Here is a 570,508-nt window from a genome sequence, read left to right as displayed (position 1 = left end):
GAACCACCACCAATATACAGGAAATTAAAAAGGGCAATTTAAGAACTTGAAGAAGATCTCCTCAACAGAATTGAGTGTCAAAGCTCCTCTCAGTTGCAGCAGTAGTGGAAGTCTGCAGAAGTTGATCTATTTATCCTCCTGAATCCACCCTGTCCTGAGAATTCCCAGGGTTCCTCCAGACTAGAGGAATATTGGATGCACTGAAGTAGCTCTGTGCCCTTTAAGTGCAGCTGGTGCAGAGATATGTGGATTTGCAAAGCAAAATCTGACCTTTCATTCATATCCATGTGCTCAAGAAAGGATTTTAATACAAATCTTAGAAATCTTGCACCAGAACAACAATTTGAAATAATGAGATTTTCCTTTAATCTTCATTAGGATTCATTACACAGCTAATATGTGATTCATTACATAGATAATGAATATCTAATTAGTTAAGATAACACTCAAAACGCTAATAGGAGGTGCTTAAGTTGGTAAATAATGTTCATAAATTTAAGTAAGGTTTTTAATCCCAGTGGGTTGCTGCTGCAGGAGTCACTGAGCTGATGTGATGTGAGTTTGAAGCACCTCCTCTGCTCCAACCAGACTAGTCTTGGATGCACAGAATAATTCAGTCTCTGAGATTATCCCTTTGCTCTCTCCCATGAATTATGATAATACAATACCAATTTTAAACAGTAACTGTTTTAACTAAGACAATATAGTATCAAGTCAATGCTATCATGGAGCCAGACAGTGTGCACAGGCCCCTTTTGAGGAGGAGTTATCTTTGTCCCTGATGGCTCTGCTACAGCAACACAGGGAATTATCTTCCTTCTCTGTCCCATTCAGTTGGGTTTGGAAACACGTCTCTGTTCTTGACCCAAAACTGAGAATAAGTTAGGGCTGAGAATCCTCACTTCAGGTTTGCCTTTGCACATCGACTGTTCTGATCCCATTCAAAGAGCAGAGACCCCTTGCAAGGTTCACTGTTGGTTGCTCAAAAGGAAGGCATATACAATATGAAAAATAATGTCTGACCTGACAATGTAATTCCATTTAAGAAACAGAACTTGTGCTGGATAATATATGCAGACACCTCTGTCATGAAGGTTCATGGGGCTTCACACCCAATTATCTGTGACCACCTCTGGTTACCATAGCAATTCTTTCTTAATTAGATATTCACCCTCTGCTCATGGCCTGTCTGTGCTAAAGCATGAAATTCTGCTGCATGCTTAGGCACTTTAGCTATTTGTTTATGTATTGACTGTAACTTACTGTGTCAAATGACTCCTTTATGCAGTAGTACTCCAGGTTTTTGACTCTAACATTGATTAGAATGATAATTCTTCAGTGTGTCCTTGACCCACTTTCAGTCTGTGTATAATGGGCAGATCACACCAGAATAGAAGGCAGTGATGGTGGAGGTGTTAATACATGTAATAATATGGTCAGTAAGGTGGAGGCTGCTCTGACTGCTGGTCAGAAGGAAGGACTCTCTGTGGAACCTGCCACCTGTATTCAGACTCAGGTTGGTTTTATAACATTTTCAAAAGAAAACATCTCTGCCCATATAAAAGTATTGGATAATGTATGAAGTTGGCTATATTTGTGTCCATAGGTGGGCAAAAAACACCACAGGGTGTTTTGGTGACAAATTGAAGAGATTTATTCCTGCTCCTAGAAAAGTGAGGAGGATGAGAATAAGTTACATGCAATGCTGAAGGTGATTCTGAAAGTTGGGTCTCAGATACAGTCAATGTGTGAGGCACAAGCTCAGAGGCAAAGGGCATGATCCTAAGCACTCCCTCCTGTAATTCTGGGCAGAGTAGAGATTCAGGAATTATTGGAGCCCAGACCATTCGATTGTGGAATCACAAATCTCTATGATTTCCAATACAAGTGTAGACCCTGAAAGTGCAAACACCTCGTTCTAAGATAAACCAAATCCTTCCCCCCCAAAAAATGCTACATTACAGATCGTTTCTTTTGAAGGAACAGGACAAGAATAGAACACAATTCAGAAATGTACTCAGATAGTACAATGATAAGACCAACAAAAGCACTTCCTTAGCAGAATAGAAAACTATAGCACAAACCAGAATGAATTCATGCATTGCAAGGTCCAGAGAGATTGTTCTTGAATGTTTGATCAACTTGCAGCAATTACTTACAACATGCAAGGACTACAGGCCTTTAGTCTTTAATCAGAAGTGCTTGTGCTACAACAGTTTCAGGATTGTACTTTTGAAAATTTGACATAAGATCTGACAGGACTGAGAGAAAGGACATGGAACATTCAGCTGCAAACAGAAGGTTACCCATCTGCTGTCTTTGCCTAGACCTCTACTGCATGCCCTGACATACAATGAGAGGGGTTTGGCTTTTGTGTAAACTCATCAGCCAGGCTGGAGGTCAATGCCATGTGCAGGAACTGGCCCTTACTGTGTGTTGTGAATTCATATAAATTCTGTTCTATCTAACCAATCTGTATCATGCTGGACTGTAATCTTACCTTCTGCCCTACAGTGTCTCCAGATTCTCATGTAATACACTTTTTTGGTTACTGCTCACAAATGCCTCTGTTACATATGAGCAGGACCAGATTAAAATCAGCAAAAGAAACCCAAAACCAATTTCAGCTTTGTGGTCACTTCATGGAGGTTAAGAGGTATCAGACAGGTGACAGCTGAGCTCTCCCAAATTTGATTTTTTTTATGTTATGCTTCTTCCAGCTTAGTCTTAAATATGATCCTGAAACTCAAATACTGGATTCAGAACTGAAGTGCAGTTGTTACTTTTTTCTGAATATGCCTGGCATAGATTGAAATAATGTTTTCAGTTTAATCTGTCTGAAAACATTCCTTAAACAAGCAATAAATAGGTCTTAAGAAGCACAAGTAAATTGGGCAATCTGCATGTATCTTTAATTACAATTTTAGCCTTAACAATTGTTCCTGAGTCAGTTGTACAGCATTATTACCATAAGAAAACCAGCCTACTTTAAAACCTAATGTCACAGTGCAATTGATGGAGGTTAAAATGAGATTATCCAGCAGCAAAAGCTGCAGTGACTGAGGCGAGCAGTCAGCATGTGCACAGGCACGTTTGCCAACATCCCCAGCATAAAACAAATGACTTGTTATATGGTACTTCTGTTGGGCCTGGATTCTGATTTTCTGTGAGTCATCCCTTGATTTACTGAAATAGAAGAAGATGAGTAAGTGAGTCAAATTATAGGGAAAAAACTCTGCAAACTGCGTAACGTCCAACAGTGTTACAGAGAAGGAGGATTATTCAGCTCCTCTGTGCTCTTCATTGGCTCTAATTTTGTATCAGATCCCTCCTGCCATTGGATGTCTCCTACAGGGAGGAGTTTTATAAAAACCTCAGGAATAACCAAGGTCAGTCTTTATTACTGCACAGACCATACCAGTCTTCTTTCTGATTACCCTTCTCTATTGAATTTGGACTTATGTATAACAGCAAAATTGCATCACATATAACACTATAAAGGCATACAGAGGCATACAGCATGTAATGGAAGGGGGTAAAAGCAGTTTTATATTCCCAACACATTAAGATGGGATTGGATTTTGTATTATGAATTATAATCTAATTTTGCATATTGCTAAACAGAAATGTAATGTTTCATTTAAATGTAACTGAGCAGGAATATGAGGAAATTTTAAGCATTTGAATAAAGGAAAGAGGAGGGAGCACAAGTAACATTTTTGATTTTTCAGGTTGTCTTCACTGAATACCATCCTACAATTATCATGCAGATGTTTTTCAGTCAGAGAGTTCATTTTACTATGACTGTTATCAGGGGCAGGTTGAAAAATAATTAATTTCAGCATTCAGAAAACAAAATAGCAACAGTGTCCTGCAGAGGTGTCAAACCTGAGAATCCTCTGGCTGTGCAGGGGGTGGCCACAAATGGATCCAGTTCTAAAGAGTATAAAGCCATACTATAGGATATATTCTTAAAGCTGAAGCTTTTCCTCAAGACTCATTCTTTTTCAATTATTTATAATAAAAGGATCTTCAATAAAATACCAAAGAAGTTACCTACTCAATATGAGAACTAATGCATAAATGGTAATGCTAAAGTTGTAATTTTATAATGTTTAGTTCAAGACAAAGTGCTGTGAAAACTAATTTTTTTTTAAAAATAACAGTCAAAAATTCACCTTTCTTTTGTATAATCTTTGTCTATTTGTGTCTCAACTGTTCCTTGTTATGTAACTGTTCCCCGTGGCCCGTGGAAATCGGGTTCAGAGCGAGGTTAAATCGTGCCCTGTCGAGGCAAGGAGGTGACCGGTGTGAACGACTCGCATGACTCCGGTTGTTTCGCTGCTTCGGAAATCTCTTGGCTCGGTCCATGCGTGTGTGGGAAGAGGGAAGCAGATGTGAGGGAAAGGTCAGGGATGCTGTGAAGGCTGCAAGGCTTTCCTTTTACCTTCCATGAGATTTAGATGCCTCAGTGCAGATACATAAAAAACATTTCTCAGTGTTGTCTATTTTTAGATGAGTATAAACCAGCAAAGAAAAGAAAAATACAAATCAGGTAGCATGTCCATACCAGATGACATCTAAAGCCAGTGCTGAACACTCTCAGTGTAATATTAAATTAAAAAGAAGGTTCCCTCACATATAGACATGTTTTCTATATCCATATCAAAGAAACGAGTATCTGAAACTGATAAACTGAAACAATTTGTGTGTGTCTGTGTGTGTCTGTGTGTGTGTGTCTGTGTGTGTGTGTGTCTGTGTGTGTCTGTGTCTGTGTGTGTCTGTGTGTCTGTGTGTCTGTGTGTGTGTGTGTGTGTGTGTGTGTGTATGCAACTCAAGTAAACCTGAATTACAAAGTTCTGCCAGCAGACTAGAGAGCAGAGAGTTGCTTCTTTGTGGGTGCACATCCTCTGATAGATTTCAGTGAAGTAAATCTTGCTGAGTTTGACATTATAACAAGGGATAATTCTTTGAACAGTTCAAGATATTATGTTCTATTAGCTATAAACAAGGGATAAACTGTGATCATTTTCCCATTAGAGGAGGGTTAGCTAGGCTATAATGCAGTATTTTAAGATCAATGCCAGCATAGATTAACTGTACCATATACTGAGAGACATTGGGAAGGATTCCCGGTACTCGGATTCTCCAGATGTGCCATATTGTGATGACAAGTACCCAGGAAACACAATCCATGGGCTGAGCCTACAGGCAAAGGAAACCAGCCAGAGCAGCTCTGTCTAAAGCAGAGCCCAAGGTGACTCTTTGGCTGCTGTGATCCTTGATCTCCCAGTTCTCTTTGTTTCCTGTTGGTTGTCTCCCTTTTGCCTGTAGGTTAGAGCTTTACAAGGACTTTTGATTAAGGAAGAAAGAAAAAAGAAAGAAAGAAAAAAACCCACAATTGATTACCTTCATTCTGATGTCAAAAGGTTTCCCAGAGTCAAAGTTTATTTTTCTGTTTCTATGTGTGTTTTAGACTTGATTTGCCATGTCTGGCAAACACAGGTGCCAATGGATCATTTTGGAACTGGATATTGTGTAATGCTTTTCTCTCTTCAGTGTCAGCTTTGTGGTTCCCATACTCACATTTTCTTTCATTCCAGCCTTGCACTGCACAGCTTGGAAATCAATTTGCCAGGGCTGCCCACTGGTGAGGAGCAGGGCATGCAGTGCGTGCTCGCTGTCTGCCAGCTGGCAAGGCCCCTCAAGGGTACCTGGAAGGAAGCAGAAAAGGTTGTTGGCACTGTGAGGAAGGCTGGCACCAAACCAAGGTTTGCATGGGGCTTTCTTGTGTTAGTGCAGGAGTGCAAAAAGGTGTTCACACACAGACAGTGAGGAGGAGGGATCCTGCCATGGACTGCAGCCTGACACAGGCAAGTTGGGCTCACTTGAAGGAAGAGGGCAAGGACATTGGATGGGTAAGTCAGGGAACTGATGACATATAGTCCAAAGTTCATAAAATAAGGTAATTCAAACCCCCACCTTTGAAGAGTATGTTCATTATGAACCTATACACCAGTTTCCCTTCTTATTCTCAAGGAAACAGCCAATTTTCCTGGCTGCAGAGCAGTCTAGTTTTGATCCAATGGAAACTGAAATACAACTGAGAGTAAGCTTGAACAATCCAGGAACATTCAACTGGAAATGGTAAGTGGGGAATCTGTGAAGAACCACAGTTGTTCATGTGATCTTCCCTCGTTTGCAGATCAGAGATCTCATTATAGTCAATTAGTAGAAGGATGGAAATAAAAGCAAATAATTTTCACTATTTTTTTTGGGGGGGTGAGGGGGAGGGGGCGGGCAAATTTGTGTCTGAAAAAAGAGGCACTAAGACTTCCAGTGGTGAAATCTGTGCAATGTATTTCTGCTTCAGCAGGCCCCTGGCAGAAAGGATTTCCAAGGTACTTCCAAGGAGTTTTAGGAACCTGCTCATGTTCTGAGGTTAAGCACAGCTCCCTTTGAGTGGTTATACACACCCTGCACTGCAGGCATGAATGGCATGAAGAAAACTAATTCAGGGAGAAAAGCTGTTTATTCAGCATCGTACAACTCGAGCGTGGAGGCCACTGGTATAAATAAATGAAAGCAATTTATGAATGTACATAAAGAACATAGTGTGAGATTCCCATTTGTAAAGTCATGGAATGTACCACAGAGGCTTTTTAGTGTGAAAGAAAAGCATCAGAAGCAATTCTAAAACATATAAAGCTGACTGATTGTGTATAATGCTCCCCCAAAAAGAGCCAAATGAGAAAACAAGGCATCAGTAAAGGGTATTGTAAACTGTATTAAAGCAGCATTCTAACAGAAAACCTGTTGTGTGTTTAGTCCAGTATTTACCAAAGGACTTATGCTCCAGAATTACATTCAAGCAGTACAACTATGCCACTTCATTGGTTCCCACTATTCTTAAAGAAGTAATCTTTCTAATTTAAGATACATTAAACCCATTCAAAAACTTATTCAAGCAGATTTAGACAGTGAGTTACACTTGAAAGCATTCATGAACTGTATGAAGCAAAACTGACTTTCCTTCAGCATGAGAAGTGGATGATCTCCCCCAAGAACTACATAAAGTCAGGAAGTTCCACTTACCTCTCACCTATTTTTGTATTGCCCAGGTCACCTTATAAATACAATTAACACAGTTCTTGATGGATATTTATAAAAAACAGCTCCATTGTTCATTTCTTATGATGTTGGTGGAAAGGACATATAATGTTTCTGCTTGAGGTTCTTGCATTTTTGTCTCCATGAGACAGGCTTTTTTGCTTTTCATATTGAACAAAATGGCCTATTAATTTTGAGACAAGTTTTCAGCAAGTAAAATAAATGCATTCAATAGTTGTATAAAGATTCAAATATCAAGCAAAAATAAAAGTCCATGTTGTAAAAAATACTGAATAGATAGATACTAGAAATAACATAGCTTAAAGTGTTCAGTTTTTAATATGTTGTGAAATACAAATCAGATATACATTGTCCAATATGTAAGATTTTGTAACTATATCAAGAGGTCCAGCTTCATAGCAATAAATTCCCAATCTGTAATTAATTTTTTGTAAAGCAACATAATGTGTATATTAATATTTTAATATAGTAAATGCTTGAAGAGACAAAGGCATGAAATTTTGGTAAGCAGAGACATGGAGACACTAAAGTAGCTGTCCAGATCTTGGCTCCCCTTGGGGTCCTGAGTTTGTAACCCAGTAAGCACATTCTTGGCTTTTCCTACAGAGCAAGGCACAGAAACTGAGCCTGAACTTTGAGATAGCACTTTTTGTAGTTTGTTCCTCTTTAAAATCATTAAGTCATTTTGGTAGGTTTTTATATATATGTAACTTGTGTAAGTGTGTGTTATATTGTAGTTTCCTCTTAATTTTCTCTTTTCTGTATAAATACATACAGTGAGTTTCAGCGTAAACCCGGTTTAGAAGTTTCTTTTTCCTCTCCCTCTTCTTTTTTCCCTTAGCTGGTTGGGAGGAGGAGGAGCCCTTTCTCTCTGTCTTGGACACTTGGCTCAACCCAAGACATAGGTGTTTATCTGGCTGGTGAGGTAATGGAGAAGAACCTTTCCAGGCAGTGAGAGAGGAGCTGAGGAGTCAGGTTAGCCCAGCCCCACATGTCAGTGCAGTGCTGCCCTCCTTCCCTCACCCCAAACTGATTTTAACGGTGTGCAGCGGAATTTGGCCACAGCTGAAGTTCAGTCACCTACCCAGAGACCAAGGCAAGACAAGATGGCAGATGTGATGGCTTTTGGACTGTCAAAAACACTTCTGCAAGGGTCTGGAAGCAGCAGGAGTAACCAGAGTGGAGGAGCCACATCCCTGCATTTATATTTGAGTTACAACTTGAGTGACAAACTCAGAAAATGCCATAGTTGAGTGACTGCAAAGCGAGCACTGGGAATGCACAGACAAGAGGAGCATGTTATAATTATGGCTGGTCTGCATAAAAACTGAGAAAAACTACACTGAAGAATTCAATCAGTCTGTTGTGTAAACCAAAAATTGCCTTGAGCAAAAAAAAATGGAGTAACTTCCACATTAGGGAGCTTAAGCTATAATTTAGCAAAGTTAAAATTCATGTAATCCTATCATCCTTTATAAAACACTGGAATTAATATTGTTTGAGAAAATAAAAAGTTAATCAATATTGCACCTATGAAAATTAATACTGTTCACACAAATAAGATCAGCCAAAGGCAGCATGTACATCTTAATCAGGGAACACAAAAGCAAGAGCTCTGGGGGGAACCTGGAGTGGTTGTCTAGGAAACAGCAACAAAAAAACCAGTGTATGAATTCTGCTGTTAACAAATAGTCAAGGTTCACACAGACAGTACAGCTTTGCAAGGGGAAGATTCTGAGAATCAGAATCTCTTCTGAGAATTCCCAGATAACATAAAGTTTTGGAAATATCACATCATTTAGACAAACAGCTGTGATGCAACAAGTCAAAAAAAACCCCTGCAGCATTGTAGAGCCCCAGCCAGTCACCACACCTTGCATACAAATGTTGCATTTTATGAGTGCCTGATTTTTCTCAAATCACCTCACATCCACATGTAAATAAACACCAATGAAAGTCTGACAGTGGCATATTTACTGTAGGTGTGCATGGCACTTGTAGTGCAATATTGAGAACTGGCATGTAGTGTTGTACCTCCCCAGTTTTAACAAGCTGGTGGGATGATGTAGAGGCAAAACACTATTAAAATATATATATTTGCTTGTTTTTATTTTCAAGCAGATCTTAGGTTTCTGCAGATCCATGTGAAATGTCAGACAACTGTGACACATCATATCCTTTATATCGCATGCCATTGGGTTTTGCTCCAATCAATTATTGGTTTTAGTTGTGAAAGGCAAATTGAGAGTTCATGAAAAAAAATTGAATCTGCAAATTATCTTACCATCCTGGATGTCTACAGTGCCCAGGGGTCAGCATTAAAGGCTGAACTTTGAAAATTGCTGTGTCCAGCAAAACAAACAAAAAAAAAAGGCATAGTATCTGGGTTTTGTTTCTTCCCCTCCAATTTGCAGTGGAAGGCTGAGAAATTTAAAGTGTTATTGGTCGCAATATTTTGTTTCTGTCATCTTCTTTGACAGGTGTTTTGGAGCAAGGATATCACTACGTGAAAGGAGCCTTTTTAGTGCCGTCAAGCAGCAGTTCCCTGTGTGATGCTCCAGCCTCGCGAGCCGCCTGAGCGCCAGGTGTGCGTTATCTCCGCGCCGCAGGAGGCAAGGCCGGGCCGATAAGAGGCAATGCCGCTTTCCCTGACACACTTTGTGGCACCCTCCTGAATTTCATCTCCTCTCAGACACCTGCCAACACCCCACCTCATGGATATTGGTAACAAGCAGGGCTGAAATCTGAATAGAGCACCAGCAGCTCAGATCAGTCCTGCGGCTGGGGGGGCACACAGGGTTGGGGTGTTCAGGCGGCTCGGTGGGCTCTGAGCCATCTCTGGCCGGGCACAGGCGTCATTTGGCTGGGAGAAATGGCAGAGAACACAGATGAGTGCGCTCCGAGCACCTTCTCAGATGTCTGCAACAGGCCCAGGTGCCCTTCTGCCGCTCTCTTTTACAGCTGAAATCAAAGTTCAGGCTTTGTCAGGAGATTTCCTCCCTGCACAAAGCACCTGCCACCTTCTTGGCAGCGGAGGGCTTTTCCCCTCAGGAAGGTCACTCAGCTCGCACCGCCACCGCTGGCCGCCCACCGGGGCTTCTGCGGGAACTTTCCCTGCTCATCACTCTGAAGTCTTCCCGTACTTTCTTCCCAGAGGGTTCCCTTCTCCAGCACCCCGCTGTAGATTTCAGCTGCAGTGATTTCAGCCGCTCCCCTCCGCAGTTCCCGGTGCAGGACAGGCAGCTGCCCCCGCTGCACTCCGGGCTGCGGGAGCCCGCGGGGCCGGGAGGATCTGCGGGAAACCCGGGTATGAGCCGAGCCCGGGGCTCCCTCCCCACACACCTCATGGGGCTGTGTGTGGGTGCCCCACGTCCCGGCTGTGCCCGGGTTTCTCTCCTTGTGTCTCGTTCCTGTCCCGACTGTGCCCGGGTTTCTCTCCAGGTGTCCCATTCCTGTCCCGGGTTTCTCTCCAGGTGTCTCGTTCCTGTCCCGGGTTGCCCGGTTTCTCTCCAGGTGTCCCGTTCCTGAACGGGGCTGCCCGGCTTCCCCTCACGAAGGTGTTCCCAGCCCTCTGGACTCAAGGGCAGACCAGCCGGGCATTTCTGGGACCCTCTGAGGGCTCAGCCCTGCCCTGCCCGCTCCCCCTGTTCACTCCCCAGATCTCTCCCGGCCTGCAGGACGTTAATATGAATATTTTTATTATTTTTTTTTAAACACAGCTTTTAGCAGAATTTTCGTGCTGCCCCAGCGAGGATACCGAGCTCCCCATGTTCAAACTCGCCCTGAGAAGCAGCGCCGGGGGCCGTGGGGGAAGGAGCCGCTCTCAGTGTCTGCCTGTGCAGTGGGAGCACCACGAGGCTCTTCGCTGCTCACCCTTCACGGTATTTCCCTTATGGCTGCCTTGCTTCTTTTGTTCCTCCTTGTCAAGCTGAACGAGGAAGAAACTCGTGAATTAATAGAGGAGGAGGTGTCAAAATTTAAATGATTTTTTTCCTAGCTAGTATTTACTCAATTTGCAACACTTGTCACTGAGGGAAGTAATACAGTTACTCATAAAAGAGATATCCTGAGATTTTTAATGTGAGCATTGGTGAGGCAGAAGGTTCTGGAGGAAACCTGCGTTTTTCAGCACCTCATGAAGATCAATAGTTACCCTTTGTCCCAAGGGACAGACAGTCCTCTGTTCTCACTGTTAATGTCATTAACTAATTGGGCAAAAGGTTCACTTCTTTTTACAAAAGTCCATAGCAAAATGCTTGAATTAACTTCATAATTGGTTTTTGAAAGTTAGTCACAACTAATTTCTAAACAGGTATTTGTGCTATAGATGGAAACGGTAAAATAGCCTGGAGACAGAAACCTCAAAGCTCTTCAAAATTAAGGCAGAAACCTTTGTCCTTTCTCTGTTCAGTTGGTGTTACAGACTCAGTGATCTTTTGTCTTTGAGTGTATTTGTTTCTCCCTTGGTATTCTACTTCAGCAGCACTCACCTGGCAAATTAATCTAAAATGAAGTTTGCAACCATATGTCTGAAGTTTCCAGCCTCAGAAGGCCTTGATTTGTGATGTGGGACAGGATTCAATTCAGTTGTAATTTTTAACACAAGTTTAAGTAACAGCCTTTCATAATTCTTTAGCCAATTATACCTAACTGCTCACAGATTGCTTATCATATATGGTTTCAGTTAATTTTATAGCACCCCATCAAATTGGTAAATACAATTTTCCTCAGCTTTTGATAGACTATAGAAAGACAAACAGACATTAATAACTTCCCTGGCATGTCACATGGGACTGCAGTAAGAGGTGGTTGTTGTGTTTCAGTTTTATTAATATGTTATGGGTCAGCATTACAAAATAAGCCCATTAACACTGTGGAGAAACAGGAAGTCATTGGCAGGGCAAGGAAAAGAATTTATGAATAGCATTTCCTAATCCTCCACTCTAACCACTAAACCCTGTTGTCATTAAGATCTCCAAACTTGTAATTCCTAAACTGTGATAGTGTATTTTTATTCAAGGTTTACATCAGATATTGTAATGTATTATGGAAGATGTTGACAAAGCAGAATTTCTTACAGGAATGACATCCAATCATGCCAGGGCTCCTTTATTTGCAGTGTCTGTGACTCAGTGGACTGATGATACTGTCACTTGTTGGAAATTCTGAGTGGAAGAGGCTACAAATAAACCAGGCCTGTAGCTTCCCAATTGTACACAAGGAATGTGCTGATTATAGGAAATTATATAAATATATAAGCATATAATTTTTCAAGCAGCCCTGGAGGCAGTTTTGCCCTCTATTGTCCTCTTTACTGGGGCAAGTGAAAAGTGCATTGGATACAGGTAAGTATATGTTTAGTCTGTAAATTCCTATAGGAGAAACCTGACCCTGACTTTCTTTCATTGTGGAACTTTGGACAACTTCTGCCTTTGAAAAAGGAATGCAGAATTCCTTTGAGTGTGAAGTGAATGAAAAATAATCTCTGTTTGGACTATGAGGAGTTTCTTAATTAGTTTTCAAAACATATAACAGAAATGAGTTCTCAAAATATGGAACAGAACTCTCCAGTGTCTGCAGTAAAATGGACAAGAACATCTTTCACAGATTGTTGTTTTCTGGTGATCTGCAGTGTAATAGCTGTGGAGCAAGAGGATCTCGTGTGTTTCAGGTTCCTGGTGCCTGGGAATAGTGATGATTAAAACCCCAAACAAATAAACAAGAATCTGTGATTCTGTGCTAATTAGCACATGGCATTCTGCAAACCAGTAAGATAACCATGGCTTGTTTAGGTAAGAAAAAGGTATGGTGAGCATGTTGATAAATTAAATAGGGAGATAACCCTCACAAAAATCTAAATATTGCGTTAAAAATATACAATGAGTGCAATACTGATCTCTGCTGCTTTTAGATTATGATTCAGGGAGCAGAGGCAGTCACAGGCCATATTTGCTCATTGAGTATTGATAGGCTGTATTTGTACACATTGGTTGGGAGTGTTTTGGATCATTATAGCTGTGCCTCTTGAGAAGTGTAGGTGTTTCATTCCTGACTCTCACAGAGCTGTGAGGGCTTGGAAAAAACAGTCTCTGAGCTGGCTGGTGTTGAATGTGCGTGTGTGGGGCTTTCTTTAGCAGAACCAGAATCTCTGCCAAGCTCTTGGGTGATGAATGAACCTGCTGAAAGCAGAGGATGTAAAGGTTAAATAGAAGAAGGAAGGTAGATCAGTGCATGGTTTTTGGAGCTTGGTTATAGGGAAGTTCAGGAATTCCAGCATTAATCACTGGGTTCTGTTCATATTTATCATAAGCAATTATTGGGTACATGGCTGCTACCTTAGAAGTGCTGTGTCCTCTCTCCTCCTTCACAATAACCCAGGACTCTCTGCCAGTTTTCTTCCTTGTTCTGTGTGAAGAGAAAGCTTGTGCCCTTCCTATGAAGATCATGGAAAGGGTAATTTTCCCCTCTGGTTTTCCTTCACCACTAAAGCAGAGACACTGGGATGACTCCTCTTTAGAAGACGTAGCTCTGCCTCTTATTTCCAGTTTCTATACATAGAAAATCCACATTCCTGTTTCTCTGGGAACTTGGGGAAGTTTCTTTAGTTCTTGAATATGAAGCATCATTTTCTTTTCTGCCTGAGAGCACCCACCGTGATCCTGTGGCTGCAGTGGGAAGGGAGGAAAGAAGAGCTGTCAAACACTCTGGGCTGACATCACAGCCTCTTCAGGGCTGTTTCCCATGTCAGCAGCACTGCTCAGGATCACTGCCCAAACCCCAGCTTTGTGTGATTTCATACTTCCAGAGTGACTTGTGAAATGGGTTCTGAAGTCACTTAGTATGAATTATAAAAAGATAAGGCATGAACAGAAGCAGACTTGCTGTCCCTGTCTGTTAATACCAGAAAAAAAAGGTATAAGTAGCCCATGCAAACCAGGAACTGTCATGAAATTTGGTGGAGTTTCCAGTTTCTTTAGCTTTTACATTTACTGAGGTGATTCTTATTAAGTCTCTACATTTTCATCCTCTTCTTGGGTTTATTTTCCGTGTGTTTGGTGTCAGTGAGAGCAGGATTTCAGAAATATATCTGTTGTTACCTTTGGACACCACATTTCCTTAGACTTTTCATTCTTGCTGTGGTTACTTGGTCCCTTTGATCTTCCCTTGCACTACCAATATTGCCAAGCAGTTCTGGAACAGTCCATACTCTTGACTAGATTCTGACACTGTTGGCAATGGATACTTTGTATAGACAGATGATTTAATCATGAAGTTGCAGAACAGAAATATTCACATATTATTTCTTCTAAAAGAAGTTCCTGTCTTTGTAGGGTTTTTATAAAACCTGTGTACCCACTTCCAGATATTAGATTTTCTAAACTAAGAACTGTACAGGATAGCAGGGTTGCCATTAGCTCTGTTTGCTTGTTTTTTAACAGTGAATAGCAACCTAAATATTAAACTGGAAATGGCAAACAAACATTATAAAAGGAGAACATGTGAAGCAAACAGGCTTCCAGGGAGATGGAAGGAAAGAGAGAAGGAAATAAAATAGCCAGAATTCCCAAAAGTACATTTAATCCCCTTCTGGTCTGTATGAATGTATTGCAGAATGTAAATCTCTATTGCCTCATATTCCTTTGCTGCCTTGCTTTTTATGACACAGGCTGGATTCGAACTAAGACTAAACTTTGTGCCTTCTCTCATATTTTATTTCAGATTTGCATATAGATAGCCCCCAAAGGAATGCAAATATTGCATCTATGTCATAATTAGCATTAAGGCATTTAAGAAAAAGGGAAAACAGATTTATGGTTCCATTATACGAAAAAGCTATTTAACATTATAGATCTTAATTCAAAGTTGTAGTCAGCTGAGTGGTGCTTTTGGAGATTAAATACCAGGGATGAAAAGAAATACACCTCCCTTTTGCCAGGGGCTTCCCTTATGACAAAAATGAACTGTCTTGTTTTGTACAGCAGTTTGTTAGACATCAAATCAGATTTGCGTTTCCATCTGTGGGGCAGTTACACTGTAAAATGTTTTCACCCGTTTCACAGATCCATTAGTAACAATGAAGTGTTGATATGTCTAATTATACAAGGTGGGCTGTCTCACAGTTCCTGTTCTTAGAATCTTGATATGTTCTTAATGTTATTTCCATATTCTTTAAATGCTTTGCAAGTTTATATAAGATATACTTGGTTTTATGGGTTTTAAAAGAAGAATCTCTTCAGTAAGAAACTTCATGTTTTCTTGCAAATTTCTTTTAAGATGAAGTAAGAAAAATTAGATGTCTCCCTCAAGGAATTACCTTTCAGTGAAAAAAAAAGTCTGACAAAAATTACCTTTTGATAGGCTTTTCCCCAGGGCTTGTTATCTTACAGAAATCGGGTTATCCTTGAGGATTGTGTTTCCTGTCTTAGGCTTTCTGAGCTGCTTCTGCCTGTGATAGACCTTTCAGACTTTGCATCTTACAATATTTTTGTGGTGAAGTGTACTGGGAAAATATTCCTGCAGGATGCATTTCTTTTATGCACCTCCAGTACATGCTCAGTGGTGAGTATGTGAATTAATTTGGTTGCTTAGATCCACCACCTGGGGATAATGAAACCCTGCAGTGTGGAGGAGAGACAACAGCACTCCACTGCTTGTCACTTCTCTGTCCATTCCTTGGGAGTTCTGTTGTTGATCAGAACACCAATAACAGTAAAAAAGCCCAGGGACTCTTGTTGGGTGACTCTACAGGAGCATCCCTGTAGCCTTTGTTTTCCATTTGTGCCATTGAGATGTCATTTCTCCTGGTGGCTCCATTAGGTTTAGAATGGGATGGTTTATATTGCAGTGTACTGTCCTCATGTTTCTCTTAATCATCTGCATGCAGTCCCTTCTTCTGTGGGAATTCTTCTGGGGCAAATGGCTTTGCTGGTAATTGGATCTCTAACTGTTGATTTTTCTGGGAAGCATCTTTGGCATGTCTGTAACAGCTATAAGAGCTGTGAGGGCAGAGAGACAAACATTCCACTGGGATTTTGGCATTACCTGCACAATTCATGTGGATATTTTTCTCCTTTAGGGTGGAAAGGGATCACCTGCACCTGTTATTTTGATGGCACATTTTGAGTGCTGCAGGGTGGTGAGCAGGATCTGACCCAGGAGCAGATGGGTGAGAGGTGAGACAGTCTCGTGCCTATTCTTTGTGCAAACTGCTTTAAAATGTGGTGAACATCCAGCCAGTCACTCTGCATTAGTATTGCTGCAAGTGACCTAGAACTTTGGTTATTTTTCATTTCTGCTCCTTTTATAATCAGGCAGGCAGAAACATTTGCTTTGATCAGTCATCTTTCTATTTTCTTATTTCTTTACCCCCAGGTACCAGCTTTTATCATTTCCCACAGCTCTGTGCATACAAACACTGTAAACAAGTAGTAAAGTGTCTGAGTCATCAGATATAGTTCCTCAGGGAGTCCTGCAGGAGAGAAGTAGATCCTGATTTTTGCTGCTGTTGCTGTGCTTATGTTAAGAGTCCCATGGCACTGGTCTGGTACTCATTTATGAGAAAAAAAGATTCATAACCAGATGAAGATCAGGAAAATCAGAATATTTGTAATCTTCTGATGGGTCTTATGTGCCTGCTGAAAAACAGATGCATATATAGCAGTAACTCTCTCCCACTGGGTTTTAAAGCAAAAGTGGGAAATAACTGCTGTCATTAACAACTACTAAATTTGCATATTTATTATATTATGCCAATGAAGAGCAGGACTGTGAATAAACTAATGTTATAACCGACAAGAGATGTTTTTTGGCTGTTGCCTTATGTGGAGTCTTATTTCTGTGACAGTTGCTGATTTGATGCCTTCCCAAAAGCTGTATTTTCAAATAGCTTCTTCCAGGGAAGCCTCCTCAAATAATTCCCTCCAGACTTCAGAGCTGCTGCCATAACACAAATTGTGGTTTTGCCTCCATTTCTGCAGTTCTCTTTGTATTAGAAAATGGTATCTGAACTCATATATGGATGAAATACAGAAACATTCAATGAAAGATCCATAAAATACATGTAGACAATCCTTCTTCCAGACTATTTCCTAAGATAATCTTTCAAACTTGTAATGCATTTGTATTCCAGATATTGGTTATTATTTCTATTGCTGAAAGAGAATTATTGAGGAGTGAAAAATAAAACCAACATTAATCCAATATAATCTTAAAAAAGGTACTTTCTGTGTCCAGAAATCATGAAGACAATGAGGCACACTGATAAGCACACCAGTGCAGGTGTGATCAGATTTAGCATCACTATCATATGATCATCAGAATCTGATTTACTGTAAATTATTAATCTTGACAGTTGCTTCCTGCAGGTTGTGGTCTCAGGTGATAAGAGCCTTTAGACAGAAGTCCTTGGCTTGTGATAATTTTATAATGGTGCTGGCCCTGCACTGCCTGTAGCAAGGGCATGACTTAGGAAGAAATCTCATGAAATCCAGGACAGGGCAAAGAGGGAGGAGTAATTAATGTGTCATAACTGAGATTTTTCTGGTGTGACTCGAGATTCCCATGTGGCAAATGGAGCAAGAACTGAGATTTGCTACAGGTTTCAAGAATTGCCAGTATTGGTATTTGTGTTTCTGGGAGAGGCCTTACCAAAGGACATGGGTGATTTGGTCACCCATTTGCAGGGAACTGATTTTCCAATTTCCAGTCCAAGCGTGACATCTCCCTGTTCTCCCAGACTGTGATGTTTACACCAACCTTTGCTTGATGCTTATCTTCCAAGAGAAACCTGTTGGTGCTGTAGAAGCATCTTGAAAATGTCTCTGGAGTTAAGCCTTGAGTAAAACAGCCATGGTGTGTTAACCCATCATGCTGCATTTCACAAAGGAGTTGGAAGAAGTCCAAAAATACAATTAGTACTATTTAAAGAGAGTAAGTGTATGACATTCCTTGACAGCAAATCCAGCAGGTGAGAAATGTTTATTGAACTAGAAAATTATTGAGCATGAAAATATCCTTCCTGCTTCTGTCCAGTGTGACAAGTTGTGTCTGAGTGCAAGCAAATTACTTGACACTGCCAAGCCCAAACAGGTAAAAATGTGTCAGGTCCCCAAAATTGTGATCAACTCAACATTCTGATGAATGTTAGTGGTGAATTTTTTCTCTGTTTTGGGGGGATATGAGCTCATGTGCCACAGAGAGATGACCTTTGTAAGTTATTTTCAGCCAAACTTTCAGAAACTAAAAAATAAAAGCTGAGAGTCTTACTGAATTATCACAAAGGAACATGGTAAGAAACACCCCAGCCCCAGTAACACAGACCAGCTCTGGTGTGTGTGCAATGGGCCAGCAGTGGCTGGCACTGAACCGACTGCTTTGGGTTTTCCCTTTTTTTACCCTACACCTTTGTAATGTGATTAGGCCAATATTTTCTCACCTAGATCACAGTATTCAAACATTTTCAAAAAAGTCTTGTTTGTTTTGTTTTGCATCTCTGGCAGAGAAAATTACCCAGGGAAGAGTGTGACAAGGAGCAAGGTCTGAGAACCTCAGCTATGAATTTGGGTTGATATTATGGAGCTTTAGCAGAACCCTACGTGGGATTTCCCCAGATCTTTGTTCACGAAGCCTAGCCATGATGACATGGGATTTGTGGCTTATATGAAACAAGCAAGGAAAGAAATAACCAAAACCCCCCAGAGCTCCTTCATTTCTCTTTTTGTATGTATGTTTTTTGTTATTTTTTCAAAATCCATTAGAGAAGAAAGCAAATCAGAATATCTTAAGGTTTGCTTAAGGTATACACTCCATGGAATATGATTCTAGCTGTAGCTACTCAGTAGTGATAAATGAATTTTTCCCAAATTCTCCTCTTGACAAAAAGATTTGGCAGACAAAACTTTGTATGTCTACAATATGAGGCCTCCAGGAGATGAAATGCAAAAACACATCTGTTTTTTTTAATGCATGAATTTGTGCATTCTGAAAGTTTGAACCCATGGATATTCAAAAGCTGTGATCAGTCAATTAGACTGGCATTCTCTTTGAACAAATAAGAAAGACAGGTTTTAATATGAATAAAAATAACCCGCTAACGAGTAGATTCTCACAAAATAACCTTGTCCTCATTTGTTACCAAGGACTTCAAACTCTGTTTCAAGTGGAATGGAATTTTCAAAGTAAAATTCCAGGTTGTTGCACATGTTGGGACTTCTTTTGGTTGTGGGACATTATATTCCAGTTTGCCAACTTAAAGACCAGTAGGAAAATGTCTGCAAAATAGCATGGCTGAGGTTGGTGAACTTTTAATATAATTGTGATTTATTTAACAAAAATGGAACAATAAGTGGAACTGCAATCAGAAGGTGCCAAAATAATGTTTTATTTTTTGTAAATATTTTATGCTGGGTGTCAAGAGAAGAAGAGGTTATGTGCTTGTTTCAGCTTAAGGGCATGCTCTGTGCAGGGTTTGCATAGATGACCTCCAGAGGTCCCTTTCAAAGTCATATTTTCTCTGTTTTGGTGCTTGATGTATCAACAAAGTGTGTCTGTCTGGACGAAATAAAGTGAAATCATGTTTCTGATATCTTTGCAGGCAACAATAGGAATATTGTAGGAATATTAGGGAGTTGTTTGTTACCTCTGGAATACTTGCTACTTGCACATTGAGGTATGAGAACTCATTAACATCCCAGCACAGTTTGTGGAGGTTCAAAGAGGACACTGTCCCAAGGTGGGTCACACTGACACAGTTCCCCCCACTGAGGCAGGTTGTGCTTTCATTCACTGGCTCATTGAGCCTTTTCAGGGGCTTCCCAATCCGTTAGCTGCTTAACAAAGCATATTATTGACATTCATCTACTTTATTATTCCTTACTCCTGGACACAGTCCTGGGCACTTCTGCTCAACCTGCTCATGGGCTCTGAGAACCCTTGCCTTGGTAGTGATGTCCCCAATAATCCTTTGCCTATCAAAGGACTTGTCACAGAGCACATGAGTGTGAATCAGAGTTTCAGGGTCACTTATCCCAGTCAGGAGTGTGCATCTTGAAGCCTGATAGTCTTAGGATATCTTTTCTTTGTTTGTTGTTATTGAAATTCAGCAAACTGCAGTGACTTGCAAATCCCAGTTATCCGAGACTCGTGTGCACATGACCATGTTACCAAAGAGCAATGGGAAGCACAGTATAACCAGCTGCCCTGGGACAAAGTTCTCTAGTTGGGATATGAATATGAAATTACTTCAATGAGTTAAAGTTACTTCTTTTTTTCCAGCATGTCAAGGAATAGAAGTGTTACATGTGCTTAGAGCTCTAATGTGATTATGTCTCCCCAGGATACCAGGATTTAATGTGTTGCATAGAAACTTTAAGATATAGTATTATGCTCTTGCTTACTGTATTTGCAGCCACTGTTGGGGTGAAAACTTGAGCTGACTCTAAAAATAACATACATTTTATTTGTATTTTACAAAAGAAAAAAATATTCATTGATCGTCGTGGAAGAGGCGTCACAGTCAATGAGCACATTGTGGAAGCACAATTAGTCAGATGAGGATCGAGCATATGCAGGTAGGATCTAACAGATTTATCAGAGTGTTAAGTTAATTTTATCAGAGTGCAAGTTAATTTGGCTGCCTTAATCTATGCTTCATATAATTGTTATGACAAAGGAAGTAACCCAGTTTAATGTCCAAGAAGCCAAGAGAAACTGTCATTATTTAAAATTAGAATAGTTAAATCAGTGAGATAATATCAAAACAGGGCCTTGAAATATTATTTTAGCCTCATTTTTCCAGAAGCCAAAGTAGTAAAAATTCTCAGTAATTCTGTAATTTAGTTATGATCATAAGCACTCTTTAAATTGGATTAAAGCTAAGTTCCAGATTAATGTTTCCTATTGCACTCCTTAGGCTGCTTCTTTTGTCCATATTCAGTTTTGATAGCCCTATATAGTGACAGTTCTTGTACAGACAAAGGAGAAAGCTATTTGGAGGGCAGTGATTGGGTTCATCCTAATGGATGGTTGTCAGAATTATTTTTCCCTGAGTTCTCGCCCCGTAATTCTCAGTGAACTCGGTGATACTACAGGTCAGTCTTTGTTGAGATGACAACCACAGTGTCAGAAGACAGGCATTTGAAAGCAGAAATGTGTAAATATTTTGGAAACATTTAAGTCTCTGTGCCAGCAGTTGCTTTCAGAAGTGTCACCTTTCATATGCAGATCCATTTTCTGCTCTCTCCTTGCAATGTAAAAAACCCCAGTCTTAAATATTTGCAGATACTGTATTGTAGGACTTAGGCAGGCTGTAATCAGCAGAGAAAATAACTTGCCGTTACTCACTTTGGTTGCTGCCCCTTTGCTCTGTGGCACAGCGTAGTTATTGCAGTCACTGACCATCCTGAAGGCATTACCCCGACCCTGTGCAGCTCTCCTGGCACCTGAGTGGAGCCTGGAGTCTGCCAGAGCTTTCCAAGCGTGGCTGAGGCAGCTGGCATAGGATCTGTGCTTCAGTGGCTCAGTTTTCCCTGGTGCATAAAATCACCATTGCTTGCCAGCATCTTTTCCTACAGAGTCCTGCTTTGACTGAGCACCTTAAATGGGATGGAATCACAGACACTGGTAGGGACAGCTCGTGCTGAAGGGACTTTGAAAACCTGGTCACTTACTCTTATTTATATTTACAGTTATTTACTGGAACAACATGAAAAAAATCAAGTGTTAGTCTTGGGAAATTTTAGAAATGGTTATAAAAACACTTGGCAAATCTCCTTTTTCTGGAGATTGGCAACCATCTTCTACCACTGATCCTCCCCAAATCTGCTACTCTCTAACTATGTAGAGGAGTAAAAGGGAGGGTGGTTTGTTTGTGTGTTTGGTAACCACTACAAGAGACACAGAGCTTGAAAAACATTTACTGCAAATGCAATTGACCAGCCAAGTTGTTCTGCTGTCCTTTCTGAAGCCATACACAGTGGCCTTCAGAGGTGCTGCCCCGTTTTCTCTCCAGCCTTCAGATGGATGGAATTGTGGGGAGACTGACAGTACTTTTGCTATTGGCACAGAAATAAATGAGTCAGGCTACAAGTTCTTCCTTCCTGTTTAAGAAAACCTATTTGTCACCACAATGGTGGAACAAAGCTTGTACAATTCCTCTTGTATAACTGGGATTACTCTGTAACATGGAAAAGTTAATGCTTCCTGCTGCTTTTAAAATCTGTGCCTCATTTTGACTGTGGGTTTCAGTCTTTTGAACAAATGCATTTTCTTTTTTTGTTCAACTCAACCATCCAGATTTCTTTAGTTGTATTATACCACCTGGAATGGAAAGAAAAGGAAATATTTATTGAAAACTGCTGTCTGCTAGAGGTGAATTATCAGATCTATTTTTTTGGCACAAATATTGAAAAGAACTTCATAAAGATTTTTACAGTTTGTAGCTCATTGCCAAGATTAACCAATAGTTGTGTGGAGGCTTCAGCTGGGCTGTTCTGCAAACACCACGTTCAGTGTAGTGGCTGACAGAGTGTCCGTGTGTGTGCTGGGCTGGATGGGACTTGGAGAGGCTGCTTGTGCCCTAAAGCAGACACTGGTATGGCTACAAAAGTGCATGTGTTGAACACAAGTGCAAAAAGGCCTTTTTCATGCTTTCTTCCTCCATGTCAGACATTTCCAAAGCAATCTCCACTGCTGCTGGGGCAGGGAGTGCTCTGTGCTGGGGCAGAGCCATCAGGGCTCAGAGCAGCCTCACCCCTCCCAACACAAGTGCCTTTGGCTGCAGAGCTCCCTGAAGGGGCAGGGCTTGGGCTGCCAGGAATGTTGCCAGCCTGTTAACCAGGCAGATCTTGTGCTCTGTGTAAGCAGGAGCTGGGATGGTGATCTGTACTGCTTTTGGTATTGCTTTCAGTATTCTGCTTTTTTGCTCCTAGTTTCCCTCAAACAGGATTATCCAAAGGGGCAAAGGTATGTGATGAGAGCACCTGCAGTTTGTACACACCTCACTGCAAGTTTCTCTTTGTCAACACCCACTGTAGTTCATGTGCAAAGATGAGGGGGAGTTCTAATTATGCAATAACTGAACATAACATGTCATAAGATCACTGAAAGTAATCAGAAACTTCCAAACTTGTTCAGCATTCAAAGACAGTGCGGAGCCAAATATAAACTTCAAATTTATGCCTTTGTAACAAACTTTATGTAGATTCTCTTTTCAGTGACCTTTAATCAAAAATGTACCAGAATTTCAGAGGAATCAAAATGTTTACTATTTTCTTCCTGCTGTAATTCCTTTAGAGTAAGCACAAGAACTTTTAGAAAACGTTTAACAATTTAATTCACTCACCAGACCTATATACATAAGTATGTTCACTTAGCATTTGATTTGCCTTAGTTCAAAGTTCTAATTTAGAAGTGGGGTAAGGAAATAAAATTACTTCCACATGTTTTAGTTGATGCTGAATATTAGGTATGAAATTTCTCCAGTACCTTTGTCAGTCTTACACTGCGTTTAGTGAAGTTTAATGTCCAGGAGCAGGGACAATGGCAGGCTGGCATTTCTGAACACAGCCATTCCAGTTTGGTAGCAGATCGAGAAATCAAATTAGGACATTTTGGAGGATTACTAATTAATTAAATTAATTAGTAAATTAGTAAATGAAATTAATTAGTAAATTAATTTCCCCCTCCTTTGATGTCACTTAGTGGCTAACAATTCCAGCACACCAAAATGTTTTTGAAGGATGTTTCTCAAGGCTTTTAGAGTCTTAATTTGAGTGAAACTTGGTTCTACTTTGCCAAGGCTGTAATACTATTCAAACTCATAAGGTTTTTTACTAAAATGGTTTCTTTGCTAAATGGTTATTTTTATCAAAACTTTTTAGTGCATTAAAATGCATTAGTCACATGTCTTGTTCTCATCACTGAATATTAGCTACTCAGGGCTGAGGTGATAAAAAGGTGCAATGCACTTGAATATTCAGTAGTACATAACTTGCTGTCATGGTACCAGTTTTCAGGGAAGAGTTCAGTCAAGGCAAGTTCTGTCTGGGAAAAAATCTACCAGACTATCCCTTCTTGCTTCCTTATTAAGCCACTGAACATGGAGAGCTGGCTGGACAATTCTGCTATTTTTGGGCATAGGTGTTAATTTAAAATAATTTTATTGAATCTGAGTTGTAACCATTAGTGTCTGAATTCACCAGAGTGTCCTGGAAACTCAGCTTGCCCTGTTCCCTCTGTGGTGCTTCAGTGCCTCATTCCATAAGAAATTGTATGCACAGTTGGATGCCCTGCTAAGTTTCTGCAGTGGAAACACTGGACATAATTTAGTTTTCTGGTAGTATTAAAGTAATGAGTCAAAGATGAGCATAAATGTCAAAGAAAAGGTTGTGTGAGTTCCCCAGCTGAGAAATAAATGGTACTGATGGATGAGCTCTGTATTTGCTGGGGTTTTATCGTGTTAAGGACTAGTTTCTAAGTTTTTTTTTCTTTTAGTTTGATGGTTCTTATTAACTGAGAGACTGCACAATGACGCCTTTTTTTCCCCCCTCTGAGGTGGCAAACACTGATGTGAATGTTTTTTAAAAAATGAGCAGTTATTTTTTTTTAGGTGAAGTGTTTCTTAAGCTCTCGTGTCAGGATACTCCGGTATTTTCCTACAGAGAACACAGCTCATGTCTAAAGCCACAGATGGGCTCACTGGTCAGTGCAGAAGAAAAAAGAAGGTAAGAAAAGATTTATTTCTCTTAAAATAAGTTAAAGATTCATTAAAATTAAAAACTGATCACATTTTCCAAATCATCCCCTTTAAGTATGTTTATTATTTTGTAATAAGCAGTGATATTCTCCAGTTAGTCAGTGGTGTGTTGGAAGTACCAATAGTGTTACTCACTTACTACTACTCTGAACTATAACATGTAATTTTTTAATATTATGTGAAAAATTCTGAGCACTGCCATCAACATCAGTTTGATCTCTGTCTCGTTAACAGACTTCATTTAAATGTCATTCATTCAGACTTCATGGGAGGAATAATTAGATATCCTTTGTGTAGTGGTAGTTGAAATGGTAAGAAACCACAAGCGAGCTGAGTGGGAATGTACAGGGTCTCTGGGAGGTGAAGGTCGCACTGAGTATGTGCTTGAAGCTTTATTTCTGCTCTTCTTTGAGGCAGAGAATGACTGTGGCAGTGGGGAATGGAGAGGTCATCAGCAGTAATGCAAAGGATCATCTCCCCAGGAGAAATGGGGCTCTTCCCATTGTAAATAGATAATTTTACAGCAAACAAATGCCTGGATTGAACAATCCATTTCTCAAGCTAAAGGACCCAACTAATTCCATTGCTGGCTTGTAACTTTACTTAAAACTCTTCTGTGCCCTGCACTGTGGCCGTGGTTAACTGTGGCTTGGTTGCAGAGCTGAGTCTGAACATCTGTCAGATGTCTGAGTGTCTTAACTATGTTGTCTGGTTTGCAGCCAACTCCAATTTTTGTGCTCAGCCTCTGCCAGGCTCTGTCCTAGTTTCAAAACAGTATCTTCACTACGTTTCAGTCCCCAGGGGCAGTAGCTACACCAGATTTAATTAAAACTGGGAATGCTAATCAGCAGGTCTTGCTGTAACTGTGAGATCTCTCACTGTCCCAAAGTTAAGTGGCTTTTGCCTCCTGCCATTGTGGGAAACATTGAAATAATGCTCCTGGGCCACAGATCCGAGTCTGCAGTGCCAACATTCTTTACACCTGAAACTTTGGAACAGCAGACAGTTCATTTGGGGATAGTGTGTCTTCCAACACCTCAGTGTATGGGTTGCATAATTGAATTCTGTAACAAATACCCTTCCTACATTTGCAAATCATAAAACAACAGCAAGATCTTTACTAATGAATATGTGTAAGGAAGATCAAAAGAACCTTGAGTAACTGCCCTTCTCTGCAATGGATTAGATGACTCAAGGGCTGGCACCTGGAGGGCAGTGCCCCAACCAGGGCATGGCCCTCATGGCCTGTGCTCCTGCATCTTCTTCCAGGGCTGTGTTACAGGAGACACAGGGAAGCAGAGGCTCTCTCAAAAGCCAGGAAGCAGGAAAATGTCCTGAAGCACAGCAGTTACAACTAATTATTGAAGTCAACAAGGTGAAGAATTATTTACTTTGCTGCTTCAAACAAGGAGGAGGGGAGTGAGGAAGAGGAAGTAGACTGGAAATAGTAAACAACGAATGTAAATGCTTAGATTTGCATTGCTATAATGTTTTCTAAGAGTATGGAAATTTCATGGGGTTTATTTTACTTCCACAGGAAGTTTTGTGTTTATATTTAATTTCTGGGAAGCCAAGGGCAAAGCAAAGCAATTAAAATGTTGAAGACTTAAAAATAAACTTCAGAAGCTTCAAGTAAAATACCTTCAGCTGATTAGGGGTACAATGCATCTTTAATGAGAAATAAAAGAGGATTGTATTGTTTCTTTGGATAAGGAGAGGCATTAGATATCTGCATTGATAATAGAGGCTTAGAAATAATCTAACTCTATGAGCTGCTTTTCTAGAAGAAAAATAGAAAACTTCTACAGAGCTCAATGCACAGATAAAAAAAAAACAGTGAAACAAATACAAGTCCCTACAGTAAAAATGTTTTTGGAGGTGAATTTTAACATACTCCTGTCACTCTTTTGATCTGTTGGGTACGTAGCCATGTTTCTCTACTTTTGTCAAACTGTTAGTTTGTCTTGAAGCTTAATTTTAATGCAAACTAATTTATGTTAAAAGTGCAGGCTGTAAAATTTAGACTTAATTTTAAATGACCCAGATATAAAATGCTATGTCCTGTATTTACCCATAGCAAACAAAATTCTATTAAAAACAGGTCTCAGAAATAGATTTTACAGAATATTCTTCAGTTATCCTATCGTGGCAAGGTATCGAATAAAGGAAATATGAAAAGTCCTTGATTGGGAAGATTGGCAACATCTATGTTTTTAAATCAATTGAACTTTCAATATGCATTTACTGTCTGGATTAAATTGCTGCACAGTAAAAAGGAGTGCTGCTCTCTGAACAATAATTGGTGTATTTCAGCTCTCAAATTGGGTCACAGTTAACAGAGAGAACGCTCTGTTATTTCTCTTTCTTTGCTTTCTTGGAAAAGTGATTGAAACTGTAATCACTACTGCATTGAGGCAGGGTACTGATGAAAAATAATATTTTTTCATGAATGATAGATCTCTTCCTTAGTCCTGTTTTTGATGGTATTGTACTGTAGAACACCTTAAAGAACAATGTAGGAATCTGCAGTCTGAACAAAAGAGGCTGAAACGCACTGAATGAGTGCAGCAGTCCCAGTCATTGCTGGAGCTCATTTTGGTAAAGAACACTCCACCTTCTGTGTGGGGCTGTGGGAAAATGAAATAAATTTGAATTCTTAATCTTACACCATCTTACAGTCATCATATTCCTAAACATGCTTTTTAATCAAAATAGGACTAGGAGGAGGGGGGGAGATGACAAAGCTCATGTGCTGTGTCAAGTTGTATCTCTAATTGCTCCAACAATTAAAAAATAGGTTGGGTAAAGCTTTGCAGAAGGTCACAGCTGTTGCCCTGTGAGCCAGAGCAGGAGTGCTGTGGGTCAGCCTGCCTTTTTACTGCAGTATGTGCACACACAGAAGGCCATGATGGGATTGTGGAGCTGTAAGGATCCTCTGCCCTGGTTTGAACACAGGGATCATCAGGGCACCTGGGGACCTGTCCTGTGGTACATAAAAGTGTGTAATATTAACCAGCATTTATGTTGTTAACAGTGAACATTTATTGATGTAGAGCTGCTGTGAGGATCCACATTTGACAAATGCCATGGGCAGAGAGCAAACAGTCTGCAGGAGCATCCCATGCCCCTACAGAGTGCCAGGAGAGGATGGTGCCAACTTCAGCCCAGGAGGGTGGCCAGCAGCACATCATGAGCTGCTTCCCACTTCTGTTTCACTTCTCACCCATGTCTTCATGTTCTAGTTCTGAGGGGGTGACAGCCCAGGCCCTGACCTGTTGCCTTTGGCCCAACCCAATTGCACTCTCATCCATCCTGTGTTAGATTCAATGTAGGAGATAAGGCCACAGCTGTGTGAGAGCTCCAGGGGTGATGCTGGCAGAGGAAACAGTGAGGAACCTCACAGCCAGTCTCTATGGATGACATTTGTGTCAGCTCCTGTCCTGCTCCTGCTGTGGGAGGTGGCTGGAACGAGACCTGGTGGGAATGGTGCCTCCCTTCTGCAGCTTGGAAAAAGTGAAAGGAAAGCAAAGGCAGTGGTGATAGTTGGCAAGTTGTCCTATTCCATCTCTGTTGCACTCTCACTGTGCAGGGAGGGTGTAAATGAATTGCTAGACAAAGGGAGGGCTGAACATCAGCTTTTATACAGTTGAAGCAAAGTGAGGTGGCTGTACCTTGTCATCATTGGCTATGACAGACCAAGACAGAATTAATAAAAGGGTAAGACTAAGTTCAGCTCAGGCTTTGCAAAAGAAATGACAGAAGATTCAGTGCTTGGAGTGTACTGGAAGAACCACATTCTTCTGTGGTAACATTACCTTTGTCTCAGTGTATCCCAATACCAGTCACTGCTTTCCCACCCGGTGTGCTGTTGACACGTTATTCACATCTCTGGGCTGGAGGTTGCCACATAAAGGGCTCTGATCTCGGTTCATTAGAGCACTGAGATACCTTCCTGTATTGCTGTGCCTTTTTCATATGGAAAAGGCTGAGAAAGATTTGCATATACATAGACCAGTTAATTTAAAAGGCCAAATTGTGTTTTTTAACAATGCTGCACCTTTCTAAGAAATGGTCAAGAGAGATAGGGATATATTTACAAGACAGATGTTTCAATTTCTGGCTACCCAAAAGTGAAATAACAACACTGTAAATTTAAATAGGATGAGGCTTTAATAGGTCTCCTGGAGAAAAAATAAGGTGTTTATTAGTAGAAATGTACTAAACTACCTGCATTTGACAAAGTGCTAATGGAGGAAATTACTTCTAGAGAAACAAATGAAAATGTCAATTAAAAAAAAGTAATGGCTCTCTGAGTTGTGGGCTCTTGTTTTGTCTTTTAAATTTTTTTTTAAAGAGAAGTGCTGGGTATGTTTTTTGTATTGCTTTAAAAGCTTTTGATTTGTCTGTGTTGCCTTAGTTCTGTGCATATTGTTGGGGGTTTTCAGGGATCCTTCCCTTCTGTTTCTGCTTCTGCTTAGCTGTATTTCATTTAGACTGGAGACTAATTTAACATTCTGGTCTAATGCTTTTTCTGCATTATATGTTTTATTTTTACAATTCATTTAAGGAGCATTTTCCAATGAAAATGTTTCCAAGAGCACAGTGCCTTGCATTTGTCAGCTTTCACTTGCATAATATTCAGAGGACCAAGTAACTAACAGTTAATAAACCCCCTTTTCGATGGGAGAACGGGATTAGAATGGGTGAAACTACTCACGAGACCTCGCTGCCTAATGAAAGGGAATAATTTAAAGTGCCAAAACAGATATCCAAAGAACTTTTCCAAACAAATCTTCCACTGTTTGACCTCCTTGCTGTGAGTCTGCTGTGGGCTGTGTGAAGCTGACAGCATCCATCCCAAGCTGCCACTGGAATGAACTTCCATGTGGTGATGTGGGAGCTGCCTTTTGGCAGGTTGTCTTCCCTGAGTGGAGCTGTTCCAACCCACTCCCATGCTGGGCCTTACATATCTGGCCATGGGAAGGTTTCTTGTAGTAGCTCTCTTTTTAGTACATGTCTCTTATTTGCCTGATGAATTTGCCCATCAGCTGCATTATTTTGTTAGTGGCAAACGAGATTGCCATGTTGCAGCCCAACCTGCCTGGCTGTGCACCTCCACACCTGCCAGGGATGTGGTGTCTCTGATGTCAGCACAGAGAAAGGCATTCCTACTGCAGAATACTGGTGAAGTGGAAATCCCCTCTTCACAATGTTCTGATACAATCAGCATTTCTCCATGGTGAGTGTTTGTCATGAGGTAACAGGTAATGTCAGGGCTTGCTTGGCAGGCACGGGCTGGGAACTCCTGTGTGTGTAAATGTTCCCCTTGCTTTAAAGGACATTGCTGTGTCCAACTGGCAGCTGCACAGAAAGGCTTAATCAGAGCATTGAGAGAAGCAGCTTCTTCCCAGCACTGGCAGGAGTGAAACAGGGTCGTGTTTGCCTTCAGTGACTGATGCAATGACAGACACAGACACGGGAACTGTGCATTTCTATGAAGTGAAATGTTTAGGTTTTAGTGCTTTGTATATTTGAATACGTTAGACATGTCTCTAAATATTTGTTCCCATAGCAGAATAAAACCAGCTACTTGAGGATAATACCTGAAGAAAGCAGACCCAGAAGTCAAGCTGTTGTGCTGAGGTAAGGAAGGTGTCACTGAGCAGTGAACATGGCATGAACTGTCTGCTGAGGGCTGGGTGGGAGACTTGACTTCTGCCAGCATAAAGTGTGGTTAAGTTTTAACAAGACATTGAGTGTTTATTTTCTGCCTGTAATCTCCAGAAGCTGAATACTGGAGTCCTATCAAAATATTGCCTCTATTAAAACTTGCAAGGTGAGGTGCTGTACCCAAATGCACTAAAAGCAAGCAGCAGGCAAACAGTGTACTCAAGTCTGAATGACTTTTGGGAAAGGTTCAGAAGCAGTGTGTTCTTAAATTTGTTGCTTGCACTGAAGCTGGCAAACCAACACTTCTCTCAAAGACTTTGTTTTTAGTAATTTACCTCATGCTCATAGATCTCCCCCTCAAATTGTACTTAATTATGTAGTATTTGGTTACTTCCACAGGTTGCTCTGGTGTTCTAGTATGAATTTTCCACATTTAATAACAGCCATCTGGGTTTATTTCATCCTTTTAGTGCCCTAAAAGAAACCCAAATGAATTGTGGTCACTGATTTTTCTCCTCCCTGCCCAGCCTCCTGAGTCCACAGCCATGCATGAGGACAACCCTGTGCTGTTCCATCAGCACTTTGACCTTTCAGTGACATCTTGTTTTAAAGTCAGTCATCTGCTGACACTGACAGAGTTACAATTACCAGCCCTGCTGGAGACACCAAAATAATATCCTCAGCATCAAAAGATGTTTTTTAAAATTGTAACTAGGGTCTCCAGAGGTGAATTGTTTCATAATTTAACATAATATATAGTATTTTTCTTGACATAAACAACATGAGGCACAGTGACAAGGACCTCTGCCATTTCAAATTAGCTAAGGCATCAGTATTAATTCTAAATTAGCTAATTACCCTAAGAAAAGTGATGAAACAGAATTTGTGATTTCTGCTGGTAAAAAAAACAGTCCTAGCTTATTTTTTTAACTCATAATTTCCTATAGTAATGTCCAGCCACACACTACAGTTAAAAATCCTTCCTGTGATTGTACTATATGAGTATGTACGAGACTGTGAAAACACTCTCTCATTTTCCATGTTCTGCTAAAAATGAGACTGTGAAAACATCCAACTAAGCAGAACCAGGTGGAGAATAAAAGCAAACCCATTTTCTTTGTCTCTGAATCGACGTTCCTTGTGCTCAGGTTGCTGCCATGGGACCTCAGTACAGGTACAGCTATTCCACTGGCACAAGGCAATGCTACAGGGGGATTGCACAGTCTCAGGAGTTCCACAAATCAGGCTTGAAGGAGCCTCTGGGATAAACTGTTGTGACTAAAATGTAATTAAACTGACTCTTCAGCACAGCATTTCATACCTCTCACCATATTTAAATACCTGTAATACCCTCTAGGGAACATTATTGTATGTGAGTATCCATAAAACCTGGCAGAATGCATTACTGCTCAGGCAGCACCAGGGATGTGCAGTGTGTTCCTCTTCCTCAGGTGCCAAAGCTGTGCCAGCTCTAATTCTAGATACCCTATGGTATGGACTGTAATGTGTTCAACTAAGTACTTCAAAAATACAAACAGGGATGAGTTAATTACATGAAGCCAGTTTTTTAGAAACAAATCAGATACACTTGCTATAAAATAGGTGGATTGCAGCACATAAACTTCTTTTTATGGAATTTATTTTTAATGACTTATTCCAGTGAAGAAAATGTACTTTTTAGGGTTTTCAATATTCTGTAAGGCACTCTACATTGCATTTGGAAATCAATGCTCTCCCCTTGTCTAGGATTCAACAAAGTGACTTTGCTAACAGTATTCTGTACAGAACATTCTCCCCATGCAACTATTCCAACTTCTGTAGCAACAATATATGCTTACTGAATGGTAGTTAAAGCTTGAAATGAAAATAGTTGTTTCACGTTTAGTTTCTGTATTAGCCTCATTTATAGACTTTTTGTTATATAGAACTATATAACATTATAGAAAACTTTACAATGGATGTAACAGAAACCCAAGCTGTGACTGCAACCAGAATGTGTTTGCTCTCCTGCTCCTCCTGGCTCAAACGAGGTAAGAAAATAAAGCATGGGAAATGGGGGAAGATACGACATAAAGGTAACAAGATATGATCCCAAGGTTGCTGAAAGTCAGCAGGAGTGTCCTGATTTCAAAGTTTTTTGAAATGAAAATTCTCAGAACAGTACTTTTCAATGACATATTATCATATTAGCTGTTCTCTTCCTTCGCTTTCCTCATAGGTCTCATTTTTGAAAAGAAAAACACATCAACAACTTTCTTGTTATTTAGGACAACAAACTGAGCTGTTCTGGGCCACAGGGCAGTCAGAAATCTTTATTTCAGCTTGGGGAAACTTCATGAATCTGTTTATATGGAAAAAATCCTTGGACAGAGCTTACTTCTGCTTAGCAATTATGTCCAGCAGCTCTTTCTCTATGCCTTGGCTGTTCAGCTCATTTAAACTGTAGTATCTGTGAAGCAGCTTCTCCTCTGTGACAACCACCACTCGCAGCCCGTGTGTATCCTCTCCCAGCTGACAGCCTATGGCTGAGGAAACCACCACTTCCAGCCCTTTGTAGGACCCTCCAGCATTCCTGTGGTAATGTCCAGTAAATACAGCTTTAATGCCTGTTAAAAAAAAGAGAGAGAATATGTAGGCAGCAGTTTACAGGTGTCATGTTTACCTTCATTCTTTACTGGTTCATTGAGCATAAAATTAAAGCTAAACCACTTACCTGAACTTGCATTTTAAACAAATAACTAGTAAGGAGTAGTAAATAATTCTAATACTAATAAATAAGTAGTAAAACTTGATTCTGCTCCACCAGTTCTGTTTGGGGTTACTGGACTTTGACTTCTTCATGCTCACTGCAAGGTGTGTTTGTCATCTCACTACTCTTTTGGCTAAAAAGAAGGAACAGTCCAGAGGCAGCAGACTAAAATTAGATACCTGCCTAAAGAATGATGCTACCGAAACATGAGCTGAAAGGCAAGGGTAGTGGAGCTGTATTTGTCTATTAACATGAAGAAAATGCACTAAGGAGAGTTTAAACCAGTTTACCCAAGGCCAGTGACCTTAAAAAAAGTAAAAAGGGCAAGAGAAACAAAGAAAAAACATAAATGAGAAGGTAAGTTGCAATCTTTGCTCAAGACATGGGGGGTATTGCAGATGGAACAGAGCCAGGTACATCAAAGAAATCTAATACAGCAGAAGAGGCTGCAAGTTACAAGAGGGAAAGAATCATGAGAGCAGTCAGGAAAGGAAAGGAAGAGTCCAGCTCAGAATTACATGAACTAACATTGTCTAGTATGGGATACAAACAAGGCAGGTTTATTTCTGATTCCCTCTGTATTTTTAATGACATGAGGCTGTTCTCTTTCTTTCTTTAAAAAAAAATAGATTACTTCTATTTTGGGCTATATTGGAGTAAAAACCCCACTCCCATTATAAACTTGAAAAGAAAGAAATACATTTGATCTGTTGCGGGAGAAAACAACGGACCATTTAGAAAATTTCTGGGTAGGTCACATGCAAGTACCATCCAGTCTCAGTCAGGGGTAGCAGAAAAGCCAAATGACAAGCAAAAATTACTGGTACAGATGGCTGAAAACACTTGAAATTTTGTTGTTTATCAACAAGTGCAAAACATTTAAATTAATGTTACATTTTGCTACAGAAAGTGTTTAGATCTGCTGTTGATTTATAATACTATTAATGACAATTCAAAAATTTTCAAATGCCTCTAAAGGATTTAGGTGTAATTTCTCTATTGAAATACAATAGGTTGTGTGCTCCCTGAGCCACTGGTTTATCAGTATGGAATGATGAACAAGTCTATAAAGGTATCCAGGGATGGACACTGTGGTGACAACACCAAACTTTCTTTGTTACTGCTCACACATTCCAGCAATCTGCCATTCCATGCTCAACACAGAATGTATCACCTGCTCAGTCCTGCTCAAGTGCTAGGCCAGAGATGGGTAATTTGTGAGCTACTACAACCTTAAATGACATTTAGAAAATAAAAAGCCAGCAACAACTCATTTTAACTTCAGGCAGCAGAAGTTTTATAAGACAGCAGAGGCAATTTAAAGCCAGAGAGCTGTAATGAGGACCATGCTGTAACTTCACATGGAAACCTTCCATGCGTTCTTCTGCAGCAGAGTTAGACTATCCACAGTGATTAAATGAAAGAGAAGTAGGTGAACCCACCTTAAGACAGTTGTCTAACACCAATCCTTTGCTTTTGTGGGAGTGAGTGATCTGGAGACTGATATAAAATATATACACTAGGCTCAAAGTATAGTTAAAAATTAAGCAGCTTGAAAAGCAAAATATAAATTATTCTGCTGTGTGCCTGGTAAGAGCTACACAGGCTTTCATATTTCAGAATCCAAACTCTTTTCAAGTAGCACATGAGTCAAGGTGGGAAACAGAGAATGATTCATTGTATGGTCCTTCTCAGCTACAATTTGTCTGTTATCTTATTTTAGTGTATCAGTGCTAATTATCTCTGCCAGTGTAACCTACTCATGTCTCTGCTGTGAGAGTCCCCCTGCAAGGCAGAACAGCTCTGGGAGCTGCCTCTGACTCAGCTGCAGGAACCCAGCAAGACTGCTGAGGGTTTTTGAAATCTTGGGAGAAACCCAATTGGAAAACCTCAAAAGGCAATGGTGGAGTATAATGGGCTGCGACATGATGGACTTTGCTTTCTAGATTATTGGGGTCCTTAAAATCATAATATAAACATGTTTTACAACTGATGTTACAGTCAGTTTGAGAAGCTCAGCTGCTGCCATGCTGCAGGTAATTACAGGGACTGACTGATCGCCTTTTCAGTATTTTCCACTTTTGCTGCAGGTAAAGCAAAACTACTGTCTCTGAAAAAGTTGGGAAAAAGTAACAATCATAAACCCACAGTGAGGTGCAAACCCATGTGACACACTTTTAGTCACAGAAATAAGTACTTTGCAAAGTCTTTTTACTGGAAGGATGCATGTCCTAAAGCAGCATCCCAGACAGAGACAAGGCACCAGGTAAAAAGTTTGGCCCATCAATCATGCACCAGTTTTTCTTGCATGGGAAACACCACAACTTCCCTACAATTCCACTGAACATGTGCTAACTACCTACACTCAAGAAGGGATTTTGTGTGGAACTGGAGTAAGAGTGAATTGTAAGCAGTGCAACAGGATACCTGAGACCAGCAAGGATGTGATGGAAAGCCCACTTATCTCCTGGTGGCTGTGGGGGACAGGTTCTGTCTAACAAGCTGTATTTATTGGGTACTGTTGATCCAAATCCCTCCTTGTAGCATATGGATGTTACTGAGATCCCACCTGCACTGCACAGGAGTTCAGTGCTGGAATGCCCTTGTAGATCCAGCTGCCTCTGCTGGAATTCAGCTACTTTAGACACCTCCCAGGGACAATTTTGCCCAGACTTGAGGTTTCCAGGTACCCTATTTCCAGTGCTAGTATTCATTCTTGTTATTGGTGGGTTACAGGATGTTACATCCTGAACAAAGAAACAAACAGGTCATTGCTGGGTATTAACAGAAGTCTCACTGATGGTGTTTTTCTCCAATAGCACATTTCTGTTCACTCAACTGTATGCCACTCACTTTTGTTAGTTAGCACAAGAAGGAAATCTGAACCAGTCAATTCAATAATATTAAGATGACAAGCAGGCAATTTACTTTGCTCTTGCTTTTGATCTTTAACATAAAAAGAATCCTAGAGATGTATGCACTCAAATTTAATTTATTCATTTCAGATGTTTTTCTAAAGTAATACTGTCAAGTTGCTGGCAACACCCTCCCTTTTTCTTCCCCCAAACTGTTAAAGGAAAGAACAACGTCCTGGCAGGCCTCATTTTATAGCCCCTCTAATGTACCCTCAGGTCAGTTAAATGCATCCTGCTGTACACTAAAAGATACAGCCCCTTTCCACTGCAAAAGAGAAAAAATAAAGGTAGAGGAGTTTCTAATTCTCAGTTTCTTAAACAGTAGCTGGGAAAAGCATTGACATAAAAGTTGTCTGAAATACTAAAAACCTACTGTGTAAATAAATGTCCCAAGAATGGCACCCTCACAAGCATTTCACTCTTTTTTTTTTAATACATAGTGATTTGAATTTAAATGTGACTGGAGGTTTCACAGTATCCATTAACTAAAAAAAGCAGGATCCATTACTGCAAGACACTGTTCATACCTAATGGATTATTCATTAAAGAAAAAATGGATTAAAATCAGAATAAAGCAAAAAACTTGCAGATAGTTAATCCTAAAAAAGAGCAAGCAAACCAATGCACATGTCTGTGATCATCACCTCCTGTCAGGCTGCAGCCCAAGACAACATGGAGTATCTGTGTGGGAAAAAAGCTCTGAACAGCCCAACTGACTTTCGATCGCACAAGATGGGAAGTCAGAGCTGCAGGACGGGCTCCACCCCGTGCTGGGCACCAGGACTGGCTCTGCCTCCTCTAAAGCTGTACGTGGGGCATAAAACACCCAAACCTAATGAGCTTCAGGCCTGCACACCGAACAAGAGTTTTATGAATCAATCAATATGCAAAAAGTCAGTGTCTTTGGAAAAAAAAGGTTTAAATACAGGAATTGATTCTGATTTTAGCACACAAGAGCTGTCCTCCTGCCATGCAAGTTGCCATCATTTTTTGATCAAGCACAAAATGACCGTTTTAGTTCTTATCTGACAAAGCTGAATCTGAAAGACAAAACGACTGGCCCTTTCCAAAGGTCTGATCATGACTCTTTTTCTCTGATGGAATAATCCATCCCTACCAAGGAATGAAATACCTGTTTTTGTGCAAGTTCTGAGAGCTCTGAGCAGCCTATTTTGTGTAAATAATTCATGGCTTAACAACCAACCAAAACATGACAGTTCAAGAGCCATCTGATGAGATAGAATACTTACATACATTGATAAGACTTAGCCTCCTAATTAGCTTCACCATGAAATGAGTTAATAAACACTTTGGTTTTATGTTAATTCACTATTAGACTGCACTGTGGCTCCTGGGGCTGTAAGTGGCTTTGGCAAGGCAAGAGGTAAGTGCTGGGAGGGAAATTAACAGCTCATGTAATTCAGCTGCTACCTTTGATGCTACCTGTATGCTCATTCAGAAGCAGAATCTTTAAAGCACAACTCAATTTTAAAAAACATTTCAAATAAAATTTATCTTTTCATTTGGATACCTTTTCCCAAGTCAAACCCACGGTATAAACACTTTGCTCATGGTTTCTATTGCAGACATTTCTCAACAGGAAATTCAAAAACACCTCTGAAGACTTTCCTCCCCCCTCCCTTATTTCCAGCATCTGCTTTCTAAATCCAGCTCACCAAGTAAGTCATTGCAAGCTTTGGCAAGCTCTTTTTGATTTGCATCTTCCTCAGTTTAACAGCTCTCTAAGCTGGACAGCTTTTACCAGCATTCCCCTTTTCTCTTGGTTCTCTCTTCCAGCTTGTGACCCACACCAGCACCCTGTACTAAAAACTGCTTTTCTTACGCAGAGGGTGTAAGAGGAAGCTAAACTGACTCAGTGGCATAACAGGGAAAGATGCCTCCAGAAGGATCTGAGATTTGCTTTGGATGCTCCATGGCAAAGACTGAGCCAGAAAGGGCTGCCCAAGGCAGCCCAGGCTCAGGAGCACCTGCCCATGCACAGCCACAGCCCCCTCACAGACCAGCAGCCCTGAGAGATCCCTCTCTGGGACTGCCACCTCTGAGTCCCCAGGCCACCCCAGAGCAATGTTCGGAGAGAAACAGAGTCCTAAATTAAATATCCACCACCCTTTGTCAGGCCCAGAGATACTGAAAAAACAGGGAAGAAAACTTTAGCTAGCCCAGTTGTTAGCATGCTCTTGATTTGATTTCTGACAAGAACCAGATGAGAAATAGTTGATAACATGAAAAGAACTACAACTGAGTATCATGCAGAAGGCAGTTTGTCTGTTAGTAAGAGAAGTCGAGGTTATTTTACAGGATTTTAAAAGTGCAGCATCTTCCCTGTACAAATTATCATTTATCACTCAGAGAAACCCTTCTGTGGCACCAGGGAAAAAGGTCAGCAGGATTTTGACATAATTGCACTGTAAAAGAACAAAGGCATTTAGCTGTGTCTCATGGACAATTCCCCTGAGAGCAGTGACATCCCAGCCTTAGCTTATTGTGCAGCTGCAGCCCCATCGGTCTCAGACTCTTGTTATTCTACTGTAGTGTGGAAAAATATAAGGACATGGAAGACTGGGCATGTTTTCAATTCAGTTTGGGGCAGGAAGGAAAATGGGAATATAGCCTGCCTTCTCTATGTGGACCAACAAACAGCCATGTCTTTTTTAATCAGTGTTTTGACCAACCTTTCTGTTTATGGAGTAGTTAAGCCATTATAAAGTGTCTTTAATATAAACATGAAATGCCAGCCAAATCATCTTTTGCTTCATTAAACAAACAGGTACACTCCATAACAATGCAACAGTAAGATTTTGTGAAATACATCTCTTGTCCTAACTTTGTGAAAAATTTGATGTTTGCCAGTTTAATTCAAGAAGTACAGACTGAGGCCCAATCCCTAGGGAAACCTAGTTGCAGTGATTATGGAAATCCAAATAGGCTAAAACAGGATGGAAAATAATGTACCCATGTTTATCTTGAAATATAATCCAAAATAATGAAGAAACATGCACCTGGAAAACAATTTTTCTCACACAATCAGATATTGGGCTGGAATTCAGACCTGAACTCGTTTAAATTCCAGGAGTGTCTGACTCCAATTTGTGTAATTACACTTCCTTCCATGGCTTGATTCCAACCCCCCCCTGAATCCAGAAGAAGCTGAATTCCAGCTCTAGTTCCTGATGGACAGAACCCATTTCTGGGGCAGGTCTGCTGTGTCCAAAGTGCAACTGGCCCTGCCTCAGTTGGAAATCAAATTGCTCAGCCCAGCACTATGGACAGTGTCAAAATATAAGGAGAAAATTACCAATACAAAAATAAACCAAAGAAAAGCAAGCAGATTTTCCAAATTAGGAGGAGAATGCCTGGAATAATCAGCATAGGCAATCAGGAGCAGGCTTTATTTAGACTGAGCCTTCAATTAAATAAATGCTTTTCTCAGCAAAAGCAAATGAGACTGTAAAAGAAGGAGAAGGCTAAATTAGTGCAATATGAATGACATAATAAATATGTAATGGGTACAGTACAGACCTTGCTTCTCTTCCCATGCACTTGTAGAGAATTTTTTGGAAAAAAAAGTGCTTCTGCCTGAGCAGTGAAATTTATCTCATGGTCCAGATTATCACCCTTGAAGTGCTGATTACTGAGCTATTTTTTACAGTAATTGCAGACCTGAATCAATGTGCACTGCACTTCATTTACAGACTGATGGCTCTCCATCCAGAATACAGGAGAAGTTGAAGGCAAACAAAAGGAGGCATTTCTTCACAGAGCTGAGAAACATGACAGTCCCTCCCCCAGACCGTTGTGAAATATGGCAGTTTTCAGAGATCACCTGATCAGATCTACAGAGTAACCACCACAGTGCACTGCATTGGTAACATTAATATGATACAGTAAGGCCCTGAAAGAAAAATTATTGGAGACGGGAAGAGGACTTGAAAGAAATTACCACTTTTCTGTCCTGTGCTCTTCACAAGGGAAGTAGGAGCAGCAGAAGACTGAGCCATTGGGGTTGTCATTCTCGTCTAATTACTCTGCTTTTATGTTCAAGCTTAATGATAAAATTAGATTTTAAATAGAATTATGTTTATCCAAAAATCACTGATTCACTACACAAACCTCTTGCTCAATCAAGGACTGAAGAAAGGATATCCCAGAAAAAGCTGACCCTCTGTGTATTTGCCCCCAAAACTGCAGGAGGTGGAGAGGAGCAGCAGCAGAGCCAAAATGGAAGCAAACAAGAGGAGAAGCAGTTCTGCAAAGAAATGATGTTGTATTGAGTGCAAACCCTGAGTGTTATCAGTGCTCTTGTACCCTTTCATAGCTTTCACAGACAGAAGAACAAAGTAAGTAGTACCCAGGCACGGGGAGATGCTACTACAAGATATGTGTGTACACCCACACACATGGAGGAGTAGGTAGGTATTTTTTCAAAGGCAGTGTTTCTGGCAAATACAACCATTTAAGTCACATGGATAAATTCATCTTGTACATTTTCCCTGGAGTATCAGACACAAACTGGCTTTTCTTTCTTCCTTTCACTTGTAGCACACAGCTGCTGTCTGAAGTGCTGAACAATGTGCTCAGTTCAAGAGTAATACCTGTTCTCAGAACAATTTTGCTCTCCAAAATGATGTTCTTTCAGCTTCCCTACAAGAGCCCACATTAACCATAGGCATTTTTTGCTGTGCCTTTTTTCTCCCCCGGGCACATGGTTTACCTCATCTTCTCAAGACTCCAGTGCTACAAAGTGAATGATAATATTTAGTAGTCTTTGAAAACAAAATCTCTTCAGTGAAATAGAATTGATTTTATCTCCCTGCAATTTGAGAGTGCTCCCTTTGCCTCATCTGCTGAGCAGGTGCCACAGCAGCAACAGGGATGGGAAAGCACCAGTCACAGCACTGGCAAGAGAACTGCTCAGTGCTCAGGCAGCTCTCAGACCCTCATCCAAAAAACCTCCAAGAATTTCCCACCAAGGAGCTCCAGCAGAAGGAAACAGCCCCACTGCTGGGGATCAACACCCTTCATTTCATAAGCTCTTTGGTCAACCCTAAGTAACAAAATTATTCTGTGGAGCCCTTTAGAAGCTCTGTTACCCTTCCTTCTTCATCAGTTGTGTGAGTAAAACAGAACTGAGTAACTAAAAGTTACATTGCACAGCACTATAAGTATCTCAATAAAAATACCCTGTGCACTCTTGTTTCCAGACATGATCCTGAAAACATGCCAGAACTTTCTGCCTCAAATCTGCTTTGTACACTGAAGGAGTTTGACGCAGCTGGTGGTCAGTGGGTTTGTGTGAGAGACAAGTTACTATTTTGCCAAGTGTATCTATGTCAATAGTATCTCTATCTAGGACAATACTAAACAGAGCTATATAGAAAAGGATTTTAGTGTCACTTGTTTTTGCTATATAATCAGAGGAGAAACAACAGGCATAGTCAGAGGGTGATTCCACATCACCTAATTAGAGCACTGGTCTAAACGAGCCTTTAGAGCTGCTGCCTGTAGGTCACTCTGTCCTTCAAGTCAGTTTTTGGGAATGCCTCTTTTGACCTTTCAGTGGAATTTACTTCCTGGTTTTGCTACTGTTTCCATTTGAAAGTGAAGCTTCCTCAGAGGTCCAACACAACCCCCAAACAATTCTCTGGATCACTGTGTGCTCTAAGGATCGAAAAGAAGTTTTAGCCCAGTGGGGAATACTGATCTCAAAAATGTGTCCAAGAACAAATATTACCTGAAGTCCTTACAGGCTGTATGTATTTTGTACTTATGATGAATTTCTGAAAACCCCACAATGTCTCTGTGTATTTCCATGCTACATTACATCACCATACCTGAGGAATGGTCTTAAAACCCATTGTTCTTACACAGTGATGTAGAAAATAATAAATGTGGTCACTCAACCTGTACCACGAGTGCATAGTTGCAACATTGAAAGAGGTTGATCTAAATCACTCAAGTTGAGAGTCTTTAAATTATCTTAAATACTGATACATAAGCACTGAGATTACTCATTCAGTGCATGGGCTTTGCCAAAATCAAGGTCTCAGTGGCAGAAAGAAGAAAATATTACTCCCCTGTCAACTTTGATTACACAACAAAGAAAATAATGAAACATAGCATATGTTGTCTGGTAAATTTTAGAAACAACAGCTTTCAGCACTCCATGCTTTAACTTTGTGCTCAAATATATCTCAGCTGTGGATGTTCTTCTTCCTTTAACACTACTCTCCTGTCACAACATTTCTAAGAGGAGAATGTAGATATCACACTCCTTTAATGAGTAAAGGTGTTAGAAGTTACAGCACCTACAGTGACAAACAGAATGAAAAAAAACATGCCATTTAATATACTTAGGTTGCTATTTTTGCCCTTCTGTACATATTAAGTATTTTTAACCACATCTGAAAAATTGCTTTGAAGACACTTGAATGAATTAAAAACTTATAATTAAAAGAATCTGAAGACTGTAGGGAATTTCCTTCTATATTTTTCTATTGATTGTCTAGTGATTCTCTTCTGGAAGCAAAATCAGCTTAAATAGACCACCTATATTCTTCATCTTACTCTGAAACAAAATGTCTTTTTTCAACTTTGTTAGTGAAAAATCAGCTATTAATTTAGGTGTTATTCAACAAGTTCAGACATTTGCTTAAATGTTCTAGTTCATTTGGGCCATTAAGAAACATTTATTACTATATCATATTAAGTAATGTAATAATGTTCAGTGTGTCACTGATGGTTCTCAGGACAAAAAGTCTTTAAAAAATTGTCTATAGCTCACCAAAAATACCCATACTTTTCAGGTCTTAGGAAAAAATCTTTAATGTACTAAGAAAATTTTACTGGAATGAGATAGGTAAGAGCAAGTAGGTCTTCTCTTACATAACTGCTTCATTTGAAAACTCATTTATTACTTTTGTTTATCAAAGACACACGACATGCAGGCCAGATATTTGGCTAGACCATTATTATCTCTTTATTTTCCCTACAATGCTATGAGGAAACCTATTTGTACCTGCACTGTAAAATCCTTAGGAGCTGAATATGCATTTCCTGCAGCACTGGAGTGACTCCAGCAGAGCTTACAGACCAGAACGTCAGGTCAGCTCTTTCACAGATCTTGCACACAGGTTTTTTCTGTGCTTACCTTCTGCATGTGGAGGAGACAGAGCTTTGACAATTTAGGCTAAACTTGCACAAGTTATACAAATACACTTTCACAAATGTATCTTCACTTCTCAACTGAGTTGGTTTTCACTGTGACCAAAATAACATCTTCAAGGACAATACTTGTTATAAAGCACTTCAAGGAAAAATGGGCTACTAGGATTTCTTAGGCATGCAGCTTACAAGTATGGCTTAACTTTGCACAGTCGTAATGCATATTTACAAGTGCCAGATTTTCAATTTATAAATATTTATCATAAGGACATGATTTTATCTTTAATTAGCCCAACTGTTAAGGACACTTCTAATGTGAGAAATGTAATTCAGTTTTTCGTACCAGATGTAGCCTCTACAGCTAGTCTTTTATCTCTGCTTGTAATGAGCAGATACTTAAACCAAAATCATTATGGAATCTGTTACTGATTAGAAGAGAATCACTCCAGAAGATCTGGGCTTTGAATTTCAGACCAGAATTTTCTGAAGTTGCATACCTCACATTTAAGCACCTGTGCAGTATCACCACTCTGTAAGTATGTGACTGTTTCCTACACATACCCCTATGAGTTTCTTTGTTCATGGAATGACTGAATTACTACACTGTCCTTCCTTTCCTGTCTCTCTCTAACCTGGTGAGTTATGGCTCTGTGTTTGACACTTCTAGAAAAACATATAAACATGAAAACTGGGACAGGTCCAGGTCTGACTCTGGGTTATCAACAACTGAAACAGGATGCCCACCTAATAACACTGCATTGCCAAACAGAGCAACCCCTAAAGCAGGCATGTTATACTGAAATTTTGCATAATTACACAACAAACCTTTGGAGAGGTTAGAAATACTGAAACAGCAAGAGAGCAGAAGGAAGGAAGGACTGGTGACAAGTTGGGGAAAGACAAACAGTGGCAGCCTGGTGGACTCACAAAAAGGCAGACTGACCTTCTTTTCCCAGAATAAACAGTTTACCAAATTTCTAAATTAAGTGTTATAAGGGGTTAGCCTCCTTAAACTGAAATTCATAATTAAAACAAAAAAGTCAAATAGACTGGGACTTCATTAGCAATATTCTGTGTTTTAATCCTCCAAGAATGAATGAAGTGAACTGGGGGAAGACCAGTTTTCTTGTCTAATGATATGCTGAAATGGATTGTTCTGTGGCAAAGCAGAGGTTCAGAAAGTGGTGTCCTTGCACATCTGTGCATCTACCCCTCCATGGCAGCTCCTCTGTGCAACCACCAGTGTCACTCTGGGCTCTCACAAAGGCTCTTCAGCAGAACAATCAAAACTCACCCGTTACTAAGGAAACTCTGAGCCAACTTCTGATTCAGCTCATTTTGCTCACCAGTGAGTTCCACTGAGCTGCCTGTTCTCTGGATTCATTTCATTAGCAAAGTGTTTGATTATTGCATTATGAATATTACCTATTGACTCACTGCGTTAAAGAGCAAGCAAAAGATCAGCATTTAAACACATTCATTAAGGAACCAAATGACAAGCTGCATTAGGGATGGGAATGAGGGACACAATGGGAAATGATCGAAGGAACAGAAAGGTGGCAGAGAAGGAAGTTGGGGAATTTCTTCCCTAGAGTTGCATTTCTGGCTTCTCATTCTGGCCTTCTTTCCCCCACCATCTGAAGCCTATCCAACTCTTGGTTAAGCTCCTGTACACAGGTTTGGAGAATCAGTCTGAAATATCCTTCTAAGAAACATGATAATGCAGCAACAATGTTACAGTGATAGTTTTGCAAAATTTCTTTCACTTTCTGATTAATTATATTCCCACTAGTGAGTGTTGCCAGATGTTAGTAAAACATGTGGATGACAGAAGACTCCAGAACAGACCCACTCTGGTTTCCACCTTAATGCTGACACACCCCATGACCCAGGATGTGGTTTAGCCCACAGGACACAGGCAGTCACAGAGCAGAGTGACCTTCCAACAGCAACACTCCCCACCATATTGACACTGGCACAAACATTAAAAAAGATACTATGAGGCATTCTCAGCGTGTATCCTGATGGGAAAAAAGCCCCACTTGTAAGTCTTGGTTCTGCAAATGTATCAGCGCCCTGGCGAGCCCTCAGATAGCTGTGAATTAGAAACAGTAGGAGATTCAGAGCTTGGAAATCAGGCTGAGTTTGGATGAGTCCAGGCTTAACAATTATATGGTAAATTAGGAACAATATCATAAAAAATGTGCATTGTTCAGTAATCCAAATAATGTGCTCTCTCAGAGATAAGAGAAAATGACACTCTGACAGAGAGATGGCAGGAAATTTTGAGGGACTAGCACACTCCAGGAACATGAAGGCAATTTACTGAAAACAATGGGAACAGCGTGGAGGAGTAGCTGGGTACTGTGTCTGTCTCCATGGCATTCAAGTGGCATCACACAAAGCTCAAGGGACTTGGCACAATGTACTTGTTTAGCACATGTCCCACCTGCCCTTCATCCCAGAGATGGCCCCTATTAGCAAGGGATATGCAAAAGATGGATTTTAGCAGAGCAAGACTTGTTTTAACACTGAATAAATCTGGAGTGCAGTACACTCTTGGTTTAAAATTGGCTCAGTGTGGGAGAAAGCAACCTCCAAGGTAATTCTGAATTCTGTTTTCATGTTTTATGTAAAACATATATTCTGTATTTTTCTCCTATGGCAATACCTGATCTTCCCCTCTGTAGGCAGAAAAACTCAGGTTGTCTTATCACTGTCAGTACTTGCAAAATGGAATCCTTGCTATTTATGTTAGAGCATTTCTCATGTTTAGCTTTTTATTTTTTACTCAAAGTTTTAAATTTTGTTTGGTGCTTTTTCTAGGTGATTAGATTCAGTTGATAATTTTGATTTATGGGGAACAATAAGGCTTTTAAGCAGTATCTAAAATTTCTTGAAAACAGTACAATTTAAGTGTAATGGGTTTTGTCTGGTGGCAGAGCTATTAACAATTCAAAACAAAAAGGCAAGAATAGGAAAGGTGGAGAAGATACCTGCTTTATGAAGCTTTTCCATTATCTCTTGACGAACTGGTTTCTTCAAGTTGAAATAACCGTGCTCTTCATCAGGATTCCTCAGAAATGGAGGGATGTGCTGGAAGACTATGATGTGCTTGCATTTCTGTTCTTTAGCCACAGCCAGCTGCTCATCAAGCCACACATCCTGGGCTTGCTTTAAATCCGGGCACTGGGAAGAATCAAAGAATAGCTGAGAATTCAGCACAAGAAAGAAAACACCTCCAACCCAAAAGCTGAAGTAGTCATCTCCCCAGCTCTTGGAGTAACCATCTATTGTTTCTTTGGTTGGAGCGTTGCCAATGTCGTGATTCCCACAGACAAACACCAGGGGTACGTCCTGGTCAGTGTTCTTCAGAACATTCTTTAAGTCTTGCTCTTGTTTTTTTCTCCATTGGCTCCCTAGAGAAATAAAAAACAAAAGCATTTGAGTATTTATGTTATCTTTTGTTGTTTATGGAACCATGCATAGTAAGAAAATATTCTCTGTTAGATGTGACTATGAATATATTTTCCCTTTAATGTTGTGTATCCACTCAGCCTTTCCCTCTGTGGTGAAGTCCTCAGCCATTTCCAAGAGCTTGCCTGAAGGCAGGCCCTGGACAGCAATACCCAGCACAGCAGTTGGTGACACCACAGCCACTGTTCTACACCAAGAGCTTCAGCAGGCTCATTCTCTTCATCTCTGCACTGATGATGGAGTGAAAAAATGCAGCAGCCTTGGCTGGTGCAACAGCACAAGGGTAAAAACCAGGTCAGCTTCTGGTTGACATTTTATAGCTGTGCAAAGGAATTAAGGGTGGTTGGGTTTGCTGGGTTTTGTTTGTTTCATTACAAGACTACTTTAACAGCAAAAATATAATCAGTTTCTTGTGGTGACTTATATGATAAGTCTCTTTTAATAATAAGTATGCCATTAATTAAAAAAAAGTAATTGTGTACTTTGCTAGTTTTTCCTGCATCTCTGTCTTTATATTAATATACAAACCATACAGTTACTCTTCTGGTTGTCAGAAATTTGTCCCTGTCTAGGGAGATTTATCTTATTGTCAGATTAATTTACAATCACTGAAAAAAATTTAGAAAGGATTTTTTTAAAAAAGCAGTTATTTTATTCTAATGATGACACAAGTTTTCTTAGGTTTTCTAAAGACTGATCTTTAGAGGCCATTGATATGTTTATTGTTCATTAATTAAATGAACATGTATAAATTGTATTTTGTCCTGCAAATTCATAACATACATCCACCATGGGCCCATTTCCCAAACAAAGCTCCATTTTTAAACCAAGCAGTTGTAAAAAGATTTTTACAAGAACTCTGAATTCAGGTTTCAAATATACACTTGCACACAGGTCTATGCAAATCAATCATCACATACTTTTGAATTCTGTTCTAGTTTTCTACCTACTCATATACATTATACACAGAAATGTATAAAGTGATTGCTGCATTGTAACTATGAGAGAAAAGCTTTTTCACCATTTCTTCAATGTTGACAAACACTGACCCTTACTAACTATTACTAACAAATATTTTGATTCTCCTACATAACCTACAGATAACAGACTAAAGTATCACGTTATTGCTGTTACTGGAATTCTACAGCTTTAGAAAAATACTGGGAAAAAAACATTCTCAAGCTAAATTATGGCGAAATGTAAATGTGAGATTTGATATGAGGTCCATCAAGTCAAAACCCACAACTCTCTGGTGCTTAATTGCTTCATGGGGCAGGAAGTTATTGTAGGAAAGTCTTTGAGTAACTTGTGAAAATACAGGGATGATACCTGGGCAGTGTGGAAAGCAGTGGACAGCAGATCACTTTGTGGGGTGTATTAATGACCCAGGACTGTGGTCAGTTTAGGCTGCCCTTCTCATTAATCCCAGAAAAATGATGCCTCATGTTATTGGGAAGCTGAATTTTCCAAAATAAACCCAAACAGTCAAATAGATGTGGCACACTGTTGTCCTTGGGGTAGGGGACCTGGCTGAGGGTGCTGCTTTTCCTGCCACTCCCCACTTCCCTGTGCAAAGAGTTGGAAATTTCGAGTTATAAATGTGGAAATGTGTGGGGGAGGAGGGCAGGGAAATGGGAGGGGGGAAGGCTCTGCTCAGATCTATGTAAACACATTACACCATGTTAAACTCCATGCTATCACTCTGGGAAATTTAGCTAACAGTTGCAGAGTATAAAGACATTTCTGCATAAGTTACAGGAATAATTTGCAGAATTATGTATACCTCTTCCCAGCAGTGAAATCCAAGCTCAAGAGACTAACACTTAGATTAGATTTGTCGACAGCAGGGCACTGATTCCCTCATTTAATGCAATATTATTTCTATAGCAACAGAGAAACATATTCAGTGTTTTATTGCAGAAAACAGATTGCTCAAAATGGAAAACAAGGTCTCTGCCCATGAGCCCAGGAAATCATACTAAGTAAAGACTGTTTTGGAACAACTGTATCTTGGCTTGACCTTTTCTTGGTAGAAGGACAAAACAACTTGAGAAGAAGAGAAACCCATGGAGAAAAAGGTGGGAAAAGGTGGAGGAATGTCTCAGTGGCCCTTGGTGCAGGGCTGGAAAGGAAGGGCTGAATGTGCCACTAACCCTGGGCAGCACCATCGCACAATGCACTGTTTGTGCCAAGGGCCCTCCTGGAGGCACCTCCCTCTGAAATTGGGATAGACAGAGAAGATAAGGAAAGTGATAAAGAGGGAAGTCACTAGAGAACAACACTGGTCACTGCCATTGCATAAAAAATACCCCTTTAATCTCTACCAGTACAGAGCTGACTGCAATATTTAATTAACTCAATTATTAGGAAGAACATTTCTATTTGATGAAATATATTTTTTTAGCTTAGATGGAGGTTTGTTGTAGGTGAATAGGGAAATCATACAGTGTTGAGAGGCAATGTAAAAAATAGTTTGGGAAGTGTCAGAGTAGATGCAACTGAAAAAATGTCTGTGCTGTTTATCCTGGCATCACGTGCAGTGACATTTTTAAATCCCAGGCTACGATTTTCTGTCTTTATGTCAGGTTGTGTAAATAAAGTCTTGTCCTGAGATAAATGAATTCACAAATTAATAGCCCATAAAGGGCAGTTTGGCTTTTATAAAAACATAAAAGTGAGCACTGTTGCTAGTGCAGCTGTGTACAGCTCCCCACAGCCTCCCAGGCCATCACTGCAGGAAGCCAAGCAACACAGGAGCACAGAGGTGCAATGTCAACGTGTCTGTTGCAGAACATCCTTCTGTGGAGTATCACTGTCTGCCTAAACACTTCCAGGGTTCTTTCTGCAGTGCTTCAGGGAGTCAAGACAACCAGGCTTCACTCACTGAAAGAGCAGATTTCAAGCAGGTACTTTTAAAGCATTTTTTTCTGAAGTTGGCTTCAGTCAGCAGAAGTACAATTCACAGATTATTCTTCCAAAGAAATAACCCTTTAGCTACTAATCCTTAGTTACATTTTACTTTGGTATTCCACAGACTACTGCACCTCTCTAAGAAAGTGTTTGGTTTGCTTTTTGTAAGGCACTAGCTATTATTATCTCTGCCTCACATAGCAACTGAAGTACTTGTATGAGGCACCTCTTCCTCGGCAGTGACCTCCACCAACATTGTAACTTCTCCTCCAGAAGTATTCCAAATGAAAAATTATCAATAAATTAGCAGTAGACCAGACTTTTTTTACTGATATGAATTAGGAGAGAGAAAGAGGGGGGTTATAATGGTGTCATGAGGTGGTCCCCCCAGGGGTTTCTGTGTTGTCTTAGAAGTCTAAATCCTCTCCCCAAGGCAGGAGGAGCCTTTAGGATGAAACTACCCCAAAACATCTTCAGCCAGTTGAACAACACATAAAAAGGTAGCACAATCATTTCCTGGATTCCTAAATTCTCAGTATTGTAATAGTATCTTAAAAGTGTTCCAAACTTAAAGGAGCAGCAAACATGTCATTTCTAATGAAAAGCACAAATTTTCAGTTTGAAAAAGAAAATTAACTTTTAAGCGAGCAACACTCCCAAAAAGCTCTGCTATGACAATGTTTAACCCAAGAGACTGATTATCAAAGAACAAGGAAGAGCTAAACTGCAGATTAAAATACTACATAAAATATCAAACAGAAATAATGCCTAAATTTGATAAAAGCAAAACAGAAAATGTCAAAACGCCACCGATGAAAACAGAATTTATAAAAACACTGGGCCCATTCCGGCTGTAATTTGGTCATATCAGGAGAATTACTGACATCAAAAGACAAGTAATTCTTGTGGAAAACAATCACATGACTATTATAAACAATCCACAGAAGGATTTGCGCAATTTTCTGGGCCTGGCAGTGCATCACATTTGCTTTAATCAAAGAGTCTAATTGTTTCGAGCATTTCCCTGCTCTTGGGGTATTTGTCATTTTCTGTGTGTTTTCATGACTGCAGTTGCCCTCCTCCTTTTGCATGCCAGTTAGAGGACTTTGCTCAGCACTACTCTCTAAATTTCTAGGCAAGAGGGGAGTCCAAGGCGACATCCACAGCTCTGTCTGTCAGTACCTTCACGGGAGGGAATTGAACTGCTCACCCCCTGTGTCCGTGGGGATGACTCCTCCTGTCAGAACAGGACTGTCCTTCATCTCTGCTGCTGCTCTGGACATCCAGCTGTTGGCTCCACATTAACAGGGAGAGCTACAACTGAGACCCCACAGACGCCCCTCAGCTGCCCCCTCCCCAGTGACAGCCCTGTGTCACCCAGGGACAGCACAGCTCCAAACCCAACGGCATCATCAACACCAGGCTGTATCTTCCAGGCTCCTTCTGCTACCGCATCTTTATGGTATCTGATTTTTATGCAATGACATAAATATAAATTTCACTGAGCTCTAATCTTGTCCCATCTCAAATAATAATACACAGTTCTCCCTATCTGTGCAAGTGCAACCCGTTATCCCTTCAGAGCACTGAGGCAGATGGAGCTTTTCCAGCCCACGGCTCGGCCATCGCTCCTCGCTGTGCTGCCTCCCTCCCTATCCTGCCCTATCTCATCAATCTCTTCACTGTCACGGCCAAATTATCACCCTCTTCTCATTTGTTTACATTTTATCATCCCATAAAAGCAGTGATTCCCTCATGGTCCATGAACACTTAGAACAAACCACCACAGTTTTCTCTTCATGTTCATTTTTTCCAGGGTGCTACAAAGCTGCGGGAATAGACAGGGACAGGCACAGAAGGGAAAGACCTCTCTGGCCATCCAGTTCAGTCTTACTTGTTAAGTCTGTTCTCTTCATTGTTTCTGGTTTTAAACTTAAAAGCTTCCCCTCTGGTGTCTGCTGTAATGAACTAATGCAATCCACTGCGTCATTCCAAATTATTACATGCAAGAATAAGCTGATCAATTTTAATAAACCCATTATGGTCATGTTCTGAAATAGGATTTTTGGTTTAGGCTTTGCTGTAATAGCTGAAACGTCTTCTCTCTCTTCTTCAGACATATATTTCTAATCTTCAAATAGCCTGAAGACAATTTTACGATGAACAAAAAATTATGCAGTTAAAAATAATGTAAATATGACTATATTCACTACTGAACAAACCAACAACTCGGTCTAACTTACAAAGAACCTCATCTCAAGAGTTCCACTGAAAAGCAGGATCTGGAATACTCATCTGTGCACAGCTGTAAGGAACTCATTTTTTCAGTACATTTGAAACAAGTTCTAATCTGTTGTGAGACACAGAAAGCAATGCCACTAAAAAATTTCCCTGCATGAAAACACATATTACATTTATTATATAACTTTGGGCACTGAAACAAGAAGAAAACTTAACTCTAGTTTAAGCTAATAATTAATAATTATTACATTAAAGCAATGGCAAAACCCCAAAGTGAACAAGGAAGCCTGTTAGGGGATCAACTGCTCCCTGTTTCAGTGCACAACATTAAATATAATGACTACAAATGCTGACATTTTTCTGAAGTCCCAGCCACACAGGTGTCCACTTAACAACCTAATTCATGGCATTTACTGCTCTATGTTCTGCTGGGAAAATAAGTATTATCTTTCACTTAAGCTCAACTCTGCTCTTCTCCTTACTCCCCTCCCACTGAGGAAGAGCTGCCCCAGCAAGCACAGGCCAGCCCTGCCCTTGGGTCTGGGCTCCTGATGAAATCATCACAAACACCCCAATGCTACAGGGACACAACAACAAACTCCATAAAAATGAACTTAATACAAAGGTCTAGTACTTGTACTAGATTTTCAATAGTGATTTTAGTACTTGTATCATAAAATGTAAGATTTGAGAAAATGGTGCAATGAATTACGTCTCGAAGATTGTAATATCTAAAGAGTTACTGTCAGCAGGATTTTAGTGCAACTGTGGACTAGACTAGGGACTGTGGTCTAAAACACAAATGAATATACACTTGCTGAAGATTAGGTATTTGTACCTGATGCTCCAGTGGTTTCTTTGCAACATGAGATTGTTGGACATGCTGAAGGACCTCTCATGCTTCCCTACTCTTGGGCTGATGGGAGAAAATTTAATTTCACAGGGAGCTGCTTGGAGGCTTTGAATGCTCCATTAGGTTTTACTAGAATCAGATAATTACTATAAAATGTTTATTATGCAACCAGTGTGACATTCCTTGAAAGTTATAATGAGATGTTTAACAAATAATGTGCTACTTACCCAATTCTTACACATTACTAATTACATTGGTATAAGAGTCTGGAGAAGAAAATAGCCAAGGATCATTTTGCTTTGGACTCCACCCTACCAAGCATATCAAAGTCAGGTTACAATAGCAAAAGAAATGAATGCACTGGGTTTATTTAGCTTAAGCTACCTTACTGTCAGGAAATTAGGTCAAACCTAAACACTGCCCTATTGATCAGGTAGTGAGTATTAATAAAAAAAATTATCTTGCATTCAAACAATTAAAATTTTTACCTGCAGCCTGATTCAATATAAACATTCCAAAGCCTCTGCTTCTGCCTTGCACTTAAAAAGTCAATCCGTGTCTTTTCTACTTCATGCTCTATTACAAATCTCCACGGACAGAGACTCAGGAATTGGGATTTAGCTGACAATTCTGCTGAGACTGCAAGTGGCAGTGGATACAGCTGCCTCCTCCCCAGCTGTGCCACGCTGATGGCAGTAAAAAACACCACACAAACTTGCTTTTGTTAGTAAACCAAGCAGCCAGGTCCAGTGGCAAAAAAAGCAAATATAGTAAAGGTGATGTGCTTACAGTTACTTTTAAAGCTGGAACTGTATTTTAAGACACCATTTTTTAACCTGCTCATGCCTGTCACATGGACAAATCAAACATCAGCATTCATGCTCTTGCCTTCTAGAAGAGAAAGTGGGGTTTTTTAAAGAATTATTATATTTTTGGTTAAAATTTAAAATTCACAAAATATCTCCTTATATACATGCCTCCTTTAAAGACTAGCAGAGCAGATTAATTTTATCTGGCAAATTTTTTTTATAGGAATATTCCTTCGTTTTAGCAAAATGGGTTATTTAATGGTAGTTTAAAAGCAATAATAAAAGCAGTTCACAGTCAGATTTACTGTGGTAAAATCACTTTTTGAGATGATATTAAGCATTATCAGGCATTTTTTTCCTTTGTAGAATGACTTACTAATTCACTGTATATAACATTAAGAACTTGAGTTGGACCCGACATTTCTCTGTAATTTATTCAGTTCACAAATGTATAAATGGCAGCTTGTGCATTTGCATGCAGATTTCAGCATCACTTTCCTATCTCATCTTGTGTGCAAAACCCACCAGCAGCAAATCTCCACCCTCCCAACAACTGAGCCTGAACTGCGACCAAGCGAGAGCATCTCTGCTGTGCTGGGCTCGAGCACAGCCTGACTCCTGCAAAGGGCACTGACTGGGCTGAAGCAGCTGCAGAGCAACTGCAAACATACAAGTTTGTGCATTAAATGCCTCTGAAATATTCCCTAAGGAAGAACATACACATGTAAATGACAGTGGACTTCATCAAATAAAGTTGGGAAACTTGATATTCTCTCAATGTTCCTTAAAATGTGCCTTAGTAAATCCCAAACCAAAACACAGGTAGGACTTCCTGTGAGGTACCAACTTCAGCTCTTAGAGAAACCAAGTATTCACTGACCTTTCCTGACCAGCCCAAGGGAATTTAAAACATTCACTACAGATTTTAAATGATACTGCTCTGACTAGAAACATTTGCTACAGTGTGTGCTTTCCCCCTGATTTGGAAAACTGAACAAGTTACAGAGTTTTTTTTATTTACCCTCTAAGGCAGGTGTTTGCAATGATACACTGCAGCCTCTGCTTTAAGATTTACTATCTGTAAAAGCTACAATTTGGAGCAAGTCATATTAAGGCCATCAGTATTTAACAGAAACAAGAGACAAATATTTTGGACCATGACAGTTGTACATCCAATTTGGGCATGGGAAAGAGGCTCAAGATAATCCAGCTGAAAATTCTCTCAGGAGAGAAGAAGCCTTCAGATGTTGCAGTGACTATAAACAAAAATGAAGCCAGACCGCTGTCTGGTCACCAGAACCATCAGCTCTGATGTTGCTCAGCTCTGCAGCTTGTCTGTTCTGAACGTAAATAACTTCACTCTCTACTGTGTATGTGTCAGAGCTCATCAGAGGTACTGATGGCATAAAAGCCACTATGCCCATCTCATCCTGTATTCTGATCATCAAATTGTCAAGCAGGAGTCAAATGGAGACGTGCTGATTTGGAAACCTGTCCCTTAATTGCTGCCTAAATATGAACTCAGAATCCTGGTATTTGGCACCTGCTTTTAAAAATCTTGCTGCACATCACTGCCTGTTTTATTGTAAGACGAAACACTGCATGGAAGAAGCAATAAGGTATATAATTTGAGGAGACATGCAGCCAGCAGTGTGGCTTTTCACATAAAGCACATACTGTTGCCCAAAATTGTAATTAGCTGAATTGAGCTGATATGCCTTACTGAGGCTTTATGGAGGAGTTAAAAGCGTTAGCAAAACGTGCGAATTTGTGGGGGAAAACAAGCACCAGAGATGCACAGACACACACAGAGCATGGAATGCAGCCACGGGGAGGTGGCTGGCACGTGAGAACATCCCACAGGAGCTGGGGCCCCTGGAAGCTGCAGCAGCAGGACAGCCACACACCCCAGCTGGGGCCACCATGCTTGGAGAAGAGAAAAAGGGAGAGAGAAACAGGAAGGGACACTGAGGCAGGCAGAGATTCTGTGACAGTGACAATTCTCTCCCAGACTCATGACTGTGCTTTTCACAGGATGCCAGACTGTGTAGGTAAGACGGTGCCTTTTCACCACCACACACAACACACAGTTCAAGGGCACTGCTTTCCCCAGCTGCAGCAGGTGCCTTGCCCTGCTGCCTGGCTGCTTCTGTCCCCTTGTTATGCTTAAAATAGCCTTTTCCCAGCCTTGCCTCAATGACCAGCAACAGACCATCAATGAGCTGCTTATAGTTCAGGGACCTCTGTTGTCAGCTTGTCTGTCTCAGGGCCTATCCTGTCACCTCGTGTTTCAACTGTTCACAGTCAGAACACACGCCAGGGCTCCCAGCCTGAAACACAGCTCAGATGGCACAGTAAAACCGGGAAAATGTGTACCAGACACAATCCTGCAAGATCTTACAACCCAAGTGTGGCCCAACACAGAGTGAGACACAGACAGCAAGCACACCAAGGAGCAGCAAAAAAACATTACTGAGTATCACTGCAGTAAAGCTGATTGAAACAATCAGATGGTTCCATTTGTTCAATTTACAAAAGATAAATCAGTCATGCTTTTATAAGTGTATCATACCAATATTCTGACCAACTCCATGTTGTTACTCTACCACGGAGAACAATCCAGGCTCTGGTTGACATTGGTGAGTTAAACAAAAAATACTCAATTATCCAAACAGTTGGGATAAAATTTAGTTTCGAAGCTGTGTCTACCCAGTAAATTTTAAACACTGTTCTGTTTGTTTTGTTGAAGAGCACAGTTAAGTGCATCAATTTCAGGTCACAGAGCAACTCTGACTCCAGCAAAAACAGAAACAGCTCCTTGCACCTTCTCTCCCTCCCTTCCCACAGTCTTGGCCTCGGAGGAAGGGACACAGCACAACTAACTGGAGAGAGCTAAGGAAGGTAAAAACATACTGAAAGTGTCTGAAATGAGTAAGATGACTTAAATATTTTATCAGCTATAGAAGGAATAAAAATGTATTTTGATAAAAAGTCCCACGATACCAAATCTTAGGAATGAATAAGAAAGTATGACTAGGCACAACTGCTTATACTGATGTGCACAAACTAAAAAGCAAGATGGAAAATTGCTTCTGAAACTAATGAGAGAAATGAAAGTATAGGCAGACATTAATTGCAAAGGAAGAAGTAGTAAAAACATAATTAATTGACTAGGCAGGTCAGAAGACCAGACAATAGGATTTTGTGTTGGAATTCAGTGTATTTCAAATACAATGGCTTAGTCTGCTGCCATCAATTACCCATCTGTCTAGATTGACCTGTTCTTTGGAAATGGATATAAAAAAGGAGCATCCTTCAGAAAGACAACCTTAAAAGTGGTAGATGCAAGTGTTGTGGGCATCCTTCTCCTGCCCTCCTCTCACAAAACAAAGAAATTCTGAAGGAGAGCACACTTATGGCTGTGACCCATGAGGTGATGTTGACACTCAATGTGGCAGATCTGAAGGTTCCTTCACCAAAACTAAATGTTTCAGAAATGTGTTATAAATAACCATTTGAAAACCCTTAATTAAACAATTTAATAATATAAAACAAAGTTATGGAAAAAATAAAGAAAAATGTCACTACTTGGACTTCAGTGACAGAAAAGGCTGATGTCAGATTACAGAGCAATGCATGACCTGGGCAGGAAATGTGTCCGTGTCTAGTAGAGATTATGCCTTCACTTAACTACAAGCATTAGTACAAGTATTCACAGTGTATCTCAAGTGCTATAATACTCATTTCTAGTGATTCTGATTTCCTGTAATTAACATATACACACAAATGAATCTGAAACTGCAAGCATAAAAACTACTGGCTCACTGATCCATTATCACACTGCTAAAAGTTCTATGAGGTTTTTTTGATTATACACATTATTAGACAAATCTGTTTTCATTTAGTCTCTTAAACAGCTGCATTTTATTACAGTCAGAGCTAAGTAAGTTTGCAGGAGACTTTCTGTCTTACTTGTTCTTTTACCCATGTAGGCAGAGCAGTTAATGAAAAATAATTAAGCACCTGGTCTAAATACATCAAATAAATAACTTTCCTGGCTAGAATTACCAAGTTACTGACAGCAGTAGCATCATTAAAAAAATCTAGTTAAACCATTTCCTCCAAAGGAATTCAGCCACATAAAAACAGCAGCCAGATTCTCAACTTCACAGTCAGAGTTTCTGGGTGGCTTCAGCAGGGTGACCTTGGCTGCAAACAGCTGAATTCCTTCTGCTGCAGCAAAAGGGGGTGAAATGCAGACACTGTGTCCTGGACACCAATCTACACCTGAGGTGTGGGATGAAGAAGGAGGCACAATGCTTCATGTTCAACTAAAACAGGAAGGACAGGCAAGAAAGAAGGCAGGGGAGTTTACCCTCAGTGTTTGGACAATGTTCTATGGAACAGACACTAACCTTGTTGAACCTGAGCCAGGACCAACAGAGAGTTCAGCCACTAAGAGTGGGATTTTGCTACAGACCACCCAACAGGGATAAAAAACCAGATCAAGTCTCCTATAAAAACCTGGAAAAGTCTCCAGATCACCCTCAGGCCCTTAAGGGAGACTACCCCCCCTATATCTGCTGACAGCAGGCCAGGAGGAAGTCTGGGAGAAGCCCTTGACACAGCCAGGCCACTCAGGCCCCACTCTCTGGGTCCTGCTACTCACAAACACCAGTGCTGGGTCGTGTGTTAGTCCCTGGCACCCTTGGCTGTAACAGCCCCCGAAGGCAGAGCTGACCTGGGGCCTCAGGACAGCAGTGGCTTATTCAGGGAACTCAACCCCTTCATTGTCACTGTGGTGTGAGCATCGAGTTCACAGAAATTACAGTCAGTGACACAGTTGCACTGTAAGGTATTGCTTAAAATCCTTGATTGTGTACTACAATATTAGTGTTACCAGGAATAGATATCCTATTCTTGATTATGTAATCAAGAAAAACTTCTGAAAATAATATTCAGAGTACAAACTACTTTTAATCAGCAGCTAAATACCAAGATATGATTACTTCGTTGCTCTAATGACATCTGTAATGGATTCCAAGTGCTGTGCCTGATTGCTTCCCAGCTGATCAGGATTCTGTTCATCACTTCTAGCAGCTGGAATTCTGAGATTTCTTGGAGCTCCTGTTTAAAAGGCTTCAACACTGGTTCAGCTAAATGGCTACAGTGCATGCTTTGAAACGGTCCTTAAAAACCTTACACTTAGTACTCCATGATCTAATGTTTTAAGAGAAGAGAGAAAGATCTGTTTCCTCCTTCCCTTTTTACTGACAGGCACTGATTATAAAGCAGCCTGACCCAAAGTACTTGATAGACACCTTCAGAATGCTGATGTCTTCAGTTTTAATACAGGTGATATACACAAGTGATTTAAAAGGCAATTTGAGACATTAAGATGCATGTACAAGACAAATTCACAACTGTTAAACTTAATGTCTTGTCTCATGTAATTTCTGATTTTTGCCTAGTGAAAAAATGAATTTTTAATCTTGCATTTTACTGAACTAGCATAAGGGAACAGACACAGCAATTGTTCCTCAGGTGAGAAGTATGAAACGAGTAAAGCACCATTCCAGTACAGACATGCACTGCATAAGTCTAAACATCCTCAGCCAGAACAGTGAAAATAGTGAAATCACTCCATGAAAAGAAGCATTACAGCTGGTTTTCAATTCTGCAAACACTGTTATGTTCAAAATACCTGAAAATCTATTTGTTATAAAAACACTAGATTCTGTTTGCTCTTTTTCACTAATATAGTATTGACAAAATACAACTTAAAACTTCTAATTTTTCTTGTAACAAATAATGAAAGTGCTGGCAAATTTCAAAATGACTCATAATTTTGAAATGGAACTATTTCTAAAAATTTTAGAGTTTTTAATCAGTTGCTGACAGCTTTTTATCTCATTGTGTCTTCACTTTCAGTTAGAACTGTTTAAATGGATTATGTAAAGAAATAAGAAATCTTGAGCACAGTACTAGTACTGCAATCAGTGGAGAGAGACTTCTCCATATGACAGTGGAATATAAATGGCTCCTGCTTTTTATCTGAGTCAGAAATGGTGCAGAAATACACTGGCAGTTCAAGCACATACCCGTGTAATACTGAACACATCCACACAGTTTAAACTAAATTGTTGTTTCAGATTCTTTTAAACACACAGATTTAGATTTATCCTGTAAGAACTATTTTTCCTGCTCTGTATTTGTGTCTCCCTGCCCTTCTAGGTAACTGGTCAAAGACTCCTAATCCACAGGTTCTGCACTGTAGAGCAATTCACTGTTATCTCTGTCATCAGTTTAGAAAGGAAGACAATTGGATATAAAATTTACTTTTATGTACAACTTAATGGTTAAATCATACTTACATGTTTATCAACACATGGCAGAGCAAGCCATTTGTATAAACACAAAGGCAATAATGAAAGAATTGTTCCAGTTGAATATTCCACAAATCCTTTTAATAGTACATTTCCTTAAGTACTTTACATAACTACACAATAACATAGGCTTGCAAAGTATTAACATAATTTCAGTCAACAAGAAATTATTAGATAAATTAAAATATGGTGGCTCAAGTGAGGTATTCCTCGAATCATTGACATCATTTAGCCTAGAAAAGACCCTGAAGATCATTGAGTAATGAACTGCTCTTTCCTGCAGTTTCCTGGAAATTGCACTAGGCAGCTTCAAATATTTACCCAATGCACAGCACGTTCCTCACACAACATCAGCGACCTCTCCAGTGCGATCCACTCAGTTTTGTTGACATGTTTCTTAGTAAAATGAATAATGATAATGTTTTGCAAAACCCTGACAGGTTTCTATTTAACACATTAGCAAAGTCTGAGACACAGCCTGGGAAAAGGGACCATAATGGCTGCAGAGACCCACGGCTAGAGAAAAACCAAATACAAGAAGTGCCACAGGCAGGACTTAATTTACTGGATCCAGCCACCCAGAGCCCAGTGGAAGTCAGAACACTGCTGGCTCTCTGTAGTTCACACCAACTCTACTGACAGAAAAGACTTAGAGTAACACTGTTTAAAATCAATAGTACTCAGAACTTTGCATTGTTTTATGAGTCTTGGAGAAAAACCCAGGTAAAATGAAATTAACTTAGCCTTCTGTGTTATTTAAATTCTTTGAGGAAAAGATCATTTCCAGTAGGATGAAGAACACCCATTATTTGTCCTGAATTTTCTTTCTCTTATAAGGGATACTGAAGACAAAATATTTGGAACACTTAAACAAATTAAAAGTCCTAATAAAAATATTCATTAGATCCTGATATAGGACAGATAAATCATTATTGAGATTATTTTATGATTTTGCATTAATCCTGTACTTCCAAAATTAATGGAAGCACATAAATCAATAAAACTGCGTAATGGCACACTATGATCAAGCTACTGAGATGTTACACAGTTGATTCTGAGATCTGTTGGTTTTTACACTTTCCCACTCTTTCAGTAAAATTGTGTTCTGATCAAAAGAAAGTGTGTAGTCTATAAATAATGTCAATCAATTTGACAGCTAGATTTTAAAATTAACACTGGAGAATAAGAGAAAGGTCTCCAACATGCTCAGAACCCTGCTGTGCAAGCATGGGCTGGGGGGCAGAGCGGCTCAGGGGCCATGGAATGGGAGGCAGAGCGGCTCAGGGGCCATGGAATGGGAGGCAGAGCGGCTCAGGGGCCATGGAATGGGAGGCAGAGCGGCTCAGGGGCCATGGAATGGGAGGCAGAGCGGCTCAGGGGCCATGGAATGGGAGGCAGAGCGGCTCAGGGGCCATGGAATGGGAGGCAGAGCGGCTCAGGGGCCATGGAATGGGAGGCAGAGCGGCTCAGGGGCCATGGAATGGGAGGCAGAGCGGCTCAGGGGCCATGGAATGGGAGGCAGAGCGGCTCAGGGGCCATGGAATGGGAGGCAGAGCGGCTCAGGGGCCATGGAATGAGAGGCAGAGAGGCTCAGGTGCCATGGAATGGGAGTCAGAGCAGCACAGGTGCCATGGAATGGGAGTCAGAGCAGCACAGGTGCCATGGAGTGCAGGCAGAGCGGCTCAGGTGCCATGGAGTGGGAGGCAGAGCGGCTCAGGGGTCATGGAGTGAGTGCAGGCAGAGTGGCTCAGGGGCCATGGAATGGGAGGCAGAGCGGCTCAGGGGCCATGGAGTGAGTGCAGGCAGAGTGGCTCAGGGGCCATGGAATGGGAGGCAGAGCGGCTCAGGGGCCATGGAATGCAGGCAGAGTGGCTCAGGGGCCATGGAATGCAGGCAGAGCGCTGCACAAAGCACACACACCGTCTGCAGGCTCCAGGGTGCCCTGTAGTGCTCACGGCTTCACAGCCACGGCTGTCAGCAGCTCTGCTTCCTACCAAGGCTAAGAAATGTAACACACTGTGCTTAGATCTGCTTTTCAGACCACTTGGCAGCAGGTAACATGATTTTTTACTTCACTTCCAAGAAAAATACTTGTCTTCTTCCTACAGATAATATTACCAATCTGTTTTAAAGTTGTAACTGTCAAACCTTGAACCCACCTTTCTGGATGGTCTGTTGCTCTTCCTCTGAGTGTACACAGAAACACACTGAACTCAAAGTCCCACAGCAACACGAGAGAATTGCTAAAACTTGAATTCATTGACTTTTGGTATTTCAAAAATTTAAATATTGAACCATTTGAATTTATTAAGCATTAGAAATTCAGAGAATTCTCTGAGCTTTACTCACTTTAGGTACTCAAAAAGCCATATCCATTTTTTATTATTTTCTTTCCATTGTTTTCTCCTGATGGCTATTGCCCATATTTGTCTTCTCACAGCAATTAGTTTAGGGAGAAATAATTTGCATGTGTGTTCTTAGAACTTCTATTTCAAAGAAAATTTCCTACTGAAAAGAAAGCAAATAACTGATGAAAGTACAGCCCTAAAATGAATGACACAGGAAGACAGATGAAGAAATCAGAATAATATCTCAGTGATCATCTACAAATTACACTTCTATTCCAAAACACCAGCACAACAAGTCCTACAAAAGACTATTCTGAAGTCAAGGAAAGTAAATTAGCCTTCCTGCCAATATGAAATACAAAGGGAGTTACAAGCCCCATTCTGCACTTAATTGCCTTACCTGGCATTCCATGGATAAGATCTCCACACAGCACAAAGAACTTGGGTTTGGGGTTTAGTTTGTTAATGGCCTGCACTGCTTGCTCTGTTAATTTCATTTCTTCTCCCCATTCATCGTCTCCATCCTTAGGGTTTCCACATTTCCAAGCCTTCATCATTCCAACCTGAGGATCTGCTCCTTGGATGAAGTAGAAGGGCCCCTTCCACTGGTATTCATCATCTAAAAAATAAAAAAAGGAGGGAAAAAAAGGAAAAGTTCAGCAGTAGAGACACTTAAAAGAGAATGAAAGTTTCGATGTATCCTTAAATTGATTGTTCTGCCCCTACGTAGGCTGACATTGATGCTGCTTCAACTAAAGTACAGAATTCTCTAGTCATTCATACAGGGCAAATATAAAGGCAGAAGTACAAAATTTTCCTCTATTGGGTAGTTATAATAAATGAAAGTATATTAATCTAATTATACCACAGAGTAATTACAGGCTGATTAGAGGAAAAGTATGTGGAGAATTCAGCAAATAGGAAATGGAAATTACAAGACTACAACATAACACAAATGTGTAACATTTAGATTTAATTTGATTCCTTTAAGACTCCAATTATTGCTTCTTTAATTAACAAGTTAAAACATACACAACTTTCATATTCTATGGTTCCAGTAGACTTTTCCTTAAATTAATAAGTGTTTAAATGCTTTTTGTTCTCATAGTTTCTCATAGAAAAGTTGGATGTAGAACTGAACACACACAACAGGACCAAGGTCAGCAAACACAAAATCCAGCAAGATCAGACTTAGCAGCAACAAAGAAAATCCAAATTTAGTGCTGCCACAGTTGCTCTGACACCTATGATAAAAAGGTGAGAACTCAAAAACAAATTCCCAATGGCAGAGTCAATGTAGACAGTGGGTACAAACAGAATTTGTAGTGCTACTGGTTTTTTGCACACTTCTTTCTCCAATATGGCAATACAAGTACCACAAATGAAGGGTGATCTGTAATACTGCAAGCACATTAGGAAAAAAAAATCTCAGCACTGGACAAATAAAACACCAGTTGTCTACAAATTGAAAACAAAAATAGGTACCCTTTTTCTCAGACTTGTGCCCAAAGCTGGAATTGCAGTACAAACATCTGTACACTGGTTTCTCCAGGTGTCTCTTTGCATTCATTTGCAACCTGAATGTCTCAGTTTTGACAGCTGTATTTGGCTGAATAAGTTCACTGTTATTGGAGTTTTTTAAACGGCATTTAAACTGTTAAAATCTCACTGACTACATCAATCTATAGTTGAATCTAACATGAAAAAGATACAGCAAATTATTTTAAATTAAAATATAATCCATAAATATACTCCCATATTATGTAAGTCTGATCTGAAATTCAGTTTGAGGCAAAACTGGTCTTCCAGTAACAGCACAGAAGAAAGCAGCATGTCCACCATGAAGGTGCTTTGGGGCTCTTTCCACAAGATCCACAACTGGAGTTTCTCACATTGCAAGAAGGGAGGGAAGTTGGAAAGGGAAGTTGGAAAACAGAGGTCAAAATTCATCCCTTGCACCATGGATATGGGTAGGCTGGGATGAGGGATAAGGAATGTGGGCAACTCCCAGGAGCTGCTTGGAATTGTCATCTGTTGCTATGGCATCAGATCATTTTGCCAAATGAAAGCTTCTTCACTTCAGTTTAAATAACTTTTAATATCTGAACAAAATTATTTATATACCAGCATTGATTTATTCTAAATAATAATCACATATTTTACAGGCAGAAACTTTTAGCCACTCATTAGCTTCCAATTCTGAAATAAAATTTACTCTTCCAATTGCATAACTTATTGGAAGAAGTGAAATGATCCATCTATCCATGAGTTTGTAACAGAAGCTTTATGGAACCAGTTGAGTGACACAAAGCAATTTAGTTTTTTATTTTATGACACACATGAAAAAAATATATGGCTGCCATAAAAAGCAGCTTACATGCTGCATCAAAGGCATTGTTTTTGCAGAGAAATCAACTTACAGTTTGTATAAGTAGAAAGATTTAGGAAAAAAAACCAGTTAAGGAAACTTGGATTAGAAATCCTTTCTGATCTATACAAAACGAAACTGAAAAAGGGGATGTTTGAAAGAGGAACTTGGTTTGGAGGAGCAGCACAATTCTCAAACTCACTGCTTGGGGAAAAAGATTAAATCTGGGAACAACATGGCAGAATTTCTAACACCAGTCCCTCTTCCAGCAACTCAGTGAGCAGTGGCAGCACCGATAATCAAAGGTGAGCAAAATCCACTCCTTTTGTACCGATTAATCTGAGACCAGTAATTTTTATCATAGTAGATGAAGTAAAATAATAGATTAATTTATTTATTTTTACAGAAACCACTTAGAAAAGAGAGCTGGTGCTTGTTTTCAAAGACTGTGTATCAATCATGGACAGGCTGTGCTTCCAGCTTTGAAGGGCAACGCTGTCTGGTGGCCAAAGGCACCTGGAGCACAGGCAGCAGGGCTGGCCCAGGGAACAAGGAGCTCCACACGCAATGATACAAACCTTGAACACACAGCAGATCTTGCACTGCCAAGGAGCACGCACAGCTGATGCAGAGCAGGTTGGAAAGCCAGACCTGGATTATTCTAATATAAGCTTCATGGATATTTTATTTTCCTGACTTCTATTCATGCCAATACAGGAACTCTCTGGGTTTTAAGCACCTGAATGTTTCCAAGACTGTGCACAGATGCTCTGGGTTGCGTGGGTGAGCCGTGGTCATGTGAGGCAGAGAGAGAGAGAGACTGATAAGATGAATTTGAAAAGAGAAGTTCAGTACACAGACAGAATCAAGAAGTGGCAGAAGAAAAGAGAAACAGAAGATGCAGGGGTGGAGGTGGTGAAGAGTGGGGAGAAAAGGAAAGAGATAGGAGGTGATAAAAGAAAGGAACTGAAAATGATGCAAAGGTATATGCTATATTCTCCTGCAGGAAAAGAAAAATATAAAATGAAGGAAGTGAAGCAGGGACAACAGAAGAGATCCAGGAATCAGGGCTACATAAATAACACTTGCGTCACATGTTAGTTTAATTAACTGGTCTTAGTCAAATAATTCAGTCAATAGCTGTTTCTGTGGTATTCAATAACTTATCAAATAGCTACAAAAATAACAGTAAGGTTGAACAAATATTTTCTACTTCTGTCTTGTTATTTGATTACTCCAACTAGAAACACTCTTTGAAACAAATAACTATAGTACTTACACCAAATTCCATTAGCCTGTTAATTATCAAGCGATAGTTACTGATTTTATTCTCCATGAAATGAAAGTGTAAGGACACTCTGTTTACATTTACAACTTGACTTTTAAAAAATCAGGAATGTGCTTTAATTACTACATAGTACTATAAATAAAAGCAGAATATCATTAAGAGAATTGTATTGGTACAACACCAGCAAACTTGCACCTGCTGTACCAACTCCTAAGCCTGTTCTGTACTCAGCTCATCCAGGAAATAACTCCTAATGGCCCTCACTGGTCAATTATGCAAGTTTTTCCTTATCTGTGCAAGCCATAACACTGGTCCAGCTGATGTTTCAAGTGTTGCAACTAAAGCAATTCCACCAAGTCTGCCTAAAACCCCAGGAATGGGCCTGCACAGGAGCTCTTTGAACAGACAGTATGGTGAGAGGGTAGCACCGTGAGACAGATGGCAAAAGCATCTGCCACTACCACAGATGGAGCCAGGTATCTTTTGCCTAACAATTAAATGATTTATCAATAGACCCTCTTTAGATAATTATTAGCAAAACCTCTGTACCCTACTTTTCCCCCTCACCAGCTGTCTGTTGGCACCCACAAAGCAAAAGAGGTACTGCAGGAAATTCATCTGCCCAGTGTCAGGCACCACAAAAATCTGCTTGAACCATTTTTTGGTCTTTGCATTGAATCTCAAGAAGAGTGCTCAAAGAAATCACTCTGTGCCAGGGGAATGCCAGAGTCTGGCAGAGGGAACTAACAAACAGCACTGGGTGCAAGTGGTGGGCGGGGGAACAGCTGGTTTTCAGTAATCAGCCAGTCATGATCCAGGTGCAAATGCTGCTCCTTAAGGTTTCAGTTAAACAGATCTTGTCATCCCTTCAAAGGAGCAAGCAATGACTTCTTTGGGAATAACACTGAAGGCAGCCTCCTCACTAGGAGTTTCAATTTCCAAGCTTTTAGATGAGCTATGTGGTTGTATCTCACAAGGTGCGTGCCAGGTAAAGCAACAGAAGATGAGGATTCAATTAATAATTTCCTTGGCCTTCTCCCTTCCATCCCAAAATTGAGCACAGCTGAGAATTCCTGCAAACTGGCTCTTCAGCCCTATGAACACAGAGGCTGTTTCCAACTTCCAGAACTTTCCATAACAGTAAGGAAACACAAATGGCAGAGGATACTCAGCAGACTTCTGGTAACTGATGTCCACATGGTTTCAGTTTCTGAAGGACAAAGTGTCTGTGCTGCTGCTCTTACACACTAAGCCACAGAAAACACTCAATTTCAAATCCAGGTTGTTCCCAGGCCTCCTTAAGAGCTGTACAGCTGATTGCCACAGAAGAAGTCCAACTTCAGAACATGTTATGCCTCAGTTTCAATAGCTTCCTACTCTTTTCTGCTCCCATGCATTCCAAAGTACAGATAGAGGATCAATGCAATGTATTTTTAGTAGCACTGGCTGGAAAACTGTGCCAGCTTCTAAATTTATCTAAGGATTAATTCTGTGAAGGACCAAAGTAGTCAGCATTAATTCACAAGAGAAAGGCTCAGCCATGGATTGTGATCACAGGCAAAAAGACACTTCAAGGACTTAGGTGGGATTTCAGTGAACCTCACGATTTCTAGAGGACAATAGTTAGTATCTTACTGGGCCTTTGTGTCTTCCCTTTTTGCTGTTCCTGGTTTCTCCTCTCTTTTCTTTCCCCATCTCCAAGGATCACAAACATGCATCTGTAGAGATTGTTTACAGAAAACACTGGCCTCTGACAGCCACGTAGTACTGGTGGGATTTCCATTATTTCCCTGGTGAGATTTTTAAAAAAGTCATTGGTTGGTTTCAACAGTATATTGGTTTTCTTCTTCCTCCATACTCTGGAGCATTTTGGGGAAACAAATGAGTTATGAAAAGTCACTCCTGTCCATAGTCTCTCTCTAGACACAATTGTGTCAGAGGAGAATGGATGTGGACAATGCCCAGTGCCTGCCCAGTAAACCTTGGGCAGTAATAAATACAAACCCACTTTCATTGTCATATTGGGTTTGCCAGGAGAACCAATTTCATTTTTCTGAAAGATCAGAGAATAGCAAACACTGACACCTGGTTCCTGCCCTGAGCTGTCTCTGCCCACAGAGTGGGCCTGTGACTCTTTCTAGGTAAAATGGAACCACAAGCAGAGCCTTAGTTTTCCAAAGCACCGACATGCAGCAAGGCAAAGTGAATCTCTTAAGTGAGGTCAGGATCTATAAAACACAGACAATACCAAAAGCAAAAATTTGTGAAATAGCCTGAAAACCAATAATGGATTTGCACTAAATTCTTAATAATTCCTTGTTATATATTAAAATAGTATCAATAGATATTGCCTAAAAAAATCATTACTGTCTGTATGTCCAAATACAAGATTTTAACCTAATGAAATGGGCATTTCTTTCAGCTGTATTTTCCATGTGTACCTGAAGACACTACCAAAGATATGACTATTCAGGGTTCTGAGGAATGACCAAGGCAACCTGTTATGAAAGGTGCAATTCTACACATCAGGATAAAAACCCCTTCAAAACAAGTATTAAAATACATTTTCAGAGAGAAAAGAAAACCTGTTAAAGAGCAGTTATTTTAGAAGTTACATACTACAGAAACACTCTTAGTGGAAACACTTAATGACAGAACATGGTTTCTCAAACAAATTAGGCAGTGCTACTGTTTCTAAAAGATGTACCTTCAAACTTCTTAGACACTTATCAAGGTAAGAAATGCCCCCTCAGGCACAGTTTACTTGTACCAAGGGCTACAGAATGCTAAATTCTAGTCATGCCTTATGCCCATCCTCAAATTTAACATGTAAACTCATTCCACAAACTTTACAGCCCAGAACTGTAGGTGTGAAGGGGGGTGGCTTGCATAATGACAAGGTGAAGTCACAGAAAGTTGCTCAAAACCCACGTAAAAATTTGCCTAATTCATATGAGAGTTGGAGACAGTATTGGGAATGGAATATGCAAGCTGGGAAGCAGTTCTGATCAGTGCTCAAAAATATTACTGTTGAAGAGCTCTAGAACAGTAATCATAATGTGCCAAGATCCAACACTCTTGTGAAAGCAAGAAAAAATAAGAAATCAACTGCGGTTGTATTTAATTTCAAAGGAGGGCGAATTATATGTAATTATGATGCTTTTAAAAAGTGCAAAAATCCTTGAAGGCAGCATGGAAGCTATTCAAAGATACTATCCCAGAGGCTCAGACCATATGCACAGCTTTTACTAAGAACTTCAGAAAGACCAAAAGGAATCCAGACAGCCTAAACAACTTAAATAACAGTCATAAGGAAGCTCCTTAGAGGAGGACAGCATCCTTCAAAAAAACTAAAGCATCCAAATAAAAAAAACCAGAAAGTACTGTATACACTGGAAGGTCAGACACCAAACTCCAAAAAGTCAAGCTAACAAAAGTGAAGAGCTGGATACAGCAGAAATCTGAAAACTAACAAAGCCCTTGGCAGAGGAATTAGGAGCAGGTAGCCTGCCAGACACTCCCTAAGGTCAACAGACATTCCAGACATGCAAGATGCACCCACAGGCTGAGCAGAAAAACAAGGTACGTTTTTGTATGCACGTTTATTGTGAAGGAACTTATGAAGATCCAGTGTGAGAATTCCTTTTGACAGACAATGTATCAGATGTGTCTCAAATCAAAATGCCAGTAGATGATTCAACAGACATGAACATCCACAAACCACTCAGATTAGGTGGCATCCACAGAACTCCTCAGAAGTGAAAAACCAGCTCACCTTGGGGAGTTACCTCCTGCTTAAAACTGCCTCTGCACCAACGAACGGCAAGATGGCCAGTAACACACCTACATCTGCAGGGGTTTCCTGGGCAAGCTGGTAAGGACTGACTGCAAACTGGCACCTGTATAGGCAAGGGAATGGAAACTGTAACAAAGACAGTGAGTACTGTGCTTAGGGATTCTCCAGAAAGAATAATCAACAGCTTTTACGTGGACAAGGCAAATCCATCCACTTGATGGATCTAAGAGTTACTCACCAGAGACTCCCAAGGAAGCCGAGTCTTGAAATATGAAAGCAAGTCCTTAAGTGCACAGAAAACCGGCAAGAAGAAATGGCCAAGACGTACAGACCCCCCTGGATGTGTCCTGGGACATACACTGCTCAACAACCTCAAACCAGGCTGTAACACCAACTGCATAGTGAGGAAGGGAAATTTGCTAAAACTAAGCCATTTTTGCAGCATGAGAATCAGGCCTGGTTGTGCCCCTGGGGAGGGACTTCTTACACAGGGACTGTCCCAAATCGCTGATGAACTCCAATGCAAAAGAAGTGCAGGACAGTGCACATGGGAAAAACCCCACCAGCTTCATATAGACGACAATTGTTCGAGCAAGTGCTACAAGAAGAAGTTAGCTCACATTAGTAATGGCAAAAAACCAGAATGGAGAAGGAATAAAGAATGCAGCAAAATAAAAAAAATTGAGAAGCAACTGAATAAACTTAAAGAATTTGCAAAAGACTGGTGAGACAGGCATGACAGAGGAACTTAAAATCACATCTGGAACTGAGAAGCTGAGTAACCAATAGTGGTTATTTCCCTGTTGCAGATAAGGGGTTTGGAACCATCAAGTAAAACTAGCAAAAGACAGGTTCAAACAGACACTTCTCAACCAGTTAAGCTGACAGTACCATCACTTCTTTAGTTACTTGACAAAAGTGTTTACCTACTTTCACAGGAATTCTCTGCACAGCATGCAAATCACATACTCAGGGCCAAAAAATGCATAACAAACCAAAACAAAATAACCCCATGACTTTTGGAGAGAAGTGGTGAAGGCAGCATGTACCCAAACATATGGTCCTGCTTCTTCACTCAAATGCTAATAGAAGCAGCAGACATCTGAAGCATAATTTCACAGGAGAAGACAGATAATTTATTTCAAAAAGTAAAGCCAAAGCATACAATAAAGCAAGGTATTTGTGCATTGTTTACTACTATGCCTCATGGATAATTTAGACCACTAACCTTGAGCTTCTGATTCACATCCCCCCTCTTCAAGAGCAGATCAGAGCAGGTTACATGTATAACCTCCAAATTACGTAAAAGCAAACTGAACAAATTACCGTGAGGGGATAGCATGTGGAAGAGTGATTCTGCAAAAAGGGTAATGAGAAAAAACCCAAAATTAAGCTGTCATTGATGGCTCTCAAATTTTAAAAGGAAAAATTGTCCAAACCCATAGCAGTGGCAGTAAATGTTTTGTGTAGCTACACGTTTAACAGGAGTGAAACCTAAAATCTGACAAAAGAAACAAAACAAATTATTTTCATCTTAAACCGCAGGAAATTTTGCCTCAGTTTTACCAGCCCTTGGTTCTGGTTTTCTTTCTCCCCAATCCTTTAGTTGTGTTGAACTTTAGTCTACTAAGAAAGGGCTAAGTAAATTATTTACAAAGAAATATTGCACCCGAAGATGGTAGCTGGACTCTGGTAGTCTAATAAGGCCTGAACAGAGATTTAAAGCAACCAGTTGGTAAGAAAAATCCTAGTTAAAATTTAAAGAATTCAAAATGAAGACACTTCAGGAGAAAGAAGCACACCTGGAAAACAGATTCCCAAAAGACGTATATTTTTTCCATGTTTAAGACAATTTTCAAGAAGTACATAGATAAAGCTTTTATTCAGAGATTTTTACATTGCTGTTGAACATTCCTTTTGTTACAATTTCACTATACAGTTGATATAACTAGATAGCTTGTCTGCCATCTGTCCCCTCAGCACATGCTAGGCATTCTGTTCCAAACCAACCAGACCATCTGCAATTAATAGGTTGCCAGAATGACTGTATACATATACTTCACATGCTCTGAGTTGGTGATTTTTCTTTATTTGGCAACAAGCAAAACCAAATATTTCCAGCAAACCCTAAGAAAATACCACAAAACTGCAGGGACTGAATAGCCTTGCCGACCTCACCAAACCAAGACAATCTGAAATTCATCACTACAAGGGAACAAACCACTTTCCACGCATGGCAATAGGAAGAGATTTCTTAACACAGAGCTAGCTGTGCCCCTGAAAACCCCGGTACGCTGCAGAACCTCCGTCCTTGGGAGAACTTTACAAACGGGTGACATACAGAGCTGTTCAACACACAGACTCCTCTGCCGGTCCAGCCACAGGCATGAACCAGCAGTCACAGGTGGCTGTGCCAGCTCTGGTTGGCTTGGGCTCTTCACCTTATTCCCCCGGGAAGTCTGGAAGCACATCCCCATGGAGCCACCGCCAGCCCAGGGGATGCCGTGCGCGGCCTGGGAGGGCCCGGGGAGCGCCGCTCTGCTGCCCCGCACCCTGAGCGAGCGGGTCCCACCTGCGGGACCTCCCGTACGTGCGAACCGCTCTGGGGCTGCCTGTCACTGAAGTAACAGCACCGGTGACCCGCCCGCACCCTGTTCAGTCACCCTTGCGGGCACAAACACAGCGCGGCACACGCTGGCACCAGCACCGTCCGAAGCTATGGAGGTCAGGCTCGAGAGCTCGGACAAGCACTTTAAGCCGAATGTGGTGCGGCCGCTCGGCCGGCTACGGGGACCCGGAGCGCGGGGACAGCCGGGCGGGCCCGCGGGGACAGCGGGGCGGCCTCTGCCGCGCGTCCCTCCGAGCTCGCACCGCGGCCCTGCCGGCACCGGCCCCGCACACCTCCCTGCCCGGCAGCAGCTCCTCCCGCCGCCGCCGCCGCCGCCGCCGCCGCCGCCGCCGCCGCCGCCGGGGAAGCCCCGGGCCTGCCTGCCTCCCTCCCTCCTCCCTCCTCCCTCCGCACGCCCCTCCCGCCCGGCGGCGCGGCGGGCAACAGCCGCGGGCGAGGGTGCGGTGCCGGCCGGCGCTGCCCGTACCTCGGCGGAAGGCGGTCAGGGTCCTGCCGCGGGCCCGCACGAACGGGTCCCCCGCCGCCGCTGCCGCCGCCGCCATCGCCCCGGCCCGCGCCGCTGCCGGAGCCGCCGGAGCCGCCGGGCCCGTGCGCCGAGGGGGCGGCACCGCCTGCGCCGGGGGCGGCGCCTCGCGCGGGCGGGGAGGCCCGCGGGGCCGCGCGGGGCGCTGGGGGGCGGCACGGGCGGGGCGGCTCGGGGAGCATGTTACCGGCGGTCGGGCGGGGTGGTAAGGCGGGGCTGAGGCGAGAGGCTGCCCCGGGAGCCTCGAGAGAGCCCCGAGAGAACCCCGAGACAGCTCCAAGGGAGCCCCGGGACAGCTCCGAGAGAGCCCCGCACAGCTCCGAGAGAGCCCCGGCAGAGCCCCGGGAGCAGCGCCGCGGGTCCCGGCACTGCCGTGGCAGCAGCGAGTGGAAGCTGCCTCAGAGGTGCGCTGGCTTTTGAATGAGTAATAAGAAAGTAATAGATCTGCGTCGTTCGCAGCTTATTCCTGCCCTGCGGTCTGAAGCAAACCGATGTGGTCTAAAAGCACTTGGCAGCCTTGCTCTGTACCTTGGTGGGTTGGTCTCCAGGTCAGGTTTCCTCAGGGGTTTATCACACTCACGAAGTTGGGCATCACCAGCAACTTCTCCTTGAAAAGAAAGAAAAGGCGAGATGGGCAAAGCACAGGGGCAGTGTCTGTGCCCACAGCCTGCCCTGCCCGTGGCTGTGGGGACAGTGCCCAGGCCCCACACGGCTCCTGGTTCTCTTACTGAGCTCCACAGTCAGGGGTGGCTGCAACATCTGGGCGACCCTCGCAAGGCAGTGCTTGCCCCATCCTTTCTGAGCTGCAGTCCCTTTCTGGCCCAGCAATACTGGAATGATATCAGGGGTGTGATTTCCATGAGGAACAGCCAGGATCCTGCTACTCTGCAGAGCTCTGAGTGATTCATCACATGAAATCTGCACTGAGGTGCTCGATAAGGTTAATGTTGACAACTCAAATGCATTCCTATGGCTGGATTGTTTTTCCATCTGTACAATGTGGCTATTATTACCCACAGATAAAACCGACTTCAGTCCCACTTGTAAACTGCTTGATGATCATTAGATGGAAAGTGCTAGGGGAAGTCTTTTTTATTAAGTAGTTTTTGTCAATTCCCCTCTTTATGAGGCAGCATGTGGTATATTAGGCAAATAAAAACTAAAGTGCATTTCTGAGTCTCAGGTGCAGCCTATCTAACCATCCCAACACCATCACAGGAAGAGGCGATCACAGTCTTATGGTGGAACTGCTCACACCAATTTAAGAGCAATTGGCTCCAATCATGCAAAGAAATTTTTTGCCTTTTCTGTTCCTTTTCCATTTTCTTCTTATGTGCCGAGTAGCCATAAACCAGAATATGTGACTGCTGCACGACTTTAGCTAAGCTCAGGATGAATTTTGCAACTCAAATACCATCAAGACCAGGCCAATGGGTGTGGCAAGAACACGACTGTTTGGGCAGGACAGCCCAGTGTGGTTCTGGAGCACAAGGACAGCACAAGGCGATCAGCACACCGAATCACCTTGGTCTTATTTAACCTGGTTGTGTTGCTAAAGGCAACCATTTCTCCTGTCAAGCATGTCTGAAAGATTCAATCAGACCTGGCAGAGATGTGGATTCAAAGACCTTCTAGATTTCTCTAACTCTTTATAATTTCACAGCTGTTTTCCCTAGGTATGTATGGAGTGCTCTCCTCTGCAAAACTCTGGTGTCAGTACTGTCCTCATCTCTGCAGGATGGGTCACAGAGGGGCCTCAGGGTGCTCAGCCTTTCTAGGTGATGGTGATGGTGGTGGTGAGGATGCAGCCTGCCTAAGTTGCCTCTTCTTCAAATGAAATCCTCTGATATTATATCAGCTTGAGTATTGTCTACTGTAATGAGGATGCCGCAAGAAATTTCCTTTTTGTAATTTAAACACATTTTCTTGTGATTTTGCAGCCTGAGTGCAGAAATGTTTTCCTCTGCAGAAATAAAGGAACATTTGCATATAAACGTGAGAACTGAGGATGGGGACTGTGTGTGCAGGAGGGGGATTTCAGCTCTCTCCTGCTTCCTTTACTCTGCCAAATTTGAAGTATGCATTCTTGAAGCCAAGATCATGGACCAAATGCTATACAGCTAAACTTACTTTACTATGACTAAATCATTTGAAGTTACTACTGATCTGTGTTAGTTTAATTATAGATTTTCATGGACTTATTCCAGATGAGGCCTAGATAAAGCAGCAGAATTTTGTCATGGGACTTGATTTGCTATACAAAGTGTCATGAATATAATGGCACTGAATAAATAATTTACAGTAACACGTGCCTAGTGTTATTTATAGATTATAACTTGAGAATGATTTTACTGATTTTATAAAGTTAGTGTGAGCACACAGAGGAGAATATAACCTTCTGCAAGGGCATGCAGTATATTGAAAATATGAGATAAAAAGTGGGAAATAAAGTGTTGAAATGGAAATGCTTATATAAGGTTTAGTTTAGTAAGGATTGTGATTGGAGTAGTGGAGATCTGTGGAGTCCAGATCTTTTAAGACTTACTCTAGTATGTATTAGATCATGCTGCCAAACCTTATAATTCTTAGCACCTTGGAACTTCTGAAAAATCCAGTACAAGACATGCTACTTTATTTCTTACTGCAATTTAAAGCATGGTTGTATGCACTTTGAGAGACTTAGGTAAAGTACTAATAAAACAAATTATTCAAAAATTTACTGTCTCTGTTGAGCAATTCACATAAACAGGTGTGGTGGTGCACACACCCCACACCCCCACTCCGGAGGCAAAATAGTCAAAAGGACTGGTTGAGGGAGGGAATCTTTTTGTAAGCAAATGGTGAGATGACTACAAATTACAAAATTTGAAGAGTAAAAAAGGTGAAAAGGACATAACAAGGTTGGTCTAGACATTAGAATTAAATTACAAAGATATGCAAGTTTGAAACTAGGCTGTTTTAATCTCACACATAGAATAGAATAACTATCTGCCATCTGGAATTCAGGGAATCCAATGAAGGCTGGAAGTGTAAACCACACGCAGCATTATCAACATCTGTTTTCAGTGCGTGCTGATATGTATGAGTCCTTGAGGGATGGGATAGAGGAAATAATGGAAACTGATAAAACCTGATGGTATAAAAAGGATCACATGTAATTGTATTTGTTTAGGAAGGGTATGGATTTACACACACTGAAAAAAAATAATGCACACAATGTATTGTGTGTTTTCTATGAATCTCTTCTTCCAGCTCCCATAAACCCTTAAACGGGACAGCATTCCCAGCAGATGCAACATTTTGGAAGGTTTGGCCTGTGAGACAGCTCTTATTCTTCCCCCAAGAACAGCTTGGATAAAAATCAGTAAGTTCTGAAAACTTACAGTAGTATCTCACACTAGCCCTCTCTATCCCCTGCTGCACTGCTGAGAGAAAGACTCCAGGGTGCCTGTGCCATGACAGATAAATCTGGCAATCTGAGCCTAAAACATCACAGAGTATGATAAAACTTAAGGTCTGCTTCTCTGACATTCAATACAAACAAAATTGAATTACTACACAAAAAATGAACTACTACACCAAAGAGCACTATCAATGTTAAAAAAGGGTTCTGTTTAGCCTTGATACCATTTTCAAAGGACCCACAAAATAATATAAAAAATATTAAAAATGTTTTGTGCAAACCAGCTTAAGAAGATTGGTTGACCAGGACCAATATTTTGTTGCTAGGAAGGGAACAACGATGACATTGATTATTTCCACAGTTAAGAATCTACAATATAATTGATTTTATTCTGACTCATTTAGTGTGGGCAGGCTCCATTTGTTCAAGAAACCTGTAATATATTCCTTGAATCACTGTAACTATGAGAGATAAAAGTTGATGTAATGAGTTAAACACACTATTTAACTCAATTTGTTTTGCACACTGAATTCCCATTTCTGACACAGATACAGGTTCTACTGGTCGTTTTTCTGAGACGTCTTGTTCATTTTGTGCACTGCCAAATACTCAAGAGCTCTACTTTATTCAGGGTGCCTCTGATTTTAGATTTGCCTGTCCTGAGAATTCATTTTCAGGTACACTGAGAACTCACACCTTTCATTGAGTGATTGAGACCTGGACTGCCAGCAAATTTGAAAGTCATGACCAGTAAAGACTCCGGTGAATGAGAGGGCTGGACTAGCAGGAATTATTTGATCTAGTGCATATTTGAGACACATTAAGTGTCTGCTCCTGAGGAGCCATGGAGTTATTTGGATCATGAGTTTGTATTGAAACTGCTAGACATGGAAAAAATGCATAGGACTCCAGCAGGGCTAGAGCTAAGTGAAAAAATCAAGGCGTTAGTTAAAGAATCCGTTTCCAAAATTATGCAGAAAATTTGTGATTCACTGCCACCTCATCTTGAACTACCTAAGCAGTTTGTGATCCTGTCAGAATTGAACAGCATTTGCCTGCTCTCTAAAGTTTATGATTCCTGCTGCTTATCAAGATCTGTCCAGTCACAAATGGAAGAGAATTAGGCATATAAATAGATTTAAAGAAACTATTTACTATATATATACACATACATATGTCTGTGTGTGTTTTTAGAGTGCTACACGTTTCAGGTATATACTGTTTGATTTTGTCTAAGAAGAAAATCTAGATTTAAGAAGTTTTATTTTTGTATGCATGACTCTCAGATTCCTTTCTCCTTCTTTCCTGATAACTGACATTTTATTAAAAAAATAAAATCCCAGATGATCATTAAACACAATTGCTATTTCTGCAAAAAAAAAATCAAAGAAGAATCAATCCTTCAAGCATTAACATTCAAAAAACAATCATAGCACTTAGACTTTTTTTCAACTAGGCATGCAAAAAGGACATTCTTGCTGTACTGTTACATTGTTTAACTGCAAATGTACTGGATGAATCTCTTGGTTTCCTTCCTCAAAGCAGAATTTTTTTTTTCAGACTGAAAAACTTGCATTACAGGTGACATGACATGCAAGCAATTGGGGTGTTTTGAAAAAGTTGATGTTTTTTCCTTCCTTCCTTTTCCTTTTCCTTTTCCTTTTCCTTTTCCTTTTCCTTTTCCTTTTCCTTTTCCTTTTCCTTTTCCTTTTCCTTTTCCGTTTCCTTTTCCTTCCTTTCTTCTTTCTTTCTTTCTTGAAAGGGGAATTATTTTTGTTCACCTAATTTTTAACAAAATATATTTTTGAGAAGCACATGTACATCACCATCTGAAAGGATACGACAAAGAGGATAGAAAGAAACATCATCAGATTACTCTGAGTTAAAAATTAGTGATTACAGAAAAGCTGTGAAGGAGAAACCATTGTCATACCACTTTGCAAAGCTGTAGCTTCTGCTGCAGAATGAGGTTTGACACCACAGAAATGTCCTCTGTGTAAGTGGAAAAGGTACATCAATCAGGCAAATAAATCCTCTTCTTGATTGGCCTTCAAGGGTCCCAGACTGCCACCACTCTCCCCTCAAAGTACAGCCTTACCAACTGATTGCATCAGCAGTTGAGAGAATCTTTGCTGCCTTAGAGAATGATTTATGCCCCCTGAAGTCTTCACAGAACTCTTCTATGCATCAGTATTGACTCACATTGTGTGCCAGGGTTTACATATGAAATAGATCTTAAAACTGACTTTACCATCTGTGATGTCACCAATGTTGCAGTCACTGAACTTCCTGGAATAGGATGACTATGAAGGATGCATTTATTTTGCCACAGATTTCTATAAAACGAAATGTTTTTCAGTAATTAAAGCTGGAGAGGAACAGAGGAGGTACTCTGGGAAAAGCACAGATTAATTTAAGCATAAATGACCCATTTAAGGGTTTTTGTCGTTGAAATAACGACTGAAGAAAAGGAGTTCAGAGACTGATGAAGGATGCTGGATAGGTAATTATCTCTATTACAAACCTCTTAGTTTAATTTGTAGGAAATGTGATTTGAAAATTAAATAGCACTTGGGTTTTTTTAGGTTTCAGTGTGGACTGTCTTTTAGCTGTGTGTAGCACTTTTGTTTTCCAGAATTTCAAGGACCTTTCCTTTCTCATTAATGATTTTATCAGATAACCAGAAGGATACATTTTTCAACAGTTTTATCTCAGCAATAAATTACATTTTCCACTTCTCTCAGGTTCCTAGTCTAAAGATCTGTAGATGTTTTGCAGGCCTTGGGTAAAGAGAGATAAAGAAAAATCTGGGCACAGGTAGAGGCACACAGAGGCTGATTTATGAGTGAAGACATGACATGCACCACAAAGCTTCTACTTTTAAAATTAATAATAGATGAGGACAAGACTGCATGCCCTACAAGGCAAATGTAATCCACCTGTTTTGTACTAGGCCTTTACTTCTATCCCCTTCACTGTGTTTGCAATGATTTTTTTCAGATTCCTTCCAGTTGTACTTATTCATAACAACTAAGTCAGTGACAGCAAACACTGTCTGTGTTCCCAGAGTGGTGTTCTTGCAAATTTTTAATGCTCCAGTATTTTTCAAATCTCTGCTACAAATGTAACAGAGTCCAATGTCCAAGCAGAAAAAGGCAGATTAATTGACAGCAGAAAAGTGGCTTTCCTGGTCTCTGAATTTCTTCTTGGTTTAGTACAATGGAGAAGTAAAATTCTGTTCATGGAAATATTACTTGGTCTTATTCATATGTTCCTACATCTGCTGAAGGATGATCACAATAAAGACTGTGATCTTGTCCAGGGACTCCTGGCACAGCAGGCAAAATACAGAAATTAACTGAAGTGCCTCTTCTCCAGATGACTTGGAACCACTGAAGCTCATTCTGATGTTTGCCAGTTGGTTGCAGGCAGTGGAGAACGTGTAGGGCTGTGCTGAGTAGAGCAGTGGGGTCAGAGGGCTCCCAATGCCTCACACATTTACTCTGGGTCAAATTTACCAGTGTCCCTGCAAAATAAGCTGCACCACCCAGGTCTGCTCCAGACACCCTGGCTTTAAAATCAGCCAAAATGAAGCCCCTCCTGCTGTGAAGCCTGGGCAGGCTCGTTCAACAAGCACAGCGGGGACACGGCTGGTCCCCAGTAGGTCTGAGTGTGGGAAAAATGACATCAGGCCAATCCAGAGGAGTAGAGACTGAAGGCCATTTGTCTGCAGGGGTACCCTCAAACACACAGAGATGTAACAAACCATGTTTAACCACAATATCTTGGCAACACCCATAGGCCAACAGACAGTCTGGCTACAAACCTGTGCTCTTGGATTTATGCAGGGGTCTTACTTTGCAGACCATGGTTCTGGAATGAATCATAAGACAGGATAAGCCTAAAAGTGGTGAGGCATGAGTAACATTTTTGTTGCAAATAGTGGATGGATTCATCAACTATAACAATTTTTTGAATAATTAACTGTGCTGATTTTTTCATAAAACAAGCACACGACATTCCTACAATGCAATTACTGCAGTGTGAAACATGTTTGGATTGAACAAGATAGCTTGTCATTGGGTAGGTAAATTCATAGTGCCGGGAAATGTTCTTCTCCCCAGGTTCTAGGAATTATGTGCCTAACATTCTCCTGCAGCACACAGTACAAGCTACTATTAATAATATATCTATAGCTGAACATAAGGTATGGAGGGAGTATTTAAAATGTTTAATTATTCAAATGAAGGAATTAATTGACTGTGCCTTTTTTGCAGTTCTACAATATTTCTAAACATTAGAAGAGCTCAGCATGCTAAGAAGAATGCAATAAGTGCCTAGGAGGAAATAAAAACTAAAATAACTGGAAACTGAAAACTTTCCTAATAACTGAAGTTGTGGCTTCCACACTGTATATGCTGTCATTTGGAGGTATATACGTAAATCAAACCCATGATACAATCCTATGTAATTGGGCTCCTGAATGGAAAGAAATTAGATAAGAAAAATGTGAGTTAATCATTCCTAGCAGAGTGTGGGCTGGTGGTGTTTGCATATTAACAACCTAGCCAAGGCTCTTGCAGAGATGGCAGAATTGCCAAGTGGTGTTGGTATTTACCAACTAATATCCAGAAAACATAGATTTACTGTGTTTTAACGTGTAGCATCAGCATACACAAAGTCAGAGTAAGATGAGGGGTTATATTTGTATCTCCCTCCTATAAATCTTTTTTATGTTAGTATCTTGGCAGGAATGGAAGTAATTTTTTCAGGGAAAAGGTGCATCACATCAATAAGTGCAATAAAAGGCTTTGATCTCTGGTGTTTAGGCTTAGGCTTTTGAGAGGTGTCTCCTTACTCCCATTTTGGGATGAGTTCCATAACTCAAAATGTTTTCAGAGAATGCAGTGACCTTTTGAGTGGCAGATGCCATAGGAATGATATTGTGTTCCAGTGGAAACCTTGAAGAAAGGCCTTGAATGTTAACAAGTAATCACTGACTGGAGAGCCAGTGGAGTGCATCAAGTGTTGTAGTACTCAATCCTTCCCCTACCCCTTCAGTTTTGAAGAGCAACATGAAGTCCAAATAATTCACATTTAGGCTTTCTGTGGCAGCTGTAAGCAAGATGATATTCTGCTCACCAAAGAAGCTCTCTTTTGTTTTTCTGTCCTTCCTAATGTTAGTCTAAAGAAGCTTCTCTTATTGTTTCTGTTAAGTACACAAAAACTAAAACAAACAAACCAACCCACACCAAAACACCAAACAGCAAAAAAACCTACCCCAAAACAAACCAAATTCCACCAAAACCCACGAATGGAAAGAAATATGGGGCAAGTCCTTCCTATGCTGAGAAGCACTAATTTGTTTCTGGTTAAACTTTGGGTAAGCAAATTTCTGCAACTCAAGTAAATAGAAAGTGATAATTCACCCTGGCTGAAAGGAGCCCTGGTCTCATTTAGATCCTTTAGTGTTTCATCTGCTAATACTCTCCCAGTAATCACTAATTCATCCAGCTGTTTTAGAAGTATCCAGGTCTGTAAACAGATAAAATATTTCAGTAGCTGAAATATTTTCAAAATTATTTTTTCAATGAAAACACTGAATAACAGACTTGTGTCTGCTTTCCCCACAACAGCAGTTCTTCCACTTACTCTTGAGATACCTTGTTGTACTGCAGGTGAAGGATTAGCACCTTGTGCACAGCAAGGACACAAAGTAGCTTAAAATCCAATGACATTCTTTTACAATGCAACTGGCAAGAAGCTGTACATTTAAATAGCAGTACTTACTATTTGATAGTGAGAGTTAGTAAATATCTTGAGAAAGATTTTATGAATCAATGAGGTTGCTATTATTTTTCACACTTTTCATGTGAGAAAAGAGAATTGCAGTATTTCTGGACTCTTACATAACCCAGTCTAGCAAGTATTTATCTCATCATATAGATAAAAAACCCCAAACCCCCTCATCCTTAAATTAATCCTATGTAAATAGAAAAAGAGCGAATTAGAAGTTAGCTTAGAGGACTTTCTGTTTGATCTTCTGAATAATAAATCTCACCTGAACAAATAGAATAATACAATTCTGGGTAAAACCTGTCGGCAACAACTGAGTTGACTGATATATAAACTATTTTTTTCCCAAAAAGGAAAACTCATGTTTATTTGTTGGTTAGGGTTTTAGAGGAGGGTTTTTTTTTTCAAGAGAATAATGTATGTTATGAGTGTAATTTCTGAAAAAAATCATGCACCTCTCATACAGTCTAGACTAACTCAAAGTGAAGAGAGCATTTTGTGGTTTCTGCAAGTAAACTCGTAAAGACCAACAAGACTCAACAGATTTTTAGGACAAAATCACAAACTTGTTGTGGTGAACACCATGATGTGTGGGGGAGGAGGGAGAAGTGCCAGCTAGATCCGTTGTCTATCTTGGCATTCATACCGTGTTCATCACCATGGTATCAAAACACCTTTACAAGCTCTAAGTGTAACCACAGTAAAGGATCTCTGGTTTCTCCTCATGTCCTGGGAGGGATGGCTTTGTTGTTGTTGTTGTTGTTATCATTGGTATTACTATTATTAAACAGGCAGGTGAAATAAGGGAATTTACATTTTATTCTTAAGGAGCTGAGATTTGTAATTGTTTCAATATCATCAGGGAATCAGTTTCACAGCTGTATGTCAGGAGCCAAGAAAATGATATCTGTGCATGGTGAGAGAGATGACTCTTCTCTTGTCCCAGAAAATTCCATCTGTAGTGAAAGGTCATGAGCAGTGAGAAGGAGCCCTACCCCTCTTACACTGCCAGGGCACAGAAACATTGCTTAGGATGGATGTGGGCAGGAAGGCAGAAACCAGGATTGTTGGATACGCTGCTGGTTTTGGTTGTTTCCCCAGCAGAGTGGGCACATTCCTGCAGCAGATGTGCCAGAGCTTTCCCATCCCTGTGCCAGCAGCACACGCCTCCCTTGGGCTGCAGGGGCTGATGCACAGGGACTCCAGAGAGCTGAGAATGTATTTCCAGCCACACACAGCTGTCTGCACAGGACCCTAAGGATGCACAGTATGGGAAAAGAGTATTTCCTGAAATATTTCTACATTCCCTAATATAATAAGCATCAGAATGTGGCCTTTGTTATTTTTAATTTTTCCTGAATGTTTTTTCTGTACCCTTTAATGTTATATTTTGGGTTTGATTTCATTAGGAGTACCTTTAGGATTGTAAAATAACCCCATTAACCAATGGAATTTTATGCCCTACAAAGAACATCTCAATGACAATAAACTTATAAAATCTTGTTCCTTAGAGTAGACTCTTCACTCCATTGAACTTAATGATAATATTCCTGTTCATACTAATGAGTCAGGATTTGTCCTTTGCGTACAGCTGTCAATAACTAATGACAGCCAACAGACCTAATACTAAAAAAATCCTTTGCAATGAGATGAAAAGTCTGGAAACTGGACCTGTATTGAGGCTTTACATGGAGGATCTATTTCTGATCTTGCTGTGCAGGTGTTCTAGTGTTTTGGTTTGAGCTAAACATTGTGACAGAAACAAGTGAGATAACTGAGTATTCTGAGATATCTGCTCTTTTTCACTTGTGGTCATTGTATGTGTTGAAATCCTTGCATTGTTCATGTAGGAAAGTGATCCTATTGTTCAGCCAGCTAAACTGTCTGTTTGTTCATCCTACTATCAAGGCTCGCTTCAATTGTTCTAGTTTGCATAGAAATTACATGCAATTTCCTTTAAATTTTCTTATTTTTTCTTTTGAAAGAAGATCAATCACTATATTCAGAGGGAGAATTTGTTAAACTGGAAAATCCTATTTAAGAGTTCAAGGTGTATAGAAATTACAAAATTGACTTTAAAGAGGCCAGCTTTCTGTCAGGTGTGTGGGAGTGAGTGACAGACTAATTCCCACACACCCAAGAAAATTTTGAGTTGTCCTTTTACCAAGTATTCTGTTACAATGGCCCTATATATGTGTGTGTGTATATATATATATATATATATATATATATATATATATATATATATATAAAGTGTATATATATGTGTGTGTATAAATAAATACAAATATATAATTATATATGTACTATATATAATTTTATATATATACAATTTCCATATTACACAGAAGTATTCCTTTTGTAGCTGCTTTATATTGTACTCCAAAGTTAGTTGGCTGTATAAAGTACAGATTAAATAATCCATTCTGAAACCTGTACTCTCAGATGCCGGTATTGTGTATAAAAAATGTGGTTTACCTTGTTGTACTATGCAATAATCTCCTATGTATGTGTTAGGGAGCAGATATCCTCTCTGTTATTAGCATTAGATTATTTTTAGCAGGTTAGAGATAATCTGCTGATTTAAGTAAACATTACAACAAAAAGTTGCCACTGGAATCTGCTGTCAGCAGCTTTTTACACCACTTCTTAAGACTCCCTAATGTGCATTCACATTACATTAAAATCCTATTATTTGTCCTATTATTTACCCAGCTGTGAGATCACTGCACTGTCACAATAATAAAAAACACTCTAGGCAAATATATGTTATAAAACCACACCAAAAAGTTATCAAAAATATTCTGCTACACATTATTTATTCTAAGCATTAACTTTTCAGTTTACTATTGGCTTGATGAAAAGAGTAGGGAAATCAGATTGATGCCTTTTCATTCAGACAGTATAACAGAATACTAAACAGATGTTCTAGATAGATATTCCATTTCTGTAGGTAGAAAAGAGTTGCACTGTGCTGAGAAATATCAATGACAAATGCTGTTATCATTATCAGAATGCTCTCTAGAAAGAAAGCATAAGAAGTGGCATTTACTTTTCCACCTTGAAATCTTGGTGGGTTTTTGACCCATCTGTCAGTACACCTGGTTGATAGATTATTTTGTGTCCCTGGCTATCATGCTAAAGGACAGAGAAGCAAATCCCTCTGGAACCAGCTTTAGTACTGCTCTTTACGTTTGGCTGTCAAGTGGAGTCAAGGAGGGACAGTTGGTACCATCTGCCTAAAAGCGTGGTCTGGAACCCGTGTGTGTATTTGTGCACGTCAACAGTTTTCCAACATATGTGCCTAAATTTAGTTTCTGAATTCATTATTGGGCTTTCAAATATGTGACCTGGTTCCCAGAAATACTGACCACTCAGACATCTGGTGATTTCATGTAAGCTGTGATTATTCAGCATCTCTTGAGCAAAAGCACTCAGTGCAGTTTCCATTTTAAGTCAGTGTAAAGACAGTTGAATTGAATAGATACTGAGTTGGTCTGTGGATGTTTAACCTTTGGCAACCACCTTTGACCCTCTTGTCTGGGCACAGCAATCACATAAGGGAGTCTGAGAGCCACCTGAGAACTGGTGTCAGTATCACCTGACAGTGATGGCAGTGTTGGAGAATTAAAAAGGTATCACAGAACTTTGTACCTCTTCTTTCATCTGTCTTGTGACTTACCATTTTAAAATCCTGAGCATCTTTTAACAGTTAGCATCCTTTAAAAATGGAACTGTCAGAGAAATGTTCTTATTCATAAATCTGAAAGTTCCTACATCTATATATTAGTACTATATGTAAGACTAAAAATACACCAAGATTTGGATGGGCATGTTGTGACAATCAGATGGAGAGACATCATTAAAGCTTATTATCAGGGAAGCACACTAAAAAGGTCTAATTTTCAGTAAGAACTTTTGATTTTGGTTGCTTGACAGTACATTTTGGAAGACATGCAAAATATATGGTGGCTAAAGTACTTTGCTAGTGAAGTAATACAGCAACTTTACATTTCTGTGAAGAGCAAAGTCTTCCCTTGTGAGGTTTACAGCTCACTTCTCTAACCCTTGAGTGTTATTAGTGCTAACACTGGCAGACTTTAACTGACTCATTAATTTGACTTCTTGTTCTGCCTTCCATCCATGGATGTTCCAGGTCTGAAGAATGCATGTTCTAGACTAAACTTGTCTATCTCTGTCTCAGTCACCAAGGAATTTTAGAAGAGGTTTTGGTTAGATCAGCTCCTCAGCTGTTCTAACATAAGCCAGAGTCAAACAGCAGAGGATCAGAAAATTTTCTCTGCTGTGTGTCCTCTTCTATGTCTGAGCACAGCTCCTCTGTGCTCAGTACACAGCCTATTATACTCACTTTAACCTTGAAAATTTTTAATGCTATTTTAGGCCTGTTTAGAAAGGCTTTCTTTCTGCCTTGAAAAGTTGAACTCATGGGAACAAAGGTGTTTTGGTTTTCAGTTGGAAGAATACAAAAGCAGTTCCAATTTTTTGATCCTCTGTAGCCTTTTTTCCCCCTTTTTTGTTAACAAGACAAAGGTTTTGTTGGCATGACTTTGGAATGATGTGCAGAGCCTTCTTTGTCAGCTGCAGCAATCCTCAGACACCTGGGCAATCACTCCAGATCTACATTTCATGACAGTCTAATTTATAACAAGCAGAAACATACCTCGTTCACAGGGACTTGCAATACTGTTAACAATTCAAAAATAGCATCTGTTTTGCCAAAGAGAACCTGACTGGCAGCTTTCCTTGTTCAGAATCAAAGCAATAGCTGTGCAACAGGTGAACCTGAGGGCACAACTCATTTTTCAGCTGTACTGCTGAAAGCTGCTCTAGACAGGTTGGCACTTTTTTCCTCTTCTGTATACTGAAGATATTTGCAGTATACATGTATTTCTTCTTGTATATTTGCAAGTACTCTATTTACCTTCTGAATTAATCTGAATTTTTCTGAAATTCCTTTGAATGAAATTGAAGCTAAAAGAACTCTCAGGATTTCATGAAGTCCACTCCAAATGTGGATGCTGTTACTACCTGTCTCAAACTCAACCCATGTAATTACTACAGTTTTGATTTTACAAGAAGACTGAAAAGTATTAGGTTATAAAGGTAATTTCTACATTATAGAATTGCAATAAATTATATTCCTCCTTGGTGAGCCATTAAAAAGAAATTCATGGGTTTTCATTCATGCAGCACCTCCTGGCTCATTAAGATCTCTTGATAGTGATCCCTTTGCTATTTGCAAAGTGTATTTTTTCAAACTCGATAATAACTAAAAAATGTCCAGTGGTTGTGAGATGTTCCTTTTAAAGTTGCTATGAATTCATGAAATTACAACATCAGTCTCCCTCTGTCCTAGTCTGAATGTGCATCTTTTTTAATGAGAAGGGAAAGGTTAGTTTAAAAGATCTGTGCTCAGGAATCATAAAAGGAGAAGTATATTTAGTGTTGCCACAGTGCAGGTTGGGATTTCAGACATTGCTGTGCTGATACGGTACTAATGATTGCAGTTACTGGTTAAAAGAGCAAAGGCTTATGAAGTGTTGGCTGTGTAACTAAAAGAAAGGTCTAAACCCAAATGCATTTTAAGCATTCAGCAAGACTAATACCAGTGAGAAGGAATACTCCTCATAGAGCAGTGACAGAACTTGGGAGCAGCAAATGGGGCTGCCTGGTGTGTGCTAATTCAACAATGTGGAGTTGTTCAGAACAAACTTCTGTATTGTGTCATTCAATATTTGTAAATCATAGGACTGTTTTCAACATTTATAAACATTATATGGCTTGTAGCCTCCTTGTTAGAACACAGTTTGCTACTTTAACTCATGTTTGTCTTCTTTAACTCATGTTACCTTAGTGCTGCACAGCAGGCACCTGCTAACACTTACCTGTACTTTTAAAGCCTAGAGATCGCAAACCCACTGCCACTTGGCCTGCTAGGGCAGAATCATCCCCTCTTTTGTTTTCTACCCCCAACACATTTTGTATCTGTACAGCCAGACATCCCCCTACAGTATGAAAATACTATCCAGAAACAGACATTGACTGCTTCATTCCAGTTTCCACATGACATTTCTTATCACAAAACACCTTTCACATCAATACTGTCTGAGATCAGGCCTGTCTGGCTGCACATTTTTGACAGATTTTCACAGCTCTGGAATGTCTGTTAATAATAATGATTTAGCTGTATGGCATTTCTGGGGAATTAATGATTGGCTAGAAAGCTCCATTGAATAAGTGCTCAGCAAAGGACTATTTTCTCTAGCAGGTAGTCAGTCCCAGGGAAACACTCAAAGGTTTCATGAACATTGATATTATTAAAAAAATTAAATACAGAATTTGGAACATAATAATTGCCATTGCTCAGTACTGTATATTCTAATTGTTCTATACTTTTCAGATTTGCCACCATCTCAACATTGAGGTTAACTCATTAACTTTCTCTCCTAATTTCACTCCTTTTCAAACTCTTTTATTTACATAAACCTCCCCTGCAAGAACCAGTTCTAAGACTGTATAATTGCACATAGGATTCAAATATAGAGTCTATATGCATTTATGTAACTTCCATGTGACATGAGTATATATTACTACAGGTTCTACCAGAAAAAAGTGCCTATTTTCTATCTTAAAGCATTGCCATTGATCCATATTGTCTCAGTGAAAACAAGTCAAAGAAATTAAAGGAAAAGTATAATAAGAATTTTCTATGAGGTTGGTCCCTAAAAGAATATCACTTAATTAAATGGACTTACACTTGAGTAAAGATAACTCTGCAGGTTCTAGTTGAAACATCCATCCTCTCAGTGGTTTCAGAGGCAAAATACATTCCATATGGGATAAATCTGCAGAAAAGAAGGTAATTATTACTTACCTTAAAGCAATGTCAAAAAGAGAAGTCTTGAAATTCTTGAAGCCTTGAAAGTGATGTTGATGGTGCTAAACTGGGAAATCTTTCATGTTTCTCAACTTGTTAAACACATCTGAAATAAATGAGACATTTACTGACTGACTTCACGAAGAAAAGCTTTATAAAATCACACATTGACCCAGGGTGTGCATCAGTACTGTGTGTAACACACATTTCTCTCAACTGGTTTTCTTGTTTCCATTATAATTAACAGCTTTATATTTTGATCATGCAGGTGTTCTTACCACTGCATGCTATGAAGCCATTAAAGTCCCAAACTGCAGGTCTAGTAAAAGAGTTTGTGCCCCAGTCTAGGACAACTCCAGTGCATTATTAGAATTCTAACATGGTACAGCTAAAAATAACTTCTCTGCTAATACAAGTAACAGGCACAGAGAGCACAACAACTAAAGTAACTGATAATTAATTAGGGATGGCAGGATTTTTGGGTTCCACAGGTCTGATCCAAAGTCTCTTGCTGCCATAGGAAATATTTTTTTTCCAAGGAGCTTTAATCGCCCTCCTGTTTTCCCCAAGTACATGTCACTGAGGGTTGAGTTCTGATCTTGTGAACCTGAATCCCACAGATACAGGTTCTAGCCTAAATCCTTTGGGCTTCTCTTTTATGTGGGAACTCTTAAGGAAAGCCCCAGGAACTCAGCAAAACAAGAAACTTGTGCCATATTTAGTCAGGATTAATAACTCATAAAATAAATCGCTTTTTGATGTTATTATTTCTACACATGTATAGCACTAATCATGCAAAATATTTAAGCAGCTTTTTAGCCGTCAAATCAACAGGGAAACTTGCATAATCTTAAGTGCCTGACAGGACTGGACCTTAAATGTCTCTAGATGCAATAATAAGTATGGAAAAGATTTCATTTTGTGCAGTATTTTCAGCACAAACTGCATCACAAAGTGTTAAATAATAAATAATAGCAGAGAGAAGTATACACGAGGGAGGAATGATATGATTTCAGAGGAGACTTGAAAGGGGATGTTGATGAGGTGGAGGTTTTAAGAATTAAATATTAAAAGCCAGAAAGGCTGGTTTTGGCTGGGACTGATTGTTTTTCTCAGCTGAGAAATAAAGGGGTTTTCTAATCTACCTCCTGGACAAAGATGCAAGGCTTACTGTCAAACTGTTCTGTGGAATCATCACTGTGCTTAGAGTCTATTTTTAAGAGAAGGCAGAGGATCGCAATTAGCTAACTACAGCCCTCTCCGATTCCAAACGTCTGCTTTGTCCTCTGCCTCACCTTTCTGTTTATTTACCGCTCAACAACTCCACACGGACTTGGCCCAAGTTCCTGAAGAGCGTCAGCGGTACCGTGGGAGGGAGGGTGGGCTGGCTCTGCAGAGCCCCCGCACAGCAGCCCCTTCCCTGGGGCCCACAGCAGCCCCTTCTTCCCTAGCGCCCACAGCAGCCCCTTCCCCGGGGCCCACAGAAGCCCCTTCTTCCCCAGCGCCCACAGCAGCCCCTTCCCCAGGGCCCACGGCAGCCCCTTCTTCCCCAGGGCCCACGGCAGCCCCTTCTTCCTCAGGGGTTGCAGCGAGGCAGCCACTGACGTGCCCCGAGGAAAAGGGACGCAGCTTTCAGCACCAGCCCACTCGGTTAAATCACGCCATAATGGGCTTCTTTCCTACATTTGGTGGCAGCATAGTATTCAGGATAATATTACTGCTACTTGCACAGGTTACCGCCAAACCAAAAGACAGAGATGACAGAGTTAAATAACACGGATGGAGAGTGAATCACTAAAAAGTCTTTCCCAGAGTCAGTTCTCTGTTTGGGGGAAGTTATTTTAATTCTGTGTCTCTCAAAGAATCCGCAGCCTCGCCGTGTCCTCTGGAGCCGGCTGACTGACATTATAACGAGATTTTAAAACAAACGATGCGCAGGGGAAGCTCATGTTTAGCAGACAAAGCCCCGCTCAGCAGCGCGCAGGGCGAGCACCACCGTACCTGCGCCGGGGCGAGGGCAGCCCTCACTCCCGCCCGGGCGTAGCGGAGGTGCTGCCCCATGGACGCCGCTCCGCCCGCAGCACCTGCCTTTGCCTCACAGGTGAGTGGATCTCCGGGCACCGCTCGGAGAGGAGTTGCCGGGAGAAGGAGCGCTCTCCTCATCGGGAGAGGGACGCGCCGCTCTCCTCCCGCGGAGCTGCCCCGGGCTCGCCCGAGGCGTCCACCTGAGCTCGCCGCCTGCCCCGCTGCCCGGGCTGACCTTACCCCGCTCGGCACGGGCCGGGCGGAGCGGGGAGACGAGGCGGCGCTCCCGCGCTTTTGGGGACGCACCTGTGGGGAGCGGGAAGGGTCTTATGTAAGGGATGGCGGGGAGTAGGGCCGATGCGGGGGGTCGGCTCTGCGGCGAGGAAAAGACCCGCAGCGGGGCTGGGAGGGAAGGAAGGGAGGGAGGCGGGAGGGAGAGGCGCCAGGCGGGGTGACGGGCGGGCGCGCAGCGGGTCGGGCTCTCCGGGCTGCACGGCGCTCACCCGCGCGGCGCATCTCCCTTCCCCGCGGCTGAATGCCGCGGCGAGCCCGGGCAGCCTTCGGCGCCCTGCCCTGGCAGCCCGGCTCCGGACGCGGCTCGGCGGGCGCCGCGGCTCTCTGAGGGACCCGTGCGAGGCTCCGCGCCGGGCTGCGCGGGGGAAAGGGTGGTGGGTGCCCCGGCTGCCCCAGGCAGCGCGGGAAGGCTCCTGCTCGCCCGCTCTCCTCCTCCCCGCCCCTGCAGCGCCCTCGCCTCAGCGCTCCCACTGCCGGCCCCTCCACGCCCCTCTCGCCAGCCCGGCGCGGTGCCCCGCACGCCGCCGCCACCTCCACCCCCTGGTCCTCCTCCTTCTTCTTCTTCTCCTCCTCCTCCTTCTCCTCCTCCTCCTCCCGCGCTCCCTCTCACGCGCGCTCCGCTCCACAAGTGCCGCGCGCTCGCTCCCCGGAGCGCAGCGGGGACGGGCTGCGGACCCTGCGCGGGCGGCGGACCCTGCCCGGCCCGACCGGGGCTGTCCGTGGTGCTGGAGCCGAGCGCGGGCTGAACGGCCGCCCGGCCCCTGACGAAGCCCCTTTATGTTCTGCTCCTGGCGCAGCGCAGCATCCAGCAGCTCGAGCGGCGGCGGCGGCGGCGGCATCGCTGAGCCGGGGCTGGGAGGCAGAATGGAAGGCTTTATTCGGCTGCTCTTCGGCTACTTGGTGGCGGACCTTCTCACGCTGGTGTGTCGGGCTCAGGAGAAAGCTGGCCAGCAGCTGGGGAGCTTTGTGGTGCTCTCGGGAGGAAACCACTCCAGCCTTGGGGAACAGCTGGACCCCTCCGAGCCACCTCCCACCCCAGACTACTGTAGGGGCTACTTTGACGTGATGGGGCAGTGGGACCCCCCCTTTAACTGCAGCTCGGGGGAGTTCATCTTCTGCTGTGGCACTTGTGGCTTCAGGTTTTGCTGCAAGTTCAAGAAGACGAGGCTGGATCAAAGCACCTGCACAAACTATGAGACACCGTTGTGGATGAACACTGGGAAGCCTCCTTCCCGCATAGACGACCCTCTGCATGACCCTACCAGGGATAAAACCAACCTCATTGTCTACATCATCTGTGGGGTTGTAGCAGTCATGGTGCTGGTGGGGATCTTCACCAAACTAGGGCTGGAGAAGGCACACAGACCTCAGCGGGAGCACATGTCCAGGTAAGGCTGACTCCCAGCCAGCAGGGTCCCTTCCCCCGACCCCCTGTCCAGCCCCTAGAAAGGAGAGCAGAGCCCGTGTGTTCCTGTGAGACGAACAGCTCCTGCCAGGCAGGCTGCATTCCCCTGCAAGGCAACAGAAAGAGACCAACTTTGCTGAGCAGAGCTCCTGTGGGTCCCTCAGCCCAGGTTATCAGAGTACACGCATATTGAGGAAGACTAGGAATAATTGTGGAGTCTGCACAGACAGTAGTGCATTTTTATCTGCAGTGCCTGACCCTCTCCCCAACAAGATCCAGTAAGTGTTCCCGGATATACTGTGTGTGAATAGAAAACCAAAAAAAAATTCTGAAACCAGCAACACTGATTTATAGAAAGGCTAATGGGTTCTCTCTTCCAACTGTTTCAAAGCTTGGAAAATGTTTTTACTTCTCAACAGAAGGATGTAAACAAATGCCATCTCACCCTCCCTCTCCAGCTGCAAAATGGTTTTGGCAGGACCTTCCCTACTCCCCCAGCCATTGCAAGTGTGAGCTATTTGTAAAATTTCTAAGCTGTGAAAATGAGTCAGGGTGGAAGGGAAGAGGAAGGCACAAAAAGGAAAAGCTATTGTAGAATTTCTTGCCATTTTTTCAGTTACTGTTGGGAGGTAAAAAACGGAAAATGAAAGTCTTGTCTCATCCATGTGTGTATGTGTTATAACTCTCTATCCACGGTGTAGTGGCTGAGTTATATCAAAGAGAACCTCCCCCACCTAGAGTTAGACATGCTGTGTACCATCTACTCCAGATCCTGGCTGCCTAGTGGTGGATAAGCAGGTGGGCAACTCGGGACAGAGCCCAATGGCCTTAACAACATATTCCACACCCAGATTGTCACAGCAGTTCAAAATCAAGGCATAACACATTTGTCAAGTTTGCAGCCTGTCTGATTCTTTATGCTAATCCCAGGCACATGAAAGTAAAGCAGATGGGGGAAAGGCATTAAAAAAGGCAAACAGCTCCATTAAAGAGCCTAAATAGATCCCAGCATATTGGGCAACTTTAATGATGAAATGCAATGAAAGGATACCTTCTACTGGATGTGCAGTGTGGCAAAAAGCTTCCTCTTGCCCTGCCTGCTATTGGTGTAGCTCAGAATCTTTACAGCTTAGATGAAGAGCCATCTTTGAAAGACAGCCCAAGAGATCAACTCAACACCTGGAGCCTTACTTTTACTGAAGTTCCTGCATGACTTTTTAATTAACTGCTTATCTTGAAATGAACAGAGAAAGCCACAGAAATACTCCTGCAAATGCATCACCAGTTCACAAGCTATTATTTGCTATTTATAAACTGGCTGATATGGATATGCTTTTACTACTGAGGAAAAAAGCACATTGCAGAAATTCCAGTCAACTTCACATCGTGTGTCAATGATACTTCTCCAAAGATGTTTTTGGTTGAGCAAGGTATGATAATACTTTAGTAATTTTGAATATTCTCAACAACCAAATTGAGAAAAAGAATACGTAGGTCCCAATTTATTCTTCAAATTTTACTCTTAAATTACAGAGCTTTTTTGGAAAAAGCTTTCCCTTGCTTCAGCCTCTCTCTGTAGTGTCTTGGTACAGACAAAAAAGCAGGGCTTGTAACACAATAACCAGGACAGAGTGAAGTTGGAGCCATCTCTGCATATTAGGGCTTAAATAGGTCCTGTTTCTATGAGTAGAAATATTTGCTATCTAAAGTACAGGTGTGAATTATTCTAAAAGGATATTCTGTCTTAGTTTATGGAAATAGAATTATGGGGGAATGGAAAATCATTCTGATGTCCTTCAGTCATGTATACTGAAGATTAGGTTTCTGAAGTGGTTCTTAGAAAGGTCCTCTGTTACCCTGATTGCTTAACAGTGTCTGTGATCTTGTACTTTTCTTGCCATGAAAATGTTCAAGTCAGGATTATATAGAAACTTAGAAAGTCATGATCACATGGAAAAACAGTCACCCACTCAGTACACATAATAGCTAGTCATGTTCTGAAAAAGCAGTGCTATAGCTCTTTTAAAAAAGAAACACAAAAACCCACAAAACTCTCAGACTCCTATTACAGCTGTGGGGTGGGTTTAACATTCATTTGAAAAGGAATTAAGTTCCTAAATCCATTTTGCAATCTAAAAATATATTAATTGAGTGAAGAGTTGAAGTAACCTCTTAGTCCTCAAATGTGTATTTAACCAAAACATTCCATTCTAGCTCATTTTACACTATTAATGTTCTGAAAAAAGGTTGCAATGCTTATGAACTAATTTACCTGTTCAAATAGCTAATAGTACCAACAATTAATAAAATATGTACCCTATATTCATCTTCTTTTATAACATTCATCACTACAATATCAAAAAAACAAACCAAAAAACAACACTTCTTATGTCTTATATTTTCTTTTTCTCTGTACTGAACCTCACCAATAAGTAGAAGTAGAATGCAGCAAGAGTGGTAGGTAGGCCAAACTCAAGGTACTGAGTGTTACTCCATTTTGGCTGGCAGCAAGGAACACACAGGGACTGATTTGTCATCTATTTCTTTAGCTAAGATTGTCTCCTTTCCCTTCCCTAACCAATGGCTGCACAAGACCTTCAATCCTCTTCATTTCTAAGAACAAATTCACCAATGACAGAGGTGGTACTGCTTGTCAAAAAAGACAATGCATCATGAAAACTGGTTGTTTGGGTTTTTTTGGTTTGTTTTTTTTTTTTTTTTTTGTTTTTTTTTTTAATGGAGGCTGATTTCTTAGAAAACTGAACAATAGAATACAACTAGTGTAAATTATTTATTTCCATTTTTTATTTATTAAAAATAATGTAAAATATGAACAGAGACCTGACATGTGGGAATAAGAACATTGACTTATAAATAGGAAGCAAAACTCTGCCACACTTACTAATTTCTTGCATTATTTCATCTTGCACTCAGTAGATCTGCTGTTGAAGTAAGACACTAGTGTGTGTAAGAGGGGCACAGTGTTAGTAAAGGAAACTTCACACCCACCTTTCATTAAATTTTGTTTACTACTACACCAAAACAAACCAAGAACACTCCATTAATTTCACTGAATTTTCCTGAAATATTTAACAATGCAAAAAGAATTGGAGAAATGTATTTACTTAGTGAAAACCATAGGAAAATAATTTCTATTGGGCAAGTCTGTTGAGGAACAAAGTCAAAATTTGTCCTTTTTTTTGGCGAGCTTGTTACTTCCTTTTGTTTTGACAAAAAAGGCCAGGTGTGGCACTGTTGACATTTCCTTCTCCTCAGATCAGTGCTTGTCAGTCAAACCCCCTGTTGGCATGGAACTGTAAATGTGGAAGATGAAAATGGAGAGGGCAGTTTTGCAGCATTAACTCTGCAGGGTGTGTTTCCTTTTAGATGCCACACAATAATGCTTCATTTGTATCATCCTCCCAATTTTTAAATTTGTTACTTGACACTAAAAGGAGATAAATATTCCCTTCAGCTGCAGTGTCCAACCACTAAGCAGTGACAGTGGTATCCAGAGGAACTCTTCCCTTCCCTCCTGTTTTCTCAGGGAATAATGAAGTGGGTGATGTGTGCTGGCAGAGATGCCAAGGCAGCGAGCGTGGCACTGCTGTGCAGGACAGGACATGGGGCTGAGCAGCACTGAAGCACATCCAGAACTCGGTCAGGCATCCGAGGGCAGCATGTTCTTGCTGCTTCAGACAATGTCAGTGGCCCTTCCAGGCTCCAGCAGTTACAGGCAAGAATCCTCCCTCAAAAATGAATAGAAGGGGAGAAAGCCTAACTTCTGTTTCATGGAGGTTTTCTGTAAATAAAACTGTACCTTTGTCTTCTTCCCTAATTGTTGTGGAGAATGTGCAAACAAACCAAGAACCAAAGGACAATATTTGCAGTCATGGTCCTAGACTATAGCTGCTGTTTCTTGAGGCAGTGCCTCTGAAAGGGTGGCAGCAGCCTTCCAAATATTCTGAGCCATCTGACCCCTTCTTTCTTCCTTCACAATGTGCTGAGCTCATGAGTGGTCTTTTGTTGATCATTCAAAATGTGTGTACCTAAGGCCAAAAATAGTCTGATCTGCCATAATCCTGAATCCTATGTGTGAAATTATTTCCCTGATGGATTTTGACCCAGTTTTGGAGGCAAAATATGACAAGTGACCTTTCATGAAATCACCTGTTTCAGCTTCTCCAAGCTTGTACCATAAGGGAAATGCCTGGTTCCACATTCTTTATAACAGCCCAAACCATTATTATGTATCCAAACAGAAAAATTTTATGGCAAGGGAAATGCTGAAGTTTTGTGACACTTGGATAGTTCATGAACTCCTGTGTAGGTAACATTTCTCCACTTTTGTAATACTGCAATCAATATCAATGCACAGGACCTAATGAGATTGTTACCTGATTAGAAAGTTATCTTGCATTTTGTATTTTCTTAAAAAAATCATTCAGTATAGCAAAGGTGTAGATAAAGACCTTCTATGTGTGTATATATATATATATATATATATATATATATATATATATAACTTTTTCATGGGACTCACTCTAACAATTTCTTCAGATAATAAACAAAATATATGTATGACTGTATTTAGATGAGGCAAATGCATGAAGGTATTATAACAGTCTGTTGGCCCATGTGGAATTTTTCAAAGCAAACATCTATTCAAGGCTTTTTTCATGTAGTGGAGTACAAACCTCCCTTTATCCATTTAAGTGTATGGGCAAATCCCTAAAAGAACAAAGTGCAGGTACAGCATTTCCTTTGTACTTCAGTGGTAGAAGCTGCTACTCATTTTTAACTCTCCTTGACATCAGTGGAGAATAAGGACAAGCTCTTAATTATATGAGCTATTCTGCTCTGGGAAGACTGTGCAACTTTGGCTAACACAGTACAAACATAGGTGCTGTGTTGTTAAAACCTGAACTGGATGGTGAGTAGTTCCTCTTAATATAGAAGGAGTTGGACAGCTAATTCCTTAAAATCCATTTGAAAAAAGCCACCCTCAAATGGTAGAAAACTTCCCATTTGCCTAGACAGGCAGTAACTAATCATACAGGGTGCTATTTGCAAGTCTACAGCAAACAGTATTTACTATCAGATTAAGGGGCAATGAGGAAAGCATTTATGAAAACCCACTCTCACAAAGTTAGGAAGTGCTAAGATCTCACAGTCTCAACTCCTACAATGGAGTTAGGAACTTTCACTTTTCAGAAATGTGTCCAGCTGCCTGTGGGATTAGAAGTAATATTGATGTCAATGATTTTCTCTGTGTAAAGACATATTTGCATAAATTGACTAGATATTAATGGCTTTGGTCCACATTTATTTAAAACTGTTTTGCAATACAATGCCTTCCTTCTACATCATCTTATACATGTCTTTGTGAGATTTCTTCTGTTGAATTTTTATTATTTTGCTATGTAGGCCAGCTCTGCTATTTCTGCTGTATAAGCACTGCTTCAAATGGGAGCATTACTCTGATACCATTAATCATTTGGTTACTGTCTCCTGACCTTTACAGTATCAACAGAGTATTCTCTAACATGTTGATCACAACTGTAACTAATATTTTAATAACATAGTGCTAGCCATAAACACAATGAAACATCAGGATTGCTCAGCTGTGCACCAAAGCTATCCCTGCAGTCAGAAAGTAAGATCCAGCTCAGGATTCCTCTCTGTAAATTAGATGAAGCTGCTTTTTAATATTTAAAAGTACAGAGCTTCTTGATCAAGAAATCATCATGTCACAGAAGCACAGTGGAGGAGCTAGATGGCACTTACAATAGATTTCAACAGTGAATATGCTTATTTTTATTTATTTTTTTAGTTTATAAGCTAGTATTTCTTGATGCATTATCTGGGACACTGTATGTAATTTCACAGAAAATTAAACTAAACTGGGCATAGTGCCCAGAAAATGCATCCATGCCCTTAAAAAATAGCTCAAGAGGTCTCAAAATTAAAAATAGTCAAACAAAAAGGAGGTAAATAATGGTCCATGAGGCACTGACCTGAATAGAAAAGATGCCCATTGAACCCTGAAGGCACTGGTAACATACACTGCAGCTTTGCTTTGCCTGAGCAGCAGCTTTTGCAGCTGGGCCATCATGTGCAGGGTGGCTCAGCAGGTGGCCCCGTGCACAGAGCGAAGGGCTGGTCCTGCTCCTGCACCGGTCAGTGGCACAACAGCCCAGAGGCTCAGGCAGAGCTGCCTGGGGCCATGCTGAGGGGGTCAGAGCTCAGAGCTCAGTCTGTAGCTCTGGATGCACAGGGCCCATCGGGTGGGTGCTCCTCTGTGTGCCTGAGCGTGGGCTGACACTCAGCGGGACACCGGGCAGTGAAACAAGGAGGAAACACAGCAGAGTGGGACCAATCTGAGAGGCACACTGCCTGGAGCTCTGCACAGCAAGCCCACACCCAGCACCAGGCTGGGCCTTGCCTAATTTAGGAATCCTTTATCTTGCTCCCTCTTTGCTAGCATAAAGCTTTCCTCCTGTTTCTGAACTGGTCTCAAAGGAGTGTTCCTGTGCAAGCTTTGCTCTGTCTTAATGACTAGGATACTCACCAAAGCTGGAAAAGACATTTTTGGTCTCCCCTTCTGGATGAGAAAAGCTTAAATCTGCCTACTGGATTTCTACAGGAAAATTCCATGACTTTTCAACTTCAGTGACATTTTTGGATGAAAATTGTGAAGACCATTTGTTTGTGTGGTGCTCTGTGCAAGTGCATGTGTGAGAATTTAGTTTGAGAGGCTGTGCTGGTAACATAGTGTGAAGATAACTAGTTTGTGAAAGGCATAGACATGGATTGGGTGCTGAGGTGCTCAGCTTAACCAGGATGGCAATGTTCCTGAGCACATGCAGTGGCAGAACTCTGCAAGTCTCAACAAACCTAAATTCTGTTCCTCCAAAGTGAAGACAGCTAAAGAACTTAATGTGTTTCTGTGTTTTCCTTCTAGCACACTGTCTAAGCCAACCTAAAAAGAGCCTTAGGTGCGAAGTCTCACAATGAATCTGCTTCCCTGAATTCATTGTGAAGGGAGCTGTTTTCTCTAGCAGACATTATGATCAAACTGAAAAAGAGCTTGTAACATATTGGTGATGTCTTACAGACTTTGCAGCTTCATTCTGGTTTTGTTTGGTTTCCAGGGCTCTTGCTGATGTGATGCGACCTCAAGGTCCTTGTACAACAGATCACATGGAAAGAGACCTAAATATTGTAGTGCATGTGCAACACTATGAAAACATGGAGACGAGGCCTCCTCCAAATAACTTACGTAAGTTGATTATAACTTTGTCAATGTCTGGAATGCTGGTGCTAAAATGAGCATTGTGAAACAAATCTGGTTGGATGTAAATGAGGATCAAGAGCACATTTGTTCTTGCAAACTAGAAATATTCCTTATCTCAGAAGTGGAAATATTTAGAATTTCCTAGTGCAAATAGTACAACAGTGAGAGAAAGAAATTTTGAATAGGAAAATTAGTTATTTATATTTAACTAGTTGTCTTGTTTGACGTGTTTTGTATCTTTGTCTCCTTCTACTTGGTGTTTCTGCTTAGCTCACGAACCTTTGCCTTATTGTGGTGTTTTGTTACTAACTGTTAAGGTTACAGCCAAATGTAACAAAATGTTTCATAGGGCTGTAATATTCAATAAGAAACTGTAATATTCAATAAGGTATCATTAGGCTGTTATATCATAACCACTAGCAAAATAATTCAACACTTTCCTGGATAGCATCAAGTTTTATTTGGTTTTCATTTTAAAGGAAAGATGAAAAGAAGATTATTAAGTTTTAAATAATATTTTAATTCTGTGTCTGCTATTACATATTTATGTTATTGAAGTCAAGAAAAGAGCTTCAAAGGAAATATGGTGACATTCCAAGTGGTTCTGAAGTCCTGGGCAACTTATTTCTCAGTCTGTGTTAGACCACAGTACAGATCTTTCTCATGCTCAGATACATATTCCTCTTGTAATGAGCAATGCCACTGCAGTCTAATTGGAATATATATTTATGTATCTTATATTCAACCTATCTTAAAGATATATATCTCTAAATGCATAAATCTGCTTCCAAATTAGAGTTATATTTACAAATTCAAGTTCAAAGTATGTATAAAATAAAAAGGAATCACTCAGGAAGGTTTAGATTGTTAGGTAGTGGATGGCTTTATTCTGTGCTGTAGATCAATGTAGATGTGAATTTTGCTGCAAATATACTTTTACTGCATTGGTGTTTGGATTGTGGAACATTCAAAACATGTGCACTGGTCTTTTCATTAACTATGGAAAGCAGGAAATTTGCCTATATTTGGAGTTTTATTTGGACTGCATTGTGCAGATATTGTGAGATTTTTAGAGCTTCTTTTGGTGGAAGGGTGTAAAAACGATGGGAGAAGGTGCAGATCCATGTGCTGGAGGCACTTCTGGTACCAGTTTGTGGGAGAGGCTGAGGCCATTCCTCATGTACATCCTTACAGAGTGACAGAAGAGAATTAAGGCTGTGACCTCTGATAAAGACACCACATATAATGAGTGTGACATCTCATGTGTGTGAAGTGCTTCCCCTGGGCCTGTGCAGGTGCACACTGCAGCCTTTACCCCTGACCCTGCAAAAACACACCTCTGCTGGAGGGACTTGCCCTTCTCTGTCAGTCAGAGGTGCTCAACCTGCTGGACCTGAGGTGGTTGAATTCTGGAGGTTTAAGGAGCAATGGAACATGCACTATATCTCTCTTTGCTCTGTGTTTAAGCTCTTTGCTGATGCCTGATCCTTCCTGTGACCATGTTTTCAAGAATGGTACTGAATGGCTATGAAGTTTGGGTTCAATCTTTATTCTCTCTCAAATGTGAAATGTTTATTCAGAATCCCAGTTAATGAAGGAGCCAGAAAATAAAGAGGTTCTGACTGCATTGATTGTATCTAGATTTTTATAATGATCACACTGAGATATTTTGATTAAAACTATATACTACAATATATGACATAACACAGGAGGCCTTTAAACTCATTGTTTATTGGATGTGAATTCAGATTTAAGCCTGGCTTTTGTGGACTCTTGCATGTAATTGCAACTCAGAGCCACACAGTTACTGGATGAAGGAAACAAAAAAAAGCTACATTTAGTAGGGTGTTGGTTTAGGAGGTCCTCAGCCATGCACAGAGCCCTGGCTCAGAATGTGGCACTGGCACAGATGGAAGAGCTCTGTGTGAGGCAGCTCCTGCCCCACTGCAGCTCAGAGCACAGGGGCACTGCTGCTGCTTTGGGCTGTGTTTATCCACTGGGTGGGGGACAGGGCAGTGCCAAGCCTGCCTCACATTCTCTCAGCCCTCCTGCTGCAGGAGGAAACCCAGCAGCTGTGATGGGAACTCTTTCAGTCTTAATCAACTTCGTGCATTAAGTCAATAATTTTAGATTGTTTTGTGCAAACCTTCAAGTGGTGAAATTACTCAAGGCATTCTCTAACCAATACTGCATACATTTTTTTCAGAGAAGGGCATCATTGTTCTATAGTTGTTGCCATTTTAGACTCATAAACTCATGTAAAACACAACTAAACGACCTCCTAGAATTAGCCAGAATATCACAGATGACTGAAGTCTGTTGAGAGCATGTGCATTTATGGTGCAGAAAAAAATCTTAAAAGGCAGATCATTAAGACATTTTCTAAGCCCAGTATCTTAGAAAATTGGAATTTTATATCGGAGTTCTGAAACACTGAAAGAGAAGATACTGCTCTCAGAAACTGTGGCAGTGGAGCATTACTGACTACTAGTGCTGGAAAAGTAACAGGCTTTCTTGGGGTATTTCTACAAGCAAATAAACCAGAGTGAATTACAGCTGTCAGAGGAATTCTATTCCAGATCTTTACTTATGCAGAGAAAATGAAATTGTACAAAATTATTGTATCATAAACTTTAATATGTATTTTTAAAGATTCCTAAGTTAATACTTTCTTACTGCTTTCCATCTCAAAAAGAGACTGAAGTATTTGAGGCTGATGTACTTTTCATGTTAGTCCATAGGGTATTAAGAGGGCAGGAGAAGCTTCTTAGGCATTTTGTTCCCCTTCCATATTGTGTCTTTCACTGAAGGCAAACTGCTGAAGACCAAACATTATTAAAAGTGTTCTAGTTTGAATGTTCATTTGCTCTTTCTGTCCTCTTGAAAATATTTTGCTGACGTTGCCAACCCATTCTGAAAGTGTTTTATGAAGGGAAGCTCTTTTGTCAAAATGACAAACTAAACATGATCTCTGACACTGAAAATGAGTGTGTTTCTGTTTCTGGACTGTTTGTTACCAGAGGACAAAGATTTCCTCTGCTGCCTGCAGCTAGCACAGCTATTTGCCAAAACTCTCAGGCCAGTGGAAGGCCAAAAGATTTCTTTTCAGCATCTTACAGTTTCCTCAGTTTCTTGTGATACTCAGAAAAGGACAGACACATTGGAGGTTGTGGAAAAACACAGGTTTTTTCTTTGCCCATGTGAATCCAGACAACCTAGATGATTTTTAGGAAAAATGACTTTGTCCTTAGTGGTTGTTGTCATAATTTTCTTCTAGGATTGTGCTTTCCTTAGGATTACTTTTCTGTTTTCCCCCTTCATTCATGCACATTAGAATGTAGTGGTGCTTGGTAAACAAGCACAGATTTCTACCAAGAACCAAAGCATTCAAGTCATCTGACAGGAGATGTTAAATAAAATAGAATGGAAAAAAACACAAAGCCAGACCCAGACTTTTCTGCAGAATTTGAGTTGTGTTCATCTCTGACTTTCATGAATCTTAAGAAAGCAGCAGCATTTGAGGTATTCTCTTTTCTTCTGGGTGTTTTTTCTACTTATTGTGTTAAAAGTAAGGGATTTATTTAACTTGTTGGGATTATAACTCTGGTGTAGTGGGAGTTAGGAGACTTTGTAGCTTCATCCTCATTTCTGAAACGTGATTACTGCTATTATTTCTGATTCATGATCTATGATAGCACAGAGAAAATGTACTTAAGTTAGTGCAATCCACAGGCACTTTCCCTAATGATCAGTAAAAGCTCTGTTGCTCTTTCCCAATAACTAGCCTTGCACTGGTGAATTGAAACAATTTCTGCAGTCTCCCAAGGTAAAGGTGACTTTAAAAGAAAGCCAATTATAGATTAAGGAGGTTTTAAGATGAAAAATGCCACCTTTTAGTTAGTTTGACATGTATGGATTATTTATTTATTTTGAATTTAACTTGAAAAAGTGCCTTTTAAGCACACCATTCAAAGGAGGAAGTGTTGCACTCATCAAATGGCCAGTTTTAGTACCGACCAATGATTTGCAGCACATGTGATTAAAATTACTTTTTTAAATATATGCAGCAACATGTTTGCTGCTGCCTTTGATTGTCAGTTGTCCTGGATATGGATTCACAACAAATGCTAATGCTGAAAACAAAGCTAAGACATTCCTGTAACTGGTGCCTTATGATAAGTTAACTTTGTTTCTGTGTTGAGATGGTAGGCATTTCAATAGGAGGGTGTTTTCTGAAGTTCTTGTGTATTGGAATCAGCATTCTCTACTGCATTTCCCTGTGCTTTCTCCCATCTCTGTAAGTACAAGTCCAGCCTGTGTTTTCCAGTGAGGGGAACTGTCACTAATTTGCTCTATGAAAATAGAATTTCCAAGAATTTTTTGTGGTCTGTTTCATTCCCCAGTGAATATACAAAGTACTTGACAAAGTAATTATTTTTATGTTTAACATACCTGAACATGTTTACATGAGGTGATTCATTGTGTTGCTCATTGGAAACAAGTGTAGAGGCTGATAAAGAAACTTGAGTAAAGAGAAGTGCTACAGCTCAAAATACAGAGCTCTTGAAGTATATCAAACATAGTAACTAATTTGCTGACACAGCAACTGTTGGACAATTAATTGCATAATTCTGAAGAATTAGTTGTTGAGAATGTGCCTTAAAACTCCACCAAACCCCTTGTTTAGACAGAGAGCTGCAAAATCCAAAGGAGTGAGCAAATAACTGTGTTTGGCTTTGTTGGTCTCTGGCTTGTTTGGGTGCAGTAAAAGTGCTTTTCTCAGGCCTGGCTCCATGTACAGGTCTGGCAGAGAGGAATTGCACTGTTTTCTTCATAAACTTCAATTGGCTGCTCCTCTGCCCACTTAGAAGGACAAAACAGAAGCAGAAGTTGAGTTGCACAGACAGGGCTCCAGCTGAGTTTTATGAGGGGAGAGAGGGACAACACTAATAAGTTTTCAGCCAAGAAAAAGATAGTTTTAGCAGAATGACAGTGAGTGAAGAAGTGCTGCTGATGGAGTGCTCCAAGACAGTGAGGGATGAGGGAGAATAAAATGTCCAGTTTAACTGAGGATGTCCTTATTCCCAAGAAGCTGCAGTGCTCTGACAGAGGGCAGGGACTGCAGTCACAAAGGATGGGGAGCTGGCTCACATTTAAAGGCACTGCCAGTGTGCAAAACCTCATTTTGCTGGGGTTGCTGGGACCTGTGCAGCAAGCACATGAACACTGTTTTAAAAAAATCCAGTAAGGTAGGTTAAATATCTGAGTTAAACCAGGTTTAGCTTTCAGTTAACCCTGGGAAAGAGCTACTTACGGCATTCTGGTTGTAATATACCACAAGGAGGGCAAAGTCCACATTTGAGTTACACATTTTACAAATTAATCATCCAAGGAAAAGCCCAGACTACTATCACCATAAATAAATACTGTATTTTTAAAATAAAAGTTCTGTTTGAGGTTAGAAGCTGCAAGCTGCTTTGTCCCAGCTATCTTGAGACCAATTTTTAAACACCTTTAAATTAATGTCTAGATACTGACAACTGAAATCACCCTAAAAGTAGAACATCAAAGCATTAGCAAATTGGTGATAGACAGCAATACATTCCAGACATACAGAACTTCCTTGCTGGAATCCAAATTTCCCAGAGAAATTTAGAGTCTGAAAATACATTCCTCTTGCAACTCAGTCCCTGTAAGGCAGTAATGTTTAATCAGCTCTGAATGTCTGTTTAGTCTCACAATCATTAATAGAAAAAGTTTTTAATTTACGTTCGGATTTTAATTCAGATGCCTGATGCTGATTTAGAAGAAGATGCTCTGAAACTTGTTGGAACACCAGTGAATGTATTCCCTGAGAACAGGAGCTTCTGGGTTTGTTTAGGAAAGACAAAAAGTAAAACGAAGGAAATTTCTTATTTGTCATTGACTGTTGGTACCTTACTTCAATTATATTTTTTTAAAGGATGATTTTGAAAATGTTACTATCTATCATACACAATATGATTTCATAACTAACATTTCTATAACTACACCACCAGTCTTCACCAAGTGTAGCACGTCAGAACTCTAGCAATGATTCCACCATACTGTTAAATCCTTGCCTTTGGAATCATCCTGTTGGCTTAATCTGGCAAATGAAATAGAAAAGAAAAGCAAAAGCAAACAGTTTTGCATGAACGAGACTGAGGGATTTCATCCTGGGTCTGTAACCAAATCAAACTGTGAACTTACCATCAGTACAAATCTTCAGTGGGTCTCTTCTTTATTCTAAAATACTTCTTGTTAAATACAGTTTTACTGGAAGCACCATGAAGTTGTTATGGATCCTACCTGCAATTTTAGTTTTGAGCCATATTGGGTGGGTTTTCATAAGCTCTGCTTGTATAACCATTTCCATTACAACTGAACAATGAAGTTTCTGCTTTATCTTTCTTCATTTATTGTACAATAAGAACAATTAGATTAGATTACTGCCTTGCATCCTATCATTTACTTCTATTCAGCTTTTAATTCAGAGAAATTTGACATATCTTAATAAACATATTCATCAATGTAAAGTGTCTTTGGGAGAAACACAGTTAATCACTGACATTATCCTTTAGTGGCAAGAATTAACATTATGGTAATAAAAATATTAAGAATATATTTTTACATTTTATACTGTAATTTAAAAGGGTGAATGATTATTTAATTAAATAAAAATACTGGCATGACAGAAGAGAGCATTGCTGTACTAGACTATTATATAGGCAGCTTTGAGTCACACAACAGCAGACTGGAAAAGCACATATAAAGGATGAGACTCATTCTGCTGTCATTGGGGTGCAGATTAGTGCTTTGAAATGTTGCCCAATAGCACAGGGATGTATTTACCATCCAAAAGATGAAAAGTTCAAGATCTTTGGAAAACAGTGATGTGTTTCCCTTGTGATTCCACTTTCCCTCTGCCATCTAAATTTTACTCATTAAATGAGGTGCTGTTCCTATCATCTACTACTCAATTTAATATCTAAAATTCTATTTTGTCTTTGGACAGGCATGCTGAATAATGGTGTTCTCAGTGTTGAATAACTCCCAGTGCCAAATATTCCCACTGTTACCCCCAGCTGGCAGCACCATCAGTCACCAGTGCTTCGTGCCTGTTGCAATCTTTCATGTCACTGGGATTCTTGATGTCAAAAACTGGTACAGAAAACAATCCCAAACTAATGGGAATCATGTTTTGAAAAAACCCAACATTCCAACAACATGCCCTTTTTATGATTTTAAGGAGCCAGGTCTGGGCCCCTTAAAATGAAGAATAGAGACTGATACATCTCATTGTTTAATATGGCAAGGGTTGTTTCACTGAAAGACAAACAAGAAGCACCTTTTGCTGTCATTGTTGCTTTGCCAACACCTTCACACAAACTGCACTTGCCTTTTCCACACCAAAACAATATCGCTTTTAACTGCTGACATACAGCTTAATCATCTCTCTAAATCCTTGATCTCCTACCCTCATATTTTGTTTCAAAAGTCATAGATGTGTAACAAAAGTGATAAAAACATAAATTCACTCATTCATCAGTTTCTGTCCATGCACTGAGTGAGAGTGTTAACTATTGTAAACTAGTATATCCACATAAAAAAATATAAATTCTTATCACTCTGGCTGTGCTAAACTTTTATAATACTGTATTTTAGATCTTAAAAAGCTCTTCTCAGTAATTTAACATTCTGTAAAATCACTTTACTCTTAATTTTCTGATCTGTCATACCAACTTTGCCAAGGAGAATCAGTACAGGGGTTACAAAATGAACTAGAAGAGGTTGACTGCGTACATTACAAAGCTCATGAATACACATCTCAACATTACCAGGCAACTGGGAGATGCTATTCAGAGAGAGATGTGCACAAATTTCAATCTACAGTTTCAATCATAAGTGATTTTCGGTACTTTGTTCTATGTTCTGTGCTTTACATCATAACTTTCCTCGAAATGTACACATTGGCTTTGATTCCAATTTTATTATCTTACGATAAAGTCAAGAAGGGAACCAAGTGTGTTTAATATTTATGAAAGAACTTTTTAAAAAAAGTTTTATAATAGAAGAAAAAAGTAGTTGGAAAAAAAATCTCTGGACTCATGATACAAGACTACATTGATAATCATTCCCACATTATTATAATGCGGATTTTAATTTAATCTTTAATTTTTAGTTATCATGTCTAAATAGCTTTTAAGATCCCTTCAGTAACATAATTTTGGCTTTAGCTCATATCTGTGCACCCAGGCTTAAGGCTCTTACTTCTGAATCCATAATGAATCTGTAACATAATCCAAAATAATCCAATTGCCTTTTGCCATCCACTCTTTACAATTAAAGGAAAGGCACATTTGATAAATATTTATATGCACACACACAAGCATAGACTAAAGAGAATGTGCATGACAAGGCCTGGACATTATTAGCATTCTATCTGTTAGGTGGAGGTGTCCACAATAAAGTGCCTCAAACACAGATCAACTTTTTACCCTGGAAAGTTTGTTCTCACTGTGTTAGTTCACCTTGTACACTCTACTGCAGCAGCCAGGAAAAACCCCAGCCTTTCCCATGAAGGCACTTGCCCTTCCAGGGCTAATCTGATCCCTTTTGAACTGCCTTATTGTTTTCTCTTAATACATTGTCCACTTATACTAAACCTTGTGCTTCCTATTGCTGTGTCTTCTGCTGCCTGTCCCAAGCTGGTCCTCTGTGGCCACAGATCCTGTTTGGTGGTGCTGGGTTTGACTGCTTTGGAAAGTCTGCAGTCAGCCATCCTGGACAACAGATGCAAGAACACCACAGGATAGGAAAGTACAGCATTTATTTATCCCTGGGCACTGAAGACTGACCAGTCTGACCTCTGGATTACAGAGTGGCAGAGGGTGTGATTCTGAGCTGGGGCAGGCACAGCCTGTGAGTCTTGCCACGAAAGTAGGAGGTGGACAGTGCTCAAAGTCAAGGCCAGTTTAAGCCAATTAGATGAAAAATTTAATTGGTCAAAGGTCATAGTAAAGAATTTGTTATCTCTAATGGCTCAAGGATTTTACCCTGGGGCACTGCAGCTCATGTGGGGTCTCATATAGACCTTATTGAGGGGAATTGTAGTTTTGTTATTAATCTGAAGTAAGGAGAGAGATAAAGGAACGTGAAGGAGGTTTATCTTATGGCTTTGCAGAATAAAACACGACACAGCTGAAAGAGTTCAGTGTTGGAAAAGGAAAAATGCTCATTGCCCAGAGCAATACAAACGAGTTAGGGAAGTGCAGTGAAAACTACCAACTCATTTACCAAACCAAACTCTCCTGAGAAGTGGTTTGAGAAGCCAAGAGGCTCAAAGAAGTTTTCAGCTAGATGCATTTTTCATTTTTGCTCTGATTTTAGGGAAGTTGAGGAGTCTGCAAACAAGGAAAGTGTCTGTGCCCTTGGCACACGGGAAGAAGGGAACCTTTAGTGCTCTCCTTCCATGCCATGCCTTTTGGCAGCACAGCTGTGGAGCTGGACAGCAGCTGCCACCCCAGTGTGGGGGACAGGCCCCTTGGAGGGCAGTGCATCCCCAGCCACTGAGCCCTGGCACAAAGCACAGCCACAGGTGGCAGCTCTCACCTATGGAAATGGCCTGACATTTGTCTGGAATGTGACAGGAGCACCAAGTGCACTGGATTTGTTTCCCAGAGGCCCTTCCAAGTGTGGAGGGATCCAAGGCAGCACGTTTGCTATGGAGGGGTTGGCCAAGAACACACACACTGACTGCTCTGCTAGTCTGGCCTATGCAAAACAACATGCTTGGATCATTCACAGGCAAATTACGAGATGAACTGTAGTGTTAAAAGAATGAGGCCTCTGAATGGTATTTTATAAAAAGCTTCCAAAAAGGGATTGTGGTTGTTTCGCTAATAGCTTTGCTCTAACTCATCAAATGACTAACTCTAGTTTAAAGAATATATTTTGCATTTATAATAATGGTTCAAAGCTGTAGAGTTGGAACACTGCATCCCTCCTACAGTAATCCAGATTCCTGTTACACTTTCAAGTTAATTTCTGAACAGCCATTGGTACTGTGAGGAAATGTTCCCTATCCTTTGTCAAAAGTAAACCTGAGCACCACTGCAGTTAGAAGAGTTTTGAGTTTCCAGCCATGGCCAGGACATGCTCTACTTAGTTAAATGAACTTCTCTAAGGATTTTTAAATTAACTTCTCTAAGGATTTTAAGCAAAATCATTCACATTAGTGATTGATTACTCCTTTCCCATAACTTTTACACTTATTTTTCTTGGATTCTTGTTTTTCCTCCTTGCTTAAGGACTTCCATGTAAGAAAAGAGGTCTGTGAAAAGGAGTAGTTTCTCTCAGAAATAATTAACCCCAGTAAAGACCTTCAAGGGATAAGATATTTGCAAAGGGGTTTTTGCCAAATTTTTACTAAAGACCTCCTTAAGAGCTCTATTAGCAAAATTCACTTATAACAGCCATCTCCTCATTCTCTAGTATGTGTCTGGGATTTATCTTGTGTTTAGAAATTTTTGTATCCAAGTTAGTAAACTAAAACTTTACCTTGGGAGCCGAAGTAAAACCATGCAAAGTTATGACTGTGGTGATAGAGAAGTCAGACACTAAGTCTGGATAAAAATGCTTGTAGCAAAATCAGTAACAAATATCACAAACTTCTGAACCTTTAAGAATATTAGAAGTAAAATTATTTATGCTTCTTTGCTAATGTCCCCATTTTAGCAGATATATTATAGAGGATAAGTATACAAAATACAATTTATATTATTAGGCCAGCTCTTTCTACAATTTGTTTATTAAATTAATAATTTAATGCACTCATCTAAGAATTACCTGACTAATATTTTTCCAGCTGTGATCCTATGACTCTTATAGAGAGGTCTAAATAACTTTATGCAAATAGATGAGGTTTATTTCCTCTCAGAGTAAGCAAATTACAGTAGAGAGAAGAACAGCATTGCTGCAGGGATCTTTTCAGGCACATACAAATGACACACTTTGTATTATGATGATCTTGTATTGCCATAGTCTAGCATTTTAGAGCCATTAACATTTAGTTGTGAAAATCTGGTTTGAAATATTTATTTGCAAGCTACACTTTATTTCCTAGGTGATGGGTTTTCCATCATTTCTACAAATACAGAGAGAGAGATGAAGATGTTTCTGGAACCAGAGACACAGAACTAGAGTATTGCTGCAAGTGTGAATCCCCTATCTGCCCCATGCATAGGACAAGATTTCCAGATTTTGTAAGTGCCAAAATGACCCAAACATTTTTAGAAAGGAAGACAAGTGGTCCATGAAAATCTGGCCTCTGTGACTTAGTGCTTTGCTCTGCTGAAATTGTGCACTGCAATAACACTGAAGTTTCCCTTTCCTCCTCACATCTCTTGTTTGTCCATCAGGAAGAGTAAGGATTGTGACTCTCCCCTCCAGCCCCTCTGCATCTCAGTTACCCATATGCAGGACCTCAGGTTCCTCTGGTATTTCTTGATTTTGTCTGGACAAAAAATAATAATCTCTGGCATTTCTGGAGTTGCCGATCCTGGTGCCCATGCGCTGACTGGTCAGCAAGCACAACAAACCAGGCAAAGGTTTTCAGCCTTTTGTCTCCAATCAGTCACTTGCTTTCTGATCAGCTGTAGAAACATCTCATCCTTGAGATCCCAATAACACCAAAAAGGGCAAGGAGTTAAAAGCTACTAGAGGGAGTAACAGATAGCTAGAGAAAATAAAACTTACATTACCCATGTTCTCTTTGAAGAACAATAAACCTTGAGTTATTTACTGAGTGCAATAAAATGCTACAGGGCATTGTTAGCACAAAGTTTGGATCCATAAATCAAAGAAATATTGAGATGCTGCTCTGAGAGTCTGTAATCATCAAACAAGGAGGTCTAGTCCTCAAAGGCTGGGAATGCCAGGAAAACAAGAAAAGAAGGATAGAATAATCTATGGCACATCCTTTTCCCTGTGGATCAAAGAACTTCTTTCTCAGGTCGATACCTCCCTGGTTTGCTGTGTCTAAATTATTTGTACAGGAAAGTCTGAAAGAAGTCATGACATGTCAGAAGGTCAGATCATGGAGGAAAATACAAACTCAAAATTTAGCAGAAGATTTTTCTATTGCTAATTATTCTGATTTCTATTTTACATGATATTAAGTGTGTGCTAGAAGCTTCCAAGTGGAAAACCCTCACAATAGTTAATGGAGTTCAAAAGCATCATTAATCCTCTTTCATGGCTTGAGACACTCTTGGGAAAGAAGATGCTGCTCATCTTCAACGATGCAAAGTCACCAGTGTTAAGCAATCTGAGGCAAACTAGCAAGTTACAAAGGGAGAAGCCCTAAGGTCATATTTCCCAGTGGGAAATCCATGGGGGTAGAAAGGAATTAACTGTCCCCACACACCTGTAGCCTGTACAGAGTTTGAGATCAGTGCACCCTGACAGCTGGTGACCACGAGCTGTAGCTTTCAGAATACTCCTCACATGTAGATTCTGATGAGTCTTTTCTGCTTTGAAGGGATTAACAGAAGAGGAATAATTTTTTCGTAATTATTATGCCAGTAAATTAAAACTGGAACATATGCATGTCATAGTCCACCATCACATGCATGGCTGAATCCTGGCAGTCCGGATGCCATGATCCATCATCTGAAGAATCCTCATGGAATATTCTCACAGTACCTTGTGTCCGTGGATTTCACTGGATTTGACCTGTGGGAGATTATTCTAAGTGCTTTGCAGACTCTGTCTTGTGGATTTGGTATCAGTGACACCTTCTAACTGTCCCTGTCACCAACCTTCCTCTGGTTAACGCATGGAGTGCTTTTTTTTCACTGGACACAGGGCTAAAACTTGTGCATGGTTCCTCTTGCGCTGAAATGTCTCCTGACCCTGCTCCGTGTCAGAACTGGTGAAGTGTCCACAGAGAGCAAACCCCAGCTTTCCTCAGTCCAGCTACACGCAAGCTGGGAGCCTCAGCATCAGATTATCTTTGTGCTTCACACTGTGGAAGGTGTTGCAGAAGCCAGTGCAGAACTGGCTGTGGCCCAGCAATACAACATTATCATGTTTATGTTTAGATACCTTCAAGTGGCCAGCACAGATTGCTGCTGCCACAGCTGTCTGAGGGGGTGTGAGATGCTATCAGCACCAGGCAGAGCAAACCAGGCTTGGCAAACTGCAGGACAAAGCATCAGCAGCCTGGCACATCCAGCTCAGCAAAGAGGAGCAGTACAGCCTTAACATACAGAAATGCCACATGAAAAGGTGACTCGCTCAGACTGGATGCATTGAACATAGAGGATGAGAGAAGCTGTCAAAGGAAGATGACAATGAAGAGCCTCATTTCACAAAGGTGATGTCAGGAACCACAGAGAGAGAGTGGGTTCAATTTAAAATGCTCCAGAGACTCTTTTTTACCCAAAAGGATTCAAAATTTCAGAACTAGGCAGTGTGGAACACCTGGAGCAGCCTACATGGCCCACAAACTCTGAGAGCAAAGCTCTGTCTGCAGAGCAGATATTACCCCCAGGGGTGAAAATACCTGGACTAAATTCAGACACTCTATCAACTTAACTCATTTGGTAGAGGTTTGGATGATATTTTTCTTTTGAAGCCACAGTTAAATATTATCAGAAAATGAGTAAGCAAAAATGAGTCTGAAAACCAACCTCAAAAATAATAATGATTTACCCAGCTGTGACTCAAAAGCAGGCCAGGCAAAGTCTCACTCTCCAGGCCCTGAGGAGTATCTAGTGGATGATGCTCTTTTTTCAGCACTCTCTCTCTCTCTCTCTCAGTTTCTTTCTTGCCCATTAAAGCTTTTCTTGCCTTCATATTTGTGATTCTGCCTTTCTGTGCCTGACAGTTGTAATGAAGATATGCCACAGTTAGTGACAAGGCAAGTATTCTGGAAAATACTGCCAGGAGAGATGAAATGAAATGGCTAATACCTGACATCGGTTTCTGAAGTAATCCCCAGTATGTAAATTGATGTCATGCTCTGTAACTTACAGAAAAAAAACATATTTGTTTAGAGGTCACTATTAATTAAAAATCAATGGGAACACAAATGCATGGAAGAAAACAACTTACTATTAAAATGTCATTGCAGCATAAGGATCTATAAAGGTGATATGGGAAAAGACAGCAGATGTTTGTCTCTGCTTCAACACCAACTCCAGCAACACCAAGGGTTATGAATTTTTAAAACTCAAAGTTATGCTACTCATCTTAGAATAACAGATCTGGGGTTTTTAAACAAATAATAGCATTTTCTTACATACTTCATCTTATCACTTCAGGACACTGCAAGTCTATATTTGTTCTACAATGCAATATGACATTCTGAATTTAGGCCACTTACAAAGTGTGTGTAAACTGCCAGAGTATACATAACAAATATATATCTATATATATCCCCACGCGTGCTATGGAATATGTGAGATGTGTAGCACGTTATATTCTCACTGCAGCATTAGCACTGGATCAAAAGGGGAATTGAGAATAACATAATGCACTTTCCCCCTCAGCTCTGTAAGCAATCCTTGTTTTGCATTGCTTTGCCTTTAAGTATAAGCAGGGAAAGAAACTTTATATGAATATAGAAACAAGAAGTTCCTTCTGAGAGATACCTTTTCTATTATTATCTGTGCCTACAATTACAAGGTTCCCTGTACTAACCCACTGCACATTCTGAAGCAAACAAATGTATTTCAGCAGTGGCAGAATGCTCTTTTCGTGAGCTTTTCACCCATTATTTACAATGTTTTGTAATTATGGGAACTATTAACTCTACAGACACAGGAAAGTCAAGAATTGGTATCTTCTGATTTTAGGATTTGTGAAGGTTACAAAAGCATTCTCATCCTGATACAAAACCGGAAAAGTCGGGTATTGTCTTTCATTGTCTTTGACAGCCTTTGAATTCCATCCCCTATGTTTTAAATAAGTATGCTTGAGATGCAACAGTATAATTTGTATCAGCATAATGCTATAATAATTTCAGAAATATAATACAATAAGCACCATCATTGTTTACGTAATCAAGATATTCCTATCTCATAATCCAAGGATGCTTGTAACAATCTGTTGTATCACTTACATTAACATTATTACCTACTCTGGAGATGCTGAGATGTAATTTAAAACAGAAACAACAGGGTATTGGGGATAAGGAAATGCTGATCAAAACCTTAAGGAATTCTAGAGGTCACAAACATCCTGGCAGTTTGCCATGATCACAGTTGCTGACTTGAGAACACTTTCCAGTTTCCTGCAGCTCCAGGTTAACACAGTTATTAAAATAAACTCTTTGAAAGAATTAAGAATTGGTACTAATCAGGAGCTCATTTTAGGGAGAGAACCCTAAATTTTCTAATAGCTATAAAGCTTCAAATAGGAGTATTAAAATATTTTAAAAACATAAAATGATTAGCCAGGCTAATTTATTAATTGTTACACAATGCACTAAAGAAATTATCTTAGTTAGCCTTAGTTGTTCAAAAATCTGAGTGTATGAAAAAACTGCTTCTATTGAAGTGGACATTGGCATTGACAAAAACTTAATTGCTGTAGGAAAAAAACACCTCAAGGGATTGGATGGTGGAGAAATAGAACATGATGTTTGTCACGTGTGGCTCCCCAGTTTAAATACAGTCCTAGTGAGTACAACTGTGGCCAGTTTGTGAATTTGAAGCCTAAACTATCTGTCACTAGACTTCTACTCCTTTGAGCATTCAATAATCTGAAAAGAAATGGGTTTTCCAGTTTCTTAATTGTGTCAGACTTGCTAAAAACGGGGGTGAGAGTGTTTATTAGCAAATGTTTAATTTATAAATACTCTTGTTCTTGTGGAAGAAAAATAGAGGTCTTTTAAACAGAAGCCTGTTAGTTTTATTGAATGATGGATCTTCAGGTGGAATTGTTACCTGGGGAAACTCCTTCTGTGACAGCCTGATGGTGCCTGGGCTGTCTGGAAGGTGGAGTGGCTCTGCCTTCCCTTCTCTCTCCCTGCTGGTACAGCATTCCTTGGGCTAAAGCATTCTCAGTGGTACCCAAGTTCCCTCACTGCAGGGGAACAAAGGGGGGCAGTGGACAGGCAGAGCTGTGGTGCACATTGGCCAGCCTCCACCTCTGGCCACCTCTCAGCACATGGACTGTGTGTTTCATGGCTGTTAAAGAAGAAATTAGTTCTATTAGGTCTATGATCTGTACAGATACCCCCCATAATATCCAAGTCCTGTAATTCTACCCAGCAGCTCCTACAATCAGCATGTGGGCTGTGAACTCAAACTTCTGCTCTTCTGTACTAAAGACCATATTTTAGTGTCAGGCTTTTTTTCTTAATAAATACTTGTTTAACTTTTTCTTTACTTGCTTTGGTATCACATATTAATGCAAACCAGAAAGTGTAAAATATGCTCATAATCCTGAGAGTTCCGTTAAACCCTAACTGATACCAGGAAAAAGGAGAAGAATGCTAATGGAAAGAGCATATACTGAAGGTTTTGCTTTCATGTGAATGCAATTAGAGCTTTTTCCTTAAGCTAATAGGATAAGTAACTATATGAGGAAATCCACAGACACCGCAAATGTGCAGGAGGGAGAGAGCAGTGTTTGCTTGGTGTTCAATGGTCCATGTGTAATAAGCTGGCAGCTCCATCTAGTTCCTACTGGACAAATGTCTACACCAGAAACTCCTGCTCCCCCTTCCCCCAGCTGCACGTTTGGAAGTTTCAGCAGAGAAGCCAAGAGCTAAATTAGGAGAGACATGGCTACATTTTCAAAGCTATTTTATTTTCTGTAGGTAAAGTTATGAACACAGTTCTCTTCCTCTTGCATATATGACTGTGTATTCAGGATATCAGTTCTTTTCCTGAGTATCTGTGTATGACTGGCCAACACACATGCCTTTTCTAGGAGATCTGTTCTGATATTCCTAAACTTGATCTTCTCCTGAAGGCATTTGCCACCCTGATATAAACAGATTAATACTTTGTCTCTTGAGAGTAAAATAATTTTTTAAAGTTTTCAGTAGATACTCTGATTCCTGAATGATAGGGAATAAATGACCTACAGGATCAACCACAGCTCTAATTAATTTTTTAAATGATGCTAAAATGATTTCTTAATACTGGTAGTTCTACAGAAGATGTAGCCTATAAATAGCATAATAGAGTGAATCTGGTGGTTTTATTGTTGGCATTAATTTGGGATGTCTTCTCTCTGGATTTTGCTTACACAAATGCACTTCAAAAGCCACATTGACATAGTCACTGCAGCAAACCACAGCTCCACGTGTCTCCCACAGCTTGTACACATCCAGCAGGCAACTGCCAGTTTGACTTGGCTCCAGAATATTTAACTGGATCTCGGCCAGGACATGGGCCATTTTTGGTACTGTACAATATAGAAATTACAGGAAAGATTGTCAGGCACACTCCTGCCCAGCTGCATGGCTGGGGTGAGCAGGGTGAGGAGCTTGGGTGCAATTAGTCAGAAATTCCCTTAAATTTCTGTGTCAGCCTCTTTAGGAACTGCAGTGAGCACCAGGGATTGCAGCCCTTTCACAGGGAAGCAGAACAAGGTAGCCCTGGAGTCGTCCTTGTAACAGAAACTGCAAGTAGTGCTTTGGTGGTGCTTTAACTCTCCAGGAGCCAGGATGGCTGGTGTGGCTTTGAGGCTGCTGTGAAGCACATCATGACTGAAGAAAATACAGAAATAGGGTGTAAGTAATGAAAATACAAAGGACTCTTAAGCTTTTCCTTTGGTTATGGACAGTTGTTAATGACAACAACCTGCAAATACTACACACACGGTGACATGGATTTACAACTCAAAAAAAAAAAAAAACTAGCAGCAGTCTTTAATTTTATTAATTTTTAAATCCTGACATATTGGCAAACCATACAGTTTAAAAAAATAATGGAAAGGCTCTTTCCATATAAAAATATTTCAAGCACTATAAATGTTCCTCCTTCATGAGACAATGGCTGCTGACTCTCCAAAGGGTTCTGCTGCAGCTACAGATGCACAATTCTCTGTTCAGTGTCTAAATAACTTCATGCTTGTTCATTCATTTTTTTTGTCCTTCAATATTCTTTCCAGTGCCTACATGTGATCCCTGTCCATCTGATATTACTGACCTAACCCAGAGTTTATATTTCTTCCCCTCAGTACTTGCAGGTTTGAAAGAACATTTAGCATAGCTGAAATGGGGGACATTGGTATCATCCACCCTCTTATTGCTATAAATGGACCCTACTGTTTGAAATGTGTTTTCATTTGTCTTGCTAACCTGACTCCCACTTTCTTATAGAATTTCATAAACCTGAACCCCACTCTGTGCAATCTCTGCAATTGTTTAGATGCAGTGACTTGTCATGGCATCCCATAGCAACTTCAATTAACTGTGCCACTTGGCTTCATCACACTCCTCCCAAAATGTCTTTGCCATCAACACTTCTCAGAGTGGCAATTCTCCTGAGCTTTCCAGAATTTATAGGTCACAGGTAAAACAGCATGTTCTCTGCAAATGTTAATGAGTTTACAAACTGCTGAGTATTATAATGATAAATTTGATCATATTTTTTTACCAACTTTACACAGTCTTGGCACTGCAATATTTTTAGCTTATATCTGCTCTCAAAGGGCCCAATCCAAAGCTCATTGAAGTCAAGGAAAAGAGGTGTATTAAGATTAGCAGCTTTTGATCAAGCCTGAGACAGTCAGTGCCATAAAAACATTATCTGTGCACATCCCTTATATTCGACTGACATCTCCTTGCACCACTGCAAGTTCCTGAATCTCATTTTCTTTGCAGCTTTCTGCCTGATCAGGGAATCTATTAAGTCCAAGCAGTCAAGGCAGCTGTCTCGAGTCAGATAATTTTCAGCTTCCTACATAAAGGGAACTAATATAATATCTACTTCATGCCCACATCACTGTCATAACTCACGTGGCATTGGGGAGGACTGTCAGGGAGAAGGGCAGGATTCAGCAGCAGGGATTTCCAAAGCCCTGCCCCTGGTCACTCCTCTGCTTCTGCAGGAGACTCCCTGTCTGCTTTCACATGTCCTTCCACCAACCTTCTTGAGCACAGCTCACTTTACAAAGCAGTTGCTGTAGCTCCTGGATGTGTCTCCATACCTGGAAGGGGAGAGTGAGGCTGTGAACATGAGAGAAGGTTGCATTTCTGTTCAGTGTCTGCTGAGACAGATCTGAGCAGGGAACTGCAGGCTCATGTCTTCCCTGGCTATTTTAATATATTTACAGATAGAAAGCTGCCTTTTTATTTCAGGAGAGTGTAGTTTTCTTGTTCTGGTATATGATGACATTAATATATAAGATTTGAAGTGCTAGTAACCAGACCTAGCACTGTTTTTAGAGGGAAACAAAACAGTTTACACCTGCTTTGGAGAACAATGTTACACAAGTTCACTTAAAAACACAGATAAGATGACAAAACTAACAATTTTCTGATGAGAAACTTCACAAAATACAAACTAAATACTGAGAATACCTAGTGGTAATGTATCAACTATCCTTGTCACTGAAAACTGTGTCCTAAACACCGAGGGCCCTCAGGTTAGTCTTTGGTCAGAAGGACAACCACAAAATTCCCAAACCTGTTAAGAACTGTTCACTATTGCTGGAAGGTGTTAGTACCCATGTGGGAAACAAGTATCAGTCAGTAGTTCAGTCAGATGCTCTCAATTATGTCAAACTTGAACTCATGTGACAGTTTTTTGTATAGGAAAAGATTTAAAATCTGCCTTGCCCCGACACTGAAATATGGGGGAATTACACCATTCATTTATTTAGCAAGACAAACAGAGATTAATGGAAGATGAGCAAAGTAAAGCATACCTTTATGGGAATAAATCAAACTGTTGGAAAGAAATGACTAAATAGGGTTTCTTCTGGCTTATTTTTCTCTTTTTCTGGCAAGTCATTAAGTTTACTTCTACACAGCTTTCAGACTAATAACTAGGTGCAAGTCACTGTAAGCACCTGTCACCCCTGCCACATAAACTGTTCTCTGCTAGTGAAATACAATTTTGTAAGGGTTTCAGTGTCATACTGCTGGATGGCACTTGTGGAAAAGGTCCTTATCTAAAAAGACCAAATGTTATCACATACACTAAGTCTTATGCAAGTGTCAGAAACCTCTTCATGTCACCACAGAACAAGGTGTTTGATGTTTGGTTTAGACATGGATGGCCAGTTGGAGACTCTACTGAGCATTTAAATAGCAGGGTTTATTTCTGTGGTGAAACTGTTCTGAAGGACTTTGCAAGCCCCAGGTGCTTCTGAAATTCAATTAGATGATTATTTTACAGCTTCCTAAGAGCCTGCTCTATCAGGAGAAGAAAGACGTAGAAGGTGACTGATCCCAGTTTTTGTTTTCCACTTTTTGCTAACACTCTGGTAAAATAGGTAACACAAGCAGGAGTCCTTTCTATGCAATAATAATCAAAGTGCCTCTCAAATGACAATGTTAATTCTTTCCTCTTCCATTGCACTCAGTTATGAAGAAAAAACACAAACTTAACCAAGTCTTCAATACAGGCCAAACCTACAAATACAAAATTTTCTGATCTGACTCTTGTATTTTCTTTCCTCCAAAGTGTTTGCCTCAGTCAGTGCAATATATTGTGTTAAAACACAATGTACACTCCATGTACTTTTAAAATATCTGGTGAAATGGATTTTTGACTTTTTCAGGGCATAGGATGAATGTGCAGTGAGTTCCCAGGAAAAGCTGTATGTAGGATCTCTCAGATTATACTGATAGATATAACTTATTTTTTATTTACAATTTCTCTGGCCCTTAGTTTTCTTTTCTCTCCTGCTGTCTGAATTCAATATCAAATAAATTTGCAATCCCACAATGTTGCTTGGAGCTTTAAAAAAATGGACTACAGCCAGTGCCAATTTTGGGCAACTCTCCAAAATTATACACCAGCCACACAGTGCAAAGTAGGTTTTTTTTACCTTTGTATCACGTAACCACAAATTTCTTTCTATTCTCCCCATCCCCTGGAGGAATGACCTCCTTGTCTGGGTTGCCCTCATCTAGGAAAAGTGCTAATTATTGCTTAGTTTCCTAACATGAATTGTGTTTAATACTATGCCTGTTGAGGGCCTGAACAGTAGTTTCATTGCACATCATGTAATGTTTGGGGATGTAAAGCATAAGGGCTGTTCTAGTGGCATATGGTGCTCGGTCCCTTTAGCTCTTTGTTTTGCTGCTGCACTTTAGGAGAGTGGTATTCATTATTTTCTAGTTCAATGTATTAGGAATTTCTGTCTGAATTTTGGAGACATGCTAGAGCCAGTTTGCCACAGTTCTGACATCTTTAAAAACAACTTCACTGGGGAACTAAACAAGTCAGCAATAGCAATGTTGGCTGTTTCAGACACAGTTAGAAAGTATGAGTTTGGAGTCTCAAAATCTTGTCATTTGCACTACACCAATGTTGACTTTTTAAACACAAATAAATACAACAAATATATCTTATTATTCCAACATATACTTAAAATGTAATGTTTTGTATAATGCATTGTTTGAATTAAAAACAGTGAATAATTGCATTTCATGAATGATCAGTGGATGTAGAAATATTTCCCAAACAATATTTTTCATGCCAACTTTATATAGCAGGATAATTACATAAATAGGAACTTCAAGTTTAAGGTCATATACCATGTACTTCTGAACAACTTTATGGCTATAGTTTACTACATCTGTGACATGATTATCAATTAATTGTTTCTGCCTAGTGGTCACAATAGGGTTTTCAGTATGAAATATCAGAAGAATTACAAAAATGAAGAGGCACAATTTTTTTTCAAATGATTAAGACACTTTCCAGAAAGTCCATAGCAAGTCCATATTTAATAAAATCAATAGTCAAATGAACTTCAGACATACAGCTCAGATTGACTGTCAGTTCCTTACCTCACAGTAACTGATCACAGCTTTTTTTAAAAAAAATCCACAAATCACCAACATTGCAGAATATTGTTGTGAGTTAACTTTATATAACTGAAAATATTTCTGCAAGTCTAATTCCACATTATATGCAATGGTGAGCACAATCCTCAAGCTGATTGTCTCCACCCAAAGCACTCACATTTCTGTCCAGTGCTTTTCCAGCAACAAATCCTTGGGCCAAGGGTTCCTCGAGCACTGCTGTGGCTCTGAGGGGACTGTGCAGGGACTGTTGTGGTGCCAGAGGTGCCCACACCAAAAAGCTGCTCAGTAGCAGGTAGGTCAAATTAGGACAGAAGTTGAGCTGGAAGTCAGAAAATAAACTTTTAGAGTAAAAGGAGTGTGTTTGAGCTGGGTTCAAGAATTCCATCCTGCTGACATTGTGAGTGCTTCTCCCTGAGCTTTTCCTCCAAAGCCAGGCAGAACTTTGCTTTTGGTGTGAATTTTGTTGGGGACTGTGAGGAGGTAGTTTTGCCTTCCATGCATGGTGTACCCACAGGTTTTGGTATTGCTCTTTCATTAAAGGCCTGAGGAGCAGCATCATTAACTGTGCAAATGATTTTCTTGCATAAAAGGAAAGCACCACATTGTGCTGACTCAGGGGTGAGCAGCAACCCTGCCACTGCCCTGCTTCTGCTGCTGGCTCAGTCCACCTTCACTCTGCATCACAAGGCTTTGCAGCCTTGTGTTTCCATCACCCTGCCATGAGGCTGCAGCAGGGTCTGGTGCTCTGGGTCTCTGACAAGTCCCTCCAAACTGTCCTCACCCATCCTGCAGTCCTGCTGGTTTTTGGGCAGGAAAATTCAAGGCTTTCTCTCCATGCTCTGGCTGTCCCACGACTGCTGTTCCTGCCATACTCCTCACTCCTCCACAACTCTGTGATTGCAACAATCCCCAGGAGCTCCTTTGAAACATGCACCATCCCTTAACACACAGAAAAGAGAAACTTGGCAAAAATATTAAAATGATGAATAGTATGTGTGTCTGGTTCATGTTTCTCAAGACCTGGGTGACCCCCATGCCTCAGGGCTATCCCGGGGAGCCTGTGGCTCAGGCAAGTTGGACTCTTCTATTCTTTGTGGCATTGGTGTCACCAGACAAGATTTTCAGCAGCAACACTGCACAGAGTGTGCTCATTTCAACCTCTGCCCATTTGCCTTTTCCTGCCTCTTTACTGAAGAATATCACCCTCCTCCTTCCCCCAGCTGCAATCACATCTCTGCTTCACTTCTGAGTCACACTGAAAGACTGTAATGACTTTAAAATGACTTTGCAAAGTGCCCCTGTGTGTGTAGTTAAAGGCAGCTCGGTTCCCCCCACACACACTGTGCTCGGTGTGGCTGCACAGTCAGGGCTGGAGGACCTCGGGGGCTGCAGCCTGGCCATGGGCAGGCTTCTGTGGGCAGCCCTGCACTTGGGCTGCAGGCAGCTCGTGTTTCTTCTTCAGACACAAGCTTTGTTTTTAACAATTTAGTATCCTTCTGAGCTTGAAATACGAGAGAAATGAGCCTGCTCATCAGATTGTGGGTAGCAAGTGGGCACCCCTAAATTAATGGCTATTCCCTTAAGGACTCTTAATTTCTTTAAGGGCCTCTCATTTCCTTTCTTACTGATTTCCCAATAGCCCAGAATTAAACAAAGCAAATCCATTCACATATTTCAATATACCAACAAAAGTTGTAAAGGGATAAAGAAATTGTATGTTAATCCCACGTTCTTCATGTATGTGTACAGACATAATAGACTAAGCAAGTAATTCCTCCTTGAAGAGCTAATCAGAGGTTTTAATTTAATCAGTTCATTTTACAGTCATCTTTTCTGTTTTGCCAGCCTAATACACCTAATAAAAATTTAATCTCTTTGTTGCTTTAGTAATGTGAACCAGCATTTTACAAGTACTTGACTGATGGACACAGCCAAACAAAGCAGCGAATTTGCTTGGTGTTTGCTTGGTGTTTGCTTGGTGTTTGCTTGGTGTTTGCTTGCCCTCACAGGGATTGGAAATAATTGTTTTCATCCTGTGCATTCAGTAAAATAGTTTCTTTCCTCAACAACATGAGGGACAACCAAGAGAAATGTGATGCTTGTGGGTTTTCCCTCAAGAGAGGGAAATTTTCTAATATTGGTTTAGACACCTTTCAATATAAATAATTCCCAGTATATGCATAAATTGTCTCCCATGCAGTGGTTTTCTTCATTCTCCAGGGACTCTCTGAGGCAGGTATGGGGAAAGCAGTGCTATAAACACCCAAATAACCTTGTTTTTCTAACTGAAGAACATTAACAATCATCAGAATAGTGGCCAATAGAAATGAGGTTTCAATCCAAAAGACAAAAGAATGAATGGCAAACAAAGTGCTGCTCCTTTCACGGCCAATGACCTTTGATTTCTGGCCACCAGAGCAGCAGGAATGGAGCTGCAAGGCTGAGAACGGGCCACAAGGGCTGTGCCCTCCAGTGTGACAACACTTTGGTCAGCAAAGCCTTTCTCAGCACACACTGAAAATAAGGAAATGGTGCCCTTGCTGCGGAGTCCATGCAAAATCAAACAGTTCTTGCTTACTTTTACCTTGGAAGATGCAAACTTGGGCTTTTTGATTATTTTGGGGGTTTTTTTTCAACCTTTCAGGCTCAAAAAGGAACATTCTTGAATATTAGACTTCTTTGTAATACATATAAAGCTACTTGATACTATTTTTATTAACTGTGTTAAAGATATTAAGTCACAAAATATTGTACGTCAATGTGGTGTGTTCACAAACATAGATTTATATATATAAATTTATATGAAAATAATCCTACTTAGACTTCCAAAGATGAGCTTGACTAGATTGCAGAGAAGTTCCCAATCCATGGCCATAACATGCATTTTAGAAAAGATTTTTCACAGTGTAAAGTAAAGAAAGTGCACATTAAAAATAAGACACTTCTCTTCCTGCTGCTAATAGGCTCCTTGCTATCTTTTAGTGGTGCTGTAACACTCTGTGCCTGTCTTGTGAATTCAAGACTTTATCTTTTGCAGTGTTCTTAAGGTCATTGTTACTAAAACGAATCAATTTTAAGACAGCTTTTCAATTCTCCCTTTTCCACAGACTCTCTTCGTTACAGAAAATGCCCACAATACCAGTAAAACACGTCATCCAGGTAGCTGAGCAGCCCAGGACCACTGATTATTATTTAAAAACTTTGCATAGCTACTATATAAAATAAATAAATAATTTATTAGTGTATAGGAAAAAGTTAGAAGGCTCATCCTCAGTTTCTGAAATTTTTATAACTGACTTTATGCTTTCTAGTATGCTGAGCTTGTAATCCTATTAGTCAGCTCTCTTTTCCAAGGTACACTGATTTGAAGGCTTTTATTATTGTTCCTTGAATATGTGGATTCTGTGGGCACAGTTTCAGGTCTGTTCCCATGGCTGTGTGTCCCTGAGCTCCTGCACTGGAGATGGCACTGCTGGCAAAGAAGGTGTGTGGCCAGAACATCCCAGGGCTCAGTAATCCCAGTAATCCCGGTAATCCCTGGCTCCCAGAACTGTGCCATAGGATTTTGGGCTGCCAGTTGTCAGTGTATTCAAATTTATTATTCTTTTGTGAGGAACAGACCCCAACTCTCCCAGGTTGGACTATATGAACTTGTCATGTTTATGTCACACATGGAAGAGAAGTGTATGTTGGTTGTATTAGAAAGGCTGCTCAGTATTAATTTGCAATATTCATAAATGAGTTCCAAGAACCACTGCAAATGGGAATTCAGTATTACCAGAGAGGAAAGAAGAGCACTGACCAATTTGCTGCAGGTCACTCTTTTAGAAGACCTTTATTTCTATACTTTGGTACCTAATAACACCTGGAGGGTCATATGAGCAACCCCTGCCATCAAGTCAGTTATTTCAGGATTTCATTACTGTTATGTTAAAGAAGGATCTCTAAATTGCTGTAGCCTATATTCTTTAAAATAAGCCATTTTTAAGCACTGTGGTTTTTAGAGCATTTTCACATACTTCTTATAGAGTTAAGGTTATGTTGCCTTTTTACTGCATTGCAGTTGCACAAACACACTGATCAGTGTTTTAGTGAGAAATTAGAGAAGATATAAAATTCATTTGTGCCCGTGCCCTGGAGATAAAGTCAGTTAAATGGTCCTGTTTCAGAGCGGGAAGAGTTTTCTGATTTACAGAAAAAAAGAAATAAAATTACATTGCAGTAGTCATAGTATAGGTTAGTGCATAAAAATTAACTAAATTAATATAAATTTTTAAAATGCTGCATTCTTCAAAGTCTTTGTGCATACAAGGTGCATTATGCAATAGCAATATATAGTCATAAAATCAAAATTGAGAATGGAAGGGATCTTCAGAGGATATCTAATTGCATCACTTGCTCAAAGCAGGTCTAACTGGATCAGGTAGCTCAGAGCCATGTCCAGCTGAGTCTGGAACAACTCAGGGAACAGAGATTCTGTAACCTTGGGGGGAAACCTGTTGCAACATTCAACCATTTTTCTACAGAGTGGCATCTTTGCATCTTGAACTGTTGCATGAGATTCCTTTGCACTTTCTCTTGCTGGAGTTCATGAGGTTCTGCTCAATCACCTCTCCAGGTCTCTCTGAGGAGCAGCCCTTTCCTCCAGTCTGTTTGGTGCCACACACACACTTGCTGAGAGTGCTCTTCATTCCATTCTCCAGCTCACTGGTGAAGACATTAAATGGCACTGATGCCACTGCTGATCCCTGGGGGACACCACCAGCTGCTGATTGCCAGCTGGACTCAGCACCACTGGTCCCAGTGCTTTGGTTGTGGCAGTGCAGCCAGTTTCCCACCCACCCCATTCCCATCCATATCTCAGAAATCTGGTTTTAAGAACACTCTGGCAAACTGGGTTGAAAGCTTTGCTGAAAATAAGTTGTGCAATATCCACTGTCCTTCCCTTCTCTGCATGGTTGGTAACCTCACCCAAGAGAGAGCTAATCCCCTTCAAAGTCATAACCCTACCAAGGAGCAAGAGGAGGCCAATCATGGATTTTATAATTTCAGTAAGTTGAGTTGTTACTGTTTTACTTGCATTTGGTAAAAAGGAAAAATTATCTAACACAGAATAAATTACTCAGTAAGTTTAGTGTACTTTAGTACTGCAGGTCAGTAGTTTTGAGTATGTGAAAAAGCTACAAACAGGTTTGTAGCAAGAAACATCTCCCTGACTGAAGAGAGATGGAAACAGCACATTACCAAATATACAAGATAACCATGAGTCAGTTAATTTCACAGGCTGTTATAATGGAGCTATTTTGCTACTATTGTGCAAAAATTATAGAGGTACTTCGTTAAAAAGCAGCTAAATAACATCTCATTTATTTTCTGAGGGTGTGTAAATAAGAAAGTCAGTAAAAAACCCCAACCTAAATCACTGTTAAGTCCTTGGGATTCATTCTGTAAAGTGCTGAACAAACACTTGCAGAATAAAATGTGCCTTACTGAATAAAATTCTAATTAGAGTAATTGAGCTTTGATAACTGCTATGTCATTAAACATAGACTGGCTTTAAACTAATTGTCTTTGCATTGTATTATGATTTCTATTAATTAATGCATTAATGTTTATACACTGCAAACTCTTTTGAAGTAAAACATTAAAGATTACACCACTTATTTTTAAGTGAAATGCCCTTTGAATACAAACCTGGCATTGCACAGTAGAAAAGGTCCTTCAAAGGAACGTGGTCCAGACCTTCCCAGTTCAGGACCAGGAGCAGCTGAGGAAAGGTGACTCTTGGCTTTCTGGTCTCCCCCACTGTGGACAGGGAGAGCTGTGCTGCTCTCTGCAGGTCACTCAGGGCATGCTGGGAGTCTCTCTAATTCATGCCAGCTGTGCCAGCCCTGCAGTGCCCACGGTGCAGACCCCAAACTGCCTCCTCTGACAATGCCAGAGCCCCCACCAGCCAAACCCAGCCCAAAGCCAAGAGGTAGAGCCCTGCACTGGTGCTGAGCACTCCATCACTGAGCTGTGCAATGCATCACTTTTTGTGGCACTGAGAATGAGTGCCACGAACTCAGTGCCAACACAGAACTCTCCTGTTGGGCAAGGCAGGACAGCTCTGTCCTTAGCAATGCCAGGTCCCATTGCCAACTCTAATTGCCCTTGGCTAGGAAAAACCCCGAGCAGCAAACAAACTGAACCCCCAAATCAGCTTTATGCAGTTTTAACCCAAAGGGGAACCTGAGGCTGCATATCCTGCTCTGTTCAGGATGGCCTTTGCTCTGGGAATTCCACTTTATACATAAATCCTGATTTTGTACAGCTGGTCAGGCCTCATTTCATTTCAGTCCTATCAACACACAACAGTCAACAAGTACCCACAAGCATTATTTGTCTCGTTGGACTCAGAAGCAAGGAGCCTGCAACACTGGTCTTCTACCTCTGGCATGTAACTTGCCATTGCTCTTTGACCAAATTTGTACATATTCTGCTATAAATTTACAGTACAATACAAATTTGAAAAAGAAAAAAAAGACAAGCACTAATCCTCTTATCAGAGTAATGAAAGTGTTCAGGGAAAACTCTGAATTTAAAATGCACTTTCCTATTAAAAATTATTGCCTAAAGCCTCTTTGCAGGAGTTTGCATTTCCAAATTCAAGTAGACTAAAATAAAATAATTGTTTAATTTTATGTCATCTGACCATTAATTTTATTTCTGAAACCAAATCATTCAGTCTTCTGATTCATGTATGATGAATATTCAGTGGCTTCCCATAACTCTAGAATGGAAGGCAAGGATATGAACACCACTAAATAATGCTAAACAGCTGGAAATCTGGAATTTCTTTTGTCAGACACAAGCAGACATTCAAGAATTTGCAATGCTTTACATGCTACAGGGCAGATCCCACTGGCTCTGTCCTCAGCACTGGCTGGTGTTCAGTATTTCTGAAGACCCTTGTTTGATTTGCTGATACACCAGTACTGGTATTTGGACTACTAGAAATTGGGAGTCTGTCTTTTTGCCTAGGCATCTACTGGAAATGTTTTACACAATGGGACTAGTTCTCTGTAAACTCATATCAAAACTAATCCCCTGTGGAGCTGAGCTTTATCTCCAGGGTTTGACAGAACTTCTCTGAAAGTTGAGGCTTGCAGGGAGGTTTTGATTTGTACTCAGCTGGTGTTCTCAGCCATGTGAGGCGAGATGAGGATGATTATTACTGTCACAAATGATAAAGCCAAAGGTAAACAAGGGAATCCCCTGGCAAAGCAGTGCCTTACATTTTGAACGTTAAAATGGGAAAAAATTAATATCTTTTATGTATTTTCTACACTCATTTTACCTGTATAGTTTGATTTGCTGTCTCAATATTTTTGATTTTTGAGTGTTGGAACCTTTATAGGGAAGTCTGACTTATTCAAACCACTGCATGGAGTGGTGAAGAAATGAGGGGCAGCCCTGGCTCCATGTAATGAAGGATGCAGGGAATTCAGGTGTGCAGGCAGCTGTCTGGGAAATCCCAGGAGAAAAGCAGAGCTGCACACAGTGCTTGGCCAGTCTGATGCCTCTCACATACATTGAACTCAGTGCGATTTCTCTGAATTCCTTTTAGCATTAGACTCACTGTAGACTTGACTTCCTAAGATCTCAAAATCTAGGATATGAGAAATCACTCTTTTTCTTACATAGTATTTATCTGCATCTTTAGGAAACTTACTGGTGAAGAGATTGTGAAGTGCCAGATGGGTGTTAGTATTAGAGGCAGTTAAAGTGGTGGAGCCACCGAGTCTCCCAGTATTTCAAAATAATGTGTCCAGTGGTACAGAAACACCTTTCACACCTACTGAAAAGTCAGGTCATCTTCCTAACAAGACCCTCTTTTCTAGAATTATGCTCTACATGCCACTAGAAAGCTTTGCATAATTGCATATTATTGGTTATTTTAAACAAATGTATAGCAACATAACAAAAAAGAATAATGTAATTTAAGTGTAATGACTTATTTTTACCTTTTGTACTTTCAACATCTGGCAGTTTTTTGAAGTACTATTTATCTAAGAGTGTGCTAAGAAATTCTTTTGCAAATGAGTCTCTCCCTATGTCAGAAACACAATGTATAGTTTACTTAGTTCATTAATCAGTGCTGTATTTAAGTGATCCTTCATGTGTTCTTCAAATATACAAATAGCATAATCCTTGTATCTAAAGAAATATTTACACATGCTATGTCAGGGTAAAAATGTATTCTTACTGCAGGCTCATGAAAAACATCAAGACTGCCTCCCTACAGTGTTCAGAAAACAACTCAGTTGATTTAACAAATTGGAAGTTGTGATTAAAGCAGTGTAGGAAAAAAAAACTATGGCAAACACAGCTCATGCAGCATAGATGTAATAATTCATCACTTTTTCATCAGGAGCAAGATTAAACACTACATACTGACAACAGAGACAGAGCTACTTACTGCTATTTGCAAAGTGGCCACATTGGGGATTCTTAAAACTTACAAGGGGAGCAACAGAATAAAGAAATGTGGGTGAAAAATGTGGTGTAAAGGGATCCCTGGAGAAGAGGTAGTGCAGGAAGTCAAGTGTTGCTTTGGTGTCTCATCAGCCACCCCGACCTACAATCAATTCTACATCCCTTATGCAGACACACAGGGAAATTTGCTTTCTGGGGTCAGTTAGATGCACAGAGCTCCTTGTAACACATAAAACCCTTCTATTTCGAATGATCCTTTTAACAACAAAATGGGAAATGTGAATGGGCTGTACAATATTATACAAAGATTAAAGGTGACAGAAATATATTCAAGTTCAACAGATTTTCTTATGGCAAAAAAACCCCTCTGTAGAACAGCTTAAGTCCTGAATAAAATGTTTTGTGACAGAAATTTCCTACAAAGGAAAAATTGGAGGAGGCATGTTTCCAGTGTAGAGTGCATATATTTGACATACTGTAAAATTCCCAAGTATTTAAGTGTATTAGTGCAATCCACGCGGGGAGCTCTCGGTGGTTTCAGCCCCTGTCCTGTCTCATTATGCTGGTTGAGGGAGAGGTTTCCAAGTCCCAGGCAGCCCTTGCTAACTGGTTTTAGTCAGCCAGAGCTGTCTGGTTCTCAGTGACCTCCCTGGCTCAGGCACTGGGGAGTGTTACCCCTTCAGGCTCTGCTCACGCTGTGCCTGCCCCCACATCAGCTTTGCTCCTTTGCAGAGGATCCCACAGCTCAGCTCCTGTCTAACAGCTGGGATTTGACATTGATTAGGGAGGGAAAACTGTACCTTGTCAAACACAGCTAAGTTGGGGATAATTTACTTTGGTTCTCATGCTGGATCTTTTGACAAAAGCCAAATTTCATCAAACCTTTGGGCCCTGCATTTAACTTTGTGCAAGTCTGGAAGGAAACAAGATCATAACAGATTATAAAGAAAATAATGTTCTCACCCATAGATTTTCTGTCTTTTATTAAATGTGTTATGACTGGCGGATTCAAAGGTATTGCTTTGTGAATGTAATTATTTTTTCATATAAGTATTATGAGAGAAAAGTAAGCAGGATTCATGAGACACTCTAGAAGATTATTTGAAGCAGACTGATTAGTGTATCAGTCTTAATTACGACATATATAAACTAAATAATATGAAATATTAATCTGTTGTTTTCAGACCAAAGAATCAATACACAGACTGGAGGTTAATGTTTATTGTGCACTTATGTCAAGAAATGAAGACAGCTTTATGTAGTTTGAGGATAGTTCCGGAATTTGTCAATTAAATTAAAACAAGCCAAATCCTATTCCTCCAAAATAAAAGCATGAATCTTCAGAATTAATCACTTGACTGCTTTTTTAAATTGAATTTTTAAATATAATCTATTTTTCACTTGCTTCTTTCAATCCTAAATAAAAAGCATAAATAATTTAATTGAAAAATTAAATTAAGGAGAATCAATTTGTGACAGATTTATGAATGCATGTAATGTCTCTTAACAAAATATTGAGAAGCCACATTTCTTATTTAAAAAAACAGATTTTCTACATGATCATAGTGAATTCCAGAAGTATTACTTGCTTTGTTTCACTTCTCTTGTTCTGCATTCCCTCTTCTTACTGACCCACTAAAACCATCTCCATGAAGCTCAGCCCTACAGAGGATTCTGATTTAAACTGATGCACAGGGAAGTTTTCTCCATGCTTTAGCTCTTATAACTGCCGACCATTTTTTCCTCCTCAGTTCAGGAATGAAACTCTTCTCACTTGTGTTACTCCTGGGCAGTGAATACAAGTTTCAGTCTTTGCTCTCTGGGGTCACAAGGCTGGAAGTTGTGCCTCAAAAGTGTGGTGGTGCTCTTTGTGCCCCCCCTCTCCTGGCACACCAGGGGAACAGAGGGCACCACCTCCCTGTGCTACAGAACTGTTGGCCCCAACATGCAGCAGAACTTTGCACAGAGAGAGCTGAAACATTCAGGTTTCTAAGATAGTGTGTGATCCACTACCTGATAAACACCATTTCAGTGGGGTGTGAAATGGTAGAGAAGGTGAGGCAGATAATGCAGGCAAGTTGCCAGATAGGAGAGTAAAATGTTTCAGCACAGACAGAACCCTCAAGCCCACAACTCTAGCAGTGAACAGAATGAACTGAGGATAACTCTCTGGCTTGGGGTCAATGGTATGGCTGAGCCCATGGCCACACAGCCACCTACTGTCACACCTCAGATGGATGGCACCATCCTGACTGCTCACTGGGCCTGTGCTGTGCCCCAGCCATGCCCAGACTGTGGACTGGTGCTGCTGCCTGTGGCAGCTGTGCAGAGGCTGTGTGAGCTGTGGGCACTGTGGGCAGTGCAGGGGTAATGCCAGGCTGGGACAGCCCTTTGGGGTTCACTGGCACTGTTCTACCATCCAGAAAGGGAGTCCAAGCAGCTTTTCACCAAAAAACTGTAACTACAGTAGCCCAAAATGATCCCAAGTTAAATTAATCTCTTAAAAATTTTGTGTGCAGATGTTGTGACTTTCTGGTAACCAGAAAACTCAGGTGTGAGAGCACGTTGGGCCAAATGGGCCTGTCAGGGCCAGCACATCTCCTGTCTTGGAGCAGCTGGTGCTGGGAGAGCCCCCACCCACCCTGCAGTGCTGGGGGCTGCTCCTGCCCCTGCCCCTGCCCCTGCCCTCCACGGCTGGCAGCCAAGCAGAGATGTGAGCACAGTGCTGAATGTCCCTCCTCTAAGTGTCTGCAGCCCCTTCCCTTCTCACACCCGGTTACTGCAGTGTGGCTCCTCTGAAGGTCAGCCATGCAGCCTCCAAAGCACTAAGTTTTTGTGACTAGCATTTGGCATTTAAATGGCTTTTATTTTATTTTATTTTCAAGGCAACATTTTTGCTTTTTCTCTCTGAGTATTAGTTATTCAAAAATGTCAAAGACAATTTAAAAAAAAAAAAAAAGTCTTTTTTCCTCTCTCCTTGTCTCTGCATACACAGTCAGAGAGAACTATTTTCCCCTTTATTCTTTTCTTATACTGAGGATAAGCATACAGGTTAGGGTTATTGGTTCATTTCTTCAGCCAATTTTGTAGAACTGTCCTTGGCATTCAGGGACAAATGATTCTTTCCAATCAGCAAAAAGGAGACAAAAGAGATAATCCAATACAGCATTGGATTTGCAAGCAGTTCAAGGTCTTATCAGACTTAAAGATACTTTTTTTCCAGAAAGATGAAGAGGTTTCTCAAAGAAATATATAGAACATTCTAAATTTGAAATAATACGTTATAATACTGACGAGAGCAGAGCAAAAGCAGTGTATGATTTCTTTTGAGATTCTGATGACCTTGACACTGTAATTACAAGCAAACAGTCCATTATTTTTATGTCTTTAAAAAGACAATAATTACCTCTACATTTCTTGATTGCCAAGGAAAGGGAGTTTGATACTCATTTATCAATTACTTGGAAACTCCTGATACCAAGGTTAGTTCCAAATTCTGAGTTCAATTTGCTGAAAGAAAAGGTGCCAGTAAATTTTCAAGCCACCAGCCTTGGGCCGAGATAGGTCTTATGACAGCCCTTATAATAAATAACACCCAAACCAAGCAAGAACCCTCTGCTGTAGTTGCCATTGTCTCTTTACCAACAGATGCCATCTGTTTAGGAATTGCTTAGGAAAAGAAACAGGGAACAGGCCTGGAAGTGCCAGCCATCCTTCTTTTCTGTTGGTTTTTGGTGCCCAGCATTCCACAAGGTCTGACCAGGACCCAGTTAATCACTTAGATTTAAATGCCTGCATTATGTCGCTCCAGTTAATAGATGTCATGATTTTGCCTGAAAAGAATTGCATCATGTAGAGTGAGGGTTAAAAAACTAGCCAAAAACCCAATCAGATCATGAAATTAAGTACTTTCTCTATCTCTCTCCTGCCTGACAGTATCTGCAAAATTTTCTTTGAACTTCTAAACACAGAGAAGGTCAATTAAAAGGCAACACAAAGGTGGCAGTCAGTGCCTGATCTTAATCTGCAAGGGAGGCTGCACCTCACTTGGGCAAAACTATTAATCTCCAATTTTGTGTGAAAGAGCAAAATGGACACTGAGATGGCATTCACTGCTGTCTTGTGCTGATGGGCAGCACCAGGTCTGTGCAGCAGCAGTTTCTAGAACTGGACTCTCCCTGCTGGCCCCATGGACTGGCCAGAAACAAATGGAGTCCTGTCAAGACAGTGTGTGCTCCGTGAGCCCTTGTCTGCTACAAAAAGCTCCCTCAGCACACACACACTGCTCTATTTCCATATTTTAGAAATAAAATGTTGAGCCCTTTAAATATTTTTAAGGCAACAACCTAAAAATGAAAAAAATCAAAGTAAAGCACAAGGTGGGGGGTTTTAAATCTCCTTGTATGACTTCCTGTAGTTTCCACTGCCTCTATGATTGAATCTTGCTCTTTCCCATATATTTATTGACAACGATAAACTTGCTTAATGAAGTCTTAATCTGCATACCAAGAAGCTAGAATTGGACCTGTAAAGCTAAATGCTTCTGCTTTCATAGACAAGAGGGAAATCAGCTCAAAGGGTTTATGAAGGTTCACTTGTTTTTGAGAATTATAAACACAGAGAGGTGTAAAGATGAGATATATGGAGAGGTCCTCCCCCTTTTTCAGGGCTGCATGTTTGAAACCCTGAAACATGTCAATGAAATGTTCTGATTATTTGAATCACATAGTTGAATGCTTTTGCCAAAGCCATGGAAATACTAGAATAAAATAATTCCTTAGACACACATTTTGTGAGTTGGATGCACATTTACAGCATTTTAAGGTCTTCATAGTTCCTTTGATTCCAACAGTCTGACTCAAACACTTGATACGTGTTTGAAGGACTTTGTTAAATGAAGACCTAAACTGGAATTCTTCGACTAAGACTCATCCAATCTTCATTTTATGAATTAAAATAGATCTTACCTCAGCCCTTTCTCTTCTGAGGGACAGAAAATTCCTGTTTCTGCTTGTAAAGAGACTGGTCTGAGAGAAGTTTCTGAGGGAATGAAACGGTGAGCTGTAAAAAAATACATACCTTGTGAAGTTCAGAGCCAAGAGAACAATATAGTTTCCAAGTCTCCTGTATTAAGCTTTTCAGCTGAAAACAAATGTTCTAGTACCAGAAATAAGATTTAGCTACTGATGCTGAAAAGAAATATAAAAATAAGGGTGGTTCATAGGTCCGTATTTCATTCTATAAAGTTGCTGGACTTTGCAAGCACTTGCAGATGTGAATAAGGTTTAAAAATCCACATGCTTTTAATGAGCAATTACTTTTTAAAAAGTAATTTAAATTTTAAAATTTTCTCAATATTAGACATAATGAGGATTTAACTTCATTGGAAATCTTAACATACAGAGGAGGACTTCAGCTGTGGTTTCAAAGCCAAGTCCTTTGGGCTTGACAGAGATGGTTCTTTCCTGCAAGCCCTGGGTCAGGTTTGTTGCCAGTGTCACAGCAGTGAAACTGGTTTTACTGGGGAACTCCAATGCCACCTTACTGCAACAGCTACAGTTCTAAAAATAAAGAATTACAACTCTCTGCAATGAGCAGAAAACCCTAAAAATAGAGCATTAAAATTAGGAATGTGAGCAGATTTGGGCTGGTATATATTCCTCTCCTTTGGAGATACTCGGATCCATCAGGATTTTGATCCCAAGAAACCCAGAGGTTTATCAGAGCATGTATAGTTGTATTTTTAATTGGCAAATCTAGAGTTAAAAAAACAAAGCTTTTCCACCAATCTGGTGGTCCTCAACATTTGTTTGGACATCTTATGCCCACCCAGGATCATGCCTAGGCTTTTAGTGCCCTTCATGTTTCCTCTGCTGATCCTGGAGTTGCCATTACCCTCAGCATGATTGTTTGATTCCACCAAACCCTAAGTTTGGCTGTTACATTGTACCACAAAATCCCTTTGAGCTCTTCATGGAAAGGATAAGTAATACCAGCTCTGCTAAAGCCCTAATTCTTGTTCCTGTTTTTTTTTGTCAGTGGTGGTGACTGTGGGTGACTCAGAGAGGCCATGAGCCTTGAGGGGTTCCAAAACTTTACCTCGCCTGGGCAAGGAGATATGGTTTGTCTTAATGGTTCCAGATGGTTACCAGAGATTAGTTTTGCTCAGCTATCCTGCACTGATGATCATTCTCAGAGCAGGCAAGCAGTAATTAACTGATTCCATCTGTATCTACATTTAGGCAGAGAGTGATTTATAATGACCATTGCTACAAGGCAGCAGAGGGCACAGGATTGCCAGTTCAGCCTGACAAGCCACAGTGGTGTTGGGAGGCTGACAGGACTGACATGGCTTTCCATAACAACATTCATATGTACATGGTAAGCAGCTGCCATGAACTTACTATGGACTGAAGTTTGAATACAAAACATATATGTCACCTTGCTATGCTATTCAACTAAGAATTACTGCATGACAAATTTTGTTCAAATGCAGAGTCACCCAAAATAGTACTGGAAACTGAGTAATTTTTGGTTAGAAGGTCAGATGACCTCAGAGAAGGGAAGCACTTTCTGTTAAGGTTTACCATTTAATATGGAACCAGAGATTCTCTGGCAGTGACCTATTTTAGGAAATGCAGAGTGCAAGATCTTACAGTGCACATACTGAAGTTGTCTTTCATTACTATTTTTGGAGTACCTATTATTCTGATAGGTTATTACAATTACATAGTCCTGAAAGAACAATGTAACTTTTTCTGACTGCTGCAGAAGTTCAAGTATTTACTCCAAATAAGGCTCTTCTAGAGATCAAGATTCAGACTGTTCAAAACTTGGTCTCATAACTCATTATGTATGGTCAGAGTTGTGAGCCATGTGATATAACACTCCTAGTTTGAATCATTCAGGGGATGTAATGGCTTCATGGCATTTGCTCAAGAGTTCTCTGAATCAGTATTTTTGGAAATTGTCTTCTTGACATTGAGAAGCCCACCAAAGAGTGAGGTTCTTCCAATGCACCTGCTTAATCCATAAACAAGATCTATGGGCAGTTCCTTATTTCTGTAAGGCAATTTCTACAGTACTGAATGACAGAGTTCTTATGCATTTCATTGTTTGTTTCCACAGGGCAAATGCAGAACTGTTCTCCTCAGTGCTAACAGTTTTTCCTCAAAGAAAAACTTGCTTGGATTAATACTTGAGTACAGTCAATGGTCCTGGACTGATGGGTGAATTTTGCCTTGTGAAGGTTAAAATGTAGTTTGGTATTTTAAATGTGTCTTTCTGAATATTCTGTACATTTTAAATATAAGTCTGTGTGGATTCACTTGATCAAAAAAACACTAAAAAGAGCCTTGAAAACAAGTTACCTGTGTGAGAGCCAGTGCTCTATTTTCACTCAGGCTCATTCTATTATTTACCACTATTTTGCAGTCCTGGTACAGAATAGGTGACTGTAGTATTTCAGTGTAGGCCTATCTATAATTAAAATAAACTTGCAAGTAATCTACTCTGACTGTGCTGTAGTAACAGCTGTCAGATTGAGCAGCACTTTGTAAATCACCTTCTGTTTAACGTGCAAGTGTTGGAGTTATTTATAACTGTGCCATATAAACGTCACAAAGGATATTTGGTGATTCACAGATGATAACAAAGAACATGCTGTGGGACAGACATAGGAGAGAAAGCATTTTTTTTTTAGATGGAACCATTTGGAGTTCTTCACACTATTCCCGAGCAGTCCCAAGGGTATCAGCATCACCACTGGATTGAATTTCTACTCTCTTTGCCTGAAAACCCAGCCCTGCTGAAGCCAGCAAGAATTTTGTCCTTGTTTTTCTCAGAACCAAACTGTCACTGATGGCTTTATGTGACAATTAATACATATTAATACGCAGAACAACTGAGGTGAGAATTGAAGCATGGCACGTTTGCATCAAGTGCAACAATTCCCCAGGTTTTATCTACCTCTGAACCATCAGACTCTGTTTGCATATATGACTAAATGACGTATATACTATTTTGCTAAATCTGTTCTAGATGACAGCAAAAAACTGGCTTAGGGGTTCCAGCAGCCTGAGGGGTAAAAGGCAGCTTTAAACTTGTTCTGGCCAACTCACCTAAAAGTGTGCATAGCAAACATATTTCTAATTTGACAACTGAAATCCCTTTAATGACAGGATTTTCACAAAGTTAGCAAAAATTAAAAAAAAAAGTCTGTAAGAATATCCTAGGAAAGGAAGTCCCATGATACTCAAAGCTTGATAAGGCCCAACTTTCCTCCTTTCAGCTTTTTGACCAGAAAGAGTATTTACTCTGTGACCTTGACACCAGTACCGAGGGAGCCAACCTTTAAATGTATAGGAAAATTCAGGACAGGTGTTTCCTCAGACTTCCAAAATATTTATGCCACTGACTCCATGATTATGTGTTGCTGATTGTTGGGAAAGGGAATTTACAAATATATTTAATATTTAATCTAAAAGCTCCAGTTATGGTGTTGACCAATGTTGCTGTGCCTGGTGAGCATAAACCTCTCCCCTGGCTGTGATCTGTGCTTTGTGATTTCTGGTTCATGGTCACCATTTGCAGCTAAAATATAGTAATTCAAAAAACACTGATAATTAAAAAATTATTTTAGCTATATTGAATTGATGGCTGGAGATTTAAGCTCTGATGAACATGGAAGAGGTTCCTTCCTGCTTTCAGGGGCCCTCTCTCCCCTCTGCTCTTTGCTGTATTTGACCCATTGCCTCACTCAGGAATGACTGAATGTGTCAGAACTGGTAGGAATTAGATTTGTCAGAAGTTCATTCTACAACTTTGGGAATGAGCTGGACTGGCCAGATCCATGGACCAAAATATTGTGGTGCAGCTCTTGACTGGTCTTCCCATACTGTGAGAGCAAATACAGGTCTGTGTGAGAGCCCCAGCCACCAGCTCAGAGCAGGGGAGTAACTCAGAACCCAAAGTCACAGAGTTGATAACCTTTCTATAAACTTTTTACCAAAACTGCAATAACAGGTAATGGCTGGAACCAGATAGGGATGTGCTGCTTTTTCTAGTGACAACTAAACCTCCAGTGCCTGGTCAGCTCATGTAGAACAATGAATAGTTATTAGAGAAAGGAGAAATTTTTGTATATTGGTGAATTTGATACAATTGATCATAGAGAGAAACATTGCAGCCTCCAGGCTCCTCAGCACACTTCAGTCTTAGCTTACATGCTTCAAAATATAAAGTAGATCTACAGAGAGGGACTCATGGTATAATGAATGAGAAAGCAACAGAAATGAGATTAAAAAAAATCAGTTAAAAATCTTTCTAATCAATAGCACATTCATATTTACATTCTGTCACTTACAAGCATCAGACACAATTCCAATTCCTAGCCTTGAGTGAACTTAATTCTCTGTGGCTGACAGTGGTAATTTGGACTGTAATTACTGGAGATTGCACCGTGGATGATTCGAATGGCAAAAAATTCTTAAGCCAAAAATTGCAGGTGGAAAACAAACTTAGTATTAGACCTACAATTCATTGATGGACATTAAAATTTTCTTTATTATAGTTATGTAACAGAAAGGCTACAACTGCATCCAGGCCTTTTTTCCTTTATTGTTTTTCAACTTCTGGTTGTTTGGGTTTTTTTTTTTGTTGTTGTTGCTGTTTTTTTTTTTTTTTTTAATTTACCCTGCTGTTTTACTCCTGTTACATAGCAGCTCTCAAAGAAATCATATTACAGTAATTTTGTCCTTTTAAAGCACCTCCAAAATGGCATATTACTACCTGGTAGCTAATACAAATCAAATCAGCTCATCTGGTGTAAATTTTAATTGCCTGTTGAAATAATAGCTTACAGTTGCTCTTGACCAACATAACTAATGCCTAAAAATTGCAAGCTGAATAACCACCTATAAAACAAGCAAAGGAAACCCCCACAGGTTTCATAAAGGCAGAAACAGTCAATCAGATCCTCATAAAACAAGCCATTGAAACAGTCTGTTTATTTAAATTCCTCACACTCTTTCTTTGAAATGAAGAGACAGTGTCCACATATCCTTCACAGTTCATTAATCTTACCAGGATACAGTGGCATATTAATCAAAACTAGAGAAAGGAATGTTGTCCACAGCTGCCTGTAATACACACAGGATGTCTCATTGCACGTCTTTGGAGGAGCATGTTTATCCAGCAGAGCATCCTGAAGGATTTCATTGCAAACACAGCCCTCCCCAGTGCTTGCCTAAACAAAAGTGCAAAGGATCTTTTGTCAAGAATGCCTTTGTTTACTGAAAGTAGCTTCATTCTTGAGGAAGAAAAACAAAACAAAACAAAATTAAAATTCGCTGTTGCACATCTTCAAATTTCACCCAGGAGTTAATTTGTACCTTCAGTGAGAGGGTGAAAAAAGATGAGCTGGAGACATCTGCTGATTAGATGTCTCGCAATTAAAGAAAAGAAAAATGACTATTAGAAAACAAAGCCATTTGTACAGCTTGACAATTGAAGAATGGATATTAAAATATACAACTTTGGAGTGTACCCTGGAGTTGACAAACTAACTATCTATGATATAGAGGTTCAGGAAGATTAATGACAAGAGGTGCCTTGGCTTTGCTTTCCCCAGTTCCACTGATGGCCAGAAATCAATACCCCAGGAAGGAATGCCATTGACTGACTGTTCATTGCTTTTCCCATCTTCAGGAGTGAGGTTTTTGAAGTTACATGTTCTCAATCATTACTTTAATCACTGTTTGGTGTTTTATCAAGCAACAGATATTGATTTTGGAGGTTTTCAATTTTTAATGTGGTTTTAAATTATAATAGTTCTCTGCACTCATCATAGTAATAATGCCTTATAACTAGGCTCTAACCATAAACACACTTTTAATCCTTGCAGTAGCATACTCCAGACTGCACCTACTTTACTGTAATTATTTGGTGTGAGAAATCTCCCTTTTTGTCTTCTCTCTCCCCGTTTGTCTGGGCACCAGGGAAGTACATCCCATGCCCTTCCTAAGGGGATGCCAAAGGGTGTGCCTGTGTGAGTGGTGTCCCCTGAGCTCCAGCAGCACCCCTGGGCTCTGCCTCCCTGGCTCAGCACCCCAGTGGGCCCCTCTCTGTGGCCATGGGGGGCTCCAACCCAGTCCTGGAGAGGAGTCAGGGCTTTCCTCCTCGGGGTAAGGAAAGGCTGGAAAACCCGAAGAGCAAAACAATGGCTTTGAAATATTTATTCATTAAATTGTCATATAGGGACCTCTTTCAGACAAACACTGTGTGGGGTGAGGAAAGAAGATCCTGTTTTCCAACTCATGAATCATCTAATGAGTGTTAGCATTTAACTATTAGGAAATAATCAACTGATCCCCCAATCAACAAAAAAGTAGATAAATAGCAAATATTACATAAAAATCACATCAAATTTTGGCATGTTGAATGAAAAAAATCTATGTTTATGTGCCACTGTAAGGATTATGTTTATCTGGGTTGTTGTATTTCTTTACCATGGATTTTTTCTGTTTACATGACAATGCACCTGCAAAAAAGAGCAGAGATTTTAGCCAACTAGTACATATAGATTCACATTAATTCCTGCTAAATATTTTTTAAAAAATCTGTATTTCATCAAGATGAATTTTTAATATGGCTAGCACTGGATTCTCTCCTATAATATTTCATTCATTACCTCTACATTTTCTGCCTTTCAGTCCTGCGGTTGATTTGTAGTTACTAATTTCATCTGCTACAAAACTTACCCGTAGGTCCTTTGCACAACAAATGCCTTGGGGTAGTAATTAAAAATAATCTGATTCCCTTATCTGAAATGTAGAATGCTGGTGTTGCTCTACAGTTGCCTACAAAAAAAAGGAAACAAATGAAGGTTGGTCATTTAAAGGAAACAAATATTCAAGAGATAAATGCCATGTTATGTCAATGATTTGATTCTTGACAAAACTCCACTGGGTGACTTTTAAAAGTAAGGACTGAGGAAGTATTCTCACCATGTAAGCAGTGAAGTTTTATTGTTTCTCTTCCACAGCCCAAGAAAACAGTTTTGCTGGTTTAAAGTCAGTCCCTTTGCTTTCAAGGATCAGACAAATCAAAAGCAGCCACATAGAACCCACTGCTCAGCCAAACAAACATCATTGCAGAGACCTGGAGATAATAAATGACTGTTTGGGAATTAGGACACCAGAAACTACTTGCTAGAGGTAGAATGGTCTGCAACAGACAAGGGAGATTTAAACACGACTTGGAATTACACACAGAGACATCCTTAACCTGTTTCTGACTCCCTTTGTGTTGTCCAAAGATGAACACTGGAGCTCAAATGAGAGTTGATCTCAGTACATCTTGGTGCTACCAGAGTTTTTTATGGTGTCCTTACTGGCATTCTGGCTTTTTTTCTCCATTTATGGATGGAAAAAAGTCTAGAAAAAATAAATAAAAATATATTAATTTCTAAATTAAAATTATAATTATATTCTTCCCACCCACAAAGAATTCACTAGAACTTCTCAGCATATTTTGGCCAAAGATTTTTTTAGCTAGTACAAAGAATACCACTGGAGGAAGGATCTGCTCTTCCCCACAAGCAGCTGACATGTTTCACAGGGTAAAAGCTGTTAAGAAAGAGCACACAAGTCAAACGTTTCAGATCTTTGTCAGTATTGAGCTTTTAGTGCTCTTTCATTTGAGGTGAAGAATGTTTTAGGAAATAAAAAGGTTGTCTGGATAAGCATTCAGGAAACTTTTCATCAGTGCTTGCTTTTGGGTGGGTCTCACATGGAACAGCCCAAGGCAGCAAAGTGGGACAAGAAATGAGCCCTGTCTCTCCTGTTTGCTTTCCCTCCTTCAGAGCCCTGAAAAGCAGGTCAGCTCTGCTCCCAACAGTGTGCTGCAGATTGCATGGGCTGTGCAGGGAGTCCCAGCAGCCCCCCAGCCAGATGCCTTCCCCCCTCCAAGGCAGAGCACCGAGACCATTAGAAGGAGGCAAAGCAGAGGAAATTTCATGCTGTGAAAACTGGAGGTTGCCCTGGAGAGCAGCCTCTCTGGAGCACTCCAGGGTCTGTGGGAGCTGTGGAGACCTTGGGTAACTTGTGGATACCTTGGATAACTCCCCATGAGTGAAGGACTGTGGGCTCATTCAGGCAGTGTAACCCAAACATGTGGAGGGAAACATGGGGGTTCCTGGGGCCATGTTTGTCTCTCTCCTGACACAGAGTTTGGGATCTGGCTGAGAGCAGAGGCCGAGGGAGGGGACATTTACAGCAGCCCAGTGCAGTTCCTGCAGCAGTGGTGGGGATGGGAGCTGCTAAGGGCACTTACTCACAGCTGGTGCTACAAACCAGCCTTGCAGCACATCCTTTCTGGCTCCCTGCATGGCAGCAGACACCACGGAGCAGGAGCAGTTGTGTTTGCTTCTGATGTTTTCTCCAGCACTAATTTCATGGAGCTGGGAAGGGAGGATGTGTGAGGGGAAGGCTCCTCCTGCTCTCCCCATCCCAGAGTGTGGGTTGGCACATCCTCCCTCAGTGCCTTGGGAAGGGCAGAGGAGCATGGGGGAGATGTGCAACATTGGCTTTTGTATTTTAATTTCCTTTTCCATGTCCCACCTCGGTATGTCTCATGGGGTCACCAAGTGCTTAGCCACAGATTCGGGTTGATGAGCCCTTTAAAAGCAGTTTGCTGTGCTCCTGTGGAAAACCAGACTGTCTTTTAGGCAAAAGCAGCATATACAGAATATGATATATTTGCAAAAAAATGTGCCTTTCCCTCTTTGAAGCTGCCTGTAATTACGTATCTGGGGAATAGTTTGATGTTTACATTTTCAACTCTGTGACTGCTTGTATTTAGCATAATATTTTTCATCTTTTCCCTTTCTTGTTGCACTTTTTGTGGTCATAAATTAAATTACATTATGTTGCAAAAAGAATGAGGGTTGAGAGCAAGTCACAGCAGACCTGAAACCAGAGGCCAACAACCAGGAGGGCACTTCAGGTGGTGGCTGTGTCCCCTGAGCCCTGTGGCACAGCTGCCACTGCTCATGCAGCAGCTCCCAGTCAGGAGGGTCTGGCTGTGCTGGCTGATGCCCAGAGGGACCCACTGACTCGTCTGCCATCCCTCCTTGGGGAGGGCACCTGGGCAGCTGCCACGGCCCCTGAAGCCACACCAAATGACTCCTGCTCAGCCAGGCTGGCTCTGCACCCTTGGGTTAAATCCTTCTCTTGGACTGAGGAGTATAAATTCTGAAAACCTTTGTGGGTTACAGATTTACACCATTTTTTTGTGATCAGAAGCCAAAGCAAAGTCTAGAGTACATAAAATAAATCCAGGCCTTTGGTCTAAATCTATAAGGTTCTTTTATAAAGCCTTCAAACAAGATTTATCCTCTGGTTAAAAATACATTTCAGTTGACTTCATCCTTGTCAGCCATTGAACAACGTCCTAGAAATCTTCTTTTGCCACTAACACAACATTTATTATTTATGTAATATATGTATATACATGTAAACAGTACCTCGGAAATAATTTCAACTATAAATTTACTGTCTTCTTTTAAAAAAAAATCGTGACTTTCTGATTTTTCTTGAATTCATTTATTGCCTTCACAAACATTCTCTAAAAATTTTAATGGAGTAATTTATACTCTTTAGGTTAGGAGTTAATTTTCTTCACACAAATAAACTGTTAATGCAACTTTTATGGTTGCAGGCATGAGCTCCAAATAATGGACTCTGGGAACTATGCACTGGCTTCAGAGGGATTTGTGTGTTTCTGCAGGCAAAATGTCACTCTATGCTGTTAATTTTGGGACAATATTAGTACATTTTGGTTATCAATATCTTGGTCATTAGAATTACAGAAGGTTAAAGATGTGTATTATAATTTGAGTCTTTCAACACTTCACATATTTTTTACCTATTTTCATGTATTTCCTGGAACAATTCCTGCTTTTTTTTTTTTTTGGTCAGATGCCTTAATGGATGGTCAGTATATGTGTTATTTTGTGCTATAATGGACATCAACTGCTTGGGACAACATTTGGAACTCGTGAACATTTTCACAGAGGTGCTATTGTCATGTGAGTGGGTCTGGCTCTTGTCAGGGTTCCTTAACAGTCCTCTGTGAGAGCATTTTGGTTTGTAAGCACTGAGAAATTCAGCCATGTGAGTCATGTTTTCTGTGCTCTCTGCTTCAGGACACTGATTTTTAATTAGAGACAGATTCAGAGAGAGTAGTCCAGCCTTTAAAAAACATTTAGTCTAGCTCAGTAAAAAAGTGGGAGAAAGGCACAGGAAGGAGCAGTGGGAATGGAGAAAAGGGAAGGAAATTAATCTGGGAGACAGTTACTGGAAGGGAAGAGGCAGCTTAGAGCAGTGTGGAGGAAGGTTTGTGTTAAAGTAAATGGTGGACAATATTTTAAACTGGAGTCCTGCAAAGTGAGCTGGCAGAAATAGAATAGAACTGGATAAGAAAGCAGAACCTGAGGAAGAGCATTTTTGGAGGGCCAGGGCAAGACTTGGAAGTGGTTTCCAGTTTCCAGAAGGACTTCCTGCAATACCTTCCCATCGATTGGCATGAGGCTTTATAGCCTACAACTCCTTGGATCCTTCTTGAACAGAGAAGTGGCATTACTTTCTGCCAGTCCTTGGGAACCCCTCCTGACTACCACACTCTTCCAAAGAGATCAGGCAGTGGTGCTGCAGTGGCATCCACAGCTCCCTCAGCACTGGAGTATGACCTGTCAGGTCCCATGCACTTGTGCAAGTCCAATTTGTTTAAATGCTCCCCAATCTGACCCTCCTCCACCAAGGGTGAGTGTTTCTTGCTCCAAACCTTCCCAGTGGTGTCATGTACTTGGGATTCTCAAAGGATGGTCTCACCAGTGAAGGTAAGAAGCTAAGGTTACTGAGGCTTTTCAAGTCCTCTGTCCCCATTCAGCAATGGGTTTATGTTTTCTTGTTGTCCTTTCATGCTGATGTACTTGTAAAAGTCTTTCTGGTTACCCTTCATGGAGCTCATCAAATTCAACTCCAGGTGGGCTCTGGCTTCCCAAACCCCATCCCTGCAAGCTTGGACAGTCTCTTTTCTTCCTGGGTCAGCTCTCTCTGCTTCCATAACTTGGATGAGTTTCTTTTATGGCTGAGTTGTCCATTGTGGGCCTCCTGCTGCCTTTGCTTGATTCTCTTCCCATGGAAATCAACCATTCTTGAATCTCTTAGGAAATGAGGCAGGGGAGTTGCTGGAAAAGAAAACACATCCTAAATGTTAAACATTGCCTCAGAAAAACACATTATAGCTCAGCCTCTGTCAAAGGTTTCCTGTTCCCCTCTCATTAAGTGAGGCATTTTAACCAAATTTTTCATTGTCATTCGTTATTTTCTAAGTGTCTGTCCTGAGCTCAGGTTCTGAGTGACAGAAATGATGAGCACTATTTATTGCAGCACAGATAAATAATGTATAATTTGAACATAAAAAGCTTTATTGTTTTAAACATCACATTCAGAGCATCTCAGCACCACACCTCCAAGTTAGAGGACAGTTTTGACCTTCATTGTGCCTCAATTAAATGCCAATCCTTATCTCACAAGACTTTGGGAAGTTAAATTAATTAGTCATTGTGAAGCCCTCAGAGACAGTGGTGATAAATGAGACAGAACAGCCTATGCAGGAACTATTCCTCTTCTGAGACGGTTTGAACAGTGAGAAACAAATCCAGCTGTGCACACACAGTAGAGAAGGTGTGTCAGGAGGGGCTGAACAGCCTTCTGGGGTGGCACAACCTGCTCCTGGGCACTCACAAAGGCAAGGGGCCTGTGGGAAAATGCTGAGAGGTTACCAAATGCACATGCATGAAGAATATAAGTACAGCCATGAAGACAATCTTAAATTTTGGCATTTTTTCCAATTTTAAAATGATGATTTTGCAAACTTTGAAACATTCCTGCACATAGTTATGACAGTGTATTTGACACCTCAGCAGAATAGGCAGTGACATGAGAAGGGTTTGTTGTATGGCACAGCCATTCAGTCTTTCTTTACTTCGTGACTCATATTTTCATTAGTGCGCTCTCATAATTAACACTCAGAAGTTTTTTCACTAATGAAACTAAAAAAGTGCCTCTGGTAGTACCAAAAATGGTTTCATGAAGAACAATACATTTCTTAGACAATACTGAACTCAGTATATAGTTAATTGTCTGTGTTCTTCTGTGAAGTGAAATGTATCTTAAATGGTCTGCAATCATGCATTTCACTCAGAGCTTATACTATGTGCATATCTTGATTACTGAGGAAAAGAGATTATGGAAAACATTTATATTGCAAGGAAGAATACATATTTTCATTAACATAGAGGAACAGATATTCTACAGAACTATGGCACTGTCACCACTGCACCTTTGTCACATATTGTGTTACATTCCTTTATTTTTTTCAGTTTTAAAGCTTGGCTATCAGCATAAGTTAGAAAATTAAAACATGAACACTTTCTCCTCTTATCTTTCAAAAAAATTCAGATTTTCTAATGCCAACTTTTAAAGTTCCAACTACCCAAAGTTTTCTTCTTTCTAAAAGCTGTGACATGCCCTTGTGATCCAGTACTTGCCATTCAGCCAGCAAAGTCAGAATCTTTTCTCCTGTTCACTTCGAAGAGATTTAAAATTAATGAACTTCACAACTGAGAGTACAAGCCATTTGATAAAAATGTTGCTGTGGTTAAAGCCCAGCTGAAACCATGGAGTCAGCATGGTTTTACAGAGAGCTGAGTCTGGAACAAATGGGATGAGACAGTGCTCACATGCTGCTGCCCCTCCGCTGCTCCTTCAGCCCCCCAGAGCCTGTGTCTGACACTACTGTGGGCTTGTTCCACGGCTGAACTTCTCTGCTGCCCAGAAAACTGTCCCTAACTTATCTCCTGCCAGTTTACAAATAACTGGTTTTGTGTTGTCCCTTCCTCCTCTGTGGTGTTTACTTTGTGAATGTCTTTTCCAAGGTAATCATACCAACTCCCAGTTTCTTTTGTGGAGCTAAATGAGTTAAACGGCCACGCTGCCTCTCACAGAATAGACCTCCTGTGCCTGTTCTTTTGGGAATGCCCTCTCTGCACTTTCTCTGTTTGGAGTTCAATATTTTGGTGTGGATGTTCAGAACAACAGTGTAGTGAAAGTGTCAAACACTTTCCATAGCAACAGCAGTGTTTCCCCTTTTCCAGCTGCAAAACACTTCATCTGCACTGTACTACCCAGCAAAAGGCACACTTGCCACAGCACTGCCATATGAGGGTTCACAAGCACCATAAATTTAACATTTCCACATCTTTTTCCTCATCTGCTATTCCAGCAGAGAAGTCTGGGACAGTACCATGAAGCAAAACTTTTGGAAACACAATGTGCAGTGAAACCCCAAACCAAAGCTACATTCTTCTCACCAAAGTCAAAGCAACTCCTGTTTTATTGCACAAAGAGCAGAAAACAGAACACAAACACACAACCTGTAGGAATATTCTGTAACATTTAAAATTCCACTGGAAATACATGTTTACTGCCTAGTGATGTTAAGAAATGAGCTTACAGAAAGCCAATCATCTCGCTGCCAGCTGAGATGGGGATGGGAGCAGGATTCCAGCTCCAGTGCTTCTGTTAAATTCTGGGTTATCAGGTGTCAGCCCCTGGGGCAGCCTGGCAGTAGCCCAGCCCCTGCTGCACCAGTGCCCCACCCCAATGCCCCCCGCCCCTGGCAGCGCCCCTGGGTGGGCCCCTGTGTGAATCCCCTGGGGCTGAGGAGGCTGCAGCACTCCCTGCATCCTTTCCATGCGACCTCACAATCGCCACCGCAGGAAGTTTACACTTTTCTGTCATTTATACACTGAAAACTATTATTTGGAATTATGACAACTGTCAATTTTCACATACTTAGAAAGGGCTCAATGTAGCAGAAAAAAATGAATGTTTGCACTTGTGCTCGCTCGTCTCTGCCCCCTCCTGAGAAGCGAATACTTAATTTGACCAGATTCTTTATGAGGAAAAAGTGGTTCTCAGAGACAGCTCCAGTCTGAACCTTCAAGTTTTGACATGACAGTACAAAAAATAATTCTTCATTAAAGACAATAAGTATCTGGTTGATGTGTCAGGTACTTCACAGTCTGAGATGTTGTTAAAAATGTAACCAGCCATGGAGGTTTCAAGAGGCATCTGTATATATGGCAAGCTGTAGTTGCTGACAGAAATAAACCTTTTCCATACAATGTCAAAGGCAGAATTCTTCAGCCTACACAGACACAATGAAAAGCAGGATGATCCTGGATGATATTTTTAAGTCTGTACCACTATTCAGGATTACACAATCATTCATTTGACTTAAGAATTAACGAAAGGTGCAGAGATGACCAAAGAGACATGAGGTCACAGCTGCCCAGTTTACCAGAAATACCAAAACACTGTCTGAAAAGATCATACAAGAAAGAGAACCAGAGAACAGTGAATTTAGTGAAAAACTTGACTGATTTTTCAAGCGCTCTTGGTCTCTTCTAACAGTTGTGTGAAACAATTTTCCTTTGTGGAGACTTGTAACAATTTTTAATGATTAGAATTATTTTTCTTCCTGATAAAAACTACCTATCTTGTAGGCAGTGAGGGCACAGTCCGGTCATCGGGAAAAGAATTTTGAATATCCATTCCTTCACTTCTTCACATTTTTTCACAGAACACCTTTGCAAAAACATTTTTCTTTTTTGTTGTCAACAGGTTTTAATGATCTTTTTTTTCCAAGTCAGTGATTTTGTAGAAGCACTTTTGAGTTTGGTTGGTCACATCATTATCAGGGAGTGATGGGCAGCTGTGGATGCTGGTGGGCACTGACTGGGCACTGACTGGATACCAGACTGGTGTCTGGTGTGGGGGTGGTCCCAAGGCACCCCAGGAGGACACTCTGCTTGCCTCACTCCCACGGGTGCAGAAGAAGCTTTTGCTTGTGCGTTGGGTCAGAGGGGAGGGTTTGGTTTCTTGTCCTGACACAGCTCCAGCAGTGAGGTGCAGGGCTGCCCAACAGGTACCCCAGGCTGTGCCAATCCTATGCCTGGGTACCTTAACATTCCTTTTCCATTTCCCACCTTTTACCACCCACTTGCTCTGCCCTGGTCTCCTCCAGAACTCCCACCTAATTACTATTTTCCCTGTCGCTCCCAGTTTTGCTACACCCATCCCAAATGTGTCAGTTGTGATACCCTTACCACGGGGTTCTGTGGTCTGAGTGATGTAGTTACCTCCGTGCCTTGCAAGATGTTACTCCCCCAAAGGTCTCCAGAACACCTCCCCAATTATCTGTGAAGTTGGGCCTTCTGTTCCATTTCTCACAAAACTCCCCCTGAGCCACCTGTGAAACCCTGCCTGCTGTTAGCTGTAACTTTAGTCATTTTCTCACATTTTTATCAATCATGTTCAGCACTTTCTTGTGTAATGTCCAGTAATTTTCCACATCCTGTTCCCTTCTCAAACCTCAGGCCAGGGCTTAGTCAGTGACTTACTCTTTTGATCTAATGTTGATACCCCAAATAGGTTTTCCATATTTCTTTTTCCCATGCTTCACTCAGTGCAGACGGATCCTCTTTGGTTGCCTTAATTTTCAAATCCCATTCCATTATTTACCTGTAAGTGTCTTCCTTCCTCATCATTCCCCCTGCTGAGCAGATCCACTTGTTCCATGGATCAGGGACATTACAGGATGAATGCTTCTTTCTCTTTACCTACTCCTATCAGTCTGCGATCATCAAGACAGTTGCTGGCCTGAAAGAAATTTAGCTACCCACAGAAAGACTTCAGCAAAGAGAGGAGTCTTGCTGTCAGACAGAAGCCAATGCAAGTGCTCATTTTGAGAACAGAGGGGTAGCTCTGGTTCTTTCTAGTGCCCCTACTGTGTTCTTGAGTACAGAACAGCCCCTGAGGCAGGGGGAAAGATAGTATTGGTTTGAAATTAAAATTCAGGTGTCCTTCACCTGAAAGCACTTTGAAAGCCCCTTTTCCCCCCACAGATTTCTAAAATTCATGTCTCTCTGAAGGATTTGAAGTTGAGAATCTGAAAATGGACATATCCAAACTAACTTGAAGCTCTAAAGAGTTTGTTAATAACTGAACTCTTACAGACATATTCTCCTGCACTCCCAGCACAGTGCTGAGATACAGCACTCTGCAGTACAGCTTTGTGTCACTTCACATTTCCTGTCTGCTCAAAGCTCCTTCCAACCAGTGCTGCAAGTCCCTGCCCTGCTGAGTGGAACACAGCACTCCAGCAGCAAGGAGAGGATCTGCAGAGTAGGAGGAGGCACCACAATGTGTTTGGAAGTAGATGTCATACTGATGGAACTACTTGGGTAATTAAAGTGAGCAGGGGAGCTGAAGTGATAATACAGGCATCGAGATGACTCCAGTGAAGCTGAGATTGTTACATTGTGTTAGGATCTGTTTTGTAATTTTCTCCTTTTCAACGCTCCCTCTCAAATTTATACAGTAGAACAAAGATTCAAGAAATTAATTATTCAGATTTCATTAATTTCTTTGGCTACAAGCACACATCTTGAAAGAAAGAAATTGTAACTTTTGGGTGGTTTGTAATGTGGGTTTTGATGATTCAGAACTTTCAGTTGGTTTCAAACAACTTAAATATCGACTGTGTTTCATATACAACCATAGTTTTCATTTCTCCACCCTGCCTAAATATTCTTTTAAAAAAGAATATTTATTTATTCTATTATTTTTTAACAACCAGTGCGTTTTTTCCCATTAGGTACAGATTTACCCCTGCACATGTATTTCTTTGTGACATGTCGCAGTGGAACAGCTGTGAGATGGTTCTACCTCTTACTCAGATGAGGTTGCATCCTACTTGGCATTAATTAACCAGAGCTATAAGGACATCTTTTTAACTGCAGTGTTAAACTTTGTCATATTCTGAACAAAACTGCAATAAAACCCCCACAATACTTACAAAGTAATGCTGTTCTCTCTTAAATGTGCCTGGAATTTCACTACCATGAGCTTTATATAAATTAAAATCTCTTATTACTCTCTTTTATTTACATTGTGCTGGGTGATAAAAATGGAATTGCGAAAAAAAAGAATAAAATAAATGTTATCATCTTATCTTCAGATTCAGCAGCTCAAATCTTCCTCTCAGTTCTCTCAGCCTGCGCAAGAGAAGGTGGCTGGCACATGAAGGGAAATCTGGACAGGATGGCTTTGATGTGAACAAACCCAGGGCAGTCAAGGCTTTCAAACTCCCTGACTGGGAGATGTTCTGAGACACCTTCCATGGGGTGACACTGCACCGTAACAAGGATGGTTGTAGCTCTGCCTGCAGCAGTCATGGGTCTTCACTGAAGTCAGCTGAGAGCCAGATCACGAACTCCAAGGAAACAGTTCATTGGTGGGAGGGAAAGCTGCCATTAGTATGGAGTTATGGGCCCTGGATGAAACAAAGTGCCACCAGAGGTTCCGGAGGCCTGGAAGCTTTGATGTAGCTGGAGCAGGGATCCTTTGCTGTTTGTAGAAAGCTCCCCTGTGGAGTTTTTGTTTGGGTTGTTAAAATCTGTTTAACTCAAATAGCTGACAATAAGCACTTGGGAGCAAACCCGTCTCTTTGAAAGTCTTTTTGCTGTTCAGCTGCATTGACCAGCCCTGCCAATTCCAGCTCCGTGAGCTCTCCTGGCTCCCAAGGCTGCTTAAGCAAACAGTTAAACTTTGCTGAACACTCTGAGCACCAGAGTGGCAGAATGTGCACTTTGTCTATAGCCTAGAAGGCACCCAGAACAAACCCATTTTTTATAGTCACTGTTCCCCGTGCCATGGCATTAGGTAGCTTGAGGTTTCTGGGTTTAGTAGTCAAGGGCAACCTGTGCTTGGCCAGGACTAAACTTCAGATGTATCAGAGGCCTGAACTAAGAGCAGAGCAAGTATTAAGGACAGGTGTTGTTTTACACTTAATGCTCCTGAGTAAGGCCGTCTCTGCTCAGTCCTCACCACAGTCAGCTTGGGGTGCTGACCAAGGTCGTTACACCTTAACCCACGGCAACTGGTTTCATCAGTGTTACTCATCATTTCCAAAGCAAGCGAATGAGGTCCCTGCCTCATGCTCGCAGCCAATGTAGGCTGCCTCTCCCTTTTGCCAGGGCCTAAAGGACAGGCACAGATACTGCCTTTAATTCTGAAGTAGGAGAAAGGTTTAAATGCAGCATAGCAGACAGAGAGCAGATACGTAATAAAATGGTCCATGCAACGCAGGTGGCCTGTGTGGTGGGATACCTGCGTGGCATGCCAGCTGACAGACTGGGCACCTCCAGCATACCATCCAACCTACAAGCCCATGCCTGTGCCATTCCATTCCTGCCTAAGGCAGCCTCACAGAACAAGATTTGAGATGTCAAGTGGAAAAACATTTGCTCCAAAGTGTATGTCCTTCTCCAAGGTGTGTGCCTTGCTCCAAGGTGTATGTCCTTCTCCGAGGTGTGTGTCTTGCTCCAAGGTTATGTCACAGCTTGTATTATCAAAGCTTATTAGATTGAAATAGTCCATAGCTGTGGTAGGCTCAAAATAACACCACTAACAATAAAGAATTAAATGATGGTCTTAAAAGTTTACTGTTTGTTCCGCTCTGGAAAGTCTTCTGGGGAACTGGTGAAATTTCAGCCTCTGTAAAACCAAAACATTTGAAAGATAAGCTCTGTGAGAGCACCTGACTTAACATGGGAAAACATGTTTGGATGAAAGGCAGCCAAACTTTGATGAGTTTTTCAATCACCTCTAAACAACATTTACTAAAATCCATCTCTGCTATGTTTGAGACTGTGTTTTTCTTTCAGCCTGAGGCATCTTGAGTAGTACCACATCAGCCCAGCCTTATGTCCACTCCACACTCTTCCCTGCTCCAATTTACTCAGGATGCCATGGCCGGAAAGAATGGGCACAGTGTAAGGAATAAACATCTCCTATTTGTTTTGGTACTAGGGTCACTTTTCTCTCTGAAAACAGTAACAGAAAGAAGGGATTGAGAGTGAACTTTCTATGCCGCAATTCTCTGTGTGAACAAGCAAAAGGGCCCTTGGAGTTTGTCTGTGCTCAAGTTCCCGTTCAGGTTTTAATCACAGACAACTGCTTTTACTCTCCTGACAGTTAAAGAACCTATTCCCACTGCAGAAGACACTGGATGGAAAGTCACTACATAGCAGTTGTTTGAAAAAGAAACAAAGAAGGAATTTTGCTTAATAATTTTATACTGCTCTTATCTACCAAGGATGGCAGTACTTTTTAGAACATTTGGAGAAGGCAGGAGGTGTTTTGTGGGAAGTAGTAATGAAAAATTCATGAAGGATTAAAAATAGTTGGATTTTTTGGGTTTAATTCAGAATCTCTTTATATTTCCCTTAGTTTCCTTCCCTATTTTTATTGAATATAAACAAAGAACTTGTTCTAAAAAAGTTAGATGAATGGGAATGAACTAGAGTGAAATAAGAAATAAATCCAGTAATTTCTAAAGTAGGTGGTTAAACTCCAGACCCTGTATCTGTACCAAAGTGTCAGAGTGGGATGGTGTGTTCAGGTGTTCACCATCCACAGTTGCAAGGAATTTGTAGGTGACAAGTTCCCTGCCAATCTGTCTGATTTCATTTTTCACCTGAGGAGTGATGGCCTGAGACACTGTGGTTGCATTTAGCTTTATCCAAGCCTTTCCCTGAGCCTGCACGCCTTCTCTTCACACTGCTTGAATCAAGTGTGCCTGTAACACAGGGCTGGGGAGACTATGGGAAAAGGGAGAGAGAAAATGTAAGAACAGAGATAATTGATGTTATTCTGAATCATATTATCTGGAAGATCTCTTCAACTGTAGCCCACTAGATGATACCAAGAGGAGTACTTAAAGTGCCATTCTCCAGTGCAGGCACCTTCACACCCCCTGAAAATTATTCCTCCCAGTTTACTCAGACATTTCCAGGCCTTCAAAATCTCTACAGAAATGAGGTAGCAAGGGAATAGAGAAAACACTGCCACTCCTTAAAGGCATGGAAAGCCCCTTCCAAAGACTGCCAATCCATGCTGAGCCAGGTGTACATGCTGCCAGGGTACAGGGTGCCAGGTAGATGTCTGAGAGGTAATTTCCAAACTGGTACCTCTTTCTATGACTGTACCTGAGCTTCTGCGTGTGCTCACCGTGATTAGATCTTAGAGGAGGGAAGCAAATGTGCCATCTTTTTTCTAATTTTCTTCCATTAATAACAAGTTTTATTTGGTCGCAGTGACCCAAACCAGGCATTTGGTAGTTTCATATAAAGTGAAGTCAAAAAACTACCTTCAATTACTGTTTTTCTGGTAACATGTTCAAGGATCTTTATAGAAAGCTATAAAAAAAAAAAAGAAAAAGAAACCTGACTTAGGTTACTCTTTCAACCTCTAAATTTCAGAAAGATTTCAAGGTTAGTATTACTTTTGCCTGTTTTCTTTTCTCACTATAAATATGATGCACAGAAAGATGTTGCTATGGTGAGATTTTATAATGTACTTAAAAGCACTTGTTACAGTTATGTACCACAGAGCCACCTTCACTTATGTGTGATTTGTAAAGACACGTGAAAAAACACCCCAAAGAAGTAGAGTCTCCTGTCTCAGATGTTCCTAATACTCATTTAAAGCACAGATGTCACAAATATTTTAGCAGCTACTATATTATTTGGACACCTCTGCATTTACAGCCAGAAAGGGGGGCAATGGTTGAACCAAATCAATACATCCAAAGTGTCATCATTATCTAAGTGCAACTTTGCAGTAAACTGAATTAGAGATTCCAAATGAACACTAACACAGAGCTCCTGCAGTCCAAGGTGCCCATCCCTGCCCTGTGTGCTTGGGGACAATGCTGTGGTGACCCATGTGAAGTGCTGTGGGTTTGCTTTGAGTTCTGTATCGCCACAGCCAGAGCAGAGCTCTGATGATAGTTGAAGTGTGGAGTCATGGCTGCTGCTCTCAGGAAGGCAATAGCTTGGGGCCCAGGGCTGCACTGAGCAGAGTCTGTGCTGCTCTGACAATAGCAGGCTCTGGAGCAGCCCTGGCACACCAGGCTCTGCCTCCTGTCCATTTGCCTTTCTCACTGAGGCAAACTTGTGGGCACCATGCCCAGGCACTGCTGGGGGCTGCCTTGTTCTCTTGGCAGGCTCAAGCATTTCCCTCGAGTCTGAACTTGAAGGTTCACTGCCTGTATAGCTTTTATGTCTGAGAAAATTCTAGGGCTCATCTCAAACAGATAACATGGGCTTGTGCCCTGGAATTTCTCCAAGAACTTAGGAGCACTTAAACCTCTGTCACACCTGTGGCATGTCCATAGTGCTGCTTTTCTGGGATAGAGCTGAACAGCTCCCACTAGGGAGGATAAACTTTAATTAACATCTTTTGAAAACAAGTGTTTTAAGCAGATACAATAAGGCTTTCTCACTAGCTCCAGAAAGAAATATAACCCATCCTGAGCTTGTCACTAGCTAAAATACAATTCCAAGTCCAATTGGGAAAGGGGAAACAAAGCTCAAAACAGTTTTTTCAGAGCTGGATACAGTCAAAGTCTGAAGAAGAGTGTGCAGTTGTTTGTTATGTGAGTGCTACTGTGTGTCAAGCAGCGCTATTGGAAAGAACTAACTCTCTGAATTTCCAAAGAAGTGCCTTTTCCAGGGTTATGGACTCGACTGTGTGTCCATGTGAGCTGGGGCAGCAGTAGAGGGGCTTCCAAAGCTCCAGTAGAGTTATGGTGATTTATACAGAATTTGTGCATGATGCATGGTGGCCTCCTGTACCAAACTAAAATCATATGTACACACAAGTAATATATTGTTATCTACTTAATGACATATCATTATCTACTTAATGATATATTGTATACACATATATATATGTGTGTGTGTGTGTGTGTGTGTGTGTATATATATGTGTGTGTGTGTGTATATATATATATATATGGAATTTACTCAGATTTCAAAAGGTTTCATCCATTTTAGAAACCAGCATTTCAGATGTAGGCACTGCACTACTGCTTTGGGAAAGGGAAAAATGTTCTAAACAACTTACAGTACCAACCTAAAACTCTAGCACTTTGCTGGTAACATTTCTAAGGTTGCCTGGTCTGTATGTTCTGTTTTAGAGTTCTGAAATAGTTGAATTAAAAAAACTCCAAACACCCAAATCACTGGTTACAGTTGATTTCAACACTTATGAATCATTTAGTTCAAAAGCAGGTACTCAGTTAATGACTGTATGGGATATACCTCCCGTGAAGATAAAACCTAAACACCAATTATTGTTAATAAGAGGTGTAGTATAGTAAGGTTAAATATTCACCAAAGGCTTGCAACAGGGTGTAAATACTCCTGGATGCCTGTGATAAATCTGGTTTCAGTCTGAGAGCCACAGAGACTGTGCTGTTACTGCAGCCCAGTGACACGAGACAAAATGGGCTCAAATGTTAATAACTAAAAAGAACAAAACTATAATTTTAGAGGTAGGGACTGCTTTACTTGTATATGCTGGCAGGTACAGTTAAGTCATCCTACATGAGTGCAGCCATCCATGCAAAGGCAGCTACTGCACAGCTGCACCCAAAGGGAAGGTGGCTTTGCTGCTGCAGTTCCCTGGTGTTCCCACACAACAGCAGTGCTTCCTTGCTCTGGTAGAACTTTGGATTCTACTGAAGAGTCAGCATTTGGAAGCTGGGTAATTGCAAAGTATTTCTATAATCATGCACTGTGGCCTTTCACCTTCGTTTTGCTGGAATCAGTGAGAAAACTTGTGTGGGTCTGTCCTAAGAGGTTCTAAGAGTTGTAAGAGATCACTTCAGATTCTCCTCCCAGACAAATATGAAACATTGCATTTAATAACAGTCTTCATCTAACACAAATGAGAGAGCCAAATGGACTCAGAAAACTGAGAGGTACAAATCCTTCTAGTGTTTAGAATATATGCATATAACATTAAGAAACCCAAATGTGTTTTGAACTATTGTCAGGACATCCCCAGTCTGAGACACAACTTTTATCTTCTGTCTGTTTACTGATGATTATGAAGTGGCAATAGTGATTTGCATAGTGAGTGAAAGACATTACCTACAGCAGATGAGTACAGCAATTAGTTGATAAAAAATTGCACATATTCCAACAGACTCTTTTGAGCATTTAGTATAGAAATGTAGTGTAAAAGTTTTGAGAAATAAAGGAACTTCATGTCAAACCAAAGTCAAGGGTACTATCTGATAATATGCAGAGAGAGCACAATGGGAAGAACAGCAATAGCACTTCCCTTAATTGTCCTGATTCACTCAAATCCACTCCAATTCTGAATAAAAAACATTAAGGAAACATCATGGCTTATAGTTGTGTATTGTTGAGTAATATTTTCATATCCAAACACTCTATAACCCTTTCTGATTATCTGTAACATATGTTTAGTCTGAATAAGTCAATTTATACAGTTACAGCAAAAACAATAAAAAATTGGATCATGTATTTTGAAAGCAGCAGGAAAGTATTAAAAAAATTCTATCTGAACACATAAATCCCAACTAAAAAGGAGAAAACACAGATGAATACATTTAAAAAAAAGAGGAAAGACAAAGAGACAACAGTGGTTATGTCGAAGAAAACTATGCTTTCAGCAAAGTAGGAAGTTTTCAAAAGTTCAGGACTTTGTATTTCTTTATAAAATATGTATGAGCTGTAACATCCCCTTCCTGGCTACATGCAGCTGTATTTGAAGTACTAAACCAAGGACACTTTGGAGTATGAGAGAACAGAAAGTGAACAGATCTTCTAAAGTGTGAGTTGACATTTTTTATTGATGGCCATGAGTTTCAGAAATGGCTGCATTGATTTTTTATTTTCCTAGATTTTTAAAAGAAGTCACTTTTGAAAGGGAACCTTCCATATAGCAACAGAGTTCAGCAGTTCCTGTAGGCTGGCAGAGGCTCAGTCCCTCTGCTGTCACAGCCCACACTGTGCTGTGCTGTGCTGGCTCAGAGCAGTGCCCAGTGCTGCTGCCTGTGCCACTGCTGGCTCTCACAGCCAGCTGAGATCTGCATGGGGTGAGAGAGCAAAACAGCCTCTGACCCTCAGTTACAAACCTCTCCCAAATTATGCTCTTCACATTCTGAGGTATGGTGGAAGTCAATTACAAGTTAGGATTTAAATAGTCTGTAATTTTAGTCTTACATTCCCAACTCCCTACAAAATCCCTCTAACCTGTACTTGACAATGTATCTTTGTGTGCCTGGCTGTGCATTCAGATCCTTGGCAAGAGCAAGTGTGGCACAACGAGCAAAAGATGAAAGGGCATCCCCCTCTGTTCTGCTTAACAGACCCTGTTTCTCACTCATGCCCTCAGTCCTTCTGGAGGAGAGATGAACGTGATACTCCTTAGTTTGTTCAAGATCACAGAATCACAGAATAATGTGGGTTGGAAGTGACCTCTGCAGATCATCCAGTCCAACCCCCCTGCCCAAGCAGGGTCACCTACAGCAGGTGACACAGGAATACATCCAGGTGGATTTTGAATGTCTCCAGAGGAGACTTCACTGCCTCCCTGGGCAGCTGTTCCAGTGCTCTGTCACCCTCTGGAAAGAAGTTCTTCCTTACTAGATCGTTGCAACATGCTGTCTATGAAAGCCTTCCCTTCTGCTCTGTATGTTCTGTATGACTCTTTAATAGCCCTTTTTCCTCTGTTGTGGGAGAACAGCACCTATACAAGGACATGAAGATAAGAAATAGCCTTGTGGAAATTATAAGAGAAAAAGGGAATATATGTCCCCCATTGCAAAAGGCAAACCATATTCTAAGTTCACTATACTGTTGTGTTAAACCAATCACCTCTTTCAAATAGATCAGTAAACTAACCAGGTATGTACACACATTCAAACAAATTCAGAAACAGAAACGAGAAACACAATATATATAAAGAAATAAACCACTATCTTATGCATTCACTTTCAATTGCTTAGACTAAATTGAAAGCATGAGACCCAGCACATTATATCCCAGTATTTATGGGTGCACTATCTATTCTCACTGTGACGTACGTGCACATTTTTGCACTCGTAATTTCTACACATATGCATTAGATATGTGCCCTATTTTTATCCTGTCGTACAAGCAAAGCAAAAGATAAACACGGAGCCATTTCCCTGGCAAACAAAACAGCGAAGACAAGACCATTATCTCTGCGGGGCCATTCATCTCGAGTTCTATTTGGCACAAATGGCAACGGCTTTCAATATTGCTTTTTATCATTCAATTTTGTTTTCTTTCCCCTGCGTTTTAGCGATTTCAAAGTATTTTTCCAAGTGGCGGAGCGGCGCCGCTCCCCCCGGTTTCCATGGCTGCGGGCTGTGCGGTTGCCGTGGGGACGCGGCGCGGCGGGGGCTGCGGTCCCGCTCCGGGGGCGGCCGAGCGGGGGCACCCCAGGGGTGGCCGTGGCCGAGAAGTTTAAATGAAAATTAAGAGGCTGATGCTTTTGAAGCGAGTTACGTGCGAGTGGATTCATTTTGTGGGAGCAAAAGAGTTCCGGCTGCGAGGAGCGCCGGGCACGGAGGGACGAGCGGCACAAAGTGTTGCGATGAGTCAGTGTCTGGGTTGAAAGCCTTGCCCGTTCCTGTAGTAGTGCTTGAAATAAGGATTACAATGGGATGCTGCTCCCAGACACGGGCAAGTGAGCAGAAGTGTGTTGGAAAGCATATCAAAAAGCAGTAATAGCAGAGCGTAGGTTGCACTGCAGCAGCCCCGGGAGACAAAAAGGCTCATGTGCTGCCACTTCTGCAGAACGCGCTGGAATTCAGCTGCGAGGCAGCGCCGCTCCCTCTGAGGTCCCCTCCGACAAGTACGCTGGGCGAGCTGGCGTGTGATTTTTGTCCAATGCACTCAATACTTGGTGTCTGCAAGAAATTTCTTGTTCTCAACCAGCTGCATAGAGAATCACATGATTCTTTCTTTGCCCCGAGGTTTCTCTGTGAGCAGTTCCATTTCTTCTCCCAAGTTTTAGTGGATAGTAAACTGTAGCTGGGCGGCAAACTCTTGGGGAAGACGTTACAAAACCAAATGCAATGAGCCTTCAAAGTGGCTTGGGACTCCTAATTGCTCTAACAATACTTTTTGTGGTATCAGGATAAGCAATAACAACAGATTGGAAATGCTTTTGAGCAGAGCAAGGTAAAAGAACTGTTGCAAAGGAAATGGATAATGAATGCTGCACCAGTAGAAGGTATCTCAGTGACTCTTATTGTGAAAAAAATTATTATACAATTTTTCCACCCTATCTAAATAGACTGATTCAAGTAAGAATTTGCATTGGCTGACAACAGTCAGTATTTATCTCTCCAGCCTCCTTTACAGATGCTCCAGGGTAAATTGGATAGATAATTTAACTCTTAGTAAGAGTTGTAAAGTAATTCCATGAAATCATTGTAAGCCATTACCAAGCAGGATTTTCCCAACCTTCCAGTCACCTCCACTAACCCCACCCTGACTCCTGTCACAGCCTCATGCTGTTGGAGAAACACAAAAAAACCTGTCCCTGACCATGAAAATTGCAAGACAGATCATTTAATCAATTTTAGAGTCCAGTCAACACTGGACTATTTATGCACAGTTTAGGTTTAATGAAATCCAGTATGAAATAAGAGTCAAATTAATTCCTCATCAATAGAAAGCCTGGTGCTACCATTGTATCTGTGTTTCCAAAGTTGGAGCTTTGTTCTTTTTATAGCTCATATTTTGGCTTTGACAACCCAGCTTAGTTCTTGGAGCAATATTGTCCTTTGTGCAACATGACCAGCCTCAAGCTCTTGCATTGCCTTTGGCAATCAACAGTGAAATAAATATATACATGTGACTCAGTATTGTAACAGTGACTAGTGTGCTAACCTCAGCCATTCTTTCTGTCTGTCTGTCGTTGTTATTTCTGGGGCACCACACTCTCTGAATGCTAAAAATTGTCCTTGCCAGGAGCCGAACCCACACATGCTCCATCTCTGAAGGAGCAGAGTAATTCCTGGCACCAGAACGCCCGTTCTAATTATGGAAGAATGAATGTCTCTAGATAAAATATTTGACCAGCATGGTAACCCCACACTTGAGGTGGGCTTAAGCCAAAACTTGGTTGCAGTCTCCAAATTCTGGTAGTTTGTTATTTTTCCTCCCACCCCCATAACTCATTTTTCCATTTTAGTATCAGGGACGGGACCTAAAATACCATCAAATACACATTTCTGAAAATGGCCTGAAACCAAGAAATACAGGAAATCTGAGGAGTAGTGGGCTGCAACCCAGATCCTCTAAATTTTACATAACACTCCACAAAACTGAGTGCTTCTCTGGACATTTTTTAGATCCTCACATTAGTATTTCTTAGGAATATGCTCAGAAGCCTAACTGAAAATAGCAGCTACAGGAAAATAAGCCAAATACCATGCTTGGTAATAAAAATAATTGGCACTTTATCCAGCATATTCCCCTAAGTTCAGATATGTTCATATTTTGATGATAATGGAAACATGAATGCGAAATGGGCAGAGACTTGTGCTCTTATAATTTTAGTATGCTCTAAAAATCAGTTATGTGTGTGTCAGTACAGAGGAGACTGACTTGGCTTCACAGACCTTGTATTGCAGGGTTAACAAATTAAATGTTTTGTGTGTTCCAACATTTCTGGAGAAACAGACATTCCAAGTCATTTGAAGGAAAGCTTGTCATTGTGTTTACAATTTAAAACTACTGAACAACACTAAATACCCAGCTTGGCTGAAGGGATGGGCTCTTTCCCTGGACAGCAGAGAGAGATGGAATCCTTAGAAGTCTGATGAGACCTGCAGTCTTTTTGGAACATACATGCTAGATGTCTCAAATGATTGCTTTGAAACCAACCCAAATTTTCACCTGCGTTGCATGTGTTGGCATTTTGTAACCCCCCACATGAAGTCCTGCCAGTGCATTAAATGGCAGCAGCAAAATCACTGAAGAAACCAGAGTTACTGTGTTCTGATGACAGTTGTGAGAGTGAGCAGGGGAAGTTTTAGTTAATAATGCATACAAGTATGGCCTATGGAAACAAAACTCAAATTTTGAGGTCAGGGCTAACACACATGCAGATGTGAATATAAGAGGTGGAAAAGGAGCTTTTCTGTACCCATCACAATGTATTGCCTGAAAATGGTTTGAATTTTGAGAGAAATTGGCTCCTGGGTAATTAGGAATGCAATCTTTGCAGGGAATCCACACAGTATTGTATTGCTACTGCCCTGTTAAAGTGCCCATGTAGTATTTTCTCCAGGCTGAAGCAAGTCCTGCCTTTCTCACACACCTCCAGGAGTCTGTCCATGGCCTCACTCATCATTTCCAGCCTGCCCTTTCCTCAGCCTGGCACAAGACCACAGCACATGGGGTGACTCTGGGCTTTGCTGTAGGGCCCAGGAGGAGGAAGAGAATCACAACAGACAGAATCTACCTCCTTTTTCCACCTGCCTAACTTTTTTACCTCATAAATTACCTACTTTTCTCCAGGAAACCTCCTAGAAACAAACAAAAATATTTTCCAATTTAAAATATTAAGAATAACCACAAGTAAAACCCCTTGCCAGTCAGCAGTGAATGAGGTAAGTCCTCAAGGAGGACTCTGAACAGGACCCATCTTGGAGGGAATGTTACCAGTTGGCAGATCAGAGGAAACTCAAAGGGATAACAAAATATTCATGGCACTCAATGTAAATGTCACTCATACTGGCATTCAAACGAATCAAACTTACTTATTTGTATAAAGGTCTGAATGTTTAATATCTTCTTATCATGGAAATAAAATGAATTTCACCATTATATCACATAATATGTAGAACAACTCCAAACCTACTGGTCACAAGAATGGATTTAAAATGCCTTGTATTTACACAATAGCATAAAATATTATGATAAATTTTATATTGCTATGTTCAGGAATGGAAAATATATAGCAATAAAACAAATTTAGCAATTCTGATACATGCAAACACCACACTAGGCATAGCCTGGATGCTCCAGGAAGATCAGCTGAGCTACCTCAGCCAGGACTACCCCACTCAGGTCTTCAGGCAAAGCTACCCATCAGATGCAGCAGCTCATGCAAATATTCCATTTCTAAAGAGGCTGCACAGACATTAAAATGAAAATCAACATGAAACAATTGCAGCATTAAAAAACATAAATTATTCACAGGTCCCATTCTCTTAACCACGGTTAAAGGCAATCTGTGAAATAATGAGTAGTAAAGGAGCCAATATTTTTTCCAGCAGGGAAGCAATTGCTCCATGCACCTCTGAGTCCCTTTCAGCACTTCTACTCCATATATTTAAAATGTATTTTTTGAAAAACTGTGCAGTTCCCCTGTTCTTCAGCAGTGGAGATTGCATGATGAACCGAATCATTGCTGTGGAACAGTCTCAGCTATTGGTTCACTAAGAGAAATTTGCAAATATTATTCTCTATTTACATGCCAGTTACATTAATGTGGGGAAGAAAGTCTTCTGACTTTCTCTTCCTAAAATTTCATTTTCAATTTGCCTACATTTAATATATTTTAATTACTGACAACCTTGAGATTGACACAGCATGAGATATAGAGTCAAGGAAAGATATAGAAGGATGACATGGTCAGAGAAAGGTAGAAAGAAAGACAAGTTTACGCAAATATTACTGAAAAGAAAAAAAAGGAGATCAAATCAAATTACTAATCAAGTGTCTAAATGAGAAGATATGAATGCTGTTCCTCTGGTGAAATAATGATCCATACTGAAGGTTTTGAAACAACAGTAAGAAACATGTAAAAATGATGGATTCCTTAGAGTTTGGAGGTTGTGATGTTACCAGATATTTAATGGAGCAGTTTCCCAAACTTCCCAATGCTTGAGTCAGCTGTGGCAGCCCAGTATTCCTGGGCAGCATCCTCTGTAACTTTTGCAGTTGAAAACAGAAATCACCAGTTAGGACACAAAAATGAAAACAGTTGTTTTTCATGTGCTAACAACCATTCCTGCAGTTTCATAACCATTCTATCTCCCTCTTGTATGCAGAAGGCTGAGGGGATGAGTAACTAAGATCAGCAAAATCTTACCTCCCTTGTAAAGAATTACATTGCATTCTACAAACCAAAAACTCACTTAGGCATGAGAAGAGAAGAAAAACATATGTTTTCACCAGAGAAAAAGTTCTTTTTTTTTTTTCCTGAAAGCAACAAAAGTCTCTTAGAATTAGGCACACATCTGGTGCTGACACACCGGGTTAGGACAGGCTGCTAAAAGGAGCTGGCTGGAGTTCCATTGAACAATGAGCAGACAAGGGGGTGACAAAGACAGAAGGTGACTGTCTGAGCTGCAGCTCTTGAGGTGCCACCACAGCAGCAGTGGCTGTGACGGGGTGAGAGCCTGAGCAGCCACAGCAGAGGAGGGAGCAGCAGCTGCAGGGCTGGACAGCAGCAAGCCCTGCCTTGGGGTCACTGCTCTGCTGGGAGCCCCACCGGGAACACCAAGCAAATGTGGGAATGGGAGGCTGAGGAGATTGGGAGCTAAATCTTTAGGGCACTTAGTGTGTTATAGACTGGCTACTGTGAAAGGCACATTGGCGTGGTGGAAGGGAAAGAGGGAGAGGGTACAGTGAAGCCGGCAGTGCTCAGAGTGCCCAGCTCAGCGTGGGCAGCGCTGGGATGTGCCCAGGGGTGGCATTCCCAGGCAGCCTGACTTTGGGTGATTGCTCTTCTCCCACTGCCAATGTCACAGCTCTGCTCTCAAATGGATACTTTACAAAACCCAGCACGAACCCAAGAGTTCATAATTGATTACAATTCCATTAGGAAACACCAATATCTGTAAGTCTTACACAATCTAAAGACAAATCAATTCTAAGTATATTAATACTTTTAACACTTCCAAATTCTGAGTTAAATGCTTTACAAGTTATGAAATCCTCATTTAATTACTTTAATAAATCTTGTTTACAGATTACTGTGAAAATCAGTGAAAACTAATTCACTTTGACTGTTCTGTGTGCAGCGCTGACAAAAATAGGACAAATTTCTTTTTACTATGGTCTGGGAAGTGGAGAAAAAAGTGTTAATTGAATATAATCACAATATGCTAGCAGCACATGTTATTTTCCCACTATTATAACTTGATATTTTTAAGTTTGAGGAAGGAATGGCTTTTATGGCAAAGGACTTTAGTTCCATTTATTACAGAAAACAAATGTTGAATCTAAACCTGCTAACATACTTTATTTTAGCTTAAAAGATTTGTGTTCTAATCACTGTTATCTGTCTTACAGTATCGATGTCCAAGACAATTACTGCATGAGTTCATCTGTTGTAATCAGATGTTGATGGTTAGTGACCAGAATACAGAAGGATTTGGCCCAGAATGTTTACAAGACCTTGGCAGTCCCCTGGGCCACACAAACCAATTAAACACTTTGATCTTGGCTCTCCAGAACCAGTCTGCAGACAGGCAAGGAGGCCACACAAGTGTAGAGGAAACACAGAAGATGATCATGAGTTGTTAATGACATTGAGAAATCAACAAGTTCCCTAATTCACCATTTGTGTCTTGTCCATGCTCTTCATTATCAACAAGCTCCTAAGAAAACATTCATTTCTACACTTCTAGTAAATAAGCATGCAGCATAGGAGGCTGCTTCTTCATGGGGATGTGACTGATTCTGAACCTTTGAGGGAGATTATCTTCCTTTTAGGTCTCATCTAGAGTTCACCATATTCTATAGAAGAATTCTCACTGACATTGCTGGAACCAGTAGAACCATGCACAGGAATCCAGCACCAAGTTCAATGTTGATTATAAAACACAAGGACTGTTTTCCTGTTTGGTTCATTACTGATTTTCTTTCTGGAATTCAGTTAAGCTGAAACCTGCTGTACATGACATAGTACAGAGACAACAAAAGAGGAGTTTGACTATATGTACATGCATAAGATGTGAGCATTGAACCAAGGAAAAACAAATTCCATTAGCATTCTGTCCAACTTCCTTCCTAATACATGAATCAACAACTTACCCAGGATCCCAAAGGATACACAAGTCCCACTCAAAAGGGTAGAAAACAGACTTGCCCAGGCAAAATGAACATGCATGACCTCTCCAGTAAATACCAGTATCAGTCTCATGGTGTGTGAGGTGGCCTAAGGGCAGGGAGCTTAGTCATCTGCTTCAAGAAAATACCTTCCAAATCTATCCTCTTTGGAAAGGTGTAATTTCTGTTGCCATGTCTCTCAGAAAGGAGGATCTCCACTGTAATAGCCTTTGTCACTTCATAGTCACGTAGATACTCTGAGAGGATACAGATTCAGAAGACTGAATCTTCCAATTATTGATTTCTGATCTAAACTACTCGATTATTTCAACCACTGACCTGTAATTTCTTGCTGACCCAGTTCCACCTGAAGCAGTTGTGTTGCTCCCACTGTCTTTATCAGAGGTGCTCCTTTGGAGGGCTTAATAAGAAGAGTTACAAATATATTTGCTTTCTTTCATTGCACCTGGAGATTATTTCAGCACCCAGAAGGTTGTTTTTATAACTGAAAACAGTATTCAATTAATAGCTGACACATTATTGTATGTAGAAGGGCACAGCATACACACAAAATATGTTTCCTAATTACTGCACAGTGCTATAAACATTACTTTGTATGTGCAGTATTACAATTCAAAAGCATTTTAAGCAGTCTCATTTTCTTCAGGCTTGGCACAGCTTTCTTCCTTTGATTCCTGAAATTTGAACCCTGATCTTAGGGAGTGAGGTCTGTGGTCGTTTTCATTGTTCAGAGTGAGGAACAGGATTTGCATTCAAATGAACCAAAAAAGGGAAGAGCAATGGTCTGTAATTAGGACAGTGCACACAGAATTTCGTTGATAAAAACTCTAAAAGCTGATTATATTTTGAAGGAATTCAAAGCATGCTAGAACCTTTCCAGGCAAGCAGTCACCAGGATGTTCATTTTAGGGGACCCCCAGGAGCCCTAAGGGGGCTGAGCCTGGTGTGGCCCTTGGTGTGGCCCTTGGTGTGGCCAAGGCTGGGCTGGACTCAGCTCACACAAAGTCCCTGCACTGACCTGACAGAGGCCCTGGGAGAGCTGCCCCTGCTGCTGCTGCTGAGCTCAAACATTTGCCTCTGCCAACTAAGCAATATTCTGGTATTTAAAACATCTGGCAATGATAGACATCTGCTTAGAGGAAGGGAAGTTGGAGCTTTGGGAAATGAAGGAAATAAAGTTCTGAATCTTGATGTAAAAGGTCATTCTCTTGGAAGAAAAGTTAAATCAGAGAAGAAAACTCCATGAGGACTCTAGAGGTGGGAGGAAGCTTTATCACAAGCCTGGCTGATCAAAATTGTCCAGAAAACTGTATTTCTTGAATATGTTATGTGAAAGAACTATAATTAATTAGACCACACACTTTATTCCACCAGAACTCTTTCCAGCCACACAATCTGAGGAGAGCGGACAATTATTTTTAAAAATTAAATTTGTCCTGAGAAACTGTAAGTCCACTTTGCATCTGGGATGAGGAAGAGTCACTATTGATCTGTAACCAAGTATCAACTTATTACCTGGTGCTACTATGAAGAACATTGCACCAAGCAAAGACTGTGACATTCAAGGAACTGAGAGAATTTGAAACAGTAACAACAGTTTAAGCATTTAAGTGTTGCTATTTTATAGTCTTTTTATTCCCTTTCTTTTATTTTTCTCTAGGAAGGCACTGCTTTGTGCAGCAGGCAGTGTGGGGTCTGTTCATGTGTGTGGTTCTGGGGTAGGTCTGTGTGACTCCATTCTATTGCATCACTCAGGGGCTATTAAACTTAGGAGAAAAACACAGCATTATCTTTTAAAGGAGCACATTTAAAAACCATTACTCAGGTATTCTCCTTCTCCTCCATCACTAAAAATACAGGATTCTCACATTTCATCACTGATTTCTTGTAGAATAGACCTGAGTAACAAAAATGTCCTAATTTTGATGATAGGCTTTAAGACTTTTCCAACAATATTTTCCTTCTATTCATGGGCCTGTTTGACCTTCTCATGGAGACAGAGTTGAAAAGCCTTAGATGTTGTTAATAGCCATTATCTGCAATTTCAGAATCTACAATACGCATAACCCTGACTGAATTCTTCATAATTGCTCAGCCTGTGCATTGGCCCAGTGGCCTCTGAAGTTATTTTGTCCATGTACAGTGGATGAGAATTTGGTATTTGCTCCCTCAAAATATTTTAGACCTGCCTGATTTTCATATATTGTTAGTTGGAAGTCCAAGGAGTAGAGCCCAGTTCCCCACAGGCTTTGTGGAGCCCAACAAGGAGAGTTTGCCACACACTGGGGAGTGTGGGGGTCTCAGCCACGGGCACTTCCACAGCGATGCTTTTCCTCCACTTGAGGCAAAGTCTGTGCTCACTGACTGGAGGGAGTGGGTCTGGAGCCCACAGACCACAGTCCTGCCTTTGTCTTGCTATGCCTACTAAATAAACACAGGGACAGCTAACAAATAAAAAATACTACTTTAAAGGAAAATGTATGAGGGAAACTATGAAACACATTCTTTGACAACTGTGCAACTTCTCAGTCCTTAAGCAATGCCAGTTGGAATTACACTTGCAGAAACCCCCCTGTGTCTCTGCTAGATAAGATTATCCTATTCCCAGTCTGTAATTTGCCAAAACAATACCACACACTTGTGGGTTTTTTTCCACTTTGAGACTCCGCATGAAAATATTGCAGTGTTCATAAATTACATGTTTGCAGTTGGAGAGAAGCTTTATTTGCACTCCTTGTATAATCCAAAGAATTACTCCATCCAAGTTAATCCCAATTATCAATGTCTCCTGAAAAACAGTATTGGGGAATTCTGTGTGAATTGTCTCTGAGATTCTCCTTTCATTTTCAGTTACAAGCTGGTTTTCTATCTTTCCATGGTTTAAATTCAGACTATGATATCTCTGCTAGGTTTTTGTTTCCTTGATCCAAACTTTAAAAGCAAAAGGAAGCTTTAAACATAACTTAATGTTTCTACTGAGAATGCATTAGCCAAAATAGCATTCAGTTCTTTTTTATGTAGACGTTATTCTGCTAGGACTGAAATGAATAACATGTGGAAACAAATCTTTTAGAAGTTTGTAGCTTTGCTTGATTATTCAGTTATCCTTGACTGTACTCTGAATTCTCAGGGATTTATTTTATATACCAGCAGAGCTGCAGAAAATTTGGATTTGGGTAAGCCTGGTAAGTGGACACATCAAAGTTCACGCTTCCTTCACAGTACTCTGGGTTGGGTCTCAGTCCTGTGCTGGTCAGAACCCACCAGGGAAAACAACGGCCATGACAAAGTTTTTCCTGGAGTGACGTGTTTGCTGTGTGCAGGAGAGGGAAAGGACCTCTGTGTAGGTGCAATACTGCTGCTAAGGATTAACGCTCCCTTGGCAGAACTGAAGCAGCAGGTCTGGCTGCTTTGTGATGCACTCTGAACAGCTCAGGTGCTCTCTATCTAACCTGGACCCCAGCTAAGCCCCCAACAGCCACACTGACACATCCTGCCCATCTGCACATACTGTGGTCATGCTTGAGCACACTGAGTATATTAAACAAGCCTGTAATTGTTTCCAGTTGCAAAAGAAACAAGTGCTTTCAAGCAAATGTTATTTGAAAATTAGTGTTGGGCAATCTGGATACAGGAAAGTGAAGTGAATAGTCTGTTCACTTTAAGTGTACGGCAAAGACGGCAGAGAAAATGGTCTGATATTTTGATCACAAAACCATCCATCTGTTCTCATAGAATGCCCTCACTTACTCATCTAGACTTGACTATCATTATTAAGGGAGAGCAACTCACTCCTAAACTTTGAATGCTTCTTGCTGAACTTGGAGCTAACCCCCCATCAAACAGCATCAGGAAACACGGAGACAGTTTGTTCCTTTAAATCCTTTCCTAATACCTGCTTATATCTGAATTATCCTACTTTTCCTTTCATTCAGCAGCTCTCACAGATACTACCTGTTGGTGGATTTATGGTAATCCCACACATTATTAACAGGTCTAGAATTTTTAAGCAAATGAGAGATATCAAGCACCATGATGTTTGGAATAATGCTGGGTACTATGTGGGAACATCCATGTTTCAGGAGCTGTTGATCTTTCCATATGACACTCTTTCTTCCATTGATATTGGACTAATGGTACACAGAAATTATCTGCATTTAGTTGATGTGAACACTTTATATTTCAGTAGCACAATGGAACTTAATCTACTCACATAAGGTACACATTTGGGATCAGCAGCAGTCCTGTACATTTTGCACCATATTATTCAACTCATCACAGGCAAGTGCACTAAAAGTGCATCCTCCAGATTCCCTAAAAATTGAGCAGACCTTCATCTTTATCTCTGCCATCATTTCCCCTTGCTTGGTGTTCTGGTGGTTTCTATCAGTGTTTCTTTGTGAATTTTCCCCTCACTGTGGAATATTTCCTAAATGGTCATGAGATAGTTCTTAACAAATAACTGCAGTTATACTTTTAAAGGGGAAGGGAATTATTTTGCTCACTGAGAACCTGGAGCTGAAGGTAAGTTACCAGCTCATGTATATCAGTCAAGCTCCATTAACCTCACAGAAATTGCATCAAATTAGCCAAGCTGAAGACCAGACCCTTAATTATTCTTTCAGTAATAGACTTTGACCTTCTACCTTAAAACTATGGCCACTAGATGGTTTTTAAACCTCAGCTTTTCATAAGTAACTGGGATTTCACTTAGAGGAACTCGGATATTAAATGCAAATTAAAATGTGTATTGGGGATTCTCACTGTACACTAATGCAACATTTAGACTTTTCATTCTTGCTTACTTGAAAATAAATTATTTCTTTCCCTGCATAGTTTAATTGAGGCTGCTTCTTTAACCTTATTATTTCTAATTGAAATCAAAATAACAGAATTTTGGTGTGTGTAGATTTAAAATATCCATTTACAAAGAAACAAATGCTTTAGCCCATAATTTAAAATAAATTATTATGCTCCTGTTTGCTTTTTAGAAGTAAATGTCTCCTTGTATTCCTCAGAGAAAACAGCCAAGGCAAAAAATTTAGCAAGCTAGCAGTGGGCAAAAGAATAAGTAATTCCCAAAGGATTATATTTCAGCTACTTTTCTCAGGATCTAAAAGATGTAACAGCCTTGGATAAACTTCCAAATTATCAGGTTGGTGGGGTTTCATCAAATTAGAGATCACAGAGTGCTCAAGCTTTGCAGGCATTTTCTATCCTGGCCTCATGTGTTGGGCATGGAGCAGGCACAGCCTCTCCTGCATTCCCAGGCTCCTTCTCTGTACCAGGACAGGGCTCCCTGCTCACCACACTCATGCCCAAGCACTCCCAGGTTCCTTTTGGAAGTGACCAAGAGTCTTTCTCTGGGAGGACACCCCAGCACAGCTGCTGTGGTGATTTGCTCTATAATCCACCCAACAGGCCATGGCAATACTGATCCTGCCACACCGTGCTCTCCTCCAAGGACTGTCATGGAATACACACCTGGCATCTACAGTAAAAGCTCAGGCTTAAGAGCATTTCAGGCATTTTGATGCAAAAGACCTATTAAATGGTAATTATGTCCCCAGGTCATAAGGGAGCTGTGTAGGAACCACTTGATGTGCTTCTGCTCAGTATCTGAGCTCTGAGGGCTGTCCCAGTGCCACGGGCTGTAATCAGAGGGAGCAGAGGAGGCAGAGAAAACTACCTGGAATGGAGTGACCTCTGAATCAGGGAGCACATGATTGCCAGGAAATGGAGCAATCATGGGCTAGTGCCTGGCTCTGTCTTCAAGTGCTTCCCACGATAGACAGTGTTAGTTTAACCCAGTGCTGAGCGTGGGGACATAATTCAGCAGCAATGGTCCCAAAGGACATTACAGGAGCAGCATGTGAAGAGCCAGAGATGTGACACATCCACTAGGACTGCTCCTTATATTAATTTCGGGTGTATAAGCCATGAGTTCCTACCCTGTCTATAAAAGCACTATTCCAAGAGCAGTGTGCACTAAAAGCTAATTACTGGAATGACGCATTTAAACCAAAGTCATGGTTTATGTTATGAAGGAGCACAGGGCAGCTGTTTCTTTTGCAAACCATAAACATGATTTGCCTCTTTTTCACTTTGGTAAGGCAAAAAATAAGGCTATAAAAATGCTTTCAAGATTTGCATGCTAAATTCAATTTCTGAGAAAGGATAGTTCATGTTTTAGAGAAAAAGAAACTGGACTTCAGCAAGGCAGTACAAAGTTTCTGATAATTACAACTACTATTTAAAGATGGAGAAGTCAGGGCCTGTTTGAAACGCAGAGTGGATAAGAACAGCAGGTCATCCTGAAAGCAACTATCATGCTGCAGGGACTTTGCATGGAGAATTCCTCAAGGACTAGTGTGAATGTTGAGCTTACTTCATCTTTACATCAACAAAACTATAACAAACCTAGGAGTGTGCTAATTGAATCTGCAGGTAGCAAAAGGTGACAAGCAGAGGCCTTATGGGATTCTTGCAGTATCAGGCAAGAAACATGACCTTGAGCAGTGAAATTAGAAAAAATCAGATGGATTCTGCCACGGTTAAATAGAATGCCAGTATCTGGGGACTTATATAAAGTTCTGCTGAAACCTTAGGGCTATTGATGGCACATGGTGCATTCACGCTGTGGTCCAAGGCACCAAAAAGGCTGCCTGATTAGTGCTGTTACAACTCTGGCCCTCTGGTCCTGCACAAGCAAGATGCACTGAAGGACAGCAAGTGAGGAGGACTGGGAGAGAGGTCAAGGAGGGGAAAAAAATATCTCTTTTACTGAATAAGATTAAAAGAAGCTGGTGTGGCAACCCAAGCAAAATGACAGCTGGATAAGAGGCAAAACTGCTGTTGGCATAAGTATATTGGAGGGAAACACTGAGCAGAAGAGCTGTTTGGGCTCATGAACAAAGCTGGTACGAGTCCAGCCTGGTGCAGATTGGCTTTGCTCATGTGGAGGTTGCAAATAGTTGATGAAAAGGAGTTCCCAAACTGGTACATCTGTCAGAATAAGGAAAGCAATTGGCCTCAAAGCAAATGTGAGCCATTTGTACCATAATTACCTGAGAAAGTAAACAGCTGCATTTGATAACCCAAAAAGCCTTATCCAATCTTATTTTCAGGTTCCTGCCATGGTAATGCAGTGATGAGAGAGATGGTTTGATTTTAAATACTATAGAGTATTTGTGATATATAAATGTCTAAGTTCACATCTAAAGTCTTGGCCACAGGGAATAAAATGTGAAACATCTCCTGTTTAGACACTGGAAGTCTCTTATGTATACATTTGGATCGATACAAGTTTATTTCACTCCTAAAATAAACTGAACAGCAGCAACTTCTTGTCAGAACAAATTAAACAGAGACAAAGATCTAGTTTGTGCATCAGCTGTGTATGTTTCTTACTCACTCCATACTTACTAAAAACTAAAATAGCCCAATATGCAATGGAAGCTGTCCAGTGGTTTATGCCCAAAATTCAAATCAGCCTTCAAGCTTGTACAGAATGTCCTCCACATTTAAGCTGTAGGTATTTTAAATTCATAGCCTGCTTGTTGAGGAAGAACATCAACTGGCAATAAACACTGGTTGTATTTTTTATTCTACTACTGCAGTTACGGCAGAAGGTACCTCAATTAACTAAAAAAACCCTACCCTGACATCACCAGTGTAAAGGGGAGAGCAGAGAGGGATTGCACGCATTTCTAAACAGCACCTGACAATGAATTTCTGCACAGGAAGAGAGCCCCAGGGATGTCTATGGTCCTGAATCAGTGCTGGTGACACAAGCCCTGAGCCTGGAAGGAGTTGTAGCTCAGTGATGCTGTGATCCTACTCACCACAGTGCAGAACAGAACTCGTCCCCCTTTCCAGTGCCCCACTAATACAGAGTCACGCTGGGCTTACTGGAGCCGATACCCAGAGGTGCCTCTGGAGAAGTGGGGATTCTGCAACTGGAGGGAAACCAGTCTACTGAGTTCCAACAAAGGACATTTTGCACTTGGATTCACCTTCCATTCTTCATTGAAAATGTGTAGCTCAGGTTACTATCCACAGTTTTTCATGCACAGGATCTACTTGTCTAAACAGGAAAAAACAGCTTGATCACTGTCCACAAGAGAGGAAGTGGAAGTCTGGTGACTGGGGACCAGACAGGCAAACCAGTCCCTTTTCATACTGCAAAGGTTTCTTAGGAAAGCTGCTACTGTCAGACATCCATTGTGCATTCTTTATGCTGAAAAAACAGTTTTCTGTGCCTCCCTTGGGAGCTTTGGGAAGATGTGGCTTTGGTGGAGCTGTTAGTGAGAAGCAGAGACAAATTCCTGTTGGCCCCACAGCAAGGAGTCCTGGATCAGGGCAGAGGCAGAACACAGAGAAAATTCCTAGCAGAGTATTTGTTATGTTTTGTTTAAAACAACAATATAATTTCCTCTTTTGCTTCAAACTTACTGAGGGAACAGCAAGAAAGAAAGAGAATGAAGAAAAAGACACACCAGAAAACCAGAGTTTTAATGGAGGAAAGCCACGCTTGACAGATAAATTTAGGGACAAACTCAATGAAGAACAGTTACCTAGAGGGGAACTTAGGCAGAATTTCAGCAATTAAAACTAAAAGCAAGAACAAAAAATACAAGCAGAAGAAATGAGCTTTTTTCAAATGGAAATTACCACCAATATTCTGAGACAAATCAACAGACACTTTTTTTCTGCTTCACTGCAATGCTGAGTTAATCAACTGTACCTAAGCCACCTTCAGCTATTCAGTCTGCACAGACCAGGACAGGGACACTTCTCCTCCCCCCTCTGGAAACTGTGCCCTGTAAGTAGGAAATGCAGATTCAGAGGGAAATCATGACAGTGATTAAATGTGTAGGTTATACGTTTGCAGTAGGGAGCTGTTGGTGTAAAGGCTGTTGGGAGCAATGCTGGATTTCCCATACAATTGGCTCTGTGCAGATGCCAAAAGGGAAGTTAAACCAGAACAGGTTCAGCCAGGCCACAGTGCAAGGTCAGGAACATTAACTGGCCTGGGAACAAGCCAGCATAAAGAATGACAAGGATAAAAATCATTAACATTCCTAAGAATCTAATTTACAACTATTTTAAAGATATTTCATGTTAATAGAGCAATCCAAGGGGCCTTTAATGTAAACAAGGCTCTGTGTCTCAGACACTATTTCAGCTCATGCATCTGTACAATAATAAATACTTAATTACCTCCAGGGCTGTTTTGGGGCCTAATTAATAATGTGTGTAAAGCGCTCTGAGATCCCTTGGATGAAAGACAGCACAGAGGAACAAAGTACAAAATGTGTTTTGTGAAACATAACGTTTTGGAAACCAACATAAAGCAAAGAGCAAGGATACCAAACCAACAGACTTGACTTACTTGCCGCTTTTCATATCCCATTGCCTTGTCCACTGTGTCCTGCTGTTAGTTAACTTGGATTTATGGGGTTGAACAATTATTTCTAGTAGAGTTGGACGTTATCATCTTAGAGGAAAGAGCAGCACAGGTGTGTTCAAACCTGCAAGCATTGCCTGTAGCATATTTGGAAAGCCATGGGCACACCACTGGAGAACATGTACACAACCTGTAAGAGAAAGAGCCCAGTTCCATGGGCCGACCCCTGCCTTGGCTCTCCTGCTGCTCTGCCAGGAGCAGAGATGTGTGCCCTCTCCACTGCAATCTGCTGGGGGGGAAGTGCCTTCCTTAACCTTTAGCAAGGTCAGCAAAAGCCTCCCTGTCATATCTAAGTATGGTTTGCTTCCCCATCCCTCAGTTGCTTTGCTGCTATTCTCCCAATTTGAATTAGTAACTACTTTTATGACCTCTTATCTCATAAATGTAGTGACCTTAAGACATTTTCCAAACATTCTTAAAATTTAAAGATGATTTAATCTTAAGAAACAATCTGTATCACAGGAACATAGGAAGACAGACAGTTCTGGGTCACTAAGGCCAGAATGTCTATCTAGCCATCCATCCATCGAAAAATACAGCTCTGCAGAAGCCTGAATAATAAATTAAAAAAAAACAAACCCAAACCACCAACAAAAAAACCTCCAAACAAAAACCCAACGAAAAACCCTCCTGTTTTTCGCATTTTAATAAATGTACCTATCTTATGGTCTTGTGAGTATAAAAACAGTCCCAGTTATAAATGATCCCTATCAGCTCCTGTTACAAAGTGCAGCACTGTGATTCAGCAGAGGTGAAAGGAACAGGGAGTACCGGGCGAGAGAGGCTTTACATCACCGTGCCAAGGTCAGCCCCTTCGGGGGCTGTGCCAGCAGCTCTGATGCCACGTCTACATGGGCAGAGAGAAGCAGGAAAGCAAAGCAGAATTAATTGAATAGCCATGTAATTTTAAAGTATCTTCAACACAGCCTGGAGTTCACATGGATACTGTAACTCCAAAATAAAACTTTAGTTCAAGTAAAGTCTAAGTAAAATTAAATTTACTTAAACACAATTTGTTTATGTTGAGGATATCACAGAAAGGGATATCTAAAATAAATGTATGAATACTGCAGTAAATTAATTGGGTTTAATTTTGCTTACGTATCCCTGTCTAGACATGTTTTAAACTCACACTCCTGTAGTAAGCTTGTAGAACAAAAGATCTATTTAAACCCATGCATTTCTTAACCTTGAGTAACAGCAGCAGAAGGTGGAAGTCCAGTCATGTTCAAAGAGCATTGATACAAACTGTGGTTGGGGGAGGTTTAGCTTTTAACAGAGGCCTGTTATTTTGTAGGTGAAACTCTGCATTGCCAATTGCATTAATGCAAAACAACATTTTGCCTCTTCAACTAAATGTAGATTTAACTAAGCAGAAAAGCTCCACAGTTTCCCAGTAAAACCTGAGACACAGAAAAACGCAGCCTGTGAGTCTCCTCTGCATATCAGAGTACCTGCAGCACTTCTGAAAGTGTGCTCTTTTTCAAGAATGGACAGAAATCACCAGCCATCAACATGACTTCACATCAAAAGTTGTGTTAAAGACCTTGCGCTGTACTCTGGATTACTGCTTAAATTATATGGGCTTGTCCATTTAGTGGCTTTCTGATCCTCTTTATAAGGCAAATCTCCTTTCTTGCCAAGGAGTATTTCTTTGTCTCAGTACGAAGTAAGGCAGTGCCACAGGAGGGTGGAGCAGCGAGAGGACAGGAGGCCGAGCTCTGCAGGGACTGGAAGCAGCAGGAGGGCCCCAGCGCTCCCGGGACTGCCCAGGGGGCAATGGAGCATTTGAGGCCACTCTCAGCCAGACACACCTTTGTGAAGCCTAGAACATACAGAGAACCCTTCTGGAGCCTAGAACACACAGAGAGCACTTCTGGAGCCTAGAACATACAGAGACCCCTTCTGGAGCCTAGAACACACAGAGAACCCTTCTGGAGCCATTCCATGGCTCTCAAGGGAACTGTTTCACAATGCAGAGTAGGTGCAGGTTACTTGAAGAAGCAATGATGAAGTGTTGAGCTCTGCTAACCCTTAAAAGACGAAGCTTCTTTAAGTTGGTGTTTCCTTTGTTTTGGTTTGTTTGTTTGTTTGTTTTTTGGTTTTTTTGTATGGGCCGAGCAGCTAAACTTTTCCCTTGCCAGCAGTCTGATCCCATAGTTAGGGAACATCACTGGGCAGTTTATGTATTCATAGTGAACGAGCCTTTATAGAGAAAAACTCCTATGTTCTCATTTGTGTTGATCTGGATGAGAAATAAATGGTATAGTGAGGTTAATGCAGAACTCTGCACAACATAATTTCTTTTATTAAGACAAAAAAAGTTTAAGACATCTGCTGCCAGAGGACTGAATCTGTAAGACTATATGTTGTCTAGAAAAACCAAAGAGAAAAATAGAAAGGAAGCAAGGTCATTATGTATGATCAATGTCCATTTGGATAGCTCACAAATGCTGCAATGCTCATACGAATTCATCCCAGTGGTTTAAAAGACACTCGACAATCGATACTTGAACACTCCGTTAAGTGCTTAAGTGGCTGTGAGGAGCGTGCACGCTGTTCTCAGGCATCCCACGGGGTAAACAGGCGAAAAACGGCTTCACTCATGTCACCAGGTAGCTGTGGACAGTATGTTATGTACGGTTTCTTTAGGTTGTTGAGTGGAAATGATTAAACGTGTGAAATCTGAGCTCAGTCAGAGGCCCAGGACTCCCTGCCCTGCCACGGAGGGTACCGAGTTCCCGAGCAGAGCAGCTGTCGGGAATGTCTCTGTGAGCTGCAAGGGAGCCACACTGTTGCTGTGCGGGGAGGGGGGGGGGGGGGGAAACGGAGGGAAATCGGGCTGTGTGTTTATTTACCTCAGGCTATTTCTGTCACTTACCACAACTGCAGTGACAGGAATTTTCTTTTCATCAGAAAAAGAAAGCCAGATCACAACATGGCAATTTTTGGCAAGCTGAACCAGCTACAAGAGAAGCTTTTCTTGTCACATTTCCAGGTCTTTCCACAGTGTGATCTGGATAGTAGATGATAACAGCGTGTGCCACATCCAGCTGCACCACACAAGCTAAAGGACATACAATAGCAATTGTATGCTGAGCACTTTCAGTGGAAAGCTCTTTCTATTCAATTAGGCTATGTCAAAGAAGATGTTTGCATTTTCAACTTCACAGAGGTGTAACTACAATATTTGCAGAGATCTGGAACTTAATTTATATATTTTTAAATCATGATTGTCCACCATACAGTATTTCAAGTTCTATAAAATTAAAACCCAAATGCTATCGATTTTCTGTACTAGATCAAACTTTTGATGTAAAAGCAGATATTCTTAAATCTTATGAATTCAATAAACCTTAATGAAAAGAATAACAACAGGCAAAAAAGAATAAAACTAAAAGTGCTAAACCCTATGCCTTCATAAAAACCTACAGATAAATTATTATAAACATTTAAATAAAACCTAATTCAACATCATTCTTAGTATGACCATTTTACTCCACATAGATAAAAATGAAGTCTTATCTGTCATACAAACAAGACACCAAAAGGACCTGCTCCCACCCAGGGTTCACTGAGAGGCTTTATTGATTCCACTGGTGCTCAGCACATGGAAATGAAATTGTGCAAATGTTTAAAATACAAAAATTAACTGACAAACTAATGCAAAAACTTCCCAAGGGCACAGAAGGGCTGTCAGCATTGTGGTGTAAATCATGAGCACTTCCACAGTTCAGTCTGAAGCTTCATTGTGTTTTCCTCCCACTTTTTTTGTAGCCCACTGCAGATGTTCCCCAGAGGTGTCAAACAGCTCCACTCCACTGCCAGCTTCCATGTGTACAATGTGCCACTTCTGCCACATGATTAATGTCCAAATTCCTAAAAGTAAATGTATTTCTCTGCTTCAAATCCTATACCAGGAGATAATATTTTAAAGGATGGCAGTTCTAGTTATTTGCAGTTACTAAATGCATTAATCTTTATTTTTAAGGAAAGACTGAAATTTGATAATGGTGCATGGTAGGAACAGAGAGATTTATTTACTTGGTTAGGAATGATTTATGGAAGTCTTGTTATGAGAGAGAAAATGACTGCAGCTGAAGGTGAATTATTGTTCACAGTTTAACCACATAACATCTTAAGCACTTGTTAAAATATAAATGACAGCTTTAAGGTTCTGATGGAAGGAAATACGTTGAGATGGTCAACTCAGCTGGGAACAGATCAGTAATGTGAGTCTCTCTTGAAGCTCAGATTAAATCTAAACCTTTTCTTAGCCTGGAACTAATTCAATGAGTGCTCTTCCTTTTTCTCCATCTGTTATGGAAAACTTTTCTTCTAAGATTCTAACCAGGGTTTTAGGAAAGGTATTTTTTAGATTAAATATTTCAAAAGGATTCTAGGTCCCTGGGCACTGGAGCAAGCCAGATTTTGGGAAGTGCTAAAATTCAGACCCAAGAAGATTATTTCTGGGGATTAAAGACAGTTCTGGTACCACTTCTTGTTAATTAAAGACTGAAACAGGGGAAACTCCTACAACTGTAATGAAGCTACAGAGCACAATGTAAAAGGTAGCATGTAGGTAGGAGCCATCCCAAGCAGCAGCAGTTCCCAGACTGGCAATCCATGCTCTGGGGAGCGAGGCAGAGGCTTGTCCGGGAGGTGAAGTGTCCCAGAGCAGTCCCCGCAGCTGGAGCAGCTCACGGCGGGACAGCTGTGCCTGTTACGCAACAGGAGAGGGAGGAGTGGCGCAATGCAGGCTCTGCTGAGCGAGGCACTCAGCTCCCCAGTTAAGCACTCACAGGGATTGCACATGTTTCCTGGCATTTGCTGATAGAACTTCATGTTGCTTCCTGATTAATTAAGGTCTTAAATAATTAATTGACTTTTCATGTAATTATTATTACCTTATAATAGTATCTTGTCTGTGTCTGTGAGTGAGAACAGGTGTGGCAGGAAGTCCAGGACTCTTTATTCTTCCCATTTGCAGCTTAAAACAGCAATGCCTGTTCTGACGAGCACACAGCAATCACAGCTGTCAAGAGCAGTTGATGCAATATAATGTCACACTTCTAGGGAATAATCCCACCTGCTTTTCCCTTGCTTTCAGTGGGAAGTGGGGATTTACTGTAACACAGTGGTTTCCTAGCAATGTGCCAGGTAAATAGAGGTTCCACACAGTATATGAGCCTTTGCTTCCACTCTTTTGCTAAAGAGTTTGTTTCCAACTGCTGAAAACCAGTTGAAAGGTGAGCAAAGCTGTTGTTGCCATTATTGTTCAATGACTTGGAAAGGACAGCAGAGGGAGTTTTATCATCTTAAAGTGTACTCATGCTATCTGTCCTTCTGATACTTGCTTTAGATTAGCTGCTTATAAGGGTGAAGAAATTCTGAACTGAATTTTTTTTCAAAGACTATAAATATTAAGAGATGTAGGTGCTGGAACATTGAAGGAAAAAACCCAGAAGAGCCTCTGTTATGTATGTGAAGTTTGCAAGTCAAGAGCACAGACTGGGTTTTGAATAATGCATTTTGTATAGAAAGCACTCTAAATAACTCAGCAGAGAACACAGTGTGTAAGACAATTAAGCAATTTTGCCAATTAAACTGTGGTCTACCTGAAAATGAGAGTCATTATTTACAGCTGAGATTGAACACTGATAATATTTCTAAAACAACATATTTAAAGGGGACTGGATGAAACCTAATTCCTTGTAGTGCATGGAAAAACTAGATCAGCCTCAGTTATGAAATAAACAATGGGCCAAAATAGTCTAACCTAGATAAATAAAATGTGTTCCCATTCAAAGATCCTTCTGTGTAAGTGGCCTAATTACATTTTATGAATCCCAGTGAAATCAAAAGGGAGCTGTGCTTGGCCTCTTTGAAAGTTGGATCATTTTTATTTAGGATGCCTAAGATGGCATTTCTACACTACTAAGACAGCTCAGAACTGGCATTTGGAGGGAGTGGGGCCAGTCCAACCAATGGCAATGGAGCTGGGACAGGACTTCAGAAAGACACTATTCCTGGCCTCCCAGAAACACAAGCCTCTTGTGACTGCAAAGGTGTGATTTGGAAATCAAAGAGGTCTTCTACTTTTATTGCTAAATCTATTCCCAGCAGAAAAGAAAGCACAGAGAGATGAAGTCTCTGATATTTACTAACTTAAGTGATAATCAGAAGGGGCAAACTGGTGGGCTCTTGCAGATTCCAGCCAAAGGACAAGGGGATGGCAAAACAGAACAGCAAGGACAAACCAATGGCTTCTTACCAAGGCAGAGACAACAGGTGTCATCCTCTTCTCCCTTTAGATGACCAAACAATGCTGGAGACAAGTTAGGAAGGAAGCCTGAGGTATTCTATGATTTTAGCAGTCAGTACTAAGTATCTGCTGAGGTTAGTTGTTTAAAAAGTGTAACTTGATACTGAACTGTCACACAAGTGCATGCCAATAGCTGGACACATTAATGCCCCTCACCACTGCTGCTGACATGTCTTTAAACAGAGAAGATGAAGCACTGAACAATTCACATACAACATGAAATTAAATCATGAACTCATTTCAAATGATATTTTTCTATAATTTGTTGGATTTTTCCATTTTCTATTTTGTTTTCTTGTCAAAGGTAACTCAGTTTTGGAGTTCTTTTGATTTGAAAATTCTTTTTTTTTAACCCAAAAATGCTTTAAAGAAAAAACAAGCCAACCAAGTTTATAACCAGCATTCTAGAAAGATACAGGAAATTCACAGAATTCTGAGATTTATAGAGAGAGCAGGACAGTTTGAGAAAATGCCAATTATCAGATGCCAGACTATGTTTCATGATTTATACAGTGGCAAAATCTAGAAATAAACTACTGAAAACAAACCAGCTTGAAATTTTTGAGAACACCTGCCCTGGGACTCTTCCTGAGCTATAATTATTGTTCTGAGATTAATTAACTTTAAAGTACAGTCCCACATATAGGAGTCCTTATGGATACTTGTTGTTCTGTTCTGCCAATCTGGAACAGCAAATCCATGTGACCAAAAAGAGGAAGACTTTTTCTACTGAGGAATTACTGCTTTCTTCCTGTGGCTACGGAGGAATATAGTGGGAGAAGTGGCATTTCCACAGTATTCCTGTGGCCTATGGATTACAGCCTTCTTTGCAAAGGACGTTGACAGAAACTTCAGGTTATAATTACTATCAGGTTGTCAAAACACTGAAGGGTTTTGCTGGCAGTACCACTTCACCCAAAGCATCTGTTTGCACTATCCTAAATTTCACTGGAATTAAAAAAATAATATTCCCAGTATCAGAAGGGGGCTGAGTCCCTCTTTCTATCAGATTCTTATTTTACGTAGTACTTTTGTACATATTAAATATGCATATATTAATAGGTATGTCTCTCTGTCAAGGAGCAGTACAGGAATTTTTAGTACAGCAAATGTCTTATCACAGAATAACAAAATCATAGAAGGGTTTGCATTGGAAGGGACCCTCTAAGTGTCACCTGGTTGCAGCCACCTGCTGTGGGCAGGGATATCTTTCATTCTTCGTGGGAGCACACTGGTGAAACACAAAAAATATATTCCAGTGGAAGTATTTACTTAAATGCTCCTTGAATGGAGGATATAAATCCTTTTAGCTGGCTCACAATTTAAGAGACTTCAAAAGGTAGTCTTTGAAGTTTAGAAAAGACCTTTGAAGTGGCTGCATATGCAAAAAAGAAATTAGAGTGTTTAGCACAAAGTACTGAACTTCATTAAGTGCTTTTGTCAATTAGAAAATACAGCCGATTTTGCATAGCAAAAGGAGAAAATTAGGGCATCCTGCTAACAAAGACTTGGGATAGCTCCTGACAGAGGCTCTGAAGTTATCCAAGGGCTACAAACTACCAGGCAGCCCATGGGGAAGCCTCAGCACTCGGGAGTGCTCCTGGCCCTCAGGGAGGGAAGGAGGACACGGTGCGCTGCTCCGGGCACCGGGTGTGCCCTGCCCAGGTATGCCCTGCCCGGTGTGCCCTGCCCAGGTGTGCCCTGCCCAGGTGTGCCCCGTCCCGGTGTGCCCTGCCCGGTGTGCCCTGCCCGGGCACTGAGCGGCCGCTCTGCAGTGCCCTGCGCAGCTCCCTTTGCTGAGCTCAGGGCAGCGTTTGCATCTGACACAGCGCTCTGAGCCGTGTCTGTGGTCATGCTCCGCTCAGTGTGAGACCTGAACTGATTTCACTCTTGTAGCTCCCTCCTTAGGCAGGAGATGTGCCTGGAGATGCGATAGGTTTTGCGTTTCTTTAAACACCTCTTTACTCCCTTTTGTAAACAAACAGCAGGAGGCTTAAACTTTAGGTTTCAACAAGTGGACTTAGTGAAGGAGTACAGATACAAAGATAACAGGACCAAACTTCTCAGAGAGTGGACAGGGCCAGGGCCCGGGCTGTCTGTGCCCAGCGCGGTGCCGTCTGCACACACAGGCTCAGCAGCCACACCGAGCTCTCAGGCACTGGGGATGTCACCCTGCCCGGGAGGGGCTGCACTAAATGCTAAAGCAGCTGGCAGTGCCCAGCACAGCCCTGGCACAGGACAGGGCCAGGGCAGCCCTGCCCTTCTCGCTTACACACTGTGGGGGAAGAGGCAGAACAATCCTCCTGCAGGAAACCTTTCCAGAGACCACAGTTTACATCGACAGTTCCTGTCTATAGCCCACTGGGAACTACGAATACATGAGGAGCTGGTGAATATGTCATGTGGAACTGGGAAACTTTCCCAACCTGGTGTTTCTGTCTGCTTGATCAAAGCACCAAAGTTAAAGTGTTTGGGCTGCTTTGGTCTGCTGGTTTTACAGCTTCTAATTCTTTCTCCCTTAAGACAGAGTGACTAAATGACATGTGTTCTTTGATGAAACTGTTTCTATCAAAACAGGAGAGATAAGAGTGCTGTTGTTGTTGATGTGTACATTGCATTCCTGCAGCACCTACATAATCACGAGCAGGAGTGTCACAGAGAATCCCATCTAGGTAGAGGCAACAGTTGGTTCCAGGAAATAAACAGGGAGTCCAATATCACAGTGAGATGATATTTGGTGAAAAGGAGAGGTCAAAGCATACCAGCTGCATAATCACTGTAAATTTTCTGTCATCAGATGGGGAAATGGCCTTAGGAAGGGATATGAAGGCAGACAACAATTAGCTCTGTGAATGGTGATAGGAAGCCCATGAAGGTCTGTGTTTGAAAACATCACAATGAGTTATCAAGCTGTTGCTGCAACAGGAGACATTGGGAGCTGCTGTATTAAGAACATCAGGGCCAACAGGTGAGACAAGGATACAGCAAAAAAATTATGTGATACATGTTGGAACATTTTAAGGTTTTCCCAGGGGGCATCCTTTGATAAATAAAGAAAAAAGTATAAAACATCAGTCCTTAAAGGAGGAAAACAACAACACAGACAGGAACAATCCCTTGTTCTAGCACTGAAACAGAAAATGCCCCTGATAAAATGAATACAGGTACTTCAGATTAATTTCTTGCCCATATAAGAATATCTTTTAGGAGGTAGCCTACATAATACTTGTTTTGTCTGTTGAATGTCATAATACTTTAGGCAACAGCTAAGAATAGAATTGGCAGTGCTGAAAGGCAACCATAAAACAAATGGTATATTTTTATGGTATTTTAGTGCAGACAAGAGCAAAAGGCACTAAATGCTCACACAATAAAGAAAGATGCCAACATTTTCAAATCAAAGTTACTAAGTTCAGATTAGCTTATGCAGATTTGAGAACCAAGGCTTGGAAAGTTCAAATACAGAGGTCTAAAAACATAAAACTGGAAACTAAGATGTCAGAGGGTCCTCTTGTTGGAGAAAAATCTTCATCCCTTCTATTTAGAGATGAAAATCAAAACTCATTAAAGCTTTAAGCTATTAGGTTGTGCAACACCCAACATGTGCTTTTAGGTAACTGCTTACCATATAAGCCTTTACTATCATCCACACTTAGACACTGAGTCCTATAAATCTAAAAATCAGATAAAAAAGATAACTGAAAGTAAAAAAAATTATTGATATTGTCAGAGAATTTTTAAATGTTGTGTCATGTTTACATATATAAAGAATACATATGCAACTTTGGAAAGAATCATTTCATAGATATTTTTGTAGAAAATAGGAAGCTGTCTGCCCAGTGAACAAGGGATTTGGCTGTGACATACACATTAAGAGTTATAGGGCCAGAACTTCAGTGAATGTGAATTGTTTTGGCTTTGATGACTTCATACATTCTATGTCAATGGAGCAAAAATGAGTTGCACTTGCTGAAGATCTCACCTGCACTGCTCCAAACAATTTACAGGAGTCAGAAGTGTAAATGCTCAGCATTTAAATTTGCCCAATGGCAACAAATGAATTTTTAGATTTTTCCAGACATTTGGATCACAGAGAACACCATTTGAAGGACATGGATGATGTGTTTTCAGTAATTGCCATCTAATTTCAATCTGTCTCTCTCCATTTAGTTCTTTTTTATTGCTTCCTCCTCCTCCTGTCAATCCCACCTTCAGCCTCAGGGACCTTTATGTTTCTCTCCTTGGCTGGTCCCCTTTAATAAGGCCATGCCTTGTTATTTTATTACTCCTTAAGTGGTCCCTTGTGTTTGGAAGCATCTACTCTCCAAATCCACCTGCATCTTCCAAAGCTGAAATGTGACAGTGTTTTGGTAGGATTTGTTAGGAAGAAGGTCAAGATGCACAGCTGGGCTGGTGGTCAGTTCACTGTCTGAAGAGGAGCCACTCCTGATGTCACCCACTGTCAGACAGATAGGATTTTCTGGGGGGAAATTACAGTTTTCACCATTTTAATCCTGCTGATTTTTATAAGTTTTTGCTTTTGGATGTCTCAATTCTTTAGAAATATCAGGTATAGCTGTTCATATTATTCAGTATTTGGAATATTTTAAGAAGTTAAAGTCCTATCAAATCCTACTTGCATTAAGTTGCTAGCAGTTATGTCCCTGACTTTAATAATTGCAATATCAGGCCCTGGAACATTATTTTTGGTCAACCCATGTTTACTTTTTCCTAAATGTACACAACACATACCAGTTTCTTTGAAATTGCTTTACTTTTTATCCAGCCGAATTATGTCTCTCTGAGTGCTCAGTGCCTCCAATTTTCAAGTCAGCTTTGTCTACTTTTTGACTTTCCAAGCTTGCTGAATCATTGCAATGTGAGTCAGCTCAGCATTACTGTATTATATTGTCAGAAGTGAAGAAAGAAAAATAATGTTTATCATCAACAAAGATTTTTAAATCTATCATATCCAAGCGACGGTTATTTATTCATAGTATAGTATTGCTTGAGATCAGAAACAGTCACAGAAAGACTTTCTGATTAGAGTAAACCAGTTTAAATTCCAACCAAATAATTGATACATTTGCAGGCACTAATCCACTGTTTATCTTTCCACATCTCAGACAGGAGCATTTGTGATCTCATGCACTTTAGGAGGAAGGAAGGCTGTGACTCGCTGTCCTTGGGCACATCTCTTCCAGCTCTTGTGGGCTATGGATGTTTAAGGTCACCTTTTATCCTGAAGGTGACTGCCTGAATGTAGTAAGGGAAGTGAGTGTGACTTAGCTACAAATCCCAAAAGTTCAGGGCATTATTTTACACAATTGTAATGCCTTCTAAAATATGCTATTTCCTTGAGACAGCATAGAAGAAAACAGTCCTGAAGGGAGAAAAGGGAAACTTAAAAACTTACAGTGCACTGGATGGCTCCCATGCCTGTAATTCTTCCTGTTAGACTTTAGTTTCAGTCCTCTATCACTTTTTTGAATTTTATGTATTCAGGCTGACATACAAAATCCAATATAAATGAAGCCAGTTCTCTAATTCATGTTGGAACCACATTGACTCTTGTTGAATGCAAAAATTCCACTGAAGAAATGTATTCCTTCGTTTCCAAGAAAGAGACACAGGAAACACTGCTTGGCATCCTAAAGACAACCTGGTGTCCTAAGGAGAGATTTTGATATTTTATGAAGAACTCTGCTTCTGTCAGATACCAGCCCCTCTTGTATCACTCAGCAAACTCTCCCCAGAGTCTGTACCCCTGTGCCACAGCCCCTGCCACCAACCCCCTGGGCCAGCCATGCAGGGCTGGGGCAGAGCCTGAGTGCCCCCCAGGCCTCCCCTTCCCAAAGGCACACCCGGACTTTTGTGGCATCATTTCACTTTCAGCAGGCTGCTGAACTTCTCAAGTATTCTGTACAACACTAGAGGGATGAAAAGGAACCTTCATAATGAGATCCTTCAGGATAAGGAGAAGAACTTGCTTTCCCCCCAGCAGGCAGCGGGACAAGCTCAGGCTCATGAGACAGTGCAGCACTGAGAGGGTTAAAAGTTTGTTTCCTGCACTCTCAGGGTCTTTGCTATTTAATTGGTAGCTTTATTTATCTACTAATTTATTCACCTTCACCTGAAAAGCTGAATGAATTGTCAGCTCTAGGAAAACATAGAAAACACAATGTGTGGTTTTGTGATTAAAGATTGTCTTATAAAATATTCATACTAACTAGATAAAAGGGACTTCTTCATTTCTGCATGCTTAGTTTCTCAGCCTTAATAATCTTTAAACATCCTTGCCTGTAGCCTTTTCTGAAGCAAAAATGTCTCATTGAGTGATAATTATCAAAGTGGAGATGGTATTATGAACATTTATAAGGTAAGCCATCCTATACTTGCTGGTCACAGTCAGTGCATCCTTATTATGCCTAAACCAGTTTGATATTTATGCCATTACAAAATCGTTCCTGCCTTTGCATCAACAGACAGCAACTTATTAGGAAACAGGGAAATGTTTTCAGGTTTATGCTTCTAAGAAGCATTTCCAAGAAAGACATTTAGTCACAGCCTTGTGTGCAGCCCCAAGTGATGGTTGTAATAGAAATACTGAGCAAGCTCCTCAGACTTTGACTAATTGCTGACTGCTGACTGCTCACTTTGTGAAGTCAGAGCTGAGCTCCAAACACACACAGCTCTGCAGGGATATGAATCAGAGCAAGAGCAATTACTTAAAAAAATAATCAGAAGCTGTTAAAAATAAAACACGTGATATTTTTTGAACTTAATTGTCCAAAATCATGCATCCTCAGGCTCTGCCCTGTATTTAGTCACTCCCAGAAGCAAACATGCATCAGTGTCCTTTGTGAAAACAGGCACTTGTGTCTAGAGCCTTGATTTGCACATGGCAGTTAAGGTTTGCATGTAGGAAATAGAGAACAGCATGTGAACACTTCTGGGGATAGGCTGTGATTTTCAGCTACTATTATGATTCATAAATCAGCAAAGTTGAACATAAGACATTATAAAGAGCACCAAAAAAATTACCCAAATATCCAGAAAAATTACTCTTCTAGATTGGAATGGAGAGTGGATAAGGACCCAAGAAATCCAAGTGATATCTCAGGACAGAATCATAGAGAAAACAACACCTCATCAGCTAAACCAAAGACTCTAAAATGGCACATGTGCAGCTGGACCCTTTGCTGCTGGACAGGACACAAATAACCTTAGCAAGGCCCTCCCAGCCATTTGTTCTCTGTGGCTTGGGGAAATCTTTCAGAGCAATAACTAACATAAGGTAAAGTCAGGCTGCTCAAGGGCAGGGCTGCCAGTCAGAAAGACTAGGATTGAACCAAAAAGAACCTCCTGAAGTGCAGCAAGGACACATGTGAGGTTCTGTACCTGCAGACAAGCCTCCTGCAGAGCTCTGCTGGGAGGGTCTGGCAATGTGGTGGGCAGGAGGCTGTGCCTGAGCAGCAGTGAGAGGCCACAGGACATGGACAGGAGTGTCACCACTGCAGCCACAAGAGGGATTACCCACCCTTTAACAAGCACTCCTCAGGCCACAACTGGAACAGCAGCCACCCAATGTACCAAAGCTGCATTATGAGAATCAAATCTGTTATTGCCAGGACAAAAGAAAAAAATAAAATAAAACAAACTAGAAAGCTTGAAAGCTGAAAAATATGAAAGTGTTATTTGAGACACGAACATTAATCCCTCGAGGTATTTTCCTACTTCATCCTCCTTTTCCCTGCTTTTCCTCAGACTTTCAGATGCTTTATGAAAAGGATGAAAAAAAAATCTTAGGAGTTCTATTTTGGACTGAAAACTCCTTTCTTTCTCACTGCCCCAGGATATATTTGATTCCAATAAGCTACATGAAAAAATCTGTTTGGGATTTTCTGATATTCTCTCTGTCCTGACCTATTAGTGCATCCTCTTTCAACACCTTGTGAGCACAGCAATGCAATGAGGGGATATTCAGAGGCTCTGCATACACGGGGCTCAGGGCAACTGCCAACCAGCCAAAATCAGGTTGTTGCTTCCACTGAGGGGGGTTGATTTTTGGGGGGTTTTCTTTAGTTATATAAAGAGTATTCATACAAAGATAAAAATTGCTTGATGAACATCAAGACTTCAAGTTTTGCAGACAAACATCTCGACTGGTGGGGGGACAGAACTGAGAGGGTCAGAAATTCTGAATTTTTTAATAGCAACTTGGCAAATACCTCCATTACTAGCAGGGATTCCAGCAACCTACATTTTCATCCCAAGGCTTGTGCTGGCTCTTGTAGGGGAATCTGGTTAGACCTTTTGGGGTTCTCCTCACCGTGTTATTCCCTCAGGGCTTCTTCCCAACTGAAGGTCAGGAGTTGGTTTCATTAACTTGCAAAAGTGTTTGTCCTCAAACAAATACTCCTCACCACCATCCACAGTTATCATGAATAAAGATAAAAGAAGTTGGCATGAGAGTGTAAGGAAGGACAAAAGTAATAAATAATAGAGCAGAAAATAAATATATTTAAGCACTGCAGTATGCAATAGGTCGGGGAGGATTTATTGCATTTTCTCAAAAAATGTAGCTTTCTGCAAATAGCTGGGTGGCTCCTGTCACCTGATTGCTCTTTGCTTTTTCAAATTAAAAGTTCTGTGTCACTGGATAGAAAAAAATAAAAGTTTGACTTAAAAATGCCCATGTGTTTAGTGAAATTGACTTTTCCAGTTCATTCTGTTCTTTGAAGTCTTCAAATAAAAAATAATGTGGGGAAAAAAAAGGGTGTGTATTGTCAAAAGATTGACATTGGGGATGAAATGACTTTGTCTGTGGATAAAGCTGCATTTAGGTCTCTTAGCTAAGAGCTGATCTGTCCATGGTCCTTGCAATCCAAGTTCATTTCTCAGTGTTCTGCTGAAGGTCAAAATAGCTCTGCAGGCAATTCCCTGACCATACTGGAGCATCACAGGAATTCTATGTATAAATGTCTTAAAGTTGGTGGGTTTGTGTTGGGTTTTTTTTTCCAATTTGAGATTTTTTTTAGCTCTATTTGAAGCCTTTATAAAGCTAAATATTAAGAAATCTTTGTTACTATCTTGATGATTGTAGATCAGCTCATTCAGTTCTTGTCATATATCTATAATATGTATTACATATATATGTACACACAGCCATTCACACAAATCCTTTCTAGAAATACTCTTGGGGAAATAATAGATCTGATCAAGTTTTAACCCCTTTCAATTTTCTTTGCATTTGCATAGGCATTTGAAATGCTCCACTTTTTAAAAACCCTCTTTGAACTCACACAAGGGGATTAGCTTTTCAAATTGAAATCACACATTAGGTGCATGTGAATTAATTAGCAATGGAGTACCTTTCAAAGGGAATTAATTCCTTTTGACAGAAATCAAGCTACTTTACAACAGCGTTGGGTTTTTTTACTTTTTCCTGTAGTTTTCCTCTTTTTGGCTGTTGCAACTACTCAAATGCAACTTTTCCTAATTAACACACCCCACTGGGACAAGCAAGTCCTTTGCAGAAGGACTTGGCAGCTCATTGTATTGACAATACAAGCTCCTGTTTGTGGGGATGTCACAGATCTCCAAGAAAGAGTCCCACAATTTTGAACTTGGGAAAACCAGAGGGCCCAAGCTGGATATTCAGGGAACATCTAACACAGCCCATGGTCATTGTGCAAAGTATGGCTACAGATGGACATGGATTTTAGCTTGTATCTCAAAGAGAACATTGTGACCTGATGCAATTTGAAATCTCTCTTATTCCTAGAATGTGCAATAAAGATTAATTTATGAGCTCAATTACTAAACTATTATTTTAATATAAAGTGTTCACTGCTCAGTATATTATCACTTGGAAAGTGAAGAAGTATTTCAGGTAAAGGGAGTCACAGAAAGTGCAGGAACCAACTGCTGAGAATTTAATTTTTAACAGGCTTGATCTGTAAAACCATTCAAAAATCTTTTTCCTTTGTCTCAAAACACCAACTTTGGCTTCCACTGAGAACAGGACTTTAATGTATGGTCCACTTCATTTCTTTTTGCCTCAACAACCCCCAGAGATTCACTGACCAGTGTGTAGGAGTTTTACCTTCCATATTCTCTCTAATCCATTCCACACTTGTAATTTCCCTTTGGAGAGGAGCTGGAAAACAGTCTGTATAGACAGAGACATCACAGTCTGCCTTGGCTGGTCACAGCAGCTCATACATTTACATTAAAATGTGCATATGTGTTTTAAATCACTTTTGACTAATCTCTCATGTCCTCAAATATTATTCTTATTTTTTATTATTCATTTAGATCTAAAGTATTAATGGACTTTTATTCACAAAGTGGCTCTACTCAGAGCATCTGATCTCAGGTAAGGGAAGACAGTGAGGGAAAAATGTTAGTTCTAGTTTATTGAGCCAGAGGGGGTTTACAGGTTAAAGGAAGAACTTTTAAACTCAGGTGGAGACAGAGGTTTCAGGATCCACGAGTGCTGCTGAGCTATAAACCCGGGAAAAGACTGACTGTACTTCCAGCATTTCCATGGAGCTGCTTCTTTAAATCCACTTTCAGTCCCCTGATCTTTCCTGAGCAGGACATTGGGGAGCTCACTCCAGTATTCCCTGGGGAATGTGGGAGCCAGTGAGAGGAGCAGGAGCTGAACCTGCACTGCACAGGGAAAGGCTTTTCCAGCTGGGACTAAAACACAAGCCTAAGGCAGGTCCATCATGATAATTCACTGGGTGTGCTCTCCTGATGTGAAAAGGCACCAGGCAAGGTTGACACTCTAGACCATGTCAAAAATAGGTGACTCCTTCCTCCAAAGTGCCACAGAAGGAATGAAAACTTGCACCAGTCATGAAGCTCTTTGGAAAGACAAGCATGAAAATGTTTCAGCCCCCTCGTAGTCAAATGCAAAATTCACATTCAAAATACTGGTTAAAGAAAAGGGATTTGTGTGGGGAGTTTATCAGAGAAACAGAACTGTTGAGAAAGATGACAGGCATTATTACCAAAGTTATAATCCATGTTGGGGCATAAGTAAAAACAACCAGCCTTGCTTTCTTTTAGCCCTGTTCTTGTAAGCTTGCTCCCTAGTAACAGAAATGTAAGAAATCCGTGGTTTGTAAGAAATCCCTGGGCCAGTCAGTCCTATTGTTTCTATGACATGCTATGATAAATCATATTGGGAAAGTATGAGTTTTTAAAATAGAAGCAGAAAAAGCATCTGCCAAAACTAGTCCCCTTCAAGTTCTGAAGAATCCTGCATACCAAGCAGCTTGACTTTTCCTGAGAGGTCTGACTTATGTTGAGGTTGCTGATATGGGATTTCGAAGGCTTAAGTTTGATCCGTGCACAGATGCAGATCCCTGATAAGGTGCAGTACAAGTTATTTAATGCTCTCAGTCTCAGTTCCCCATCTGAGGGAAGGGAACCCTCACTCAGGCAAGTTTGGAAACTGCACTGAACAGAGTGCAGCACTGACACAAGGGAGGGTGCAAAGCAAACACCCCCCTGACTGTTCTGCCCTCATTTGCTGGCATTGCTTTTGACCTGAGTGCACAAATATTTCAAAGTCTGATGTTGGACAGGAGGGAACTCTAAGCTGCCTTGGGAACAGCTTTTTGTGAGAGCATCTCTGACCTGTCTCATGGATAATGTGCCTTAGTGCACAAGAAACATTGCAGGCATCATCCATATTACAGCAGGACATTGTACTAGAGATGAGGTATCTTTTCTCAAGCAAAAGCAGTAACCACCTCCAGGATACACTGAAAGACCCATGACCCCACAATAAAGCAGATTTAAAGTAGAGAGGTAGCAGCTATCTAGCCTGAAACAAGTAAGGGTTGAGCAAAAATGCAACAATTTTTAATTAGCCAGGTTGACATTGGGAAGAGCAAGGTGAGCAAATGCTTTTCCACAGTGGAAGAATTCCATAGAAGTCACTTTAAGGACAGCTGGTGACAGGAATGCCACCACTCTCAGTGGACTGATTAAAAATTCAAACCAAAATGTGAAGCAGAAGAAGGAAGAAGAAGGAAGCACTGAAAAGTTATAGCATTTAGGGGGGGAAAAGGAGATATTCAGGAAAAGCTGGTGTGCTGCTCAATTCAGGGACAGCAAATTCACTCATGCTTGTAACAAGAGAAGATGTTTAAGAAGGAATGGATAAAATAAGACTATAAAGGGATGAAAGTAAACGAGAAATTAGGAAACAATGATGATGGACCCAGTGACCTCTGCTGTTCTGGTAATTACAGTTATTACGTTCCTAAGTTATGCAATTCTCATGGTTGTGGCTTGGATTCTATGAATAGGACCCTTAGTGTTAAAGTAAATCAGGACTTGTGTTATTTTTGGTTCTAAGTTAATAACGAAACAAACTAAAATAAACCCCCAACACTCTCCATTCAAATCCTTCCCCCATGCTGGAATAAAAGAATGGGATACAAGCTGCCAAAAATGGAGATCCTCTGACATGAAGCTGCTACTTTGTGCTAAAATCTTCCCCTTGTCTTCAGGAGGGTAATGATTCAGCCTAGGTATTTATTTAAGGTATTTATTTAAGAACATAATGTTGCCAAAGCCAGGGTTTCAAAACTTAATTAGACCTCAGAAAACCCAGAGAACACTAGTAGATCAAGATAAAATAAGAATTTTTTAAAAGCATATAATTTTGAGGGGTTTTTCCCTATTTATATTTTTAATCTTCAGGATATACTTCTGTGAAACTTTTAATCTTTTTTGTGTCAGTGAGGCCTGAACATCTGGGCAACTGATCCCTCCTCTTCCTCACTTCTCTTTAGATAAGTTTCTTCTGGACAGGAGCTGGAATTCTGATTCAAGTGCAATTTCACAAATTGAAGCTTTAGAATTGAAGTTTTAAAATACATTTAGGCATCCAAATATGAAGCCAAACATCTTGTGTGATTTTAGGCACTTGGATATTTCCAGAAATCTGTCCCTGCTGCCTCTTTCCCCATGTCAGGGCTGCTCCCGCTGCACTGGGACAGACAGGGACACAGCAGGGCAAAGGAAATAATTCCAGGTACAAAGTGGGAGCAGCCCCAGGTGCATCTGCCTTCAGCAGAGGGTGGAAATACCAGGACAGTGATGGGAGTCCTTCCTTCCAGCCCTGGCAGTGGTGGGAAGGATCCCTCTAGGGAGGCCACTGGGAGGAGGTTGCAGAGTGAGGGTTTGCCAGTGATGCCTCGGGGTGCAGGGGCAGAGCAGCCTCTGGGGCACCCTGTGGGCAGGGAGCAAACCCCCGGTGGGGATCAGGAGGGGCTGGGAGGGCCAGCACTCACATGGGAGGAGAAAATTCAGGGCCTTTAGCTGCAGACAAGACAGATGGGCAGGCACCTCTCCTGCTCAGCTTGCTGCCTCTGCTCCACAGGAACACAGCTGAAAACACATACATCTTATTGTTGAGTGCAGCACTTATTATTCTTTCCTGACATTGGTTAATGCAGCAGTTAGGGTCCTGGGATTAGATTGCACAATACAAAATTAATATTATGTACCAATAAATATAATTAGTGATTTTAATCTGTATCATAGTGCTGCAGCTCCTGCTTTATTTCATTCTTGTAGGAAGCTGTAGGTGTCCCACTGCACCACTCACCCCTCACACACGTGGCAAAGTGCCTGAGGCCAGGACTTCACTGCGAGCAGGAGTAATTGCCAGAGGAGCACTTTGAACAAAGTATGGACTCTGCTGAGTCATGGGTAACACACAACCAACCTATTTTTCCTACTACAGATTGTCTTTTTGCTATTATTCTATATTCTTCCTGCTACATATAATGGTTTTGAAATCAATGGTGCAGAAACTCTTCCCATTTCAATAGGAATGAGTAAAAGACTGAAAATAGTATGTAGAGTGATATCTGCTCACTGAAGGGTTGAAGGATCCTTCCATTGAAGGAAGATTATCCCTTGAGATGAATCAGCAACACCATTAGGTTTTCAGGCCAAATTCTTGTTATACAGTTTTCTTGATATATATTGAGATATATCTATTGCAATTGTAACACAGATTCTTATTGAGTATATCCAAAGGCTTTTCTTCAGCATAACCAACTGCTAGTTGATATTGACTTTTACTAATTATTTGCAAATGGAGCTCTGATTCCTGCAGAAGATCCCAGACCTGATCCCCCACCAGTATCTTTCTCCCTTCCTATCAGCAAATACAGCACTTACTGAAAGGACAGCAGATGCTCTGTCTGCAGAAACTGGATTAGTTGAGGGAACTGACAGTCCAGAGAATTTCCATGTTGACAGAGCTTTTTAGTCTCACACAAATGACAGGGCCTGTGCAACAGGGTCTGTGCATTTAGGTGGGTTGAGAGGTAGAGAGAAAACAGAATGAGCACTTCATACCTTCTGTTTCCATGCACTTTAAAAGCATTTTGACTATTTTCAGAACATGTATCACCCATACAGAGAACTCTTCTAGGCAGGAAATTTAAAATGCAAACAATATGCTGGATTATTTTTATTACTATTACGCAAAATCCTACGGAAAAGCAGCAAACTCTCCATTAATTTCAATTACAGCTTTCCACGTGCTACCACTCATTCTGAACTCCCTCTGCCATGGCGTGGGGTGCAGTCACAGAGGTTGGCAGTTATATGGTGCTACCTGTTAAACCAATTTAATCAAACATTTATATTAATGTGACAGAAAGATGCAAAGATAATCTAGAGGTTGTCTGAAGCAGCGACAGGGAAAGCACATGTTCATCTGAAGGATCACACCTGATTTTGTAAAGTCTTTCTGTAAGTCTTACTGGAATATTGGTGTGTGTTCCAACCCCAGGGAGGTACAAACTCACCTCAGCTGGTAACCATCTGGCCCAGTGTAATTCCTTACTGCTTTGAGTTTGGTTTATCTGCAAGGCACAAACTGCAGGCATTCCTGACAACTCTGGTTTGAAACCAAGCAGTGCCTCAACAATGACTGGTTTAACATTTTTGGTAAAAGTTGAATGCAAATTGCATCCCGGGTCAATCTGCACAGAAATTTCAAGGCAACACAAGATATTCCAGCTGTGAGATTATTCTACTTCCACTGTCACAAGAGACACCATGTAATATAATGCCATATTAACTGACTCCTTAGAACAGCAGCATTTACAATTGGTGTCTGTGACTGTAAAAAAAAAATGTTGCAAAATTTATACCATGGCATTTTCAAATTGACAGAAGTGATGATTTAAAGGAACTGCTACAAATATTACAGCTGTCCAAAGACGTTCCGGGCAGTGAAACATTAATACTGGGAGATTGTTTCCCTGGATAAAGCTTGACATTAACTTCCTTTGGCTGAAAAAAAAATAAAACCTCTTGAGATGCCTTTGTTCAAACTGAGATCCAGACTTTCCAAACAGCTCAATTTTTTTCCTGGACTTTCAAATAAACTAACCAGATACTAAGCACTCATTGAGGAAAATAATGTAGGCTGCCCTCAAAAGACCCTTTTGCCTGCATCAGATAAACTTAGAAAGCAAGAAGTGAAGAGGGTCAGACTTTCATGGGAAAATGTTTATATTGACATTGAAATCTTTCCTACTATTGACCTTTTTTCAACTCATCTTGTTTCTTGGGTTCAGTTTGGATTCAGAAGCAGTTTGTGATATCACAGATGAATTGCGCTGAGCACCTGCTAAACACTCTGGCATGAGGATTAGGCTCTGATTTCTATCACACCCAAGATAAAAGCAGTAAAGGTTAGCAAAACTTATCAAGTGTCATGAACAAGATTTTTATATAATTTCTTAATTTAGCCAGTTCTGACTATGGAATACCATGAGAGAAAGGAGAAGGGTTAAAATAGAGGTAGTAGTTCTGCCCAGAACAGCAAGCCCACCCCATGTTTGGGAAAATAGGGTAATTTCCAATTACACACATTCCTTTATAACTGAACATTGCACTGAGCATGAGGGGGTTTAGCTCAGGTGCACAAAGCAGAGATAACTCACTCCCAAACTCACAGGTTACAGGAAGTCACCATGACTCACAACTGCACATTGCAGTATGTTCTCCCCCAACTTTGCCTTACTTCTACAGGACATCTCTGGATTTCCTCTCAAAGAATAAGATAAAATAAACAGAGAAAGCCTTTACCAGCAATAATATATTCTGCTGTTCTGTGAGAGTGTGTTGGTGGTAAGAAGAAAACAGCTTGGAATGTTCAGTTTGTGCAAATAAGGATTTTATCAGGATTTCAGATTTTTCCAGAAGATTTCTTAGGACTCTGCACTGCACTGTGTCAGAGACTTTGTAGAATAGAGCAGAGCTTTGAGAAGATGCCAATGTACTGAAGGGGTTTAGAGGCAAGAAATCAAAACATTACAATAACTGTAGCACAGTTGTTCCTGTACAACAAATAAATAACTAAAATATTGAAGCCAGAATTTTCCAAACCACAGGAACTGATCAGCTGCTTGGATTTTCCTAGAGCTGGAAGAGGTCCAAGAAGGACCAAGTGTATTGCTTCCATTTTCTACATTGGAGCATCATATTGAAATTCAAGAGGTGGGAAACAGGAATGAATTTATTTCAGGAAAGAAAAATTCTTTAGGAACTTCAGTGCCTTTCTTTCAGCATGATGACCCCATTGCCAATTTTAGCTTAATGACAACATGGGGTCAAATCTCCTTCTTTGTTCCCCCTCCCCCCTCCAAATAAATCACCTCCTCCCCACCATAAACCCTGGCCAGAAGCTCCCCCTGAGCTGCTGCTGTGCTGACCAAAGCCAGCACAGGCTGCTCTGGGGAACCAGTGCTGGGATCCATTTTTGTGGCTATCTGATGGTAAGATTTTAGTTTCCTCACTTACCACATTTATTCTATAGGACTTCTACAGGATTTAACATTATTGCTTGCTCAGCTACAGCAAGTGAAGGCAAAAGATTAATTTAAAATTTCTCTTGTATCATTTAAAGAACCTTAATGGTGCAGTAATATCTGCAACATGACCTGAGTTGATCATGCCGTTGAAATTCATCAGGCAAAAGCATCAGCAGGTTGTTGCACGTGGTATGACAACAACTAAAGTTTAACCAGAACTGTCTGAGTTAGGGCTGGGAACTTCTAAAGTGGTCACCACAGGATGTGCATTTATGCCTTTGGAGAGTGGTTGGTGTTGCTAAGTTGAATGTTTTCCACTCAAATAAAAGCAGCATTTTCTGGGAGGAGATCAAAATGTTGCCATGCAATGATGGACAGCAGGAATGATGGCATTTTTCCCAGAGAGTGTGGTTATTCATGGCTTTGTCCAAGCAAAGGACAAATACATTATTTCCAAAATCTTTGTGAAAAACTGAGTCTGATCAGAAATCTCAGGATTCAGTTTTTCCTTTGTAAATGACACATTTTAAAATAAGAAGCAAAACTCTATTTGTCAAAATCTGAACGAGTGACTGCACTTAAAATGTTTTAAAAATGTGAAAATGTGGAGGCAATATAGCTAATGAACCATGCAAAAGCATTTGACAGATCTCAGTTACTGCTGCTTCTTTTGAAGAAAAAAAGAGGTGTTGTCAGGACTCATATACTTGAATAATAGTGGCATTTGTATAGATTTCCTTTTGCATTTCTCAAGCTGAGTTGTATTTTTAAATCAAATGTTATAGAAAAATATTTTAACTATCAATTTTTTGGGTTTATATCAAATTAAGTACCATGGAGGAAGTCAGTGATTGGACATCACTTCTTATAACTAACGTTGCCAGCTCCTCCCATACACTGGGGCATTGTGCCCTCACATTATCTTATGGGACTTCAAAAATTACCCCCAGAATTGTGAGTTAAACATTAGAGCTTTTAAGAAGTTGTCTCAGTTTTCTTTAACTTTAAATGCTAGCAAAAGTATTTGTTTAAAATGTTTCTGAACAAGAATAATGGGGCAAAATTAAGATTAGGGTTAAAGCGATGGTGTAAGAAAACAAGGAGTGTTCCTTGACAACATCCACCAGGGAAATGAAGAACAAATCCCACCTTTATAAAATCCCTTGATACTACAGTGAGTGTGTAATACTTGGGATGGGAACACACAAGAACATGCTGCAGTTCAACAATTACACAAGACATTTTTGTTATGAGTTCTTTAGGATTTTCACTGGAAGAGAAATGTTTTTGTTGAGCTGCATCATGAACAAGACAGGAGTAAACTGCGTGAAACAAAAACATCATTAAGACTTCATGGAAACACTGCAAAAAGCACAGCAAACACCCATGGAAATATAACAGCTGTTGTGACACTGTGAAGTCCACTAAATACAAATCCTGAAGCTTTTATTTGTGATTCACCCCCAAATTGGGATCACACATGAGGGCACTATATGACATAATTGTCCTCTGAGTGTCTCTGAGGTATTTCAATGGATTTACTGGACCAGTACACACGTCACAGTTACAGGTATTTAATTTCCCAACTGAGCTCAAGCAGAGCAATTCTTATTTGAATAACACTGACAACTTGGAGCTCTAAAAGCTTAGGTGCCAGGCAGTGATTTACCTGGGAAACACAGCTAAAAAGAGTGACTCAAATTCATAGTCAAAGCAGTAGTGCACCTGGTTCTCAGAGACCTGAGGGTGTATTGCATTGTGCTTTGGGCTCAGATTTGGGAATAAAAGAAACATGCTCACAGTCCTATCCCTATTCAGGTCAGTGATTAGAATGATGGTGTAATTCAGGTTAGAATGACCTTGAGATGTCTGACCCTGTGCTTAAAGCCAGGTGAACTTGAATAAATTTGCTCAAGGCCTTGTCCAGTCGAATTCTGAGCTACCTCCAATGATGGAGATTCCACAACTTCTCTAGGCATCCTCTTACACTACATCCCTAACAGTGAATTTTTATTTTCCTTACCAAAGTATCTCACGTTACACCTTGTATTCATTGTCTCTTGCTCTGTCATTTTGTTCCCATGAAAATCTGGCTCCATGTTCTCTCCACCACCAGGGAGCTGAAGATCTCCTCTTAGTCTTTTCTTCTTAAGCCGAGCAAACCCTTTCCTTTCCCTCAGGCTCTCCTCACAGACTTTGATGACCCCCCACTGCATTCACTATGTCAACATCTTCTGTGTGTTGGGGAGGCTCAAACTCTACACAGTAGTCCAGTTATCCTTTACAAAGTCTGAAACAGAGAGGAATAACCACTTTTAAAACCTGTTAAAATCACTGCATCCATCGCAGGTTTGCAGGGAAGACTTTTGCAGTCAGGCCTGTGGTCTTTATTGAACAGGAGAGTTGGTGCAGTAGTTTTTGCCTTTTGTCAGTGAACAACAGAAAGAGGAGACTGCAATAGAGAAAAAAAGGCTCAAGGTCTGACTTCTGAAACAGATTCCCTTACAGGAAAACTGGAAGGTCAGAGCTACAACTACTCCTTGGCTGTGACACCTGGGGTGGAATTCATTTTTCTATCATTTTAGACACCTTACAGAGTCTGGCAGACAGACAGAGGCTTACAAGACCTTTGCCTTTCTAGGGAGGCAGCTGGAGGCAAGGCAGGAAGCCCTTCATGTGAGACACGGAGTCTGCAGTGGCAGCTCTGGGGCCTGTGGTGGGCTGAGGACTCAGGGTGGCCACACAGAGCCACTCACCAAGGGCATCCAGACTGGCCCCCTGTGCAGCAGCTGCTCTGGGGCTCCTGTGCCCTTGGCACACCCACAGGGCATGGGCAGCACACCACAGTGACTGAGCACAGACACGGGATACAGGACATCCAATGCACAACCCACAAGCCCATGGTACAGCAACATCACAGCTACTCAGCACAAGAGAAGAGAGAAAGGAGGGGAATGGCTCAGTGCTAACAGAGCTCTTTGCCTTCTTTTCCCTTGCCTTGGGAGGGCTGGTGTAACAGGGACACCATCAGTTGGGAGCTCAGCTCTCTCAGCTGGGCCCAGGCCAGCCTTATGTGTCCTGCACTCTCACTACTGCTCCAGAGCCACATCCCAAACTCAGCAGCTCATCAGCCCCTTTGACATTTGCCTTTCACAGTGAACTACTCTGACTGTTTGAGTTGCTACTTTTTATGCTGCTTTAAATGACAGTAGTATCAGAACTGTGCTCTGAATACATCAATTTACAAGAGAAAGTTACCTCAGTGAAATGAAGACTTAAGAAGGGCTTACAGTAATCTAAAAATAGTCATTTATTCTGTACATTTAATCTGTGTAACTTATTGTTTATGTTCAGTTCAATAAACACTGTACAAAGGGTGACTCATTCTAAGCAGTTCAGGCAGTATGATGTCTCACAATCTACCTATTCCTGAATCAAGCCCCACCTATGAAAAAACAATGAGTATAAACTGAGGGATAAACCCCCAAACCTGACCCCTTTTCCTCCTCCTCCAGCCAGGAGCTTTACCTGAGCAACCACCTGGTAACTTCAGAAGGGAGCACAGCACTCACAAACATGGTATGCACAGAGGAGAGAACAGAAAGTATATTACATGCTTATCTGATTGCCACGTGAATAACATTTTCTTGAGTACATCTCAAGGGAAACATTTGCATTGTTTAACTCTTAATCCCTTTTGCACAATTCCTACACTGATATTTTTTTCCCATTTCACAAAATTACTGATTTGTGAACATTTTAATTTTAGAGTTTTAGTCACTTTGAAAAAGACTTTTAATCAGCTTAAGTCACTTCCTGAATATATTTTTAGGATAGTACAACTGAACAGAAAGATGTATCACAATGCAGAAGACAGGAATGTGATCATAACAACTTTCCAGAATTAACGATGCAGCTTATAATGGGTATTATGGGACTACAGTGCTCTGTCAGTCCTGGAGAGAGACACAAGTGGAATTCTAAAGGCACTGAATTCTAGATTCTTCTATATAAATGTTGAAAGTCTGGTAGACTTGAAGTTTATTTCTTAATCCAGCAGGAAATCACTGCTGCAGCCACAGACTTTCACAGTCACTGTCTCTCTAGAAGGGATCAGTTGGCAAACAGTGGTTCTCCCTTTGCTGGAAACACTTGCTAAGTGTAACTATCTGTTCAGGTGAAACTGCAGACATTTTGGGTGCCCTGTCAGGATCATATTCAGGCTCAGCATCTTTTTAAAACAAAAGATTCCACAAACAAAACATGAGGACCATGACACCACTGAAAAAAAGAATCAATGAAACCCTTGAGAGTTTTGCTCACTTCACTTCACTTATCAAGTTAACAGGTTTATTAAAAACCCTTCCTCTGAACAGTTGTGTCTCTGAGGTTTCTAGTAATTACCGAGTCACATCATATTAGAATTTACAAAATGCTTAGGAAGGGATTTTAAAACTTTATTAATCTCCTGGTCCCATCTTTGCTGTATTACACAGGTGTTCAGGGGCTGACAGGCTCCAATAACATGCAGAACTCTGAAACTGCAGCAAGTTACACTTGTTAAATCTCATCCATTGTGTTTTCTAACATGCTGGAACACCATAATAAAAAAGCAGTTAGAGGAATTCCATTTAACCTAATAAACATGCTGTCCATTCCCATCCTTCAGGAAACTCAGTTGGAGGCACTGGTAGAGCTGTTTTCCAGGGCACTCAAACACCAAAGTGAAAAACGAGCTCTTGAGCTCCAACTTGGACCTGGGACCAAGCTGCTATCAGAACAGTGGTAAAGTAGGAGACATTTCTCCTGGCTTTCCTTCTTCATGGCTCAACTATTTGTTCCTGTTGTCAACAAAATGCTTCCAACATATTTAAGTGGTGCATGTAGAGGAGAAGCACATGGATACAAAAGGTGCAAAGAATCCCTTGTCCCTCTTCCCGCCCATCACAGGGGAACTAATACCACCAATAAATCCAGGAAATCTGTCCTCCTGTATGTTCCCTGATCTACCAGGCAAGAATGCCTTTTCTTTGTTCCATTTCTTCCAATCCTAATCTGAGATCCAGACAACATACAGCCCTATGTTTTCAAATGAATACTGTGTAAAAGCTCAGCAAGGAGTTAGAAGCTAAAGACATGAGCTTTTCTATTCCTAGCCCCATGTCTTATTCCAAATCCTAATATTTTCCTTTTCCTTCCCCCACAAAAGATGGACATAGCCAACTTTTAGCTGTGAATAAGTTATAAGCCTCAAATGGACAGATTAGGCTGCTTTTCTCTAAACAGATGCACTTACAAACTCTACTGCCCTTTGACAGGGAAATGGATTGTGCTAAGCCACCAGTTCCTCTGCTGCTTGTGCTCAGAGACATGATAAAGCTTCTCCAGTTTTGTCAGCATTGTGGCAGAATGTCTGGCTGTGCCCAATGAACTCGAGCCCATTCTCCCCTTGCTTTGTTACAGGAGCTGCAAATCTTGCTCTACAGACCTTGGGGAAATGTATTTTGTTCAACCTAAATAGTGGGAAGTTAGTCAAGCACATAATGCCTTCCAAACACAGTGACTATCACAGCAGTGATGCTGTAGGAGACAAGTGATTTCAGGCAAGGAAAGTCAAAGAAATATTTTGAAATATTTCTCTAACCACAGAAAGGTAGAATGAATGTTATCACTAACTGCAATGGCATGGAAAATGTATACAGATAATGTATATAGATATTGTTCTACTCCTGCTAAAGAACCTTCCATTTTCTTAGCAAATGTAGAGTGGGTTTTTCTTCACTATTACTTGCAAAGCCCTTTTTTTTTTTACATCTGTAATACTTATTCAGTTAAATACTGGCAAAAAGAAGAGTGAAATGATAGCAAAAGAGCAAATGTTAAATAGACTTGGTGTGAGGTGGCTTCATCTCTTCTCCCTTATGGTTCTATTGCTTTGCTTAATGCTATCCCATACCTTATACCACCTTGTGTCTTCCAAGAGTTTCCAGTGATCCCACAGATAATGCCACTAACACTTGACAATACTGATCTCAAGCTCAGGTCCCATTCCAGTGCCTGCTCAGCTCCAGTTCAGCTGCCAGCTTCTCCATGGCACATCCTTAATCCTGAGCAACTGTTTTTAACTGTAAGGAAATAAATGAACATGGGAACAACATGGGTTGGGTGCATTAGGATCAGATGAGATCTGTTGTTAGTTACATCTGTTTTACTTTTTCCTGTAGGGTTTCTTATTCTATTATTCAAACATTCCACAGACAAATAAGCTCTGCACAGTGAACTTGGGGCTCTTGGCTTCCTGTGCTCTTTTGTTCTCCAATTCATCTGTCTCAGAGTTCTCTCCCAGCACCCGTCACCATAGAAACTGAGCACGTTCCAGTGATTATGTTGGGAGTATTATATAAACTTCAGATATAGTAAGTAAGCTTTATGAAAGGTTTGTAAGTGGGCCTCAAAGATGATCAGCACTTGAAAAGCATCTGAGTCTGTTCCACAGTGAGCCAAATCCTGCGTGTCCTGTCCCCTCAGGCTCATCAGCCTCTGGGACTGGCTCAAGCCCTGCTGGAATGGCAAAGTGGGATCTGCTGCAGCAGCTTCACCTCCTGCTCACTCAGATCGATATCAGAGGCAAGAGAAGTGGCCAGAGCCAGTAGCTAGATCAGAACACAAGGTGGGCTGCATATGGGAAACTGTCTTGAGAAGACATCAGGCCCCTGCCTGCTCCTGCAAACTCTGCAGCGTCAGCACAGAGGGAGCTGTGTCTGTCAGCATGAGCAGAGCTGGCACTGGCAGCAGCAAGTCAACAGCCTAAAGAGAGGTATTTTCTTGGTGCCCAAGCAGTATTGCTGCTACTCCTGTTGTCACCACTGCTCTCAGTATGAGGAAGGATCTGAGGCACTACAATGCAGCTCTGTCTCTTGGTTATCAGCAGCTCACTGTTGCTAATACAGGAGCTGTGCAAAGGTCAAGGAGACTGTGCTGGGATTCACACCCTTATCTACAGTCAGGAGGACTTTGATGGTGGTGTCCATGATACAGCTTCAGTTTAGCAAGGTGTGCAGGCACATACTTGAATAAGTAGATGACTAATACCACCAGTTTCAGGCTCCTCCATGAAAAAAAGCCACAAAGGACCCAGCTCTGCTAGTCCTATCAACCTGCCTGAAGTACTGGCTCACTGAGAATAACGGTGTAACAATAAAACAAATACTAATGTGAATATTAATTGTGCAATCAGGCACAAGAACTGCAGGGATGGGCAATTCCATCTGCTCTCCCAGGACCCTGATGCTGCACATAGGTGTTGCATTCCTGCAACTTGGCAAAAGCTGTAGGAGGAACACAGCTGCTCATATATTTCAGCTTAACAAAACAGATAATCTCAAGACTATTATTAAAGTAATTTGAAGTGGATGTAAAAGCAATCCTTAATTAATGAGAATGATTCAGTGTGTACTTTTGTGGAATACCAGTCTATACTTATTTTTCAACCATAAGAGGAAAAATATCAGAGTTGAGAAGTATGTCAATTCATCTTGTATGGAATACATTACTTAGAACAGGAAGATGGAGACAGAAGAATATATTTAAATAAGGATATACACCAGTGTTTTCTGGTCAGGCCCATGAAACTCTCCCTGTATGGCACATAAGAACATCAAGTTGATATGCTCCAAAGTTGTTGTTAGAAGATGATTCCATATGGGATGTTTTAATATTTTCAAGAAATATTTTGTATTGCACTAACAGCTTTGATATTTTTTAATATATTTTCTACATAGCCAGTTTTCCTAAGATGACTATTGTGTGAGCCAAGAAAATGCTTCAGAAGCATTAGGTAAAACCAGAGAAAATAATAATAAAAAATAGTATTTTTTCTCAACTACTAATTCTCAACAAGTTACACAAGAGTACCATTTCACATGAAGTGCTGGTAATGTCATCAGCATTTATGTAATTCTCTGGGCCAGAATCTGGCTGGCTACATGTGGGAAATAGGATTATAAGCATAGCATTGAAAGAATTAAAGAGTGAAAGTATAGTATTTTAGTGCAGAATGCAAATTATATTCAAGTAAACAAACCTCCTTGTGACCATTAAATGTGCATCTGAAATCTCACAGGTAATTAGTCACATTACACACACACTAACCATTTAAAAAAATAAAATATCTCAAGCAGTTACTCATTTTGATCATTCATATTAGTGAAAGAAGTTAATGTTCTAAATAGCTGAATTTAAACATGTGCCTCCAGGGAAGGAGGTACTTTAGATATAGGTTGATAAATTGTCCCACCGTGCAGTAAAACAACAAGCCCTGGATGCAAAATGCTGCTAGATCAGTATCTGCCATCCATTTTGTGCTTTCACACAGGCTTTACAAGACTTGGGGCAATGACAAATGTGCTCTTGGCACACATTGCTCACCAGGACATCCCACAACACTCACCACAGCAGACATGGCACTGGCACAGCAAACATGGGCATGACCTTTCTGGTGGCAGCAGCAAAAAGGGCTGAATTGCTCCCAGAGAATCCATGGGACAGGTCCAGCCTTCCTGTGGCTCCTTTGGCAAGGGAACAGCAGGAGCTCAGGGCACAGCAGCCTTTGCTCAGGGGTTCCCAGCAGGGCAGGGGGCTTTGGGAAAAGCCAGGCACAGGCAGGGCTGGGGGAATGGCAGCAGAAGTGTAAGGAAGAGTGGCCCCCCTGACAGCAGCAGGAGCACTCACTGCAGCTGGTGCTGTCCCAGTTAGCCTGGGTGAGGCTCCTGCAATGCCGTGCACAGTCCCAGCCATCGCCTGTGTCTCCCCCTGTGCTGGGAGCAGGGGTGGTATCAATGTTACAGCTGGGTGAGCTGATCCTTTTGGTTGCTGTTCCAAGTGGGAGGTGAAGCAATAGCCAGGGAACTGCCCACCCTTCTTCCTAGAGATGGAGGAAGCAAAAGGAGGCCTCTCCTTTTCTGTTCTCCTTGTATCCCTCATTCTCCAGTGTGTGAGATGTGGTGAGGCAGTTTCAACTTAAATTGGACCTTACACTGAATCCCAATGCAATTGTCAGGGAACACAGAAATAAATTCCTTCTAACAGAATAAGTAGGCTTCAGATGCCTGTTTGAGTGCACCAAGCCCCCAAACCTGCCTGCAGGAGTTAGCACTGCAGAAGTTACAGTGACGTGGACTCCAGGCTGCCACAACAAACTACTGCAACCACTGAGGCAGATAAAACCTGCTTGTTTACAGTTCGTGGAGGTCTAGTGCATAAAAAACCCCCAACAACTTTTGATGTATATTGCAAGTTGGATACCATGTATTTGACATAAAAATTGAAGCAAAAATATTGGATGTTGTAGAATCACCTTTACAAATACAACCAGCTATGAAGTCCTTTTAGCCATTTAGTAAAAAATTCAAAACAGACATGGACATTTACAACAGACCTGTATCTCTGAGTGCTGTTGATGTTGTTACCTTAAAAAATGTTCCTAAATCTATCTGTTTCATTCTACTAAGTGCCTATCAATGAGTTCTTGACCCTCTTTTTTCCCTTTATTTGCACTGAGAAGTTAACTGTATTGACAATATCATTATGGGCAGGCAGCAGCTTTAAAGATGCACAATCTCTTGCAGAGACATTAATCAGAAACAAGAAACAGGCATCAGATACTCCTTGGGTAATATGCAGAAGAGGCACAGCTGCCCTCAGCAGAGAGAATAACTCTCTGTTACAAAAAGGTGCTTATAGGACCTGAAAAAGGATGAAGAGAAAGCAAAAAATCAAAACAGGACGAAGGCAAAATTGTAGAAAGCCTCAACGTCTTTTTCTCTGTGTAAGGGAAGATGTAGGTCACTACACAAAACTCAGGCAGGAAAAGAGTGAGGAATGAAAAGAAGGGACATGCAAGGCCCCAGACTGGGCACTGGCAATGCAGATCACTGGGAATTAAATGAGGCTCAGTTTCCTTCAACCACACGGAGAATCTCCTGCATTATGCATTGGGAGGCACGGGAAGCACAGGGCATAATTCAATTGTGCAGTCCAAAGCAGAGTGAGTTTATTGATCTAAAGAGAAAGATGAAGCAATAGGTGTAAAGAGAAAGATAAAGCAATAGGTGTAGAAAGGAACATTTCTCTTTGTTGGTGCCATGAATCCAACAAATTTAGTGACCATCCAACTTAAAGACCCTCTTCATTATCGTCCTAACACCATTCTACTGACACTCCTTGCTCTGATACAATGCAATGCACTCTAGAAGCACAGAAACCACAAGGAAATGCCTTTTCATTTGTCTGCCTAGTAGGAGGGACTGATTCTCCATTCTTGATGATGGAGAAAGGGAGCAGTAAATGCACATTTCTGAGCAGCAGTAAATTGGACACTCATCATTAGCATTATGCAATAGGGGTATTGATGAGTCCCTCTGGGTTTAGGAATCTTTCAGAACCTCTCTTTGAGTCTAACAGCTCAAAACAAATCTAGTTACTCAGACCAGACATTTTATCAGCATTGAAGTGCAAGTCCACCTTTGACAGCATTTTGTCTCCAAGAGTACCCATGTCATATGATTCACTAGACAGGAGAAAAAAGAAAGTTATCAAAGGACAATGCCAGGGGTTTCTGAGCAATAAAACTCAGTCTCCTCAGTAACCTGCACCAAGAGCTTCCAAAACTCTTCCAAAAAACAAATAAAAAACTCATTGCTGTCGCATCAATGCTTGATGGGATTGCCAGTGAGAACTCTGCAAGGCAGAGAAGCTAAACAAGATCAGGAGTTCACAACCACGCAAGGATGAACAGAGCTCACTGGGGTTAAGCTGATTTGCTGCTGTCTTCCTTATCATAGCAGGATTTTCATCACAAAAAATAACCTCATTAGATGGAGCTCTGTAAAAGAAAAAAGAATAAAGCAATATTCTATTTTTAAAAAGGGAAATGACTCAACAAAGCAGAATAAATCAATGGTAGCATGATAGATGCAGTCCTGCAGGTATTTTGTACAAGAAATTGTGATGGTATGCAGTACATAAAGTACCCATGGGAACACACACAGTACCTGATTGTGCTGGAAAGGGATAAAGAGAAGAACAAAATAATGTAAGTGAAAAACAGGAAGCAGTGCTGCTCCCTAACCCATGGAAATGTGCAGCAAATGGCGAGTGCTTGGTTGGAACTGTCAGGAAAGGAATGATTCTACCTTCAATACACAAGGTTTGGCTGTGCCCTTATTGTACCTCGCTGCATTAGCCCTTATGGCATTGTCAGTGCTGAGGAGCACAGCAGGTGAGTTGTAACTGAAAAGGATGTAACTTCATAAATAAGTTTGCCCTGGGAAGCACAGCTGACCTGCCCTCATCCTCATCCCTGTCTCCTCTCCTCATTGTTGCTCTTTAAAAAACAAAACAAACAAACAAAAAACAAACCCCCATTTCACTGTGTGGACCAGATCTGTGCAACTGAGCTGGACAGCATGGCAGGGAAATAAGAGACTGCTGTAATGGGAGCACCTGAAATAGGCTTTGGGGACCATAATAGTTGCAAGAAAACATACAAAGATGTGAGCAGAATTTTACTTTGTCTTTTTTCTTCTCTTCTGAGATGAATTTTAAAAGTGGAAAGATGAACAGGTAAGAACTTCAACTATGCCAGAATGCAAGTAGTTCAAAATTGAACCAGGGCAAACTGGTAATTACAGTCCTTGTGCATTAGCTCTGACAGCATGTTAATCTTAACATACAGCTCAGGGTGAATAAACAAGTGCAAAGAACCCAGATGTGAATATTGCTATAGAAATAAAAGCTTAAGAAAACTGCCACATGTATCAGCTAACTGTTTGCTCAGAATAGAGGTATTTTCAACCAAGCCCTCCAAAGCCTGGGTTGGATGTCAGGTGTAGGACAGAACTTATTTTCTCAGAAATTGATGTGGAACTGGAACATTTTTAGAAGTTCATGAAGCCTGAACAAAGTTTTCTGTGATACTGAGGACCAGTATTAGAATTGTTACAAGTGCTGAAGTTGGTGGTTGCTAAGGTGCACTGACCTCTCTCAGAGAGCACATTGATTATCTGAAGTATCCTTCAGAAAAGCAAGAATGTCAAAAAGCTATTTGGAAATTATTATCCAGTCCTTTCCATGAAGAAGTCTCAGACTGAAGTGGCTATAGCCCACTAGATAAATGTCAGTCTTAAATGGGCATCAGAACCAAATCTGCAGAAATTTGCCATTTATTTCTGTCACCCATAAAATATACAGTCTTGACAATTCATGTTGATTGCAAGTCTTCTGCCACCACTTCTGGTAGCTATGCCTGGCAACTAATAGCATTTGGGGAGCAGTTTGTGCACCTTCTGTATCAATGTTATGAAATTTGTAAAGCAGATGGAGTCTCTCTGCTGCTGCAGCTTAAACACCCCTGTGGCCCTTATTTGTCAAATACACACATTGCACAAACATCCTGATTGCCTCTGTCATCAAGGAAATCAATAATATCCGGAGTGCTCAGCCAGAGCCCTTCTCAATCTCATTCCTGTGACAGAGGTGTATGAGCACAAGTTGCACTCAGGGTCACTGCCCAGGTGCTTCCCCATCCTCTGGAAGAACAAATTTGCTCCATAGGAGATTTGTCAAGGAACATTTTCAATAACAAAATCATATGAACAAAGAGAGGAAACACTGTGGTTTTACTGTGAATTTGGGTAGCTGAGCAAATGAGATGAAGGTCCAATAAGTGAGTATATTGCCATTTTATATGCACAGCTCTGTTGCTTCTTAATGGCTCTGCTCTCCACAGCAGAGCTTAAGATTTCCCAGTTGAGTTTACTGCTATATTTAACCTACTAAATATAGAGAATACTTGACTCGGATTTGTAGAGTGGCAGTGCACTATTTCTCACAAGACACCCGTGCCAGCAGACACAGTTCATGCCCTGGAGTAAAGCCATGCAATGTGCCTGGGGATGGAAACCCAGCCCTGCCCCTGGGGCCCTCCCTGGTGCCCAGCAGTGCCCAGAGGGACCTAGAGGAAGGGTCAGGGCATTCTGTGCAGGTGCCCCCAGCTCTGTCACCAGGGACACTCCTATTCTATTAAATGAAATTTCCCTAATCTAATTCTAGTAATGACATTTCCAACATTTCTAATTGTATAATTATCCACTAGACTAGTGACAAGGGAGGGTTGTTTTTAATTGGATGGTAGATTTGGAGGGATTTATTTAATTCTGATTAATATTTCTTACTATAGTAAATATAGGTTTACTGAAGCAGTTTTTTGCTTCCTTGCAGAGCTGAGTGTTCTGCACCCCAAACTCCATTCATCCCCTAGAGATCCCTAGTGGATGTTTCATGTTTATCCTTTTTGGGGGTACACCAGGCAAGTTGCTCTACTTTGCACATCTCCTTTGGGAAGCAGCAACATGGACTGGCCAGGGAGGTGATTTCTGCTCCTTGGAAATCTTGACAAGAGTTTGTTCTTTTACTTTGCTTGGCTTGGAGCAGCACAGAAAGGAGTAGCACTGCACTTACACTCTCTGATCCATATTTCCTAGAAGAAGCCCTTATGGTGGTAAAGTGATGTGCATGGGAAGTACCCTAATGAACAAGAATTTGCAGAATTACATGTTTCCTTTTGGCATCAGGGCCATGAGCTCTGGCCTGCTTCATATCTTTGGATCTAGGCAGCCAGGAAAACTACTCTATAGCTGCAAGCATTAGATGCAATACTTTACTGAGATAAATTCTGACTTTCAAAAAGAAAATATAATTCTTAAAAGCACTTAAGACTTGTCACAGCCTTCCCTGACTTATAAATTCAGGTTTTCCTTTTTTCTGAGGCACTTACAATGAAACAAACACTATATCTAAGCTTCTTTTGCATTTCAGCTGTGGTAGTATCAAAACACACTCAAACACTGGTGTATCTTTAGCAAGCTGCAGCCCCTTGCTGTTCTGCACTGTTCTTTAGAAATGACATGAAAAAAGAAAATAATAATGTCTTACTTGAAACACATACTATGCATTAACAAAACCAGAGTTCCAAAGGACTCCTTTGTTAACACACCTTTAGGGAGCACACGTGGCTCACAAGTAACAAGGGTTTTCAGACTTGGGCTGTGTTGGAGCAGGAGTGTCAATTCTGCATTAGCTGGCAAAACACTACATACATACACATAAATATGACAAAAATGACAACAAAATGCAAGAAATTCCCATAAAGTACCATATGTGATATTTTTGTGCTTTTCCTAATTCAACTGATAAAAGCAAAGGCAGTCATAAGAAACCATGCAGCCGTTAATTAAAGCACATAAACAGTCTGCAAAAAAACCTTTAGCTCCCACAAAACTGTTCCTCCTGTCCATCCATTTGCCCAGTAAAAAAGCATAACTACAACTTGAAAAACAACTGTCATATTGTTAAATTAAATGCTATTTCTTTGTAGAAGTCCAGCTACTTCCCTTAGACAACAAAGCAGCACTGCAGGAGGATTCAGGGTGGATATTTGCCCAGAGAAGCACAGAGCCTGAGGGCTCCCAAGACAATTGGAGGGCACAGTGCCAGGGCCACGCCAAGGACTGGGAGTGCAAACATCCTGCAAATAAATCCCCCTCCCACAGCATCACTGTCAGAGCTGTGAACCAACCTCTGACCACTGACACAGCCCAAGCACCTGTTTGTTGTGTTCCTTGTATTCAGCTTAGGGGAGCTGATAAGGTATGTCCCTACCTGTGAAACAAGGGGGAATTTCCCTAAAAATAATGCAAAATCCGCAAAACTCTCTTCCTAACTCAGGGAACTAATACTCAGCATACAACTGTAGGTACTTTGACAGTAAGAGATCTCTCCAATAGAAAATACATTTTTTCAATAACAGATTTCAAAAGAGCAGCAGGGCTTTCCTCTCCTTTCAGCCTGTGCTGCTGTGGGTAGTTTCTGATTTAGAAATGGCTCACCATTTCCTGCTCTGGTCAAGCACTTCTCAAGAACATATGAATTATTTAGCAGGGGTTTAAAAATTCAAACATCTTTGCTTTTTTAGAATAGCAGATACCTGGCTGTAGTGTGCCACTTACAAGTTGAAGCAGAGATGAAGTAGCTGCCCTTCTGCAGGAGATCACAACGCTCAGAGCAGCACTGCCAAGAGGATAAATGGCACCGGTGGGTCACTGGCTGCTGGGAGCACTGGGCTATAACCCACTTGTGCTTGCAGCACTTTGTGTCCTGGGTGTTTTCATCTTCACAGCTTCCCCTGCCCCTCTGTAGGAGTCATCAATAATGACTGGGAAGGCTACCAGATTTGCTTTTTCTCCTCTTGTAGGAACTGAAAAGATTCACCAGGAGCAAAGGTCAGTCAGCTGGGGCACTTCTTGCTTTTAAGCAGCAAGTATTTTCACATCCTGCCATCCAAGTACATAAAGCAGCTGCCAGACTTAGACAATTAAGCTTCATTTCAGAAGTAGTGAGGTGGTTCAGAAGGAAAGAGGTTTTCTGAAGGAGGGCATGTGGACCTGCCTTGGAAATGTGCCCACTAGACTATCATACAACAGAGAACTGTTACAGCCCATGGATTTTTGACAGAGCTTTCCTTTTGACATATAGTAAGGGGAAATTAGGTTAACAGTTTACAAATAAAATAGTAAGGATTTAAGTATACATTTATAGGTATAAACTCCCTGTAACAACATGTAATTGTGTTCAGGCAGCAGCATTTCAAAGCTACAAGCAACAGTAGCAAACAGGGTTATCTTCCTAAGAACTACATTATTTTATCAGGCCATGATGCTGCATGTAGAGGCAGGGCTTTCTTATCTTTTGGGTTACAAGGATTTGTCATCCCACATAAAGCTTCTCCTTAGAGCTTCCTCCTTAGATGGACTATTCTGAGATTTAATCTGTTTTCATTACATTAATTATCATTATAGCTAAATTTTAGAAAAAATTCGGGTTTTACACAAAATGTGTTAATGAGGAGGGGAAAGGTTGGTGACACATTGATGTATCCAGTTCCATAACCAAGATAACCACTGATCTTAGATAAAGGAACACTGTGCTTGAACACACCCATGGAATTCCAGACAATATATCTTTTCAGTTTGTTCAGGACAAAGTGGTATAAAAGTATAACTATATGAGCCTAAGAGCCTTTCCCAAAGGAAAAATTCAGAGAACACCTCCCCCATATAGTCATCCTACCAAGAAAAATGAAACCGTCTTGTTTAGCACATCTTTTTCGTCATTCTGTAATATTTCTGTAGATAGTATCAAGACTCAAGGCTGCTATTTTTTCCTTTATGATGACACCAGGCATTGAGACTCCTCTCTGCTGAAGCCAACACTCCACAGCAACACACAGAAGTGATTTCTCTTGGGTGATACAACAGACACCAGAACTGACAAAGAACCTGCTCAAGCTGTGCTTGGCAATTGGTACCTGGCTATGCCAAAAGGAGGGAAGCACAGTCCATGAGGAATGTGAGAATGGAATCTGAGATCCCTTGGGCTGCTGCCTGTGAGCTGAGCCCACTCTATGTGAGCACCAAGCAGCTGTGCTGGAAGAGTCCGGGCTCCCCTTGCAGTCAGTCTCAGGTGCAAAATGGAAATGTCACTCCATTTAACCAGTTACAAATGCAGCAAACCAAATCTTGCACTGCAGCATCCTGGTTCATGTGAAGTAACTGTAGACATGAACAGACGTGTACCTGATACCAGAGGTGGGAGTGTTGACTCTGACTGCTTTAGAGCAACCTCAGTAAGAGCAGGAGCTCAGACTCATGGGAAGGGCTTTGTGAGGGAGCACCAGCCAGTGAGCCTTTTTAATACTTAAGAACATTTATTTCCTGGAGTAATTTCACAGGACTTTTGTTTGGTTTTCAGTTTTTGCAGTAGCAAGCTTGCTACCTCCCATTTCCTAATTCTCTGCTGTGGGCCAGGCAGTGCAATAAAAGTGGATAAAGCTTTCCGTGTTGTTTTAGGTACAGGTGAGTATAGGGCAGAAGGGCTACCTTTCTCCCCAACACACCTTCCTGCTCTAAGAGAAGGAATCCACACCAATTCCATGACCAGTGGTGACAGGGACAGGGCAGGCAGAGCATTTACAGAAGGATTAACACTGGGTAAAACTTCCAGGCACAACTTATGCTTCCACTGAAAAGTAAGGTGATCTCTGACATCATTTGTCCTCCTTTAACTTCAGTAAATTCCAGGTGTTATGGGGGAACATTTTCCAAGCAGCAAATGAGTTGTACCAATGAATCTCAACTCTTTGCTAATGAGATGTGTAATTCCTAAGTACCATTTTGAAAAAGTACCTCATACTGTTTGAGTTCTCTAAGGATGAGGCAGTTCCTCTGAACCTTGAAATGAGCTGGCAGAGGGAATGCTTTCCTTCCTGCTTTCTGGGAAAAAACTAAGTCACATGGAGCTGTACCAAAGTAACAACCAGTGATTTGTGAGGCTGAGAACTTTATTTTGCACTCCTCAGTAACTGCAACAAAAAGAGAATCTCACTGACACGAGGCTGAGAAAAGGCAAAAGTGAATGTGCTGCCATTTATGTATTTTTAAATGGAGCAGACAGCTCAGAAATTGAATGGTTGTGCACAGCTGGGGAAGTATGGCCAGGAAAATAATCAAAGCAAAAAGGGAAGGGGAGACAGAGAAAGAGAGGAAGATTACAAGCAAAATCACCACAATGAAAATGCAGCTTCCAAATACAGGAGTACGAACATGGAAGATGTATGAACTCATAGAAGATAACTAAAGGACCTAGAAAAAGAATCAAGCACAAATAAAGTCATATTATTAAGAAATTTGACAGAAATTATTACTTTTCCTATTGGTTATGTGGGTTTGCATAGTAAATAGAGTTTTATACATAAAATAAATTGAAACATTTTGGCCTGGTAATACTGGAAAAAGACAGTAACACCTGACAGCTGAATTTGGCTGCCATACACTTCATTGAAAGCTGCTTCTCCTCTGATGTGTCACTGTTGCTAAAACAGCGTGCCCAAAAATGGTACCAATCACAGGAAAAGTGAGAGGTCTTAATAATTAATAGCAGTGATGTAATTACAGGATGTCTGTTTCTTCAGTAAGAACTAAAATGTCACTAGGAACAAAGGCTTTGCAAGAGACTGTTTAAACGAGTTAAGTTGAAATAAGTGTGCTTAGAAACTTCTGCATGTAAGATTTATGGGTAACTTAGAACAATTTCTTCTGCACTACCCCCCCAAGCAATTCACACCTCTCAACATATCATCTCTCCTGGAGTTGCTATGGAGGATAAGTTTTCCAGAATCATCAAGAGAGACTTTTGGGAAGTAAGATCAAGTATCAGCAGATTTGAAGGTATTTTGAGCATGAGGCCAAGATACCTGAAGGAATCTCTGTCTCTGAAATCACAACTTCCTTTCAGCCCCTGGTGCATCATCATGTGTCAGTCTCATGTGAGTTCCCCACTAAGAGTTGGTTTCGACCACTGTAACTCTATTAAAGAAACAGAATTGCTGGGAAACTTGTCTCCTCTAATTCACATTAGTCCAAGTCTGCCCACGCAGTAAAATTAAGTAATGATGTGTTTTTAAAATGCATGAAAGGAAAAAAAAATCCAAAGTTGTACTCATGAGTTTGGAGATGACAAATGCAGTGGAATAAAGTGAAAATATGTTTATCCTCTTCTGTTTGCTGGCTGTTCTCACACACGTAACTTACCCTGATGGAAATCTGCACAAACAAATTCCTGCCTGTTTTCTCACAGTACACTTCATAAAAACAAATCACTGTCTGTAGGGTTAGCTCTGTCCCTAGGGCTGCTTAGGAGTTAAACTATGCTGAGAAGTTACCTTGGTAAATTACAGCTACTGTATGCTATTAAATACCCATTACCAGTGTAAGCTGATCCCTACCATATGTTTATTAAGCTCAATTTACAAGGTGTATTGAAGGAATTACTGAACATTTAAAAAATGTTAATAGCTACTATTACTAATAAATCATCCTGACAACAAAAAAATCCCTCCTGTTCTTCAGCAGGACCATGAAGTTCATTAAATCTTTCAAATGAAACCATGACAGACACAGCATTAGTGTTTCCCAGCTACTGCACTGCAGCAGAGTGCTCTCAGCTGCACGGGGATGCTGGGCAGTGACAGTGGGGTAATTTTCCTGTATGTCTCTTCCTATGTCTGGCTGCCACTCCTGGTGCATTTGGTGGTATTTTGCTGCCTTCAAAATTCCCAGCTTATCTTTCTGCAACAGGGGAGAGCAGCCTGAAGGCCATGCCTCCAGAAGGTGGCTGCCAAGGAATGGCTTAGGAAATTCCACTGTCCAAGAGAAACTCCATTGTCAGCACAGATTTACAGTGTTTATTCAATTTGCACATGATGATTTGAGGGCATGGATGACTCTGCCATTTTGTCATTTACAAGCAAGTCCCCAACACCTACGATAGCTATTCACAAGAAAACACAATGTCAGGGTGTTATTTTTTCATTTTCTTGTTCATGTTATTCTTTCTTTATTGCTATGACCTTTGAAAACTATTATTTCAATGGTTTTCATTTGATCCTTCATGAGCTGTCCTCTCATCTGCTTTTCTTTCCTTCTTATTACCTTCTAACTCTCTACACAACATTGTCAGTGGGTGCATTCCTCTGGTTTTTCTGTTGGCCTTCCCTTGATACATATTTTCCTAACATTTGGTTCTCTGTTAGCCTATGTCCCTGAAAACACCAAACATGATTAATCAGCTACTGATCTTTTTCTCCTGCTCCCTTTACTAAGACACTTGGAAGACTATTGTCTGCTGCCCTGCTGACTCCTCTCCAGCTTGGAGCTGGCAGCTCGAGTGGTTTTTCCTGTGGTAATTCATCTTCTTGCTTTCTATGCACAGTTACTAACAAATCAATCAAACTCCCACATCTGAATTCAGAGGAGGCCTCGGACAGCAAGCTACGCTATTGCAACTTGTATCAAAAAGGGACACATTAAAAAGAGACAGAACTGTTCCCTCATTTTATTTGAATGGAAAGAGCTATTTATTTAAGTCTATAACTGCCTGTAAGCAGACCAATACTTAATAGAAATACCATAACTTGTTTGGAGTAGTAATATCTAAATTTACCACTACATCTTTGGAGGGTCTGGGTATAAAGATGAATCCCTGGGATGAAAACCTGATTATGATAAGCTTGTTAAACAACTGGTTATAAACATCAGTGCAATTAGGGGGGGTGCAGACTACCTAATACACAGTTTGTACATATGGAAAAAGAATTACATTTTAGGTGGGATGATTACAGTAGGTCACAATACATTTCCTTTCTTGTCATCAGTCAAGTCAAAGTAGCAGGGAATTCAACCATAATATTAGAACAATAGCATTAAGAAACCATTAAATAAAAATATTTCTCTGAGGTATTAATTAGAGAGGCTTTGGTTTATGCTCAGAAACATTGTAATATTTTTTTAGAAAGGTCATTCCAGAAAGAGCTGAACATTTGCAATTCTGGGTGCAAAAACCTGCCACTAAGGGGAGAAAGAAACTAACTGGAAAACAAAAGAAAAGAAAGGAAAAGGTATTTTTCATCAGCCCTTATACAATGCTTCTTCAAAGATACAGCATGAGGAAGAAATAAATGCAGTTCTTCCCTGCCTCCTATGAGCTATCTGTAGGGACAAAAAATATGATCTCTGACAAACCCAGAAGCCTTTTGCTCTTTACAGGCAATTGCAGTGCCCCAGCAGGCACAGAGAAGCTGCATTTTCCTCCTTCTCCAGCGCAGCCACTGGAGCTGGGCAGCCAGGCAGGGAAAGGACTCAGTGCTGGACCAAGGAACCCAAACAGGGCTGGGCAGCGTCTCCTCCAGGGCTTCCCCTCTGTGGTTCCTTTGCACCCGCACTGGGCTGCCTGTGGTGCTGCTGCCCGGCTCTGCTCTGCCATCCAATGCTTGGTATTCCTTTTAACAGCAAGGGGAGGAAGGGAATTGGCAAAATGTAGTTCCACATCCCTGCAACAGGCAGAGTACTTGTTCCTGTGCCTGTGACCCCAGCAAAATAACTCTCACGCTCATTTGCTCGTGTACGCCAGCTGAAGAAAGAGCCCAGCTGGCTCCCTTCCCACTCAGCCACGCAGTGTTTGCATCACTGCAACAATCTGCTCCAGCAGCCTGAATCACCCTCCCAGCACGCTGGGTGAGCCACGAGGGATGCCAAGCCTCCAACGGGCCCCTCTGCCACTGCTGCACTTGTGGCAGGACACAAGGATCTGGCAGCTCTGGAGTCACTAGCCCAGGGCTGGGAGGCACTTGGCAACCCCCTACTCTGCTGCCCAGAACTCTGGCTCTGGGGGAGCAGAGTTCTGCCAAAATACAGCACATCCATCTGTTGGTTCATCCCAGCCCTCCTGGGCTTTGCCATGGGCTGGTCTGTGCCATGAGGACGGAGTTCCCACCCAACCATCCATCTATAGCTACACTGCCCACTGCACATGAGCCCACCGTGTGTCTGGAAAGGACTCCTGTCAGCCTGTGGGAGAAGAGCTGCTCTGGGTCAGGGGATGCCAGTCTCAATATGCTGAGAACATTTATGCAGTATGTGAATAAACCCCACTCACCACAGGGGCTGTGTGTTTGCTCCATTCACTGCAGAGAACCTCACCCTGGGCATAACTGTAACTTCTTTACACCAAAGAACAGAACAGAGATGAACTTTGAGCTACTGACAAAGGGAAGCATTTAGGGGCTCAGTGCCACTCCCTGGGTGCCATGGCCCATTTCCAGGTGCCACACCAAGTTTCAGAACAGCACTTTGTTTCAGACCAAACACCTGCAGGACAGTCCAGCTGCAACCAACCTGTGCTACCACTGCAGTGTGGCCACCACAAAAGCAGTGCTACATTAGCTCCAGGAAAGTAATGAAGTTTAATTATCCAGTTATGCCTTTGTCTTAATGAAATATAGGAACATGGTTTTATACAAACAAAGGACTCCTTCACCCACATAAGTTATCTTTGGAAAAGAGCTGACAATAAGTAGAATTGGGAAACGAGATTCAGAAAGTCAGTTTCTAGATTAGCATGTTCTTCATGACATTTTTTCTTGATGATTATGGTCATTATTTGTTTCTAATAACAATGGGGTCCTTACATGCCCTCTCACACATTTTCAAGTAGCAAAATTTAATTTGAAATATTTAGTTTCTTTCATATTTGTCTTAGTCATTTTCTGCTTGGAAGAGTTCTGGCTGGTCAGACAGTCTGTCACTCCTCATGTTTCCTTCCTCTGTCACAATTTAATATATTTAGTCCTGATGCTTGCTATGAGGAGCTCAATTTGATTGGAAAGGAGTCCAAATGGGTGAGCAAGTGGCATTACATAATGACCAGCTACACCTGGAGTCAGGGTTGCTCTTGTTATTGAGCTCTATAGGTAATAAATGTTTTCTTACTATGCCTCACACTCCTGACTGGAGCAAGCAGCAATGACACTGTTGGTGCTCATAAGCAAATAGATCAAAGATACTCATATATATGTGTGTCTGTGTGCACATAAGCAGCAAGTCTGTTCCTCCTTCATCAACCAGCTTGGCACAGTGGGATTCCTGGGAATGAGGCAGGAGCTGGGTTGGAATGTGTAAGCAACAATAATCGCCAGGATTACTTTTTCATTAGCACCCTCATTGTCTTAGTCATATACATAGGGGTTTTTCAAACAGCCTTTTGTTTGTGAGGAACTGGATGTGGCCAGGCAGCTGAGAACTGTGGGAGACAGTAAAAGACCAAGCTTGGTGCTTTTAAAAAGATCAAAATGAAGCCTCTGCTCATGAAACAGATTGACCACAAGTCTGATCTCTTTGTGACAACTGAATTAGAGACATTTTTCAAACAGCTCATTCCCAGATAAAGGCTAAACTTGTAAAGGTCAGCAGAATGCCGAGTTATTTCCTATTAAAACATTGGATGCTGAAGGATACTTTTCCACTCTAACTGGATTTTCAAGGGATTTTGCAACTTTGTTTATGAATTTTTTTTCTGCTTATGCATTTTCCAGGAGAATTTGATCTTCACTTTGGGTTTGTTTTGGAGATAGTAGTTGCAAGACAGAGAAATTCTGGATATACATTATTGCTCAGTAACAAATAAATATGCATCCCTTTGTTGTTACTACCAGAAAAAAACACTACCATAGTTACAACTAAGAGTAACAAAATAATGACAGCAGATTATGCTTTGTGCTTGGAAGGGCTTTGAAATTTCAGAATTTGGTTTACTTCTGGTTTGGATGAAAAGTGAGAATTTTGGCACTGTCTGCAGAAGGCCAGTCCAGCAGTGACTGACTGTCCTGCACCTCGTGGGCAGGACACAGCTGTGGAGCTGGGCAGCCAAGTGCTGAGGAGCTGCAGGCTGGAAAGCCCAAATCCCAGGGCCACCTTGGCATACCAGGAGAGCTGCTCAGCAGCCAAGGGCTGGAGCCACCTCCCCAGCAGCTCCTCAGATGTGTGGCAGAGGATGAGGGAGTTGGGAGCAACTCTGGGCTTTCCTCCCCAGCAGCTCAGTGGGCAGGGAACAGAGGGGCTTGGCAGACAAACGGGCAAAGCTTCATCCAACTTTCCAAATGTGCATTTTTCATTGGCCTTTGGTTAAAACCAAACTGCCCTTGGGTAATGCTTTGATCTTCACAAATCAGCGCTCTCCAGTCAAGGCATTTCTGACCACCTTTAACTGAGGCTCCCAATCACCAGTTCCAGGAAAGCTGGATGGATGCCTGTCTCCATCAGACTCCCTTGCAAACCCTCTCTTCTGGAGCAGCCCGTTGCTGGGCACAGGCCTGATGCCTTGGGCTGTAACGTGTTCGGGATTAGCACCCAATGGATGTCACACCAAGAATAACCAAGAGACTAACAGTGGCATTCTGTGAGACTTGTGAAATAGTCTGCTCCTGAGGTCTTGGGACAAGAGAAAAACTTTGTATTTACATGAATGTACAATATGTGGATTTTTAATCCTCATTTTATACTTCTTGAAGAACAAAATAAAACCCCCACTAATGATTCTATGCTATTTAGGAGTGGGGAAAAACACATGAATAATAAATGTCATTAATGCCAGCAGCAATTATAACTGAATTGCCCACAGACATTTACTTCTGCTTATTTTTCCTCTCACTGATACTAGTACAAGAAAACATGAACTCACAAGTGAATTTGATATAATTTTACATAACTAGATTTAAGACTCAATATTTTTCTTACATAAGAATTATGGTACTTGTATTTAGTTGACATTCAAGAGGCTGTTCTAGTTGTACTTTGAGTTGAAATCAGAACTATTCATTTGAGACTCATTAGAGTTGAGCCATGGGCCTTAAGTTTTACTACAGAGCTTCAAGTCTTTGCACAGACTCCTTTACCTTCAGGTGTTTTAGGAAATAAAAGTGAATTCATAATTTACCAAATCATAAATTATAGTTCTTTGTATTTGCTCAGAATCATTGCACCTTATCAACACTTCTAGCTTTGATGCTTTAAATTTTTTTTTTAAATCATACCCTGAATCAAGGACTCAACTGGCTTGTTCTTGAAAGGGTGGTTGACCTTCCCAAACAACCACTTGTTCTATCTTACTCTTTCCAGGCTATGTGGTTTTAATTCTTTCTATGTTTTGTGGTTTGTTTTTTTTGGGTTTTGTTTTGTTTTCATTCTTTCTATGATGGCAGCATTACACTGTAAAAATAGAGAATTTCCATGAAGCAGACACACATACAGTCACTGGCTACAATATAGCAACACATTTATCCTGGTTTAGTATAGCACAGCCACAAATGTAGGAGTGGGTGGTTGTCCTGGTTCACTTGCAGCTGCTGCTAACCTACAATAATTGCCCAGACTTTAGAGGTTTGGCACAACCCTCTCCGTTCTGTTTTTGGAAACAATCACACCAATAACATACAAAAGTGATACAATGGTTTAGGTCATTATCAGATATTGTTTCGTATGGCTGTGTACAGCTGTATTGTTTTCTGCTGTTGATATTGGCTCTGATATTGCTAAACTGAATTCTACCTAAAAATAGGTATGAACTAAAGCTATTTGGAGGAGGATATATTAAAATTTTAGAACATGTTTTTTTCCACTGCCTCATGCAAATCTTGGCTATTTCCCTGCATAATCAGTTTGTGTGGTGGAAGGTTGAACTGCAAAGGGCTGAATGCTGAAAACAGTTCCTCTAAACCATCTTGCTGCAACCTGGGGCTTCTTCCAAACCCCTCTGCATGCCTTGGGAATGATCCACCACCAGGGATTAGGCTGAGGATATGAGCTCTGTAGCCAGGAAACAACTCAGGTGCCTGCAGAGTGCCATTGTATGGGATGGCTTTAGGTGTTTAATACACTGTGCTCCAGTGCTTTTATCAAATAGGTCCTATATGGAAAATAAAATATTATGGTAAAAGCCTGCTCTTGTCCCTTGTCCTCAGTTGGTCTAGGACTTCACTTGAGCAATGTGTCTACAGGCATGAGATGAGGATGTGCAGTGCCTGCTCTAGCTGGGAACAGGCTGGTTTGGCTTCAGGAACCCCAGAGCTGGGCTCTGGCACACACGGCTGTCCCGCTGCGATATCTGCACACAGAGGCCCTTCCAGCTCCCAGGGACTCCTGCACAGAGCTGACATTATACAGGTCCAGGTTTAAAATGCAAAGTAGTGGTTTTCCCCCCACTTACACTGTTTCTGTTACTGTTTTGTACACAGAATGACAGAGGCTGAGCAATGTGGCTGCTTGAGCAAATTGGTATAAATGAACAACGAGCAACCTTGTTGCTGGCAGGGAACTCACTGCTTACAAACACAGCACCTGCTTTCACCTCTGCTCCCCACAAAACCCTCGTGTTTTAATATCCTGAAGCACAGAATGCGTAGTTTACTCACCAAAAAATACTTCTGAAAAACGGTTGTTTAAGTCATTGTCTCTTTCTCAGTTTTGGGCTTAAAAGGACAGACCAGACCAGACTGTTGGAAGGGAAGTGCAGTGATCCCCCAGTCCAGCTACCTCACCAGTTCAGGGTTTAAAGGCATTGCCCACCTGCCTCTGCAGCACTGCCAGGTTTGGGGCATGAACCACCTCCCTCCAGGGAGCTTGTTGCAATGTTTGACCACCCTCCTGGGAAAGAAGTACTTCCTAATGTCCTGTCTAAACCTTCCCAGGTGTAGCTTTGAACCATTCCCACACATCCTACCACTGGATTCCAGGGAGAAGGGATCAACACCTCCCTCTCCACGTCCTCTCCTCGGGAAGTGGTGGAGAGCAATGAGGTCACCCTTCAGCCTTCTTTCCCCCAAACTAGACAAGCCCAAAGACCTCATTCTTTTCCCACAGGACACACCTCCCAGTCCTTGTGCCAGCTTTGTTGCCCTCCTCTGGGCACACTGAGGTGTTACTGTCTTGAGCTAAAAGCAAAATCTCTCAAACCTTTGTTTGAAATGCACAACGGAACTCCAAGCATCAGTATGAACAAGGGTTATTCTCTAAGGAAACCTTATCAGGAAGTGACAATAGTTATCATTCTAAAACAAATACATTATCATATACATGTACAAGAGACAGTGCCCACAACATCAAAATTGTTCCTCACTTATATTCCCCTTATCATAATAAAGGTCAGGTTCTTTCACCAATCTCTAGTCAAGTGGACTGATGCATGTATAATAAATTACAGAAATGCCCTTTGAGCCTCTATTATTTTGTGAAAAGAAATAGCTAAGCAAAGGTGCTCATCCACTCATGAGGAAAAAAAAATAAAATCAAACATAATAGAAAAATCTTTCTTTTTTTCTTATTGAATTTCAAAGAGAAGCGACAGAAAAGTCCTATTATATTTTTTAGTCCTGCCAAGGCCAAACAGATTCATAATTGGCAGTTAAGCACATATTTATCTGCCTTCTGGGTCTGTCTCCAGTCTGAAGAGTGAAAGATCTTGCAATCTATTTCAATAAAGGCAATAACTGCTGACACACAGGGAGGCATTCTTGTGGTATTTATCCATGGCACAACAGTCTCAGAGTTGTACAGCTTTCTCCATCTTATGCTGATCACAGGCAAACCACAGAATATTGCTACAGCTTGGAAACATGCCTGAGTTGCAAACATTTAAATAAAACCTAATAAAATATGGAGAGAAGCTGCACACACTTCTAGTTTCTGTGTTCTGCGTGGCTATTGTATCATTAATATCCATAATTTGCAATGAAATATGTACAGCATCTAAGTAAATAATCTCTTTTCTCCTACAATTTTCTGAAAGAAATTAGGATTAATAAGCACTTATTAACCCCAGCATAAATCAGATGGAGTATTTAGAAGAGAAGCTGCTCTGATGCCTTGCCCTATGTCTGTAATGCTCTCTACTCAGTTGTTGAATTGCAAGGACAACGGGTATTTAATGAAAGGCAAACTCTGTTTCAAAGGTTTTTTCATTTACTTGGGACTTTTTGATGTGAATTCCCCTAAGCACTGGAGGATATAACAAAACATTAGTGGTTCTCTGTGGTTATAAGTAATTCTGCCAGTTATGGAATTTAATCAAAAAGATCTCGCTGCTGAAATCAAACAGGGGGTTACTTGTCCACCTGCTTTCTGTGCATTAAGATCACAAATTCTAATACACACATCTGAGTCTCTGGCTACAAAATTACATTGTGTGGGTTGTGCTGGATGTGCTGCATTAGACTGGCAGACCCCTCTCTCTCTCTTGCAGGTATTATTACTGCTTCCTTGCTTTTGAAGTTTTGTCTGACTTGATTTTTGTTTCCAACTATTTCATAAATCAAGCCTGTAGGATATAATCATATACATTTTAACCATTTCTTCCCACTGAAAACTAATTGCTCCTACTAAACTGCCTCATAGCAATACTTATTCTTCCAGCTATACACAAATCCATTCTGCCAGGCCAGTGCAATGAACAAATTCCAGCTGCCATGAAGCCTGTACAGACCAGCTAAGATGAAAAAAATCCATTGCATTCTAACAATTCTGCAACTGAAAAGGCAAAAACCACTGGTGGAAGTATATGAAATGTGTCCAAAACATAAATATTAGAAGCACTGCTAACATTGCAAGTCTCTTGGTGACTTCCCCATGAGCACACAAGGCCATTGAGGTGTAGTCAGGAACTGAGGTATTGGACTCTGAGCTCTCTTTAACCAAAGTCTACCTGTTTTCTACTTGGAAAAAGAGAGAAGGAGAGGCAGGTTGCTCTACCAGTCCAGCAAAGGGATCACATCAGCAAGAATCACCCTTGGGTGAAACATGAAAGTTGTTTAATAGGTCATAGAAATGCTACATAAAGGATTAGAATGTGGTCCAAAAATCCATAATTAAATACAGAAGGGAAGACTAAATGATTGCTATATTATTTATCTCTAATTATACTGGAAAGGAACTGTCAACCCTGGTGTTTCTGGCTGTAAATACATAACACAGAGAGAATTTTCCTGAGGTAGCATTGATTAATGTTGGAGGTAAATTGTAATAAAGACAAAGGGAAAACACTTACAGCATATTGAGTTTCTGTGGGAAGTTTGAGTAATGATCCATTATTGTAAACAGAGATTATTTACAGTAACATGCTGGGAGAAGCAATAGTTCTGACAGAATTAATACAAGGACACAGCCTTTGGTCACAGAGGAACTTCACAGGCATGCAAATATCAGAACTTCCAGCTGCTCCCCTTGGGGCAGGGACTGTGCCTTTTCCTGCCTGGCAAATTCTTAACACATCAGGAATAAATAAATAAAAATAAAACTGCATGGGGAAGTTTTCATAATAATCATCTGTGTAACATTGAGAGAGTTCATTGTCTCAGTCAGCTGAGCAGGAAGGTTCTTCTCATGAGCAAAAAGGCTTTCAGGCAGGCAACAGTCCCAGGGATGAAGAGCTGACCCCACTTCCAGCTCCCGTGAAGAACGTGGTGCCCAGAACTGCAGTTTTCAGGGCTGGCAATTCCAGATGTCAAAGGTGAGAGGTCACAGAAAACAGGGCCCTGAACACCTGCCTGTGCTTGACACTCAGGCAGTGAAGGCTGAGACCTTGACTTGTCTGAGTCTGAGAGCAAGACACCACTGAGGCAAGTGTGGGAAGGCTCTGCCAAGACAGTTTTGCTACCAGCAATAGAAGAAAAGGAGAACACACAAATCATACGTGTGTGTGCCTGGCAGGAGTCCACAAAGCCTTGTTCTTGGAAGACATTCTGAGAAAGCTAAAGAGGCATTCTGCAATTCATTAAAAATAATGTATGCAGAGTAATGGGTTATAAGTAGAAATGTCTGAGAATAGAAGCATCAATTTAACTTTTCCTTTTGGGCTTGTACTTTGTTTTTGAGATGAAGAACTGCACTGGAAAGATCAGGAGGTGACAATAGTTTGGCTAATAAGGAGACAGACGTAACAAAATGTTTTGTTATAAAGGGATATAAATTGTGTCTCATTCAGCTTGCCTTCTGACACATTTTACTGTAGGCAGGTAGCATTGGGCAGACATTCAAAATCTGTCCTGGGTGTTGTTCTCATGCCAAGACGCACTTGGGTTCAACAGCACTGTTAATTAGCATCATTGCTAAATAAACTGTCCCAGGCCCCCATTCATCATCTTGTATCAGCTAATCACGGTTCTTAAAGGAACTTAAATTTGATGTAGTGGCACTGCAAAAAATTACTGAAACCAAACACCCTGTATCTCTGTTTGAGTATCAATTTATCAAGAGGGAGAAGGTCCAGCTTTGAAAGGTTTCTCACATTCTGTAAACCCATCGAAGCTACCCCTCTGTAAGGGAATGGACCACAATCCAACAGCTTTTTGTTTGGATTGTAAGTAAATAAACGAAGAAAAGTCCCCAAGACAGAGATGTCAGTCATTAGTGCATTGCCTCATTTAGGAGAGATAATACTGCATGAACACTGAGCCCAGCGAGGGTCGTCATGTACCAGACTCAAAATAAAGTTCCTCTGGTTCAGTGAAAGACAGAACCAGAGCTCAGGGGACTATCAGGGAATAATAACCACCCCACCTCCAAGGTTTCAGTGCAAAAGCAACCCGTGTTCATTTGCAAGGGATTGAGAATTAATTTAACAACTCATTTTTATTCAGTGGCTTTTGTGAAAAGGGTTGCTGATCTCAGTCACTTCCTGGCTGAAGGCACCACACAGCCAGGCAGTCATTCCCTGCACAGACTACAGGGAGCAGACACAGAATAAAGGTTTAATTCAGGGTAATGTAGAACAGAAATAAGCAATTAAAAAGGCTGTGAGAGAAAGGTAACAGCAGCACAATTCTGTGTCAGGAAGAACGGCAGATCTCAGGCTCATTTGTGGCATGGCAGGATGAGAGGGTGGAGCACGAGCCAGGAACACACCCCCTCGGGACACTGATGGGACAAAGCTGTGCCAGCTGCAGCACTTGCAGCTCTGCCAACAACAGGGCTGATGCACAGACACACTGGGCACAAGGGCAGTACCTGCAGAGCTCTGAGCACAGCAGCTCACACAGGATCACACGCTCTGCCTTACAGGACTAACCCACTCTGATTTCCACCCCTGCACAGGTGAAGGCTCTTTCCAGCTTTCTCTTCGTGTCAGCTGCACCTCTTAAAGAGCACTCCTGGCTAAGCAACTTGCCTAAGATAATGTAGCCCATTAAGCCTCATTCCCAGAGGAATCCGATCTGTGCTGAGCCTACTGCAGTTATTCTGATAACTGCTTTCAGTATTTAGAAGAAAATTGCATTTTGGCAAAAAGATTGTAATTGGATGGATAGTTTCAACCTCTGTTCAGGTGGCTGGAGCCTTTTTAAAACCACTGAAGTTTGCTTCTTTAAAGCAATAAGATTTTCTCATTTATTGAAACATATGTTCATCATTGTTCTTTACACAGAGGTGCCGCTCTACAAAAGACCATTAAAATGCAAAAATAGAAGTGGGTCATCATTCTGCTGCACGTCAGGGTATGTGCAGGGACATTATTGATCATAGAAATTACACAGAAGAGGTTCCTAAAATAACATGGGGGTTGAGACAGCAGCTATCACAGTTGTCTTTTAAGTCCAAAAGTTCAAAATCAAATGGTAACATTACTGAAAAGTTAAAAAGGAAAATAAAGTTCCTGTTGATACAGGATTGCCTGTGTCCGAGCTACAGAAAGATCTTTTTCTGTCCTCATTTCTATCTGGCACTTCCATCACTGGGTTGGTATGTGCATCATCAGAAGGGAAGATCAAGTAATGAAACTCTAAAGTCACTTATTATACTTTTGAATGATCCTTAAGATTATTTAGAACACTAGAATTAAAGGATATCTGGAAATATGATATTAATTTCCTTTAAAAATTGCAATATAAATTCAAATAAAACAACAACCAACAAAAATTACATCCTTCCCCTAGTAAACACCAGGGTGAAAATTCCAGGGGGGAAAATGGACAGATATTCTTCCCCTGTTTCTCAGGATAGGTTCTGAAATTCATAATTTTAAGTGAGAAAGGGAAAGCGTATTTTGAAAGTTTTTCTATTTATTCTTGCCTCTAGTGCCTAAGCATGAAATAGAGTTGTTTCACCTCTTGCTGAAATGTCATGAGTGGCTTCAGCAGGAAGCATTTGTGAGTAAGGAGCAAGTTCCTGCCGCAGAACTGGTTTGTGGGCACCATGGGGCAGAGGGCAGGCACTGCTGGGAGAGAGGAGCTCAGGCAGCCTCACCCCTCCCAGCACTGCCTCCTCTCACAGCCCGGTGGGTTAAGGGTGTTTTCCTCCTGGTGAGGATGCCAAACGCTGCAAACAGGGTGTGGAACTCTGAGCCAGCCCCCCAACTGTGAGGGGCCACTATTCCCAGGCTGCAGGGGCCAAAGGGATGGACTCCAGGGAAAACCAGGGACACTGATCAGCTTTCTATTTACTCTTCTGTGACACACACTCTGCTTTACTGCATTATTATATTTGAAGACTCACTGCAGTGAACTGGAGCAAATGAGATGGGCTCAATGTAAGGGGGAAGTTAAAATGTACCACCCCACCCAAAGACAGCAGTTTCTTTCTCAAAAGCAGCTATTTGTCTGGTGCTGTCTCGTCTAATTATTTTCCCCTGAAACTCTTGTGCATATATTTGAATAAAGCAACATTATGTAAATAGGAAATAATTTGAATCTAGAAATTATTGAAATAACAATGTGGAACACATCATAACTAAGCAGCTAAGTGTTAAGATATTGTTTTACATAAAGGGCCAATCGAAATTACTGTGGCTCATAAAAATGCCCACTTAGATAAAGGCTTGGTGTTGATTAAAAGAGAACCCTATATTGGACTCCAAAATACAACTTTTTATTTATTTGTAATTATTAGAAGCTAACATCTGAAGATTCAAGGAATCAAACTGTCCCTTTTGGAAGACAGGACCTCAGTATTCACTAAAAAAAAAAAAAAAAAGGCAATACTTTCAAGAAACTAAGAAAAAACACCCTGAGAATAGGGAGGAGGGGTCACCCCTGAGGACAAGAAGGGAAGGTTTGAAGAGCACTTGGAAAAATTATCACACGTTTGTATTTGATGGTCCAGGAGGATTCATCCTGCACACTTGGAGAAAGGACTCGAATCTTCTAAGTGACATTATCTCTGAGAATTCACCCAATGCATGAAATGCTCTAAACCTCTCAAAGGTGTGCTCTCAAGCCTTAAAAGAGAACACAAAATCATTTAGCATTAATTTAATTCATGAATTAAGGGACAGGGGAAAGGAAAGGAGAAAGGAATACAAATCAACATGGTCATGAATAACCACTAATGCAGATTTGTCAGGAACAAATGGAGCTAACCCTGAGCAATTCCCTTTCATGTCAGTGTAACAGGCCCTTTGTATGGGGGAATGCTGTAGATATAACAAATCTTGATTTTTAATGGGATTTCAGAAGCTATTTCTAAAAGACTGGGGCAAAATTGTCTGAAAACTGCATTCAAAAAATAATCCCAAATGATTCCTATTTTTTTTCAAAAAGGATGGATGCAGTGAACAGATTTCTGCAGTGATTTATTCTGTCTCCAATATTTTGCAATTTCATTAATGGGAAGACAATGGGACAGTGTACATACACTTATTAATTTTGGAAACAACACCACGCTGGAAGGTGTTTCAAAGATTTTGAAGGACAGAATTAGAGTTCAAAAGATCCTAAAAAGCTGGAAATGTGGTATGAAAAAACAAGGAGCATCCCTGTGAAATGAGACAAAAGGTTCTATGTCTAAGAACAATCACTGTAAAATGCAGTCTGACACAAAAGGATTTCTGGGCTTTAGGGGAGTGAAGGCAGAATTGGATCAACAACACTGTGCTGATGCCAGAGAACAAATGACATGCCAGGGTCCGTAATTAAGCAGAGATCCTGCAAGACATGAGACATATGAGAATGCCAAACCTCAAGGAAGATGAGTTCAGAAAGGCTGGATTTCTGAAACCTCTAATCATTCTGCATGAGAAGAATTAAAACAGTCATTCTGTAGTGTAGAGGCTTCAAAAGACATAAAATGCTGTGGGACAAGCAATACTCATCCTCTCTCCATCTCCAGGGAGGGTAAGAGAACTAATGGACTTCACCTGCTGCCTTGAAGAAAGTGTAAAACAGAACACAGGACAAGTTCTCCACCAGGGAGGATGCCCCTGGAATAGCATTAGAACTGGACCAGCTTCTGCAGGCAGGCTGTGAAGCCTTCACTGAAGCTCTTTAGAAACAGGACTAACATTTATCCAGAGCACTCCTGAGAGCAGTAGGGCATCAGGTCACCGTTTGAAAAGCCAGTCATTTGTATTTTCCGGGAGTCTATGCAGCAAGATAACATGCATCCTACTTCTTAATCAATACATTTTGTTCTCTGCTGTTCTGAAAGATGGCAAATTATGACTATTTCTCTGAGAACAGAACTCTAATTCTCCATCGACCTTCTGAGTTCTTTCCCTGGGCTTTTGATTGCTTAACACAAACCAGCAAACTGACATTAACAAGCATTGCACATGTGGATTGGGAAATAAGAGATCTATAACTGGCTATTACAGCTCCACTCTATGACATTGATATATTTTCATCTCCAGAGAGACTCCAAAAGAATAAACTAGATTATGTCAGAAAGTAAAAAACACACTCATCTCCACTGCTGGGTCAGGTACATAAGGACAGAATGTGCCACTGGGATATGCTTCAGGTGAGACATATATTTAAGTAAAATATTTCTCAAACCCCACATTAACTGGATGATTCACTGGTGAAATTGTCCTCAGCCTTTGCTGGCTGAAGGCAAACAATGCTGAGCAACTTCCTTCCAATTTTGACTCTCTCTCTGCCTTCAATCTTACCCCTAATTGCCTTTGCCCTCAGACAATATGAGAGTCCTGCAGGCAATTTGCTACCCACGAGCTAAAGGCAAGGGACTGCCAGCTTACTGCTTGGACACAACAGTAAAGAACAAAGGCATGAAGTTGCTGATCTGTTTGCTTCTATAATTTTATACTATTTAGTCTTTTACTTCTAAACTGTTAGTATATAGTGTAGGGACAGCTAATAGACAACTAAAGGAATGCCTGAAGTAAGGGAATTTTCAATGTATTCAAGCCATTACAGTAAGAGAAAACAATAAACTAAGCATACCAATATTTGGAATAAATATTATAATGACAGGCATATTCTCATTGTGCAAAAGTATATTAATTATTGGAAAGAAAGTAATTTCATTGAAAGACTAAGCAGTCAAAACAATGGATCTGAGCTGGCTGGCACATCTTAGCAGGTTCTTTTTATTTCTGTGGAAAGGTACAGAAATGTTGAATTTGTAAAACAACTGATACCTTATGGAAAAGTGTAAAGAACGTTCTTCTGGGGGGAAAAAACTGTTGTGTAAGTCAAATTTGCTTAATTTATCTTTTCTTAATTTGCATAGCTAAGAATATTTGCAGTGCTCAAAGAGTGTATAACTGGTGGGTTTAATTAATTTCTCTACTCTGTTACTTGAGGCAAAGGAAGATGAAGAAACCCAGAAATGTGGGCAGGAGTGAGAACACAGCACCACTGCCTGCCCTCCCACAACTCAAGCCCTGGAAATTGCTATGAAAGCAGGGTCTTGGTATCTCCAGGGTTCATCTGCTTATTGCCTTCTTAGAGGTTCTAATCCCCTGTTTGTGAAGCCACAATGGGTTGCTGTGGAGCAGATTACAATGTCACAAATCCTATCAGAGGATTATAAGTCTGTCAGGTTGTGAGTAATTATGACGGAAGAGCAAACCTCCAGAGGACATAAAAATAACCTTTGTGAAAGGAGATCTGGTGCCACAGAAGGAAAGTCTATGTGGAAAGCCAAACTCTCCCTGGAGCTCTCTGGCAAAGCAGGAGCCCAGAAAACACTGCAAGAATGTGAGTGAGATGGCACAGCATGGAGTCCAAGGGAAATGGAAAGCAGAAGAGAGAGGCTTCCAGCCAGTTTAGTCACAAGGCCAGTGACATTCCACTCCCACCCTCCCTGCATGGCAGTAAAACAGTCAACTGATTTCACAGAACTCTGCTCCTACACATTTGGAGTCTAACCAGAAACAAGGAGCCCAAACCTGAAACATGATGAAGGCCCCATCTCCTAAATCACTGTGACCACAGAGAATTCAGTGCATCAGCATCAGAGACTTCATCTAGAAGACAGTGGGAAGCTTCAGTCTACAAGTCTTGAATTTAACTGATGCACAAAGTTGTCTCTTTCCTCATTTCCTACCTGTCACACAGAGTTCAGTAGTGCTCACAGGCATAAGATTCTTATATATATATATATATATATAAAATTCTCATAGATTTAACATGAAGTGGTAGCAGCACATTCAGTAAGGAAAAGGCACATTTACAGGAACATTGTGTGTCCTTTCCTGGCTGGACTCACATAGCAGTGGAACCTCACAACTTTTTGGCCACATTACTACTAATTTTCCTGCTTTTATGTTTCAACCCCAATCCCCTGCCTCTGCCCTGCAAATCATTATTCAAAGAAATACAATTTCTGACTTTCACATAGGTAAGGGCCTGAAGGATGTAGATGGAAAAGTAAAGGGGTGGAAGGGGGAGAATTTGTATCATAAAATTAGTGGTGTCCTCATCTTCACTTCCCAGACAAAAGTATTCCAAATGAAGAGACCATCTGGTTTTGAGTGTGTGTAGATAGCATTGCCTTCATCAGACAGCAGCACAGAATTCCACTGCCTTAGAGGGAAAGTTGGGAATTTTGCAGTTTAGAACCGGGTATGGGGCATTGTTGGAGCAATGGCAGCACTGTGACTGCACAGCTCCCTGATGTGCCCCTGCAGTTTTCATATCCTGCCAGAGGAAACCAGTTCCTCCTCAGACATGGACCAAGGGCAGAGCACTGTGGATTTTGTGCCTTGACTCCCTGGCCTTCTGTCCTGGGTCCAGATGTCTCTGCACATCAGCTCATGAATCTCCCTCCCACAATGCTTTCTTATGAAGACTGAATCCACAACAACCTTGTTCATTGGTGTCTCAAATTACATAGCAAGGTGCTGAGGGTTACTGTAACATCCCATCTCTTGCCAATGTTCAACTTGAAGCAATAGGAATTCTGGTGCCATTCAGCACTGTGAGCCTGCTGATCCATAACACTCACAGCAGGGGAATGTTCACCCTCCTGTGCTCCACAGTGTCCACCCAGCCCTCAGCACCAGCATGTCAGTTTAGCTCAGCACCTCTGCAGGCTGAGACTGAGGATGTTCCTGCATCCAGTGTGGTTCATACCGGGGAGCAAAGCTTGTCCTTAGAAATCCAGTGAGGTTATCTGTATGTGACAGACCACACAACCTTCACCATGGAAGACAGCAACAGAGCACGAGGTTAACTGTGTAGGAAGTGACTAGACAATACCCAGGGTTAGAGCTCAGAGAGAATCCCAGCACACAGCACGGGACTCACTCCTACAGTCACTTGGTAGGACAGGGGAAGGCATAAGACAGTATGTTTGATGACAAGCATTTACACTGTAGACTGTCACTTCCATTAAACAGAAACATTTTTTTTACTGGATGAAATGCCATCCCACTCATCTCAGATCTTTTCTGTGATTGTGATTAGATGGGTAGGTTGTCTGTGTTACAAGAATGTTTTCGTGATACGGTGCAGAGACAGAACAGATCACTGACTAGCATAAATTGCCATGAAAAATATGTATTGTCTCAGAGCCATCACATTTAGGGGCAATACTCACAAGACTTATGCATCACTGAGGAGAAAATAAAAATATCTGCTGATCATAAGAGACAAGGACTTATAGGGATGATTTACAACAACTTTATATACAGAATAACACAGCTCTGGGTGTTACTGAGGGTAGAACCTCACCCCACAAGCTGCACTACAAGGTTACAAGTGTTGAGAAATGGAGGCAGTAATGATCAAAGTTTGGAAAGACTATCAGATGAAGAAAGAGTCAAAGGAGTGAAATTATTTCAGAATACAGACAAATATTTGAAAAGTGGTAAAAAAGGCATATAAAATAATGAATGGTACAGAAGTTGGATGGCAAGCCTCTGTTCTTGCAAAAATACAAAATCAGTTAAATTGCAAGGCAGAGAAATTAAGATTAGATGATGGGAATACTTTTCTGTTTAGGACTTGCACTAGACTGTGGCAAATGTTGCAGCAGAATGCCATTCATTTAATGAGAGCTGAAATACCATTTTTTCGCTATGTGGAGAACAAGGACATGGATATTTTTAACAGTAAACACAAACAAAAGAGTTCAAGTTTCTAAGTTTTGTGACAAACCCTTAGAGTGGGGTATAAGCATACACCTTTCAGAGGTTATTTTGCTTTATCTGACAGGTGTGCAGCCTGTTTTGATGCTCCACCTTTGGCAGAACGCTCCCTTTCATGTGCTGGGTGTGAATAAGAATATCCATTGAAAACAACATTCTGAAGGAAAGTGTAAAGAATGTAAATAAGGATGATGACAATGGCATTACAATACCTACAAACACGCAAAAATCTCAAGCTCTGTAGGTGTAAGAAAATGCACAAACACAAAACCTCAGTAAGGGCCAGTTCAATTGCTTTGGGACAACCTACAGAGAGGCAAGAGAGAGCATACAGGCCAAGGATTTGAGTTTGAGCCCAACAGGAGGCTCAGTCCCATGAATGGAGAACAGTCTTATTATCCAGGAAGGAACTGGGCTGAAAGGAATTAGTTTACAGGCATGGTCAAGTTTTAAAATCCCACAGGCTTCATCAGGTCTGGGGTTTTCAGAAGTAGCACCTGCAGTTGGTGAGGCTTGTAGGAACATGAGCATGGATTTGCAATGCTGAGTGAGCTGGTCATAATTAAGTATAATACACTCAAGAACAAAGAGGCAAATGTGCTTGTTAGTGGCAGTGCAGTTATGGATGGGAAGGGAGCAATTTTATACGATATTCTCTAATCACTCAGATCTATCCTGTTTTCATAACTGTTATTTTCAATTTTAGTTAGTTCAGGGCATCTCTTTTTCTCTTGAGTGTTTGAAAATGCTCAGCTATTATTATATTTCGCTTTGAATGTTTCCCCCCCCTTGACTTCCCAGACTTCTTTTGTCTGTCTTGTTCTCATTTCTTTTGTACATGTGTCTGCAGGTGGCTTTTATAGCAAAATCTCATTCTGCTCTCCTGCCCTTCCCCCATCCTCTCCTGTTTTGTTACAGCGTTGCCTGTCTTGTTTGTTCTTTTCCCAGTGCCTGTAACTGCTCATTTACTCACAGATTCCATTCTGAGCCTCTGGAGTTTGTTCATTTTCCCTGTCCTCCAGCACTGAATCATTGACTTCATTGTACAGAAAGAAGTGAATCCCCAGGCCAATGTACAGAACAGGTTTCACTCTCTTGTGGCTGAAGAGGAGGAGGATGGTGGTTGAGCTTAAGGGCTGCCCATGGCAGGCTCTTGGCTCTCCAGCAGTAACAAGCTTGTTCTTGCCAGCAGCCCTCACATCCCTTCCCTTCCTCCAACCCTGGGCCTCTCCCATGGCCATGGCAGCTTCGTGATGAGATTGATCACACAATATACTCTACAGACTGCCGAAATCAAGACAGTCAGTCTTTGTCTTACCACTTTCATACATGGGACTAGGGTTGGTGTCAGATGTTTCACATTGGGTTCTCATTTTTATTTAATAATTGCTTACATGACCATTCCTTGGTTACTAAATTAAGTGCATAAATCAGATATAACCCCATCTTAATTGAATACAGAACAATTACAGCAATCCCATTACATTACTGTCACCCTGATGCATGCTAAAGTAACTCCAAAATTCACAACTGGGGGGAATGGAAAAGAGGATTTCACTTGAAAAATGCAGTTAACAGTTAGCTGTAACATCTAGATCCAGGTTTGAATGGCACAGACTGAGATACAGGTCAAGATAATAAACAGATAACATAATGATCAATCTGCATCAACTACTGGGGCTGTGAGCAGAAGTCAATGCCTTAGGCATTTCCAAAGGCTCCCATTGCCTGGGATGCAAACCTCTCTTTCTCCAGCTATAAAGTGGTTTTAGTGCAGCTTCCTTCCAGTTCTGATTTTCTTTGCCATGTGTCTCTAACCAGCTTTCCTATACCTACACATCTCAAGGGAATTACAGTCAAAAGAACTCTGGAGCATATGAAGAACTCGTTTACTTTTCTTTTTTTCCTGTCTCATTTTCTGCCCAGCAGACGTCTAGCTTGTGCATGGTGAGCTCCACATGCTTTTGCAAACCCTTCCTTTAGGGCTGGTACTGGAAAACAGAGAGCAAACCCCTACCACTTCATCCACAGTGACTCCTCCAAGCCTTGGAATATCAGGGAGCAGCCTGGCACCTGCTGGCACCGTGTCTCTGGCTGCAGCTTGGGAATACTGCAGGTCTTGTACAATATCCCCACTGGTAATCAGCTCTGATTATTCGTGCTGTGGCACAAACAGGTTTTGACTCTTTGGGATGTTCATATTCTCTGCCTTTTAAAAATAAATACTAAATTGGCAGTGGCAGAGTGCAGCTGGTTATGTGGAATACTGTGATGGACAATACCAGAGTCACATTGCCAAAAATAACATAGGAGCAAAGCCACAGCTTTTGGGTTAAAGTTGTCCCCATTCACTGAAACCAGATATTTGCAAATACCAGTCACAGAATCTCTATTTATAAGGTATTTAAGTTGGCATTAGAGGTCATTGATGAAGCTGGCAGGGATTTTTCTGGTTAAACTTGCTTCCAATTGAAAGCAATCCCATTTGTATCATAAAATATCTTGAAGAATTCAATTGATTATTTGTCCCCCAAATGTAACACAATATTTTTTCCAATTTCAGCAGTGAGTGTAGAAATAATCATGCTCACAATAATTCCATCATAGTAAACCCATGATGTTTTGACAGATTCAGTAGTAAGAGTTGCTACAAGGCAGCTTCATAATAGCAGCATCTATGAAGTAGTGATTTAGGTCTACTTAAAACAAAAAAAAGTAGTAACTGTAGTGGTAAAAGTTTGACACTTTCCTTCCAGTTAAAGGTCCCACCTGAGTTGGTACTTTCAGTGCTGCCCTTGACAGATACAGTTGTGCTGCCAGTCCTGCTCAAAGTGTGCAATCAGAAAAGAGAGGTGTTTGGAAGATATGGATGGTTTGGAAAGAACAATCAGCTATTCATTGGTTCAACCCATTAGAGTAAGAGGCTTTCTTCAGCTGTACTCTAGAGATGGAACGGGAATGGTACAGGATTTCAGGAATTCCTGCTCCAAGAGAAGAGTCACTCACTTAGTTGCATCAGACTTGCCAGTACTAGAGCTGAACAGAAACATACTGAGAGTTTTTATTTATCACAAATAGCAATTCCTTAAAATAACATGTGTTTCCATGAAGGGGTTGAGGTAGCAAACTTACCCTTTTGAGGTACAACTGTCAAAAAAGATTCAAATAGTGTTGCAATAATTTGTTGGGGAATTCTGAACAGAAAAGTATCTTGTTTTCAACCCAAAATAACATATGTCTTTTAAGAAGTGCCCAATTTATCTTTTATATGTATAAAATGTTTCTCCTGATCTGATACAAGATTTATAAGAAAAAGAGCCCCACTGCAGATTTCATTTCTTTGGTAAAAATAAAAAAAAAAAAGAACATTTGCTGTAAAACTCTTTTGGTATGGGAAAATAATTTCTTGTTGAGCTCTATTGACCACCACCCATTTTTCCCCCCATCAATAACCAGTACCAGCAAGAAGAATCATACTGTTATTAACTGACAGCCCCTGTAATACTTTTCTCCAGTTACCCCCAAGTGCCCTCCCAGCCTGGGGGGGTGTGTGTGACTCACAGGGCTGTGCAGGGGCAAGGCAGGCTCAGGCTGGGCAGCAGAGGCTGCACCAGCAGCAGCAACAGCAAAGAAAGTTAAAAATCACCTTTGTTTTCTTTTCTCTCCCAGCAGTAAATCTGTTCACTGACTTCAGAGCTCCTGCTTATTAATGAGCTGGGCAAAGCCAAGTGGCTCAATTCCCTAAAAACCCTGGCAAACTGCAGGGATATTTGGCTCCTGCCAGATCCTATAGGCACTTGGAGGATGGTCCACTCCATCCATCACAATAAACCACCTTTCCCATAACAGACCAGCTTTCTCTCTCTGTGATCTCTACCCTGTGCTTGATGCTGAGGGAGTTACTGTCACCAATCCAGCACCATGGTTTCATTGCAGGAGAAAAATGTGCTTGTCTGTGGCTGCAAAAACCATGATAACGTTCTAGCATTGCCAATATCCAAATATCTCAAAATCCACAGCCTGGAGAAAGCTTCAGCCAAAAAATGTACTGACCATGTTGAAATCTGTTGAAATTTAGGTTTGCAAATGGAGTGTAGCATATAATTCTAACAAATGCTTTTGAAGCTGGAACTGACCATTAAAAACAACAAATAAATTATGTTGTATTTTAGAAAGTATACAGGCTGTATTCTGTACTATAAAGGAACAAATCAACTACAGAATGGGTATGGGGTGAGTGCTGGTAGAAAGCTGTACATAAGCAGTAATTAGCTCCTGCTTTTATGTATGTTGGTACAGAAAACATTATCTTGGGGTGATATTGTGATACCCACTGTCAGGGAAAAGGAGAAAACGTAAGGACAAAGTGTTTGCTTTGAAGAAATCACCTAATGATAGTCATGAACCACAAAAACACCTTGTGCACTGTGGGGCACGTCTCCAAAACTCCACATGATGCTGTGCAAGTAGCCAGGCTGGAGGTGGTGCTGAATGCAGGGTGGCTGCCTGGGTGCAGCAGCCCTCTGAGCCAGTTTAAATGAGCCTTTCTGCAACTCTACTGCCCTGGATTCAACCAGCCTGGGACAAACTCCATGGTTTGGTTTGCATCCCAATACTGCAGCAACTTCACTATTTATGTTGGTGTTCAATTGTTTTGAAAACCTGTTTTTTACTTCAAAGACCTTTCTATACAAAAGTTATCCGGTATTGCTACAATCACTTGTCAGCCTTTAGTAATGCCATTAACTGTTTGAAGTACAGGTTTGCTGTACTCAAACTCCCACTTTGTAGTAAATACCGTTTTGTTGCACCAAATCCTATGGCACATCCTCTCTAATCTGTACTCAATAACAATGTCAACACCTTAAGAGTAATTGACTTTTTTCTTAACGCTTGTCAATTTTCTTTAATACAGATCCACCCCAGATGAATAATGTCATGCCAACATCTCCCCTCCTTCCTCAGATGGCACATCAACATTCCTATCCCAGCCTGGGACAGATCACAAACCCATATGAACAGCAGCCCCCAGGCAAAGAGCTTAACAAGTACGCCTCTCTGAAGGCAGTCGGTAAGTGAGCGCCGCGCACGTTCTGCTGCAAAGTTCAAAGCAAAGTCTGCCTCATCTGGACTGCCTCATGGTACAACTTCACATAGCATATCCCGTGCTAGAGTTTAATGCAGACTGTCATGTTAGTTGGAGCTGGGATGAAAATTAATCAGGGGACTAGAACTGGTGGGCGGTCCTGTGGTGTAATGGAGAGCACTCCGGACTCTGAGTCCCAAGGACCTGAGTCCAAGTCTCAGTGGGGACCATCCCCTGCCAGTTAAAGCCTCCCTGCCATCCCATCCCGTCAGATCTCGGATGCTCACCAGGGTCAGTCCTGATTAGTACCGGGTGCTGTGACAGTCCTGAGGACTTCACTGACAGTGTCCAAGCTCACTCAGCAGTGGCAGATGGACCTCAGGACTGAAACGGTGGGGCCAGTTCTGCACACACTGTGCCTCACCTAAAACATCCACTGCACAGGCTGGAAGGGCTCAGCCACGTGGGGAGAGCCCTTCCCAGATCTTCATTCATGAAGGCTGGCTATACATACATACAGAACTGGTGACCATATGCACTTTGTGCTTCTCTGTGCACACAAACCACCCCGTGGCCACTGCAGGCCACTCTTCAGCAAGTGTCACCTACACTGCATGTACAGCATCAGCCCTTTGTGCCCTGCATCTGCAAGGAGCGGGGAGTTGCACTTGATGATCTCTAGGGGTCCCTTCCATCTTGAGACATTCTATAACATGCCTCTGCATTGTGGTGTGTATTTATTTTCCATGGCTATCTGCACAAATGAGAGAGAAGAACATCAGGTGTGCTTCAAATGTAAGCATATAACTAAACACTTCCAAAGACAGAAGGTGCTTGTACACTTCCAAAGTAAGAGCTTTCACATTTCCTGTAGGATGCACATTATTAGGTCATCGGAGGAACATCTTATGATTTCAATTAGTGCATGATAAAGCTCCTAATAAAGATCCCAGTGGTGCCTATTTTCTGTGACTGGTAAATATTATTTTAAGCTGATGGGAGAACACCCTCAAAGAAACAGTTGTGGGGAGGAAAAAGGACAATATTGGGTAAAAAAATCAAAGTAATGTTCTCATTGGATGTGTAAGTTGGTAATAGTTTTCAGGGGCTGTAAAGACCTTGTGCCCACCCTGTGAAGACAGAAACCCTTTATCACCTTATATTTCAGGCCATTGTAGACAATAACAAAGAACTGGGGGGTTCTATTCATACCTTCACACTAACCCTTGCTTAGCTCACACATATGAATGTTAACATCATTTCCCCATAAATTTAGAGCAATGTCACACTGCCTATTTTCAGAGAGATATTTATCTCGGAAAAACAGCAGAACAGCTGAGAACATTCTGATTTAAGAATCTATTATTTATCTTACCAGAAAAACTTTTCATCACCAACAGACTTTGCTTTATCTGCATTTCAGGCTAGCAGACCTCTGACAAAATGTGCATCAAAGTCCCATCTCAAGTAGTTCAGTTTTGCTTTAACTTATTGGTTTTCTTTCTTACAAGTGGCCTTTTAAAATGTATTTATAAACACAAGGGTTAATAACTTTCTGCTGAATTTTGAATGCTGAGTGTCTTTACAATTCCCTCTTCAAAAGGTGGTGCTGTGAAATGATGTAGTGATTATCACAGATTCATGCATTGATATCAGGCTTCTTTTTCAGATGTCAATTTAGGTCAAGCCAATCATCAAAGCTAACAGGTACTTAAGTATAATAAAATGAGAGATGAAACACTGTAAGGAACTTCTCCCATCTGCCCAAGAGCCACTGAATGTACCTTTTTAAAAAATTACTAAATTAGAACCTAGATATTTCTTGTGTGTCTGAGTACAGGGTTTTAAAACAGCCAGATTATAACCACACAGTTAAATCAACCTTGAAAGATTGTGCACTTCAGCTTCAGAAGTTGTATAATGCCTCTCAGAATCTTAAACTAAATTAAACATAACTTTCAGGGACATTTTCTGCCAGGAGGATTGCACCATCTTCCCATGATTTTTCCCTGTCCTTCCTACCCCCTCTCTCTTTTTCCCCATAGATCTCCTGGTCTCAGACTCCATTAGCCAAGTTTTAGATGCAGGTGAATTTTCCAAGTACAAAAGTGCTGCATTGTTATCCAAACTTTTCAGTAGAAAACAACTGAGGTTTTGAAACTGTTCCACATTCAACACCTTGTGTGTGGATGTATGGAACAAGAATGAAACACTCAGTTTTCACCATTTTCAGTCTCTCAAGGCCCTGATTCCTCCCAAGAGCACCTCTGGAGTACATCCCAAGACCACAAGGGTGTTTCCCATGATGCCAGCCAGGGCCAGGCCTGTGGCCACGCTGGCATGAAGCAACCAGCCTGCCCATGGCAGAGCTGAGATGGCTCTGTAGCAGCTCTGGCATGAAAGGACCTGGCCTGCATCAAGCCCACCAATACAAATTTAACCTGACAACATTTTTTGAACAAACAGACTCAGAGTGAGGTCACCCTGACCTGATATTCGTGTAACAGGGAGAAGGCATTTTTCCTCTGCTGACATTCAGTCTCATATTTATGGATCCCCAGAGCAGGTTAATGAGCATGTGTAGTCCATTTTCCTTTGCAATCATTGATAAAGGCTCGAGGGTGTATTCATTTGCCACAACAGTAACTTAATCAGGGATGTGTTTTATTCCTCCATGCATTCGAGGCAGACCACATGCATGTAAGTGCCCCTTACTGTGCCTGATCCCATTGTCTGGGTGCAGTCCACTGTGCTTAACCCTCTTCTTTAATGGGGGTTGGGGGTGGAGGAGGAGGCATTGCTACTGCTCTGTAGCAACTGTAGCTATAGTACATTAATATCACTCCTCAGAATGTGGCCATAAGTGGCAAGAAGTTTAGATAACTGAAAAAGTGAAGCTTTACCAGAGGCAGTTTTAAATTAATTTCTACACAGCTGCTTTCTTCTGAACTACAGATGTCTTAAAAATTTGTCTAATTTTAGTAGTGAGCTGCTCATTTCTCAGTGACTGGATGCTGTGAAAATTCACTTCGTGGAAAAGGAGAGAGCCACAGTAATCTCTGTTTAGATCACGCTCTGGACCTCCATTAAATTCAGTAAAGATCCAAGTGCTTGTGAAAACAAGAGACAACAATGTCCCTGCTATTCATTTGCATTGTGTTTCTGAGTAAGAGTGACCCCTACTTTGGTGGTGAGGCCAAGCTGATCCCTGGGAAACTGTTTCAGAGCTGCACCCCAAAGTCCAAAGGACACACTTAGCAGAGAGCATTTGGAGTTGAGTGTTCATGCATGTGTGCAATGCAACATGTGCAGTGCAGTGTCTGATTCAGCACAACAGGGGAGGAGAGAGTTGAAAAAGCCAGTGTGGATGTATTTTATTTAAAAAGCTAAATATTTGTACGTGAACAAGCTCAAACTGCACAGCCAAAGCCCTGTATGCTCCATGGAAGAGAATGTTTTTCTCATTTCTGTTAGGAATTTATTTGTTGTAGCCTCCAGAATTGCTAAAGCACTGCCCATGGCCGCTGACCAAATTCACCTTTTCTCCTCACTGTCTGCTGGCATTTACATCTCTGAATGATGTGAGGACATTCTGTGCCTGTTTTATATGAGTGCCTGGATTACAACAAGGTAATAGTGAGTTGAGATGTGCTCAGTCTTCCTCACTGCACTAGAACTTTGCTCTCCTTCTGCCTTGGCACATACACCACCAGGGAAGAATCAGCAGAAGGCAGAGGAGCACTTGGAAATGAAGCAGAGCAAAGAACAGACAAGAAGTCTATCCCCTACTCTCTCCTATCTAACTGATTCATAGGTGCACTCTGTTCATCCATTATTTTTCCATTTTTGAGCCATAGAATATCTTTCCAACAGGGCCAGATTTTCCTACCAAAGAATTTGAGAGACTGAGAGAAAAGGGTTAACAAGGTCCAAGAGTAGCCCCAACAAAAGTGGCCACTGAAGGTTGTGTGGCAATAAACAGCCAGTGTTTGATATTTCGATTCTTTGGTCACCTGAGACAACATGATCCTCATTTCCTTCAGTGCTTTTGTATTTTTTTTTGATTATTTATGAGAAAAGTGCAGAAAGAGGTTTTTCTGCATAAATTATTCTTGTTTCCAGTTCATCAGCCCTGGTTTTACTCCATGCTTAGATGGTTATTGCTCACTTAAGCAATACAGACATGCCTAAAGCTACAAGTGGATGGAGACCTTGTAGCTGAACACCTTCATGAAATTCAAGTCCCAGGACAGGCAAAGGCAGCTCATTACAATTTTTATGCACATCATTTAGACATTCATTTGGAAAGCATGAGCAATCCAACTTCAGATTCCACTCTGCCAAGCTGTGAGAGTTGTAGCCAATCCTGTTGCTCAATAAAAGTTTTCTCAAGCTCAAAGTGGCCTTGCTGTCCTGAGGTATTAGTCATGTTTATTCAGTCACACTGCTCTGTCAGCTTGGCTCAGGAACAATTCATTTTCTTTCATTAATTTTCACTTTCAGGAAAGGCAAAAGCACTAACTTTCGTTAGAGTTCTTGCACAAATAAAAAAATACCCCAAACCAAACATCTAAATGCCTGGGAAAATGATCACTCAGCTACTGGAGAGATGCACAGACATGCAAGTAAAAGCTGTGAATACAAGTATTTCTACAGTTTAACATGGTTTTATGTTATTTATTTTATCAACTTTCTTCTTCCCTTCTCTCACACTCATACACACACCTTTAAGGAATTGGCTGGACCTGACTTCAACAAAAAAAAAAAAAAAGAATACCATGGACAGAATTCCTCCCTGAAACACAGACTCAGAAAGCATTCTCTGATGCTGGGAGTTGTTAGTCTCCTGTGGGATTAAATCAGATCTAATTGATTGGATTTAGCAAAGCCAGAAGGAGGATATAATTGGCAGCAGACCCACCATCACATCTCTGAGTCTACAGCCCCCAGCACTTCTCGAAGCTGCACAGTCTTTGATCCCAAAGGAAACATTAGACTGCTCCAGCTCTGCTTGCAGCTGCAAAACTGCAAAGTGAGATTCTGCAAATATGATGCTCAAAGAATCAACATCTCCTGGTTCAGTCCCTGCAGGAAATAGCGTGGTCACAAGTGTGCCAGTGCACAAAGCAACCTCACCCTCCCTCAGAAAGGGGAGGCAGGTGAGAAAACTGAGCCCTCTGTGTGTCCTCTACACACACAGCAGGATCCAAAGGGGAAGGTCACCACGAACTCTGGGCTGTTACCTTTGGACCATCCTCCTGTCTGATGGGAAGTTTGTTGGTGCCTCTTCCCAAGGTTCAGACCTTCAGTTTCCATAGAAATGACAGTAATTCCAAGAACCATCTTTTGAAAAAAGAAGTGACTTCACAATGACCTCCCGAGGATCCGATAGCTATCTCATCACAAGACGAGATTCTGTACCACTCCCTGTAGTCATTGTGCTCTGGGCTGGAAAGAAACTTTGTATTTGGGAAAATGGAAGACACAACACACCTGCCCATGTATTCACAGGAGTGGATACAGTTCACTTTCAGAAGAAGTAGAACTAGAGAGTTATTGGATGCAATATGTTTGTATTATTTTTCTTTCCTACACCAACCACACTGTTTGACAGGTAAATATTCATATTTCTTTGGAAGGCTTAAAAAGGAATAGTGCTTTCATTTCAAGGAGTAAAGAAATTTTCAGTTACTACTCCCATAAGCAGTTACAACAAAGATGTTTCAAAAAAACCCATCTGGGACATGGGAGTAGCTCCTTGGATTTAACACCACAAAGAACTGACAGGGAAGTACAGATTAATGCATCATTTGTAATATCCAGTAAATGATTTCATATATCTAGAGGTACATTCAGTGTCATGAATAATGCTAGACTAGGCAGTCTGCCCAGTTCCACACTGAACTATACATCTGTCTCTGGGAAGCATGACATAAAAGTATCTTTTCATTATTGTTATTTACTTAGCCCAGCATGGCTGGAGAATTGGAAGCTTTTGAGTGATCATTTGTTAAGAAAGTCTTTCATATTTTAATACTTGCTTCTCCTTCAGCACAGGAGAAAAGCCAAGCAGCACTTACTTTACCAATGCCCTGCTAGATGAGGTGGAGCATCACTTGTTTCATCCACATCCTCTGCTCAGACCCACCAAACTTCAGATCCTGCCCAGAGCATTCACTTGAATTTCAAGACCTTTTCTTGCAACCACTAAATAATTTAACTGTTACCTCTGTTATTTACCCAACTGGCTTTGATATCAACAGGCATTTTGTCATAGGTAAATAAAAAATTCCCTGGGAGCCCCGATCAAAATATTTTCCTATTTTATCATCCAGCACACTCATTTCTTCTTCCAGTGAGGTACCCATATTTTCATTATAAATATGCTGTTTGTGCAAAGCCTGGGAATCTTGAGCAAAATCCTCTGCTTTGCTGACATGCTTTTTCAGCCTTCTAAAAAACACCGTTTTACTGTAAAAACTGGGATGGTCTTTCCAAGGCTGGGGAATTCTGCTGTAAGTAATGAGAGATCCCAGCAGCCCCTGCCCAGACCATCCTCTGACAGGTAACTGTGGGATAGGTTGGTCTTGGCAGAAGCTCCATCCAGGCTGCTGGAAGGAAACTGCAAACAGTCCTGCTTTTAAAAGAAACACTTTTAACACCAAAGTAAGATGACCTTAAACATTGCATCCATATTTTCTCATTTCTTAGACTTTAGCAACACAATGAACTTGCAAAAGAAAGGAAATCTGAACTTCAGATGCATGACAGAATTGCAAATTTAAATCTGTGCATTCTAATTCTTGCTCTTAAAATTGATATGCTTTCCACCCACACTCCCTACAGTGGTTTCCCTACAACAGACAAACAGCCATTTTTTCTTGTTATCAGCATGTATTTTAAAGTAGTGAAAACTAAATCCTCACCAATAATTCATAAAAGTTCAGCTGATAAACACCACCCCACAATCCATCAGTTACACAGCACAGAGATTTCACACCCTTCCACTAAAAATTAGGTTGGTTCTCTGGGAACTTGTTGATTTTAAAAATCCTTATTATGTGATAGTGAATCAAAATGAAATAAAAAGTTGTTCTCTCCTTTTCATAAAACACAATGGACAGATCAAAAAGAGCAGTCCCATGGGCCCAACTGACCACTAGAGAATGAAGCCTTTCAGATTTTTTACTGTCTTTTGCTTGCCTTTTGCCTTTGAAGACTACAGTCTTTGGAGGTACCAAGCTTACAGCAACCAGGCTTGTTTCCATCTATTGGGATCAGTGACGGCCACAGGAAGAAAACAAGTAAATCTAAATCATGCATGGCTTATTCCAGCCTATTTCTATGAAATGCTGATGAATTATGCATGAGATTTTTCTACACATTAAGTGATGTGAAGACATGAGTGAGTGAAACTTGATGCTTAGGCAATAAAAGGGAACCAATAAAAAACAAGGCTCAGCTCACACGAAGACAAAGTCTAACAACGTTAAGCATTTCTCACTTGCTTCCCTCCTTAAACATCCTTTCTGTAACTGCTTTATTCTGCACTATAAACAGGCAGCTATATAGAAACCTACTTCTCATTCTGCAATGCAAATTTTATATCAATTATTTAAGTGTAGTGATTGACCATAAAGATATGAAACCAATTGTGAACACTTGCAGATGAACAGCAACACTCTGGGATCCCAACCAGAGTTTGGATTTACTCCCGAGTGTGGCTGTTCCAGTTCCCCCCATGGAACCTCCACCCTGCACTGGTTGTGCTGAACATACTCCACTCATTTCCCTTCCAGACTAGTAGCTTTATAGGTAATTTATGGCAATATTTTTGCAATAAGAGTTGCATACATGTGCTCAACATGTGATGTTCTGCAGGAGGTTCACAGAGGTGCCAAATGACCAAAACTTACAACTTTACCGGTGACAGAACCAGATGTTTTGGAAAAAATTAACAGAGGTTTTGAAAATCTGTCTGAAGTTCCTCACCATTTTAAAATACCTGCTGTGCTCCAAACTCAGCACACAGAAGTTCTAAAGTATTTCAAAGTGTCAACTTTGAATGATTTCTGGGGAAAAATAAGTCTTGTAATTAAATCACAAGTTACCCTAAAGGCTTTTATTTATTAAGTAGTTTTTATGATGAAAATGTTCAAACAGAAAAGTAGGTTATAATTGATTCAGGGTTTTTTGCTTTTGTAAACTCAAGAAGTGAAAAGGAAGAGTAGATTTTTAAGGAAGGGCTTTGATTTAAGTTTTCCCAAGAACCAACCAAAGAATAACAGAGAATACAATTCTGAAATTCCACTACAATCAGTATATTTAATTTAGGAATTTTGGGGTTGAGAAGCAAACTCAAAACCAGACTTAAATTCCTATACTCATAACTTTACTTGCTATAGTTCTACTGCTTCATATTTAGGTTATTTCTATATGAAAATATTATTTGTTCAAGTACATCAGAATCTGCCTCCATGAGGACAAAAGAGCTTTAACCGATTTCAGTCCAGCCTGGTGCATTTACAGTGTTTGTGACAGGAACATTCAGGTTTGCTGGGTAATTTTCAGCAGTTATGAAAATTACTTTGTTGCAAGTCAGGTTTACTTTAGTAAACAAATAATCTTTTTTTTTGGATTCTCACCAAATTCAAAAACTCAAAATCTTTGCCCATGGTTATCTGTCAACAGCAGAGTGTGATGTTCTTCAGAATTACCCATGAAAGCAATGAGGAAAACAACTGACAGGAATGAATCCCTTATTAACAATATAATATAAATCCCAGCAGTTATTTCTCTGCTGTTTTGGCTCTGCAAAGGGGGTTCTAAAGACAGTAAATGTGTTTGAAAGAAATGACACAGATAAAAGTCACAGAGACCATTGCTTTACTCCAGCACATTTGTACTATAACAACAAAGGGCTTGAGGCATGGAGGGAAGAGGAGCAGTGACACAATTTGTACTGCACACAGTTAATTTCTGCAAAAGTCCTTCTCTAACAGCATATTTGAAGGAGGATAAGGGGAAAAGAGAAGCTGGAAAACATAAATCACAAAGCTATGATACTACAGCATCAAAAACCATTACCACAAGAATATCAGTAAGTCCCATTCTATACACAGTTTTAAGTACAAGAGGCAATGTTTGCCGTGGGAAAGTTTGCCAGCCTTCCCCTCCCTGGGCCGTGGAAGGAGCCCCAGTGGAAATGCCAGCTGGAGAGGCAGAGCTGCAGCTCAGCACTGCTGCTCCTCATTTTCCCATTGTGACTGCCATTCCTGGGACGGAGGGCAGAGGAAGGAGCTGGGCACTGCTATGGCAGAAATCCTCTGTGTGTGCACCATTCAATACTCAGAGGAATGAGTTGCATTGCTCACTGTGCCTGGGCTGGCTCAGGCCAAGGGCTCTGCCCAGGTGCCAGGGCTGCCACGGGGGCCTGTTCAGAGCAGGTGCTGCTGCTTCACTCAGAGCTCTCCCAACCTGCCTGAAAATCATATGAAACTCATTTCCTTGTGCAGTGCAAGTTTGAGAATTGCCAGGGAACACTAATCCTTTTCAGTCTGACACATCTCTGGTTTGGGAACCTCTGGCAACTAGGCACAAGACTTTAATAATACAAATGTCCTGGAGTCTGAATCTGAAAGGAGGGAGGCAGAAAGGGAAGGAAAAATCAGAACTGAATGTGTGCAGTCCAGCTATGGAATACAGAACTGAATGTGAGCAAGTACAGCCATGGAATTACAACCTTTTTTCTTTTTTTTCTTTTCCTCCTGGCAAAAACAATAGGAAAAGATAACTTTGTAATAGAAAGAACTTATGCCACAATTATTTTGGAAAAAAAATCAACTTCAGAACAATTGCTAAAAATTATTTAAAATTAAGGCAGTTAAGAAACTCATCAAATTTTAAAAAATTATTTTAAAAATCAGGTATTATATCACTGGGGCTTTTTTGTTTTCATTTAAGTGGTAGGCTTCAAAAAGCCCTGAGGCCTCACTTCATATGTAGCAATAGTGTAAATCTAGTATGATGCCAGTTGAAAGACAGGAAAATGCAGGTTCATTTCAGCACTAAAAACGCATCTTAATTACACATTCAGAGACCTGAATTGGGTCTTCTGTGTCCTCATGCAGCTTTCTGTGTCATCACAACCAGTATTTGTAGGTGATTTGTAGCTGATTCAGAGTTCTAACCAGCAGAACACTAAAAGAAACAAAAACATCTAATAAAAAGTATTAAAACTGAAAATGAAATTCAGCACACAGAAGAATGCCAACAGCATCGTGTGAAAAAAAATGAAATGAGATTCATGCTAAGAAGAGTTATTACAAATAAACATGGTCAGGAATGTAACAGCTTTTCCAGTCAGTGTTAAGTAAGATGAATCGACACCTTGAGGAAAAACAAACACGCCTGTTTAGACGCCAAATCCCACTGTAGAGCGCTGTGAGCTTTCCTGCTGAGGTGACCCACATAGCAGTGGGTGGGCAGCTGCCAGGACAGCCCAACTGCCCAGCCCATGCCAGAGCCAGGCTGGGCACGGACCTGCTCCGGCTGCACCGGCGGGGCCTCCCATCGCACATCCTTGCTCAGCATCCCTGCTGAGCATCCCTGCACAGAGTCACTGCACAGCGTCCCCTGCACAGCATCATTGCAAAATGTCACCCCTGCACATGCAGGGTCATGCTCCTGGAACCCCCAGGGAGCTCTGCCTTCAAACTAAAGGGCCTCACCAACCAAAAAAGTTACAAACAATTCCATATTCTTGTTGCTGTGTGAAGGCGCTGCTGCAACCTTTGGGCACAATCAGATTTATCATGACTGATTTGCCTGAGAAGCATTAAAAGCCAGGCAGTGAAAAAGCAAGCAAGATTACCCCAGGAAGAAGTGGAAGAAGCCTTTTAAGCAAATCTCCTGTGTTAACCTCTTTGGCTTTGGACAGCACTGTCAGAAAGCAAGCCAAACCCTCCTCTCCTATAATCAGTTTATGCTGCAGTCATGCTTTATTCAGAAGTTAAGCATGACAGTGTGGCTCTTTAGATAGTTTCTATTCCAAAAGGCAACTTTTCTTACCATTATAAGGTTTCCAGTAAAACTCAAACTGATAAATATGCTTAACTGAGATAAAATTAAATAAATATTTCACAGTAGAACTTTTTCTATTTATTTGCCATTGTAGATGCCATGAAAGCCATGAGCTTAGAGGCCTTTAGGAAAAAAAATAATGAAAAAACAGATTTACGGTTACAGGACAGCCACCGGCTGCATTTTCAAAGAAAATCACAGATTTGAATACATAATTCTTTTAGACTTCTTTTACAATTTCATCCCTTGGATCAAGAATATAACTGGCAGTCTTATTTCTTTCTCAAGTTTATCTTTCATTGCATGATACTGAACCATCTGTTTATGATGTTGGTGCTTGAATTTAAAATGTTAAATCACTGGAGGATACAACAAAGTAATGTGACCTTTGTCTATCTGCATGCAACAGATTCCAGGTTTCCTGAAAACATTTACAAGTCTAATGTTAACTGAACCTGATGTAGCCACCATTTGTTTCCAGGCTGACAGAACCCATGGATTTTGGGTAGTCAGAAACACTCTGGTTTTCTGATACTGGTTAGACTCAAGTATTCTGCGTGTCACAGGTCTCTGTATCTGGTAGAATGTGTGTGTGCCTTTGGAGTATTTTGTTCAGAATCAAATCACAATATCACTGCAGCACTTTGGAGAAGTGAATCATAAATATTGCAATTTTATACTATGTAAATCAATGCAGTCAAGTATACAAAACCCAACTGGAATGTGTTTTATATGTCCAAGGAGAAACCTGCCTAAACTTACCCAGTAAATAAATGTTTGGGGAAAGGGGAAAGGGAAAAGGGGATTTTGCAATTTTGCAGCACTGTGCTCTTTGGCACTCTGTCAAAAAGGGGTTCTGCTCACAAACACGTGGCTACTCTTGCATTCCAGGGAACAGTAACCCTGGAAATGAGGAGCCACACGGGATGTCTGATGCCTGAGGAGTTCATCAAAATCTGTCTTGGTGTTCCCAGCCAAGCAGCAGATTTTGCTGTAGTGGTTAAAGAGAACATTGCTGAGACTGGAGGCTTTACTTACCAAGCCTGATTACATTCCAATTCTAAGCCATTCTAAAGCATCTCAAACCCCAGGAATATTCTGGTCTCTTCAGCCTTTCAGAAACTGTCATGGAAATAATCGATCGAAGAAAAGAAATCTTTGGGCCTACATATTTATCTTTCTTCATGTCTCATATCTTGAAAGAATTTTATTTTACTGGGAAAACAAATGTAGTCTTGGGTCTGGAGGTGGACAAGCTCTTTTCAAACAATGCCTGCAGAAGAAAAGGTTGATATGGAATGTTTTCTGTGCTTGGTCTCTCTCCAGATCACTGTAAGAAATGAGTAAATAAATGAAGTGTTAAAGGGGGCCAGGAGAGGAATAACACACAGCCACAAAAAGTAGGTTCTACAAAATTTATGAAAGTAATTTATGGTGGGTTCTATGCATTAAGTATTTTTTTTTACCTCTGTCAGTAATAGGGAATAAAAACCACAGGAAAAAATCCAAAGACATAAAATATCGTCTTCCTTTTCATAATGTCTTAAATAAAGGAAAAATGGTGTTAGAACTCTTGGGGAAGAAAGACAAATATTAAGGATAGAAGTCAATACATTGCAGGCCACAGGCCAAATTCTGAATTTTAGAACTCCATACGAGCACAGAGAAGGAGGGCTGCAAAAATGATTTTAAGGGACTCTTGCTCTTTCATAGAATTTAGTATGGTTTGCAATTGTCCCACCTTGTACACAGCCCCTCCTGTGCCTGTGTGTTGAGAACAAGCAGAGACCAACCATGACCAGCTCCACTCCCCCCTCATGGCACAGACAGATGTCTCACACCCACTGCTGGCTTGGCACAAACACAGCCAGGTCTGCCTGAAACATCTGGGTGTGTTCTGCCTTCCAACAGACTTCATATTATGCAAATCCTTCCACGGTCCATGATGGTTGGTGAACCCCTTAATTCAAATGACAGGTCTTTAGTTATTTGTTACTGTATGGAACACACTTTTCTGCAGATTTATTGGACTCCATTCATACCTGGGGGCACTTAAGATGAACTCTGCCCTTGTTATTTTTTTTCCCCTCAGCCAAGAATAAACTTGTATTCATGTACAAAAGATGCTTCTTTGATTTTCAGATGAAATCCTGCAAGAATTCTCACATGGAGTTGGTTTATAATTTGAAGCCTTTGAACATATTGTCTAAGATGCCAGCTTGGAAAGGCAAATGAATAAGCAATCACACATCGAGGCAGGATAAACAGCACCACCAAAGGCAGCATCCCAGTATTTCCCTGGGCAAAATCCTCCTGTTGTCTTTGAGTCCCAATTCATTACCCTTTTGTCTTTCCTTGAGTTTTCACTTTCATTACTCAGAGAAATTTAAGGCTCTCATAGCTTCAGGTGACTACACCCACGTCTGAGCAAACTCAGGGCTGTAGAACCAAAGCCTTGTGATAGATTGTTAAATATTACATAGCCTTAATGTTCCACAGAAAACATCCACAAACATTGGATTTTAGCTGTTATCTGGTGTGTCATTGTACCAATTCTATTGCTATCCTGTCCCCCAGCACTTTCCATTGGCTTCCCTTCTGCATCTCTAGCCCTTAACTTGAAATACAGTCTCTTTCTGGTTGGAATAAAGCTCTGCATTTCTCAGTGTTCTTAAAATATGTTCGGATAACAATTTTTGAACCATCTACTGAGAAACAGTATTCCCTAGGTATTTTTGTATCTTCTGACTGTGACTGTAAGCTCTCACTGAAGTTTGTGCCTGTGTTTTGGGGGTTTTTAATGCCTTTAGAGGTTTTATAAGGGCTCACTCCTTTGTGGATTCTCTTCTCTTACTTCAGAGACTTCTTCCTGCTCCCAGGTGCCTACTTTCCCAAAAGCTGAAGGACAGAATTGCCTTTCAGGGTTCTGTACTTCTCCCATAGCAGTTAGAGGTGGTGCAAACATTCAGAGCCAACTGAGGGACCCACAAAGAGCAATGCCAATGAGGAAAAGAGTTTTAAAAATGGCAATATTTTGCAGGGCAAAGAAAGCACTGCTCAAGGATAAGCACGTCCACATGCCCCTGTAGCACAAGTGGTTACACAGTGACCTTGAAGATTCCTTCAGTTGGGGAACAGAACAACATTACATGGGTTTAGGACCTCCCACAGCACCAATAACTCAGATAAGCACACTGAGAAATTCTGGCCCTATGGCAGCCACGAGGGTTTTTGCCACTGATATTGGAGAAAACGTTTGTATCCATGGCACTTGCTCTGTCAGACACTCACTGGTCTATGTGCTTTCTCTGTGGACTATGAAGAAATATGTGAACTTCCAAGTTTGATCATGGCCAATTATCAATCAGCAAAAGAACAAAGCTTGTCTCTGTTAGTGATAGATTTAGGCAGAAAGGTGAAACTCGAAGAAAAAAATACCATGAAAAGCATATTTCTTTCTTGTCACTTCATCTGAGCCTAAAGCCACTGTGGTTTTCCCAGGCATTTCCATGATCTTTCTATCCCAAGCAGCACAGTAGCCATCTCCTTCCAAAATCAAAATTTAGAGAAACAGGCAAGGGTCCCACTCTGAAACACTTAACACCAGTACTGGCAAATTCAAGATCAGAAGTCCTGTCACTCTCTCTGGAGGCATTGCTGGATTCAATAAGAGTGAGGAGGGGAGTGAGGAGCCTTTTGGATTGTAAGCTCATGGTTGTGCAACTGCTCTGAGTGGGATGATTCAAATCCAAATTCCCTACCCAGAAAGATGCATCCCAGCTTTCTGCTGGGATAGTCCCCACCCAGAGCACATCCTGGTGAACTTTCACGTTGAAGCAGAAGAAAATTCAAGATTTATTAGTCCAGAAAGACAAAGGAACAGAAAACATCTCTTCAGCTTAACAGTTAAGGTGCTCAGCTGGAAGTAAAAGTCCTGCTTTTGATCCTTACACTCTTTCTGCATTTTTTCAGTTATTCAGTTCATGAATAACAGGAACAAAAGTCCAAGTTCTGCCCCCTCCCAGGCACACGCTTTCAGTTGAAAAACAATCATATTTCAACATTTTTTTCATATGAACAACTACAAAAGTAGCTAAATTTATGGATGCATTATCTTAAAGTAAAAACTTTAGAGATATATTGAAACAGAGAACATTTTTACAATTGGTCACCAAGAGAAAGAAAAAATAATAATGCTCTGAATCTTCTTTTACTGTTGTTTATTTGGCAATGTTACAATTCTAATTCTTTACTGCTTTTGCAAACACAACAGTGATATCTTTACATCCCATTTTACTGACCAATATACAGAAGTCAATGCAAAAGGCACTTCTATAGTAACTTTCATCCAAAATCTCGGTAGACTCTACAAATAGTAATTCAGCTTCCTAACACAACAACCTCCTCCAATGTGCTAACAGCTCATTTTACAGCAGGTGAAACCAAGGCTCAGGGAAGCTGAGTCATGTACCTCAGGTCACATAATAATTCCATCCTCTAACTCCAAAATATCTCTGGATGCTTGAAGTCCACAAAATATCTATAGGGTCTGCTTGAGGAGAAAAACAAACTCCCCCAGATTCCCAGCTGATTTTTAAAGTGGTTGGCATCAGGATACAATTAATATACTTTTCTTGGGGCAAAAAACCCAATAACCAAGCTCAGTGTTACTGTTCTGAATGTTTTCTGCTTTGAAAATGAGAAGTATCAAACCTGTTTTTGTAGCTGTAGCATCAGGTCCCTCACAGTGGGGCACAAACTGCTGTCACAAAAGCTGTAATGCAGTCAGGATGGGAGAACCAGGACTGCTGTAGGACCTGCCAAAAGCCCTTGGAACAACTTGTTTTTATCCATGCAGTTTTGCTACAACGGCATTTTCCCCAACTGTTTCTGGCCCACGAGTCTCTGTGTACCCCTGAGTGCAAACTGAAAGGAAACAGCTCTAGGGAGGTTAAAACATTAGGTTGGCTTCCCCTGTTAGCAGTGAACTCCTGGGCACAGATGAAATTCTTGGGCAAAACCCTGCAAACCATTATTTGCTCAGCACAAACAGAACCAGCAGCTCTGCCACACTGGCACAGCCACACCAAACACATGGAATCAGCCACTCCTCATCTGTTTGCCAGAGTCTGGCTTGGTTTTGCTGACAGGATTTACAGATCAAGTCCTGGCTTGTTCCCTTCGAGCCTGGTTTCCAGACAACAGCTGGAAAGTCCCTAGAAAGGGACTATGGACTGCATAAGTTAAAGTAACTTTAATGCAACCATATTTACAGAATTAATCCTTTCACTTTCTGTGTGATTGTCCCCAAGAAATAGAGTTGAAAATGTTACAAAATAACATGGCAACATAAACAAGAGCAAAGTTAATTTAGATGTGTCACAGGCACAATCCTTGTGAGGCTGATTTCTTCCTTAGTTTTAACAGTAGGGGTGTTTTTTAAATACAGCAGAAATACAGTTTACTCTTCTGTAGGACAACAGCCCTGATGTGACTGGAAATCTGAGTGACATATCTAATGCAAGGAACAAAATTCAGAGACCCAGGACCATTGCTGGCAGTGGGAAAAGGTCCAAGTGAGAAAAAATATTAAAAGAAACTGAGGAAGAAGCTTGAGCTTGTTGTGACCTTTTTCATTTAGCCACACAAAAGAGAAAAACAGCAGGAAAAATCAGGCAGTGCAAGTATCTGCAATTTTTGCTCATTATTTGCATAACTGCATCACTACTGCTATTTCTCTAAACAGAGCTCATTATTTACCTTGTAACTGATTAAAGATCTTGGCTACAGAAGACAAACTGCTACAGCATAACTAAGACAAAACTAAAACTATAAACTTACAAATTTGCTCCATTCTTATGTGAGATTAGCTTAGTTTTTCATTTTTCTATGCAAATTAAACTATTGAAATGAGAAACAGGCATATAAATGCATCTATATTAAGAGCTGGACATAATTAACTATGCTGAATTTAAATTATACAAACTAGCATGACTTCTCATACATAGACAAGGTCTAAGTCATATGATACAGAAATTTGCTCCCCTAACCAGCTTGGTGGCAGTGCCTTTGATGTAACATTTATAAAAATAAATACTTGTGTGAATATTCACTATGCCTTTTCTGCAGCCATTTTTCTCAATTATTGATAACAGATTAATGAGAAATTAGCAATGCAAACGCATTTCCCTCCCGTTTTTATTCAACTTGTATATAATAGCTTGGTGGCTCTCAGTGAATATTAACAAATTAGAAGGACAAGCCACATCTAGAACTGGAAACAGCTCTTGCAAGGAGAAATAGGTACAACTTCCTAATTATTCTGATTACAGACCTCCACATGAAAAAACTCACCCCAAATTCAAAGCTGAACTTCACAGACACTTCATAACACATTCCAGGTCTATAAGCATTTGCAATTACACATCATGGGCTGGAATAGACCAGGCCATTATCTCCATTCTGTGATTTGTTTAAAGCAGAAGACACCTTTATGCCATGGAAAAGCATTCACTCAATGATTAAAAAAGGAAACAGATGGAGGTGGGTAAAACACACAAAATCCAATTTTACAGCAGAGCCAAGAGCAATTCCAGTTCATTGAAGAAGAAACACCTCTTTAATGATGACATTAAGGATTTAAGAGCAAAGTCCAGTTGCACAGTCATTATCCCAAAATTGTCATGAGATGATAAATAGCAACTGCTTTTGGTAATATTCCTCCCTGTTGAGGGGCCAGGACAAGGAGGATGCAGAGCTAAAGCTGATCTGGAAGATTAATATGGTGCTCATGGGAATTTCCCTGCCTTGCATAAAGATCCAGTTCTGAACTAGAGAGAAGGAGAAAATTCAAAGTGCAACAAAAGCCTCCTAGGAATACTGGGGAGAGGAAAAAAAGAGGGAAGCTAAACAAAAACACAGTGCAGGGAATTAAAAACCTACTCATGAAGGCAAGAGGAGCTGAGCTGTACAGACAGCTCCATGTACAAGCCTTCTGCAGAGACGCCTTACATGGCATAGCTTGAAGGAAATGGGATGGATCTACCAGGGCACAGCAGGAGTCAAATCCAGGCTGACACAATCACACATTCAGAGCACAGCACTGCTGATTAACACACCACCGTGCGAGTTCATCCACGCATTTGGCACTATCTTAAATCAACATTGAGATTTTTGAAGGGCGAAAATAAACACTCTGTGTAAAAGGCGAAATCTTAAAAAAAATGAAATTCAGTTTTCTTCCCTTAAACCCCTGAAACTCGGTCCCAAAATTGAAATGAGTTGCTGGACTGCTGCAGAATGCCTTAAGCTTCCTGAGCAGGGTTCATCCTTTCTAGCAAAGCCAAATAAATGCCAGCAATAAGAACGATCAAACTTGAGCAAATGCGTGCACTGGAAGACACTTGCAGAGGGCAAAATCTGGATTTGAGAACTGCAATGCAGGATTTGTTGGCAGGGCTGTTGCTGTATTTCTTAGTGGTACGGACCCCAGAAAGTGATGTCAGAGCCTGGAATTTAGGATTTTCATGGTCTGTAAAATTATAGGGTAAATGCCCAACCCAAAGTATTTTCAGCCCCATAAAGTATTAGTGAGCTTCCAACCACTTAAAGGAACAGATCCAGTCTGAATTTTGCCCTAAGGCATTATTCAACAAAAATGGATCCATCTCATCACACACCACCAGACCTTAAACCTGGCTTGGTTAAACACCCACATGACCCTTTGCATTTAAAGGGATGTGCAACTCAGGATGCCACATTATTGACAAGAAAGCCTATGCACTTCTGTACGCTTCCCAAATTTTCTATGTTATAGGACCTCTTTCCATAACATAAATATCAGCACAGCCTGTGTGTTTGGGGGCAGGGACAGTCGTTTGTTACAGGGCAACAGGGGTTTTTCTTCGCATATATGAAAAGCCTTAATAACGGCATACAAAGATATGCTAGAGAGAAAAACAAGGGCTGGGAGGTGGCATGAATTTCTCCTGCTGAAGTATGTGCAAGTGACCTGATCCACAGATGGAACTGTGCATGCCCTACTGTAAACTATTTAACGTTTTTCTTCTGTCCAACTGATGGGTTTTTATCCCTCTCCCTTTGACATCCCAACAGCTGACAAAGTCAACGATGACTTCTACAGCAAGCGGCGGCACCTGGCGGAGCTGGCGGCCAAGGGCAGCCTGCCCCTGCACCCCGTGCGCCTGGACGAGGAGCGCGCCTACACCATCGACAGCGGGCTCACCCGGCAGAACGGGCACAAGGCCAGGATGGGCAAGATACACACACACCCGCTGGGTTACAACGCCCACTACAAGACCTGGGACCCCACCGACCAGTCCCTGAGGCGGCAGGCGTACGCCAACAAGGGCAAGCACGGCATGGGGGACCCGGCGCTGAGCGACCCGCTGACCACCCGCAGCCAGCACTACCTGGGCCCACAGCCCTACTTCATCACCAACAGCAAGACAGAAGTAACTGTTTGAGGTTGTTTGCTTTCCTTTGCTTTTCTTTTTTTTTTTTAAAAAAACGAAATCCTTTAAAAACCACACGCAAATACACACACAACACAAACGCTCAACCTGAAGGCAAAAAAAAAAATTTAAACATATAAAATTAAAAAAAACGGAAATGGAAGGAAGGAACTTCCACCTGGACACTCTTTGTATCCAGCCAACTGTAGGCCGAAGAGTGGGTAAATACCATTCAGCAATACACACTGAAGGTTGAATTATAAACTCCATTTGTATTTCACAATGGAACACAAATCCTTATGACTAAATTTTTTTACTTGAAACTAAAATCCATGATGAGAAGTAGCACAATCTAGAGAAACTTTATGTCTGCTTAAACATTTACACTATGTTCCTGCCTTGAGACAGAGGAAGAGAGAGAGAGAACAATATACTGTAATATATTATTTCAGAGAGGAATTTTGTATAAAAACTATTAATAATCCCTAGACCTGTGAAAAACCGAGAGCAAACATCTTGGTACAATCCCTAACATCTATTATTGTACTTTCACACCATCCTATAGAGAACGCAAAAAATATATACACAATAAGGGACAAAGACACTTTCACAAGGAATTTATGAAGACTGTTACAATTAAGAGCATATGGGACCTTTCTGGCTGGTAGAGAATTCTGCAGGATGACAACAAACAGCAGAAGATTTTATTTCAGTTTACTTCATTTGATTGGAAATTTTTGGGAACCTCCAAAAGAAGAAGAGACATATCATATGACACAGAAAGCTGCTGGGGGAGAAAGGGCATCAGAATATTCCCTCTCAGTCCTCCTGTTTTCAGGCAGATGGAAACAATTCTCACTTTGCAGACTGTCAGAATTTTCTCTTCACCTAAATGTTTTGCCTATCTTCTACTGCTTCGGACTGAAACTAAGCGTGGGTGGTGCCTTTACTGTATTACTATTGTTCAATGACAGTCTTGTTCTTCAAAGTGACCCCTCTGTTCCTTTAAGCTCTTTCCTCATGTTTTGCTAAGGATGACGAGGGTTCTGCCCTGCTCAGCCTCCCCTGTTTGTCCCGAAGGGAAACTGGACTACATCTCCATGCAGTGGTTGCACAGTCAAGACTATTTAGTTGCCCCTTCATTTTCCCAATTTAAACTTTTTCCCCCTAGTCTTTCATTTTGTATTTGCTTTTAGCCATGGTAGTTCTTTGTAGTTCAACTAAATGTTATATGGTATGTTGTCTCTATTGTTTGGCTTTCTATAGTGGCGTTCCCTCTTGGTGGACTATTTGGTGGAAGAGTCTGATGGTCTTGCCTCAAATGTCAGAGAGATCCGGGTTTAAACTAAACAAACAATTGGACTCATGGTCTTGATTGTGGTTCTGATGAGCAGGATGCCTTGTTTGTATGAGTCAAACCACTCTTGAATTGGGTACCAACGGCAAACTCACAGTCCTGGGCCTGTAAAATCTTCGGCACCTCCACAGAGATAAACAGAGCTGGGATGGGATGGCAGGCAACGCATTCAGTCTTTCACTTAAATCCCTGCCCTTCCCCCAAAACAACTAATTTTGGCTAAATCTAAACTAGCTGTCTTACTACAGATGCATTTTCACCAGCTGTCAGTTCTTCAGGAGATTAGTTTTGGAAGAGCATGCAGGGAGAAGTGAGAACTGTTACATTGTTAGAAGAATTAGAAGTGGTATTTCTTACTGTACTCAACAGACTGTCAGTGCTTCTTCTTAGTCAAGGGTGCAAGGGCTAAGAATTTGAAATCTGGTTAAATGGAGATACCATTTTTTTAGCTATATCAAGGTTGATTTGCGTCCTGAAAGCACCGGTATCTCTCCATAAGTGTGCTGCTAAATTTTATGATCCTGTGTTTTAAGAGTATCAGAAGTGGACAAAACCCACAAGACAAATACTTTGCACACAACCCAGATTCTCCACTATCTTACTTTTATTCCTTTGATCTTTATTGCCTTCACAACTGGCTGACTTAATTTGACCCTTTCTGGAATGTTGCTGTTAATCCATATGCTTTAGATACACATTACAGCTGCACTCTAATTCACACAGGTTTCGTGTAACTTGAGCATATTTTATGTGGAAATATTTTAGTATCTGTATGTTCTGTAAGTAAACCCGTGTTAATACTTGTTAACTACAGAGTTTATGATACCAATAATACTTCCTACAATAAAATGTTTGTTTGTTTTTTAAGAATGTTTATTTGTAAACATATGTATTCACTATATTAATATGAATTTCTTACCTGGCAATAAAACTGATTCTAAGTGAATCCAACTTGCTGGCTCATTGCTAGACTTGTAGGATTGGGCCAATTTTGGAGTATTAACTAAGGTTCTGGAGCCTCTCCCTGCAGCCAGGTGGGTTCACCTCAGCACAAATGATGGTTTGCCTCTGCCACTATGAACAAGAAGTTCTTTGGAAAGCAGCTGAATTTATATGCATTTCAGAGGAGCTGGGTGATGTTTAAGGTCCCTTCCAGCCCTAACCATGGTCTGACTCTATAAATGCCTGTTATATGCAACGTGATGGAACATCCACAAGGCATGCAAGCCTTGCAAAGCCTCACGTGGCGCCTTGGGAGCCTCCAAGGGACACACACCCCTTGTGTCACCTGATCAGTCACCTCCAGTTTGGAGGAACAATTAGGAAAAAAAAAAGCATGCCCAGGGTCAGCTCCAGCTCCTCATGAACACCTGGAGTTCTGTAATTCACTTCAATGTCTAAGGATTGCAACCACCTAGGAAGAGCAAATGAAACACTGACGTGCGTTGCTTCAAAGTGCTTGTATGTTTGTTACAGGAGAACCTTTGCACAACATCTCTGTACCAATGGGGTACTGTTGATGGTACCAAGATGTTCTGCTGGAACAGAAAGTCCTTTACAGGCTTTTAGTACTGCTAAAGGCTTGGAAGCCTGGACAATGAACAGAACCTCAGTGGAGGGTTTGGGCAGCTTATTTTCTTTGCTAAAATGGTACTAAGTAAAGTTCAGAAGAAAAAACAAGGAATCAGGATACCCAGCTGCAGAATTGCCTCAGTGCACAAGCTGGTGCAAATTTTTAGAGAGTTTATGATTCCTAAGAAGCATGACATACTCTCAGAGGGAAAACATCAAGTTCAAAAGTGTCCAAAGTTAGCAATTTTAAACAGTAGAAAAATTTTCTTTTCAATATACACCTTTATGAGTGCCAGGAAATAGTTCATAAAAGCCCCATTTCTGGTTACAGAAGCATTTCCCTGCCTCAGGAACAGCTACAGAAACAGCCCTAATCTACCAGAGGGCTCAAGAGACACATATAGAGTGTGGTCACACTGCCAGAAAAATTCTGGGCAGCCCTGGGGAAACCTGGGGAGCCCTGTGGAGTACAAGCCTTACCTACAGTAGACATGGCTTACTGTTGTTACAGCTCCACCAACCCATCTAATGCACATGTTGTTTCTATCAGCAGATTCCTGATTCAAGCACAGATGACAAGAAGGACGACTGGTAGAAGTGCCTCTGCATGGGCTTTTGTTCTCCCAGATACATGAAAAAAACCCCGACAACTCTGCAACAAAATCCCTCTTGAAACAGATTTTGTGTTTCTGCATGATTTTTTCCTCTTATGTTTGCCTGACCCTTCTGTCAGCACGAGCAAGAACTGCACTGGGCTCCCATAAGCATTTCTTTCATAAGGCTCTTTGATATTAACACAGATGCACCAAAGTACAAACAGAAAAGTGCACTGTCAAGAAAAGATGATGTTCCATATACAGAGCTATGGAGGCAGAAAGTCCAAAGGCTGTCTGGGTTAGAGTCCCTTACTCTGGTAAGGTCTGTTCTCACAACTAAATTTTCAGAGCATGACCCTCAGCTTAGAAGAACTGAGCATGTGGTGGCTTATATAAATAAAGGATCAGGTCTTGTGAGATTTCACACTACAAGGTGTTTCCACAATTCAGACTTCAGGAAAACATTCATACTTTGCTGTGCTCTTACAGAACAGTTATTGAATTTTGGATACTAAATAAATAACCCTAGTTCACAAATCCCTTTTGTACACAATCCTCCACACTTTATTTAATCCTGGTCTCTATTCTTGAATACATGAAGGAATTCCAGTGATAAATATAGTCTTCACTGTAATTATATCATCCTTCTCTTTGGCATAGATAATTTTATTTTTCTAAAAACAGTTATGACAGGAAACATTATTGTATTAAACTATATAATATCATTTATCATCCGCTGCTGATAGTGTGATAATAGGACAAGTTCCACATTACTAAATAGTGAACATTTTTATTTTTATGAATGGGAAAGTCGTGCAGCTCTAATGTGAAAAGTGTCTGTAAAACCAATTCTTGGAATTTATGTGTCATACTTTAGAGACTTCCAGACTTAAGTTTTGCTCAGCCTGCAAGTAAGATATGCCCCCATACCTGCCAGTTTTACCTGGAACCTGAGCATTAAACCAGACCCTTCCTCCCCATCCAGCTGCACTAACACAGTCAGGACCAAAGTAGGATACTGGCTACATCCCCTGTCTGCACCAAAGGTGCTGACAGACAAATGCAGCTGATGGATTCAGCAAACACCTGTGCAGAAGATGCATCTTGCAGGATTTGACACACCTCATTCAGCTGCACTGGCCCTACCATGTTAGCAAAGCGTAAGATGGAGGTAATTGTCCCCAGTGACAACACTTTCTGATACTGGAAGAAAATAAATCCTGATCCTAGTTCTGGGGGCGCTTCTTGTGTCAGAATCTGCCAAATTAATAATGCCTGAACAGCCAGGGGCTCCCAGGACAGGCCTTTCTCATCCCACAACTGCTCTCCTAGCAGGAGAATGGGGTTGCTTCAAGAGCAAGGTGTTCTCTCAAGTTTCTTCTCATTTTTCACCTTCAGAGCTTGGGGTCCCTTTCTGGGAAGAGAAGCTACAGATTTAGGCTTACCTGAGGCTGAGATAGATTAAAACCCCAAATATATTGCTGCTACTCTCATTTTAGAGAATGAGATACTGCTTGTACCTAAGTGCAGGAAGCAGTGTTGGACTCAGATGGTCCCTCATGGAAGCATGAAGAGACTGTGTACCTTTCTTTCCCTGCAGGTAACTCAAGGCCAGTTTTGCATCCCAAAACAAAATCATTTTGCAAAGGGCTTTGTTTTTTTGGGGTGGGTTGGTTGTTTTTTTTGTGGTTTGTTGGGGTTTTCTTTGTTTTGTTTTCTTGTGGTGGTTTTTGTTGTGTGGTTTTGTTTGTTTTTTTAAGTAAAGCTAAAATTCAATTTTTGTCTATGCAGGGCTTTAACAATACACTCACACTGTTACACACACAGTTGCACTTTGTCTATTTAAGTCAACAGTAGCTGCCTTCACTTGGCAACTTCGCCTGCATTTAAATTGTGAGAGGTGTTGCTGCTCGTTAATGGGGTTTGATGTTGAGCTGGCAGAGTTCATCTTCTGAACCTGCACACCAAGTCTTGTGTGCATCCCTCACAACAAATAAGGCTGGGAGAACAAAACGTTCATTAAAAGTGATGATTTCAAATCCAGGGAGACTGTCAGGCAGTGCTGATGCTGTTTAATCTGAGGTTCAGCTACAAACTAGAACTGCAAAAGGGTAAGTCACAGGCCTTTCAGTGGTCACTAGCAGCACTACTTTATGAAGGGAACAAGTCCCCCCAAGCAGCAGGACCATCAGTGGAGCCACTAACACTCCCTGAACAGAAGCACAGTCTTTTTACTCTATGCAGCTGTTGGCCTCATTTTGGGGCTTACACTAACATTTTGATCATGGTAGTTATTTGAGAGCCTTTGGCCAATCTTAGGGACTGTATTCCCTGAAGTAATTGGTCCCCAGGGGAAAGAGCACTTTACCTGCTACTTACTATTTCTTTAAGCAAGAGAAACATTGCAACAACTTGGCAGGGGAGTTGGAACTGGCTGATCTTTAAGGTCCCTTCCAACCCAAACCATTCCATGACTCTGTGATTAATTTTGCTTTTTAAACCAGGCTTTACTTTGTCCTTGCAGGGGTAAGGAGGGAGCTCAGGGATGGTTGCTTTTCTGGCTCTTTTCAAGACAGTGTTATAATTCGGCTGGGATTTTTCATACACACTCTGCAGGAGACTGCACTGACTGCTGAGCACAGAGACAGCTTCTTGACTCCCTCATACACTAGGAATGAAAAAATCATGCAACTGAAAGACATAAAGGCAGCCTGAGCTTCTGTAGCACCAGTACTGGCTTTGCCACATGCCCCAGTTCGGTGGCTGCTTTGCACCATCCATGTGAAGAGGTCAGAAATGGGTTGTACTTTCAAAACTGATGTTCTCCAGTGAACTCCTTCAGTCTCCTGGAGCACCCCCTCACCACCAGCACCTCACCTGGGCTCTCACTTTTCATACTAAGGTAGTAGTGTTAGGGGAAAATAATCCTCTCTGTGTACACATGTGTATGAACAGACACATTTTACATCAGGCACTTGGGGTTTGTAGCCTGACTCTCCAAAATATTTGTGGTTGCAACACCATCAAAGGGTAGGACTGATTTGGAAAATCCACCCAACTGCCTCACTACGTTACATCAGTTTTGAAGATAGAATCTGTATCTCTACTTTATTTTACTGCTTTTGAAAATGAAATACTAAAGAATGTGACATTCTAAAGGAGACAGTCCAAACTTTTGGGATGAAAAGTGGCCTTTAAGGCTCTAATGTCTTTTGCCATTACTGCTTGGGGAATGATAATACTAAGGATGACAGAGAGCAACTTGACAAGACTCATTAAGGCACAGACAGCACGTGTGTGCTATTATGCACAAGGCTCTGAACAGGTCTGCCTATGCAGAGAAAACTGTTCTGGTTTTTACTAACAGTGATTTATGAGTCTGTGGGTTGGGGATTTTTCTGTTCTAAAAGCTGAATCTAAAAAGCACAAGGCTGGAAGTGCTCCTAACAAAGGTGCCCTGTTGAACAGAGCAAGAGGCACAACGTTGTACAGCACGACTCGAACAGCTCAGGCACTGCTGAGTTAGTGGCAGAGCTGTCAGCGTGGGGAAGAGCAAAACCCACAGACAACACACTCAGTCTCTGATATGCAGATTTTTCAGACTCCACTGCAAGGGATTTTTCTCAATCTGACACCAACTAAATGGTATAGAAAAGGAAAGGCAGCACGTACACCACAGGACTGCACAGATCTTCTACTCTGAGTCACAGCTGAGGCTGCAGTTCAACAACATAACGGCTGCAACACTGCCTTGTAGCAAACACAATTATCCTGCCAGCATCTCATCTACCTGGTTGCCTCATGACTTTGACACAGCTCCTAATGAGCAGGGAACACTCCACTCTCACGCTGTTTCCTGGCCTCAACATGCACTTCAAAGTCCTGAGGAAAGACAACTACTCCAGCCATCAGGAGACTCGAGGCTGCACAAAGTGGAAGTGCAGGTACAAATCTTATCACTTTCTTCAAACAACAACAAACTACATTGAGTTCTGAGGCCCAGCTCCAATTCCCTTGTTATTTGCTCCTGGCTTCTTCGAAACTGTCTTGGACACTTTTTAGTTTCAACTCTTAGCTAATGTTTACCTGTTTACCTCTTAAGATATTTTTCATGTTTCTGCACAAAACGAGTGTCCACTAAATAGTGGTATTCCTCAGGCTATTACTTCAGTATGTACAGTGCATTTTATTATTAACTGATAATTTTATTAATGACATATCATTCTTCAAAGATAGCAGTACTGAAGGGGTATTAGCAGAACATGCCTCTTTATCACCACCAAATATTCTGATAATCACAGTTCAGTTATCTTCAGGGTTACACTTCATTGATAGGTTAGTAATACAAAAATTTACTTTTGGAAAAGCTTCTATATACACTATAAAATCTCTTCTGCCATTTTAAACACACTTATTTTTGTAATAGGAAGGGAATATATTTGCAAAAAGATTGTGTCTGTATGTGACAGATGTGTCTGTGAGCACACAGGTAGAAGAGGGGATGCTGTACTTCAGTAAAGGGATAATATCAAGTGTTTTTCCAGCTCAAATACCATTCCCCATATCTATAATATTACAACCACAACCACTGTGTAATAATACTTTCTCATAGAGGAATCCTACATAGGCTGAAGTGTAGCCAATGCATTTCATCAGCTTCAGGGAAAGATGAAGTTGACTTTCTAATAATGATTTCCAGGATGTCCTATTACATTTTTTCACTCTTCAACAGTGACCTTTGAGGAGGGGTCACAATTCCAGAAAAAGATGAGTTACAAAACTGCATCTCTATTCTGTGCAAAGTATTACAATAATCCACAGCCTCAAGAATTCTTTTGTGTTGTCTTATCTGAAAATGGGGGGAACAGGTATTGCATTTCATACACATATACATGAGGAAAAAAAACAAAAGACAAACAAAACAAAGAGACAAACATGGACAAGGCAGCCTGGTGTGAAGCCCCTCCTGCTACCACTGCCAGCACTACAGAACACTCACCAAGGAGCAGGTCACCCCCACTGACAGCAGCAAGGCTGCACTCAGCAGAGGGCATTGCATCATAGATTGATCATGTTTTTCCCTTTCCCCTCTGCACTGCCTTTTGTTGGGTGTTTCTCTTTGCCTGGTAGATTTGGGGTTTGCCAACAGAATGGCCACATTCCTCTCAACAACCAGAAAGCAGAGGGAAAAACAGATTATCAAAAACATCCACTGGATCAAAAGAAAGGTGACAAAACTTCAAAAGTAACTAAGCTGCAGTAAGAAAAAAAATGCATAGACTTAATAGTGCTGCCCGTTAATAACCAGAGAAGTTTTACACCATCTGCTAATTTCCCTTTGTCAGCTGCACAAGGGAACCACATGAGAGACACCAAAATAAACAGAGGTATTTTTTCTCTTGGAGATCAGAAGTCTCCCCAACCTGTGGCATATATGTTCACTTACACCCAAGCTGTTAATATATACAAGTGAGAAGAGACCCAGTATTTTTATCAATGTGGAATAGCAGCTGAGACAGACAACACAACCTCCGCAGAGGGACATATCCATATGTTACACAATAATGACTGCCAGAAAAATAATAGTGTTGGGGCTTTTCTTGGAGAACTCTATTCAAAGGTATTTTAACTAGAGGTCAAAAAATTATTGTCCAAAAAACCTGCAAAAACTGACATGCTTGAGATCTTAAAAAACCAAAACAAAACAAAAAAACCCAACAAACCCACAAATCAAGTGGAAAGTGCATGCGCTACATTAAGTCCTAGACCTGGTTCTGTTACCCAGTTGGGACACACACTCCCTCCTGCCAAAGCCCTGCTATGCATATACTGTATTCTTGATCTTTTCTGTTGCCTAGTAAAGCTTTTTGAATTTGCTGCCAATTCAACCCTTGAAGCGCAGATGGCAATAAACAGCATCTTATCTCCTAGCACACAATTCCATATCATGTTTTCTACTATTTTCAAGCTGTACAATCTCTCAAGCTGCATGACATGCCTGTTTCCCTTGGGAGGCTGTTTCACAGACACACAGAATCCTAATTCCTCTGTGTGTATTCCTGCACGTAAGGCTTGAAGCTGGGATAGAGAGAAGAGCCCTCTGCTCTCATCTGTTTTCATCTCATTCTCTCAGCAACAGGAGGAAGAATTGCCAGAAAGCTGTTTCACAGGTTCACATCCAAAACTTCAGACCGACTGGAGTGCTAGCAGGGAAGGCACTTCTGGTGCTTTGTTGGGAAGCAGAGAAAAATTCTCCTGAGAGGGGTGCAGATTTCTGTCCTAAAATCACCCACTGGCATCTTAAAATGTCTCATTTCTAATGGTAAGGTCTCCAATGAAAAAGATGTCAAGTAGTAATAGATATCATATACTACATCAAGATTTCTTATTCTGGCTTGTGCCATCTTCACAATAAATAAGGGAAATGTGGGTTCAATTAGCCTACTGTGAAGTCTGACCAGAATGGAAGAACAGAGCTCTAATAAACCACAAAGAGGAATCAGGCAATGTTCTTCAAAAGTTTACTTTTAACTATCAAAATGTGTTTGTATTTCATTGTCTATGTCAGCAAGGAAAAGTTTAAATTTACAGGTAATCCATGTCAGCTTAAAAAAAAATAAACAAAAGAAAGCACTGTAAGAACCAGAAAGTGTTCACTCCATAGCAAAGTCTATGAACTGAACAGGGTCCTGTGCTGAGGACCATTGCACAGAGTCACACACAGCTATTACACACAAGAATAAGAGCACAGACATAAAAGGTTCAGAATAACAGCTCAGGCAGCAGAACTGCAAAACACAGAGCTTGGAATTATAATACAGCACAAACTGACTATGAGTAAAGAAAATCAGACAGGTCAAACAGTAAATCACATACAGTAATCTCCCCACTCTGCTCAGCTGTAAAGAAGCCTCAGCTGGAATACTGTGCCAAGCTTTGGCCATCATGCTTCCAGAGATAAAGGTGGACACTGACAACGTAGAAAAAAAAATCAGTAAGATTACTGTGATTGGGTATTGCTGAACCAATCAGTATGAATAAGCAAAGGTGTAGAAAAAACAAACTGTGAGGAAAATAACAAAAAACCTACAGTTTTTTATGCTAGAGAACAGATAACTGAAGAGAGAGTTTATGTAGAGATTATATATTTTATAACAGAGTTGCTGAAAAGAGGATCAAATAGCTCTTGTCTAGAATACTGCAAGAGTTAGGTCTCTTCTTCCTGGAGAAGACTCATAGGAAACCTCATTGTATTATTCCAGTACTTTCAGAGGTGGTTAAAAGGGGATGGAAGGCCTGTTTTCACAAGGAGCCACATGGAGAAGACAAGGTGCAGCAGGATGCAAGTGGCACTGGGAGAGGTTTTGTCTTAATAAAAGAAACAGGGTTTTTACAGTGAGAACAATCAATCACTGTAACAAACTTGCCAGGGATGTGGCAGAATCCCCATCACTGGATTTTCAAGACCTGAGTGAACAGGGTGGGGTGCTGGATCAAGGCTCCCTTTTCCTTGTAGGACTGGATCAGACAGTCCCTTCCAGGCTGGGTTATTCTGAGAGCCTTCAGCTTCTCTGCTCATACCACTGGCAGTGCAGGTGAGGAGGGACATATACAAAGTGGGGTTGACACTGGCCCCTTGATATTAAAAAAACACAGAGGCTTTCGGGTTTTTTTCTTTAAATTGTCATGTATATTTTGTATCCTGACAACATAGTCAGTAACTGACAATAAATCATGTTTTAGATGACATTATTATGTCTATGTAAAGAGTGACTGAATAGAGGAAAATAATACACACCACCAGAAACAGGAAAAACTCTTGTTGGTGTAAGCACAGTTTAGTCAAGTATAAGAAGAAAAGCCTTTTGAATGGCATGGAACGACAAGCAATGAAATGCATTATATACAGAGGCTATGGAGTTTCCATTGCTAAATGATTTTAAAGAAACATTGAACTGATTCTGTCAAGAATGATTAGATACTCTTGAACCCTTCTTGAAGAAAGATGAGCCATTCAAAGGCCATTAGAGCTCTTCTGTTATTTTCTCTTCCAGACCTAAAGCAAAGATGGAACAGAAAGTCTATTCCTCTGGGAATGAGTTTTTTTTCTCACCTTTCTTTCATCAGTTAGCAGCAGATGAAAACTGCAATTAGTAGCATAAAGGTAACTGATGTTTCCCCAAAATTCAGTTTTGTTACACTGCAATTGCAAATCAGTACATAATGTTGGCCAGACAGATTTACACAGCAGCTAAAAGCACATATATCCAGACACACCACAGACTGTCTGGGAACAAAAATCCTGAGGCACAAACTGTTTTAACTGTCTTATTATACATTACCAATATCAACTTCGTTCATATACATTTAACAGTAGCTCTCATTCCGTGCCCTTCCTTGGCAGTCAGCCACAGCCTTTCAAAGGTCAGAATCCTGATCTCCACCAACATCCCACACAGATGACGTGATCTCAGAGGGAAGGAAAGAACCTGCCTCTACAAGTCATCTTAGAGCTACAGTCTGAATAAATCATGACTCTGAATTCCATGAAAGCATTTGAAAGGGCAGAAGAGTACAGAGAGGAGGTAGAAAGGGCTTTGAAGCAAGAAGTCTGGACTTCCAAAAAACACAGGTTTCATTTCCTGATCTGGATTTGACTCCCTCCATCATTTAGGATGAATCAGCTCATTTTCTGTGATGTAATTTGACTGTTAATTCCCTGGGACAAATGATGTAACCCACACTATTAAAGAGAGAAAGGTGAGGACAGGAATATGTTCCCAGTCATTCCCAGCAGAGTTCACAAACTCTAGGCAGTCCTGGGAAGCATGAACAGGGTTAAAGCCACAAACAGATAAATTCACTGAGAATTTAGGCAATGATGTCACTTTGACCAAAAGTTGGCCTTAAGATAAATAAATGGGCTTTCACTATTCCCTGCAGGCACATTTGCTGTCCCTTGGCACAAAGATGAAATCATAATGCTTTGTAATTACAGACAAAAGGGGTTTGACATGAGAGCTCTCCAAACGAGCCAAACATCCTGGAAAGTGAACAAAAAAAAAAAAAAAAAAAACCCAACAACTTGCTTGCCTGCTCATTCTCCCAGCTGGAGAACAACCATCAAGACAATTTTCTTATTATTAGCAGCTGTTCAGAAATCAGTACTAGATTCATTAGTTAAATCAGTGGGCTTTCCCAGAAAAAAAAGGAAAATTATGGAAAGAGGAGGATTTGAGAATAAATTAGTCAGATTGCAACAATGTCAAACGCATGAAAATCTACAGCTCTGACATACAGAAATGACACAAAACAAGTGTCACAAACAAAAGATACATTCCAAGCATAACTGAGTAACTCAGAGTGTAACCACCCATTCTTTTGGCAGCACAGAGGATGGACTCACCTACTCAAGCAAAGACTCCTCTGAGGAATATTACAGGGATGCAAGAGAACAAAATCAGGAAACGTTTGCACCACTCTGTCTGTAACTTAAACACAGCTCTAAATTATAGTTGAGAAAATGTTGCCATCACCTACAACAGACAGGATGAAAAAAGGTGACCTGCAGTCTTGGTTTTCCTATTTTCCTAAGATTATAAGGCACATGAGTTGAGTGTTAAAGGTTCCCCCTGTAGCCCCTGGCACCAGAGTGGCTGTCAGTGCCAGCCTGTCCGTGCTGCCCTGGGGCTGGTGGTGCTTAGTGGGGAGCCCTCCCAGGGGTCACTCTGCAAGCATGTCCCTTTGGACTCAGTTCTGAGCCCTCATCAGAGCCCCTGCTGCAGCAGAGCCACTGAGAAAAGCTGAGGACACTGGCAACAGAGACTTCTTTCCCCTTTCAGGAAACTCCAGCCATCCAGGCTGTTGGTATTAACCCACTACAGAGAAGAAGCACCATAAAATAAGAGCAAGTGGAACTTATATCAACAGTACAGATGTGCATGTAAAAAGGATAGCCCAAAGTCATACTTACAAAGCATGCCTGGATACATTTCTGTTGCTGAAGTAGAAAAACTGTTTAAAAATCTAATTGTAAGCACCTCACAGAAAAAACACAAGCACAATTCTTTTCTCAGTGAGTTCAGCATCAGTAAATTAGGCCCACATCAGGAAACTCAGACAGAAGTAGCTTTGATTATTTTAATTTATCCCTTAAAGCCTTTTCTAAAACATTATAAACAAAAGCATCCTCTTTCCTAGAATGAACTGTTTCCTCTCAGGTATTTAATCTTTGAAATGTGGAAAAAGTTGGCTTAAATAACATAAGCTACAGCTATGAGTGCAAACATGCATCTGACAGAAAGTAACCATACCTAGTCTAGAACTCCATATAAGTTTTGGCCACTAATTTTGTATCTGCTGTCAATGCTTTCCTTGATAGTGTCTGCCTTGCTTTGGCTTTTTGTATGAGAATCATTGTCTTCAGTTTTATGAACCCATATCATGGTCTTTATTAGTACAGTGTTGGGAAGTGTATTGAAGGAGGAACAGTAAAACAGGACTTGTACTGTCCCTTGTCCTGCTGAGGATTTTCTCCCACCATACATTAGTTTTTCATAAGTGGCTTTATGCCCCTCACATGCTCTCCAGCTTTGCAAGAAGTAGCAGAATACACGATTGGATAAAACATGATCTCCAACTTTAATGGAAGGTTACAATGAAGACAGATATTTCATAAATGTCTAGAAAGATGGATAGCAAGTCAGACAGTACTAAAAAGTAGACAGTATCAATCTATATAATATCATTCCCTGTCAAATCTTAAATGTGTGTAAACAGCAATATTATTCATGGTTAAAGCACAGTGTAATTGCTTGCTGGATTTGAATGAGGTTTCCCCGAATGTAAATGAAGAGACAAAGAGAAGACAAAAGAAGCATCTGAAGCTGGAAACCAAACCCTAAAATGAAAATGATCAAGTCAGATACATTTCCTCTTATTGTGTGTGTGAATATGAGTGATTATTAAAGCAATAGATCTATAGCAGTAGCCAGAGTGAAGTACAATGCAGAAAGAAAAGTGTTTTCCAATTCCTTTCTGCCAACGTGCCTCAGCCTTGACACCCAGCATTATTGCCAGTGCCACCCTAAGCCTCTTTTAAATAGTCTTGAAATTGCTTCAAATAGTATCAGAAAAACTGGGGATTTTTAGGTAGATAAATGATTGCAGAACCCTCACAAATCCATACCCCTTTGTGCCAAGGGAAATCTAATACCCAGGTCACTGCTGCTAAGAGGCATCAGCCAGGCCTGCCACATCTTCAGCATGGTGATTATTAACTGAGCTCTGTAACAGGGACCAGAAGGGGATTTAATCTGCCGTTGTCAGTGTGTTGCCGTGGTTTGGAGCAAACCCAAGTGAGTAGTGATGTTCAACATGCAACTCCCTGTGGGAAACTGGAGCAAGAGGATTATGACTAAAGCCTTCCAAAAACCAACAGCTGAAAATGACAAAAGACCAATATGTGCAGTGATCCACCTGTACTGCACTCCCACATCACACTGGAACCTGATCCACTGCACTCCCAAGGCAGGCAGAAACCAGCACAGAAACTGCCACAAGACCCTGGGAAGGCAAAGGTTGGCCTGAAGCAGCTTGAGGAGGCAACCTGTGCTCTGGTAGCCAGCACAGAGAGGGTGGGAGGGCTGACACAGCAAACCCAACGGAGCAGCCCAGAAGAGATGGAGCAAACCCCCACCAATAAAAAGAAACAAGAATAAGACAGTCCTCTTCCAAAGAGGCATCTCTGTGAGGAGCAGATGGGGTTTGGATTTGTCTGAGTTAAGCCAGGCCACTGTTAATACCAAAATACAGCAGCAAAGACTACAGGGCAGGAGCAAGAAGATATTTCCTCCATTCCAAGAAAACTCTACTGGAGTTTGCAGAACCAGGCACAGAGGAGGAGATGTATTGGCTTTCTTGGCAGTCCCACACCACAGCTGAATTTCTACAGAGACCAACTGAGCTGGACACAGTTTTGTCTCTACTCTCCCCTCTGCTCCATCAGAAAAAGAACTAAACTGAGATTTAAAAAAAAGACAGCTGACATTTGCTTTATGAAACATGATTACTTTTGATTCAATACGTTAGAAAGCTTATTAAATAATTTTGAAATATTCCTGCTCCAGGCATTTAAACTTTCCAAGTATTTTTAATTTTCATTTTCTAAATTTAAGAATGAAAAGTTATCATATGGAAAAACTGGATGGTCATTTCTCAGTTTAATTGAGGCTGATGAATCTGAAATTTAAAAAAAAAAACAAACTTGAAAAATTATTCTTAAATGACATTTCCCCACAAATGTTTTTGTTTTGACATCCAGACAACATTCTGCTAGAGCTGTTTTCTTGATAAATGTACAACTGACTTGAGCTCTTGACATATCAATATTAATGTCTGAAACTGTCTCCATGTGGATGCTTCTAAACAGGGTAGTCATTTCAGAGAGAGAAAAGCAGCTCATCTCCATCCAGCCTTCCTACAACCTTTCTGAAATACAAGCAAACTTTTGAAAAGAATCAAAGGATTCTAAAAGCTTGATTTACAGTGAAATATATACTGGGCTCTGCCTAAAGTTTTATATTTCTACTTTTTTAACTCCAGTCATACTTGCTCCTGGTTTATTTGTATGGAAAACTGGGGATCCATTCAGGCTGTTGGATGACAACTGGAATGACATTTTGTGTTGTTCAGACCGAGGCATGGCCTCCTGTAATAACACAGGTATTTATTTAGAGGGTTCCGAGATCCTGTTTCACACGTTCAATTACAGCAAGGAAAAAGGAAGCCAAACACTTTCTATATCAATACTTACAGGAATTATTCAGTGTATTTCAGACTCTACATGTTACAATTTAGATCACAGCAGATTATTTGCATAGTGTCATCTTCCAAAAATATAAAAGCTACTTATAAATACAACTACAATTGGAGCTTAAAAACGTTGAAGATCAGTTTAAAAAAAGGAATTGACGCCAATCTCACTGAGAAAAAGTCATAATTTTGGCATTTCAAAACTTGCTGTGTTTAAGACAAATTTTATGGCAGATGGGCTTCCAAAACTTAGTTTTCAAATGCTGAGGTTCATTTTAATTTTATTCACTCAAATGTGAAATCTTGGACAAACATTGTTAAAAAGATTCAATCAACTCAGGCATAGAAATTCCATCAGAAGCACCTGTGCCATCAGAGCAGCAACGTTTGCATGAACACTTCGAGAATAATACCTATTATTAAAGCATTATAGATAGCAAATGTTTAACCAAGGAGATAATCCTGAAGCAATCCAACAGAAAGGCAGGGTCAAGGGGAAGAAGCACTTAATTAGGGATATAAGAACAATGCAGGATCACCCTGACTCCTCCTCTCACAATAAGTAGAAAAGCTCAGAAGTAGGAGCAAGGCTTCCAGCAGTTGGTAGTTCAGGATCTTCTGTGCCAAGTATGACGTGTTTCTATTTCATGATTCTCATTGTGTTCCTTTTCTTTCATTATGTTTCCCAGTCACTTTTTACACAAGTAAATTTTTAAGACCCTCAACACCTGCAGAAAGCCATTCTGTAACATTTTGTATTTTATGAAGAATAAGCCCCTTTGCATCCACTTCCTGCTAAATTCATTTCATGCCCTCCGAGTAGTTTGAAAGATCAGTTGGATTCAGGCTGAGATGAAGTTGCAAACATAAGATTAACTGTTCATTATGGATTTTTTACATCCATATATTCATGTGTAATCCTTACATTTGATGCTCAGTAAATGAAAAACTGTGTATTTTAATGGGTAATTTAATTAAAGCTTATGGTTACAAAAAAGATAAATAAGGTGGAGTGCAGAAACACTAACACAGAATTACTGAAGAAAGCCATATAGAATTGGAGACAGAGAGGGATGTGCTGTACCATAAACCACTCCTCCTACTCCCATAGAATCCTGGTCTAACATTTCCTCTCATGATTTGCAGACACCTGAGGATCTATGGGCTGCTTCTACCACCTCAGAAAATGTTAATTAGGTGAACTGAGTCTCATCAATAGCTCTAAATCCCTTATGCAGAGGTCTACTCTCGGCTGATTAGAAAAAGACCAAAAATCCCTTCCTAGTCAAAGCAGAGCAGACAGCAGCATTGAGGAATTGGACGTAAAGCTAAAGAGAAATATTGTGCATCACTGATTTCAAATAATAAAGAAAAGCTAAAAGCTTTTTTAATTCAAAAGGAGACATGATCCTTCCCTTTCACAAATGAGGCTGTATGGTGGATCTCCCCCAGTGTCAGGAAGCTCTCAGAGACAGCAATGCTTTTCCTCTTGATTTTGCTGTAAATCCACCTTTACTCTGACATATGGCCATGCCCTGGACAGGGAGGCATCTGAGAACACATTGTGTTTAAATTTCACAGCAAGGCCAGCAGAACAAGAGAAACAAGTGTAAGTCTCAAGGTATTGCCAGTCCCATTGGATACCTTGCTTAATTTCATCACTACAAGCGGAGTCAAGTGGCTCTTAGAAGAGTTTCTTTTCCAAAGCAAGACTGACATGAATGAAAGGAGAACTAACAATGTATGAGTCAATGAAATGTAAGTTAATTACCTTCTAAAAGAGCTTCAGGATGTCAGACTTTAAAATAAATTTTATCCCTTTTCATTAAAAATAAAATCAAATCAAATCTTTAATGTCCTCCTTTCCAAGGAGCTCTGATGGGAATGGGAGTTTGGCAGTGGTTCTATAGCTGTCAGCCAAGTCATGGGCATAGAATGTTACTTTAAGAAAGGATAAATGGCAACAGATTTAAAGTCAGCAGGTATGTAACCCAGGGACACAGAAGCATTAATTAAATCAGTAAATGGAGGCAGAAGCTCAAGAGGAAAAACCTAAACAAGAATTTGGGAAGCACTGATAAGGCTTGATTTTCTCCCTGCACAGCTTGTGCCTCCAGCAATTCAGCCCCTAGGATGCAAAAATGCTGTGAAACGAGCTATCAGAACACTTGTCAATCACTGGCCAAGCTGTATCATGGTCAAAAGGTACTTCGAGGGCCTGCAGGAAAATAATGGAGTGAATACATGATGTATGTTTATCAGTGACTAAGCAACTGCAGTTTTGATTATTGCAGCAAAGAGGCTTAAACAGAAGGGGGAGAGTGATAATGGATAAGTTAAGGATTATAATTCTTACTCTTTTCATTTCAAAGACTTCTTTTGTTTCAATTGCATTGCTCATTTGCATGTTATGGGAGACTCCTGTGTTATGGGGACAAGGGAGGGCATTCTGCAAATTGTTTATTGAAGCTCCATCAGGTTGTGCTCCTTTTAATTTCAGATTCAGGAATTTCAAAGTTACACAGGCAGAGACAGATATTTATCCCTGGAGATGCCTGTTCCTCTTGGAGGAAAATGCAATACAGAATAAGATAATAACAACCTACACTCACAGGAAATCTGATAGTTGTATCTTTTCTACAATTATCAGGAAAAACAAGTCTTAAGAGCACACGAAGTGGGTGTATGTATTTTGCGTGTATATATATATATATATATATTGCATGCACTTTGTGTGGAAACTGTTTGTTTTACCTGTGGAAATGAAAGTTAAAACCCACCAAAATATCAGTTGTCTGGAGTCTTTGTTATTGGTCTGAGCAAGAATGACTAGTAAAGGAGAATTAACTTCCAACTTCGGTCTATATAATCTGTACCTTATCAGTTCAATTTGGAATCAAATTAAACACACCAGTACTTATTCTCTGGATATAAATCTCACCTTACTATCACGTGAAGAAATGTTTTCCATCTAGTTAATCGATGGGGAAGATTAATGCTGTCACCTCCTTAGGTCAAGTGAAACTAAATTAAGATGGTGGTTAAACGGCAGTTACGTGGCTGATGTTCAAATATGTTCTACAGATCCAAAAACATTACCCTTGAGCTGGAGTCTGTGTTTTTATCTCTACTTATTTCATTATATGAATGTAACAGTTTGAAAGGACCTGGCTTCATATCAACTTTCAGCAAAGCAAGAGCAACACAAAGAAGATTATTTCGCTATTTAGAAATGAGGTGGAACAAAGAGAATATGGAATGCAGTGCTGAAATAGTCAGAGAAATGTAACATTAGAGAAGAAGTAAATAGAGCATATAACACAGCAGCTGAAAATGCAATTGGGTTTTCAAAGCATAACTGCATCAGATTTGTTTAATTACCAGTAATGGGGAGAACATGTAACCAGTTTTCAGAACAATGGCTCTGACATGATTGGTTTTCTGACCATGCCCTAATTGCATCCTTAGTGAAGCTGAGGCCAGTCTAGAACCCTGATCGAGGAAGGGCTCCTGGTCCCCCGATTTCTGGAGTGCATTAGGGCACAATGGGCAGAGCAGCAATGGAAAGAGCTGCTCTGAGTGACCAATGCAACCACCTCAAAATACCAGAGACAGATGACAGATTTCCACAAGAAACCTTTTCTTAGATGTTTGGAGCCATTCAAATGACAGATACTTTGCATTTGCTACTCCATATCTCAATGTGCAGCCAAAAAAGGATTTTTTCAATGTGTTACTTTTCTACAAAGCCTTCAAACTGAGGGAGAAGTTCTATGCTTCAGTTATTTAATTTATTCATTAAATATTTTGCATTTCATAACTTCCCACCCCTCCCCCCCCAAATAACCTCAAGCAAAATTATCATAAAAAGTGGTGTTTGGGAAAGGTATTTCAAATTATTTGCACTGCACTGAAAACCAAGCTGAATAATGAAATTCACTTAGTTAGGCTTTGATGACAAGAGCCTAAAAGAGTTTTCTCACCAGTAGAAACCTTCTATTAGTGAAGGGTTTACCTGGAGAAAACTAGATCAAAACAATTCCAAGTGCTAATTATGTTCTGTATATGAAGTTGCTCCACCTTCATAAGCACAAATAATGAATGGACAGATTTTTTAATAAACAACTCCTCCAACAGGAAATTAGAAATGTGCATCCCTATTGAAAACAAAATAACAGCAGAGCTCCTTTTTAATTCACCGAAAACAATTCAGCAGTTTAGTCAGAATGGAAGGACAGATCAGTTACAAGAGACTTGTGCATTAGTGGCAAAACTAATCTGAATAGGCAAGTTGTAGAGATCTCTGCAGAGCCCACGAGAGAGGAAACAAGATGTGACAAAAGGGAAGAGCTGCAAATGAAAAAACTGGAAACGTTTGTGAAAAGGCTCAGCACTCTTGCAGCAGACTAATCAATCACCTGGTAAGTAGGTGATCAGCACACATGGGAATTCTCCCACTGAAATAACAGGTAGATAAATTGTGTGATACAGTTTTGCTCATTCTGCTGTACCAGTGACAAGCACCATTCGTTGTGCTGATGACAGTTATACCCTCTGGCCATCACCACTAATTAAATTGCTATCTTTCCTATTTCAGTTTTTCCCCAGATATAGATGACATCAAAGATGGAACAATATAAAGAAGGAGCAGGAAACTAGATTTAGGTAATAATTTAAAAAGCAAAGGGAGATAGTCTGAGATATAATGCATTCCCCTTGGAAAACAGAGCATGCTTCTGACAGGAAGGCAGGTGCTACACTGTGTGAGGTGATGGTGTATGACCACAACGTTGTACTCAAGCCCTAGAGCCTTTCAAAGCTCCTATAACTGCTAGAAGAACACACAGCACACAAAAAATGGAGATAGTTTATGGATAATATGTTCGTGTTTCCTACAATGTGGTTACAGCACCCATGAACAGCTTTGTCTCTAAAGTGAAGAGACATGGATTAGATGGATGGACCATCTGGAGAAGGTACTGGCAGGATGGTGTCTCTCAGAGCTGTGGATAGCAGCTCAGTGTCCAAGAGAACAGTGACAAGTAACATTCCCAGGGATCAGTACTGGGACTGGCGCTGTTCAGCATCTTTGTTGGTGACATGGACAGTGGGGCTGAGTGCAACCTCAGTGGAAGCTGTCCCTGCTCGTGGCAGGGGCTTGGAAGGAGATGATCTTTAAGGTTCCTTCCAACCCAAACTATTCTGTGATTCCATTTCTCTGAGTTACTCATTCTTATCAAAGGCACTTCAGATTTGACCTCACTGTTAATGAGTTTTGCCAGGCTCTTTGTGTCAGTGTCCAATGGGGAGTGTGTCCCATGAAGATGATCTGTCTGCTTCAGCCTCACGAGCCTGATCCAGTGCAATGAGGCTCAAGGAAGAGGTGGTGTCTTTGGCTTCTGAAGCATTTTATAACATACTAGTCTGTAGTACTATGTCTTAAGTTTTAATGCTGAGAGCTATCTTGCTGCTTACTCCTTTGTGGAAGAGAACAACGGCCTCCATCCATTCTTACCACATTTTTTCTTTAAAAACAAAATAAAAACATGCAAAAGCCCCTCACTGTACAAGCACACAAAGTTTAGAAAATTAATATAAGAAAGCAAAGCTTTTAATTAAAAGTGTGACTACAGATCACCAGTGCAAATTCAAAAGAGAAACAAAACATTCAGTTCCTGGGGAATAACTGAATCCCACACTTTAGTCATACTAAGACCTTAATGTCCTGGCACACTTCCTTGGGCTGAATGCTGGAGCCCAGATTTAGCACAGCACCTTCTTCAAGCCTAAGCAAAGGGTACAGGACATGTTCTAACTGCAAATGTCTGTTGCTGTGCTGGGTGTCAAGAAGGAGGGTCTGAAAAAGATGGAAGTCATTCCTTGCACAACAGCCCTCTCTCTGCACTCTTTGATCAGTCATATTTTTCCCTAGTAGTTCTCTAAGTACTGACATCTCCTTGGAGGAATTTTGTAGCTGAAGACATTACTGCCCCAAGCTGTCAACCTCGACCTTTCCATAGAGGTCACTCACAATAGCAGCTTAACAGGAGATGCCAACCTGTCAGCAGAGAGAGGTGAGATGTGCACACACGTCCTGCTCTGGCAACTCTCACATGGGCACGTTAACCTGTGGCAAGAAGGATGGTGATGGAATGCCAGGAACTGCTGCAGCAGCATCCATCAAAGATTTCTGAATCCTGAACATGAGCCTTATCACAAAAGGGGGTTTAAAGTGTTTTCACTTGGGCAAAGCAAGTTGTTACACCATGAGCAATCTGGCTGCAATGAGCGTGACTATACACATGTATATAGATGGCTATGTAAGAAGGTACTTGCTTAAATACTTGGCTGAATTGGGGTTTAATACCTTACATATTGGTATTTATACAGCAATTAATGAAAAAAAAAAAACTAGAACATAGCAGCACAACTTCCCTGGGAGACTGAACAATCATGTAGTTGACACATGGTTTCTAACAATGCATGCCAACTAAACAGAAAAGAGAGGGATACAAGCCCTGATACTTCCAGATATAAAATAATCAATGTCAGGACAGAAAGCAGTATTATCCTGAGAGCTGAATACCCCTTGGCTCACAACAGCTTTCTTGTACTTGATGACAGCTGTGGCCACAGAGGACATGCACACACCAGGTCTGACCTATTGCAGAAGCTCCTGTGCTCTGGGTCTTTAAGGGATGTGTTTGACATTTGTCTTCCCTTTTGCCTCCCTAATTCCTGCTGAAGGGGTTAATGCCAAGGGGAGTTGGAAAACAGCAGGTTTGTCTGCATGCAGCCATTAACAACCACCCTTTGCTGACCTGCTCCAGCACTCCCCAGGACAGGGATGTCCACAGACACAGGGCTAAGGAGCTGCTGAAGAAATCCCTGCAATACTGGCAACATCGAGCAGGTGGCTGTGGCTCTGGCACAGAGGGCTGTCCCATACTCAATTCAAGGGAATACATTCCAGGAGTGACTACAATACCAACAGCTCCTAAGACACCCATTTAGTATTTTTTATTACCCTGCAGTGACAGCAGCAATAATTAATTCTGAAAGAAATAATGCCTGAGGCTCTGCAAAACTACACTGAGGTTTCATTGATCCCCAGTACGCCTGTTATGATACATATCTATATAGGTACATATTTATGCATATATTCAAAAAGATATCAATCTGCAATGCAAATTTCAGGAAATGCAGAACTGAAAGATAAATTAAAATGCACCTAAATATACTCCCACCCTGAAAGAAGCAAAATGTAAACATATTATTAAAGGATGGATTACCATGTCTAATTCCATGGAAATTAGAATATAGATAAAAATTTAAAACTGTAATTAAAAGAATGAAGAGAGAGCATTAATAGGATGAATTATACACTCTAATGCAAAATGGTATGTAAAATTGCAGGCCTGTTTTCAAAATTAGGAAGTGAGGAAAAAATACAGTCTGTTCTGGGAAAAGATTGGTAATAAGTAGATAGAGTTATCATACAAAATGGTTGATAGTTTCTAAAAGTTGTTGGATATCTTTTATTATTCACAGGTACATAGAAGAAGGGTTTTCATTCTGTATTTTACAAAATAATGAAAGGGAGTAGACTTTTTTGTTACAGATACTGTTGAATAGATTGGCAATTATGGTTGTCCTAGTTCTCTGGCTACAGATTAAAACTGCAGCTTTATATTACCCCTATTTCCCATTTTAGTCAAAGCATTTCAGAGAACTTCCATTTCTAACTACTAAAGAAAACAGTTTTCAGTTTCAAGTTAGAAGTACAGACATTTCCCTATTTCTTCATACGGTATTTTTTTGTCTGAATATGAATTTCAGTTTAGAGGATGAGAGAATATTGTCACTTTACAGAATAGTTTGATGAAGAGCTGTCCAAATCACTCAAAGGTGAATTAAAAAATACCAATGACAAGGGCTTTCTCTGCCCCTGGTGCTGATGTAGAAGTGCATCTCCTGGAGAAGAATCTTCAGCCACAGTACTGAAATAATTAAAAAATTTTATTTGGAGGAGTCATGCACAAACTCATTTCCATGGTAACTTTGTTTGGCATTTCACAAAGCTCTAACCCTGGAATTTCCCTGTTGTACCCAAGGTAGGATCATAACTTGCCTCTGAGGCCTCCGTCTACACGGTAAGGCTCAAGAGTAACAGTTGTGTTTTGTGTATTTACAGATGCAAGAGACACCAGAAGATTTGTATCCTTTCTCTGCTCTACAATCCTCTGCTTTACTTCAGTTCTGTTTCTCTGCTGATTACTTTTAATCAAGATTTCATTTTTAACTAAACACAGACATGCAGTCAGGTGATTCCCACAGTAATTGAACTCTCTGCAGTACAACAAAATCCCTTCTGTGTGTCAGGTCAGTTTTCCTGCTGCTGAGCAAAGAAAGCAGATTCTGGTCATTATACAGTTAACTCCATTTAACTCCAGCTGAAAGGAGATTCTGAAAGTATAAAAACATCACAAATGCACACCCAGTCCACAAGGAGACAGGAGGGAGGGCAGGAATCAACCTATTTACTTGATGGGGGAAAGTGACTGTTTTACTGTGCAAAAAGTACAAATACAGTGTTTGGTTTGTTTTAACTCACTGAAGGATTAACTTCTGGTAGTTCTTCCACTGTTTACAAATTTGTTGCTATTAGATTTTTTTTCCTAGCAATAACAGTGTAGATGGATGACTCACTGAGACATTTCAAAGATAAAATACAGCTAGACCTCAGAATTTAAATGTCATAATTAGGTCTCATCAGCTAGAGTCAGAGTTTCTATTACTGTACGTGCACTGCTCTCCCAAGCACGTTATTTGAACAGGGATCTCCCAGGCACAACAGATTGTGGAAAACACTGGATTTCCAAGCCCAAAGCCCAAGCAATTGTTCTGGGCATTAGACGGCCCTGGGTGAGGTGTCCTAACAACACCCTGACAGGTGATTGTCAAGAACCAGCTTAAGGTCAGGGAGAAGCCCTGAGTGAAATGAGGGCAGCAGCTCCCCCAGTTTGGTGTGTGGGTTGCCGGAGGTGCTGAGGGGAACCAGGTGCCTTTGGGGAAGCTCTGTGGATGGCACCCTCAGCAGAGAGGCTTGCAGGATCAAAGCTGTGCCTGCAGGCCCAGCCCAGCCAGCACATTTCATGGATGGCTTGAATCAAACTTTGATGCAGAAGGGAATCATTAACTCGGTCTCCCCGTGGCACTGGTATTTGTGAGCCACCTCAGACAGACCACAGGGTAATTCAGGCTGGGACCTCAGAGGTTATCTAGCCAAGCTCTGTGTTCCAAACTTTCTTCTGCTCCTTTTTCTGAACCTTAGGACACAGTTTTGCTCTGAATTAAGGAAAAAGCAGCTCCGCTACCTTATGAAAAAAAATCCCAAACAATTCCTCAATGTCTAAGGCAAAATAATATGGAGCATAAAGCATTAGCTCTAAAGCCACATTGGCTTTTCTTCTGGCAACAAAAGTGCACGTAAGAGTTAACATTAAAAATTAAAATGAAATAAATATGTTCTCAAATGAACTAATATACGTGGGTAAGGTAACATCTGCTACTTTGTTTATAACAAATGTGTCAAACATTAGACATGCCAGAATTCATGCACATGTTCTGATGGAAGTTGGAGAATTTGCTTTATTTGCCCAGCAGAAAATGGAAGATTTTATGCCATGGCAAAGTAATGTCAGAGCTGACAGTGCCAGGAGAGAAAGGCAGAATTTTCTTCTTAAAATAAGAGACAGCCCATCTGATAATTGTTGTTAGCTGGTTACTACAGAAAAGGAGCCTTAATTGAAAGGATTTGGGAAGAAGGAAAGAACACACTTAACAAGAAGTTCTGACCTACTTTCTGTCTTGAAACAAAATTCCAAGGAGTGATTAGTAAACTGCACCAGGACAGGACAACCCCGGAAGGTTTTGTGACTGCTGCTTCCTCTGTGCTTCTCTTCCCTCACCAGAGAGTGCTAACAGAGAAATCTCAGCTCTTCTGAGGCAGTCCAGTCCTGCTTGCACAGAGAGCATGGGGGATACTCCCTACTGCTTCACAAGCACCATCCACTCCCTTAGAGAAACTTTGGCAGCACTGATTTGTTAGCGCCCACCTCAGGCAGCAGGAAACATTCCATGCCAGAGCCTTTTTCCTACAGTGGTAAGTGAGAATGTGAAGCCCAAAAGCTGAGGTGCCCCTCGAAGGAGCTGCAAATTGATCTCATGCCCAGTTCCCTCTGTAACTGTGCAAACTGTTCACAGGCAATTATTTGCTGCAATGGATAACAGACCTTGAAAGCTCATTACATCTCAATTAAACATTTAACAAGAAACTAGACTAATTCCTCCATTTTGTTTGTAAAGTTCAACAGCTCATGTTAACTAAAATGCACTATTAATTTGGCTACAGTCCACAAAACAGAAAGTTGCTAAATAATAGAAACCCCAAACCCTAGGAGTCAATAAAACCACAGAGATTTCCATCCCACTTTTAAGATAAATATGTAAATAATACCTTTTAAAGTAAATCATGTCTCAATACTGCTAACGTGAAATAATGTTTGTTTAAGCTGTTTCCATACTAAATATTTCAGCTGTTTTAGCCTGTTAAAACTTCTGGTTGGTTGTTTGAATTTATCCTCTCCACTCTGCACCAAGAAGCCCATGGGCAGAGCTCCACTTTCACATGGAGGTGTCTCAGTACCAACAGAGAATGGTCTTTGCACCACTGGGGAGCAGGTGACACAGGACAAGGTCGGTGCTGTGACTGTCCAGCTCACTCTGAGCACAGAACAGCCCTTTGGTGGCAGGAGGATGAGCAGGTCACAGGCATTCAAAGCTGCTGTTTAAGAAGTTTCTTATACCAGAATGTCATCTGGAATAGGTGATTTTCACTCATCAATCCCATTCTCACTCTTGAGAACTTGACCCTCCACTGCTTCACTGACAATCTTCTCAAATTAATATTAAAACCTCCCACAAGCTCCCAGGCACTGATATTCTGCTATTTGAGCTTTGTTTCTTCAGGGAATTTTGTAATCAGGGTGTTTTCAGATCATGGAAGAAAAATTCTTTTGACAAAATGTGCCTAAGCAAAGATTACCCAAATTATTTAAAATATGCTGACAGTACTAAACCACAGGCTTTCCCTTACATCTAACTGCACACATGTCTTCAGGTATGGAAGCTAATTTAAAATGAAAATACACTTTCTTGATTAAGGTTTAACTAAGTATTTGCTATTTTTCAAGCTCTACTTTGGCAGCAGCAGGTGAAAATAATTCAGATTGAAAGTTTTCTCCATTTTACACCATGTGTACATTACTTTATGGATTTAATTGCTACTAAAGGGATTAAAATTGCATTAGGCTTTTTTTTCCCCTGCCTAATCCTTTTAGTAAGTTCACCAACTTTTCTTCCTTTTGACTTCAAGCTGCTTGACAGTCCAACAGTGAGGGACAGAACCCCACGTTCCCCCCACCCATCCTACTAATGGGGCACAGAGAGCCCTACGAGTTGTTTGCACCCTCATGTCCCAGTGCATCCCTACTGTAAGAGCTTTCCTTCAGTTGCTGTTGCTGATTATTTGGAAGTATGAATAAATCTTTCATTATGAATCTCTGGGTTTGGTGGCTCTGCCCATTTCTGCTGGTTTTTGTTTGTGCTCACTAAAACTTCCCATAGAATCCTCAGGAACAATCAGTGACTTGAAACTGTCGGGGTTTAAATCCACGTATTGGACTGAGCATCATTTCTGAAAGCTTTCACGTATTCTTCAAGGGTACCAATTCCTCTCCTCCCCCCATTAGAATTCAATTTATTGGTAAGAATACATTTTTCTAGTTAAAATGTTTCTCTCTTCCCTGTCACATATGAAGTCCTGGCCCCATAACTCCCACTGATTTATTCTGTGTAGGCCTCTACCACCTATACATAATTCATCCAGTCTTAGTTATTAATACTCAAATCTCTTTAATAGTCCAAACAGTTCTGCAAGTACCACTATTCTCCTAATCTCAAACAGCTAATGAAAATGCAAATAACAGGAATTAAGAACCCCAAGTAGTCTGCTGACTGTAAGAGAAAGTTGTGATAAAAGTAATTTATCACATATCTCCAGGAATCTTAGTAAATTATTTATGCTGCTGCCCATTGTAATTTAACATCAAATTGTACCCAAATAAACTAGTCCAGAAAGTTTGTTACAACATAATCATTTTCAGGCAGTACTTCCCTTGCATGAAAAACAACCTTGACAACAAATAGAATTAGATTTGTGCTTTTCAGACTAAAATAATCAAGCCTAAGAGGAAGGAAAAAGCAACAACTATAACTACAGTCACTCCTTTCCCCTCTGTGCTGCCAAGGGCAGAGAGACTCCAAAATGCTCCTGTCTCTGTTGCTGAAGTAAATCAGAACATCTTGGCACTGTGATTGTTACCTGCCAGGATCAGAGTACAGGAGACAAAGGAATAAGGCTAAATTCCCAAATACCTCAGTCTTCTGAGGTGCAGGTGGAAGGACTGCCCAGCTGTCACTTCCCATCTACCTCTGCACAATAAAATGGAAATTCATTTCTAAAATCTTTTTCAGCACTTCAGATCACACCCAGACTGAACTTGGTGCACAAACTCATTTCAAACAAGAAACACAAAATGTCTCAAGCATCCTGCATGCAAACACTGCATGGACACTCAAGAAAACTACAAGGAAGTTACTCAAAAGTGTAAATGAAATCGTTTAACATAAGATGTTTAAACATTAAAATTAAATTGGGCAACTGTGGATCAACTATAAACTGTGTTTTGAAAATAGTATATCAGAATAAATTAAAATATAATTGCACACAATGAGACAAGGAATAGTATTTTTATAATTATACATTATAGTTTTAGAAATTATCCACTAATTCTCCTCCCTAATTTGAAAAGCATAAGATATAAATGAGAAAACTGTAGGAGTGATAGACTATGACTTCAAAACAATTATCCAACTATAGATGCCATGAGATTATTATAAAACCATTCAAAAAGAGGTTTTAAGCTCTGATTCAGGAAAATTCTCTGATATTCAGCATATGATTTCATAGGTACTGAATATTTAATGGAGATGCCTTTGCCAATACTCTGCTGCATCTTCACTTAAAGACCTTGGTATAATGACACTAACCCACATTTTCTGTGAATGTCTTCATCAATATCCAAGAGATTTGGGTGATCTGCAGCTGCTCAGCCAAGCACATGTTTTGATTAGCAGAAATTCCTTGTTTTATGTGAGGTCTGTTGTGTTAAAATAATTTTTACACTCCCTTCACCGATCATTTGAAAAATGCCAAACCTCTGTCCTGAGTGTCCAAGTTCATAAAATCTGGAGGGCACAAAGGGGTGGAAGCCAGTCAGGCTGGTGCTGGAATGAATGATCCTGGGACAGCTCTGAGGACAGTGATCCAACGCACAGTGGAGTGCAGTGAGGAATGCATTTGTTACAGATGTAATCTGGCTTTGTAACCACAGATTCCACACAGACACTCAAGTTTACTCCAACACACCACCTGTGAAACGTTAGGTAAAAACACAGGGAAAAAATCTGCATAGAAGCACATCACAGTCTCAACTGGCAGTCGAGTCTGGCAGGAGTCTATCACCCAGTGACAGCTTCCTTTTCTCTCAGCTGTTAGCAGGATAGAAAGAGAAATGAGGGAGACAAGTCCTGGGCTTCATTGCTGTAGCAAGGAAATGGTTCCCAAGAAAAAAATGAAATTCAAGTATTTTGATGTAATAATCAAAAGCCAGAAACATTCTACAATGTTTCCAGATCATTCAGGTTAACATTTGATGCATTAAACCCCAAACCTGTTACTATAGACAAACCCCACTCAGTCTTAGGGTCAGAGAATATTTACTGGAAGTGAAAATGAAAGGCCTGAAATGTAACTCCTACCTGTAAATCAGCCACTGTGGTGTTAGAGGGAAGGAGGGAGGTTTGTCTGCCATATAGGAACCATAATTGCAATGTTCTCCTTTGAGTTTGGTGGTTTTGTCCCTAAAACACAACCATCATATGCTTGGGATATCTTAGTCACAGGGGGCACTGCAGATGTCAAAGGCAAATATCCCTGACAGGACTATCACAGCACATCAACGTCACTGTTTTGAGGTAACACACAGTGTGGGGAATCTTAACTGAACTAGTGGGCATCAGAACTGTGTGAAAAATGGCACAAGGAATCACTCCTCTTTATGCTTTCTACTGTCTAGGAATAAACCTTCATATCTCTCTCCTTCCTGGTTTAGTTTCTCTGTTGTTTATTTCCACGTCCTGATGCAGCTGAAGAAAAGCTACATAAACCAGTGGCTTACACCCTCACTGCAAAGAGTCTGCTGAGGTTGGGAAAACAGAAACAAAAGACTGGCTGAACAAGTAATAGCCTGTGATAGGAGATGTGCTCACAGGAGATGGAGTGGCTGCTACAGACAGACATGCAGCTGCTCAGTGTGGGCCCCATCACGACTGGAGAGTGATATTCATATGAGTCACAATATGAAGAGCTCAAGAGAGTTTTCAATTTATTTCCAACATGAGAAGGGTGAAACAAGCCAAGAAGAGGAAGAAATCACACAGAATGTGGTGGGTTTGCTGCTTAATTCATGAGGTAATTCCTTCTTAGAATAAAACTTGCAATTATTAGAGAATTCTCTTTTCTGGTCCTAGTGTTACAATGACTGCATTCACTGAGCTCGTGTCAGAACCCACCATGAACTCTGTCTGCAAAACAGCAGTGTAAACTTCCTGCAGGTGTAAAAACCTGGAAAACGTTTCCCCATGATGCTCACAGTTAAGGTAACCTCTCAAAACAAAGGGCTTTGGAAAACAATTTCTCAAAAGGGATTTCTCACTTGTGAAAAGTGCAAACATTTTCACAAAATAAAACTAAATAGGATCATTATGAGATAACAGAGTCTGCAAAGATTCAGTTATTAATCACTGCTTTGAGAAAAGGCTTGCTTAAAAAAACAATGTCCCTACACATTTTGTTACAGGAACATTGTGAGGACACCTTGGAACTGATACTCAAAAACGTGTGTTCCCAGTTTGTGGTTCATTCCAAGTGAGAATTCAGTGCCCTGCCCAGGATGTCAGTGGTGTCCCCCTGCCCTCCGTGGCTCTTGCATGGAACAAGAGGCCATCGCTAAAGAATTAACGATGACTCCGGTTTGAGTCCCTTAAAATGACACTTGTCAAAGCACACAAGTTGTTTTTACCATAATTTACCTTCTTTCTCGCTTAAATCATCTTCCCTTGGTGTTTTCTAATAAAGACTGACATTGCAGTGACATTGTTGAGACCTCAGCAAAGTTCCCTGAAGGAAAAGAACACGAGCAGAGAAATCAGTTTAGTGCATGGGCAGATTCCTGAGGAGTCCTTGTGGAACTTTGCATCATAGACTTAATTCCAGTTTTTCCCCTTCAACTTGTTAAGTGCATGCCCTACAAATGCTGGAATACATTCAGGAGAAGGGGAAAGAACAAAGAAATGATGACAATGCAGAGGCAATTAGTCTCTGATTACCACATATAATAGGGAAGGGAAGGAAGCAAGGGTCAGGCAGACAATATTGGAAGTAATTTAAAATTTGCTACATTATAAAAAAAAAATCAGAACAGTTATCTGATTAAATCAGAGCCCTATATCAAAGAGGAATCTATATTACAGTATATATTAAAAATATTCTTTTTTATAATAGTTCTCATACCTCTGAAAACAGTTCTCTGCATTTCTTGAGGATATAATTAAACCAGAGATCTTTCTTTTATATCTAAAACTGAAGTGTAAATTCAGTTCAGTTCCAGTGAAGGAACCTAAACATTTTTAATTTTTATACTTCATTATCTTGATCTCTTAGCCTTGCTCTGAAGCATTGCCAAAAAATATTCAGCCTCAGTAACAGAACTCTATTCACCCTCCAGACTATGATAAAATTCATCAGCAAGCTTTGCACTTGGCATGGACACAAAACCTTCTGCTGGTCATTTTCTACGGTGCATAAAAATGCTTTCTGTCAGCTCACAGCACATTTATTCATGCCTTGTTCAATATGACCTTTGCCTGTAAAGATATGAACTATTTAAATTTAGTTGATGTGATTTCAGAAAGATACTGCACTTGTTCTCCCCAAATATTGCACCCCACGAGAGTTCTCAGCCTCCCAGCCCTTGATGATCTCTTAGCAAAGCTAAACTCTTCAAGTCTCTGAATTTGAAGGACATTGATTACATTGCAAAAAACAATGTAGTTGGTTTAATTCGGAATTTAAACAGCCTGTTTCATGTGTCTTAATTCACCTTGACTGTAATTTACATCAAACCAAACTGAGCCCAATTTAATTATGAGCAAAAATCAACATTGTTTAAGCTGCTCTGAAGAACTGAGTCCTTGCATAGACATTCCTACAGGATGTGCTTCCGTACTCCTCAGTGGCAAATCCAGGGCAAGAATAGGTCATGTCCCTCTGACACCTTTGACCAAGCCAGTAGTACTTGTCCCCCACACTGCAGTTTGTCACAGACATGTTTGAAATGATCCAGACTGAAAATAACTTTCTGGAGCCAAGTTACTGCCAGGAGCAACTTCTGCCACCACCTCAGACTGGGCAGCTCCAACACAGCCAGGCTGACCATCACCACATCTCCTGCTCTGTACTGACTGACTCTGTGTTTTATGCTGCCACCTTCCCTCTGATGGCAGCTTTCCCATTCCACTCAGGACACCTCTGTGACATATTTGGGAACAGAGCAAATGCTCCCCTGTTGGGCTCACCTGTGTTTAACCACAGCTACACCACAAGCCGCTGTGCTAATCAGTTAAGCCATTCTAGTGCATGTGAACACTGGAAAAAGCAGCCAGATTCTGATGCTCCTGAACCTCTGAAGTATCCAAACAAAATCACCTGCGGTTGCTGTTACCATCACAATCCTTTGGTGCTTTCAAATCCACACAGACAAGGACCATTTCACACATAAAAGTGTCACCACACTGTAACATGTAACTGCCCAAGATGCTTCAAAGGTCTGTTCAAAGCCATTTTTCTTTGAACTGTGGTGCCTGCTAAAGTATGTGCAAATTTCACTGAAGCTGTATCTGATTTTAGGTCACGGCTTCTCGTGGAGGACAAAATACATAAAGCACATCGTGCTTGCCAGATTAAGGGCTCCTGACTAGAGCTAAAACAGTTGGCTCAAATGCAGATGAGAAATACAAATGCTAAGCTTTGATTCCTGTTGGAATAGGTACAGAAACTGTTCTGCATTCATAGTAAGCTCTTCAGTTTCTTCTCACAGTATATTCCATTATGCAGGAGGATTCTGGAGTCTACTTACTGTGTTTTCATATTTGAAACCTGATACAGAGCAGGGAGATTATGCTGATACTTCTGGTCTAGGTGGGATAAACTTCAGGCATTTTGTGTTTTACATAACACTAGAGTTGCCTGCATATCCAAGTTGAAGAGATGTTTCTCATAAAAACTTGGAGACAGAAGTAACCCTGGCAATATACAGAATAAATAAATGCCTGAACATTTATCTCACATGTTTTTAGACAACCAGACTAGACACAAAAGTACATCATAGGAAGTGACAAGTTTGCATCAAGACTAAGTGTTTTCTTTAGGTTTAAATTAGTACCAAACTCTGCCCGTGCTATTGTTGCCTTCAGATCCCGTACCTCTGTGAACAGGGACACTCTGGAGACAAGTTAATGGAGAAAGATATACAGGTTATTTATTATTAGAAGCTTCCAAGGTTCAAACCCAAGGGGTCTGACCCTTAGTTCAGGAAGTTCACAAGTTTTATAGCCCTTATTAACATCCAATCAGTACTCTTATTTCCCTTGAGTGCCCACCCAAAAGGCCTATCAATCTGCCCCCTTCTTCATGGGGGTGAGGGGTAGGGGGACACATAGGCCTTCTTTTGTTGTTTGTCACCTGTTATCTTGTAGGTGGCTTCTCAAAAAACATCCTGGCCTTGGCTGAGCCTGAGAATATCACCCAAACTCATGAGACAGGCACTTAATATGTGCACTTAAAATCTGAGCAACTTAGCAGAGCCTAAATGATTCTAAACCCTTCTAAAATTACATTAAATTCTTAGGCATCACTATGCAGAGGCACAGAAGTTGAATAGGCTGGATCTGAGTGGTCCCACTTTAAACAGGGAGGCGGATCAACCTGCAAAGGCCCTTTGAAAGCTGTTCCACTCTGCAGTTCTACAAACGGCCATAACTGGTGGCACTGTGTCATTAGAAATCAGAAGAGACATGTCAGAGGGGAACTCCTCTGAGTTCATGGTCATTCTGTTAATACTAGTTCTAAACTTCAGGTAAAACACGACCAACTGCATTTCCACCTGGAGCTGTGTGTGCCCTTTCCCCTGTCTGATCCTCCCACACCCCACTGGCACACCAGGAATGCTCCAGGAGCTCCTGCTTGTTTGACCATGCAAAGGAAACCTTGTGACTTGTCACAGTTAACAGGGTCAGATACAGAATGCACAAACAGAAATATTTAAAAATGCAAACTAAAAGCATCCAGTGTTACTGTGTTAGGGTTTGTCTTGTGCCTGCTTAACATTAAAGGGTCAAACACTATGCAAAACAGAGCATCACAATAAAAAATCCTTAGTATTTCCTGTATCAAAGTCATCATGATGTTGTGTCTATAGTCCTTTACTTTTAGCTTTTATGGCAAAGTGATTAATAAACTTGCCACCATAGTTGCTGCTCATGGGGATGGAATTTTTAATCAAGCCCCTTAATCAGGGGGCTTTATTCCTCAGCAAACATGGGAACATGTACACGCAAGAGCTGCACTCAGACTGTAATGCAAAAAACAACCAAATAACCTTGTCTAGTCTGAGTTTAGATATAGACACATGATGAAGGCTCATTACATCTCCAGGGCTTTTTCAGTTTGTTTGGTGAGGGACTTTTGGCAGATTTTCTGGTTAATTTGGGGAGGGGTAGGGTGGGTGTTTTCTTTTTTGTTCTTTTGCAGGTATTGTCATACAGATGCCCAAAGCTCACATCTTTCAGATAACATGTTCCCCTTTTCATTCAAACTTTTATATTATGGGAGAAACACATGAGGACAAATGGCCAATAAAAAGTTTGAGGTTTTGACATCTCTGTTCTTTATCAAGCATGTGCTCAGCAGCACTCAGGGAAGGAGTCTGTGATTTTAACTGAATAAGGTTTTCCTGAACCTTTGACAACCTTTAATTCCTACCTTTGTCTGACTTTATCCTGATCAATACTAAGACTGTACTAATCAGATTTTCTGTAAAACAGTAAGATCCAATGGAGGAAAACCAGCACCTTATGCCAGCAGAGCTGTTTGGTCGAAGTCCGATTTATGGTCTTCGAGAGAGCAAATTCAGGTAGAGGATTCCTTGCTGCTGGAGAATCCAAAGGAATCATTTGAAGCATGCTGTGTGGCACTTGCCTTTTCCTGTGAAAATAGCTGTGAGATTTACAGTGGTTTTCCTCAAAAGAACTCTTCATCATATCAGATCTTAAGTTAGTGGGGAACTCTCATCTCACACAGCATTAACAGTGTCATCCCTGGTAGGAAAACTTGAGTCTAATTTTAATTCTCATTTGTTTTATAGCAAAATAAGTCAATGACTTCAATACTATTGTAAATAAATAAGCACAGATTCTGACAACTTGCATAGTTCAAAATAGGGTGCAATAGCCAAACTTTTATGCATTGTGACATTTTTCCAAGAACTAATACCCTTGTTAATGTTGTCCTTGAATTATTACCAGTCCTTCTACAAGTCCCTCCAGACACCTTTTTGTTACGTATTGCCAATTTGTCATACATACCCCAACATAATTTACAGAGAAATAATTGAAATTAGTATTACTTAAAGCTATTTAAATAATGTCCTGATTCTGCCTTAGCAAGGGCATTAAGGTCTGGGGCACTAGGCTGGGTTAGTGGTTTACTGTCCCTGTTTTTCCTCCTGAGATTATCTGGGACATTTCTGCATTCTATCAGTGGAAGCATCAAAAATATTTGACAATAAACAATACCTTGCTCCTTGAACATTTAATTATTATCCAGCTAAATTCACTAATATTGCTCTCTAAATACTTAATGTGCAAGAAACATCATGGGAAACATTATAATGGGAAACATGAGGTGGCTCAAGTCTTCTAGGATTTCATCACTTATTTTGTGATATACTTCAGTCAAGTTGTGCTTGATGATCTGTTTCCTAATCAACAAGCACACAGTTTTATGACAAAATAATAACAAGGAGAATACAACATAATTTAATTTGAAGATAAAGTCAATTCAGTTGAATTTTGAAACTTATTTTATGTATTTCTCAAATGAGCTCATTTGCAAGCCATGATATGCCAGTGTCTCCCTCATTTCTCTGTCAACCATCAGAGCGAAATCATCAACAGATCAAAATTTAATCACATGCAAATTAAGGTCACTAAAAGGCACCCAAAAGAAGCCACTCCTTCAAGCGAAGGAGGAGGCTTTTTATTTGCTGGGTTGCCATGCTGTTTGAACAAGCTTATCACTTGCTCCCAGGAAAAGTCATAATTTGCATGAAAGCAGGCTCAGCATGCAGTGCTGATAGCAGGGCTGGTCCCCTCCCGAGCCTGCCAACTGCAACCCTGAGCTGCAGCCCTTTGCTAAGGGCATACAGTTCAGGAACATCAACATGCAGCAAAGAACAGGAGATTTTTTTCTGCCCTTCTTGTACTGGAACTCCTTGAGGGCAATGGGTTTTGATCAGGAAAAATTCTGCATTCCACAGGTGTGAGAATTCCTGTGTGGCTGCAAAACGCTCCAATTCCCACTCCTGCACAACTGGAGTAATTTCAGTGCAGAATAAAGGGGGTTCCAAATACTAGAGGTACAATTCTTTGTGCTGTTGTGTAGGGGTAGGTAAGAGGCAGTGAAAAGAAAGGTCTGAGGGTTAAGATTAAAATATTTATAATAAATTAAATAAAAATACTTTCCAATCATGATACATTAAAATAAAGCTCACGTATTTGAAAACAGAAACTGCAAATATCACATGCCAAGCTGAGGAACTTTCTAATTTAGATGTGCTGGTTACTCCTTCCTGAGCACAACCCCCTTTGTGCCGACCCAGGGAATAGGAATAGACAAAACAACTGGATATTATATAACAAATAATCTACCAAAACAGCATGTTACTGACTGAATTCAAATATAAAAATAGGTCCCTTTCAGTCACAGCTTTATGCTTTCATCACAAATACCCAAATACAGAGGTTAAGACAGCTGGAAGATGAAGTTTCAGCACACAGCATCCAAACACCAGAACTGACACATCCCAAAGAAACCTCGGAGACAGTGCCCTCTCCAGCTGCAGAAATGACTGCAGCACAGCTCAGGGTGTTTGCCAGGGTAGGCCAGCATGAGTTTGGCAGAGAAGTGGCAGATCCTGACATTTCAAATGAGAGGAAAACAGAGAATGAAACTAATGAAGAGGTGGAACGTGGGCAACAAAAACGTACCCACATCACATATGCCAAGTAAACAGAAGAAGGCCTGGTACCTCCAGCTTTGCTCCTGAGAAGAAGAAAAATTAGCTGATGTGTGCACTGCAATGTGCAGCCTTCAGCCAGCAGCCAATTTCCTGGACAAACAAAGGTTACTGACTGCTAAACCTAGTTTAAAACAACCCAAAACCTGTCTGGAACAGAACTGGATAAGGATTTGCATGAGGGAGGTAGTTACAGAAGAAAAAATGCAATATACTTGATAGTATTCTACAACATCTTCCTTCCAATCAGTACCCTGGTCACAGCAGGGAGGCTGAGCAAGGGAAACATCCCCAGGGAAACTCAGAACATCCCTGACTCAGGAATTGGAGATTGGTTAAGTTCCATCACCTCCAAAGGGAGAAAATACAGTAGCAAGGCATAAGGGTGTAAAAACCAACCACCACACAGCGACATCAAGCTCCACTGGCCCACCTTCCCAATCCACATCAAATATGTGATGCATGAAGTCAGTCCTCTAAGAAGGAAGCAAAAGTCCACAAGAAATGCAGCTCTATTCTTCTTGGAGAATGCAGCACACCGTAAGAACAGATGGCCAGTCCCAGCTTCACATTCTTTATTGCTCCAAGAGAACATGCCCCTCACTAAACTGGCAGAGATTTTGGTCTTTCAGAGCACACTCTTTGCCAGGACACTCCTGCCCTGAGAAGAGGAACTTTTGGTCTCAACTTCTGACCAGTGGGTAAATTCAGATCATCTGAGCACAACTCATTTTCATCCAGATTCCAAAACTGGTGTTCTCCTCAAGGGCCCGTACCAGCTCCTCCTCACAGTAGAGCCTCATTTATAAAACTTACAGAAAACATTTTTAAAGCAAAAGACAAGTCAGTTTGGATTTTGGTGGTTTGTTTCCCTTTTTGTTTTTTACTAATTGTTCCAGGCTCATCTGGCTCTTATCTATGAACTAATCTTCTCAACTTCAGAAATGCACTGAAATTTCATAGCATAAAACTTGTAGCAAAATAACACGTCCTTGTGATCTCTTAGAAACAGGAATTTCGAATTCACCTGATAGAATTTCTTGGGGTGGTTTTTTAAACTTGCATGTACATACAAACTCCCAGAAAGTCATTCTGTTGTTACTGAGGATTACTTTCTTCTCTCTATCCTAAAAGGAATCAGCAAATTGCTTTCACAAAGGGAGTGCCTATGAAGCAGAATAGTCTTTGTTTGCTGACCCAATTACATAAAATATTAACAGAAGGGATGTTATTGCATAACAACATCAACACTGAGTTACAACCAAAGTTACATAGTTCCTGTTGATGACTTTTAGTACTATTCATTTCACCCATTTCTCTGCACTGCATAAAATTCTTATGTCCTAATTCATTCAGATAATCTAAAATGTCTTCCATGCAGAAGTCTTCATGTGAAAATTATCATTTATGAGGTGTCAAGTGAACAGTATTACAGCTGTAAGACTATTCAGTAAAGACATGGGACATTAAAATTTAAGAGACTGACATGCCTTGTTAATTAGAAATGCCAACATTTGACATTTTTATTCCCAAGAGAATTGATTTATTGTAGATTCATTTAATTTTGGGGGAAAAGCTGATGCTGGGAATTCTGATTCACAGCAGATTTCCAACCCCAGTCTAGTGTGGTTTCAGATCACCTCATGTAGCACAAAGAGTATGAACGAAATGCACAGAGCCCTCTATATCTAAAGTCTGAGTAAGCACAGCTGTGTCAAAGAACTGCTTTCCACCCCCTTTCTGATTCCTCCTGTCCCACCTGGGACATGGAAAACACGGCTCCAGCAGTCCTGGCAGGCAGGAGAAAATTAATGATTTCTCACTCAGGAGACAGAGCTACACCAGTGACCAGCCACGGCCCTTTTGCTTTGCTTGTTTCTTTTTGTGAAAATAAAAACGATGATACGTGAATACAAACAGAATAGACACATTCCTGACTCCCAAAACTGTTTTTATACCTGACAGTTCTGTCTAATGAGAGCTGTTCATACACAGTGAACAGATTTCCTTCTACATCTGTGTAATACTATCCCAAACCTCTTGTCTTGGGAGGTTTTTTTTGCAGAAAACTTGGTATTTCCCTGCCCTGGGATACTCAAAAGATTGGAGAAATCTGCTTTAAGCTCCATCCTACAGAATTTAGTTTCTTCCTTAGCCCAGACATATAATAGTGCCACACAGGACCACCTTCCAGCCACCCAGTACATTCACCACAGCAGCGATGAGTTAACAGTGAGCCACATGTCACATGGAGTTAAAACAGGGAGGAGAGAACAAGGGACACAGAATTTGCCACTGACCCAAGAATACGCCCCAGGACTAAGAGGGTCACTTCTTGACTTTCCAGGCCAAAGCCCAGCAGCAGTGACCCTCTGAGTGTGAGTGAAACAAGAGCTGGCCCATCCCTACCACTGAGTCATAGTTCACACAAAACTTCGTGCTGATTTCCAGTGGGTTATGGCAAGTTTGCGTGTTTGAGCTTCTTTGTTATTTGCGTGAAACATTGAAGGCTTCTGCAGAGCAAACACAGCAAAACCTGAGCACTGGGGGGAATTCTGCATTTCAGCTCTTTGTAGCAGCTGGCTGAATAGAATGGGATAATTAGATTCCAGCACTCAGAGGGCTGGGATTTACTCACTGGATGAAGCAATGCTGCCCCAAGTGAGGAATGCAGCACAAATAGCTCTGGCTCAAGGGGTACCTTGGACATACTGACATTGCCTTTGTGATGTACCATTCTGCCAATTCCCCCTGTGTGGGCTGCCCAGGCAAATCTGCTGGGGTGGGGTTAACGTGCAAGAGAGTCATGGAGAAGCTTTTTGAAGCATCTGGAAAATCTCTCAGCTTGAATATAACACAAAGGAAGAGGAAGTTCAAAGAAAAGATGCAGTAAGAAAGGTTGGGAGGGGGGGGGACACCACACAAAAAAAAAAGAAAAAACCCAATAAAGAAATGAAGCTTGAGAACCTTCCAGAATTAGAAACAAAGAACTAGTCTACACCTTCTTTAAATCCAAATAATCCCTGTACTATGGCTATGTCTATGCTGTAGGTTTTATCTGTGTTCCTACAAGCACTTCTGTCCAGATTATACACAATCCATGAATTTATTCTTCTAAGACTTGTTCTCACTGGAGTGCAGGAGTTGTTAAATGTCCTCCTGTTTTCAGAAGGAACATTCTCCCACAGTTTCCTGAGGGGGAAAGACGATCCTTGGACATTTGGCACAGAGAATATTGCAATGTTCCTGCAGGGACACGGTGAGAACAGAGCAGGTGACAGCAGGGCCACAGGAGGGAACGTGTCCAGGCTCTGTACTGATGGGATGTGCTGCAGATGCACCCTTAGCTGCATCACCACCATGATTTCCCTGCAGTTCATTTCAGAAAAGGTGCAGGAAAACGCTACAAAAATAAAGAATCTTTCTACACACCACTAGCACATATCAAAAACTGCTGAAGGTAAGTAGAAGAGGAAGTCAACAGGAAGAACAAAAGGCACAACTTGTCTTTTCTTCCTACTGATGTTCTGAGATGCCATTTCAAAGGGATTATCTCAAAGCACACAGACACGTGCTGGAGGTTGGGCATAATCATTTAGACTCCCTGACTCACAGATGTTACCTTTCACTGCCTTGGCAGTTGTCATGCACTGCCTGACAATCCTGCTGAGGAGATGAAGCACAAGCAAGGCTGCACGTGTGCTTTCTAACTATAGTGCTGCCTATGGCACTGAAGGCACTGCCAAAGCAGAGACCTACAGAGCAGCTCCTCAGGTGGCTCTTTGCAGCAGTGAGACACGAGCAGCAGGGCCACATCACTCACCTGTCACACACTGCCCTTCCAGTTCAGGGTTCAAGGCCAGAGAGCTGCAGAGCCACCACACCTAACTAAGGTGCCAAGGGTGGGAAGCATTCAGAACCATTAACCAAATTTTGCTGTCAGGTTAAGAAACTTTTGCACAAGCCTTAACAGACATCTAATCCAGTCTTAACAATGTGGACATTTCAATGTGTTCATAAAGATGTAGAAGTCATCAATCTAAAGGAGTTTGCAGACACTCTGAAGGGACAGAACCAAAATTGTTTCGAAAGCTGTTCACTGGAGAACTCTATCCCTTCCATGTGCTCTGTGACAAAAACAATCAAGACTGACAGACTGGAAAAGCTCTTTCTTTACTGCAAAAATATTGATGCCTTAATATCTGCTAAATTAAACCCACCTCTGCAGGTGTTTGCTTTGCCCCCTAGCAGGAGATAAAACAGTCAGTGATGTGTTCCAGGCAGCACTGAACTGTATCCCAGGATATCCAAGATTAGTAAATACAAGGTAATTAACCAATTAATTTCTTTTACAGTTGATGTAAATTCTTATAGTGACAAACGTTAGGCATTAGGAGGCAAGGCAATGAAGCATCACTGGCTGTGGAAAACAAGGAGACTGGAACACTGCAATGTTCTTGGTTCCATGGAGTCACCTCAGTTATCACAAAACAGCACACTGGGGACCGTCACAGAGCTGTGTTAGGTCAGGGTTTCTAAGCCACTTCAGATAATTTCAGAACAAATACTTCAGGTGAAGTGACAAAGGAAAACTCTACATACACAAATTACATTTACAGTCAAGACTTCCACTGCTACTGCCATTATTGACTTGAAATGGTAAGGGGAAGAATTCACGTGAAGCTCTACAGAATTCACATGTAATCTGAATATAATTTCTTGCTTCTCATATATTTCCTTAAAGAGGCTCTTGAAATAATCTTAACCACTTATTTAACATTGCAGTTATGTCTAGTCACTGTCAGTAAGGGAGATAAACATATTCTGAACAATTCAGCTCCACTAATTCCTATAAGGAGGAGAAAATGGAATTTAAACAAAAAAAACCCCAAACCCTGCATTTTAAGCTCACTGGCTTCTAATACATGCTAAAAACTAGAAAGTAATTACAGTTGCTTAGACTGTCTTGAAAAACAGGGGCTGAAATATCTGTAACTTCATTAAAGACTCCAAATAATTGACCCCAAATGCTTTGTTCAGGAAAAAACCCCATTAAATGTTTCTCCATGATAACAGGGCTTGAAGGTGATAAACACACCCTTTTATCCTAACACAGTTATCCTCTTAAGTGATTTTTGTTTAAGAAACAGGAGCCAAAATTTTGGGAATTGTGGGTAAGGTAAACATAGCAAACTACCCCAGCTAATTTTTTAAAAGCTTTGGAGTGTGCTGATTGAATAAAACTTGATCTCCCTTTTTATTTGACTAGATTTTATCTTTTCCTGTGCCAAATCAGGGAGCATTTCTAAGAAGGGACATTTTCCATGGAGTGGTCTGTAATGCTTGGGATTAACTCTGCACGGAGGCCACATGCAAGGCATGGCCTCCCAGAGGATTCCTGGTACAAACCAAAGAAACACAGTGGTATTACTGGAGCTGATTGCAAAAAGCAGGAAAACAGAGATTCAGATCTATGAGTTCAAAAGTAGACATTTCAAATGAACAAACAGAAACATGGGAAGTCTTGGCACACCCCCCAAGTTACATCTGTGTACTACAGACACTGATGGATCAGGGGGAACTTCTGGTGGGACAGCCACCTCATTTTCAGGGAGGGAAACCTCAGACTCCTGTGAGGGCAGGCAGAGAAAGAGCTGGATAACAAGAGCTCAGTGAGAGCTGGGAGCCTGCGGTTTATTTAAAGACCAGGAGACAACTGAAAAAATAGAGTTCCTGAGGGGAACAGCAGAACAGCAGCTCTGGGGCTGACCAGCAATCCTGGACATGAAGGGCTACAAAGGAAATCCGAAAATACCACCCTCTGTGACACACGTGGGGAGTAATACAATGTAGAATTAAAACAGAAAGCATCCAAAGATACAATGGGATAGTACAGTATCAAATCCCCACTGAAAACATGTTGGAAATGTGTCTGTTTCCAAAGAACACTTTGTCAGACTGTATTTTCAAGTTAACACTTAAAGCAATTTTTCCTCAGGGCAATCTCAGATTAAAATAGGGTCCACCCTATTTCAGATTGCTTCCTATCCCCACTTTCTTTCTCTGTTATTTAATCAAAGTGTGAATGTTGCTGTATTTCTGATGTGGCACTATCGAGTAAGGAAATCAGAACCTGCAGCCTCAACTTTAGTTTACTTGAGGCTAAAATTTACCAGTCACCAGTGATTTCACCTGCTTTGCCTCAAAAAGTATTTGCTGAAGGGGAAAAAGCCTTTCTGATGGCATCTGTGACAACAAAACATTGGTATGCATTAGAGAGGCAACAGCACAGGCAAAACATATGTGGGAGGCTGATTCCCCCCTCCCTCTCTCCCTCCCATTGGAATCTGCTATTCCTGTGGCAGAGCTTAAGCCAGGCTACAACAGTGCCAGGCTTTAACTAGACATTAATTCTTTCCAATGTATTTTTCAATGTAATTTCTAGACATATTTTACATTTTTATTGCAAATTCAATTCCCAACGGAGCTCAAGTATTTCAAAAATTATGTGAAGGGCTGCACTTCAACAGACTGTTAACTTTTGGAGTAAGAGGCAGGCAAATACTTATCAGCAGGTGGCTGCAGTTATAGGGAAAGGTAATCTGGGACCAGAAAGAGGACTCCAACACTTATAACTTTATTAAAGTGTGATTCAGTAGTACCAGGATATGAGTCACAGATTTAAAAGTGTCGCACTTGTCAGACAGTTTGTAACCACACTGAGTTTCACAGGAGGGGTTGTGGTGTTGCATGTGTTAAACATGTTAAACTAAACACCTTCCCTGAACTCAGCTACTCCTTACACTGTCACACCTTTGCCATCTAAGCAGGTCAGGCTCAAACAAAGAAACTTTTAAGAAGGGTAGGAAATTTAGCTAATGTGAGAAGGAATTTACAGGATTTAAATATAGTTACACATTGTTAAGAAACACTTCATGCACCCAGTTTCCCCACGGGAGGCAGATCTTCCTCTAGTTTTCAGTGGACACCAACTCCAAGTAAGAATATCAACCAGCTGACACATGATTGCCCTTCTAATATGAGCTCCATCCAGCCTTTCCCTGCAGCGAGAGGGTCAGTGCACCCAACCATGATCTCTGCAACTCACAGTATTAGTAACAGTCAAATCACCACAAGGTATCTTCAGATGGGTTTATAAAGAAAGACTGCATAAAAATTCACAAGCTGTTTTCAAATTGAAGCAGCAACAAAAGTTCTTGCAAGAGTTAAAGAAGGAGAGTTAAAGAAGTTGCATACTTAAAAAAAGAATTCACCCTCTAAATCTCATCTTATTTCAAGATTTTTATTTTTTTTAACCTGGGACTTCACTTTGCACTGTTCTGCTTTGTTCCCAATGCCACCGACTCTAACAGGCATCTTTTTGTAAGAGACTTCCAGTCCTAGGAAGTATGAAGTCCTAGTGACAAAAAAAAATAAATAACTTGAACAATTTATATTTTTAAAGTAATGAATTAATATTATATTCTGATAATGTATTTTAAAAAATAAAACATGAGAAAACTATGCTGGAGGGTACTCAAAATGCCATACCAAATTAAACTGAAATGCAAAAAACTATCCTTCCATGCTGAAAGGAAAAAAGCTGCCACAAGAGACCTATGTTACCAACAGATAGAGGAAACAGTCAATTAAAGACTTCCAGATTAATCAAGATTGGGAAATGCAATTTGGATGATAGAGGATCTTTGGACTTTTCATGAAAAGGAACATAAGGAACATATGGACAACCAGTGTCAGCTGAACATCCACATTTGATCAGACCACTGAATATTTCTGCACCTTTCAATACTGTTCCATCACACTGTGCCCAGGAGGGAAGTACCTTCCAAATCATCCCTAATAGGCAATGGACTAATTAACTGAGCAGAAAGGCATCCAGAAACTTCTGTCAGTCTAAGGCAATGATTAATCCAGCAACATGGCTTTTAATGTCTTTGAAAAACAGTTAGGTAAGATTTCCAATTACTGCAGATTAAGTAGAGATTTACAGATTTCAAAGGCTTTCTAACAGTTTAACAACTATTTCAAGCCTTCAATAAAGCATTAATCGATAACAGATGTCAATCTCCTTTGTTTCTAAATCCAAAGGCAAGGAGGAATACCTTCCAAAACAACCCAAAACCATACTTTAATAAAAAGCAATAAAGAAGTGTCTCCTATTCACGGGAGCTGATTACATTGACCAACAAAAACAAACAAAATCCAGAAATGACTTCCCATAAAATGCAAATAGTAGCAGAGAGAGAGAAATAAATACCCAGTAGAATTGCTTTTTGGAGGCAGAGAATGGAAAAAGAATAAAAAGAAAGCTGCTTTCCAATAACCCAGAAATAATGGTATTACAACTACCCAGCCAACAGAGACAGAAAATGGGTAACTAGAGGAGAGTGACAAGAACCAGCTTTTAGTGACACAGTGATAGAAAGGAGATAAAAAAGCAGCAGCAAACACTGATGCAAACAAGTATTTGTAAACACCAGATAAAGAGCAGCTGAAGGCAGTAACTCAGGCTATAACATGGCTGATAAAGCAGCCTTGCAACCTTCTAATCACCTGCAGTCCCAGGACTCCTGTTTTTGTGAGGACCAAATAACTTTGTTTTCATAGAGCAGTAAATTTCATGCACAGTTTTGAAGTGCCGAAATAAGATCCATCCCTTAGGAAAGCAGACAGCTTCCAGGTAATTGAGAACTGGACATGGAAGTGGAATTACAGTGCAGTTTGGATAGAACAATTCCCATATGGAGACATTCCTGCAGAGCAGGATGTCCTTATTACCAGAGCACTTGCAGTATCCAGAGGCAGCATCACTTCACCATTTGACTCTGCACTGGTAATTTCTCATCATCCCACCTCATCTGCACAGGAAGAGTGGTGGAACAACAAAACACCAACCAGGCACAGGTTGTAAGGAAGGATGTACAGGCTTCATAGAAATCTGTCACTGCCATTTAGGGATGCACAGAAGCTTTGGCAGAGGATTATCAGAAGCTATTCTATATACTTTCTGGTATTATATAAGTTTATATATGTTAAGTAAGATGATATATGTTAACTTGCTCCCTCCCTAAAAACCAGGCAGGTCTCAAACAGGCTTTACATACCAGTGGGCTTCCACCCATAGTTTGTCAAATCAGCCCCTCAGAAGCCACCCAAAGGACACACAGACCTGACTAATCAGAGTATGGCCAAAGCCCAGAAGGAAATGTCACTTGAATACTATTAAAAACTGTCTCTGAGCATTTGCCTTCACTGGGTGTAAGTGATCCTGAAGCACAGAGAAATACCTGATTGAACCTTGGGCCAGCAATAAATCCAACATCACTGAAGGCTCAGAATGCAGATGGATGACAAATGTGCGTGAGACAAAGCAGACAATAAAATAATTGAACATTAGTCTTCTTGCAATTAATTTGTTACTAACTGACATTGATTGTACCTTTCATTTTGGGTTTCTGTGAAGCTATTCTTGATCACAGTTTCTAATTTGCCTGAAGCCTTGTGAGGAAGCAGCATGTGCAAGAGCACAGGGCAACACTTCCCATGGCTCCGTGCTGTGACATTCCCAATGAGTCCTTTTTGCACAGACCCATTCCTATTTTCTATACATCTGTACCAGAAGCAGAACCTTTGCACTTGCTAAAGGCTTTGAAAATCTACATACTGTATGCAGCAGATTAAAGTTCACATCAGGAAAGAATCAGAATTCAAAGCTTTGAAGGCATTCCAGACTTCGCTATACATAAAAATATCGCTGCACACTCCCATTAATAACAAAACTTACAAATCTCCTCTTGAGCCTTCAGCTCTGAATCCGCCCCGGATTCTGACAAACAGCATGCAATTAAAGATCAGAAGGGTACAGGGCAGGAAGAATCACATTTCTAAACCTCTCTGGAGGGTGCCAGAGCTGCACACGTGTTGATAGGACTGTTCCCTTTACTTTGGTGATTATACAGCAAAGTGTTTAGAACCCTTTCCTAGAGAGTTAAAAATGCACCTGAACAGAATCACCTAGTGAGTGCCTTCAAGGTCTTTATGCACAAACATTCCCTTTCAGAAAAGAGGTTCCTGTTTCCAGTGACCTGATTGATTGGGGGGTTTTTGAAGGTATAAATGCAGTCATGTATTTTGGTCTACTTCTAATAAAAGTGCATCAAACACTAAAGACAGCACAAAATCAGGTTTTACCAGCTGGAGATCTGTGATATTTTTGGTCACCCCAAAACTCTTCATAAACTGACAATCATTCTCACCCTTATTAATTCAGCCTTTTGCTCCCTTAGCTGTAATTAATTATAAGAGAAATCAAACAAAACACAATTAGGTGAAACTAAGTAAATTTTAGGGACTCATGAACATTTTATTTCATATGAATTTTGATCCTTGACTGTACCTAGTGAAACTGAGGGGGAAAAAAAATCAACCCATAGGGGTGTATACACAAATTTTAAATCTTATTAAGCATCAATCACTTATTAGGAGAAGTCCTAAGACACAGTAGCAGAATTGCCTCATCTTGAGTCTTTTGGACTGACAGAAAGACTTGGACATGGTGTTTATTGTTGTTCAACAAGAAAGAAAATATTGTTTCATAGTGTGCTGTGTGATTAAGTGTTCTTTGTTACCCTGTGCATTTTCCTGCAAGATTCATGCCAATTTAGTGTGGTAGCAAGTCTCCTGCAGAAACTGCAAATGGAAAAATATCTGTAGCCTGGAAAGCTTTTCCCCACTGGTACTTGTTAGGCTCTGACTGAAGAAAGGTCATTTGAGAGAACCCACAACAACCCTCAAGTTCAAAAGCCAAAACTGAAAATTTGGCAGATATTAAATCTGAACCTGCTGAGCCTCACACTGCATGTTTTAAGGTACAAGTGCTCTTCTGTGTGGGGGCAGAAACCTTCCCCAGCTCTTTTGGGAAAACAACTAATTCATATTTTTTCATTGGTTATCCACCATTCAATTTGAGAAATAATTTTTACTGGTTCAGTTGAATTTACAGTTTCCACAGACTCTTGAGAAGATTTGAGTCTTGCTGTGGCCACCAATCATTTGGCCTTTGTCACAGTTTAGTTGTGGCTTGGTTTACTTGTGAAGGGTTTATTAGGATGAGAGATACACAGTGAATGTTTCCATACCCATTGAGTTGGATTCTGCCACAATATTTAAATCTTCAACACAATTTTCAAATATATATACAAGTCTTATTATATTTACATACTTAGTCAAGCATTTAGAGGCACAACTCAGACTTCAAACCACCAGATATTAAATGCTAGATTATTTAATCTGGTGCCTGTAAAACCTCCAGTTTCTTCTTGGTATTTAATAATCACAGCTTGCAAGAGACATGGAGCAAAATAAACCACATGTCCCTTGTTTCATTAGCAAGATATTTTATCATTGGATGAATACAGTTTTTCATCCCATTTTAGAACATGCAGGTAGACCATAGCAATGTTGTTTTCCTGCTGGTTTCTTATTGATCTAATCCATGTGGGGTTATTTCTAAAGGCATTCTCTTTCTGTTCAGCAATTTTAAGAGTATCTAAAGCAAAACAGTAAAGGGGCTTGAAGTAGAGTGATAGGCTGAAATCACAGAAAAAGTTTTAATAAGCTTGACAGAGGAATAAAAACTCTTTCTTGTGACATCTGTTACAACTGGAGGGAAAAATCCAAACCCCGAGATACGAAGTACTGAATCCTTTTGAAGCCATACCACAGCTGAATCCAAGGCTGTTACTCTTCTCCAACGGCACCTGAGTGTCTGTGAGTACAACTGTTCCCCACCCTTGCAATGACAACATTAGTTTTCAGATCTTTTACCCCTACAGATACTTGCAAAGTTTAAAACCATAATAAAATTTTACCTACTATTAGCCAGCAACGCTGAAATGTTAATTGCTTTAAAAAGACATTAACCTAAAAAATAAAATTCTGACATTTACTCTCATCACTAGAAACCAATTGTATCACAAGGATAGCACTGAAGAAAAGAAGTCATGATTACAGAGTTGCTAAAAAATGCTTGAATGTTTTCAGAGGCATAGGCCTGAGTCACTTAAGCATTTAATTCCTATTGATCTTCAACTCAGGCACCTTTATACCTTCGTGCATCTGAGACTTGCATTCTTAAGGCCTCTCAATCACGATGGAAAAAATGTACCCTATCACTTGCTAAAGAAGTTCACACTGGGTTGTATTTATGTCAGCTTTCATATGGGCAATGCTAGCAAAGAGAACAGCAATCATTTTCCTCTAGCTTGGGGCTTGAAACAAGCTCTCACTTATACAGGAGTAAATTCAGGGTAATTCCATTTACTTCATTTGATTGGATCTGGCCTCTTGCCTCTGACACTGCCTGTGGTAACAAAAATCTGTACAGTAACAATTTTTCCTATCCAAAATAAGATTGAATTTTAAGAAGAGCACTTACTAAGAGGCATGTCAAGGTCTTGCACTGCTTACAGATTGTAGCCTCTATATGGATATTTGAGCACAAACAACAGATTACTTTTTGCAAAAATGAGAGTAGGAAAGTCATACATAGATACAGCACTTGCTACAAAATACCTTCCCCTTCCACACACAATTACTTTCCAATCCCCACCACCCCAGAAATAAAGTGGAAATTTAAACACACAAGTCATGGCACTTCATAAACTACATTGGCAGGGCAGAAGCTCAGGATTAGCAATGCAATAGTTAAGAGAAAAAGGTAAGTCAGATCCCTAAACATCTTTGCTGGCACGGTAAATTATTATAACTGCTTTTGTTGGCTCTGGTATGACTGTTCCTGGCACTGCCCTGCCAGCAGGAGCAGGTGTGCAGCTGCTGCTGGGCCAGGTAACACAGCACTGGGAAGGGGAGCCAAACTCAAGCACTTGCAGAACACCTTCCATCATCCCCACAGCAGAGTTGCAAGTTTGGCATATCTTTGCACCATTAGTCTTGAAAATTTTGGCTTTTCTATTTAAATATACAAATATTCCATAATAACTTACTTACAGTTCCCTGTGATCATTATTCTTTCCACTGAAAATTATGGCCACTGGAATCCTCTGCACTGCAGCTCAACCTGGGTACACCAAGAAAGAAAGCAAAGTGTGTCATCACTGTTGATAGAAGGATAAATATAGTGGAAGTCAGATTAATATTTCCAAGATTACTCATTTCTACTTCAAAAGAGAAGCAAAGATCATGTGTAAAATGACAGCTACCCATCTGGGACTGGAAAAGTCACCATATGGATGTCTTTCGCTAATTATAGATAAATTTTTGATCCAAGGGATTTAAACATAGGGATCTGTCAGTTCAAAAATATACTTCCTCTCCTCCCTCATTCAGACATTGCTTTGGTGCTGGTTAATCAATTAAGCAGGGCATTGGGTCATACACACTTGCTGCACCTTTAAGAAGGCAGTTCTCTACTACTTCATGCAACATGCAATCACATTTGTAGCTCAATGAAATAAATTTGTTACAGTAATTCCCTCTTTTTTCAGTTCAAAGGAGCCTCTAAAATCTTCCAGCCCCACAGCCCCCATATTCAGAGGCAATGAGACTGCATTGTATTACTGCTTCACACAGGGTATCTCTACTTGAACTACAGCATATACTCCTGAAAATCATTCTAAGTGGGTTAAAAGATGTTTCAAAAACATAATTATCACCCAAGGTAAGTTCTTCCAAGAGCAATTCATTTACATAAATTATTAAGTATGCATTCCTAACTTAGTGCAAGTTGATTCCTCTTGGACTATAAAATTATTTTTTCCCTTGTATTTTATCTGCTGAATTGACTGATTCATTCGCTATCAAATTAGTGAACTGGTTGCATGTATGTATAGACCAATCACATTGTTCTTCAGCCTTTGCTATGACACATTATTAGAATGAGTGTCTTGTCCTTGGGAGGTATTTTCTATATTTTTAGACAAAAAAAGGAGCTCCTGTAAACCCTCCAGCTTTTGGCCTCCTACTAGAACTGCAAACAGTAGCTGATACTCCAATAGCAATTATATCGCTGCCAAATGCAGAGGCTGCATAGTCTTTTCATGCCTGCTTAGCATTTTATAGCATTTATACATGGGTTGCATTAGCCTTTTTGTCACTACAGTAGAAGCTCACTTCACCACATAGAGGTAGCCAATGTGAGGAAAATTGCATCCCTAATAACTGAGAGGATCAGGGTTTTCCAAGAGCCCATCAGAGCACTCACATGATGCTCATGACAAGTTGTCCAAGGTGCCTTGGATGTCACCTTTCCCTCCCAGCCATGTTGGAGGTGGGGAAGAGCTGAGGTACAACTGAATTCATACCAGCAGCTGCTCTTCACTCCTCCACAGAGGAGTTTCAGACACATCATGGCATCTTCAGCTGTGCTTTACTCATACAAACCCAGCAAGAGTTCATGTCAGAGACAGTTTTCCCACTTTTCTTTTTCTGTCCTGGTAGAGTCTCACATTCAGGTCACAATTAAACCAAGAATCTACCACTTAGGCACACAACACTCCCTCCGTCTGCCCCGGACACACCTGAGTAGCTGCTGCCTGAAGACAACCAACATTCACCTTTGACATCTACACATCCCTGAGACAAAATGAAAATAGTAATTGCACCCAATCCATTTAGTTTGCTACTTAAAATACAGGAATTTTGTTTCCTGGAGCTCTCGGTTTTCTCAAGAAGCTGCCTGCAGGATCAGGGAAATTGCTTTCAGTACCCAGTGAACAAGGGCATATATTGCAGCTTCTCCCATTACCTTCCCTCACAGTCCAAGGGGGGAAAAGAGCGTAAAGAGATAATCGCAAGAAATCAATTCCTTGACTTACATGACTTAACACAGGTGGCAATGATCTGGCAAAATGTCTGTTGAGTAACCTAATTCTCAATTCAAGCATTAGTTAAGTAATCTTTTATCCTGGATATGTCTCTTATCCCACCAAGGAACTAGCTTAACACAGCATTTTCCCTCCAACTCTAATGCTACCCCATTTAACTTCAAGAGTTAGCTCAGGTCTCCTCACTGGAGCCTTTCTTCCCAGCATGTTATGGAAAGCTTGGGAGCTTGTACTTTATCCATGCCATGAGAGCCTTAACCAGGCATAGACACCTCTGGTCAGCTGCAGTCACAGTCCCAAAGGAAACGTGTCCATTCCCACAGACACCACCTGCAAAACCCTCTCACACCACCGCAGTTCCCATTAGCTTCAAGTTTTCCTTCCCTTATCAGGAAGTTTCCTACCCTTGTTTTTAAAAAGTGAAATTATGGCACACAAAAGATTTAACCCTTCAGCCAAACCAAAGATCCTACCCTTTCCTGGAGAAAATTCCAGAAGCTAGTCAACCTTTGAAAGGATCACATAAAATTCAGCTTTAAACCATCTAACATCCATCCTGTGCACAAGAACCATAATTCTCCTCAGCAGAACAAGGGTAAGACAAGGCACTAAAATTCTATACTGATGCTCTGAGCTCTTTGGTTTTAAACACAAACCAAACCTGCCCCTACCCCAGTCACTCTCCTTGCACTGCCTGGACAGCCAGCTGAGGTCACAAACATGCACTGTGTCCACACTGACACCCAAGGGAGGGCTTTTTCCTCCTCTGACGCCCTTGGAACACATCAAGCAGTCCTTCCACTGTCTGTATTTGCCCTGCTCTCTGCTGGCACTCTCTGTCAGTGCCCCAGTCCCCTAAATTGTTTCTAAAGTCACTCACCGACAAAAGCAGCTTCCATGGACCAACTCCCACCGTGCACGAACAGTCCCCACAGTCCAGCAGCAGGTAAGCCTTTATCAGGGGATCACAACCTGCTTTTTAACCTTTCTGTGCCTCCTGACCCGGGATCCCACTTCTCTGGGCTGACCTGCCTCATGCCCTTGCCAAAGTCACTGCCCTGCCCTGCCCTGCCCTCAACTACCCACAGGTGCCCCTCCTTCCCCACCTGCTCATCAGCATCATCCCCCTCAGCTGTGCTGCCAGGGGGGCTTTGTGGACACTCAAATTAATTGAGGCCTCATTATTTGTACAAAAAGCTTCACTTTAACACATACACACAAAAAAATAAGGAAGGGAGTGGATTTGGAAACTTTAACACTTGAGCTTTCTGAGCTCCTAAATACACAGTTCTGAACAGGGTCTGGAATCCTTTGTGAGAGGCACAGAAAGGCACAGGGAGTCACAAGCCTCACAACAACAACATCCTTAACTTTTATGATCAAAGAACTGCCTAAAGGCAGCACGAACAGAAACGTTCAGAATACGGTCCCAAAAAACTTACCTTTTTGTGAGAGTCCAGAGTTTACATCCTACTGAAAGGCAGCATCTGTTTCCACTTGAAGTTTGCAAGGCCAAACTTGAAAGAATTTAAAGGTTTGCTTTGGTTTTAAAAGCCCTGTGCTTGCAGTCTGTGCCCTGTTGTGCTCAGGAGAGCACTAATGTGGAAAAAGGGAGCCAGAGTCAAGCTCCTGACTTACCTGAAGCAGTAACAATAAAAACTCTCTTTTGTCACATTTCTGAAGAGCAAATAATTTTCACAACTCATCCAGGCCTTTCTTTGCCCCTTCCATCAAAGGCATATCACTCTAGAGAGAGGAACAGCTGATTTATGGGGCTGGAGAGAAGCAGAACTCAGCCCTGCTGAGGCAGATCGTGTTGGAGGGGAGAAGGGATGGGGAGGCAGCAAATGCTTCAAACAGCTGAAACTTCTCTGTCCCTCATTCTGGGATTTTGCTCTACAGGGCTGGATTTTGAATGCAGATAACCATACAGTGGGGTCGTGCTTTAGAGAAATTTCCTCCAAAATGTAGAAGCATTTTAGAAAAATATACAATACTTTTTGACGACTGATACATGCTGTGAGCCACCTTGTGAGGTGCTAAGGTCTCATGCCCATGTCCCCCAGAGATGTCAGTGTGTTACAGCAGAAATCAGCTTAATACTTTGCTGTTTTCAGAGCCTTGGTTTGCTAAGAATGGCTTCTTTTGCACTGAGCTGAAGGATTGTTAGGACTCAGGAAGAAATTTCACATGAAGTACCTCCTAAAGACAATATTTCTCCTAATTCCCCAATGCTGTCCTCTGTCTTAACAGGAAAGTCAGGGGAAGAAATGAGGAAATCCCTTAGCAGAACAAACAGAAAAAGAACCTAGCCTGTCTGCTGGTAAAAACATTAGGATTGATGGAGTTAAGGGATTGGCACAGTCAAGTTGTTTACCTGCTGCAAATATGAAGCACAATGTGAATCATGACAATTCCCAAGAAAAGAAGATCTATTTTAAAGTGAAAAACAGCATATGCTTATGCTTCCTTAAAACTACCTTCAGGCCTTTCATTAGTATCCCATGATAATACCAAGCATGAAAGAAAAGAAGAAAGTTTCTATATTTTAAATTTCCTTTAGAAGTGAGTCCAACAGTACATGGGTATTAGCAAGCACTGCTGTGAGAAAACATATCCAGGGTTCTGTTCTACCAGAGCTTCTGGTAAGGCAGCCAATTAAATGCATTAGCTGAAAGTTGGGTGTTTTAAATGTAGATATTCCCTATGCAGGGAACAAGTGAAGTGAATTTAGGTCCTTTTGATATAATGCTGATTTTCTAAATGTATGCAGATATATTTAGGGGAACCAGAGGTAAGTTAATGATCTGTCTGTCCATTTAGAGGGTTTAGCAAACAGGAACTGCAGAACAAATAATGAAGGTTGTGGTGGGAGGTTTATGTGTGTTGTAAGCCCACAAAATGTTCATCACAAAAAACTCATGCATTCTGATGTGCTAACCCAAATTAAAACAATTAACATCTACCCTATCAGCACAATATCATACTACAAAGTTAATGTTATTAAATATACCTACATCTAAGGCAAAAACTGTTTGCAGGCACCTACACACTGAAATCATCAAAGCCTGAACAGAATGTTTGAATATCAGCCCAGATGAAAATCAATATACTTTATCTGAAAATGCTTTAATAAAACCACTCATGAATTCATGACATGTTTCTTTGCCTTAGCACAGACCGACAGTTATCAAAGAAGTTCAAATATGTAACTTTAACAACAAATTTGACTTGGTCAGGGTGCTCTACATTCAACCTACCACTCAAATCTACTGTGGATGTCTGAGAAGGAAGTTATTTCTTACACCATGCATTGTGCCATATATTTTGTACTAAATACCACCTCTAACCTGTATTACAATAGTTTTGTTACTAGGTTATTCTGATGACCTATACATTTTGTAATTAAGTATTAAATAATACAAAGTAAAAGTAAGAACCTTGCTTGCATAGAAGCATTTTTTCCTCTGCTCATTATAAATAAGATTTTGGTAAGTTTTACAAGATGATAGGCTTTTTCTTTTCCTTAGTAGGACAATTCTTCTCTAGGCAATATTCTCAAGTTTTATGTCTGTACTGAGTAAAATAATTTATATGTGACATCATAAATGTCCAGTGTGCTTTGCAGACCTGTAAAGTCACAGAATGGGCAGTAATGCCCCTGTCTCGCAGTCTGGCTGAACGGCAGGAATTCCCTGCAGGCATTCGGGTTTGCACAGCAAAGGGAAAATAAGAAGTCAGAGCAGGCTGGCAGCTCGGCAACCTCTCCGGCACTCTGTGCAGCCTGGGCTGGCACTGATCAAGGGAAGGTGGCCTAAGACTGTTCCTTGTGCAGAGCCAACACAAGTGGCGCTGCTGCTGAAGTGACACAGCCTGCAGAGTGGCAGCAGCCCGGAGTGTCTGAACTGCGGGCTCTGCAGGGGACACCGGGCAGCGGGAGGGGGAACGTGCTCGTGGGAGGGCTGGCAACAAAGGCCCCTCATTAATCTCTTACACATGAATAATGGCTTTGCTACAACCTCACACAGGTCTTATGTTTATCAGCCAGAGCACAAGAAGCTGCACTGAAAGCAGAGAAGCTGCCACTGGAGATGCACTTCCCTCTGCTCAGTGGAATGTGTCTTGATCTTCTCGAGCACAGCCAGAGGAGATGGGGAACCTTCACTGAGGGAGCCTGTTTCTCCTACTCAGTAACCTAGAATTCTATAGTTCAAATAAATATTCAGCTCAGCTTCTAAAAAACCTATGCTAGTCTCCATGACCATTGATTAAGATTTTAAGAACTATGAGAGCTTAATTGTGTATTTTGTGTGTGCAAATGTATTATTGTGGCAATTAACTACAGTTTCAAGCCATGGCTGAGCACAGTAAGTTCTCTGACAGTCTTCATGCTGTCCACTGAATAGAGGGACAACTTCCAGAGTAAGGTACTGCCAAGGCTTAGTCATGAAATCAGAAACTCCTGTTCTTGCACTGACTGAAAAATTTTTTGGAATATGTGTGATCATTTATGATCTTTGCTTTCACCTGAACCTCAAGACACTCATAACAGGTGAACACAGTAACAATGACAATACAATAGAACAGATTTTGAAAAAGTTATCTGTGCTGCTCAGTATTGTACCAGGGAACTAAGAAATATTGGCCCTGAGGGTGCCAGGTGTTGATCCTCTCAGTTTTCTTTGTTGTTTCCTGTCATTGCTACTACTTTGCATAAAAGAAATGCAATTGCTTCAACAAATCAAAATTAGGGAATCTTGACAAATAATCATGCTTAAATATTTAGCAATATTTTAAATTTAAATAATTTAGACTTTAAAATGTATTTTTGACCTGTGTACACAAACTAACTATGGTGGTGTGAAGCATAACCAGGGTAATCCAAACCAGTTGTACTGTTTGATCTGCTACTGCCCAGCGCATACAATGTCAGCACAGTGCTATGAGTTGCCACACATTCACATCTGGGAGGCTTAGAACATTTGATTGGTGCTGTTTTCTGGCTAATTTTTGAGCTGATATGTGTTCATGTAACAGGAAGATGTCAGAATGCAGCAGCCACTCCAGATTGTGGAATAATTTTTAGCCTGAGTTGGCACTATTATGCTGTGAGATGTTACTACACAGTAACACAGTCTGACCCAGAAAAAAAGGGTATGTTTGACCTGGCATTCCTGTCCCTGGTGTGAGTGGATTATGCCATTAAGAGCTGCTGGCCTTGCCCCTTTGTTTACATCCATAGCCCAAGTGTGGATTTCTACGGGAAGCACAGACAGCTCAGCACAGATTTGCAGATTCCTGGAGCCAAAACCGTGGCTCAGAGACTCACTCTTTGGGCCCTTTATTCCAAATGCACTTCCAAACCCTTTGTTTCATCAAGGGCAGCAAAAAGTTAAGGCTGCCATTCAAATACTTCTGCCTTGTAGAACAGTCTGTATAAAATTAGCCACTGTTTTGACATCTATGCCATGTTTAACGTCGGTGGGTTAAAACACAGTTCCATTTTTGTACAATAATTTTGATAAAGCATTATTCATTGCTGTCTGATATTTCCATGATGGTCTCAGAAAAGGAAGTCAAGGGCTGCTATTAAAAATGTAAAACATGGTGACTGTGCTTTAATACACAATGCTTCAAGCTTCCCATGAAAATTTAATAATTTTTGATGTTTCAAAGAAACATCTGACTTAACAAGTGCTTGTGCCATTACTCACATGTATTTAAGTGTGTGACATTGTTGTCATCTCTTCTTCCGCTTCCACCCTCTGGAGAACATAACAGAGAGAAAAGAAAAAATCTCCAAAAATGTCTTCTGGTCCCTACAGACTAAAAACAAAATAAACATACACTTCAAGACATGAAGTCATTCAAGAAAGTTGTGCTTTAAACTTTCTGTCTCTTGTTACTACAGTTGTTACACAATAGCCCAAGACCAGAACAGCAAATGGGAGACAGACCCTGAGCCAGGACATGGCTTAAAAAAGCAGGTTTGAGGTCAAAAGTAGTTAAACTCCTCAGACCTAAGTAATGTCTTAAAAAGTCTTGACACCCCAGAAAATGATCAGGGAACCCAGACACAGGTAATAGGATTGCTCTGTGCATTCTGACAGTAGCCTTTCTCACAGGATATGAGACGAGCTTTTCTAGCACATGGAAAGGAGGGGCACAGTGCATTCTCTTTTTCAGGAAATTCCTACTAGAAAAGTAGTTTGACAGGTAGGTATAAGTTAAAATATTTCACACATTTCCATAGCTTGGGTAAGTGTAGCCTATTAGTGCACGCTGATGTAACCTGTGTGACAAGAGGCTTGGAACTGAGCAAAGATGAAAGAAGATAGAAGATGAAAGAGCTACAGCATATGATGTGCCATTGACACCGTTCTTGCTGTCACCTCTGTCCCCCAGCTCTTATAGATTAGGAGTGAAACACGACCTGCATGTAACTATGAATATATTGAAAGAGCCATAGGCAGGAACCAGGGGAGTACTGAAATTGGATAAGTATTTGAAGGACACTTCAAAGCGTTTTAACCTAGAAAAGAAAATTTGATACTTTTTAAATCTGATATTTTTCCTCTTATGGCACATTTGCACCATAAGAAAGAACTATTTCCCCTTACTTCTGAGCACTCACTTTTTGAGGAACAAATGAAGTGAATTTGGGAGATCACCTACTATATCTTGGGTTTTATTACTCAGGGTAAAAAAAGTGAAGTTCCAGATTTCATACCAATTTCCATCAGAAATCATTACTACATGCTATTTTATTTTCCAGTTCTTTCAGAATTACTAAATCATTCCATTGGCCTGGATGGCTTTTTTTATTCATATCTTTAATACCAGCTGGTTGGAAGCCCTTCTTTTCAGGTGTATATTTAGAATGTGTATTCACCAGATATAAAACCATAAAAGCAACACAGTATTTTCCTTACAGTATTTAAATGGCATTTATCACATGCAGCTGTGTGACCTTACAGTTTGTGTTATGGATCTTCAATAACAATTCTGAAAAAACTCCTTTCAAATGCATATCTGCAACTTCCTTTCCAGTATTTACAAAAGAGTCCAGCAGGTGAATAAAAGGTAAATTAATGGGGAAATGATGAAAAAATCTTTTGCCCTGGAAAATTATTGGAGCCTGTCACCGCAATTCCCAGCAACCTGCAGCAGAATTTCTGCCATAGAATGAGCTAAAAAAAGCAGCAACTATTCTACTGGCAGAATCACCAACACATCACTGTTCAGCTATCACTGAATATTACATATTACCATGTTAATAGTACAGACTGTGTTAAAGCAGCTGGAATGTAGGGAGTGACTGAACATCTGTTATTATCACTTATTAACTTCAGGCTACAGAACCTGGAAGTGCAGGAATAAGGTGGGCAAAGAAGATTCAACAATGCACTACATAACAGATGGATATAAATCTTTAAAGTTCTTTGAAGTTGCAAATAGCTGACTCAAAAACAATAACATAAACCCCACTGTAAGTACGTAATTTCTGTGCTCTTGTACCTGTGCACAGGTATGGGAGGAAACCAAGACTCAGCTCCATGAAAATTCCAACGTCTAGGTGTACTCTTTGCTCCAGCCCATGTGCCATTCTCTGATACCTGGTGCTTTTCCTCTGCACTCCTCTCTCCTCATGGTGCCTTAGATCTCCTGGCTCTGTCAGGAGCTCTTTCTTCCTCAAACACAGCACTCAAGTGTGTGTTGCTGTAAAATACCCACCTTGTTTCTAAATATTTCACAGATCTCCAGGATCTCATCACTGAACAGCTTAGGCAGTCACTGACACAGCAAAGGCCAAACTCAGGGCCAACTCCTTGTGATCAGCTGTGCCTCAATAGGAATCACTAAGCTAGGCTTTTGAAAATACTAATGTGTTTTGAGAAACATATTTCTAAATTTTATTAGCATGTTCTTATTTTTTTCCTCTGCATGCTACAATATCTAAAGGGCATTCAAACTTTTGTAACAGTTGGTGTCTCATATCAAGGCAAAAATAATACACTTTCATCTGTCTTGCTTTGTATGAAGCTTTTAAAGAGCCTTTATCATCTGCAAACAATAACTGACAACTCAAGGCAAAATTACCATGTGTGACTTTTTCCCAAAGAGTAAAGAGATTTCTTTTGTTTTGTCATTCTTTTTTCTCTCAGCCTATTTTGTCCTTCTCACTTGGGCAGCCTCCAAAGCTTTGACTTACATCTCCTATATACATAGTAAGAAACCCACAGCTGAAATCAATCAAGTAATTCCAACTGGAATTGATCTCAGGAAGTTCTCCCATCCCAGTTCTGTGGCTAGAAACTGTTTTAGAAAGAGGCCTCAACCAAGAGGAGTTGCACCTGCCTTTGGAGTAACAGTAGCAATAATTTCCCACAACTATGTCAAAAATCAAATAATAATCTTTTCCCCTTTTGGTTGCATGTACAAGTAATCCTAGTCCAAATCTATCAGAAGTAGGATATTTAAAGCAGTATATAATATTTAAGAAGAACATAGTAAGGTAATGAAGGAAAAGAGCTCTCTGTCTGAAGGTGAGCTGCCCACTGATCACCCCTTGTCTCTGTTCCTACCATATGTTAAAAGGGACTATCAGCAAAGTACCTCATCTATCTCCTCGAGGTGTTCTGTCAAACCTGTGTGTTCCACATCTGAGGGTGTTTGTGAGGTCACCACATACAACTTTGGTTCAGAGCTGAGAGGACACCCCTAATTAGTATTCAGTTTATAAACTGTGCTTTGGGTACAGTGATTTTAAAGAAATGAGAAAAAGACCAAACGAAAAGTAGCAATGATTGAAAGCTTGACCAATTGAAAAACTGAAAAATTCCTTTACCAGTCTGTTCCCATATTTGGTCTCTGAAACAGGTCTGTCTCAAAGGAAAGAGTGTAATAAATAATTTACAATCATAGATCCAGGGTTCCTATGCAGAAAAGCATAAATACCAGAAACAGAGACAAAAACATTGGTCACAGGGCATCAAATATATCCCTATTCTAATTCTACTGGAATTATAACCAGGAATTAGTTCCACAGAACACAAACTTGAACAGATATTTCAGTAATAATTCAACAGAAGATTTTATGAAAGAATAGTTATTCAATAAACACCAAGTCCAAGTGGTAACAACAAGGTTCAAGCAGCCCTGAAGAATCCTTTGTGAAATGAATAAAACTGAGTTAAGTCCCTGTTCAGAAGTGTATTCCCATATCCAGCTTTGAGAAATGAAAATCAAACCTCTCTCATTAGCCTTCTAAGTAGCTTTCCACACTCCCAGATCCTCAGGAGCCTGTGTGACATGGATCTGCCTGCACATCTGGAGTTAACGTGCAAAACAATTACATGAGCATAGCCCAGATCAGCTAATCTGGTGGTCTGTAATGCCTTCAGCTTCAGGCACTAATTGTTCAGTGTTCTGTTCTCCAGGATATATTCACAAACAATGAGTCTGGAATTCTGAGCTAATTATGCCAATGAATCAATTCCTGCTCTCCTATTACCTCGCTCTGTGATTCACCTGTTACTCCTACATGGCCAGTCTTTGTGAAACTGCCACCGTCTAATCCAGCCCCTTCCCCACGGGACTGAATCCAAATCACCATAATAGTCCTTCCAGACAATACTAAGTCTGATGGGGGTTAAACCAAAGCAGTTCCTGCCCCAGCAGTGTGGGCTGTCAGGGAGTGTGACAATGCACATATCCCGTCCCACAGGGCATAGCTGGAAGGGCCAGGTGACCCACTCACGGCAGGGCAGCCCTTACCCAGCTGCTGGGGCTCTCACAGGTGCAACCACAGCAACAGCCATTTATATAATCCAAACATAACCCTTCAACCCAAATAATGGTATCTTGGGGAACACTGACAGCAGAGTATCAACGAAGCAAGTGTAGAGTTCATAGGACACCCCCAGCCTGATTTATGCACCTGATCTGGACCACGATTCTTAGTCCAGGTGAATCTATAGCACTGAGAAAAGGCATCATTGATCACCTGATAAATTGACAGTTCTGGGATGCTCTTACACAGTGTGACCCGGTGTAACTACAGCACACTCTTAGGACAAAGTGCCTTCTAGAAAAGCATTGATGTCTAGGCTGGTATATTTAAAAATAAGATTTACTGTAGGCTCTTTATAAGTACTTCTGCTTGTGCACACAAACTGAAAGAGTTTAAACTAAAAAATGCTCTGACTTCCTATCACTTGGTTTTCCTTCAACAGAAAATTGACCAACCTCAGAAAAAAAAAAAAAGCAAAAAACCAGCAACATGAAAATGTAGCTAAAACAAAAATTAAGGGTTTTTTTAACTTGCTTTCTACCTCAGACAGATTTAAGATGAGCAAATTTGCTTTCTGATAAACAGATTCCTTATAATATCCCTGGATCTCTTGCCTGGTTCTCATAAATATGAAAGTGGAAAAAGTGAAACTCAGGAACACATAAAACCTTTTAATATGTTAGATAGTGGAAAATGGCCTGGCAATACTTCCTTTTTATCCTGACTTGAAGCTTTATTTATTGCTCCTATACTAAAGTGACAGTTGTCTTAAAAATCCTTATTTCATAGGAAAAAATAGAAGTACAAAACTTACTTTTCAGACAGTGAAAGTAAAGTCATGTACAAAAGAGTGATAATGAATACACAAGATTTTCGGACCAGAACAAAACAGATGTTTAAGAAAATATATAAATGCAGAATCATAGCTTAAAGTTCTGACATGTACTTTTCTGAATTAAGATTCAAATTTCTTGAGTTGGTGTTGTGATATGCAATTTCCATGGGGGTTCTGTAGCTTTTCAGCTTTCCTGACCCTTACTTTGCAGGAAACATGGCCTGAGGTAGCTACAGAATATGCTGCTCTACATAACAGTTTAATAATATGATAATATTTACTTCTTCTGTTGTGCCTGGGAAAAAAGTCCTGGATGCTTATTAAAAGTTGTCACAAGCTGAGAGACACGATTTGGAGGCAGGCAGAAGGAAAAAGAACCATAAAAGCAATGGAATGTTTGGAAATCTCAGTGGGGTTGGAGCAGTAAATACAGATCAGCCACTCACTAAACTGTGTTCAGTTTTACTGCAATTTTTGATTGTTGTACTTTAATTTTTATAGTGACTAAACAGTTTGTGAATTAAACCATCAGTCTGGCTGTGGGTTTTAAAGGACAGTACTGCAGCCTGAGATTGCTTATTGAATTCTTAATATCACTGATATAACTTCTAAATCCTTCTAGATTTGGAACATTATTGTTATCATTTGCAGTATTTTAAATGAAAACAGCAGGTGTCCTGCAGACAGCCTGTCAATAGAGGCTGAGTGATTCCACTAACATGAAGCTTCCATCTTAAACATGCCCCTAAAATACTGGATGGAATCCTAATCCCAGTGTTAACAGGCAACATGTTTGCAAATTCAAAGTGATTTTTATTTCCTGTGAATGTTGTGAATATTCTGAACTCCACTTTCTTTGTCTCTTCCATTATTTGCTCACTGTAATTACACTCTGTTAAACTGTACTGGCCACAAATGTAAAGTTTTTTTCTGCCAAAGTTTTCATTAGCACGAAGTTGAATCTGTGATGAAAATGCAAGTATTTGAATAAACATCCACATGGAAAGACTGTGGGTGATAAATTAACGTACTGATCCTATTCAGTGCCAAGACCAAGAGTTTAAAAATAATCCCAATCACCTCACAGTTGTATGAAGGTCCCAAGAAGGGCAAAGCTCACCTGTCCTACTTGATGTACATACACGGCATAAGAAGGAGCCTCTGCCCTCTTACACAAGGGGGTTTGTCCATTTTTTTTAATTAAATACCTATTGCAGATGTGGGATGAGGACCAAAGGAGATTATGCCTGTTTTCCCCCAACAATACAAGACACTGCTGAAAATGCTGGACTGAATGTAGAAGATGCCTTCAATTTCAGAGCTGAAGAAACAATTCAATTTGAATTTCACTTTTTTCCTGAAAACACTGACAGTTTGTCCATCAGCCAAACATACACTTTCCATTTGTTTGGTTGGATTTCCAAACAGACATTGTGGAGCCTGGTTTGTCCAACAACTTCTAATGGGGGTTTCCAAACATTTCAGGCAGGAAGATTTAAATATTAATGCTCCTAAGAAAACATTCCTGCTAGGGTTTGGCTGCTGCTCCTCCAGCTGTTATCAGGTGAGTCAGAGGTGTGGCTTGCTCGTTAGCAGGAGGTTGAGAAGGCTTGAAAACGTCTCTGGGGAGCACAAGAGACCTGGAGTGCAGCGAACAGGGGCGGGCAAACAGGGGCATGGCGAGAAGTTCAATAAGGCCAAGTGCTGGGTCCTGCAGTTTGGCCACAACAACCCCTGCAGAGAGAGTAATCAGGCACTGGAATGGGCTGCCCAGAGAGGTGGTGGATTCCCCATCCCTGGAGGTTTTTAAACTGAGACTGGCTGTGGCACTGAGTGCCATGATCTGGTAAAGGGACTGGAGTTGGACCAAGGGTTGGACTTGATGATCTTGGAGGTCTTTTCCAACCCAATCGATTCTATGATTCTATGACCTGTTACTAAAAATGTAATCAGCAAAGTGTAAGAAAGGTTTTCTAGTCAATAAAATTCCTTGCCTATAGTATAATAGTAAAAATGAAAACACCTACAGTAAAGGCTTGTTGACTCAGTGTGGGATATGTGATCCTGGTTCCACTTTAAAGCACAGAAATTCTAAGGCAGCATCCAGAACTAGACACTTCATGCTCAGTACATCTTCTTGTTTCAAAAGTGCAGTAGCTTAATCAATTGTTCCCATTCCTTTCCAAGAACCAACACTTACAGTTCCTATTATGAATCATCATTCTCCTTGTCTATCAGTTAAAGCAAATATCTTTTGCCGTTCTTTGATTGTTCTTGTCTTTCAGGTTTGCACTTCTGGATGAAAAAAATGCACGCTAAGAAATTTGGTGATTTCTGAAATATGTACCCTGAGCAAAGAAAGGAAAATTACACCCAAACAAACAAAAATGTAATACAAAATATATTACAGTTGGTAAATGTTGTATTCAGATTACATTGTGGACAAATTCTTGTAATTTTCCTAGGCTGTTAAATATCTTGCTCTACAGATAAATCTGACATTTGCCATTGCATTCAACATGGTAGCAAAAGCCATTATGCTTTTCTGGATCTGAACCAAATCACTGGATACTAGGTGGACAGAAATGAGTATAGCTGAAAAATTCTTAAAATGGGGAAGAATTTTCATAAGTATATGCACTTCTGACTTTCTACAAAGTTGAATGTTTTCCTGATATGCTACTCAGGAAAAAAAATAAAATTTACAATTGGTTAATGGTCTCTAATTCATCACTACAGATCAGATTCAGAATGCCAAGTATTACCTAAAGCCTCCCCATCGAGATTTATTCAACAGAACTAATGTGAAAATGAGGTAACATTCAGCATCTGGAATCATCAGTCTACTCACTCATCTTCCACAGATACTTTTCTGGGGTCTGTTGCAGTGATTTTTGGCTTTTGTTTTAAAAATGGGTAGTAAAATGTGCTAATATACAACAGTGAAGTGAGCCCAGACGGCAGATCAGATGAGACAGTCTTTGAATGAAGAGCATAAAGGCCAGAAATAGCCATTACTGCTGGGAAGAATTCCCAGGGAGTATAGAAGTCTAAAAGTTCCAGTGGGAATTAAGATTTATCACATCATAATCCCTTCTCCTGTGGCAAGAATGACAGTTTTCCATGGTAATTTTCTTAGAAGTATATATTTTGTACTTATCTTCTGTTTGGCTATTTATTTTGTATAGGGAATAGGTCTGTAGTTTGCTACACTCTCAATGTTCGGATCTTTCTAATTTTCTCACAAATAATCACACCAAAAATAGCTCCAGAAATGATTAGTAGGAAGCTCTGGTTTCTTATTATTGCTGACTTTATCTAATTACTGCATGTTGCTCTACACTCAGCCATCCACACACGCCTAGAAAAGCCTTACACCTCCTCTTATGGAAAATAAAATGACAGTAACTCCTGCAGTTGGGTTGAACATAATGGGATTATCTTTGCAATCCATTCACTGAGTGTCTCCGTACAGGCTTCTTCAAATCCATGGATATACTCACCAAGGAACTGTAAAATGCAGAGCAATTAAGAACAAGGAGGGAAAACCTCTTAAAACTCTGCGTGCTTTTGAAGTTGATTTTCAGTAAACAAAGTCTTCCCTTATTCTGGGGGGGGAAAAGAAGATTAAAAAAAAAGAAAAAAAAACACACTAAATATTTTAAAATGAGATTTTCTAAGGAATTCGGGGAGATCAGGCACCTACTCCCTTAAGCTCCTTTGCAAATTGTGGTGTTTCTCCTCAGAGGTGCTCCGAGCCAGCAGAAGGGCTGCTCGGGGTCCCACCCAGAGCTCACAACCCTCGAGCCATGGAAATTGTAGCAGCCTCTTGACTTGCAGAGCTTTTCAGTACCACAGCAGTGTTTCTGCCGCAAGGATCACACGGTACTGGAGCGGGGTGAGGAGAGCACGTGGCCAGTGCTGCAGGAGGAGGGAAACACCAGGACTGAGGCAGGGGAGCTGTGTGCATGGAATGGGCTAGCCTGGGGGCCAAGAGCAGCGAGCTGTGCCACGGAGTCCCCACGCAGGGACACAAGCAGACATATCGGAAAGGGTCGTGTGCTGGCACCTGCCAAGCTGAGAGAGTCACTGGGAAGCTTAACCGTGTCCTTCTGTGACCTGAAAGCAGATACCACCAAGGACAAACTTGGCTCACGCCATGGCAGCCTGGGCATCCCTGCTGGGAAGGGCACCCAGGGACTGGGAGCACTGCTGGAGGGAGAGGAACTGAGCAGTGCTGAGGGAGCTGCACACAAGACAGCCCCAACCTGTACCTTCTGTGTTAATGCTGTGCCCCAACCTGTACCTTCTGTGTTAATGCTGTGCCCCAACCTGTACCTTCTGTGTTAATGCTGTGCCCCAACCTGGATCTTCCAGTGTAAATGCTGTGCCCCGACCTGGACCTGCCAGTGTTAATGTTCTGCTAACAGAATTCAGAGCTGATGGGGGACTTTCACAGTGGTTTAGTAGTGCTGGGGCAAAACTGGCCCAGGGGTCAGTTGGTTCACACCCACCAAAGACAGGAAACACAGAGGAAGGAGCAGCCCAGACAGCTGGAAGGGAGAACAAGCAAGATGAAAATCATAAACCACGGGCTGTGAGCGACTCTTCCAAGTCGTTCCTGGAGATCTGCTGCTTGTGGTTCTTTTCCAAGACCATCCCTACCACACCAGAAGTCAGAAGCAAATGTTGTGGGTTTTCCTTAGAGATCTGAACTAAATACATTAAACAGAATGTCTTGCTTAGACACAATCTCATCACTCAGAGTGAGGCTTTCAAAAACTAGTTTGAAAGAGGCACAGTAAATGCCACTAATAGTTTTGTTAAACTAATGGAGATGTGTGAAACCTCTGACTAATTAAAATTGATTCTTGTACAGAAATGCTATATGTTTGTAAAGGTTTGTGAACACTGACTGAATTTGTTTTTATAGCTCAGAAGCCACCAACTGTTCCTCTTAAAGTGTGAGTATCTTTGTTCTGTGTCTGTATGGATGGAAAGATGAATTTTCCAATACATGACTTGCATTTTAGCACTAAAACCCCCAGCTAAATAGTATGTAATGCAATACAGAAATACCTACACTTTCAAAACTGAAGAGGTGTATTAAGCGTATGTCTCAAAAGGTAACAATAGTAACTGATCTTATATTAAAGGCCCAATCCTTCTACAAAATAAGTTGCATTCAATCTCCAAAGAAACAAGTTCAGTACACAAATATACACCACTACATGTGAAGAACAGACAAGTCAAGCACAGAGAGCTCCTTTCGTGCATCATTTTTGATTGTCCTACTTTGCTCTGTCAGGAACAGCAGTGACAGCTTAAGTGTTAAAGCTTTTTGACACTGCAACAAACCAAATAAAGCCTAGTTTACATTTTGGAATTTACTTTATACCACATCTAAAAAATAAACAATATAGGGAGTGTTCATCATCCTCAAACAATAGCAGCCACTGGTGCCTCTTTCCAGAGATGATGTTTTCCTCGTGTGAGGATTCTCGCTTGCTGAGCAGCCCGAGCATGTTTGATAGCCAGTTCCAGGAGTCAGGCTGGCCAACACAATTATTGCACATTCTGTCAGCACATTTCCTCCCTTCAGCTTTACTTCTCCAATCTTTTTCAATATTGTTAAAATGAGCAATCATTCGTGATTCACACTCCCAAAAAAAGGCAGAAACCAACAATTCCCAGTGGCTATAAATTATTAATGCAATTGTGCCAATCACACAGAGCTTAGTGCTTTTAAAAATGGAAGGAGATTATCTGCACAGTTATTTTCAATCAGATTCATCTCTTATTAGGGGGCATTATGCATATGGCTTGCTTTCAGAAAGCCATCTTCTTGTAAAAAAGATTATTGCACAGTCATTTCTTGTGGAATACTGTGCAAGCTCTACACTTTACCAAAACAATTTTTTGTTTCAGGAAATAATTATATGTAATGGGTATTTTATTTTGTAGATAGACTGATTCTTTCCAGTGTAAAAGGTTGCTCTGTTCCCAGTTGTTATTCCCATTTAAAGCATCCCTGCTTTGAGTTGGCTCTGATGTACACAAGTCTAGCAAATATATAGGCAGAACTGGAGGCTATGGTACAGCATTGTTCTTGCTGCAATAGCTTTAACAGGTTGTAATAGAAAAGTTTGTAAGAGTAACTGTGCAGTGTATCTGTCAAAATATGGCTGGGGAATATGGCTGTCTCAAAAAACAGCCTAGAAAATCTTTCTCTCTGATACACAAACAACTAAAACCAAATTAGAGCAGTACAGATTCAAGTGGTGTAAGTACAAAGGTCATTTTTGTGGAATGCAGAAGGTGGTCAGTCCTTGTATATTCTCTCTGGCAAATGCTGTTCAAATGTGTGGTGCATTCTGGGCTCTGTGTTGCCAGGGCCGGCACCAGAGGCCACGTGGAATAGAGGAAATGTACTGGAAGACGCAGAATGACTTTATATTTACTGATGTATTTCACAAGAGCTTTGTAAAATTGTCCATGTACTCCCAACTCCACATGACACATTCAGATGATCCCAACATCACACTATGGTGTCTGGCAAGACACCAAATGCAAAGAAACTGCAACCAGATTGAGTGGTGCCTCAAGCTGCAGGAGTAGGAGGATTCCCCTCGGAATAACTGGCTAGCAAGGTAGAACCTGACCTGCATTACATTAAGATAGTTTGGGAGCTGAAATACTGAAATCACAAGGTTAAAGGGACTGATCCAAAGCATTTAAGCACATTCAAGGTACAGGAACTTAGCTCTGTGCTGAGTCAGCAACACACTACCAGCAGCAGCAGCAGACCCAGCATGTGCTGAACTGCCTTACCCAGACCCAGCTCAAAGACCAGCCCACGCTTTTTAAGCTCCTTCTTGTTGCTCCAAGCATTACATAATCTGATGGCTTGTACTGATGGAAAAAGGGATCCTTGAAGCACCGCACTGTTGACATGATGCCCCAGCATTTTGCTCTATTATTTTCCATCTCTCAGCCCGAGCCCTGGCAATCCTCACCTTGGGCAGCACCCTCAGTGTGGAGTGTCTGATTCCTGCAGTGCCACGGTGCCATTTAACAACAGGTATTCCCAGCTGGGAATTTGCTTCCTGCCACTTGCCTTGTATTTGATTTTTTCCCATCCAGAACTGTGGCAATAGTTTCTCGCTATTACTCTGATAAGAGTGTGGGTCAAACTCGTTCTGCTGTGAATGTGCATTTGTACTTGCAGGGAGTGAGTGATGGATTGGGATCAGGCAGAAGTGACGGCTCCTGTTACATTCCTGGCATGTTATTCTGTGGTTAATCAGTGCCACTGAGTGTCACTCAAACCTACCAGATGTGACTCTAATGGATATCTGCTCGTTCCCTGATGTCTGTTTTGTCACTGATGTGACTAGAGTAGTCCAAAAAGTTTTGTGGTTTTTTGTTTTTTCTTTTTTTAAGAGGGGAAAAAAGAGCACATAGCCTGGCAAGTATGAGGAACATGTATTTAGAAAATAGCTGTATTTTTGTATCTCTGCTTTTAAATATTCAAGTCAACTGATTTTTTCAATATTAACTAATTGCAGGACTATCTGCTCTTGTTTTATCAGAAAAGATTCATGCAAAAGTGTACTTGAGAGTTTTTTATATGTCCTGTGGGAGGTAAAAGAATGTTATTATTAATTCTGTAATTTCAATTCTTAGCAGTTCTGGAACACAGGCATTATAATAATCATGAAAAACAAGAAATTTCTATCATGACTATGTTTTTTAGGCTGAAGCAGAGTTCTGTTGAAGTAAACATTGTCATGAAGACAGAAAGGAAGATTGTTCTCTCCCAGAGAAGGACTGAAATTATTTTCATTTAATTACAAATCACAAATCCATCCAGCTTTAGATCCAGTACGAACCAAAGACTGAAACCTGAAATATCCCAGGACTCCTTTTCCATTCTGGTTTATATCCAAGACTGGCTCTAGAACTACCAGACATTTGACAACCAGCAGAATGGAACTTCCAGCTCATGTTAATGACATGTGCTTAAATTAATCAAATTGCAGGCATTTAAATATAGGCATATTTATTCATAGATCATCTTTAGCAATAGCTCATCCAATTCCACTGGATCCAGATTTTATTTATGGATCTAAACAGAGATGATACTTTTTTTTTTAACAAAAGGTCAGCAATTTCATTGTTTTAGAATGTATTATACTGATGTTTTACTTACCACGTAAACAAACTTGTATTGTGTATTTGCCAACTTTTTCTTTTCATCCATTCGCTTCAGTAATATCATTTCTTTCAGCAGGATTTGGCTTCAGAAGGCCTGCCTGTCATTCGAAAATAAAAGTAAAATGTGCAAAACTTGCAGCCAAACTCTGTTCATCCTATTCAATTTTACCAGAATCAACAAGGTCACCTAAGGATGTTCTTGGTAGGGACAAGCACTGAGTAGGGCAATGAAACAACTTACATGTCCTGAGACCTCTCAGAGAGCAAATTTCAAAACTCCCTCCATATTTTAGAGTTTTAAAGTAAGAAACATGGCTCAGGGTGAACTCTGTAGGTGAGCTTGATTCAGGAATTGCTACAAATTGCCATTTTTGTTTGCTGGTTTCAGTTTATTTTCTGGCCTGAATTTTAATATGGTAGGATTGATTAATGTTAGTTTCTGAAACAGAAGTGAAATCTAAAATTGAATTCTCTTGAAAGTTCCATGGTATGTTCTTGTCCTAAAGCAAATCTTTAGCTGCTGAAGGCTGACAAGCATTATCTTCTAACCTTTCCCAACCTGAAGATTAAAACAGTGCACAGGATGTCTAATGGAAAACATCAAGAAGGCAGTTTTTGTAAGAAAAACTTCAAAGATTTTGTAATTTTATTTTTAAGCAAACTGTAACCTAAATAAAGCCTGAATTACAAACCATGCAATGAGAATGGAGATAGTAATTGTGTTTCAGTTTGGTCTCTCAGTGTACAAGACCCTCTCTCTTCTGACATCTTAGAAAATATTTATATATATTTAATGCAAAGCACAATTTGACCTTAATTCACCGACCTAAAACATTTATATGCCTTTGTTGCTTTTCATTTTCAGTGAAAATGACACAGTATCTCAAACACACCCCCAAACAGCACTTACATTTTATTACCAGGTCATGCTCAAGATCAGAGTCATTAGTTCTCAAACTAGTGGTCTATTAAAACACATTTAATAAAGTAGAAGAGAAGTTGATTTTTTGGCACTTTTCTGATCGGTCCTGATGGGCTTTTCACATTACCCAGATATCATTTAAAAATAATATGTTAAAGAAGAACTCTGAGGAAGAGAATCTACCCTTGCCATTATCATATCTTCTTTCAGCTGAATTAATAATACTGAGAGATGTAGAGAAATTATGAATTATTCTGAGGACTCAGGATTCTGCAGATACCATGTTTTACAGCTTCTTACACATTTATTATTGTAAATGTATGCAAATGTCTGTATATATGCAAACACCACAGTCCACACATAACTTCCCTGCACCATAAACAGACAAGTCATCATGAGCTGGAGCTTTAATAATCCCTTGTAAGCAAATTTAGCCCAGAAACTTGACCAAGAGGACACTGGTTAGAGATAACACTGATAATATCAAGAAAAAAGATCTACCTACATGTGATTTTTTTTTTAAAGAGCAGTTCAGCAGTAAGGATATTTATAGCACTGGAAGCATGGGAGAAATATAAACTTAGAAAGTCAAAGGGACCAATTAAGAAGAGGTAAGGGAAACACAGTGGTTATAACTGAGCCTCTCACAAATGCAATGATCACCTTTATGATGTGCTTTGCAATCCTCTCTTACATGTGTTGGAAAAATGGAACACTGAACAGGAGAATTTTAAACTGCATAAACCTCTATAAAGGGGCTAAACAAATTATCACAGAGCTGACTTCATCCCATTATGAATTTAGGGAAACAACAATTCCACTCTGTTTATCAATTTACCCAGCCCTGCCTATGCTGTGACAGCAGTTCTACAGAACTTAATTAACCAGTACCTATAAGGTACTTCAAAGTTAATAAAAGTGTCCAAAGTTAATAAAAGTGGCCAAGCAAGTGCAAACTATTACTGTTTTTAATATGGAGACCTGTTCCTTGGAAAGAGGCACAGTCACTGCACATGGAGGAATGGCTTAGGCACTCCAAAAAGCAGTGAGAAGAAAACAAACAGAAACCCCCATAGTTTTAATTGGGGTCTATCTTAATTTTAAAACTATGAGGGGAAAATAGCTGAAGAGATAAAGCATAAAAAAAAGAGTAGTAATCATTTCATACTCTATTTAATGCTTCTTGCCTGCAGCTAAAATACAAAGTAGAAAAACAGTGAGTTCTAGAAATAAAATGCAAAGGGTTGTAAGTGTTTGTCTATCAAACCAATTCTTTTTGTATTAGTGTTTGAAAGCTTTTTTATACTCTCAGATGTGATCATTATCAGTAAACAAGTTGGCACAAGTGACAAACTTGCTGGGGACCTGCCCAGTGCCAGAGCCACTCCTCTGGGTAACGCTGACACTGCCGGGAGGCAGATCCCTCCCTGCGGTATCCCACCAACTTCCACACATCTGCTCTGGCTTCCAGCAGGCTCTGTCCTCACAGGCAAAGAGCCCATTCCAGCAGCCCATCTGGTGGCCATGTGGGAGGTTGTTAACAGCACACATCTTGGGGAGAACAGGGAGGATGCTCTCCCAGCACCGCTGGCTCAGCAGTGACAGCAACGAGCACAGGCTCCCAGACAAGCTCCCCATGAGACAGGAACCTCCTGCACTGCACGGCTTTAAGCCTCAGCCCTCACTCAATGGCTTCCGACAAACCTCTGGTTGGAGCTTCAGTAACAAGCTGACCCGCCCTTCCAAATTCCCACTTTAACACCTCCATCCCAGCCAGTGTGCAGGTTGCACTCATTTTCCCTGTGTATACAGTCACATCACACAAACAGCCTGCTCTAATAAATACCTTTGAGCACCTTCACACCACTTTCCCTGTCACGCCTTTTTTCCTTCTGGGGCAGTTTATCAAGTAAAGGAACATGAGCCCTTTTTTTTTTTGTGGACACACAATATTAATAATGAGATCTCAAAACATGTCTCAGGATAGAAATGTATTACTGAGATTGACTTATTTCCTAAAACTGTAAAGTGATTTGGTCACTGCATTTATCTCTATCTCAAGAAAGTTGGTGGTCTCTTATGTCAGAGAAGATCCAGATGCTTTATAGCTCAATAACTGTTTTGCTCCTTAGGACATTCTAAGGCCAGAAAGACATGAGGAAAGTATTCCACAATGCCAGAAAGCTGTTAGGCTGTGGCAGTGCTTCCAATGCAGTGGCCCCGTGGAAGTGCCTTTTTAAAGTGTTCTTTATGCTTGTTAGGCACTCTATGTTTGCTTCTGCAGCCTGATAATCTCACCTGCTGGAGCTGATGCTTCACTTTGTCACAGTCTCTCTAAATCACACACAGAAGGTGCTAAGGGGTGGTGTGTTGAACTGCTGGCCCTGAACGCTGCCCAGCAGAGCCTGCTGTGTGAGCCACACGTCTCAAAGGGCAGTGTTGGAAAGATCTATTGTAAGAGGAAAGTACAGGCAAGGATTTTCTCAGTCTCACACTCAAAAGCCCATCATGTTTATGGCTAAAACTTCTTTTGGGTCTACCAGTACAATCAATGAATCAGATGGAAAGTTTGCTGAGTAATCCCAGGTACTGGTAGGGGCATATCCCAAACCTGCCTCGAGCTGTCTCAGAATAAAATGCAATCAATTATAGCAAATATTTTAATTTCCTATGTTCTTACTACAATTAAGGACCTGAATGAAAGCACTGATGTGATTTTCATTCATTACCTGAAGTGGCTTAGATCTTCTGACCTTGCTGTTTAGCACTGGTTTTTATAACATTTGCTTTTCAACAACACAGCCCTAGAAAACTGGTAGATATAATTCCATACTACCCCTTCAAATTATTCACTTCACCCCCCTACTTTTCCACATGCCATTTTCATCATACATGAGCAGGACTAGCATTTCCAAATGTCACTTGGCTTGGAATGTGGCCTACCACTAAGGAGATAAAGCTGGCATTTAAGAAAAAGAAAAAATAACACCGAAGCAAAAAGAAAACAAAGAAAAAAAATCTCAAAACATATATAGCTGACAACATTTTGCCCACACTTGAAATTAATTAGGTGGTCTGAAAAACTAAACTCCAATAAAAGATGAAAAGTGAAATGCAACACTGCAGGAATTTCCCCCACTTCCGGGAACAGCATTTTTCAAATTTGTTGATTATCAGGTTACAGAAATAAAATAGAAATGAAAAACAATGCAGGAAAAATACACATCAGCCACATCTTTCAAAGTGTTCAGGCACAGAAACAAACATCCAGCTGCTCTGGCTCTGTTCACATCTTAATTAGTGATGATTAATCAGTAATCTGAAATCTTAGAAGTATCACAGATGACATCAGGTTATTTCCACTTCTGACTGGTCTCTAACTGCTTACTTAGGCTGATAAAAACCCCCAACCTTTCAGCTGCCTAGGTAACACATTTTCTGATGTGCATTGCTAAATTTTTAGATAATATTTCTCAAGAGGCCTTATGTAATTAAAGGGGTTTTAATCACCAGGCTCCTGTAATGAAGGAAGGCTGTTAATGACGTGCCGGAGTGTGCTCAGTGCTGGATTGAACATAAAGGAAGCCACGGATCTTCCTCGGGGTGTTCCCTCCTGCCACTCAGACTGCCTAACCCAGCAAAGCAGGCAGTGCTGGGCAAAGTGCACAATAATACACAGTCTACAAGCTCTGCTGGTTTAATAAAGAGCTGGCCTCCTGCTGGCTCCCATCTCCTGCTGCCCACCCTGCTCTGTGTTGGCACCCCGTGCCACTGAGCGCCCGGGCAGTGCCACACAGTGCCAGGCTGCTCCACAGCCACTCCTGCATTTCCTTCTCCTGACTTACACCCCAGTTAGCAAGATATTTTCAGGAGGAGAATGGAAGTGACAAAAAGTCTGAGATGAAATTGGAGCTTTAGTCCTGCCTGCCAGGCTCAGGTCTCCCTACCTGGTTTCCCCTGCACCGAAGGAGAGGATGCAGCAGGGCTGCTCCTCAAGGACCAGGGAGGGCAGCTCTCAAAGCATCATGTAGGAAGGTTCTCCCACAGTTGTGCCCCCTCCTAAATCAGGGCAATGCACAGAACATTCTGTTTCAGGAAGGATTTGCAGCACATGAACACAGGAGGAAAATTTTTTCCTCAGTTAGGAATAGTGGGAATGTCTTAATTACACAACTAGATACCAACAACTAGAGCAGCAGTTAATCATAAGTGGAGACCACATAGCTGAAGTCCACAACATCACCTACAGCCTGACATACAGGATCAGGAGGGGAGGAGACAAAAGGAAACAACACACCCCCCAGATAAGTCCTAGACAGCAGGAACAGTGTGACACCTACACCTGGTGCAGGTACCTCACCCTGCAGGCAGCACTACACTGTCCAACCAGCATGTGGTACAAAACCCACCTGGGAATTCATTGTCAGTATATTAAATGGAGTTCAGAGGGAAAATACAGTCATTGTTGCTAAATTCCCAAGCCAGACGCCTTGTCCCTGCAAAGCTGGAAGGTATCCAGATGTGCTTGAATGAGAACACAGAGCAGTTTATCCAGGATCCAAACCTTTTCTCAGTGAGGTTAATTGGAAAACTTCTACTTTCAGTGGACTTCAGCAAAACTAATTCCCAGTTTGTGATTTTACCATATGTTTTCTTAGTTTGTATCCATTATTTATATTCTAAATTATTTTATACCCCCTTGTTAGGCTGAAAGTAGTGTGCATTTTGACATTTGCATTCTGATGTAGCCTGTTTTAGTGCATCTAATGTAAATACACTATTATGTAAATACACATTTAAGTCCTCGGCCTTTGCACTTCAGATAGGTATGTTCTGCCACCCACACAAGTCTCTATCCAAAGCCTGAGTTCAGTATGTGTGTAATATTTCTGAGTCCCAAAAGATGCTGCAACTTTTGGTACAGCCAAACATCTTGCTTAATTCATTATTCACTATCTAAAATTTTGTCAGAAATCCAGGCATGAAGTGAAAGAATAAAAAAAGCCAGATAAAGAAGTTAAGCAATCACACCATCAGCAACAACATAAATAAATCAGAAAGACCATATGCTGGAATTCATGAATCCAAATTACGTGACGAAAAACTTGCACATACCAGAAATAGCACAAAGCCCAGGATAAAAGGGGCACATTTCCAGTGAGTAATTGCCACAACAAGTTTTTTTCTCTGAACATGCAGCTTGATTAAGTGTGACAGTAAACATCCCTTCTTGATGCTTCCTGTAAACTTTCACATCCTCCTGGAAACACAGTGGTGATCAGGGATACACAAAAACTTTGCTGTCAAAGCTCCCCACCAAACCCTACAATTTGTGTAGCAAATGACGTGTTTTTCCACTCCTAAGACTGCACTGAACCAAGAGCAAATGCAACCTTTTCCATGAGTCTGTGTACTCCTTGCACTCCAGGAACTCCAGAATGACACTGGCAGAGCAGGGTTTTGGTGTTTCAGCCTGGGGGTAAGGGCTGCACTCCCCTTAGTCAAAATCTCCTGGAAAAGTCTTGTGCAATCTGCACAAAGAACAAGCAGCTTTGTAGCTTTGGCAACCCAGTTTTGTCTTTCTATTGCATCACTGGTGGAAAAGCATCACTCTTGCTTTGTCTTTTAAAAGATCTGATTGACTTAAAGTTACAAACCTGACTTTAACTGCATAAGTATCTTTAGCAGGTATTACAGGAGTCTAAGGAGAAGCCTGAGCCTGCAGATACCCAGTGTCTCCTTCAGGGCAGTGGGAAGACATGGAAGCTGCAGGGACAGGCCTGGGTGAGGGTTTCACCAGAAAGTGTCCCTGCACAAATGGACTGCAGATACCAAAGAAACAGGCACCGCTGTCAGGTAGACACAAAAAATGAAACTAGAAAGTTTTCTCAGCAAAGATGTGTCCACTGATTTGATCAAAATACAAAGGATTCCAATTCTTCAAATTCAAAATACAGCTGATTGCAAATAATGAAAGTGCACTTTGCTGTAACAGTTTGTACAAATCTTCTCTGAAAGGATATAAAACTTGATAAGTGTCCTCCTCTGAAAAGATACAAACCCCTGAAGCTGAGTTTTGATATATTTTTTAAATTTTGCAAGGGAAACACTAATTATTAGTGCTCTGTGCTGTCACTGAATAAGGCTTTAACATATTAATTGTAGGGAAATAAGATTGCAATAATAAATTGATTATCTAATAGAGAAGATTTATATATCGAAAATATCATCTCTACTAAAAGTTAGGTTGTGTTGTTATCTGAAGAGAGTGGCAGAAATTATTGACAGAGTATTAGTAGTGCCACAAAGTTGGAAACTATATAGGACAAATACAGGAGAAAATAGGATGTTATCAGAGACCTTCAGGCTAGAAACCTGCCTTTGAATTCCTAAACGTGTGATAAGAGGAGTTATATAACATGGTTAAAACTCAATAAACAAAGCCTGTCTGCTCAGGAAGCCAGAATTAGACCATTTGTTTCCTATAAGGAAGAATGTTTAAAGCCATTTCTCTGTCAACGGTAAAACTATGAATAAACCTAATGAAAAATAGAATCTGTGGGAGTAAAGAATATGCTTGGCCATAACTTCACTTTTGTTTAACTATAGAAGCACTGCTTGGTAAGTGTTCCTCCATCTGAACATATTGCATCTGGCGAGACAGCCTTCCATTCTAATCACCAACAGAGCAGGGAAAAAACAAGTGGGGCACTGAAAACCATCAACTATCATCCTGCTAGTCTAACCCTCTTCACCTGATGAAAACTTCTAGAAAAAGAATTCAGCTTTATCCAGCTCACCAGTATCCTGGTTAGCTGCTAAGGTTTGTTGTGAAACCACCTGGGAAAATTGTAAAGCTTTTAAACAAATTACCAGAGGTCATAACATGGGTTGGCAGGTCACTCTTTTTTTTTAAAGTGAGCTCACACAGGCAGCATTCAATCTTGCAAACACTTCCTTAACTGCAGAAAGTGACCACTCGTGTTGTTCAAACAGCAAACAAACTGCGTGTACTGGATGAAAGGTACAATTTGGTTTCTGCCTCCTTCTTCTGTCACGCACGAAACATGAACGAATCCAACAGCATACTCAGATTTCTCGCTCTGGAAATGGGTTTGTCAGAAATTCCAAGTCCTTTAAAAGAGGCATCACAAGTCTGGTCACTCCTGGGTTGCCGTTGCTCCCAAAGCAGGGGGAGAAGCTACTGCTCAGGCCAGAGGGAGCTCACACAGGATGAACACGAACCAGCAGTGCACCCTTGGGGCAGTGGGTGGGCACTGCACGGGCTGCGGCAGCGCAGGGCAGGGCAGGGCAGGGAGCGCTCCCCTCCAGGGCACATGGATTGGGAAGGGCCCTGCAGTGCCACCCCTGCTGTCCCCAGCCTGGGGGCTCAGGACAAAGAACAAATGGCAGACTGAAGCCAGGCAGGAGGCTGGAGCACAGACTGCACTTGGGGATGGTGAAGTCAAAGCCAGAGTCTTCTTAGAGACTGGTGAAAGTTCAATAGTGACAAGGCCCAGCAAAGACAAGGACAATCAGACACTCAAAGAATTTTTATATTAAGGCTGGCCAAAGACTGGCACAGGCCTTGCAGGTACTTGAGGCTTGTCAGAACTAGACCCAGGTCAACCTGATCAAACCAGTGATATTCAGTTTCAGGAATATTTGATAAAATGAAATGACTACTTTCCCAAGAAGACACACACATAGGAAAGTGAGTAACAGTGAGTGTTCCTTCACTGTATCCTATTCCAGTGTCATGGGAAAGTCCACTTATACCACTAGAAACATTTACATCTTCAAGAAGAGCTGATGCTCTTGTGATTTATACAGATAACCTCCTTTAAACAGGAAACTTTCCAAGGTCCCTGTACATTTAAGTTCCAAGTGGAGCGTGCCCAGGGAGCTGTGCAGGGGGAGCTGCTGCACTGAGGGCCCTGGGCTTGGCCCCACCACTCACCTCCCAGGCAGCTCCTGGGCAAACAGAGAGGCTTGGCAAGGAAAACACAAGGTTCCCTTCCTTCCATGACTTCTTTTCACCTGCTTTTAGCAAGGAATTACAGACCAGGGCAGGTGGGGGCTGCGGCACAGAGCACAGCAGACCAGAGTTAATGGTGGGGTTACTCCCTCCGAGGAATCGATAACCTGTGCTTTGGGGGCAGCCGTGGAGCCTTAGGAACTAACTCCATTCAATTAACTCTGCTCTGTGCCAGAGGTGCATGACACTTCAATTCTCGCTTACACAGACTCTTTGAACAGAAAAAACCAGTTCACTCATTGCTTCAAATTCCCTACAGAATAATCATTGTTAATCAAAGACAGGATTCGAGTTTGTTTCCGATACTAAATGCTATTTATAGAAATACAACAGGGATATGTGTGTGTCTATCAAGAAACACAATGAGGGACTTTTATCTACAACAATTTTTTTAGAATTTATTTAAATATTTTACCACTATCCATACTCTGACAACTGGAAAATAAATAAGATGCTGATGCAATACTTCCCTATTAGTAGATTAGAGAGTATTATCAACACAAGGAGTCACACTAAAAGATGGTTTATGCCTGAATTTGACTTTTGTCTATTTCAAGTCTGATTATGATTTTATTACTTCTAAGACTTTAGAAATTCTTTAATGAAATTTAAAAAAAAATTTTGCCCCAATGTTTTTTGTTCCATTTAGGACTACTTCTAACACTGAAATTTTTGCAGCAAGATGCATTTCCTCCTAGAACTGATATGTTATTTGAGGTGTTTAAAATGGATACATGTTAAAATTGAGTTTTTCACAGAATGGGAATATTGCCATCTTACCTGCCCTTGTTTTCTCACAATTCTGCACAGTTTGATGGTTAGCAGTGAGCAAGCTGAAATCTTCTATTTGCCCTCAAATTATTTTCTAATCAATAGTAAGCTACAGAGCTTTAGCTTGAAAAGTATATTGGAGAGAGAGGTTCAAACTCCCGAGCTGTGCCAGTGAGCTCAGCTCTCTCAGTCCTGCAGCAGCCCTTGGGGTGCTGTTGTGCCCCTCTGACCATGGGCACTCCACTCGGGCTGCAACACCGAAGGAACTCAGCGCTCCTCAGCACCGTCACTGCACTTTGGTTTAGTGGGGAAATGCTCACTGAGACCAGCAATGGCATTCAGGTGCCATGTAGAGGTGTCCAGATTGCATTTCCCGCTCCCTTTGGAAGCCCCCAGAGCGTTCCCAAGGCAGCTGCTCTGGCCGGGCTGGCTCGAGCAGTGCCCGCTGCGGGTGCAGCCTCTGCCTGTGCAGGGACAGGCGGCACAGCCACCCATGGGCTCTCCGGGGCCAAGGCTCCTCCTGCCCTGCAGCCAGCCCTTTGTTCCCAGCCTCTTCCCTCATCATATCTGCTCTTGGCCTCACATGGAGCTGTGCAAAGTATCTAATACATAAATCAGCAATAAATGTTCTGCTGTGATACCAGAACAAGAGCTGCTCAACTTCAGGGTCCCCTGTCCCCCTGGGTGAGCTTCCCCTCTCTCTCATCCCTGCACATCCCCCTCCACAGCCCCAGAGCTCTCCCGTCCTAATCACTGCAGAGACCTAAATATCGAGACTTCAACATGCCAGGCAGTATTAGATCAAAAGAACAGAGTAAGAAATAAACTGACATTTTCCACACAATAAATAGCTTATCATTAGCATTATATAAAGTGTTGTGACAAACTTAATTTTGGAACTATTGACAAGAGCCTGGAAGTTAGTCTTTAATCATGAACTTTTTCAAACTGCCTTTGAAAAGGAAAGTCTCTGCTCTTGCTCTGGCACATCTGTTCTCACTTTTGGATTTATTGGCAGAGAAATCAACAAAATCACAAAGCTGATCTTCAGTCATCACCCGAGAGTTTTTGGATCTGTTTGGGCTGTTCAGACTTTAGAGTTTCTTTGATTCATATCATGGAAAATCATTACTCAAATTCTTTCACTAACAGGCCTGGTTCAAAAGACACTTTCCATGAGATCCCAAGTTAGCCAAGGCTCTGAGATGAATCTGCCTTCTTTCAATGCAAACACAACACACTACTGTGTAAAATTACAGAATGGAATGTTATTTGAAAATAGGCTAAAAGAGTCGAGAATTCCTGAGTACAGAAATCTTGAGGTGGAAAAACCAGCTTAAAATAGAAGTATTTGTTAGCAGATCCACTCTCCTTCAATTAAATCACTGCTGGATGAAACCGGTGCCTTAGCCATCCTTTCCAGTCCAACACATTTCCAGTAAGCTCTATGAATTTCTCCTTGATCACTGGACATGGAAAGTGCTCTCTGCCATCACTGCCAAGGCTTGCCTGTGACCCACACTCAGCTTTTCCAAGAGATGCTCCCAAGCATTTTCTATGCTCCTCCCCTCTTTGCAGCTCCCTCCCAACACCTTCTGCTCCAGGGTGCCACAGGAAGCTCCTGAGCTGACAATGCACAGATGTTCACCTGCAGGAGGAGCTGCTTTCCCACTCTGGCCAGTTCCCTGGAGCTGGGCAGGGCAGGCCGTGGCTTCCTCTGATCGCTCCAGACACTCTGCTACACACAGTTGGGAACACCCAAACCAGAGCACTAATCTAGCACATATACATAATATCAATATCCTGTGAAGAAAAACACATTAAAAGGGCTTAAATACTTTCACAAATAGGGCCATCCCTCATCAGATCTGAAGCCAACAGGAACTTCCTCACCTTCTCCAGTAGGACCAATACAACCTTACCGGAGGAGATGCTCAAAGCCAGAACTGCTTTGTACAGGGATCAGTCACTGCTGCCACCACAGCTGAGCTCTCACCTTAATTACAATGATTTGAATATTTACCTCTGTTTAAAGATGTGATCAAGCATTTACCAGAATAGGATCACTCTCCAGGCTAAGAATAAATCTTTCTTTCTAACTAGGTTTATCTGCCTCCTGACTTTAAAACATCCTTTAAGATCTGCAGACCACAGGAATGTAACTTCAAGTACCAAAATACTACCAAAATTCTCTGAGCCTAAGACATGTTCCATGAATGCATAAATCTAGCACAAAGTACCCCAAATGGTGGTGGATTTTATACAATAATTAAGAAATCCAAACACAGATCCTCTAGACAGTCTTCTTTTTATTTCTCCCTCCTGCATAAGAACTAATAATTCTCATAAAACCTGAGGGTAGGAGAGCACTGTGTATGTCATTAACCAGCAGGAAGGGAGTCCATAAGAAAGGTGAGCTGATAAATGATGGCCAAAGTTTGTCAGAGTCAGACTCAAACCCAGGAACTCTGCAAGAGCATTAAGCAAATTGGGTTGCTGGACAATGCCTGACACAAAGAAGGAGGAAAGCTCAGTTTGGAACTTGCTGGCTCAGCATTTAAGTTGAGCTCAAAACAAACCAAGAAAAATACCCTCATAGCCAACTGAGATCCAGAAATGCTTCCAAGGTAACACAGCAACCAAGAAGGCAGTTTTTGAGCATCTTTGAAATTAAACAACAAGATCAAATCACTATTTCTCACATGTTTCGGAAATCAACACCCATACATAACATTTTTTGAAAGTCAGAAGAGGCACATACAGTGAAAGGTTAGTGTCTTGGATCTAATCTTTTCTGGTTTGAAGAATAGTCTGTAGCTAATAAGCACTCACCGAACATAAACCTCTTATCAGTTGCCTCCGAAACTGAGCTCGCTGCACCCACTCGAAATAAACTTCAGTATTTATAAAGGCTTAAAAGATCTAAATCAATTGTTCGTACTTACAGGCTAAAATGTGGGGAAAAAGAGCTTTTGACTTCTAAAATTTTCATACTTTCAGCCTAATAATCAAGATTACTATTATACTCCTGCTGATATATTGTGCTTTACTCCTCTCCATGATTTTTGAGGGGGGACATTTCAATGGAGACAATTGCAGATTTAAATAAACACCCAGGGAAAGAAATTAAGCACAAGTAGCCCATATAATATGTTGTTTTGCTTAATCTACAGATTATGGTTAGCTACTGTGTAAATCTAATTCCATTTCATTTACTTTGTGAAGGGAAAGAAACCTTTACATTATTTCTTCATTATTGCTAACTCATCATTAAGTTCTCAAGGAATGAACCAACCCTCATAATTACTGCAAAATAATATATATATTATAATATAATCCTTTGCAGTATGTGCTCAACCCACAGCGACCCCCCTGCCTGTTCCCCAAACTCATGCAGGAGCAGAGCACCCATCCCCACTCCACTGCTCTCCATGAGCTGAAATGGGATTGGCACAGGGACATCAAGAGCAAGCTGTGTTTTGATTTCAGTGGTCACTAGTACAGAGAGAGAATGCAATTAATAAAAAGTGTACAAATATAGTGACACACAGCTAAATCTCAAGTGGCATTAATGCCTATAACTATGTAGTTAGGACAAAGTAATTTATTCTTACATTTAAAGATGAGTCCTGTAATCATTTGTCTTTTCTATTCCTACCAAACAGTAGAAATCTTCAGTTTAGCAGAAAATTGCTTATAATTTGGCTAAATTACTGAACCTCAAGTGTTCCTTGGACAGAAGTTGCCTCCTTCATCACCTTCCTCTTTCGAAAGGAAACAGAAAAGAGCTTCTGAAAACATTTTCTAATAAATGGCACCACTTTAACACGTCGGTGCAGAGCTGCTCAGTTTATTAATTCCACTGCACTGGGGTTGGCCTCCTCCCTGCACACCATTTCAATGCTGAATTCATTACAACAAAGGCTGACTATTAGGGGACAGAAAGTGTCTCCCTGACAAACTTCTCCCCTTGCAGATGAGCTTCAGTTCTCACTCCTTGAGTTTTAATTTGACTTGATGAAATCCCTTTCCAACCAACTCAACAGTGCCAATGTAGACCAAGTAAGATACTTTGAGAAGCTTGTAACAGAACATAAACAGAGTTTTCAAACCCCAAGAACTCTTCTCTGGGCTCTTTAAAGTTTACAGGTCTTTCAAAACTCTGCAGTCACTGCCTGAAGGGGCACATAAATCCAGCCATGTCTGGAGAGGCTGTGCCAGGGACAGTGGGGACTGTGGGACTCTCCAGGATGTTACTGTGGCTTCAACCACAGGAAGGCACCTCTGGGTAGGGGGAAGACAATATTGTATCACCAGAAAAGTGCATGAGAGACTCTTTTCTGAATGCTAAATGTCTTCTATTCTTAATCAAGTCACTTCTCTTCCTATTAAATTGACTTAAATGTCTTTTTACAGGAGTTCTATGCAAGTCAACTAGAGCGAAGGAACTATGATGAAGTATTATCAAAAGAAGAGCAAAAGTGCTCTGTAAAAACTGCTTAGTCTTAGGAAATCAAATCAAAGAATAAATTGACAAAAGAAGCACCTTTGGTGCTTGCCAGCTGGAAGTTTCATTATAAGCATCAGGTGAACGAGGCAGAGTTTAGTGGTCTTTTATTCTGCAGAAGAATAGAAGCTCAGTTCCATAATTTCCATGTTGCCAGGGATCACTGTCAGATAAGAAATATGTTTAGCTAAATAGGGATGTTTCAATAATTTCCCTTTCATATCAAGGTAAAAAAAAAACAGCAAACCCCCAAACCGTCCATATTTTCAGGGAGAGGATAAGAAACTTCTTCTCTCCTCAAATATCACATGAACCCCTTTACCTCTTAATGTGACTTGTTTGAGTTCTCACTTACTGCAAATATTTAATATTATTTACTCTAAGGCCATCCCAGCTGTGGTGCAGTGTGAACAACCAAATATCCATTCTGCCCTAGATGATATGAAATGTATTTCTTCTGACATCTCACGTTTTCCCCTCCTAGTTTAAAAAAACAATTCTGTGAAGAACTGGAGACACTGCTCCTTTCCATCAGCCTTTAGAGTAACATCCAGTGCTTTGTGCAAGAGCAATTAAAAAAAAGAGATGAGTTCTGACACAAGCTTTATTTTTTATAATAGCAAGAGAAAATGTGAAACTCAGATGGGTCTTGTTAGTGCTAAATGCACTCCTACTGACTCCAATTTGTTTTGTTCTATTAATTTATCATCTCACATTTGGAATGATTTCATAGTCTGCTAGGAAAAGGTCTCAGAAGCATGAAGCAGTGAGATAATAGAATGAAGATGCAGCTAACTATGATATTTCAGAGCAATTTGAGTACTATTTGTGAATACACTATTATTCTAAGCACAACCCTGCAGCCCTTTATGCCTTCAGCATACACAGCATTGTATGTAATTGTTCAGTAATAGCAAATCTGACAGTCTCAGTGGGAAAACCCAGTGAACTCCAGGCGTTTCCTACCCTTACTACAAGTTCAGCTGGAGAAGACCCTGCAATTTATTCATCTGTAGTTGCTGTGTCTTTGCACTAATCAACTTTCTCAAGTCTGTTCAAGTCAATCCTTGAACAGCACATGTAGCAAAATAAAAGAAAAATTAACCAAAACCAGCACTGTACAAAATGGTAAAGGTATTTACTGATACTCCAATTTAGATTTAGTTGGAACTGTGACAAGTTACACCGTGATGCTTTGCTGTTAGACTGAAAGCTGTGCTAAATTTTGAGACCTTTAGTATGCTGGACTGGTTGCAGGATTCTCAGAATGTATGGCTTTCTTTTCATTCCAAAAATAATAATATCCTGTTTCATGCTTTTCTTGCTTTATCTCCTGAGAATTCCTGCTAGCTCCCAGCAAATACAGACCATGTGAGGGACACTGAGATATGCAGGTCCTTCTGCTTCCCCAGATTACTGACAAGTGTTCAATAGCACTGTGCAAAATGTGCATCCACCAGGACTCACTGAGAGACACACAAGATGAATATTTCATATTCCTCATGGACTTCTGCAACCCCCACAAAAGAATCAAGGACTACAAAACCAGTTGCACCTTTCTGAGCAGAGCCATAAAATGAAGAACCCAAAGAGTGAGCTGAGCTGGTTTTCCAGGTGGTCTGTGGGTTTTTCCCTTTATTATCACCCGTGGTCAGCAAAGACAACTCAATGATGGCACAGCTGCTTCTGGATCAGTAACAGCACACCCTGGAACCCTCACAGGCTCTGGGGTGCCACAGGCACCACTCCAGAATGACAAACAACTAGGGGGGAGTTCAACTCCAGGCACTACAAGAAAATCTGTGCTATTTACTGGTATCTTTGCAACACTTCAGCTGGAATTTTCATGCTCTTTTAGTTCCCTGTTTTGCTTCACTGTGATTTTTATCTCTCTCTTAGCACTGCTTTAACCCAGTTAAGGACACAGGATGGTAAAAGAGGCTCCACGTGTGTGCTCAGAGCTGGAGTGGATGAGTCACAGTAACAGAGTTACCTTCATTTCTGCAGAAAATAGTCTGTAAATGCAAATGTCTACCTGTGTTACAATGCACAGAGACTCATAAAGCAGTTTATTTAGCAACAATCTTTATACTATTTTGTAAAATACTAGATATGCTTTTAAGATTTCATAGGATTAGGATGGTTGGAGGTTGGAAACACCACTGGGAACTGCCAGGAGGTGTGGTTACTCTGTGTATAGCAATGCTTGAGTTTTTTCAAAGGAAAAAATAATAAAAAAATATCACATAATTATCATAATGAAAATTAACCAAAGGCCACCTGACAAAAAAAAAAAAACTGGAAAAAGAAAAACTGAACAAAATTTTCAGCACAAAAAAGTATTTCAAAATTGTTTGAAGTGCTTAGAACCAAAAATCAATGCAGAAATTCATTCTCTGGAATAATGTCAGTCAAAATAATACATGGAGGAAGACAAAGCACGTTACTGATCAATACCAGGATCCCACTTCAGCCAGAAATAGAAAAACATCTCAGCAGTGTGACAGGAGACACCAAGACAGACCCCACAAGGGGCTGTGCTGCACCCCAAGGGAAAGGGACCTGAGCAACCTTCTCTTCTCCCACATCACCAAGCTCATCCCTGGGAACCCCCTCTGGAATTGCAGCTCCCACCAGGCTGGGAATGACACCAATGGACCTGCCCTCACATGAGGGAGTTCAGGTGAAGCCCTTCCTTCTCTGCCAAGACTTGGCTATGACCAACAATGGCTTTGCCTGAGTTGCGCCTTTACCTTTGTTGAGGTAAATACTTGTGAACTTGGCACATTCCTGAGGATCCTTGCCATAAATCTGGTGGAATGACCATGGCAATATTCTCCACTAACAGTGATTATGCTTAGACATGCTCTCTGAATACCTGGGGAAGGTGTAATCTGCAGAAATAAAAGTAATCAGGTAGCAGTCAGTGAAATCCAGCTGTGGACAGCTGTAAATAAAGCATTTATGGGGCAATGGAGTCACTGCAGAGCATTAGAGAAGTTATGAAAGTGTTATGAAAGACAAAACATCGCCCTGTTCCAGTTTGTGAGAAGACGCAATTTAATCCATGTAGAAATCTTGTTCATCAGTAATTACAGAAGGAGATAAGAGTCTCCTCAATTAAGATCAGGCAGAAAATGGCTTTATTTTATGTGTCCTGAGAAGTATCACATCAAAAATAATTAGAGAAAGAGACGTAAAAACTTTCAGATGTTTTAACTATATTTTCTCCTTTGAAATTTAGAAAAGCTTCAAAGAAATGTCAGGTTCTGGCATCCTATGGAAAGAGCACTTGTGTGCAAAAACAACAAGGCCTTTCCCCAGTTTTATGTATATTTGATGGAGCCTCTCAAAAAGTAATAACTGAGAAACTAATTTAAATTCAGACAAGATCCTTTGGATAACAGTTTTAGCGCAATGGTTGGAATTATTAGGAATGAGCCTGTGGCAAGCCCAGGATTGGGAACATGACACAAAGGAGTTTCTGTCAAGCTTTGCCAATTATTAGTCTTCTCTTCCTTTCAGCTCACACATGTAAGTCTTACCACAGTAATGCAGCAGCTCCAGCTCTGAGGAACAGTCTGGCAACCTGTGCTAGGCACTTGTTTGCATTTTCCTGGCTTTGAGGTTTTCTATGGGAGGCAGGAATGCATTTGCAAAATTTTGCTTTATTGTTATGTTTTCACAGTCTTTAATCATTCCTCATGCCTTTGGTAACCAGTCTTCAGGGCCCACTCTTACTAATTAACTAATCAATTACACACTTGCTAATCTGTTTTATCCAAAGATAACAAAGTGGAAGGAAAAGGCAGACATGGATTCTTTTACTACTTAAAAAAACATTTTAAGAGAGCGTTGGTTACACAAAACCTTTCTGATCCTTGGCCTCACAGCCTTCCCTATGGATTTTCCAAGCATCAGTGTGAATTCATTTTGATTTGAGTCACTTACTGTGCTTACTCTCTGGGCTGCTCTGTATGATATGGATTGGCTGAGCACTGTCATCAGCTCATTTGAAATCAATTCATTTATTGTTCACACCCAGTACACCATTTTGGACAGAGAGAGAGTGCAATGAAATGAGCAGACAGACCCACTGGAAGGCAAATAATAGCACAGAAGAGAAGGAGAAATGTAATAGTCATGGACTGGAGACAAAAGAATAGAGAAGACGGAAACATGGAGATCAAAGGCAAACATTGATCAAAGATAGAAAAGGAACTGCAGACAAACCCAAACCTGTGATCAAAACCTGATGGAAAGGAGCATGGTGTGATGTGAAAAAAGGAGAGGAGTAAAATCCTTGGGCTCACTGCTTTAGGTTATCACACAAGCTTTTGATTCCCTGCTAGTCTCTAATCCAGCCACCTGTAAGAAAGGAGTGGATGAATTTCTCTACATCCCCAGACATAAAAGATTTTTGCCTGGGTATCTTGTCATTAACTCTCCCTTCTCCACTTCACTGTCATGTTCATCTTCCTAACACTATTTACAACCTGCTTTGCTGGTTGCAAGGAAGAATTTTCTCACATTTCTGTCACAAACTTCTCAACGCAGTACCAGCTAAACTCTGTCACTGGTCTAATTTCTGCAGAACTCTGCTGCAAATAACTCTCAATCACCCATTGTGGAGCTCCTGCCCAATGAGCTGTTCCTGGCTGAGTGCAGGGACCTGCTCCCCAGGGGGAAAGGCCTCAGAATTGCTGTGACACCCGTGTTGGAGTTCAGCTGCCATCAGATGTAGGCATGATTTGTGGCACATATTTCATGCTGCAGATTTTGGCCAGAAATGGGGTCACATCACAGGTTTGTGCCTCTGGGGTGATGGATGTTCTCAGAAGCCCCAGGCTACTATAAATAATGACTTTTGGTTTTCACTGAGTTTGTGAGAGCTGACCCCTGGGTAGGTTATTGCTGACAGCTCTTCCATGAAATCCCCAGTTGGCACTCCCACATTTGGAGTGCCAGTTTTTGGTGGTGCTGTGGCAGGTCACTTCTGAGGCTCCACCAGGATATGTAATTTTCATACATTGTCTCATAATGCTGGGCAACAGGAAAGCTACAGTTGGAACTGATTGAGCAAGTCTAATTTTATATGTGAGGGAATTGTCCACTTTGCTTCCGTAACTATTTTACAAACAAAAATAATTTTTTATGGTTTTCAGATAACCTTTATTGGTCAAATAATTCTAAGATTAGAATATATTCAGGATATTGCTCATCAAATGGGTCAGTTAAAGCAGCCACATGGCTTTCCAAATATTTTAGGAAAGCTGAAGCACTGCCACAAGGACTAATTGTAGGTCCCCAAACCACAGACTGGTTGACATTGGCAGGGACCTCTGGAGCTGATCTGGACCAACCTCCCTGCTGAGGCAGGGCCAGCCAAAGGCAGTTGCTCAGGACCATGTCCAGATGCATCTGGAATATCTCCAAGAAGGAAATCTCCCTGGGTACACTGTGCCAGTGCTCAGTCACCTTGACAGAGGAAAAGTGCTCCCTGATGTTCAGCTGGAACCTGCCACATTTGAGGTTGTGCCCATGGCCTGTTGCCCCACCAGGGGCAGCGCTGAGGAGAGCCCAGCTCTGTCCTCTGCAAGTACTGATTGATAAAGCCCCCCTGAGACTTGCCCCCTCCAGGCTGCACTGCCCCAGCCCTTCCAGCCCTTCCTCTCCCTGCAGTTGCTCCTCCCTGGCCACTCTTCAGCCTGTCCCTGTCCTTCCCTGGGCACCAGGAGTGGCCACAGAGCTCCAGCTGTGGCCTCAGCAGTGCCGGTAGGGCAGGTTCAGCCCCTCAGGCAGGAGGAAAAGCTTTCCCTGAGGCAGCCCAGGAGCCCAGGCACTGCCTTTGCCCCAAGGGCACTTTGCTGGCTCTTGTAGGGTCCAGAACCATGGGATGCCCAAATCCTGGAAGCACTGTTTGGTTTGCACAGGTTCTGACAGAAACACTTGCCAACATTTGAAGAGCTGGCAACCAACATTTTTCTTGTGAGGACATCTTGTGGCTAATATTTCACATTATTGGCAATAAGCCACATCCCAACATTTGGCTGCAGAGATGTGACTGGAGCATCAGGATTCCTCATTTCTCATTTAGTCCTGGTTCATTAAGATGGGATCAGAGTTGGGAGTCATATTTGTAAATGCTAATAAAAATTATAGTTAAATAACCAGAGGTGTTTTCATGAGATTGTTTCTCCTGTGGTAGCATTCAAAATATTCTCTGTTTTAAACCCTCAAAAAACACTTAATGGCAATAATAAGTATGACTGGCATCTACTGGATAAAGTGCTGTTAACACTGCACAACTTATGGGCCTTATAAACTGCTGTATGATTGGAAGATGGCACTGTAGCATCTGTCCTAGAACATGGGCCTCCAGCAGGAAGGTGATGGATATATCTCCAAGAAATTCCAAGCACTACTGTGTGCCACTCTGTGAAGAAGGCAATGGTTCTGCTGTCACGGGATATTGCAAATAAAATAAAATGTGTAAACACAATACAATCTCTACTGCCTTTACCACAATGCACAAGGTAACTCAGATGCTTTTCATCAGAATATTACAGTGGAAGGTTGCTGAGACAATTATTGAATTAGATGGATCTAGAGGACAAAAGATTTAAAACTTTAGATTTTCAGCAACTGGCATAGAAGGACAACAAGAAAAAAATCTACAAAGCTCTTTTCAGTGAGACTGACTCTGACACTGCCACCATCCTGCCAGCAGTTGTACAAAAACAAGGGCATTACCTATTTTATTTCAGTAAAACTCTTGTCCCTGCACTTGGCACCTCAAAGAAGTTTAGTTCAAAATGCTTCAAAAGAATTAAAAACTCATCCTCCCCTTTATGCAAATATCCTTGTGATGAGTTTTCTAGCACTGTCAGATGGGAGGAAGTGATTAACTTAGATAAGTTTGTTTGTATCATTTCTTGATCACAAATGATACCAAGAACAGAAAATATTTGCCTTCATAAATCAAAATTTTATAGCTATCCTAGCAATGGGTTACAGTACATTAGGATCTCAATCTACAAGCTGCTGATGAAAGATGAACTACACAGTTAATGATTTAATCAGTACACTGTGTTAATTACAAACGAAACAGAAATCAAGATGAAAATGAAATATAGAAACAGCACAAATAGGACCAATCCTGCTGCTTTATTCACTGGGGCTTTCCTCTTTAAATGCAATGGCACTATCTGCAGGGCCAAGGCAAGCAGGGTTTAATCCTGCTTATGTCATTTCTCATAACAAATATTTACATACTCCTGCCTGTAGTGCATTTTACAATATTCTCACTACAGAGATTAACTCTATATCAAAGAAAAGGCATTAGAAGTTTCTAATGGAATCCAGAAGAGTTTGCAAAAAAATCCCTTTTTTGGAAATGTTCTCACTTGGGCTGCCTCATTAATCCCTTTAACCACGGAACTCATATTTTAATTGCAGACAGTACCCAGGCTCCCAGGTATCCAGAAACACAACTGTTCCTCCACTGGAAGCAGCCTGAAAACACCAGCTGTGGTGACAAGGGCTGGGGGAAGCTGCTGGAAAGGCAGGAATGTCCCATGACCACAGTCCTGGCCATCTCCACTGTTAACAGCACTTCCCCACACAGGATTGTACTGGAAGATTAACCAAAGGAAGAAAGTGAAGTCCACATTCATAGAGGGACTGATTAATGACAGCCCCATGTAACATTTTCATCCCTGCACTTCACTTAAACCACCTCCCCTTCACCCCACGCCTCCTGCTCTGCTGAGCAGCAGCACCCAGAGGGGAGGCAGCACTGCCTTTGTGCAGCTGATGCAGCAGGGACTGCTCCAGGTACAATAATTTAAATAAGCCTTCTGCTTTCTTCATAGTGTCAGAGTTTGTTTCATTTTTCACATGGCTTCAGGACCAAAAGACCTTCAATTCACTTTTGCTTTCTCTCTTGCCTCAGTGCTGTACCCAGTGCTGTCTCAGTGTATCCCTCACAACTGACTGCCAGCTGGAACACTCACAACTCTGGTGGTATTAGTGTTAGACACATCTGGCACTGCTTTGAAGCAGTAATATAGAAACTGGCAAACTTGTGTGGATAAAACAAATCCCAGTGCTGATCAGCACTTAACTGTGCCCCAGGGATCCTTCCCTGCCCATCCGTGCAGGGCACACATGGAAGTGTCTCTTGCTGGGGCTCCCATCATGAGCTGAATAAACTCATGACACCAACTCACTTAAACATTGTAAACAATACAGGAGACTGAACAAGAACCCCAAGATCTTCACACCAAACTCCAGTGATAAATAATACCCTGAGCATAAACACACACACTTTCTTGCTCTGTCTTCCTTAATTCTTGTCTTAAACCAGCTCCAGAAATGGGTGAACACAGACTGGGAACCTGCATTCAAGTATTTCTAAGACAACTTGAGTGGTTTTTGTTTTGCATAATCTAATCTGAACTGAACCTTTGGCACCCTTGCCAAGTGGCATGCACTCATACATATGTAAAATGAGGTGTGTGTGTATCTTGCCCCAAGGATGTAGTACAAGCAATTAAACCCTTGATAATAAATGGTTCATCAGTCCGCAGGTGATGTACGGTGAGTGATTGCTCCTGCAGGTAGTAATCATCTGCTGCAATTGCTGAATTATAAATTCCCTCTGGGCTGATTGGGTTTTATCAACAAGAAGCAGTGAAGTAAGAGAGGGTTTGGGGGTGAGCGTTTTTTATAGTCTGAAACCTAATATTAGAAATTTGCCAATTGGAACTGAGTGCTTCTCCCTTGAAGACACACTCAGGGTGACTGAACAGCTGTCACAAAAATGTACCCATTTCCAGAGCAGCCTCTGGGCCCACAGTGCCCTCTGAGGCAAAGATTACATTCAATGGGGTTTTTCCCACCTCCACACAAATACATGCAACTCTCATGCATACTGAAACTGTTTTCCCATTGGCAGAAAAACATTCCATAAATCCACATCAGAACTGCAATAACAAGATCATACTTCAGTTAAAACACAGGAGCTGGTTACTGTTATCATTTGGAAGTTCTGTCTGTACAATTTAGGAATTATATTTGAAAACATCTGAGACATCACCAGTTCCCATGATAGGAACCTGAGGAACTTCTGGGTATATTGAATTTAGACCACGGATGAAAATGGAACAGCATGTAAGTTTTAATAAGAGCCTTACCTGTTAACTATATCATCCTTATTTATTTATTTATTGTCCTAAAATTAGTTTTATTTAATCAAATATTAAAGCTGTAAACACCGGTGTGGAAAATACTACCCATCAAAAATAAATCCAATCAAAAAGCTCTCCAAAACAATCTGACACTTATTTCTATGTCACACAGTTTCTTCTGAACTTTTTAAATAAAACTGCCTTTTATTAACCTCTAAATATTTGTTACTAATATTCACAGAATCACAGACTATTCTGAGTTGAAAGGGACTCACAAGGATCACATTGTTACTTTCCAAAATACTTTTAATGGAAGAAAGATGCCCCAAAGAATATAAGCAATCAGGATTAATTTCAAACTGATGGTTAATAGCAGCAATGTGATTATTTTCTTATTTTTCTAATTACATTTCCTGGGAGCACAAGGTGTGGGTCAGCCATTTCAGCTTCTCTTTGGCAACAAGGCTAAATTCCCAAATTAAAAAGTGAAGCAGAAGACTGTTTATTTTGTCTTTTATGAGCATGGATCAAAATCCTAATATGGTCCTGGACTGTCACCACCTCCAAAGGTCACACCAAGTCCAAGTGCAGCCCGTTGCTGCCAGCAGCTATTCCAGCTGGGAAAGCAGTGCCACAACGTGGTATCCAACCACACAGGAGGGGGTGCTTTGGCAGGGAAGAGAAATGATGGTTTCCAAGTGCAAACTCTTCCATGAGGAAACACAACAGCAACATGGTGAGGTACAGACATCTGCATAATGAAATTCTCTCTCCCTAGGGGTTCCACTTGGCTCTGCACCGTGGGCTCCAGACACAGCAAAAGCAGGTCCCTGGTGCTGCTACCAGAGCCCAGCAGGCAAAGCTCAGCACCCCCAGCCCTCCTGCCCTCTCTCATCCAACAGGAACAGAGTTTACCAAGCAAAATTAAGTTTTTCATTTTTTCCCACACAAGCCCTTCCCGTATCCTCATCCCTGTTCACTCCGACTGCCGGGAACCACCACGACCTCCCACATGCCAGCTCAGAAACCAGGAATGACTTTGCACAAATTCTGATGTCACACCAAGTAAGCCTCACATGGGGCTCCAGCTGGTGGCTGTTTTGGGAGGAGCAGAGTGCGTGTGCTTGGCAAGCAGCTCCTCAAACCCTGCCCTAAACCTCTGCTGCATCTCCAGGCTCTGCCATTTGCTTCCAGCTTGGACTACAAAGACCACTGTGTAAGCCTTGTTCCCCTGCTGGATTTCCTTCTATATGCCACTACCTGCATGCAAAGTATTTGTACTTCATAATGTTAAACAAGACTATAATTATTGACATAAATCAAAAGTAGTTGCCCCTCAATGTCTGTGAGATTTTATATAATACATTGCCCTCTTTTATTGCAGCAATTTCTTCTCTTTCTTCTTTTTTTTCCCCTTTCTTTTCTTATAGTCTAAACAAAACTTTGGAATGTGGGTTATTTTAGAACATAGTACACATCTAAATGCTTTAGTGTAACAAACAGCAGTAATAAGAACCTGACATATTTAAGACAAATTAAAAAATGAAACCTTTGAAAACACAGCAGAGGCAGCAATGAATACTGTAGGGTCATCCCTGCTAATTTGATTATTCTGACACTGAAAATCTACTTGCAGTGCAAAGTAGCAATTACAGTGCACTCAAATTGGACAGGAGCATATTTGCAGCAATAATCCAATAATCCAAGAGCCAGTTTAACTGAAATTCCAAGCCATTGACCTGCTTGCTTTGCAGAAACTTCAGCAAAGAGGGGGATAACTGTTTGGACACAAGCAGAGAATGTAACATAAAAGACAACTATGCAGGTGGCTTAAAATCCTTTCACTTGGAGGTCTGACATGGTTCTGCTTCCACTGCAGAACTGCAGGGATACAAGAAAATATATGGGATGGTGAAGAATATAAACAGGAAATCCACTATTTTAGCAAGAACTTTTGCAGTATTGTTCATTCACTTAAGGAAGGGCATCTTTTAGCTTGAGAGACAAATTAAGGAAGAGAGGGAGGAAAAAGGAGTTATCTTTGGGAAAGGATTCTCCAGGGCCTGCACTGCTGAGTCAGCAGCCTGAAGTGTATATCCCAGGGGGTTCTTCTGGGCTTCTTTGGAAGTCACCACACATTGCACACAACATTTTCAACACCACAGAGACACCACAGCTCTCTGGAAAAATACTGTGTAGGCTCCACATCACTTGAGTGCATTTGAAATGTGTGAGGCATGAGAATGAAAAGTGAGGAAAAAAACAGAAACAAAGCAGAAAGCAGCCAGAGCCTGTCACTGCATCCCTTCTTTCAGCACAAACTGAAGGCAAGGCACCACTAGTTTTAGTGAATCTTTACTAGAATTCTAATTTTCTCATCTAATATTAGATACAATTTCAAAAATCCAGAAGTTAAAACAGGCAGGGTATAAATGGGGTAAAAAATAGAAGAAGGAAACCACATTTCCATTGTCTGTCTGACTGGGGATAGGGAGAAAGAACTTACAAGTTTCTTCTTTCAGCCTTTAACAAAAACATTCTCCTGGAACAGGTTTTGTCTCTGGGTGCCTTGATATTTGCTCCATAGCCTGAAGCATGGATCTAAGGAGATTCATGCAAGTTTGGTTTTTCTCAAGTCCTGCTGCAAATCCACATCCCTCTGGAAGACACTGGGACCTTTCAGAGCCATCAGGGTGCCAGGGCAGCTGCAGCTCAGGGAGGGCTGAGGGCACAAGGGCTGAGATTGTTGCCCAGGTTGCACCAGGTCCTGTTGGCTCAGTGACTTAGGTCTTTTATTCCACTAAATACAATTACTCCACATGGACTCATAAGCACACTCAAGCATTGGAAGGCTGTTATTGGGTACCCTAAGCTGTTTATTCTTCAAGCTAAACAAGCCCAGATCCCTCAGCAGCTCCTCCACAGGACACTGTGGCTCCCTCACTGTCTTGGGCTCCACTGGGCTTGCTCACCTTTGTCCATATTTTCCTTGTACTGGAGACCCAAAAGCAGATATAGCTGGGAAGGGGCTTGACTACATAAATTAGATTAATACTATAACTTCCAGAAGTTTTCAAACTCCCTGGGCTTGGGTTTATGGGACAAGCTACAAGAGTGACCAGCACCTGGTGGTTCAGGTCACCAACACCACATGCTCTAAACAGGCAATTCTGTGGTTTAACTCCTCACAAGCAACCCCCTCCCACCCAAAGGCACAGCCAGATTTGTAACACACAGCCCAGGAAGGGAGGTGGGCAGCAGTGGGCAGGGACAGGATCCAGAGGAGACAAAATTAAAAAAAAAAAAAGGCAACAGAATTTTTTTCCAACTTTGATATCCACTGCTTATTTTAATATGCCAATGCACAAATGATTAATCCAATTAATTAGCATGCATAAGTCTTTTTCACTGACAAGCTTCCTTAGTGATCATTTTACAAGTGACATTCCTATGCCATCAAGGAGATGAGCTGGAAGCTCTTTTATTCTTTTGTTGCAATGGAAGCTTCGAGTTCAGCAATCATTTGATATCTGCCATCGATCTTGTCACACGCCACACTCTGCAGAGCAGCATTTCCATCTGCAATATTAATGTCCTTCCCTGGGTTTGATTGTTATCAGCTGGTCTTAAGAACCTCCTCCCAGACTTCATTTTGGAGTGACAATACCTCATATGCTGGGGTTATTCCTTTTTAGTTTTTAATTTCCACACATGGTCACACAGTTAGGAGTGTTTTCAGGGCTCTGAAGGGCACCTGCATTTCTGGATCTAACATTTACAAACTTCTGGTTTCAAACACAGCCAAAAAAAGCCATTTCAATCCCAGACCAACCTTCCCATGTGGAAATCAGGTGTGGAAGAACCACTAATGCTCAGTTATGGCATTTTCCATGTCAACCTCAAAGCATCTTGCAAAAAGCCATAAATCATTCCTGCAAGGAAAGGTGCCCACCCTGGTGTCTCCCTGCACACAGGGATTTAATATTTCCAAAGTTTGGGGGCATTAGGATTAGGTTATTTTGGTCATCTGTATTAAAAATACAGCTGTTTCTGCAGAATATCCCTTTGAACAACACACTCAGTTGTGTCCTGTAGGATGTTAATTAACACAGCAAGGTACCAAGGTGCTAAATTATCTCTAAGTAGCTTGAATTTGGGATATTTACTTTCTTCAGTGATAAGCAGCATAAACCATATCCAGCAAAACCAGGAAACTTGTTGTTTGAAATAGGATAATTTTTAAAACCACATCAACAGCACAGCAGAATCAGAACATTAAGGGAGGAGGGGGAGGAGGAGGAGGAGGAGAGAGCCAATATGAAAGAGAAAATATTCTCACTCTCCTCAAAACTCAAGCACAAATGAAATAAAAAAAACCCCCACAAATATTTAAATTAACTTTTTGACATTTATTATGTATTTGGAAGGGCAGACTTAAAAGCTAGCAACTAACTGATGAAGAGGATAAGCTGACATTACCTCTTTAGAGTTATAATAACTTTTGAAAATTCAAACTCAGAGGGATCTGAAAGGAAAAACAACAAAGTGCATCAAGAAGATGGGTCAACTGAAAAACCAGGAGAGCTTTATGGAATTAGCAAAGGCAGCCACACACTGTTCCCTTTCTGGAAACACTCCAATTCTTGAAATCAGATTAGGGTCAGTCCTAATTGTTCCAAGCAAAAGATGTGTGGTATTTATTTGCTGGGTGCCTTTTTTCTCTGGCTGATTAGCTTGATGAAGATTAGCTGCCAGTAATTTCTGAAATGGCTAATGTAAGGTAATTAGCTCAGAGTGTGCTGCAGTTTGCACTGCCCAGGAGAACAGTTCCCTCATCTCAGCCAAGACAAGGAGTACAGGAGATATTACAGAGAAAGAAAGTTAGCAGAGTTCCTGCAAAATGGGATTCAGCTTTTTTCAGGATGCACAATGCAGAGGATGATGAAGACTGGTATGAACTATGCTAAAGACAACTTGAAAACAAATAATAAAAAGTGTTTCCAGAATGGTTTCCTTCAAAACAGTGCAGTGTCTCTCACCATTTTCATTCTCTGAGTGAAGTATTACATTTAATCTGTTTATGATGTTCATGGAGGAAGAACAGTGAGGCATCCAATGAGAGAACTGCACTTTTAAGGAGGTCTTAAGTACAATTTGTGAAAGTTTCTTCTGAAAGGAGTCTTCATGAAAACACTCTGGAACCAGAAAAATGCTAGCTGGGCTATCTGAGAGATTTTAATCACAAAGCCTTAGAAAAGATAAGAGGAAGAAAATCTTTGTACACAACTACATGATCTCTTGGCTCCCAGTTTCAGAAGATAAGGGGAAAGTAAACAGGAACAGAGGAAAAACCAGGACTTTATATCTGAGGTTAAAGAAAGGGCCAATTGCAAAGACCAGCTCCTCTGGACAGGTGCAAACAGCACTTATGGTAAGGGCAGCAATGAAATCCCCCATAAATTTTCAAGGCAGGTGACTGCTGGGCCAAAAAAGCTGAACAGCCATCATAAAACCAGCTCAGCATCCTCAACCCAATATTTATACTTTTTCTGTTACATATGCTGTTAATATAGTTTCTATTTTGTTTCTCTATATGTGTTCTATTATTTAAACCAAAAGGTTTTTGATAAATCTCCCAGGGGAAGCTGAGGGGTTGGTTACTCTGAGAATGGGAATCTCAAGGTTTAGTGCATACAGGGAGAACTCAAAGAGCTTTTACCCACAAACTTTGTCTAAAAGCTTTTACCTAAAATCTTTCAGGGTGCTGATTCAATGAGAAGAGTGAACACGAGCATCAAAGTGATGTTTCCCATTAACTGAGTTTGCCCTGTCAGTCAGAGGGACACTGAGTGATACCCGAGCACAGCCAAGGGCACAGGAGGCTCTGCCAAGTGCCCTCCCTTCGCCAGGATCTGCTGCACACGCAGGGGCTCTGCCTTGGGAGGATTTCTGCATTACTGACTTACACTAAGCAAGTAACAAACATCACCCAATTGGCACCCAATTTCCTTCTCCCCTAGAGCTACCTGTAGGCAGTGTTCAGGAAATATTTACAGGAATAGCTTACAAAAATGGCCCATTTAAATACAGGGAGTTAAATATATTCTAGTTAAGAGGAATGAAGTTTTAGCTGTTGTTCTCTCATTCCAACAATTCCTGGTCACCTTATTAAACTGAAGTAGAAGACTTGTAACACTATAAGAGAATTTCTTTTCCTTAAATTTAACCTCAACCCCTATTTTATTATTCACAAAACTTTTGGTTCTCCTTACATAAAACCCCTCACACAATACATGTCAACATACAGTGACTCAGTTAATGGGTAGGTGGGAATATATGACAGATAGAATTTGTTAATGGAAAACTTAATGAGAGTATCAAACAAAATACCTATTAGCATTAGGAAGGACTGAAATATTTTTAAATTATTACCAAAAAACCACAAGCAACATATTTAAATGTGAGATGACGAGTGAAAGAGTAATAAAAGTTCCTTCACCATAGAAACATAGGATGTCATTGATACACAGGAATAGTGAGGCTGCCTTAAGCTATACCCAGCTACAAGTCTTCAGCCTGCTATAAATAAGGCTTGGTAAAGTTCTTGGATTGGAAGATAAAATGAACAGAGTTTTTAATCTCAGGAGAAAACATGGTTAAACATTATAATTACTGAGACCAGCTATTTTAATATTGTGTTAATTTTAATGACCTTATTCATCAAAAGACTTATGAAAAGGATGACTAAGCCCTAAGTGGGGAGAGTAAAATGTATTCTGCATAAACAACAAAGGATTTCAGGGATTCATGGCTCATGTTTAAAACTCAATACACAAAGTGATCTGACTCATAACTCTTCTCTGTAACGTTAGAAATCTAGGGAGATACTAAAAATCATTAAGCAATGTTAGGGAGAGCAAAGGATTTAATTAAAGTAGAGTGTAATCCTTTTAAGGAGTTTCAAAGCTAGATCAGTGTCACTGTACAGAGTCATTTGATTGGTTTCCTTTACCACCTCTCTTCCCTTCCGAGTTGTAATATCACTACATTAATCACTTTAAATATACACATGTCAAATTCTTGTCAAGAATCTCATAATCTCATGTCTCAACCTGCAATATCTTCTCTGGCCTGCTCCAATCCATTGATTGCTGCTGCAAAAGCAGGTGGCTACCAGTAACCAGCCCACAAGTGCCCACAATGGACAGGAACAGAGGAAACCAGGGTTCCTCCTCTATGTGGATTTATCCCCTCTCTTGGAAGATGCATTCGAGGTTGTCATGGCTGTTCACAAACCACCAACAGAAATATTTCCTCCCCTTCTTACAGAGCAGTGGGGTAGGAGACTTTTCCTTAGCTTTCCACATAATCATCTCTGTTTTCTCCATAATTTAAGTGCTCCACAAGCTACATCTACACTGTCACATGTAGATCCATCCCTCCACCAGCCAGAGCCAGGAGAGCTTCTTGGCACCTGTTTGGGATGAGTCTCAGACAGAAGTGCTTCAGAGAAATGTTTGGGAGCTGGGTACAAACACACCTTTGGAGTGCAGAGATAACAGAAACCAGAAATCCCTGCAGAGCAGTGAGTGCAGAGGCAGAGCCTGACACGGCCCCAGAATCTGGGGCAAGTTTTATGACAATTAATGGAAATGTGGAATTATTGAAAACACAAAGGGAGAGCTCTCTCTTTTCCTATAATTGCTGCACTGGATCATGAAATTAAAGTCATCAAGAAGGAAAGATCCTGTACAGATTTCCAGAGATACTGCCTGTGATGGCTAATTGTGTCAGCCTGGATTAGCTGATTAGCATAATTAATCTAAACCTCCGATTACCCAAAGGAAAGAGCTGTTCCTGGATGCACAGGTGAAATGTAATGACTGGGATTTCAAAAAGCTAATATAGAGTAGCTAGAAAGTGAGTATTTCAGAGCCCTGGTTGCCCCATCTCCTCCTTTCTCAAAGGGGGTCTGAAGGGAATGAGGGATCACTCCATGTTCAGTCCTGCTCTTTGCTGAGGGTACAGGGGTGTGAGGAGCCCAAGGCTGACTCGGGAAGGACCAAAGAGCTGTGCCAGTAACCTGTACTTTGGGACTGTAATATTATTAACACCTGTTAATAGTACACACTTGGATCTCAAATCACAGGTGGGTCCTTGTGAAATCGCAGAAAGGCCTTAGCAGAGGCTTAAAGACGAAAAAGAGCCAGGAAATGAGAAGAAAGGTTAAAACACTGAACCTTTGCCAACATAATAGTCAAAAAACTATAGCTGGACTCCAAGTGCCTTACAGCCTAGAAAAAAAGTGCCCCACAAAGTCAGTCTGTTCTATGGGTGTAACACCATAACAGACTTTGCATCATATTCTTAAAAGAAATTGTTCCTAATTTCAGTAAGTGGTTTATATTTTTATTCCATATCTGATCTCATATCTACCCTAAACCCATCCTAAACAAAAGTCACCAAAAGCCCAGGCTACAAGTACCTGAAAAGAAGCCTAACAACACCCAAAAAGGAAGATCCAGTACCTGTGACAATGTTCCAACAGAGCTCTGTAAAGCCACTAAAAGATTATTGTAAAACTCCAGAGCAGGAGTTAATGGATACATTTAGAATGTTTTTATTGACAATCTGAGATGCGTTTGGTTGTTCCCAGTTATAAATCTGTAAAGCTTCAGTAATTGTTACTGCCAAGAATCAAACTTGATCATTCTACTGTTTTCTACTGTCTCAGAAATAGAAGGACAAATACATAAGTCACAGTGACAACATAAAATATATTACATATAAAATATTTTTATGAAAATATTATAATGAATTTTAATTGAGTGCAAGTTGCATTACTGGAAACCTTCTGTTTGTTCTCCGTATGGGCACTGATGATGAAACATTGCTTATTCCATCTGTCTTCCATTTTGCTTATTTCACTCTCCATCTCTCATCTGCAGAGGGTAATTACAGGATTTTCACTTAAGACTCTCTGCTAATTCAATCCTTTCTTCTCTGTTGATAGTGCCAGAAAAAAAGGAGGCTCATCAACTACAAACTGGGCTGAAATGACAATCGTGTTGCCATGTCAGTCACCAGGCAGGCAGGGCCAAGAGAACCCAACCTGTGATAGTCCATGAGGAGTCCTGGCCACAGAGGACCAGCTAATTTGAGTGACCATCAAATACACTAAGCACCTTTACGAGGTCTTTGCATTCTTAGTGCCCCACAGTCCTTCTGAACAGGTTTATCAGGCAAAGAGAGCTTTCTATTTTTCATGTCATTTTTCAAAGCCTTTCCAAACGCTTACAAAACTTTGTCTTTGGGCATGAACTTTTAGGTAATGAAAATGAGATTTCATTCCACTGGAATGAACAACAGAGGAAAAAGATAAAAGAGGCTCCTCCAGTACAACCAGCTGGTGTGACAGAGCCAGCACTACTCTTAAAATAGTCTCACACGTGTTTTCTGGTGCCTTGGCCTGTTCCTGTGCAGACCAGGCCATGGGCCCTTCTGGGGACAAGTTTCCAACTCATTCAGGCAAAAACCCAATAAAAGTGTTTTGTCCAGATGTGCCCAAATGCTGCACAGCCTTCCAGGGGGAAACAATCCACTGTTGCAGTGATGGCCACTAACTGCACAGAGTAGAGGGAACATGAGGCACCTGCTCAAACTAAAATCCAGCTGCTCTGAGCAGGAGAAGTCCCTAAAACCCAGACCTGAACATGTCACTCTGCAATAAAAACTGTCAGCACGTTTGAGGAGTTCATTAAATGTGAAAATGTTCTCTCCAAATCAAGTACCATAAAACCTTTGTGCTTCCTGACTGAAAGAACAAACAGTATGTGTCAGAATCATAAAGAAACTGCAAAAATAACATACTTTAGCAGTCTAATGTCCAGGGGCTCAACAGGCACAGCTGTTTTATTAATACCAGATTCGCCACCAGCCCTCACTGTATCTGCTGCTATGCAGGTGCTGTTGGCTTGTCTCTTAAACCTTAACACTGTGGTAACACATGAAAAATTGCCTTGTAACAGCACCTTGTGATACTCTTGACCAGCAAGCAGCCTGTCCTTTCAGATGCACAGCTGCTCCCTGCTCCCAAGGAAGAGAGCACATTTCAATCCCCCCCAGTTTCATTGGAGAAGTCCTGCAATTGCTGCACACTGACAGAGTGTTCTGTGGCAACAGAACTGAGAAACAGGGAAATCAAATGGCACAAGATTTCCAAAAGGGCCTCCGCTTTGCCTCAAGGAGACAAGGCATCCAGTTGCTCAGGACATGTCTTGTAAAAGTATTGAGAAACAGCTTAAGTCCTTAAGCTTGATGGTTTAGGTGTTTTCAACCACCTGCTTAGCTCCTTGCATGTAGTTTGTTTAGTTATTCTGTGCTGGAAAGATCTGCTCGATGTTGTGAGTGTTATGCTGAATGAAAGGGAGACATGTGAGGGAGGGAGGGAGGGAGGAGAGCCTTGTGTTGTCATATGTTGCCAGGGGCTGCTTTAATCCTGAAAACCTCACAACACTGTACCATTTTTCATGTTAAATGGAGCTGCTTTACTTTAGATGCTCAGAAGAGTTCAAATCAGAAGAAGACATTCCTCTAGGCTAATGTCCTAACCTTCAAAGCATTAGCTCTCTGAAGTCAAGCACTGGCTACTTTCCTAGGGCTCAGATAACAGTGCCTTTGGGTTCATCCAGAGCTACATGTCCAACAAATTTGCTGCTGTCAGTCAAACATGGCCCACACACAGCTCTTGGCTTCCAGAGGAAATCAGCCTTCAACCATTCCCAAGAAAATCCAAGAGTCCAAATGCCCACTCACACAACTAGTCCTTTTATCTGAAAGGAGGGCACCCTTCCTGGGCTCCCCATTGCACAAACCAAGTGCTGCTTTCTTGGTCCCAGCTCATCTCACAGTGAGTTTGGGTGTAGGAGAGAGACAACAGATAAAATTCCTTCTCTCAATGTTTGTTTTAAATGAGTACAGCTCTTTCTGACACATATGCAGATGCTTTAGCTGATCCACAGCAAGATATGTCTGCAAAGGCAGCGTGGCATTAATGGAGGAGTTGTGCAGGTCACAGGAATTTCAGGTCATTTTTCAGGGAACAGATCACCTTTCTCTTTACTATGCTGATGAGGCCCCAGAATATTATAAGAAATAGCACATTCCATGCCAGAAGAGCAATTCCATTTTCAAAAGCTAGAACACTTGGGCTAATTAGAGTGGCTCAGACACTTTGATCAGAGATAAATTAATGCTTTGTATGAGATCCTGCTCTTAGTTAACTTCTTTTACTAAATTCCTTCACTAATGCTTTCTAATTTCACATGGGAGAGGAAGGGAGAAGATGAAAGAAAGTTTTTTTAATCAACTTGCTGCAAATTCAAGAATAGTTTGCTAAATGTTTGTTTGGCTTTACAAAAATATATTATAATTTTGTCTTATTAACACCTTGTTTTGTTTATGCCACAATTTATTAACCCATTGCATGGTCTATAAAACAGGAGAACCACAATACACTGGGTACTTCATGCCCCATTCCATATTTTTCATTATTTTCTCATTGCAGGGATGAGGGGCCAAAGCTCTGTTCCAAACCTGGTAAATAGTGTCTGTAGTTCTCAGTGCTGCCTCTCCAGCTCCATTTCACAGGAGGAACTCTAGTAAGTTTAGTGGTACAATTCTGTACCTAAGGAAGCCTTTGAGCTGTATGAGCTTTTAGGCATCTTCAGCATCCATGTTCTCTGTGTTTTAATGCCCTTGCTCACTTTCCCAAGTCTTTTCCTCTATTTGTACTGTCCAGTTATAAAAACCAGGGCTTAGTGGTGAAATCATCTAGGAAAGGCCAAGAAATATCATGGCAGAAAAAAAAGCAAAAAAATTCAACCTTCCTCCAAAACTGCCTTGGATCATGGTTACATTTTTTGTGAGAAAAAAAAACCACCAAACAACCCTACCAAGAAAATACAAGTGACTGGTTACAAATTTAGAAACTTCAACAACAAAGCTAAAAACTGGAAGTTCAGTGAACATTCCTTTTCCCCCATCTGAATGCTTTACTAGTCTGTCAGAGAGTCTTGGCTCAGATTTCTTCCATCCCTTGTTCACATCAATCAATTCCCACAAAATACCAAGGAAAATCATTGCCTTAAGTATTATGACATAGTAACACTTCTTTCAAAATTAGCACTTGGAGTCCACTTAAAGCCTAAAAGATTCCTACAGTCACAGAAAGCCTACAAGAATTGCCCAGGAGAGCTTCAGACAGCATGTCTGCTCCTTAGAGATCCCAGACCTGGCTCCTTGTCATGTACTCAACCCCTCCTGGCCAAGGACAGATCTCCAGAACCTGAGCAGTGTGTTCACCTTACAGCCAAATGCCTTATGAGTGGGAATCCTTCAGTCAAACACTGACACCGGGGCTGATGGGGCACAAACACGAAATACTGACAAGGGCAAACCCCTCCAAGAAATCTTGGCGCTCTCAGACTGGATGTGACAGACCCACTGACAAATTTCAGGCCCCAAACAGTCACAGCAAGAACAAAATTACATGCATCATAATTTAAATAATTTTTTAAAATATACAAGAGCAATTTGCAATTTTTGAGAAAAACAGTTTTCCATCTGGAATTTCAGGCTCCAGTACTCGTTGGACATATGTAATGGCAGAAGTAATCATGAAGATCTGATGTAAATGTAACCAGCACAATGGATACTTAGACACAAAAGACAACTGATACGAAAAGAAAAAATCTAGGTAAAACATACACACAAGACTTGCAATGTAACAGCCACAGCTCACAAGCAGCAACTCTCTCAGGCCTTTGCAGACAGGCTGGAGAACGAGGCAGGAAGGAGAACAAGCAGAGACCCAGCTCCCACCTCTCACCAGATGGGAAGGTCTGTTGGCAGTTTTGATGCACTTCCATCACTGTGTTTCTCACACTTGAGCTATTCACATGCTATGAAACCTGCAATGTGTTTTTCCTCACACGTCCTATTTCTTCACTTGGATGTCAGAGCCATGAAGTTTGGGTTTGTTTTTCCTCCTTTTCTTCTAGCACTGGGATGGATGCCTGTGTTTCCTCAGCCTGGCATGCTGACATGCAGCAGGGACAAAGGCCCAGCTTCCCCTTGTCATCCAGTACAGATTTCTGGTCAGCTGAGCAGGGAGTCCACACAGCAGGGATGCAACAATTCCCAAAATGTCACTGCGTTCTGAGTAAATCAGTCACCAACACACCCAGCTATTATTGTCATTGGGTTTAATAAATTGTCCTGCCTTTATCACCCAGTAGTTTACCTTGTCTAAACAAGGTGCAAATGTGTTTCCTGAGGTTGAGAACTCCATACTGGCAGAATCACAGACTGGCTCAGAACGGCAGAGACCTCTGGAAGCTCATTTGGGCCAACCCACCAAATCCAGCAGGCCCACCTAGAGCCCAGGACTGTTGTCCAGACAGCTTTTGTCTGTCTCTAAGGAGGAAGACTCCACAGTCTCCTTGGGCAACTCGTGCCAGTTCATGGTCATCCTCACATCAAACAAGTGTTTCCTGATGCTGATCTTTAAAGATCCCTTCCAACCAAAACCATGTATGGATGTTCAGGCAGAACCTCCAGTGCTTCAGTTTGTGCTCATTGCCTCTGGTGCTGTCTCTGGGCATCACTAAGAGGAGCCTGGCTGTCCTCTTTGCACTCTCCCTTCAAATCTTTGGGTTCATCAATAAGACTCTCCTGTTCTCCAGGCTAAACAGCCCCAGCTCTTCCAGCCTTTCCTCACAGGAGAGATGTTGCAGTTCCTTTTGTAGCTCTCTGCTGGATTCTTTCCCTAGTTCCATGTCTCCCTCTTGCTGGGGAGCCTGGAACTGGACACAGTGCTCCAGGGGTGGCCCAGGTCACACAGGCCATCGAGATGCAAATGCAAGTTCATAACAAACAATGCAAAGAAAAACTTGAGAATGTTAAGACTGACTAACTGTAGCTCCTGGCAGGCATTCCTCCAGAACTGTGGAAGGACTGAACACCTACTGACTCCATCACAGCACATCTGAGTTTCTGTTCCAGCTCCCGGACTCACAGCTGTCCAGTAACCACAGTGCAATACCCAAGTCACACAAACATTTGTCTTTTCCATACTCTCACACCTTTCTTGTGACTTTCTGCATGAAAACCCCTCGCTGCCAACACTGTTAGCCCAGCCTCACAGGCACTGTGGGCCTGGAGCAGCAGTGATTCAATTCACATTCCTGTGCTCACATGGGCTGTAACACTGGGGAGCTGCAGTGCTGGGCACTTGCTGTTCAGCCAGAGTTCAACGCACTTGACAGGCAGTGGCACAGCCCTCGTTTCTGGCAGTGCCCAGCAATGCAAGAACATGATGCAAAAGTCATTTTATTCCATTCTGTCAGCCACACCGATCGTCTCCTTCCAGTTGTGTCCCAGTGCCACAGGCTGCTTTTGCCAGCTCTGACACGGGAGGAACAAGACACCTCGTGCTCAGCACCCAGAGCTCAGCCCAGCAGAGCTGTGAGTGGGGCAAGGGGGGCACTGCACTGGCTGAGATCGGGAAAACTCAGCTCATGCCCAGGGTGTGGGACTGGTTATACACCAGAACAGCTTCTTCTCCAGTTACAAGCAAAGCAGGAGCATGAAGTAGTACTAAATCCTTGAGGTCACCTATAAAGTTATGAATATATATTTAATATTCACATAGCGCAAGTATAGAAGAAAGTGCACGTGCATGTAAAGAGGCATTTCTATTTAATGAACAATACTGGTTTCAGCAAAGCAGATTGTACATATTTTCTGTCACTGGGATTTGTTTGCAACCCATGATAGGTTACAGTCTAAGCTCAACATCTGAAAGAATGTTGCCAGCTGCATGCCCATGAATATGGGAGCACCTTACATTTATCTCCATGGCTGATTAACATTGTGATCATTTGAGAAAACTTCAAGGTAGAAAAGAGAACACTCCAAGCTCTGAGGAGCATTAGGAATAATATCCTTGCTATGTTAGAAGATGTGCATTGATATCTCCCACATAACATCCAGAATTCCATTCTTAAATAGCACTGACATTTTTTAAAAATACAAAAGCATATACTTGAAACACAGCCCTTTTAAAATAAGATTTCTGGAACATATTTACTGTTCTGTGCACTCACTGATGCCATGCTAATCACATGACCCTAAAAATTGTATATATGGGAACAAAAATTACAGATAATATCTTAAAATAACAAGTATTTACCATGTACTTAGGTCACAATTGACAGCAAATGCTTCCCACACACACCCCTTTATTTTTTTTTAATATAACAACTTGCTCAAAGCAACAGAGATCAAATTTCCTTCCTGCTGCATTTTTTTCAGTCATATAATGTCAGTGAGGAGGAAATCCCCAGAGCCCACATGGAACTATGGCACAAGTACCTCCCTCCTATTCTGTCTCTCTCCCACCACACTTTTCCCCGCAGTATAAAACCAATAACAAGGAAATCTAAGTTTGAACTCTAAAGCCTGAAGTTAAAAGGAGTGCATGAGTCAATTCCCAAGAACGAAAAAGAAATAGGTAGTGGTCTGCTTACACAGCCATAGTATTTTTGCCTTTCCCTGGAGACAGTATTGCAAAAGACCTCTTTGTTTATTAAGCCCAGTGCACCTTTTTATTGCAAACATCAGTGTTATGTTCTCTCCCTCTGAATCTCATTGTGGTCAACCTTAAAACTCATTGTGTTTTGTTTCAACTTTCCCTGTCTTCCTTATCCAAAACAAGACACTCATCAGAGTAAGAAAATGTCTCATAATTTCTACTTAAAATTTATTTATGATCAGCTTATTACAATTAGACTTTGTGTTTTCTTTTGGCTGAGATCCACTTTTTCCCTCTCTGGTATTAAGTTTCTCAGTATATTCAGAGACAGCAATGCATTACATGCCACACTTTTATAGTTTCTTGTGCAATTGGCTTTCAATCCATAGCTACCTGGCAGCTTTTCCTTGCAGGACGGGTTACAGTACCCCAGACTCAGTCCACTGCTGTCCTTAATGAAGGCATTAATTTCTGCTGCAAGCCCCTGCCATGCAGCAGCTCCTCAAACCACATGCACATTGATGCACTTTTCTATCCCACAGCAGTGATGAGTTTCCCTCTGATGAGCCAGAAGCCCCTGCACAGTGTTGGGCTTTGACTCTTGATTGTAATTGCTGAGTCCCTTCCACCTTAAGCAGATTTTCCTGCTCACACAGGCTGCATTCTTAGCCTGCCATCCAATTTCTGTCATTACAACCCTCAGTATCATTCATTCCTCCCTGTTTAATATTCTACTACTACTCCAAATTGATGCCATCTTCAAGTCTGAGTTATAAGGAAATTAATTAGCACATTTGTACTTGTTATGCCAAGATCACAAGAAGAAGTTTCCTGGGTATTCTAAATGCAGTTTGGCACTTTCTGCTGCACTGCAAACCCCCACTGTATATTGTTTACTATCTCCACTGACCTTTGAATTTTTGCATAAAAGTGTGCACAGATCATTAGTTCTGCACCCAAATTAATAAATTTCTATTTGGTACTATGTTCTTGAAATCCAGATTGATTAAATTCAGCCTCAGTTATCTCCTTAAAAATAATAAATTAAGATCTTCTGATTTATCATTCGTAAAGGAACAGCATGTCATAATTCCACTTCCCATTAGCATTGTTATTTATTTACTCTCACTGTTCAAGTGTTCTAAAGACTTACATTTTATTGAGAGGAGCATCAAGAGCTCATAATTCCTGGTTTCCTTTCCTCCATTCCTGAATTTTTCACAGCTACAGCTTTTGTATCACAAAGTCTACCCTTTTAATATTTCAGTTTAATATAAGCAGAATTTAACTAGTGATTTCCTGGTCTATTGTATTTTCTCCAATAAGCAATTGTGTAATATCCTCATTAATAACCAAGAGCAGAGCTGAAATAGAAAGTTTCTCACAGATTCAGTGATTGCTTTGTGAAGAAATGTGTCACCTATGCCACTCCAGAATATCTAGGCACTACTATTGATAGCAAAATCTGTTCTTCAATCTACATTTAGGAAATCAGGTTTTTCCATAAGGGACACAAATCCCAGTAGGATAAGTCAATTTTTGATTTGTCACCCCATCACATTACCATGTACTAAAAATACAAGATTAATGCTATTAAAACATCATGTCTCTGAAAAGAAAATTACCAGAAATACAGAAGGAAGTGTCCCAGGATGCTTTGGTAGGAACAATGATTTTTGGTCACGATCTATTCTCACCATGAGAGCAAAACACAACAGTTTCCTTCCCCAGCCCTGTTTGGCTACATAACAGATGAGAGTTAGACAGCAGCTCTGTAAATCCTGCTGCCACAAGCACAGATGTTCTGGGTTTCATTCCCACCCTTCGGAGGGTGTGCATTTGTCTCACCCCCTCCAGCTGCCCCAGGATGGGAGGCTGAAGGAGCGCACAGTTTTTATTCCAGTCACGTGAATTACAAACTGTGCAATGCAACCCATACATTAAAGTGTTGGGCATCATTTCTCAACCCACTGAACTTATTTCCCTCTTCTTTCAGGCATGATTTCCCTTCAATTCCTTCACTGACACAGGGCAGTTGTCATGGCAGTAGAGGAAACAGTCTAATCCAGCTGCAGGAATGTGATGGAAAGCCTTGGGAATTCAGCTGAACTGTGGCCATCACTAAATATGGGCTTGTCACTTGTATGATTGCAGAGAATAAATCGAATAAATGCACATGGCAGTAAAGAATGGCTGTTGTTCCCAAACAAAACTGCCCCTAAAATCAACATTTTTTCTTGAAGAATTTAAGTGGTTTTGGAAATATGAACAAAAGAATGTAAAAATAATGCCAGGAACAGGTTGAACATCATGGGGGGGTGCCCTGTAAAAGAGCTCCATAATTCCCGTGATTTCATGCAACACCACTCAGGGCATTCAGCTGGGTTTCCTCAGGCAGGTTCTTTGCTGTTCAGAGCAGCTCCCTTCCCTCTGGGAAACATCCTCTTTCTGCTGAGGACAATCATTGCAGGACTGAAGCCACTGCAGATGCTGTACAAACCCTGTCAGAGTCCTGCCAACACACCATTTCCCACAGATTTGACAAACCAGTTTTCAGTAAGAGAGGAACTGTACAAATTTAGTGCTATTTATCATCTGCCCAAATATTTTCTCATATGGTACAGGCTTGGAGGACTAACAAGGGTAGAAACAATTTAACTAACTGGAATTTTATTGGTCATTGATCTTTGGCCATTTTTGCTCCTCCTTGAAACAGTATTCCTTGGAAAACTCATGAAATTATGCTTTGTTTCCAGGGATATCTGGACAATCACATATTCAATGAAGAAACCAATTCTGACACCTCCAAATTTCAGGACTTACGGTAAAAATAACACAAAATTTCAAAAGCAAACAGCACAAATAATCACTCCCCCATGTCCTTTGCACTCTGTTCTGCGTTAGGAAGGGCACAGGCAAAAGAAGACTCGAGTAGGACAAGTCACAGAAGCCAGAAAATGAAGCAAAGCAATCAAAAGAATCCATGACATCAGAGCATGAGCTCAAAGGTCTTCTGGGTCTGAACTGCAGTTTCCAACACTGTAAAGCAACTGCATTCACAGAAGTGTTTTTCTTTAAAGCACAATAAATCTCTTTCTGTGCCCTTTCAAAACTTGAAGTTTTGATCAAAGTACAAAGTACATGGCCTATAACACCAGATGAGAAAGCGAATTCCTCTTGTCCCAGGGGAATTATGGCAAGCTGACTCTATCTGTAAATCCCCAGCACAGCCCTGCCCACAATTCTGCCTCTGGAGACACGAAGAGATGGAAGCATATATGACAAATGAGAACCACTCTGCTCACTCTGCTACCACAAGATTCCAAGATAGGATGATAATGAAGATTTAAGAGACAGGAACAGATTTTTTTCCCACAAATTACTGACCTGCTACCAAGTAGCACCTAAGAAACCAGAAAATAGGCAGCACCAAAATAAACAGGGCAGCAATCTGTAGTTTTAAGGCTCACACTCTGATATTCCCACTGGGCTGTACTAGGAATTGGACCAAGTCTTCAGAACGAAACCAAGTCTTGCATGAAGGTGAGCAAACAGCACGTGAACTCCCAGCTTCCCTCAGCCTCTCTGAGCAGCATTCCCAGGCTTTGTAATTGCCCAGCTTTCAGCAGCACAACCCAACATATTCCATTCAGCTGCTGCACTGCAAAGACACAAAATAAAGGCTGCACAAAGGCACTGACAGAGATTGCAGTGTGTGTCTGCTGCAGGGCACCTGTATTTCTTTTTACAGTAACACCACTAAATATACTCTGCCTTCTGAACTGTAATAAAAAAAGGCATTTGTAGCTTCAGATACCCTTAAAAATATTGAGTTTAAAACATGTCTCCTGCAATAAAACTGCCAAAACATACCACAAAGCTTTCAAAAGTTGAAGTTTTGGTATCAGAGAACTTCTTACACATTTCCTTTTGCATCAAGCCCAGGAAGCCACTTCAACACTGCAGCAGAGCAACTTCAGCATTTGCAACACTGCACTGGCATTAAAATCAGCTGCTGCAACACAAAACACACTTAGTGCCAAGTGGCTGGGCTGGAAAAAAGAGATTTCCTCTGAGGAGATTGGCAGTAAAGTTTTATTTAATATTGTAGGGACCTAATTGCTCACACAGTGCACTTCAAGCAAGGAACATTATTTTCTGCATAAATGAAAGCACAACACTGGATTGGGAATGTGAGAATTAATCAGTGAGATGCAACTTTTTATAAAATCCTCAGACAGATTTGGGACTCTGCAGCCCTGGGCTTTTCCTGTTTCTACAACTGTGCTTTGCTCCTGCAAATCTGCTTTTCACATTCCACCTGGTCTGAAATTCAACTCCTAAATGAGGACAGAATCAAAGAGGGAAATTTGGTGGAGAGGATGAACTTAGAGAGGAGCAAACCTTCACAACAACCCATTCCAGGGTTGGAAACTTGATTTTCCTGAGTGCAAGTGGTATGATATCATGAATTCTATCAATGTGAACAGCAAGTTCCTCTGGAAGCAAGGACAGTTAGTCAAGATGTATTGATCAAAACAGGTTTAAAAAAAAATTAGCCAATTTCTAAACCAAAATAGAAAATTTCCAATTTCAACTTCCTATTTTTTCTATCTTCCTTTTTTCTCTCTCTCTAGCTGCTTGTGTTTGGACTTTTAAAGAGAAAGGTATATTATTACTCATATTTATCTTTTTTTTCTTTTATTCTGTTTTTAAGTAATCTTTTAGTTTGTATAATTTTTTGGAACTCTAAAAGGAAAAATACTCAAACCAAACAAAATCTAAAAACCCAAGAGGTGCGTCATGTTCCTTCTTCATAAATCACTAGTGCACTCATGTCAGAAATGCAATGAAACAGAGAAGAGAACAATAGAAAAGGGAAAAGGCCCTTTCAAAAATTTATGTTCTAATACTCCTGTATCTCTATATTTATTTAACTATCAAATATATTTCTTTTAAATTCAGCCTTTTTTTCTGTTTGTTTGTTATGGGTTTTTTAAAAAAAAATTAGCATCTCTCTCAACTTTTCCAGTGATTAGCAATGGCACTTTCTCCCCAAATCTCTATAAAATTGGAGGACACAAACCTGCAAAAATTACCTTGCATTACCTACAATCCCCCATGCAGTCTGCAGGCCTCTTTGTTTTCTCAGCAGGTGTTACAGCCCTGCCCTGTTTGTGCAGCACCAACACCTGCCCCATGTCCCACCAGTGGAGCTGCTGCAGCTCCTCAGCAACCCCTGGGGACAGCCCCAAACTGCACACCCACTGAAGGAATGGAATGTAACCCACCCGACCATTCAGCAGCAGAAACAACCCATCTGTTGTGCATTAGTACTTCTATGAATCATAAACTTAATTCTAAATTAGGTGATTAAACAGTGCCATAATTCCCTTGGAAGTGCAAGGGATAATGCTTTGTTTGTGGTTCCAGCTGTTCACCTGGAATTGCTTTGCTGCAGCTCAGGGCACCAGTGTGTGAAAGGCACTTCAGGACTGGAAACCAGCACTGGGCTTTGTGTTCGGAAGTTGGAGGAGCAACAGAATCTTAGAGATAATAATCTTGAGGAAACAAAAGCAAGTTGGTATCATCCTTCCATGTGATGTCTGTGCACACTTTTGAGTGAGGGAAAAGAATATAATGATTATTTTTTTCCATTGCTTTTCTGCTAGCAAAGCACCACAGCCTTTCCCTTATAATCTTATATTGGGTACAGGTATCACAGGTCTGAGTGGTGGGATGGTAGCATCATCTTACCAAAAATTTCACAACTTTTCCATTTCCAATGTATTGGGTTTTCCCAGATCCCATGAAATTCTCCCTTTCACTTCTCCTTACTTTATTGATTAAACCACAGGCAGATTTTCTATTGATTTGACTCAAATAGAAAAAAAAACCATGTTTTTTCAAGTAAAAGCAGAAAACAGTGCTCGTGAAACACTCCCAGAGATTCAATCTTTTCACAGATATTGAACTCTTTGGCAGGAATGTGCCATGAAACAGGGTGAGCTACAAGCACTCATTGCTTTTTGGTTCCACCAGGCTGATACCCTTCACATTTATTCTGCCATAGCCCCACTGTTACAGATTTACATTTGTAGGTGAAGGCATTTTGTGGGGAGGATGCTCCAGTTTAACTGCAAACCCATAGCCAGGCAGGTTGTGTTTGCTCCTGGAGCACTGGTGGTATCCCCACAGGCATCCTGCGGGAATGCAGGATCCACACCTGCCCACCTGGCTGAAGACCCCACAAAGGACAGAGTTCAGTGCATGACTCAGGCTGTGAATTCGAGTCACCTGCAGTGCCACTGCATCCTGTGACAGCTCACCCACAGCACCTCAAAAGATTTGGGGCTCAATGGAATTTCTGATGAGAAAGTCCTGTAGGACACATGGGAATGTAACCAAATACAGGTCACATGTTTTAAATGTCAACCAGCTTATTAATATAATATGCCAGTTCAGCACTGCAAGAACATCAGCAGTGTTGTGTGGGGCTCCTCTGTGCCAGGCTCTAAACCTACACAAAATCCAGTTTTGCCCCAGGCAGTTACTATTTAACTTCGTGGAGTCACCCTGCAGAAGCAAGAAGGAACACAGAGAAGTGAAAAGACTTTTGCTGGGTGCCCAAGAGACCAATAGAAGAGACAGAATATATAAGAACTGAGCACTCTCTACTTCTGACTGCTGCAGTGGGAGGAGAACATGAAAGTTAGTTCATGCTTAAGTCTGAAGTTTTAAATTATGAACATAACTAACTTAAATCTCTCTAAAACCATCAGCAAGTGAAATCAATGTTTGTGTTACTTCTATCAGCTGATTTAGCCAATGATGTTTCTTCCTAACTTTCTAAATGAAACTATTATGTGCAGTCAAAGCCTAGCTCAAAAGCTAAGAAGGCATCAGGAACGTTCTCATGGACCTCAGCAGTTTCAGGATACTTAAGCAACCTGTATCTACACAAGGGGGCATTAATTCACCAACACTTTGCTCCAAAACATTTCTTTGAAAAAATACCAAGGGGAAACTAAAGAGTAGGAACACATAACATTTGTTGCAGTGATTGAAGTGCAGACTGTAAATGGTGTCTACCCACAGTGCAGAAAACCTGTGCTGTGAGAAGGACGAGGAGGTCAGGGAGAAAGGGAAGGAGAAGGCGTAGAGTAACAAGGTCCTCCCTCTGCTCAGCTGCAGGAGTTGGAAGGGTGCCCGTTCCTGAGCATTTGCTATGATTTGGTGTCTGTTACATATTCTGCTGCTTAATAAATTTACACTGACAAGGAAAGTATAATCCTCCCTAAGATAGTATAGTTATTATCCTCTCTTATTCATCATCAGTTCTCTTCTTTATGGGAGTGGCAAGGACAGAAAGGCAGCCATGGCCCACCTGTGGCTGGTGCTGGAGCTCAACCACTCTTGTAAGCACTGCAACCATTTGTAACCACTTTTTTTAAGCATTGCAGTATTTCATTATAAGGAATTGTCTTTGAGTTTCTCTTTTTTACTCCCAGGTTTTGCAAATTTTATTTGCTACCAGCAAACAATAGCTCTCATTACATTTGCTGTAGGCAATGTCAAAATGTCCCCATCCAAATGGCTCATCAGCCTCCTCCAGATCCCTGTCAGTCCTGCCACGGGCAGAGCACTGAGACAAGACATCCTGAAATGTTCTGAGTTACAGAACTGCCCCAGTAATGACAAGCAGCTCCTGTAGCAGTGCCTGCAGCAGCCCATAAATTCATAGTCCACTTGCTGTCCAGTTCTCCCTGCACTGTAATAAAATTCTATTGGCAGGTGCAGATAAAAGGGATGAACGAGGTTCATCTTCAAATTTCTGCCCTTTGATTTGCTTGTCTTTTAATAACAATATCAGAATACAGGAGGAACAGTACAGCAGTATTTTAATAAAATTTATAGCAAAACACTCCTGATGTGCACAGAAGCAGCTCTGCAGAGCGAGCTGTTGAGCCCAAGGAAATCCCCGCACAGGGGATGTCTGGAAACTCCAGCTCACAACTGCCCTGCCATCTGGCACTAAAGGAAAACAGTGTCACACTTCCAGCACAGAGCAGGCACCAGGGATTGTTGGGATTGCTGTGCCAGACAATACTTTGCTTGAATGAAGTATATTGTCCAGCCTCATTAATCGCATATTTAACTCTGCATGACTGCAATAGCTTGCCATAACAATAAGGTTTATTTGCCAGCACAACAGCAAAGGAGACAGGACACCCAAAACTGAGGGACTTCTTAATTACTGAATTTTTTCCATAATGAAAACCTAGGACATTGCCAGTGTTAAGCTCAGCCCAATAGATAATCATTTAGAGAGAAATATTTGTAGCACTCTGAATTTGAAAAGAGAAGATTGCACCTGAGATGGACCAGCAAGCCCCACTGCCAAGAGAATGATCTCCTTTCAAGGACATGGCCTGAGAAACAGAATACAGAGAAAAACTTACCAAAAGAGCAACATTTATCAATAGAAATAATGCTATTATATCACAAAATCTCAAAAAAGCCCTAGTTCTACAGAGCTGAGTTGAGGCTGTGAATACATTTTAGAGTTTTGTTAAATTAGCTCTTCTCTCACCTCACCTGAGCACTGCTTTGTTGTGGTGCTCAAAAGGAGGATACACAGCTCCGAGTTCTTTGTTCAGGCAAATCTCCTTGTGTGTTTCCTGACTGATATTGTCTCATGAGCAATTATTTCTAAGGGCCAAAAGATTGTAACTAAACCATTAAGAAAGTATCCACACCAAAAATATTTTGGGTAAGCTGTTTGGAAAAATGATAAACGTATTTGAAGAACAATGTAAACTCCCAGTTGGAAGCCTCTGCAAGGAACCTTCTTTAGTGCAGGGGACTCTTCAAAAAATCAAGAGCAATCAAGAGGAGACACAAGATCAGATTTATCTTTAGTTCTTCTGCTTTAACTAAATGGTATTAAAAAATAATACCAAGTTACTTATTTGGTTACATTTCAATTAGGTGTATCTTCAGCTGCTTCGATCCCATGTGTATAATAGAGATGATTAGAACTAAATACAGCAGAGCTGAACTGGCCAAAAGCTAATAGTCACTATAAATAATACCCTCTTAAAAACCTCTCATGAAAACATAAGTAGTTATTTTGACTTAAAGCCTCTTAATTTATCTCTTTAATGTAATACTAATTTGTAAGAAAATAAAGAAAAATTTCTACAAGCATGAAAAATCAGTACCTACAACATCATTAATCAAGATAAGAGATAAACAAGAACATTACCAATAAAAAATTTGAAGTTTAATTTATGCACCTCATCAACAATACACATATATATAAATATTAATTGTTGTGAACAAGATACCATCTGTAGTCCATTTTTATGGAAAAATCTGAAGGGGAAAAAAAGGCTTCTTGCTTCTGCTATACTCTCTGTATACTGAGAGTTGGAAATTTACAGTTTCATAGAATCACTGAACTGCTCAGGGTGAAAAGCTCTCTAAGACCAAGGAGTCCGACTGTCCAGCCACACTGCCAACGCCATCCCAGAGCCATGTCCCAGGTACCACATGTGCACCTCTTTGAACATTTCCCAGGATGGTGACTCTGTGGGCAGCCTGTTCTAATGCTGGACAAGCCTTTGGTGAGGAAATCTTTCACAACAGCCAATCTAAACCTTCTGGTGCAACCTGAGGCCATTTCCTCTTATCCTATACCTTGTTACTTGGAAGAAGAGAACAACTCCCACGTGGCTGCACCCTCCTTTCAGGCAGCTGTGGAGTGACAGGGTCTGCCCTGAGCCTCCACTTTTCCAGGCCAACCCCCCCCAGCTCCCTCACTTCTCATCAGACCTGTGCTCCAGGTCCTTCCCCAGCTCCATTGCCCTCCATGGACACCATGGTTATGAGGAGACTCCAGCATTAGGAAATCCAGAAACCAAAAAAAGACACCACACAAAACTCTTTTTGAAATACAAAACATCACCTTACTTTTGAAACCACAGTTTTGATTTTCCTTCCATTCTGTCTGTTCCTTTGTAAGCTCAGACACAGAAGCTGTAAAGCAGTAAGCTTGCCTTGCTTTCAACTGCTTTATTTTATTATATTTATTAAATGTTCCTCTATAACAAAAAGCCACTGGAACAAGCCCATCTTTTGATGGAGTCCCCACCTGCTAAGTTTGCTTGCTGCTCTGTTTTCCTGCCTGCCCTGGTGCTAAAAATGCCCCTTATCAATGTGTGTAGGTTATTTCATATATTCAGGACACTGAGAAAAGTCTCCAAGGAAGTGTTTTACCCTCACTCTTATCAACTAGGTCTGCTCCACATGCACCTGTCAGGTTACCCAGGCCCAGAGAAATTTACTGCTCAGCACAAGGGTGGCAAAATTCAGGCCTTGAAAGAAACCCCTTGAAAGAATTCACTGAAGAGCTGCCAAGATTCTTCATTTCTTCCCAGAGGCAGGGCATCATCCCCCTCCCATCCCTTGTGTCACACAGTGGCAGGACATGGTGGCAAAGAGAAGGCAACAAGCCAACACATGACAGCAAAGGACTTAAAAATGACAAGTGGTATTAATTGATGGCTGCCTGTGGCAGCTCTTCTCCTGCTAATGCAGGTGCCACCAAGTCTCCAAATTTGGGAAACAAAGGCCTAATCCACCCCAGAGATGCTGTCACTGTACAGCTCTATCAGTACAGGAGCTCAGCTGTACATACAGAGTGCAATTCATTTGTCAGTGTATTTAAACTCCTGTTTCAAACAATACCAATGAGTACAACAGCAAATGGACCCTTCTCTCTGTCCAAAGAGCAGCACAGCCTGGCCAGCCATTACCAGAGGGGGCACAGGCATCACACCCCACTGAGCAGGGAACAAATGTTAATTGGCCACACATAGGCAAAAACCACAGCTATAGTCAAATAATTTCCCCCCTTAATTCTTAAGAGAAAAGATGCATTTAAAAAACTTCTAAAATTCATCCATTAGTATTACGCACACTTTGTTCTCCTGTCATACTTCAAGTTCTTTATTTGCAGACTTTCAGTTAGATAATTTTTCTTATTCATTTGTTTGTTTCTTCTGCTGCTCTTGATTAATTAGAAAAGAATCTGAGAAAGACATCACAGTGTGTTTCACTGTTTTTCAAAGCCCTTTAAACAAAAAGACTGAAGCACTTTAAAAAAAACATAAATGAGTAAATCATGCACAATCTTCTGGGTTTCAGAATGAGACAAACTCACTGCTTAATGATCAGCTGGGTGGCAAAAAAACCACCAAAATTCACACTGGCATCTCAAGCAGCATTTGGTAAAAGACAAAGGAATGAGATCTTTAGTTCTCAATTCATTTTCAGATCAGCAAAATTGTGATATCTCAGGATCCTACAGATGTTCAGTACCTTGTGGGGCATAAGCAAAAACATGAAACAGTCAGAAAAAGATGCACACCTGATCTGCAAAACAAACACAACCAGCTTTTTGGAGGGCACAGACCAAGTAGAAAGTAAAGATTATTTAAGATTAAACCAGACATGGCATCCAAAGTTTATAGGCCTGTAAAATACACAGCTTCTCCCTCTTCCAGCTCATTTTCCTGGATTGTGCCCTCTTGCAAAAGGCTCTCCAAGGATACTCAGTTTTCTACTGATTCCCTTTACTTTTTCCCTGCCATTCTAGAACATGAACTGAAGTACTCACCCCTTCCCTTCGAAATCTTTTTCTATATAAAGGTTTGCTTGTTTGTTATTAAATTCCATTCAATAAAAAATCCCAGAATATTTTATTATGGAAGTGTAGCACTCACATGTACTTTGATATGATTTCTCAATATTTTCTAAACCCAATGTTGACAATTTTAAAGTATTGTAGAATTTGATAACAACTATATCTGTACTGAAAGATATTTTATTTTATTTTAAAAATTGGAATGTGCTTATTCTAACAGACTGAGAATTTTTGCATTTGTACCTCATGCCATTTAATGGAAAATAACAGCATCAAGCAAATACCTGTGTAACTGATTTAGAAAGCAGAAATACTTGTGCATGTCCATGTTCAAACATTTTGTGAATTCTGAAATTGCCTCAGAAAGAGTCAGACAGTATTAGAACAATTCCTCTATCTGTTGGTCTAAAGTAATAGACTGAATATCTCCTACCATACATATTATTTCAGGAAGAGAAGCTGATAAATGTTTAAATTATGGTCCAGAGAAAAGCAAAAGAACTTCTGATTTCCTCCATAAACAGGTGATCAAAAACCTACAGCAGTATCAGCAATACGAAGAGTCTGTACCCACAGACACATTTTTCTTTGTGAAGTGTCTACTGAAGACCTTTACAGTTTATCTTTCCAGAGAAAATTCAAAGAGAACTCAGATGTATTTTACTAAATAAAAAAGAAATCCAAAGTAAATCTGTAATAAAAACATGTGCTGAACTGAGTCACTGCTGACATCAGGATGAAAAAATAACCAGTTTCTATAAGAACGTTCTTGAATTCGCAGCACTATAAGAATAGACTAAGGAAGCATTAAAAGCAAACATTGTTACCAGTAGAGGAGAAAAAACAAAAAAAAGGATGGCATTGACAGAGACTCTAGAGGGGGAAAAAACCAAACACATTTCCTGGCTTTGATAGCTGTTAAAAACACATCAGAACTTCTAAACTCAATCCATACCAAGATCAAGGCAGAGAAAGGTGTCTACTTACTCAACAAAAGGTCATTTATTGAGGTAAAAAGAAAATGCCCTGCAAAACGTGCACTTGAGAAGACAGAATCATTCCTTTTTATTGCTTGTTTGTCATCTGAGATGTAAACAAACACTTTAAAAATCAATAAACTGTGCTCAAGTGTGAGCAAACTGACACAGAATGTCCACATGTCACCTGAGGAAATACTAAAAGAATGAGATTAAAATTCTATTTCTGCAAAGTTTGATGATATAAAACCACATTGCATAAACTGCATTATATTTCCACCCTATAGATGATTTCTGTCACAGCTCTGATAGGGACACATTTTATTTCCCCTTTTGCAAGCCCCTGCCAGAGGAGCCCCATTCCCTCAGCTCAGCTGGACACAAGCTCAGCCCATGAGGATGTCCTGGGATGTGCTGCAGGCACACTGTGACCAGCCAGCTCTGCTTTTCCTGCCCTGGGCCAGCCCCAGTCTCTGCTGCAAAGCTCCCAGAGAGGTGGGTGGGAGCCAGTGGGATTGTACCCACCCCACTGCAGCTCCAGGGATGGTCAGGAGATGGAGGGGTGATGCTGCAGAGCCCTCTGGTCAGGAAGCCTGTTTGAACCATGGCAAACATTCCAGACGTCCCCTGTTCACCATGTATGGTCTATAAAGCCACCAGATTCTCAGTCCAACTCATGGAAATGACACCCCACAAGAGGAAATGCAGTATTTCCTGTCACGCCTCAGGTTTGTTCTGCCCTCTTCTCACACAAAATGCACCCAGAGCCACATGGGTGAGCACACAGCACCTTCACACATGCCCCCCAGCCCCACCGGACCCCAACACCTGCACAAAGGCAGGTCCAGGAGGAGCCGCCCGAGCCACCTGCCAGGGATCAAAGCTCTGCTTTGTGTTTGGCTGCTTTCATTCACTTCCCTTTGAGCACATGAAGCAACAACCCTTTGTTAGTCATTTCACACTCCCCATCCAGCACTAAATTCTAATGTCAAAGAGATGGTGCTATTAGAGCTTGGTGTTTGCTGTGATTGCTCTCCTCACAACAGAAGATGCAATCAGAGAAAGAATTTATGGATGTGTTTCGACAGTAATTTCTTTAGTAATTACTTGTGTAAAGTCTGTTTTTCTGTAATTGAAATTCTACAATGCACAGTTATTTATTAAAATACATAATTTATTATGGCATTTTGCATCTTAATTTCATTACTTTCCTTCAATACAATGCTTTCATAGTCACTTTTTTAATTCTTTTCATTGGTCTGGAGATACTGAAGATTTCAGAGCAATTCAAAAGCATCCAAACCGGAAAGGCTGCTGTAAACATAATAAAACCAGGGGAGGGGACATAGCAGGGCAGCTACTGACAGGAATAGAGACATAGTAGCCCATATGTAAAACAACAAAATATTCTCTTATATTTCCCTACTTTAGGCAGTTATTCAGTTAGTAAGAACACTTAAACATTCCTAAATAACATTCTTGCCCTCTAACAAGCATTCCCAAGGGATCAGTAAAAAGAATCACAATATCTTTGGAGAAAAAGTTAAAAGGGGGACCCATTTGTTTGTCTTCTCCCAGCCAAAAGCCATCACCTTTCCAAGGGGATCTACAGGGAACCTGGAGAGGGATTTTGGACAAGAGCATATAGTGATAGTACAAAGGGTAATGACTTTAAACTGAGAACAGGCAGGTTTACTTTAGACATTCAGATGAAATTCTTTACTGTGAGGGTGGGCAGGCCCCGGCACAGGTTGTCCAGAGAAGCTGTGGCTGCCCCATCCCTGGAGGTGACCAAGGCCAGGTTGGAAAGGGCTTGGAGCAGTCTGGGCTGGTGGGAGGTGTCCCTGCCCATGGCAGGGAGTTTGGAAGCAGGTGATCTCTGATGTCCAAGGCTCATTCCAGCCCTGGCTGTTCTGTAATTCCGTAAGGAGAGTGGAATGGGAACAGACACTCACCACTGTGGAAGCAACTGCTCAGCAATGCTGAGCCATGGGTGTGTTGCTGGCACTGTTGGCATCACAAACACAGAACAATGGCACAACACCAGCTAATATGGAGAAAAGTAATTGCATCCCCTGCAGCCCCAGCACAGCGGGATCCTGCTCTGCTCCAGCTCACAGATCCCTGCAGGCTCGGCATCAAATCCCTGGGAAGGCTGTCACACACCCATGCCCAGGGAGAGTGATTTGATTTTACTGAGAGGAGACAACTGAGTATAGGAATGAATAATGTGCTTGTAATAAGAAAAGAGCATCCTGAAGGTTATGTTTTTGTGCTGTTCTGCAGTTGTAGGTCAGCTGAAAGTGTTGCCAAGAGCAGCTGAAAGCAGAGAGCGTTGCCAGATTGCTGAGCAGTCCCTGTGACTCGGGGGGTAACTTTGACACACTAAGCATATAACTGACTCCGTCTGTCTTTCCTGGAAAATAGTTTGAAGACACCTTTTACCACTTATGAAAACAAAGCATGTATATTTGATAGTCTTTAGTTGCAGCTTTGTTTCTCTTTGTATCAAATCCTGACAACAGTAAGACTTAGCTAAGGAGTATTACCTGCTACCCACAAAGAAAACCTTTCTCCACTTTCAATTGTAAATGACTTCCATAATTGCAACTGAGTCTCTCATTTTTTCTCTACCATGACCTACTCTGTGAAAATCAATATCTCATTATCCAAGCCATAAGGTGAAGCAATTCCAGAGCAGACTGCACAGCCAGGGTGTCCTCCCTGCTCCTCTGGGCTCATATGAACGCAGCAAACCTTCATTCTGTGGCAGTTTTGCCAATTGACTTAGTGTGGAGCTATTTAATAACACTGTGCTTCATTCAGGGGAGGCATAAATTTAAATAACCCACACTATCTATAATGAAAATATCCTTTTCTCTTGGCTTATGCCACAAGTATGGAGGCTTTTTTCTTCTTTCCAATTACTGTTGGAATATGTTATTGCACAAATTATTTCAAGGCAAATGTTGCTTTAAGCTACAGCTTCATCACTTAAAAATTTTTACTAGGAAGGTGTTTTAAGAACAAGAACCAATGGCAGAGGTACCACGTTTTCTCCTTTCCCAAACATCTCAAACTCGAGATCATCTCCACAGAGGTAATCAGATTTGGCAATGGAAACCAGCACTTCACCCTCGGTTCTTAATCTTTTACGTTGCAAACCCAGAACAAAGCAAAACAAGCATAGCCAGAGGAAAGAAAGGCACTCCTATTTTCCCTTAGCACAGACTCTGAAACCCACCCCTTCCTCTCTGTAACAACCACATGATCGCATTTAGAGCCATGATTAATTCTGCTTAAAAATGGACCTGGATTCCCAGACACCAAAATGTCCAGATATCCCACTAACTTTGAGTTAACAAACTTCAGTCTCGTGAACCTCTTTTTATTTTAGAGTCTTGGTATGAGTTTCTCCCATGCAATTGGGAACCACCAAGTGAGCTTATCCTCTTGATTCCTTTGGAACAAGAGCCCAGTGCTCACCTAAGCTGCTTTAGATGTCAGGTTAAGAATGGAGGCCTGTCAAGGAATTATGAAGGCAATCACATGCCTAGGTTAAATGTAGACACCTACACCGAGACAGAAGACTCTCACCTAAATCTCATTTTTCCTCAAAGGAGTGAAATCCATAGGAAAAGTCAGACTCCAGACTTGCTCAACGTATGTTCACACTGAAATTCTGAGTCTCTTGGCTGGGCCCCTCTGGCTGCTGCAACTCCTACAGCCAAACTCACACATTCAGCCTCTCAAACTCCAAGCTCAAATACCAAATCATTTTGTTTTACTAACTGTTTACTCTGGGCTTTTGTCACATGCATTTGTTTCAAAGTGCTTTTTGTTTTACTGTACCACCAGTTTCCTGGCAGCACCTGAAGCGATGGCAAAAGGTTCTGTGCTGAATCTGTGCAAATATCAAATATTGTTTTCCCTCAGCAGAGGATACTCTTCAAGCACTGCAATCACCTGATCACAGTTAGACTTGAGCCACTTAGTTTTGTCTGTTTACCCCCTTGTCTGAACAGTCTTTATGCATATTTTTAGAAAAGCAAAAAATGAGAAGAACCATAAGCTCAGGGATGAGATTATTACTCCTATTTGCTCAGGGAATACATGTTTTCTCTTTACAATGGGATTTCCAAGAGGCTTTTAACAGACATTGGACCTTCACTTAGCATACAAAACAGGACCAAAAGCACAATCTGGTGTAGGATGTACAAACAACCCTGCAGTCAATACTTTTCTAGTGAATGAAACACCCAGGAGGGGCTTGAAGAAGCTTAACCCCTGTTCTTCTGAATATTACCTTTTTTCCCTACAAACCACCTCCATTTTTCTGCCTTGCAGTAATTTTGCTAGAGGCAGTGTGCCAGCAACATGAACCCCAGTTTGATTATTGTATTCATAGAGAAAGAAAGGAAGAGGGGAAAAAACCCAGAAGAGAAACAGAACCAAACAAATATTCCTGCCATGGTGAAGCTCTGCACATACAGAGCACTATGGGGCACCAAATACAAATCACAGAGTGGGCAAATGAAAACCAGTGCTGCAAAATGACACAAAGAAAACAGAAGTGGGTATACTGTCCTCATTTAGAAAGGGAGCAGAAGCAGGAAATAAAAGAAGTATTAGTGGACAATCTTGGTATTTTTCTTATTGAGAATGTATAGAATATTTCAAATAAGCATCAGATTCAATGGGTGAACTTGGCCTATTACAACCATTGTCAGCAAGACAAAATCAGCACTAAATGGGGAGAGAATGACTCAGGATGTCACACTGAGCCATTTCAGCACTAACCCCTCTGTGCAGCCTGGCTGGATCCATGATATCTGTGCTACTGACACCTGAGGATTTCTGTAGAATTTACTGGAACTGAAAGTACTTCGATATTGGTCTTCACCTCTGTGTCAGCAAAAATACAGTTTATTGGATACTTCCTTGCAGCTTTAAAATGATGGCCAGAGGGCAGGCATAAAGCAAGCACTCTCAGAATCATGGACTGCCAACCTAAGACCTCTCTGGAATTCAAAGATATTTTCAAAGATAGTCCTAACAACTTTCTGAAAGGGCAAGGTGAAAAACCAGGACTACACTTTGCTGTGCCTCTCTTGTTCACTTGGAGTCCTTCCCACGTCCACTCCTCTCCAGGGGGGTATGAAGGGAAGAGCTGCTGTTTTCAGCCTGCACATCCCTTCCTGGGAAGTAATGATGTGAAATTAAGAGAGGGAATTATCTCAATATATGTATTCTGAGTTGCTTCAATCCAAAGAGAAAATAACACGAATATTTTCTACTTCAACATAATCCCTAACACAAAGTTTCTGCAAGTTCAAAGATGTCATTTAAGGGCATTAAGGCACTAATGTGATTGACTGATACCATTAAGCAGGTCCTAACAGCTCCCAGAGCAGTGACAACATCTGTACTTATAGTCATGCTCGGCAAACAAGTTCAACCAACCATCACAGAAGCCTAAAGAGGCATTTATTGATAGCTGACTCTTCTATTCCTCAAGTTAATAACAGAAAATATGATTAGTATCTATTATGGATTGGACCACATCTGGGATGGGTTTTTTAACTCTCTAGAGCTTATTTCAAAAGCTTGTTTTCCTAAACAGCAAACCTCAACTTTCTCAAAACCTGCAAAAACACAAAGAAAATTTAATCAGAACTGTGGTAGCTTCAGTTCTTCTGGAGACCTTTCTAATTTTCTTTATATCAGGTTTTTCTACTGCTAAATTACTTCCCCCTGGATGGAACAGGGAGATTGCTGAAACCAAGCAGATGGTTGCGCTGGGAGTTAATCTACAAAAACAAATCAGTATCATGATGGACTCCACAATTGCAGCTTGCCTGCAAGTGCAATAGAATCCAATTTGGAGGCTTGTTTTGATTCCTTTTGTTAATTTGTTCTTCAGGAAGAAAAGAGCAACTGGAATAGAAAGGATGAGTAAATTCACTAGTTGACCACAAAGAAAAGCAATGAAAATAAATCCAAAGGAAAACGGGCTCAGACTGCTAAGCCTCCACATTTCAGGTCCAGGGCACCTTCCTCCCAATCCCATTTTTCAAGTGTACTGGACTGTTCTATCCTGGAAAGGGCGAGGGGATACTCCATGGGCTGTCCTTGGCATGTTTGGAGCCAGTAACCTTTCACCATGTGACCCGAACTCAAAGAAAACCATCATAAATACTGACAATTAAGCGCTCTTCACAATTAAAAAAGTTATTTAAACTGTCTTCTCATTTTGATGTAGAGCTCCTGCCTCCAATAGATGAGGATTCCTGTAAGAACTCTTACTATTGCTTTCAAGGAGGGAAAGGAGAAATAGGTCAGAACATGATTATCTTTTGTAAATGGAAGAATTCTTTTCATGTAGAACTTGAAGCTGTTAAAAAAATTAAGAGAATGAACATTTAATCTGACTTTCAGGCAAAACTGTAGCTACAGATTATACCACTTGTACCTGCTAGATGAGAATCTGTCAAGGAATGTAACTCTTGCCTCTGTGTGCAGGCCCAGATTACAAAGAGAATTAACACAATCTTCAGTTACCATTTATAACATGTCATGCTGAAAATGAAATCCAGATTTTTCCTAAAGATTACAGAATATTATTTCTAATCTGGCACTACTTTATAAACAAACAATAAAAAACCTCACCACAAACAAACTACAACAAACTGCCAGCAATACTATAGGACTTATTGATACCAAGAATCACAACAAAACAGCTCTTACTGTTGTTACTACCACGTTTTTTTTCTTGTGCAACCCAGAAAATAGTTTACAGGTTGAACAGCTCTGAAGTAATCCAGTTCAGCTTCAGAGTTTAAACTTGCACCTTCGTTTTCTCTAAGAACAAGCATTTCTTTCTCCTGCACATTTCTAGAAGTCATCAAGATCAAAGTTCCTTCCACACCACAGTTTTCCTCATGATATTCCTTCAGCACATGGAGCATCTCTGTTTGAGTTTCCCCTGTGCTTCATTGCTGAGCAAACCCCAGCACTGCACTTGCTGTAAATCTGGACTACAACAGGTTTTATGCCAAACCTCCCTCTTTTCCCAGTGCTGCTCTAGAAGATGTATGAGCAAAAAGGCCAGGCAGAAATGCTCACACACAGCAAATTCCAGGCCATAACTCACAGTCATTGCAACTACTAAACGCGTCTCACTGAACAACAACTCACAGTGAAAGTACCTGGCAGGGAATGTGTGTTCTCCCATGAACTCTCACCACAGATTACATATTTCAGGTGTCAACCCCTGGGTACTGAACATTTCATCCATTTGTTAAGGCCCCCAGTTCCCAAGAATCCATGGCTTAATATCTCTGCTTTAGGAAAATCACAGTTTTGAATTTCAGGTCATGACCAAAGTTGTCCAAAGAGTGGGAAAAGGACAATTTGTACTTGGCAGTGAGGTATTTCCTGGGAGCACTGACTGCCATCAGCTGTTGGCCTTCCTCTGATAATATGGGGGTGATGGAAAGATTGGAGTTCATAAAATGCTTAGAAGGAAGGTGGGAAAAGGAGCAAAATACACTTATATTCATTTGGGTGCCTTTGCATCCACACCAGTACTGAGGGCCCCTGAAATGCCAGAGTATTCTGATCCTCTATAAATCAGTGTCACTCATTAACTGATGCCAGGACATAAAAGCTGGTACATTTTCAGGTAACATTGTTCATTGTATTTGCATTGGCCTCCATACCCTCCCAGACCTGCAGACACGTGGGTTTGCTCTGAATGGGATGGAGACCAGTTTGATTAATGTCAATGGGGAAAAAAAAGGTAATTTCTGCCCTGCTCAGCTGCCCCCAGAACACACCTGCTGGCAGGACATACCATTTCTTGCATTTCAATAATTTTTAAATCAAATCTATATAGTTGCAATGCCAGAATTATTTCAGAGCTATTTTGCAAAACATTTCGAGCAGGAAAGTTCTGCAAGTGGAATTTTCCTCTGTTTTTGTTTGACTGAAAGCCCCAAAACAGAGTGTGGAGCAGTGTGTATTCTCAGCTAACTCTTGGCAGAATTAATGCCACTTCTTCATTCTGTCTGCCATCTCCATGAATAAATTATCAGTCTTCATAACTATGCAAATCTATTACAGCTCATTAGCTTATTTTGAGAATGCTATTAATAATAAAATTTTTCATAAAAAATAAATAGAAATAAAATCTATTAGATACTGGTTAAAAATTTGGATACAGAATCCAGTGGGATATATCTTCTGCTCAGTATCTAAATTCCCATTAATGCTAAGAGTATTTAATATTAACAATTCTGAGTAAGTATGGAGAAAAATCAGGTACACTTGAGTAGGTTTAAGGAAGTTTTAAAACTCTGGAGAATTAGATATAGAAATTAGTAGTTGACTACTTTCAGTTAGTATTTCTTTCACGTTTAGTTTGCAGTTTTGCAACCCCATCCTTCCACATCAGATTTCTGGCAAAAGATTGTTCTGCCACCAGAACAGAGTGTTCTATATATCACAGGAGGTTAGAAACTGTAAACCCAAAGTGAGAAAAGGACCAGGCATTTCAATAACAAACCTGCCGTTTCTGCAGGTCTGGGTGTGGGTTCCAAAGGTTGTCTCTAATATTCTTAACTGGACTTCTGGGATCAAGTGTTCCAAATGGTCACTGTATCTCAGCCCACACCACTGTCAGGAGTCACTGGAGCTGAGTTTTATTGTCAGTCACTATCACAAAGGGCATAACTGGAACTTACACTGCAAACATAACTGCTGCGACTTCGTAATATATTCCAGGATTTCCCCTTTTTCTGGCTGTCTCGGAGCAGCACTCAGTGAGCATGGAAGTGTGTTGCTAGACTTGTGCTCACAAACACATGAAATCAATCTGGTTTCATCTTTATGCACTTGGAGGAGAATGTAGGTGGCTGGAGATGTCTAATGTGAGACAACACTGCCCATGAGAAATGTGACATCTGCTCTTCAATTTTCCTACCTCTATTTCACAAATATTAGTTTCTAAACTAAGGGATTAGACTCTTGACAGTAGTTCAGATATTTAACCTTGTCATCCTACTCGCTGGGATGGTCCTAAGGATTAACCCCACACAGAGGTTGGGTTGTTATCCTCTCCCATGCTTTAAACACACAGTATGAAAGAGCTGAGTGAAAAACATTAATCCCCTTTTTGACCTGCAGTTTTCTGAGCACAGCAAAGCAACGAGTGCCTGGGGAGGGTTGTGGCAGCAGCAAACACAGAGCTGGTGGGTTTGACTCACCCTTCGTCATGTCACTGTTTTCAGCTCACACTTCGAGCAGAGCTACATCAGACACATCTTTAATAGGTGCAGGAGTTACATTTCTGATGAGCTAAACAATAAAAATGGTTTGGAGTGATGTAGGGACAGGTTTCTACTTATAAACTTCTATACAACTGTTGTTCCATCTGGGAGTTTCACAAATGATGAACTGGAAAACAGGGCTAGAATATAAACATATTCTATTTGAAATGGCAACACCTTGGCACGGGTTTGGGTTCTTATAAATGCAGGAAGCAATTTACCATAATACTGTTACATCTTCTATGCTGACTTTCACACTCAGCTCTTCATCAGCCACCCAGCACATTTCAGACACTCAGACCAAGTCAGAAGGTGGCTCAGAAAGTTCATTGTAGCTATGCATTAACTTATATCCTGCAGAAAAATTAAAGTGAGCTACTTTCTGTTGTGCTAATGTCAGACAACCTCTCAAATATAAAACATTAACAATTTCAAAACAACGAAGCAACTCACACCAGACCCACGTGGGTGTGGCAGCTGCCATAATGCATAAAGGAGCTGCTTTCTGCAAAATGCCTCAGGGACTCCCAGGTGCACTTACACAGGACAGGTTTGGAGGTTGCTGCACAATCCCATGCTTGGTTAGAGATGATCAGATGTTTAGTTCAAAACCTTTGCCAAGAACTCCATCACTTATCACCTGCAGAGGTTCCTTTCTTTCCTCCTGCTGGTCAGAGTGGCCATTTGGTCTGTGCCCATGACAAGTGACTGCACTGCCCTTGCAGGCAGAGAGACTTGGCACTGACTCTGGGATATAATACTTTGTTGGTTCTGTGATGGCACTCAAAAAGCAATAAAATATGTTTTGATATCAACAACCCATCTGAAGGTCCCTTTCTAATTTGCTGTTTTCTTCAGAAAAACTTTCTGCCAAAGGCTGAAAACTTTGTTTTCTTCCCAGCTCAATTTCCATGGCCTTTTATTTGGCTCTCTAATTTTTCCCAGTGCTCTCCCTCTTCACTGCTTGATTTCAAAGGACTAAGTGGGACTTGAGCAGCTCAGAAATTAGTCATGCAGCTCAATTGGAGGACATAGTAAAATTATAAGGATTTCTCATCTTCCTTTCCATTTGCAAACTGCCCGTCACAGACTGAATCAGCAAGATGTGACAGCTCTCATCGTAGGTTTTCTGCTACAACAGGATTCTGTTCCAAAAAGTCTTCATCACACTGAATGAGACACAGCTTGCCTAAGCTGACAGCTACGAGGTCTAGTGTTCAGGCAGAAAACTCATTTTTAACTCCATCCTGCAATGTAGTTTCCAAATAGTGCATTATTTCCCCACACCATGAGACTAATGCTGCCTTCAGGTGCTCTGGGCTTGCCTTGTGTTCTTAAGTCAGAGACATTTCAGATTCTCTTTCACTTCAAAATGAACCCACCAAACCTGGTAGCCTCATTATTCCAACATTATCTGGCGTATCTACCAAGGCCACTGAAAGCTGCCCTCAAGCTTCTCAACTTTAGTTTCTTGCTTTAGACCAAGAACACCAGTGAGAGGATGCTAAGCCAGGACTTATTATTAACCAAAAATTATCTGCCTTTTTCTGCCCTTATTATTTCTTTTTCTATTCATTATTTAGTCAGTCATTTACTCCACATAGCTCTTTATGAATACAAAAACAAAACTGAAATGTTCTGTTGTCCCTGTCCAGCTGACTCTTTCTTGTGCCTTTTCTTTCTGCTATCAGAATTTTCAACATCTCCCCCCTATGTGGACTCATATTCCTTTAAAAGAACACCCATTCCCTGTGGATACAGGGAAGCCCAGCCTCAGAGGAGCTGGGTTGCTTGGGAACAGCACATGTGAAGCTGATTTACCCATCACAACAGATACTGCAGCAAACCTGACAGGAAAGTCATGAAAATCTCATCCTACAGGGACAAGACAGTGCAAATACCAAGATGGGTACACGGTTGTCCTTGTAAGATAAATAGATGAAAAGTAGCTTTCCATGATAAACTGTGGGAAAAGGAAGCTGTCATTCCAAAGAAGGCTGAGAGCACACTGTCCATGAGCATCTACTGCTGTACCAACTAAGACATCCTAATTAGATCTCTCACAGGAGCACAGCAGCAAACCTTTTGTGTTGAAGCACCTGGCTTTGTTTATTGGTGACATTTGAAACCCTAATGCATTTTTACATATAAGCACAGATGGTGCTCTGTGCTGTTTGATAAACCTTCTCTCCGTGGCCCTGACTAAGAACTGGCTACGCTCCATTTGACCCACAGATACAGAATCACCAAAGTTCAGGAGGTCTGCACATGCCAAAGCACGCCAGGGAGGAGACAAACACGTGGAAGTTACTGGGAGCCACGAGCCAAAGGAGAAAGCTGTTTCAGGGCTCACAGGAGCAGAGTTCAACATCAGTCACTGGCAGAAGCACTATCAGATTTGCTGGAAATTAATAACTGAAGAACTGTTGGCTGCAGTTCTGGCATAAGGGAGTGACAGGACATCGGTGTGTTGTTGAGGAAGACCGTGGACAGCACAAGGATCATGTCTCACATCTACCAGGCAGTACTAGAGGTTTCAGTAAATAAAGGGCAGAACAAAGTGAAAACCTCCAAATCTCCCTATCCCAGGGAATTCACATGCAGTTCACAGGTCTGAGTTATTTAAAACAGTGAGCACAACTAGGTACATACATACCTTTCATTCAAACTCCTTCAGCCCAAACTGCTGTTCAAGTGTCTATTTACTTTCTTCTATTATTTTTCATAGGATTTTTTCCTTGCAAAATCACGTGGCCTTGAAATACAGTGTAAAGACTTGTGGGTGGATAGTCTGTTACGAACTGAGGATTTTAAAACAACCAGGGCAATTTCACACTGAATAAGAAAGAGGTTGGTTTGTTTTCATACTACTTAAATTTTTTTCCTATGGCTGTCTACAATCTGCATCCCTTTCCTTGAAGAAATTTGCTGCTGAATTCCAGGTTGCCTTTCACCGGGTCTCTAGATTGTTACGGGGCAGTTAAATGCCTCCCTGACATCCGATCCCGTCAGATCTCGGAAGCTCAGCAGGGTCAGCCCCGGATTAGTACTTGGATGGGAGACCTCCTGGGAAATGCCGGGTGCTGTAGGTTCTAGTCCTGAGGAATTCCCTGGCACCGTCCAAGCTCGCTCGGCCGTGGCAGATGAACCTCAGGACTTAAACGGTGGGGCCAGTTCTGCGCACGCTGAGCCTCACCTAAAATCCACTGCGCAGGCTGGAAGGGCACAGCCATGTGGGGACAGCCCTGCCCAAATCTTCGTTCGCGAAGTTTGGCCATACATACAGATTGTTACATTTTACAGTCACACACATGCACGGCCCCACTTTGAATGCAACTCGGTTTTCTCTCATTCTCATGACCCCCAGTCCCTGCCGGCCCCAGCACAGACACCGCACAGCGCTGGACGCGGCTCCTGCCCCACTGGAGCCACTAGAGAGCACACCAGCTCAGCCACGAAGGATTCCAGGAGTGAGCACTTGCCTGCAAGAGGCTTTGGCAGAGGCTGCTGATGGCAAACCTCCCTCTCTGTGTACAAACTCGTTCTTCTCCGTGTGCTTCCATCTGACTCCGAACAGATTTTGGAGTCTTTCAATCTCCACTGAGCAAGACCCCCAAGCAACCAAATCTCATTTTAAAGTAAGCCCTGCTCTGCTTCAAGCTTAGGGACTGCACTTGATACTTTGAGCCTGTGCTCTCCATGCTACAACCACGTCCTCTTTAGGCAGCAGAGGAGGGGCTGAGAACCCTTTGGAGGCTGCAGAGCTCAGTGTGTGCAGAGATGAGGGTGTGCCCGGCGGCCTCCCCTGCCCAGTGCCAAACTCCAGTGCCAGCCCTGCCAGGAGGCACCAGGCCGGTGTTGTGGCACTGGCAGGCACTGCCTGCACTCCCTGGACAAACAGCTCAGCCAGTCCAGCTCTAAAAGCTGCCAGGGACCTCCAAAGATAACACAGAGCTTATAGATTTGAAATGTTATTTTTTCCCAATTTAATGGCCAGATGAGGAATTTAATTTATTTTAAACAAAAACATCACTAGAGAAACTAACTAGCTCAACTAGATTTAAAAATAAATGTGTCCATGAATACAGCCTTAAGGTCTGGCTAGGAAGAGGTATTAGCTGTGATTGCCAATGGTGCAACAAGTCCCTGAGAAACCTTGTTTAAAACCTTTGATCAATTCCTTTTCCTTAATGGCCATACAGAGACTCAGCAGATTGCCTTTCCTGGCAAGAGAATTTGACCTCTTTTGAGTGTGAGGCTGAAGACATTCAAAGTTCACTGCCTCTCTCATTTCTCCACTGGCAATTAGCAGCAAGTGGTTACATCCCATTCAGTTTGGTGTCAGTGTTTCCAGAGTCCAATGGTATCCAGCAACAGGAATGAGGTCAGGAAACTAGTTCAGATACATTACTTTCTAGTGTCTTCTTCATCCTTAAACTTACTGATGCCAATTAGCAAAGTACTAATGAACCTCTACCCATAGTGAATGGCTGCTGCAATTCAACTGCAAAACAAGCTCTTTCCCATCCCAGCTCTCTAGGAAAAAGTGAATTGGATCATGATATGCCTTCTAGTTAATGAGGAGTATTTAATGTAGCTCTTCCTGCAGGGTGCTCAAGTGGGTCACAAGCAGATAATTGCATTGACACTTCATTGCAGCCAATCTTTGGAGTATTGATGGGCTGGTTTGTAGCAGTCACCGTACACACAGCTCATGGTGCTGAGCACTCTGCTCCTCACTCCACACCAGAGTCCTGCACACTGTGATGGGCTGCCAGCAGCTCTCTGTGACTGTACTCTCCACTGCTGAACTCAAAAGTCAAACTGTAGGGAAGACTTTCAGCTGTGTTAGTGTCTGCTTTCATACACCCTTAGTGCCCTTCTGGTTGAAAGCTGTCTCTGGAAATTGTCTGGTCTAACCCTTCTTTTTAAAAAGAAAATTTCACAGATGATGATGTAGACAGACTAGGAAAATTCAAATAATGAATGATATTTACATACTTAATCTAATACCTATTTTATGTGGCCTTCATTCTCTGACACAAAAGACAGTCTTTTCATCATAACAGGGCTTTGTTTCTGCATTACTGGAATGCACTTCTCTGCCTGGTACACACAGGGATGACACTGGTAACACAAGAGCTGAAATCCCCTTTCAACCTGACCATAATTTAACTAGAACTATTAAAAATACATCACACTAGATGGAGAACTAAGAATGCTGTCCCTTTTGCTGGGATCACAGAACAGTGACTTTCCTTCCCACTTCCTTCCTTGATGTGTCAGTTTATTAATTGCTGGCAAAAAAAAACAGGAAGCAATTACCATGAAACTCAGGAAGGTTTAGCAGGCAGTGCCAGTGAAAGGTTACAGATTTTGTGCTGTGGTGTTCCAGAAAATTTCATTAGGCAAAGGCAAGAATCTTGGTGCCATTTTTAGTCATCCAAACAAAGCCTTGTATCGAAGGACTCCCCTTAGAGATCAGAGAAGGTTAAAAATAGGAATCCATTCAAGGATATGTAAAACTTTACTCTGATAGAAAAGGACCAGCACTGCAGAGCTGGGGGTGTCATCAGAAATCTTCATACCTCACAATTCAGAAAGCCAATTTATAAGATTACAATACAATAATTTCCAAACTACTCATTAGGTGATGGTCACATTGCAAGAAAATAGACACCAGGACTTGTAAGACTCTGTCTGGGAGTTTCTTTGTGTTAGAGAATTTCTAATTAGCTTGTTTACCAATTTTGTTTTGTGTAAGCTTAGTGTACAACATATGCCCATCCAAATTCTCCTGGATCTAAAGAGTTCATCCCTGAACAGGTTGTGTTGGCCTCAAACCTCTTGGGCAGTACTTTTATAAAGAATTCTGTTCAACAGCCAAGAACGTTCTTTGGGATCCAGTGCAGGACTGCAGTGAGAACTTCTCAAAATCCCCATAACACAACACTAGTTAGTGATGTTATCCAGGATTAGTTCCAGAAAGTCTGGCTGTCCAGCTTTTCAGTAACACCCATAAGGACATTTCATACAATGATGCTTAATTTCAACACTGTCTGTTCATCTTGTTATTTGGATGCCAAGTATGACGGGGCAACACAAAACCCAGAAGAAAAGATAACACAACTTTGGGCTGAACAGAACTGAACACAGAGAAATGCTGAGAACAACCTGGCTCCAAGGAGCAAAGAATAACTCAGTGCTCAAGCTCCATAAATGGATGAAGATCAGTATCAACTTTGAACTGCCAAAGATTATAAGATGTGTTAAAGTCTTAGGCTAAAATGGTATTTTAATATAAATTTGTTTGCAGATTCTGTCAATAGAAAAGTATCTAGAAATGTGGGGGGGTTGAAGTCTTTTTCCTTCTGTTTTGATAAAGTCCTTTAAAACACAGCTTTCAAAACCCAGTTCAGTGACTTCAACTGTCTTTTATGAAATACATTGGCTTACACTTGTTCAGAACTGAACGTTTACATGAAATCAAATTAATATCTTTATAGTCATCACTCTGCATTTCAATGGAGTTCTAAAGTGTTAATGAGCAAATGAATTCCTACATTTCCCACTGGTGATTTCTGCTGGTTTCCCATTTCTCATTTGATTGGCTTCAGCAACCACAAGGTAAAAACACTTCAAATTAAGAACACATTATCAGTTTCAAAGTTGCAGTTAATCCAGAGCAAGGCACAGTAATAATGTGCCTGGATAATGAAATCAATTTTCAGGGTCATTCTGTTGGATGAATGAGAGAGCCAATCCTTTAAAAGCACTTGGAAATGTAGAAGCACTTGGAAGTGTAGATGAGGCATGAAACACACTGACATCATGCCCCATTCAGCATCAGCAGAGTATCCAATGTCTTTCCTGATCATTCTGGGATCCAGTTTGTGTAACCATGGCGTGATTACTCCAACAGCAGAGCTAAACACACAGCACGATGCCGTCTTGCTTCTGCCAGACCCTGCAAGCAGGTTTCAGGGGCTCATATGCTGGAATTCCTGGAGTTGTTTCCTGAACAACTGCATCAAGCCCAGAAGAATCCATCCTTCATGGGCATGCTGATGAGTACAGAGAAATATTGCCAGTACTTTCCTGCTTCCACACTTTATCCTACCTGAGGGAGGCTTTAGCAGTGCCAGAAGAGCAGTAAATGCCAAGGACAACCTTCAGGCTCACTGACTGCTCAGGGAGGAGCAGAGAGCCCATGAGCACCAGGAGCCACAGCCCTTTTTTTCTTGTATCCCCCAGCCCAGAAGTCCCAGTAAGTAGCACTGTGGCCTCCCACAGGCTCTCCTGCTTTCTGCCCTTGCTGACATTGCCCCCAGGACTGTTGCTCTCCTCAGCCACCACTTCTGAGCTGCTCTCCCACTCTGCAAGTCCCTCACAAGAGTCCTACAGGGGAATTCTGTCCTTCAGTTTAAGAAACTATACACAAATATCTCTTTCTGGACTTCAAGACAATGGGAGAAGATAAGAATGAGCTGTTGAACAGATGAATAGTATCTCCTGCAGGGTTCAGTTTGCCTGGGTTTAATTCAGGAAACTCTCAGTAAAGCAAAAAGATGGTGTGTGGGTGTGTACACACAGTATTACACCTCCCCTGGAGGAGCTTGAGTCTGGGAAAAAAACCCAGATCAACTGCTCAGTGAAGGCACCTTTAGGCTCAGTGACCTCAGATGATCAATATGCTTTGATGGCAGTTCTGTTCCCATTCAGCCACACTGCACTTTCAGTCCAAAGTACCACATTTTCAACACATAGTCTATGTTTTCCAGATATATCTATAAATACATTAAGCATTTATTTCAACTAAGCACAGGTATGTTTATCCATAATACCCTTTTGTGTTCAAGAGATAATTTCTACAATTATTTGACAGAGCAAACTGAATAAAGGAAGACACTGAGTAGGCAGAGTTTCATAGCCATCCCTTGGGTAATGTAGTTGAAATCACTGAAGACAATGCAGAAACACTGAATAACTGAATAATTTAGGGCAGGTGTAGGTCTTGGGTTTTGTTTGGCAATAGTTTTGGCTTTATGTGGTTTGGGAGGGATTTTTTTTGTCATATATTTTTCATCTTTTTATAAACTAAAAATTCATATGAACACATACATGTTTCCTATTAAATCATGGTGGAAATAACCATTTTCAAATAGGTAGAGTACAAGAGCTCCTGATAAAATAGGAAACAACAAGGACAGCCTGATTCAGTCAAAAAGTTGCCTGCAGAGCTACTCCAAACTTCCCAATATTTTTGAAAAGAAAAAAAGGAAAAAGGACTTAAAGAGAAATTATCAGGGGTCTGATACTGAAAAACACAGAACAATTCCTTCCCATTCCACTATTAAAATCTATACACACAGCTGGTCATGCTGAGAACAAGCACTGAAGCTTCTTTGAGCAGGGGGAAGGACACAGCTATACAGCAACAGCTGCTACATTTTACCAGCTAATGGAAAGCATGCAAAAAAAATCAGACACAAATAGAGGAATCACTTCTAAAAACTCGGGCTATTTCAGGTGAAAATATTGTTATATTCTGTTCACATCAATTCTGCCCTGCTGATTTCTGCACCTTTCACAAAAGCACAGAATCAATTAGGTTGGAAATGACCTGAGAGCACACAGAGCCCAGCCTGTGACCCAACACCAACTTGTCAATGAGACCATGGCACCAAGTGCCACATCCAGTCTTTCCTCAAACACATCCACGGGACGTTACTCCCCCACCTCCCTGGGCAGCCACTCCAAAGTTTAGCCCTTTCTGTGAAGAATTCCCTCCTGATGTCCAACCTAAACTACCCGCAGTGCATCTTAGGACCATGTTTCTCATCTTATCGCTCTCTGGGGGAAGTGCCTGATCCCCTCCTTTCAGGTAGTTAGAGAGCGATAAGGTCCCCTCTGAGCCTCCTCCAGGACAACCCCGCCCAGCTCCCTCAGCTGCTCCTCACAGGAGCCCCAGACCCTTCCCCAGCCCCACTGCCCTTCTCTGGGCCTGCTGCAGCCCCTCAATGTCCTTCCTGAGCTGAGGGGCCCAGCAGTGGACACAGCACTCAAGGTGCGGCCTCAGCAGTGCCCAGCACAGGGGGACAGTCCCTGCCCTGGCCCTGCTGCCTCACTGTTCCTGATGCAGCCCAGGTGTGTTTGGCCTCCTGGGCACTCTCTGGCTCCTGTTCAGCCCCTGCCACCAGCAACCCCAGGCCCTTCCCTGCTGGGTTGCTTTCCAACCACCCTTACCCCAGCGTGGAGCTCTGCATGGGGTGGTTGTGGCCAACTTGGAGGACCTGGCCTTTGGCCTTGTTGAACATCAGAACATACTTACTTGCACTGCTCTATCACCCACCTCCAACATAACCTCTTACAGCACACAGAAGTTTCACCAGCCCTACCATCAACTCCATGGCATTGGCAAGAAATTCCCTTTATAACCAGAAACCATCTTGCAACCAAGACACACATAAGTAAAGAGGAGTTCATGCAGAGGACTGGAAGAATTACATTAATAAAAACCCCTTTTTGTACACTTGGCTAAGTTGTCCATAAAACTCAGACCTGGAACAACATGAAATACAGTGTAATTGTTCAGCATAAACCTTTTTCATACCACACAAATCAATAGTTATTACAAAATTGAATATACTTCTTGTATTCAAGTTTTCTTGGCTGAAACTTCTGCTTTGAAAGAAAGACATTTCACTGATACTAAACACAAGCCTATTTTGTCTTTCAGTTTTTCACTCCCCAGGATCTGTTTTCCCCACTACTTATGTGTGCCAGTAGAACAGTTGAAAGGGATGGATTACAGTTCTTAAATCACAGCCACTCCATGCTGCATAACAGAAAAACTGTCTTCTGATATTTGCTTTTTTACAGAAGGAAGCAGTTGAACAGAGACATGCAGCCTCAGAGTCATCACATTCCCTCTGTATCATTTGCTTAATTAATAAACTACATCAAAACCTAAATGCATAAACATGGATAATCCTGACTTTATTTACACAGGCCATCAAGATCCGAATATAAGTGTATATAGTAACATAATATTATACTAAACAATATACTTTTGGAATCTTTTCTATAAAAAGCTGCTTATTTTTAAAGGTGACTGTACTGGAGGAGCCAATCAGTGAATGCCTTTTCCCTGGCCAAGTTCTGTTAATTTTGCTTGTCTCTTGGACAAGGGATGGTGGCTTTTCTCCTTGACTTATGGTAACATAAAACTCATAACCCAACAGGGGGTATGTGAAGGATCTCATTATTATTTAGTATCTTCAGTAGAAGTTTTTGCAGAATATTTCTTAAATTACTGCAATCCTGTTATCACTGGTCTACAAAGCTATAACTGAATCTTGCAGGGAACTTTATCCACAGCCAGGGAAGACAATCCGTGTCAACATAAATCCTAAAATCCTAAGTACACAAACACATTTTTTGTCAAATGGCCAAGTTTACACTCGGGGTACGTCCCAAGAGCAATTCAAAGCTCCAGCAGCCCAATGCCCCAGTGGGTTCCTGTGCCCAGGGGTGCCCCAAAGGCTGGCAGGATGGCAGGAGGCAAACCTGGTGGTGCAGGCACTGGCACAGAGCCAGGCTGCCCAAACACACTGCACAGCTCACTCACAGGGAGCAACAGGGCTGCAGGAGAGATACAAACACACCCATGAAGAACAGCTGCCCAGAGCAAACAACCAGCAGGCCGGGGCTTCAACTATCAGTCTTTGAGAAACAGGGATAAAATAATTCAGAGCTGAAAAAGCCCATTTCCTCCCCTTCCTTTCACCTCTTGGCTGCACAGATTAACAGTCATGTGCCCCAAGGCTTCCATTTTAGTTTTCTTATTTTTTTCTTCAAACTGCTGATATTAAGGAAGAAGGAATCAATCAAACCATTGCAGAACAGAGTTCTACACTGGCTATTTTACCCTGCTGAAAAGCATTTTTCTAAATCCTAACTGAAATTTTAGAATATTACTGAGGAATGTTGTTTCCAGCTACTGTCATGGGTATATTATGAAAAATGGGTATTTGCTGCATATTCATCAAAAAACTACTTCCCCCAATTAGGGAAAAATTTTAATAGTGTTGCCTCCTATTGCAAGAAACTACATTTCTTTTCCTCTCATTAACTCTCACTGTGATACAAACATTAAAGATTCATCTTTTACTCTCCTTCTGCCAAACACCACATTCATAAAGGTATCATAAATAATATATAGTGATGGAATAACTTATATTTACTGTAATTTCACTTTTGAGGGAGGAAACTGTTATCAGCCCAGTTTCAGTTCTGAATCTAGAGAATACTAGCCAGTCATAGCTTTGAACAACTACTTTTTATTACAAGAAATTAAAAATTTATGCTGAGAAATATGTGTATGTGACATATATCATATCCTAAGTACTCTTTAGCAACACATCTTTGCCTGTGAGGCTGGGGAGGCACAGACTGCCCACGGAACTGCAGATGGCCCATCCCTGGAAGTGTCCAAAGGAGTTCGGATGGGGCTCTGAGCAAGGGAAGTGTCCCTGCCCAAGGGGACAGGGAGCTGGAACCAGATGATGTGCAACTGCAAGCCAAGGCATTACCCAATGTCTGCTACCCACCTGATTCTTACCAAGGAGCAACTAAATTGCTTTATAGGAGGAGAATCCTGTCAGATGGCTCTTGCTCTTCACAGGCACTGAGCTACTGTGAGAATCTTGCTTTGTATCAGATTGTGAGAGTTATTAAGACAAGTATAGGTGGAGACATCCTCCAACTCTGTTTAAAACAAGGCTTTGAACAAGGCTCTGAAGTCAAAGAGCCATCACAACATGAAAAACAAATGGGAAAACACCAAAGGTGAGAAGTACAAAGTCAGGAACAGCCAGCAAGACCTCACCTGGATGGTGCAAACACCCCCAGAGACCCAACAAATCAACAAACCAACAAAACCCCCCACCTTTATGTTTATAGAATGTCTTTCCATTGTTTGCTATTTCTAACACAACAATTCTCCTTAGACATCTCAAAGCTTCCACAGCATTGCATTTTTCCTAGAGGAGAAAGCCTTCCTTTGCTCCCACCAGCATTCATCAACGTGCAGCAATGCTATTGCTGCTACAGCAGCTTATTGCACATTATAATTCTTATTATATAAGTTATTATTCTGTCTCTTGTACTTTTTTTTTTGGCTGGGAAGGCAGAAACAGGGCTACTCAGCCCTGTGCTTCTCTGGGGAAATAAATCTCATGCTCCACTTTTCAGAGGTGCAGCACAGTTTCTAGAGCTGGGAGGTCTGTACCTGTGTGATCAGTCAGAGAGGTTATTTGGAACATGCTGGCAACACAAACAAGCAAAAGGAGAGTAAAACTGGCGAGTTTGCAAAACCCACAAGGGAATTTCACCTTGAAAAGATGTGAGGGAGCTTTCTGCTCAGGACATAACTCATTCACTGGCTGAGGTGAGGTAAAATAAAAATTATCCTAATTATCTCAAATACATATAATTTCAGTTCTGTTTGCATCTTTTGCCACACTTGTCCAAGGCAGTAGTTCTCATGGTCTGTGTAGATACACACTGTTAAATTGAAGCAGCCTTCCACAGTGTAAACTATGCCATTCTCACAGCCTAAGGCTTAGTTTAAAATGCAAAACCCATCTAGAAAACAGGTGGGTGGATATGGGGCTGATTGGCCAGTGTAAAGGTGGGTCAGTCTTCTCACTACTCACCTGGCAGCTAGTCCAGATCCACAACCATGAGCAGCAGTTAATTCATTACAAACATATCAAGAGAAAGAATTCCAGGCTAAAAACACTCAAACATACAATCTAAGGGAGCAATGTCTATCTGCATCTTCAATTCTGTAATAACTTCATGACGTTAATATCAAAGGGTTTCCTTGGTAAAAGAGCATAGATAAGAAATATCAGTAACAGGTAACCACTCAAGCACAAGTTGGGGAAGGAAGGATAAGCAGCAACACATCCTTCTCCCAGAAAACTTTGGGCAAATACACATATAAAACAACAGAGAGCCCGTATTTGGTTTTGCCTTTTTTTTTTTAAGATGAATAGAGAGTGAGGCTTTCTTGGTTATCAAGATGTCTGAGATAATCTGATCCACCTTTAAGTTGCTACTGTTCAGACATAAGGCACTCCTAAGAATCCTTCAATTTCTTAGCCTTTTCCCTACACTCATTTTCCATTCCATCTGTAGCAATCAGTAAACACAGCAGCTGTCTGCAATCCATCTAGTCTGAAACACAGACATTTCACTCTGAAACGTTCAGTGCATGTGTTTCAAAAAGAAGTCATGTAATATTCTACATTATTTAAAAGCTTTCATCATTCTTTGAAGGCTACTGTAAACAGTAGCTGCAGGGGAGTTCATTTCAATACATTCACTTTGAACTGCAAATTGTATACAGTAGAAAACAGAATGACACATACAATTTTACCTTTTTTCCTGCTAACTGTTGTTTACAAATGTTAGAAAAGCTGATTTAAGATTCAAGGGTATATCAAGTTTCAGGCAGTTAATTACCAGTGCTGGAGTGAATACCATGGGTTCTTAACAATTGATAGGCCTTGGGGGGGAATTAAGCAGTGTTTGGATTAGGCAAGCAGGATTACCCTGACCAAAGGACACAAATCCACAAGAAATCAGCCACTGAGATCAGGAGCTGTGCCCACTGATAAGCACAGACAGGTGAACAACGTGAAATATTCCTGGCAACCAAACACTCCCGATTTCTTTGCAAACCACTGGCATTGACTCCAGAGACAGCAACAGCTGAGCCAGCCATGCCTGGGAGCCCTTTCTGTGCTCAGGAACTCATCACAGACATCTCATCTCTTGCTCTAGGTGAGCATTTTGGGAACTTGATGCAGCATGAATTGAACACAAGAGGCCATTTGGAGTGTGCCACAATCACTGGCACTTGGGAACAACTTGCACCCAGTAAGAGATGCTCCAAGCACCATGCCCAGGACCACACAGAAAACAAGATTTGCTGCTAATATAAAGTTCAAAGGTGAAAGTGGTAACATTTTATAGATCTTACCATCTTTCAGAACCCATATCTGGTTGTTAATAGCACTACCCCTGCAATAAAACTGGTTCACTGCATTGCAAAACCATCCCAAAAATTATTAAGATTAGTTCTATTTGCTACAGACAAAATCACTTTTTGATGTTTAATATGTAAAAGTCATTAACCACCAGACAGTGATTGCACATTGAGTTAAATGCCACTCCCCAGTTCTTAGATTAGACAACACACTTTGATACACTTATTAGCAACATATAACACTAAAACTGAAGAGCCACTGCGCTCCTGCCAAAAGAGGGGTTTATTGGCAGGAGCAGGATTAGAGGAGGAACAAAAGGTGTGACACTTGTGCACAATCAACCACTGCCCAGCCAGCCCAGCCCTGCTGCCCATCACTGACCTTACAGCAGCTGGTGCAGCTCAGGGGCCAAGGGACCCTTCACCCCCAAAAGGACAACCTTGACTGGAACATGACTGGCCCTGGTTTGACACTGTTCAACCTCAACAGCAAGGAAAGGTGTGACCCGCCCGGTGGGCTGGAAGCCATGGCATGTCCCTCTGACTGTAAAACTGAGGAGGTGTGGGGAAAACTGGAGAGCAGGGTAAGGTGCCTGGCCAGGGCTGGACCAGCCTGCCAGGAACCTTCCTTGGAGCATTTGCTGTGTGATCCAACACTGCCTTCCTACCCTGCCTGCTGCTTGGAGAAGCAGCACTGCTAAACAGAATGGTAGCACAAAGTTGTTTGGTTTCACAGCTAACTCTTTTGCACGTTCAAACTGAAAGACAGCACAAGACAAGTTTCATTAAGCACTCTGGGCTTGCTGTGTTAAGAGTGAAATAAAACGGACTGGGGAGAAAAGCAGCTACAGCTGCACCACAGCCTGGAGACAGCAGTGCCACCCAGAGGCCAGCCTGGCTCCTCACCTCACAGTCACAAAGGGGCATTGTAAATAGATTTCATTTTTTAGTTTTGAGGCAAGAAATCAAAGGTGAAAATCCAAGTTCTAGTAAACAGAATTGGAAAGTAAAATGTTCTGCTTTGAACTTGCAGCCTTCAGTTCTGTGAGGAGCTCCTTATTTTAAAGAGCAACAGCAGAAAATTCAACAAACCTGCTTCTTTCATATCTCCCCCTTTACCACAAGGATGCTTTTAATCCAAAATAAGACCTTCCTCCCAGTTTAAAATCACCTGGTTCAAAATCTTGTTTGCAATTAGAAAATTAGGTGGTCTTGTTTTGATCAGAAGAATATGAATTCAGTAGATCTTGTTAACTCAAAACACCTGCAATTTAATTCTACTTCCCTCTCTTTCTCACATTGTAATGCTGCTTTCAGCTGTGCAGAGCAAGTCCCAAGCTCAGAATAGTTACAGAATAAATCCTAAGGAAGATCTGGATTAAGGAAACCCAAAAACTTTCCTCAGACAAAAACATGCCACAGGAATCAGGCATTGTGCTGCCCCTTAGACAAATCCTGAGTGCTAATTTCACTGCATTCCTTGGAAAAATCTCAGCTAAACACTCGGAGGGCAGAGGATCAGATTTTTCCATAGGCTTGTTAGATGTGCACACTGTTGTGCTCTGTGAAGTGTGTGTGTGCAGGGAAACAGCATGAAAACAAAAACACCTTGGCAGAACTGCATCAATACTGATGTTAACAAACATTTTGGCATCAACCACTTCAATGGTGTCCTTGGATGAAAACTCTGCACAGATAATGAGTTTATATGCATCAATAATTACACCATTGTGCCAGTTTTTGAGGTTTTTTTTCCCTGCCAAATGTTAAGTGTTGCAACAACACTATGTGAACACATTAGAAAGTGTTAGTGCAATAAGTGACTTCCACTCTAGATCCCAGCCATGGGTTATCATGGTGATTTTTTTCCTCCATCTCATTTTCTTTAACTTATGTCTTGCAAATAGTTGCAGAAATTCTATTAACGCTGGAATAAATAACCAGCACCTGGACAGGGAAACCACAGAGCTGGTGGCAAGAGCAGCTCCAAAGCAGGACTTGGCTAAAGCATCTGAAAAGCTTTTGTAGAGCTCTTCTGTTTGACCTTACATTGTCTGCTCCTCTCAAACATTAATTCTTTGTTGTCCATGATCACTTCATTCCCTCTCAGCTTCCTCCAGCACTTTTCTACCACTCCCCCAGCTCCAGCCCTTACACTGACTCTCCCTGGTGTTGCTGTCTTCCTTTTCTACTACTACTCTGAACCAGTTTTTCAGCTATTTCCCTTTCTTGCTTTGCCCACCCCACCATCTGCTCCACTCCAGTCCCCTTTCAGGGCCTCTCCCCATTTGTCAGCTCTTCTCTCAGTTCCCCTGCCTGTGTTCATCCTTCTTTCAACTCCCACAAGCTTTCTGAATTTCCCCTTACCTGCTCTGTTATCCTGCTCTATTCACTGCTTTCCTCTCTGTTACACCTACTTCTTCCTGCAGCAGTTCACTCCATCACAGCAAGAGCATTCCTTTAGGATTCTGCACACACAATACTGTAATTAGACAATGATTTCTCCTTCCTGTCTCTAATCATCTTTTTACCTCTCTTTACTGCTTAGGACTTTTCCCTTTTAACCATTTGCTGCATTTATTTCCTTGAGACAAATAGATGTGATCAGAGAAGAAATCAGGCAAGATGACCAAAAAAAGGTCCAGTGATTTCAAAAGATGATACTGGGGGGGGAAAGGTAGGGTTTTCTGTATTTTTCATATCATCAGTGAGAGGTCTGGAATAGATGGCAAAAGACTAATACACCCTTTTCAGTAAAGACTGAAGAATATTGATGTAATCTATGACATATATTTGTCAAACCTATTCTCAACAAGCAACAAAGGAAATTCTTCAGCCTCTGTAGTTAGCTGTAGTGCTTTCCTGTTCTTGCTCCTCCTGAAAGGCACACAGCCTAAGGTATTTTCCTGCACAAACATGACTCACAGTCCCACAGCTGGTTAAAAAAAAGCAAACCACCAAAAAATACCCTTTTTTCTGCAATATAACTTTTCAGAAAGATCTTAAGTTTTTGTAAACACATTTTTAAACCACTGAGAAACTCCTCAGATTACCTGACACCCACAGGCAATGGAATAATAGACCACCATGTGTCCCATCACAAGTGGCACTGCTGTCACTGAGCACCAAACTGTCACTGCTCCAGGTTCCCAGCACAGAGCCAGCAGTTCCCACTGACCCTCACAGGGTGAGCTTTGCTTTAACACTGCAATGGCCGTGGAGTGACACAAACCCAGGTAAAATTCCTCCCTCACATTGGACATGAGCACAATGGCCCCAGTGCTCTCCCCCAGGAGCTGCTTCTGAGCACTCTGCTGAGCTGCTGGGGTTGGTGTTTTAGTGGCAGCAGCACAACTGTCTGTCCTACAGCTTCCTGCTGGACCCAGGGACAGAGTAAGGAGCAGCTGAGCAGTCCCTCTGTCCTGCCCTCTGCACCCTCCTGTCTAAACAAACCTTCCTCCCTTCATCTTTCTTCACAGGTCACAATTTCCACTTTGCCCTCCTTTGAAATTCAGCAGCGTGTTTGGCATCCCCACGTCAGACACCACCAGCACAAGGCCCAAATCTGAGCATCCTTTCTGCCTCATTAGCTCCAAATAGCACAGATTAATTACCTCCTGTTTCTTACATACACAACTCTTGCTAACACATCCTGGAGTGAGATGTCATGCACCCTCCATCTCCTGACAAGGTTTCACACAGTCAGGCTGCAGCTCAAACACTGGAGCCTTCTGACAGCACCAGCAAGAGGGAAGGGCAACAGGAGAAGATACATGAGCTACACACAACCTCAAGAGAGCTCCAAAAAGTGTGATAATGCTCATCACAATTAAAACAAATTGTATTCATCAAATAGAAATAACTATCACAGAATCAATTATCAAAATTATTTCTGACCAAATGTGCCTTCATCAAAATATAAACTATAAAGGCAAACTGAAAAAGGTGAGCTCCATCAGTGATTGATGTCAGCCTTCTCGGAATGCTTCTCAACTCCTTTTTCAAGGACCATCTCTATCCTTCATTTCTATTTGAGAATATAACACATTTCAAGTTGTTTGACTTTCTGAAACAACAACCCTACAGAAAAATAATAAATGTAAAGATCACAAACACTTGTGATGTTTCTAGTGTTCAGCTCTGAAATGGCAAATTTTGGTTGCCAGAAAAAGAAAATACAATGAATAGATAAAATATTCTTGCTTGTACTTCAAACAGAGATTAGCAGAGATTCAGGAATAAAGAGGAAGTAGCAATGAAAGATTTAATTCATCAGATGACACAAAAATAGCTGTGTTGAGCCTTAAAAAAGAAGTGCTAAAAAAATCTGATGAGTTTTGACATACAAACTTAATTACACTCAGATTTATTTTTTGGGGTATATCTAAATGTGGATACAGGGCTCTATTTTTAAAGATCAATTCATTTTCAAAATCAGAAAGACTCTGACATCCTCCTGACAGCCCCAGAGTTCTGTTACTCCCAAAAAACACCCTTCTCTGTCTGCCTCAAGGTACATAAAGAGCCCAGATAGATTATGAAAGGTTTCCCTTATTTAACATCTGTCCCAAATGGATGCACCTTCCTTTGATCCACATCAGAGGCAACATGTCTGGGCTCCTTTAATGCTTTACTTTTTCAACAGTAGGTTGATATGAAGTATTACCCTGAATAATGACATCCAGAAATGAAAATAGATATGTACAAATAAACTGTGAACTTACATAAGCAACATGCAATGATGCCTTTTGAAACTCCTCTTCAAGCAGAAGTATAAATTCAGTTCTACCAGTACTTAGGTTTTCATGTTTGTCTTATTTTGTTCATGACACTCCTGCTTCAAACAGAAATGACAATCTATGGAATTATTCAATTAAAATGCTGGGATATCTTCACCAGGAGCGTTTCCCATTGCAATGACAGCAGCTCTTTCATTCTGAGCCTCCAGGTCTTACATTCCCACAGTCAACAGGAAACATCAAAACAGCATGAGAAGCATGAAAGTGGCTTTCAGTGCTGCAACTGTCCACAGAAATGATTTGTACACGTGAACAACTAGGAGGAAGTTCCAAAGTCAATATGAAAGATCTCCTCTGAAGGGAGTACACTGTATTGAAAGGGTTGCAGGAAAGTCTCCTGAAGATTAGTAACAATTCATGGTCTCAGCCCAAGTTTGACATGCCTTGAAAATCATCTCCTAAATTCTGCCCAGGAACTCGGTCTCCTGTGAGGAACACAAGATTGGAAGCAGGTGCTGTGCTGCTGCCCTGGACTGCTCAGAGGCTGGAGCAGCCTGAAGTGACACACCAGGGATGGGAGAAGGCCCAGAGATGGCAGGGAAGGACCACACATGCACAAAGCTCAAAGACAATGCAAGCAGTGACCTCACCTCTCATGAAGGGATTTGAAAAACAACAAAAGACCAAAACCAAATAAAACCCCCTTGCACAATAATTACTTTTTTTTTCTGGAAATTTTCAAAGAGAAACCAAGGTGAATTCCAATGAGTTCATTTCCATTCTTGTCTATAACTCCAGGGCAAGGGAGAGTTAGACTCATCAAAAAGGTTTTAAGTGTTTGTGTGGATGCTACTCAGGGTGTGCATTTCTCCTCATAAAAGCTTGGATTTCCAAGGTGGTTTGCATGACAATATGAAGTGCATATTAACTAAAATATTCACCATCAGATCAGTACTAATCACTGCAGCAACTAATGCTGCCAGTGCAATTTCTCACACCCAATTTTCACTCAACATGTATCAGAAAGTCACTGTCACCTCTGAGCAACAATGTAATGAATCATCACCAGGATTTGTAACAGATTTCACAATTTGGCAATCAAAAGACATGTGAATAATCTACTGAGCATTTCAGAGACTGCACAAACATAACCTTTTATCATTCTTGGGAGAGCCTGTCAGTGGTGGAGAGGGCAGTGGGACATCACTGAGTGCAGTGGGTGTGCTGAGCAATGCAGGCTTAGGAAAACAAAATACACAAAGAGCATCTTTGGGGTTTCCAAAGGCTCTCCAGCCAGCACTGCCAGTGATCCCTGTTCCAGTATTCATCCCTAAACCAACCAGGAAAGCAGAGGGATGATCTCACTCCACTGCCCCAACCACTGAGTCATAACAGCACACAAACAGTGAGTGCAAAAGGTGATGCAGGAAACCAAACAGCAATCCACAGGGACAACAACATTCCAAGTGCCACGAAGGTTCTCCCCCAGGCTCTCACTTTTCTTTTCACAGATCCTGAGGAATACATTTTTAACTCACCTCATTTCACACAACAGCACATCAAAACAATAAATGATTCATTTAACTGCAGGTAGTCTCCCAGGTTAAAACCCCAAATATAGCCTTAATTTCCATATATCTTTCTTTCATATATAAAATATTAGGTTCTTTTGTACTTTATCACTGAGTATCATCTATTCAATCAATTTTTCAGTAACAGGACCCTTCTACTAGACATAAGCACCAAACCTCACAAGAAGGTCCAAGCCTGACTGTTTATACAGCAACAAGAGCAATTCATGGGATCAGCAGAACATTTCCATTAACACCCCAACTGAAATCAGAAGGCCACAGCTCTTGCTTTTGGCAGATTGACTGTGGCTCTGCTCCCTAGAATGTGCTCCAAACTTTGAGAATGAAACAAATATTTATGACAAATTTGCTCTTGAAGAGGAACATCAACCAAACTATTCAGGAATTGTTTGGCTATGTTGAAACAGATTAATTTTTCTGCCTGGAACCCACTTCAGTTTTCACCATGACAAAAATCATTACACAAGAAATTTTTGGGAGGATTCCAAAGTCCATTCACTCCCCAGCATTCATAGCTACTTAATCCCTTCAAGAAATGCATGCCTTTAGCTACAGGAGATGTCTGAACTAAGAAGTACATCATACCTTTAGTCTAGACAATTAATTAACAGCCAGAAGTAATGCACAAACAGCAGGAAACTATTTTCTATTCTTCAATGAAAACATAATAATGTATTCAGAAATATTCAGTAAATTACAGCTACAGCCAAGAGGAATATATTTAAAAGAAATGAGATTTTATATTAAAAAGAATTATATTCCTCACACACCTTGCTGCTGATGTACAGCACAAATTTTAATATTTTTGAACCTCCCCCTCCTTAAAAGCAAGCCAGGTGCCAGCACTGAGTACTCTGCCTAAAACATAAGCAAGTTCTCTGCATTGGAAGACTCTGGCTTTTGGTAGAAGCTTCATACACACACTGGAGCAAAAATTTGGCTCTCAGCTTTGATGTCACTTTGATTTTGTAGATTCAGTGAGATGCTAAACATTTTCTTAATACCTTTTGCAAATATGCTGTTAAAAACACAGGGATTTACCAGTTGCACGTCAGGGACTTCAAAGGTTCTTTGTCTAATCCTGTACAAATAAAGCCATTAAATTTCAACGTTGGACAATGGCATTGGGTACACAATGCGAATGCAGCAACCACACTAGAAACTAAAGGGACAATTAGCACAGCCAAGGAAAAGAAAGGCCTGAAAGAGGAAGAAAAATGTAAGAAGCTCTAATCATTATAGGTGCCTGCGTGGATGGAATTTTTGTGTTTGGGTTTAATAAAACTGCCACATTGATCCAGAGTGTGCTACAAAGCCATGTGAACACGCCCCTGCCCTGCACAGGTTCTGTACTCGTGGGCAATGGGCAGCACATCCCCCTGGCCCACTGCCCCAAGGGCAAAGGGGGCTCTCCTGCCAGGCCCCTCTGCCCTCCCCCACCCCTCAAACAGGCACACACCTGGCAAAAAGGAGATCCTGCCCCATGTGAACCCAGGCACAATTGTCTGCCCTTGCCCTCCTGGCCCTGACAAGCTGACAGGAAACTTCCAGCCTAGCTCTTGACTTACTGCAAGCCACTCTGTGTTGCTTTATAAACAATAGCTGTCAGTGGCACAGCTGTAGAAAATTAAATGGATCCTCTCTCTTAGTGAGCAGCAAACAGGATTTATGTTGTATTGCAAAGATTAGGTCCCTTTCTTATTTAATCAGGATTTGTCTTGTAAAGTGATTGATAAACTTGTCAAATTACAGCTGTTGATTATACACTTGAAGGACTTGTTGGCTAACTTTAATGTATTGCAATTAATTATATTTTGTAGAGTTTGCACTGATCCAGCCCAAAGTCCTGCTAGACACTGCTAGGCAAGGGCTTGCCTTGCACTGCCACAACAGGAGGGAAAACGAAAATCTGGGGCCTTTTCACTCCTTGAAGTGAAAACCACCTACTCCAGAACATAATAGAGGCCCTTCTAAGAGAAATACTTCTCTGGAATTCCTAGCAAACCCCTTACTTGGAGAAATGATTCATTAAATTTAAGTGGCATGTTTTCTTATTTTGAGCATTCTTTCAAAGTTTTAAAAAATCCATTGACAGACCAGCCCTAGACATTAGTTATTAAAATGTTAAGTTACACTTGAAGAAATATAATCACAGGACTTTTGACATCTTCAGGTTACAAACCATGTTTAAGTCATATTTTGCTGAATTTATTTTTCTTTAATGTAAGTTGAAGTTTTGAAGCTGTAAAGAAATAAGAACATGTCAACCTGCAATTTATTTTGAAAATTGCCTACACAACCCCACAACTGAACATATTTTTGAAGACTTAAGCCTAACTAAATACACTTTGGAATGGCCTCTCACCCCAAGACTAATGATATTTCTTCAAAACAAAGCAGAAAATATCACTCATCTGGTCTGGCCACTGCTTGTGCAAACTGTCCAGCCATGGCAATATCCCCTGCATTCCATTGACAACAAACTATTGAGGCACATCATTCTGGGAAAATATAATTTACAGACTGATTGATAATTAAGTAATCTGACCACTTACTGGTTCCAGAATCTGAAGAATTCATAACAAGTTTATGGAACAAAGCTGCCAGTCACCCCATCAATATAAACCACAAAAACACAAGCTCTTCTTGAAGATGCAAATATTTCTAGTGGTATAAGTGCACTTTGCCATAACACTGGAATAGGATACAGTCAAAGTTCACTGAAGGAACACGCACTGTTATTCGCTTTCATGTGTGTGTGTCTCCTCAGGAAAACAGTCACTGCAGGACAACAAACATTCCTGAAACTACACAAAATATGTCTAGATGTACACACATCCACAAATACTTTGTCACAAAACCCTATTACAGTCCCATTAATCTTAATACACTCCTACACAACCTGGTATTAATGCCTCATTCTAGTGCATTGTTTAATGCATGAATTATGATTTCTCTTTCACACCTGGAACTGCCAGTGTATAAGAGTCAGAGTCTCCTTTTTTGTTTGATGTACTTTGGTGGCCATTCCCAAGAGGCAGCAGAGACAGGCCAAACCCTTTTTTATGCAGAGGTATCCTGGGATGCCAAGGTATCCCCACTGACACTGGAGAGCTGCAAACAGCTTGAGGAGAGGTGAGAAACCTTGAAAGCTCCCTTGGAGTTGCCCTGAGCTCCAAGTTTCCCTGGTGCCTCTCCCTGAGTGACTCCAACCTGGCTTCCCTACAGGACACATCTAACTCCTTCAGTTCAGCTCTCAACAATTATATCAGTAACAAGGCACTTGGACTGAATAGTAACAAACCAATGCCTCTCTTGTCTCAATAGCCAGCTACCATTTAAGGACTTCCCTGCAAGATTACACAGTCCTATTTTCTATGGAAAAGAAAAGCTAATTAGTTGTTCCATTCTCCATATGAAATCCTGCTTTCCCCACTCTGCTCTCTGCAATTTTGCCTTCTTTCAGTTGAACCTTCAGTGTTTTTCTGCTCATTAATTACAAGAGATACATAGGGGCTCATCCATTCTTTGCTAAGATGAGGATATCCTCTATAATTCAGCTCCCTGGAGCCACCCAGGAAGTGGTTTAGGTCTGTAATTTGCAGCAATTTCAGCACATCTTTCTTTTATTGCACAGCTTCCCAGCTACATATTGCAGTTAATGCTCCATGTAAATCTATTCCTTGAGACTTCAGCTTGGCAAGCACATAAAAACACAATCTTGCCCTGTACTGAGGGGAGAGTGAAGGAAAGTGGCTTTTCATACTGGAAGGCCAATTACAGCTTTCTGGATTGGATTTTGCCAGCTTCTGCTGAGAAACAAAATATTTTTTCCAAAAAGTACTTCCCAATCTTGATCAGAGCAGCTGCAGTACAGTCACACTAAATTACAAGCTACACTTAAATTTACACTATAACATGAGTGCATTTATTTCACTTAAATCGTGTTTGTTGTTTTTTCTACACTTTTTTATAACTGTATTTCATTAGAAAGAGTATTTTGATGACTTGGTTGTTAAAACCCATCAAAACCAGGTGCACAGACTGAAACAAAGTAAAATGCAAGAGAACTTCAATCTTCAAATAAATTGGAGGGCATGAAGGAGAGAAGAAGGTATCACTGCAACTTGAGTTATCCCAGATCCTTCTTTCCCACCCACGTGCCCTGAGCCCTGCAGTGCCCACAGTGCTCAGTGCTGGGGCATTGATGGGCAGTGTAACAGCGTCTGCAGCTCCTGGCACAGATCAGGGGGGAGCAGGGATTTCTGCATAAACAGCACCTCAAACATCTCCTCTCCACTCCCTTACTTAGAGAAAAACTTCAGCCACAATATACAGGTATGTACCATTGCTCCACTCCTCTCACACCTTACATTTCTGCTCTCCTCATCCTGCTCAGATGAGTTTCCAATAACCACTCCCAAAATCAAAGAGTTTGTTGTTTGAGCAAGCAAATGACAAAAACTACCAACAAAGTACCCAGAAGCTTGGCCCATTCTTCGACAGAGGGCAGCAGGTAGTGGTGCCAGAAGTGAAAAAAGCAAATTATGACTGATTACTTGAAATGCAACAGCTGAGCTTGTAAAAGTAGTGGGGAATTAGTAAAACTGGGCAAAAAACTTAAGGATGGAGAGGCAGTAAATAAAAGGTTTGACAGGAGTTTCATGGTGCTAGGGAGAACTAATAGAGAAGGGAAGCTGGGGTCCTGGAAAAGAGGAGTAGTGGGGGCACTGCACTGGTTAACTGTTGTGTGGGATGTGTTATTGGGAACTGAGGATGTACCTGAGGCTCAGGAGTGGGTTGGAAAGGTCCAAGAACTCCTGAGTGGTCGGTAGGGGAACATGGGTACATGATCTGCACATCTGGAGGGTATTTGAGGGACAAACAGGTTCAGCAGCCTCATGACCAAGCACTCCTTAACACCACCCCTCCTTTCTGTGCTAGACACTTCCATCACGTTTGTTCTCTTATTTAGCTGTTAAAAATGGGATGACAGGCAAAACCTGCATGGTCTTTACAGTGCTGTAATCTCTGCCCCAGAAGGTGTAGGTGACCTGGGGTGACTCCAGCTCAGCTTCCTCACTCCCCTGTAACACCAGCAAAGCCCTGCAGGGCCAAGCAGGAACCAGCATTTTGCCACAACTGTGCTAACACTGCTGCTCCCACTGCCAGTGCTCAACAAACTACTCCCATCAAGGGACACGCAGTCTGGGAATCTCTTGGTAAGTATTAAATTACAAAGATTATTATAGTGAAATACATCTGTTTTGGTGTTTTTCTTATTTCAGCTCCCAACCCAGGACAATTTTGTTCAACTTGTCCTGGATTTGCTGCATATAATACCAGCCCCAGCAGTCTGAACAGCACCCCTGTGCTTCTGGGAATAAAATAAAATGTCTAAGTTCTTTACTGAAGGCTTTCAGGTGCTGAGCAGCCATTCCACAGTTTTTTCTTCAGTGAGCACTTGGCTAAGAATGGCAATGTAGGTCACTCCTCACTTGAGCCCAGAAGGTATTTCATCTCTTCACTTCCACAAAGTGGACACCTACCAAGGCCAGCTGTGGCCTTGGCTGCAATGAACTCATCTCAAGGGCTGCACTAGGGGACTACAAACATCAAAATATCTCCAAAGTTTGTGCTCAATTCACACAACATGTAATTGCAACTGAAAAAGCATCTTTCAGAATGCTTACTGAAACTCTTTTTGGCCATAACAGGTGTTTCATGAGCTGTAATTTTAGCAATGCAGCCACACAGATGGGATAACATTCAGAAAGTCTCTGCTTGAGGGTGGTGACTTGTTACAAAATATACTGAAGTTACAAACACTGCTGTGAAATTTGTGACCAGCAGAAACAGCAAAAGAGAGGGTGGAAAAAAGGGAATCCAAAAGTAGGGCTAGTTACTAAGAACATTATAGCACATTTCTGGGATTGCCAGCCCAGATAATTTATAGCCAGAAACAAAATTGCTCCCTATTACATCCAGATTCAGGATCCAGGTAATAAAGAAGTGACACACCACCACTTTTCTCCTTCTTTAACTTCTATTTAACTGTGTTGTGTTGTAACTTCTAAACTTAAAATTAAAGTCTGAACACAAGGTTAAAGTTTCGAACATCAATACAGAAAATGCACACCAAGATGGACAAGTTTAAAATAACTCCTGTTATGTGGATTCCTCATTAAGAGACTGGGAGGTTTTACTGCTTACTCCAAATAAAATTGTTGGGTTTTTTCACATTCCTCTTAAAAACAACACAAAGGCTAAAAGAGGGAGAGTTTGACTATTGCTGTAGGTTTCCTGCTGCATTAACACAAAAGAATGCAAAAGGAGACCATGAGGAACTGCGTGTCAGTAACCCTTACGAATTCAGGGAGTGAAAGAATCCTGGCAAAGAAGCAGGATGAGAGTAGCTGTGCTGGTGAATTGTCCGTGTGGAATGGATGTTTCACAGCCATAATGTGTCCAGGTAAGATAATATCTCCTTTTCATGGCACAACTCAGCCTGTCTTCAGCTGAGCTGGTTTTGATTTACACTGAAGCAGAGCAGGAGCATCTGGTGATCTTTGCTGGTGTTCCACTGCTTGCCAATAGTGGGTAAATATTACTCATCTCTCACAGACCTCAGTCAAATGGCTCACCAAGAAAGAGCAGCTAGAAAATGTTCTTTGTATTCCCCTCCTCAGATACATCTTCTGCCTCTCCAGGTATTTCTAGTGTTATGGGCAAAGAATAAGGCACAAAGATGCCTAAAAAACAAAACACTTAAATTCACAGAAGAGATTGATGTTTGTGGACAATTAGAACTTTGCATAATTTTTACCAACAACTAGTTATCTTGATTTATTTGCTTCAGCTATTCCCAGCCTAGATCGCCAGATATTGTCACTTATGTTGAATCCCAGATTGTTTCTGGACAAGAAGCTGAAGCCCAAAGGGTCAGAAGAGCAGGATTAATTTCTAAGGTTGTTTACAGAAAGATGGATGACAAGAAAAGGCAGAAAATATTTCTCCTTCTTATGGTATGACCAGACAAAACATAGGCTTGTCCCCCTTCAATGAGCTGTGAGAGACTTGGTGTTACCCTGAGCACAGCTCTGACAGAAGGTGACAGTGGTGACTTGGTAGTGACACGGTAAGTCAAGTCTTTGTTCAAGTGTAAACAATCCTTTTTCCTTGCCCACTCTGAAATCTGTTTCCTTCTGGCTGTCAAATACATGTTTCTGGAACAAACCTAAATCTATTATCTATTGTACAGGGATTTGGGATATTAAATACCCAGTTCACATTTCTGTGGGTGATTAGAGTGAAGAGAAGATGCCACATGAACATGAACCAAAGGCAGATGGACTGCTGAGAATTAATGAGGAGTTGAGTTGCTTAATGACAAGCTCCTGCTAAGTTATGGTGAGGCCAACAATTGGATCCCTTCAGGCTCTTCCCTGAAGGCTCCATCTATCAAACAGCCTTTCCAAGCTCCTTGACAAAACTGCTTTTGGCATAAAGATTTCCTTTCGTGTTTATCAATGAGAAATTAATCGATTACTTGACAAATACTGTGGTTGTTATTCCACCTTCAAGTTTTAATGAATCAAAAGTTGTCTGTGTTGACCAATCTGACCTTTACCTTACCTGTCTCTGATCTGTGCTGAAATAGGTTTTTTAAATGTCAGCACTTAATTCCTGCTAAAAAACTGTTCTAAATATTTTACAAATTATTTGTCTTTAAATGAAACACACACTAATGCCCAAGACATGCAGACTATTACTCTAAAATAACAAATGTGGCAACCACTAGACATTATTCAGTGTACAACTGGAGCTAAAAAAATAATGTATTGCAGTAGGAATACAGTTTAATATTGTATATACAAACTTCCAAAACATTATAACAAGTTATTTCCTACCAGCACACTCCTGCATACTCCCTTTGCAAAGGAATCTTTTTTCATAAATAGTTCTTTACTTGTGTTTATCAGAAAAACAAACAATTCTTCAAAACTATTTCCTTAACTAATTTGCAAGAATATTTTCTCTGAGTGAAATCAAGCAATGCATTGAGTGCTGAAGGACTTCTAAGTGCAGCCAGCACACACTGCAGGAAGAAACACCTGCTCTCCCCTATTCAGTGAGGGACATCACTCTTGGTTTGGACCCATGCACTCAGATCTCACCTCACCTGGGAAAGAAACAACTCACATTTAGAAAAGCCTGTTAAGCCTTATGATTAACGGGAGGAAAAGATGCTTTTAACAGGTTTCAATTTTCCTCAAACCCATTTTTCTATAGGCAAAGAACAGTTGTTTTGAGCAGTGAAATCTGGCAGACAGTTAACCTTTATTTCAGAGAGACAAATTACTTTTTCATCACAGTTGATCAAATCAGCAATTCAGCTCCATAGATCAGCACAGTGGGAAAATTTTATCAGATCCGAAAGACGACTTGACTGAGAACAGATTGGCTCAAAATAAGACGTGGCTGCTTCTGTGAGGAAAAATACCAGAGGTTTGCATGGCACTCCAAAATGAGAAATGGGACCTCGCAAAGCAGAGCAAGCAGAATGGCTTGAACCTCCACAAATCTTTTCCTGCAATCTCTTAATGTAGGGAAAGGTGGCTGTCTGCTGGGGACTGGGAAACACAACCCCTGTCTGCACACAGGCTGCTGTCACTGCTTCACCTTCCAGATATGAAAAGCAAAATAGCATTGCTTTCTGTAATTACATCAGGAGAGGACTGACAAAAGCAGACAGTAAGTACAAAAAGCTTGAAACAAACAAACTAAACTTCAGTGTGCTGAAGAGACACGAGGAAATGCTTCAAAGACAGGATTTGTGGGTACCAGAACACCAAGATTAGGTTTATCTTTAGTTCCCATTGCCTGTGTGTTCTGCGAGAGCAACACTTCATACAAACAAGCTCCTCTAGTTTAAACTCAGTTTTTGTAGACCTGCTCAGCCTGTTGCTTCATTCTCACCCACCTTTTCAAAGTTCTCCCATCATGCCTGAAAAGCAAACACCAGACTGGCCAAGTCCTTCCCCAAAGAATGTTGGTTCTTTAGACTCTCAGGTTTCCAACTCTCCTGACACACACTCAACTAAACTACAACAAGCAAAGCTACACAGTCACAAGGAGAACAAATATTTACATATACATATATATACACACAAATGGCAGCAAACTTTCCCGTGGATCAAAGGCTGGCATTCCTCCCACTCACACACCTTTGCTGCTCAATGCACAGCCTTCAAGTTCCTCAAGCTTCCAGAAACTGCAGCCTGGTCTTGTACATGCAGCTGCCCCAGCACAGCTGGCTCCAGGTTTGTGACTCCACCTTCATCTCTCCCACACTTCCCAACCCTGCTGGCCTGCACACATCAGCCATGCCTCAAAGATGCCCTCAGAAGGGGCACCTCCATTATTCTGTGAGCAGTTGACCCTGCTCCTCCTCACATATGTGCTTCATGCTGACAAAAACAAGAGTTCATCTGCCTTAGCTTATTTTCTAAGCTTTTTTCCTATGTGTTATAAGTAAATTACAACTTTATTACTATCATGCTGGTGTTATTAGTGTCGAGCACTGCAGCATCACCCATCCATGAAACAGATCTCACATTATTGTCCTAGGGTAAAGAATTAAGTACTAAATGAACTAACTTTTACCTCTCTTACTAAACTGGTGCTCTCTGGAATGTTAAAGTTCATGACTGAATACAGTTTCATCCCTGTTAAAACAAACTTCTGATGTTGGAGAAATGCAAAGTTAAAATAAACTCTAGAATAAGCTGTGCTTTATTGCTTCCTGATTTCCAATGCAGTTACCGCTCTTGGATACCACCCTTAATACACCTTGAGGCTACAGAGAAGTTGGCTGATTCCCCTGAGTTCTCAAGACAAACATCATTTGGGGAATGAGAATAAATAGCTCTGAGAATCTTGAATTATTGAAACTAAGTTACATCTGAAACATTTCATCCCAGCTTCTGTTTTGCTTCTTCAGAGTTTTCTGGTGATGGAATAGACTACTCTGACTCTCACTGCACATAAAACCAGGCAAATGCCTTTCCCTTTGCCCAGCTCCACACAGAGCCAGCAGCTGCCACACAAAGCCAAGTTGCTCAGGTGGGTCAGTGCCACCTCCTCCCGGGACCACAGGGCAGAGCCACAGGAACCTGGAGCTCTCCAGGAAAGGGAGACCCAAAAGTGTGCTGGAACACAGGGGCTTATGGAATACTCTAAAAGTCAATGAGACTCAAAGGAGGTTCAGGAGTATCCATTTGCAAAGCTGCTCCAGAATTCAGGACACATTCCAGCTTGAAAGGAAGTATTCAATTTATAAACATCACAACTGAGGAAAATGAGACTGAAAGAATTGGTTGAGGATGTCATTGCTGTCAACACAGGTGGAGAGCAAGGGAAACTACTTCTGTCAAGAAAGCACATTATTCTCTTTTCAAGTGACTCATCATGCAATCAATTTTCTCTGTGCTGAGAGGGACAATGAGGCTTTGCCTAAAATAATAGTACTGAGGATAAGCATGAAAAACTCCTGATTACAGGTCAGATGCCAAAGAAGATGAGAAGGGGAACAAAGGAGCAGTGACACACTGTTACCATGTACACCACATATTATTTTGCTCATTAATTGCTCATTACATCCCATTAAAGCAGTTGTTGCATCCAATTATGCCAGTGCTCCTGCAAAAAGAAGCATAAAGCAAAATTGTGATTCACTAAGAGTGACAGAGTTCTACCAATTTAAGAAGTAGAGCTCTGCACTGGGCTTGGCTGAGTCCTCAGTAGGAGGGCAACTCTCCGAATCATAAGGAACTTCTCCAACTTCACTCTCACCATGCAGAACTGTTTAATTCTTTCAACTGCAAATCAGAAAGTGCTTTTCAAATATCAGAGATTTAGGCTTGAGAACACCTTTAGCAAGAAAGTAGTAGTATCATCTTCTGTCCTTCCCATTGCAGGGGAGGATGAGGGAAGAAAAGTGGCTCCTTAGGTGTGACTGTTTGCAAACCCCCTTTGATAACATGCCCATTCAAACTGTAGCTTCAATTACTTTTTTTAGATGTATAAAATACACTTTCAAGTAGCATCTCAATTAATTATAAGCAGTAATTCTACCATGTCTATCATCATATTGTCTTACACTTTTGCTGTTAAGTGTAATGGAATTCTGAGATAAATTATACAGCACAGGGTCAGGGTGACCTTCTGATCTGAATTTAGGTCACTGTATCTGGCACTAATAACAGACTCACCTAGAAACTTCCACATGCCCTGAACACTGAGAGTCTTTGGTTTTGTAACAACCCTTAGAGCAAGTGAATTGAGCTGTGCTGCAAGAGGGAGCTGTGTTTGTAGGATGCACTTCCTGAGACAAGCCAGCTTCGAGGCAGTGGCCTCTGCCAGCCTGGAATTTCACACAGCACCCACCCCTGCCCCCGAGGGAGGTGCCAGGGAAGCACAGCACCAGCACAACTGATGGCAGCACAGCACCTGCTGCCCACCTGCTCCTCTGCACTGCTCTGTGCAACTAAATTGGAGGTTTGTTCTAAAGGGCTGTCTGCTAAAATCCACAGACTGCAGGGAATGGCTTGTTAAATAGGGTAAGGAGAAGTAAGAAACAACTGAAAACAGCAGCAGCCTCTTGAATCAGTTCTGAGACAATTTTCCTTATCCAAGACCAAAGTTATTTTAAACCCTGAGGTTCCTCCCAGTCTGAGTAATTCTGTGAATTCTGTGGCTGTTCAAAATGCAGGAGAGAACTGGGTGACCTTCACCTGCAGTACTGAAGAAGAATCACTGTTGGTTTTTTATTTTCCCTATAGTCATAACATTCTATTGTCACTTGGGAAAAGCACAAAAAATACACAGTAGGTGTAGAATTACATTTTAAAATGTGAAAATTGTGCAATTTTAGAGTATTATCTTTAGTATTTCAATGCTCCATTTCTGGGGCAAGGAAGCCAGAAGTCAAAAAAAACAGAATTAACTCTTAAAACATTTAAGATCTTAAAGACTACACATGAACAGCATTCAGCTATTTTAAAGTAAGTGATTAGAAATTACAGATTTTTTTTCTTCATCAACGTGTCATTTCAGTGTATGGGGCAGAGCTCTTGCTAAAAGCACTCAAACCTGGGCAGGATAATTATTATCTGCAACTTTTCTTCAAGAATGAAAAATGATGTAAATTCACCACCTACTATATATGCAACAGAAGGAGAACATACAGGCAGAGCAGAAATGCTGCTTTACTTTCTAATTAATCTCCCAACTCTCTTGACTTTGGCCCTTGCTTAAATCATTCTCTCTCTAACTATAAAAGTCATCATCTATAATTTTTTATAACTGGATACTTGAATATGTGGCAATAGGCACAGATTTGTCTTTAAAATATGGCTACAGCAAAAGGAATCTCCACATAATTTCCTATAAAACTTCAGGTAGACACTAGAAAATAGTGACAGATTTGCAAAGCTACAGAAAGTGCCAACAATATTGCATTAAATAAATCTTCCTCAGCATCGATGGCCACTGCCTTGCCATGAACTGGAGAGCTGAATTTGGCACTTATGATTTGAAAGAGGAGATGAGCTCCTCCAGCCCTTCCCAGAGATGTTTTTTCAGTTATCAAATTCCATACCTTTCACCTGCAGGAAGCAGGGAAAGAAAAGTTTTCAAGAAAGGAGAAGAAAAGCACCCAGTAAATACTGCACTTGGGTAACTAAACCTGTGCACATTAGTTTCTCCAACAGTAAACTAGAGGTAACAAATCTTGGTTAAATTGCTCCATAATAACCAGGGATCATTTCACACAGCACAGACATAAAACCATCTCCAGGGTAAAACAGAGCAGCAGTTCAATGAAGCACAGCCATACAATGGAACAGTTTTGCTACAGAAGCAAAACCAGAACAAAACAATTTTCACCTTCCTTAGTTGTGAAAGCAGCTGCTGGAGGTTTGGACAAGACATTGGCCTTTAAAACTGCACTATTACAGAAAAACTCAGGCTTTCTATGGGGTTTTCTTTTAACTTCCCCATACACTTGAAGGACCAAGACTTTTCCTTAGAGTTGCTCTGCACAAATACATGGCTTGTTGATAATGCTAAAGGAAAAATCCCATAAGATCAACAACTTCTGGTACAATTCAGCTATTTTTGTTCTTGTGAACATGGTTTGCTTAATTGTTTTATAAGATTACAGCACAATAACAAGATGACATGCTCCTTGCACACTCATTTTCAAATTCACTAGCAATGAAAAACATTATATAAAAGACTATGAAAGTTACAAACAAAATCCTATAAAATAAAGCAGTTTACAGGGAGGTAAAGGGGGAAAAAGAGGAGGAGAGATGTGCTAAATACAAGTCACACACATGTTCTGATCTTGCTTTATTTTAAAGGAAAAAAAAGTTCTAGCAGGCAAATCACAGCTGCCATTACAACCCTCAGGGGCAACAAGTTCCAGTGTTTGCAAAAACTCTCCCCCTCCTTCCCATCATTATCAAGTGAGTACAAATACTCAGAAGGATTTTCATTTCATTCTGATCAAATATCTGGTCTGCAATGCTGCTAAGGGGTTCACTGCTATTGTCTTAAAATAGTTAATAGTTATTTGAGCTCACTGGCTTCAAGAATGTCAAAGCTGTAATTTTGTGGTTTCTAATTGTGCAGAGGAGATGAAGTGAAAACGAAAGTGAGTTGTCCATTCAAGAATGACCCCTGTTCCTGAGCAGTCCTAAATAAACAAGATTTGGGGTGCAAATGTGTCACACCTGTTTCCTCATAATTACTTAAAAGTCTTTCTTTGCAGACAGCTCTTCTCCACAGCCCAACAGGGAGGCAGCACATTTGAAAAACAAACCAGATTAATCCTTACTGAAAACAAGCTCAGGCTGCATCCATTACAGCACCCTGGGTGAAGCAGGGGCACTTCCAGAGAACCAGTTCTGTGTCACCCAGCTACAAGTGCCTTTTCATCTGGATTATTGCCCAGATTTCACACATCCACAGCCTCCCTGACACGTTAAATGAGCTGCAAGGGCTGGGCAGGCGAGCCTGCAGCAGGGCAGCAACAGCCTCACTTGAGAAGGAAGCGAAACAATGATTTAATACCTGAAGTTTCCAGATGGACACTTTCACATTCTTACACCACTCATCTCAAAGGACACTCTCCACACAGAAAATTACACTTCTGTGAGAAAAATGAGGGCTGAAAGCAAACGAGTACAAAACTGTGCTGACTCTGCTGGTTCACAAACCTGGCATTTCTCTGACAGACACAGAGAAGTTCACAGATAAATTTATTTCTGAGTAAACCTGAAGCGTCCCACATTTTTCTCAGACCATACAATTGCACCATTGTTAAAAAGAAATATAAGACCTTATCCATCTAGAAATTTCTTCTGTGCCTACACAAGATATCCTTTCCCCATACCCACAAAAGAAGCCAATGTTAGCAAGGGAATTTTCCTCTGGGATCAGGATCATTGGTCAAGACAAACTCGGCTATGAATCCATAAATCAGTGTTGTTCAGCACAGTTCTTTGGCTGCTTAGGTTGTCCCTTAAAGACCTGCAGAGCCCCACCATGAGAGAACAAACATTAGAGTTTCGTTGCAAGCATTAGAAGGAAGCTCAGTTTTTACTGGCATCACTATCAGTACAGAACCAGACAACCTTCAGCTGTTATAAAACAGGGCAGATTCACTGGACTCAACTTAATGGTCTGATTCAGGATCACTGGAGAATCTGGCCCAAAATGACCACAAAGTAATAGTTCAAAACAGCCACACATCTGAGTCTTCAGAGAGTTTTCTAAAGTTATGACCATTTGGAAGTTTTCAGATATAGATATATATACAGAGAGAGAGAGATAAAAACCCAGCCCTTGTAACAGTTTGATTACATGAGATTAAAACAAGACACTATTGAATCCCAAATTGGCACATTAATGAAGCAACATACAAGAAAAAAACTGCTGTTTGAATGGAATTAATTAAACCAGAAAGATATTTTGAGTTTATTTTTTATGAAAGCTACTTTGGAATATATGACCAGCCCTGAAGGTTCATTTAGGTATTGCTAATGAGACAGGTGGGATTACTCAGAGAGGAAACAGTGCACCAGTTACTCCTGCTCAGATCCAACTGAAGATAGACAAGAATTAAAGAAATGTCTGAAAGGAAACAAGGGATACAGAAAAGCTTAAAACAAGTAGTGAGACAAAGAACCCTACAGCAATTGCCCTAAGCACTAAAAAGTCCTACTAGCTACCAAAAACTTGGACAAACACTTGTATGCATGCCCTGTACTCCTGTTCCTTCAGCCCCTCAGGAAAAAATTAGTTTTTCAAACTTGCATCTTCTCCAGCCATAATAAACTTAGTTCTCAACATTGCTATTTACTGAGATATAAAGTAATTAAAACATTTGCATGCAATGTAAGAAACACCTCCTATTGAAATTGCCCAGAGAACTGAAATGTACAGTGAAACAAGAGTGTAGCAGGACCAGGGAGATCTTCTATACTGGTATAAAGGCTAACACACAGCAAAGCCACAAGCCTAAAGTCTCCCAGTCAAATTCCAGCAAAGCAAACTGCTCCAGGACCAATGGAGATGAGCATATTCTCCTGAGAAATCACTGGTAGTTTAAAATAAAAGTTATTACATGGAACTGCCTCTAGTTGTCCTTATTTCCAGTTCTCCAGGCAATTTACTGTCACATCCTGGATCTCATCTTGCCAAGCACCCCTGTGTCCTCACAGCCATGCCTTCACCCAGGAGGAAAGGCAGTGCCTGCTGGGTCAGGGATTCAGCCACTGTAACATCTGAGACTCTCCCCACTGATACCACACAGTAGTTTGTGTTCCTAAAACAGTAAAACATGGGAAAATTCACACTAGCAAATAATATATGCTCACATGAAAAGAACCTGAATTACAGATATGATGTTTTCTAAAGGACAAGGAGTTGAAGTTCAGTGGGTGACCTTTTGTGGCAGCTTTAGATTCATCAGTGAGGAAGGTTCTGGTAGAGTCCCCCTGCTTCCTGGCACTGGCAAGAGTTTCAAGTCCCTAGATTTAAATTCTAACACTTCAGCAACTAAAAAACACTACATAAACATACAATGAGAAAGGTAAAAGGATCAAGAAAACAAAAAAAGAGTGACTTTGTAAAGATTCTCAGGTTCTTGCACATTGTATTCTCAGATCCTGCTACAGTAAATATGTAAATGTGTAAATATATTATAAAATAATCACCACTTATCTTCTGCAAGCAAACAAATTAGCTCAAAATGCTTCCACTATGTTAGTTCACTGCAGCTAAGGATACTTTAGCAAGTAGTTTGATAAAATAGGACCTAATCAGATCAAAGCAGCTAGTGAGGAGGTCCACGTATTGATTCACATCCTATGATGTTCAAGGGTTTGACTTCAAAGTCTCCTTGGTCTCATGCCCTGGACTGAATGTTCCCACCTTGAGGACAGTTCAAAGCTGTTCAAACAGCAAGTCCTTAGTGAAGGTGCAAGAGCCCAAACCAAGTGTCAAAGCAGGTTCCTGTGCACCCAGAACAGAGGTTTGGGCTTGTTTCCTTCAAAAATCAGCTGGTACAAGCCCACCAGAACTGCTCTGCTCTCCCCAGGTATGGGAGAAATTCCTGAAGAGCAGGTATTCCACCACTAGGGAAGTGTTACTATCTAACTCATCTGTGGAACACCATTTACTACTGGCTAGTCACAACAGTGAGCAAAGAGTCTCTTGAGTAATAAAACTGCACGTGCATTCCAGGATTGTTGTTCCTTATGTGCCTGTCCAGGGTGGAATGCTGTTCCCTGGGAGGATGCACTGTCCCTGCCTGTTCCTGCACTCAGCTGGTGCCCACAGACCTTCCTCCAGACACTTAGTGCCAAACTCCCATCAGATACAGCACTGTATGTGCCCAGCCCATTGCACTGCAGGGCTTTTTCACACGACATTTTCTCACTCCTTCAGATACTCCTCAGCTTCTGGCCCTCCATGGAGGTTACTCAAAGCCACCAAACCTTTTTAGTGGTTCTTATACACATATACAGCCTATGAGATTTTTTTTAGTGATTCCTGATAGCATTCATCAGGCACTGATGAATTCTAAGTCTCTACCCCATTTTGAAAAAATAGAGAGGAGGTGGGAAATGGAGTTACAGGTTTTCCCATAGCATTCCAGGCAAACAGAACTGAGAAATAACAATAATTCTAAATTTGAAGAGCTCTTAAATCTCTGGGTTTGCTAAGAGGGTTTTTTAAAGATTTTAGGAAAGGATTGAGGTTCTCAAGCCCCCACAAGGAATTCAGTGTGTAACTACCACTTGAGCTGAAGATACTTGTCTGCCCTTAATCCTTTTTATTTTCCCCACTAAACTATCATCCCTAAACCTTGAGCTCAACCCTGCTGCTTTACTCAGCAAAACAGAACAATTGACTTCAAACTGTTCACATCCAAAGCCCTCAACAGCCATTCAGCCTCAGTTATGTGAAAACTCCATCTCTGCTGCAGGAGAGGCACCTGTGGCAGCAGCAGCAGCACCTGGGCTTGGCTCCCCACCTTCCGTCAAGTGCACTCAGCCTGCAAACAAATTTACCAGCACGTGAATGAGTGATGGTGGGCAAGCCAAGCCCGGCAGCAGCTGCTGCAGAAAAGAGCTGATGAATTGTGCTCCCCAGATAAGGAGAGGCAGCTAATACAGACAAATGGTGCTTTGGAACAAGGTATGTGCTGCCAAGCCAGGACTGCCCCAGGCACAGACCTCCAGCACAGCTCGGTGCATCCCAGGGCTGAGAGGGGCAAGGAAAATGCAAATTTCTCAACTCACCTGAACTCTTCATAAGACATTTAACTAAGGGCTCAAAGTATCAATTTGTTTATCTCTTCTCTCACAGGAAAAGAAACTTTTCCTACATTTTATATCTATGGGAATGGTAAGAAAGCCAAGAAATTTTGCAGACAGAAGGATTCCATTTCTTTTCACAGCACAGGGTTTAATGTCCTACAACAATATACTATTTTCTGCCTTTTTTTAATCACAGTTTTTTATGCTGCCTCTATAAAATCAGAGTAAAAAATATGTCCCTTCCAGTTCAATTCCATCTCAGTGTGCTGCTCTGTCACAAAAATATTCCTTCTACAAGTCTTTCAGAAATATGAGTCCCAGTGTATCAAGATATATTAAACTGTAATATCTGAGTCTGATGAAGTGCAGGAATCATATATACATTCAGCAGATTTTCAGTCATCTCTCCCTCCCACTTTTCCAGCAAAAAGATTTTATGGGCCCTTTTGGTTTCTGGTCATGGTGCTGATGAACAGCTCAAACAACCACAAAATAATTAAATGCAATTTTTCTATCTGCTCCTAGTGCAGATCAGAAAGACAGAGACTTATTGTTGCCCACCTATTACATCATGTTATGGTAACAAGGATATAAAAGGGCTGGGTATAGTCAACATTGATCTCAGAACTGTTTCCTCAACGCTGAAAGTAGTTAGAAAATAAGAAAGAAAACACAACAAATCTACATATCACAGAGCAGTAAAAGACATGAATGTGGTATCTCCCTTAAGGGGTCTTTATTCTGTGCATTGTCTTTGCCTGACTCACTCTCTACTCAGATCCTCCCTACTGAAGTCCTTACAGAGCTGAATACTCCTCAGCTGGGCTCAAGAGCACAAAATCATCCTAAAGAGCTCTAATCCAGGGACTGCACCATACAAAGGAGAGATGGAATTTGTCTGACATGACAATTTTCTCTTATTGTTTTGGGATTACAACAAACCTACAGCTAAACTAATTGTGCCATGATGGTTAAGGTTGTGTCAGCACTTTCCTTGTAAACCTCTTATCCAGTGGATTTATTACTAAAAAAAAAGTTTTTCAGGGACTGAAACTGGGCATGAAAAACTGCATTTATCTTTAGAGACTCTGAAAAAGAAACTCAGCTTGTCTTAATGGGGGGAAGAAAGAAGATTGCTAACTTGGGATACATAAGTTTTCACTGCTAATCTTATCAGCACCCTGCATACTCTCCATGCTTTAAAAGATATAGGGGAAAACACTTTGTTGATATGGCTTCATTTCAGTTTATAAAACAAAAATCCCATGCAAGCCACCTCTCCTTGTTATGGAGATTTTAAAATTTTATAGCACATATAATGATTTTTCCCTGACTACCCAATACAGTGCCACAAACAAGCCCTAATTATACCCCGCAGTTACACAAACGACTAAAATAGTCCATGAATTATCCAACACATTTATTTAAAAAAAACCCAAACCTCTTGTGGTATGCAGTTATTTCTTAATGGTAGTAATCATGGTTACAAAGAGCCACCTTAAATAGAATTTTTTCTCAAAAAAAACCCCACTGTTATATGGCAGCAACAGTAAAAAAGGATGAAGTTAAGAGGAAGTTGCTGAATTAGCCTGGGAAGCATTGAGGCATTCACACTAATTTAATGTGCCAGGGGGTCTGGGTGGCCCAAAGCAGGGGCCTGGCTCCTGGGGAAACCCTCAACTGCAGACTCATCAGCACAACTCTGTGCACAGCCAAGAGGCTGCAAGGCAAGAATTTCAAATACAGAACAAGCACTAAAGCATCTTGTCTGGATAAACTGTTACCTCATCACACACCCCCTTCATCCAGTAGCTAAGGCAAACTGAATTTAACATAAAATGTTCTTCATCTTCTGACCAAGATTAGACAAAGCACCATCCTTTAACATGCCAAGTAATCTCAAGCTTGTGTTCTTTGTATTTCCCAGAATTTATTGCACATTTCACATCAAAAGGTAGTCAGGAGAGCAGCTCATCTTGTAAATAATTTGGCTATTCTCTTCACGTACTTGACAGTAGTACTGAATCAGATCCCATACAAGCCTCACTTGAACATTTTATCTGAAAATAGACACAAAACATCTTCAATTCAAACACTCTCTACACTGGTGACCCCAAATTCAGCTGTATTTTTTCTTATTTTACAAACACCTGCCAACTCACATTGGCTTAAACAGCCACACTGACTCCTCTCATACCCCTTGTCACCAACAGCAAAGGTCTGAGGCTCAACAAGGCAAATTCACTTTCTTTAAGAAACACACATAAAATGGTAGTTTTCTCACTATGGCTCCTCATGGACTCCTGTGCAGGTACTTCCCATGCAGTTCAGAGATGCAATAGAAAACTAGTACATTGTTCTGTATTGAAACTCAGGAGGAAGATTCTGGCAGCAGTAGTCAAAAAAAAAATCTAGTTAGGTCTTCTGCAGCTGTACAATTTGTGTGTGCCAAGAAGAGCAAAAATACAATAAGTTTAAAAATCAGCTTTTTGAGTCAGTAATTCAGCAGATACAAACAAACAAAAATATCCAAAATGTAGGGATTCAGTTTTAATAAAGACATGCCTTTTAGAGAGCAATTTACTGTCTAGATCACCAATTTCAGCCTTGTGACCCACTCGGACATGGCCAGGAGTTCACAACCCTTACCCAGTTCAGCAAAGGCTTTGCACAGCCCTCTCTCCTTCAGTGAAATTGCTAACAGCTTTATTCTTCTTCAACTGGATAAAGCCTTGGCCACCTTCTTCCTACCTTTTTCCTCCTCCTCCTATTTCCTTGCTGTAAACACACATTTCAGACCAAAGAACACACATGAAAGCAGGACAGCTGAGCAGCAATCACTACCTGAGCACTGCCTCGTGTAGAAGTGATTTGACACAGTCAGACAGTGCCTGTTCTCCTGAGTAAACAGCCAGAGCCACACAGGAGATTAACACTCCTCACCAAGTGGAAAAAGGCTCCAATGAGGCAGACACGGTGCCATCCAAAGAAACACGCCTTGGTTTTGCTTCAGGATGACATGTCAGAGCCTGTAAAGCCCTTCCACCGCAAAGGGCACTCAACCTGCACAGTCAGGACACGTGTGTTCATCTGCCACGGCCCCTGCCCAACCCCAATCACCTCCCTGCTGCCTTCTCCTCCCAGGCCCTGCCCTTCTTCTGGGCAGCATCTGCTCCCTATGCTGAATTAGGTTTAAACCAGTGAGCCTGCTCAGCCAAGCTTGGCTCAGAGTCTCAGAAAGAGCTCTCATGTTGTACCCTTGTGCATTTATTAAAAAGTTTGTGTCCACATGCACACATGCTCTTCATAGCTTACAATTTTTAAAAAATTACGAATTCCTATTCATGTCAAGCACTGGCACATCACACAGAATTCTCCCTTCATTGTCAGAAGATTTTTTTGTTCATGTAAATTGACATACACTACCAAGTACAGTTTGCATAGGAGAACAAAACACACATTTTACTGCAGAGAATAAGATGACAAATTATTCTAACTTGAGATTTTCTTTTCATCTTTTGTAACTACAGTAATTCAATCCCATATTAAATAAGCATTGCTTCTGAAGCATATTCCCTTGCAACAAAGAATACTATAATCAGAATAGCGTTGCTCAAAATGAATATAGAAGAATTTTCAAATTGTCACAGCACTGGGCCATCAATATCCAGTCTGTTGGAGTCTATGCCATCTACCAACAGAAACATTATTTAGAGCCACCAACATTAAGAACTCATTGTACTGTGCTATTTACTCTATTCAAAGAGGAGGTAAAAACAGTTAAATTTAAAACTGATGTTTGAAGTGCACGTTATAAATACAACAAAATAGTGGGAGACTGACACCACCCACCCATATGCATATATTGTAAAGATTTGCATATCCAGGACCAAACTGCACAGCATTCCCAATGACAAACCCCACAACAATTTCTCATATCCTCTATCTCTCCAAGCACCTCTGAACAGCTGTCATTTTGCATTCAAAATTTTGCCCCAAGAGATACAGCTCCTATATATCTTCAAAAGCAGACCATGGGAATATAACACAGGACAGGGCAGGGAGGGTGGTGGGAAGGAGTGAGCCTTGCAGAGCTTCCTGCAGGAGGGTCACACACAACAACAGGCTCCAAAAGCTCTGGGAGATGAAACACACACTGGAAAACACACCCTTGGGAAACAGAAAAAACTCAACTCTAACAATGTCTCAAAACCAGTAAAAAATAAACAATTGTTAATTCCTATCACTGAATTTCCCAGGGTTTCCACAATCACCAACTGCTCAAGAAGGCCTGGGATGCCAGGGAGCAGCAGGACCAGGGTCCCAGCCCTGCATGGGACAAGGGCTCTGTCCCCAGGCAACACACCCCCAGTGCCTGAGCAGGGGGCAGAGCTGGCAGGGCCAGGAGCTGGCACTGTAACACCCCAGGGACTGCCACCCAAGTCCTTACCAGTGCAGCAGGTCTGGGTTCAAAGCAGGAAGTCCAGTAAGTGGGTCAAGATCAGGATGAACAAGGGAAGTACTCCCGAAGAGACAACTCTCGAGGAAAACAAAGAGAACCCCACCATGGTCTGCCAGAGCTCTTCCCCTCCCAGCCTGGTCCAAGGGCACACAGCTGCCCTCATCAACCTGGCTTTAAAATGGGCACAGGGCCTCAGGAGGGGAGGGGATTGCAATTAGGGCCTGACACCTCCTAATTGAAACCAGGTGTGTTATGGAATCCAGCTTCATTTGGCAGCACCAAGTCATTGGCTGTCTCTACAGCCGCTTACCCAGTTCTTAATTAGCTGCAGCTTCTGCAAGATGGCAAATTTTGAATGCTTTTACAGCTCTAAGAACATCAAAGTGACTGAAGATGCAGAGAATTATGAAGGCCCATGCACAGAGGCTCTGAAGATCATGAGAAACTGATTTGAGGTGCACAATTTAAAATGCCTCAGACTTTTTCGACAGTTCTTTCTGGTCTGACAAGGTCCATCTTGGAAACATGTTCACATTGAAGAAAATGTCTGCATTATACACACATCCAGATCCCCCTGCCCACATAGATTACAGAGCATCCAGTTTTCTCTTGCTGCTATAGCTTTTAATTTATAACATTAAAATATTTTTTGTCTTTTACTTTGTATTGATTTGCTAGGGGTGTAGAAAAAATCTTTTGCTGACACAGGACATCAGTTTGGTATCCTGAAACACTGTTCTGGGATGGTAAAGGTGTGAGGAATATGGATTGCACTCACAGTATGTTTGTTCTGCCACCAGTGCTTCAGTTAGAAAACAAAACCCCATTCTTGAACTAGAGTGGATGCTTATTACTCACTTACAACCTCTGTATCCAGCGTGCAAGGTTATCACTGCTGCAGGGTACTGAATCTGCTGTGGCTCAGGGAAGAACTGAAATTGCAGTTACAACTATTCCCTTCCCCTCTGCCTGTGCTGCAAACCACATAATTCATCCATACAGTTTAAGTGTGAGCAAGAGATGATATTTCACACCTTTCCAAGAAGGGAGATACAGATGTGCTCCCCTTGCAGCTGAAATTGCCAGGAGTAATGATGGAGAGGGAGCACTTTGCTGTATCCTGTCCTCGGATTTCTGCTGGGATGAAAATACACCTTTCACACTGCACACACCACGGTCTCACATGATGTTCCTCTGCACTGGAAGCCAAAGTACATTCCTACTTTGCTAACTACCTTAAAAAGTCACTCAGTGTTATTAAGTGCTCATTTAAAGTAACATTTGTGATCTGCCAAATGACTTACCCGCACACAGTAAGAAGTTTTAAGCCATTAACAAGCTTGCAGTTATACATAACAGGGAGGATGGGTTTAAATACAAATCGCTTTCAAGTAGGGGAATGATTAATCATTACTGTTCTCTCCTTCGCTTGTATTCTTAGCTAAAGTTGTCAACCTTTGTCCCAGCATCAGTGGTGAGTTTTATGTGACTGTATGTGGTATTCTTAAACTTGATAAATTAGCAAGGCCACATTTTATTTGAAAGTGCAGAATGGAGTCACATTTTCATTCAGTTCCCTAGGGAACTAATTATAAGGTCTGCTCCATATACATCACAACAATATCTCCTATACGGCACAAGTAATTATTTAGATACTGTAAATATCCTTCTAAATACTTAAAACAGAACTGCTTCAGCTATTTTAAAGTTTCATAAGAAACTGGTGCTAGCCTCTGCTGGGAAGTTCCAAATATTCCCTGCTCAGGAAAAACAGCAGGTACTCAGCATCATGAAAATGTAAACTCTCTAATGGGAATTTATCACATTCATCTCTCAACCAGCACAAAGGAAAAAAAATTGAGAGAAAGAGAATATAGTAGTTAGGATTACACAGCCCTTTAAAAAAAATGAACATAAATGTTTAACAACCCAATGATGTTGGTTTTTTCTCCCTTAGCTCCAAGGCAGCAATCAATTCTTCCTGTTCTCCACCCCCAGTACACTGGAAACTGGCAGTTTGGCTGCATTAAAAGTCAGAGGAGAATATGCAAAACCCCGTCTTTTAGAAAAGGAAAATTCCTTCTCTCCCATCTTGCACGAGCCCTGGGGCAGGGGGTAGGAGGCTAAGGAGTGGCAATGGCTCTGACTGGTCATATTGCAGTAGCTTCAGGAATAGAATCCCACCACACCAGATGTACAAAGACATCAAAAGAAGTTTTGCACAGCAGCATTTACAGTCTAAAAAGATGAGACAGTGTGTGGGAGAAAGAAACCATTAATTTGTACCTGGGAAAACAATACAGAGAAGTTGCCCTCAATAGTACAAGACTCCTCTGGAACTCTGTGCCAGAGCTGACAACTCAAGAGCCACAAAACTGCACTTTAGCACTTGGAATAGAGGGGCAGAGGGAGCACTGGTGCCTGCAAAGGAGCTCAGGAGCTGTACCAGACATCAGTTTACTTCTGTTTTGGCTGCAGAATTCTCAGCCTGCTTAGGCTGTGCTCTAGTTCTCAGGATTTGCCCCCAAAGGCAAATTTTAGGGGAAAAAAATGGCTATTTGATTGGCTCCAAAGCTCTTCTAAATTGGATGATACAGTGCACACCAAGCAGCAGAACAGCTTCCATAGCAACACACACTCTGCTCAGTTATTTCTAGGGCATCTGTCACTGCCTCTGCTCCCTGCAACAGTTGCAGGAGTGAAGGGTCCTCGCAGGCTTGGAAACAGCCCACGTGAGCCCAGGAGTGTGTCTGTGTTACTGTCAGTGCCCCCTGTGAGGGCCAGCAGAAGCAAACTGCCCTTCCAAACTGTTCATAGTACAGATTTATAGTGTCCAGCATCTCCCAAGCAAAGACTTCAGTGCAGTCTACAAATAAGCTACAAAACACCCCGCAAGAGCCCAAAATTATGGATTAAACTTTCTGAAACCAGAAAGATCAATTGTAAAAGATCACACTGCCTAGAGTTACACACCAGCTATGCTGAAGCAGAAGACAAGTCTTTCCACATAGGAAAATGGTTTTAAATATTTCTAAAATCTTCCCCAAATCTCCTTTTTCTGATGCAATATCATATAGATGTAAGTATTAATTTATCTCACCCTCATAATATAACAAAACAAACTAACAGTGTAACAAAGTCCAAAACATATATGTCAAATCACAAAAAAATCCTTGTGCTTTGGTTCAGTATTTAGACTTTGAAGATTTTCTTGTATTAGTTCACAAGTTACACAGCATCAGGAGCTCTCCTTATTTTCATCACCTTGGAAACACCACTACATGCAGGAAAAACAAATACCAGAAAAATGAATATGGATTTGCTATTGTAATACAATAAATTGCTTATCCTCAACATTCTATTTTATATTCTTAAAGAATTTCACAATAACTGAGCCATTTTTGTCCAAGTAAATCTCTTTTGTAGCTGAGAAATAACAATTGTGACCATATTTTGAAGATTATAAGAACAGATAAACAGATGAAGTTTGACACAACAAAATCACAGGAATTCTGAAAAAAGATGGATTGCCTTTGTGTGAAATGTATTTTTAATGTTAAATGCTGTTTATTTTTAAAATGTCTGAAGTGGACATACAGGAGAAAACATCAGTTACTACTGTTCTAAATAAGAGCTCTCAAATGTGTCAGCAGCTCCTGAAATCAGCAACAATTAACATGACAATTCACAGGAAAAAAAAATAACTGCTGTTCTTTTGCTATTTAATATTTTGCTAAAATAGACAGCCTGAGAATCTGTATTGTAAGTAGTTTGGTCTGGTTTTTAGTAAACAACCCTGAACAGTCACCAAGTATACACATCAAGCACACATTTAGCAGTTTAAATGTTTTTGTCTTTGGGGTATTTTCTAGTCCACTGCCATTTTCGCTGAACAATGAGTCAGTGGAAAAGATACCAAATGTTCAGCATCTGAGGTAGTAAATACATTAACAAAGAAGAAAACAAAAAGGAATTTAAAAAGACTTAATCTGAAAAAGAAGAAAACTCCATTTTTTTATTACCCACTCTTTGTTCAAAACAGCCAGTGCGTGCTGACCTTCGGGGCATGCAGCAAATTTTATCATGGTTTTATTGGCATTTGGAAAGAGGATTTGATGAGACTTTCAGGCAGCAAAACTTTGTAGGACTCTTTGCCAGTGTTTATTACTGCAGTGAGTTTCACTTTGCTTTCATGCCAGGGCTGCTCATGGTCTTGGGAACAGTGCTCAGGGTCCAGCAGAAGGGAGAAACCCACAGAATTCAAGAAGGTGGAGGAGACCCACCATGAGGACCAGTGGCAGGGAGAGAGACACATAAACTGGGTCAGAAAAGTCTCATTATGTGGCACACTGTGAACAAAGTGCACAGCCCCTGAGTTCACTGAGCTACTAACAGTAACCAATGCAATCAGCAATGAAATGCGAGTCTCACCTCATTCTGGCCAAAGTGCAACAAGTAACAAGTGCAAGAAAACCATGATAGTCATTTTCCAAACATAATATCTGTAATAGACAACCATAGCAGATTTGAAAGGCTAAATCAATATGTCTTACTCACTCATTCATTCTTATTCATTACTCACTCATTTATTCTTATTTCTTCTTTCCCAGCAATAATTTTTGTCTGTGTGCTTCCCTGCACAGGCACACTGTGGGGTCAGCAGAACAGCAGAGCTACCCAAGGAGCAGGGCAGGGGCAGGGCAGGGGCAGAGCAGGGGCAGGACAGGGGCAGGGCAGGACCAGGACAGGACCAGGACAGGGGCAGGGCAGCAGCACCAGCTGAGCTCCACCAGCAGAGGGATTCACAGCAGAATTCTACAGGAACTGCCTTATATCTAAAATACTGAGATAGCACCAGACAGCAGATCAGAAGCATTCTGTTCCTTTGGGAAGAAAACATGCAGCTTTTCCAAATGCCTGCCAGTGACTTTAATATTGAAAAGTTGTTTTTCTTTCAAAATCCAGCATGTAATTCTTAAGATTAGGCCAGAGAGAAAAGCAGTAACAAAACAACATCAATGACTAATAGGAATGTTTAATGAAAGTACCATTTTCATTACCTGAAAGTCAATGTGTGCTCTTTCTAGCTTAGTTATCACTGATCTGCATCTCTAAAATGATGCACATTTTAAATTCACTCATAATTCAATATAAAGACTCCAAACCAGGAAATTCTCCAAATAGTCTCTATATATCTTTTCTTAAATCTCACTCAAGCTCTGAAATAAACCTTTGTTGTGCACAAGCCTCACAATGGCTCTTAGAAGAGGAGTAGGCTTAACTCCTAGCTAATAGTTTCATTGCTATCATGAAAGGAAGAACAAAATCCCTCCCCTTTATGCTTCCAGTTTTTGGCAAAACTAACAGGAAAAAAATTATACAATAGCTGAATCCCTAGTGGAAAATAAACTGCCATAAATAAATTTTACAATATGACAGCTAATTTGAATTTGGCCACATTTCTGGCAGATGAACATTCTATTTCTGAAACTCTGAGTGCTCTAAACTGTGTGGGAATATCCATTTAAGTTTATCTGAATGAGGAAGGTGAATCTAATTCAATTAATTCAACTTATTTTCATGCTGTGTTAGTTAGCTTTCCTTCACTCAAGCAGCAGAGATAACAGCCTATACCTTCACTGGCACACCATGAATTGCAAATAATTTATCTTCTGCATCAGTAGCACAAACCAAGAGCAGCTAAAACGGGGACTCCCAGCAAGGCCCAGATGTTCTGTAAAACACATCACATGGCAGTGGATGGGGTAAAGGGCAAGAGGGGCAAAATATTATCTTCAGTTACACACAGAGAACCAGGTGATTTCAACATTCTCATTCTCCCTGAACTGCCTGAAACACTTAAAAATTTCCAGATGATCAATGTCTAAAACTATTTTACAAAGGAAATACTTAGAGCACAGGAATGAAAAACCTGAGAAGAAAATCCCATTGAGATCTCATATTGCAGTGCATGGGGTGTGCATTCCCTTCATTTTTGAGCATCCACAGAAAAAGAACTCTTGAGAACAAGTGGTAGAAGATTAAAAAGTCAACTTGAAAGAAGACTTTTGACACTGTCGCAAAATAAAGGAGAAAAAAAGGCAGTTTTTTAACATGCTTTCTGGTTTAATATTTCACTTCTGCAATGTTCTGCTTCACTGCTGCTGAGTGACGGAAAAGGAAATAACAAAAAGTCTTTTTGGCATCCATATCTTGATTATTTTCTGTATATTATAAGAAGAAATGACAGAATTGATAATTAAAATTGTTACAATTAAGTCCTGCAGTCACCAGGGTAAGGATACAAAACAAAATTAAAATCCTCAGTGATTTTGCTCTGCAAATGTTTGGAATTTTGATTTTAAAAAAGACATCAACACTAAATAAAGACATAAAATGTTTGAAATTTAAAAATACCTACATGGTCTAGTTGTCACTGTTCACTGCCCCCCTGGCCCATTATGCAAATGCTGGTGCCCTTGGTAGTGGGTACTGGGGCAGGCCCAGGGAGGGGCAGCCCAGCTCAGGGCAGGGTCCCTGCACTGCCAGCTGCCCCCAGAGCAACCCCCACATTCCCCACTGCCTCCTGCAAGTCTTTCAGAGCTGAAAACCAGGGAGGATCTCCAAAGGGCAGGAACACCCCATGTTCCATGTTTGCAAGCCAGGAAAGCTTCAGGCTGGGGCACAGGATCAGGCCAGAGCAGCCCAGCTGATGCACACTGTATTTTGGAACCTTTCTTTCGATGGCAGCTGAACTGTAGAGCAGAGGAAGATACAGAACACCACCATTCAAGGGTGGGGAACTAAAATGCACCCATTTTTTGCAGCAATTAGGTGCCATCAGGAAGAAGAAGCTTCTTGACTAAATAATTTTTCAAAGTTAGTAACAGAAATTATAGGCAAAATGGGCTTACTTTAATTTTCATTTTAAAGAAAGGTAAAGAAAAGACACCAGACCAGGAGTCACATTTGCTTTAGCAAAGGTTTCTTTTGTCATTTATGTTATTCTGAGCTCAGTGAAGAAGAGCAGAGGCTGCTCTGAACCAGAGCCAGGCAGGGCAGAGAGAGCAGAGAGCAAAGGGAGCAGACAGAGCCAGTGCCAGCACAAGAGGAATCCAGTCAGAGCAAGGGAGGATAACCAGCAGGGAGCATGGCTTTCAAGGGCATTTCACAGGAAACTTGGATTTTGGGGCCTTTTTTCTGTATTTCTGAATTGATATTTTACTGTAGTTCCTTTCTGTTGCCTCTTCTGCTGTTTCAAATCCTTGCCTTAGTGTTGCAAACCCAGAAAAAGGGCTTATTTCTGAGCCACAAGGAAATGGAAAAGCCTCCAGGTTTCTGGGCAAGGACTCAAAGCATTATTAAATATTTTAATAATAAGCCCTAAAAGTTTAAGTGGTTCCCATGTTGCTGTCAGTCAAGACCCTGATTTTTCTGACCATCTGCTTATATTTCTGGTCTTACTGTCACACATCAAACAGAAACATGGTCTTTGGAGGCACTTCCTGCAGCTCCCACTGATTCCAGTCTAGATTTATGAAGATTGTTTGTTTTAGAGATGGATAACAATGTGCCCTGAAATTGATAGCTGAACAAACATGAAGACTCACAAATACAGTATTTCATAAACATGTTCTGACAATTTAAAAAACTAATTATAAAATTAACATATAAACAATTGCCTAGAATACAACTTACAATGTATATCAATGTTTTCCAGCCAAGCAGAAAAATACACAATGATGTAAAAATGTCCTAAACACAAAAAATCAGCTTCTTGAATGTTAATCAAAAGTTTAACCTGATTTTAAAACCATGAGCAACTTCTGCAGAAAAGTATTTCATAGCACAACTGGTTTTGGGCAATTTTTCAGGAGCCTGTGTGAACAAAATTTTAAAGTCATGCAACAATTCATCAAAGCAGCTCCTGCCCTGGGAAGCAGAATGCTTGGATTCTATTTGTAGGGCCAGGCAAGAGCTCAGATAAATCATTAACCTCTTTCCTCTCATGCTCATCATCTGTTTTGCCCTCTACCATTTCAGTAATCACGTTCCTGCGATGACAACAGACCTTCCAAACTGGCCAGAGTCCATATTTTCTAGCCTGACATTAATTGCAGCAGTAAACCAGGTATCAAGTGTTGCTGCAAAGGCAAAAGTGTGTAGCTGCCTGGCCATCAAAAAGCAATCTGAGGGTAAGCAATATCTTTAACTTACTCTGTTGCAGGATTTGGCCAGATAATCCTTTCTCATTGCCTGCACATACACAATATGTAACACAGAATAATCTTCCATCTTATGGCATTTACATGCTCCTTAATTCAAAAAGTTCCAAGTTATCCAAGTCCCTTTTTGCTATGTTAGTTTGACTGTGTGTAAAGATGGAAATTTTAGTCTTACATAGGAAAGATGCCTAATGAAGAGATAAAACATGCTTTATAAAAGAATCAGACTTATATGAGCTTTGTTTGTCATTTTCTAATTAATTGCCAAAGCAGCAGCTGAAAAAAAAAAAACATCACAAGAGACATCTGAAATGGTGAAAACAGACCATGGCTCACTGGGCACAAGGACGGGTTTTGTCAGCATCTGGTTTTCCTCTTCCCAGATGTTGAAACAAAGTATGAGATCTATCAAGAAGGGAAATACTGTCCAAATAAATAGATTCCAAAGTTGGAAAGTTATCACATATCTGAGAAATGGTCTCACATACAAAAATCACCACATATGAGGAATAGTGAACCTTGTATGGCAAAAAAAAAAAAAAAGAGATGACACTTTTTAATTTGAGAAAGAACCCTCTCAATAGTGGTAGAGAGGGCAGCATGTAATATGCTGGCAGATACCGTAAGGATCTTTTAATAATTAACACAAGATTTGCCATTCTCCTGCCTAGGAAGAACCAATCAGGACAACAGAGCCTTTCACAAACCTTTGGTGTTTGCCAACAACTTTGCTGAGGTTCCTCAGGCCCAAGCACTTGTTTTCCAGAGTGGCTGCTTGTGACACTTTGTGGAGTGTGTTTGTGAGTGACTACAGGGTTGCATAACAAATATGCACATATTTGTCATCATAGGAGTGATGATTCTCTGAGAGAGGCAGAGCTGCCTGGGAACAGGGAGGAGCCTTGCAGCTGATGGAACTGTCCAGGGCTGGAGCTGCACCTCCCTGGGGCATTGCAGCAACAGGAGGGTGAACATCCCTGCAACCCCTGAGCACACCCAATGGCAGCACTAAGCTGTCTGTGGAACTCTGTTCTCCAAAGGGTACTACAGTGCCAGGCAAAGTTAGAGAAAGTTGTAAAAAGCAGGAGCTGGCTGAGTCTGCCTTCCTGAATATGTATTCCTCCTACTCCAAGCTGGCAAGAGAATTTGTGTCCCAACATGGTGCACCACATGCATGTTTTTCCCTGCTGTAGTTCCCTGGAATAGCTCAGGATACTGTAAGATATGGGGCACTGGCAAAGGAAGGGAGGAAAGAGGTCACATTAATGGGAATTCCAAACTATCTTAAGTTCTGTTGAAAATGCATCAATCTATATTCCTGGAAGTGGTCCTGCTAATGAGAGAAGAAAAAGACAGGTTTCAATCCACTTCTTTTTTTAAATAACTCTTTTTGACATGGCACAAAGTATTGGCCTTTATCACAGCAGACAGTACAAGGATTTTGTTCCTTCAAACCATGTTAGCAGGGAAACATAAATTGAAGAAGCTGATATAATCTCCTAATGCAAGGTTTCCCCATTACTTAGCCACTTCACTACTGAATTCTAATTTCCTAATACAAGCTGCTAAGATATTGTCTAACATTCAATCACACATGGTAATAGATATTAGCTATAACTACCTATTTTCTTTTTTTATGAAAAATGTTTATTTTTTAACAAAAATAAAAAAGTATTATGGTGACTGAAAAAAATAATGTAATATGAGCAATTTAGATCTAAATATGCAATACTTAATAAACAGTGTTATGGCTATCTACAATTCAGGGATTACAGCAACTCCAACTTTTGTTTTTCATGGGAACATCATTTCTGGAAAGGAAACTGCAGAGAGAGAAGGTGGCTCTGTGGAGGATTTCCTCATTTCTACAAAGAGCTGATATCTTTCTCTGAGAAGAATAATGTGAATACTACAAAAAGTTCATTTGAAAGAACTTTTGAAATGAAGTTGACAGCAGTGTCTGGGAAATGGATGTTTTGTGCACTGCATAACACAGCAAGGGGGTTCCAGTGACATAAAATGCCAGTCAAACACATCTCAAGACTACTTTCCACTTCAAGCCTATGTTCTTGCTACATGTTTTAGGGCTTCTGGTTAACATTATTAAGGTGCAGGAGCATCCCAATATTCAGTACATGGGTTGCAAACCAGTAAAAGAGCAAAGGCAGCAGAGCAGCTGAGTCAGGACTGACAGGCCCTGTGGAAAGCTGTGCCTTTCACAGCCCCCTGCGACGAGACAGCGCTGGCAGCACATGGAGAGGGGCTGCCATTGTCCAGCCCGAGCTGCTGGAACAGGATCATCTGGGGACACTTAGTTGCTAAAACGGAGTAGTTTCCTGTTCCTCCAACTTCCCTGCAGAGGGAGGAGCAGAGGACAGGCACCAGAGAGGAAAAGGGAACAAATGTACTGAGATGATGACAGAACAGTGCAGGAGTAAAGGATTTGGTGCTCTGAAGAACAGTGGGGAGGGAAGGAGCAGGAGGATCAGAGAGGTGCAGAGCAGGAACTGAGACGCTCAGGTGGAGCAGCCTGAGCAGTGTACCCCTGGGAACTGCACTCTACAGCCTTCCCTTCCACTGTGTACATCACCACACTGCTGCCAGGAATGTACCCCCCTTCCAACACTCAAAATCCATTGAAAACATTCTCAACCAAAGTCCTTCCCTTAATAATAATCAATAGTGACCATCACTGCAGTTTCTCTCTATGTATGAAGAAAATGTTCTTTCTAGCACAAACAGATAATAGATAGAAATCATATTTTTAGCCTATAAAATCATAAAATTCGAGCATCGCCTTTATGAATTTTAATCATATTTAAAGAACTGAAAGTCATGGGGAAATGTGTGTGATTGAATCAGAAAAATAATTAGAGTATTATTTGTGATAGGCTGTAATAAGGGACATTGCCCATGCTTAGGTGTAACTGCAAACATTTTGAGCAATAGTGTTTATGAAGTAAGACAAAAACAGACCTTCTACAGCCAGCATTGGAAAAAAAGCTCCCAGCTACAGAAACGAAGAAACAATCAATTATTCCATTTTCTGAAATACTGGAAATGCCAAACCAATCTAGTAGCTCATGTAGTTAATTCTTCATGTCAGAATTTAGAATCATATAGAAAACCATTTGTATTTGTTGACTCAGAATAATTGAGACTTTTATTCTTTTGGAATCTGTGAAACAGGCTCTGTTCATGTGCTTTGTTCCTGATCCCCATTTTCGGGTGGCACAATTTAAGCAGTTCATCCCTCACTGACAAGTCCCTTCATGCTGCCAAGGAAGAAAGTTTCAGTCTTCCTTTTTATTTTTCAGGTCTCCTTATGCTTACTTAATGAAGCATAAATATGGATGGCACCTTTCTCCTTACAGCAGTTGAAAACATATAAAAATACATTCAGTTGCAGAAGCACCTTCTTTTCAGCCATTTTTTTAAGTTTCCTTGGTTTCCGTTATTTTTACAGAGACTTACCCTTCCTTCACACATGAGCCACACAATCTCCAAAACAAACTGCACATAAATTTATCACATTGATTTCACAAAAAGAAAAATTCATGTGCAACACTCAGAACAAGACAATTCTTTCATGTAGTAAGGACACATACTATTATTATTATTTACTTCATTTTCTCTTCTGACTAGCTGAATGCTCAATATTAATGTCTTAATGTCATTCATTCCCCTTTAACCATAATAATTAACCCTCCAAAGAGTCTGTCAGGAGTATTTAAAGTACTTGTTATTTAAAACATTGACCTCCATATAAGTTCTTATCAAGACATACCTGGAAGTACCAGAATTTTGTCCATGTGCTGTTTTCTATTCCTGGATTGAAATAATGTCTCTTGAGATACCTTGTCAAGTGTTTCCTGTGCCATTGCCATTGTTCAAAAAATGAGGGCACACCTAAAAAGCCAAAGAAGAGTTCATCAACATAAACATCTAACATGTCTGCAGGAGACAGCCTGGGCATGTATTTTTTTTTCCCCTTTGGTTTTCTAGAGCTGTATCTCTTGTTTGGTAAACATATTATCTGAGAATTTATCTTTCTTTTTCCTCATATTCTCCCTCCTGGGCTATACCTCATGGCCATCATTTGTCTGTGTGTGAGGAGATTTTTCAGCTGGATCTCTGAAGCCAAGATTTTGCCTTTCTACAAAGAGGAGGATAAAATACAGAAAGGAAGGAAAGAAGATAAAGCTCCAATTCATGTTGAGTGAACAGGTGAGCAGGTACTGCTGAGCAGGGATCACCCTTTAAAAATGGTCATATATTCTTCTGATGCTGATTAATTATACTTTTCAAAATATCTAAGCTCTAAACAACAGACATTTCATTTCAAGGAAAGGAAACATAGCAACATTTGCTGTGTGAGAGAATAACACAGACAAGAAAGCACATCTGTGGATCACAGCACAAAGCTCACTAACCCTGCAGCAGATTCTTCTGCCAACCAAATCTACAAAGGATGGAGTTTGAAGGAGTTTTGCATTTACTGACTAAAGCATTCATGTGCCTGCAGTACCAACACAACCCCAGGGTGGTGCCCAGAGACAAGCACTGGTGCTCGGCTGGGCAGTTCAGGCTGGCACATCCCACTGTGTCTACACATCATTTGGGGCACATCAAGGGCTCAGCTCCAAAGCTGATAAGGGACCTGCTGCACAGGAATACATATTTTACAGCTGGGCTTTGTGCAAGGTGACAGATTTTACATACTACCTGGGTTCTAAAGGGTTCCTACAAATGTGAAAGAGGAGTAAATCCCAGAAGAGAGGAATGTGTTGTGGGGCAGAGCCATGTTCAAAGTCTCAGCCAGCAGACAAGGAACTCACAGTGGTCACAGAGCTCACAGTGGTAAACATGCAAGAAAAAATAGAGAGATCCTATGAAGTTATTTCATCCATTAGACTGCAAATTCCATGATTCCTGAGGGGTCAATATAAGTTAAAATTTAGTCCTGAGAAAAAATTCCTTCCACTGCAGGACAACAGAAAGGTTACATTCTCTATAATACAGGTAAAAATTAAAATGTCCCATTTTATTCTTAGTGTTTCCATCTCCCTCTAATATTTACCTCAATCCATACATTCTCATTACAACATAGTTATCCCACCACAATGCCCACTGGGCAGGATGTTGTAAATCAAGTATATTCCTTCTCAAAACAAACAAACAAACAAACACACTTCAGGAGAAAGCTCCCTAAAAGTCCTGGAAGAAGTGACTTAGAAAACCACTGACTCCTTCTCACTCCTTCTGTGTCACATTTTCTCTAATGCTGCCTTTGGAGTAGAAGAGTTGGAGACACCCCTGTGTGTTGCACAGGGACAGAGACACCCCTGGGGAGCCCACAGAGAAGCTCCACTCAGTTATGGTGTCATTGCAGGTGGAGCCTGGCTGCAGAAAAACAAAGTTGCTCCACATAAGGCTTGCCTTAATTGATTAGGAATTCATTTTATCTTGTCCTGGATAAGGAGTTATTGCAGATTATGTATATTCAGATCCGGAGCTCCTTGCCTCTGTTTGTTTCTACGGAATTTCAGGAATAATCTGCATGTGAACAAGTTGAATTCTACATCAAAGTCTCCAAATTAACTTTCATTTACAAATGAATAAGCAAGCTACATCATTTTGGTTAGATAAACTATTACCTGCCAATACACCAGTTTCAAGCATTTTGCCTTCATTTAATTCCACAGTCTGATAACTGCCAAGATACCTGCACGGCACCGACGTGTATTTTTCTTAGCCAGATTATCACAGTTGACATTTCCTACCCATGAACTTTGACTTCACCATATTCAAAATCCAAACTGAGCTTCAGCTGAGCCCATGGATAACAGTGTGTTTGGGTGCCACAGTGCAAGGCAACACAGGGTGTCTGTTTGGGTGTGTTTACTGGATACATAAACACAAGCAGTAAGTGTATGCATCTCTGCACCCTCCTCACTAAGCCGCCTTTCACACTTTATTATCTCTTACTAAAGCCTCCTGTTGGCTTGATTGAAGTGTGTAGGTTGCACTATACTTACCTGCAAATAAAGCACCTTCATTTGGTTCTTAAGTTACTTCAGAAGCCTTCCCTGTTATTACATGCCTCCTTTCAAATGATGAATTTCACACACTTCACTGCTTTTGTGTTTCATTTAAAGTCTTGTTTATCAGTGGCACAAAAGCAAAGCTTGACTAGTACTGCCTTTCTCTTTTCATGCTTTCCCTCATGGGATGCAATTCAACTCACATTATTGATGTGAATTTTCGTTTCTGAAAATCATTCAAGTAGGTCTGAACCAAGCAGGTTCCTGTGTTTCCTACATTAGGAAGGAGTGGAAGAACTATATTAAAGAGTTTCCATCCTTTCATACATATGATTTAATGACAGAATACACATAATCATCTTTCTCAACAGAAACTGTTGAAGTTAAGGTCTGTGCCAAGCCAAAATCTTTTTTTCTACCATAGGATCACTGGATCATTTCCTATGACTTCTTCAAATATAAGGTTGTTTATACAAACTAATGGCTTTTACTTATATTGTGCCTACAATATTTCAAGTTCCTTGAAAACTAAATCATTCACTTTACCTGCTTTCAGGAATGTATAACTAAAGACAACTCTTGTAAGTTGGCTCTGTCAGAGCTTTTGTGCACAGACTGCAAACTCCATAACTCCATACAACCCACCCTGTTTATGTGATGTTCAGAGAAGCAATATTTTTCTTTAGTCCTATTTTAAAAATTAGGTAGGTCTGTTCACTCTAACAGAGAGCACATTAGATCTTAAGATGATGTGAAAACATAGCTGTCATCTGTTACCAGCTATTTCCTTCAGCTTTCCTCTTTTGGTAAAATGTTTGTCACAGGGAGGGAAAAAAAAGGGGGACAGTCAACAGTGCTGGAACAAGGGCTGGGTTTGGGTTTTTTCAAAATTGGCTTCTGTGAGGCAAACAAACAGAAAGACTGCCAGATGATCTAGTTTTTATCCTCAGGTACTCCTGTAGTGAATGTGGTTTAGATTTCAGTTTATATATATCCATAAGCGCTCAAATCCAAAATGATGAGGATTCTCAACATTGTGACTTACAACATTGTTGTGCACATCAGCTCAGTTAAATGCGGGTTACTGAATTCTGACTGCTTATTCTGAAAATTAGAACACTTTGCTTTCCATGCCAGTTTTGCAAGGAAATAAATTACACAGATGCACTGCCAGCCTGTCAGTTCTCATCCCCTCCCTCATAAGTTCTGAATGAATTGGCTAATTTTGATCAAATTTGACAAAAGGGCCTGGTCTCAAAACTCTGAAGTTCCAACAAGTTTCCATGAGAACTGACAGTTGAGTAGGAGATAAAGACTGACATGAGTCTTCCCAGTGAGGCAAATATTGCTGTGTAAGCTCAGCAATTATCTGTTCTGCCTGACATCCCCACCAGTCACTCTTTGTGTGTGGATCAGCCACACAATCCACTCGTGGAATTTGGAAGCAGCCACAGGTCTCCAGTTTCCCTGCCAGCCGCCTCAAGCTGGGGAGCAGAGCAGTGGCTGGCAATGTGTTTTCAATCAATGGAGGAGTCAGGATTTAGTAATAAAAGGTGAATGAAGAAGGAAGCTGTAGTTTGATCGGACATCATCTGATTTGGAACCAAGCTCCAGCATCTCCACTATCATCAGATGAACTCATTAAAGTTTGCAGAGTGTTTGTGACCATTAACCCCCTGGAATCCAAACCAATAAAAGCAGGAACAGGTTGGGGAAAGCCCCACTGCCTGTGATTCCACAGTGCTGCACACAAGTGGCTGTTTGCAGTCCCCAGTGTGAATTCCAGGGAGCCCCTGTGTGCTTCCCACAGCAGCACTCGCTCCAGGGGCACAGGCAATGCCACCCTCTGTGGCTGGGGCTGCACAGGCCCTCCTGGGAATGGCGCAGCTGGCTCTGGGGTAGTTTGGGGCACATCCCAGATCAACACCTCAGGAACCTGAATCTTTTACAATTCTTGTGAAAGAATTCTTTTCCCTTTCCAGGCCTTTGTCTGGATAATCCTTGGCCCATGTTAACTGAGAGGCTCCCAGCAACACCAGCTCTTTGCTTCTGCCCAGTCCTGCTGATGTCAGCCTCTGGCTCTGAAACCCATGGGATATGCTGTGTTTCCTTCTGGTGTCCTCAGCCAGCTGCACCAGTGCCACAGAACAGGGAAAAACAAGCTGCCCCTGGTCCTTACTCCTCTCTAGTTTCCTGTTTCTTTAGGAAAATTATTACATTACCTCCTCATGCAAGGACATCACACCAGGACCTCATTGTCTGTTATTTTTGTAGTACTGTGACTCCTTGATCTTTTCCAGCCTTTGCTTCCAAAGACAGTGTTCCATTCTGCTGATGAAGTACTTCACTTAACATCTGCTCAGACCTCATAAACACTCCAGAACTGGAGGTCCGTCAATGTTACTGAAAATACTTGTTTGAATTATCATTTAAGCAGTCATATCCCTCCCTCATTCAGATGTTGCACAGCATAAATAATAAGAAACCATTCCAAAGAAATCTGCATTGCAGTCATCATCAAAGTGAGTAAATAAAGAAAAGCTGACAGGACCTCACACAGTAAGCAAATCACTGTGATCTTCACAGAGAAAGGTAATGAATTTCTTTTTCTTCTTTTCTTTTTAATACAGCTTTTCTTCTAGATTCAAAGGCTTTCATGTTAAATCCAGTATTTTTAGCACCCACACGACCATCTAGAATTAAATTGCAGCAGTTCCTTAGCATCTGAGTAAGAAAGCAATGATAGATCACTGTGATTCTCCTGTCCTTGTACAGAATCAAAGAATCATTTACTAATAGACTGAGTTGCTTCCAGAAGCAGAAATCACACAGCTCCATCTTGTGGAAGATGAGATTCCTTGTGTAATGTCACAGCTCAGTTCAACTTCTTCCTCTGGGAATGATTTAACCTTAAATGTTTTTACATACAGGGTTTCACTTACTGCAGAAATTTTCTTTCCTGTGTGATTTACACAACTTCACCAAGAGCAGGAACAATCTGCCCAGTGGTTATAGTTATATTGTCCTGTTTCATTTTACTTTCCCATAACATTCTCCCAAACAAGTCCATGCTTCAGCAGTTCATGTTTGTACCAAGTGGTGCAGAACCAGCTATTTAATTTGCTTTCTATCCTCTTCTTTTGTCCTGTGAGAGGTTGAATGCCTTGCAGAAGTGTCCTCAGTGAACACACCACACATTACTACTAAAAATATTTGATTTTCAGCCTAGTGGTGCTTCTTAGCAGGAAGCATTGGCAATCCAGTTTAGAAGACACAAAACTGAAGAGCAGCAGAGTTTGTCTCATTCTTGTAGCACAGAACCCTAATCTGTAATGCTTCTATAATCTCATGCTATTAAAGCAAACCATGTGAGATGAACCAGGTGACTTTCCACAACAAAAATGCCTGGAGTCTGGAGACAACTGTGGGATGGATCCTTAGTCCCTTGGTACAGAATCCTTGTCCTGCTGAGAGTTTTGGAAGGGATCTCACATCAAAAATATCCACATCACCACAGCCACTCCACACACCAAATCTATGCCACGCTATCAAGAAAACTTGGATTTTTATATTTTTGACTATACATTTTACCTAAGGAGAACATATTAAAATGTTTATCACCAGAGGTCTACCAAGTGAAATCCCCCAGGATAAAAGTTCCTTGGGCACTCACTGAAACAACTTCACAGCATATTTGGGTGTCTCCACAATACTTTGTGTTTGGAGAAGGTATTTCTCAGAGGTTGTGGTCTAATGTAAAGCTCCTCTCCAGATTATCCCAGCACTGAACATTCACTGAGGTTTTCTGGAAAAGCAGCAAGTAACCTGACTCATGGGACTCCTCCCAGGTGACTCTGGGAACTTATTTCCCATTAATTTACAATTTAAATGTGTGAGGGGTCAAAAATGACCGCAAACATTCCCTCAAGTCTTCTAATTTAATTAAAAGTATGTATGATGCTAAGTATTTTCATCTTCTTAATTTGTTTTAAATTAATTTTCAGTGTGAAAGCCTGAAGTCCTATGAGAAAAAGTAAGGAATTGCTCATAGAAGCTTCTACCAGATCTGCATGATGAATGTCAACATGATAACCAAAACCAGCTGCTTATAAAAATACTGTTTTGGACTACAACAGTCAGAGACTGTCTGAATTAACACATACAGGCAAAAAAAAAAAGCAGCAGAGAAAAACCTCCTTAAAATAATCCAAACCCTGTGTTTCTAACTAACATACTGGGAATTAAGGGGATAAAAAACAGAATCGCATCTTGCTTGTTTCCCTACAAAGGATATTCCATGCCTCTATTGAGATGATTCATCACCACTTCACTCCTCTGAATTCATCTTCCATACTGAGAAACATTATGGCATTTCTCCCTCCTGGTAGAAGTCAAAATAGCAACTCTCTAGATACGACTGACGAGAAAAATACCTCATCTCTCCCCCTAATGCTTTTTTTATTGTATGAAATTTCAGAAACAGTGTTGACTTGATTCAAGACTTTTTATTAAGTCTTGAAGTGATTTTTGTTTCTCTGAGAAGCATTAGTACTGCTCTGAAACACTGAAAACCAAAATCCACAGAAAGGATGAAGAAAAAGAACGGAAGGAAAAGGCCTTTCAAGGTTCATTCCCCCCAAGAGCTGTCAGTCCTGACAAAGAACAGCTCTTTCTGGACGTGGGTGGATGCAAAAGTTCATCTTTATCCACTCAGCCCTTGGACTGGATTTCAGAACCTGCCAAGAAGGTTGGCAATTAGTGCCAATCATGGCAGGGTTTGCTGTGATATGGACACCTATTCAAGAGACATTGGGCTGATACTATCAAGCTACTTTGCACCTGTATCTAAATACCCTTTGTACAGCTTTGTAGCCTTCACTTACTGCCAGGATTGGCCATAAAGACATTGAAAACACTCCTCCATCATAAAAACCCTGCATTCTGCAGTTTGGATTGCAAGTTCTCTTGGGCTTTTCAAGAAAGTGCCAAGAGACTGCTAGAAACACAAAGTAATTTGTCCAACAGGGCTACAATTATTTCATTCCCAAAAGCAGGAGATTAAAAATTATGGTAATTAGGATAAATACTGAGACAGTATTAAAGCATTATTACAAGGCAAACCAAACAACAAAAGAGTTGCTGACTATTACAACTGCTACAAATCACACTTTACACTGATACTCTGTGCTGCATATGGTGCTTAGAAGCTACTTAATTACACACATTTAATCATCCTTAACCTATGTATTTTCATTACTTTGGTACATACCATTAAAACTGAAATGTTATCAAAACATGGCATTAGAAATAATTTAATATTTCCTATTTCAAATTGGAAAAAATAGATTACAAAATGCTAACTATGAGGGAGGTCATTCTAGTTAAATGGTACAAACACCTGAATCTATTTGTTTCCCAGTTGTTTGTTTATCTATTCCTTTTCCAATCCATATGTATTTTGAATAAGGCATTAAAAGTGTAATCCCATTTTCCCTGGTAATCTAAATGGGAATTTTGGCTGCAGGAGAAATAAAACCTCAGCCTCAGGGAAGAGAGAAATAAAAAGCAAAATGCCTTGAAAACTTTGCAGGTAAGCAGTTTTGATATAAAGACTCTTGTTTTATTATGCATGGAGTAGGATTCTTTGGATTCTAAAGTACTTTAATCAATATTCAAGGGTTTTTAAGAACCTCATTATCTATCTCTTTTGCAGGATTATGAATATTTGCAAATGAGGTCACGTAGTAAAGCTTCAAAGGCTAAAAAGTTAGATCAAGATATATCTTCTAAAACTCTTCAAAATATTTCAGAATCAGAAGTGCTGCCCAATATACATTGCCACATTCAAAGTGTCAGCATTCTCTTTGAATTTTACCAACATCTTTTTTAAAATAAATATATATTACTGTTCTCCTTTCTGACTGTTTTCCTGTGATGATGATTACATCTGCACCATTTTATCCAAAAGTAAATAGTCAGACTTCCATTTAAATAAAATTAAAATAAAGCTACAAAATTAAAGCTCCATATACCAAAGATTGAGGTGATTAATTTAACTTAATTTACTAAGCAACAGTGCAAGGATTAATAAATATATTCAGGTTATGGTTAAACACCTCTATGGCAGTTTTGTAACTATCCCTTCTGAGGAGTATCCTGTTCATTAGGGGAACAAAACAAAACAAACAAAAAAACCCCACAGCTGAATCAAGATTCATAGATTACTAAAAATATCTTAGAGCTACAACTTTAGTTTTCTAAATTTGCATCTAGTGGGTCACTCAATATTTTGCACAGGTAAATGTATTCAGTGTCCAGGTATATTTGATATATATTTATATATTGTGTAGATATATGTTTACACAGGGTGGAGTGGAGGGAGAAGTTCTGTGAAAAGTCTCCCTAGGGGAGACAGTGGTTGATAAGAGCACAAAGAAAACTGGGAAGGCAGATTTGGTACATGAAGAGCACATCATAGAAGGCATAGCAGAAGAAATAATACTTACTCATAAGGAGTTATTAATGGTACTGAAATTGTACCATTGATTTGTTAAAATGAATATGCTTGACTGTAGATTTTCTTGTCAGTCTATATATTTTGATTATATGCACCACACAGCTCAGCAGTAAATTACTGCAATTAACTTAGATTCCTTAGGATCCACAGTAGAAACATCTCCACGTCTCATGGCAGAATCCAGAATGTAGCTCTAAATTCTGGCCGAAAATTCTTGTGCAAAGCAAATGGTTACTTTGAAAAGTGCTGACAAACTTCAGCTGAAATTCTATAGAGATCTAAGGCAATAATGGTTTTTAATTTTCTGGGAAGAAAAAAACTTTCTAAAAAAATTCAAAGAAAATTTAGTGTATCTGTCACAGTAAAGTTTAAAAAAGAGTTGAACAGCTTGAGTTAATTTCTTAACAAACACCTTATGCACTCAGTCACCATTTTTGTACACCAAATGCAGACAGTTCAACGAGAAGCTCAGCTTACAGAGATGTTTTCCATGCTGTTCCTCTTCAATTTGAGTAGCACATCCCCTGTGAGAGCAGCACCGTCCCATCTGTGCAGCTCCATCACACACATTCCCTCATAACAAATCTGCGCCGCTCGCTGTTCTCTGCTCTGGGAGCACAAAGGAACCTGACACAAAACAAACTGCAAGGAATCACTGCAAGGTGAAAGCCCCCAGAAGAAAGTTAGAGCCCTACTTTGGGAAGGAGAAACCACAAATCAAGTGTCAATAGAGGCTGGGCAAGGGAAGAGACACAACAGACAAGAATTAAGGGAACTAAGAGAGATTCCCCAATAGATCTGCCAGAAAATAGCAAGTAATACATCAACTCATCCTCTGCATTAGATTTGGCAGGGTGTGAGAAGGGTCAAGGCAGATGTTTATTTCTGATAAAGAACTCTGATAGTTTCCATGTATGACACATGCTCTTCTATGCTTGTTTTCATAACTTCCCAGTGAACTACTGGGCAGTTCTCAGGGCTGAGTGAATTTAACTTACAAAATAATTCTGCTTTTCTCATTTGTAATAGTTACTGTGTGGAACAATTCATTGTTACTCTATCACTAGAGTATAAGTCAGAAAAAGATACATATATGGTAGAAATAGTGGAGAAATTTGTCATAATTCACAAATGCTGTCAATCGTTCAAAGGCAAAAAGCAGCACAGAACTGGATCTATTTTTCAGTACTTGCTTTTGATATCACAGTGGAGTTCAGAGACCACAAATAGCACTTGATCCTCTTTGGTTAGTGCACAAACGCGAAGGACTTTACATTTGACTCCACTCTGAAGACCAGCCAGAAAATGAAGCATGTGCACACATCCCACCCACTGGCAGCTCAGGCTGTGGGCCCTCTGCAGGAACACAATGCCCTGTGAACTGGAATGGCTCTGGCACACTCACATATTCCATAAATGTGGGGAGATAATAATGGTATTTTTTAAAACTGCCAAATTATTCACTATGGTTTTAACAAACACAGTAAAGACATGTCCAAGACAGTTGCTCCCTTCCCCAAAAAATGTCAACAAATCCCCCTTGCAGCTCCTTAATAAAGTTAACGTGCACCATTCATCCAGTAAATAAAAATCCTTGGAAAATGGAAACAATGAGAAAGCAGCCCATGCATATTCAGATGGTTGTAATTGCTATGGAAACCATCTCTGGTAATAGAGTGTTGCTTCAGAGCATCAGAGGCAAATCATAATCAAATGACAGCAAAACAAAGTGTAATACTGCCTAAGACTTCAAAGTTCCAAATTGAATAGGGAATTAGAGCACTGCATAGGAAAAACCTTCATGTTCTCCCATTTCCTGGTTCTTTTTGGAGTGTATTTCTGGGGATGAACTCTCCGCCATTGTTTTCTCCTGGGCTTCCCAAATTGCTGCTGCAGTAGCTCCGAGGGCTGGCACAAAGGCTACAGTTGTTACAGACAGGAAACTGTTTCTGCAACCTACAAGTAATGGAAAGGTCACTGTTAGAAATTTTGGGAAGACTGACTTTTTCATCTAGAAACTATTAAAGTGGGATATTCTACGTGGTCATCATGTATATTATTTATATAAGATGCACAAAGAGAGGGTGAGAAATTCAAAATTTTGGTTGTTCAGGGTACTGAAGTACAAACTGTTGTATGTTTTTTAAAGATTTAAACGCAGCTTTGCAATGGTGAAAAAAAAAAAACCTGTGGAAATCATTAATATCTGCTAAGATTAATTCTGACTTTACCTAAGACAAAGTACACTGGACAACCACACTTGCTGTGAATTGTATGGCAATTATACCTGGGGGGGAAAGGATGGGAAGGAGTCAGCAATTCCAGGCTCTCCTGGGCTGTGCAGAGCCAGCTTGGGATGAGAACTCACCTTTCCCTCCCTAATGGTCCATCCATCAGACCACAGCCCAGATCAGCTCTTTTATTGGAGCCCATTTTTAACCCAGCAAAAACATGTCATATTTAATTTTTACAATAGCTTCACTGAAAAAGAATAATTAGGTTTTCTTTTATAGGGGTAACATTTTTAACATATAAAGAATGTCCTGTGTGGTGACTGCTGGAGAAAAATCTGTTTCAGCCAATTACTAATTACGGAAACTGCCTCCCTCAGAACTACATATTCTAAGAAAATGAATAGATGTGGCTAAAACACGGATTATAAAAAATTTCCACATGATGGATCACTTTTGTTCAATTTCTTATGTATATTCATATATACAAATATCAGTATTTCTAAATCCAAACAACAAACAAAACCTAAGACACAATGAAAAGATCCACGGAGTAGGAAATCTCACCACATTTTCACAGCTGAAAATATGGAGTTTTTCTTAAATAGAAAATAAGTTTTACATAACTTATCTAAATACTGTTTTCCCTCTCACAGGGAGCCCTCAGCTCTTTACATGATGAAACAAAATTTATTAATATGACCCAAAAAAACTGTTACTAGTTTTCAGACAAGACTGCTGTAATTACACAAATGGGCAGATTAATGACTTGGTCATGATTTTTGCATTTTTCTCCTTCACAGCAAGGACTAATAGCCTGTCAAATCAAAAGAAATAAAAAAATAGTTGTCAAAAACATATCCTAGAGATTAATATTGATATTGGTGATCTCGATAATGACTGAGCCAAATAATAACCCGCCTCTCCAGGGATCTCCAGGGATTTGTTCTATTGCACTACCAGAAAATTAACCAGGCTCATTTAGTGTTAATATGACGAAATAAATAGTTCTGTTAATGCCTTTTTAAAACACACAAGAAAATGTCTTTCTCAGGAGGTTGATAATGGGCTGCACTGACCATCTCATATTATCCATCAGCTATAATCTGTGTGGTTTTATAATTTTATATGGAAGGAAACTCCTAAAGTTACTCCAAATGTTTACTACACACATATATAACACAAATTTTAATATGTTTAAAATTAAAAGCAAACCTTGATTGTTGAATACAAAAAGGTATTCATGCACTACCCTGAATATCATTCTCCTAGTCTATTATTCCCAAATTAAAAATTACATATCTAATTCTTAGACAAATTTTATTTATCCTGTTCCTATATAAGTTATTTCTTGTGGGTTTATGAATACTTCCTAAACATTACTCTAATGTTTTGCAAGGAAAAATTGCACAAAAATGAATTGCAAGATTTAGGACTAAATTCTGGTTTTCTAAGGTAACAAATGACAGCCCTCTGCTGGTAATAGATGTGTACCCACAAGAAGTGTGTTTCACAGCAGCTTGACATTAATACTATATTTAACCAAAGTAAAAATATATATAGTACAAAACAGAATTTTACTATAGAGAGGCCTGAAGTATTTTAGCTGGACCATTAGAAAACATATTTTTTCCAATTCATGTAGAAAACAGTAGGTGAAGAAAAGGGCTGGTTCCTAAATTAAATGGACAATTCTATAGAATACTGGAGTTCCTCAAAGAAGTAACCTTATCAGGCTACAGATTTCCATACAGTATTCAAAAATTATAATAAATGTAAATGGCAATCATTGTGTAAGGCTTTGTTTTGGTCAGTAAAATGGCCTGCAGTCAACAAAAGTGAAATGTTGTCCAAATAAAAATACTGGGTTTCTGCCATTTTTATGGCCTAAACTAAGTTTTAAATGCAAACATCACAGAGCTTACAGCCACACAAAATGAGAACCAAAGCAAGTTATTTGGTACAATAGCTGGCAATCTGATCCAGTCTACAAAGAAAAAATTGCTCAGGTATCAACATAAAATTCAGAAACATGAAACATGTATGAGAAAAACTAGGAATAGTCCCTATATTTCATTAACTTTTGCCAAATTTTAAAGACTTGTTTTCTACTTTGCCCTGAGGCTCTGCACTTGCCTTTTAAAATAGAAATATCTATATATAGTAAATAATTTGAATTTTTCATAAATTAATTAAAAATATTCTATGGCATAATTCTGACCATGTGGAAAATTTACACAGAATGCATTGTAAAGTGGGTCTTCATTCAGTCAGTCTGAACAAGTACACTGCAAAAGAGCATGTTGGCAGCTGCACACTTTATTTTCCCTTACTGAGAAAAACACCAGACCCCAGAGAAACACCATTGCAGCTGCCAACATGTGAGAGAGCAAACCAGGAACTGAAACTCTTCATTTGAGTGTGTCTGATGGTTGAGTCAATACCCTCATCACGGTGTTTTACCAGCAGGAGACGATACTGGGAGAAGTAAATGCAATCGATACCCAAATAAACAGAGGTGCCTTCCAGCCCGAGCCTTTCTGCGGGGTCTGTGGTGCCCGTGGATTGCGGGGAACTCTGAGCAGGGACCTGCGTTCCCAGCTGCCTCTGAACGCCGGACCCAGGAGCCCCTCGGCCCTGTGGGCACAGTCCCTGCTGTGCCCTGGGGATCGAGGGAGAGTGGGATGCTGAGGGGCTGCGGAACTATTGTATGCTGAAGGGCTGGGGGACAGTGGGATGCTGAAGGACTGAGGGACAGTGGGATGCTGAAGGACTGAGGGACAGTGGGATGCTAAGAGGCTGCGGGACAGTGGGATGCCGAGGGACTGAGGAACAGTGGGATGCTGAAGGACTGCATGGGGAGCGTGGGGGAATTTCAGTCCAGGATGCGTTTGCTGCTAAAGAAATGCGAGTGTCTAGTAAGATGGAACAGAACCACGGAATGTTCTGAGTTGGAAGGGACCCACAAGGATCATCAAACCCAATCCCTGAGCCTGCACAGACACTCCAACAATCCATCCCTCTGTCCTTCAGAGCGTTGTCCAAACGCTCTGGAGCTCTGTCAGCTTTGAGGCCGTGCCCACTGCCTGGGGAGCCTGTTCAGTGACCACCACCCTCTGGGGGAAGAACCTTTTCCTGAGATCCTGACCCTGCCCTGGCACAACTTCAGGTGGTAACACATAATCGAATAGAAGATCGCAACCTGCCACTGACACCCAGCGCGCACAGGCGGCACACGAGGAGGACACGGCGGGCAGCTCCGTGGGGAGCACTGCAGGGCGGCGGGCCCGTCCTGCCTCACTGTCCACACTGGGGATCGGGACCCTCCTGTGCCTCCCGGCACTGTTATCCCCGTTCTCCCTGCTGTCCCTGTTTTTCCTCCTGTCCCTGTTATTCCCGTTCTCCCTGCTGCCCCTGCTCTCCCTCCCGTCCCCGCCGTCCCTCCCCTCCCCGCTGTCCCCGCTGTCCCTTCCCACCCCGCAGTCCCTGCTGTCCCTCCCCTCCCCGCTGTCTCTCCTGTCCCCGCCGTCCTCGCTGTCCCCGCTGTCCCTGTCCCCGCTCTCCCCGCTCTCCCCGCTGTCCCTGCTGTCTCTCCCCTCCCCGCTGTCCCTGCTGTCCCCGCTGTCCCCGCTCGGGGCGGCGCTGGCGGACCGCAGGGAGGCCCCGGCAGAGGGCGGTGTGGCGGTGAGCGCGCCCAGGGCGGCGATGGCGGCGCTGCTGGAGCACGAGAGCCAGATCTTCCTGGACCTGTTCCACCGCGACGGGCTCGTGGTGTGCGCCCGCGGGCTCGGCATCGACCGGCTGCTGCTGCGCTTCCTGCGCCTCTACTGCGAGCCCGCCAGCCTCGTGCTCGTGCTCAACACCGGCCCCGCCGAGGAGGTGAGCGAGGGTCAGCCCCGGCCCCGAAGCGCGCCGGGCAGGGAGCGGCCCCTGGGCGGCTGTACGGGGATGGGGGTGCGGGGTGGGGATGTGGGGATGGGGGTGCGGAGCGGGTGTACGGAGCGGGGGTGCGGGATGGGTGTGCGGGGTGGCCCCTGGGCCGGGGATGGGGGTGCGGGGATGGGGGTGCGGGACCCGGGGAGGGCAGCGCGGGGACCGGGCTGGGCGCTGTCACAGAATCCCAGAGTGGGTCAGGCTGGAGGGACCACAGTGAGTTATCAGGGTCATCCCGGAGCAAATGTCACGGCATTGTGTCCAGATAGTTCTGGAATATCTACAGTGAAGAGACTGCACACTCTCTCTGGTCTCCGTTCAGTGCTCAGTCACTGCACAATGAAGTTTTTCCTCATGTTCAGGTGGAACTTCCTGAGCATCAGTTCCTGCCCGTTCCTCTCGTCCCACTGCTGGGCACCCCGAGCAGAGCCTGGTCCCCCCTCTGACCCCTCTCTGCAGACACCGAGAGACACTGATGGGGTCCCCTCTCAGCCGTCTTTCCTCAGGGTTTAACAGGCCCAGCTCCCTCAGGACAGTCCCCTCATTCTCTTTGTCACCCTCCCCTGGACCCGCTCCAGGAGCTCCGTGTCTCCTGTCCTGAGCAGCCCAGAACTGGACACAGCGCTCCAGATGTGCCTCCCCAGGGATGAGGAGAGGGGCAGGATCACCTCCCTCTGCCTGCTGGCAATGCTTTTCCTAATGCCCCCCAGGACACCTTGGCCACAAGGGCACTGCTGGCTCAGGGACAGCTGGTTGTCCCCCAGGTCCCGTGGGCAGCTGTCACATCAGGCACACTCGGGATCACATTGCTTGAATTCCTACACCTGCAGCACAATAAAGCCCTAATAACAATAATTAGCTAAAACAAGCATAGATACATAGTTGTAAGTAACCACTGAGCAGAAAAGGATGAAACATGCTGACAGATTTGGCCCTACTTGTACAAAAAGAAAGCTGCTCTTTTTTCCCTGGAACCAGAGGGTTTTCCCACATCAGGGAGGTGAGGCCCTGCGGACTTTTTATAGTGACCATGGGTGAATAATAGCACAGCTGTAGTTTAGAAGATTTAACTTTGTGTATATGACCTACCTGCTGTAGTTGTCTGATGGCAGGTGAGGGCACTAAAAGATGAGCTCTTCCCAATTCTCTCTTCTTAAGACAGTATTAAAATTGCATGTTCTCTGAAAATGACCTATGGAAATAGAAGTAAGTGTAAGCTTCTTTTGAGTGTCAGTTGCTCATACTTCAGTATTTTCTAGCTACTACTGACAATACATAGATTTTTAGATCACCCAGATGAGTTTGAAACTGAACAAAGTATATCAAAGCAGAAAAAATTACAGTAATTCTGACTTCCTTTAACATGTTTTAATTTGTTTTGAACTGCTCCTCAAAATTAATAGAGTAGGTCTAATAAAGGTGGGGTTTGCATCCCTTTAATTAGTTGTCCCAATTATGTCTCGTGCTTTTATTGTATTTGGTTTAGGAGTATTTTATTGATCAGCTGAGGTCAGATGGGGTTGTTCACCTTCCCCGGCGTGTTACCAATGAAATTGCAAATAATACTCGGTACGAGTTTTACACACAAGGAGGAGTCATCTTTGCAACAAGTCGGATCCTGGTGGTGGATTTCCTCACTGACAGAATTCCTGCAAACCTCATTACTGGTAAGAGTTTAATGAAATGGAGGTAAAAGTCTTCTGTTTGAAAATACATAAAGCTTTGTTCTATATGAAGAGTTCTAACCAGTATGGTGGTTGAAGGATTATTCTTTTTTTTTCCTATAAAGACTGAGGAAAAAGGAACAAATTTGTAGTTCTTTCATGTTTTTAATAGTTTTCCTTACTCCAAACTTATTTAATTATACCTTATGTAGTCATACCATTTTAAAATATTCACTTTTTTTATATATACTGGCATGCATTTTTGTGGCAGGAAAATAAATCGGCAGTTAAACAATGTCATTGACATAAGAAACATGAAATTCAGACTGGCTTTTAAAGAACAATAATTAATTGCACTTGGTGAAACAGTGGTCTGTTGGACAATGGCCTATGATTAAATGGTCTGTGATTAAAACTGATTTAGATGTCATGTCTTATCAGCCATGCACACTACTTACTTTTGGCATTAACAAATTACCTCTCAAAAAATACTCATCAAAAATATCAATACCTTACTAACCTCTCTCTTGACACACCTTGGACACTGTCTTTTTCCTCTGATGTTCTCTTCCCCTTCTCCTCCAGCCAGTGTTGTTTTTATGTTCTGTCTAAGCTGGAAACCCTGTTACAGCCTGGAGAGCTGGTAAAAGATATTTGAGCCAGAGATACAAGAATACTGTTATCTAAGGTTAACATCTTAATGATTAAACTTAGCTGGATATTGAATGTTTAGAATTTAAGTTTCTGCTTCAGAAGCTGTATCCTCTTCCTTTTAATTAATGTATAACAAGCTCCACTCTGTAAAACTTTTTGAACAGTTTTATGCCCAAGTCAAAGGACACCAGATTTGTGAATTCTGATATTTATAGGTTAAAAAGAACAGAATATTTTCTGGGCAACCTCTGTTCATTTCTCCCTCTTAACTCCCTCCTCTCTACCTCTCTACCCTGCCAGAAAAGAAAAAAAAACGATGAAAAGAAATACAGCAAAGATTTTAAAATAGTCCTGTCCTAAAGACAGAGCTGTAACAGGGTTTGCATGGCCACCAGAGGTCAGTGCCAGAGCAGCTGTGACAGACCAGCTGCTTCATTTCCAACTTCCCCAGCACCTGGTTCCATGTACCTTATCTGTGTATGAGATTGAACAAAAACAAAACAAAAACTTGCAATAGTGTTTCTTGAGGAGGTTACACAGCAAAAGCACTTCTGTTGTTTATAAAATTAATGTAGAATCACATGTGAATTAACATCTGATAAGCTCATAAATCCATCTAAATGAAGATAAGAAATTATCACTGCAGTAAAGAATTTATTCCTGATGGGTTTAGCCAAGTAGAAATGATGTACTGGACAGCACAGTAAAACCGATACAAGTTGGTTTGATAAAAAGTGGTAATAAAAGGGCTTACAGAGCAGATATGAGCTCACTCCATAAGCAGGTATTTATTGACTAAAAGTAGAAAGGTGTGATGATAAACACACAGTCTTACTGGCCTCTTACAACTTTGGTGTCTCCTGTCATGTCCATTCGGAGTCACATTTTGACAGACTGGAAGTTGTTCAGAAATGAGTACAATCCTTATTATGCCCTGAAAAATCTGCTTCATGGGACAGATCTAACAATGTCTAGTTAGAAAAACAGCTTTTGGGGGTTATTCCATGACTTAATCATGAATGGCTAGCAGTTATATGGAAGTGCTGAGTTGAAGAAACTTGTTACAGATTTAAATGCACTGTAAGTTCATCGGCTTAAGTAGGTACAAGGTAAAGCTTGTGTTGTTTGATTTGCTTCCATTCTAGAGAGGCATTTATGCTCCCACTGGAAGCGTGAACAGAGGAGTTACCACACAGGCCTCACTTCAGGAGGGGGAGAGGGAGAAAATGCAATGTGCTATTTAACACGATTAAGTGTGAGGAAAAAATAAGCCTTGGTTTAACAGGTCTTGGCTAAGTGAACTGTGAATCCCAGAAGTATTTGCCTCAAATGCCTAATTAAATTAAATTAAATTGTTGCTTCATTTCTCTTTACTAAAATGTGCTTGATAAGTCTTTTATTCCTAATACACCCATAGCCCTGAAGAAAACTAGTGGTGTGCTCATACAGTTGATAGTACTTGCTGCCCTTAAATGTGAATGTGACTTACCAGATTGAGGAGAAAAGAAAAATAAATGTTTTCAGAAGTTCCTTGATTGTGTAAGCACTTGAATTGATACCAATGAAACAGACTTGACAAGACTCATTCCAGAACTTCTCTAACAAAAGAATGTAAATATCCCAGACTTAAAACCATCAAACTTGCTTTGTTCTAACAGTATGTTATGTCATGCTTTTCCTCCTTTTAAAAGGCTCAAGTTTAAGTTATGCCTCAGGAGTAAAGAATTTTCTAAGCTAGTAAGTCCTGCCACTCAAGCACAAGATGGATCATTAACCCAGTTCTGTTGTTTGGCAATTCCATGGTACTGAAACTGAGGAATCTCTTGTTTGAACCTCAGAAAGTTTGTTCAACAATCATTTGAGAAGATTTAAATTCCTATAATTGAAATAACATTAGAAGAATCAGACAGTTATGAGAAAGAATCTGTACAAAGTTGGAGCTTTCTCACCTTTTTCTTAACCTGAAAATGTCTCATTTTCCAGGTATTTTGGTGTACAAAGCACACCGAATCATCGAGTCCTGCCAGGAAGCCTTTATCCTGCGGCTCTACCGCCAGAAGAACAAGCAAGGCTTCATTAAAGCTTTCACAGACAATGCAGTTGCATTTAACACTGGCTTTTGCCACGTGGAAAGAGTGATGAAAAACCTCTTTGTCAGTAAGCTTTATCTGTGGCCAAGGTGAGACACTTCTTTGCTTCACTGGAGAATTAAACTTGAAAGGAAGATGAAGGACGTGACAGTGGGTTGCTCAGAAAATGAGGTGTATGCAGTGACACTGCTAATCTCTGTTCCCTCTTACATTCCCAAACAAATTTCATTCAGTTTTTGACAGAAGTGGTATTGAAGATGCTACATTTCTGTAAGTACTTTGAAAATAGACTCAAATTAACTCTATAAGGAGCTGAACCTTATGGTATAACTGTCCTTTTAGCCAACAGAAATCACAGTAAAAAGTGACATTCTTAATAGCTGAAGGAAAGTTTCAGTTACTAAACTGAATATTTAAGTCATGAAGTAACAGGAATACAGCCTCTCAGTTCTGCCATTCTTGCAGGTATTTATTTCCAGCTGTGATGGAACTCCATGGATCTCTTTCTACACGTCAGATATTTTTAATCTTCTTCTACATATATGTTGTGTATGAAGAATATTTCTTGATGACTGATAAAAACGAAATTGCCCAGGTTGTGGCACATGTTAAGTCTTTCAGGAGCAGAGCCACAAATGGAATGGAACCCTTTATCTGCTGACCCATTCAGTGCTCTTGCCTTGGGCAGGAGCTCTGCCCGTTTGTTCCAGGCTAGAATGTGATTCACTCCACTTTAATGAACTGTCACTCTTTTTTAACAGTCTTTCTTCCAATATCCCAGGGAAGTAGAAGTGGACTTAACTAGGGCAGGTTGCATATAAGCTCTCTAAATTTTTTTTCTTGGCTTCCAAACGGTGGAAAGGGCGGGGGGTGCAGCGTGCAGGAAGGGAGGTGCTCATGGAGCTCAGAGGGCAGCAGCCATGCGGCTCTGTGAGCTGAGTCTCGTCCTGTTGGGGACAGGCAGACACGTATCCGTGCCTGTGGCTGCAGGGGCCGTTCCAACAAGCTCTGCAAGCTGGGAATGGCACAGGATCTGCTGGTGCTGCCCTGGGACTTCACAGGAGTCATGAACCTGTTCCAGTGTCCCCGTGACAAGATTTTTTGGGTTTACTTTAAGATTTGCTATGTGTAATGATGATGCAGAGTCTAGTGCAGTGATTTTCTGTGGATCATTCACCACTCTGTGGGCTTACATGACTGGATGACTACAGTCATCACTGTGGAACAGATGGTTTTCTGAGGCTGTTCCTAAGATTGCAGCCTTCACATCAGTAGAATCTGATTTGTTTTGGAATTAACTTACTTGTTTACATTTATAACAATCGTAATTGTAGTTTATACAAACTTTTTGAGTAATGTGAGTCAAAAAAACTTTCCATGTAAATCTTAATAAGCTGTTTTCCTCTTAGATTTCATATAGCAGTGAACTCATTTTTAGAGAAGCATAAACCTGAAGTGGTGGAAATACATGTGGCAATGACCCCTGCCATGCTTGCAATCCAGACTTCAATCCTGGACATTTTGAATGCATGTCTGAGAGAACTCAAACGTTATAACCCAGTTCTTGAAGTAGAAGATCTCTCTTTAGAAAATGCTATTGGCAAACCTTTCGACAAGGTAACCACTTTGATTGTTTTGCAGTGTCTAAATAATGGGATGTAGATCTTCCAGCTGCCAGGCAGATAGAAATATTCTTTGTAAAGTAAATAACCTTCAGCAGCTGAGTGTTCTCCCATGGCATGTTTATTACTGGTACAATAATAGTGATGTGACAATTGCCAGTAGGGTTTTTGTTCTTTCTGCATTTCCCAAGTTGCTGCAGTGAGAACATCTTGATTTGTGGTTTTCTTACCTATTTGTGTTCTTTATTTTCTGTAGTAGAAGCACTGTATATAATAGATAATATGCACATGCATGCATCTGTTGTGTCTTTAATCATTATATATGTCAATAATTGTTGCAGATGTGCAATGTTTGGCATACATACGCTTTCTGTAGGGTGAGACCATGAACTTCAACCAACATAGTGAAACACAGTTATTTTTTAACTTATTTATCTTGATATAAGGCTTTCTGAACTTTAAATATTTAGAGGTTTTTTCCTTAAGCTCTATAGTTGCACATCTGCATGATACCAATCTTACTTTGGAAATTAAATGACATTATTTAAATGACATAATGGTTTTTGCTTTACCCAAGTAACAGACACTAGATACTAAATACAACAGGCCAGTGCCAGTAAAATAAGGGGGTGCAGTTATTTTACCAGTATTTTATTATTAGGTGGAAAGGAAAAATGTACTGAAAGCATTAATAGATATACATCTGCTAATTGCTGAAATATTTTATATAAGGGCATCTATATTATGTTAACTTAGCTAAAAAATGGTAACTTATGTAAAAACAAATACCTTACCACCAGATCTTTAATTTGGTATCTTTAATAGCTTCAGGAAATTAGTGGCATCCCCTATAAAGAAAAAAAAAGTGCATTCTTAGCATGGTTAGTGTACTATATATTTGCCATCCTGAACTTCCCATGTTATGTTTCTAGACAATACGTCACTATTTAGATCCTCTCTGGCATCAGCTTGGAGCTAAGACAAAATCTTTGGTCCAGGATTTGAAGATTCTCCGTACTTTGCTCCTGTATCTAACTCAGTATGATTGTGTCACCTTCCTGAATCTTCTGGAGTCCCTGAAAGCAAGTGAAAAAGCTTTTGGTGAGAATTCAGGTAAACACTGAAGAACCATACAAGTTAATGCATGAAACAGTGAAATGTTGATATTTTTAATTAGCATTCCCAAACATATGAAGGTCTAATTAGGTTTTACATAACCAGCCATAAGGACGTAGGTTTTTATTGACAGATAATGCTTTCATCTTCCCACTTAACTGCTGTTACTTAACAGTGTGAGATTTGCATCACATTTGTCTCTCATTAAGCTGGTCATAACACAGCAAGCAGGTAGCACAGGTATTCCAGGTGAGAGATGTGGGGCTTGTGCTGCAGAGGGTTGGAACACAAACCCATTGCAGACAGCAAGGTACTCCCCTCCTGCTTCCTTCTCCTTTCCTCCCCAGGCTGGCTCTTCCTTGACGCCAGTACCTCGATGTTTGTGAACGCTCGAGCTCGAGTTTATCGCATTGCAGAGGAGAAACCGCATCAGAAAGGCAAAGTCTCTGAGAAACGTGATGTGAAGAAGGAAACTGGTACTGATCAGTCCTAATTCTAAATTTGGGAGTGTCACACGATTTCAAGTGCTTTGCATGTTATTACTGGTGCTCTGGTTCCCTGCATGAACTTACACAGCTCAGGATCTCAGTCTCTTAGCTGGGATAAGATGAGGCATAATCTTAGTTCAAAAAGCATGTAATGAACAACACAGAAGAGTCAAAGAAAAATAAGGGGTTCTCCTAAGCTTGCTCAGCTGATCACTGGGAGAGCTTTTTATGGAATTGTTCTTGCATTACATCGGTGTTTAGCTTATCATTATTATTTTATATGAACATGTGGTTACTTTTATTAAAAAATTATACCTGGGACTTTCAGAATTGAAGAATGAGTGAATATTTCAACTTTTTTGCTTCACTAAAACACTTATCCCCATTTTTAAACGTAAGAGTGTTCTCCAACCCAGTCACATAACACATTGCATATGTAGGCTGTTGAATATCATATTTGCCAACAGCCATCAAGCTATTGACACCTAACCACTAATTGAAAGTCTGAAGGATATTTTGGCTGGAAGAGCTGCTATGTTCAATCTTACTTTGTTTCAGAACTAAAACGCGAACTGGTTCTAGAAAGTAACCCAAAATGGGAAGCTTTGAGAGAAGTACTGAAAGAGATTGAAAATGAGAACAAGAACAGTTATGACCTTGGTGGTCCAGGTGAGAGAATATAAATGATGAAAGTTTTCACAGCACAGCTGGTTAGTGCTTCTGCTTTGGAGAGAGGGAAAACCTAACTCTTTACTGTAGTTTTATAAAACAGCTAGTTTAAATTTAATAATTTGTGAACTTCAGGAGTTTATGTTTATTATTTACATAAATTATGTAAAATTAGATAGTTTTACATAAACCCATATTTAGTTCTTGCTCTGAAAGAGAAATGCTGTTGGTTACTATACTGTACTGTTAAGGAAAGAACTTGTCTTGTTCTGAAAAAATATTTTAACTTACATTTCAGTATAATACTGATACCTTAAGTTCCAAACCCAATAAAACTGGTGTGGAAATTTATAATAATCATTCACTCATTTCTGAAATTCAAGTTCAAACAAAAGGGTTTCTATCTTACGCCCTTACTAACTCATACATTCTTCTGCACAAGAAAATTTGTTTCTCCAGGGGATGCATATAAATTGTGTAGAGATTAGAAGGCAGGGTAGAGAGTCTAACTGCTTTGCTGCCTTTCCTATTTTAGAGCTGTTCATCCCCTTAAATTTCAGCAAGTGTTATTTTAGGGAATAGTAAGGGTAAAAAAATGCTCTTTTCTCCCACCCACAGTGTTCTGACTGGATAAGATCTGGCTCACCTAGTGTTGTAGGAGTTTATCTGAGTCAGCTTGTGGAGAATTGTTATTCAAGACCACAAATGTCAATAATACTGTGTGAAATATGTATTTTTTTGGACTTTCTAACACAGCTGACAAAGGCTGAAAATTAGAATGGTCTAAATTAAGTTCTCTCTTATTCCACATCTTAAAAAACAGTCGTTGTGATTATGTTTCAATACATACTATGTTTCTGATGGTCAGAAGGAAAACGTCCCAAATTCTGATGTTGTAAGAATAAGGAATGCTGAACTTCCATTAATCTTCTCTAATCTTCCTTGATACAAAACGCCCATGCAATTTAGATTCTCTCAAAGGTCAGAGCAACTGTGACAACCAAAGAGAAAAGTCTTTGGCAGGCATACTTCGAGGATCAGTAAAACCAATTTGCTCAGGAGATGCCTTGTGGCTGGCTAAGAAGCACAGAATTACAGACTGTAAACATGATGTTGTTTTTGACTGCAGGGCAAGTGCTGATTTGTGCCAGCGATGACCGAGCCTGTGCGCAGCTCAGGGAGTATATTATTGCTGGACCAGAAGCTTTTCTAACAAGACTGTATAACAAAAGCTTTGGAAAGGATGAGAAAGCTGGAGAAATGTGGATTATGGACAGAAAACCCATCAAGTCCAAAGGAAATGCCAAATCAGACCCAGGGCCTCAAGCCAAAAGAGCCAAACTTGCAGCTTCTTCGAAACAAAACAAACACAAGAAGCAACAAGACCGGACTATAATCCAAATGATAGGTAAAACTGAGGAGGAAAAGAGAGAGGAGTTAGAGGTGGAAGATAACAAGGAATTAAGCAGTAGCCAAGAAAGCAGCATTGGGGAGGCCATTCCTGATGATTTTGATGTGAGCTTACCCTCAGATTGTTACTATGGTGTTTTCAAGGACCCGCTCACCGTCATCCACCCGCTGCAGGGCTGTGGGGATCCCTACGCGCTCACCCGGGTCCTGCACGAGGTGGAGCCAAGATACGTTGTGTTATATGATGCAGAACTCACCTTTGTCCGGCAGCTGGAGATCTACAAGGCAAGCAGGCCTGGGAAGCCTTTGAGGCAAGTTCACTTGGTAATTCTAGTCTTAAAAAATGAAAAGTGCACTGTCAGCAGTCAAGGCAGAACATGCAGCCGCTCATTTTCTTGAGCTACCCTTTAGTTCGTGTTTAGCCCTCTTCCTCTTTCAAAAGCAAAATGTCTGGTGTAACCAAAGGAGAATCTTTACTTTCCAGCAAGTATTTAGTCCCTTAACAGCAGAAACATACCTGTTAAAAATAAAACAAAGTTCATTCCATCTTCTTCAAGACCTCTCTCCATGATCTTAGGGGCAGCAGACCATTTTGAGGTGTAGCCTCAATTGAAAACATTTTTTTAGGTAGGGTTTTTATACAATAGGATTCATTTGGATTTAATTACTTTTCACATTTTCTGATGTTGGTCATGCTCAAGACCAGTAATTCAGAAACTATTACAGAAAAACAAGTAAAGAAAAACACAATAAGGAAAATGAGAAGTATTTGCAGTTATGCTTGATTCTAGTATTAGCTGACAGAAAGGTCACCACACTCTGGATAGGTATTTGATACACCCTCACTTTTATGAATAAATTTCACAGATTAATTAAAAATATAGAAAACTTTACAGTTAATACACTGTTGACCAACTTGTCAGGCTACTAATCTTAAATATGTGTTGTGGGTGTTTTTAACTCTATATGTAGTTTTGTGAGATGTTTTTTTCTCTTTTGTGCCTACAGAGTTTATTTCCTCATCTATGGGGGTTCCACAGAAGAGCAGCGCTATCTCACAGCTCTGAGGAAAGAGAAGGAGGCCTTTGAAAAGCTCATTCGGTAGCACAATTAGTCCAACTACCTTTATTAGTAGTGTTTCATGTAACTCCTTTATATGTTTACATGTTAAATAGAGTGAAGTTCTTACCTGTGTGAAGGCTTTAAATAAACTTTTAATTCAATTGCTTTTCAAATATTAAGAGAACTTTCCCACTGAGAATCAACAAAAACTCAAAACCTATTTTATTTATTAATTTTAGGGGGATTTAATATTAAACTTCAGAGGCTAAACAGCACCACTTGGATTTTTCCCTAATTGTGAATTTCATTTTTGTAATTGTGCTTTTGTCTGCAAGTAACATTTCTTGTAAGATATTTACTCAGGCTTTTATAACCTAAGTCAGTTGGGGAAACAAAATAATTATTTCCTTAGCCTGTATGAGACAATATTTTTACTGATATATTATAGTGCTATTACTAGTCATTAATTCCTTTGTTTATTATGCCCTGAGAAGTTTTAAAAATAAACAAAATCAGCTGCTAAAAAGTGCTGATAATTGAAATAGAAATACAACATCTAGCCCAATGAGCAGGAAAGCCTCGTAAACTGCAGTTCTGGTCAGGTCTGCAATTATACTGGACTCTATATAATTTTACACCTGGATGAAGGGTATTAAACTACTTTGATCTACTTGTCTCACATATTTGCAGTTTTTAGTGTGTGTTTGTTTGTGGTTCCTTAGAGAGAAGGCCAGCATGGTTGTTCCTGAAGAAAGAGAGGGAAGAGATGAAACAAACTTAGACCTCATCAGAGACGCTAAACCTGCCGGAGTTGCTGCTGACACTCGCAAAGCAGGTGAGCAGGGCCCGAGGTGAGGCCTCAGCTCTGAGCTCTGCCAAAGGCCCATCACTTTGAGTCCCAGCCAGGGCCCCCAGCACCAAGGTCAGAGACACGTGGCACACTGGCTCTGCAGTCTTCATGGTAAAGAGACATTATTTCCCAGCAACAATGAATTGTGGTTTTCTTTGACAACACAGACTAATGAAGGATTTTACCATGAAGACAGATACCATTTGGATTGTTTCTAGGCAGCTTGTTGGATATGTGACTCTCTAGTGCAGCTTGTAGGGAGAGAAATTAAAACATAGAAACTGAAGTCTACAGATAGTCAGAGGCAGTGTTGTCCTTGAGCTAGTAAATGTTTGGGACTTCTTTTCATCCTGGCAAAATAGACTGCCTGGGTAAACAACTGCAGGTTATGGTTTTGATTACTTTCTTTGCAATAAAACACGCTTTTTCTTTCGCTGCAATTCTAACCACTTTTTTGTTCCTTTCCTCTGACATCTATACTTTGCCTTTATCTTTACAGCTGTGTCCATTTTTCTTTGCTGTCATTTCTGTAATCCTGCTCTCCTTTATCATATGCTCTCTAATATTTTCTTTAATGTCTTTTCTGGCCTTGGTGCTTGCAGTCTCTTCATGTGTCCTTTTGCAGATCTATAGAGGCCAACATGTAACTCCTAGAATAAAATGCCATATTTCTGTGGGAAACAGCTGGAATTTTCCTGGTTCATTTAAATAACTTTCATGTACAGTTTAATGTATTTCATTGTCACATGCACAAAGCTTAACAGCAGGCAGCATGGTAGTTCTATTAAAGTGCAGAGCATGCTCCATAAACTACAGTACATAATTAGGCAACTGAAAATTAAATGAAGCCTGGATTTATTATACTGCTGAATTTGAGGTATAATTGGCAATGTGAAGTCCATCCGTTACAAAAGCACTGGCAGCACACAGGGAAACTACACAACTGGAGCTGGAGGTCACAAGTGTGGGGATAACTGTATGTATTTTGCTCTTCAGGTGGACAGGAACAGAAGGACGTCCAGCAAACTATAATCGTGGACATGCGGGAGTTCCGCAGTGAGCTTCCATCGCTGATCCACCGTCGTGGTATTGACATTGAGCCTGTTACTCTGGAAGTTGGAGATTATATTTTGACTCCTGATATCTGTGTAGAGCGGAAGAGCATCAGCGATCTGATTGGTTCCTTAAACAACGGCAGACTGTATTCCCAGTGCGTTTCCATGTGCCGGTACTATAAGCGGCCGGTTCTCCTGATTGAGTTTGACCCTAACAAATCCTTCTCCTTGATCCCACGAGGCTCTCTACATCAGGAAATTTCTGGTAATGATGTTACTTCTAAACTGACCCTTCTTACGCTGCACTTCCCGAAGCTGCGCATCCTGTGGTGCCCGTCTCCCCACGCCACTGCCGAGCTGTTTGAGGAGCTGAAGCTCAACCATCCGCAGCCCGACGCAGAGACCGCCATGGCCGTCACCGCCGACTCGGAAATCCTGCCCGAGTCCGACAGGTACAACCCTGGCCCGCAGGACTTCCTGCTGAAGATGCCGGGGGTTAATGCCAAGAACTGCCGGGCCCTGATGCACCATGTGAAGAGCATCGCGGAGCTGGTCACGCTGTCCAAGGACGAGCTCGCCAGGATTCTGGGCAATGCTGCCAATGCCTCGCAACTCTTCGACTTCATCCACCTCACCTACACAGAGGCACTGGCCAAAGGCAAAAGCAAAAGGTGACTAATGCCATTGTTCAACACAGAGCACAGATAAGCCCTTCTGGCACAGGACTTTGGCAAATACATGAAATATTTTAATAAATGCCCCCTCTAAGATAACCAGCTCTTTCTGGCTAATGCTGTTCCATCAGTTTTAAAATGTGAGTTAATTATTACTGATGGCAAGTTTCAAAAGGAATAAATATATTTAAGAGAAATGTGAATTATTTTTATTCTCTCTAAAGCACTTTAACTAATTCTGTAATACCACTGAATTAACTAAATGAAGTTTTTCTCCAAGTCCATAAGAATTAAGTGCTACAGGTGTCTTCTTATGAAAGTTATGATGTCTTGTTAAAGCTAAAAATGAGCTTTGATTTGTTTTGATTAGTGTGTGTGACCTGCTGCACAGTACATCACCTTGCTTCTGCCATTTTCAAACTGTCACTCTCTGGAAACTCCCAGTTTTTGACTGACAGTGATGGAGCTCTTTGAAACCCATTGTGGTCTTTGCTCAGGAGTCTGTTTAGAATATACTTGGACTCAATCCTGAATTTTAGAATTATCATCATAAGCCTTTGTCACAGTAAGATACAATTGTCTGCTATGCTCTACGTTCCACTTACTTACTTTACTGCAAGTTATATTTTTTGAAATCCCAAAGTCAGTACAGGTTTGTCTTCCTGGATTTTAGAAAGTGCATTCTGTTGTTCTGGACTGGATAGAGATTCTGAATTCTCACTGTGCCTTACTTATACTTTCAAGGTGCTTTGTTTTTTTAATCAGTTTTGATGGCTCTTTCACATCACTAGAAAATGAAAAACCTGGGGATACCATTGGCACTGTTCTTTTATACCAGAGCATATTTCCTCGTGTAAAATGCAATAGTTGTCTAAGCAAGGTTTTCCAAAACTGATGACAGTTCTTTCAATATTGGCTTCTTTCTGTGTCCACTTGCATTTTAATGTCCCAAATTGTCCATTGTCACCTAGAAGATAAAACATCTAGCATTCTGTGTAGCATAAAAGAGTGAAAAGTTATTCTTTTGATAGTTTGTGAATGTGTTCATTATTAAATTATATATTCTGCACTGAACTTTGATACAACTGTGTAACAAACTGCCATTGCCTAAAGGGCTGGTCCAGTGTCATTCCGTGCTAATGTATATACATTTGCTATTTACAAACCTTTATCTATGACTTGCACATGTATTTATACGATTCTAATGGGAACAACAGATCAAAAGTATCTGCTTCATGAAAGAAAATAAATACTTTTTGTGTTCAGGTTCAGTAAAAACTGTGCTGTGCACTTTCAAGTTTAATGTTTACTGTGCCTTTTAAGTGTGAACTATGAATTGTTAACTTACATTCTAGGGCTGAGCTGTGACAAATTTTCAAAGAGAATTCTGCACATGCAAATTTCAGTATTAAATTCATCCATAATAAGCTTAAAATTTGTTAATTCTCTTGTTTCTCATTCGGCTGTATTGAGATAAAATTTATTTTAATGTGTCATTTATAATCCAGGGTTTCCATCGCCCTATATTCTAATTTATTTAATACAAAAATAAGTCTTTCCGTGAGGCTTTTGCTTATTCAAACAAATATTGTCAGAAGTGATCAGGTTGGAGAATACCTGTAAAGTGGTGCCAAGACAACAGAAAATTGGGGTGAGTTCAAAACTGTCCCGAGTGAGAGGCCTATAGAGCCTGGCTCAGGAGAGGGGAGCTGACCAACCTTTGAGAACAGACACTGGATGTTCCATGAGCTCTGGGTTTGGGTTTGTTCACAGGTACTGCCTCGGCTCTGTCAGGGAGGTTTGGGCCTTTTGCATAGACCTGTATGGGGTGAGAATGAAGGGTACATGAAGAGGTAATAAAGCTGTAGCTTTGTGTTGTATGCTAGATAAAGTTACGTAATGCAATTAAATAATTATTTGCTAAATATTTTGATGAAATTGCCTTTTGCTCTTGTATGTGCAATTTTTGTAAAGCTTTTTTATTTCTCTCTGGAGGATTTGTCTTTTTCTTTAAAAAAACACAAATAACATTGTTGCGTGTTATTATTTCTCCTCTGTGCTTTGGAAATTCACTGTATTAGGTTCAGTTGCCAGTTCTTTGCCCTTCTGGGGCAGGGGGTCTGGACTGTGCCCCAAGGTGGATCAGGTCTTGTGTCCTGAGACCACTTAACTCTGGAATAACCAAGCCAAGGCTCTGCCTGGATGGAGTCACAACACACAGTTGGGTGAACAATTAAACTCCTGGCCTTGAGGTGTTCTTCAGCTCATTTTCAACAGTCATGGAATATTCTATGTCTTGTCACTGCTTGATGTTTCAAGTTTGTGCTTTTTTATTAAAAAAGCAAACAAAACCCTGCTGCCTTCAGTTTGTGAGTGTCTGAGATTCTTTCTTATCCCCAAGCCAAGACTCCATTTCCAGGTCACTCAGTAGTGAAACCTGTGGGGTTCACACACTCTGGGGAATTAAGTTTCTCTCTGCAGCTGGCAAGGAGCCCTTTTGCTGGCCTTGTGGTCCCTATGCAGTCCCAAACCCAAAGCAACTCTACCTTCAAAATTACTTCTTCTGCATGAACATGTAAAGTAGGGCTTTTCTAGTACCAGCTGGATTGATTGCTTTCAAAACTTAAATGTAAACCTGTTGACCAGAAATCCACACTGTTAAAAAATATGCAGCTATACAGTAATAAACAGACCCTCACAAAGCAGAGAAGTTTAAATGAGAGGATTGTTGTGATTGTGAGGCTTTGTCATCTGCAGAGTGACAGTATAACCACAAATAATTTTTAAAAATAAAACCACTTGACTCTAAAGCTTTCATTAGTCTTCCAGAATTCCAATTCTATTACTGTGGAATAGAATGCGAAAGCAAACAACTGCCAAAAAAACAGTTATTAAATGGATCCAATTATATGCCAAACAGCATAAAAAATGTAACTGAAGGTTGTTAAAGAAATTGTCCTGTGTGGGCTTAGAACTGACACTAGTTCAGGCTCCCTAAGCCAGGTGCCAGCATGGTCTGCATCCTTTGATAAGGACCATTGCAGGATAAAGTTCTCCTTATCCCTGACTCCAAGATAACCTGAATTAAATTAATATTCAGTTGATCTGTTTTCTAAAATACATACTTTTAAGAAATGCAAACAGGGTCATAAATCAAGAAGTTCAGAAACCATTCCTCCAGTATTTTGTAACACTTTGTAGTTATAAATCGTTTCATATGTTCATTCTTTCTTGACATAGAATAATTTTGGATCTTTGCAGAATCAGGCTAAGAATAAACCCCTTATGTGCTTCATATGACATTGCTAATATCTGCTGAACTGTGAGGTACCTTCTTGCACTAAAAATAAAAAGCTCACGGATAGTATATGCACTCATTTTTTTAATTTGCAACTTTTTGGCCAAAGTTTCCCATTTTTTTTCTATAGTCATCCTTTCCAAAGCTTCCTCTCAATACTCCAGTACCCAGTTCCACAGTGGGCTGGCAGCCTAGGCAAGAGTAAGACAACTGATAGATGTATCTGTCAAGAATATTTCTCACTTCTTTTTTTTCCAAAAATTTTCACTTGAAATCGAGAGAAATAATATGGGGGAAAGAATTAAACACCAAGACTCTTTCCTCATGTTTATCAATTAAAACTAATTGTGATAACAGCAAGTTTGGTGAGATTAGTAATGTGGAATTGTTACATCCCTTGTAATCTGGAGTTGCTCTTGTTGGTTAATTTTAAATCAAGGTTGAAGTTTAACAAGTGAAAGGTTGTGTGATTCATGTGGTACAGAATGATGCCAAAGCCTCTAAATAATAAAAAAGGACCTCTAAATGTTCCCACTTCCCACCAGCCACTACAAGGGGACCAGAGAAAGTCACCATGACACTTGACCCAGTGTAGCTGAGAGGTAATTCAGAGGTAATTCTGAGTTACTCTCCTCTCCTTGGCTCCAAAGGAAACACTGGCATTGTCCATCAAAAATGACACTAAATAAGAGGCAACTAAGAGGATCACTTTAGCACTATTAACTTCACTTGTATTTTATTCTTAAAATCAGCCAGCCTGTTTGCAGGGGCAATTTGCTCCAAAGGTCTGAGAGAGAGAATGTACACGACTGACTAAATGTTTTGATAAGGTTGTACAAGGAAATATTCAAGTGTTTTAAACTTTCGGTGCCATTTTTTATTTTGAGTACAAAATGTTAGGAGTTCATCTCCCAGGCTTCAATACAAACATGAGGACCATTTTTCCCTTGAGTTTTGATCTGTATTTTGAAAGCTTCTCTGCAATAAAGACATGTTCCCAGTCACAGCCTTGAAAACAGGGAAGAACTGTTCATTCATTAGCTGGGCCAGCCTATACTTAGCTGAGGGATGAATTCTTTAGTTTTACTGAGCTTAGTAAGAGTACCCAGGGCTACTACACTGCAATGGTGATTTGTTGTCTAAACAAAGATGTTGCTGCAATATATCAAAAAGGGCTAATTTTAGTGTGATTTTTCTTTTAAAGCATAGGAAAGTTATCTTGATCCACAACTGCTTCCTACATTTGTTTGCCTTCAAGAATGCTGCCTTAATATTGTGGCAATTTGTGACATCTATTAAGCACATCTAACATTGAGTTCTTTGCAAGAGTGGCTGCTCTGGAGCTTTGTCCAGTGGTGAATATCCAGGGGCTAATATAAAAATTGTGTTGTGCTTCATTTTCATTTTGGTCCCAGACTTGAGGCACATCACACTTGGAAAGCTGACACAGGGGAGAGCGAGCAGGTTGGCAGTTCTTGCAACGTGTAATTCTCAGTTTTGTTTTGGATTTCTTTTTACACAGATTAAAAGCTGTCCAAATACAGACACAATAAAATTGTAATCTGTTTATTTTATAAATTGTTCCCACCCTGGAAAACTTTGAAAGCTTTTTTTATGTGTCACAACATTCTCGGAATCTTGGACATAGCAAAGTTTCAAACTTTCTTGTGGCCTTTATATCTCACAACTCTTTTTACATATTCCAGTAATATGACTGGCAACTTCTCAGGTCCTGCAAAAACCCTTATTCTATGCTTAAGCATTTATATCAGGACTTGGGAGATCTGCAACAGCAAAAATAATAACACTATGGCTCCTACTTTCATCTAAATTTTCTTTAATGAAATCCCCCTCTCTAGCTCTTCCCATTGTCAAGATATGCTTTGTTCCTGCTTCATCTTAAAACTCTGAATGTGAAGTGTTGGGAAGAACTATGGCCTTGAAAATCCATATGTATTTGTGTTAAACTATTACATGATTCTAACTGCTGAATCCCTGTAATCCTCTTGTTTCATTGGCTACAGATACATCTGGAAGTGTGTCAATCCACTCTCCCCACAGCTCACACAGTGTCCTTACAGTGCTTGCAGTCTGACAGCAAGGGGAGCAGACACTCCCAGCAGGAGGTGGCCAAGATATGAATGTTCAGGTCATCTGCAGCCACACCACAACAGCAAAAATCTAGAGATCCCTCAAGAAAAGTCCTGCCACATCAAATACCTAAAACACTTAAGGCAAGTCTGGTGCAAATCTTGTGCCTGAGGCACTCTCTGCACAGTCTTTACGATAGTGAAGATGTCTCAACACAGCCCTGAACTGCAGCAATAAATCTGCTGTACTGTAGTTCATATAACTATTGCAATAAATTAGGGGTTTCAGTACTGGCATTGTACTGCACAGCATTTGCAGACACAAGTCATGACCAAGTTTTTCTTTTTCACTTCAATTTTTACTTGACAGGAGGTTTGAACAATCACATACTAAGTGATCTGAATTTTTTCCACAGAGTGCTATTGATAATAAAATTTAGTGGTTTGGGGTTTTTGACAGCCTCATCAGTTCCTTAGGGGATCCCTGACATATTTCTAGTGGCTAGAATAACTCATGTGTTATTACCCAAACAGAGGAATTTCAGCTCCTACCTACAGGCATCTCTGCCTTTGCTTTCTTTATCAGGCTTACTGTGTAATGTCACCATGGGCACATCACACACAGACACACAGACCCTGCTGCGTTGCGTAACATGAGCCTGCACATCCTCAGTGTCCAAGTCTCTGGAAATGACCCTGGAAAAGTAAGCTAAGCCCATCCCTGTTTCTATATATAAAACTGTTTGTTTAATTGGTGGAGTGCACCAAGAATAAATAATGAGCTAATTCTGAAGATCATTCCCAGAACAGCCAGCTAGGATTGTTTCTGCAAGTCAGAACTTTCTTCTCTCCTTTGTTTGGTTTTTTAATCATATCACTGTCTGAAGGTGAACAGCTTTATCTAAATGCAATTTTAGGAACAGTACAATATTTCAAGAATGAAGTATTCTGCATAAGTGAGGTTTTGGAGTGTTTGTTTACTGAATGTGAAAGTAGTTCAAAGTTCAAGTTCTAAAACTGGATCAAGGATTCTAACCAGATTGGAGATGAAGTTTCTTCCATGCAAAAAATAAAGGAAAAAAGAAAGAAAGGAGGGGGAAAAAAAAACTTTCAAGTAATCTCAATTGATTAGGGAAGATTATCATCAGATACTTTCCAGACCACATTTACCCTGCTTAATAACAGTTAAAAACTAGGAAATTAACTACAAATTTAATCTTAGGGGGGGGAAAAAAGACTTTTAAAAAAGACTTAAACAGGGATAGTAATTTCTCTTTCAACTTCTTCATTAAATCTTTAGCTGTAATATGTTATAAAGGCTTAATAATAATTTTTTAAATATATCCCTTTTCTTATATTTTTCTTTGTATCTTTTAAGGCACTGGTGCTACACTCAGCTCTCCATCTCGGTGTGTGCACTCATAGATGAGGTACAAAGTAGCACACAGAGTTCAGAGTGAAGTAAAAGGCCTGTTCAGCAGCAGAGCTTGCTATGGACTTGCTGGGGATTTCTTGCATTAATACAGCAATTGACCTTTTCAATGACTATGGACATAAGTGGAACTCATTTAACTTGACCCACTGTGGTTGAAAGAATACAACCTCCAGTCAAATACCAACCAGACTCTATGAGGAGAGTACTGTGTCTCTTTGGTAGATTATAAAATTACGAGCTTAATTCTGTCCTGCACTGGGTGATGTATTTATCTCACAAATAGGGAGCCAGAAAAACTAGAGGCAAAGGGATATGCCCAAGCTGACAAAGGAAGTGACAAAGTGTGAATTTGAAACTCACCACTGACTCACAGATCAGTTTACACCTTAAAACTCTTATCTTTCATATCCTTCCACATACCTTTTCAATTCTGATATGCTGTTACTTATTATCAGATTAAGGTAGAAGTCTTCATTTTACTAAGTGTCTATTGATATCCTGAGTAACATACACTGAAGTTTCTCTTGATTCCTTGGACTGATGCCTGGACTCAGCCCAGGCCACAGGCACAACTGTTGTGCCACAGTTTAGTTTGGGACCCAATATGACACCTATCCTATGCCACAAACTCACCAGTAAAACCTGTCTAGAAGCCAGGTTAACCTTACCTTTTGGGTCATCTCTGTGAAGGAGAGAAGATGGGAATTCACTGGTATCATGCAGTCAAGAACCAAGAAGTTACTGTTTTGCTGCTAGACTTTGTCAGTTCGAGTCCTCACCCAAAGAGTGAGTTTTAAATACTACAGAGAAATTCAGGCTGGTAGGCAGGACCCAGTTCAGACCTAAAACATCTGGATTTCTGAGCAGCTGTAATTAGCTTGACCCTTATTTTGAGGGTCACGTTGCTTAAATCAGCAGATTGCAAAATGGGCTCCAGGCCAAATCAGTTATGATCTGGTTTTATTTATCTAAAAGGCTCATGTGGACCTAATTTGCTATTGTGTGTTAAGAAATAATGAGTAAGTAGAAAGGATTATGAACACATGTTTGGTCTGCAGAGGAAGAGAAAATGCAACCATAACTTCAATTTTGAAATGTCTTACTTCATCATAAGCTTAAATTTCAAAGCTGATGTGGGGATTTTGGTGCATAATGCCTCATTTTCAACTAATTGCATCTTAACTGAACATTGAAACCTTCAATTTGGAAGCTCAAATTAGCAGCTATATGATGTTGCCTTTTTCCCAGTTGTGTGTGGATGCCAGCTAGAGGATCTAGGCATCTTACAAGTGCTGCATAAAATAGATTGAAGTAGAAAACAGAACTCTTGAATCAACTTCAGCCAAGGAAGAGGGGAAAGTGTGGGGGAGCAACAGCAAAGCAACCTGGGAAAGAGCAGAAGAGAGGAGCAAGTCTTTTCTGCAGAGGACACCTGTGTCCCACCTCCTACTCTCACATCAACATTTTTGCTTTGTCTCTTTGCCTTTCAGAATATGTAAAAACCTATGCATTCTGTACCAGCTATCTATTAGTTAGCTGTTTAGCAGTTCTTAAAATGTACCTTTGGAGAGTCAAGTTTTTTTCAATGCAGGCAAATAATCCATACACCAGTCTATTTCATTCTAACTGTGACAAGAAAAAAAAAGAAAGAAAGGCAAGAAACTTAACTCAAATGCCAGTAAACAAGATTGTTAGCAAATAAACACTTAATTAGATATTCAATTACAGGCAAATCAGCAGCTTAGATTTGAGCTCTGTTTCATTTTATGATAGTACATTGTAAGAGTAATTGACCTAAGAAGAATTAGTATTTCCCAGACCTTTTTCATTGCTTGTAACAGAATCACAGACTGTGTAAGGTTGGAAGGGACCACAACAGTGGCTCATCTGGTCCCACCTCTCTGCTCCAGCAGAGCCATCCCGGAGCAAATGGCACAGGATTGTGTCTTCAGCGAGGGAGACTCCACACCCTCTCTGGGCAATCTGTTCTGTGCTCGGTCACTGCACAGTGAAGAAGATCTTCCTCATGTTCAGGTGGAACTTCCTGAGCATCAGTTCTTGCCTGTTCCTCTTTTCCCATTGCTGGGCCCCTCCAACCAGAGCCTGGTCCCCCCTCTGACCCCTCCCTGCAGATAACAACAGACACTGGTGGGGTCCCCTCTCAGTTGTGTCTTCTCAAGACTAAACAGGCCCAGTGCTCAAACTTACTCGTGTAACTGTGCTTAGTAACATCTGCTCTGCCTTTCAAGCTATCTGTTAACATGAGGAGAGTAAAAAATATTTGCTAACGCTGAAGGATTTCCCACAGATACCAAAAATTAATTCATTTATATTAAAATAGCATTCAAATATCTAAATAGTTTCCAAACATAGTACACATAGCTGGGGCTCATGGTGACAAGCATTATCACTGCAATGTACTCATATATCAAACTACTTGCTCATTGACCCTATTCCAATTTTTATAACTACAAATCCACCTTAGCTCCCACTTAGTGCTAAGCCACAGAAGCCTAAAAACTTTAATACAGTCCTGCACAATCTACAAGGGAGATTCCTCAATGGAACCAATATTTGATCATAAAAAGCTCACAACACTCTGCACTATGTGTCCATGCCTTCACACCACAAATGGTTCAGAAACTCCATTAGGTACAGACTGGGGGAACCTGGGAATACATCACCTAGGCTCCCCTATGCATCCACCTGCCTGTCCAGTTCCAGAGAAGCAGGATCAGGTCAGCCAGACCCCTGCCCTCCTGCACCAGGGCTACTCATAAGTGCGTTTACTGCAAAGTTATAACCAGCACTTTCATTATGCTACTTTTCATCCTGAATCTCTTAAAACAGAATCATGTAGCAGATATGTGGACAGACTGCACTTCTTCCAGCTGCACTTTTTGGTAACTCTGTAAAGCACACAATCACCTGTCTCTGCTACTCAAGATTATTATATTAGTTGGTAAGAAAAAAAAAACATAAGAAAACCTAAAGATCACTGTATGCATTGTGGTAAATAATTATGGCATGTGATGTAAAGTATATCTTTCTTACAAACCAGGCAGCAAGATGATCTTTCTTTCAGAAGGTTTAAATATTAAATATTCTTTACTTTTATTAGTGCCTATTTATATGTTGGTAAATACTGTTCTACTTTCTTTATAAAAAGGATTGTTTTTTCTGTTTAAATGGGTTTATATGCCCCTGAGGCACACAATGAGGGAGGAAGGAGCTTCAAGGCTTTGAAAACTCAAGACTTCAAACATGTTTTTATGAAGTAATGAGCATAATCAATATATGGTGACAGGCTTTGCAAAACAACTTCTTATAATCTGCTGGTTTATAATCTTATAATCTGCTCGTCCAGATCAATACCTTGAATAATGCACCCTCAAGTTTTCTCATGGCTCCATGTAGAGAAAAACCAGTATCCTTCCTTGAAAGTGTCTTGCTTTAGGGATAACAGGAAACAAAGAAAAATGTTACTGTTCTAAATAATTCACGTCCTATGTTGTGTCAAAACTGCATTTTAAAAGTTGAAATTCACCCAGAGAACAGCACAAACATCCCTGTTGGCATATACCGGTTAAATATGAATGCAAATCACTGCTTCCTTAAGTATTTATGCAAATTAATTTTTCAGTTGGGCATGAGATGTTTATACTTTAAGCCTACCCAGCTGATAAATGACTTGGTCAATATGTCTCAGTTCACAGGAAAAGCATCTGCAGATAAATAAAGGAAACACTACCTACCAATTTATAATAATATATTTTTGCTTCTACCCTATGCATGTTGAAGGATGGCAGTGGCACGTGAATCAAATGGGAACTTTGCAGATTCCCAAATGCCACAGTCTGCCAACATTTCAGTAGCAATACCATCAAATGAATGTTTCAATCTGGAATCTGAGTAATTTTCTAAGGAAATCAAACTTAGACAGAAAAGCCACCCTGTGCAATTATAAAGCATGTAAAAGACATATGAAGGAGTTGCAAAGGAGTAGCTACACCAGGGGGTGGGGGGAACAGTGCTAGGACAGACAGGAGAGTGTGCTTAATGGAACAGCCCCCACAGAAACTGCACAGCCTGAGTGTCCATCCTTCCTTCCCAGGACACCTTTGGGCCCTATTCCATCTGGATCAGTACCTGTTGTGTGCAGCACAGTGGGACAGAGGCCTGGAGAAGCCGGAGCCAGAGCCCTGCAGCTGAATCCCTGCAGCATCAGCGAGAGGAATGCTGACAGCAGAACTGGTTATAGCTGAGCCATCACACCCTCAGCCCAGGGAACCAGCAGAACAGGGGCATGAAAAGGATGGAACTTAAAAGGCAGAATGAACATGAATAATTAATTTTCAGGAACTGCAAAATGATGTGATCACCTTCAGATTTCCCCCATCTGTTGCTAAGCAGCATTCTTAAGTCACAAGCTTTGCCTTACAAAATGAACAGCAGCCTCCCCACATTTTTCTATTTTTACATTTTAAACTGTTCTTTTGCCAAGCTTTCCGTATAACTATATTTCAAAATACTCTAAAACAAAATCTGATGAGCAATAAGATAGCTGCATCCCTTGGGAAATGGTTTCAGTTACTACCTGGGACAAGTAGCCCATGGACTCTCTAGACTCCAGAAAGGAATTACAAGAGACTCAATCTCCCAGAAGGGCTTTCTGCCTCTCAGCCCTGAGCTGCACATGAGAAATTGAACTTGCATCATGGAAAAGGCAAGAGTATCATACATTTGGTTTTGTATATTCATTATCAATTTCAAACTGCATAAACAAAATCTCAGAATTCTTCTTGTGGCAGTAGTGAATTAATTATATTAATTCTTTCAATCTGTGCTAAAGTTGTTTCAATGATCTGAAGCCCATTCAATGCTCTGGGCATTCTGACAAGAATTTAAATTAAATTAACTAGCTCGCTCTGTTAGAAATTCTCTCCCTCATTTAATTAGAAGTAAAGGGCTGGCTGCCAGCGTTCCAAAACTAATACCAAGTATCTCCACTGCAAACACCATCTCCACAAATGCTTTGATGCACTACCAGAAATTTCAGAAATCCTCATTCTTGAAGACCAAGAGAAGCAAGTGACAAAGAGTTCAGGATCTTTCACAAGCTGTGGGCTATTAATTGCTTACACTTAGAGCCCACATGTCTGCAGTTTAATCACACTGTACTGGTAATTCAGTTTAAAAAAATGAGCAATCATTTTAAAGTGCAAACTGACCATCAGCTCCATCTTTTGAAATTTATGAAATGAACAAACTATAAAGTAGAATAACACAGGCAATCCTGTGGAGTATGTGGCCTGGAGCAGAAGATGCCTTCCAAGGAGAGAAAACATTCAACATTACAGCAGGTCTTTTCCTACATTTCTGCAGAAAACACAGAACGGTTTTGCAGAGCCTGCTCAACCAGCTCCAAGGTGATAAATGATACCTCTTCTTGCCAGTCTCTCCACAGGATAGCAGTAAATAAGATTACAGCTACCATCATTCAGGCTTCTTTTTCATTAAGGTGTTTTTAACCACTAGCAAGAGAGTAATACGAGACTCTGAATTGCTCTACTGAATCACAGGATGAACCCTCAGCTCTCTAGAAAAACACTTCCCAAGGGGACACCTTGAAAGTTTCCCAGGTCCCTTGGCTGACTTTAGAGCCACACAGCCAACAACTGCTTCTCACACAGCCACCAGCCCAAAGCCACACACATTAGTCTATGGATTTCATATCCTCCCAGGTACCTCAGCACTCACAGGAGCAACAGTTAGACCTGGCCCCAAACCCAACTACACCCCCAGCCTTGGAGCAGCTGTTTGTGCTGCCACTGACCGTGCCAGCACTGTCTCAGCAAGGAGAATTGCTTATTGAAGAAGACTTTTTTTTCATATAAATTAATGTATCAACAGAATAGCTTTAATAACCTGGGAACTTACATTCACCTACTGGCCAGCTGGGGACCTAAACTTTACCTGGAGGAAAGAAAAGCAGAGACTGTTGTTTTTAATCTTTGTTCACCTCCTTTTTTCTTCACCAGCTGTTGAGTAAAAGGACAGGAAGCACGTAACCAAACCTGCAGCCCAGGGGTAGGTGGGCAGACTCCTGTTGCCAACTCAATCTCATCCCTGCAAGCCTCCAATTTCTGCAACGCTGCAGGACTATGGCTGAGACATGAAAGAACAGCAGTCCCTGGCATGTGTCCTGTTGCTGAAGGGAACAGGCAGATGAGGAGAAAAGAGGTATGAGGAGGATGTAGAGAGGGAACACACACGTGTTCAAAGGTGGGGCTGCATCTACAGGAGAGGAAAAACAGGCAGAAAAGTCTAATGGAGGAAAAATGGGCTGATAGAGGGGATGCAGGTCCTCCTGGAAAAGATACCCAAAAAATAGAAGCCATTATGAGGATTAGAGAAAAGCAACTACTAGGAGGCCCAAACAAAAATAAAAAAAAGATAGAATTTAAATGCCATCAATAGATATCCACTCCTTGTGACAGACTATTCAAACTTCAGCACAAAAACTGAATTTTCACTCAATATAAACAACTACTGTTTGGTAGTGCTACAACCTAATGTAGTAACAGCCAAGTTTCACGAGTTACACTTACTTTCTCAGATGTAACCCAAAGTGTAACACTGTTTCCTTTTAGGAAAAGCCACAGATGACCTGCAGAGCTCCATTCATAGGTCAGCATGACTAAGCCGGCAATAGAGACTAAAGTTGCAGGATCGTTGCTTCCAAACATCGTGTCCCTGCTGGGCAATAGCTGGGTTCAAATCACTGCAAGTTTCTCTGGGGAATACAAAAACTTATGGCAGAGATAAGGTCAGCCTGCTGTTTCTATAACATGGCCGTTTCAAATTAATAATGGTTTATATTACTTATCTAACCGACCAATTTAGCCAGTAAGCTGGTGGGAGGTCTTAATATTTTTTGCTTTTGTTCTTCACTATGATGCTGACAAACATTGTCTTTTCCTCTTTCACTTTCCTTGTCCAACAGAAACAAGAACTGGCTCTGGGGTTTATACTGAAGGTCCGTCTAGTCCAGCATCCTCTCTGAAGAGTAGCCACAGTGGGACACTTCACATAAACATTCCCATCCTTTGTTTCCTACTGAACTCCAGGGGTTGTTCCCCTGTGAGAGAAACACCTTTTTATTTATGTTGCCATTTTGTGAGGGCCTTTGTATGCAGAGTGTTAAAAGCTTATTCAAATCCAAATAAAACTGTATCAACAACTTATGCTCTTCCCTCTCAGTTATTTGAAATAATGCAAAAAAATCTTTGGACAAAGTAGTAATTTCCTCCTTGCATAGCTCGTTTTGTCAACCTTTGATCTCAGGCCTTTAAGGAATATACTGGAACATAATAATTACAATTTATATGACACTAGGAGAAGCCATAGTAGTTCTTATCCTGGTTTCAAAGGAACTTGCTCAGCTGTAAGCTAGCTGCACTATTATGCTATAATCCTACAAGTTTTGTGGCAAAATTGGTCCTTGCTCAATTAATTCTGCCAAGAAATCCAATATCCACCATCAAATATGGAGTTGACACTTGGCTTTGGGAATCAAGGCTAAAAATTAATTTCTTTTTCTGCAGGTAGTCCAAAACTTTGAGGCTATAACCTGCCTAAAATGATGAAAAAGCACAAATGATAGATTTTGCAAAAGCTAAGATATCAAAGTAATAGGAATTTAACTCTAGAAAATGAAAATAAGATAACCACATCTGCATTGTTACTAGAAAGTTTCCTCTGTATGTTCCTTTTCCCTCTAGCTCAGACCTGACCAAAACATGCTAACAAACAGCAATTTCTGCAGTCATATCCTCTATTGGAACTTCTCTTAAGCTTCTGTGTTAATTATTCTTTTGTGGACTGTGGATACTCCACAGATGTGCGGGAAAAACTGGAAGTACTTTCTGACAAAAATAGCTGGAGCAACGAACAAGGATTACAAAATGCTTTTCTCAGCATCTGAATTCTTATTATGTCTAATTAAACCTCTTAGAGGTTAATCATTCAATAAATAGTGACACTGAGCAAAAAGCCTCACACACTATGTACTAATTACAATGCAAACAGAAAAAGGTGGTTCACCAGTGCTCTGGTGTGAGGGCACATCTACAGAAATTCTGTGAAATGCCTAATTTTTAATCCCATACAAAATCTGTGTGAATTTTCAGTGCTTCAGTGAAGGTGTTTCCAACATGTTCTAATGCAGAATAAAACCCAAAACTTACCAGCTTCAAAACACTCTTACGCCTATAAATAACTAGAGCCAGAGATTGTGATGTTTAATATAATTCATTTACATGGCATTTCTGTTTGTAGAGAGGTGGAATTATGATAGGCTTCATATGAGGAGGTGCTAAGCTTGCCTCTGAAATAGCACAAATTTGGCTCTGTTTTAAAGTAAGTACTCCAGTTATTTGTGTTAGCAGACACAGCCTTCAAGTGCTTTCTTGGGAAGGATGTTACAAATCACAATGTCTCAAGATTAGGATGAAGAAAAAACACTACTTGAAAATGTACACTAATGTTTTGTTTTTTTTTAATTCTGCACTGGAGTTTACACAGAATGTGGTTTTATTGAGTGACATTGGATTTCCTCCCCAGAAAGCTGGTGTATGTATTTTCCAAATATTTATATACCAGAAAATGAAAAGTAGACTGAAAGACCTGCAGAATACAAGCACTGTAGACAATCTTTTTATAAGCAGCAGTAGCAAGTTTTTAATAATCAATCAGATGCAGTAGTTCTTGCACTAATAGCAGTGCAATTCCAAGTCCATAGGAAGCTCCATCTCCAGTCTGGAGTGACAACAAGGTACTCTTAATATTACTGGGCAACAAACAGTGTCTTCTTTTTATCACTGCACATATGGACTCGTTGGTCAAGAAGAAATATAATAAGCCCTCTCTTTTCTAGTGTCCTCAAGAAAAGAACTGATGGAAAGCTCTAGGAAAAAAGTGCAAATGACGTTGAGGTTCATGTGTAAGATTGTTACAGATACATCTCAGACAAGTATACTGATGATTTTACTACTGCTGCTTGTATTGGAATCTGACAGTTAAAATGACACAAAACTGTATGGGTGAATTAGATAAGTCCTGTGCTTATTTAAAATTAATTACAGAGTAGTTTTATTGTATGTTTTAAATAATGAAGTGTCTTTTTTATCGAATCTGAACACAGTGTATACACCTTGAGAACAATCAATAAAGCCTGTACTAGAACTGAGAAGCATCTGTAATTTCTGAATAATTCCTAAAAAAACTTTGCATTGTTTCACTAAATAAACAATCCTTTCCTAAAGTATGCAGCTTGCAACATCAGATGAAATACATATTTGTTTTAAATCACAACAAGGTTTTTTATTTGTCCATTAGCTTGGATATTAAAATGCTGACATTGTGTTATTTGTGTGCTTTTACATTGACCTGTTTCTAACAGCAGGACAGTAGTTTGGAAGCAAGAGAGGGAGAGCCGAGTGCACCTTACCACACAGCAGCACTGCTCTGGCAGCTCAAACCACTGTACTGCTGCTCCTTATCCTTATTCTGTTGTAAGAAAGGGAATATTGAGTTAATTGTTATTCTTGGAGGCAAATGCCGAGGGCTCTCATTGAACTATTCTGTAATGAGGAAGTGTTGTCCATGTCCATGCCCAAGACAGGAAAGGTGGCGTTCAAAAGACAAGAACTATTGTGTGGAGCTGGAAAATTTCCATAGAGTGATTTTATGGAAGAAATTGTTTTTAAGTAGTTATTTCCTGCTTTAAATGTGTCCTCTGTTTCACTGGCTGGTATCATCATGTTGTTTCAAAAAGCACAAATGCATTCAAGAAATGAGCACCAACTGCTTAATGTCAACCCTTTAACACACCTTTGTCTCAGACATCTTTTCTCAGGGTTTTGGTATCCTCACCACATGTTCCATAATATGAACCAGGTCTATACTCTTCCAATCAATTAATGGGCAATGCTTCAATAAGTGCAGATGTTGAAACAAGTAAGATGATCTAGGCTGCATGTGCACCTCTTACACAATGCTCTTGTATGTGCTTGTTTCCTCATATTCTGTACACTCTGCAAACAGGTAAACTGCATGTCTGGAGTAATGATGGAATTTCAGTTCTTACATAAGGATAGAAATACGATCTATATGTTACCATGACCTGAAATCACATAATCCTTTTAGGTTTCTGATTTCCAATGTGTTGGTTAACTTAAAAGAAAAGAAGATGAGGAGACAGACTGAACTTTGTCAGCAAAGGGATGTCTCATCCTTTTAGGAAAACAGAAAAGAAAGAATTCTTTGTGAATAGAAACCTATCCAAAGAGTCTGATAGAGCAAATACTCCTGTTTTCAGTGCATTTGAAAAATAGGGGAAAATTCTAACATAATTTCTTTGACATAATTATCTGACGTCTCATCCTCAGTATCATCCACAACCAAAATTCTTTTCTAGTACTTACAATATAGATCTGTTTTCCCCTAGTTAGTTTTTAGGTTTTGTGCACTATTTAATTTTTAGGTAAGGATTTTATTGTTGTTATTCAGTTATGTTTCCCTAGAAGTCTCTACGCCAACGTTTTACTCCTGAAACAATAAAAGAATTCAAAGATTACATAGAAAAGGGCAACACCAACTACTGAGTAATTTTGAAGGATAACATACATGTTCCAGGCAAGGCCATCGGGGTAACCTGATGAAACCTCCTTGACTTGTCCATGGAGACTAAATGTGAAAAGCAGAGATGTAGAGATGTTTGGCTGAATCCCTGTTTTGTGTTAAAATACAAATATTGCTGAATAAGAATTTCTTAATAAAAGTCTTTACTCTCTACAAATTCTGACCATGTTAAATGCACTTGTCCATGCCAAAAGGAATCAGAACTAAAGACATTCCAATAATTGTTCTCCTGCACAGGTCTGTTTAACTGTATCAGTCTCACCTACTTTCATACACCTCCAATACTCATTCCTTCTGGTTTTGTCAGCAGCAATAGCTGCTTGCTGTTATGTAATAATCTATCCTGAATTTAAAGCATTGTTTCTGCCAGTTTGAGAAAATGATGTTTGCACACAACAGACATCCATTGAATTTGTATCCATTTCTCCACTCTAATTTCCAGTGTTTTAGAACCTTCTCCAAATTACATAATAGCACAGCAGGACACCTTAATTGCTTTGTAACCCTAATTTGATTGATTAGATGCTACACGGTAAACTGAGCACTTCTTTGTGGTTGTTTGCATTGTTGTTTTAAAAGCAGATTCACATCTGAACTATTTCATTTGAAGAGGGACAGAAGTAAATCTGGAGCCAATTACTGCTTTTAATGAGATCTTTACATAGTTCATTGCTAAGTTTCCAGGTCATTGTTGTTTTTAGTTTCTTTCTGAAACCAGATAAAATTGGATTAGCTAACTGTAATCTAGAGAAATGTAAGAGATATATACCCCGTTTTAAAAAGCGAAACAACTGATAACCCTTCCAATCCATCTAAAACAATTTGAACAAGTAATTCTTAAACTGTCAAAGCATTCATTTATAGTGAAGCATATTGCAATGTTGTCTTAAAACCATAAGAAATTAAAACATGACCTTTTTTTTGCACTTGTGGTATCACTGCTGAACAAATGCACCAAAAAACTCTTTGGAGCAGGGAACCAAGTTTTGCTTGGTCAGCACAGAGTGTAAGCACAATGCAGCTCCCAGCCAGCTCCTGGACATCAGCAAATGGCAAATAATAAAAAATCAGTATTAGACCATTGCACCAAATGGCAGCTCAAGTCCTTAATCTGTGAGTCAAAAAAATACAACCAAAAGCAGCAAAGTTGCATAATACCAGGCCTGATGCAGTGTACCTCTGGAAGAGGACTGGCTCAGGATTAGTAGAAGGCAATTTGTTAGATATTCACTGCTGTGAGCACAGTGTTGCACAACGCACGCAATAAATTATTGTGTGCGTGCACGATCACATTCTGCTTGCAGAATAAGTGCCTGTGTTCTCTATTGCATGTTCTCAAGCGTAAATCATCAGGTTTCCTAAACCTCTTTGAAGAATTTTTTTTCCTCGTGATTGGTTTGTTGTGGAATCAAGTTCAGTCACCTCAGACACTGACAGCTAAGCCTGAGGTAAAACACACGAGGTATGAGTCCCATCTTGCCTGTGTTTGCACAGCTGACATTTGAAGCCGTGCCCTGAGCTGTGCTTCCCATTTCCAGTTGGTGCCCCCGCAGCCCCTGGTGCTTCTCCCCCTCGGCCGAGGGGCAGCGCTGAGGGACGGGCAGGTTTGCCCAGGACAGAAGGTCCAGAAATAGCAGTATCGGGAATAGTGAGGCAGCAGGGCCAGGGCAGGGACTGTCCCCCTGTGCTGGGCACTGCTGAGGCCGCACCTCGAGCGCTGTGTCCAGTGCTGGGCCCCTCAGTTTAGCACGAACACTGAGGGACTGGAGCGGGTCCAGAGAAGGGCAGTGGGGCTGGGGAAGGGTCTGGGACTCCTGTGAGGAGCAGCTGAAGGAGCCGGGAGGGGGGGGGGGTGGTGGGGTGTTGGGCTTGAGGAGGCTCGGGGGGACCTTATCGCTCTCCACAATTACCTGACAGGAAGCTGGAGCCAGGTGGGTGTCGAGCTCTGCTCCCATCGACAGGACAAGAGAGGGCACAGTCTCAAGCTGCGCCAAGGGCGGTTTAGGTTGGACATTAGGAAGAATTTCTTCACAGAAAGGGTGATTAGACACTAGAATGGGCTGCCCAGTCACCGTCCCTGGAGGCGTTTAAGCACAGACTGGCCGCGGCACTGAGTGCCCCGCTTGGGCTGCCGAGGTGTTGTTGTGTCCCGGGGTTGGGCTCGGTGCTCTCAGAGTTCTCTCCCCACCCCGCGGGCCCCTCAGCCCCACTCCGCGCCCGCACACGTTCCGCGGCTCGCTGCGGGGCGCGGTGCTCTGTCCCAACCCCTCAGCCCCGCTCCGGGCCCCGCACACGTTCCGCGGTTCGCTGCGGGGCGCGGTGCCCGGATGTGCGGCCGCCCCCGCCTCCCACACGTGCGGCCCCGGGCGGGCGGTGCCGGCGCAGCGCTCGCGAGAGGAGCATGGGCGGGCGCAGGGACATGGCCATGGCCGCGGCGGGACGCGGTGAGCGGGCACGGGCGGGCGGCCGCGCGGGGTCCGCAGCTCACGGAACGGCCGCGGGGCCGGGCTGGGGCTGGGTCGGGTCGGTCCGGCCGCCGCCGCCGCCGCCGCCGCCGCCGCCGCGGAGGGGCCGCGGGCGGGAGCGGCACTGCCAGCCGGCCCCGGGCTGGGCTGGGCTGGGGTGCTCGCCGCCCCGGCCGCGGAGCCTCGGAGGGAGTGCCGGGGGCGCTGAGAGGGCGGTGGTGGGGCGGCTTCGGCTCCGGGCCCACCGCAGGTGCCGCTGCCCGCAGTGCCCGCACCGCGCCTGGGACGCGGCTCGCTCGGCCCGGCCCGGCCCGGCCGCGGGTGGATGTGCCGCGTGCTTTAGTTAGTGTTTGTTAGTGAGGACCTCACGGCCCCGGTGAGCTGCGGGGCCCGGGGCAGCGGGACGGCACTGCGGGCCCGGCCCGGCCCGGGGATGGAGCGCCGTGTCCCGAGGGGAAAGCTCTGCCCTCCGTGACCCTGCGGGAAGGGCTCGGCCTTCGGGGCAGGCGCTGTTGGGGAGTTCGGTTTGTTATCTGTGACATACGGAGTTTAAGTGGCGATGGGTTAATCCATTTCAGAGCGGTCAGGCACGAGAACAGGTTGCCAAGGGAGGCGGTGGAGGGACCACCATCCCTGGAGGTGCCCAAAGGCTCCGGATCTGGCGCTGGGGGAGGCGATTCAGGGGTGGCAGTGGCCGCGCTGGCTTGATGGTTGGAGTGGATGAGCTTAAAGGTCTCTTCCGACCTTGATGATTCTGTGATTACATGATCAGCACGTGCATCCACAGCACCTGTACGCACAGATGCCATGCCGGGTGCCCATCGCTCGGCTGGCACTCGTGGCAGAGACATTTTGGGGATGCGGGGAGCAGGAGCTGTGCTGCAGTGCCTTCCTTTCCGCCAGCAAATGCCTTTGCCTGGATTGCATTTATGTGGGGTTTGAATTGCTGTCCGAGCGTGCAGTGCAGAAAATGCTGTTTGTCTTAGTGGAGCTGAGGGATAATACCAGGATTTCAGGCTGCAGCAGGCAATTAGCTGAAATAAAACCCCCAGGATTTAAAGTGAATAATTTGTTTAGTCACAAAGTAAATATCAGGAAATTATCTTTTCATGCATGTTTCACAAACAGCACCATGAAATCTCAAATGTCAGTATGTCTAAAATACTTAAACATTATTCACATTCAAAAAATATATAAGCTTACACAGTCCTGTGAATGTGGTGTGTCCCAAAGTTCTTATTTATGGGAAGGGGATCACACTACATCTTTTTCTTATGGTGGAAAAATGCCCAGGTCTTGAATTAACTGAGGTTTTAAACCTCTCAACAGAGGCACAGCTGGCATTTCATAAAATTATTCTCTTGATGTTTGACATTTTATCTTGTTCCTTCCTAAAGTTTTCTTTCCTGTGTAATTAGTTAGGGCAAATTGCAATTTTTGTGGTATAACTTGAATATAAAACTTGACAGAGTGCTGTCTGGTAATGACACTGGTTACTAAGCAAATAAACACATCTGGAGGCTGAAGATCCCTGGGATGTTACTGGAAGTGCAGAACAGCTTTGAGGATTTGGCAATATTTGGAGAAGTGTAGAAAACTGAACTTATTGAGGCGATTAATTTTTAGAAGCAGTCATCCAATAATATGAAAACCACCTTAATATTTACCTTTTTTGTTTGTGGGATTCTGTTGAATGAGTCAGTATAAAAAAGCTGTAAAAGTGGAGGTTAATACACAGATATTCAGACAAATTTAGTGTTTATATGTGTAAAATGTTTAATAAGTTGGAGCCTTTGTTAGCCAAGCAATCAAATTAGATAATCAGTGAAATGATGGATTAATGTATTGGATAGGGAATATGCTTAGTTGTGGTTTATAGTTATTTAAACAATGTTAAGATTACTGATGAAATTAATATTGTAAGGAAGAGGGAATATATTTTTTCATAGGCCATTTGGGTTTTTTTAGGCCTTTTTGACATTTCCATCCTGTAGCCTCTTCCTCTTGTGTGTTTTGGTTTGGTTTTTTACGTGTTTAATCTTTAACCTCTGTCACTGATATGTAGGGAAACCACAACATCAGCTTCGGCCTTTGGGTGCGGAAAAACCCAATGTGCAGGATTCATCCCTGGGAACAAAAGGAACATTGTGTGGCTGGGCAATGTATGGGATGTTTTAAGGCTGAGACCTGTGGCTTCAGAGCCAAAACTGGGAAACCTCATTCATGTTGTAGGAAACAGCATTTGATAAATTCCAGTCTTAAAATAACTGATTTCTTTAACTTTTCTAAATTTAGTATGCAGTAAGTTTCTGTTGACATAATCCTGTGTGTCTGTTTATGTGTATTTGTACACACATACTTTGAAATATACTAATAAATGAAATGTTAATGATACAACAAACATGTTTGAGTTGTCATAGCAAAAATACGAAATGCCATTGTGAGCAGTTTCCTTTTCTTTATAAAGGTTCCATTGTATTGGAATCCATAGAAAAGTAAAATACATTTTTGCTACTAAATGCAGTTGTAGTGTATAGATATAATTGGTGCTTAAACTTCTAAGTGTGAAGACATTCCAGCTCTAAGAAATTATGCAAGGTGGACCTGAAGGAACTGGAACTGGTCTTGTATACTGTACTTGAGTTAAAAGGAGAGGGTGGTGCACCTCCAGCACTGCTGTTCCTGCCAGAGGTAACTGGAAAGACAAATAATGCCTTAGAATTTAAGTAGTATCACAAAAGGTGCCAAAAGATGTGCTTAGAGCATATTGGAATCAGGTTACTCTCAGGAGTTTAACCTGATAACATACTTCGGCATCACAAAACTGCAAAAATGGAAAAAGATGAACTAGTATTCCTAGGGCTTTAATTTCTTAGATGGACTAGAATATATAACTTGTAAAGAATCCTTGTGACATTTTTGTGACTTCTGTTTTCTTCTTTGCTTTCCAACTGCCCAGAAATGTGCTGAAACAGACACTGTAGAAGGGGACTAGAAATAAGGACGAGGTAAGTGCTGTATCTTAAAATAATTAAAACTTTCTAAATACATTTTTTAAATAAAGCTGCTGGTTTTTTAGTGAGCAGTGTGTCCCTTTAAATTGCGCTGGTTTTATAATCCAGTTAAAATGGAAGGTTTTCCAAGGGATATGTTCCTATACAAACAGAAGTCTGGGGATATACAGATCTCTGTTACATAAACTAAGAGCAAGTTACTGTGATTTTATGTCTTGGCATTTGATATGAGTGATATTTAATCACCTCTTAAAATTTTGAATTAAATATTCATATGCTGATTAAAAAATATTTTCCCCCTTTAGAGGACTGTCATGTTTGCAAGCCTTCACAGGTTATGTTAGTCTTTTTTCAAAGTGTTGGAGGTGCTGGGAAGGGAACTCAGGCAGCTTAGGAAAACAGGGAATTTGGGTTATTTCAACTAAGACATTCTCAGCTTTGGAACTCTATGCTCTGGTGTTCAGCTGGTCCCAAAATGGTGATAGTTGTGATCCTCCCTCCCCATGTTCTGTAAAGGAAAAAGGGAGTGAGAGGCCTTGCCTGATTTTCAGAGTATCTGAGGCAGAGCACCAAGCTTAAAGTCTTGAGAATTTCTGCTGAGGCCTCTGGAGAAACCAGAGCGTTGGCTCCACCTCTACAGAAAAAGCCAGACATGGGACTTTCATGGCTCAGAACTGCTCCAGAGACTGAAGGACAGCAAGACATGCAAGACTGGATGTACACAGCAGATGGTTTGTATCTGGAGCATTGATGTGTTCCAGCAAACCCCCAAAGTGGAGTGTTAGGCAAAACCAGAGCAACTGCAAACACCTGCAGAGGGGGGAGCTTCCCTTAACCTGCAGGCAAGGTGTGTTTGGGGTTGTGTTCAGGCTACACAAAGAGCAGGTTTGATTAGACTTGGCAAACCAGTTCACTTTGTGTCCTGGGTTAGTAAATCCAAACCTTTTGTTTCTTACTGTGAAAATGTGTGCTACTCTTCTAGCAGCATGGCCACAAAAAGGAGATCAACAACTGAAATTAAGTCTATTTGCACTTGACAACCATGAATGTTTCATGTTTGTGTCTTTAAATGAAATTATTCTGTGCTGTGCTGTGGACAGGGAACCCTATTCCTGGCATTGTTTAAGCCTGTTTAGCACCTGAAGCCCAAGAGCCAGAGTCACATAATACTAGTTATGTGATTTTCAAACTTTCCTTCTGTGGTAAAGATTGATGGCTGCTGTAAAACTACTCTTCATGGTTGCTGAGGCTCTGTGGAAGCCACAGCCACAAAAATCTTCCATATCCTGAAACTCCAAAGCAAATGCACATTACAGAATTTATTAAAGTGTTCAGATTACTGTTATTAAATCCAGATGTTAATGTAACAGTTTTGCACTTGTGCAATAAACTGGAGCTCTGTGATTGTTGACTCAGTAGACAGTATTTTGAGATTTCATATTTGGGTACTTGGCTAAAGCCATTAATTAGATGTTTGAAAATGGGCTTAAACTGGGGCATGATGCCAAAAGCAACAAAGTGGGAGAGAAGTCCTAGTTAAGCTAATTTTTGGTCTTCACACCAACTAGTGAAACAAATCAACAAAACTCTAAAGACAAAAAGAAAACCCACTGCTTTTCTACCCTTCTAAGACCAAATTTGTGAAATAATTAGCCCTAGTTTGTATACCTGCAGAAGATGGACAATTGTGTCTTTATTCCCACGTTTTATTTCTAAAGCTAGTAGCCTGCTGGAAGGCTGGGGAACAGTTGCTGAAAACTGCAATAAAAATTCTAGAGACATTAAACTTATGTGCCAGTCATTCTTTACTCTAAATGTAGAAGAGGTAGCTCATAAAAATTCATCAGAGAAACTCATTAAAATGAGTTCAGATTGTTAGTGTGTTTCAGTAAAGTCCAGTTAATACCTACAAATGGTTCTTATATCTCATGAGGTGACAACTTTCTCAGTATTTCCTATTAAGAAAAAAGTAGAAGAGACAGGATTCCAGGAACTGACATTCTGTCTAACTAAGTTAATGCCCAATCTTTAATTTTGTTCCCCATATTTTTTAAAATGACAATTTATTTATAGGTAAAGTTGCAATCCAGCAAAGCTTTAAGCATGTGTTTATGAGACTGAATGGGCTGCACTAAGTTGAACACATACTTAAAGCTTTTCAGGGTGTAGGATGTGTCAGTGAAGCTTTAGGAAAGTAAGAGCTGTGATGTAACATGAGCAGAGAAGTGTGTGAATGTGTGTGTGGTGGGGTCTGCTCACACCACAGCACTGCAGATGCAGGTCTGTGCAAGGGACCTCAGAGAGAATTATGGTTGCACTGTTTATACTTGGGTGTTACCTGAGAAAACATCATTTTTTGTTTTAAAACACTGCATAAATGGTGTGTGTTACAAGCCACACACATGGATGAGCCATCTTGGCACCTTCCCTTGTGCACAGTGACTGGAAGTGTGAAAGCAAAGGAGTGTGTTTGTGCTTTTATGATCTTTCCTTGGTGCTCAGGCAGACAAAGGTCTCAGAATTTGTGTGTTTTAAAAACAGCTGAATATACTGAGGTTGTAGTACAGAAAGTATTGGGGTCTTTATCTTCATTATGGCTGGTTTGAATTGTACAATTTGTCTATTATTTTAGGAGTTTTTGAATGGATTAATAAATTTCCCTGAACTATTTTCAAGTGTGTTTTCATTTTGATATGTCACTTGGGATGGTATTTTTTAGGATTTTCTCTTTAAAAGATATAATTTTAAATGTATTTTTCTATGGGAAGTGCATCTCAAGGCAGGTACCCCAGAAGAAATGCCTTGAGGTTTTGCTAATGATTGCCAGCATGTAACTTGTACTCTTTGTACAGCTATGCTCTTTATAAATACACTTAAAACAATTTATAATAGTATAATAATATACTAAGTGTACTTAATATATTTATAAGGTTTTTTAAAAGACTTGTAAATTAGGAAATAGTTTAAAACTTTTTTTTATTAGCTCTTGACACCATTTAGTAATAGTGTGTCAGATTTTCTATTAATTTAATCAGTAATATTTCTGGATGGCTGTGTGCTTGTTCACACATTTGTCTCTCATGGTTATATTTGTGCTTGTTTTACATCCAACAGAGAGCAACACATGTATGTACACTCCTAGTAAGAATATTCTCCAAACAGATAAATTCAGCGCCCCTTTGGTTTAGTCTCCCTGAGCAGCAGCCTTTGCTGTGCAGTTGAAGGCAGAGTGGAGAGTGAAGCTGAGTTGCCTGGCCAGTTCTCATTTTTAAGTTTTTCACTTTACCAAGTGGGGTGTTTTTAGGAAAAATTGCAGGATTTAGTGCTTGTCCTCTAGAGGAGCACATGAACTTGTGCTGATGTAGGTATTTCTGCAAACCTAGTTCAGGCAGAAAATCCAAATCTTGAATACAATTTGCAAGTAGTGAAAGTGCTGATAATACTTTATATCTCTGAATACCAAAGAATTGCTCCAAAAGCAAAGGGGTTCAATTAACAGGTTGTTCATTTGTTGTTTCTTTAAAAATTTCCAGTGTCTCTGTCGTTTGGCTCATGTGCTTTAGATAAATACTGAGAGTAATCACAACACCATCACACAAATGTGTGTGAAGTTCCAGAAACAATAAACCCTCACCATTTTCTACTTAATGAATTCAAAACTAATTTCATTTGCAGTGTCTGTTGAGCAGAAGGATTTCAATTCCTAGTTTATCAGGGTAGAGCTCACATTGTATTTCTAGTAAAGACTTGATTCAAGAAAAGTTACTGCTTTATTTTGCAGTCTTTATTATTTCTGACTTTGAGTTATTTACAGTAATGCTTCTTTATGTTAAAGTGAAATAATACAGCAGTACTCAAAGTCCTGAGCAAATGCTGTCAGCTTTTGCAAACTATAAACCATTTTTATGGGGATTATAAATCTTCCAATGTGAATCAAGCTTTAAATAATTCGCTCTACAGCTGTAGATGGTTTGAACCAACTTTCTTTGCTTCTGTGAATAACAGTGTAATTTGTGATTTCTGGAATCGGATCCTCGTTCCTCTGCCAGATGTTCCACCCTTCCTCTGCTCTGCCAGTTGAACCATTTGATGGCTCTTTCACCAGGTCCTGTATAATATGCCTTATTTTAAAAGCTGATCACGCAGAATTGGGAAAACAGAAGGGTGGAATCTCTGGGAAAGGGTGAAAAGCAGATGGTATCAGCCCACTCTGGCCCATAACTCATCTCTCTGTGCCCTGGGAAGGCTCTGAGCTGAGGCACGGGTGGGGAGCACGGGGGCACTTCCCTTCAGTGCAGACTGAACCTCACTGATAGTTTTCAGGAGGCTCCTGAGCACAGACACAGTCCTGAACCTGCTGTTTCTCAAATATCTGGGGCAGCTGAGGATATTCCAAAAGATGGAATTCCAGAGTGTCTCCAATCTGCCTGTGGGTTCTTGGCATCTGTAGCAGACTTTGGAAAGCCCAAGCCAAGCCTTATCCAGTCTGGCTGAGGAATATGGTCAAGGGAAGAAAAGGTTATCAAGGAATGATGGTACACAGAGCATTTCTGATGGGTGAAGTGGAAGCTGAGCTGAGAGGTGATTTAGTGACACGTGGAGGACAGAGACAAACAGAGAATTCAGAAAGGGGAAACAGGAAAGCAGATACTGAAGTGATCTGGGGAAGAAATGAACCAGGATCTGATGCTAGAAAAGGAATAATGAAACCAAGGCAAGAGAAGAAACCTGGGCTGTATTGTTTATATCTGACCAGATTATATTTGAGGATTATTTTGTTTTCATGAGAAATCAGTATTTTTCAACAGAGTTTCTAGTCAGGCTTTTTTTCTTTTTTTTGTTTTTTTTTTTAATATTTTGAGTGCTGCTCAGAAAATGGATCTTTGAGGAAAGAGTGGGATTGATTAGGTTTTCCAGCCTGTTTATACCAATTTATTCATGATTAAATGAACTGTATGTTTCAGTGTTAGCAAATAGATAAACCAAAGTGTTTTGAAGCATACCCTAACAAATGACATTTGATAACTGTTAAATGATGGAAGTGTTACAAATCAAAGACATACTAAAGCAAGTGCATTAGACAAATGTCTAGTATACAAATTAAAATTATGTAGGAGAGAAATTGCAGCTTCAAGTGCATTTAGGCTTAGGAGTTTAAATTGATGCTACTCTGGTTTTGATGTGTTCGTGAGAAGAAATGTTCACTAAGAGCTTTTTCATTAGTGTAATGCAGAAAGGTATAAGGAGAATATATTAAAAATACATTTCAGCCTGTGTTTTAAGGGTTTTTTACCTACTGCAGTTTACTCCATAATTGAAGAACATTTTCAGCTGAGGGGAGGAATTACTCAGCCATTTGAAACATGATTAAGATGGTACACCTTTGTTTTGGTGGAGCCTCTCATTCCTCCCCTACCAGAGATTTGTGCCAGCCCAGGTTTGCTCCTGAACCAGTTCAGGTGAGCCAGGTTAGTGGAAGGGACTCTGGTCAACATCTTGGCCTGGCTGAGCTCTCTGTGCATCAGGAGCACCTAAACCAACTGCAAACTGTTCCCCATAACCAGGAATTGGGTGGTGAAAATCATCTGGGAAACCACTACTTTGGTCATCCAGCACAATGCAAGTGGCCTTGGTGGTTCTGGCAGAAAGAACCCTGTCTTTAATCACTGTGCCATTGGACCTAATTAGCCAATAACTGTAGCTTAGTTTTTATAAACCTTTGAAGTAGATACTCTCTGTTACTTTCATCATAAATTTATGAATGTTATTGTCCTTAAAGATGATACTTGGAAATAATTGGTAGAGTGAAGGAAATTATTGCAGTCAGGTTTTCTCTTGAAGTCTACACATGAACTGTATGTCTTTGAATACAAGAGGCCTTTTTCTATGCTTATTAAATTTCTGTTGAATGGTTCTTGAGATTAAGTGTTTCTGAAGGCCATTATGTTTCTTCCTTGATCAGCTTATTCTTGGTTACTGCCATTTCTTCATAAATAGAGGACCATTTTCTCTCCTTTATAATTGCGGAAGATGAGAATGATGATTGTTTTTTAAAGGGAAGGTTTAATGACTTTTTATACTTCAAGTTGTATTACAAAAAAAATCCCAAGAAATACAAGAATTATGTGTTAGAGCTGCTAAGTGTAGCACTGTAAACTATGTTATAGTTACCATCTATTTCTTATTGATTTATTTTTAAACAAGCAGCTTTGTAAGGAATGAAATATTGGAACACAATAGTTTAACTGATAAGACTTCTTTGAAAGTGGCCTTAGGCAACATAAACTCTCCTGACCCAGAGTTTCTGCCCTGTAAGTCTTTAGCTAATTTCAGTATGGAAAATGGAATTCAAGTTCATTTTGGCTTTGGAGATCGTGAGAAATTGGTTCTTAAAGCACTGAGGGCATGGACTGGGGATTATAGCATTAAAATGTTTAGAACATCAGAGTTTTCAGGCACCATACTAATAACAGAGTTCTGCTTATTTTAGAATATGGGTGTTGATCTGGAGATTAAAGTACATCACTTATAATCTTGGATCTGTATTCATAAAGACATAATGAGTGATATTTCTTCCTTTGCTCTTACCCTGTTCACAGAGGGTGTAATTGTCCTTGTTAAAGGAAATGTGTTTGATTTGAGAAGTAAAAGTTTGGCTTTTGTTTAGTGAAGAGTAATTTTGTCTTTAACCAATTTATTTACTTTGTGTTACAGTCATACCACCACATGTGTGGTGTATCTTCATGCTTAATTTCCAGTGTTTAGGAATCTCAGGGTTGAAATTTTGTGGTTTGTTGGGAGATTTTTCTTCCAGAAAGTCTGTGCTTAAATGCCTGGAATTTATTGTTCTTTCAGTTTGCAGCTTTGTTGTTTCTATCTAAAAAACCAACAGAAACCCCCAAACACTTTAATTCTTGGGAAGATACTGCAAGGTGTAAATCTATTACAGTGGATGTAATTGAATTTACATTGTAACCTTTTGTCATTGTTTTACAAAAAGAATCAGGTCAGTCAGGTCACCGAATACGAAGTGGGCTGTGAGCGGGTGAACAGTGCAGGGGGACTGTTCTGCCTCCAGGAAAGGGGCAGTAACTGTTCTTTGCCCCTGCTGCTTTATCAGGTGTACTTGGGAGGAAGGGAGTCATCCTCTTAAAGCCATGGATCTGAGTAATACAAGTGATGAATTAACTGTGCTCCTTCCCTTCTAAGTGCCTTCAAAGTTTGTAACAGAAAATAATGCTTTTAAGCCAAGCAAATAAACTTATTTCCCCAGTTCCAGAGGCAGCTTTGGCTGGAAGGATGGACCTCAATCTGACTGTGGAATAATGACCATACAGTGGAGAACAACTGACATGTATTGAGTAGAAGAGCTAGGCAGTAGCACAGAGTGGCATTATGGGATGGCCAAAACGTTGGGTCGCTGCCTGTGTTTATTAAGGGAGATGAGCAGTCGTGCCCTGTGTGTTGTACCCATGTGAGGATACCTGTGTTTGGTGTGTGGAGCTGTGAGGGACCTTTGGGAAGGCCAGGAGAGCCTTCAGAATCCATGGCTGTAGGTCACCCAGTGGTTCTGTCTAAGCAGGACAGCAGCACTGTAAAAAATCATCTCAGTGCTTCCACCACCACCTTTAACTGGCCCTTAATTGTACTTTTGTTGCTATTGAAAATGTGTCACATCATTCAGTGCCAACTGAATTGAAGAGGTGGTCTCATGAGCTTCTAAACCAGACATGTTAATTGTTTGGTGCCAAGCCTCTCTTTTCTTACTAAAGGAAATAGAATAGAGGAGAAGATTAAATACTTTGAATAACTTTCAAGTAAAACCAGTCATTTGAGACAGTTAAATACGTGTCATAGTGCTCTGTCACGACTTTACACAATGATTACGTGATCAGAAATAAGAAACCATATTGTAGAACTCTAAGGCCTTCATGCAAATCGGGTAAAGAATGAGTGGTAAAGAGCTGCTGCTTGGGTACAGCAAGTTGATTTTTAGCTTTTTTTTAATGAAATATTGTTCTGTCACCTTCTAAGTTTTATTTTGTCCATTAGCAGGTTAAATTTTAAAAGTTTTGGTGTCAGATGTTAAGAGCAACAAGTTGACTGGTTTCCATGGGAGCTAATTCAAGTTACTGTTTGCATTGTTAATATCTGCAAGTAGCTGTGTTGGTACAAGTCAATATGCAGGAAAAGGTTTGTGAGAGATTTTCTGAATTGTCCCAAGGTTCTGAGTAGTGCCTGCTTAACTGAGAGCCATCTGCACGTGTGCACTGCATTTCAGGTCACAAATAACCACTCTGATTTTTGCAAGATGCCCTAAATCAAAGCTGTTAGTAACCTCGAATTATGCTTAATGTTATTTTGCATTAATGTCTAATTAGTATTTAGTTTATTACTGAATGGGAGTAGTATGTTGAATTGTATTTTTTAAGAGACCAACTAGTCTCTGTAACACTGTACAGGAATAAAAAGAAGCAAATTATGTATTTCTCCAGGAATTTCAGCCAACAGAAGTGATTGTGCAAGGTTCAGTCCCATTTGATGGGAGGCAGAAAGCTCCTTCAACGGGAAGCAGTGCTGCAGTTCCTTCCTCCTTGACTTGAATCCTTGTGCTTTCCTTGCTTTGTTAGTTCAAGGGCTGGGTTAGCAGGCAGTAAAATAAACAGAGTAGCACCTGCAGCTTAGTCATAAATGGGAACATCTCGTGGTAGCCAAGCAAACAAATGAAATCATGGAGTCATCCAACCTTTCCTGAAATGCCTTAAAAGCTTTACCAACATTCATTTTTAAGATAGATTTTGGCTACCAAAGGACTCTGAACAGATACAAGGTGTGTGAAAGACTGTGATTCAATTTATTGATAAAAGTTAATAATTACTGTCTGACCTGTCAGAACACTTTTGTAAAAAGCTCTGTATGTGTTCTCTTCCCTTTTATTTAATGAATGCCCACTGCTGGGACATGACACTAAAACCTTTAGCAATCTTATGATGTGTTCATATAAATATTTGACCCTTACTCCAGACTTGAGCTATCAAGTGCTTTTATAATACCAAAATGAACACTCGGGGTTTGATTTTTTCATATGTTGTCAACTTCAATTGCATACATAGATTCTGCTGCCTACACTTGATGTTTGCTGGCCAGTGGAGCACATGGGATCTTACTAATTCCTTCCACAAAGTTCTGCCACAGACCAGAAGAACTGAACTTGCTTTTTGCAGGTGAATCTGAGCTGATCTTGCAATTATCTGAACACTAGTGCTAAGTGCTTTGTATTAAAACTGATATTGAGAACTTTGGAATTTTTGTTAATCAAAGTTGCTTCTGAAATCCTGTGTCACTGTGTTTTATTTGTTTTATCATAAAAAGAAAAATCTAATTTACATGTGTGGAGGTTTATGAGGATGGGAAACTAGAAGCATGCCCAGTAATGCACGTGGTTTCTTTTTTTTTTGGTTGGTTTCTTTGTCTTGCTAAATTTAGATATTCTACAACTGACCTTGTGTTGCTTTCTAAGCTGAGCCTAAATTTATTTGCTGCCAGCATTAATATAGGCATTCTAAATTAGAGTATTAAAGCAAACGTAAAATATTAGCAATCAACATCATCTTCATAGACTGAAAAATAGGAATGTCATGTTTATATTTTTCTCACCATTTACAAATGACATATTTCCATGCACTGTGTGACATCTAAACAAGACACTACTTCGTTTTATCTTTCTAGTTTTAAGTATTTTTATAAAGCTGTTTATTTCAATAGGACTCATGAGGATATGTGCTATAACAGCTTTGTGTTTATCTAATCAAGTTAATCCAGCTGAATGATTAAAGTGCCTTAATATGAGCATTGTGGGTCAAGAATATCCACAGAAAAGATGAGCTGAAATCAAATTAAGTCTGCTCATAAGGTAATTAAATGTAAAAAGTTGTTCAGTTGCAGAGTTAGTTTCATAACTTTCTGAGAGGAAGATGATACATTTGAAAAGTTCTGTGTAATCAGTAAACAATTTAAACATTTCTTTCACCTGAGGTGCTGGTTTTGTTGTAGTGATGAACACTGTGCATATTGAGCCTTGCCTTGCTTTACTTAACATTATCTGTCAGAAGTGTAGTATCTTGGATAAGTTCTGTTGTTATTTATCATTTTAAAGGCCTTGAAGTGTGAACACAGCAGTTAATTGTACTGTTTACAACTACTTAAAACATTTTCATGAGACCTTATGGTATTTAAACACAAGTTTCACAACATTGCTAAGAGTTACCTCCTTTCCAGCGAAGGGTCATGTGAGGCCCAGGAGATTTCAGGAGGTTGGTTGGAGAGGGCAGTGCTGTGAGAGCAGAATGATCGATCATCTGTGTGGCCCTGCACAGGGACAGGGGGGGCTGAGGGGAGCTGTGGGGGCTCCTGTGCTCAGCACAGCCCCACTCTCAGTCTGGGAATTCACTGCTCTTAGCAGAGCTCGCTCCCATTACCAGAGAGGTGATTTGGTTTGGGTTTGTTGTTTTGGTTTTGTTTTGTTTTGTTTTATCTTGGAGGTAGCACTGGAGGGAATGTATCACTAAGGATTCTCCTGACTCATCCCCTGCCTCTGTCCAGGTATATGTAATTTTCTATACATTACCTACTTTATGATCTGCATTTGCCAGTGTAGCTGATTTTTCAGACTTTAATCAGCCCAAAGACTTAAGATTTAAAGATCTCCTGCACAGACTTAGCAAAGGGAATCTCAGTGTAGCATTGCCATCAAAATATGCAGAAGTGTTAAGTGAGTTTCTGAAGGTCTTCTGGAGTCTGCTCAATGGGATTAATGTAGCCAGAGCACAGAGTTACAAAATATAATCTCAGTAAGTTATTTAGTAACGGGGGAAGCTTTTCTGCCCCCTGCCCGGCGCAGTGTGAACTCCGTGCCTGGAAGGAGGGTGGCACTCCAGGTGCTGCTGTGATGGGGAGCGTGACGGGACCTCGGCTCTGTCAGATACTTCTGCACGCTGTTTTCTAAAGAAATGAATAGCAACAGTGAGTTTTCCATAATGCATAATCCAAGATGATTACTCATGGTTAGTCAGCACTGATATTTCTCATCTTTTTCTGCTTTTGTATAATTACCTTTGCAAAAATAGCTGCATGATTTAAATCCTTGTTGCTCTGTAATGTAACACTAAACTTAATTAATTAATATCTCAACACTGTATTTTAAATGCAGAGTTGCAACTTCTCTTTCAATATAATAATCTAATGTCAGTTTTCTTGTCAAAGTACTTGTAATGAGAGGCTGCATAAGGTGCCCACTGTGGAAGTTGGGAGTGACACCAAGTTGTGAGTACTGACACTCCACCCTGGGCAAAAGAACAGCCTGGTACTGAGGGAAGGGGAATCTAAAATGGTTGAATATTCTCAAGATTCTTTTCATTAAAATTGTCTTTTGGTCTTTTAATCTACTGTGAAATACATGAAAGTAGAGCAGAAATCTCAACAAAATGAACATCATTTGTCCAACAGAGGCAAACCTTTTCTCCAATCAGTGAAGTTATAAATGACAAAAATGAATTAGAATAACATATTCAGTTAATTTCCTGGTAATCTGAGTGATTATTAATAGCAAGTACTTTCCATGTCTGTTAGTTTTTGTACTCAGTTGTATGTTCATCTTCACTAGTTCTTCGTTCTCTTCCAGTAAGTGGATTTGAAAAATTACTGAGAAAAAGGGGAAAAAATCCCCCAAAATAAAACCACACAAACCCCCTAAACAACTAAAAGCTATTCTGCATATTGTTCAAATTGCAGTGCTAATTGCAAAAGGTTACTTTATAGATTTTACATCTTTACTATTTTAAAAGCACCAATACATGAGACAGTGCAAAAGAGAAGTTAATGATTTGGAGGAATACCTGTAAGTGACTTTTAGATACTTTGTAGGTATTGCCACAGCTTATTTTTTTAAATTGTTATTATTTATAATATCTTTCAGTTTTGTAAGGAAAGAAAATTAGTCATTAGAGTCTGGGGGGAAATTCTGTATGGCCGTGCAGACACAGGTGCTCGGGGGCCCTTTTCCTGTAGGAATTCAGTGAGGTCCCAGCTGTGCAATAGGATGTCAGCACAGCAGAGATGGAACTGTGCACATACAACATGTCTGCCAACAGGCCAAGGTGCATTGCAGAGGTCACAGAGCCTGTGTCCTGGCCTGAGGAGCATTCCTGCCCTTGCAGCACACACCTGTACTTGGTGCAGCTCCAGGAACCGGCTGGGGATGGATTTCCTGCAGCCAACGCCAGGAGCTGTTTCTTTATTTTCTTTTCACCCCTTGCTGATGGGCACTGTGCCAGGAGGAGTCACCCCTTTAGAACTCTGCATCTTTTCCTCTCCTTGAAGTTGGCATTCCAGCCCTAGGGATGAAATCCCCAGGCGCTTCTCTGGGAAGTGACTTCCCAAGCTCCCAGTTCCCGGACTGTTCCGTGAGCTCAGTGTTCCCGTGTCCTTGGAGTGTTTATGTCTAAGCCCAACTTGCGTCGATCCTGGGAAGGAAGGAGGAACTGAGCATTCTGAGGGGCTCCCCACAGGGACTGGGACACTTTGGAGACAGTCAGGAGTCGCAGCTCTCAGTGAACCTGCTGGATCTGGGCTTATGCTTTTTAAGTGTCTTTTTTAGGGTTTTCTGACACTTTGAAGAAAAAAGTAAGAAAAACAAACCAACCTCAACATTTTGCAATTCTTGTATTCTCCCCACTACAGATTCTGATGTATTACAAACTGCAATTAAATTTTATTGAGTTTTATAAATGGAGAAACTGACTGCTCATGTTCACACCACAATTCTGTAAATCCAGTTTTGGAGCCTGGGATTGCCAATATCTGAGCTGGTGACTCTTAATCCAATTCCCTACTGCTCTGTGTGTAGTGCCCCAGGATCCTTGCAGGTGTAAATGAGGGGGCAGTGTTAAGATCAGCCCTTTGGCTTGGGCAGAGTTTGAATGCACTGTGATTCTTGAATTGTTTTTTTCCAGTAGATTTCTACAGTAAAAGCTGATTTACTCCCAAAGTGTCATCCAGATTTTACAATTTGTGCTGAATAAATCCCAGTTCTATGTCTCAGGTAGCACAGAGGTATGTATTTACCCTCCTTATAAGATTTTTCTAAGGAAATATACTTTGTCTTTTGGAGATAAAATGTTTAAAAATAAAGGAAGCGTTTGTCTTCAGCAGTTAAGAAGATAGCAACCACCTACAATCTGTGAGAACACTTACATAAGGCTCATGCATTGTACAGGGGCTCTCATTTGCCAGTGCTGGAACAGTTTCTGTGCACTCTTCAGAGAAATGTAACCACAGCCTTCCTTGCAGGGCTGCTGCACATTCTACTTTGATAATTTATTCTAAAGGTTAAGTAGGAGAATATTTTTTTTCTAGTTTTCACTTTACTACTCTCAAACATTTTGCTGAATTCTGTGTTAATAAAACCCCACAAACCCAAAGCAAAACCCAACCACCTGAAATCCTCTGGGACTGTTGGACCAGTGGAGTAGTTTTATTTCAGTTGGTTTTGTGCTTCCCAGCAGTTCCTCGTACCAAATGGGGTGACGGTTCATACAACTGAACTCGAGATGTCTTAGTTGCAAGGAAGGGAGTGAAAACCCCTGAAGTGACAACGGATTTCTGTCAGATCAGCCTTGAATAAAAGGTGCTTTCTTAGATTATGCAGAGTACTAAAACGTAATAGTACACATTTTTTAAAGTGTGTTTTTCTTGGATTTACTGCGTTTTTTTACTGTTAGTACTGTTGAATTTCAGTTATGTTATAAACACACTTTGTGTATAGGTCTGCTCAAAGTCAGGGGTTCCATGGATAATGGTTACCATCTGTAAATGCAGGTGGCAAATATGAAATAATTCTTCAAGACTGAGGAGACTTCAAATAAGTAAAAACAGGAGGCAAATTGTTATCTTTAATATAAAATATGATAGTATTGTGGTACTTTACATTCTAAATCAGAGAGGTTTCTCACTTTTGCATATGGTTACTGGATAAAGTATTTATTGCACAAGATTTGATTTTAAACAAGGTGGATTAATGTTTTCTACTGCTGGGTTTTGTGTTTGAATTGCTGGTGTCAAACAATCAGTTACATTAGAAAGGTCAGAATGAAATACAGCTTTGGAAGACTGAAAATAGATGGGAGGTGTTCTGCACATCTGCAGTCTTGTCTCATGTGCAGTCAGTGCTGCTGGTTGCAGCCTCCACTTGGGGAAAAGGCAATTGTATTCATCTTCTTGAGCTGTTAAAATGAATGTGCTGAAAAACAGTAGTGGCTCATTCTCTCATACATGCAGCAGTGTAAAAAGATGTTTAGAGAGTTGTCTTTTTTCTCCTTGTCTGTTTCTTTCTTTTGTTTATTTGTTTGGAAAGGTGCTTATCAAAATGATTTTTAAGTTTCTGAATTACTTTGTCAATCAATAAGGAAAACCTTGTGCCTAAAACAGAGTAGTAATTCCATGGATGCCAATTTTAGGAGTTCACTTTAGAAAGCTGAACAGCTGAATTCTCCTTCACATTCTAATCAAACAAAAGAGAAGCACCAAATTAACTGTTTATATTTCCTTATTGCAAGGCTTCAATTTGTCATCTTTATGGTATTTTTTAGATGTCATTGATTCACTAAGGAGCTGTAAGGATACTGGTGTATCTCAGGCAGATATTGATGATGTAGGTCACAGACTTTTTTCCCTGCTAAAAAACCCCTTATAAATGTTGGGTGGAGGTGTGTGTTTGCTTTTTGTTGGGAAGGTCAAGAGAATTTGTTGTTCTAAGCTCACAAATATTTCTGTAGTCTGATGCAGTAGCAGTTCATCAGTAATAATGAAAAGAATGAGAGCAAAATGTGATTTGAGATATGACTGAGGAATTTGAGGGATGTGGACTTTCTGGGAATTCTAGAGTGGCTTTTGTTCAAAGGTTTATGTTGCAGTAGGGTTGTTCTAGTGGTAAAGGATCATTTGGGAAAATACCTGGATTTGTAAGAGCCTATCTGAAAGATTTAGGAGAAGGCAATTGCAGTATTTGAGACTTCACTGTGAATTGGAAACTTTATAAATAGGATTGGAGTTGTGCATTGGAGACCTTTGGATTTAGGGTTTTCTTCATTATGAAGTTCATGTGCTGTATGAAACCACAGTGAAAACTGGGACCTGGGAGTCCCAGTCGGCAGTAAAGGCAGTTCTGTGTGAAGGGACAGGCAAGGCAATCACCGTGGGGGCTCCCAGAGGGGGTGACATCACCTGCTTTGAGCAGCTGGTGTGACCCTGCGGCACTGGGGGATGGATGGATGACCTCCAGAAGGTCCCTGTGAACCTGCTTTACTCGTGTTCAGAGCACAGATCAGGCACTTTTTGTGTGGGAAGTGAGGCTTGTTTTGAGTTGTGCTGCAGTGCTGCAATCAGTGTCATTTCATTGCATGCCCTGTTCTTACCTGAGTCTGGACAATAAACCCACATTGACAAACGTTCCTGAAACAAACATTAAGGAATGGACATGTAGCTGATCCAGCTCTGTGTTGTAGAAGTGATCAAAGTTAAGCTGGTTTAATTTAAAACATGATATTTAGTTATCTGCCATGGGGAGAGTAATCAGTCAAAGCTAACTTGCAGCATAACAAATGTTAAACCTTTAGTACAAGAAGGTGTTTCTGTTCATTTCACATGGACTTGAAAGCACGAATACAGCTCATGTGGTTTAATCTCTTTGAGAAGTGACTCCAAGGCAACTTACAGCTACTAAATTGTGGATAAAATGCAGTGAATATGAGCAGATAAGCAGCTAAATTTTCTCTTAAATTCTACTCTGAAGAGACTTGCTTGGTTAATAATGTACTTAATTTGTATGAGTGAGTGGGAGTATGAGGAGAGTGTAATGTCAGGAAATCGAGTGAGAGCTGGGGAAATTGTGCTTTTAAAAGCTAAGAACAAAGAAAAAAATTCTTGCATAACAGTAAGTTAATGTGTCTTCATTTAATGTGAAAGCACCAGTTGGTAACTAAGGAAAATAATGAAAAATATGCACATAACCATCCTAGTTGTTCTACAGAGATATATATCAAGCAGTACTTGTTTATATTGCTTATTTTTCATTTGGCACTTTCAGAACATGATTCTCTACCCTTTTTTGTAGTGTAGGCCATTCTTTAGGTGGTCATGATAATTTTGATTTCTTTAAAATTTTGATTATTTTAAAATCTGTAGCACTTGAAATATTTTGCGTCTGGTCATTGAAACACAAACTGCATTTTAAAAATCTTTGAACATGTAGTATTTGTATTCAGTGTACTTGAAGTTTGAAATTTAAGGTTGAGTATGGGCAGTGTTTCATATGAAAATAACTCAAAATGAATAAACAGCCTAACATTAATGAGACATGTCTTCATTTTTCTGAATCTTCTTGGATTGTTAATATTTCATATTGTTCCAGTTTCCAAGAATCCAGGGATGGACTTCATTGAAGTCCATATTGATTTATTGAAGTTCTGTGAGCTATAAAAAGTCTGTACCAGTAATTCATAGTTCTGTCTCTCCTCACAGTAGATTAAGTACCACATTAATGATAGGAAGGAAAGAAATTTGGGCTTTTATTCCACTCTGTAAAGTATTTTACAATAAGTTCACACCAGAAAGTCTTCCTTGCTGGAGAGACTGAGGATTAACTGGTTCTAACACAGTCTTGGAGTGGTGTGAAGTCCTGTGTTAACACTGAAGTTGACTCTGGCTACGGAGGAAAGTTGTGCAGTGCTTCAAAATCCTGAAAGCTGTTTGTACATTATCACATAATTGTCTAATAGGAGCTACTGAGAAAAGAGACGTTGTGCTGATCCCTGAGCTGTGTCATGGGTTGGGCATGGGAGCTCCTGAGCATCCCCAAAGAGAGGTGGTACTGGGGAATCCTTCTGTGGAGTGAGGAGAGAAACTGCCCTGCTTCTCACAGCCAGGCCACTGTTAAACTGGCTGTTATTGCATTCCATAACTATATTTTTCCAAACCTGTAATATTTGTGTAAAATCAGTAGATAATGTCCATAGATAACGTGTAAAGTTGAATTTTGTGTGCCAACGAGCAGACCAAACCCCAAAACTGAACCCAGAAAAACAACCATGTGATATCTCTGTTTCTATTGCTCAAACACAGTGTGGTTTAAGCGCTGCTGTTCCCGCAGGGTGCAGAGGAGTGCCCAGCATGGCTCACCTGGGCCCGGGGGACGCGGAGGAGGACGCGGGGCCGCCCCGGCTGGCCCCCAGCCCGCACAGCGAGGCCGTCGCACACGAGCTGCGGGAGCTGTCGCTGCAGCCCAGCCAGTGCCTGCCGCCCCTCACCGAGCGCAGGAATGGTGAGTGCGCGGCCCGGGCAGCCCAGAACGCAGCGGCTGCAGCGCTGGGGAAGGGTCTCTGAGAGCTGCGATATTATCAGAGACAAAGCGATAATTATTGGTATTATTATTCTTTTTCCTGAAAAAATAATACAGAATTGATGCTTCATGTTGTATCCTAGAAAGTTTAATTCAATGTTACATATTGAATATATCTGTCTATATCTATCTATATATGATATAAACATATCTCTGGAAAACTTGTTTTTTCTCTGTTGCCTGTAAAACCACAATGGATTACACAGGTAGCTGTGTCATATACCATGTGTTGAGTCTAAATAAGTCAGACCTCCAGAGCAGCCAAACTACTGCTCACCTGTAAATTCAGACTTGGTAATTTGGGCTGATTTGGTTAAAAATAAAATTTTTTTGGTAGAAGTGAGGAAAGCCAGAAAAAAATTTATGAAAGTGAAATTTGAACTTAATGGATTAATATTAAAGATAGGTTTAATAATCACTCTTTGTTTTTTCTTTGCACCAGAAACTAGATTTCTCCAGGAGTGTTTTAGCATGTCACTGTTTTATAGTCTGAGCAGAGAGATTTCAGTACACGGAAATACAGTGGCACTTAATTAAAAAATTCTGAAATGTTTCAGGGGTTTTTTTGTTGGATGTATTTGTGCAGGAAGCATTATGCTTACTGTGAGCTTTGGTAGTGATCCTTTAAACCTTTTGTTTACTTGAGTGAGTCTTTTGGCAGCAGTCCAGTAGCAGGCTGAACTATTCTAGTGTTGTTCTGCACAGTGATGTTAAGCTGACTTGCACCAGTTAGAACAGAAACTGCGTTTCCAATGACTCTGGAGGGGTGGGAGGCTTCTGCTGTAGTTCTGTTAAAAGTGGAGGTAATCAGAGCAGAGTAATAGAAGTGTACAGTGAAGTGGCAGGTTGTGTGCCTGGTGAGCCAGGAGTCACTGGAGATGTTATTCCCTTTTCCCTTTGTACTCTTGCTCCCCTGCCCAGAGATCCCTGTCCCACAGCAAAGCAGCCTACGAGTCCAGGTGAGCAGAGCTCGGTGGTTTTGATGCAAATTCTCATGGCTGAGCTTAGGCTTCAGTGGATTTATTGTCTCTTGAGTTCACAAAGGAACACTTGCACACTGTGCCAACTCTGCTGAAGAGAGAGAGAGGATCAATAACAAAACAGTTGGAGTGCAGTAGGGTCTTAAGCTTTGCCAGTCATTTATTACATGCAGGTGTTTATTCCCTGAATAAAGACACATGGATTGTTTTGGTGGTGGATGTTGTATGTTAGTCTTGTGAACTGTCACAATTTTAAGGTTCTTCTTTTTCATTTGAGCTGGTTTCAAGTTAACAGCTGTGGGCAATACATGGTTACTAATGAAACTAATTTGAGTTTGTCATTAGTTTGCATCTTCTGGATACTTAGGCAATACATACAGTGTGTTAGGAGATCATGTAAACCTGTGCCCTGTGTAGTGCAGCTTTTTATCGTGCCTGTTCTCTGGAGGCCAACTCTTGTTCCACTTGCTGAAAAGCAGCAAAGATTCCCATTTCATTGGTTCTGTTTTTCACACTTGTCACCTCCTGAGCGGACACGAGGACGTGTCTGTGACTCTGACAGTCCCGTGACAGCCTCGGGGGTGCAGTGTGTGCCTGGAGGGTGCTGGGTTGTGTACCCTGTGTGTGCTTTCCTAGGCAAGGTGTTTGTCCTTAGGAGGGACAGCTGGGGGAGGAGGAAGGTGACACAGATGGGGCTCTTTGGGAGCAGGAGGAGAAAACTGGTGACTGGGTGTTGCTGAGTTGGGCTGCAGTGGAGGAAGAATGCCAGGAGTGGCAGGCAGTGTGGCACAGCTGAAGTACCAGTCAGAACAATGTGCTGCCCACACACTGTGCCACAGCTTCACGAGCTGCTGTCTGAGAGCCAGGAGGTGGCAAGGGAGGGAAGGATATGCTGTCTGCTGCTGACAGCAGGAGGGTGGATGGGAATGATGCTGCCTGCAGCTTTCCAACCTGCTGTTTCAGAGCCAAAGGATGGAAAGAGATTGCACATGGAGATACCATCAAAAAAAGGAAGCAGTGCATGAGCAAAGCATTTCGCATGTTGAATTAGTACCTTTCCAGAATTGGTGAGCATGCCACTTTGACTGGTAGAAGAAGGTGTGAAGGTCTGGGTGTGAGGAGCCATACAATTGTTATTTCAAGGTGCATGTAAAATGCAAAGGTCTTGAGTTTTACAGCAATCTCGTTTGGCTCTGCAGTGGCTTCCTTGACTATCTCACTGTGCCAGAAGCTTCTCATGACAGAGGCTACTTGTTTCTGAGAGAGAGACACGTGCACTGCTCTTGTGCAGTTTTTGCCTGCAGGTGGAAGCCTGGTTGTGTCCCTGTAGGACGGGCAGGTCTGGCTCCTGTACCGCCGTGACTGACCTTCAGTACTCTGGGGCCGGCTTCAGCTCCACATCTTGGCTGTAAATGCTGTCAGATGGTGACTGTGCCCGTTCTGTCCTCTGCGTGGTGTGGAGAGACACTTCTGTTCTAGGCAGGGGAAGTTGAGAGGGCTCTGCTTCCCTGAACTCGGACCCAGAGCAGATCCAGGACTGCCTTCTGGCTCTGTTCAGGGTCGTGTGTCCTGTACTGGAGAAGAGGGTGCTGTGCCTCCCATGGCTCACTCATGGCTGGCAGCTGCTGTTCTGCAGCACAACTGAGCTCATTGAGAACAGAGCCAAGAGCCTTCTTGGGTGTTTTGTCAGCAAAAAAGCCTTGGGACAGTGAGCATCTTAAAATAAAAACAGGACTGGTAAAATCTTGATTGGAAGAATTTACCCCGAAGAAAGCAGTGCCTCTGGCTGCATAAGAACAGGGACACAGGAGCAGGGACCCTGAGGCACTGAGGGTCAGAGGAGAGTGGCAGCTTCCTGTGGGGTCAGGGAGCTTGTGGAGAACTGCAGAGAATTCAGGGGACGATGAAACACACACACCAAAAAACCCCAACCCAAACCCAAACAAAAACAAATACTCCAAATGGTGTGTATTGAGTCCTCCTGGGGGACCAGTTAAGTCAGCTGGGAGACAAGATGTTTCTTAAAATAACTGAATGAAATCCACATCACACTTAACCTAATGATAGTACTTAAATAAATCTGATGATCTAAGGGAATTTTTCTGGCATCTAAAAGAGTCGTGGTATATTAGTTTGTCTGTTATCTCTTATCTTCCACTTCCTCAGTATGTAGCACTGGTAACATGCATTCTTGGCATAGTTTTATGGCTTCTGAACAAATTCTTAATCCTCTGTGCAGTTAATAGATTTGAACTGCAAATTTGAAATTAGGGAATTGGGTGAAATTTGGGACCTTCTCCTTGCATCTGTTATGACAGGTCTTTCTCCGTTTCTTTGAGATCAGCAATTAAGTGTGTTTTTTCCTCCTGTAATGTAGGTTACTCTGCTTAGAATTTATTTTCTTGGGAGAGTTGGGAGAGATACAGTGTAGAAAAGATGGCTAGTGGGAACACTAGAGAACAACAAATGAAAAACTTAGTTCTGATTAAAGTAATAGATTGGCACAGCAAATAATTGGAAATGTCATCTTAAATTCAGCAGTTTCATAGTCACTCAGCTGAAAGCAGTGAGAGCTGGAAAACAGCATGCAGATATTCTGATTTACTACAACACCCCCCAACAACTGCAAACCAAAGCAAAAAACCCCAACAAAACAAACCTCAATGTAAGTATGCTCTGGAATACCTATCTGGATAAAGAAGTATATAATTTATATAAGTTTACAATAAAAATGTGTGTGCCTATATATATTGGAGTGTATAAATATTGTGGGTGTGTAGAATGGTTGCCCAGAGAGGTTGTGGAGTCTCCATCCATGGAGATACAAAAAATCTGCCTGGGCACTGTCCTGGGCAGTCTGTTCGTGCTGACCCTGCTCCAGCAGGGCTTGGGCCAAGCGGTCCTTGATATCAAGGGGTCACTTCCAAGCTCAGTGATTCTGTGATTTGTCTTTCCCTTAAGATTTAATAGTCCCTGAAATGTCCAATGCAAATATTCTACTAAATAATCCTGTGTAAGAACACACCATATAGTTATTAATATATATTTGTCTCTATGTTTTGGGATTTTTTGAGGGTTCAGTGTTTTGGGGGGCAGTTTGTTTTTGGGTGTCAGTAGGAAAAATAATTGTCTTTTAATGTATAGATTCTTTTGGTCTCCCTGTAAATGTGAATGTTGTGCTGTCTGTCAGGACCAGAGAGCGCAAACGGAGTAGGTACTGATTTCCCAGTAAGTCTGTCTTTGTCATTGGTACTGCCAGTTCCCACAATCCGAGCATTCCCAGGGCATCAGTCAGTGTCTACAAGGAACAATTTTCAAATATTAAAGCATGTGAAAAGACATACAGGCCAAAACTCAGAGATCTCCAGGGACTGTGACCTCTTAGATGGAATATATTCTGACATTTTCACAGGCTACATGAAAGAATTCCAGCAGGGTCATTCCATTTGGTAAACTTCTAAACAAACATTCCATCATTTTAGTTTGATTTATAGATACTATTTTTTTAATTATCAGCTTATTGTGAAGAGATTAACATGGCAGACATGACCTGTGACTGACTCAATTTAAGGCATCTGGTGTGTATGAAAAGACCCTGTTTGAGGGCTTGGCGTTTGAGTGATTACAGGAGATACAGAAAGTATGTTTTCCTTCAAAGAGTTCACTTGATCAAACTGTCTTATTCTGACCTTTTTTCTTGAAATTCCTTGTGCATAACTAAATGCATAGCTAGAAAAGAATGTTAATTTCAAATTCCACTGTATAATTGTTGCAGATTGTTACAACTAAATCGTCACTTGCAAATATTGTTGTTGCAGTGTCAGTTTGTGAGCGCCATGAGAAGGTAACACAGTGAAACAGAACTGGTCAGTGGTGTGGGGCACTTTTATAGGCACCTTTTGCAAACCAGAGATAGCATGGTGGGTGACTAAATACTGTCCTTTGAGTTAATGTATGAGTTAAATGCAGATAAGGTTAGTAAAAGATATATAAAAATATTTATTAATTTAGATGTGTATATGGGCAAGATCAAGTGGAAGGTAATTTTCATTTAAGCAGGGAACTCTGCCAACATATGTCCTCCCTTAAAAGGACTTTGTGTGGGTTTTAGTGGGAGAAGTAGAACATGCAGACTTATAAATTTGACATTACTGTAAGTGTAGTTTTTCTGGGAAAAGTGCCTGAGGTAGATGGTGAGCATAATTTGGGATGTTTGGGTCTTTGTTACCATAATGGGGAAGAATATTGGCAGAATAAACCCCCCCAAAATGAAAACACTTACAATAATTTGAGGTAACAGTCTCACTGTTTAAAGAGGTAATAGAATAAATTATAATAATTAATAATTTATATAATACCGTAATTAATATTTTAGTTTGTGTAGTCATGCACTATTTTCCTATGTGAAGAAATTATTACACCATGATCACGAACTATATTATCCTTACACAACATAAAGGAGACAGAAATTCATCAAGGTCTACATAAAACCGAGGTTAAATAGGTATTTGAGTAATTACGTTTTTATTTGCCCCTTAAAATGTTATTGTGGTAGTGAAAGAGTTTAAATACCTAAGGGGGTTTTATTTGGTTTTGTTTTTCTTTTTAATGGGCTTGCAAAGGAAGGAGCTCCATATGATGAGAAGAGTTGGAATGTGCTGTTAAACAATCGTTGCTTGGTTACCCCATGTCTAATGAGGCTGCGAAGTGGCTCAGTCAGTGATCTCACGCACACAGCACCGATGCTGGGGAGATAAGGGGCTGCTCCCAGTGGCACTGGCACTGCAGGGGGCAGCGTTTCCTCCTGGACTGGGGGATTTTGGTGAATATCTGTTACACACTTCACTTTTAAATAACACTTTTTCCATAAGCTGAAGGTTGGCACAACACTGGAAAGTCTGTGTTGCAGAGGAATGGAAGGAAAAAACACTGATGACCTTGGATGAGAAGTAAAAGTTTATGAAAAACTGGTGCAATACAATGGAATTGACTGAGATATTATTGGATTCTGGTTTATGGAACTGACAGGGATGTTCCATTCTGAGGCCCTTTTTCTGCATTTCACCCACTTGTATACAATATATGCAACTTAAATAAGCCAGAACTCAAATCAGAGATACCTGCATCGGAATATGATGCAAATTCTAACAGATTTAAATTTCATTGAAATAAAAGACCTGTGGTATATCTTTCCTTCAGCATCTGGTTTTGATACGCTGATGCTGTTGGTAATTGGGTTTAAACATGTAGTTGAAAAATACACTGTGCACAACTTAAGATTTTCTTTCAGCTGAGAGAAATGTTTTGTTGTTTGATGAAAACTAGAGTTTTGGCCACAGTTTTGGTTTTGGCTCATGATAGGTTTCTGTATGATCCTCAAAATCATTTTACTATCTGTACTGGTAAAAATAGCTCTTTTTAAACAGGTACATGTTCAAACCAGAGAGGTTTTATGTCCAGTGTTTACTTTGGACATGAGTAGTTCTCTTTATTACAAAACCTTCTCTATTTAAATACAGTCAGCAGCAGAAAGAGAAGATGAAAATTTTGCCATTGAAAAGTTTTTGCCTGTTTTTTAACAATGCCAGCAATTTCAAATGACAATCCGAATTCCAGCTGCCTTTTAGAAACTGAACACAAAAGCATTTCAAACTGTGAGCGGAGTTGAAAGACCCCCAAGCTTTTTTGTACTTGTTTTATATTTCATATTTCCTGTATTACTGCTAAAATGAAGAGTGGTCAAAGGACAAAAAAGTTGCTATTGTTTAACTAATACTTATTCTAGAGGATATTTTCTTGCAGGCCTAAATGAGTAATTTGAATAGAAAAGTTTCCACCTGTGAGGTCTTTCACCATTTCTTTTAAGATAAATGTGGAATGTCTCCTTTAAAACCAGCAGTGAAAGTGAGTGCAGTATGAAGCAGTTTTATCTGTCAAAACAATGACCTTCAAGGCAGACACCGCCCCAGCGTAGGAAGTGTGTTCAGTGTGTCAGCGTGGTGGTGGTGGCTGATGACAGGGCTCCTGCTCCCTTGCAAGAGCTTAAAAAATGGTTCTGAGATTGGAAAGTGCAGAAGTAAATCTGAGCAGTAGGTGTGGTGCTGTTGCAGTCCAAGGGAAGAATATGTGACCCTTTCCAGAGAGTTACAAATTTATTTCCTTTGGGGGATCTGCCTTCCTTCACACCGGTGATGTCACCTGCTGGTGACATCTTTGCACATCTTTGCAACAACATTGGTTTTTAGCACGAGTTTAGTACTTGAACATGTTAGCAGTGTTCCTGTTCCTTCTAGTCCAGTTCTTGGGAATGTTGAGGAACACCATGCTAAGAACATGCACTTTTCCATGCTGCAGTTTGCAGGTACAGCTGTGCAGCAGCAGCTGGGACATGTCCCCAGGTGCCTGTGAAACTGGCCCAGATTTTGAGGCATTTCTAACAGACATGCTGAGAGCTGGTGATTAGTTTTTCTTTGAAGCCCTATCTCTAAAAGAGTAGAACTACACTGTTGGTCACTCAGGTAACCAGTATATCCAAATTACCAGTTGAGCTTGGATTAATGTATATCCAAGACTGCTGGGAAAACAAGAGGTTGGAATAGGAGTGAGGGGTTTTATGATGCATGGGATAAATATTACTCTTCATGCAGGGATTTAAGAGGAACTTTACCCTGAGCAGACTATCCAGACATTTTCACAGTATAACTGAATCTGAACCAAACCCATTTTCTTCTTCCAAGGTATCTTTTCTTCTTCCTAATTTTTTCTGTCTGCCCCCACCCAACTATTCAATATTCTATAGCATTTATTGGCAACTGCAATATTTGATTACATGAAAAAAATACACATCATTTTGACCATTCATCTCTGCTAGTCAGTACAAGAATCTCCTCATTCTTATTTTCCATAAATTCTGTGATTCCTGCTTTTCTTAATAAAGTTTTTTGCATATTACTTTTGAGATTTTGACCAGACTTCTTAAAGGTTTTTTAAAATATTAATCTGTATGTTAAGCTTGTATTGAACTAAGACCTGAACTAGAAGCAAAATATTAGGCATAGCTCTCAGTGGCTGCAGCATGAGCACATTCATCTGCTGTGGGGTGGGTTCCCTGAAAAGGGGAGAAGTTGGATGGCAGGAACTCCCTGCTACTAAAGCTCATCCTTCTGAGCAAGAGCAACATTCATGAAGGCTTCAGCTGCTGTTCCTGTGGTCAGCACTCACCAGAGCACTGGGCACTCTCAGCTTATAAGCAGCACTATGAACAGAAAGGAAAGGACAGAACTACCTTGGAAATGCAATGTTTGGTTCTTTGGCTTCTTTAATTACACACTTCCTCATTAGTACATTGAAATTTTTAGATTTCCAAACACTTTGGTTTTCACATCATTGTGAAATCAGTTCAGGCCAAAGTACCAGTTTTTCATAAGTGTGTGGAGTGCACTGTACCCTTCCCATAAAACAATTCCTGCTGTTGCATATTGTCACATTGTTAGAATATAATGCATCCCTCCAAACTGGTAACTTCTGTCTTGGAACAGGAAGTGTGGAGTGGTCTGGTACATCCATAACTGTGTAAGATTCTGTTTATGGACTGTGTCAGATTTTAATGTGGGGTTTTTAAGTAGTATGTGTTTGTATTTTGTTTGTCCAAGGTTTTATTTTCTGAATGTGTGGAGTTTCTCAACAGTAATTGTGTTTCTCATGCCCAGTAAGTGTTCAGCTGCAGGCAGTGAGGAAGTCATTTGATTTATGAAATTTTTCCACAAGATTTTTTTTCCCTTCTGTTCAGTAAAAATCACTGCAAAAGCAAATGTATTGGAACAGCCTGTAGCTGTTTTTTAAGCAAAACATAATTTAAGCTCATAATTTTAATATAAATGATGTACAAACAGCAGATCTTTAGGCGGGGAGAGTGGCCTCAAATCATTCATGCTGCAAAGAGTTTTTCCTTTGCCTGTACTGTCAGCTCCTTACATGTCAAGAAGTTGATAAAGCCTGGTGAGCTCATGCCTCCTTTGAATCCGCAGTTGTGGTAGATTTAGGTCTCCCTGCTCCCAGCAGCAGGAAAACAGGGAGAGGCTTCCAAATCCTGCTGGCTGTGTCAGGCAGCTTCACACCCCGTGGTATCAGTTGCTTGCCCCGGAGTGCCCTGTCAAGGTGAAGAGTCAGTGCCAAATGATTCTTATGTGGAAAGATCCAAAGAGGCCAAAGATGGGGATTTTTTCCTAGTTTTCCCTTCTAAAAATTCTTTATTGGATGTTTGTGATGGTAGATAGATCTTCTCAAATATGATTCTGTGAAGAGACACAGCTTTTCTGGTTGGAGATGCCCTTTATCATTTTAGGCCAAAAGGTTTAAAATATGAAGTAGAGGTGTGAAAATACGTGCAATGATGGTGGTTGGGGGAAAATACACCTGCTGGAGTTACTTCTTGACATGCAGTGACTACACATTATATACAGCTTATTTTCTCTGAGTCCATGAAATTAAATGCAGACTCGTTCTCTGTTCCCTCATGGCCAGTGCCGGATACTTAGAGGGGATCCATTTCCCCGAAAATCTTCGAGGTTGACACTGAAGTTGGTGACTCATGTAAGATAAATGGGATATGCTGGAGAGAATGGCAGATCAGAAGCTGTGGGAGGAAATACTCCTGTAACTACTGGGAATAATGAGATGTGTAACTAATGCAAAAAGGAAAATAATAAAATACTTGAGGTTTAGGTATTTACAGCAAGGAATAGAATCTGTTACACTGCAAGGAAAGGCATGGAAATAACCCCTGGCTTTCCCAGTTACCTCTGCTTGATAAATGTCTGAAAGAAGACCTGGGGGTTGGGGTGGGTGGGTGGGAAGGTTCCTCACCATGACTTTCTCAGATGCCAGTGTGCAGCTTTGGTTACTGGTGAAACTTAAAGAGTAATCAATGTGCCGGTGAGCAAAGCTGAAGTGTTTCTGCTGCCCGCGGTGGTGTTCGGGGAGGGGGGAAGGGGAAAGGGAGAGTCCTCGGCAGTAGTTTGTCTTGGGAAGCAGCGAATGCTGCTCCTTCAGCAACTGCTGGATTTATTTTTAACCGCTTGACTCATTCTTTGTCAGATGATTGACCACCGAGCTGCAGAGCGAAACGCGAATGGGCAGGGGCGGCGAGCGTAACTAAAGGAAAGGGGGGAGTGGTTGTCTGGGAAGAGAGGTGGGATTTGGGAGTTGTGCTTCACACGCTCCGCGCTGCTGTGAGTGAGTGCCGGGCTGCGGAGCCGCCAGCGAGCGGAGCCAGCCCGGGAAGGACGGAAGGAAGGGAAGGGAAGGATGGTGGCTGCGCTGCCGCCCTAGGCACGGACCGGGAGCGCCGCAGGGGCAGCTCCGCCGGCACCAAAGCCGGGCGCTTTTTCCTCTGTTGGATGTTGCCACTCTAAAGGATTCTCACCATGATCGATAGCTGCAAGAAACAGCAGCAGGGCTTTGCCGAGATTTTATCTGCAGATCTTAAGCCGCTGAAGGAGAAAGAATGCCTTGAGGTGAACAGCCAGAAAAGCCTCAAGGAAGGTCAGTCACTTGCCGGGTGGGGACGGGGAGTGCAAAGTCCTGGGCAGGTTCGGTTCCCAACATGTGTGGTGTGACGCTGTGGGTCAGGAAGAATTTCTGTACACGAAATGAGGTATTGTTTTCCCTCTTAAAAAATTAAATTCTGAATTTTACCTGAGACTATTAAATAACGATGATGATACTTGATAGAAATTGCAGTATGAAGAAAAAGGAGGGATTAAGTAATCTTTTCACAGTACAATTTAGTGCTGAATTAATGAAGTACTCTGAAATTGTCCTGCAAAAGTGCTTCAAAATGTTACTGTTGATATACTGGTTAAATAAATGCCATTAAATACAATATGTCAAAATAAAACGCCACAAACCGTTAGTATTAGACATTAGTACCTCATTTTCAACAGTGCTGCTCTCAGCTCCTGTCTTTCTCTGGGATTCCCTTCTTCCCTCACACTCTAAATTAGATTTGACTCTGCTTTTGAAATTTGTGCTTTTCAAACCACATTGTGTCATCTTAAATGATCGGATTTGGACTGGGCATTACATGAGTGTAACACACAGGCATTACTTTGTGAAAGAGCAGTATTGGAGCATTATTTAAAGCTGATAATCAGTAGTATACGAGATTAATTGTAAGTGATATTTGTTAGGTGGAGGCAGTAGTGCTGCTGAGACAGGGAAATTGGGGATCCTTCCAGCTGGCCTGGGTGAAGGGGGAGAAGGGAGAGCCCTCTGGGGGCCCTGCCCAGCACAGGCCGAGTTCTGGGGTGAGTTACACCCCGGGCTCCTGCAGCTCTGGCTCAAACTCCACCTTCGCACTCAACCAGACACAAACTGTTTGTAGTAGACAAAATCCCTGCTTTCCTTTTGCACTGCTCTGCCTTGCCTTTTCCTCTAGATATCTCTGGGCTGTTCCGTGATTCAGAGATTTCTTCTTGGTGTTGTGGCAAGACTTCTTCGTGAGATCATGCCTCTCTCAGAATTTAAGTGCTGGGTTTGTTCTGGGAATTTGTTCATTTATTTTTAAATGTGTACCTTAATGAATGTTTAAAGTAGCAAAAAGATAGCCCGTATTCATTATTAGATTCAGTACCTGCCAGTCCAGCCTGAGCTGAGCTGGGGAAAAGGCTGATTTTTATGTAATGTGCTGATACCCAAGGTCTGTTACTGATCAGAAAGACAAGAAGTTGAGTGTTGCTGCATGTGGCGGTGGCTGAAAGCAGAACAGTTCTGCTCCCTTTGCAGCAGGAAAGCACTGACTGCAAGACAGGGATTGAGAGAAAGGGCCAACAGTGACTCCTTTTCCTTGGTGGCTTTGCCTTGCCATTCCAACCAGGCCCTGTTAGACGTGCTGGGGCAGCTCTGGGGCTCTGGGGGGCAACAGCAAGATTGAACAAAGCGAGGGAGCTGAGAGCGACAGAGGAGGGACTGATGTGGGCAAAACAAAACCTATCCAAGCTCAGCTACCAAGAAATAAAGGGAGAAAAACATGGGAAAAACTAACATGGTGGGTAGTGTAGGTGGGCTAATGAGTAACCACGGTAATAATTATCTTCAGTCATTTTGGAGCATGTCAGTTATGTAGAAAGTGGATGAAAGAATGTACATTACAATAATGATGGTCTGTCAGAGTAGTAAAAAACCTGCAATTATGGGACACTCTTCCAGTCTAAATTAATGAATATTTTAGAGCTTAAATTATTCAGTGCATAAAAGAAGATATAATTGTTTTCCACAATCACTCTCTTTGCTTCCTTTTCTCTGCTTTAGTACCTGCTCTCCATTTTCACTTTTCCCTGGTGAATTTTGCTTATCCTTTTATCTCTCTGAAGCTGGCAACGCAGTTATTAAAATAATGAACCTCTTTGAGAGTTTGAGTGACTACAGGATCTCCTCTTCCAGCCTTTCCTCTTTCTAAAGCTTAGAAAAACAAGCATTTTCTTTCTTGTAGTATAGAGAATGAATTATAGAAAACATTTCAAATCCACTTGATTTGCACCTAGAGAGACTAAAACAGAGCTTCAGGTTTTCAGTTTATAACTTATTACTAAATATGTAGTTCAGGTATTTTCTATGTTTTTAAAAATTCTATTGCAGTTATTAATTTAATCCTACTTAAATAATATTACAGAGAACATTTGACTTTTAAAAAAAATAATTTACAGATAACTTATTTTACAGAAGAGTATATTCTAAGTTTTGCCATTCTGTCTCTCTTTTTTCCCCTCCTTCTCCTTCCTCCTGTCTTTTTCCTTTAGTTCAAATGATGTGGCTGGTTTTGCCACCTGAATCATCAAATGTTTTTTTGTTTGACCCAAAAATACTTAAAACACCACATGTAAGTGGTTAAACCTGCAGAAATTAAAAATGTAATTCTAGTGGCAAACCCAGGTGAAACATGTTGAGATCCAGTAATTCAGGAAGTGCCTTTGTTTTGTAATCTATTTTGCACAGGTTTGGTAAATCTGAAAATCCTGAGGTAGTACAGTGCAAATTTTGGCAGTGAGTACCTTAAGTGAATTGTTAGCTGCTGATCTTTTTTTTATTTAGTATTTTTTCATAAGGAAAGAGACTTTTGCTGGAAACAAAACCCCCAACAATTGTCTTCAGTAAATTCTTACTGAGGGCATTGGCAGGTTAGATTACAAGGATGATTTTTTTCCTTTGCTTGGGCTACTGATGCACATTACAGCATCCTGTAGCATGGTGGGAAATCCTCTTAATTACCCTGCCTTCTTGTGAATAGCTCAGATCTTATTGTTGCATATTGTCTGTTTTGGGAAAACAGTTCTTTCTTTCATTTATTTTATCAAAATTACCTTTTGTGTGAGCAAGGAACAGAAATGCTTTTTGGCTCTGAGGCTGAGAGTGCCTGAGCAGTGGCTGCACATCCCACAGCAGCATTTTGGAGCAGTGTCAGGTGAGCAACCAAAACATGCAGCAAGTTCAGGTGAGAAGGCTTGGATGAGATCTGGCTGTCCCCGTGCACAGTCAGTGGGGAAGAACCAGTGGCACCAGGGCGTGTGAGGAGCTGGGAGTGTATTTAATGACTGCACATTGAGAGGTTTCTAACTGAGCACTGGGGAGTTGGTGAAGCTTTGCCTTGCACCCAAAATTGCTTTAATATAAAGATGGATGAGCTCCTGCAGAACTCTTGAAAGACATAGTGTTAAACTGGTGCATCAGATCAGTGTGGGGCTGTCTTAGGTGGGATTTAAAAGGAGATTGGATCCCAGTTGGTTTGCACCACCTTTTCCATATGATGGTCTGGGCTTCAAAGTACTAATTGTCTGCAAACTGCTTTAAGAAAAAAAAAAAAAAGACTGACCAGGAAGGAAATTTTCTTTCCACCTTGAAACATAATTTCTTTCCTGGATTTGTTTTGCATTATAAATTTACTGTTTTGTGAGGAACTGGAGACTGGCAAGCGCCTGAAACAGGATACAGGGTGGAATGAGTGGATTTCTCAGGTGTGCACTGGAATTGTCTTCATGCTGTCTGGTTAACAGATTACCAGGTGTAGTCAGGAAGGGTTTCTTCCCTTCATCCCTTGCAATCAAATCCATATTGCATGAGAATTGTTTATTCAACAGACTTCCTGCCACTGCTGGCATGTTGAGCACCGATAATACTTTTGACCTCTCCTATGGTGCATTTCATGCTTACAGATTGTAGTGTTGATTTGTTGGTGTCAGTTGGTTTGTATTTTTTATAAAGGAAAAGCTCTTCAGTTGTATTATCTGGTGTTCAGAGGTGTTTTTATGAGCCCTTCTCAGTGGCAGTCTATCAGGAATGTTTCTTGAGACATAGATAATGAGAAAAATACTGGAGGAAAAAGATATTCCTGTCATCTTAGTTTTAATAAAGGAAGCACTATAAATTCAGTGTACTGTTCCTGTGAGGCTGTGTTAAAATCTGCCATAAACAGTGTCCATAATGTCAGTGGGGTAATTGTATGTCTTAAAAATAAATAGCCACTTATTTTCAAAATTTTCTTCTTCAGTGTAGCACTTAAATACATAATATGTTGTAATACCATTATAATAAAGACATGCCTAAATACACCAATAAACCAAAGCCATGATGTATTAATTTGATTTTGTGTGTAATCTGCATACAGTTAGAAATATGGTGGTGAGCCAAGAGTTTTAAGAAACTTGCAATGGCAATGACAAGATTTCTTGAAGGTTTTGTGAAAGGTCAGGATTAAGTCTGCTACTGCCAACAGTAGATGTAGTGTCATCCAGCCCTGCCCTGCCTCCTGCCAGCTTCCTGGTGTTGGCACCAGTGACTGTGGAGGCCTGGAGGGAGTGGGGCCAGTGACCAGCAGTTACTGAGGAGCTCTTCTGACACAGGGCTGGGTCTCATCCTGCTCAGGGTGCTGCCCTGACAGTGCTGGGGCAGCAGGAGCAAGCAGTGACCATTGGCTTCCCATCAATAATCCTGTTTGAGATCCTGCTGAGTTATGGCACCACTGTCTGCTGTGCTGGGGGTTTCTCCTTTCCTTTCCCACCCAGCACACCGTGTGTGTGCCTCAGCCTCTCTGGGGCACAGTCCCTGGCAGTGCAGAGCTGTGCCATCACTGTGAGCCATTGGCCTCATCACGGTGAGCCACTGGGCTCCTCCCTCTGCAGGAACCTGGCGGTGTCTGTGGGGCAGAGCTGACACAGGGCCCCTGCTCACAGCCCAGTTTGCAGGCAGGACCTCAGGGGAAATGCCCCTTCCTCAGTGCTTTGAATTAACGTGTAACTGCCTGAGCTGGAGATTCTGCTTGGGTGTGCATTTTGTTTGCTGGCTCTACTGTGCCCAGGAATAGCATGGAAAATGGAGAGGGCTTGGCTGGAAATCATCTGTCATCATCAATGTAACGTGCTCCAAATTACCACAAAGCAAGTCATAATAGATGTAGAATTTAAACTCAAGTTTCCTGAGTCCTTTGACAGTGCAGTTCTTGGCTGACAGTAGTATTTGAGGAAGTGCAAATTATTTTTTAAAAATAATTTTTGCATTAAAAATCAGAAGGTTGTATTTAGGATAGGCATACTTGAAGATTTAGAAAATTTTATTGTTGAAATGTGCAATTTTACAGAAATTGGAAATACAAGCTTTAGTTTATTCATGATTTTCATTCAAGATGGTCATGATTTTTCTCATTTTAAAGATGTAAACAAAATTGTGAAAAGTATAGATTTTGCTTTTACATATGCACGCATATCTATATATTCATCCCAGCAGACATCCTGGTAATTTGTTTGGAGACTTCTGTTTATGTTCTGGCTTGTTTCTAAGCAACATGTGCCATAGCAATAGGATACTATACGGATTGTCCTATATCCTAGTCATTTAAGCCTCTCAGCTAATGATATTGTTATGCTTTATATGTTTGTTTTAAATGTTAAGTTTACATTTAGCTCTCTCTCCCATCTAGGTTTTCTTTTTCTGCTTTCAGTAGGATGGTGTTACTGCTGGAAATGGTTTCATGGCATCATTACCGGCTCACAGACAGGAGCTCTAATCACAGTGGTGTAATTTAAAAGATCTGAAAGTCCTGCAGGGTTTCCCTCCAGAATTCTGAAGAGATTATGTGAAATGGCCCTCAGTAGTCTCATCTCACATACTCTACATTCATCCAGAACATTTCTAAGCTGCAGTGAAAGTATGACTGGAATAATTACTTAAAATATGTTTGCAAAAGAGCTGTTTCACTTTCCTTAATTATTTTAAGTATAGTCTTAAGAGAAAAATCACACATACAGTAGTGGAAAATAAGAACATTAAAATTATATAAAAATCAGTAAGGTGGAGGTTTTTTGATAAAAACAAGTAAAAATAAATAAAATATTTTCTTTTTCAAGTGATACCCTGGCATATGTGAAAGTTTTGAAGACTAAACCAGTATAACATATTCACTCATGATTAGATAGTGTCTGGTTTTGGTTTATTCCCACAAGGTGAATTGGTGATATTTTTTTTGATTGGGAGCATTTAACATACTGTATCAGTATCTTCAGGCTGATGGGAAGTGAGTACCACAATTTCAAATGCATTTTATCTTTAAATGCTGTACAACATGGAATCACTTCCAGCAAATTACAGGTAGCTAAATATTGTCATGGTTTCCCCTGTCCTTCCTCCCTTCCTCCCTTCTCTGATGTGCCATATGGATGAAGTGAATGTTACATTACCAGATTCCTGACTTTGGTCAGGTGGAACGTGTAGTGCCATGTGCAAACTGCCAGACTGCCTGACCTCCCTGAAATGTGGACCTTGCATGTCACCTGCTCTTTCTTTTACTCACTGTACTAAACATCCCATATTCCAATTTTATTCACAGAACAGATATTAGTAGAAAAGATTCACCATTTTTGTCTCAATAAAGCATTTAATAATTATAAATAGAGTACGGCAGCTCATATAGAGTTGAGAGAGAAATAATCACGACTCAGGAGAAAGCAAAATCTCTGGAAAATCAGCACAGCATAAAGTTTTGCTGTTCAGAAGTCCAAGCAGTTGGGGTTTGGGGTGCGGGGTAACAACTGCAGGATGTACAGAAGTGCTTGGTACTCCAGTCCTGCAGTTCTGCAGCTGTTGCCCTGTGAGATTGGCCCAGAATTCTTGTACAAAGCTTCGATCAGTGGTATGAAATACCACGTGTGATGAAATACCCTGTTCCCTGCACTGCCCCCCTGCTGTTCACGCACGTGTGTTGGTGTAACAGTCCCGGTGCCAAGGCCCTCGTTAGAAGTGCCTTCAGGGTTGGGGTAGCAGAGTCCAGCAGTGTCCCGGAGCCCCTGCCCCGCATCCCCTGCCCCAAGCCCCTGTCCTGGAGCCCCCGCTCCACAGCCGCTGCCCCGGAGCCCCTGCCCGGCCGCTGGGAACATCCATGCTGTTCTCCGTCCCCAGCGTGGCACCGGCTCTGCCTGCAGGAAAGCAGTTCTGAGCTGGCAGAAAGGAACGGAGGCTTTCAGTGTAACAGCTCTTCATTTAAAGGAAAGGGCCCTGTTCCCAGCACTGGCTGTTTCCATGGCAGCCAGCCTAGAGACTGCACTGGAGTTTCTACCGATTGGAAATTTCCAAGGGGGTATGCAGGAATGTTGGACATTACATTTTCCCATTTTTACTTGCAGTTTTAAGGGTTTAAATAGCTAATATCCACTGGATTTTAACTTCAGGAGAAATAGTGAGATTACATACAGAATGTTGAAAAAATCTTAATGCATTGTTTTTCTCCTTGCTGCTGTTTGAAAGAACTGTGTGATGGAGCCCTTCTCCTTCAGCTGTATAATTATGAAATGGCACCGACTATGTGCTATTTTATAGTAGTTTTATAAAAAGATAAAAGTTTGATGTTAAAATAATAGGATATGTAATGAACTGTGTTAGATGTGGAATTATTAGTGCTGGAACTGTGCACAGCCTGTGTACTGGTTTGTTTCAAGACAAGAAGCAGTGGTGAAAGCTTGTCAATCAGCACAGATAGCATTGTTCCTGCAGCACAACTATCAATTTATTTTTGGCCTCTTTACATTCCAGTGCTTGTGATTATGTAGTACTACTTGGAGACTGCTCTTCCATAGGATACACTTTACAGATTTGTAACAGAAATCACTTGCTCAGATTTGATAAAAGCTGTTTGTTCGAGGTGATTTAATAATACACTTTATTTTCACTCATTCTGCCATTCACACCGAGTAAGCCGTGACTGGAACACTCTGTTTCCTGCCCTTCCAAGGGCCTCTTACAGAACGGGATGTGTCTCCTGCAGTGCTTGTTCGTAGCAGTTTTCCCCCCCTTGGGCTTCCGCGGGATGTTGAGGAGCTGCTCGTTCTGGCTGTGCTTGGTCCGTGTGCCCTGCAGGGCACGGTGTGTGTGACCCCGAGCGGGACTCGCAGTCTGAGAGCGGCGGCGTTTGGCTCTGTCTGTGCACGATCCTGCTGTACACAAACACAGCTCTGCGCGATAAAGTGCCCCTGTGACCAGGTGACTGTCCCTCTGTACCGCGGTGTCCGTGCCCTGGCGCGGGGAGGTGCCGATTCCCTGGTGGGCCAGCACTGGAGGAAGCTGGAGGAGTGGGAGCACCAGCCTCTGGCGCAAATCTGCACCTCCCGTGCAGTCACAAGACTTCTGCTGCCTTTGAGAGTCAGATAACCAGATGTTCTGACTGTGAGCAGGGATTATGCCTTTCTGTTTCGTCAGTGAGTATTAAATAAGCTACCCAAGCTTTAATGATCATTTTATTGACTGACAAAAACACGTGGAAATTTTGGAATCTCTTGGTGTTCAAGTGTTAAAATCATACATTAACTTGAAAATGAAAAAAGAATGTCCACCCTCCTCCCTCAGTCAAAACAGGAATTTGACTGACCTCTCTGTGCATGGCTTTTATTCAGAAGCAGTTCACAGACAATTCTGAGAGTTGCAGTGGTGTGAAGGAGGATTCCTGCCAGATAATGTGAAGTGCAAAGTATTTGTACCATCTTATAGCAACTACATTTGCTCAGTGGTGTTAACACAGCCCTTCTTTTGCATATGCACTTAAAATAGGAGGAAGAGTGTTGCTAACATTAATAGTGTATTAACATATCTAAATATTTGTTAATTTGAGGACTTTATTTCAGAGATCACCTTCTATGATTTTAGATGTTTTGTAAGTAACTACCTGATTCTAGAAGTGAAAAAGTGAGAGGTAAATTATCTGGCAACAAGCTGAATGGGTTTACCCAGATAAGAACAATCTGTTAAACACCGTGTTGGAGTAAGTACCGTTCCAAGGGAACTTTGCTGTGTAGTACAGTACCGGCACCTCATGGCGTTTGAATTCTCCCTTCCCCAGACCCTGTGCTGGCTTATCTGTAAATGGTTCTTTGAAATAAAGGGGAGCGGGGAGGGGGAAGAAAAACTCAACCCCCAACCCACCCTAGGACAAGTAGCAAAATACATATTTTATTTGGATAATGCTTCAGTGAATTTAGATTTTTTTTCCTGAGGCTGTGCCCTCCCATCTCATCCATCCCTACTAGATTTATTGCGTTGTGTTACTGACTTTTCTAGAAATCTCTTGCTGTATGGATTACTATATATGTGATAAGCAAAGTCTGTATTAGCTTTAATTACATTAGATTTAAACCAACCTGTGTTCTATTCTAGTTTCTCACTGAAGTAAATGACCAGTTCTTTGCCAGAAGTGCAGTTCTCACGTTGTTCATCCTTGACTTTGAAGATAATTTCATCATATTTTCCTTACTGAAAACTTGGGATTTAGTTTCCATGACTCCCATTTTCCTGTCTGTCTGGCTGCTCTTTGAGCTGCTTTTTGTGAGTCCCCATTTTCTCCTGAGCTTTTCACAAACCTCATTGCTACTCCCTTCCTTTACACCTGCTGCAGGTTCAGCTCCAGTGTTCCAAGCCCGGCTCTGATGTCTGTCCCCCACACGCCAGAGACTGCAGACCTGGACACCACATGTGCTCTGCCCAGATGTAGTTATGCAACTCAAGTACAGGTGTTATCATTTCTTCCCTAGAAACATCTCTGCTTTTAAATTTGTGTCACTGTGGACACTAAAACTCTTTTAGGTCCTTAGGTCTTTTATAGATATATAAATATTGGCTTTTTCCCTGATGTGTTTGCTTGGAAAAAGCAACACTTTTTTAGCTTTTCAGCTTTCAGAAACAATATATCTAGAGTTTTTATTCACAATTGCTTTCTATTTAGTTTTCTTTAATAATGCATTCAACTGCTCAATTTTTTAATTTATTTTTTTAATTTAGACACCCAACCTTTTTTAACCTTCTTAATTTTGGAGTTGATTGCAAAAGCAAACATCTGGTTTTCATCCAGCTTTGTTTCTGTTTAACCTCCTTGGACTGGTTAAGTCAAAATCTTCAATTATTATCTTCTTATTCCATCTTTCTAACTGTGAGTCATCTCTTCTTTAGTATTCCCCCTGCAGTGCTTCCCTATTAGTCATGCTCCAGGCTGGCCTTTCTTTATTATGTAATCTATAAGTTCATGATATTTATTTAGTAAGTGAATAACTGCACATTCTTTATCATCTAGATCTCTCAATTTTCAGTTTTCCCACAGTTTTTATGACTTGTGCAAGTACAGATGGGACAGCTTCAAAGTCCTCCCTTGTTTGCTTTGTGATGCCCAGTGTGGGTTCACAGAGATGTGGACAGGGAGCCGTATGAGAGACAAGAGGGACTGGTTATATATTTTTACTAAAGAACACTAAAGCTTCACTCATGAGCACATGAGGTTTATGTGCAGGTACATTCCTACTGTGCTGCTCATCCTTTTACTGAGTTCCACTGGGTGTTCTCCTGTTAGACTGGACATTGTTTAGGATGTGGGTCAGATTTACTCTTTCTGCAAAGCTTAAGCCAAATGTCTGATTGTAACTGAAGCCACAAATCACAGATACCAGCAGGGCTTCCCATCATGTACATTTGTAAATCCTGCTCATTACAGGATGTTCAGTCATGATGTTCTTTCCCACTTCTGTTTACCAACATTGAAAGCATCGTCCTAGCAAAGCTTACACTTATATTTTAGTATTGTTATTTTTGCATTCTCTCATCTCTGTCCTTTGTAATTCTTGTGTAATAATGTTGTAAGGTCTGAGCAGATCTGCTGTGCCACAGCCCTGAAATGTTTGTATTTCAACTCTCAGTGTTTGTGTGACACAAGAAAATAATGTCCTTGTTTCCAGGACTTGCTATTCCCAGTCTTAATGCTTTAGCCAGAGGAGTATCCTTCCTGTGCTGCAGAACAGGAAATAAGCTGGTTCCTTTTAAATTCTGGAAACAATTAACTTTGTCCTTAGCTTAATTTTTTAGCAATTACATTCATTTTGATGTTTTGCACAATGCATTAGCTTGTTTTGCTTCCTTGTGAAATACAATGGGTACAGCATACTGTAATCATACATCCATAATAAGCTATCGAGTCTGAATTTAGGAATGTAAATATTACATCTTTAATGTATGTTTTCTCTTGACCACCCCTTGTTCAGAAGATGAAATTTCACTTTGGGGTAATGGCTAAATGTGTCAAAGAGATAATGAAGCATTGTGAGAAATTGAAACAAGGGGAAAGGAACAGTAGAAGAAAGAAACAACTGGGTTTTTTTCTGTATTAATTTTTTTCCTGGAAATATTTACAAAAAAGCCATAATCTTTGAAAGTATAAGGCCTTTGTCTGTGTCCTCCCCCAGATTCTGTGGGTCCTGCTGTAATATTTAATGTGTGTCACACTGGTTACTCACAGAGTAACAATGAGAAACTGTGTGTTTTATTACATGTAATGAAACATAAGAAGTTACCTCAGAAACTTCGTGAGCAGTTTTTCCACATTTGACAGTCTTGGATTTATTTTGTCCTTGAAGTGTAACACATATCTCAGTCAGGGAAACAGCGTTTTCTGATGTTCAGAGACAGGACAAGGTCTGTTCCTGACTGTATCACTTCTTGGTGTTTTTAAATAAGCCAGGTAAAATCTGGCATCTCTTCAGTTTCCTCTGTTTCAGCAAGGTTTATTTAAATGTACAATCAGCCTTTATATTTAAAAAAAATCCTTAAGGAAAAACATCAAATACATACAGCTTTTCTTCTAAAATGCTCTGGAAACAAAATTTCTGTTTCAGCAGTGAAGTCACATCAGATTGGTTTAGGACGTGCAAGAAGGCTCTGTAATCATTGTGTCACAATTTATGGTGTAAACTTTTTACCTCACTGTTTCCTTGATGTGTGCTTAATACTCCTTGTGAGGCCCTGCTGATAGGAAAGGAGGATGTGTGTATGAAATACAGGGCCCTTAGCACAGAGCAGCAAACTCCTGTAAGTGTGGGTTCGGAGTGATTGCTCTGAACTCTGTTAACAGCAGCTGTGCCTTAATGGCAGGTGACTTAGAGGTTACTGCTGGGTCTGAATACACAGAGAAAAGATATTTCTGAAGTTGAAATACTTGGGTTTTTGCACTCCCTGAGGGACAGTGTGCTCACACAGCAATCAATGTTTGCTTTTGGCAGTACTTCAGCTGAGGCTGCAACAGAGACGGACACGAGAACAGCTGGTGGACCAGGGCATCATGCCACGTAAGACCCGTGTTTCTACTGACTTGTGTTTCTGTAATGTGTGGATTGGGATATATATCACATAATGAAGATGTGAGATTCATTGAAAACAACATCAGCATTAGAAAAGACTTGTGGAGTCCTTTTGGTAACCCCAATAAGCACGTAGTAAATTCATTGTGTTACCTCACGTGTCAGTTAAAGTAGCCATTGTGATGAAAACACAAGGATTTGGAGGCATGGTCTGATTCTCCTTTGATTATATCTATTTAAATATAATTATGATTAATATCTTGAATAAATGGAATTACATAACTGAGTGGACATTAGTAACAAAGGCAAGAGTTTGGATGGCAAGGGTTGCCAAAAAAAGGAAGGGTGCACAGAAAACATTGAGAGTCCGTAAGTGGACAGTGTGGAAGGAAACTGGGCACAAGATAACAGGTCCAAGCTGTCAAGAGATTCAGCTGTGAAAAGTGATTTTTATCAAAAGCAAACAACCCCAGCCATTGAAACATATACAATTATGTCAAGTGATTGTAAGCACCCCAGTGTGCACTGGTGAATTGTAGCTGGAAAGCACAGTATCTTAAAGCTCATCTGTCCTTGAAGGTTTCTGAGTGTGCAGAAGACTTGAGATTGCTTTCCAAAGCATCCTCACCCCCAGGTCTGCAGTGCTGATTACCTTCAGGAACAGAACAATGTGTTTGGTTTTGAGTGAAACCTGGGAAACAACTTCTAAACTGTCAGAGTACGTTAAAGATTCTGTACTCTGGTATCTCATCTCTGCCAAAAGGAGGGCAATTTAGATGGATTGTCACCCTTTCAGAAATTCAATTCAGAGGAAGCACTCTGCAGTGTATGTTATTTCTAGCTGAATAGTGGTTTTTACTGTTTTTGGCTATTTAGCAGCTAACCATCATTCTGTTCTCTAATCTGAACATTTAAGGCCTCTAAAAGTCAGCACAAATAGTTCCTAAGGGACAGTCCAGTTCTCTGTAATACCAGCAAGTTTGAGGTATGGACTGACAGTAAATACAGTGGAATAAATGAAATGGTATTTGGGCATTCTGAACCTTGCCTAATAAAATTTCTACTGTGGAACAGTTTGGTAAATAAACACCGCTGTACATAGTGAGAAAGTTAACTGTTCCATGGTAATATCTGTTAAACCAAAGACTTCAAGTATTCTGTGTAGGAGTCTTGCTCATTTCTGCTAAATATGGGTGAGTACAACTAGCATGAATCCAGTGTAAGCCTGGTCAGATGCAGACACGACTGAGGTGGTGTTAAACAGCCATACACACATACTGATTAGGTTATTTCTTTGGAAAATCACTTCTGCCAATTTTAACTCTTACTCTCCCTTCACAGCTTTGAAAAGCCCAGCTGCATTCCATGAGCAGATAAAGAGCCTGGAGCGAGCCAGGGTAAACCACTTTGTGTAAACTTGGGATTAACATCAGAAAATGGATAGTCAGTTGCATGTGGTACTAAATTCTCTAAGTACATGGAAAATTAGTATTACAGTAATAAAGTGCTTTTATCTTGGAAGAATTCATTAAAATATAATATGGGTGTCAAATCTGAGAGGAATTTTCCTGAGATGTCACAGATTAAGGTGAGGGGGATAAACTTATGGTCACAATGTAATGCATAGCTACCCCCACTGAAGGATGGGGCACTCTGGTAAATTCTGCTTGTGCACTATTTCTGTAGCCAGTCTACACTATTGTGATGATGTGGTGGTATGGGATCAAATCCAGAAACGTTCCCAACTTGTTTGGGAGGATGGAAAGTCATTAGCACTGCTTAACTGGTAGGAAAACAAAGGAAGACTAAATGAACCCTCTGCTGCCCTTGTTCTGAGAGTGATGTCCATCCACCTGAACGAAACTGCACCTATTCATTGACTGGGGAAAGGGCATTTCTCAGACTGCTCTCATTTCTCTGGTAAGCAGGAGCTAATGCCATTCCCTCCTTCCTTTCCAGACCGAGAATTTTCTGAAGCACAAGATCCGCAGCAGGCCGGACCGCTCGGAGCTGGTCAGGATGCACATCCTGGAAGGTGCGTCCAGCTCTGACCCCTGGGCCTCTGGCAGGAGGGACCCTGCTGTGCACCCCATTTCTGACTGAGCCACACTTCAGTGGGAATTATTTCTGAAGGTTTATGTGCTCTATTTCTCCACTTCCACAGTGTATTTGCTCTTGCATATTGCTCTTGTTCTGTAGGGGTAATTTTATCATGGTGTATGTACGTGGAGTGTTCACATTGCCCCAGTTCTCTGCCCTAAAATGGCCTGGCAGCCTCGTGCTGCCCCTGCCCCAGAGTACCTCGAACCAATGGGGCTGTCACCCTGCTGTGTTATGTTCCTTGTTGCTCAGGTCGTTGGGAACAACAGGCTCTGCCTGACTGGGGCTCATTTCTGTGTTGCATCTAAACTGACCAAGTACAGAAATTACCAAATAACCATAATCCACGTGAGTTTAAAGGCCATTCTATTTCAAAACATGCATTTGAAAAATCCCGGTAAGAGCTTCCACATTGATGGATCACATTCATAATGATCATCTCCATAATTTCATTGAAAATATGTTTTGAAGACTCAAATTTGTGCTAGAAACTACTTTTAAAGGTCACCTTTTAAAGATATTTGTGAAGAGGAAGTCCAAAAAGATCCCACTGGTAAACCATTAGAGCAACAAATGCTCTAGATTATAACTGGCACTTTATTTTATATTCTCTGCTTTGTTGTTGGACATTGTACAGATGTTTAGCAAAGGTATTACTGCTGTTAAAAAGGAGATTGTATTTCTAAAAACCATAAACAGGGGGTTAAAAAACATCTTACTTTTGCTTATTAATTTGTGAATTTTCAGAATACTGGGCTGCTTTTGACAGAAGTTGAATGGTTATTGCAAAAACAAGACAATGTTGTTTGTCATGAAAGCGGGGAAAGCTTGGAACAGGGTATTTAATTCAGGACCTCCTTTCAGAGACGGTTGCAGAGCCTTCGCTCCAGGCCACTCAGATGAAACTGAAGAGAGCTCGGCTGGCAGATGACCTGAACGAGAAGATTGCCCAGAGACCTGGCCCCATGGAACTGGTAGAAAAAAATATTCTTCCTGTAGACTCCAGTGTTAAAGAAGCTATTATAGGCAAGTAGAAATCCCACATCTTCTGTGCCTTATACACATGGCATAGTGGAAAACAATAATTTAACTCCTGAGGGTAAAGTTCAATAGAAGAAAACATATGCTAAGTTTATTACTACTTATTCTGTCAGCTTCTGAGTCCTAAACTCTGTCATCATTTAATTAAAGTCATCCTATTTTTATTGGGAACTTTAAGTTAGAAATATATAGTTGGGGTATAGTAGTGTCTTGGAAAAGAACTGTTTCTTAAGAAAAATTATTACAAAATAATCAAAGATCTGTGGCCATTACTCTACCTCTTGTAGGTGTCTGTGTGCACTCCACATGTGTTGAACATACCTTTTAATCTCTCACTGAAACTGCTTCTGCTACACACTTGGTTTTAGTGATTCCTTGCATCTGATTTCATATGGCTGTCATTAGAAACACAATAAATACTTAGGTACCATATGTTTAGACTGCTGAAAACTGATCATTTTCCAGCAAATAGCTAATTCTGCTCTGAATGTCTAAATTTAATTTGTGCAACTAAAAAAAATGTGTTTTGTTTGTTTCTTTGTCAACATTCTAGCAGTTGGACAAGAGAATTATCCTCAAGCTTTGGATGATTTTTCATTTGATGAAGACAGCAGTGATGCTTTATCCCCAGATCAGCCAGCCAGCCAAGAATCCCAGGGTTCAGCAGCTTCCCCTGGTGAGCCAAAAACAAGTGACTCACCATCACCTGTAACCCCTAATGCTGCTACAGCAACACAGGTACAGTTTTTAAATGTCTAAATCTTCACAGTATGTTTTTGATCTGGCACTGTAGAAATGGGGCATAGATTCACATGGAATGAATCCATCTGCTGCTGCCAAGGAGGGCTCTGGGACTCCATTTGCTGTTTGGGAATGCTTAGACTCAAGCCCTGGCTTAGCTGTTGGCAGTGATGAAATTCCCATAGACTGTAGCGAAGCCATGAATTCTCTGAAATTCATTATGACCCATAGAAGATCTGCAGCTTTCCCAGAAGTTGTTTAAGAGGTCATGGCCATGGTTTACTCCAGCTGTTATTGATTACTTAACGTCTGTCTTCATTTTGAGCAGGGTCTTGAACTCATTAGAATTAAACTTAGCTGAAACAACAGTTGACGTCAGTCCCATTATGTTCAGGAAAGTCCATAAAAGAGGTTTCCCACATAATTTAAATATTCTTTCCTATAGTTTTAAAATACTGCCTAAGGAATTTACTATTTAAGAACTGAGAATAACACTTATGGTGCTTTTTCTGTGAGGCTTTTAGTATTTTCTCAAGTTACAAAGAAAGAAAAATAACTGTGTCATGTCACGTTGTCTTTATTATAGTAGAGTGTGAAGATTGAGCGATGGATTTGAATGGAAACGACTGTTTTCACAAAAAAATAAATTTTGAGAGAGAACTCTTTGTAGAGCAGTTTAAGTTTGTGATTTTAAATGGACAGGAACATCACCTACCCTGTCTTTAAACACATATAAAAGTGCTGATCTAAAATAACTCGTAAAAACAGTAATGAAAGAAACAGCATGTGCTACAGTTTTAGTTACCTGGATGCTTTCTGGAATACCTTGTACAGTATTATTACAGAAGAATAATTTATGTTTCAGATTGATGCATTTTACCACACTATTCAAGTTTATACTTCAGTAAATTATTTAGCAGAAACATTTTTTCATCATAGTATTATATGTATGAAGTGACTTCACAATTATGTCAGTACAATAATACTGCACTCAGCTTTGTACATAAAGACAAAACCAGATTTTGTTTATGCTCTGAAGACCATACTGTCTTGATGACCATGGACACTTGGCAACTGAGTAGTTCAGGGTCTGGAATTGCTCCCCTTGGTTTTCTAATTGCCACATTAGATAGAAAAAGTATTAAAAGTTCATGTTCAAAAGCAGTGCTGGACACAAATCCATTTTATTTCATTGTTCCCTAACATACAGAATAATATGTGAATTGAGTTTCATGTTGAGAGAATATAATTTGTGTTGAATAAATTGAAAACAAACCACATGAAATTAGATTCCTCAGTAACGAGTTAGGTTCCTAATGGAGAGTTAAATAAAAATACTCAAAGTAATACATGCCAAAAGCTTTTCAAGTAGAAGCATAAGAGAGAGAGAGGTGATTACAGAAACAAAGTAACAGAGCACTTGAACGTGATTGAAAAAGCACTTCAGATAGAACTTCAGTGTTTTGCTTATGGATTTCATAAGCTGTTACAGCCACTCCACACAGATCGAAAATGAGAAGTTGCTCTTCTGCAGAATAAAACAGATGCTCACCTTGCTGTTCCTTTGGAAAGAAAGAACAACAGCACAGCAGGTCTCTACAGGAGATGTGCTTGGGAATTGCTCCTTTTTTCATTTCCTGTGATAAATTTTAAATTTTGTTACAATAAAAAAAACAACAAAGAGTGCTCTGAAAGCAGCGGAGTGTAGCTAGAGTTCTTTTCAAGGCTTCCTCCTCCCCACACTTCCAGAGCTTAGAGGATGTAACAGGACTTTGAGAACCTTCAGCTCTTGCTGACTGATGACCTAAAACTTGCTTTTACCCAGTGTAGTTGCATCTGGTAAGGATTAGGCATGTTAACCACACTCCAAACAGATTAGATTGTGGTATTCACAATTCAGAAGACTTTGAACAGTTCTCTTCAATGAAAACAGCTGAATTATTTTGCTTGATGGCACAGAATATAATGACTGTTTTCTTAATATAGTCCCTGTAGGTTGTCGACTTGCTCAATTCAATGCTTGTTTGCATCCAGCAGAAAAGGTGCAGAAATTGTATTGTCTGAAAATAGAGATCTATTCAAATTAAATAGTTATTAGCTTATGGAGTAATCAGATTAAAAAGCCAAGACCTGTTACATTTAGGGGGTTTTTAATTAAAAATGTATAAAGTAAATCATATGCATGGTTCATTCCCCCATCTGGCACTTGCAGGTAAAGTTGGAAAGTCTATGAAAATTTTTGTGTTTCAGGTAGCCATTAATCCTCTGTAGGGTAGGGTAACTAATGTAAGGAAAAAGTAGTGTACTCTGACAAGAGGAGAATGTTTAACACCATGATTTTCACACAAGGTGAATTGAAGAGGTGATGGTGGGTTTGCTGGGTTTTTTTATTTGTTGTTTTGGTTTGGTTTGTTTGGAGTCTTTTAATTTACTAACTTTTCCAATTTTAAGAGTTTTGTCGTGCTGTTATCATGGATTTCTTTTCACAGCCTATAAAGAGTAGCTAAATAATATGTTTGAAGTCACGTTATTTGTTTGGGTTCAAGAAGGACTGGAATGATGAACAGTAAAAGATTATGTAATGAATGAGCTTGAAGTAGCAAACATTTAAAATGCTTTTTAATTGGGACTTCATGAAAAGAAAATTTAAGAAATAGAAAATCATGAGGTCATTAGAATTCCTCTGTGCTTTATGGTAAAACGGTACATGACACTTTGATTCAAAGACAGGTTAAGTGCTTCTTTAAATTTTGCTGCTATAATCAAAGAATGCCTTTTAAACTTGATAGCAACAGCAGTGCAGGATGTTGGGATGCAGCATCCAGAACCCTTTTTCAGAGGCTCAGGCCCTCTAACACCCATGCAAGTCCAGCAAATAACAGACACTGTGTAGATATCAGATGCTTTCCAGAGCAAACACTTTGAAGCTTGGATATAAAAATAGAGACATTTGTATCTTTAGGCTGACACAGCCCCAAGACAGGCATGTCTCAGTGTTTCAGTGACAGGGCATATTAAATCTTGCCATTTAGTAAAGCAATAATCGAGAGCTTAAAGGTGAAAAATGTGTACCAAGTGCTTTTAGCAAACTGATCTAAATCCTTTGTGGTACAGTCTCATGGAAGGATAGTAGAGCATGGGAAGTGATGAATCAGGGAGAAGTACTTATTGGTCTTAACTAGAATGCAAGTTTTAGAATTGATTTGGAAGAAAAAGGATATTTACTGATAGGAATATAGGGAAAAAAGAAGGAGCATTTACAAGAGGAACATTGTACTAGGTGATCTAATGACTTAAACAATGGAAATGCAACTGATCTCATCTGTCTGGATTTAATACTGTATGACATTAAACACTAGTAAAACTGAAAATGGAGATTACCAGAAATGAGACACAAAGAGGGAAGTATTGGGTTCAAAGGAAATTGGTAACAGTGCTCTGTGGGAGTTGATCTGGGGACATTCTGGTTTCATGTTACCATTAACAACCTTGACGTAAGAATGGGTCACCTAACAAAAGTAGGAAGCGTAGTCAGCACACAGAAGGAACTGTTATTATCCAGAAAGAACTGGTTGATTGGGCTTTTAAGAGAGAAATGGAATTGCAATGGAATGGAATAGTTCTTAAAAAGAAAAGTGCACCAGGACTCTCCTTCCAGTGACAGAGAAATGTGGGAACCTGAGGGCTCCTGACTCCAAGGACACTGGGGCAGAAGCCATTGGGGTGCAGTGCTTGGCAGTGCAGTGGCTGTGAGCTGCTGTGGACTTCTCTGGAGAACTGCAAGTGTGTCAGAAGAGATGATTCCAGTAGGAGTGTTAATGCCACTGTGAGGATCCAGGGAGACCTTCAGGGAATATCCTGTGCATTTCCAGTTACTTATATCCAAGAAAGATTAATGAAAACTGTAGCAGGTAGCAGGTAAGGATGATCCCAGAATGACAAAATCTGAGAGAAAAGAATAAAAATGTGTTATTGTATCTGGAATGACAAGGACTGAGATTTGTTTATGTAGAGTCTATATCCCATCAGAAGGATATTCACCATGGAAGGAAATTTTAAGGTTTCTTTGAGGTATTAAATAAGAAAACTTCAGCACAGTAAAAATTGATCTGACAAATTTAAGCTGAGCAAAGTTTGATTAGAAAACTAAGAAGTCATAGTGAGGAACTGGTTTATTTCATCCATGTTCGAAGTGTGCCAAAATGTGCCTTTATAGAATACTTGTAGACTTGTAGAAAGAGTCTGTTTTCACCATTCCTTCTAAAAATATTTTGTGAATTTGACTTGATAGTAGATTGTCTTAACCTTTTCACCTTTTTTTTTCAGTTCTTCAGGTGGTGGATGTTTTTAATGTTTCTCTTCCTTGTATTTTTTTTAATACTAGTATCCACCTTTAACCTCTCCAGTTCCTGAATTTCTCAAAACTCCCTCAACACTCGAACAGCACGTCACGTGTTGCACTGCTGCCCCCACCCTGACCACGAGCACTGTATCTGCAGCAAAGCCTGGGCCAGCGTTAGTGAAGGTGGGTACCTGTGCCTGGGCACCTGAGCTCTGTGTCCTTCTCCAGTGCTGGGCTTAATGAAAAGGGACAAGAGTAGCGCTGGAGTGCCCGTACCTGACAATTAACTTGTTCCAGTGATCAGAGGACATACTGGCTTTTGTGTGCTAAGGTCGACCAGTAACACTTGCAGGGACCAGGTCGCTATTCCAAGAGGTCCTTACAGTACAGCTGACAAAAGTTTTCATGCAGAGTTATGCATTGCTAAGGGAAGCTGTCTTCAAGAAGTAAGGACAGTACAGAGTTTCTACTTTCTATTGGTGAAATTAATCTCTTCTAATCTAGTTTTGTACGGAGAAAAATTTAATAGGAATGGAGTCAACTGCATACATAGTCTGCCTATAACCAAACTGGTGAACAGCACTGCTCCTTTCCCAGAACTATTTTCTTAGCTGATTTAATGTATAAGCAGAAGGCATGAGAGAAGTTGCTATATCCTTATATTTTAATATCTGAAGAACATCCTGAGTTCTCCTTCTGCACTGACCTGGCCAGCAGCATGGAAAAACACTTCAAATACAGTTAGAGAGGGGTTTGTGTTAGAAGATACCTATAATGTTGCATTTCAGTAACTTTGCTGTCTGCAGCTGTGTAATATATATATCTGTAGACTGCTACCTGCTACTGGCTACTCAGTTAAATTTACCAGGGTGACCTCTAGGAGTGAATTTCAGTATAAATGTGGCCATATCCTTTGAAATCACTGGACTTGTACCAGCTTACTTAATGCAGGACCTTAATGACAAATTCAGATATCCCCCAAAACAGGCTGTCTATGTAATAAATGTGCATGGATCAACACAGCATTTCTGCCTTGGTGCCTTCTGTATGACTAGGTAACTGCATTCAACTTTTCACTCTAAATAATGTCCAGGAGCTTGTAAAGGAAGAGAGTTTTACCCCTTGAGCTGGCATTGCTAATAAGGATATTGCTGAAAGCTTCATAAGAGGAATCCTATAACTTACAGGACTGTCTGTCCATGCTTTTAATCTAGACCTCCAAGTACCTCACATGTTTACAGATGGGGTTTAGGATACTGGCTTGTACAAAGTGCTAAGTGACTTTGAATTACCTGTTTAAGAACAATGCCTCCTTGCAGTGACAGAACATCTTACTGTCATTTGTGCTATCTGTTGAAAACCATTCACAGACTGTGTGTCCATGACCCCTCCTTGTGCAGGGTACAAGCCAGCGGGAGCACGTGAACCTTTCTGGGATGGTAGATGGTTCTTCTGGGGAGGTTTGCAGGGATATTTGTGCCCAGCAGCTCCAGTATGCTTTATCTCTGCACCATGCATAACTGCTTTACTTGACATCTCTTGTAGCTGTTTCAATCTTTTCCATCCATAAACAGCAAAGTCACCCAAAGAACCCAAATGATAAGCATCGGAGCAAGAAATGTAAAGAACCTAAGCCAAGGGTGAAAAAATTGAAGTATCATCAATATATTCCACCTGATCAGAAAGGTGAGAAAAATGAGCCACAGATGGACTCCAACTATGCTCGTCTGCTACAACAGCAGCAACTGTTTTTGCAGCTGCAGATCCTGAGCCAACAACAACAACACTACAACTACCAGACAATTCTACCTGCACCGCTGAAGTATGTGAAGCATTGTTTGTGTCCTTTAAAGAAAAGACATTGAGATCACTTACAGGCTTAGTGCTTTAGAACTAAATATGGTTTGCAAACGTTAAGAGATGGTTGGAACCCAAGAAAACTTAAATGGTATTTGCATCACTGCCTCATTTAACAGGCTGATGAGGTGGTTCTTGTTAAAATACCCCTGAAGTCTGATAAGCCTTGAAGTGGTCCTAGTTATTTTTGTGTGTCATGGAAACAGAACCACTTACCTGTCAGGTGCATTTTTTCTGACTAGATGCATATTTGAAAATCAAAAGTTTTGACACCATTTTCACTGTAATATGTAGGTAGGCAGAGCAGAAGAGAAGCTTACAGATATGTCTTTCACAATGACACTATTATTGTGACTTTATTCTCTTTTTATATCAGTTTCACAAAACACATTTTTGCAGTTTACAAATAAAACATAACAGTCATTTTCAACTAGGTAAGATCTTGTATAGTGCTTATGGCCTCATTTCTAATGCTTATATGAGTTTCTCATCAGCACTGATCTTTAGCACTTAACAGTGAGAAGCATACTTGCTGGTTTATGGGTAGAAGTAGTCAGAAAAATAAATGTTTAATGAGTTTCCAGCACTCCATAGCAGAATGAGAAGCTGACTATCTGCAAGTTCATTCTTATCATCCAAGACCAGTGATTTCCTAGAAGTGCTTAAAGTGTAACATGCCACAGCAACACAACCTTAAATTCAAATGACTTTCAACTTTTTTTTTTTAGATGAGTTTTCACTGAGTTCTTTTTCCTCAGCAAGTGAGGCTAGGAAAGTTAGCGCTGCCATCTGTGGTTGTATTTATAATTACCACGTATCCCACCATTTGGACTAGCGGCGTTTCTGCCTGCTTACCCACGCTTCTTATGTTCCATTTACTGACATTTCAGAAACATTTCTTCATAAATCAGCTGAACAAAATAAGAGAGCTGACTTGTGGTACCCAGTGTAAATGGTGGCATTTTTAATTTTTTTAACATTACTTTGAGATCCTTGGATAAGATTCTTCTTTTGAGTACGTCTGATACAAATGCATCATCTTCAAAGTAAACTGCCTTCCCCTCAGTCCTTACTGTGCATGAACATCGGACATGTATGGAGGGCTGATACTCAGAGTTCAATGTCATGGAGTTTTTTATTGATGCCAAACGAAAAACTAAGTAGTTGTTCTGGCTGATGATTAATTTGTATAACTTGAGTTTGCAGTCCATCATATCCTTCAGGGATACCATGACAACAATCAAAAACATGAAACATAAATTAGTATGCTTAGCTACATAGAAAATAAAATATCAGCAGACTGCTCTCCATGATGTTTTCTTGCCTGTTTTATCTTACATTTAATGGTAATGCCTTATGTTAAATACGTATTTGTAAAAAAAGTTAATACGTTCATTCCCTTGACAGACATTAGATTGAGAATCACAGCTTCTTGATTGAAAGCATAATTTAATTAGCACTGACATTATTGTCCCTCTTTTTCTTTCTACTTGCAGGCCACTGAATGACAAACAGAGCAGCAACGGGGGCGCGCCGCTGAGCGCCCTGAGCAGCAGCACGCCCAGCTCAGCCGCCAGCTCTCCGCGGCAGAGCAGCGCCGTGCCCAGCCGCAAGCCGGGGCCACTGCCCGCCAGCCTGGACGACCTGAAGGTGAGAGGTGTCCATTCCTGTGCACCACTGTAGGTCATAACCTGCAAACTGTGACTGTCAAGAATGTGCTCTGTTGTTATTGACAAAAACTTACCTTCCTCTTAACTTTAAGATAAGGTGGTCACATTTTCCATACACAACTCTCCTGAACTTAAATACTTGTTCTGATTTAGCTTCCTCACATGCAAATGTTCCAGAAATCAAACTTGGCCAAATAATTAGAAGAATTTCAGACCCATTGTATAGGTACCTCACTTTGATCCCTTGGATAAAACTATGAGGTTCACTTCATGTGATTTAAACACTGGAGCAGTAATTGCCTCATGGCAGTATCAGTGTATCAGTGCAGAGGTTTAGTTAACCAATATAAATTAAAATATGCCCTAATAAAAATGTGTTCAGAGAGGTCACTGCTAGAAAGCCAACACAGAAGTGGCACTAGTAAAAGAGAATGGAACATGAGAGATCTTATGAGAGTTCAACACATCATATGAAAACGAACACTAAATTTTGTAGAAGTTTCTTGAAGTTAGAAATAACTGTGTAACTGTTTAAACTGCACTGTGAGGTGCAGTTTAATTGAGTGTTTCTTCAGAAATACATCAGCAGGAAATCCAATTGTGAGTGACATAATAAATGAATCTGAAGCAGCTGTGGGGGTTTAAGATTCAGATCTTTCAATAGCATGAATGTGCCAAACCTGAGCAGCAGGGTAGGGACATCTAGTGGGCAGTTCATTCCTTCCTCCCTGCCTGTATTAAGGGTTGGGGTTGTGAGAGGTGGGAGTGAGGATTATTTTCGATTTGAAGGAATTAAAAAAAGAAGTTTTGGAAGATCAGACTCATGACAGTAATATATTGTCTTCAGTTAAAGCCAGTCTTTTAATAAGAAACAAGTCTATAAAACGCAATTCAACCACAGGGTTTGAAAGAAATTTTCCAGCCTTTTAAGGTAGTAACTAAAAACTTTTGAAAATATTTAATATCTGAAATGGTGCTTTGTAGTGATTAAAGCTGTTCATTTACCTATTTCTGCATAATTCAGTGGTATTCCCACTAATGTGGTAGCACTAATGTAAGCCATACTTGCGCACCTGCTGGTGGTGGTTTTACCACTGAATCAGCAAGATCAGTTCTGCTTAAGATTTCAGAAATTAATTGCTGGAAAACAGATAACTTAGAATGCACTCCCAAGTGCAGAGGATACCAGTCTGCAGGAAATAGCTGATGGTCACTGTTAGGGAGAGAGTTGCTTAACAAAAAATTGCTGTGATTTTTAGAAATGTAAATTGTATTGCTGTGACTTTTCATCATTCCCAAATCATGGAGACCTCCAGCTTAAAATTCTAGACCAGCTAAGTACTGAAACATTACTGAGGTCACTACCTTTTATTCTGTTAGAGTGAGCTCTAACATGCATACAGCCCAAACTGCTCTTAGCTCTGGTGTTTGTTCGTTGTCAACAGAAGCCATTAATTGTGACTGTTCTTTTTTAATTGCTATTTTGAAACACATAATTAATTTACACTCAACACTTTGCACTTTACTTTTTCTGTAAGCTTATTGGAAAACTGAGAACATTTTTCTATTAGAAATTAATTTTGACTCCTTATACTGTCTCTGTTTGTCAAAGAAACCCAGATGGCACATGGCTGTAATTGATTGGTTGCTAATTAGAAAGAGAGCCTTTTGTGTTTGATGTGTCTACTGAATCATCCAACTGACCTGATAAAGTTTCTTAGAAACAGATCTGTGTGTCTTGATGGTGTAACAAAGGGGTTCAGTGCTTTTATCACCAGCACTGCTTCCCAACATCTAGAGGTTTGCTTCTCAAGTTCTTAGCTCAGAACTGCAGCTTTTTGTGCATGTTTCCATTTTGAATATATATGAAAAATCACCATAAGTTTGCTACTGCTGAGGCCATGGAAGTGTGGTCATAGATCATGCAATGCTGTCAGAACCCAGAGATGCAGCAACTAGCAAATATGCTGATGAAAAATGATTTTCCTTATTAAGATGTAGTAAAATAGAATGTATATCGGTAACTTTTAATCTTTTATTATTTTATTATCATGCTTTATTTTATTTCAGGTAGCAGAGCTTAAAATGGAGTTGAAATTGAGGGGATTACCAGTGTCAGGAACAAAAACAGATCTCATTGAACGTCTGAAAACCTATCAAGATCTTAACAACAATGGGGTTGCTACCAGTACCTCTGGGACAGTAACCACTTCTCCTGGGGCCACAGGTAACAACACTGGGGAGGTGACTGTGGCATTTCCTGTTGCAACACTAAATAAACCAGTGGCTAATACAATATCCACCTTCCCTGCTGAGAAAACATCTACTGGACCTGGCAGCAAAGCAGTAAATACTGAAAACATCAGCTCTCCTTTGCCCATCTCCCCCTCTCCTTCAGAACAGTCCAATCTAAGCACAGATGACACGAGCATGGCAGATACTTTCACTGAGATGATGACCATGATGTCGCCGTCCCAGTTCTTAAGTACTTCACCACTAAGAGCAAATGAGGAGAGTCAGACTCGCAGCAGTGGAAGCATCTCAGCCATAGAGTTTGATGTAGCAGAAAAGGATCGCAAGCTTCAAGAAAAGGAAAAGCAGATTGAAGAGCTCAAAAGGAAACTGGAACAAGAGCAAAAACTTGTGGAAGTATTGAAAATGCAACTTGAGGTTGAAAAACGGGGACAGCAGCAACAGTGTCAGACTTCTGGTAACTCAGCTGCTTTGGAACAGAAGCAATTCAGTGCTGCTGTCAAAGATGAAACTGCTCCTGCTGACTGCTCGAGTACGAGTCAATCCGTACCTGTAGCCGGCCATTCCTTGGGACAGTCAGTGTACACCAGTGGCCAGAATCCAGTTGCCAAAAAGGCAGTTGTTATCAAGCAGGAGATACCCGTGGCCAAAGCTGAACCTCAGAATGCCATTTCTCAATTTTATGTTAGTCCACAGAGGCAGCCACAAACTGCAGTTGTTGCCCAACCTCAAGCTTTATTAACTACCCAAGGAACTGCACAGCTGCTCCTCCCACTCTCTATCCAGGGACCGAATTCTGCTACTGCCGTGCAACTACCAGTTGGAAATATCAAGTTGCAGGTAAGGGTGTTTCTGTTTTTCATCATGTAAAAACTTCATGGCACTGTTTTGTAATGTAGTATAAGTAGGTAAATGTGCTTGTAAGATAACTTAAAAAACAGGCTTAGCCTGTTTCTACTTGAGGGAAAAGAGTAGAAAAGCTTAAGCACCACTCTCCTTTTATCTGCTTCTAGTACTTGCTTTCTTTGCAACTTTTGTCCCCAGATACTCTTTCCTAAGAAGCAATTGTCTTACCATGTATTGCTTCCATGCACAGTTTGATTTATATCAGCATATACCACCATTTTGTTAACTCCTAATTGTGATATAGAGTTACTAATCCCAACACTTTATGTTGAGGTAACTTTTTTGCACAATGTGTGAACTTCCTTGTGTGGTGACAGCTCATTATATTTAACATGGGAATGGCACGTTGTAGAACTCCCATGGACTTAAAGAAACCTTGGTTTCACAAATATTATTTCTAGCCTGATTATAGGTAGTTTCACAGTGAATAAATACAGCATAAACCAAGATGAGTTATAAATGCAGAGGTATATGAGTAATCTGACCAAGCTGAAACAGTCTAAGCTGTTGGTCTAAGGTAGAATTCAACATATATTTTCCAGTGGCTCTGTTGGAACATAGCTAGAAAATCTTCTGCCACCCACCTGGCACTAGCCAGCAAAGTGTTCTTTCAGCTCCACCATGTCCCTGGCTTTTGTGCCTGCTGTGGGCCAAGGCTTGGTGCAGCATGTACACCATCACACATAGCAATCCTTATGAGGGATGTAAAATTCTCCTGGGGATGGGCCCCCCAGTCCACAGTGCAAGAGCTGCTCCTTGGAGTTACACACCCAGATGTCCTCCTGAATTGTTCTAAAATCCTGCTAGAATTCTGTAACAACACTGAGCAGCTTGTTCCAGTATTTTACTTCACTGATATTCCAGAAAGTTTTCCACTACCAGGTAAATTTTTCTTTTCTAAGGCTAGACACACTTCTTGCCTTTCATTGGCCATTAAAAATTACTATGATCTTCTTAAAAACAACTGTTTTCTTGCATCATCAGTTTTATTCTCTGGTTACGGAAACTCAGTTCTTACAGCCCTTTCTTACTGATTTATGCTCTCTCTGTCCCTTATTATTTTCACTGCTATCCACTGGACTCTCCGGTTTGTCTTTATCCTTCTTAAACTCTGTTAGCAAAACAATCATCACCTTTTATCTGGGAATTCACCAGTACCAATAACAGTTTTGTTTGCTATACACTGTTCTCGCTCATCCTTCCCTGAACACACGCTCTTGCTAGTCTGCATAATCTGTGCAATAGACTTTTACATGGTGTAACTTACTGTGAGATACAAATAATGCAAATATTTTATCTTCATCCTTTAGGCTCAATCACAAGCTGGAATACAGACCCCATCACAAATACCTGCTCCTCTTTCTTCCTCTGGCCTGGTCCAGACAGCACCTCAGATGCACACTCCACAGTCAAAGCAAAACCCCATCACGCAGCACACACTCGGTCAGACCCAGCAAATCAGAAAGGTTTGTGGATAGCAATAAGCATTAAGATAAGTAGTTGTGTAATCTAATTCTAGGCAGTGCTTTTAGAATCTTTTATGTCACCTGTGTTATATATAAATGATCAAGTCACCTAACATCTGTACCGTGTTTTTCTGTGGGATACAATGGGCTTGTAACTTCTCTTTCCAAAACTTTAGTCCATGCAGGACTTTATTTTTCAATTGCAAATAAATACATAAGTTTGAAGACTTTTTATCTTAATGGCATTTAGGGCATGACTTTTTACTATGCCCTTCCTCATGCTTGGCACAAGTGGTATACCAGGTATTCCAGCCAGTTTCTCTAATTTGCCATTGGCTCAAAATGAAAGGTTCTTCTAGGCGGTTCTTAAGAGAAGGTTTTTTACCTGTGTCTTCAGAGATTTATTCTTTTATAGAAGTTCCTTCTAGTTTTCTTACTTTCCTTGTTGATTCCATCCTTACTAATGAAAGAAACAATGAACTCAGATACTGAAGATGGCAATTCCAGTGAGTCAAAACCCCACCATGCCTCTTCCTGAGGAATGCAGGGTATGATTCAGAGAGAGATCCTTCTCTCCCTCTCTGTGCAAAACAATCAGCTCTGTACTGTCCCATTCCTACAGATGTTCCCCAGCACTGGAGGTACAGTTGTGAGTACCAATCCAGTCACGTCCATGTGGTGACTGATGCCAACCCATCAGCACCAATCATCACAAAAGTAAAGGCTTTCTCCTCCCATGAGCCTTTCCCGAGATGAACTCTATTAGGAACTTGGAAATCAGCTTTGGACCTTCTTTGTTTCCTTATCAGTGCTATTGACTAGAGGGCTCATATGACTGAGGACAATGAGGTTTTTCAGCCTGCCTCAAGGAACAGATAATTCAGAAACAGTTGTAATTCAAGATGAAGAGGGTAATTGCTACAGTATGTTGTGTAACTATTACAAATATTCTCAGCATTCAAAAGTTTATATTTCAGTTTACAAAAGTGCACCATGAGTCCCATGTTCTGCTGTGATTTGGAGATTGTACCTGTGCAGTGTCCTCTAATCTGCTTCTGCTCAGGCTCTTGTTCCAGATAGGAATTTATCTTAAAAGATGCCTTGCCATTCTGTAGAGAGCTGGCTATTAAAGGGGAACACAACAAAATGAGCATCAGTACTCTTCAGACAGCATGTCCAATCTGTTTAATTTTATGGACCTGAGGTTATCCTACAGAGGTCAAAACTAACATACATCTAAAAAGCAGATTTCATGTGGGTTCTCTGGGCTCTGGTGAGGGGTTAATCTTATCTGTGAATACAACAGGTCCCATAGAGAAGTTTTCCAGTCATCATGAGGCATGTGCCAGAGACAGCAACTTGCTTCCTTTGTTGCCTACAAGTTCCTTGAAATGTCTGCATGACATAACCAAGAATTGTGCCCTTCAATCTTTCCCCCTATTCAGTCAGTTGTCATGAAGACCACATAGTTCCCAGCAGAGTTTCCTCTGCACTGGGCCATGCTGGAGCTGAACATCCTGCCTATCCTGGCTGGTTTTCTCCCACATCTACTGCCCTCATTTACACAGGAAACTGGGTAGCACAACTGCATGGGGGTTTTACATCAGAACATAAAATACAGACATGATACAACAGATCAGGACACCCTTTATGCATTCAGCATTAGATCTGCCTCTTTCCACCCATGATTTAAGGTTTGTCACATTTGTCATTAACAGTATCTGGCAGTGATCCTAGATCTAAAAGAACGGCCTTCATAGCTGTGCATTCATAGCTTCTCTTCATCTCCCTTCAACTCAAAAGGATGAGAAGCTGGATACCTGCGTGGAGTTATTTACAATAAGGGCATGGACTATCAGCTGAAGAAATAAAAAGTTTGTAATACCAGTAACTAAATTTATAGTTGATACCCAAGGTCATCATTTATATCCTTTGGCCCTCCCTCAGTCCTCGTACATGTCTGTAGTTAAAAGAAATTAGAATTCTGCAGCACAAACCAATCGGTGTCCTAAAATCGGTGGCATAAGACAAGCGTGGATACACGTTCTAGTTTGTATCAGGCCAGAAATAGGTTCATGTTAGTGGCTCTCCACTAGGTGGGGAAATCATGGATCCAGGATTACACTGTTCCATAGTCTTTGGAATGTATTTTGGAAAAATTATATTATACTTTCCTCATGCTTCCTGGAAAATCACAGGAAAATATTTTTAGTTATCAGTGGATGAAAGCAAGTCATAGCACAAAGTTTCTTTCAAAGACTAATTGTCCTGGATTTACAGATCATTGCCCTGGAGGGGAAAATCAGTCCGTATAAATAACATTCGCTTAATAGGGAATTTGAGCAAGCAAGCACTTAGGAAGAAAAGTTTCTATTAATGTAATTTACCCATGTTACTAATTTTTTAAAAATACCCAACAATCTAAGACTGATCTGCTAATCTTTTACAGGTTTTTCCACCTGCCACATCAAATGCAGTATTTTCCTATCAGACTGCACCAGTTACAACACCTTCACAAACTTTTATTAATAAAACATCAAACTCTAACATTCACACTGGTGGTAATCAAGTGTCCCCTGTGCAGAATGGACCAGCTCCTCACAGTAAGGTAAGGTTAGCCCAGCAACATTCCATAAAGTTCAGTTTTATAGTATTATTCTTATATAACATGTGACTATGTACACACTGCAGTTCACACAAAGGTTTTGTACATTTTAATAATGCTTGGATGTGGATATCTGTGAGAAAGAAACTATTTCATCCCTCTGACTACCTGTGCTGATAGGCAGATTGGTGTGACAAAGTAGAGTAATCTGTAGAACTTGGCACGTCTTGAATTCACTAAAGCATGTTATTCAGTCATCATTTTGTTACTTCACACAGCCTGGCTCTCCATCTCAAGCCCAGCCCTACATTGTTCAGCAACCCCTCTTCAACAGCACAGTATCCAAGACAAAAGATCCTCCTCGTTATGAAGAGGCCATAAAACAGACCCGCAATATTCAGACACCGCACCGTGAGGTACCTTTTTTTTCCTGTTTAGTCTATTAAAAACCCAGTTTTTCTCTAGAGTTATCAAAACCATTGCTTGTTTTAGCTTTTTTTAATTTGGTGTCAAGATATTCTAACATACCCTGTTATTATTTGCCTAACTGTGTTTAACTACAGAACTCCCATTTCATTATTCTTTTATTAAAGCAAGAATTATGTGAATAAATCTTCCATCCAGTTGGTGATACATGTAATTGGAATAATATTGCTACTTAACAGTAACTAGCCTTCAGCTGACCTATTTAGAGGATGTATGGTACCCAAACCTCACACTTAAGAGAGGAAATATATTATTATTTTCCACAGTTAGTAAATTTGAGGAGAATGTGTGTGAATGTGTTTATACACACAGGCAAACATGAGCACAGGTGCTTGCTGGAATAGTCTGTATTTAGTGAGCTTGGTGAACAGTCCTACACAGTGCTTTGTCAGTTCACCTTGATAAGGGTAAATGCTCCTTCATATTGGAGGGAAATTGCACACAAAACTAATGAGTGTCCCTAACCTCATACATTTCAGAGCTGTGCCAAAAGACAAAAGCTTGTAGCAGCTTAGGGGTGGTGCTGGTTTCGTGGTGCAGACACCGAGGCAGCAGAGTGGCTGTCCAATGCCATTCCAGTGTTCCTGCCATGTCTGGGACATGCCCACAGGGAAGGCATGACTTCACTTTTTCTAGACTTGTTTTTGAAAGAATGGTTTTGTGCAGGTTTTTGTTACCTTTTGCTTAAGGTTCAGCTCTTCAGTAGATGACTGTTTAAAACAGATAAAAACTTCCTGAGAGCTTACCCTCCTTTAAAAAATAAAAGAACATAAATCTACAAATTGCAGAAAAAACACAAACATACCTAATAAAATGCATCTTACGTGATGGCTGTTCACAGACCGTCTGAGGGAAAGCAGTTCAGGGTGCACCCCCAGCATCCTGCAGTTATCACCCTGGCACAAAACAGGATTAGTAATTCTCTGATTCCTGGTTTTCTGCATCTCTAGGCTCCTTCATGAAATCTTTGTCAGGCTTTTCAGATCTTTTTCCCTATTCCTTTGTACTGAAACTGATCACAGGAATTACAAGTGTCTTTCTAAATTATTTCTCTGTTTTCTAAATTGACACTTTCATATTAAGCATTTTAATCTTGATCATAGGTTAGCACTTATGTACTTTTGAGAGCAGCTAGGAACAATCAGCTTAGGAAAATACTGCATGAAGGATAATAACCCTGTTCTTCTCCTGCACTCCAGATTTCCAGTGCACACAGTCAGCAGATGGATGATCTTTTTGATATTCTCATCAAGAGTGGAGGTAAGCTCCTTGACAACTGTGTGATGTAGAGATTTAAAACCTGGCAATAAAAACTCAGGGCTACAGTTAAACAAAGAATTCTTTCAGGGAGCAGAGTTAGAAGCTATCCAGCCTGGATGAAGCTACATTTCTGAAAGGTTGCAATAATTACCTATTAAAGAAAACATTTACCAAAACGCCGTCAATCTGCTGTGGAACTTCACTGCATGCAGGTTAGTTCAGGCAGAGCTTTGCAATGTGGATAATCTGTACAGCACTCAAATAATTAACACCTTAGGTTAGCACAGACATACTTTATCAAAATTGAAATAGTTGAGCAAGTCCATATAATGCTTATTGAAATTATACAAAAAATAGAATAAGGTAAGAGTTAAAGCATGTTGATAGTAAAATTTCATTAAATATAACCATGTCTTACCAGCTGTAAACATCAAAGGTACATTACTGGGGAAAGTGTGTATGAACCACATAGAGACATTAATTAATAACAACAGTTAAAATAAGGGAGCCGGCAGAAAGGCACTGCAATAACTAAAGTAAAAAACAAAGTAGCTTGGCAATAAAAGGAGGCTTTCAGGCATAATTAGGCTTTGTAGACTAAGAAGCCATTACAATGCTGGGAAATGTTCTGGTGCCAAGCAATTCAATTAACGTAATGTTTTGTAACTACTGTCATATCAGGATCTTGATGACAGTGGATGCCAGGGCAGAAGTGACTGATTGCAGCCTACTAGAAGATTTTAGCCACACTCTAAACATCAGAGTATTTTTGATTTTTCAAAGCAAATTGCAGAGTCAGCTGAAAAAAATGTGAGTAGACAGTGACAGACTGAGATAAGTGACCTGTGCAGTGAACAACTCAAGCTAAATTAAAAAATGTTTTCAGTGCTTTTATTAAAATATTGTACGGGTGGTTCAAAGAAGTTCTGCCTCTGGAACAGGGAATGCAGGAAACATTGGTGTGCTTACTTCTATATTTACTTCGAGTGTTAGTTACTAAACCTGTTAGACCTTAAATTGCTCCACACTTGCAAAGTTGCCGTAAAAAGGTAAATAATTCCTGATCATCTTTATGAAAAAATGACGTAAAAAATGTCGACGCATCCCAGAGTTGGCAAAGAAGGAGAGAAAGTTGTGAGCATGAGAATATTATGTCATTATCATTTCTGAATTCAACAGTGGTTTGGGTTTTTTTTATTGCAGAGATTTCCCTTCCAATAAAGGAAGAGCCATCTCCCATATCTAAAATGAGACCCGTAACAGCCAACATCACTACGATGCCAGTGAACACAGTGATATCCCGCCCACCTCCACAGATCCAAATGGCCCCTCCTCCGGTGTCCCTAGAACCAGCCACCAGTTTGTCTATAAGTTTGGAAAACCAACTAGAAGCCTTCTTGGATGGAACTTTACCATCAGGTAATGAAATTCCTCAACTGACAGGCAGTAATGAGGACAGAGAGTCATTTTCTTTAATTGAAGACCTCCAGAATGATCTGCTTAATCACTCAAGCATTTTAGATCACTCTCATTCACCCATGGAAACATCTGACCCACAGTTTACCACTAATAATTCTTGTCTGTCTCTTGACCTTCCTGATACAAATTTGGACAATATGGAATGGCTAGACATTACAATGCCAAGCTCCTCATCTGGACTCACCCCTCTCAGTTCTGCTGCCCCGAGCGTGTTTTCCACTGACTTTCTAGATCCACAAGATCTACAGTTGCACTGGGATTAAGCTGTAGCCAATGAGAACAAGACCTGCAAGTCTCTTTACAGCAGAGGTCCATTATCATACCATCCTGATTGCAGTTAAGATACATTAAGACAGTAATGTTTGGAAGAACAAATGCTTGAAGCTAATTCCTTATTGATTTTCAAGTTTACAACAGTGAATTACTTTACGTGCCCACCAGTCCCCAGCTGAGGGCCCTCTGAACGCTGCACTGCACGAGGCAGGAAGGATGATTGGACTTACTCCTTAAAAGCACCCCAAGGGAAACGCATCACAAATATTTAAGAAGTTATGTCTCTGAATTTGTAATCTTAAATGAGCAACACAACATGGCTAAACTTATAGTGAGATGTCAACTGTCTGTATTGACACAGTGAGCAAATGTCTGGGGGAGGGGGAGGAATCACTGCACTTCATTGTTCCTGTGGACAGCCTGAGCCAGGTTGGGAATTCATTGTGAGGGCAAAGGCAAGTAGAAGCACTGGCTGGTTCAGTGAAATTTCATGTATCTAGTCTCTTAATTTGTTCAAGTTGTTTTTATATTTTGGTTTTGTGGTTTTTAAAACACTTCCCCCATTCTTTAATCATGAGGGAGGAATTTAACTGCATCCAAAGGGATATTAAGTGTAACTGCAAGAAATCCACTGTAGCTAAGCCAGGTAATATTGAGAACACTGAATTTTCTATAGCAATGCTCTGGATTTAATAGATAGGTTTTAATGTGTATATCAGACAGGTATTTGTATACTCTTTTAACATTATATAGTTTATTTTTGTGAACAGAGGGGAACACGGTGGTCTTCAAACAAGAGATTACTGTAATGGATATAAATATCCTACTTTGCTTGGTGTTTGAGGATATTTGTTAGATCATTGAATCCAGTATCCCAGCATATTAGAACACTTGGAGGAAGTAGAAAAGTTTAATTAATGCTTTTGTACACTATGATCCTGCAAGCATCTATGCAAGAACAGCCCCAATGCCCTCAGTAAAAGATGTTTGTAGGATGAGATCAAGTTGCAGGGGACAGTACTGACAGGACAACCATCATTTTTAATGAATACTTTATCTGTTGAACAGCTTTGTCTACCACTACATGACATCAGGGAAGCCAACAGAGAAGCTGCTCAGTGAGAATCCTGAGAGTATTAGGATGTACTGTTTTGTGATAAGAAGGCATATTTCATACCTGAAACAGATAATAGCAAAAATTAAGCTCTTACCTCACAGCACAGCACATGAAAATATTATTTTTTTAAAGCCCTCAGTTGTTGTCTTCAGAGTCTATTATGAAAGCAGTTAGAAAAACAAGCAAAAAATGCACATAGAGTGACTATACTTTGACATTCTATGGTTGTCTCTCAGGTAATAGCTGTTAACTGTTGCCATAGATGATGGAGGCTGATAATCAAACATAAAATGGGAATTATTTCTTACGAGGGTATTCCTAAATTAAGATTAAAGGAAACAGTCCCCTATTTCCTGAAATAGGGACACATGATATGTTTTCTAGTCTGAAAACTGATCTCATTGCATGGTTCTTTCTTCCCCACTAACTTCAAAAATAAAGTTTTGTAGGAATGAATGAAAAAATGCCCTGAAGCATTGGCTTATGTCTTAGAACAGTCATAGGTATGTATCAAAGAGATACTGCAAACAGAAAGTAGCTGGTAACTGTTTAACAACCTTTACTGCATTAAAAAAACACAATCATGTTAACACTAAACAAAATCCTTTTGTCAGAAAATGCTGTGGAATTAACTGCAAATTTTTATCTCCAGATATAATGCAGTCTGGTTTACTCCTACAGAATTCCATTGGCTTCACGTACAATAGTGGATTATGTCGTTGGTTCAGGGTTTAAACTCCTATCAGGTGTTTGCATCATATCAGTTACAGCACTTTAAATCATTCTATCTCTTCACTAGTTTTACTGGCCAGGATGTACTTTAATATGAAACTAAGTACAGCAAAACGACCTATGGAGATTTTAATTACACAAAATTGAAAGATGTGTTTCCTTTATTCCTTCTTGCTGTGCCTACAGTACTCGAGTACAATATTACATGTGGACTGTCTGCCTTAAGTTAGCTGTGATGGTTTGGACTCTTCAGTAGCATTGAACACTTACATTCAACTTTTTGCATTCCTTTTTATCACACTATCTTGGGAGCTAAAACTCTGAGAATAAGAAGTGCCCTCAGCTGTTACAGGAATTAAGGACTCTTGGTCTGATATGAACAACTCTGAATGAAATTTAGTGTTCTGCAGTACTGTCGGTTTATTCTGTGTGATACACCAGGTATCATACCACATATGTGTGGTTAGAGTTATCCCTTTTTGACCCTGCCTTCTGGTTAAATAACAGGCAAGTAAATTAATTTTTAGAGGACAAATTAACCTAGAACAACTGTACTGTCATTTTTGATGTGCATGTAAATACAGCTTGAAACTGGCAGAGTCATCTTGCTACAAAACTATCGTTATTGGCAGTGTAGGATGTTAACTAACCCATAGGAATCTGTGTGCAGAAATAAACCCCAACAGTTGAGATGTCTTGTTATCAGCACAGTATAGCTTTCTACTCTATACATCTATTTGAAAAAAAAAAAGTTAAAAAATTAAGGGATCATTTTAGTTTCTGAAATACAAGTATTCTAGTGTAGGGAATGTGTGATTACTTTTTTGTACATTTCAGAATTGTGTATTAAACCTTATATAAAATGGTTTGCTTTAGACTTTGTTCTGAAATGTGATATGTTTGCCATAGTTGTATATGCCTGTTTATGGCAGAAATAGGTTTTGCTTAGACTTTTGTGTGTGCATGTTTTACATGAAAATTTTTGTAGCACAAGAACAATACATCTTAGAAATTTAATTATGGCTGTGCAGTTTAACTGTACAGAACTGAATATTTCTCATTAAGAGAACAGTTGCAAAGGAATGCACTGGCACTAAATTTGCCATTGAATGGCTGCAGTATACTCACAGAATGCATTCTATCAAATGTGGTGGTAGTAGGTCCTTCAAAGTAATTAGAATACCATTTTATCAGTGTGAAAATCAAAAGCTGGTGCTTACACTTCAAGACAGAGCGCTCAGACATGTTTTACAAGGCTGGTGTTAATCAAGAGGAGTCTCACCCTGCATTCAGTATAGAAATGGTATTTGTTACGCACTCCTAGTGCCATTCAGCATCAGTTACAGCAAGGAGGTTTACAGACAAAACTCTGTTTAACATTATAAATAGTTTAAAAAGCATTGTCATAAATATAGCAGTTCTTTCTGAGAATAGAATTTATTTATGGCAGTTTTTCCCTACAGAAATTTCAAGTGTAATCCAGCAATGTGGGCTTGCAAAATCAGACCTTTAACAAGCTGAGGCCACAGCTCTTAGAAGTAATCACTGCTTAATACTGACATTTCTTTCCCAGGTATTTCTACATTCACCAACAGGAGTCGTGTTCAGGGAGGGTGGTGATCAAAACAGAGGTGTCAATATTAAGCTTTTCTGTTACATAATCTCAAACATCCGATGCCTCACAAGTGTAGGCACCATAATTGGAAACCAAGCACAAGCTGCTGAACTATTTTCAAGACAGAGAAAATGCAATCACAGAATACATTTAACTGGAAGGGCATTATGTAATCAAAACACAGTGAAGCTCACCGATGTAAACACTTATTATTTGGATGGCATCTTAACTGTATTATAAATTTAAAGCAAACTCTATTAAAACTGGAAAAAAAACCCTCTTCCACTTATCTCTAGTAAATGTTCTGTTGAAACTCTTTATACTGTGGTCTATTAAATCGCCTTTTGATGACCTCTAGACCACACTACAGGTGGTGTTTTATGTGAGATACGTGGAATTGAGTTGCATATAGTATATACATGGCCAATAAAGAGCAGCCATTAACACCTGAAGTAATCTCAAATATTCCTTTTATACCAGTTTGTTAGGAATAATGTGCAAAAAAGAGACACCTACATCGTTCTGTAGTGTCCAGTACTGAATATAAAGGCTTTTTAAGTTAAAAGTGCATAAATGTATTTGTAGAAATCTAGCCAAAAAAAGAAGAGCCATTCTAGCTATGAGAGCAAATTCTCAAATAAAAGCAGGGAATGGTTAATAACTATATAATCACCTTATTTTTATAAAAATACAGCTCAGATATTCAAAAGACAGCCTAAAATAAATTATAATACTATGAAATTTAAATAGGAACCAAAGCATTGCCATTTCTATTGCCAAAGGAGGCACTTTGTACTTTGAAGCATAGGAAATTAAACTCCCAGAAGTGTTATCCATACTTTTTTAAAATCAAGGATGTAGATACTTTCAAAGCTGTTTTTGATGTTTAAGAGTACAGATTTGTTTTTGTTGTTTGAGAAATTTGTAGTAAGTAATAGCACAGGCTTTTTTCCAGGTAGGATTTCCTTCACAGTACTGCTTGCAGTAGAAATAACGCTAACCCCAGGAGGTGTTCCTCTTCTTTTTTTCACATATTTTCTTAATTATGTCTTAGCATCTCATTTTGTGAAAAGAAGACGACAGACACCTGTCTCTGGGGCCCTCTTCATTTAAGCACTACTTTACTAAATGCAAATTATGGCAATCAGGGCGTCAGTTTATGTATTGCCTTTCTATAAGAAACCATGATGCCTTTGTATTTGCTGTTTGCACCCCTGAATCAATTCCATACGTTTGAATGCCATATGTTTTGCACATTGTACTGTATATATGTAATGCATACTGTATTTTTATATGTGTACTACATTTATCAAATATTTTGTACATAGTGGCAATATTGTAGCTACTGAGGAAATGTTTGATATTTCAGCATTTTTGCTAAGTGTCTCAAATAAAAAAGGAAAACTGTGTTCATTTGTCTGTGGTTACTTAAAAGTGAAAAATACCATTAATAATAATCAACAAAAATTCTGGCTTTTTTCAGTCTGAATTATTTGGTCTGTGTTCTAAGTACCTTTCTCACAAAAAGCAAGAATGAAATCTGCACTTAGACAAACTCCAAAAAAATGATTTGTTTTCAAAATCAGATCCAAAATCTGTAAGACTAGAGATTTTCTGAACTCTCACAATTTATGTTTGGACTTTATTTTTTTAAGCAATACTATTATCTAGAGTCACAGAATGGCCTGGGTTGGAAGGGAACTTAAAGCTCCTGTGGTTCCAAGCCCCGTGCAGTGGGCAGGGACACCTTCAACTAGACAGAGTTGCTCAGAGCTCCACCCAACAACTTCTCTGGGCAACTCATTCCAGCATCTCACCACCCTCACAGTAAAGAACTTCCTCCTACTATCTAATCTAAAACCTACTGTCTTTCAGTTTGAATCCATATGAGCTTTTGTATTGCACTTTAATTCACTACCTTCCTGAATTCTTCCAAGGTTTCCAAGATGTGCTGGTTTGTGGGATTTTATACCTGCAATTTGCATCCTGCTCAGTTTGTGTTCCAGAACACCCCCCTGCATTTCCTCAGGAGAATGAGCTATGGGCTGTTTGCACAAGCTGCTGCTTATGATGAAGCTGCTTCATTTCAATATTTACTGTTACACGTGCCCCTGTGAAGGCAGTCCCTGTATGAGATCACCCACCCTTTCCTCACTAGAGCCTGTCCCACACTGGTGATGTCGGAACTCAGCACATATTAAAAACCCCATACAGTAATAGGCAGTAAGTAAAACTGAACAAATTAAAAATTACTAATATGCCCTGTAAATTTCATAAAATACCTTTTCTCTATTAATTTTAACCATTGTAAAAGTTTGCAGGCTTTACATGTCACACACTTACCTTCAGCCATCACACAAGTGTGGCACTTTGGACTACACATTTGTGCATCACAGAAATTACAGCTGGAGTATCTCATACAGAAAACACTTGTTTTGGAGCCAGCTGGCAATCTGGGGGTCTGATTGTTTTACAGTGACAAAGAAATACAAACACATAACCCTCCCTCACCAACTGTTCGTATCAGTATTATGATGTAAACACAAGAAGGCCTGAGGAAACTTGAGATTATGCTGACTGTACTTTTTCCACACGCTAAACCCTGGTTGTCAATGAAACCTCAGTTTATTAAAACATGTTCTACAGATGGCCATCATCACACTTGTCTTTACTTTGTCCCACATTAAATACTGTTCACCCCTGGATGGTTGTGTATTCCACAAATGTGGCTTGAGTGCTGCATTAGAATATCCTGTCCCAAGTCAGAGATGTTTCTTTCTACTGACCTTTCTAATGCAAAATCAAAGTAACAAGTTAGAGCATCTCACACCCAACAG

General features: G+C 40.8%; 4 protein-coding genes and 1 long non-coding RNA gene across 12 annotated transcripts; 3 read left to right on the top strand and 2 right to left on the bottom strand.

Annotated features, from left to right (window-relative positions):
* Positions 1 to 28,839: 28,839 nt before the first annotated feature.
* On the bottom strand, positions 28,840 to 73,125 carry CPPED1 (calcineurin like phosphoesterase domain containing 1). The gene is made up of 4 exons (XM_071571402.1): positions 72,971 to 73,125; positions 62,824 to 63,042; positions 46,396 to 46,818; positions 28,840 to 33,159 (listed from the first exon to the last, which is right to left on the bottom strand). Exons 1-4 carry the CDS (start codon positions 73,044 to 73,046, stop codon positions 32,927 to 32,929), a joined length of 951 nt encoding a protein of 316 aa, XP_071427503.1. The 5' UTR covers positions 73,047 to 73,125; the 3' UTR covers positions 28,840 to 32,926.
* Positions 73,126 to 91,095: 17,970 nt separating this feature from the next.
* Positions 91,096 to 265,200, top strand: SHISA9 (shisa family member 9). Of its 2 annotated transcripts, XM_071570802.1 has the most exons (5): positions 91,096 to 91,225; positions 92,241 to 92,831; positions 100,003 to 100,130; positions 243,181 to 243,336; positions 262,549 to 265,200. In XM_071570802.1, the coding sequence occupies exons 2-5, from the start codon at positions 92,308 to 92,310 to the stop codon at positions 262,917 to 262,919; spliced, it is 1,179 nt and encodes a 392-aa protein (XP_071426903.1). In that variant the 5' UTR covers positions 91,096 to 91,225; positions 92,241 to 92,307; the 3' UTR covers positions 262,920 to 265,200. The 2 variants fall into 2 exon arrangements, with proteins under 2 accessions (XP_071426903.1, XP_071426902.1); XM_071570801.1 differs by lacking the exon at positions 91,096 to 91,225 and having other exon boundaries at positions 92,130 to 92,831.
* On the bottom strand, positions 206,430 to 475,228 carry LOC139679254 (uncharacterized). The gene is made up of 10 exons (XR_011699173.1): positions 475,118 to 475,228; positions 472,114 to 472,395; positions 467,474 to 467,593; positions 466,379 to 466,481; positions 460,923 to 461,081; positions 459,603 to 459,752; positions 450,352 to 450,473; positions 334,549 to 334,651; positions 313,874 to 313,943; positions 206,430 to 206,572 (listed from the first exon to the last, which is right to left on the bottom strand). It is a non-coding gene; the product is annotated as an uncharacterized lncRNA (long non-coding RNA).
* ERCC4 (ERCC excision repair 4, endonuclease catalytic subunit) lies at positions 465,062 to 481,008 on the top strand. Of its 2 annotated transcripts, XM_071570798.1 has the most exons (11): positions 465,062 to 465,235; positions 466,776 to 466,956; positions 469,591 to 469,786; positions 471,107 to 471,314; positions 472,252 to 472,432; positions 472,783 to 472,911; positions 473,482 to 473,592; positions 474,722 to 475,313; positions 476,011 to 476,103; positions 476,787 to 476,899; positions 477,911 to 481,008. In XM_071570798.1, the coding sequence occupies exons 1-11, from the start codon at positions 465,062 to 465,064 to the stop codon at positions 478,642 to 478,644; spliced, it is 2,712 nt and encodes a 903-aa protein (XP_071426899.1). In that variant the 3' UTR covers positions 478,645 to 481,008. The 2 variants fall into 2 exon arrangements, with proteins under 2 accessions (XP_071426899.1, XP_071426900.1); XM_071570799.1 differs by lacking the exon at positions 473,482 to 473,592.
* Positions 481,009 to 498,535: 17,527 nt separating this feature from the next.
* Positions 498,536 to 569,080, top strand: MRTFB (myocardin related transcription factor B). 6 transcript variants are annotated; one of them, XM_071570744.1, is made up of 17 exons: positions 498,536 to 498,614; positions 501,595 to 501,643; positions 518,853 to 519,023; positions 541,651 to 541,716; positions 543,070 to 543,125; positions 543,688 to 543,763; positions 544,693 to 544,854; positions 545,426 to 545,607; positions 549,995 to 550,135; positions 551,527 to 551,774; positions 553,306 to 553,459; positions 555,550 to 556,572; positions 557,949 to 558,104; positions 560,554 to 560,712; positions 560,988 to 561,125; positions 562,395 to 562,455; positions 563,659 to 569,080. In XM_071570744.1, the coding sequence occupies exons 3-17, from the start codon at positions 518,873 to 518,875 to the stop codon at positions 564,195 to 564,197; spliced, it is 3,312 nt and encodes a 1,103-aa protein (XP_071426845.1). In that variant the 5' UTR covers positions 498,536 to 498,614; positions 501,595 to 501,643; positions 518,853 to 518,872; the 3' UTR covers positions 564,198 to 569,080. The 6 variants fall into 6 exon arrangements, with proteins under 6 accessions (XP_071426845.1, XP_071426843.1, XP_071426848.1 ...); XM_071570742.1 differs by having other exon boundaries at positions 545,423 to 545,607; XM_071570743.1 differs by lacking the exon at positions 498,536 to 498,614 and adding an exon at positions 501,306 to 501,326 and having other exon boundaries at positions 545,423 to 545,607.
* The last annotated feature ends 1,428 nt before the right edge of the window (positions 569,081 to 570,508 follow it).

This window comes from Pithys albifrons, chromosome 16, assembly GCF_047495875.1.
Source record: "Pithys albifrons albifrons isolate INPA30051 chromosome 16, PitAlb_v1, whole genome shotgun sequence".
Classification (NCBI taxonomy): domain Eukaryota; kingdom Metazoa; phylum Chordata; class Aves; order Passeriformes; family Thamnophilidae; genus Pithys; species Pithys albifrons.
The sequence above is the reverse complement of the archived record's forward strand: the minus strand, read 5'-3'. Positions and strand labels throughout refer to the sequence as shown.

What these genes read in the sequence shown, in the direction of transcription:
- CPPED1 (XM_071571402.1), bottom strand. Translation starts at nt 73,046, where the DNA reads ATGGCGGCGGCGGCAGCGGCGGCGGGGGACCCGTTCGTGCGGGCCCGC. An exon ending in CCTGACCGCCTTCCGCCGAG is followed by an intron (nt 63,043 to 72,970) that starts GTACGGGCAGCG and finishes TTTATTTTTTAG; the next exon opens with ATGATGAATACCAGTGGAAG. An exon ending in TCTTATCCATGGAATGCCAG is followed by an intron (nt 46,819 to 62,823) that starts GTAAGGCAATTA and finishes TTATTTCTCTAG; the next exon opens with GGAGCCAATGGAGAAAAAAA.
- SHISA9 (XM_071570801.1), top strand. Translation starts at nt 92,221, where the DNA reads ATGTTCTGCTCCTGGCGCAGCGCAGCATCCAGCAGCTCGAGCGGCGGC. An exon ending in GCCTCCTCCAAATAACTTAC is followed by an intron (nt 100,131 to 243,180) that starts GTAAGTTGATTA and finishes TCTTTAATACAG; the next exon opens with ATCCACCCCAGATGAATAAT. An exon ending in CGCCTCTCTGAAGGCAGTCG is followed by an intron (nt 243,337 to 262,548) that starts GTAAGTGAGCGC and finishes ACATCCCAACAG; the next exon opens with CTGACAAAGTCAACGATGAC.
- MRTFB (XM_071570742.1), top strand. Translation starts at nt 518,873, where the DNA reads ATGGCTCACCTGGGCCCGGGGGACGCGGAGGAGGACGCGGGGCCGCCC. An exon ending in CCTCACCGAGCGCAGGAATG is followed by an intron (nt 519,024 to 541,650) that starts GTGAGTGCGCGG and finishes TGCTTTTGGCAG; the next exon opens with TACTTCAGCTGAGGCTGCAA. An exon ending in GACCAGCTCCTCACAGTAAG is followed by an intron (nt 560,713 to 560,987) that starts GTAAGGTTAGCC and finishes TACTTCACACAG; the next exon opens with CCTGGCTCTCCATCTCAAGC.
- ERCC4 (XM_071570798.1), top strand. Translation starts at nt 465,062, where the DNA reads ATGGCGGCGCTGCTGGAGCACGAGAGCCAGATCTTCCTGGACCTGTTC. An exon ending in AAGCTTTATCTGTGGCCAAG is followed by an intron (nt 469,787 to 471,106) that starts GTGAGACACTTC and finishes TTTTCCTCTTAG; the next exon opens with ATTTCATATAGCAGTGAACT. An exon ending in TGCTGACACTCGCAAAGCAG is followed by an intron (nt 476,900 to 477,910) that starts GTGAGCAGGGCC and finishes TTTGCTCTTCAG; the next exon opens with GTGGACAGGAACAGAAGGAC.